General features: G+C 38.1%; 22 protein-coding genes and 1 long non-coding RNA gene across 34 annotated transcripts in view; 10 read left to right on the top strand and 13 right to left on the bottom strand.

Moving 5' to 3' along the window:
* The first annotated feature begins 1837 nt into the window (after nt 1-1837).
* unc5b (unc-5 netrin receptor B) lies at nt 1838-109495 on the top strand. Its single transcript, XM_055162965.1, has 18 exons — nt 1838-1885; nt 20826-21015; nt 88008-88238; nt 89028-89171; nt 91959-92062; nt 93871-94051; nt 94126-94293; nt 95598-95762; nt 98585-98617; nt 101589-101783; nt 102955-103317; nt 104474-104561; nt 104808-104982; nt 105069-105308; nt 107092-107241; nt 107680-107844; nt 108549-108727; nt 109088-109495. Exons 1-18 carry the CDS (start codon nt 1838-1840, stop codon nt 109251-109253), a joined length of 2985 nt encoding a protein of 994 aa, XP_055018940.1. The 3' UTR covers nt 109254-109495.
* Nucleotides 109496-113695: 4200 nt separating this feature from the next.
* slc29a3 (solute carrier family 29 member 3) lies at nt 113696-118862 on the top strand. 2 transcript variants are annotated; one of them, XM_055162978.1, is made up of 7 exons: nt 113696-113828; nt 114532-114594; nt 114833-115200; nt 116161-116243; nt 116539-116765; nt 117267-117429; nt 117922-118862. In XM_055162978.1, the coding sequence occupies exons 3-7, from the start codon at nt 114886-114888 to the stop codon at nt 118538-118540; spliced, it is 1407 nt and encodes a 468-aa protein (XP_055018953.1). In that variant the 5' UTR covers nt 113696-113828; nt 114532-114594; nt 114833-114885; the 3' UTR covers nt 118541-118862. The 2 variants fall into 2 exon arrangements, with proteins under 2 accessions (XP_055018953.1, XP_020777057.1); XM_020921398.2 differs by having other exon boundaries at nt 113696-113823.
* A 942-nt stretch (nt 118863-119804) lies between these two features.
* psap (prosaposin) lies at nt 119805-128066 on the bottom strand. The gene is made up of 14 exons (XM_020921050.2): nt 127909-128066; nt 125926-126059; nt 125599-125673; nt 125387-125512; nt 124220-124420; nt 123990-124133; nt 123725-123781; nt 122825-122977; nt 122667-122759; nt 122161-122344; nt 121551-121714; nt 121395-121475; nt 121035-121142; nt 119805-120464 (listed from the first exon to the last, which is right to left on the bottom strand). Exons 1-14 carry the CDS (start codon nt 127940-127942, stop codon nt 120432-120434), a joined length of 1587 nt encoding a protein of 528 aa, XP_020776709.1. The 5' UTR covers nt 127943-128066; the 3' UTR covers nt 119805-120431.
* A 978-nt stretch (nt 128067-129044) lies between these two features.
* mrps6 (mitochondrial ribosomal protein S6) lies at nt 129045-129942 on the bottom strand. The gene is made up of 2 exons (XM_055162678.1): nt 129380-129942; nt 129045-129136 (listed from the first exon to the last, which is right to left on the bottom strand). Exon 1 carries the CDS (start codon nt 129714-129716, stop codon nt 129387-129389), a length of 330 nt encoding a protein of 109 aa, XP_055018653.1. The 5' UTR covers nt 129717-129942; the 3' UTR covers nt 129045-129136; nt 129380-129386.
* A 95-nt stretch (nt 129943-130037) lies between these two features.
* On the top strand, nt 130038-135277 carry nolc1 (nucleolar and coiled-body phosphoprotein 1). Of its 4 annotated transcripts, none has more exons than XM_055162674.1 (14): nt 130038-130195; nt 130478-130533; nt 130619-130782; nt 130859-130950; nt 131020-131143; nt 131230-131354; nt 131432-131531; nt 131617-131739; nt 131810-131881; nt 132079-132366; nt 132439-134007; nt 134085-134209; nt 134347-134430; nt 134515-135277. In XM_055162674.1, exons 1-14 carry the CDS (start codon nt 130085-130087, stop codon nt 134671-134673), a joined length of 3192 nt encoding a protein of 1063 aa, XP_055018649.1. In that variant the 5' UTR covers nt 130038-130084; the 3' UTR covers nt 134674-135277. The 4 variants fall into 4 exon arrangements, with proteins under 4 accessions (XP_055018649.1, XP_055018650.1, XP_055018651.1 ...); XM_055162675.1 differs by having other exon boundaries at nt 131260-131354; XM_055162676.1 differs by having other exon boundaries at nt 131263-131354.
* A 4463-nt stretch (nt 135278-139740) lies between these two features.
* micu1 (mitochondrial calcium uptake 1) lies at nt 139741-176614 on the bottom strand. Its single transcript, XM_055162378.1, has 11 exons — nt 176486-176614; nt 171149-171313; nt 169368-169563; nt 165764-165926; nt 163220-163263; nt 153379-153493; nt 150802-150884; nt 149616-149816; nt 146085-146222; nt 143102-143210; nt 139741-140086 (listed from the first exon to the last, which is right to left on the bottom strand). The coding sequence occupies exons 2-11, from the start codon at nt 171310-171312 to the stop codon at nt 139887-139889; spliced, it is 1413 nt and encodes a 470-aa protein (XP_055018353.1). The 5' UTR covers nt 171313; nt 176486-176614; the 3' UTR covers nt 139741-139886.
* A 2868-nt stretch (nt 176615-179482) lies between these two features.
* On the top strand, nt 179483-181215 carry LOC129411487 (uncharacterized). Of its 2 annotated transcripts, none has more exons than XR_008633314.1 (3): nt 179483-179635; nt 180098-180198; nt 180672-181215. It is a non-coding gene; the product is annotated as an uncharacterized LOC129411487 (long non-coding RNA). The 2 variants fall into 2 exon arrangements; XR_008633315.1 differs by lacking the exon at nt 179483-179635 and adding an exon at nt 179753-179918.
* A 2628-nt stretch (nt 181216-183843) lies between these two features.
* On the top strand, nt 183844-248232 carry mcu (mitochondrial calcium uniporter). Of its 3 annotated transcripts, none has more exons than XM_020921226.2 (9): nt 183844-184001; nt 214499-214606; nt 237706-237769; nt 240438-240608; nt 242244-242348; nt 242431-242591; nt 243805-244008; nt 244124-244240; nt 244574-248232. In XM_020921226.2, exons 1-9 carry the CDS (start codon nt 183885-183887, stop codon nt 244652-244654), a joined length of 1128 nt encoding a protein of 375 aa, XP_020776885.2. In that variant the 5' UTR covers nt 183844-183884; the 3' UTR covers nt 244655-248232. The 3 variants fall into 3 exon arrangements, with proteins under 3 accessions (XP_020776885.2, XP_055018593.1, XP_055018594.1); XM_055162618.1 differs by having other exon boundaries at nt 214502-214606; XM_055162619.1 differs by lacking the exon at nt 214499-214606.
* A 7475-nt stretch (nt 248233-255707) lies between these two features.
* On the top strand, nt 255708-268010 carry oit3 (oncoprotein induced transcript 3). Its single transcript, XM_020921332.2, has 10 exons — nt 255708-255775; nt 258025-258301; nt 258384-258490; nt 259775-259885; nt 261617-261739; nt 261830-261952; nt 263730-263890; nt 264721-265133; nt 266210-266309; nt 266424-268010. The coding sequence occupies exons 1-10, from the start codon at nt 255715-255717 to the stop codon at nt 266574-266576; spliced, it is 1629 nt and encodes a 542-aa protein (XP_020776991.1). The 5' UTR covers nt 255708-255714; the 3' UTR covers nt 266577-268010.
* On the bottom strand, nt 263828-271360 carry pla2g12b (phospholipase A2, group XIIB). Of its 3 annotated transcripts, XM_055162352.1 has the most exons (5): nt 270520-271360; nt 269907-269995; nt 268938-269103; nt 268341-268490; nt 263828-263871 (listed from the first exon to the last, which is right to left on the bottom strand). In XM_055162352.1, the coding sequence occupies exons 1-4, from the start codon at nt 271292-271294 to the stop codon at nt 268372-268374; spliced, it is 1149 nt and encodes a 382-aa protein (XP_055018327.1). In that variant the 5' UTR covers nt 271295-271360; the 3' UTR covers nt 263828-263871; nt 268341-268371. The 3 variants fall into 3 exon arrangements, with proteins under 3 accessions (XP_055018327.1, XP_020776994.2, XP_020776993.2); XM_020921335.2 differs by lacking the exon at nt 263828-263871 and having other exon boundaries at nt 268022-268490; nt 269919-269995; XM_020921334.2 differs by lacking the exon at nt 263828-263871 and having other exon boundaries at nt 268022-268490.
* A 937-nt stretch (nt 271361-272297) lies between these two features.
* LOC110156851 (uncharacterized protein C6orf118) lies at nt 272298-276143 on the bottom strand. The gene is made up of 8 exons (XM_020921080.2): nt 276048-276143; nt 274787-275391; nt 274067-274189; nt 273730-273780; nt 273305-273423; nt 273002-273063; nt 272602-272786; nt 272298-272450 (listed from the first exon to the last, which is right to left on the bottom strand). Exons 2-8 carry the CDS (start codon nt 275384-275386, stop codon nt 272385-272387), a joined length of 1206 nt encoding a protein of 401 aa, XP_020776739.2. The 5' UTR covers nt 275387-275391; nt 276048-276143; the 3' UTR covers nt 272298-272384.
* A 1896-nt stretch (nt 276144-278039) lies between these two features.
* On the bottom strand, nt 278040-324919 carry pde10a (phosphodiesterase 10A). Its single transcript, XM_055162346.1, is given in 23 exon segments — nt 278040-278965; nt 279705-279793; nt 280785-280865; nt 281055-281166; nt 281966-282138; nt 282726-282881; nt 283278-283428; nt 283500-283583; nt 284096-284238; nt 284496-284682; nt 285094-285186; nt 285268-285410; nt 285787-285838; nt 286040-286098; nt 287075-287125; nt 287514-287663; nt 288264-288292; nt 288295-288403; nt 288856-288905; nt 289469-289589; nt 290879-290907; nt 298216-298347; nt 323594-324919. Coding segments are annotated over 23 exon segments (2376 nt in total). The 5' UTR covers nt 323661-324919; the 3' UTR covers nt 278040-278850.
* A 1511-nt stretch (nt 324920-326430) lies between these two features.
* tbxtb (T-box transcription factor Tb) lies at nt 326431-328744 on the bottom strand. The gene is made up of 8 exons (XM_055162349.1): nt 328470-328744; nt 328136-328400; nt 327918-328052; nt 327685-327746; nt 327531-327592; nt 327265-327441; nt 326872-327001; nt 326431-326689 (listed from the first exon to the last, which is right to left on the bottom strand). The coding sequence occupies exons 1-8, from the start codon at nt 328673-328675 to the stop codon at nt 326431-326433; spliced, it is 1296 nt and encodes a 431-aa protein (XP_055018324.1). The 5' UTR covers nt 328676-328744.
* Nucleotides 328712-339033, bottom strand: si:ch211-130h14.4 (uncharacterized). 2 transcript variants are annotated; one of them, XM_055162350.1, is made up of 12 exons: nt 338747-339033; nt 338053-338205; nt 336777-336857; nt 336570-336708; nt 336203-336293; nt 333478-333574; nt 331101-331172; nt 330884-330993; nt 330168-330234; nt 329850-329971; nt 329662-329764; nt 328712-328931 (listed from the first exon to the last, which is right to left on the bottom strand). In XM_055162350.1, the coding sequence occupies exons 2-12, from the start codon at nt 338179-338181 to the stop codon at nt 328761-328763; spliced, it is 1182 nt and encodes a 393-aa protein (XP_055018325.1). In that variant the 5' UTR covers nt 338182-338205; nt 338747-339033; the 3' UTR covers nt 328712-328760. The 2 variants fall into 2 exon arrangements, with proteins under 2 accessions (XP_055018325.1, XP_055018326.1); XM_055162351.1 differs by lacking the exon at nt 328712-328931 and adding an exon at nt 329275-329583 and having other exon boundaries at nt 338053-339033.
* Nucleotides 339034-339280: 247 nt separating this feature from the next.
* On the bottom strand, nt 339281-345919 carry prr18 (proline rich 18). The gene has a single exon (XM_055162353.1). It carries the CDS (start codon nt 345019-345021, stop codon nt 344260-344262), a length of 762 nt encoding a protein of 253 aa, XP_055018328.1. The 5' UTR covers nt 345022-345919; the 3' UTR covers nt 339281-344259.
* Nucleotides 345920-346044: 125 nt separating this feature from the next.
* On the bottom strand, nt 346045-358435 carry sft2d1 (SFT2 domain containing 1). Its single transcript, XM_020921423.2, has 8 exons — nt 358201-358435; nt 357437-357523; nt 355732-355814; nt 353483-353564; nt 353200-353235; nt 352865-352923; nt 350818-350847; nt 346045-348100 (listed from the first exon to the last, which is right to left on the bottom strand). Exons 1-8 carry the CDS (start codon nt 358264-358266, stop codon nt 348061-348063), a joined length of 483 nt encoding a protein of 160 aa, XP_020777082.1. The 5' UTR covers nt 358267-358435; the 3' UTR covers nt 346045-348060.
* Nucleotides 358436-359171: 736 nt separating this feature from the next.
* On the top strand, nt 359172-363746 carry lhcgr (luteinizing hormone/choriogonadotropin receptor). Its single transcript, XM_020921083.2, is given in 14 exon segments — nt 359172-359220; nt 359537-359651; nt 360783-360854; nt 360977-361051; nt 361139-361213; nt 361307-361381; nt 361464-361519; nt 361522-361540; nt 361617-361685; nt 361766-361840; nt 361917-362102; nt 362400-362468; nt 362595-363058; nt 363061-363746. Coding segments are annotated over 13 exon segments (1947 nt in total). The 5' UTR covers nt 359172-359220; nt 359537-359625.
* Nucleotides 363747-364300: 554 nt separating this feature from the next.
* mertka (c-mer proto-oncogene tyrosine kinase a) lies at nt 364301-378963 on the top strand. Its single transcript, XM_020921421.2, has 19 exons — nt 364301-364593; nt 365588-365903; nt 366188-366288; nt 366369-366539; nt 368736-368822; nt 368923-369038; nt 370238-370427; nt 371365-371510; nt 373847-373982; nt 374507-374657; nt 375449-375537; nt 375614-375709; nt 375799-375879; nt 375969-376061; nt 376168-376286; nt 376374-376483; nt 377103-377262; nt 377378-377514; nt 377972-378963. The coding sequence occupies exons 1-19, from the start codon at nt 364506-364508 to the stop codon at nt 378420-378422; spliced, it is 2838 nt and encodes a 945-aa protein (XP_020777080.1). The 5' UTR covers nt 364301-364505; the 3' UTR covers nt 378423-378963.
* Nucleotides 378964-380104: 1141 nt separating this feature from the next.
* On the top strand, nt 380105-386461 carry tmem87b (transmembrane protein 87B). 2 transcript variants are annotated; one of them, XM_055162348.1, is made up of 20 exons: nt 380105-380410; nt 380950-381010; nt 381111-381202; nt 381267-381401; nt 381481-381534; nt 381632-381800; nt 381873-381934; nt 382048-382231; nt 382313-382412; nt 382500-382593; nt 383055-383126; nt 383491-383599; nt 383682-383740; nt 383813-383916; nt 383994-384067; nt 384148-384218; nt 384293-384345; nt 384439-384469; nt 384555-384621; nt 384710-386461. In XM_055162348.1, the coding sequence occupies exons 1-19, from the start codon at nt 380261-380263 to the stop codon at nt 384594-384596; spliced, it is 1716 nt and encodes a 571-aa protein (XP_055018323.1). In that variant the 5' UTR covers nt 380105-380260; the 3' UTR covers nt 384597-384621; nt 384710-386461. The 2 variants fall into 2 exon arrangements, with proteins under 2 accessions (XP_055018323.1, XP_055018322.1); XM_055162347.1 differs by having other exon boundaries at nt 380107-380410; nt 384705-386461.
* An 811-nt stretch (nt 386462-387272) lies between these two features.
* Nucleotides 387273-395797, bottom strand: LOC110156855 (fibulin-7). The gene is made up of 9 exons (XM_020921085.2): nt 395646-395797; nt 394537-394869; nt 393311-393473; nt 392149-392325; nt 390342-390467; nt 389939-390076; nt 389170-389307; nt 388541-388679; nt 387273-388145 (listed from the first exon to the last, which is right to left on the bottom strand). The coding sequence occupies exons 2-9, from the start codon at nt 394612-394614 to the stop codon at nt 387773-387775; spliced, it is 1332 nt and encodes a 443-aa protein (XP_020776744.1). The 5' UTR covers nt 394615-394869; nt 395646-395797; the 3' UTR covers nt 387273-387772.
* A 7-nt stretch (nt 395798-395804) lies between these two features.
* On the top strand, nt 395805-405746 carry LOC110157151 (zinc finger CCCH domain-containing protein 6). Its single transcript, XM_020921419.2, has 12 exons — nt 395805-396255; nt 397615-397840; nt 399811-399924; nt 400011-400215; nt 400287-400405; nt 400607-400729; nt 400974-401088; nt 401201-401310; nt 401904-402124; nt 402295-402623; nt 402701-402880; nt 403209-405746. The coding sequence occupies exons 1-12, from the start codon at nt 396170-396172 to the stop codon at nt 404690-404692; spliced, it is 3312 nt and encodes a 1103-aa protein (XP_020777078.1). The 5' UTR covers nt 395805-396169; the 3' UTR covers nt 404693-405746.
* A 9688-nt stretch (nt 405747-415434) lies between these two features.
* itga9 (integrin, alpha 9) lies at nt 415435-478411 on the bottom strand. Its single transcript, XM_020921420.2, has 28 exons — nt 477990-478411; nt 477662-477789; nt 474318-474424; nt 470602-470725; nt 468409-468476; nt 465288-465417; nt 465099-465184; nt 464395-464457; nt 463384-463521; nt 462442-462547; nt 460063-460157; nt 458844-458934; nt 458504-458549; nt 458002-458159; nt 455646-455806; nt 435815-435967; nt 434598-434674; nt 433647-433794; nt 427477-427563; nt 427102-427181; nt 426936-427019; nt 426006-426114; nt 425270-425377; nt 423190-423315; nt 422979-423098; nt 422797-422892; nt 418959-419078; nt 415435-417405 (listed from the first exon to the last, which is right to left on the bottom strand). Exons 1-28 carry the CDS (start codon nt 478178-478180, stop codon nt 417307-417309), a joined length of 3099 nt encoding a protein of 1032 aa, XP_020777079.1. The 5' UTR covers nt 478181-478411; the 3' UTR covers nt 415435-417306.
* A 935-nt stretch (nt 478412-479346) lies between these two features.
* golga4 (golgin A4) overlaps nt 479347-490323 on the bottom strand; it is a 25718-nt gene continuing 14741 nt past the window's right edge. Inside the window, exons 15-24 of the mRNA XM_020921418.2 lie at nt 488887-490323; nt 488357-488478; nt 487602-487732; nt 486541-486627; nt 485143-485169; nt 484993-485061; nt 484554-484629; nt 482007-482104; nt 481316-481402; nt 479347-480032 (exon numbers count right to left, since the gene is read on the bottom strand). The exon at nt 488887-490323 is cut by the window's right edge and continues 2360 nt beyond it. Coding sequence (XP_020777077.2) covers nt 480018-480032; nt 481316-481402; nt 482007-482104; nt 484554-484629; nt 484993-485061; nt 485143-485169; nt 486541-486627; nt 487602-487732; nt 488357-488478; nt 488887-490323 — 2149 coding nt within the window. The 3' untranslated portion in view covers nt 479347-480017. The remainder of the gene's footprint in view (nt 480033-481315; nt 481403-482006; nt 482105-484553; nt 484630-484992; nt 485062-485142; nt 485170-486540; nt 486628-487601; nt 487733-488356; nt 488479-488886) is intronic.

Raw genomic sequence — 490323 nt, forward strand, 5'->3', positions numbered from 1 at the left:
AAAACATATGCAATTCTACTTTGAATAAGGATTGTCAATGATTGCATTCACAATTTTTAATAAAAGTAAAAAGACAGAGCTGAATTTCTGTATTTGCTATTCTTAACTTAGAATGGTGTGGGGTATAATGTAGAAATATGCTCATATATTGACAAAAAGGTTATGAAAAGATAACCCTTCATTTTTAATTTGAATATGACCATTTGATTGAAAGATAGAGGGTTTGTGACAGAGTTAGGGTTGAGCTAAAAGTTTTAATACATAAAAATATTACACTGTAGTACATAGTTTCTTGCTATTTAAGTATTGGTGGTTTTCAGATTCTACATGTGATGATGTCTTACTTCCAGATGGGGGGCAAGGGACAGATTTTCCTATTGATTACATTGTACTTTTATGAGAAACATCTAAATGTGAAAAAAACAAAAACCTAGTGATGTTTATTAATGACCACGCCATATAACCCCCTATATTACAACAAAAATCCTAATTTACTTTAGCTGTCCCCCATCTATATTAAATATCACTGGCCTATAGAATGATGTGATATCACCTGAAACCCAGCAATCCTTTGTAGGTACACTTAAAAACAGATAATGAAATAAATGTGATTTATTATGCCATGCAAGTCCACACAACAGGCTTCTTCCATTATTATGACAGATAGCAGTGCATTCTGGGACAGGACATCTATAGCGGGACCAGGAGACCCCAGGGGAGCCCGGGGGATTAGCACAGCCCTATCTCAGAGCGGGGAATTAATTAAGTAATTATGGACGGCAGCGTGCAATGGAATATGCATGAGCCATGATTGGTCAGTTTGTGAAAAGTGTAATGTGGTTTAAACTGGTGCAGTGTCAGACAGGTAAATACTACACCCCCCAATACTCAGCACACACTCAGATCACATCACTGTTGGAACAATGTGTCTCATTATGTTAATTAAAATGAAGTCATCAGCATGCACTAATCACTACTATAATGAGGATTGGACAGCAGATTATGTCCTCTTACCTAATCCTTATAATTGTATTTGCACAGGCAGGAGATTATTATGCATCAAACTAATGATTAAATTATTGATTCAACACATGTTTCCATTTGTAATCTTTGCTTTTCAGTTCTTTGTTTTTATCAATGAGTCCCATTATAAATGAATATACAGTTGTTTAGAGATCACGTAAGAGTAGTTAGCCCATCTGCTTCAAATCTGTAAAGTGCACATTCTCAGGACATACATTACAGTACTCCAAGGGCTCTTGGTACGCTATTTTCAGATCTGTTATAATGTTGTTTCCTCATCAAAAACATACTTGGAGTTGTGTTTTGTTTCATTCACACATGTTTAACATAAAAACTCTGCTCCAACTTGTGATGTCAGGTGGTGCTCTACTGTGTTTTTAAACTCTTTACATCTCCACTAGAATCATTTGGATAATTTCAGCCATGGAATTTCCAATCTCTACTGAACTAAAGCCAAATGGTACCTATAAACGTAGAAACAACTGTTTCCTGACATCACAAGGTGGAACAGAACATTTTAAGCTTTCGAGGTGTAGACAGCCTAATAATAAAAGATTCCTCAAACACGTGTGAATAAAACAAAACACAACTCCAGGTTCCTCCCCTCACCTATGGTCATGAGCTCTGGGTAATGACCGAAAGGTCAGGATCAAGGATGCAAGCTGCCGAAATGTGTTTCCTCCGCAGGGTGGCTGGGCGATCCCTTAGAGATACGGTGAGGAGCTTAGTCACAAGGGAGGAGCTCAGAGTAGAGCCGCTGCTCCTCCACGTCGAGAGGAGCCAGCTGAAGTGGTAAGGCAGAGATGTTCCAGGCATGTCCCACCAGAAGGAGGCCTTGGGTAAGACTCAGGACACGCTGGAGGTACTATGTCTCTCGGCTGGTCTGGGAACGCCTCAGGGTTCCCCGGGGGAGCTGGAAGACGTGTCTGGGGTGAAGGATGTCTGGGAGTCCTTGCTTAGACTGCTGCCCCCGCAACCCAGCCCCGGATAAGCAGAAGAAAATGGACAGATGGATGGACAACTTCAGGTATATTTTTGATGAGATAACAACATATAACATGGCTTAAAGCTCACAAGAGTCAATTCCGCATAATAAAGCACCTAAACAAAAAGCTGAAACCCTGGGTGTGACAGTTAATAGATAATCGAAATGGTTTGTTCTGGTCTGAAAACTTTATTTTGTCTTAACTTTTTATAACATCTTATTTTTATAAAGGTTTTGGGTTTCTCCTCATCATCCCAATGGTCTGTCTTTATCGATGGACTCCTAGCAGAGAGCTCTGTCTGTTTCTCTCCTGAAAAAATATTTCCTGTGGCGGACTCCGAGTCGATAGCAAACAAGACATGAGCGACCACGGGATCCACCACAAGAAAGGGGCTGTCACCTCCCCTCTGGCAGTGAGCAGGACGGGCATGCGATATAGGACTTATGTGTAACCGCAAACATAAAGGCATGCACACACAACGCTGCCGAGGCTCCAGTTTCCTCTCAATCACCTGAAACACGTATCGACCAGGTGCATCTCCTTCCTTTCATTTGTTTCACTTTTTCTTCTATTGATTGTTGTATTTGGAAAGCTGCAGCAGCACATGGAATATCATGTTCTGCTTTGACCAGTTGTGTCTTTTTATATCTTCTTCAGCCCCCTTCTCAAACTCAGCCTTATCACTGGTACAAATGTGAATACACAGTGACTGGAATCAGGGCTGTACATTTAATACACTTTTAATTTAATTTTAATCAAGATTGTGATTCTGTCATTTATAAGTTCAGTTCAGAAGACTTCAGTATTTGCAGATCTGTTTTATGTTTAGGAATTATTATTTAAAGCAACTTCTATTTGTTTTAATAAGACCAACATTTTTTAAAAGCTAATGTGGAGCTAATTAAAATTGATTACATAATACATTTCTTTGCAATTGTGTATCATTATACTCATTTTGAAATTTTTTCCCCATCATATTGTTTTACTGCTTTCTGAACAGCGAGAAGTGTACACAAAAACTTGTAATGAGTCAGAGCGGTAATCATATTGATTAGAAGAAAGGAAGAATTGTTCATTAAAATCAAAATATGTTTGTCAATAAAAGCTAAACCTACTCCATCTGGCATTGTTTTTGATTTTCTCTCTTTGGATGCCCTTCTTGATGCACTCATCTAAATTTCGAGTACACTGGTTGGGTCCCCCTTGAGGCTGGATTAGTTACAATGCAGCTCGTAACATACTTTAATTAACAGAAGCCCGTTTTTATCCCATTGTAATACCTAAAAGGGGAGGTAGTGGGCAGATGCTTGAGTCTTTTATGTTTCACTATATAGCTCTGGTTCAGTGGAGCGCTGCAGTGGGGAGCTCCTGTGTTTAAACTGGTCCCCAGCGTTTGAACTGAAGGCAGAAAGCAGAACATAAAGCAGCACGAGAGGCTGGATTCAGCCAGGAGAGCAGAGATGAAAGGGCCGCACTGTGCCCTCTAACGGGAGTGCATGGGCCCACGGGCCGCCTCTGATTGTGCCTTTGTCTCTTCAAGAAGCACACAAGACGAAACAGGCCACAAGTCAAGCTCACACTCTCTGAAATGTAAAAGGAGTGGAGAAAACATGGTATCCAACGTTCAGCAGGATTTCAATGTCCATTTTAGTATGCTGTAAATACAACCAGAAGAGGGAGCAAAACAAAGTCCAGACAAATGGAAATTGTTAAAGTTTGGTCAGAGAGTGCATCTGGCCTAATTTGCGTTAGTGTCATGATTTGCTTTGGGGATTGCAGAATGGAAAGGCCAAAAATTTAAGACTGGTATTATTGATTTTTTTTAACAGCAGGATGGTTAACTTTTTCACCTCAAACGAAGGAGACTGTGGGTTAGATGCTGATGTTAGATGATGTTAGATGCCAGTTGAGTCTGTTCTGAGTTTATTTCTATAAGTAGATGTAACCTCCCTCTGGCTTTCACATGCCCTACTGTTTCATATCATGTTCCTGTGATATGCACATTTTAATCTTGCTTCATTGCACTTCTGGTTAGATGCTAAGGTGCATTTGTTGCACTGTACTTGTACAAATGTAATGGCAACAAAAAACATCTAATCTAAATACATACACCATTCTATTCATCTAAAAACTAAGATTTGACTATTCATACCAAAACAGGTCACCAGCTCTGAAAGACTAGCACCTGTTCTGTTGTGTGTGTTTTTGAAAATAACAAGAAACCTGCAGCAGCTGTGTCTCTGGCGCCATATGCCCACCTTCGCAACCTCTGCCCATGCACAGAAATAGGTGCAATTCTTGGTCATTAATTCTTTCTTGGGGCGTGAACCGTGGGACAGAGGTGGCAGGCTATTCTGTTGTCCATCTGCGTCATGTCTTAAGTTTACATTCTCTGAAAAGAGCAAATACACAGGCAAAAGGTCCCTTCTGAAAGACAATATCTATTAGCAACTAAAGATAGCTCACGTTTCCTGCTTTTATTTTTCAGCATTGTACTTGTCAATAAAATTTGGGGGTGTATTGTTTTTCATAAAGTGGCTTTATATGATTTTTGTCCATGTATTTGAGCAAATTTGCCTTGACCCAGTATAGATATATTACAAAAGCAGCTCTCATAGGGTCAAAATGAGACAGCTGAGTTCTGTGTATACCTTATTAAAGAGCATTTTATCGTTTACAAATCTGGAAGTGCGCTGTTAGCATGTTAGTTGCTGTTAGCTTTAGCATGAGGGAAAAACGGCACTTTAAATGTTGTGAAACTGATCTAAAAACTCATTGAAGTGAATAATTGGGATGCTGGGAAAACTGTATGTTGTTGAAAGTGCAGAATACTTTGGATCTCAGCAGACTGTTTAACATGAACGAGTTCTGTGTAAAAATCAGGTGCAGTCCCTTTAATAGGCATTTCTGTGACTAACAAAACAACATGACCTTATTTCAATGGCTTTAGCTCAGTTTCCTGATTGGGGGATTGGGGGATTTAACCTCAGCCCAGATTTTGCATGGGATTTGACTGGTGGACACACAGCCATTTGCATCCTCTGAAACCATGTCACCTTGACTCACAAAGCATGATATCATTCAGACAGTGACGTTTAAAGACAGGAGCCGGTACAGCCCTGGGCACCGCCAATACATTGATTATTTACATTTACAAGCATTTAATATTAATATCCCTGTCCTTTAGTACTGTGTTAACTGCTTTGACTGAATTATTCATGGGTTTCAGCTTCCTGTTACAAGCAGTGTTTTCCCCACAAAAAATAAAATATTTGGTTTTACGTTAATTACTAACCCATCATTAGGCTCATACATGTATTTTTTATAGTAATGCATCAAAATGCTAACAGTATTACTGTGAATGCATAAACGTTTTTCCCCATAAAAACTAAAAATAGTGTGGCAATATAATGCAAATAAATGGTTGTCATGACCTGGTAGAGAAGCAACATAAAGTAAAAAGTGAGCCTAAATGACATTTTCTATGTTATTCTATGTTAATACATTTACAACAAAATCAAACTTCTCATTAACTTTTCATTGAGGTGTTTGTTTTGTTATGAGTAATTGTCTCAATGGTTAATCCTCGATCAGGTCTAAACTTGAGACAATAACACCATGATTTAAAATACATGTCTTTGTAAAGTAAGAAAAACATGTAGTCTTGGCTGGCCAGTCAAAAGAGCACCTACTTTTGTACTGAAATAACAACAAGGAGACAGCATTGGCACCATTTCTAAATCTTAACTCTGCAATGTATTTCAAAAACATAGACTCAACAAAAAACAATTAAAAGTATTTTCTCTCAAAAATATGTATCCAAACGTCGCCTCTAATACCCCTGTCCTTTATCAGTTACTTTAGATAGTAAAGTACTGCATTGTACATAGTGCTATCCAAATATACTACAATGAGAATTTTGATTCACTATGGGATAAATCCTGGAATGCTCTTTAACTAACACAGTTGTCTCTTTCCCATGGTGCACCTGCAGAAATGAGCAGCTATTTGTGATTATATGGTGGAAAAAAATCACAGCTACTCCATCTTTTTATAGGCTAATTAAATGACCATTGGCTGGTTCATCCTGTGAGGTCAGTCTATGGTATCCATCCGCCGTCTGCACTACACAAACCTGTTATTATCATCTAGATTGCCTGTCTCGTCAGGCTCCTAATAATGGTGTCCGTTCAAACCTCGCTGGTGGAAAAGTGGAGGATTTGTCACTCTGATGTGAGACTTCCTGTTTTTGTTTTGCAAAGTTGTTATCTCTCTGTGCATCTCGAGAGTGTGGGGTTTTGTTCTGTTCCTTTATATGCTGCAGAAGAGCATTCAACTGTGTAAAAGGTAAATTGCTTTGTGAAACGCTCTTCTCGATAGTGTTGGCTTACAAAGGTAAAGGGACTAAAAACTACAACTGGATGAGTTTAATTAGACGTTTTGTTGTAGCAGGTGGGAGTCTATATTAACAACTGGACTCCAATAGCACCAGCTTGACTATGTTAACAGTACAAATGATTTAAAAAATCCATGGGCTTTAGATAAACTTTGGAAAGTGGTCAACTGTTTGAATTGGGCTGGCGCAGAGACCCACTAACAAGGCTTTTTGTCTGCACCATTGTTTCCATATACAAAGGTACTGCTGGGCAATATAAAAGAAATTAATCATGATTTTTTTCTTTTTTTTTTTTTTTGTCTTACGAAAATGAAATAAAAAGACATTCATTATCAACACTATGAATTTCCTGAACATAAACAATACTAGACTACCAGTTAAAATTTCTCTGAACCACATACTATTATTGACTATACTATTAAAAAGAGACAAATATATTATTGACACTTAAAATTAGAGTAATCTTATAACTCTAATGAAGATGTAATTTTCTCTCACTACTCTACTACTGTACTCTTATTTTTCACAATTATAAACCTGAAAACATGTTTTAACCTTAGTAACTGGCAAAGATTGCTTGAAAACTCTGGTTCCAAACTATGATAATATAATATATATAGCTTTTTTTTTTTCTTAAACCAATTCTCATAAATACAAATGTCCCTAAACTCCAGCCATGACCATTTCAGACAATATGCCATATGCAAAAACAGAACCTCCCTGGTGTAAGCAATTTAACTCTGCAGGATATTATCTTCCAATGAATTGCTCTGCTATAGAATTTCATCATTATAGCACCAGCAGCATTCATTTAATATCCGTGTACAGATTGGCACAGAAGCAAATAGCCTTTGTAATTTCTATCACAGGGCGCTGTCAGGATTCCTACCAATCAATACAATGGGCATGTTTAAACTTGCTCAAACCCAAATGAGACTAAACTGGGACTGCATGCAGAAAATAAGTCAGTACTAAACCAGTACTAGAACCGGACTAAAATCAGAACCAAATCAGAACAATGTGTGAACGCAGCATATATCATTAAGCAGATCTCTTCACCTCCTGCTTTTCTCTGCCTCTTTTCACCTGCCTCTCTGCAGCTTCAGTGTCCACACCTGTCCACCAGTCACATTCTCTTATTATGCTTTTGAATGAAGACTACATTTATTTCTTTTCATTCATTCTTGTTCTTGCCTTTATTCTGGTGTATCCCGCTGAGCTCCAGTATAAATATCTCATGTTAGACTCGGGGGTACAGAGCAGTCGTTAGCAGGGGGCACAGGTGAGAGGCAGCGATGGATGATGGAGAGACAGAGGGACACACGGAGCACCAGACCACACAAAAAGACATGTTTAAACCCTGAAGCCATCCCCACATCGGCACAAAACTACGGCTTGTTGGTGTAAAACGCGAGACTGTGGCACTTCCTCTGCCAGTAGTCATCAATCCAGGCATAGAGAAGGCTATACAAGGGGAATACAGTGGACACACATGGACCTGTGGTGTGCAGCTGAGCTTGGGCGATATGTCGGTTGGCCGATATCAGCTATATAAATCTAGCCAATATGGGCCGATAGTCCACATGTTATACCACATTATGAAATTTAGACTCTATAGGCCAGCAACAAAAATACTGCTGACTTTTTTTATCAAAGTGTGAGTGTAGAAAATAGAGAGGCTCATCACTATAGAAAGAGGACACATGCACAAATTAAATAGTTGTGTGTCATGTGTTTCCGCTACAGTAGGCTTAATTATGTCTGCTGGCGTCACCATATTTGTTTTGGTTTGTTCACTAAAAAGCATGTAACGTTATTCAGTTTTTTTTGTTTTTGTATTTTTGATTTTAAGTTAGTTTAAGTTAGTTAGATTCAGGTGGATTTAAAGCTGTCATGGACTCGGTTCATTTCTTTATATGGTATGATATGGTGCAAGCAGTGGACAGCTAGAGCGAGAGAGATACTTTATTGATCCCAAGGGAAATTCAAATGTAACAGTTTTGCTTTAAGTAATTTGGTTTGAGTTGTCTAGTAGTTGTTTTTGTGAGAAATGTGTAGTCTCTAAATCTATACTCCAGTTTGTCACTTTTTAAAGATTTCTGCAGAACTACAAGTTAAAAACAACACAATATCTTCAACATTGTTACTCCAACTCATTCTTAGCAATGTCTTTGCTGCTATAACTTTTGAAAGGTCAAAAGTTCCACAAATTCTGTTCATAATACAAAAATATCATGTAACTGAGGCCCATGTATACATTGACGAATAGACTAACACTAGGTTTCGTGTAGTCTCAATCCTGGTTTAAACCTGGTTTAAAATACAGCCAAGTTCAAAGCTCATAAGTTTTTCATACTTAGCCAGATGCAAGGCTCTGTTATGTCCAAATCTAAATCAATATTAGTAATTCTTATGAGAAACCAGTCTGCATACTACTAGCTGGTTTAGTCCTGGATTAGACTAAGCTCATTTTAGAGTGAAATGGTAGGCCACATTGAGAGCAATATTTTTCATTGTATCGTATACTTTATGAAAACTTGAGAGACCCACTGCCCTATCATAAACACCAGTTCATAAAAGTCTAGACTAGAATGTGCTGAGCCACTGTTAATGCTTCCCCTATGAGATATCACAAGACAACAGCGCCATAATAAACAATACTTAGGTTTATAAGTCACACAAGAACTCCAAAACACAAGCTTTACCTGCGTAACCTCTGCAGCCGCTTCAACACCCACGGAGAAAATATTATGCTGCATTCTTTCCCAACCTGTCAATTAAATCCTATTTCATTTGATATAATATAATATAATAACAGTCACATTGTGCTGTTAAAACAGTTTGATCCCCAGTCTCTCGTCCTCCACCAGAGCCTGCTTCCAACAGATGCTGTGTTTAATTAGTGTTCGCACCCACTCTTCACTGGCGCTCGGAGTCTCACCAACTAACAACACCTCACATCTCTCCATCTCCGCTTTTTCAAAGGCACTTAAATGCTAACAGTTTTTCAAACACTTTTTATGTTGATGCGTTTCATCCAGACAGTGGAGAAAACAGCGGGGAGGCGACGGGTAAGTTGTTGATGACCCTAAAAAAGCCCTGAACTTTTAACATTTCTAAAATATGGTGACTAACTTTGTGCAGGTAAAAGATTTGAAGTTAATAGATGATCAAGAGAATGGTGCAGCTATTACCGCTCAAAAGTGAGGTTTAATCTTAGGTTTTTATCATGTTTATCTTGAATAGATCTGTATGACTCTTTATTGTGTATACTGGTTTCCTCACACCATTAAAACACATTAATAAGCACTTGGTCTCTCTTTAAAGCCCAGCCAACTTTTTAGCCAAAAGAATGACTACAATAACTTTTTTTTTCTCTTTACTGCACTGAAAAAATGTAGAACATGTGTCCTTATGAGCGGGCTTGCATCTTTACAAAATGTATTTGACCTGTAGGAGGGGAAACAGATTTTTGATACCGATATTTTTTGGCACTGCTCCATTCTCTATGTGCCCTTTCTGACCAGACTAATGACTCAAAATGGAAATAAAAGAGCATTATATGGCTATGTGTTTCCAAAAACATGCAACAGATTGCTTTATATTTCAGTAATTCAGTACAATACATTTTGTTATTATTTTACAAAAGTGAAAAGTGAAATTATGCATCACAAATTACCTAAACATACATTTGGGGACCTTGCTATTGATTTTAAAAGCAAAATATCACATACTGGTATCATCCCAAAAAAAATTTAAAATAAAAAATCTCTAATGACCAATCCCTACTTTAAAATACAGCATCAAACGGTGAACGGTGACATCACAGTTGCTGGGATTGGCTCGATTGGTAATAAGTAGTATGTGTATTATACACTTAAAGAATGCAACAAATAGTACAGTATCCAGTAGCTACTATAGAGAAGCTTGTTTGCCAACTCTATGCTTCCAATGTTTTTGCTGATTATGATGAAGAGGAGACTCCAGTGGCTGCACTCCTGTGGCTAACATCTGTTCAGATTCACAAAAGCAGGTGCGCAGTGCAATTTTGTTTCTGGTTTACATTTATGTTGAATGTAATTAATTTTCTTTACTTGTTATATTTTATCTACAATTGTTCAAATCCAATTTAATAAACAAATGCAAAGTTTTCAATTTATAAAACCTGACATTATCAAACTTGGTTGCCAAAAAATGAAACTGTGTTCAGCTTACATAATGTTCCTTAACTTTCATTTGACTTTTGAACTTCCATTTCTCTATTTTAAAATGAGCAGCTACGGGCTTTAAATCAAATCCTCCAAAACTGTCATAAAAGGCCCTCACGGCTCACACTACAACAGACTTTTTGACAAATTCATTATTAATTCATCTTTATTTTTTCATAATTCAAACAGACCAAGTGAGTTCTATGCCAGGTCCTGCTTGGTTGGAGCCTTTTAGACACTGAAAGAACCTCTTCTATAAAAGACAGTTCAATCAGAAAATAGAGAGGTTATAGGCTCCACATCTGCATTTCTGTTGTGATGTAGTTTGACTCACTAAACGTGTATTATAAAGCAAATTATTTTCCATTTCTCTGCTTTAGCACTTTGTTCCTCAAAGTAAAGAAGGGTATAAAGCAGGGGTGTCCAAACTTTTTTCATCAAGGGCCACATCTCTAAACACAGACGAAGCAGAGGGCTGATCGAGGGCCGTAGATTGATGCTCAGTACAGTGAATTATTGAAATATGTGCATGTTTAACACGTTAGAATGAACCATCACCGTCTTTATTCATGCTAAGATCCTTAAACCACACACTACATATTAAATAATAGCTTCATCAAGGTAGAATTTCAAAAAACTTGCAGTAAAAAAATATTTTTTAATTGATGCAAGGTAATTTGGGCCAATTCACCTGGAAGCCTGAGGGCCAAGAGAAATTTGTCTAAGGGCTGCATTTGGCCCCCAGGCCATAGTTTGGATATGCCTGGTATAAAGATTGAGCAATTAAAGGAGTCACACTGTAGGTGTATCTAAAGTGTTTTTAAAGTCGTGAATAGTTGAAAGTGAAAGACATTAATTTCTTAGTAGTTGCATAATTACTTGGTAAATAAAAACATTTTGTACCTGTAACTTTGTTGAGTAAAAATAAGTTATTCAATATATATTCCACTCTACATTAAAGGTCCACTGTGTAACTTTTCTGGTAAAGGGTCGACCACTTCGACTCCATGATGTTGTGTTTTTCCCATAGACTGTATAAAAAAAGTGGACTAAGCAAGGGTGTTGTCACTCATAGCGTTCAGTGCTGCTCAAATGAAGCTCACAATGATTTTTTTAACTGACAAAATAGCGAGAAAAAAAAAACAGAATCATGTAGAGCGGGTTAATGCGAACAATTTTAAGACCAAAATGACGAGTCTCACAGCAGCAGTCAGAGAGAGGGAAGGCAATATTCCAATGTAAGTCAATGGGAGCCACAGTCAGAAGGATTTAGAAGAGCCACATGTGAACTTCCTATTTCGAACGCGGTGGCTTGCATGTTAGCTATGCCCATTTCCAGAAAATCAGGACAATCATTATGAATTTTTTTTAATCTGTTAAAGGGGTGGATCTCTGGAACAACAGTACAGAAGACCTAAAATTGTGTACCACAGTCTTCCAATTTAAAGAAATTTAAATGTTTAACTCTGCGCAGATACATGAAATATGATAATTAGTTTGTGCTGTAGTGCTTTGCTGTACTGTTACTGATTTGTTTGTTTCCTCTAGCTGTATTTATGAAGATGAACTGGTGTCAAGATGATGCTCTGATAAAGGAATAAAAGGTAAAGGCAGAATAAGCTCAAGCTTCAGCCAACACCTTTTCAGTCTGCGTATGTTAAATATGACTGTCTGTGAAATAATGTTAGAATATACCTGTGACCGAAATAAATAATCAGTCAATTATTTATATATGCAGTCTATGATTTTTCCTGAAATGACCTACAGTATAGCATTTAATTTAACTATCTCAACAGAGACAGACAAGACTAGCAGGCCACATCACAAGGCTAAGTTACAGGTCAGATCTGTGGAGAAGTGGACCTGCTCACAATAATAATGCATGTTGTTTTGAGAAATAAAAACACCTGTAATTGAATAAATACAAGGATATATTTTTTAATGCCATATTGTGGATCTTTCCAGGCAAAGCAATAACATCACCATGGAGACAAGCAGATGGTAGATCCTCCACCAGAAAAGCTACACGGTGCAGCTTTAAAATTCAGAATTGTTTATGATTTTGATCTCACATACAGAAAAATGTAGAAAACTATTAGACAATGTGAATGAAAGAATATAAAGGATTACACTGTTGCTTAGTTACGGTGTCAATAATGCTGCATAATTTTAAAATCATGATGTTTTCTTTCATAAGACAAACGTTTCATATTCACATCTTTATTGTAGCACAACATAAACTTAGACTAGAAAAACCTCTAATAGTCTGCAGTAATGACACAAACCATACTTATCTATACACCAGTACTAATGTGCCTTTGGTCTGCTGAGCTCTACACTTTCCCAGAGTCCTTTGCAAATTCATCTACATAATGTCTGGTCCCTTGTTCCTCACTTCTATTGTATACGGACTTCTCCACTTGTGGGACTGCCGCTATAGCCTCATCCATTCTGAAGCTATCATTCACTACTATTGTTCACATTAAAGCTATACTCTCATTTGAAACAGTGCACTGATACGAGGCGGACGCATTGTCTCTGGGGATGTGTCTCTCTTTCCACGTTCTCGGCCAAGCATTCAGCTCAAACAAGGATCCAGTCTGGTCTCTTCTGAAATGTTTACTAATGATGCCTTTGTGCAGCTCAGAGGATAACTCCATTTGATCGCCGCCATAAGGGACTATAATAAAGTTAGTCTCATTTACGGTAGCAGTCATGAGAATCATATAAAGTTTTTTAGTTTATGACAATGACTACGTTAACTCAAGTCAATAATTCAACCGTCATGCTGCTATTATTTTCAACACATGCATTATAGGGTCAATCTGTAAAAGGGGGCGCAGTATAGAAGTACATTTTTCTTTCCTTTCCTAATGTTGTTACAGTATATGAACTTTAGCTTTGTGACACCAAACTTGTTTTTTAACTTTTGAAATTATACATAGCAAAAATAAAAAAAGACAAACTGATAATAATAATAATAATAATAATAATAATAATAATAATAATAATAATAATAATAAATAACCTTTCCACAACCCACCCCTCTCTCCACACTCAAAATACACACAGACACACACACACACACAAAAATCAAACATCAACTGTCACTCAAGTCCTATATTGTCAAAATATTCAAAATGGGTGTCCATATCGTGAAAACTTTCAACTTTCAAACTTTCTGAATGACAGTCAGACCAAAAAAAAAAACACCCAAAAAAACGCTTTTCATTTTGTTTTACTTTTTTTGTATTATATAGATTGAATTGACATACATGTTTAATTCTTATGATCATATTGTGGCCTCATAATTATCAATTAACCAAATAATTATATCCTTAATCCAGAATACTCTTATAAAAATTGTATATAAGAGATAGGGGACAGTGGCTCTAAGGTAGAGTGTTCACAAAAGCCAAAAGATGAATGTGCTCAGAACTGACATGTTGGAAACAGAAAAAATTGGAAAACAAAGGGATTTGATATTGATCTTTTTGAAACAGTTTTAACAGTGCAGAGACACGGCAGATCTAGTGGGCTGCTCTTGTTTAACCATTAAAAGGTCCAAGACTAGACATAGCTCATGCGATACAGGTAATGGGCATACATGCAGTATAGATCTATATGGTTCACTTGGAAATCACAAGATATGGGTGACATTTAAAGTTAGGAGAAAAACAACACACTTTAACACTGGTAAAGTATATAGCATGCCTGACCTTTCCCTGACAGCAGTAATTTGACGTCCATGCCAGAGAACAATTTCAGCGACTTATGTTAAAGTCAGATCTAATAAAAAACTTTCATTTGCAAAATGTTCGGCTTCTATACCTTTTTATTGTATTAACTTTTTCTCCCCAGAAGCAAAGGTTGAGGAGAATTTCGAGGGCAACAATCAGAGTAATTGTCCTAAGTCTGACACATGCAATCTCCTAAAAGCCCCGAAGCCCACAGACCCAGGTGCACCATGGGATTAGAGCGGGACAAGACAGGTGAAGTCACTGCACATGGTACGCTGACTTAAACCGAGTCAAAAACACACATCCTAATACAAAATGTCGGTCTTTTAAGGTGGTTTGAACAGCTCGGAAAATATGTTGAAGCTTAGAATTTGCTCTTTGACTGAGACACAAAGGCAACTGAGAAGCACAGTGGAAATGTTGCTGCAGCAAATCTTGAATTTCCCTCTGGATTAATAAAGTATCTCTCTCTCAGGTAACACTACCAGGCTTATTGACAGGTTAGCTCTGTGGAGAGGCAACACAACTCACAGTAACAATACAAGTTTTCAAAGTGTTTGAGAAATTAACACAACTGTAATTGAATAAAGTCAAGATAGTTTAATGCCATGTGGGACATTCATGGAAAACAGTAACATCTCAGGAAAAAAAAAAAAATGTATTAATTTTAAAAACATACCAAATATTTTACCTAAAGAAATTATAAAAAATAATGTAGGCTTTTTATTTTGAGTTATATAATTTTAAAATACCATATTCATGTTTAGCTTATCCGCTCCTGACTAAGTGCACCGCTCCATACCGCCTACACAGGAAATAATTTATCTACATGATGCTTTATATTGGCTGGCTCTATTCTCCCCCTTATTCACAGCAACCACATTATATTAAACAAGTCCACTGCTGGCCTGCAAAAAAATAATTAGTCTACTGGATAGGTCAACTTAATCATTCCTGAAAATAATATTCAATTATCTTCGCAGCAACTTCTAGAGCATGCAACCTATTTTTAGCTCCTCTTTTACCGAGATAGGCAGTTTGATTGTTTTATGTCAGCCTATAACACAAAGCATGGGAGAGTCAGCTCCACTAAACAGCCAATGGTGGATAACCTATTCCTATTATGCTTCAATAATAGCCATAGCCATCTCATTGTCTCATTCTTGCATGGTGCACCACATACATCCAATCCACTATGCATTCGACAGCGTGCCCTTGATTTGAATCCTCAATTAGTCCTTGGCCAGTGTAGAACTAAAAACAAATGAAATAAGTAAGAGCTAAATAAGCCTGACATGTTTTTGGTTTTGATAAGCACAAGTAGAAGTGGGACACTTGTTTAAATGTGTTAAACAATGAAACAAATGCCTAATTAGAGGCAGTAAAGTGGGAGCAAGCTGCACAACCTCCAAAGACACAAATCAAGTGTAAAAGGCTTTTCAACTGCTCTACATGTTAATATGCAAGAAGAATTATGTTACTGCTAATTATGTTATTTTAGGACATAAATTGTTATGAGACAGGTTATGTGGTTAAAATAACAATTACAATAACATTTGTAAAAAGGCTAAAGACTAAATAGTTTTCTTCTCAAATTAGCGTTATTGTTTCATGATTTCATCTCACTAACCTCGCTTTCCTTTGTGGTGTCTGCTGCTCCTTCTCTGGGTGGTGTTCTTATTTCCCTGCATAACAAAAGAATGGTTTAAATTGGATATTTGCAAAACTACCTCTTTCACCAGGGTGTGGCAAAAGATTCTGGGTTCTAGGTACAAGCCATTTTTGTGGGCCAACACCACATTTTCTTCATATATTCTCCATGCGCCCCCTGGTCCAATAATACACACAACGTGACTGTGATTTTTACAAGATGGTATATTGAACACACATGATATGGTTCAGTGGGGCAGAAATACAGTAAACACGCTTACACCTTAAAGGCACACTCTGTTTTTGGTGGAGGGTCTGCTGCTTGTCTTAGATGTTATTGCTTTGTCTGGAATGTCTTGGTATAGCATTAAATGTATCCATCTTGCATTTAATAAAATGGCTTTTTATTGACCTAAAAACAGTGAGTGGGCTCTCCTGAGCCATGTAACTTCGCCCTGTGGCGTCACCCTCTGTGTCTGAAGGGATAAATAAGTGTAATGCCATACTTTGGAACATTCCAGGCAACATCTCCATGGAGAGAAGCAGGTGACAGACCCTCCTCCAGAAAACTTACACAGCACAGTGCATAAAAAAACACAATAAAAAAGCCAACATAACATTAGAAATAGATGGAATACAGATTCAAAGAGTAAATTAAACCAAATTTTTAGGAGTTATGATTGATGAAGGTCTAAACTGAAGGTCTCATATAAATTACACAAAAGGCAAAATTTCCAAAGCCATTGCTGTTCTGCATAAAGTAAAGTTCACACTAAATAGTACAGCATTATTAACTTTGTATAACTCTAATTGCACCATATCTGATGTACTGTGTAGAAATTTGGGGGTCAACATGTAAAACTTACCTACAACCTTTATTTATTTTACAAAAAAGGGCCTTGAGAATTGTCACCAACAGTCATTGTAGGGAGTCACCCAACCCAATATTTGTTCAACTTAAAGTGTTGAAAATTCATGATATTGTTGACTTAAGTATCCTCAAAGTCATGTATAAAGCAAAGTGCAATGTATCACCTGTAAATATTCAAAGACTGTTTGAGATGAGAACAAGCCACTACAATTTAAAAGGAACCTACATGTTTTAAAAAAAAACAGATTCAGAACCAAGGTTATGGAGCGAAGCATCGCTGTGAAAGGAGTTCACTTATGGAATAGTCTTGACAAAGAAATAAAACAATCAAGTGCAATGATGACATTTAAGAAATACATAAAATCAAATGCAATGTGTATGTATGAAAAAGAAAACTAAGTTTATGTGCATAAAAGTGAAGATTTCTGTTTGCAATTGATCAGTAATTGTGCCTGAACTGATTTGGAATGTTTAGTAGCCATCAGTGTTGATGTATTGTCTTGACAGGGAAAGGGGGGCAGATAACATTAGATTTCTCTTCTTTCTGCTCCTTTTCATTCATTTCTTGTATATTTGATGTTGTGACACTCTCAATGTCTTTTTATACTTTATGAATGAAATAAAATAAAAATAAATAAATAAAAATAAAAGGAAAAACACTATGACACAGAAAACATAATAAGTCAATCCTGAATATGAATTGAAATTTTGATGGAAAATCTGATTGTAAATTGAAACTGAATTAATTCAACTGACTTTTGCCAAGTTTATATTTATTTTAGAGTTAGAGCCACAAATGTCTAAATCATGGCCCTCTCTAAACAGAGTGGTGAGGCAGGGCAGACGTGTAAACACAAAAGCATTTCCTGCTCCACGAGGCAAACACACACTGTGGACTCTATTTCATGCCTTACCTCTTCTGCTCTCTCATCAACCTCATCTGTCTGCATCACATTGTCTCAACAATTAAAAGTGCTTAGTGAATACATCCATATATTGAGGTTGTTATGTTAGAAAATAGTACAATTATCAACTGAATGAACATAGGGCCATAAATTACACAAGTTATACATGAAAAGCTTTGTGTAAGTAAAGCAATATGCATATACATTATAAAACTCGGGAGTATAAAGATGTAAATACAGCAAAGTAATTTTCTTATCATCGAAATTATTAAAAAATGTAATTCTCTACATAGAAGTTAAAAGTTTTTTCTAGGTACTGAGTATTATATTCACAGGACTAAAGCATGACTACATCAAGCCTAAACTGGGCGCAAATCAGGACAAACGTGAACGCACCCATATCATTTCTTTTGCATAAAATAGTCTGTATATTGTTGTTTACACATTTCAAGTACTCTCTCTTCTCTCCTGTGTAGGCCCTGTGTCTCCTCTCTTGTCCACACGGATTAGGACCTTTGAAGTTGGATTTGGTTAAAGTCGTACATACACGCGACACTGCTGTGGAGCAAACAGTCAGCTCTCTCTCTGAGCCCTGACTGAGACTGCAGTACTCCAGCACACACTCTATAACACTATAACACTCCCTGCTCCTCTCTGTTTTACTCCCAGCGTCTTATGTTACTGGTAAGCACATTACAGCTGGGTAATAATCCAATCATGAAATCCAAGTCATGCCAGGTTCCTCTCACAGGTCCACACCGTGACTCAGCACCATTTCAATTTGACAGGCCGATAGCTGAACAGGGTTAAGGTGGCGTTTTGATTAAGTTAAGTGTTTTACTGTCTTTATTGTACGGAGATTAAGTGCATGTGTCCATAACTCTTAAGGCTCAGGAGCAGAAGCCTTAAACTTTCATTGAATAAAGATGTATTCAATATAATCCTATAGAGATGCACTTGATCCAGAGGTGAAAGAAAAGAAGTGCTCAATATCTGTGGCGCAGTGGAAGTACAAAAAACTCACTTGAGCGTCAATGCGTCTATTATTACATTTTAGATTTAACTATAACATATTTTTCTTTTTGTTTTGCCTTTTATTATTATTATTTTTTTAATATTTTTTCCCATTTTGGTGAAGTCAGTATCTCCCACCCCTACAGCTACTATTATTCATCCGCATTAGCACGAGGGCAGCATAAGCAACTTCTATAAAAGACACATACAATTACTTAAGTAAATGAACAAAGAAATATATGTTTGAACTGAACTTTTCTTCCTCTAGACGGCAGTTTTAGTCTTGGCACTTTAAGGTTATTCATTCGTATTAATTTGTGCCTTGTTACCTGAAAGTATTAGATTTTCTTATCAAATCTGCCAAAACTCAACAAAGGTCTTAAAATAACAATGATTTCAACTTCAAAATGTTAAACCTCCATCTAAAACCACTGAACTCCTGCACTGAAGTAAGTACACGCCATATAGCTTCACAGAGTTTCTTTTTTCTAATAAAAGAGAATTAATTGTTAAATAAAATATCTGCCCAATTGTGCCTGCTGTGATTATTAAAATGATATAGGTTTGTGGTTGGAGGTGGAGGCAACTTTTCTGATGCACACTCCACTAAATTCTTTCCATGGAGATGTTTTTGCCTTGAATGTTCCACAGTATAGCATTAAACTTTTCCATCTGGTGACGCTAAGTTAAGGATCAGATCTGTGAGACAACTCCACTCATAAGAAGAAAGTAGCCTATGTTTTCAATGTATTTTGTGGAAATAAAAAACTAAAATTGAATAAATAGAGATAGTCTCGATAAGTTTGAACATTCCAAGCAAAGCAATAACATCTCCATGGAGACAAAAAGTGACAGTTCTCCACTTGACATGTTACATAAAAATGTGTTTTATTCAACAAACCACGTGCACTTTCTCAGATGTATTCGTTGTTGTCACATTTGGCAGTGTTTAACAAATGTGCAGTTCAGGTGACAGAAGAAAACACCCCGATCTTTCCATTGTGTTTGGATGCATTCACTTACTGTATCAGACAATAAAGAAGACCGAAGACTCTCCTCCAGAGTGATGAAGATGCCTCGTGTTTACAGTGTATCCCTCATGTCTTTCTCAAAGGAGAGCAGCTGACGTGTGAAAGGTCGCCCTCTAGCGGACATATAAAGTTAAAAATAAATCTGTAGAGATGCTGTTATGGATTTACCTGAGGTAGAAGTGTCTCATTGCACAGAGAAAATCATATCTGAAGATAAAATGTTAAAGAGGATGATGTTTTTTGTGTTTTGGCACTTAAAGTTTGCTTAAAAATGAACACGAAGACCAAATAAAATTGGGGACAATGGTTGAAACTCAAATGTGAACCTACTAGTCTGCAGCGAAACCAGTTGGCTGAAATTCGTATCGGTGCTGAGTGCTCTAGGCTCCGGGTTTTCCGCCTTGCCCCTCCCCTGTATTTCCTCGGCGCCTGCTGCTTGCTCGGAGCTCGCAGTGAGAAGAGGAGGAGGACCGTCTATGATTGGCCAACCCGGGAGAGCTTGTTCGGAGGCTGGCGCTGTCTTCATTCCCCGTGTGCGTGTTTACACCTTGCGGTCTCATTTGAGAGGAAGACACCTTCAAAGGAGTGGACGCGCGCCCGGGACTCCAGCTTTATTTCTGGCTACTTCTCCAAAAGATTTCCCGTATACACAAGTTTTCTTTCACGGAGAGTTCAGAGCTGTTATGCGTCAAACTTTTGGGTGACTTTTGGGGCGCACACGGTGGCTTATTGAGGCTATTACGGCCAGGACCTGGACATGAATTAAGCGAGGAGGAGTTCAAAAGGGTTTTATATTTCAGAGAGTGGCACAAAAGGAGCACTTCTTCAACCGGTCATTACAGAAATCACAGGCTTCGCTATGTCTTTACGGGCTGCGTGATGGATGTGCTCTGAGCGTTTTTGTCTGTGTGCGTCAACGGCGAAGAAGAGTGAACTATTTCCCCAAACAAAAACAACTATTACAGATAATACTGGACTCTCAGCATTCTGTTGTCTGTGAGAACTCCAGCCAGTGGCGCCTTTGCCACAGAGGCACTCTGAAACAGCGCGCTCCACGCTGTCTGCTCATCCAGGGACGTTCCTCATCGGAGCAGCCGGAAAAGATGCTCTGTGGTCGCACGCGGCGCGAACAAGGACTCGGTCCCGTGGCGCTTCTTCTGCTGCTGGGCAGCTACGGCGTGTCTGCCACTGGTAAGTCTTTGACTAAAATGATACATGGCTCTATTTCATGTGATTTACGCAGACTGGGACCTCATTGTGCTCTAGATCTCTTGATAATAAAGTTGGAGTAGGCGGTTTTAAAATAAATGGAATTAGGGCAGTGGCCTTGTTTTCTCTGATGCTTTTTGGAGCCGGGGGCCCAGAGGTCATTTAAGTTGCTTATCTGTCATCTCCATGTCCCTCTTTAAAACGCCCCGAGACCCCGGCTATGTTGTTACTTCTTCCAGACCACTTCAGCCCAAATGTGCTGCAGGCACCTTGCGCTTTTTGTTCACCCCGTGACCTAAACAGATATCCACTTTTAACTTGTTCTCTTAATATAAAGTTGTGAAGTAAAATAAAGATATCTAAGGTATATCTCAGTAGTAAGCATACAGCAGTTTGCATTGGTCCAAATGCTTGACTTCTCAGCAGTCAGCTTTAATTTGGTAGTCCTTGCAGTCTTCTGTTTTACAGTGGAGCTCACAGCTCTTGTCTCGCAGTGGAAAAATCAAAGTCCCCCGGTGCGAAGGGAGTAATTACGCCTTTACTCAATGCAGTTCTGCCTTTTCCAAAAAGAAAGCCAAGTACTGAGAAGTAGCACAGAAGTCGTCAGGTGCTGAGCTGACTTCTGTGATGGCAAAGACCACATTTCACACACTGGCGTTCATAGGTGTGAACTGGCCATTTCCACCACTTGCCCTGCACACTTGGCCAAAATCACTCTAGCATCCACTGAAAATTATAGTCATTTATTTATTTATTTTAAATTGCAATGGTTGTCTGATATCTCCCTTAATTTAATAACTTAAAATAGATCATTAGGATTTGATTGATATATGTATATTTTTAATTCAAAATAGCCAAACCCATACTGAGTTTTATAGCCTAGTAAATCATTACTTGCATCAATAATGACATTATTGTTATTACCAATGAGATGAACTATATAAAACACATGTACTGCCATACCTTCTCTAAAGCCATATGGTTACTTCATTGTACTTGTGCATTCACCAGATGCTTTGAAACCATTTAAAATAAACCATTCATCTTCTAATATATATATATGTATATGTAGGGCCAAACCCACTTTTACATGTCGGCAGCATCAGAGAAATCATATTGGGCAGTGACACACGGACAAACTACGTTAGTGAATAGGACTTTGCCTGGGCATTAAGTGACTGTGCATGACCTTTTATTTAAATGGAAGATTACTGCTGTATTGACCTATTCCTGGACTGTCCCGGACCCCCGCAGCCCCCCTCTCTTTGGCTTCCCAGATCTGATTGAAATATAAAGCAGAAATCTGAGGGTTTAGTGGATTGTAGCTTTAAGCTCATTTTACACTGGGAAAAAGAACAATGTCGACCACAACAAGAAAGAAGCCGCTTATGCAGAAATGCCACTTGGAGGAATAACAAAGTATATAAGTCAATTTAATATAATCTGTCTATGTGTCAGTCCAAGTTTGCGGCCTTTACCATGACTGCTAATAAGAAACGGTACTTCTCTGGGTCCTCCTTGTCTTGATGTATTATTCCCTGAACAGTCCAAGCAGAAAAGCAGCTTAAGTTTATTAAAATTGTGGACCATTCTGAAATCCATGCATGTACTAGAAATGAGAAACATTGATATAAACTGTTTGGGATGTGGACTTGATTGGGGGAGCCACCGTGGGGATCAGAAAGGTGCATATAGCGGGCAATGGGTCAGTACTAGACATTTCTGTGAAGGATACTATGGAAATGGTCTCAGTAAGGGATTTTTACTGTCAGTATTAGGCAAAGAGAATACTGCCTCCCTTGTGCACCTGATGTGGTCTGAATACTGCTAAAAAATACTGCTATCTTACTTGTTTATTTTGGCTAACCCAATAAAAATGATTTTGTCACAGTAGAAAGTTCTACAACTATTCTTTGCAGTACTTTCATTTGACTACTTCAAAAAGAAAGCTTCTGCTGTACTCAAGGTAAGGGCAGTGTGTTGTATAGTAAACCAGTGAGTGCGCGTGCCAAATTCTTAAAGGGGACATATTATGCAAAATAGACTTTTAAGAGCTTTTAACCATTATAATTGTTTTCCCTTCTTGTTTACCCCATCAAAGTTGTATTTAGAATAAAGATCCACGGGTGTCATAGATTATAACTATACAACAGACGCAACAGACAAAACCCTAATATATCTTCTTTAATGAACATAATTTTAATAGAAACTTGTCTGCCTGATATTAATTAAAAAGAACTTTATATTTCTGTATGCAGGCTGAGCATAGTGAGTGCCCCAGTAAACTTTTTGTTGGATGGATATATTTAGGCAAAGCATGATAGGACACAGACTCCATCTATCTTATCTCCCTCTTTAAGCTGGAGCCTGCTTCTCTGTTGTATTGTGGATGTGCTGAGCTCATGTTTCTTCCATAGTGCTCCTCTTTTGGTGTTGACATATACATTAATTACCCTGACTTGCTTGGAACACTTGTCTGAAGCTACGAAGCGGATGTCCACTCTTTCTCTCTCCTGCCCCCTCCCTCTCTCCCCCTCTCCCTCTTTACTGTGCGTGAATGCCTGTTATTATTAATGACTTCATCACAGTTATAGCGACATACGGGAAGTGCGTTGTCATATTTTAGTCTGGGATGCGAGACTCCCAGGTGCCTGCTTCTTGAGAGGGGTGGAGGAGGAGGAAGGGGAAGGAGGGAGGGTGGTTTCAGGGTGCAGCGGGTTGATCCGGTCTGAGGAGGTCAAAGCGGAGGAGCAGGGCAGAGTGTTCGGAGTCACTAAGCGTAGCATGTTGGACACTCCCATAGATGAATAGTGACACTTTGTAGATATGCTGTCTCATGTGTGTTAAGTGGGGGAATCCAGCTGAATAAATTGTGTAAGAGAGCTAATTTATTCTCCTCAGTTCACTGTAAATCAAAAGAGTGACTTCAGTAAATCATGTTTGCAGTTTGCTTTTTAAATATTTTTCCTTTATTAAAGGCCTTGTGCAAAACTTGACTCTTGTGAAGTTGTAGCCATGTTGAAATGTTGTTACCTCATCAGAAATATACTCAGAGTTGTATTTTGTTTCATCCACACATGTTTGAGTAACCCTTTATTATTTGTCTGTCTACATCTCCAAAGCTCAAAATGTTCTGTTCCACCTTGTGATGTCATGTAGCGATAGCTTTTAAGATAACGCCTACACTTTACCTTTTGTTTAGTAGAGATTGGAAATTATCCAAATGATTCTAGTGAAGGTGTATGGAGTTTGGAGTGTTAAACACAGTAGAGCACATCAGTTATTACCATATGACATCACAAGGTGGAACAGAGTGTTTTCTGTTTCAGAAGAGAACACAGCCTAAATATGCATTATTATAGTGTTAATCATGTGTGAATAAAACAAAACAAAACTCCATGTATGTTTTTGATGAGGAAACAACGTGATAACATACATCAGAAAACAGACAACTAAATACATTTGGGGAGTAAGTTCATCTAACTGATTAATGACAAAGTGGGATGCGATGTGTAGTAGGAGTATTGGTTGCTGAAATTGTAATAGGATTGACTGCAATACTGAAATTTAATTGGTGTTGTTAGATTTTCCAAATTATGACACTAAACTGAATGAATTATACTGTTGAGGAATGTCCCATCTTGACTTTTTGATCCACGCAAAAAGAAAACCGTGTGTCAACAGCACTCACCTCTCACAGACACCCGAGTGGATTTGGCCTCAAAGATGCACAACAGATTGAGATGTCAGATTAGATCAGGCGTTTGTGCAACATCTAGTCATAACACAAGTACTGCCAGAATCCTGCATCTGCGCCGTCCGACAGGTGCTAGGGCGCTGCGTAAACAAACAGGCTGTATTGGACCGGCCGATGGGACAGCTCGTTCCTACAGCGTATCCCGGGGTAGTAAAGGCCAAATACGGTCACTTTTTGTCCCAGAGCGGTGCATTAGTTTTACGACTATGGGATGGGATTGCTACCCTCTGTGCTGTATTATTCATATGTGCAAAGTGGTCTTAGTTAATATTTAAAATGTTGCTTATGATGCTCAAAATCTGGACATCAGACACAGCACAGAGACAGAAGGAGGAAGAAGGAGGAGGTCTGTGTTCACTGATGTTACTGACCTGTATGAATGAGGTACCAGAGCAGATGTTAGAACACCTATGGATATTAATAGACTAAATAAGAGTGTCTATAAGTACATACATACACAGGTACATCAAGGATTCATTGATGTTTGCACCAAGAACGTCCTCTCAATATTCTCAATGTGGATGCCCTGATAAAGGCTGTTAAAAATATAAAAAATCCGATATTAATTGATGCTAGTACTGTTATTTGATGTTGAAAATGACATTCATTCTTGTTTAAATTTAAATCATCACCGATCTTATCCGTATAGAGTATTAAGTCTATTCCCCAGCATCAAAACTGAATTTGAAATTTTAGTATTATGACAACATTACCACCGATAATGATATATATTCTGATGCACAAAAATGTTATGATATTGGTTCATGGATGGGCCAATCAAATCATGTAATAAGACTTTAAAAATATTAAATGTTTTGTGAGAAGTTTTATGAGAAGTATAAACTTACTACAATAAGAATGTACAGATGGTTAAAGTTTTTTGTTTTGTTTTTTTGGACAGAACAAGCATCTTTATTTCTTAATAATAAAAATGAAGCTCAGTAGTTGAAGTTACTCATGGTTTCCTTGTTTGTAGGCAACATTTTGAGGAACCATGTATAATATCGTGTTTTGAATTGTTAATACAGCATTAATACATCATGAGAAGAAGTCTATCTTATCTCCACTGCTCTCTTTCCATTCACGCTTTGAGAAACTTAATACTATATACTAAAATGGGGTAATATGAGGCAATGCTATTTCTGTAAAAAAAAAAAAAAAAAAAAAGCAAAAAGAAAGTAAGAAAGAAAGAAAGAAGAGATGGAGGAGAAATGAATCCATGAGAGACACAGTGGGGCAGATTGATCTTTAGGCATCACTTTTAAATATCTTTTATGAGAAAAGAGCAAAGCAAAAACTTCATAGCTGTGGCATTCAAGCATCGTTAAGCCCCTGGCACCGACCAAGGAACGCTGCGCCAAGTGGTGGGAAGAAGCAGGTGCACAAAATTCAAAAGGATGCGCAAGTTGGACTAAGGTTAGTGAGACAGCAGAGGAATCAGTGGTTACAGGATAGAAGGATATTTAGGGGAAAGTGAAAAAGAGGCACAAATCCACCAGAGGGATGTTTTTATTAAGGCTCTTATCGATGCATAGAGCTCCCCGTATTAAGAGCAGACATGTTTTAATGCTTTGCCAATACTGAGCATGTTAGACCAGGCCATAAATCTGTGGCCAGTGGCAGGGGCTCTTTAGGAGGGCAGATACAGCAAGGTAAATGGACCCTGGGCTTACAAGGAGAGATTAGTGGAAGCAACAAGAGAGGTTTTAAACATAGATCAATGTTTGTAATATAAGTACACGTATATATGTAAGTATATATGAAATGCATTTTAAGTAAGAATGAGAAAATGTGTTCTGGTAGTGACTTTTTGGATTTTGGTATCGTTTTGATGTGACAGTGGCTCATCAGGTTCCATCTGAATTCTCGCTGGGACCCAATTCTTTTGTTGTGTCCTTAGGCAAGACACTTCACCCAATTTACCTAGTTGCAGGGTCAGGGCAGCAGTTGCTTCAATAGTTTCTTACTACCACCTCGGGTGCAGTAAATAATGCACTGTAACGCACTGGGTGTCTTGAAAGGCGCTATATAAATCCTATAAATCCAATACATTTTTATATATCATTGCTGATGTAGGTTCTTGCAACATGGTGAACCAACTTAAAGAAGAATGTATTCAGTTTTGGAGATTATTCTTAAACTATATTGTAGAAACTGAATGATTTTTTCCTTGAACTGAAGATATTCTGTTTTGAGTCAATTTACAAAATGTATTATATTTTTGTAAATATAAAAATTGTAACAGCAATCACCTTAAAAAAATCTGCACAGAAATAGTTTATTCTTTCTTTCTTTTTTACATAATGGTCCTCTTGTTTTAACTCTATTGCATTTATTTTTTATTATTATTATTTTACGACCTTTTCTTTGCACATTGACTTGCTTACAAAAATCCTTTTAAACTTCACATCATTCTCTTTAAAAGAAGATATTTTTTGCAGCCGCTAATTGGATCCTGAATGGACAAGTTTATCCCTCTCCAGATGGCTTCTCTTACCTGTTAAAATGTTTCTAGCCAACCCAAACATCGAAACTCAATGCAGTTTGCAACCCAACTGTCGAAAACTCCCCCTGCCAATGCTGTTTAATTTCACTGACTCCAATGCTACTATGGCCCAATTAAAGAGAAAAAACTAAACTCCAGGCTTGAAATATCCAATGAAAAGAGTTGAATAAAAGTTAACACAGGAGTGAAGAGAGAGTGAAGGGGGTGAATGGGGGAGGAGGTGGGGGAGTTTTGGTATAGCAGATGGGACGTGTGTGGGTCCTGCCCTGTTGGGGGGAGATGGGTGGGGCAGACAGGGCATCAGGAAGAAAACCTCAGTGGGGGTCTTTTGTGCTGCTGTTGAATAGGAGACTGCACCGAGGGTCTCTCTGCCTCTTTGTGTGGGGTAAAAGGGGGGCAGGAAAAGAACACACTCCAAAGTTATTCGCTACTTCAGTCCAACTGATACTAGCAGGAGATTCAGTGGGTTTTGATAAGTAGAGTCCTTTGAGGGGAAATCTCGTTAGGAACAAGGGTGGACATGTTAGTGACAGGTGACAGCTTATCCATCTTCTTACAGTCTTATTTAAATGTCCTTGCAATCCAAGAAACTTAAAAAGACACTAACTATTTACAGGTATATGTGGTAAAGATAGAGACTAAAAGTGCATCGTCTATCGGCCTTAAATCTCCAAGACAATATTTTGTTTTGGCCAACCTGGCGCCCAAAAATTTCCATAAAGTTTAACCTCACAAAATGTGACCACACAACTCTCGTATAGGTTTGTGCAGGGAAAAGAGGCTGTGGGTCAATTTGTAGAACATTTAAATTAGATAAATTAGGGAAAATAATCTAAATCTGTCTTACATATTGGCCCAAAAAGAACTTATCGGCCATCACATATTGGTAGATGTCTAATATGTGCCAGTGATATAGAGATTAAGTATTTTTTTAATCAAAGCAACTGTTTTTGAAAACTATACCAAAGTTAGTTAAGTTATACAGTTTATATGAGTCAATCCATATTAAAGTACTTGATGAAAACTTTTACTTTTGTTCATAAAAATTGCATCTTCATGAACTTATTGACTTAGAATGAACTAAAAGCGTAAGTTCATTATTCATTTGGCCCCGTAGGCAACTGCAAGTGTAGTTGACATGTTTGTATCTTACATTATTTTAGTTTAATTTAATTCAAGTAATATATTTATAGTCATTGCATGTCTCCTGTATGCTGTCCTACCTGTCACAAAATAGTGAAGTGTTATTTTTAAATCAATCTTTTTCCATTTTACGGCACTGCTGACTGATTTTCTGGATTTTTCTAGTTGACACAGAGTACTGCCGGACTATATCAGAGGTTAAACTCAGTAAATTAAACCCAATACTAACATCTTTTGTCGCCATGGAAACTTAATTTAGATGGTGTCAGGGCTGTCACCATGGAGGAAAAACATGGTTCGTAATAACCATTATTTTGTTAACAGTTTGACGATTTGACAGGTTTGTTTAATTTGCCGTTGCTATGGAAATAAAGGCGTAAAAAATCAATCTATTTGAAGCCTGTTTCACACATAGTTCGTGGTAAATAACAAGAAAGACCCAAGAAATGTTACAAGACAGGTAACGGGCAGCCTTATAAATAAGCTCATAGCAAATTCTACACAGGCTAATCAAGATAAGTCTAATAATTCATTGTAACTAATATTTTGAGCAGTCTGTTGTGCTTGCAGTCAAAATTTTGATTCTTAAAGCATTTTTGATCTCTCTGGCCAACTGAATGTAGGATAAGTATAGGCCTAAAAGTTGCAGTAAGAATGGAAGTAGAAACCATTGCAATACCATGAATTTAAACGGTCAATTATATATTCAGTTGTTCAACCAAAGTAAAGTAAAGTAAGTAAATGCCAAAGTACAGTAAAAGGAAATACCAGTTACCTATGTTAGTTGTAATAATGGTAGTAGCATCTTATTAGAAGTACTAACTTATACTCTTAGAAGTAAGTTGTAGAAGTTCTGAAAATGAAAATCTATGCATTTACATTTATTTAGATTTATTTTTTCTTTTTTTTTAGTACTGTTAGTGTAATAAGTAGTTGCTACATAAGAGTGTCAAAAAAGGCTTAAAATAGCATCTGAAAATTGATTCTTACATAACAAAATGACTGACATCTAACTATTAACCAAACACTTGCCTTAACCAAAGTCTGTTTTTCAAAAATGGGCCCCAGGAGTGATTTTACCACCCACCCACACTCACACAGGAGCACATATGCAAAGAGAGACTGCCACCATGGCTGCCCAAGACGTGGCATTTCTTTTCATAATTGCTGTGTTGCTTGGGAGGAGAGAGTGACTTAGTGCTGGAATTTTCATTTAAGATCCCAGCAGTGCCCTGAGCATCGTGACCAATAGGATCAGGAATCACCACGGGGGCTGAAGCCACATCCCGGACTGCCCCTTTTACCCCTGGGACAGACGGTGAAATAATCCCACTCACATTTTTGTAAAAGTTTGAGGTCTATAGATTAGAAGTAGCTGTGCATTGATTGGCTGTGATGTGGCCTACTGCTCCACATGTGTCCGAGTATATAAAAAAGACCACATATTCCCCCTCATCTCCTTAGCACTGGGCTCTTTGTCTTGAAAAAGCAGCTGAGCCAAGTCCACTCGGAGCTTAGACCACATCCAATCTGCTAATGCCTGTGTTTGTGTGTGTTTATGTGGAGGAGCGTCTGTGGGATTGGCAAAAGAAATCTTCTCTCTTAAAAGTAAATATGTTTGTGGAATGAGAAAATGTGCTATTGCAAGAAACTGTGGTGTAATAGGGTTCAATTTATACTACTACTTCTACGACTACTACTACTACTATACTGTTACTACTACTATTACTACTGATGTTTGTCACTACTACTACTACTACTACTACAGATACTGCCATTATTTGACTTTAAATCAAACTAATATCAAACAGCTCAAATGTCTTAATTTGCAGTGTACCTCCTGACATTTTAATTCATTGTTAAAAATGTTTTTGCAAATGAAGAAACATGTTTAATAACTGTCACTGCCAATCCACACTGAACAGTGTAATCTACTAGAAATGTCCATAGCTGTTTAAATATTAAAACTTTACAGCTCCTAGAGTGACCTGTCTGTCTCCCAAAGCTCCTCAGTGATAGCAGACCATACTGTACACTCCCCGAAGCCTATCCTTCACATAAATTATTTCCGAAACACTGCTTCATGGTCCAAACTCAACATAGTTTTGCTTTAAGAAAACTGCGGCTTAATATTACGCTTTGATAAATCTTGCATAAATGTTCCCACATTAATAAATTGCATTCACTTGTCCCCATTTCCTTGTGCTGGCGTATCTCTATAGCCCTATCAGGCGTATTTATAGCTTTAAACCCTCGCACATACCCACCTCTGTCATCCATATCTCATTCACTCCATCATCTTGCCTTTCGCTGGCGGAGTTTGGGAATTGCTCTTTAGAAGCCAGTGTGAAGAATCCCATTTCTCCCTGTGTAACGCTTATTAGGGTCCCATCTGCCCCTAGGATACTTATGAATGTGTGTGTGTGTTTGGTAGGTGACTGGTGTGGGGAGCGCTTTGTCATTGGCGCTGTGTAAAGTGGATGTGGGTGCGGAGGGGCCTCTGTAAGAGCTCGTGAGGGGCTCTTAAGAGACATGCACGCAGCAGCTGGTGTGTCTAAAGCAGGGGAATGACACTCACAGACCTCCCCGGAGAGAAGGGCGAGTGGGCTTTGTGGAAGTGAGGCAGCCGGTATAGGCAATATTATGTTTAATGTCATTTTTCCCTTGATAGATATGAATTGGAAAGCTCAATGAGTGCTGAGTGATATATTCTGCTCTGTGTTTGGGCCACTGTTAGAGTCGCAACTGCCAACTTGTTGGAACACACATACGCATTTTTATCGAATCATTAGTCACTATTGTTACTTAACTTCATCAGCTCTTAATCTGTTCAATTATTTTGTGTGCACGACTAATTTTATACTTTTTAATTTTGATAAAACAAATTTGTTAGCAGGTAGATTGATGAAAATCTATTGCACTTGCCATCGCAATTAACAATTACAAATATTATATCTTTTGTCATGGTCAAAAGTGTTCATATCTGTTCTTATCATTGCAACTTTTCACTGCACTTTTCAGACCTACACTTGATTTATTGATTTCACAAATTTGTTTGTTCCCTAGGGCAATAAAATCTCCATATATGGAAAACAGCCAAACATGATATCTAACAAAACTGATAAATCCATTCTTAAGAGCGAGCACTTTTGAACCCTTGTCCTCTACAGCTTGGCAGGTATCTATGGCAACAGACAGACTTTCAACCAACTTCCTTGTTCCTCCTCCCTGGAGTTTTTAAATCTGATAAAATGACGTCTAATGTGTGGGTTTGTGAAAAGGAGAAGTGGTGTGCTGTGTTTTGGGGCATTGGCTCTCTTTCAGATACGCCTCTTTCAGTTTAATGCATTCTCAGTGACTGTCGTAGAGCTGTGTTTAACTCTTGCCCATTGTCAGGGGGTAAGAAGTTATTTAATACTTACACAGAGGTCGAGAAAGGAAAAATTACTGGTGCAGTAGTTTTGCCCCCAAACTTCACTATGTACTTTTCTGGCAGCGGATTTGCCATCTGCTTCCCTCCACTGTACAGCAATAAAATGATCTAGTTTTCATTTATTCAGTTATTGCTCAAATATCTTGGAAAACATTCATTCTGACTGTGATTGAGGATGCCTCTACACTACTACTACACTGATCTGACATTTCATGAAGACAAGCAGGTGGCAGACCCTCTCACCAGCAAAGTTACATAGTACACCTTTACTATAAATCAGGGATGTCCAAACTTTTTTCATCAAGGGCCAAGTATCTAAACACAAATGAAGCAGAGGGCTGATCAAGGACTGTAGATTGGTGCTCAATACAGTGAAAAATTTTAATTTGTGCATGTTTAACACATTAGAATGAACAAAGACTGATGGCTTATTCTAAGATCCATAAAACCACACACTAAATATATTAGCTTTATCAAGGTAGGTTTTCAAAAAACTTGCAGTAAAATTAGCAATTTTTAATTGACGCAAGGTAATATGGGCCAGTTCACCTGGAATTTGTCTGAGGGCCGCATTTAGCCCATGGGCCACAGTTTGGACATGCCTGATATAAATTAATTCTGCTGCGACTGTTATGCTACAACAATATCTATTCTTACTTTGTCTACCACTACTGCTGTCACTACTAATCTTCTGTCATTAAAGAAATATTGAAGTTATACACTCAATCACAGTTGCTTGGGTAAATCCAAAGATGTTTTTTTTTTCTACTTTAGAGCATTAATCCGTGCACAACATTACATCACTAGTGAAGTGTACAGTTCTTCTTTAATTCTGCAAGACTTAATTTTGCCTCATCTGAACACACAGCTTTAGCTTTGGATGCCGCTCTTAATCAACAGCTGACAGACTTCCTTTGGCTTTTCCAGTTTATATGAATGTGTGTGTATGTGTGTGATGGGAAGTGAGCCATATTACTTAGGTATTACTGCCTTTTCTGCATGGGTCAGAATAGGGTCATGCTCTGACCTCAATCATCACAGCCCTGGCAAAACTCCATCTTGCAGTGATTTTGATTGGACAGGAAGAGAAAACCAGGTTAGCTTTCTGGATAGGCTCTTGTATGCCAGGTGTTTTACAGAATATCCTGTGTGCTTCTTATGGATTCCAGTTTGAGGAAGAATACAAGGAAGATGTCTGTCAGAGTCTATTGTGTTCATGTGCCAGAAGTTAAAGGATTTTTGATTAAAAGATAAATTAGTGGAGAAATGTAACAGCTTTGGTATGTGGTTAGTTTTAGTTTTGGTCACAGTCGATCTGAAAGCGTAATAGATGTATTTGTTTACAGACTTGGCATTTCTATATAACTGCCATATTTCATAAATGTATTGTATTTCATTTCTCTTCTCGGCTGACTATATTCTATCCTTGACCTTTGGACTCACTTTTTTGAACTGGATTGATTTTTCTGTACTTTTCACTGTTTTATGCAATTTAATGAATAGAGTCTATATATTCTATAGAAATGACAGTGACCCTGACACAACATTTGTTTTTCATTGCTATTATACACGAAAAGAACAACAGTGCTTTGACTGCAGTGCCCCTTTAATAATATATGAGGACTAAATGGCATGTGATTCCAAGTCATTTTGATAGGAGCAGGTGTTCTTACTTTGTGCCCCTCGCCACATGAACGCACCATAAGCACCTCCTACCACAAAATGCCATCAGTTACTGCTACATTAAGAGGAGCGCCTGGCTCTAATGTGGCAGATGTACCTGCATGTAATTAAGGTTAGATTTAAGTGTAGTGCTGGTGGGCATCGGTGTGTCAGCGGGAGTGTGTTTGGAGCCTCTTACCTGCTGCTGACCAGATGGGCTCCACAGCTGACCTCCGGCTCACCTCACCCCACCTCTCTGCACAGATTAGCCAGAGAGCTGAGCTAAGATGCCAAGGCATTAAAAAGACACTGTAGCCGCTGGTTAAAGATGACATCACTGCTTTCTACAGCCCGGTAGAGTTTAAGATGGGGGCAGATAAAACCACTATTGTTAACGTACTTCTTTTGTAGAATGTCCTTTTGAATATTTCTTTTCAAAAATGATACTCGAAAACAGTAATACAATACTGGCTCTTTATCACGTTCTGCTATCAGGTTTTTATGAATGACAATAGAAGTTTACACAGAATTAGCCAAGCACAAAGGCTGCCAGCCGCTACTATTAACTGTTGTCAACAATGAAATATTCTGCTAACCTTAAGTTAATGTCCCTGAGTGTTCAGGATGTGAACTGTGAAATGAAGCTTTAGTAAAACATGAGCTGCAAATACAAGACAGTTACGTGGTTTATCAATTTTTGTACCATATATATGAATGTTTTTTTATGTATATCTCCTGTACAGACCCACACATCCATCACATGTCCAGCCTGTATTCATTCTATAGGACATTTAACAGTTTAACAGTGTTTATGTGTGGGGGGGAGCAGTTGTTTATGAGGATTACAGAAGCAGATGGACTGGCATGTTGACTGGTGAGGCTTCATTACCTCAGGCTGTCCACACCACTGCCCGACTCAAAATCTCTTCACCACTACAGGGGCCATGCTCGCAGGCGTATCGATCCACAATAGACACAGGCTTAAGGTCCAAGTGTACGCTTGATTACTTGATTTGAAAGCACAGACATGGCTTTGGTTTGCTGATGTATACTTTGAGCTCCTCAGAGATTTGTGGGATCATAAACTTGCAGATATGTGTCTTGTCAGGCCTGGGTTGGGTCTGACAGACCTGGGGTTTAGATATAGCAATAAAAACAATCTCTTTATAATAACAGCCTTAACAAAGCAGGAATCCTTAACAAAGGATGAAGAAAGACTTGATCCGTAAGGAACAAACTCTTTATTATGATTCAGGCTAAACAACTACTTAATTTTAAGGTTAGAAGGCTATTATAAATTGTAACCTGAACTTTTATTGATACTAATAATTTTGTTGCTGGGCAACCACATCCTCATTTTAAAGACCCTCTTTTATTTGGTCACCTCACCGATGACTTGATTATTTTAACAGTAAAATCTTAACAGTGTACACTTATTTATTGATACTAGACTTAGACAAACATTATTGCTTCATAACTTTAATTACTTGGAAACCGTAGCTCACAAATACAATATAAAAGTAATCCTGGTAACAAAGTGCAGTTAGAATAGTAATACATTATTATTAATATTTGAAATAAAACTATGAGTAAATGATTGTGATTATATGCTGACATGTTCTTCACTGCTCTATACAAGTGAATGCCCAGACTGACCTGCTCTGTGCTGGTGTATCTCACGCTCCGCTGGGTGTGAAAGCAGAGCTTTTATGGAGAAAAGCGCAGTGTGAAACATGTTTCATACAGTCCTATGTTCCAGCCCAGGAGGTATGATTTAGCATGATGCAATAACTTGAGTTGAGCCTCATTTCCGTGGCATTTGGTCCCTGTGCTGGGAGATGGATAGGCGTAGTTATAGAGGGTCATTAAACACGGAGTGGTGTCTCTGTGAGTGGAGCTTCAACCTTCACGCTGCAGCCAGCCTCTGCTCAGCCTCTGCTCAGAGTCTGCTGTCACAATAACACATTCTGAAGTGCCATAAATTGCTGAAGAAAACAATACAAAAACAATAATATTTCCAATGGAGAAAATAAAGGAAATCTTAACCTTGACCATAAATTAATTAACTAATGATTTGTAACAGTAATAAAGAACTGAGACTGGAATAAAACAACACTAATGTAGGACTAACCTTAGTAAAAAACAAGTCTAAACTCCACCTAAACCACAACAACAAAACACATTTGTACCACCTCAAGTAGGAACACCACATCTGACAAGCACTGCACTATAATGAGTCACTAATGACCTGCTTTTAGCCTTTTAGTAATGGCTTCAACTTAATACGCTGCCAATTTACTGCCTTTAGGTCTATTCTGTCAACTGCAAGTGGCATTAATGGGTAATAAATCCTCACAATATTTTGCAGTCAATTCATTTCCCTTTCTAAGAGAGTAACAATCATTTTTCAGAAAAGCTGTAATTTATTTGGATCACTTTCATATTCAGTAAAAATGCTATTACTTTGCACTTAGCTGATTTTTGACACCTGCTAAAACACAATGATGCTGAGGCTGATCTGCAAATGCCACACAGCACCACAATATATAGATTTATTAACAGGCATTTCTACTACTGCAACTACTATCGTTGTTTTATTAGAACTATCACAAATATTTTTACTTCTAAAACTACTGCTATCAGATTTTTAAAAGTGTACTGTCACTTTTTTGGTGGAGGGTTTGCCACATGGTTGGAGGTGTTAGTGCCTTGTCTGGAATGTTTCACAGTATGGCCAAGTTGGAGGTCAGATCTGTGGAAAGGTGATCCTGCATCATAGTGAGAATGCATGTTTATCAAGGCCATAGAAATCTGTGCAACTGAATACATGCAATACAATACGTGCATATGTACTGTCCACATCAAATAAAAAAGAAAATAAATAAAATAAGTTTAATGTTATACTTCCAGGGACTTTTCCATGGAGACAAGCATGTGGCGAACCCTTTGCCCTTTGTGTTTTTTTTTCATAATCATTCTTGTTATTCTAGCATATTTACACCATGCAATAATCAAATAGTATGAATACAGCCAGCCTAAACGATAGTGAGTATGATCTGCTCAAGTGCCACATTAGCACAATTTAGAGGATCGTTAACGCGCACCTCTCCAATGCGCTGCCCTCTACGGAGCAAACAGCCCCTGTAATGGAAAAGATTGAAGTTTTACAGTGGAACGGCCACAGATTGTAACTCCACTCCTGGTTTTAAAAGGCAAGCTCGAGACACTCTTTTGTTACTTTGAGGCTGGGAGGCTCTGAATGGCAGGAGGAAATAGGAAGAGGAATAGCTTTGTGTGTGCGCGTGTCCACCCACAAACCCACTGCTGCGTACATATATAGTCTAGTGGAGATGTTGTCGCTCACGGGGGCCCCTATCTCTCCCTCCCTCTCTGTCTCCCTTTTCCAGTGCTTGAGTGACAGTTATACAGTGTGGTTGAGTGTGTAAATCTTCTTGTGTGTGGGGGGACTTTACATTAGCACAACAATTTACTCAACTGTCCCCAGGCAAAGAACAGGCAACTTTGGAGAATAATGAAAGTCAGACAGTGAGACAGGCGAGGGCTACAAGAGGCTGTGTAAACAAGGGGAGTTTATTAAAATCTAGGCACCACTCATCATCCTTTTGTCCCGTCTATTCACCACCATGTCCCTCCCTCAGCCTCCCCCCGTCCTGCCGCCAAAGGAGCGATTACATGCCTGTGTCTCTGCGCTCTTTCATCTCGGCGGTGAGGAGCAGAGGAGCGGAGGTCTTTGGTGGTGTGGCATTACTAAGAGACATCCTGGATGAGGGTGCTGTCTCCACAAACAAAAAGCACAAGTCTTCTCGGGTTAAGTACCTGCTGCTGGGACAGTGGGGGGTGACACAGGAATTTACAGTAGGCAGAAGAGGAGGAAGTGCAGTAAAGTGTGTACTCAGGTTATAGTACTGCTTTGGTCATAATAGTTAATTTACTATATGCTTTTTATTGCTTCTTATGTTTCTCAAAATAGAAACAAAAAAATGTACAGGTGTTTTTTTTATTGCGAAAATACTGTGAAAACATGCAACATATGTTTTTTATGCTGTGTAACATTCAACGCAAGGCAATAACATCTCCATGGAGGCAAGTATGTGGCGGTCTCTCCACAAGAAAAGTTACATTGTGCATGTGTAAAGAAAGCTTCAGAAAATAGTGCATAAACTCATTTTGTGAAAACCCAGAATAGCCTACTGTTTTTTGTGTTTTTTTCTGAATCCTCTTAGGCCTATCTTGTCTTCACCTGCTATCTCTGCCCACTATCTCCTGCCCCATCACTAGTCTATTTATCTCATTAGTTTCTCTGTGTAACTTATGCATGGCTTTGCTCCAGCTGCCTGAAATATTCTCCATTCATTTTATGTACAGTACAGGCTTATAATCAGGACACATTTTAAACGCGCTGGAGCCGTATTCCCCGTGAGTCATCTTGTTGAATGATTACGTTGAGGGCGTCTTTTACGGCCGTACACTGCTATTGGCTCTGGCTCTAATTGGCCTGTGGTACATTTGCATTCGGGGGAGGTAATAATGGGACTCTACAGAAGCACTTTTAACATCAAGTCGTTGCACTCTGACTTAATTCAGCTCAAAGAAGCGCTGATGCCTCCAGATGGCTGTTTTACACGCTGTGTTATGGCCATTTAGAGTGCGTGGTCCTACTCTTAGCTCATATTTGGAAACTTAAGCATTGTTACATTTTGTGGTTTTAAGCACTTATTTTTTCACTCAGTACATACATTTGGATAATCAACATCAAAATTAAGAAATTATAGATTACTGTTCTTTGTCAAAAGAATTCATTCAGCTCAAACTGTAAACATAAAAGTGCAATATGTAACTGCTTGTTAACATGGAGATATGGCTGCTTTGCCTTGCATGTTCCACAGTATGGCCTTTAACTTATCAATTTCCATGGAGACAAGCTTGTGGTGCCACCAAGCAGAGTTACAGATATATGGAGAGGCGACCCCACTCAATCTTTGAGCAATAAAACCACTCATAATTAAATAAATATACATTCTTAATGCATTATCATGTAATACTTCAGGCAGAGCAATAACACCATGTAGACAAGCAAGTGGCATATCCTGCACCAGAAAAGTTATATCCTTTAATGTGGTTTCTCTTTCAGCAAAAATATACAAATATACAACTATAACTGCTCATAAACTACATTTTATTGTTCGGTTTCTACTTCCAAGACTGTTTTTGCATAGAAATTGTTAGTTTACCATTCCTGCTACACTGGCAATGCTTCACTTACAAAACAAGCGCATGTTGAGAATAATGCATTGTTTGTTATGGAACTATATAAATAAGGGTTGCAGTTCATTAGAGCCGCTGCCTTTTCTTTTCCCATTCAGCTCTTTGTAAATCTTTGTTCACGTGTATGTCGAAGTGTTACAGGGGTCATACAGTGTGGTTGAACATTCGACAGAGGTCATGGGGGTCAAGCCGTGCTCTGTTTGGGCCTGAATGTCTTTAACGTGTCTTTTGACTTGTGTAAATCCACCCCCCATTCACACAGACTTAACTATGCCTCTGAACTCACTAGGAGATGCTCAAATACACCCCCTAGGTCTCACAATAGCTGGGGGTCCTCTTGCACTGGGACCGGCCCCTGAATGGACTGTGAATAGACTCGGAGTGGTGCGGCATCCAGCTGCTCTACAAAAGCCTGCCTCAGCAAAAAGGGCTGTCAGTGACCCCGGGTCCTGCTCTGGTCCTGTCCACTCTGATGTCAGTCAGGACAGAGTTGGCAATGAGCCCCCTGTAGAGATACTGTGGTTCTATGGAATCAGGGTTATAATAATGATAAAACGCCTGTTTCAGTAATTTTATTAAAACTGTTAACTTTAAATTATAACTTGATTTAACATTTAGACTTAGAATTGGACTTAGGCAAACTTTATAGTTCACACATCACAATATAATATAATATAATAACTAAGGATCTAACAATAACCAAAATATTGTGATATCATATCATCAAAAGTCTCACAATAATATCATGGACAATATTGGATCACAAGTTCCTGTGCTTAAATGTGTGGTTTTATAGTAGCAACAGCTTATGAACATCAGAAACTACATATCCCATGATTCATTTCAGTGCAAACAACATGAAGAGATATGTGTTTTACTTGAATTCTTGGGATTATGATGCAAATAATTCACATCAAAATCTTGTCAAGGTATTTTAAAAGCAAAAAAGTGTCCCATCTACAATTATATTCACCTCTTCAAAATATCACAACAAATATCGTACCGTGAGATGCATATCGTGGTAATATCAAACAGTGAGAATTGGATATCGTTACATTCCTAATAGTAACAAAGGGCAAAAAGATAAAAGGTAATAATGCATTAAAGGCAAGGGACTGGTGTCAAATAACGCATTGTATTGTATATGTACAGGAAAGATAAAAATATAAAAATATAGTAAATATATCTTGGCTATAAACAAGATTAATGCAACAATTAATGAAGTTCTGCCTTTGAAATTTGTCACATTATTTAATTTTATAAAGTGTTAAACTTTAATTTAGATTAGCCTATACTCTTCAGCATTCTGTGGCTTATTTTTCAAGACAATCACAACTTTCCATGTGAGGTTATAGCAATTGAATAGTTTAAGCTTGTTAAAGGTCTTAAAATTGATTTAGACAACACTGAACCATTGGAATGAGCTTGCTTGATCTATAATGGACAATATATTCTCCCCTTTTCAAAACCCAATGTCGCCAATGATTGCAGTGCCAAAACTACACCAAGCTTCTTCAATTCAATAGTAAGATGTTCTGAACCCAAATTTCTCACAGAAGAAATCCACCTACTGTGACATTTTGACAGAAAATCTTTAGGAATTTATATCACATGCTGTTTGCTTGAGCTTGCAGTTTTTCCTGTTTTACAATAGCCCCAACCTCAGCGAAAAAACTACTAGTCTTATGTGTGAAATAAACTTTTTTCCTCCAAAATTCAACAGTATTACACAAATGCCACATGGAACAGAAATGTGTATGGAACTCTGCATGCCCCCCCTCAGAAACCCCTCCCCCGCCTCACGTTTGTGTGTATTCTGGGGATTATTCTGGCATAATCTCTTTACAGCATAATTCAGATTAGATTTTGTGTTATTATTATTGCTACGGCCATCCTCTCCACTGCACCACTGGGATTTCCTGACTGCCTGGTGCACTCCTGTGTTGTTCGGAAAATTGATTAAAGCTGCTGACCACTGCCCTAGATAGCAATAGAGTAGTAGATAAAAAAATAATAAATAAAAAGGCAAACACGAATGTTACAAGAATGCATTTTCCGAAAGCATGTAGTCCTTAATAGAGTAGGGAGCCAGGCATGTACTCAATGTCCTTTCCTCGTGTAATGAGAAATAGTCAATATGGCTTTAGATATGAACAAATAGGAAGTGAACACACTGGTCACATCTCACAATATTATGAAACAGTCCACGGACCTAGACCTTTGACAATGAAGTTTTGGGGTAAACGCTTTCCATGTAGATGTGACTGTTTTGCCTTGAATGTTCCACAGTATGGCATTAAAAAGACTAATCATTTATTGATCATTGGGCACTCAAAAATACATTGAAAAACATCTTACTGAGGGCAGGCTGGTCTCTCCCATGTCCATTTATATATATACAGTCTATGGTCTCTCCATAGATCTGACCTGCAGTTTAGCCTGATAGTGTCAGCTGCTTGTCTCCGTAGAGCTGGACTGGCTGAATGCCATATTTTTGAACATTCTGGGTAAAGCAATATCATTTCCATGGAAACTAGCAGATGGCGGCTCCTCCACCAAAAAGTTATATATTGTATTTTTAAGTTTGTACTTTGTTCTATTCTCTTTGTTCATTTTCTATTGCTTCCCTATGGGTAATGGGTAACCAAGGAGGAGTAAATTTACCTAACCTAAATGTTAAAATTACTCTGCTTATAATAATCAGTCAACACAATGTTTGCGCAGTGCTGTATATACACTATTTACATTTCCTGAGGTAGACCGCTGGGTCTCTATCATGCAAACACATGATAAGAAATGAGCACACTGCATTAGGTTGGTTTCCATTCCCAGTAGCCATAAAGGGAACAAAAAGTGAATTATGTGCTAATTACCTTAAACAAAAGGCTGCTTGTGTGCAGTTATAGCAGCGGCTCCATCTGTATTTGCTCAACACACATTCAAACGCCACGTCTACAATCAGGAAGCTATTGTTTAAACTTCATTCGCTTTTTACCTCTGTTTCAAAGCTATGAAATATGAACCCCACATCCAAGACACTTCTTATTATACTCTGTTCGAAAAACACAACAAACAATGAAAACATCCAGTGGAACTATCCATCAAAGGACTTCACATGCTGATGAGACGAACAAGTCCAGCATACAGCCAATGGGAATATTTAGCAAACTGCATTGTTAGCGTTTGTCACAATTAGTGGCAGGATAACTTCAAGTACTATTCATGTGTTTCAGGCAAATGATTCCTTCCTGATTTGAAGGATTTTGTGAGGGCCATTCCTCATTCAAAAGATAATATTTTGATTTGAACTGCATTGTTGCTGTAACAATGGGGGAAGGAATCAAATCAGGAATGAATCCTTACGCGTCAAACCCATGACTATCCACTGATTAAACTCAATTGTGTTTCTTAATAATTACATTTAAATCAACCATTTGTAAGGATAAAGAGATTTTCTGGCCTCGTAGCAACTTCACAACAAGGCGATTAATACAATGACCTTTAGGATTTGACCAGCGACCTCTCATTCCTCAGTTCCATTATAATTATTAAATCAAACAAATCTAGATGCATCTGGAAACCACTTCAAACGTAATGTCTTTGTCTCTCAATGGTGTTTCTGAACTAGATCAATTGTTCTCAAACTGTGGTACACAGGCTTCATCTGGTGGTACTTGGGGCTCTGGAGCTTTTTCAATTTAAATTTTATTCACAATTTGACCTTCTTCAATTTCAATTTTATTCACAATTTGACCTTGTTTGTGTCAAACCTGATGTAGAATGATTTCTGTCATGGTTTAGTAATCCCTATGGACCTGGTTTTGATCTGGTGAAGCCCAAAATGTTATGAGGTTGTACCACTTTGCATTTATTCATATTATTTTCTCTTCACTTTCTGACCTTTATATACGTCTATTGCCTTTTATAAGTCTATTACAAATGTCCTTTTTTAATAGCATGTTTCTCTGGCCAACTTTGTAACCTTCAGACAAACTTTTGGGCACTGTGTTGCACAAGGACATGGCTTGTATACGCCTCATTCTTCCACTGCTCTTATTCAGTAGCTTGTTTTTCTCAATTACAATGAATTATAGAATCACATCGGGGAGCAGGACAGGGAGCAGTGTTGTGAAGGTAGCCCCGGGCACTCAGTCAATGAATTGGAGAAAGATGAGTGCTTCTCGGGGTATTTTTGGTCTATTTGGCTCACCGTACAAGGATCCTTAATGGACTGATCAGTACGTACAAGTGAACACAAGTGTATGAGAGGAATGCAGAGTAAAACCCCCAAAAAAGTTTCTGCACATTTTTGTTTTTTTTTGTTTTGTGATATTACAGAAATAGTTTCACTGGGAGACCTGACTGTGGTGTCACTGGTAGATAGACTAAAAATTTAAATTTGTTGCCATGACAATATTTTTTGTATTATGAACTCCCTCTCTCAATTAAAATGTATTAGAAACCTTGATTGAAACAAAACTCTATGACTAAGACACACACAAGTCAGTAAGACTAAGTCACAATTAAAGCTGACATTTTATGCATTTTCTTAAGGTATGTAGTTCTGTTATAGATCAAAAGTATTTTTATTGTTGAAAAAATGGCATTGCGACATTTTTAACCCTATGTATAACCTGGAATCTTGAAGTTTATAAGACTCAATTTTACACAATATGTCTCCTTTAAACTATTACCTTTTGTTCAACTCTCCCACATATTGTCTTATTATGTTATAAAAGTAAAAACAAGGAGTTAAAAATAGCAGAAGCATCTAGCATGGTATTATTGCTTATATATGTGAAGATAATACAGAAATGTGCACGGCAGAGTTGTGCTTGCAGTTGGGGACCTGGAGTGTACATTTCATTATTTGGCTGTCCTCTTGAGGCTCTGCAGTCTGTCGCTCTGCTCTCAAAACCACACCTCAGTAAATGGATGTTATTGATCCCCACACCTTGTTATATAGAGCACCTCCGAACACGATGAGGCCCAAAGACACGGCAGCATGATCAATCTGTGCAAAAATTGTCTCTTCTGCTCAGCTAACTTTGACAACTTTTCTAATATAAAGATACTGAGCCAAGTTTACAATTGGGGATACTTAATCTTTCTCTCTCTGTCTTAAAAGTTGGATTGTGTGTGTCTAGTACTGCAACCACAAACAAGTGAAGTTTGTGGTGAGTTTTAGAAAAGGTTAAGTGAGTTTTAGAAAAGGTTAAGGTATACTTAATTGTCCTAGTAGGGAAATTTGTCCTCTGCATTTTGCATTTGCATTCTTTCAATGCCGGGGAGCACACTCCAAATTGTGAACTAGGCTTGGTCAGGACTACCTTAGATGGAGGATTTTACTTGTGCATGTTTTTGAAATTGTACTATTAAGATGGCTAGATGACTCCAGAATGACCTGGTCTGTAGTGGCAATGTCATTTTTATTATGTTCATAGATAATCATGATTATACAGGTTACACAATATAATCCTAAAACTTCAAAAGTGATATTTTAGAAGCAAAAATAAGATTAATATCATGGCTATTAATGTATGTATAATCTTAGCTTTCATGAAGTATGATTTCATAAAGCTGGTCACATACAAAAGGAATGGCAATTTTTTGACATTGTGGATACGGACTACTATTGCTTGGCCATGGTGCACTGTCTATAACTGTGAATAATGGCAAAATATAATATTTCTTCTCACCCTAAAATTGCATATTGTGACATCTCTTTTCATGAAAAGTCCGAAGTTATTTGTGGCAAAAACAGTGTTGATTTGGCAAGAAGTGAGAAGTGGGAATTGAATATTTTTTCCTGCGTGGTCAAGTTCACACAGTTCATACATTTTTAGCAGTTTATCATAATTTTACGGGTTCTTCAAGATCACAATGCCAAAATATCTGAATACAAATGCACCTCTCCACTGCTGTCCTGCTCAATCTCTTGTTTTATTTGCTCCAGTGATTGCCCAGAGAGACTCCACAGCTATTAAGATGATTGGAGACTGTGTAATGTATATTAATGTGCTTGTACTTTTAAAGTTGTTTGGCTGTGCAGGATCTAATATTTCACTTAGAGACAACACACTCTGCCCACTACTGTTGGGTAATTAAACTGTGAGACGATGATGTGTTGTTTTCTGCATACGGATGCAAAGCGGCCATGGCCTCTTTTTAATAATAGCCCAGCCATCTGTGAGACTGCCAAAGTTCACTGGTCTCTGCAGTACTTTAAACAGATCAAGTATAACATTACGACCACTAGTTTATTAGTGGTGGTCCCAATTGTATTGCTTTGATCATATTCTTGATACACTGCTGTCATGACACTGAAATTTCCAAAAAAGAAAAATACTTAATTTTTATATCATTCTGAACTGTAGTGCAACAGTTGTTTATTTGAATTTTTCAATGAATAGTAGGAATGTAATGATATCTAAAGCTCTCGATACGATATTATCATGATATGCATCTCAGTGTATGATATTTGATATATCATACAAATATATCATATGATATGTACGATATTTTGGAGTTTATATATTTGTAGATAGGCTTTTTTGCTTTTATAATACCCTGACAAGAATTTGGGGTGAATTATTTCATAATCCCAAAAATTCATGCAAAAACATATTTCTTCATGTTGTCTGCCCTGAAATGAATCATGAGGTTATGTAGTTTCTGATGTTTTTTAGCTACTGCTACTAGAAAACAATGCATGTAAGGAAAGGATTTTTAATTCAATATATTGTGAGACTTAACGGTATTATTGTGAAACTTTTGATGATATCATATCACAATATTTCGGTTATTGTTGCATCCCTAATGAATAGACTTGTTTAAATGAGTATCTATTTTATATTTGTTTTGTATTGATTAGTATTTGTTTTGTTTTTTGTTGTTGTTTTTTTTTGCATTTTTAGTTCCGTATCTTTTTTTTCTCTTCTGATATTGTATAGAGTCAGTGTTTTGGGCAGTTTGAGTTACAAAAAAAACCCAATTGTCATCAGAAACTTTAAATATGGACCACTACAGACCGTCAAAATGTTTCTGAGACAATCTGATGTTATCCAAATGCCACAATTTATCCCAATGTCAAAGGTGAAATCTACCCTGTGGTCATTTACTTCTCATGTACTGGTCATACATCAGCTTTGAGAACAAAATATGATCTTACCCATTAATACAATGCTATTCATCTCACCTTTGGCCAGCGTTCATAATATTATGCTTGATTTGTGCATGAGCTTGTCCTATCTGCCTCTGATTCATTGCCCTTGTTGTCATAGCTTGAGGTCTTGTGCTACAGACCCATCTCTGTTTGATTAAATGGAGCGGGCTGTTGTTTGGCATGCAGAGTTAACCCAATGCTGCCACCTCTGACCTCTGGCATATTAATTTGCCAGTGTAGTTTGTTGATGTATTACGGGGCCAAACAGTGGCGGCAATGATAACAAATCCAAATACGCTTCATGCATGTCATTTCTGGGCTTCTGCATGCTCTAGAGTTGATAAAGCTATACCGTCTGGTATAAATATAACTTAATGGATACTTGTGGCACACACGCAGACATTCATTTAACTCACATCAATCAGTCTTTGTTTGCTTTTCATCTGAGGCTATAGCGTGTTAAGTAGCCCCATCTTTATTATATGCCTTTGTCGCGCGTATTAGCAACTAGCTGTGTTTGGCCATATAGATTGATTGCTGTAATTTTGACCACCCAAGCTCCACTTAGTCCTCTCTCTCATCTCTCATCCGTATATGGTCCAGGACATCCTTTACACTGAGTGCACACACCAAACCCCACCACATGAAAAGCCCCGGCCTTTGTTGTCACAGAAAATGGAAGTTGTGAAGTCAGTCATGCCGAATAAATTGTAAATTGTTGGAAAGATATAAACACCTTTATGTTAGCAGAGCCGTCATTGTACGCTGTAAATGACCCAAGCGACCGCAGCCATATGAGGGTCAGGCGGTCCTATTCTTGGCACTTGTGTGGACATTGAGGGTCTGTGCAGTATGGTCACGCCAAAAAGCCATCTGTACTGTGGCCGGGCGGACCCTCAAATAAATCAGCAGCACAATAGAAAAAGTTGGGCGGTGTACGTCTGCTGTAGACCACTCAAGCAGCTCTTCAGAGATATATTGTGTTTTATAAAGACATCGTTTAAAAAGGGCTATTATCGAGAATTACTTTAGAACTGGGGTGTGCAGTCTTTTTTTTTTTTTTTTTTTTTTTTTTTTTGGAAATGACTAGATTTGAAACACTGTTTAAAAAGCTGAATTACTTTTTAAATGCACTGCCAGATGGTCTGTTAAATCCAGTTTATTTTCTGTACGTAATTATTTATTTAAACAGCAAATGAAACAATTTGTTCTACATCAGCACATTGGAATATGTCCATAACAATATTATTACAGTGACATATTATAAGCATATTATTATTACAATTAACATAAATTCCTAAAATCAGAAAGCACATATTATTTTATAATGAAAATGTAGGTATAATGTGGTATAATAAATCAAATTGTAGCTCCTAGTTTGTATTTCAAACATTCTTGCTTGCATTTGTTTAAGAAACTTTAATTGAGATTGACTCGTGAGCCACTTAATCTGAGTAATCCGTCAGAAGTCATTTGTTTTAATTAAGAAAAAAGGATACAACTGTGTTTACAACTGAGTGGGCACTAAGCAGTTGATTAGTATAACTGATCTAAACTATGTTCATTCAAATTATGGGTTTATAATGCAATTTCTGAATGGTTTTGTGTATAACGAATGTCTATCAACCTGCTAATTTACTACTCGTACTACCTCTGGATGTGCCTGGCCCATATGAAATCTGACACATATCTAGTAAATTAGCAATTTTCTTGACAAGCATGGCGATTTCTGTTAAAGTTGCATTTCATCATGATTCGGTTGACAGTGTACCTTTTCATTATTTCCTGAATTAACATTTAAGAGCTGACTGAAATTAACAGCAATCAGGTAGCTGAAAACTACTACCGAATGACATCACAAGGTGGAACAGGACATTTTGAGCTTTGGAGATGTAGACAGATGAATAATAAAGAATGATTCAAATGAAATGATGTGAATGAAACAAAACACAACTCCAGGTGTGTTTTTGATCAGATAATAACTTTCTAATATGGCTAAAAAGCTCACAAGAGTCAATTTTCTGTGATATAGGACCTTTTAGCCTCATTGGGACAAGAAATATTATTGTTTTGGAAATAATTCCAGTTTTGTTGATTACTGATTGCTTTACAGCGATTTCAAATTGCGATTTCTATTCGATAGTGATTCGAATTACAACCTGTAATATAAGTGTTGAGCAATGCTTTTGAGTACATTACATAAACACTTACATTGTTACAGTAAGAACTCATACTGCATGACAAGCTTTTTATTTACCTGTTTTTGATCCTATATATAGTACAGAATGTTCGGTAAAATTCTCTAAAGGATTACACAAAGTTAATCTACACATTTTAATCCCTGCACTGATGTTGTGTTTTGTACTTTATCTATACATAGTCCATAGATTGCCAGACAAATCCCCCGAGGCAATACAATCTAATCAGATGTTCCATATGCTCCACGTGAGCTCCTCCTAATGCTGTTTTTGTCTCAAACTGTCTAAGTCCACAACAGCCCGCCACACTGGGGTTTTCACGGGCTAATATCTGTCATAAGAGTAGATTAAGTGCCTGAGCTGAACAGGCATTTCTATGGGGCGTGCCTATACTGTACATTCAGGTGGAGGGACATAAGTTGTTTTGGCTCAAGGAATCTTATAGAAAAAAGGATTATTGTCTTAAAAATATAATGCTGGCAGTGCTAATGATTGGCTGTAAGAATAATCGCAATCGAGTCACAATTAGCAGTGGACAAAGGCTTCAATTATGCAGGTTATATACTGTCCTCTGCAAAGAACTAAATATTCCTATGTCTGCATGGGGTATTAAAACCTGCTAGACCTGTAGTTGATTGCAAAATGTATAAATGTTTGTCAGAATAAAACAAACTAAGGACACAGTAAAAGCCCATGTTACACAATTTATTGATCAGTTTATCTATGTTATAATGTTGTTTCCTCATCAAAAACATATTGTACTTTCTTCCATTCACATATGTAACACACAAATCCTGCATATTTAGGCTGCATTCTTCTCTTAAACAGAAAACACTCTGGTCCACCTGTTGATGTCATGTGGTAATATAGGAAATGCTGTGTTTTTAAACTCCATACATCTTCACTAGAATCATTTGGATAATTCCAGACCTGGAACTGCTAATGTCTACTACAGTAAAAGATAAAAGTTGTTAACATGATTACTACATGACATCACAAGGTGGAACAGAGCATTTTGAGCTTTGGAGATCTAGACAGACTAATAATAAAGTGTTACTCAAATGTGTGAATAAAACAAAACATAGCTCCAGGTATTTTTGTTGAGGTAACAATGCTAAAAGCTCACAAGAGTCCATTTTGCGCAATATAGGACCTTTAACCCATTTCTTTTAATTCAACTTTAATGTCATCGTAATTTATAGCGAGTCACCAAAATATTCAACAAGAGCTGTATAATGAATCACAGAAGAATCTAAATTAAAATTTGATCTTGAAATTGCCACAAAAGCCGTAATTATTAATGCAATAAGTATAAAACATCCTGTTCTTTTAAGGGGAAAAATATGCTAATCCTGTATTTAATATTCCTGGATGTGTTCAAAATATGCACTGTTGAACTTAATCCCAATTTGAACATGTTTTACAAAGGCTAATCACAATGGCAGCAATGTCTTTAACTGATGTAGCGTTCAGTCCTCCTCTGTACACCTCTAAGTCACCTTAAGTCAAATCCATACAGTACCTTCCTGCTAACGTCATCTATCAAATATATAAGCAACCACCTTTACTTTTTACTGTATAGAAATCAATGCAGACCACCATTAGAATCAGGTTACACTGCCTTCACCACTGTCTGCTCCCCTGCGTCTCTATCAATCTGCGTCTGTCTCTCTTTTGAGCCTTTTCAATCTTCCCTCTGTCCTCGTTTTGTTCTGCTCCGTCCTCACGTTCTTCTTCGCCTAAAAAATGACTTGGCCCATCTGGACTCCGCCGCCATTAGTAGTCCTCCATAGTAGAAAATACATCATAGCAAGTCTGACTTTTCTCTACAATATATGCATCTGAAGTTGTGGGAGAAAATGATAAATAAAAAAGCAACCTTGAAAGTAAACAGTTTGTATTGTTGTTTCAGTATGAATGGCGTGTATGAATTGTGTTCTCAATCGTATTCTATTGTGAACAGGATTACAATATTAGTATTAGTTCAGCAGTTATTTAAAAGTGTAGTTAAAAATACTTGTACAAACTGTCTGCTACTGTTCCCTTACATGATTTCATTTTTGTGACTTTTTCCTCTTCAGTATACTAGTATATACTATTTTGTGTTAGTAGCTTTGGCAACTGTCCTAATTTTTTGCCACTGTTGAATTTCATGGCATAATATCAGATGTAAAAAAAAAAAATCACAAATGTTGAACCTTATTATTTTTAGGAGTGGGTAAACAGGCTTGCTAGTAATAGTAGGACTGAATAATGCCACTACTCTTTGAAGTGATTGTGAGGGTGGGGAAATCATTTGTGCTGAGAAGATATTGACCTTTGTATGAGTTTTTGTTTCATGTGTACAGGCCCAGACCTAGCCTGATTCATCAGCCGGTTTCACTTCATGGAAACCGTCTGACCTCACAGCATTAGGATTCGTTCGCTCAACGGTAGGCAGGTAACGGCTAATGGGGCTAACTGGTATATTAAGCTTTTTCCCAAATCTCATAGGAAGAAGGACAATAACATCTTGATAAAATTCACCAAACATTCTCTTTGTTCCAGCTTTAAATCCTCAATCTCGGGAATCGTTGCCAACACAGAATGTAGAAGGCTTCGTCTCCATCCATCTTGACCACTTTCTTTACTGTTGTGCTGCAGTCATGGTTGCACAGCTCTTCGCTGATTGGTCTACAACTTCCGGGGTTCTTACAAACCGTCTAGTGTATTCCGATTCCTGACCTAGTCACTGGAGAGAAATGAAATTGAGCAGAGGCACCAGACCATAAACCAGGTTAAACCCTGACAGACAGAAATTCTGTACCACTGAATTCTGACTTGCCCAGCTGTTGATACTCCAGTGACATGAAGCTGGGGGTGTTCTACATATATCTCTAATGGTGGAATGTTCAGCAGTTACCATGGTGACACAATGCACATATTAGCAAATACTGTCAAAAGTGTTAAGGATTGTGTGAAAACTCAAGAAAAAAACATTTTTAATTTAATCAACACATTTTTTAAGAGTCTGTGATCAGTACCAGTGTTCATGGTCCTGTTTAGGAGTTTTTTCAATAAAAAGATGAGAGTGACTAACTGAGCTGGCTTGGGACAAATTCTACGTGTGAGAGACTTGTTAAACAGCACAGATCAGCTCACCTGTTGTAGTTCCAGCTAAGTCAGTTTTTTACGGTCAGCTTGTGTTAAAATACAGCTCAGATTAAGTACAAGCCTACAGTTAGCATCACCCCCCAGCGAATGTTGATGTCACTGCCTGAAAAGTATCAATACTTAAAACAATGAATAATATTATGAAGCCACATTGCAACCTATTTTTCTTTCTTGTTTTGCTTTGACAATGATACAAAAATTTTAAATACTTGTGAAGGATTATATTACACCCTATCCTGGAGTACTTGTCAAACTCTGAGAGAGAAGAATACATTGCATAGTAGTAGTTTTTATTTTCCTCGTTCATGCACAAAATAGTGAGAAGTAGCGCTGTGGTGTCAAAGAGCAAGATTCGGTGAGTTGGGCCCTGTCGCTGCGGGCTGGGTGCTGTCTCGTGTGGATGTTCGTGGAGGTAGATCTCCTGTCAGCTCTTGGCCAGAGGGAGTGCGCTGATGAAAGCCCTCTTCATCATCCTAATGGGATACACAAACCTCTTAAACCAAGCACCGCTGCCATGGTTTCAGCTGGGACAGAGAGACAGAGGCAAGGAAGAGGAGCAGAGAGGATCCAGTCTCTAGTCAGGCCACACACACTGCAGTACAATGTATACAGGAGGCAGACGGATGTAAACAAATAATGCTCTGGGAGGAGGTTAGTGGGACGGGACTCTTGGGAATGGCTGGCTGTCCTGCCACAAGATAATGATTCTAAAATATTTTGAAGGGAAGTCACTGTTCATAATTTGCTTGTTAGCAGAGTGGTTAGCCCTTTTCCTAGCTTCTTATATTGTTTGTAATGTATATTTAAAAATATTTAAAGGTCCTATCTTATGTAAATTTGACTCTTGTGAGCCCTAAGACATGTTAAAATGTTGTTGCTTCCTCAAAAATTTACCTGGAGTTGTGTTTGTTTCATTCACACAATTGAGTTGGTTACTTCCAGGGATGAAATTATCTAAACGATTCTAATGGAGTTTAAAAATACAATGGAGCACTTCCTGTATTACCACATGACATCACAAGGTGGAACAGAGTGTTTGAGAGAAGAACTCAGCCTAAATACCCAAGGTTTGCGTGTTAAATGTGTGTGAATGAAACAAATCACACATAATAGCACAATATGGGCCCTTTAAGTAAATGTAGTATTTCCCATTTCAAGCTGCTTCCATCTTGTTGCAACTTAGCACTTGAAAGGAATTTCTCTGAATTGTCAGTAAATAATTGTGAGAGTAATTATTAATAGTATCATAGTATTGCCATTATGGACTTTATTGGTAAAAAAAAAAAAAAATATCTAAATATCTATCTATCTATCTATCTATCTATCTATATATATCTATATATATATATATATATATATATATATATATATATATATATATATATATACACCATCAATAAGACAAGTCAAAGAGGGTGTACCATTTGAGACCAAATTACTAGCATATATGTAAACTTAAAATTAAGAACTTTCTAACATTTTGATGAATTGTATTTAGTTAACACATGTTTTATAATGTTCATGATTATTACCTAAAGTACACACTGATTAAAGTACAATGACATCAAGCAAGATGAATTTATAGTAACTCAAATACAATGTGTTGTCTATTCCTAGTATGTTCTAATTATAATGATGAAAAGGCAGAGTATGAGACTTAAAGGTTACACGGTACTTTTAAAGAGAGAGTAATGACAGCTGTAACCTTTAAGTGAACTTGCCGTTGCTCTGTGCTCTGGGTGCTTTTGCATTGGAGCCTGTTAGAAGTGGTTAATGCTTTGTTAACGTACGACTATCTAATTTGGCAAATCACTGCTGTTGGGATAGAAGCTGCGTTTAGACAGCAGGGCCACAATACAAGTCATTTGGGTTTTCCAGCAAAGTCATGTTTTATCACTGAGCACTTTGGAGTAGGGCTGTGCAGGCAGACAATTATTTTACAGCAATGGGTTCCCTAGATTTAAGTTTCACTACTACTACTACTTACTACTACTACTACTAAATGATAAAATAGTCTATATTTATATAGCGCTTTTCCACCAGGCACTCACTTTACATCAAGGTAGCACTCACCCATTCACACACACATTCATAAATATACGCAGACACTGGGGGCAAGGTGGGTTAAGTGTCTTGCCCAAGGACACAGCAGCAGCTCATTTGTGGGAGCTGGAATTGCACTGCCAACCTGTAGGTCAGTGAATCTGCTACTACTATCAGAACTACTGCTGCTACTTCTTAGATGTTTAATAACTTACTTGAACTAAAATGCTGTGTTATAAACAATAAGAAAAGAAATATTCAATGCTGAATATTGTGATGTGTAATTAAAGGTGGACTGCGCAACTTTTCTTGAATAACTAGAAGAACATGTAAAAAATACTTAGAAAAACAGGCATTTTGAGTGTGAGCTGGATAGCTTCTCCACAGATTTGACATGAACAACTTAATGCCATTCTATGAAACATTCCATGGAGCATTGGACGGACCCTCCACCAGAAAAGTCACCACGAGGCACCTTTAAATCAATAAGATCAGACTTCTCAAAAAGTCTTTAACCTTATCCAAGCCTGGGTCACTGAGGCAACTGTCATAAAAGATGCAGACTTCAATCTCTCCAAACACTTCCTCACATACTCTTTCAGGGCAATCATGGCGTTCCCAAGGCAACCGAGGCACATCGATATGTCAGATGTCTTCAGAAAAGTTTTCACATTCAAGTACGTCGTCACTTCCATCACTGACAGTCTTGATTCATTATTACATTTTGGTCGCCTTTCTGCTCCTCGGCTCCACAGTATTATGTTAAGTCTATCACAAAAATCCCCTTTGGCTCTGTCTACTCATATTTCTCAATATGCAAAAATGAGAGACCAGGAGAGAATATATTTGTGTTTAAACTAAAGGGATGCTTAAGATGGATGAGTAGTGCAGCTTGAGTGTCAGTGCCCAGACGCCCAGGGGCAGAGTAGACGGATGGTGACATGAAAGGCCATACTGTGAGACTGTGGGATAATCTAACTGTAGTCCACTCTGCCCCCTGTCTGAACCAGAGCTAGTTACACAACGGGGGCTAAAGCAATACTCATGTTTAAACAATAAGGGCAAATGGTGTATAATTTATGTTGCCTAACAGAAACTGAGCGCTGAAGAAGGACAGTAGTTCTAGTTATAGTAGCAGCAGCAATCGTAGGCCCACCAACAGAATTTGAATAGAAAAGACAGTAGTAGTAGCTGTAGTAGTAGTTGTAGAAGTAATAGTAGTAGTAGTAGTCAGAGATTGGGACTTGCAAGTCATGACCTGGATTCAAGTCAGACTTGAGTCACTCTTTTTTGAACTTGAGACTTGACTTGATAATGGGCTAAGACTTGGGACTCGACTTGGACTTGAAGGTCAGTGACTTTGGATTTGAGTCAGACTTGAGGCCTGTGACTTGAGAAGACTTAAATCTGAATTCTTTCTCTTTTGACTGTAATGATTGGTCTTGTCAAGACTTTTAAAAAGGAAAAATTACATTTCGACAACTCTTATATACTTATATACTCTTAAATACTCATATAAATATACTATAATTTTTTAAAAGTATAATTTACCTTAAATCTTTGGTTTAAAGACTTTAAATAACTTGAAGCTCAAAGCAGACGGCTTGAACTTGACTTGATGGTCAGTGACTCGAGACTCGAGACTTGGACTTGCCTGTATTTGACTTGGGACTTGACTCGGACTTGAGGTCAAAGACTTGAGACTTAATTGAGACTTGCAAAACAACAACTTGGTCCCACTTCTGGTAGTAGCAATAGTAGTTTACTTGTTTATTTATTGTGGATCCCCATTAGTGTAGTCAAGCTCTTGCTATTCTTCCTAGGTCCATTAAAATAAAAAAAATAAAAAATAAAAAATTCAATAATATAGTTGTAGTAGTAGTAGTAGTAGTAGCAGTAGTAGTAGTAGTAGTAGTAGTAGTAGTAGTAGTAGTAGTAGTAATAGTCGTACCAGGCTCATCAACAGACCTTATATTGTAAATGGGAAAGGTTGTGTAACGAAAGGCGTGTAAAGCAAATGGTACACATAAAATGTCGGAAAATTACTGCCTGGAAAAAAAAAAAAAGTGTATTTACTTTACACCAGAATGAGAAACTTATTTTGTTGACAAGTTTTCCTCTTACTTGGGGTATATTATTTTGAACACTGCTCGTTCCTTGGCAGTCTATTTATACTAGCTGGAGGTTGTGGCATGCTGTCTCTCCATTTTTACAAATTTCAGGTCAAGGGCGCGTTTTTGACTTGGGAGTGAGAGATCAGGACTAAACTTTGACATAAGCTAGGAACGCCAGCCTCATGAATGATTGATGTGTGGCTGCTGACTCAACACTCAAGGGAGGCAACCAGTATTTTGACCTGAAACCTAACAGGATTTACATTTAAGTAGCAGAGCAGACACTAAAGAAAGCCCGGGGTTCAGAGATGTCACCTGTGTATCTCAAAAATATGTACTATATCTAAAATTCACATTACGAATCACTGCTTTAACTTCTTCAAACTTGATTCAATTTCTTCTCCTTTCACAATATCTGCAACTATGTTCATTGTTGTTATTGCTTCTAGGCTTGTTACACAGGGGTAAAAAATACCAGTTGGTTTTAAGAATATATTTTAAAAAATATTGTATTTTAATTTAATTCAGACTGAAGACTCTCATTTCAGAGTTATAGGTTCCTTCTACTACTAGCTATATAAAAACAAGAAGATAAAATTATTGTTTTGTATTAGAAAAAAATACAAAAGTAAAAATGTAAAATTCACATTAGAAAGAAAGTTTATATTGCATCCTACAGCTACTTATGCATGCTACTAAAAGTATCTCTACTTATGGACTGAAGCAGGTAATGTCATTCAGTTAAGTTATTAGTCAGATCTATGGAGAGGCGACTTCACTCACAGTAAAAATGTGCACCTGGGATTGAATTATTATAGTTTGAATTATTATACTATTGAAGCAATAATATCTCTATGGAGACAAGCGAATGGTGGACCCTGCTCCTGAAAAGTTACACAGTGCACTTTTAAGTACAAAATAAATATTGATGGCTCAGGTAAACTTTTCAGTCTTTTTCCACCTCAAATATGTGTGCGGCGTGGGTTCTCATGCCATAGCGCTGCTCTATAATCATTGAGCCGGGCACATTTCCTGATTTAGAAACTTTGTCCGGAGCTAAAGTGCCAGTCTGGGCTGTGCTTATGCTGCAATTATATCTTTTATGTGTTGCTTCTGCAGCGACTTCACCTGCACACGCTGTTATTTCGCCCTATCTCCGCACTGCACATTTCCTCTGATGTCTGACTCCCCCCCATTCACAGCACTTTAGACATTTATTTAACATCTTGAGTTGGAAAAACAAAACAGATCATAGTTCAGTTTGAGGGAGAAATAGCAGACAGGGTCAATAACTCAAACTAGGCCTGCACATTTTTTGGGCATAATCTATTTGTGATTTTCTTTTTGTATATTGGGATTAGATTTGCATTATATGTTTTCAAATCAAGATTAATTACACACGCTTAGCAAAATTTGAGGGAAGACTGAAATATGAACTGCTAAACTAAAACAAGTATTATATGTATTTCATAATATGTTCTTAAAGGTGCACTGTGTAACTTTCTGCGTGTCTCTGTGATGATGTTATTGCTTTGTCTGTAATGTTCCAGAGTACGCCATTAAACCTATCTTGCATTCATTCAATTAAAGTTGTTTTTATTGCTCAAAAATACCTTGAAGTACATGCATTTTTACAGTGAGTGGGTTCACCTCTCCATAGATCTGGCCTGTAACTTTGCTTGGTGGAGCTTTATGGAAATTTCAATTATAATACCCTAGTGTCACCCTCCACCCGAAAAGTTACACAGTGCACCTTTAAAAGTCAAAACTATGGGGTTAAGTTTTTTATTCAAAAGAAGTATATTTGGTTGTTTACAGAGAAGAGTCTATGAACTATAACAGCATCATTCATTGCGATGTATATTGTGCTGCCCTAACTCAAACTAACATTCAAAGCAGGCAGTTTTGGCAGTTCATAAGAAAAATTATTTGGGAGTGAAACTGCATACTCTGCTCCTTTGCATTATCTCCTTGGCCTAGTTTGCTGTGATATTTATTTTGGGAGCAGAGGAAAGGTAAAGTGAGGAGATCAAAAGGATAAAAACGTCCATTAGCTTGTGCCCGAGACGACTTTGCTTATGAGACACAGACAGAGCAGGGCAGGATCTCACCTCTATCTTCTTTTACTCCTCCATTTGTCCTCCTCTCCTATCGCCCCATCGGCCCTCGCCATCCCGCAGACCCGACATGGATTTTCTGCCTATTAGTGCCCTAATCTTTTCTCGTCCATCTTGTCCCACTCAAACCACACTTGGTCTATTTTAAAGGTTCTATATTACGCAAAATTGACTCTTCTGAGTTTTAAGCCATATTAGGAAATCAAAAACATACCCAGAGTTGTGTTGTGTTCCATTTACACATGTTTGAGGAACCCTTCATTATTAGTATGTTTAAATGTGCAAGTTAACAGCTACTTTTTATTTTTAGTTCAGTAGAGTTGACATGACATCACAAGGTGGAACAGAGTGTTTTCTGTTTGAGAGAAGAACTCAGGCTAAATATACGGGGTTATGTGTTAAACATGTGCAAAGGAAACTCAACTCCAGGTATGTTTTTGATGAGGAAACAACATTATAACAGATCAAAAAATAGTGTCATGTTGGCCCTTTTTTTTATTATAATGGTGTTCCATCATCATAACTTGTATTCAGAATCATTCATGCATCTTTGTGTAATCTGTATTGTCCTGCATTGGACTCTTGAGTGCTCAGAAAAGGTCAGTTTTTACCTGTCTCTGCAAACTTCTCTGTACTAAAAATTCTGACTCTGGGTCAATAGAGTTAAAAAATGTCACAGCAATTTTTCAACCATAAAAACACAAATGACAATCCGATGTTTGCTATAGTGAAATGCCACTGTGAAAAGCAGAGGCTCAGTTCTGCAGTTTTGAACAGGCAGTGGACCTGTTAGACCTTTTACATCAATACTGTAATTTATGATGAAACACTACTAAATAAAGATCTACATATTTATATTATAATACTAAATACCAGGAAATAACCAAACATCTACTTTAGGGAGTTTGCAAAAATATTGAAATATTGATATATCGTATTGTTTAATGTGATGATACAGTATCAATCATGGATTTCTGTATCGATATATCAACAAGGTATTTTTTGGTATATTTTACTAAATTATTTTGTTACAGCTACAGTTTTGTTGCCTGTTTAGTGGAAGGAAACTTGTTTATGCAATACATTTGACATTTTCACTTTTTTGAGCATTAAAATGGACGCTTCATATCAACTTTGCACAACAAGTTTAACAAAGGCTTGTAGTATCACAGCCATGATTTAGCCTTTATTTTTTACTGAATCGTGTCGAATCGATTTGAAATGCATTGTACTGAATCGAAAGATCACTGTGTCAAGATACATATCGTATCGTGGCTTATGAATCGAGGTATGTATCGTATCAGCAACTTCTGAATGATACCCAGCCCTAGTCTCCTTTAAACTTTATCTTTTTATGTGGGTATTTCCAGTTTCTAGATTCTTGTTATTTTTATGAGATGATCTAAGCAATGATGACTACATTTACTACCGTGTGTTAAATATGGTTTATATGCATATGCAAGACACATTGGCGACACCAGTCATCCTCAGTATTCATCGTGTCATCTGCTGTAAATTACTCATTGCATTTATATCATGTAAGCTTACAATGAATCATTCCTGATTCTTGAGAAGCTATGAGTATGCCCTGTTTTTGGAATATTGAATTTTCAGTCCATTTTCTATTTTGTTCAGATATTAAAAAAGAAATGTGTTCTCTTTCAGAAGTGTCATTAAAATTCTTTTGTTAACTAAACATGCTTATTAAAGTCAAGGTAGAAAGTGAGAGGGTCCTCCTCTCTCATTAAACTTTACTGTTGTTGGGCAAAAAGGTGTTCCTCACAGGTAACAAAGCTGAAGAATACACTGTAACCTTTTAGGGCTCTACCATAACTTTAGTTAACACAATATCGTTTCCATGACGACAAGCAAGTGGCAGACCGTCCTACAGAAAAGTTACATTGTGTACCTTTACTTACACAATACATACTGTAATATGCCTCAATATAGAAAGTAACAATATGAATAAAACATGCCCAAAGCAGGTAGGCTAGTCCAGGTGGTGGCAGATTCACCTATTCACCTGGAGTTTGCCGATTAATCAACCAGAACCAAACATTAGTCACATGTTATTTATGCTAATTCCTGTCATTGTCTCCAGTTGAATACATTTCAGTGGATGCTATTGTCTATGACAAAGTTACACATAACACCTTCTCTTCAGTTATTTACATTCAGGTTTATAAATGTTGTTTACTGCCACCCGCGTGTGTAACTTATTGAATATTTTCCCCTCCACACTCACACTCACACATTCAGACACTCACACTTTGGCTGGGACACATGCCGAGCCTCCAGCACTGATGTGCCTTGTTGTGTTCTGCTCTCTGGGATTTCTCTGATGCAAGGGGACGCAATGAGGGAGCAGAGTGACGCCAGCGCTGTGTTTGTGCGAGGTGTGATCCTGGACATGCTACTTTAGTTTATTAGCTGGGGCGGCAAGTATGTCATAATTGTATCGAAATCGCAATGAGAAAGGTTGCAATAAGATTATCGCGAAAACTGTAGTGAAGTAACATCTTTTTCACTGCAGCCTATGGTAGTCAGAAACAAATGATACAGACACTAATAATAATATTGAAACTAAATTATGCCACTGACACAGTGCCCCTAAAAACCAAAAACTATTCTAACTCTACAATATTGTTAAAAAATCATGAGTCACAATAAATGAACTATAGAACACTAGGATTTAGTTTGCATTTCTAATTAGACATGGATTAATTCAACCTTTTATGTCTGAAATCCTGTCATATAGCCAAATTATAACCAATAATGTCCCAGTATTGTGAAGGAATATTCACCCCCAAAATATACTGTTTCAGCTTAGATATATAGAACCACAAGTCAATATAGTACTTATTGTGACAAGTCTATTAACTGAGACTGAATCTAATGAGTGTATCTGGTATCAAAACTGCTATCAAGTATGAGGCCTTTTCCTAGTATCATAGTTTGAAATGTTAGTGTTTTGTGCAAACTACTAAATATCCTGGTCATATCACTTGCTAACCTTGAAATTTAGGTTTTTAAAAACATGCCATGAAATGTCTTATTCTTGTATCAGTTTAGCAGTCCTTGTTTCACTCTTCACTCAAATTGAATGCTCTTTTTAACCCACCTTATGTGTTCTGTGACTTGTGTTTATATATTTTTGTGTTGCATCTCAGTGTCACACAGTGTAGTGGGTCCTGACAGTGTTTCTCTTCTCGTCGATTCGGTGTCAATCTCTCATCTGTTCATTTGCATCACAGAGGAGCTCTCCTGCCAAAGCAGTTAGTCACAAGAATCAACCACTGTCACAACATATTATCCCACCACCACCGCCTGTGATAGGGGAGGCCATCACAACGAAAGGAGCCATTGGCTGCAGCAGACGTTGGGTTTCCAATAGGACTGCAAGATGAATCGACTTGAAATCGCAATTTGAGTAGACACAATTAGTAATAACTTTTTGAGGTACCATCATTTCTTCAACAAACAGTCTTTTACCATTTTAACATGTCCTGAATTGAAATTAATTTGTCAGTTCATGTTTAAGTCTTTTTGTCAGTTCTTCTGGACACAATTAATGTGATCAGAATCCTATTACTAACATTATTTAAATTGCAAATTTAATCACAATCAGGAAGATTATCAGGAAAATCTCAATTCAGTATTTATCCTATTCAACATTTGCCTCTTGGGGTTATTGCATTGACTTATTTATTTCCTGGAGATTGATCTTAACCACAGTTATTACTTACCTAATCTTAACCTAACTTTAACTTTAAATCATGTTGCTGATCTAATAATATAGAATCATAGGAGCCTAATTATTGTACCCATAAGGAAGGCAGGTCCCCATAACATGAGAAGTGTATATACAGGTTTTAGTCACCACAGTAAATACCTGCCCACACACACATACACTTGATCAGCACCGAGGGAGTGGTCCAGTGTCTCCCACATCTTCCTCTTGCTTTCCTCTCTGTCTTCATCATTAATCTTCTCAACCCTCACACATTAGTTGGGTGGCCGTTTCTTAATCCTCATACTTGTGCAGACTTGTGTGCTTGTGGACTTGTGAAATGTCATCCTCCGCGCCCCAAGTCCTGCAAGTCTTCTGGAAATCCCCGTATGAGAACTTGCTCCGCCCGTTTTACCGGGGATGCATTGGAGGAGACTTGTCTATACTCGGCACAGTATATTTCCCACAATGCACTTCACATCCGCCACAACCCTCCGCCGGTTGCCCTTCTGTGTGCTCAAAGAGCAGCCACATGTGCATGAAGCCAATAGATACATTGCATGTGGAAATCAATACACATAATGATCAGATCTAATGGTTTTATTTGTAACAATTTCCCAAATGTGGCACATTTTTCATATAGACTAGTAAACACTAGTAAACACTACATAGGCTTTGTTTTTTGTTTTGTTTTTAGCAGATGTGGTGAATAAAACATAGTTTTGCTGCTTATTTGAAATATGAGGACAAATGCAGCAGGCTTTTCAGTACACCGGAAACTTTGAAACAAACTTTTGTGTCTGAATCTGAATAGTGAATACATTAAAACAGTCTAAAATGGGTATTTTATAGCATAATTTTCTTATCTATATTTTAGATTTTATTTTATAATTCTTCAAAAAATATTATTTAACAGCATAATAATTAATCTCGGTCCGAATGTAATAGTTGCTCAAAGAATATATGTGTATGTGTGTATGTATATGATATATATATATATATATATATATATATATATATATATATATATATATATATATATTTCCTGTGATGTCATCAAGTCCACCTGTCCCAAAAACTGAGTCAGAGAGCTGTGTGCTGGTGAACTTCTCAACTCTATTATATATGCTCTGAGTCTGCACCCACAAGTCTGCACCCATCTGGCTATTAGGCTACAACCGCAAGTTTGTACCTGGGTGTCCATAATAAAAATCAAATTATGATTTAAAATTCTTCGTAGTGCTAATTTTCCCCACCCACTCCTCTTATTGGTCCATTATGCTGTGAGTGACAGGTAAATTTAACCAATGACAGGGATGTAATCTAACTGTCAGAAGGGGCAGACAGTTGTAGTTATCATTGGAGATAATATAATAAAGCTACTTTGTGCTTATGACATTAGGTAAAATCTAAATAGTCAAATCTTACTTCAGTTTTTTTTTTTTTTTCTGTCCCTGTGTTTTGTTAATCCAATCCAATCCACTTTATTTCTATAGCACATTTCACAAGCAAACAGTTTCCAAAGTGCTGCACAAATACATAAAAAATAACAACAATAAGATGATAAAGTAAACTACTAAAATAATACTAGTCTTAAAATAATAAAACCAGTAAAATAAAATAAAATAAAACCAGTAAAATAAAAATAAAAACTAAATCATAGAATAGAAATAAATAAACCAATAAATAAATTAAATCAGTAAAACCAATAAAAACACATAAAAATAATAAAAGACACAGAGGACCACACAACTCACGCGGTGTTAAAAGCCAGAGAATAAAAGTGGGTCTTCAGATGAGATTTAAAACTCTCCACTGTGGGTGCTGCTCGAACGTGAAGCGGCAGATCGTTCCAGAGTTTAGGGCCGACCACAGAGAAGGCCCTGTCCCCTCTGATTTTAAGTCTCGTCTTAGGCACCCTGAGCTGGAGCTGGCCAGCCATGTTTTTCAAATGGTAGCTATGGCACTAGTAGAATGTGTGATGGCTCTTTTTTGGAGGGGTAGCCATGCAACACTTGGCTAGTGTAAAAAATCTTTTCCATTAATTGTTTGAGAATGTGACTCACAGCACTGTTCCTTCTAATTGAAAAGGCCAGGGTGGTTGCTAGGGCTGCACAGTTTTGGGGGGAAAAAAAATCAAAGTCAAATGGGTATTTTCATAAGATTTTGATTAGATATGCTATAGATGTTTAAAAAGTAGTATTCTCTTCAGACTGAGCATTGTAAACTGCTCCAGGACCATTAACATTTAAGAGAAGACTGAAATATGAACTGATAAACTAATGCAGGAATCTCATTTATTTCAGAGCATGTTTGGAGAGATCTAAGCTCCAGCTAACAACAAGATTCTTCTATAAAAGAGAGGATATTTTGGACAGGACATTCAATCATTTTAATAAGGGCAGCCATTTCGAAAACCTCACAGTAGAGCACATGTAAAACAACGCGATGATGAACTTTTCTGTCCCCTCTCCAGTGGATGAAAGGTGTTGTCAGGGTCAGTAGTTTTGAAGCATCCTTTACTGTTGCATTTGAACACTCTTGTGCAAAAGTCAGTGGACACAGGTCTCTTGGATTGTGATTCAAACTCAGATTTTAAAAGTTGGGCTGATTGTTTCTTTTTGTTCAAATTTTGAAATTGTTTCTTCACTTGTAGCACAGCAAATAACAATGGTGAAGTTTCTTATTTAAAACACTGAATACAATTTTGTCAGCTCTGGTTGTGTGGCATCTTAGCTCATTGAAGATGTTGATTTTTGTTATAGTTCTTTGTGTAAAAAGTTTGGCATCACAAATTGAGCCTTTTTATGTCTTTTCTCCTTCTCCTCCTCAGCTATTTAAACGCCTGACACATCAACACTCCGTCTCCATCTCTTCATTATCACCTGCTCTAAGTGTCTGCACTGATTTGTACAGGAAGTTTGATCCAGCATGTCTTCCTGTCTCCAGGGACCGATGTGTCATATCAAATAATGGTGCACACATACAGTCTGTTGTGACACTACGTGCCTCCTCCACTGGAAATCACAACGTTTCATGGTCCATCACTTTTGTCATCTGAAGATCTGGTAGTCAGATCGATTTGGGAAAGTAAACTTATAATGGATTCTTAGGACAGACATACTCAGTTAGTTTGTGTTGTTTGGAGACAATAATGTATTATCAATTCACAAAATGCATAATTTAAACTCAAAATTTAAGTGTTATCTATAGATAGATTGGGCCGATATTTAGACTTTTTTGTATTTGGTCTTAAATCTCTAAGTTTAGACCGATATTTTGTTTTGGTTGATTTGCTGCCTAAAAAAGACCCCACAAAGCTTTACATTGACACTAATAGAAAGAGATAGCTGCACAAAACATGACTATCCAGCTCTCTTATAGGTTTGTGGTTTAAAACAAGGGGGTTGGGGTGAGTTTGTAATGAAATTTAATTACATAATTTGGGAAAAATAATCTAAATCCCCAAATATTCAGCCCAAAAAAATCAGAATATCTTATTGGATTGCTTATCAGCTACTGAGTATGCTAAACAATCAATATGTAGGCATCAGCCAATCTATACTGGTTGATCTCTAGCAGAGGTGGGACCAAGTCATTGTTTTGTGAGTCTCAAGCAAGTCTCAAGTTTTTGACCGCAAGTCCGAGTCAAGTCCCAAGTCATCTGCTTTGAGCTTCAAGTCATCTCAAGTCTTTAAACCAAAGTACCAAATATAGCTTAGATTTTTGCAATTTATATGAATCTTAAACTAAATTATCCTTAAAAAGTCATGGTATATTCATATATGAGCATTTATATATACAGAGAGTTGTGGAAATTAAATTAGTTGTTTTTTTTTTTGTTTTTTTTATGTCATGACAAGATCTTAGTGTGAGTTATTATGGTCAGAATAGAAAGAATTCAGATTTAAAAGTGGTTCTCAAGTCTTCTCTAATCACAGGCCTCAAGTCTGAGTCAAGGCCCAAGTCCATTTTATCAAGTCAGGTCCCAAGTCTTAAAAATAGTGTCTCGAGTCTGATCTGGCTTGATTCCTAGTTACGACTTCCATGTCCCCACCTATGATCTCTATTGTAATCTATAAAGTGTATTCAGACCACATCTAAGTTAATTTTATTAACTGACCAAAAAAAAAAAAAAAAAAGATACTGTATTGAAAAGTTACTATTACTATTTATACAGTGGTTGTTTGCACTGTAAAAATGAGTTAAGCTAAAGTGACTACTACTACTTTCTAGTCTAGCACTGAGGGTGTGGTCACTGGTTTGGATAGAGCCCAGTGAAGTCCTGATTTAGACTTGGTTTGGTCAAGTTTTAGTCCTAGTTTAGTTCCTGGTTTTGTCCCAATTCTGATATGATGTGTCAGCCAGTTATTTGTGATTTAAAATTTGGTTGCGAAACTTTACCATCCACAAAGTATAAAAGTCTTATTTCTTTAGGGGCCACTATTCTCACACATTCTTTTACCACTCTCCAAAGGGGACTATTTTCCCACACAATCGGATCTCGCACAAACACACAAAATGATACTCACATTGTTTGCATTCACGACAAATGAAAGACTATCTTGAAGGCAACTGTTGGCCATTGCGACAATTTAAGGTGTTTGTGGAGATATACCATGTAATTAGCTAGTCTCTCTCTAGTCTCACTGGAACCATATGGAGGTGGACATACTGGTTTTGTCAATGTCTAAGAACCATAAGTGGCACCACACCCTCCTTGTGTCTGTCAACTAGTCTTTTTTCTGCTTGTGTGTCCGAGGGAGAAGGAGCCAGTGGTGCTTACCTGTAGGGCAAAAGCTGTCACTCACTCTGCCTCAGCTACAGAGAGAAAAGCGCGGAGAGGCCACTGGGAAAGCACACAAAAATACACTTAGTAGGAGAAGCAGTCCACTTTAACTAGACACTAATGCGTTTAGTTTCAATGCTGTTTACTTAGTGCTGACAGCGGGAAGAAGCCTGGCGCCCATTAAGTCCTATTTGGTTACGAAATCTTTTAACCTCTTCACCAGCTGGAAATGACTTTGAATGTTACACTGGGTTTAATAGCAGATTAGCAGTTGTGATTTCAATCTAATTAGCAAATGTAACTAAGTCAATTTAGAAGGCCTTTGCTTGATTCTGAGTCATTTGATTCAGAAAGTAGACTGAGCAGAGGTAGGGTAACACAGTCAAAGCAGAAAGTACAAGTAAACGTTTGTAGCCTCAGTTATATCTCAGTTATATTACCTAAAATGTCATCACTACCGTACCGTTACTACTTAGGACTGTCATGATTACAAATTACAAATAAATTGCTACAGACAAATATTGCATTAAATGATGATCTTGACTACTTCATGAGACTGATTAGAATTAAAATAAAGCCACCATAATCACAGTAAACACTTTTGAAATAGACAGTATCATTAAAATGATGAAGTACTAATTAATTAAAGTTAGGTATTCATAGCCTGATTTATCAGCCGGTTTCACTTTGTGGAAACCGTCTGACCTCACAGTATTAGGATTCATTTGCTCGACAGTAGGTGTGTACTTTTTTATTTAACCAGTCGCTGCTGTCTGGTCGTGACGTATGTAATGCACCGGAATGCTCAGTGGTGTCCAAGCAATTGCCGGCTTTACAGTTCTTTGCTGATTGGCCAGTGCGTGGTCTACAACTTCCAGGGTTTTTGCAAACTGTCTAGTGTATTTCGATTACTGACCTAGTCACTGGAAAGAAATGAAATTTAGTGGAGGCACTAGGTGGCTCCAGCCTGGCTAATGTATTCAACCTTCTACAGCTCAAATCTTACCATATTACTAGAAAAAATGCAAAAATCACTAAAAAAAAGTACACACGATAAATATTGAGTCCAAAAATATATTATAGAGATAAGTCAATATAGTAATTATTGTAACAGGCCTATTACTATTACTACTAATACAGCTGAATTACTACTACAACTGCTACTCCAATGGAATATATTTTGCTACAATTTCCACTTCACCAAGGTCAAACGGACTCCTTAATATATTTTTTTAAGTGTTTTGTTTGTTTAGAAAATGTTTGTTTTGTTTGTTTTAAAATATATCTATATTTTACGTGCATGCCAGAAAAAAAATGATTGTATCCAGCAAATCCTGCTTGAACTTTTGAATCTCTTGTGAAACTTCTTAACCTTTACAGTATCATTATAAATCTTTCCTCTTTTGTTTACCTAAAGTTTGTACAAATGTTCAAGTGGAGTAAGTAGCAATTTACTTGAAGAAGAATGAGTGACATAGGAGTGACCGGTTGAGGCAAAGTTTGTGGAGGGGTGAATCAGAGGAGAGAGAGAGAGGTGGGGTGGGTGAGCAGACATGGCTTTACCAGTACAGTGGGACAGACCGGGGTAGGAGGGGGGTAAGAGAGAGAGGGGGGGTAGTGGTAATGACAGGGGCCCAGGAGAGGAGCCCTGTAATCAGCCTGCCCTCGGGAAGGAATGCAGCTCATCTTCTGCTGTAATTACTGGCATTTAAATGGCCCCGGCTCCAAACACTCATCCCACTGTACGCTCACCTATTCACAACACGACTACACGCAGACACACAGCAGCCACATGGAGGGATAGACATGTCAACAAGTCCACAACGCAGGAAGACCACAACAATAGAAGAAGAGACACAAAAATCCTTAAATGTGCTCTTTGGTTCGTGGCTGTGGACAGTGGTTAGAGGTGCAAAGATGTGTTTTCTCTTACAGTAAAGTTTTATCCTGGTTTAGTCCTGGTCTATTTTTAATATTGATGCATTTCAAAACACCTAATATTTTCTGAAGTGGTAGCCTCCTTCCTGGTAAAGTTTGGTTTGTCCAGGTTGAATTGAATACTGTTTGTAATTTGGTTTTAGTTTTGTGTTAATCCATCCATCAGTGTTTAGTTCTTTTTAAATCCTGTTCCTAAACCAGCTTTAGGCAAAATGTGGTCCTCCTTTGTCAGGTTGTAATCCTTCAGTCGTTTAGTTGTTTAATCTGCGAATGGTGTCCACATTTTTTCTTAATATTTATTTTCTTTTTTTTATTATCAACTAATTATTAAAATTTTGATTATAAGGATTTGATGATAGAGATTTTTGTGCACAAGAAGGAAGACTAAACTTATCACAAGAGCCTGCCTTCTCAAGACAAGATACTATTTACTAGCACTTCTCTGTGTTCTTAGTTGTTTTTGTGGGAGATCCTAATATTTCTGAGAGCTTTTGATGCCTGGGGCAAGTCTTTCGTTTTCCAAAAAATCTCTAAAGTCCAGCCCAGTTTGGTATTTGTCCCAATCCAGGTTTTGTCTTGGCTTGCCATGGCACAGATCTTGTGTTAAAATGGTTTATATTTTTTTTATTTTAGTCCATCTTTAAATAAGAGCCTTTGATAGATTATAACACATTTGATTTTAAAAGTTTGGGATTCTACACACAAAAACATACTCTCATTGTTTGCATTTCTCTCTAATTAAAAGTTCCCTAACTGTAGCTGTTGGACATCGAAACCATTTAAGGTGTTTGGGAAAATTATATGTTGTTTCACTGTCTGTGTAGAGAAAAGAGGAAGAGACTGCTGAGAAAATGTGTGTGTGGTTGGCTGTAAGTGGCGTGGGTCCTCTGGAGTATGCCCACCATGGCAACCATACTCTGGGTAAATGTGTGCAGCTCTCCTGGAGCGTCAGCGCGATGGTGATGCAGACGAAGCATGGCGCCTTATACTCAGTACTGTTAGAGGAACACTCCCATTCTGCTGCATGACCTCCAAGTAATAGTTGTGACATTGGCCTGTAATTTGGAGAGGATAATGGGAAAATAACATTGTCTGAGCAGGCCTAGTGTTCTTTCATAGTGATTGATCATGTGCTTGCGTATGTTCCCATGCAGTAGGTGGTCGCCAGGGCAGCACCCACAGCACAGAGGTCAGCTTTTTGATGGGATATGATTAATGATCTTTGCAGGGGGTGGCGCCCCCTAGCTGCTCGATGGGACCAATAAAAATGTGACATTTCTACAGTTTTAATGAGTTTCCTTTCCAGTATTTTTGAAACATGTTTTTTATTTATTTATTTTATTTATTTGAGACAGGGACAGCGCACAATTTTCGCATTAACCATGACAGGAGAGATGCATTGTACATCAGGTTGTAGCATCAGTGCTAATTTCCACCTGTCGTCCCTGGACAGGTTCTTTGATTGATTGTATTTAATTGACCTTTGACTATCAACTGTTCTGGAGACCTGTAGCATGTTTTGGGTTGATGGGGGAAACCAGAGCACCCGGAGGAAACCCATCCAGACACGGGGAGAAACATGCAAACTCCACACAGAAAGGCCCTGGGCGACCTGGGGATCGAACCCAGAACCTTCTTGCTGTGAGGCATGAGTGCTAGCCACTCAGCCACCGTGCCGCCATGTTCAAAACAACATGCGATTGTAACTGATATAGCCTTTGATTCTTCAGATGTCGACTGATTATTTTAAAATGTATTTGGAAGTACTAATAATAACTAGTGTAGCAAAAGAGAAATTCAGAACTGCAGCAGCATGGATGAGCTGTGAAACATCTTCAATCAAAAACGTTTGTCCAGTTGACAGCACTGAATTTCTCTTTTGATATGGATCCTACCTGGACGACTGAGGGATTACGCAGATATAATATGTAGTATATTCAGTACTGTATTCACTTGTTTGGGAACATTTAGATTATTTTTTGTCTTAAAACATATATACTAACAAAATATTGTGGCTCTTGTGCTGGGTTTTGCAATTGGCAATGTTTTCTCTCCATTTATCTGGGCTTGGGACTGGGTTCATATTGTCCTATAACATAACCATCCTATACTGGCGCCCCCTACCTGTACCCTGGTTTCTTGCAGCATCAGTGCCACCTCCAGTGTCTATTCAGATTCAGCAGCAGCACCATAACCACTCAAATCCTCTTAGGTCTCCCTCAGTCACACTCACCCACACACCCCAAAACACAACCTCAAAATCACACTGAGGAGTAGGCTTTTCTTTTCACTGCACATAGTGGTTAAATATAATCTATAGTCTCCTCCTGTTTAGTCTGTTCTCAGCGCACCCGGCCTACACTATAGTTTGGATCCATGAGAAAGAGCCGTAATATTTCATTACTTCCACACACAGTTATCATTACAAAACACTACTGACAGTCACCGTGTCTTGTTTAGTGTCTGCTGCGTGAATGATAAGGTTTTCTGCTTTATATTTTCAGACACGACTGGATTAGTATTTATAGTAGACTGAAAAATGCATTTTGGCTGTTTACTGAAGGCTTCAATAGCATCTTAAGAAGCAAAAATGCTGAAATGGGCATAGCGTTAACTAAATAGTACAGTTTTAAATTCATTAAAGAAGACATATCATATTTTAGTCTGCTATATATTTATAATCTATGACCCCAGTAGATTTTTTTGATGCAACATTCATCTAAAACAACTTAATAAAAGTTTGTAAAAAGTCGATTTTGAATAATAGGTCTCTTCAAATGAATGACAGTAGTAGTAGTAGTAGTAGTAGTAGTAGTAGTAGTAGTAGTAGTAGTAGTAGTAGTAGTTGGCATGTTAACAGGTTAAATGTCAAAAATAGCTGTACGAAAAATGTGTTATCTAAGAAACACTACTGCTAGTCATGGGGCAAATCTTCAAGCGTCCTTGATAGCGCGAGATGACAGTTTGCACAGTGGAGAAGTGGGAATTGCAAGCCTTTGCATTGGTCCCGCGTTCTCATGTGTGTATTTGTGAGTGAGTTTGTGAGTGGGTTAGCATGTCCTGGGGCGTTCCATGGCTCCCCCGCCATCACCAGGGCAACACCGGATGGACAGGCGTAGCGCTCCTGTCACTCCACATCTCCATCACCTGCCCAATCTTTTCTCCTCTGCCAATCTGCTCCCCAGCCCCCTGCCACCTCCCCTGCCTTCTCGCAAACATGTCTTTGTTTTACATGTCTCTACATATACCCATATATTTCTTATGCTCCATCAGAACATAATCAATTTCTGAGTGGTGCTTGTATTTTCGTGTAACAAGGGGGGATTCACGCTGCACAGGAAAAGGGTCTCCGCGGGTGTCAGTATTAACAGGTTGGAGCCAATAGACGTGTGACATTTCCACTGCTATAATGAGCCTCCAGCATGTTGTAGCATCTCAAGGCGCTAAACTAAAGACAGGCGTAGAACATATGCGACTGATGCACGATCAGAATCATGGCAATTATATTTAAAGTCAAGAGATGTCCAAAACTATTTATTTATGAAAGTTTGTCAAGTGATTTTCCAGTGAAATATACCATTATACCTTTATAACTATACATAGCTTCTTATTTTATGTGTATGACCCTATATAGAACATAGTGGTTAATGAGATAGTTAAGGGTCTGATTGTTCTAATGACACGGCAATAAAAATATTATGTATTTTGCGGAAAATTGGCCTCTGCATTTGACCCATCCTTCAGTACTGCTGTGGTAACTTGTCAGGAAGAATGGGCAACCGCCAACAGCACCTGTCAAGGGACCCATCTCCAGATGTTAAACTAGGCTTGGACCACCTTCGCTATAGGATTTTGCATGTTTTGGGTTGCGGGTTTGTCTTGATTGGTAGGTGTAATGTATAGCAACAATTGTACAACATTATATTTAAAGGTGCATTGTGTAACTTTTCTAATGGAGGGTCCGTGAAATGCTTTTCTTCATGGAGATTGTTATTACTTTGTCTGGAATGTTTCACAGTGTGGCATTAAACCTTTATATCTTTATGTTGACCAAACTACACCAAATTATAGGTCAGATCAGTGGAGAGGCAGTTTTTCTCTGTATTTTTGAGCTATAGAACCACCTGTAATTGAATAAATGTAAGGTAGACCTGCTTAATTTCATATTAAGAGCAATGACATATCATAGAAACAAGATAGACAGTGACGGACCCCTAACCGAAGTTTCACAGTGCATCTTTAAATACGGTTGTTTTTGAAGGTATGTACAGTTAGTGTATTAATTACCTCCGCCAAGGAGGTTATGTTTTTGCCGGTGTTTGTCTGTTTGTTTGTTTGTTTGTTTATTGTTTGTTATTTTATTTGGAAATGTGAAAAGGAAGAACTGATTTCATTTTGGGGGTGATCCGGAAGAAATCCTGGATTCTGGATCACTTTGAAATTTTAGTTAACATTGTGGTAAATGGGGCCAAAAATTTTGTTTCTCAATATCTCGGTTAATTATTGACCAAACCCCATGAAATTTGACTCAGGGATGGACAATGGGATCCTCTTTCATATTCCAAATTGAAAGGTACGAGACAAATATTTATGGAAAACACAATTAATATGAGGGGGACTGTAGTCCTTGGTGGAGGTCTGCGCTCTCTGAGTGCTTTTCTAGTTATATTGTATGATGGATTGCAAAGACATGATCTAATTATCATTACTAAAATAATCCCTAAAAAACATCATGATTATTACTTTTCTCAATATCGTCCATGAATTTGCTATAATGAATATGTTCTTACTCCTCACGTCTGATCTAGCTGCAGATTGCTTACAGTACAGTGACAGTTGTTGTGCAAAGACAGATCCTGTATGACACCCCAACAGTCTAAATTTTTAAAACCAGTCGTGCGGATCTCTCTATTTGTGTGCGAGAGATGAAAGATTCCCAGTGAAGCACGAGCCCTGAAGAGGAATGCGTGCGGCGCTTGTGTGAGAGATGAGGCCTGTTAGTTACAGCGTCTCCGTGGCGACTACAAAGGAGCAGGCGGCAGAGACATGCAGAGCTCCACAGGTGAGATGTCTGTGCGCCCCATTCCAAATATCTAAACAAGAAGAAGTCTGGGAGCCAATATGTGTGAAAGAGAGAGAGAGAAAAGGCGTGTGAGAATCTGCACAGAGCCATATTGGTGTCATTCTTAGTAGCGACGACCCATGCTGGTTTCTACCTCCTGTTGCCTTGTGCACCCCAGAGCAGCGATGGCACTGTTAGTCATTGGTGAGTTAACAAAGCTTCATCCTATTAAAAGACTGACCCATTCGACTCCCCGTGTCTGTCTGGACCGGAGAAGTGTCACTGCAAAGTCAGATGGTGAGCTGCATGACGCTTCACACTTGGAGTCTGTTTTCTTTTTTTCTGGTGATATTTGAACCTACACACACAATGCACAATCCTGATTTGTTTATAGTTAAAAGTGCCAATTGGGGGTCTGCCTACTTGTCTCCATGAGGATTTTATTACTTTGCCTGAAATCTATCTCTATTAATTTACCTTATTTAGTTTACATTTATTCAGTTACAAAAGTTGCTGTATTTTTGCTTCGAGTGGGATCATTTCTCTACAGATCTGACCTGTAACTGGGCCTGATGGTGTCATCTGTGTGTCTCTTTGGACTTGGATAAGTTTAATGATATGCTGTGTATCTTGATATCTCCATGGAGACAAGCAATCAACAGACTCTCCACCTGAAAAGTACCATAGTTACACTTTTATATAACAGCACTGTATTTCCATGTTTAACTATGGAAATTGGCATCTCTGCCCACTCCCGAAGTCAATGGTTCTCGACTCAAACTCTTAAACAGTGTTAAAAAAGTATACACTCATTTTCTGACCATTGCTCCATCTTGTGAAACAAAACTATCATTACTTGCTGAAGAAACTCTGTACTTCTTTGCACCGCTAGATGGAGTTACGAGCTATAACCTTGACATTGCTGTCCTCTTTATAATTGGGAACACCCTGTATTCCCTGTCATTGGATCAGAGGATGTAGGTGTGCATAGTTGATGTCTTCCATTACTTTCCCACACAAGCCTTTGACAAATGAATCTAAACTACACATAACCTTTTCCCAAATCAGCAGTAGTGGCTTCTTTAACCACCTCTCACTCCATCCTCTCCTCTTTGTGGAGAATTGTTTTCAGGCTGATGAAGATGAGGTCAGTCTGAATATCAATCACTCAACGTAATTGTCCTTTAAGGAAGGCAAGGAGAGACTGTCTCTCTCCATCCATCTCTGTCTGTTTTGACCTGCTGTGTGCGTGTGTATGTGTATGCATGTGGATGTGCGTGTGTGTTTGTGGAGAGGGGGGCACTGGGAGGCTTTCTCTTGAGAATACAGATAATGAAGTTTATTGGTGCTGTACAAGATAAGTCCAAGTCATAATAATGCACAACAACACCAGTGATCTCTATTAATTTATTGGGTCCTGCTATTAAGACCTTCAAAAAATATAGCAAACTCTGCTATATATATATATATATATATATATATATATATATATATATATATATATATATATATATATATATATATATATATATATATATATATATATATATATTATATATATATATATATGTGTGTAAATGCTATAATGTTTAGTTTTATTTTTTGTGTGATCATGTTAATTTGACATTGATGTTAACCCCAATTTGAGTGATTTGATTTACTGATAACTATATAGAAAGTTGGAGTCTTCGATATTTGCATCTTAAGACAATTAGCAACTGGAGATGGTCTTAGTTTTGCATTGCTCTTAGTTTATTTTGGCACAGTTTTTAAATTACATAAAACTGTGTAAATGTCATTTTTATTATAACTATATATTATATTTGTCAATTCTGAACAGATGGCAAATTTTACACAAATTCTCAACAGAGTTATCGAATGCCGCATACATTTCTCTTCATTCAACCCTGTTATAGAACTTAGACTTTGACTTAGACAAACTTTATTGATCCACAGGGGAAATTGTTTGGACACAGTAGCTCACACATCACACTATTTTATAATAATAAAGAGCAAAAAAATATTCATGTTAATAATTAATTCAAAATAAGTATAAAAAATAACAAGAGACTGGTGTCAAATGAGGCATAATTATTTAAATGTATGTGTACAAGTAAAAATAAAAGTACAGAAATATAGTAATACAAATATCTCTCAGCTATATACAAGAGAACGCGAGGAGAAAACAACGCAAAGATGAAATAGTGATTAACGAGACAGAAGATTATCTAAAGAACATACGCTCCATGCTCTTAAATCGAACCTCATTTGCAAAGCTCATAAAAGTCTTATCCTAACTCTGCCCTCTCTAATGATGAGCCTTGTTAGCCTACGTCACCGTGGCTGTTGTCATATTTGAGTCTTCCCTTCCTCACAGCTGTGTGTCATTACCGCCTCATCTTGTGCCCCGTCGCTCAGAGCTGCTCCCTTCTCAGCGTCTCTAGGATATATCTGAAGAGCCTTTGAGTCCAACAGGAAAAGCCCAGAAGTCAAGGGAGGCCAGAGAAGAAAAGCATTTTGTTGTTTGTTTGTGTTCCCCTTCTCTCACAGCGCCCCGGACAACACTGGTGGGAGTGAGAGCCTGTTAGAGTAGCCAAACATAACCCCTTTTATATTTCTCCACTTCAAAAGTATTTATCTTGCCCCCTCTGCGTGTTCATTTTGGGGAGTTGCGTCTCGGTATAGTGGAGGGCACAGTTAGGGGGGACAGTAATGACTAACTCGGTAAAGGTAATGATAAAGTACGTGCTTTAGTCTCCACTTTGGCTGGAGGTTGTGGAGCTTAGAAAATTACAGTTGTTCGTGGGTTTGAGAGAAGGAGCTCCGCGGGCAAACAGAGACGAAGAAGCATGTGGTCCATTACACTCGATCCAGCATTGTTAGAAACTTTGTATATGGCAAACAAAGAGAACAAAGTGATTCATTATAATCAACTATGTGTGCATTTGGAGTACTTCTTGGGCTGTGGGCAGTTAGTTACAGACTAATATAAAAAACATAGACAGATACTGTACTTATTCCTACTCACTTACACAAAATTGACTCTTGTGAGCTTTAAGCCATGTTATAATGTTGTTACCTCATCAAATGCATACCTGGAGTGGTGTTTTTCTTCATTCACACATTGAACTAATCATGGTTTATTAGTCTGTAGCTCCAAAGCTCAAAATGCTGTTTCACCTTGTGATGTCATGAAGCAACAGTTTTCAAGTTAACAGCTATCTCTTGCTTTTATTCAGTAGAGATGGGAAATTCCAGGGCTGAAATTATACAAATTATTCTAGTGAAGGTGTATGGAGTTTTTAAAAACACGGTGGAGCACTTCCTGTGTTATGACATGACATTGCAAGGTGGAGCACAGTGTTTACAGTTTCAGGGAAGGACTCAGGGTTTGTGTGTTAAACAAGTGTGAATGAAACTAAATATAACTCCAGGTATGTTTTTGGTGAGGAAACAACATTATAACAGATCAGAAAATAGTGTAATATGGGCCCTTGAAATATTTCGAGTTGCCAACAATTTACCCAAGATTTAGAATACATTTTATTGGCAATGTCAGTGAACAAAATTCACAAACTACTAACTTTACAATCAGTAATAATAGTATATATAAACTATGATAAAAACAGGGCATGCATATTAAAATAAATGCAAGTTTTTGGACAGAGGCAAGAAGAAAGAGAATAATGCATGCAAAGAGTGCTAACCACTACCATAATTACCATAATTAATCAGAACATTTCTTCAAGAATAAAAAAAAATACTTTTAGTTATATTACTTATGTTTCTCTCTTTGAATAAATTTGTTTTATTCACATAGCTGAAAGTGCAATGCATATAAATAATTAATTACGCAAAGATTTACAGAAAAATGAGTTTTGTTCTCTTATCAGTTTTTCATATTCTTTTGGTATTATTTCAAACCTCCCCCTTAGACTTAGACAAACTTTACTGATCAACAAGGGAAATTATCTGGACACAGTAGCTCACACATCACAGAATATTATAATAAAGAGCAAAAATATAAATGGTAATAATACATTTAAAACAAGTAGCAAAAATAACAAGAGACTTGTTTCAAATAAGGCACAATTATTTTTCCTGACTGTCTGTGTGCTCATTAATTAGAGTGATTTGAATGAATGAACTTAGCACAGATCAAATTGTACTTGTTTGTTACATGTTGCCATAGCCACACTCCCCCTTTATGCTCTTTTGTCCGACTCTGTCCCAGCTTCTCTCTGTCACCCCCTCTTGTCACTTCTGTGCGTTACATTGTCAAAGGCCACGTCCACAGTGCGCTCCAAATCTGATTTTTGGTGACCTAGAAGTGATTTATTCAAGAGTGTTGGTGCAGCCCCACGTCACATGCAATCCAGTCACTTAACGTCACGGCCAGGCGCGTCTCAGGATCAAGTTTTAGCTACAATAAAGAAAAAGAAGAGGGAATAATGGTTGTCAAGAAAAACTGAAGGAAAGGGATGACTCAACAAGAAGATCAGGGTGAAAAAGGAGATGGAATTTGCACTAAATGACTTGGAACAGAACTGAAGCACTTAATGGTGTGTTATGCATTCTCATTTTTAATATGGTGAAAGAATTTATGAATCTGACTCGTGCCAAATTCCTAAAGCAGTGATACGAATCCCAACCCAGTTCTGTCATTTCTGTGCCTCTAAACCAAGATATGATGTTTTTGTTTGAAATTCAAATCATTTCAACCTTAACAACGTACTAGACATGTTTTAGTCTTTCGTCTCTTACTCTTTGACTCTTAAAGGTGCACTGTGTAACTTTTTGGTTGAGGGTCTGTCACCTGCTTGTCTCATTGCTCTGCTTGGAATGTTCCACAGTATGACATTAAACAGCTCTGCCTATTCAATTACAGGTGGTTTTATAGCTCAAAAATAACTACAAAAACAAGCATTCTGACTGTGAGTGGGGTTGTCTTTCCACAGATCTGACTTGTAATTTGGTCTGGTTTGGTCTCCATGGAGATAGAAAGGTTTAATCCCACACTATGAAACATTCCAGACAAAGCAATAACATCTCCAGAAAAGAGAAGAAAAGGAGAAAATAATTTGATGGACCCTCCACCAGAAAAGTTACACAATGCACCTTTAAGGTAGCTAGGCTGACGCCACCTGGTGCTTCTGCTTAAAGGTTGTATGGAGGATTTTTTTTGTTTCAAATTGTCAATGATAGCATTATAGAGGTGCAGTAGCCTTGTAATTATGATGACCAAAAAAAAGAGAATAAAAATTCATCAACTCTGGACATGGTGGGGCTAAACATTTGCCAATAGATAACGACATTGCCTCGTTATCCGTTAGCTGAGAGGCTGTCAATCAAACTCCCTACGTTTCTAGCATAACTGACTTGCCTGTGCGCTGCCGTTACGTGGTTTATGTACGCCTGTCACGCAGTCCACAGACGCAAGACGCACAGACGCTGTTTACTCCACCAACGCAACAGTTCTTAGCGGCTTTTTTTTACCTATATCTTCCTCGCAGTTCGCACAAAGTTTGTTGCAATGGCAGACAAGAATCCAGGAGCAGTTAGCCGCAAAAGAAAGTCAGTTTTTGAGATTGCTGAAAGAATAAGACAAGGGGAAAAGCAGCGAAGCCAAACTAAGGTGATTCTTGAAGATTCATTCCAGCGATGGCGCGACTGAAGCAGACGCAGGGTCTAAAGACTGACGCACTGGTCGCCAAATTACTCCTGGACAGGAAACTTCTGCTTATTATGAAAACGTACTTTATTTCCAAGAGCTAGAAAAACGTTTTTCAGGACACGAAAGCGATATCCTATGTCTGAAAACGTAATTTTCAAGGCAATGAAAGAGTCCGCTTGCTGCTGCGTGTTGTAGCAAGTTCATTCGCACTGAATCTCCGCGCACCCTTCTCTGCACCCTTTCCTGCTCCTCTCCCCGCTGCCCGTTCCGCTCTTCCCCCTGCTCCTCACTTCTCCGGGCACGGAATCTCCGCGCACCGCTCCCCTCTCCTCTCTCCTCTCCCTGCTCCCTGCTCCGCTCTTCTCCCTGCTCCTCACTTCTCGTCCGCGCACGAAATGTCCACGCACCCCCTCCCCCCGCTCCTCACTTCTCCGTCTTGCCTAACCAACACTGTAGTTAGTTGTTTACAAGTCATGTGCAGCTCACCGGCTGTAAACAAACCTGTTTCTGGCGTAAGGAGGAGGCGGGAGGAGGCGTTTCTACATAGGGAGCTGTAGGGGAGGGGGGGGTGGTTTCACTCATGCGCAACATTTGAAAAAGGACAAACAGTCGCTGGATTTCTCGTTCCTTGGAAAATCCTCTATACAACCTTTAATTTTATTTCTCTACAGCAATTAGGTTAGGAATCGGAATACAATAAACGGTTTGCAAGAACCTCAGAAGTTGTAGATTGCACCCTGGCAAATCAGCGAAGAGCTGTGAAGCCACGACTGGTGGTACAGCACAACAGTAAACAACGCAGTTGAGATGGATGTAAACAAAGACATACATTCTGTGTTGGCAATGATTCCCAAGATTGAGGATTTAAAGCCAGAACAAAGAGAATGTTTGGTGAATTTTATCAAGGGAAAAGATATTATTGCCCTTCTTCTTACGGGATTTACATACGTCACTACCAAATAGCAGCGACTGGCTAAATAAAAAAAAGTACTCAACTACCATTGAGTGAACAAATCCTAATGCTGAGAGGTCAGACGGTTTCCACAAAGTGAAACGTGTGTTTTCAAGGTTTACTTTTGTCTTGCACCTTTTTGTATCCTTTTCTAATGGAGGGTCCGCCACCTTCTTGTTTCCATGGAGATCTTATTGGTTTGCTTGGGATCTTTGGCATGTGGCATCACAGTATGCCATGCTCTCTATGGAGAGGCATGCCCACTCACAAGATTTCATGTTGGCTATTTCTTCTCTTTCCTTCTTTTTTAGCATTAGGCAAAACAATAAAACAAACTCATGTGACAAATATGCAGTAGTTCCTCCACCAGAAAAGTTACATAAAGCACCTTTAGTCTGTAACTCTAATTTAGTCCTATCAATGAGTACTTCGTTTCAGATGAGATTGAGTTCTGAGAATCAATTCTTTCACACTATTCAACAGGTAATACTTTGGCGAGGCTCCATATTTCACTCCATTTAACATTTATCTACAAACACAACAGTGCCTACAGATGCTCAAAGACGCACAAAGACATAATCAAAGCTTCTTAAAATAATACTTAAACACAAAACAAGCTGCTCTCATCTCCCACAATCCCTGTGCCGTAAGCTTCTCTCTTCTTCTCTTTCTTTAGACTTTGCTGTCAATAACCAATTGTGTGGCGCCCCCTCCCACAGCCCTCGCCCTCCACTCTCCTCTCTTTGTCCGCCATTGATCGCGGCGTGTTCAAACATTGTCAGAAAAACACAGGCTGTCATTCTTCCTGTTTGATGAAAAAGGAGGCAGACAAACAGACACAGAAGATTTCAGGAGGAGTTGACTTGATACTTAGAGTGCCTATGCTGTGTGGGATGAGGGATAGTGACGTAGGTTAATTAAAAAAATGATTGTCAGTTTGTGGTAGGGACAGTAACGGAACACAGGTGGTCCAGTATATAGCAGTTCTGATGTTGTTTACCTGATTTTTTTAGGTCTCAAGTACGTATGACAGTGTTAAGTGTTAAAGGTCTCATATCATGCAAATTTCAGATCTGTGTTAAAATGTTGTTTCCTCATCACAAACATACCTGGAGTTGAGGTTTCGTTTCATTCATACGTGTTAAACACTCAAACTCTTCATATTTATACTTCTTTACAGTTCTTCGCTCAAACTTAAAACCGCCTCCACCTTGTGATGTCATGTGGAAATACAGAAAGTGCTCCCATGTCTTTTTAAAATCCATACACCTTCACTAAAATCATTTGCATGATTTCAGTTCTGGATCTCTACTGATATAAAGGTAAAATATAGCTGTTAATGTGAAAACTACCACTACATGATATTATAAGGATGAACAGAGCATTTTGAGCTTTGGAGATGTAGACAGAATAATAATAATAAACTCAAACTGTGCTCAAACAAATTGCTGTGTAAATGAAACAAAACACAACTCCAGGTATGTTTTTGATGAAGAAATAATATTATAACAAGACTTAAAACTCACAAGAGTCAGTTTTGTGTAATACAGGACCTTTAAATGATTATTGTTAGAAGAAACATCACAGTTTTAAGTTTATTTAACATACTAACAAAATAATCAGACAACAGTGAAATCCTCAATCACTTTCATTCACACTTTCACTGTCATTACTCCAACATGTGATCAGCTTTGTAAAATTCACAATGAATAATGTATGAATGAGTTTATTTGACTTACAAAAGCCGGATAAAGCACATGAACTGAAGTCAGTGTAATCCCTCATTGGTCTTTCAATAGGGTAGAATGACCTGAAACTAGGCCAGCAGGTAAACAAAGTCAGATCAGTGTCAGGTTATAACTCCTTTCATAGGGCAGGACTAATGTAGTTCAGGGCGACATGAATTCTAACTCTTCTGAAGACTTCTTGCCGGCTGTAAAAATGTCTTCATTTCAAAAACAGTGTCCAGATGACTGCAATTGAAACCAGACTGAAAATCATTTGAATATCAGTTGTTTTGTTGTATAGTTGCAATGTCCGCTTCATTTTGACATCCCTCACATAGATCTAGATTTTGTTTTGTTTTTTTCACTGTGAGATCAATCAAATTTGTTTCTGTTTCTAAAATTGATTCTCCAGTTCTCCAGAGTCCTTGCTTTGACTTTTTTAGTCTTAAGATATGGGTTCAGCGGAGTTTTGGGTTGGTTTAGTCTGGTTTTGTACTAATTAATGTTACTTTACCAGCCAGAACCACACACGTTGACAGAGTTTTCAAAGACGAGTGGATCTGCAGCTGTATCATGTCCCCGAATTCATAACATAAAGAACTGAGAAACAATATGGATTTTTGCAGAATCAACAATCGAAGCACCAAAGTATTATTTACCTCACATAAAAGAAGTTATATATTTTTCTCTGAATGTTAGGACAATTTTGGAGAGGAGATGTCTACAAATTGGCAGCTGTGGTTAGATCATTTCAAGTTGTCTGTTTCCAGTCTCTTCTGAATTCCAACAGAATGTAAAATGGACTGGCCCATCAGACAATAATTAACGTAGTGTTGTTAAGTTGTGTTTAAGTTGATGATTATTATAAGTTTGGTTCCAGTTGTGTCAGTCCCTTTTTTTCCTCCTTTAGTGTCTCTCTTCTTTGGTATATGAAAGCCAAATATTATCTCCTTGTACTTGGTGTGAAAAGTTTCAGAATCATCAGCCATTAAAACAGTGGTTACAATGTGACTTACTTAGACTTCCGCGGGCAGGCTTGGTTCTCCTCGTCCCCTCACTCTGCGATAATGGAGTTGTGGCGTTTAAAGTGGAACCTGTGTTTTTAGGGCAACGCACGCAAACATCCATCAGACCTCAGCAGCCGGCAATTTGTGCAGAGTGGAGGCGCCTTAAAAACAAGAACAAGTCCTTCTCCATGCAGCTGTAGTGTTGTCTTTTATTACTGATAATGATAGGCAGTTCGGAGCAAAGGCTTATGTGTATGCTCTTTCTTCAAAATATCCACACGCGAGATGACAGCATATTGTTAGCCAGCACATAGTCAGGCGTTCTTATTCATGCATGTTAAAGATAGTGCAGTGGACACAGTGGAAGTGACAGGCTGCTCAGTACGCAACTTTAAACTCTTAATTTTGATGAGGCTCAGATAGAGTGGAGCTGTTTTGGGTGGGCTGTTGAAACTATGATTTTTTTTTTTTTTATAGAGTCAGCAACAGTGAACACATATTCAGCACAAGGCTAGCATAACTTCAGTAAACATGAAACTGTGCTTAGTGTGGTGAAAGCTTGTCATTTTTAGAGGATTAATATTGGTTATTTTAGCTAAGGCTGGGTAATAAAAAAATACTCTAACTATTCACTGGATGCTCTGAGTGAGTGACAGGTGGATTTAAAGGTGCATTGTGCAAATATTCGCTCAATTGCATTGCTCTACAGCGACTAGGTCAGGAATCGGAATACAGTAGATGGTTCGTAAAAACCCCGGAAGTGCGAGTTCGGGCACCAGCCGATCAGCGAAGAGCCATACATTCTGTGTTGGCAACGATTCCCAAGATCGAGGATTTAAAGCCGGAACAAAGAGAATGTTTGGTGAATTTTACCCTTCTTCCTATGAGATTTGGGAAAAGCCACTTAGCCCCGTTAGCAGCACATTACATAGGTCAAGACCAAATAGCAGTGATTGGTTACATAAAAAAGTACCAGCGTGCCGTCGAGCGAACAAATCTCTACAAATTTCTACAAAGTGAAACCGACTGATGAATCAGGCTAGTGCCATTGGTAACCACTAAAGCTTTATTTGACTGAAGCTGAATGCTATGCTTGTGTAGTCCACATCTTTATACAGTCGATGCATATAACTTGGTTTGGTGGTGTCACTTTTTTGTCCCCATGTAGATAGATACATTTAATGCAATACTGTGGAGCATTCTGGACAAAGCAACATCTCCATGGAGACGAGAAGGTAGCCCTCCACCTGAAAAGTTACAGAGTGCACCTTTAACCGGTCACAGCGAAGAGTGAAATATGTGAAGAATTTGACCTTAATTTAAAACAATCACATATCTGTTATAACCTTTTCATGTTAACATCAAATGCAATGCTACAGGAAGATGAAGGAGTGCTCAATATAACTTTAATTTAAATCCAAACCTCTTTGACAGCTGAGACTTGTTGCCTGGAAACTATAATTCCTATGTAGTTTCTAACAGATTGCAAAGTGCCAAAAAGGCCTAAATGTTTCTGATTGAATTTTGATATTATATTTCAATGTTCCCTCTAGTGTTAAGGTCAAAAGTGTTGAATAACTGGACCACATCTCCATATGTATAATGTTGTATGGTAGAAACAAATTTTACTTTGTTTTCTAAAGGAACCTAGATATTGTTAGATTGAAGAAAATAGCATAAAAGCAGGTATGAATCATTCAAGAGCTCTTGATAGATAAAGACAGACACATGTCAAAACAAACCGTAGAATATCCAATCATATTTGTCTTATGTGTCCTGTCAGCATCTCTTATAGACTTTTATATGTTTAGCTTTCAAGAATAGGATGGAAATGCTGTGTTGTTAACAATAAAGTAGATTAAATAAATATCTCCATTGTCTTGATCTGTGTTAATCTATGATGATCTATGTTATCAATGTTTATCAGTTCAGGGATGTACCAAGCTGATCCTGGTATTGGATGTAATGTACTCTTATAATTGAACTTGTATTTATACAAAGTTGTTCTGTTGTAACTTGAGAGATAAATAACAGATCCATCACACATTTTGTTTTAATTTATTGGTCTTAAGGGACTGAAAAATATGAATCTGTGCATCACTAAATCAGTTCATATAGTAGGCAGGGACTCCATGTCAGAATCCATCTTTAAATCTAGTAGAGTCAGTCTTTAAAGGCTATTTATAAGTACGATTTGTTGAATCACAGAGGAAAAATCCATTTATGTATGGCCCATATTATCCGTATCTTTTAGGTTACTTTGCTTTCAATATATGTAAACCATAACATAACCTATTTGTAGTTACCAAGAAGATTAAATTAAAATGTAGAGAAAAATAGTGCAGTAATCTGTTTTAATTTGACATTTGAATGCAATATTGAGCGTGGTAAGTAAGTGCTATTACATATGATGCTTATGAAACCCTAAAACATGATTAACTTGAGTAATTATCAACCCACTTTTCATATTTAGCAGCACTGTGCCTGTGGGTGTGTTCAGTTCATCTCAGGGTCACAGCCTCGTGAATAAATGCATTTAGGAGAATCCACTGGAGGAGCAGAGACAGATCCAAAATGACGCTTCAACCAAAACTTAAACTGGGCCTGGAGCAGCTGTTGTCCTACAGTTCAGTACAGTACACGCAGTGGCAAAACTCTCTTTACTGCCATCTTGGGCTATAGGAGGAAATGCAACCACAATACAAAAAAGGGGGATTTTATAGTAATTAAGGGATATATGTAGGGCTGTAGTTGACTAAAGATAAGCCCTGTGCCTTGATTAATAGTCATGACATGGTACTGACAAAAGCTCTTAAAATTATTAGGATTTGGTCTGAAAATTAAGAAAATTCTGTAAAAGATTCCATGCAGCAATGTTAAAAAAGCGAGTTTGTCTTCATGTTTAAAGTGTATGCATTTTATTTTGTTGTATCTGCCCCAACTTTTTTTTAAAGTGAACTATTCACTTTCCATCAAATTTTGTTATTGTTAATATTCTCTTGATTTGTTTTATTTATGCTGATTGTTCCAGCTTTTTTGCATGGGTATTGTCTTAACCTGTCTGTCACTAAGTCTAAAATCCTGCTTAAATCCGACTTCCTCAGTGGTGCTTGTAGCTTTACCACTGCTAACTGCTGTGAGGCGGAGGAGTGGGAGGGGGGTGCACTGTCCTAAAATAGATGATGGTATCTTCTTAAGTAGTTTCTCTTGTTCCCCAGTTGTAGAATAACAGATCAGTTCAGGTCTTGATACATTTTGAAGACTAAATGCTCTGGGCTCATTGTCTGAAAGCAGCTGTCTCTTTGGTCTGTCCTCAGTGAATGTGTGAAAGAGATTGGAGAAGTTTCTTCCTGTAATCGTCCACTGAAACAAAAGACAGAAAGCTGCTAAGAATATCAGAAAAAAGTTAAAATGTTTTACTGGTTCATTCCTAGAACTTTAATATTTTATTTACAAATGATGCACAAAAACTACTCAAGAGTGAATAAGAGAGTTTGAAGTGTATGGGTTATTTTAGGCTGCAAGTGAACATTTTGTGCTTAACATTGATGCATTAACTCCTGGAAAATAATGTACTGAATATTGAAAATGTCAGTGTTTATTCAAGGAGAAAGATGAGTGTTGTTACATACTCTTAGCTATAATTAGTTTACAATAAACACTTTTTTATTAAAGATACACAACTTTCTAGGTGGGGAGTTCACCTGCATGTCTCCATGGAGATGTTACTGTCTTGCACTGTATGTTCCACAGTATGGCACTGAACACTGACACGCCTAAACCAAGTTACAGGACAGATCTGTGAAGAGGTGACCCTGCTCACAGTAAAAATTTATGTTTTTGAGGAATAAAAATACACGTAATTAAATAAACGGGTGATAGATAACTTTAATGTCATACTGTAAAACATTCAAAGCAAAGCAATGACATCTCCATGGAGACACGCCAAGCCAACATAAGTTACATATAGTGCACCTTTAAAATTAAACTTCATAAATAATTTAACAGCTACAACTAGATGATATGCCGGTTTCCCAATAGTGCTATATTTCTGTGCAGGTTGCATTTATTTCACTTTGGCAGTTCTGGCATCTGACAAGTGGACCCACCCTTGCCAGTCTCAGTCTTCTCTGGTTGAATTCAGATTTGATTTATGAGCTCAACATGGTCTCTTCATCTGGAGGGTCAGGACATTAAGATTTTATAAGAACCTGAGAGAACCGCGAGCGAATCTCTGCAGAACCCAACCGTAAATGTCGGTACAAAATAGAGAGTGTATTATGTGATTTATAAGGTATTCGGTATGCATTACGCTATATGGGACAGATAATTCTTTATGGGCCACAGGCACTTTGTAAAACTATTATTACCTGTATAGTTCACCTGGATTTATGGCTCCGTTGCGGCGACCAGATGTAGCCAATAAGACGATGGCGGCATTGATAAAGTGTCGCGGGATTCGCTTGTCATTATTGAAGTAACAAGTCGGGGGAAGAGAGGTCAAGAAATACTATGTCCTTCGCGAGAGGAGAGGAGAGGCTGTGCCAATGGGGAAGTGTCAGATCGGAAATGTCACGAGATAATGTGCGATCAACGGGAGCGAACTGGGGAAGGTCAGTCTCTCTCCTCTCCAGCTGAGAACTATAGACTCAGAAAGAACTACGGCGCCTGCATCGAGCAGATTAGTGGCAAAAACCAGGTGATGAAAATGTCACACTATACCTTGTCTGTTTACTGTCAGCGACTTAAAGAACCACTTAAAGCAACTTAAATACTTTTGAGCTTTCAGGCTTACTGGAAGATACTAATATTATTGAACTTCCTTTGCAAAGTGAGTTATAGTTCTTGCATTGCTATACTTAAGTAATCAGCCGTTTTGTGTGTTTTGTTCATCCACACATGTTTAACACACAAACACAGTTTTCAAACAGAAAACTCCTTGTTATGTCATGCGGTAATACAGGAAGTGCTCCACTGTGTTTTTAAACTCCACACACCTTCATTAGAATCATTTGGATGATTTCAGCCCTGAAACTGCGTTTCTCTGTCTGACATAAGCTGAGCTTCGGACTTATAGACAGACTAATAATAAAGGGTTACTCAAACATGTGTGAATGAAACAAAACACAACTCCAGGTATGGCATTTGCATTTTGTAGTGGGACAAGCTAACAGATTTCAATCTAACAGTGCAGACTTCCAAAATGGACTTGTATCTTTAAAATGTACCTCACCAGTGTTACTGCATACAACTCAAGTGTGTGACAGTTCTTTGCCCTGCAGCGATACACAGACACAAGACAGGCCGTCACACACACTCTCCTTCTGCAGGGACTCGATGGCTTATTGATCCCCCAGGGACAAACTTGTCATTTTGCCTTTTTCTTACTTCCTCGACAGTAAGGTCATGGAGCAGCGCTTTAGGACAATAACAACTCAAGTGGGTCTTGACTTGAACAAAGGTTCTTTTAAAGGGCATAGTTTTGATCATGCCTTTTCTTTTCTGTGTTTTTTTCCAGAGACAACAGACTATAGTGACGCAGACACTCTCCCGGACACGTACCCGTCTGCACCAGCGGAGCCTCTACCCGAATTCCTGCTTGAACCTGAAGATGCTTTTATTGTGAAAAACCGTCCTGTCCAAATGAGGTGTAGGGCGTCACCAGCCACACAGATCTACTTCAAATGTAACGGAGAATGGGTCAATCAAAATGACCATGTGACCAGGGAGAGCGTGGACCAAGTCACAGGTACAACATTGCCAACTAATACCAACACAAGGAATTGAAAATAGCATTAACATGGTCATTAACACAACACAGCTTTGTAGTTTTATTGTACAACATGACTGTAAGAGTAAACTAAAACTCATATATAAACAAAGTAGTAGTGAATTTGGACCTATAAAGGATTTTAACCAGGTCTGACACTGGTCTAAACTAGGATTCACCCTATTTGGAGGTATTGTTTCAGATTATATTGTTCTGAAGGTATGTCATGACATAGGATGAAACATGTATTGCATCGCACGTGTGTCACCTTGTTTTTCACAGACATAAACATCATCTTCAATTACAAACATCGTTCCCAACTACATAATCCATTAGCTCCTATAGGGTTTTATGTTCATGTTAACTGCACTGGCTGACAGCCAATGCATAATTTATACCCAGAATGAAAAATATGCCCCACTAATCTTACTTCTCTCTACTCTCTATCACCCAATCTTTCTCATTCTCTTTCCCCCTGCTCTCCTTCTCCCTCACGATATCTCTGTCCTTTCTTTCCCTCCCTCCCTTTCTCTCTCCCTTCCTCTCTCTCTCATTCATGCTCTCTCTGTCAATCTCAATCACCTCTCTTCATCCCTCTCTATCTCTCTTTCCCACACTCTCCATGACTCTCTCCTCTCTGTCACCCCTCTTTTGCATTCTCTCTCTTCTCTCTTCCCCTCCATCTCTCTTTTCTCTATCACCATCTTTCTCTCTTCCTCTCTCTCTTTCCCCCTCCCTCTCTCCCTTCCTTCCCTCTGTCCCACACAGGGTTGGTGGTGAGGGAGGTGGATATTTCGGTGTCCAGGACTCAGGTGGAGGAGTTGTTTGGGTTGGAGGATTACTGGTGCCAGTGTGTGGCATGGAGCTCAGCCGGCACCACAAAGAGCAACCGTGCCTATGTCCGTATAGCATGTAAGTAACTAAACGAAAGTGTTCAACCAGGTATTTTCTTAATATTTGTATGCACTGAAATTTGCTCCTTTATTTTGAAATAGAAAATGAAAAATAGAAAGTGAAAAAAGAAAAAAATAATAGAAAAAGAATTACAACATATGACTATAGTGAATAAGGGCTTGAGCGTTAAAAAACACCTGATTACTAGGGGTGTAACGATATCAAAGTCTCACAATGCGATATCGTCACAGTATGCACCTCACAGTACTATAATTATTGCGATATTGTGGGAAAGCTCATGATATTCATCTCACATTACAATATTTATTGTGATATTTATATTGTGGAGGCTAACAAAAATGGTAATATGCTACATTTTCCTCTTAAAATGTTTAGACAAGACTTAATCCAAAGAACTAAGACTTAAAACTGCTTAGAATTGTTATTTCTTCTTGTAGTCTACACTGAAATGGAGCAAAGGGTCATGGTCTGTGTTGTTCCCTCTCACTTTTTTTTAGCTATTGCTGCACCATGACTCTTAATTTAAGCAAAGAGACTTGTAATTTGATATATTGTGATATATTGTGGTCCACAATATTATTGTGAGAACTTTGACATTACAATATCACAATATTTCGGTTATTGTTACATTCCTACTGTTTACCAGTATAAATAAAACCTGCAGGTTAGTAATGAGAATTTGGAAATTTGGATGAAAAAAGCAGTCAGAAATAAGAATAAGAAATAAGACTAAAGCGTTACAGTGGAGTGCATCAGTAAGACCATTTGCTTGAAACTGCACAATAAATTACAGTCACTTTATAGGGGCATCCTGTACCTATTATGTTCAAAGACAGTTGAAACAAAGTGGTTATTTGGGTTACTGTTACCGTCCTGTCATCTGGAACCAATCTCATTTGACCTCTGGGATGGCATTTCCCTCCACAAATCTGGTGCTTACTGGATATACTGTATGATCATTTAGGTTCTTTTGGTTTGATAATAACTGTAGTTCCTCATTTACATGCTCAGTACTAACTCACCCTGAATACTTTGAGTTTCTTTTATGTGATGTAGCATTTTACCTGATAGTGACAGTTTGGAAGTAAAGAGTGAGGAGAGACATTGAGAAAATTGCTGGATGCTAAGGGTAGTGTAGAGCCTTGACAAGGTGATACTGCAGCACAACTTCTTTAGGTTCACAAAAGGTGCACTATTTAACTTTAGGGCATGCTTATAACTATGGAGATGTTATCACTTTGCCTGTAATGTCCCACAATATGGCATTAAACTTTAAACAATTTGTGATTGCTCAAAAACTACATTTGAGAAACATATTATTGTGAGTGGGATCACCTCAGCTAACTACCATTAGGCAAAAGTAGGCAGTCGCTTAAGGCCCCTCTAGAGCAACCTCTGAGCAATTTGATTTTTTTTACTTTCGATTCGATTAGTTTACTTTTAAACAAACAAAAAACACCATCAAAATAGTATCTGATCTGAGTATCTGATCTGTCAAAGTATTCTCCCCTTTCACATTAGAATAGACTAGTCAGCTTTACCCTGATTTGTACATTATCATAGCATAATAATTTATAATGCATGTAAACAAAAATGTAATTGTACTAGAAAAAAAAAAAATACTTTCAGCTCTAGTTATCTAGTGGGCTACCTAACTAATAAGACAATTTTCCAATCCACCCTACATCAAATAGAGATGTGCGTGTGTCATGAGAAATAATACAATAATAAATATTTTAAAATACAAAAACAAAACAAAAAGCAAAAAACAGTGCATTTTAGAGAGGACCCCAAACTCAAGTTCACCTAGGGCCCCCAAATTGTTAACTCTGCCACTGATCTCTATATAGATCTGACCTCTCTATGCTCTTCTTTGCTTACCTCCAAGTGAGTGCAAGTTTAATGCCATAGTATGGAACATTGCACCTTTATTTAAGTCACCAATGAGGGCAGAAGAAAATTTGAAACGGTTATGATAATTGATAAAAATCTGTTGCAGTTTTGTTGTATTTATTTCAATGTCTTAGATAGGAAAAGAGTAAATAATCTTGCTTCATTCTGAAAGCAACTGCAGCTTGAGTTCTTGCTCCATATAACAGTGGGATTTGAGAGCCATGATGTATGTATTTTTACATGTCGTATGTGTCAGCCTAAGTATATGCAAATTCTCCCCTCGGTGTAGCACTCTGCCTGGGTCCCGGTAATGTATATGCTGTGGTATGAGTGACAGTGTTTATGGGCGCACAGAAGAAAAAAGACACTGGCTTTTAGGGGCCACGACTGTGTGATATGTGTTTTCATGACAGCCTAAGTGAGTGTGATAAACAATCTATACGCATGCTATGTTGCGAGTTTATTTTTGTTGAATGGGTAGCAACGACAGAAATGAAATTTATCACAATTACAAAAGAAATGATAGACAGCTCTGGTGGAGGTACAAAATGATGTATCTGTTTGAATACCAAAACAACCACAGAATGTAAATTGGCCTTTGTTGTAAGTTCATTTGCTTATTTTGATTCTTTAAAGGCGCAGATTTAAAGGCGCATCGTGTAATTTTCCTTATGGAGGATACACAACACAAACGTTACCATATGTTTGATTCTATACTGTTCCATCATTCCAGACAAAACTGCAAAGCACTTGCAAAAGTCTTACGAAGGGTATAGAAATAGTGCTAAAAAAGGGTATAGAAATATTGCCAAAGACGATATTAAACCTGTTGTGTTGCCTCAAATATGCTCTCAAAATGCTGATTTAACTTTTACCTGTCTTTTCTTTAAGACCTGAGGAAGAACTTTGAACAGGAGCCGTTGGGGAGAGAGGTGCGATTGGAACAGGAGGTTCTGCTGCAGTGTCGCCCCCCAGAGGGTATGCCCGCCGCTGAGGTACAAAACACACCTCCATAATTTCCTTATTATATTAACACCGCTTACTATAACAACGCTCTATGGGTGTTATATGAAGCCGAGGCCTTTTACAATTGTGTTTGACAGATGAAAGGCAAATAATGAAAGGCAAAATGATTATACATGTATAAAACAGATGTTCGTGATCACAGGAGAGCTTTGATTTGTTTTTGTTATGTTTTATATAAATTAAATCCATTATACAATGACTTCAAGCAATTTCTGAAGAGTCGACAAGCTCAAATTAGTCATATACTGGCAGGGTTGTGAAATGCAAATAAGGCATCCTTCTAGCCTATTGTTAAATCACTGCAGGTTCATGGTGCTTAATCAATTTACATGCTATTGTAAATGTTCCTATTTACCTCATTCCATTGTGTATATTAATAGCATGCAAGAAATTAGCAACATGAGATGAAAAGCCATTGCCTAGAAAAATGGAGAAGGCGTTTGATGTAAACATATTATTAGTACCATACATAATATCTTTCAAACTAACCTTATATTTATACATATTTCTTATACTAATTTTCTATTAGATTGTCTTACTATTCTATTAAGCACGGTTTGCTTATTTTGTGAGCTAATGAGAATGGTGCACTCCGTAATTTCTGGTGAAAGGTTTGTCACCTGTTCCATGGAGCTGGTATTGCTTTATCTTTGTGGGTACAAGCAAGAAATGTCACTATAGAACAATTTAGAAGATCTATGGAGTGGCGACCTTGCATTCACTCAGAATGTATCTTTTTCGAGGTAACTTTGAAAATAAATGTGACAATAAATAGTGAAAAATTACAGGCAAAGCAAAAACATTTCCATGGAGACAAGGTGAAGAAGAACCTACCTACTAGAAAAAAATATGAAGTCTACCTTTAAAATGAGTAAAGAAGTATAAAACAAAGTGTACATGAATGATTGTAATGGATTCAGAACTGCATTTTTTCTAAACCAGTAATCATCAACCACTTCTAAACTATAACTAAGGCTACGTTCAGACTTCAGCCTGAAGTAACCCAAATCAGATTTTTTCACCCCTATGCAACCTGTATCTGATCTTTTAATGACAGATCAGATTTTTTCAAATGCAACCCAGGCCACTTGGATATGTCCTCCTAAAACCGACACATATCCAATCTTTTAACATGTGGCTTCAGTCTGTACAGCCAGGTCACATTCATCCCACCTACACATCAGGCTCGGAGTCTCGTCAATGGAGGGAAAGCGAGACTAGCGAGTTCATTCATATTTGGGTGGATCGCTGTATTCAGGCCAAATTGGAGGGGTCTTATTGAAACCGGGCGTTTTTTGAAAAAAAATGCCAAAGAAATGGCCAAGCGCGGCTACAGTCGGTCCTGACTCCAAAGTCAACGAAAAATAAAGAGCCTGCGAGCCAAATACAAAAGGACTAAAGACTCAAACAAACGAAGCTGCCGTGGACATGTAACCTGTCCATTTTACAAAGAACTAGACTGTATTTTGGGAGACAAGTCCAGCGTTTATTCTACTTCTGCAAACACTGAGCACGCTCGCTGCATGTGACGTCGTCATGTCCTCTAATGCACATGCGGGACACTTTTGGGGGGATTAAAGTTCACACTAGAGATCATATACAAGTTGCATTTAATTGGAAATGTGAACGACCTTGCAAAAACATTGGATTTCACAAAAAATCCAAATTGAGCATTAAACCCTGCAGTCTGAACATAGTCTAAATGTGCTCAATCTGTAGAGTAGGGATAGCATACAAGAATAAACATGTTTTACTCGTTCTGTTTTTGTCCTTATAGGTCGATTGGTTGAAGAATGAAGACACCATTGATCCCTCGCAGGATCCTAATTTCCTAATTACCATAGACCATGATCTGATTATCAAGCAGGCCCGGCTCTCTGACACAGCCAACTACACATGTGTGGCGAGGAATGTGGTAGCCAAGCGACGCAGCAGCACAGCAACACTTATCGTATATGGTAACAGCTCTACTCAACAATCAAGAGCTGTACTTTCGCTGATTAGGGCATTGTTAACACTTTTTTCTCTATAGTGAGTGGAGGTTGGTCATCATGGACTGAGTGGTCAGAGTGTAATGCCCGGTGTGGCCAGGGGTGGCAGCGACGCACACGCAGCTGCACCAATCCCACACCTCTGAATGGTGGAGCTTTCTGTGACGGTCCACCTGTCCAGAGGGTCACCTGCACCACTCTATGTCCAGGTAGAGATCATTAGTATTTCCTTGATGTGGAACTAATAAAGGTTATAGGCCTTATCTTAAATAGGGCATTAAACTTTTAAACTTTGGAACAATTATTATAGCATAACCATAGTAATGTTGTGATAATACTGTCATTTCAAACTATTAAGGAGTAGGCTCTATGTCCTTTCCAATAAAACCACTCTTTATTTACACTATAGAATGACATTTTCAGAATTAAATGGTCTTTTATATTACCATGTGGCCTTATAACTGTGTAATCTCCAGGTTATGTTCCATAGTGGTCCATGGACGTAAACTAGTCTATGTGGTCTTATCCTTGTTCTGATACAGCTCAAGATCATTCTAAAGCTATTCAGAAAAAGTTCATTTCTGTCTTTTCTGTCTTTTCTGGAATCTGGCTTTGTATCAGTACCTGCACAAATGAGTATTTAGTTTCTATACTAGTTTTACTATTGATTAGTATCTGATTTTCAGTACTTTTGACAACCCTAAACCATAGAAACAATTGTGTAATCTGGAACAATTTAAGCCAACACAATTTGTAAATGACATACAACCTTAGAAATCCATAAAATCCGAAATGAGTTATATTAAACACTTTAAATTAATCAAAAGTTGTAATCCGGTGACTCACTAAAAAATTCATAAATCCTATACATTACCTTTAAACACTTTACACAAAGATAGCTATAATGACTTATATGACAGTTCTCCAACTCTATTACTTGTCAATTTGTCTGTTGCCATTTCTGTTTGACAATATTAATCTTGTATTTTTAGATGCGATGATAGAGTGAACAAACTGATGGATTCTTGGTATCATAAATTGGTCATTACTTCATATTATGTCTCAGTCCACCATTGTCTGCCAAAATAATCACTTATTCAACACCAGGAGCTGTTGTTTAACTTTTTCCAACTCTCCATAAAGCATACAAATATATTCAAATATGAGGGACCTTTGCCATTATTACTCCACTAATCGGATAAAAAGACAGCCACAGTCTTACAACTTGTACTAAGCTTAAATATAAGAAGCAGGAAAAACATTCTCTGCGCAAAGTCAATAGATGCCCAAATCCACTATAGTCAAAGCATTTTCTCCAAAAGTGTTATAATAAAAAGCTGTATTGAGTGGGGAAAGACTTGGCCCCACTTATCCACACCAACACTGCACATTTGAGGCGTGTATTGGCAAAATTGAGTTTATTCCAACCCTGTAACCAAAGTAAATAAAAGCATGAATTATGATCCTTCACCTGGACCATAGTGTCTCATATATTTGGTGTTGTTCTTGACAGTGGACGGAGGCTGGACAGAGTGGGCAAAGTGGTCTGCCTGTGGGACAGAGTGCACCCATTGGCGCAGTCGTGAGTGTCAGGCCCCCCCACCCAAAAACGGGGGGAAGCACTGTAGCGGCAGCATGATGGAGAGCAAGAACTGCACTGAGGGGCTGTGTGCACGCAGTAAGTCACGCATACAGTCTGTTTGAAGTAGTTGCTATTCAACTGTAAACACCACATCACTTCAAGATCAAATACAGTATGGTACAATAATGGTACAGTACTTGCCCCATAGTTTGAAAACCACTGAACCTGGAAACCCTTAATTTCATTTTTGCTTGTATTTGACCATCTATATAATTGGTTAATTCTTAAATCCATCCATATAGCATTATTACATAAGGTCTGATGGGGTTGTGCAAAAATGGGTTGACCAGGGGAACATAATTCATTACTGAAATGGTGAAAAGTATGTTTTGGAGTCAGCCTCTGGGGTCAGTCCTCTAACAGCATATCAGCTCCATCAGGTGCATGATAAATTGATAAAAGAAAAACCTCCCGGCCCTCCTGATATCTTGAGTTGTATTGCATTTCAAAGCCATTCGCTCCATAACAGTATTCCCGCGGTGCATATCTGTAGCGGTAGACTGATGAGAAACTGAATGATGCGGAGGGAGACATGAAAGGTAACATAACCCCCCCAAAAAACTTACTTACAGCATTATTGGAACAGTTTTCAGTTCACAAACAGAAAAAGCTACATCTTAAAAGTTGCACAGATGGATGGAAGAGGGAGAAGGAGGAATCGCAAGGCTAAAAGTGCATACGGAGTGGGTAGCGAGCATAACATCGGAAAATTAGCGCAGGGGAAGCAGAGGAGAACATATGAGGGTGACTCAGGCTGACACCCAATGTGCAGTCTGCGATGATCCGCGAGGAATCCAGCTGACAGACTATTACACTCACCCAGATTCACCAGAGCAGCTATACATTAAGTCATGTACTTATATCACATATACATAAAACAAGGGCATGAATCTAAAACATAGATTTAGCAGGGGGCTATGCATGCCCATAGCAAGAACTACTCAAGCCTAAACCAGGTCTAAGCCAGGACAAACAATGAGTACATATTATGATATAAATAGAACTACAGTACATAATACAGTATTTCAACATTAGGGCTGCATGATTTGAGGGAAAAAATAAGTATTTCAGTATTTTTTCTGACAAGCATTGCAATTAGATTTGCAATTTATGTTTGAAAAGTAGGAATCCGAGTGCATGTCAAATACAAATTAACATTTAACAAATGACTGAAATATGAACTGATAAACCAAAAAATTGTAGATTACGGGGTTAACAAGATTTTTCCATAAAAAAGACCGGATATTTAGTTTTTTGCAGAGGACGTTCAGAATAATTGCAGCTTTTGTGATTTGATAATTGCACTTACTCAAATTGCATTTTAAATTGGATTGTAATATATTGTGCAGTAACTTCTGGGAGAATTTACCCCTATCCTAAAACTGGAGAAGACATCATTTACAAAAACATTAAGCATTAAAAAAAATCATTGCTTACAATTTACTCTTTGTACGGTAGCGTTTTCAAAAGCTAAACCAATTTTAGTGCAATACAAAATTTCCATCCCTCAGGTTGGAATCTCTATAATATATTACCATAAATATTTTCTCATAATAGATGTAGAATGTGGTAAGAAAAATAAATACAGTGACTAATTGAATTGACTCAATTAATTCAACAAGGACTAATATAATCCTAAACACACATCTTAATATTTTACACAGAGGGAAAGCATGAAGCTAAAGCACAGATTTAGCAGGTGCACTCATACATACATACTAGTCCTGACGTGAGCAGAGCATCTTTGAATGTAGAGACTCTGCAATTGGACTGAGCCAATCTCAAGAGGGCACCAAGGATACATGCAAAAAGTCTGTTACATTACCAGCCCCGTTATTAATTCATCCTCTGTGTTAACATCCTTTTACACTGTAGCATTCATAAAGAGTTGAGCTGAGTGGTTAAAGTAGGTAGATCTGTGTGTGTCACAGAACTTGCTCTTTGAGCTTATTATGAGAAGCATTGATATTGCAGTGAATGGAGCCTAGCCTGGCAACTATGAACCTTAAGTGGAGGATATCATGGTCAATATTTTGCTAATAGGACAATTACAGATGTAAAAAACACAGATTTTATAGTTTTATATTGCTTGTGTCCATGGAGTTATTAATATATTTTTTCTGAAATGCTCCCCACTATGGCAAAATATCATGCATGTATTCAGTTACATTTGTTTTTATTACTAAAATGCCTTGAAAAACATGTGTTCTTACTGTGACCAGACTTTCTTCTCCACAGACCTGACCAGTAACTTGGTACAGCTTTTCTTTTAATGCCTTAATGTTGAACATTCCAGGCAACCGTAGAACATCTCCATGGAGACAAGCTGGAGCCATACCCTCACTCAGAAAAGATACATAGCACCTTTAAATGGCTTTTTAATGATTATGGCCATGCATTTTCTGGAAATTCATCTAGAAATACAAACTGCTTATTCTTAGTCATTTTTTATCAATATCTACCAACCACAAGTGTTCTGGGATGGAAAATGATCACACCAATTTCAAAGAAGGGGCCTCAACCAAAACCACCTTATATTAGGATCACGTATCTGTGTCCATGTTTTATTTTTAACGCTGTTTTACCCATCTGTATTTCTCATCACGTTCATAACACTTTCCATCAAAGCAAGTCACAGCCACTGAACCAGCACAGTCACACTTGTCAAACACTTATTTGTTGAAGGTTATCCATATTCCTTAGCACTTCTTTTTAGTTAAATTTTTCATTTTCATATTGATGAGTTATTGTTTACTTTTGCTGCTTTGAATTATGTTATTGTATTCTTTATTTGCAACTCTTCCATCTACATTAAGTTGTTTTTTCCTTTCATTTTGTTTTCTCTCCCGTTCAAACAGATAAAAAGGTTTCTATTGAACATGCAAGCCATCGTAAGTTCACCTTCCCATGACTTCACTTGTTAGCTGCTCCCTCCTCCTGCTTCTTGTGCTTATTCCATATGTATGTCTGTGCTGGCACGTGGTCCTCCATGCATACTGTCTCCGTCTACCCACACTGTTGTCAGCTTTGACTGGGTTCACTGGAGGCGCTTCCTACTTTGTGGCTTAGTTATGAGTCTTATCCTGTGCTTTTTCTATGGGCTATGTAATCTTACCTTTAGGTCCTTTAAAAACGTACTGTTTGGTGCTATGGTAGAAGTCTACTCTGTACATATTTTTAATTCAACAGATTGTGTTAAGTGGAGAAAATAATAACCTAATAATAAATCATAATAATGCAAATTGCCAATTTATGATTGTACCTGTCCCTTTTAGTTTTAGTTTTGTTTTTTGTTTTTTTATAATGCAATACCTTCCATACTATGATTCTTAACCCTCGCTTTTTTATATCTTACTGCATTGAAGAGTATATCTATAAGAAATTAATTTTACACATAATATTAATTGTCTTTTGGAATACTATAAAAATAATATCTTGCCTCTAAACATGCAACTCTTTGATCATAAATGCAGAAGTAAATGCATAAAAAACACTGCTGATTAGTGCCAGACTTGCAGCTCATCTCAGATACAGTTTAAGCTCAGAGCAGAGAGAGGAGCGCCACTGTAATGCACCTAATTCTCCTTTGTTGGTTTGTGGTAATAAGTGCGGACGTCTGTCAGATCTGCTCGAGTTGTGCCACGTGAGCCTCTGCCAGCCTGTCTGCCTCTGGCTCCTCTCGCCCGCCTCTCTCTTCTTCTGTGTCTGTAGTTTTTTTTCCTTCCCTCCCAACTCCAACTTTCTTCTGCTCTTTTAACATGGGCGCATTTCCTAAAGCACTTCCTTCCTTATCTCCTCTCTCCTCGCCGCACTCATAATCCCTCTCAACAAATCAAAACCTTATCTAACACCGGCCCGTCTGCTGCTGCCAAATTGCCTCTTCTCTGTAGCTTCAATGTTTATCCAGATTTGTCTCCTCAGCGTTGAGCGTTGTCTTCTGTAGGTCTACCAAACATGGGTAGTCAGTGCAAAATAAAATAATAAAGTAGGATTATTCATTTAAAAGTATCCAGTAGGGATGGGACAAGATCTTGTGCCACAAGATCTGGCAAGACAAAATGGCCACAAGATTATAATGCACATGCGAGAAAAAAGAATCTTGTGAGATTCTTGCTGGTGAGTTACATGTCCTATAGTGCCAAAAGTAGGACAAAATTGGAAATTATGCCAAAATTTCCTAATTTCTTGTTCCCGTGGTCCCAACCGCTTGTCCTTATCTCATTTTGGGGAAATGACTTTATGTCTCATCCCACCATTAATATGTAGAAATTGTATAAACTACTTCATAAATCTTTGTTGACATTATGTTGAATAAAATACAGAACATTAAATGAAGGTGGTTCATATTTACATTCTGTGTTCTCAAGCCAATTATCCAATCAGAAAGCTGAATGATCCACCCCCAAATTCTACCAACTTATATAAGGCAGCTATGGAATCTAAGCTTCTATTCTACATATTAAAAGTAAGTCATTTTAATCAACACAATGTACAATAATAAATAAATAACTCTAAACATAAAATAAATACATGATTATACATTCATTGAAAATAAATAAATACAGTTTTTAAGAGTTTTGCAAAGGCAAGGAAAAAAATAAAGTACTACTTGAATGTAACAATAGATAACTAATTTCTACCAACCACTGCTTAAAATATGTGACTCATGTGAGGTTATTGTCCAAGGCAAGACAGATGCACTGTTTATGCCCATTGACCAGTCTTAACCCTTACCTCAGCGGGAAACAGAGCTGTGCCCATCAGGGAGTAGGTGAAGCTAAGGGCAACCACTCTGATGTAATCTGATTGGCCGTGACGTTGGGGCTCTTCCTGCAGGCTGCTACGTCTCTCTAATGCCTTCATGTATTATTATAGTGTGCTGTGTTAGTCGGCATCTATAATTTACACCACACTTCAAAAATTTTCGCTTCGTCTGCCACAAAGTCATAGCCATAGAGGATTTTAATTACGTTGCTTTAATTGCTTTGTTTGCTCTCCAATCAAGCTTCATGTTGCAGATAGAAATGATAGGAAGTTGGCAGCTGTCTGGTTGTTGAGTATGAAAAATATATTTCAGGTGTTGATTGTAGCACGTCGTCTGATAAAAATTAATCATCAGAAATTTGTGCAAGGTTGTGCGGTCAGAAGAAGATGACTCATAGGCACTATTCTGTTCTATAGCTGTGGAAAAGTGATCAATTTCAATTCATATGCATACATTATCATTGCATATATTGTGTGCGTTCTGCTTTGTTTACCTTCAGGGATATAACTGTTTCATTTCTGTTGCCACAAAGGAAATGTACATCAGTTTTCCTATAGTTAATGTTAATATACCAAGAATATGAATCTTCAGAATCATCCAGGGAAAATACACAAAGCACCATGTGTCAATATTTTAGAAATGTATTGCTGTGCATCGAGCCATCCAGAATCAATATGCCATGCACTACATTTTTCAGAATTAATTATATATTTATGATTCAAACAAAAAAAAAAATGAAATAAAAATCATTATAAGTAGCGTCTGTGTCTCACTCTTCTGATATGCTGTGGTAAAAAACAGGCATAAATCCAGAAATGAGAAAAATGTTTAAATATTATATACTGGAGAAAGTAAGAGCGTGTAAGAGGAACGCCATCTGGCATCATTTTTTAGCCAGATCACCATAGAAATCACTGCACAATTTACACAAGTTATGTTAAACTAAAAAAATAAGGTACATAGATCAGACTAATTAGCCACAGTCTATTCCCAGTAAACGCCCTCTGCTCTGCACCCGCTTTACCTCACTCCCCCAGTCTCTTCATACACTTCATCATTCTCCCCTCACCATATGTACCTCTCCCTGTCTCCCACAGCCCTGGCCCCTGGTATGGGTGTCGCGGTGTACGCCGGTCTGATGGGTGCCCTCCTCTTGTGTGTGATCCTGGTGCTCTGTGTGGGAGTGCTTGCGTACCGCCGCAGATGCCGTCACCTTCACGCTGACATCACAGACTCCTCTTCAGCTCTCACAGCCGCGTTCCATCCTGGCAACTACAAGCCCCCGCGTCAGGGTGAGTTCACACAGCAACAGGCGTACGATGCCAATGCGCTTTCTGTTTATTTAGATGTCTGTTTGGCAGCTCCTCTCCTTCTGCCATCTCACAACCTCTCGTCACATTGCCTTATATACACACAGAAAAGTGATATGTTAAGGGTCCTATATTACACCAAATTAACTCTTTTAAGCTTTAAGCCATGTTAGAATGGTGTTACTTCCTTAAAAACATACCTGGAGTTGTGTTTTGTTTCATTCACACAGTTTGAGTAACCCTTTATTATTAGTCTCTCTACATCTCCAAAGTTCAAAATGCTCTGTTCCACCTTGTGATGTCATGGAGCAGTAGTTTTAACAGATCCTTTTACCTCTAGTTCAGTAGAGATTGGCAATTCTGGGACTGAAATTATAAAAATGGTTCTAGTGAAGGTACTATATGGAGTGTAAAAACACAGTGGAGCACTTTCTGCATTACCACATGAAATCACAAGGTGGAATAGTGTTTTCTTTTTGGGAGAACTACTGTTAAATCCACCAAAAAAGTGACATAGTGCACCTTTGATTCACTGTTATTATCTTGACTGTATTATTTGTCTATTGCTCTTTAGACTGTTTTAATATTTGTTTTGTAAAACAACTTTGAGTGTCCTGAAAAGCGCTATATAAATAAAATGTAAATGCAAAATGTAATGTAAAAGCAAAAATCTGTTATATAATAGTTCATCATCAAATAGGTTAGAAACTCTACCCTTTTAAACATAACGTATATTTTTTAAAATGCTTAGTAAACTAATGAATTAATTTTCAGTGACTCAGACTACAGACAGTGTTTACAGACAGAAAGTTGGCCCAGAACATCTTATAATGGCTCCATGTTGACAACTTTGTAGATCTATCAGTTGTTTATTGGCATTTAATTAAACCAAAACAACAGAAACATCTTCACTCTCCCAAATGTTCTATTAATGTTTGGCCACCACTTTTAATAGATTCTTTTTATACCACTATCTCTTCTCTATTCTTGGCTGCGCAACATTTTTTACATTTTGTCATGGTGCCCCTCTCCCTTGTACTCTCCATCAAACATTAATTAACAGCATTAATCAATTTCTCTTGCATCGCGTTCAGAGCACTTAGCTGTCTTCCCAATGATAAAAAGTGTCCTATCTTTTCTCTTATGTGCGCAGATAACAGCCACCCCCTCCACCCATCGGCTCCTCCCGATTTGACGGCAACTGCGGGACATTTCCGCGGACCGCTTTTCTCTTTGCAGCATGGAGTTAACGATAGCCCGCACAAAATCCCAATGACAAATTCGCCCTTGCTGGATCCACTTTGCCCCAGTCTCAAGATAAAGGTGTACAATTCGTCTACTCTGTCCTCACTGGAGCTGCCACCGGGGGGCGATGGAGAGATACTCAGTCTGAAGTCTGTCGGGACAGTGGGGCGGGACAGGGACATCCACAGCCATACACTGTCCAGAGAGCCAGGCCTGAGTACGAGTGCAACGCTTGGGCATCTGGGAGGCCGCCTCACCATCCCAAATACTGGTAAGAAGAATAACAGACTAGAGCTATGAAGAGAAGCTATGATTTTCTGAAGCCCTCAGTTTCAATGATATCACATTTCTAAAAAGTTTTATATAGATTTTTAACTAGGTAACTAAAACCATTTACTTAGTTCACACTTCACTGTCATTGTTTAAATCCACCTGTCACTCACTCAGAGCATGCAGAGGCTGACCAATAGGAGGAATGCGCGTGGTAAAGCTGCATTCAAAAGCAAAATCTGAATCACATTATGAGCGTGTCTCCAATCATCAGCAAACTACCTATATTGTCACAGCATTAGATCAGAATTCATTTTCATCACCATATTACCCAGCCATAGAGGTATAGAGCTTAGTATTAAATGTAAAAAAAAAAAAAAAAAACACTGTTAAAAGCTGTGGATAAGCTGCCAGGCCACTACTGGTAAATACATTTATCACACTATAGAGTCCAGAATACTTTTGAAAAATCTCCATTGGGCTAAATGAAAATTCTATACATACAATTCTATATTAGATTCAACTAGCTAGTAATATATTATAGTCTTTTGACAGGTTGGAAAAAGTTGCCAAAGTTCGAAGAGGAGTGAAATGGGCTGTGTCAAAGTAAAAATAAATGCTAGGCTGTAAATATAAAAAAGAATGATGTCACATAAATATGACTAAAATCTAGCAATGCTGTAGATTTAAGTTTTCAAGCCCTTGACATATCGCTGATATGTGTTTATTCTTGTTTGGGCCCATCTGTAAATAAAATACAACATTTAGACTGTATGTGATAATTTATATCAATGAATAAAGTAGGTTTTGCTCAGTGCCTTTTTTTTTACAGTTTTGAAACTAAATGCCTCTACAGACTCAATACAAATAAAAAAGAAGTATTGGGCTACATCAGGTCAAAATGTCCATAAATGATTTCAAAAAGTGGATAAAGAGCAGTGTATGCTAATTTGATGTGCTGTCAAAATATGGAAGTACAGCCGTAAACAAGAATAAATGGGAAGAAATAAAATGCCACAATGTTTTCCAATAAAAATTGGAAAAGGTTCATTTTTGGTCAGAAACATGGCATCAAATACAATAATAAAATAATAAAACTGTAAATGCATCTAATCTCCACTTTTATATGAACTTTAAATATATTTTGTATCCCAAAGGTGTGAGTCTGCTTGTCCCTCCTGGCACTATCCCTCAGGGGAAGTTTTACGAAATGTACCTCATCATCAACAAATGGGACAAAACCACGTAAGTACAATTTCTTTTTATTATCAATCACCTCCAGAGCCACGAGACGCACCGCAAGCCCTCTTTCTCACCTCAATCAAAATGTTCCCTCTGTCAAATTTTCTGTCAACTCTTATCTCCCCAACCGTGGCTTAATTTGCGAACAATTTTCTATAATTTGACAGCGGCGTGCTCCCTTCAAAAATCACAGCTTGTTGGTATGTTTTGGTGACTATTATAGCCTGTATGTGTCCTTTTATTTGACAGGCTTCCCTCGGAGGGTAGCCAGACAGTTCTTAGTCCTGTTGTGAGCTGTGGTCCTTCTGGGATGCTGCTAAACAGACCTGTGGTGCTAACTCTACCCCATTGTGCCCAACTGGATACCCCCACCCCAGACTGGACCCTTACACTGAAAACACAGACCCACCAGGGTGCATGGGAGGTGGGTCAGCACTTAGCGACATACTGGTTCAAATGGTTGTGGCGATTTGATGCTGGGACATTGTTGACATTTGTTGTGGCCTACAGGAGGTGCTAACAGTAGGAGAAGAGACACTATCCTCTCCGTGTTACCTGCAGTTAGAAGAGGAGAGCTGTCATGTCCTCATGGAGCAGTTGGGGACATATGGGTTGGTGGGACAGTCTTGCCCCCCTCAGCCCGCGTGTAAGAGGCTGCAGTTGGCTTTGTTTGCACCCCGAGCCCCCTGCCTCTCTCTGGACTACAGCCTAAGGGTCTACTGCATTCATGATACGCCACATGCACTAAAGGTACTACTTGAGGTTATCTGTGTCTTTCTTTCAGACTTTCTAACATGTATTAACTTTCATCACTGTTGGGCAAGTTACTTCAAAACTATAATGTGTTATTTATTATTTGTTACTGTCATTTCAAAGTAATTCATTACATTACAATATTACTGCTACTTTAAAATGTAAGACATTACATGACTATTGCAGCACTTTAAGTTACTCTCAGCAGAATAACTGTGCGAAGATGCCGAACTTTTGCGCCGTATATGTACTGAACCAGGACTAAACCAGGACTGAACCGAGGACTGAACCAGGACTAAACCAAGTCTAAACCAGGACTAAACCAGGACTGAACCAAAACTGAACCAGGACTGAACCAGGACTAAACCAGGACTAAACCAGAACTGAACCAGAACTGAACCAGGACTAAACTAGGTCTAAACCAGGACTGAACTGAGCTCTGAACCAGGAGGACTGAACCAGAACTAAACTAGGATTAAACCAGAGCTGAACCAGGTCTAAACCAGGTCTAAACCAGGACTAAACCAGGACTAATCTTGGACTAGGACTCTAATCTTTGAATCTATGACTGCCCCTGAGAGAACCCCGGGCCCGTGAAGCAGGGTGTCCGCAAAGTGCGATCAGGCGTCAGCTGCGAGTAGCCACATGGAGCGTAGAGCTCTGCACCGGTCCTTTCACCCGCGACACTTGGAACCGTAACGATGACGTTTCAGCTCTGTTGATATCGCGGTGATTTTAGTGAATTCGTATGAAGAAAAATAAAAAACCCACCACTTCAATCCAGGTTAAAAAAGCATTGTAACTCCGGTTACTGACATTTGTACTGAATAAAATATTACATTTTTTTTCCCTGTAATGCCTTACATTACTGCATTACAGCAAAAACCAATGCATTACAGTAATTTGTTATTTTTATAACGCGTTACTCCCAACACTGACTTTCATCATAGTAAATAAGCAATCAAGGTAAAGCAATTTCAGCCTTCAGAGTTTTTTCATGATAAAATGTAATCAGTATTTATTATTACTCCTCATGAAATTGTCAAAGTGTACTGCTGATGTATACTTGTGACATGTGAACTTTTTATATACTTAAAGGTGCATTACTCAACTTTTTCTGGAGGAGGGAACATCACTTGCTTGTCTTCATGGAGATGTTATTGCTTTGTCTAGAATGTTCCACATTAGAGATTAAACGATCTCAAGGGAGACAACTATAGTATTATTGTATTTTTGTGCAATATAAACACCCATAATGAATAAATGCTAGATAGATGTGTTTAACGTCATACCATAGAACATTCCCGGAAAAGCAATAATATCCCCATGGAGACAAGCAGGTGATGAACCAGAAAAAAGGCTTGTGAACTTTTTACACCCTGGAAAACAAGATATTTCATTATTATTATAACTTATGCCTTCTAGAAGCAGCTGCATAGACAATGAATAGTATGAGTGTTTTCATAGATTATTGCCTATTCTGAGTCTGTTCTACTGTAGTCCGTAAAACTGTATAATTTATATATATTATTCAGGCTGATTTAGTGTAATTTTAGAGCATGGTTAAACACTTTTAAATACAATTAGAATCTATATCTGCATAAATTCTTCAACAGATGTAGTATATGCTGAAATGGCAATACATTTTTTTTAGCTGTTTCAAATCGACGCTATTCCCACTGCATGCTTCGAAGTCATTAAAATGTCTGTCTTGTTTGAGAAGCTGAATGCATTACAAGTATTGACAAAGCCATTATCATTCCTCTCTGTCTGCTTATAGGAGGTGCTGGACCTTGAGAGGAGCCTGGGCGGAGTTTTGCTAGAGGATCCTAAGCCATTGCTTTTCAAAGACAGTTACCACAACCTCCGCCTCTCCATACACGACATACCACACACACATTGGAGAAGCAAACTACTGGCTAAGTACCAGGTAATACTCCCAGAAATGTAAAGTTGCTGCACAGTTTAAATGCAGAATGTGGCACAAGCGACTAGTCTAATTCCCTATGTTGCAGTCTACTTAAGTAAAATGTTTTGTTTGTTTGGAAAATTGAGGCTGGACTTGACTATTTCCAGTTGCTGTAAACACTAAAACCTCGGCTGCATTCTCATGGCTCCACTATAGAAATTGCTGCTAACCCCATTCTGAATAAATAAACGGGAAATCTGATAGGGCCCTTATTTATGGACTATACACTGCAATGCATGAATTGTATTCTGACATACACAGAGCCTCTTGGTGGAAATAAACCATATTGTGCCGTCCCTGAAAGGAAACTGCTCCACATTTTATACAGGGCTACTCTCATAGTGCTGTAGATAATGCTGTTTTTGGCATTTATTTCATTACTTTACTATTCTTTTCCAGGAAATACCATTTTATCACATTTGGAGCGGCAGCCAGCGGCCTCTGCATTGTACCTTCAGTTTGGAGAGGGGCAGCCTGGCCGTGTCGCAGCTCACCTGTAAAATCTGTGTCAGACAAGTGGAGGGAGAGGGACAAATATTCCAGCTACTCACAGACATTCAGGAGGTATGGCCACTTATAACAATATAATATGAACTTTTGTTTCATTCACGCATGCTTAAAGGTGCATTATGTAAAATGTTATTGCTTTGCCTATGATCTGTTTTCATGGACACAACATAACAAGGTGATGTCAACAGTAAAACTGAATAAATAAATACATTTGTTACCACCATACAAAAATCCATTTTCATGAGACAAGCGGGTTGCAGACACTCCACCAAAAAAGTAACATAGTGCACCTTTGAGTAACCTATAGTGTGTGATAGCAGCAGTCCTAAAAGTAGTACTAGTAGCAATTTGAACCTGTACTTGCACATTAGTATAATTCTAGCAGGTAATTGTACTTAATTACATTTTAAATCTACAAGTTACTGAGTACTGTACAAGTTCTAATTGTCCTAATACATGGCCATCTCAATACTTTCTCTGTGTACATATTTTAGTACTCTTCACACAATTGGTAAATAACTAGTTTCTATTTCTGCATTTTAACATGCTTACATCCCTATTATTGCCAGATGGGGGGCGATAAAATCTTAATCCAAGCACTGAAAAGGACAGGGAATAGGACAAATATAGGTTATAATATAGGTTACATAATATAAAATGTGCAAAGGCATCTTAAAACCCCTAGCATATTGTGGGGTATTAAGATTAGAGTATTACATAACAGTATAGGGCTAATGGTGCTATGCTTTTGTCTGCAGACTCTACCTCCACACTCGCCGCTCCCCTCTGCAGGAGCCTGTCTGCCTTCTTCTCAAGTGGGACCTTATGCCTTTCGTCTGCCCGACTCCATCCGACACAAGATCTGTGCCAGTCTGGACGCACCCAGCGCCCGTGGTTGTGACTGGAGACTACTCGCTCGGAGCCTGGGCTTTGACAGGTCAGATGGGGCTTATTTATAGTGAATGATAATTGAGATGCATAACTTTTCATGTTCAAGTTGCTTTCAGTAGTTCAATAAGTTTTAACTATACTATCTATACTAAACAAAGTAGGAATACAAACAATAAAACACATGGAGATTTTTGTTTTAAAATACAAAAGATAAAAATCAAGTAAAAAAAAAATTAAATATCTGATATTCTCTATTGACTTCATGTTATCAGAAGTCCAAATGAGACATATAAAGGGCTCAGCTGAAGCTGCACGTGGTTTATTAAAAATATGACAATGAATGACTCATGTGAGTCATATCGTTCTAGGTACAATCATTGAACTTACATGTGTTCTTTCTCCATAGGTACTTGAACTACTTTGCCACAAAGCCGAGCCCCACAGGTGTGCTCCTGGACCTGTGGGAGGCCTGTCACCAGGGTGATGCGGACCTGGTCTCTTTGGCATCTGCGCTCGAAGAGATGGGCAAAAGTGAGGTCCTGGTCGTCATGACAACGGACGGAGACTGCTGATTGGTTAAGGAACGGGGGAACGAGCAAGACGATGAAAATGAACCTGCTGCCTAAGAATATGCACACAACAGGAATGACAAGCCCACCATTTTTGTCACTTCATTTGAGTTGCCGCTGCCTCATCTTCTTCACTGGCCCCTCATCAGCCACTGTTGCTGTATCTCCGCCATAACCCATCCCCAAATGGGCCATTCAAAAGTAACTAAAACTCACTTCTGCTTGAATGCACCAATCAGTGTTGCCGTGCCCCTCCAGAGTCTAATATAACTGTAATATATTTAAACAGTAATTTGCCACGTGCAACTTAGACTGCCTTTGTAATGATGATGCTCGAGTCACATTGTAAATAAGTGGCTTGGGCAGAAATGCAAACAAAATTTTCCAAGAACCAGACTGAGCGTCGAAGTAAATTCAACATAACAGATTTTCTGTAGCAGCATGTAGTGCACGAGCCATCTCACCTCCAGCAGGCATTTTGCATTTAGTCAAACCTTTTTGTCCCTCTATGGGTGCCGTAGACAGACTCAAACTCCTCAGGCAACACACACAAGTGGTTAATTGGCTCATGGTTAGTTGAGCTACATTTCTACTCCATCTTCTTACATTTCTGATGAATCACTCAAGGACCTACAGTTTAGAGCACATTTCTCTGGGCATGGATCAAAAGGCTGCTTTTCAGCGGGAGGTTGTGTTTTGAAGTTTTTCTACAGAATTATTGGCGGACAACTACACAGCAAAATGACTCTTTATATTGTACCAACAAATGCCTCAAAAGCCTTGCCGTCCCATTTGGAGTAACAGGGGTGTCTTTCTCTATCCTCTCACATTTCTCAAACACGTGTCCTCCTTTATGGTACCACTTTTTAATAACTATTACACCTTAATTTGCCATTATAAAGCATGCAGAAAGCCTTATTGATAATTGATTATGAACAAATAGTCTATTAAGAATGATTTAGGCTCAGTAACTCCTTAAATATTACCATAATTGTAACTCCAAACCCTTTTATTAAGTTATTACTAAGCCTGCTTCATTCTTAAAGATGCAGTATGTAACTTTTTTAATGGACCTGCTTTCTTGAGATGTTATTGTTTTGTCTGGAATATTTTACAGTATGGCATTGACTATTGCAAATATTCTATAGGTGTTTATATTGCTCAAAAATACCTTGAAAATACCTTGTCTCCATGTAGATAGATACGTTTAAAGTCATACTGTGAAACATTCCAGGCAAAACAATAACATCTTCACAGATACAACAAGATAGCAGACCCTCCACCAGAAAAGTTAGTGGACATTTGAATATCTTTAGTTTACCTTTAATGTACCTTTAATAAACAGTTTGTTCATTATGAATTCAGTCTTTCTTCATGCTTATTTAAGGCCTTAAATAGTGTAGCTATTATTAAGTGTTACCAACATTTCTGGTCCCCCCTTTAAAGTTTCCTTTGGGGAACGCCCTTTATGTTATTATCCATATTTGTGGATTGTTTCCTTTTTTGTTGATGCCAGTATGAATGCATAGGCCCATGTATCACTTGTGCTTGTTTAGGCTACTGAGCTGCTCTTACGTTTTTATTCTCTTGTAGAACAGGCCAAATGGGAAAGATATAGTAGCTGCACATTATATTGAAACCATATGTATTGTTTTTATACTAATATATTCATCTTATAAGATGTCATCTGTCAAACATAGAGGTGGTACATATGAAAACAATGTATTTTATTTTTTATGTTTAATTTTCACTGTTGGTAAATGCCTTGGGTCAACAAAAGTGAAAGACCAGAAAATTTTCACAACTTATGTTTTTGATATTATTTTATATCATTGTATCTAATTGTTTGCACCATTTGCTAGCACATTGTTAATTTTTACCACCTGTCTGTGTCATCATGAGCTACTTGCTTTTTATTTTAAGAATTAATTCATCATTTTTCATGTTCATTTCAGGTTTATAACTTCAAGCAAAAAAGTGCTCATAATTTAGAAAAAAAAATAATACCAAAACAAAGGCAGTATCCCTCCTTATAGCAGTGATTTGGAGTCACTGTTTTGTATGAATGAACTAAGTATGAATGTGAACAGTGTGAGTGGGCAGAGTATGTGCACAATATCGTCGAGTGCACTGGCCACAGATCTGTCATTTCTCTTTGTAAGTGCTATGCAAAAGTGCAAAGGAAAAGAAAAAGCGTTTGACTTGTTTTGTTTCTTGCAAAAGTGATTCTATTTTTTCAAAACATTGACAGGGTTTTTATTTTGTACCCTAAAGCGGTGGGCTAAAGATTCAAATGTTGTGGCCATATATGTTGTGGAAGTGTCCCATGTGAAAAATGGGGTTGTCAACTTTATAAGGAAGCTACTACTGAATGAGGACAATGATATAAATATATATAACAAGTTGTGACTATATGAACAGTGCTCTCTATGGACCCCAGAAAAGACATTGGCACAAGCCAGGTAGCTTGGATGGATATTTTGGACCTGGATAGAACAAGCTCACAACTCTCTCCCTTCAAAGAAAATAATGTAGCCTTTGTTTGAGGAGACACTTTCGCAAAAAAATGAAAACAAAACATTTACATTATTTTATCTCTGTATGATACTAATTGTAAATAAATGTCCAGCCTTCTTACCTGTAACTAAATATAATTTTTATGCAATAAATTATATTTCTTAGCAGAATGTGTGTCTTGTGTTTTTGTCTGTTATGCAAATGTTAGCCTAATTAGAATTTGTTTTGACAGAAAGTGCTAGGTAAGCCATTAAGTTGACAATTTTTCTGGCATTACGCACCATAGCAATGCACTATTACGAACCATATCTAATGAAATATGACACAAAAATAAAAATCAGTGCAGTAAAGCTAGCGTAACTTATAATATCTCACAATTTCAATCTTGAGCTGAGATAGTATTTGGAACTTCAAGATGCACTATGTAACTTTTTGGTGGTTGAAATGTATGGCATTATCATCTATTTCACATATATTTAATTACAGCCGTTCTATTGCTGTTTGGGGAAAAAAAAAAAAAACATGCATCATTCTTACTGTGAACTTACCTCTCCACAGATCTCACCTCTAAATAGACCTGCTTGTCTCTGCATAAACCAATAACATCTCCATAGAGCCAAGCAGGTGGCCCCCAGCAAAACCATCTTCCCCTTGCACAGCTACTGACATGAAAATGTTTCAAAGCTGTCTCAGGTTAGATGAGCCATGTATCTGTGTTTGACTTGTATTTGAGGGCATATAGGTGTGCAGTGTAGTGTGGTTCTAATGACAGACAACCCTTTCACCTGCACCTGTTTCATTATAGGTGCTGTGCTAATTACAGACCCATGTGCCACCCCTCAGTGCTGAGTTCACTGAGCCTTTTATAATGAACAGAAATAACTGCGCTTTCACCCTAACTCACCTCTGTACCACATGCTTCATTAAAGACAGAATATACAAGGACATGTTTAAATACATTTTTATAAGTTTATTTTAGAAGACGTTCAATGAATGTTTGACCCCTAATGGCCTATAGGTTAGTTGTTCTGACTGTAAAACATACAAAACCTTGATTAAACCCATGTACATGTATTCCATCTAGATGCTAGATGAAAAATATGATTATAATAATGTAGAATAAATAGCTATGCTGTCTCAATACAATTACTTCTAAATCCAATTCTAAAATGTATGCAAAAGTCATGTGTTGATTTAGAAAGATCAACAGTGACACCTGCTGCAAAGAGAAAGGATTACAGCATGGGAACATTTATATTATATTTATTATATTATACTATATAGTATATCGTATACTATACTATACTATTACATTATATTGTATTATATTATATTATTTATTTTTGTAAGAGTTGAACTTTAAATGCTTTAATGAGGAAATAATTGAAATAGGGCAATAGGTCCATAGACTTAATATAAATCGTTCCACCGTAATGAATGAATAAATAAGTAAAGAAAGAAAGAAAGAAAGAAAGAAAGAAAGAAAGAAAGAAAGAAAGAAAGAAAGAAAGAAAGAAAGAAAGAAAAGAAAAGAACAAAGAAAATAAATAAACAGGCCTAAGTGGAATACAAAAAGAAGATCATATTTTGTGTAAATAGTAGTTTCACGTATTGAACTCTCTGTAGCATTGACTCTAATAGCACCTGCTTCCAAAGTAGAAAAGTACAACGCAATTTACCTCATTTTATTGTAATACTTCAATGCTGAAAAATGTTACAGCAAAATAAGAGTTATACATTCCCATGAACCTAACATAAACAAATGCCTTAATAAGCTATAGCTTAGACCTGGAGCGTAGTTAACAAAAACAAACTTATGAAAAATAAGTAATTAATAATATAAAATAAATAATAAGAAATAAATAATATTTTAAAAGATATATTTTATGATCGAGGGGAGTTTTATTTTGACAGGCATATACCGGATACGTGCATTTTATTCCAGTTCTGTATGTGGAGCCGGAGCCGGAGCTGGCCGAGGGGTTTTGTTGAGAAATGAGTTTTCAAGTCTCTTTCTCTCTCCACAAGTGTCATTTACAGCGAAGCCTTTGTGTCGGTAAAGTATGCAATCATTTTATCATCATTATAGTCATCGTGTTTATTCTGTGGCGTAAATTGCAATTACAGCATTTGTTTAGCTAGCCTTAATGCTAATGTATTTACCTAAACATTTATGGTATATACAGAAATACTGCTTTTATGTTATATTAATAATCATGAATAAGGGTGGTCAAATCTTGGACTTTATGAATGAATTTGCCATTTTAAACTACTGCAATATGAGGATGAGGGCACGGAAATAAACCAGAAGTACTCGCTTGCTGAAGTGGAGATTGCTCATGGGCAAGTTTGAGGTTAAGATTTTTTCTCTTGGGTCAGCATCATGTGAACACTGTTCCTCATTAGTTACACACATGATGGTGTAGTACCGGAGGAGACTAGTCATGACAGTCATCCTTTGTACCTCTTAAATGGTTAAAGGCATTTCTCTGCATTGTCTTAGAAGGTGGTGCCTTCAGCAACTATTTATTTTTGGCCCTGAAACCGGTCTCATGACTTTGTTTAAACGTAAATGTCGTACATTTGTCTTAATGGATACTGAAAATGGTAAACAACTAGGCATGCAATATAAACATATATAAATACATAACTGCACTGCATTTGGTATCAATAAAAGGGTTTCCAGTGTTGGTGTGAAATGTAGCACTTAAGTTATGCTACAAGTCAGTGTTTATTTTAATTAAGTATTTATTTGATTTTCTAGACTGATGTTCCAATTAGCACTATGGCTTCAAAAGGGACAACTTCGTTCATTATTTGAAAGCAGGTAAGTTTCACTTGTATTTGTAAAGATTAACTAAAAGCTGTGCAGGAATTTTCTCATGACAAATAATTTGACTTTGACAGTATTTTGATGATCACTGACATTTTTCTTGTTGATTTTGTGGTCTTTGATTTATTAGATTCAATATATGTTGTCATAGTTTGAAGAAAATACAGCAGCATTTTGTTTAGAGCATCAAACACTGCATTGTAACATGCATTCTCTTTTGCTCTTTTGACAGGTTTTCCCTTAAAATAATTTCCTCAACATACCTCAGATCATTGTGCCTTTAAAATGGAGGCTACAGAACCAGTGCCAAGTTTAAACTCTGCCTATGTCCCCTCTGCTTTTGTGGACGATGACTCTTCAGAGGAAAATACAGACCACAGTTCAACTGCATCTCTGCTGCCCAATCATGACTCTGTCCCTCTACCTGTGCGCTACAGCCCCAAAGACTCTTATAATTTAGTCTACATCATCTTCTTCCTCATGGGCATAGGCTCCTTGTTGCCCTGGAACTTCTTTATAACAGCAAAGAACTACTGGCTCTACAAACTCAGTAACCACAGCCTTCCCATCAAACCAGACGAGGAGCGGTCAGACCTTAGCGTAAGTGTGATTAATACAAATTACCATAGTAATCTAGCAATAAATAATTACATACAATTATTTTTAACTCGAATTCAAGGTACAAATCCTGCTAACTGCGCTTGCACTGATGTTACAAAATCTTAAGGCTTCTATTATACTTTAAAGGTGCATTTTGTAACTTTGCTGGTGCAGGGTCCATCAGATGCTTTTCTCCATGGAAGTGTTATTGGTTTGTCTGGAATCTTTCACAGTATGCCATTAAACATTTGTATCTTCTTGGAGACCAAACTAGAACAATAACAGGTCAGATCTGTGAAGAGGTCACCCCACATTTAGAAGATATTAACTATTTTTTGAGCTATAAAATCACCTATAACTGAATAAACGTAAGGTAGAGCTGTTTAATGTCATACTGTGGAACATTCCAGGCAGAGCAATGACCTATCCATAGAAACAAGCAGGACCCTCCACCAGAAAAGTTACACAATGCATCTTTAATAAATTCCACAGAAGATGATTAAAATCAGTAAATAAATAGTATAGCATTATACAATATACGATATAAAACAGCATTTCATATAAACATTAACTCATAAATGTGTCAAAAGTTACTTTCTTTTCTCACACAACTCAAAGCGATCATCTTTCTGTTGATGTGAATGTCCTGAATTTATTTATTTATTCTGGCATGTCTGGACATAACCTCAGCTTGAAAAGGATATTATCTATGAAACCATGATTCTCATAAATATAACAAAACAATGCATTTCTTTTATCACGGAGCATGTATAGTGTAACTAATGCCATCTATTAGAAGTGAGACAAATGATTTCTCACATTTCTGCAGATGCTAGATAAAGGAATGCATGACTTCTGCTAATCACAGTGCATTGAGTGTCCTTTCACTTCCTTGTAAACAGTGTAACTGTGAAGTGCAAGGTTTGGGGAAAATGATCTTGTTTTTGCTTCCGTTTTTAGGACTATTTTGAAAGTTATTTAGCCATCGCTTCCACTGTGCCCTCTGTGCTGTGTCTGATACTCAACTATGTTCTTGTTAACAGGTGGGTTTTTCTTACATTATATAAGAGCTTGTTAGAATGACCCTTTTGTTTTATTTGAGAGTTCACACCCTGATTAGATCTTTTCAAGTTTCATCATCAGGACTTTGATTAAATTGTATCGTCTAGACACTCTCTTTAGATTTTGTTATCTATTTATTTTGTAAGAGTATTTGATTCAAAGAATTATTCAAAGCTGTCAGAAAAGTTGTGCTTTGTAGTTATTATATTTTCATTATAATTGTAGAGAAAAAATATATTTCTGAATCCTTATGTCTTACTGTTTTGACTTGAACAGGTTATCACCAAAAGCACGTATCTTGTCCTCTCTGGTTGTGATCTTGGTGATCTTTGTAGTGACCACTGTCCTGGTGAAGGTGGACATGTCCAACTGCACCATGGAGTTTTTTGTGGGAACTTTAGTGAGTGTGGCCATCATCAGCGGAGCCTCAAACCTGTTCTCCGGTAGCGTGTTCGGCATCACAGGACACTTTCCCATGAGAATCTCCCAGGCCCTCATCTCAGGTACACACTATGGTGTATACACACACACACACACACACACTTCCTGTTTATTGGGAATGTTTTGCAGACCTTTGCCTATTGAAAAGATAGAATATTTTGTTTTGAATTGTTAATTTCTATGGAAACAATGGGAAGATTTTTATCATTCTGAACCCCATGGATATGCTTTTTTATGAAATCTGCAATTCATAGATTTTTCCTTCCCGTTATATGCAAAATTTGATGACTTCTTAGCACTCAAAACCTATGGATACAATAACAAAATGGATGGGAAAAAACCACAGGAAGTGATTACCGCCTTATTGGTTTATTTTTATCAATCAGGTTGCAGATTATAGTTGGAGAGTAGTTAGGTAAATGAAAAGTGTTGACTGCCAGGTAAAATATTCAGGTAAAAATAAATATTTTGAAATCATAATCATTTCAAAGCATTTCATCATAATGGAGGATAACCCATTTTTCTAGTACTCCACATTGAGCACTGAGTATGTGTTGTTTCAGGCCAGGCCATGGGAGGAACTCTGAGTGCTCTCGCGTCAATCATTGACCTCGCAGCTGCTAAAGATGTGACTGACAGTGCTCTGGCTTATTTCCTGACCGCAGATGTCTTCATCCTCCTCTGCATTTCCACCTACCTTCTGCTGCCAAAACTGGAATATTCAAGGTCAGTGTGGCAAAGGTCTGGCTAAACTTTAATAATAAATTAAATTAATCAAATTAAACAAAACAGTTTATAATTGGGGCTGTGCAACTAATCAAATTTTAATCAAATCAAGATCCAGTCATTTCTAATCATCAATGATCAGCTTGTGGCTTTTTAACTGACAAGTCTACAGTTAGTCAGTAAAAGAGTTTTAACTTGGGAAGAAAAGTAATTATTTTTGTTTTAAATGGTACTAAATGTGTTTTACGCTTATGAAATGAACATTGAAAGACATTTTTATTTGTTTTTATAAATAAAGGAGCAAGAACTGTCATTGCCTATTGCCCAGCCCTACTGATAATACTGATGTTCAATAGTTAAAGTAGTAATCTTTTCTTCTTGACCACTGGAAGGCATGATATTTTCAAATATTTGTCAAAAATAATTCAAGATCTTAATGCATTTATAAATAAATGTAATAAATAACATTGGTTTTCTTACCTCTTTTATTAGACACTACATGTTGGCTGCAGAGTGCTCCAGTTCAGTTGTGATTAATGAGGCAGGGGGCAGAGAGAAAGTATCTACCCCTCCTTTGCAGCCCATCCTCAGAAAGACCTGGGTCCTGGGTCTATCTGTCTTCTACGTCTTCTGTGTCTCTATCATGGTTTTCCCCGCGGTCTCCTCCGGGATCCAGTCTGTCAACAAGGACGGCGGCAGCCCCTGGACCACCACCTTCTTCACCCCTCTCACCAGTTTCTTCCTGTACAATGCAGCAGACTTTTGTGGCAGGCAGGCGACAGCTTGGCTTCAGGTACCAGGACCCACCAGTCGGGTTTTGCCTGCTCTTGTCCTGTGTCGCTCAGCTTTGGTACCTCTCTTAATGTTTTGTAACTACCAGCCAAGGGACCACCTCCACTCAGTGTTATTCACACATGACGCCTATCCCATAGTCTTTAACTGCATCCTAGGGCTTTCCAATGGCTACCTCGGTACTCTACCAATGATATATGGACCAAAAGTTGTGTCGCGAGATTTGGCAGAGGCCACTGGCGTTGTAATGTCATTCTTTCTTACGTTGGGACTGACTGTTGGATCAGCCTTCTCTGTACTCATTGTGCACTGTATCTGAATTAATCATGTCATTTTTGTAATGTGGTTTAACTAAACATTGTTGAGCCAAATAGACTCACCAAGTTAAGTGAACTGGCAAAACTTCTCCACAGATGTTGACAGAAGGGCACTCCTGACCAAGAAGCATTAGTAATGTTAAAATTTAATTGTGTAAATGTTTACATGGATTAGCATGTCAGTCACATTGTGATTTGACATTGTCCTTTGTGCATTTGATCTCACGTCGTACTTCTATTTTTAGAAGTGTTTTGGTAAATATAAAAAATAAAATGCATTAACATGTGTAATTGGTCTTTATGCAATAAACTCATCATTTCCAATTGAAGTACTTCTTTGTGGAGGGGAGGAATGTTTTAACTTAAGATGGAGTTGTGGAATATATTGAACTACAAAAGGCCTCAAAGTGCCTGCAGTGTAATCTTCCACACAGTTAGTACAGTGCATTTATATTGTGTAACCATATCAGGTTGTAGCCTTGACCAAATGTCCATCAGTTGTCACAGTTACTCATTTATACACCAGTGTATACTGACATGGGAGGCAAGATGGGTTAAATTCTAGCTTTCAAAATCTGACAAAATTAAGTATTAAATGTGATCTGGCAGTTACAGCATATTTTTTATCAGTTGCCACGTCTGAAATAACCCTTCTAAAAAAACAAAAAAATAAATAAATGCTGGTAATTTGTACACAATATACCCCATTCAAATTCAGTTTCTTTTTTCTCTATTTTATTTGCAGTGACATCACGTTTGGCGTGTTCAACGTGCATCTCTATTGGTGGAATGTTCAAAACGCTACTATAGTGACACAAAGCCCACATTAGCAAACTCAGATAATTAATAATATAGTCTGAAATCTCCAAAACGCTAAATTTATTTAAACAACACATTTTCAGTAATCTGATTAATACAATTTTCATGGTTCTGTTTAGGTGTTTGATTTTCAAAATAAAAGGTGACAAACTGAAACAATGTTGGCCAGTGCTGTAACTGTAATGTTTTTTTTTGAGAGGGATTTGTTTAACAGCACAAATCAACTCACCTGATGTAGTTCCACCAAAGTCTACTTTCTAGTCAGATTGTGTTAAAATTAAGATCAGATTATATCTAATTTGAGTAACAGAGCTTCTAACAAAGTAGTGCTTTCAATTAGCTTCACACCCCCAGGAATGTTGATGTCATCTGCTTCAAAGTATCAATAATCTAAATTGCTACTTGACTGTAAATAAAGACTGAAAGTGACAAAACAGTAAAACACTATTTAAATTTGGATCACTTTATTGTTAAAATGTACCAGCTGAAAAACAGATGATTAGGATTTGGAGAAAAAAAATGGTTTCAATCCGACTAAAGGTTATAAAACAGTGCAAACAATGTGAGATGACAAATTTTCACATACCCTTTGACAAACAGGAAATCCTATAAATGTCACCATAATGCCTTTCATTATACGCTGAACATAAGAATTTCTGAACAGTCCATGTTGCCAAAAATACAATTGTAATCTTCAAAAATCAACATGTGGTGCTCTGTCACAAAGTAAAACAAGTAAATCTAAATTTATGTCTTTATATACACACACACACTCAAAAAGATTTTGCAAATTATAATGGAAAATGAAACATCAAAAATCCAGTGAATTTTTGTTACCACGGCAGAACATTTTAGCTGAACAAAGCATTTGGCCTCAGGTTTCACAATCACAGCGTTCAAATCTCCCAGTCTGGAAACACATCCAGTCCCTTTCCATGACAAGACATTAAAAATATCCCACGTTAATTTACATGTTAATGTGTCTGTAATAAAAGGACAAAATTAAAAGGGGAAAGCAGCTACAGTAATTTTTCCTCAGTTCCCAACATATAGGTCAGTTTTTGGCAACTTCATCTACCACACATGACGTCTGCAGTGCTCCACAGCCTGAAAGAAAGACACAAAAGTTTTTACACAATATTTGATCACATTTGATAATGATCACATGTTTATAGTAAGTACCCCTTAAAAGGTGCACTGTGCAACTTTACTGGTGGAGAGTCTGCCACCTGCTCATCTTCATGGAGATATGATTTTTATCTGGAATGCCCCAGTATGACATTAAATGTCATCTTGCATTTACTCAACATGGGTTTTATGGACTTTAAAACTTGCATTTTTCTGTGAGTGGGCTCACTCCTCCACAGATCTGACATGCAACTTGGCGCTGTGGTGCAATGCAATATTGTGGAATATTTGAGGGAATATTTCCCTGGAGAGAAGCAGGTGGCAGACATTCTACCAAAAGTGTAGCAAAGTGCACCTTTAACATGCACTGGTATAACTAATATTTTCAATGATGTAATAAGATAATGAATTATTTTGAGTAGATTTACATCCATCATAAAATGTTTCACTACAGATAATTTTAAAAAATGCTTTGTTACCATAAAGTGTTACTTTAAAATTTCTCTTATTTTCTTCTGAAATTAAAACATAAATGTCATGACATCTTACATTGCAGCGAGTAGCTGTCTCCATGCTCTGGCACCAGAATTTGGGTCCCCAGCTGCACTGCTCTGTCCCCAGCAGTCTCTTCACAGCTTCAGGGCAGGCTCCCACTTTCTGTTAAAAGTGCATGTAACTGTTAAATGCTGGCGTCCAAACAATTTCATTTGTATTCATTCATTTATAGTAAACATATGGCTTGCATGTAGACATGCTGTTCATTCTGTGCTTAATTTCATCAGTTTTAGACAGTTTGGCTGTCAGGATTGGTTACCAGATGAGTCATGGAATTATGCAGCAGCATATCCTCCCAACTTGACACTGGACCATAAACCAGTCTTTAAAAAAGGGGAAAAACTGTTGACTTACCATGCATACAAAGTCAGGGTCCATCATTTGAAGCAGGAGTTCGACAAGCACTGGCTCATACTGCTCAACCAGCTGATTACACTGTTGAGGGGGTTTCAAGTTACAAAACTGAACAAGCAAAGTGTGGTAGTTTGAACTGATTCAAGTGAGACTAACCTCAGGCTGTAAAGAAGCAGGCAGGAAATTGCAAGCCTTCTTCACAGCCTCCTCAATCTGTGCCTCAGTGGCATTCTGCTCCAAAATGCCATCAATATAGTTCACTGCCAGTTTGCACACGTCGCAGTATCCACCAGCCTTGAAACGGGTCTGATCAAGGGCAGCTAAAAGGAGAAGAATAGAACACTATTTGTGAAAACTAGGATGTGGACGTCTTGATCAAAAAGATCTAAGTTGAACATTTACCACTGGAAATGACTGCATCATCACAGCCCAATACTTTGCCAGTGAGTAATTTAATCATTGCCATTCAGTGCACCAAAATGTCAAGTTTATATACTTCAGATGTATATTTAAAGCCAAAATCTTGATTTTTTTTTTTTTAGTATCATCTAGCACTTAATAAAACTATGTTAAGTCAACATCCAACTCATATCAAAAAGACAAAATGAACTTGAGAATGCAATTCCAAAAAAAAAAAAAAAAAAAAAAAAAAAAAAGACAGGCACTTTTGAGAGTCAAGAATATTTTTACTCATGGCATCAATAATTGGGACCTTTTCATCACACACTTTTAACACTTAAATAAATATTGGTAGTGAGAAACATACCGATATATTTGCCGCTGTAGCCAGAGCAGAGTCCCAGGACGCTACAGACAGTTTTGGGGTCTGCCTGCTGCACCAGGAGTTCAATAATGGCCTGGCCGTAAGTCTCAATCATGTCCTTGCACTGTGCGGTCAGAGTGGAGGGCAGAAGCGTGCACACCTTCTCCACAGCCTGAATCACCTCCTCCTGAAGCAAAAACAAAAATTCCTGAATGTCTCTACATCAGTTAGTACGAGTCTATGGCTTGTGCCCGTCACCACCACAGTGACAGAGAGTCAGTCACCAACACAAGCCCTATACAAGCTGTTGGTTGGTGGCAAAATGTCAGCTTCTAAAATAAATAATACTGCTATTGAGCAATACAACTATAAGTGCATAATTGTGTGAGCGCAAGTTAACAGTAACTAAAACCAAATTGCTTTCACCGAATTATTATTTTGTACTAGAGGAAAAAATGAAAAAAAATACAAGGTGGACCTCAAATTTGAATGAAATGTATATATCCTACCTCTGTTGTCTGGTCTTCCAACATCGACTCCAGCTGCTTCATCACAAATTCACAAATGGCACATGAAGGGGAATCACCCACTCTGATCATACGCTGAAACACATTTTTGTTTAAATATAAAATTGATCCCACTGAAAAAATACCATTTAAGAGCTCACCTTTTTGTCCTCTACTTTTGTGGCAGGGAACATGCTGAAAGCCGGGATACTTTTAGCAGCAGGTTTGGTCTTGGCAGGCAGAAGACTCACCATTGGGACAGACTTCTTCATGGAAGGACAGAAACCAACATCGCAACAGATTTCTTTTGGATCCTAAAGAAAAAAAAGAGAAAAGAACAGGATTAAAAAAGACCTAACTTTCTGCACAAGATATCATTTGCACAAAATACAATTGACATACAGTTTCACTACATAGCCACCCATGCAACAGGCTGCTGACTATTAGCTTAGAATCAGCCCTTTTGTTCAAAGCTCTAGCTCTTACTAGACAAGCATTTTAACATGCGCCAACTTACACAATGAGTACATATTCAGACATGAAAACAATATTTGGTAAGTGTAATAGACATACAGATATGGGTTGTGGTTTGGTAGTGGGACGTGGGAGGTAGTAGTAGTAGTAGTAGTAGTAGTAACAACAACAACAACTGGGGTGAAGCGCTTACTTCAGTTGCATCATTAACATGCATGTCTACGCTTGGATAAGTAACACCACGAGTGACGAGCACAAGAAGCAGGAAGTTAGAGGAAGCTACAGGTTTAAAACACACAGACCTACCTTTTCCTTTGAGGGAGGGGGCGCAAACACAACCCAGAGCAGGGGAAAACAGAGCAAGAAACATGAAAGAGGAAGAGAGGAGTGGAAGAAAACAGGTGAAAAGGGGCGTTAAACTGTGGGAACAACTCAATTGGTCACAAGCCAGTAACTTAAATTTTAATTAGCATTAGAGTTTAATTTAAAAAACTGAGTTGTGATCAACAGCCATAGCATCAAAGCTTTAGAACAAATTAAAACAAATTCAGATGTGACAAAAGATGACAGTGGAATAGAGGACTTACCATCGCCACAAACTGCTCAACAACAAGAGGTGCGTACTGGCTAACGTACTGCTTACACTGCAATAAGGAAAAAAGTAAAATTAAAAAATTGCAGATATTCTATGCATGTCTTTTAATTTTTTCCATACTTAATATTTTACTGTTGTTATTCATCATGTTATGTTGTGCCATATTACCAAAGCACATTCCTAGTTAGTAAATTTTGTTCACTGACTTGGAATGAACAATTTTTCTGATTCTTGTAAACTTGTGTTAAAGAGCTCACCAGATCAGACAGTCCAGGTCCCAACAAGTCACACTGCCCCTCAATTTTGGCAATCACGTTGTTGACATATGTGCTGTTGCTTTTGATTTGTGCTTGAGCGTCTGTAATGAACTTGACGCAATCGTCACATACAGCGTCATTATCCTGTAGAAAAGAAGGGAATATAGTTCATAATGATATACTAACCACAGCATATTAAAGAATTTCATTTATTTTATCATGTTTTGTACCCGTTTGGGCGTTTCCTCTTTGGGGCTCTCCTGGGGGTAGAGGAGCTGGGGTACATTGACGAGGAATGGGCTTGCAGCTTGGGACAGATCTACTTTGGGGATTTCGTTGGACTGGAGCTGTTCTTTGGGCTTCATTTGGGCCAGAGCAGCCTCCTCAGAGCGGCACAGTCCCATTGCTCCACACACCACACCAGGATCAGACTATAGCAACAGAACAAGTTATCAAAAACAAAACATTGTCCAAGAGTATTAATGCTACATTTAGAATAGAAAATACTGAGGAAAAGAGAAAACTATTGAGAAGCTGCAAAAATTTTAAACTTTGATGTAACAGTAATCTCTTATAAGCGATACAGTTATTTACAGTAAATTCACATTTATGCAATACTTTAATCTCAACAAGACATTTGCAGATGCATTTTAAAAAAGATTGTGTGCATATAATCTGATTATGATGTCAATTCTTGTCAATGTCACACACCCCTGCCAGCCCGATTTATTTACTCGGTTGCCCCTAACGCTCATTAGTCATTGTACTGAACTTACTGGGGGAAAAAACTGAACCCTGAGTGAGGGATGTTTTTGGGGAATGGGAACAAATGTGATAAGTAAATACAAGACAAATCAGCTCAGTTGAACAATCCCCTTTAATAATGACAGAAAATAAACTTGTGAGGCAATGTAAATGTGCTCAGTCACGGGGTTTAATTACACAGAAGGTACTTTGTTCCCTTTACCAGGGCTCACTTCTGCATCAATAGCTCTTATTCAGCTGCTGCACTTTGCACAGTGTCACTTCTCTTTTACATACTGAGCAGACTGGCAGAAGACTAAATTACTATTGTAAATAGTTTCAAGATGATGCACAACAAGCAAGCTACATTTATTTTATTTTTTAAATCTAGATTTACGGTACAGTAGCAGTTAAGCACTTATTAATTAAAAGACAAGTTTTGGTTGAAAAGGGAATCTTTCATTTTTATTTTTTGGAAAGGTTTTTCCTCAAGTTTGAATACAGGCCACGATCACTGCCTTCAGTCAAGTCAAAATCTAGACTAGTTTATTCCAATAGTCTAATATTTTAGTCAACTTTTCCCCTACTATTGTATATTGATGAAATTATATTATGCTGAAGTAATTAGAAACTTGTGGGTGTTTTGTGCTTACCAGTTCTCCAGTAATGATATCAATCAGGATGGGGTAGTAGCTGTCCACCATCTCTTTGCACTCAGCCGTCAAGCCCTCGTCTGGGATGAGCTGGCAGGCTTTCTCCAGGTATCCAAGAATATCAGTCTTTACATAGAAAAAAAACAGGTGTGTCAATTTCATACTTTGATCACATAACAAAAATAAGCATTTTTTTTTTTTTTTTTTTTTACCTTTGTGGCATTATCCTTCAAAATCTGCTCAACCACAATGATGACTTCTTTGCACAGGTCACATGGTACAGTTTTCTGTAAGAGCAGGATTAAGCATTAAGGCTAATAAAAATGTAGTGTATTGAGGGGTTTGGAACTAGGGTTTGAGTATTAATTAACTGAGTAGTTAGTAAACCTGAGTAATTCTTAATGAACATTTTTCTTTTTTACTAATGAATCAATTCTTGCTTCATGCTTTATCTAGGCCAATCAGGTGCAGTTAAGTATCACAAGATTAAGTGAGCAAATACAAAAACAAAATGGAAAAATAACAAATTAGTCACATACCAGCTGGGGTTTATTCCATATGTTCTGTTGACAATGAGGCACAGCTCCACAGAGAGAGGCAGTCTTTACATTCTGACACCAGTAGGGGGGGCCACGGGCGCACTGCTCTGTTCCCAACAGAGGGCTGGCAACAGCTGTAAACAGACAAGGTATACCTGATGAACTCTCATTCACAAACAAAGTACGAGAACAAACTAATAGCAAACATTCTTGTCTTGAAAGTCTCATGACTATTTCAAACTACCTGATACCAGAGGAAATCTGATAAGAGACTTTCCACAAATGGTTAATGCTAATGCTGCTACAACTTGTCGTCTCTCAAATATATTTGTTTATTCTTAATACAATAAAACGTCTGATAATTTGAGCATAGTGTTGCTGTGTTGCACTTACACAATAAGTGTACAAAAGACATAAGACATATTTTAGTGAAAGTGGGTAATAACATTTAATTGTGTGTTTTGAAAAAGAGCTGGGTGATACGGTGGTTAAGAAAAAAAATAAAATAACCGTGACTCATTTCCTGTGACAATATAAAATTTTAAAATAAATCATATTGTGATTCAGAATGTCTTTTTTCTTGAAAGCGGTTCAGATGGGAACATCAAGTAGCAGATGTCTTTAGTTACCCCTTCATGGCAATATGAAAGACATTAACTTTTACATTAATAATGATACAAATCTAAAAACATCTGATATTTATTTTTAGACATATTGTGCACTCTCATGTTGAAGTAAAGACTTATCTAGCATTTAGCTCCATAAACGTAGGAATTCAGGAAAACTTAAAGCCTGCTGATATTCTACAAATACTTTTAGATAAAACCCTATAGGAGGAAGTTAAGGTCATGCTTGACAAACAATACTCAGCCACTCATATTAAAAGAGTGGAGTGAAACGTCATTACAATTCATTCCAATGGAGTTACAACACAGTCACATGATAACACAACAAGCCATCCTCAGCACAGGCTATAATGTTAGTGAACTGTAGTTAAAGCTTTACAGCGTGTGGCTCTTATTGTGCAAACCCTCCTTTTCAATAATTTTACTAAGCAATGTAACAAAACAGACAGTAGAGCTACACACTTTGACAAAAAAAAGTCATGGGGAAAGATTGCCTTCCATAAAAAATGAAGTGAAAGGTGACAAGTGCAGTCATGTGAACAATACGGAACTGAAGTGAAAAAAGGGGTTAAAATGAAATTGAAAAGAAAAAGCACAGAGTTAAAAGTTTGCAGAGGTTTATAAAAGACAAAATGGAACAAGTAATTGTTCATCTCATGATTAGTACAGAAGTAAAACACAGAAATGAAATCACTTTTAATCTTTAAATAGAGCAAATGCGGAACTAAAACAACAAGTTGACATATTAGAACCACTGGTGATAAAGTTGATAAGGTTGCGAAAGGACAGCATTTAATAAACTGGTCCATTTAGTTAACATTAGCTAGCAGAAGATGAATGCCTTGTACTGTTATTCTGATAGATTCATGCTTGTATTGTATTTAACCAACTAGAGAGAAAGACAGAGGGAGAAAGAAATAACATCATAACATGAAAAGGTTTCAGGTTACAAAACGTAATTTTTTCCCCCCCTCCAAACTGAATTATAAATAGTTTTGATTACTTGTAGCCCATATGTTTATCGTTAGCATTAGCTTTAGCCATAGCATTTGGTAGCTAACACAGACATAACAACACAACACACAGGACAGAATGTGCAAATGTGATTAAAAGATAATGTATGTACAAATCGAAATTAAATAAACTGTAGTCTGAACTGTAATGCTACCTCTCAATTAATGGTATCACAAGTCAAGCAATTTCGACAAATAATCTTTTAACTAGGTTATCTGCTTCCGCGTTGTTATTGTGAAACGCACCTAGTTGTACAGTCAGCTCAGCACTACTGTAAAGGCAAAATTATTTCACTGACAGAATAAAAAACACAGAGGTGCGTAAACTACATGCTGATATTTACCTGAAGACACGAAGAGCAGAGTTAGAAGCAGCATGACTCCGCTGTTTACGCCGTTTGAGTGGAAAGACAACAGCTTGGTTCAGAGGGGAGTGTTTCACTGCAGACTGTGCTCCAGGCCTTTATCATGTCTCAGTCAGCTGACCCAGGACATGTGACTGTGACTCGGCTATGATCAACCAGACAGACAAGCACCAGCAACAACAGGAGAACCTTCAAAACACCACTAAAACGACCACTTAACACTTATAGGCAGTTATAGGGGCAAAGAACAATGCATTTTATAGCTTGACTTCAAGTTACTGAAGAGGCTATGGAACATGTTGTTGAACTGTTTTGTAATGTCCTTTCACATTAAGCTTAAATGCATGCATGAATAATGTACGCTGAATATTGTTGCATTTATCTGCCACATGCAAAGAGAGCACTTTTAAGTAATTCTTTGAATTTCAGACTTCACCCCTCAGTGACTAAACTCCTTCTTTATTGATTTTACTAGATAAGACTTAGACTTAGACTTCATTGATCCACAGGGGAAATGACTTGGACACAGTAGCTCACACATCACATGATATTACAATAACGCAGAGTAAAAAAAAAATAAAAATAAAATTGGTAATGAATTTCAAAGTAAATATGCTAATATGTATTTAATCTGCTAATATGTATTTAATCAAACTGAGAAACAAATACAAGAAGTCTCTATCATTGTAATATTTTGAAAGTACATTTAATGGTGTTCTAATTTTAAATTTAAGAAACATTTTCATGTGTCTTCTTGTGAATTTGTTTCCCCCTTTTTAAAAATGTTTAGCTCATTCCAACACAATAAAGCCCAGTGCTTGGACACACACGTATTGTCTTAACAGTGGTCTCACTAGATCCAATCATTGTTAAACTGTTGTCCCTTGATTCCTTGATACCAGTTAAAAGGTTGGTGTTTCGATCCTTGGGCAAGACACCAACTTTGCCTATATGACGCCTGAGTGATAGGTGATAGTTGAAGAGACCATAAGCAGTCACATTTCTATCCGTCAAGTTCAGAGCATCTGGGGCAACTAAGGTACTTCGTGCTCAATATAAGCATATTTGGAAACATAAAAATTTACAGTACAAATGAAAACAAAATGCACTGGGAATGTGGTATGTAGAAATAATTTATTAGTTAGTGCCACAAAATGGAAAATATAGACAATCCCAGAGCAATCTTCCATAAAGGAGATGGAAATACCTGCAAAAAAAAAAACAACAGTCAGAAAAGTAGAATTTACTAAACTACAGCCAAAACGTTGGGACACCATTGCACCATCATATAGAAATATCTTACACAGGGAAGTAAAAAACATTTGTTAAGTTTACCCCACCCCTCTAAAAACAAGTCAATTCATGCCACCTACAGGAACAAATTGAAATGTCTTGGATATGAGATTTTAATTGTTCAAGTTCACAAAAAATATATATTTTTTTCTCTCACGTTAACGTCAAAATCCACAGCTGCTTTGACTGGAAACCTTTTCGTCCTTCTTGAGCAGCACAGAGGGCCTCACCACATCCACATCTCGATTTAAATGATCCATTAGACTCTTCAAGATGTTGGGAGAAGCATAGAAATCCACAAGAAAGTACGTGCCCTTGTCGTGCTTCTGATTGTGCTTAGACATCTTATAAGGCAGCAGTCTCTCTCCCAGATTCTCCAGATCTCGGACCACGGCGCCTCTGTCCATCAGAGCCTCCACGGTCCGCCGCACAACAGCCGCGGTTTCGGGTCGCTTCAACGCCTTCAGGATGAGCGCTAGTTCGTAACGAGGCATGACGTTGGTGTAAAAACAATATACAGTTTATAAACACGCTTAGTTTAGCAATGATGAGTTGCCATTGCTAATTAAGACAGGTAAAGTCGTTCATAAACAACTCTCCTACGACGAGAGGGCATGCGGGGGGACGCACGGTGATGACGTATGAATCATGTGCCAGCATGCAAAAACATCGTAAAACTTCAACAAACACCTTTACATTAAACATTGTATGGATAGTATGTCGTTATATAACGAGAAATAGAAATAAAACTCTTGTGCGTGTTTTAATGCGTTTTTAATTCAGTTTAATCGATGTGCGCACGCGTCTTTTGCAAACCACGCCTTTCTTTGCTTCCGGTCCTTCCAGAACAAGCGTGGGGAAGATGGCGTCGCAGAAGTCAGTACCGAGCGATTTGTATAAATGCGTTTATTCCTTTTTAGTGGAAAACAAGTTCACTAAGGCGGCTCAGCAGTTTCTGAAACAGACTAAGGTGGTAAGTGCGTCGCTGTACGTAAGTGACAGTCCATGCAGAAAGAACACTCTGTGCCCGCGGTCGGAGTGCCTGAAGTTATGTAGGACCTGCGCACGAGGCGCCTTAAATGTACAGATATGCATGCACGTGGACGGGCACAGGGGTACACTTGCTCTCTCTGCATGTTCTTAATCAAGTAAAAAACAATATTTGTTTAAAGATGTGTTTTATTGACTATAGTGTTGATCCGATTGAAGACCAATTACTACAGTTAAAGTATGTATTTTGATGATATTTTCATAGAATGCTCAGGATCCAAATGAGGAACGTCTTGAAGACATCTACACCTTCTGGGTGAAGTAAGTTAAACATCAGCACATTCACCTTTTATAAGTTAACTAATTATTTCTACTCAGAAATGTAATTTCATTCGTTTCTGTTAAGATCCCCGGAGTCAAAAAAACGAAAAGCACCTGGGAACCAAAGCGAGACTGTAAATGGCCCTTCTGCCAAGAAAGCCAAACCCAGCACTGAGAGCTCCAGCGAGTCAAGCAGTGAGGAAGAGGAGGCTGCTCCTAAAACTACAATTAAAGCAACACCAACTGCTGGTAATATTTAGGAATAATTTATTATTCAGCCACCATTATATGATCTGAGGCATTAAAAGCCCATATTGGTTCACAGTTAAGACTGCACCTGTCAAAACCTCAACAAAAGCAGATCCCAGCAGCAGTGAGGATTCTAGCGATTCTGAGGAGGAAGAGGCACCTGCAAAAGTAAGCTTTTTTTAAATCAAAGCATAATTGTTGAGGAACATATTTTAAAACTGCGCTGTTGTGGTTTAGACCCCTGCTAAAACCCCTCCTGTAAAGCCTGCACCGGCTCCAGCTGCTGTTAATGCTAGAAAGAAGGACACAAGCTCGAGCAGTGAGGAGTCTGAGGAGGAGCCAGCTAAAACCTCAGTGCAAAGTGAGTTTAGTTAGCTGCTACTATTCGCATATATGTGTAACTAGGAAATTTCATAATCTTGTATAATAATATTGAAATTCTGCTAGAAACTAAAGTTGCTGCTGTCACCCCCAAAGCAGCAGCAGTAGCTGCTAAACCTGCTGCCCAGAAGAAGCAGGAGAGCAGCAGCGAGGACAGTTCCTCAGATTCAGAAGATGACAAACCAACCAAGGTTTGTCATTTGGAATACACGTGTTTAGAATACATTTACTCTGAATTAGTTTTTTAATCATATTTGTTAATTATTAGGCTCCAGTCAAACCTGCTCCAGCTGCAGCTGCTGCAGAATCAAGCAGTGAAGAGTCTTCATCTGAAGATGAGGTTCCTCCCAGCAAAAAGCCTAAAGCCGGTATGTGTTAGTTACAATATAACAAAAAACACAGTTTTATTCATGTTTAAAAGTAGATTAGAGTTAACTAACATTTGTTTTGAAGGTGTGTACAGTGCCGTTCCACCTCCCACTTCAGTTCAGCCTACTCCTGCTGCAAACAAGGCACAGAAAGAGGACTCTGACAGCAGTGATGAGAGCAGCGATGAAGATGAAAAGAAAGTAGCTGGTGAGGGCAAAGTCGATATCTTAAACAATATTCTGTTGAACATTGTTTGATTTGATATTTTCTGTCAAAGCTAAACCTACAACAAATGCAGCCACTGCCCCCAAACCTGCAAAGACGCAAGAATCCAGCTCAGACAGTTCAGGTATTGTCATGTTTCCCTCAAGTTATTTTATTATTACTCACATCATCTGCACTTTTAGCCTTATTTCTCTGTAAGAATCTGATGTTTGTTGTTTCTTGGAAGTTATCCTTACTGTTTTCAAAGCCCACATAATCATATATATAAACAGTAGGGCTTCACATTTCTTCCCCCTCATGTTGTTTATCATTTTAACTCAGATTCAAGTTCAGATGAGGATGAACCCCCTGCAACTAAAACAGCAGCCCAAGCCACACCTGCAAAAAAGCCTGTGAAACCTACACCTGCTGCAAAACCAACCACCCCAGCTGCCAAACCGGCCCCTGCTGCAGATAGCAGCTCTGAGTCAAGTTCAGAGGAAGAGGAGGAGCCTCCAAAAAATGCAGCAATGGCCCCCCCGGCTAAAGCTACTCCAGCTAAACCTGCCCCGGCTAAAGCTACTCCAGCTAAAGCTGCTCCGGCTAAAAAGGATGCGTCCTCCAGTTCTGGTAAGGCGAACGGTTAAAGTAGCATTGCAGTGTATCCTTTTCTATTGTTTCCAGTCATTTGTTCTGTTACAGAATCTGACAGCAGCTCTGATGAGGAGGCATCAAAGCCCGTTGCTGCAGTTCCACCAAAACCTGTAGTATCCAAACCACCTGCCAAGAAGGAGGAGAGCAGCTCATCCTCTGAGTCTTCCTCTGAGGATGAGGAGTCTGCCAGTCAGAAACCTGCATCTAAAGCCTCCACTCCAGCAGCAAAACCTGCTGCTCCTGCTGCTAAGGCTGCTCCTGCTGTAGCAGACAGCAGCTCAGAGACTGACTCCTCTGAGGACGAGGAGCCCGCTAAAGCTATTCCTGTCGCAAAGGCTACACCTCCAGCAAAGGCAGCGGACAGTAGTTCAGACTCTGATTCGTCCTCTGAAGATGAAGCACCAGCCAAAGTTAAACCTGCACCTAAACCTACAACATCGGCAACAAAACCTGTCACTGCAGTAACAAAGACAGCAGCTACATCAAAGGCTGAAGAAAGCAGCTCAGATTCTGACTCTTCTGAGGATGAAAAGCCAACTAAATCAAAGCCTGTCACCCCAAAAGTGGCTACACCTGCTGCTAAAACAGCTACACCTAAAGCAGCTACACCTGTGGCTAAAGCGTCAGCGACAAAGACGGCTGACACTAGTTCTGATTCAGATTCATCCTCTGAGGATGAAGAGCCCATCAAGGCCAAACCTGCTACACCTGCGGCTAAAGCTGCTACACCTGCGGCTAAATCTGCTACACCTGTGTCTAAAGCTGCAACAAAAGCAGCAGAGAGTAGTTCTGATTCAGATTCATCCTCTGAGGATGAAGAACCCGCCAAGGCCAAAGTGGCTACACCTGCAGCTAAAACGGCTACACCGAAAGCTGCTACACCTGTAGCTAATGCTGCAGCAAAAGCAGCAGAGAGTAGTTCTGGCTCAGACTCATCCTCTGAGGATGAAGAACCAGCCAAGGCCAAAGTGGCTACACCTGCAGCTAAACCAGTTACACCGAAAGCTGCTAAACCTGTGACTAAAGCTGCAGCAACAAAGACATCTGACAGTAGTTCTGATTCAGACTCATCCTCTGAGGATGAAGAGCCCACCAAGGCCAAACCTTCTACACCTGCAGCTAAAGCAGTCACAGCTAAAGCACCTACACCTGTGGCTAAAGCTGCAGCAAAAGCAGCAGAGAGTAGTTCTGATTCAGACTCATCCTCTGAGGATGAAGAGCCCGCCAAATCAAAACCTGTAACTTCTGCTGTGAAGGGCACTCCTGCTGCTAAAGTGACTCCGGCCAAAGCTCAGGAGAGCAGCTCTGATAGCGACAGCTCTGACTCAGAAACTGAAGTGGCAAAACCTCCAGCAAAGAAGGCTCCTGCTGCTCCTACACCTGGTAAAAAGGCCGCTCCTGTGAAGAAGGCTGAGGAGAGCAGCTCTGACTCAGACAGCTCAGATGAGGAGACCAATAAGACCCCTGCAAAGTCTGCAGTGACCAATGGCAAACCAGTGAAGCCCATAGCGACACCTGCAGCTAAAAGTAAAGAGAGCAGCAGCTCCTCAGACAGTTCAGAGGAAGAGGAGGCAGCACAAAAATCAGCCACAGCCCCCACCACACCCACAGCTAACGGTGAGGCAACTAGTATAATCTGATCTTTGGCTTGTTTTCAGGTCTTAAACATGGTCTCTCTCCTTCTCTTTATTCAGGTACCAAGAGCAAAAGGAAAAAGGATGAAGACGAGTCAGCGGAAGAGGAAACTGAAATAAAAACACCCCAAAACAAAAAGACAAAAATGACAACACCTCAGACATTTCCAAAAGCCAACAAAAAAGTACGTATGCTTCTTTAACTGTTTTGACACATACAGCCCTCCACAATGCAGAGCGCATAAAATAACATAAGTGTAATTATTATGGATTACTTGCTACACACAGTTTATGTAGAAAATAACCAATATTTTGTTATTAGTCTTCCAACGTCCCTTTCCGTAGAATAAAGGACGATGAAATAGAAGTGGATCCTCGTTTAGCAGACAACTCTTTTGATGCAAAGGTGAGTGGAGACAATTATTGAGATATATACATTTTTGTACTAAATGTTTTAGCTAATTTTAATCATAATTCTGACTTCTTCCAGCATGGAGCCAATGGAGACTGGGGTCAAAAAGCGAATGATGTCCTGAGGTACACCAAAGGAAAATCGTTTCGACATGAAAAAACTAAAAAGAAGAGGGGAAGTTACCGCGGCGGTGCCATCTCCACATCAGTCAATTCAATAAAGTTTGACAGTGACTGAGGACACTTTTGGACCATTTCCCTCCACCTTAACTGTAACTGCTACTTTCCTGACTGTTAAACAGGATGAGCTACAGAATGTATACCACTGATGAACTTTGATAGATGCATTTGTGGCATCTCAGTTGACCATCAATTTTTAAAACCAGTGGACAGGAGGCTCTCTGTTGGTAATAGTTGCAAAACATTCTCATTTATAGCCACTAGGTGGCTGGAGGCCATCTATTAAACTTTGTAAACTTGTTTTCTTATGCGACTTAACTTTTGTATCAGTGACAGAAAAGAACTGCGTTTTCTCCTTTTCAATGGTTAATGTGGGTGCTACATTTGCCTGGTGTTCATTTCCCATCTTTTAAGTGTAGAGGGGCTCACTTCTCTTTCAGTACACTTGATTTAGAAAGTGGAAGTTAGTTTTATACTATATTTATTTGAAGGTTTTAGTTTCACTTTGAGTCTCTATGGTTGTTGAATTCTTTGATTCTTTGTCCTACTGTCTCCAGTGATGTAGAACTTGAGAAAAGAGCCATACTTGTCATTTGAAACTTCTGTTTGCAATTTTATTCATGTAATTAAAGAAAAATGTGAGATTAAACACTAAATTAGTAGCTGGTTTTCATGCTAAGCATTTTCTGTTGAGTAATATTTAGTCTCTTGTTTTTGTAGCATTTGTTGAGATGATATAGGGCTAACAAGCTGAATTTTTGGGTGCGAAATTTAGCGTAAAGATGCTCACTGCACGAGTTCCTAAACTTGAGTTACTGCTGTGCAGACACTAGATGGCGTTATTGTATCTGCTCTTAGGAGTTGGTAACTTGATAGACAGTGCAATGGGAAGTGCTATAAACAAGTTAGTAAAATATATTCAGCAGTTGAATTCTCATGTTACTGTTCCATTGTTGCTGTAAGGGTTGACAAGAGCTAACTGTTGATCAGGAGCTGGACGCTCTGACTCTCCTTGTTTCCATCTTTGAGAAATAATGGTATTAATATTTAATCAGCAGTCAGCAACTTTCCAGAAACAGTCTTTTATCGCCTATATAATTAGCTAAAAATCCAATTAGTGTAAATGTTTATCAGCTCTCTGTCAGACTAACTTTAATGAGCTTTTCTTTTGTTTTTTACAATCCTCTAACATTTTCAGCAGATTTTTGAAATATCTTTACAAGACACTAGTTTGGAGTTCTTTCAAGAACAAAGTGCTGTATTGGTACCACTGTGTGCAGTTTTTTTTTAGAAGGCAATGGAGGATGGTTGTCGGTTTTTGTCATGTTGGGGCAGTGATTGCTAGTACATACTTTTGTTGTGTCGTTAGGCAAGACACTTTACTCATAATGCATGAAATTGTAATGCAAGCTTGACTGACTGAAAAAGTTCTATACAAGACAAAGAGGATTGTTATTATTCACTTTATAATACACTGGGTATCACTTATCACTGCAGTAGATAAATGTTAGTAAGTACACTATACTTTATTTGAACAACTACTAAAGCAGTATTTAAAGTACCACTAAATATTCCTGTCCATGAATGTAAGTTAGTCTCAAGTCATTGCAGCACAGAGCAGGTCCAGGAGGCTGCTGGACAATCTTTTAATGTGTGGCCCCAGATGAGGACTCTCATCCCGTCCATTTCAATTAGACAAATCTGCTGACTGCTCAGACTAGAACGATACTACACCACCACACTCAGAGCTAGAGCATGCTATCTGCTGAAATGGTGCACCGTATTTTATTACTCGTGACAAATGTCAAACCCAATGTGCTATAAATTAGTCCTGCTAATTACCCAACGCTTTTCAGCACCCTGTAGAGACTGAAAACATGACAGGACAACAAATCAACTCTGAAGTCAGGTGGAGCAATGATGCATGTGGCCAAGAGGAAATAAAAGATGATCAGAGAGAGAGAGAGAGACACACATACTTAAAAACATCTTTACTGCAGCCTTTTAACATACATCTTACATATTAATTGTTTATAGCAGATTAATAAACAGAAAATACATCTGAAAAGCAACAACACAAGGAGTGTGATCATGGACCAAATGAAAGACAAATTGCAATGACAAAGAAACAAGGTGCAAATGAATACAGTAAGGCCCTTTTCAGAAATCTGATGGTTTGTAATTGTGAACACCCAAACCCAAAACCTGGATTAGACCTGGATTAGACCAGGACTAAAACAGGACTAGAACAGGTCCAAACAAAGTCTATGTAGAATAATTAAACTGGACATATACCAGGACCAAACCAGGACAAGTCTGAATGCACACAATATAAAACAGATATTCTGAAGAACAAACACCACGTAAAAAGTGGTAACAGAAATATTTTGAAAGTCACTGGACCATTTAATATTAACATGGAACTGAATACTAAATCCCTTTTGTCGCTACTAAACAGTTGTATTAATTGCATCATCTACTGGCAACTTTAATGCAAATCTGGTACATTTACAGCTTTGTGTTCAAAAACATCTAAATCTAAGTTCATTTTCCAGAAGTTGGTGACATCACGCAGAGCTGCCCTGATCAAAGACAGGATGTTTCTGATAAAACACCTGGCTGCATGGGCGGAGTTTGAAGTGTGGAGGCCTGTTAGACCAGGAGTGTCAAGTTCAAAATCACAGAGGGCCAAAATTAAAAACTGGGACTAAGTCAAGGGCCAAACTAAATATTTTGTGAAAATTTTCAACAACATTTACATGTTTTTCTCTTCATTCAAGATATGTAATTTTAAATATTTTCTTATTAAAATAAATGTTTAATAATAGTTTTGTTTAAACACTGAATCCAGAACAAGTATAATATAAAATAATAACAACAGTTTAAATAAATAATGTCTCTGTAGTCAGTGGGCAGCTCTAATACATATCTGATATGATCTTGCGGACCACATATAATTACATCATGGGCCAAATTTGGCCCCCGGGCCTGAGTCTGACATGTCTGTTTTAGACCAATCACAGTGCTCCTTATACCTCCAAACCTGACCTCCTCCCCCCTCACTCTCCCCTTTAGTCCTCCAGGTTCTGCTCAGTTTAGCATCTCTATTTGAAATGTGGTTTGGGCAGTGTTTCTGTGTTTAGTCCCACTTTAAGCTGCTTTAAATAAACTTCTTGGGTTCTTTTTAAACACAATACAGTAAAGTGTGTTTACCTTGTTGACATGTTTCGGCTGCTGCTGCAAGACATCTTCAGAAATGTCACTAGCGTTGGTGGTGACGTGTCATATATCAGCTGTTGTTACTTCCTGTAGGCGTGGTCAACCTGATGGACGTGGCACATTACTCACACTGACTACACCTCTCTCATCTCTCAGGTGTGTGAAAGGAGGACCGGTTAATGCTGTCGTGCCTTGTTTCCTGATTTCGAAGGCCTCCCTGATCCAGCGTTTGAACTTGTTGTTTTCCGATCCAATGACGCGTGCTCCGTCCTAATCCATAATGTTTTTTTTTTCTTTCACGGTGGTCTGATATGGCGGATTTTAGGTTTTCTTGCTCCGCTTTGTCTTTCTGTGTTCTGGTGAGTCTCCCTGATGTTTCCTTTTCACATGCTTTATAACAATATTGCCATACTCCCTCAAAACAATGTATTAAAATGTTTTATAAGTTTGACTTTTTGTTTATGATGCTTCCTTTGCTCTCCAGGTTAAGTTCCTCAAGTTCAGAGCAATATCACAACACAATATCACAACACAATAAGGCTGATACAGCTCATCATTATAAAGGTGTTCAAGAAAGCTTCATTTCTGTCCCGTGAATGTGACTTTTTCCCTATCGCTCAGATGAGTATCTAGTTTTGATTCTAGTTTTAATATGAATTATGATTTTCAATACTTTTAACAATCCTACTTTCCACAGATCTGATCTACAATTTGGCCTATGGTGGTGTGCTTATCCCCATGGAGATAAGTTTAATGCCATACCGCGGAAACATTCCTGGCAATAGCATCCCCAAAGAGGTGAGCAGACAAGTTCCACGGTGCAGCTTTAGGATGCAGATGAGCAGGTTCCCAGGTTCTTTCTCTCTGTTCTGTCAGTGAAATATGAGCCCATTGTCTCGAAGCGTCTCAGAGGAGCCGCCCACACAGAGCGTCAGCTGTTTTATCTCATTACGACCGATGCCATGGCAACAAATAAACCTACTATACTCTCCTATAGCCGCCTTCTCTCTCTGAAACCCTATAGCATAAGGAAATGTTGCACAGTGGGGCTTTAACCCTGTGTCCTCCAAAACCAGGAGTAGAACCTTCAACCGTCAGCCTCAGGTGTAGCCCCATCCAAGCTTTTCATTCAGTCCTGATTTAGTCCTGGTTCAGTCTTGGTTTAGGCCTGGTTTAATCTTGTTTTAGTCCTGGTTCAGTCCTGGTTTAGTTCTGGTTAAATACTGGTTCAGGTTTAGTCCTGTTTTGTGTTTATGCTGTTCCGCAGTAGGGCTTTAACCCTGCTGTAGTATAGTGTCCTCCTCAGAAACACCCCAGAGTTGTGTTTTGTTTTATTCACACGTTTCAGTATTTTTAGACTCTGTGCAGCTCACAACACTCTGTCACACCTGGTGATGTCATCAGGTGGAGATCCAGAAATGCTCCTCTAGGTTTTAACACAGGCCTATTCTGCAAAATCAGCTGTTTAGAGCTTTTAAACATGTTAAAGTTGTTCCCTTCTTACCTCTAAATTTGTTTTAGCGTGATTCATGCATGTTTTACTAATCTTTATTCTCCTGCACACTGTCATACACACTTCCCTTTCCAATTAAATTTTTTAAATTAGTGCTATACGTAGGATTCATTGGCGTTCCATGGACATTTTGGCACTTTTTTTAATCCATTGCACTGTGATGTCCAGCTATCCATATGAGGAACTGAGAGGTGCGCTGCGTCAGCTCCCACTGGGCAACTCAGCGGACTTGTTTTCTTTTATTAAATCGTTTAAATGAATATTGTGGTTTAAAATGTCCAAATTATGACACAATGATCCATGGGGGTCATAGATTATAACTATAGAGCAGACAGAAGCACAATATGGGCACTAGGGAGGTAAATAAATAATACAGACGTTTAATTATTGCTATTTAACAAAAAAATTGTCAAATATATTTTCAAACTATAAAATCTGTTCCAAACAACACGATTGACTGTAGACCCCTCAATTATCGTAGACTCAAGCTGATGACTAGTGATTAGAAAGGACAGAATCTCAAATTAAATTTGTATTAATTACTCAGCTACTAGGTTAATATCACATAATAAGACTTTACAAAGACAATCTTTATTGAGCCACAATGGAAAATTTTTAGAATCATAACTAGTAACTGGTAATAACTTACCATCACAATCAAACAGAGCAAACACTACGTCACACACATGATCCGATAGCTCCACTTTGGCCACCGTCCGCGCCACCTGCTTCATGGTCACTAGGAAACAGAAAACAAAAAGAAAAAGAGGAAATTAGAAAATTGTAGAGGAGCATTACTGTGAGTGGGCCCTGAGTCACAGAAGCTAATGTAGTGTGAGTGGATCGATAACAGGCAGCACAGCCATTCACTGGAGACTAATGTGATGGACACGGAGTAAAGGCAGAACATAACAGTGAGGAGGAGGAGAGAGAAACTGGGGCAGAGAGCATCAGAGCTGACCCAAAAAGGACTTCATCACTGTATTAGACACCTGAATAATTGGTCTATTGTTCATCAGCTCTTCAGCCAATCACCTGGCAAGACACTGAATAGATTAAAACAAAAAGCTAACCACGGGTAAGCTTGTCACATTATTGTAACCAAATTTCCAAGTTCCACTGTGTAAAAAGAAAATATTGGCAACTTGTCCTAGAGGCTAACTGGGAACAGATGTGAAGGGACACCAGACTGGGCCGGTACTTGGTAAGGTTTAAAAAAAAAAAAAAAAAAAAAAGCCTTTCCCAATAGATTAGTCTAATTCAGAAACTTCAGTCTGAACATCATCACAACGTGGCAATGGTTGAATTTCAGATGATCATAACTCTATTGACTGACCCATGTTTAATTGAAATGGGGGTCAGGAAAACTTGTTAATCATCAGATTTCAAGGGTGTGTTTTAGCAGAATAATGGACATTAATAAAAATGAACAGGTTCAACATTTGTGGCTTTCCCTTTTGGATATTCTCATGAATGAATCATAAAATGGATACAAGGGGAGTACCCAAGCTGCTCAACTGATGTGTGACACAAACAGAACCTATAGAATCTTGAAACAACAGAGAGTGAAGGCAAATATAATGATGTGCTAAAAAATAACAAAGCACTCTTCCCAGTCCTCACCAGAGCAACTGCATATTGTACTTCAAAGGACAGAGAATAAAGTCCTGAAGAAAATGTTAGAAAATGCACTCTTACAAAACTCATACAAAATGTAAGAGACAGGAAAACTGTCTGGAGAGGCAGGAGGCTCAGCCAGGGGCACAGTGGACTCTGTAAAGCGCACACACCCCGGAGCTTTTCCTGGTGTAGTCAACATGGTCTTTTAAAAACACAGTTGAATTGATATTGCAAGAATTCTTTCAGTATATTTTACAAAACTAGATATTGGCAGCACAATAATTTGATCTCCTATTGGGAGAAAGGAAACTTATGTTATATATATTATTTATTATATAATATTCAATTTCATTCATTTTGATTCATAGTAAATCCAGATATTTTGATAAAAGTGTACATATCATCGGTGTTAATAATTCAGTTTAAAATGTAATTGTTTTTTGAAGTAGTAGTTAACGGTTATAATTTACAATATATTAATTAGCAGTAAAGCTTTATTGTGATAATGGCCTTATGAACCCTGTATTGCACTAACATACACATAAATGTTGTTTGGTTTCCATGCACTATATGGACTTGTATTAAGTTTGCTGGAGAATTATTATAACCTTAAACATAATTACTTCTTAACTTTAACCTTAGCCTTAAGCTCATATGTTTAACCTGAGTTGTGGCTCTGATATTGAAGGATTTACCTCACAGGAATCTGATTTTTGGTCCCTACAAAGTACATGGTTCCCCTGAAATGAGTCTGTACAGATTTCATTCCCCACAATGTGATGAATTCTTGCCCACACACTCTGAGGTTGTTATGGTTTAGGCACAAAGCTCGGCAGCACCTCACGACTCCACCAGCAGCTGGCTTGTCTGCTGATTCAGAACTGAGTGATAGACACAAAACATATGGGGACCTTTGGAGGGGAGCAACCACTGCAATTAATCAATGTAAAGCAATTAAAACAAAGCTGATAATTAAATATCACTTTCAACTTTCAATTATGTCAGTTTGTTAAAAAATTTGATTATAACTTACGGTTTATGGTTTAAATAAAATATTGTAAGCTCTGTGAACCCAATTATATTTTTTTGTAATCTTTTCTTTTACCCTTATTCCTCCAGTGTTCATTTTAGTAATAAGTAATATTTTCCTCTGAGGATTTTCTTGAAAATGAAAAGTCAAAAATTCTAATTGCCACTGGGCTGAATCAAAAGGTACTAATCTGATAATGCAGTGACTTCATTAAAATTTGCACCAGTGTTTCCCACAGCCCTTTATAGTTAGGGCGGCCACCTTGACAACAATTGACCCCCGCCTTGACTATGTCCCTCCAAACCACATGAATCCTCGCAAAACTACAGTTGTCGCGCTCCAGTCCTCACTTTCACCTTTCGCCAGCATGGAATCTCTGCTCTACAATGTGCTTTGGTCAGAGTTTCTCAAATCTTAATAAATTCTGTAATATCGTCTTAATTTGAGAGTGAAGCCATTTTCCAAGGGACTGGTTTAACGTGCTGATGTGGGCTTGTATCAGAGGGCATCAGTGTCCTGGAGTGGTGCCTTCTATGTGAACAGAGGGGGGAGGGGAGAGCTGTCCTCCTGCAGGCCTGAGATCAGACAGTCGATACAGAGATGAAAAATGGCTGAGCTGGAACTGGGAGCACAGCCAAAGGAAAGAAAGACATGTGCTTTAACTGGGGCTGCTGTTAACAGCTCTCCCAGTCAGGACAGGACCAAGGCAGAGGAGGCAAGAGGAGAGGAGGGATCAGCAATTAGAGGGACACACAGAGATGAGAAAGGTCAAATGTACCCAGTATTCACTCTAGACCAGGGGAGAAAATGGCTGGGTTCCACATACTTTTTCAATAACTTTTTAAAAATATAAGACTTGCAAAAAGACTTGTACAGCTGAGTCATAATATTCGCTGGCACTCATGAATTGTACCAAATCAGTTGTATAAGAAATGGTAAAATGTTGTAAGATGTGGAAGTTGACTAATATGTCTGTAATTATGTAATCATTTCAATGCAGTTTCTTTCTTAATATTAATATTAATAATAGTATTCTGATGTAACCAGACTTATATTTGAGAGCATTTCGTCTTCCTCTGACAGACCTGCCTGACATGCTGGTACCTTTATCAATGGAGGCTCCTGCCATGTGGTAAAAGCTCAGCGCTGTATCCACATCATTTACGTTCTTGAGGAATGTGAAGAAGTTCTCCACCTCCTCAAATGTGATGCCCTGTCGAGAAAACAAAAAAAAAACATCACTTTTCTTTTTTTTACAGCCATACATACATCTTTTATCTGGTAGAAAATCTAATAGGAAATCTAGGACAATAAAATCAAAAACTGAATAGTCAGAAATGATTATGTGCATTTCTGCAGCTTGTGGCTATGCTACAATTCTCAGAAATCAGCTAAAAACTGTCAAGTCACAAAGTCCCACTGCAGCAATGTCTTATGGGAAAGCAGCTATGGTGTGACAAAAATGGAAGAGGGAAGTGGGCAGCAACATTGAGCACACATGTGCAGCAGGAGTAGAGAGGAGCAGACAGGGACCAGACGGACACAAACACACATGTCCTCTTATGCACAGGTGCACAACTACATAGATACAGAGCCTCTCATTGGCAGAGAACACAGAGCAGCTGGTCTTGCACAGTAAATAATACATTTGTCACACCACAGGTAACAGTCTGTGTGATTGACTGAGAGAGACAAAACAATGGTGAAAAGTGAGATAATCAGAAAGACAAAGATGCTTGTTGCGTAATATGAATTGATTACATCTATTAACATTTATCTAATGCTGCCCTTTTGGTGGAGAAACTTGACTAATGACACATGTAAATGATGTGCTGCAACAACAACAAAAAAGCCAAAATAAACTTTATTAACTGAACATAACTACCGCAATAGATTAGAGATAGTCCAATATATCAGTTGGTCGATATATTGGTTAGCTGGTATTGCACTTTTTTGTGTATTGGCTATCATCATGGAGATTTAAGGCCTGTATCTTTAGTTTTGGCTCACTTGGTGCTTAAAAATACCCATAAAACTTTATTTGAACACTTTAGTGCAAAGAGACAACTGCTCAAAATGCGACTATACAGCTCTCATTTATGTTTGTGTTAAAAACGGTGCGTGAGTTTTAAGTACATTTAAATAACACCATTTGGGGAAAATAATCTAAATCAGCTCTACATATCAGGCCAAAAATATCAGTTGCTCTGGATTCTGAACAATCGATATCGGCATTAGCCATGAAAAAACCCAAATACAGCCATCTCTAAGCAAGATTATCCATGGAGACAAGTGGGTGGGCATTGCTGCAAAATTGTATAGGATAAAAAACAAAGTCTAATTGAAAATAACTTCACAAAAAGAGCCCATTGCAGTGTATTCTTCCACGCCTTGAGGAGGTTGGTGAATTGTTTTCTTCTTTCTAGTCTAATAGCTGCATTTAAGCATCTCTGAAAGCCTATCTTATCAAAGCACAGACCGACATCAGAAGAGGGTTAACAAACTGAAATCCTGAAATAGGACAGCAACACCTTGGGGACACATGGGAGTGCTTCAGCTCAGTGCATGGTGAGAATCAAAAGTTCAAAGTTGAAACAAAATTCATAAAAAAAAGAGAATTTTGAGTTGCTTGCGAATCTTTCTGTTTGAATGTTGCGTTTTCCCAGCAGAGCTACACTTCACTGGCCTTTAGAGATATTGAAACATTTGCATGAAATAGTGGGGTAAAGAGTAAAAAGTTCAGTTCAGGTCTAGCCATCAGTGTAAGTTAAGTACTCGTGTTATCATTCAATAAAACCATTTGATCCAAAGGGCAGCACCAGGCCCAAGCAGATGGAGATAGAGCTGTAGTCAAGGTGATAGACACCGTGAGCTGCAGAACTCAAAGCCAGAGAGCTGCTAACCGTCTGGCCTGCTCAGTGTTTGGTCACAGAGATACAAGAGGAAAGGATTGGAGAGACTCTAAGCTGCTGGGAGGCTGTTGATAGAGATAAGATGAGCCATATCCTTCTCATTGATGTATCCAAGAGCATCTAAGCACTATTTTCAACCAAAGTACCATCTGTCAAATGGGTCTGCCAATTAGTCAAGAAGTCTTTGCTTAGAGCACTCAATAAAGAGCAGTAATTAGAAACTTTATGGAGCATATTTATATCTTCATGACGATGTTTAGTCTCTACCAAAGAAGTCACATTTTGGATCAGTCTGTTTTAGACGGTTTGTTCTTACAAGTTAGTTAGTAAAAGTACACACATTTAGAAGTACAAAATATTACTGAAGTAAATATAGATAATAAACAATAATATTAGACTAATTTATACCACTGACACAATAATTCTAAAGCAGTCTACTACCACAAAAACTATTCTGTATATTGTATAATATATTTAAAAAGCATGAGAGGCAATACATCAGAATAAAACACTGGTTAGTTTGTACGATTTGTATAGTACAGCAGAATAATGACTGTTCTCCACTAGTACAAAGAAAAAGCAGTCACCAAAAATTGTAAGTCAATATTGTAATTATCGTGACAGGCCTAGTAACATTTAATATTCTTTCCTATTATGAAATAAAATGCCCATAATCATAAGACAATAAAAACATAATATAGTTAGTTGCATTACTTCTTAAGCTCTTTGTAATTAAACAGGGAATTATTACTGTAAAAGTTGTCAGCTTGTCCAAGTAAGGGTGGAAGTAAAAGGCTGGAGATCAACTGAAGAAGTTTATTTATCATCAATAAGACAGGCCCATGGGGACTTGAAAAGTCACCATATGTTCAAAAGTGAACATAGTATGATCTTTGAGTGTTCAAGCCCCTTGACAATGCTTCCAAAGGAGGGGTTTATCTGCGGTTAGACAGCAATATGCCACCATTTAAATAGTGGTATGCCAATGGTGTGCCAAGGGAAGATCATGGTGTAAATATAACTTTTGTGAGGCAACGTTAAACTGAGAAATGTAAGTGGAGGATAAATTACTTAAATTCTCTTACAGTTATGTCTGAAGAAATACACTTGAGAGTGCAGCCTGGGACCTAACACTATAGTATGAGTCACTGCATCCATGTGACAGTGTGATTTACCTGTGCATCTTTAAACATCTTCTTCAATCCCTTTTGCATCAACTTGAGTTTACGAGACTGGACTCCACTGTAGGCCAACAGCATGCCCCCGAACTGTCGCTCTGTGATTCTCCCATCCATTGGGTCATTCCTCTCAAACTGTGGGAAGAGAGACACGTAAGAGCAGGCACTATGCAACAGTAGAGGACAAATTAATAGAAAAAGGGAGATGGGAAACAGTAAATACTAGTGTCAGGTTGAATCATGGATGTGACTGCTGTGGTGACATAAAATCTCTATGAGGTTGTTTTTTACTATGTTGCACCGGAGCATGTCTTAACAGCAATACGCCTTGGCCTGTGTCAGGTCAATCCTGTCGATTTATATCTGAGTGGCTTAGACAGCCTCACCAGAGCTCACTCACTCCTCCTGTAATGTTAATACAGCAGCCTGTTAATATGCGGCGCTCATAACATAGTCAAACTATGCAGGATAGCAAAAAGGCAGTCTCCTAAGAAATAAGTGAATTATTATTTTGTGTCTGTCCCATACTACACTGGTGTTCACCCTCAGATAATATTTGGGATTTCAAATATTTATATTTAACTTAATATCTGTATCCCCCTGTTATTTAAAATATACTTTTTTGTGCATGTGGTGCATCCTATTGTAAGAAAATATATTTTAAAAATTACACTATTATATATACTATTATACGATATTATTTTATCTCATACATATCTTAACACAGTTCAATAAAATATGGCTAAATCATGGCTGCGATACTAGAAGTCTTTGTTAAACCACCACATCAAAACAGTGAATATGTCAAATGTGATGCATAAATGAGTTTCCTTCCTCTGAATGAGCAACAAAACTGTAGCGCTGTAACTAAATAATTTAGTAAAATATACCAAAAATACTCTTGGCGATATATCGATACAGCAGCTCACGATACTGTATCATCACACTGAACAATATGACATATCGATATTTCAATATTTTTGCACACCCCTATATCTTACATCCTATAACTTTACAAATACAAATCAAGACTGAAACTGTGAAATACAATGTAAACCAAAAATTACTACTACTACAAAAAAATTTGACAATATAGAGACACGGCCTGGACAAAACTGTAGTTAATTAGGACAACTACTGCATATAATACAAAAAACCTAAACATGTGTCTTAAAATTAGGGGGCTACGTATATAGTATCACATAAATCTATAGACTCCCAAGTTCCACCCAGGCAAAACATCACAGTTATAATAAATAAAGATTGTTAAGATGAGTAAAACACAATTTAGTCTGAGTCACAAGGACCTACAAGATAAAAGGCCCAACTAAACCGATCTGCAGCTGATGAAATACAGCCTGAGAGAGCTGCAGTCTCAGCAATTAAAGAACCAGAAGAGAAGACAGGGAGTGAGACATATATAAAAAATAGCTTTATTTATTTTAAACTGTGCCGAGATCATCTATCGCGTTGAGATTATACGCCCTCTGATCATGGGGCTATCATTGCAGAATGTAGATGCCACATGTTCAGACTCCAAATCTATTCTTAGAGCAGCTTGTGGCAGTGTCAGAGTATAAGTTAAGCGTGGTGCATGCTAATGACTTCAGTAACAGTGTGCTAAAATCAGTGAGCGTATTCAAGTGGAGAGTGGAGGAAGTGACAAGTCTGCTCACACGTCTAAAGAGTGATATTGAGAAGTGCTGATAGATAAGCCACAAGAAGCATGTGTCAGTCTAACCCTCGGTTTTGTTCACATTGTTCGCCTAACTGTTATTTTTGGTATTTTAATTGTTATATGCAGCTTATCTTATCTGTTTTTATTTTTAACTTTTCCTTTCACTACAAATCAACTTTAATTCAGATTTGTATATTTATATTGATAATGGTAGTTTGGGCTGCACAATAAATGTAAACTGCAATTTGACACATGTGTCAAATTGCAAACACTGTTATTACACAGTTATTTAGGTAATAGAAAGTCCTCTTATGTCCTTGTATTTAAAGGTTGTATAGAGGATTTTCCAAGGAACGAGAAATCCAGCGACTGTTTGTCCTTTTTCAAATGTTGCGCATGCGTGAAACCACCCCCCTCGCCCACAGCTCCCTACGTAGAAACGCCTCCTCCCTCCTCCAGAAACAGGTCTGTTTACAGCCGGTGCGCTGCACATGACTTGTAAACAACTAACTACAGTGTTGGTTAGGCAAGGCGGAGAAGTGAGGAGCGGGTGCGCGGACATTTCGTGTGCGGAAAAGAAGTGAGGAGCAGGGAGAAGAGCGGAGCGGGGAGAGGAGAGAGGAGGGGAGCGGTGCGCGGAGATTCCGTGCGCGGAGTAGAAGTGAGGAGCAGGGGTAAGAGCGGATCGGGCAGCGGGGAGAGGAGCAGGAAAGGGGTGCAGGGAAGGTTGCGCGGAGATTCCGTGCGAATGAACTAGCTACAACACGCAGCAGCAAGCGGACTCTTTCTTTGCCTTGAAAATTACGTTTTCAGACATAGGATATCGCTTTCGTGTCCTGAAAAACGTTTGTCTAGATCTTGGAAATAAAGTATGTTTTCATAATAAGCAGAAGTTACCTGTCCAGGACTAATTTTGCGACCAGTGCGTCAGTCTTTAGACCCTGCGTCTGCTTCAGTTGCACCATCGCTTAAATGAATCTCCAAGAATCACCTTGGTTTGGCTTCGCTGCTTTTCCCCTTGTCTTCTTCTTTCAGCGACCTCAAAAACGGACTTTCTTTTGCGGCTAACTGCTCCTGGATTCTTGTCTGCCATTGCAACAAACTTTGTGCTAACTGCGAGGAAGATATAGGTCAAAAAAGCCACTAAGAACTGTTGCGTTGGTGGAGTAAACAGCGTCTGTGCGTCTGTGGACTGCGTGACAGGCGTACGTAAACCACGTAATGGCAGCGTGCAGGAAAGTCAGTTACGCTAGAAACGTAGGGAGTTTGATTGACAGCCTGTCAGCTAACAGATAACGAGGCAGTGTCGTTATCTATTGGCAAACGTTTAGCCCCACCACGTCCAGAGTTGATGAATTTTTATTCTCTTTTTTTTGGTCATCATAATTACAAGGCTACTGCATCTCTATAATCTATCATTGACAATTTGAAACAAAAAAAAAATCCTCCATACAACCTTTAAGACCTCTACAACTTGTTCTTAACTGTTAAACGAAAGTAAGATTGCCATGTATTTCAGATTTCAGTCTTCTCTCAAATGTTAAGGCTCAAGGATGCATTTAAAATGGTGCATGTCATTATGAACTTAATCCAGATTTGAAAACAAACCACAAATCTCACCTCAATCACAATACTTGTCAGAAAAATCACAAGTAGATATTTTTTCTAAAATTATGTAGCCCTGCTTGTATGATACAGGTATAATTTCTTGTCCCAGTAAGAGACATTGAGGCAGAGGAAATAGAAGTGGTGTCAGGAGCACCAAGAAAGATGATCATTGTAATTTTAAATTGAAAGTGAAAACCAGAGCAGAGTGAGAAAACTTATCTGGACATGAGGAGATTTCTGACCTCAAGTTTGAGCACATCATGCTGCAGCTTCCTCTGAAACTCCAGGAAGCTGCCGATGGTGAGTTTGCCCTTCAGATCCTCTCCAAAGAAGTACGTGGTGAGTGCAGAGCTACAGCCGGCCGTCTTCAGAGTGTTTCCTGTGGTGGAGCGGTCACGATGCCTCATGCCCATACTGGTCTGAGAGCGGATTATACTCTGCACCTATATCATACAGAAACAAAACATCAGAGAAAGTAATGGCTTAACAGACTTTATTTGTTTTAAAATCTTCAAGGTTTTCTGGTAGAGGGTCTGTTTCCTGCTCATCTCCATGGAGATACTTTGCCTGGAATGTTCCACTGTATGGCATTAAACTAAGCGGGACAGTAATATCTCTATGGACAAGCAGATTGCATATTCTCACCAGAAAAGTTACATAGAGCACCTTTCCAGGTTCTCTTACTTAAAGGTGCTCTAAAAATGTTGCATGAGAGTCCTTTAATTGTATGAAACAAGGAATTTTGCTTGTTATTCTTATATAAGTAAGTACTGTATTTTACGGGCTATTAGGCGCTCTGGATTATAAGACACACTGTCATTAAATGGTCTATTTTCAAACTTTTTTCACAAATAAACCTCATCGAAATTTGTTTGACGTGTTCATGGTGACTCTGGGCTTTGTTCACTTGTGGCGTGTAGGGAGGGTGCTGTCTGGGACCTCTGGATTGTCAGCGTGTTCGCAGTGACTCAGTTGTTCAGTTGTGTCTAGAAGTGGCACATTGGACTCGCTTTTTCGGTTCGTTCCTCCGTTCCGTTCCTTGTCGGCGTGGAGTGATGGGTGTGGCTGCGAGTGTGTTTCGCTGCGCGGTCGCTGTCTGCTCTGTGTGTGTTTGATTGCACTGAGGGTGGTGCGGCTTTATAGTTTACTGAATTCGTGCTGGGACATCCGAGTGGATTCATGTATGGGGTGCTCTGAATTGCGGGGCGCGCGGCCGTTTTTTGATGTGGTTAGAGGCTTAAGAGTGCGTCTAATAGCCCGGAAAATACAGTATTATAAAGAATCAAACTGTATATAATAAATCAATATATTGTAATTAATACAAGTCTCACTTTAAATGAAACATTTGAAATGTACTGAAAAATAAGATACAATACACTAATCTGTACAACTGATTTGAAATGATTTACAGGTGTCTAGGGTTTTAACCTGTTCAAACTCCTCCAGATCCACCTCTCCATCCCCATTGAGGTCAAACATCTTGAAGGCGATCTCAAAGTTCCTCTGGGGAGCTGCACAGGACATGAGATGGACAGATACAGAGACAATGCTAGTAAATCAATAGCACCTTTAGATGGAGCACTGTCACACTGCATAAACTACAGTACACAGCCAGCAGTGACAAATACAGATTCACTCATCTCTTCACAGCCTCACAGTGCCCTGAACACATTTAAAAACTGTTAGTCACCCAGCGCAGTGAATCATCCATTTTAATTCAGCCCAGTACTTGAGCCTATTCTATTCATGACTCTATGTTGACAATTTACTTTATTGTTCTACGCCTCCAATCTGGTAACTTCAATCAAAGCATCTTCTAAACAGAATCACTATGACTTATTTGCAAATCTCTGACTCTAAAAAAGAATGTACTATTGTATGCAGTGGTGGTTAAATAGTGGTAAGAGTGCAACTGTGCCTTGGGAATATACAGCCTTCTTCAAGTGTTTTATTCGTCATCCAGTATGACGATTGCCTATTGCGGATCATATTAGAATAGTGTTTTATTACTGGTAAAGTAAGAGATCAAATTTCATGTCACTGAAGTTTGCACTACAATAACCTTGGCAACAGGGAATCCTTTATGACACAGAACTCTTTTTACTTTACACATATTCAATATTAAGTGCATCATTTTCTACAGGCCGATATTTCCCTCTTTATAATCTCATTTGTGTCACTAGACAGTCGGGATGTTCATCTGTTACAGTGTGAATATGTGTCTGTTTTGCCATTTATGCTAAATAAACTGAAAGTAAGCATAAGGCATCCTGCCCTGTCTGCTTAAAAATGACTTGTCCTTGAAAATTTCCCTAGAGACTTTATCCATATGAACGGATTATAATAAATGGTGACGCTAAGCTGAGGATAAAGTTTACTAGCCAGTGGAGAAGGCAGCGTCAGAGTTGGATTTTTATTACAAACTCTGATGCATTCAGAAAACAGGCATTCATCCTAGCCCCCAATCCCTGATCTATTAAAATAAGTTCAAGTTTTAAAAGTGCAAGAAAACTTTTCTGCTCTAATCTTTTTATATTTACAGCACAGATTATTGATGGTCATAAGGCAAGTTATGATCAAGTCTTCAAAATTAAGACCCGTGTAGTCAACACAATTTAATGCAATGGTACCTTCTTCCTTACTTTTTATCTAGAATGGAATAAATGCTCTTGTGAGACAATATTTTTCCATTCTTCCTGAGAGATTTCAACCATTTACTAGCACAAGCAATTAACTAAAAAATGCAAGAGGCTAATTATCTCTCAGCTAAGTTTCTGATACTTGATCCCCAGTGCTGATTATGATAGCAGAATCAACATTAAACATAATTTTTATACAACAGAAAGTAATTTTTAGCCTACATGGTATAACTATTTACAAAACAACAGATTTTTAGTATCTAGTTTCTAGTATCTAGTTTTTTAACAACTCACTGCGTGACAGCTGCACTTTGGTTCCTACTTCTCCTGACATGTTGTCCGAAAGCGTATGAAAGCTGGGATCAAATGCAAAGGACACATTTTCCTACAGAGACACCTAACTTATAACTTATATAATGTTATAAGTTTTTTAAAATTCATTCTATGAGTCCATTCTGGTATTACCCTGTTGTCACCTCTGGTGTCAGCACAGTGTTTGTGCGGAAGTTGTTGTCCCGTTCTCACTGTAATGAGCCTTTGAGTTTGGCTCAGTTTTTGCATCCCCGCTTAGAGAGGGCAGGGACAAGCTGCAGTTGTTATGCCCTGTGTGGGCACTGAAAACCTATATTGCAGCTACGGCAGGTATGAAGCGTTCAGACCAGCTGTTCTTGTGATATGGGGTGCTAAAAAGGGCCGCCCTCTTTCCAGACAGCGCCTTTCACCATGCCTACAGAGTTGTGGGCCGCAACCCTCCATCTGGTGTGAGGGCCCATTCTACTCGAGGCATCTCCACTTCATGGGCAGCTTTGAAGATATATGTTCTGCTGCTGCACATTTGCCAGATTCTACAACATCAATGTGGCCTCTCCTCATCCTATTGGTGGGGTTCTTCATGAATTTCTGGGCTCTTCTCAGTAAGGTATGTGCTCAGGATTCTTCATGACATAGCTGGTATTAGTCATTCAGTGCTTTCAGCACCGCCCTCTGGCGGTCAGCAGGGATGAAATAGAGCAAAAATTACGTATGTACCTACACTTCAATGAATCCTGAATGACCACCAGAAATACCCTGTCACTTGAGAAGATTCTGTAGGAGCAGAATCACGGATGACGAGGGACTATATTATCTCCAGGGCGTCATCTTGGGGCACAGGTGTGACTCAACTGATATTACTACGGGAACCGTGCATGTGCAAAGGGAACATTCAGTGCTTTCAGCACCACCCTCTGGCAGTCATCTGGGATTCATATAATATATAAGGTACATACATTAACTTTCATTTTGAATACATTTATGGCAGATAAAATATTAGTTTTAGACTTGTGTGGACCTTTTTTGAAACAGGAGATTTGATCTAAGTACTTACTGGACAAGACTGTGGTGAGGAAAATGTAGTCTGAGAAGGAGATAAGGCCACACTCCCCCAGTGTGTAAAATATGCTGTCCTCATCTGCAAACTTCTCTCTTTCTTGGGCTATTTTCTGCTCATCCAGGTCGAGAAAAAAGAACAAAACGTATATATTAAAATAGATTTTCCATGATCAGCTCTATAGTTTCTACCAGCTGCCCCAGGTGTGGTGGTGTGAGGGTAGAGAAAGACACTGTACTTCCACACACATTAAAAATACGCAGTGTGTGTAATGATCATTTGCAGAAGACAGTCTAGCACATTCAAATTCATGCAAAATGCCACATACACATGAAAGGTTGAAATAGTAAGAAGTAGTCTTTGGTCAGTTGGTGAACAGTGTTTTTCACCACAGACGGTATACTCACAGGAGACAGCAAAAAAGACAAGGACACAAAGACTGCGAGTACAGAGTGACAGACACACAATCTAATTAACCCCCTTCAACATTAATGACATTTTCCTGTTAACATGTGTTTAGATAGCATTGCATGAAGTCAATGTAAAATCATGCATCCTAAACAGTTAAAGACAATGTCCCTTAAGGAGAGAGCAGACAATTGGACAGAGCATGCCTTGTTTGGGTGGTGTGTGGTTGTGGGAAGGGCTTAGCTGACAAATAAGCCCACGTGAAGTTACCTCCGTCTGAAAAGTGTCCATTTCAAGGAAGAGGAAGAAGGACAAACAACTGTTAGAAAAAACGTGCAGCCTCTGCTGGACTTTAGCAGGGCCTTAAACAACAAGACACACAGGTGCAATCAAAGTGTAACAGTGACAATCCCATAAAATATCACATCATAATAATATCATAAGGAGAATGCCACTCAAAACTAGCTACAATCTTTTGGCAAATATCAAACATTATTTGTGAGATTTAAGTTGAAAACAAACTTTGGTGGCATTCTCCTTAATTTATTTTCGTAATATAAACTCCCTTCTCAAGAGATCTTTTAAATAAAGGCAGTGACAGGCTTTGATATGATAATAAGATTTTGTCAACATGCAAAGCTATTTTGAAGCTATACACTTTTGGCATCTAGAGAAGGGAGTGGGTGTAATCGTGCTAGTAGTAGAATATAAAAGACAAATAAATAAATATCGTTGAAAAGTTGTAGTTTTTATGAGCTAATAAGAACAAAAATACAGAAGATGATGAAATAAGAGAAAGCTTGGTGTTGTCCGCTGCACTCTGAGCTAAAACAGGAAATGGCAAGCAGCCTTAGGTAATCTATGTCAGACAATAAAGCTTAAAAAAAGACACCAGGAAGGGTATTCAAATGAGTAAACTGAAACACCCACACATGCCTACACAGCCACCAACATAAAAGACATACTGGACTTTTAAAATGATCAGATACAAGACCTGGGGCAAATTAGTAACCAGAGTTAAGGACAGCCCCACAGCTTAAATTAAAAAGAAACTAATGACATTGACAGTAATTAGCATAAAAAGCAAAAAGATTACGAAAAAAAAACCATTCACAGACAAAAATATCTATGTCATCTTCTATTTCGGCCTTATTGTATTGCAGGCTAACAATGCTATCAAATCAAATTCCCGACAAAGCTTCAGTTTTCAAAAGCTAAAAGGTCAACGTGAGACTGACAATGATGGAAAACTCTTAAAGTGGAGTTATTGTGATGTATGATACAAAAATTAAATCTCTGCAATCTAATCAGATCATGAAAGATGGCTGCAGAAAAGGGCAGTGACTTACAACAACCACCACGATGCACATCACGCATCAGGAATTAGGCTGGGTCTGGCTATGGTATGATTCACTCAGATGTGAACCAAGAGAAAATACAGTATATGATATCTCAAATAATATGTTTAAGTTATCTAGTAGTTAAACTGTAAAATACACCAATTAGTAAAGATTTAGGGCATGCAGAGTAATAAGAGTAGCATTAATATTTTGCTATACAGTATAACTCTTGCATTTTACGGACTAGACTAGAGAGTACTATAGCTGGGTTTCAGATTACAATATAACATTTTATAGTCCAATTATATTTAATACAGATAGGGGCAGCTAAAATGAATATTGTTAAAATGTAGCAAGTTCTCAGGTCGTCTCTAATGGAAAAGACCATTTTCAACACTGGTGAATTTACCTTTTGGATTTTTATGAGAACACCATGTGATCAGCACGGAAAACTGCCTCGTGCTCTGAGTGTATGACATCATCACGTCATAGATGCTGACAGCTACCAATAGCTTGCATTATTATTAGAGAGTATTTTTTCATAACATATTTCAACATATGGAACAGTCTCTACTCTGACAAATGTTCAAATCTATGCTTCATTTTTTCCGGTAGTTGTGCATTTGACAAGGGTTTTAGTTGCACTCTTTGTAAAATAAACTGTGATGATTATTCATGTTTATATTTCATATTGTGATGTGGCTGCATCCTTGTTGTTTGGCAAAGCACTTTGAATTACTCTGTGTACGAATTGTGCTCTACAATAAAGATGACTTGACTTTACCTCTGGGTACTAAATCAAAGACATTTATTCTTTTCATTTCAACTAAACTCATTAAAAACTTGCTTTCACAGTCATCTATTCACTACACAGCTGCATCTAACATTTCTGAGCTTAATTAAATAAAATTGTCACTGTTGTAATTAGCATTGGGTCCTTCCTGCTAATGTGCGTGTCTCATTAACTGTGTCATCTTTGCAGTTGACCATGAACATAATATGAACATGTCTTATTAAATCTGTGCCTTGGGCTTGTTCATATGTTCGTCCAGATTTGCATGTGTCAGCTACACTACAGCACTACAGCAATGGCCTTTTCTTCATATGACAAAACTAGGCAGGGCTGTGAGCTGAGGCAGAAACAGCGAGCTGCCACAAAAATAGACAGACGGTGTTAAAACTTCAGTCAGGGGTTATCTACTACGTTGCTGGGCTGTAGGGTACGCTTGGAGGAGCAACAGCCAAATTTGAACAAGGCTAAGTTCAACAAATGAGGGTAAAAAGTCAAGCTAATGCTAATGGCTTGGACATGGTAAAGGCGCTGAGGGTCTCTAAGCTCATTTAACACATTTGATTTGAGAATATCTAAATGTAGAAGTGGACCAAAATACACGGATTAAAATTACACAGGGTTCGGTTTAGGTCCTTGTTGCAATGGAAAAGTGAAAATGTTTCTTGGGTCAGTGGAAAGAGAATTTACCCCTCAAGTTTATATATTTATTTTTTTATTGTGAACTTATATTTGAGCTGTTTATCTTTAGTACTGAGAGAAAAGTACCTTGCGTTCTCTCGTTCCTCTAGTTTTGTACTTCAAAGGAATAGATCTATCACTGTGTCTCTTGACTCTCCTGCATTTCTATGGCTATGGCCTACTGTGTCAAACAAAAGCAAAACCTTTATATATGTATATAAAAAAATACTACAACTCCTAAAACTGCATACACAAGAGAGCAGCCCAGACTTGGCCTTGTTGTTCATAAGCAGCTATATTGGCTGCAGTGTTTTGTTATTGATTCTATCTGACCTGATCCAACACTGCAGCAGCACACAGCCTCAGCCCCAACTCAGACACAAAGATAAGAGGAAAAAATCTATGCAACTTTAAATGCTGTATTTTAATGTGCATAAACATGGGATTGTGTCTGGGCCAGAATCACAATTGTCAGCAATAAGAAATGCAAGCATGGGTATAAATAAATGACAACCAGCTGCAAAATCTGCTTTTCTGTTCCTTCATGATATAAAATGCATTTATATTTAATCAAATAAATTGTTTGACAAGGGTGAAATAATGTTGTGTTAGGAATATGTCTCTGGCAACTGAGGCAGTGGTGCGTCTGTTAAATTCGTATTCTAGAGTACAAAGTTACTATGACTGCATATTACTAGATCAAATGAATACTTGGTTTAGCCCTCATTTGTGTAATGAGAATTACTGCATCAAAGACTGTACTTTTAAAAGCCAAATATTTTGAGAAACTTTTTTTTCAAGAATCAGAATTCTGTCACAGTAAAAATAATGGGTGATTAAAATAGCACTGGTACAGTATGAAGAACCATGGTCATTGGAAAACCGAGGTGACGACGCAAACACATTAAAAATGGATCAGTACCTTCATGTCCGCAGTGCCCCCTGTGATGTGCTGTAGCTCTAGGGTTACTGTCACTTTGGCAGGTACAATTGGAAAGAAAAAAATCTACAGAGAATTTTGAATGACATGCTTCAGGCTAAAGTCAGCTCAGGTCCAGGGTTGACATTTGTGAACAGCCATAGACATTTTTGACTATGGGCTACAGCTGGGCTCACAAAGCTGACTTGCTTAATATGAGCCTGCAACCATACAAGACTATTAAGACATGACTTAATTAACAGTTATAGATTTTAATTAACTCGCTCTGGATAAAGGACTATATCAGTGTATACAACACAAAATTGCACAAAAGATCCAAAAGCCTTGGTACAAATGCAAAACTGAAGACTTCTAATACAGACCTAAATTCTCTTTTCAGCTTGCAACTCAAAATAGCACTTCATTCATTATACATGTATGTTGGCAGTGATAAAATATCTGTCCTTGACAATTTCTTATTTTCTACTACAATTACTACTACAAAAGCAAATCTATTTTACAACTAAATCTGCCCTTCGTTGTGCATACCAAACAATCCTAACCACCACTACAATTACCAAGGTCAATAGTAAACATTTCCTGCCACCTTCTGGGTGTGTAGGCATGTGCGTAGGAGGAGGAAAACTAATGCGCTGGCTTTGCTTCCCAGCTCTAGTCCCGTGGGTAACTATGGAGCAGGTGTACTGTTAATAACAGCTAATTATTCAGGGAACACATTCAGAATAATGACTCCTGATGTGGAACACTCAATAAACAAGAGTTGGTCAGAAAGGACCAGCAGCTGCCCCGTAAAAATGGGAGGGGCACTGAACCAGCTGACTGAGTGCAGAGACATACCAACCTTTTAGAATTGACAGACGAGAGAAAACCTGTTGTTAAAGTTAGTTTAAGAACATGGAGGGGTCCAAAGAGAATAAGTAGGAAAGTTGTGTTCACGTTTTGATATAAATCACATTGAGAGCAATGTCCCAAACATAACATGATTTTTTTAGGATAAGCCTTAAGGGACTATATTTACAATAATGTTACTATAGTTACAATAGTTATAGTTACTATAATGATTTTTGTTGACAATAGGTACACTAAACATTTGGCTTTGTTTTGGTGCCATGACGACAGTGCGATTAACTATAAAGTCAAAACATGTGAATGTTTACACAGGCTACCCCTTTTCAATCCATTAGTCTGTACAATGTTGTGGCATCACGGGAACACAACCTATAGGTGTATTGCTAGTAGTATGCTACAGCATAGACAGTATGCTGAAGTATAGAAGTGCCAGTCCATACAGCAGCTGTGAAAGTTTCCTGTGAAATTGAAAGAGTGAACATGACAACAGTTAGTGTGAAGTGGCTCCTCACTCCGTCTGCCAGAGCTGATCCTGTGATGCTATGCACTCGGCAACAGTAAACAGGAAGTACATGTACAGAGCGAGCCCTGCCTCACGTTGTGCTAAACCATGCTCTACAGAGATCATGCAGCACTGACGTCTCAACAACCCAGAGGATGGAGTGGCTCTCAAGCACAACACAGCCTCCACTTTAGCTAACAAGAGCCCCACTATCAAACCAAACCACCCTGAATGCCACCATGCACAGAGAGGGGTGCCCCACCAGATCAGTCTCAGTTAGATACAGGCATAGAGCAGTGCATGCTGGGAGTATACAGCAGAGGAGCCAAGGCGCGTGGAAAGCTTGAGCTGACTTTCCTTGCATGAAAAGATGATAAGAGTTTTGTAAAGTAAAAAGGGGAGAGAACAGGGGAACAGCACTGCGGTTTGGGGATACCCAATAAAGTTTGAATAAAACAAACATAAAACTCAGCTTTGCAGGGCTTATATGCAAGTGAAGTTCACTTTAAGGTACCAACTTAGCCTGTAAATTATGTAGCAGTGCTGCAGTATCATTTAATAATACCTGTATTCACTGTTAATAATTTAGCAGCAAAGGCAGAGCAAGCATCTGCGTATGTCCAGGCCCATATTCAAAGGGCACAGCGTGTCCAGTATCCGCAGAATGAGTTTGCATATTTTAGACACACAAAGCAGGGTGTGTACATATGCAGCCCCCCCTTAAGTACACACACACTTAACCAGCAGCAACCTGCCCTTTGATACAGTTGGACTAATCACTAATAGATAAGGCCTATAGGTTAAAGTGTGTTCACAAAAAAACACTTCAGACCTCAAACTATGCATCTGAAACTTTTTTTTTTTTACAGAAAAGGGTTCTGCTAAAGATCTAATATAACAATCGCGAGCAGCTTAGTAAAAGCACACAACTAAAAAGACAATAGAAGCACAATTTGTATTTTGTAAAGCAATGTGCTGTGTTGTCTGCAGGTGGCGCATAACACTTTAACAGACGATTAAATGCCAGAGGAATCCCAATTTATTTTAGTCTTGGCTCGCATAAATTTACTAAGGCTAAACACTAGCCAAAAAGCAACATACACTGCATAATTTGATTAAAATTGCTATATATATATATATATATATATATATATATATATATATATATATATATATATATATATATATATATATATATATATATATATATATATATATATATATATATATATATATATATATACATATACATACATATTTTATTTTATTTTTTTTTTTTTTTCCAACTATGAAAATAAAATGTTATGCAAAAAGATTGTAGTATTGCTCTCACAGCCCACAAATGTTCAAATATTGAAGCTGAGGTGTAAAACAGTCTTACTTGGCTGTTCCCCTGGACTAACTGCAGTGAATAGACCCCTCACATTAGTATGAAGGACTGAAAGGATAAAAAGAGGAATGAGAAACTAAAGTCACTTAAATAAAATTAGAGGTAGTAAAGTTGAGGGCACAGTGAGTACAAGGTGCGGTTTAATTTCATACAGGTGCATTCATGCTGCTCAGCATACACCCCATACCTGCCAGAAGTCCTGCAGAGAGGGATTTTGTGGGAATGGTTGGGGAGGACACAGGGAAAAGTGGAGGGAGATGGCCATGACGGTTATTCACGAGAAACAGGGAGAAAGAGAACATGGCGGGGGATTACTTGTGATTGGGTACAATTAAATATGGCCACACATGTAATCACATTGACATACAGAAGTTATCACGGCATCTGAAAGCATATTAGACCAGGGTAGTGAAAACAAACATGATAACATGTGAATTTAATAACAAATGTACACAATCTGGATCATATCACATTTCATTAACACAGGACATGAGCAGTTAATAGGGTAAAGCCGCTATAGCAAAATAAGGATGGGTGTTTAAGTGCCTGTTTATAATTAGTATTAATCTAGAAGGATTACCAAATTGTATTTTCCTTTTAAAACTACGAATAATTTGATATTGAAAAAAAATATGAAGCTTTCTATTCCATGTTCACAGATTTCAAGTAATACTTTAGTTATCAATTATCTAACTATACTAAACCATATATATGTATAGTCAACATAGTCATTATACCAGCATGTATTGTATGTACTGTATATATAATACCCCAAGGTTAGTACAAATGAGTGTCAGCAGGTGTGGGCGTGCGTGGAGAGGCCTGTTGTTTGAGCTTTTGGACACATACATGGTTATAATGCGGCCAAACACGACGCCAGGTGACAAATAGCTTACGTAGATGAGCTATTTAAAAACATGGTAGAGGGAGGTGATCTGCTCATCTCATGTTACAAACAAGGCTTAATATTCCGCTATTGACCTAAGCTTTAGTTTACTACTGACACCCCACTGCACAGCGTCCATCAACTCAAAATGATTTACACGTGCTACTTTATATTGCAGTATATTACTCTGTGCGCTGTGCCGGCCTCAGGAGGGCTAACTCACTGCAGCTTCGAGTGAACTGGATTTCATGGTTTCTTGGCAGGGGACACGGAGGGCTTTTTTCTTGTTCCAACTATCTAGAGGTGCCCATTAAGCCAATGAGCAGAAAGCACGTGTCTCTAGGCAAAAAAATGAGCTGAGAGGGAGAGGAGGCTGCCCTGACTATAGCCACAAAATCTCAAGGGACAACCAAAGCTAAATACAGCATATCAAACTGATGCAACCAGATTTAACAGGCAAATAGAGGAACATGGCGCCTGCGGATAGAATTTACATAATCAAATGATGGACTCTATAACACTATTCTTCGTACTAATGGGGTTTGGTTATCTCATGATGTGTCAAAGCAAGCAGCACTAGATCAGTTTATTCATGTTTATATTGAGCTGATAGAGGTCATTACAACATGTGGATTACTGTGTTTAATCCTGCATTATAAAAAATTATACGTATCTCTTCACACTTTTCACCTGACTTAAACTATTAACTGTTAAAGTTGCATTGTGCAAGTTTTCTGGTGGAGGGTCTGCCAGATGCTTTTCTCTGTGGAGATGTTATTGCTTTTTCTGGATTGTTCTACAGTATGATATTAAACCTTTCTATCTTCATGGAGGCCAAACCGGACCAAGTTACAGGTCAGATCTATGGAGAGGCGACCTCGCTCACAGTCAGAATGCCTGTTTTTTTTTTTCATTCCAGGCAGAGCAATTACATGTCCACAGAAACAAACAGGTGACGGACCTCCAACCAAAAAAGTTACACAGTGCACCTTTAAATTGTGTTCTGTCACATTGATAGGTTAAAGTAACATATAATGATAAAATATTTTGCTTTAAATTTAAATTAAGTCAAGGGTTGTAAAATGCAAGTCTACTACTACTAATATAATGTACATGGAAAAAGCAGAAATTCCTACAGGTAAATGTTTATGTTTCATGATTAAAGTTAAAAGTTGAATACGTTTTAGGGCTAAATGTAGGAAATTCTACTGTATATGCTGAGAGTACACAGCAGTATAGATGGGCAACACTTAATGCAAATTGCAAAGTTAGAAGGCCAAAGGTTTCTTACAAGGTTCGACAGACTTTTAAATGCTGCTTAAATTAGACGACTGGCTATATTGGTCATCATTAGCTGTGGTGCCTACAGGCTGGTGGTGGCGTAATGAGGGTGGAAACTATAATCAACACACTGATAATTAAGTGAATAAATGAGTTTGGTTTATACTTCCTGGGATCATCAGATGCTGTGGTCACTAATCAATATCAAGAAATGGACCAATATAATGGATAATGAACTGAGTCATCGCAGCTTGGGGTTTTCACGTGATGAAATTATTAAAATGGACAATATTATGAGTAAAGGCTAAAACTAAAATATAAAACTGCGCATGTAAAACTCATCAACACCCAATTCTAGCATCTTTCCAATGTATTAGCTCTCTGTAGACATTAATGATTGTCTATTTTTAGATGACGTAAATCTATCATTGAACCTTGTTTGCTTTGGTTTTATTTTTTGTTTGTTATTGCAGATACAGTTTATGGTATATTGATCATTTTCACCTCAATTACTTTTGCCCATTTGGTGCTGTGGGAATAACCTCTATAAAGATCAACACCGTAAAATAGTTGCCTAGAGAAATGTGCAATGATGTCATTAGGGAAAAGTTAATTATCTTTAGTAAACTGAGCATTTGTTTGTTAATTTTATGAACCTGTGTTAACAATTCAATGGACAATTCAATTCATTATCTGTGCTGCCTCTATTCAGTCTGACCTCTCTGACCGGACACTAATTTAATTCAGAAGTTGAAGTTATTTATTTCTTACCTTGCCATCATAGCGCTTTACAATGAATTGATCCAAGCCAAGGTCTGAAAAACAAGATGAAACAGTGTGACAAAGAAGACCAAGTGGACCGAGGAGCTTTTATTATAAATTATCACTGGATTGTAGCTAATCAAATTATGAGCACTAAAGACTGATAATGGCTATTAGCAACTCATTTCCAGTTTGCCATTTATTATGATAAACAATTACAAGCAAATATCTCCATAATTTATACAAAAAGTAACATTAGTGCATGAAGTGACTAGATAAGACCGTTGCTGATTACTGTTGGTTCTTGAAACAGCTTTAATTTGTTGCATTATTACATTGCATGCTTTTTGTATCAGGAAATTAATCTCTTTCATCAAAACTTGTCATTTTGATCTAATCGTTTGCTAATACATGTTGTTTTATTACTTATAATTAACCAGTTTGTAATTTTGTTGGATTTCACTTGCTACTAAGCTATCAAGACCAACAAGAAATTTCAGTCACTGATCATTGTGCCATTTCAGAGCCTAGGTGTGAATAAAGGAGAGGATTAAAAAACGTGCTCAATGTAAACTATGGGGGGTGTTCTGTGCTTTCCCAAATGGAAAAGCTTTCTGAAGCCGTTAATAGAACTGAAATTGACTTAAGGTACAAACCACTAAGGTGGAAAAGCCAAACAGTCTGCATGTGGGAACATTAAATAAGAGAAGTGGTGACGAACACGAAAAGTGACACTGCTGCTGATAGCCACTAAAAGTCCCTCAAAACTCCACAATACACTGTCTAGAGTTATTTTATTAATCATTCACAATTGTACACACATGAAAATTATGACTAAACTGACTGGGACCAACAGACCTAAACCTGGACAAGATCATGACCAAACCCCCCAGACTAGAGCGGTTGCAGTGATCAAACTAAACGAAGACAAATGTGAACGCAGCTCAATACTGTTAAGACACAAAAGTCAGGGCTTAGATCAACAACAAAATGCCAGATCTTCTTTAAATAAATGTGGTTTATTGTTAAACCAGTCACAGCTGACACACACTATGCCAGTCTAAGCCCTCTGCCATCCCAGTCCTCCTGTCGTGCAGGGATCACATATCTCACAGAGCTGCTGCATGCAATGCTTAAGATCTGCTCCAGTTTGGACGTGTTAATTGATACACCAACTGCTGTGTTGTGATTTCCTGGGCTCAGCAGCACTCTCCCTTCTCCATCTCTCCGACTCTCTCTCTCTCTCTCTCTCTCTCTCTCTCTCCTGTATCTCTCTCCCTGTATCTCTCTCCCTGTATCTCTCTCCCTGTATCTCTCTCTCTCTCCTGTATCTCTCTCCCTGTATCTCTCTCCCTGTATCTCTCTCCCTGTATCTCTCTCCCTGTATCTCTCTCCCTGTATCTCTCTCCCTGTATCTCAGACATTGCCTATAATAAAAAAAAAAAGATTAGTCTTTTGTGCAAGATTTGAACCCTAACCAAGATATTTACAGGCATATTTGTAATGGACTGTGAAACTATTATCTGATTATCATTATTATTACAAAAAAGGAGACATTTGTTTTTATCAACATCGCTCCACCCCTTGCATAACAGGAAAAATTAAGAAGACGCCTGGGTAAATGGTAAAATGTCACTTGAAGGCCCAGTCAAATGAATTGAAATTATCACACTTAAGAAAATACAGATTGTTATTGGAGCAGAAGACAGCTGTAAATGAATTAATCAATATATTGACAGCAAAAAGCTTACAATTGAGACAACTATGACAGCCAGGCAGGGATAAGATATAGCACACCATCTGTCTTGTGCTGGTGGTAGTTTTTGTTATGATCTCAGACTCATAACATCTCACTCAGCATTCAAACTCAGTGAACTCAGATCTGCAACTTTTCCTAATAAATACAGCAGCAGCTTGTCTGTTGGGTTAGATCATAGAGACCAGCCTCCACTCACCATGTGGGCTACTGGTTTTCTGATCACTTGTTCTTTTAGACAGATACTGACCACTGCACAACAAGAACTGCAGTTTTGAAGATGATGCATCTAGCATCACAATTTTTCCTTATCTAACCAAATTCTTAAATACCCAAAACATGCCCATTATCCTGCTTCAAAAATACACATACTTTTAAGGAGATATTTTTCACCTGATGTTTTGGCTTGCAGACTATGGACATGACAAAGCTGTGGTGTTAAGAATGAGGAGACACATTCAACAGGTTGTTGCGAGTCAGGAATCAATCTTACAAACTGAGGTCGGTGTTAATCTCGTATTGATCAAACACAATTTTCAATTTGATTTTGACTTTTAATCACTGCCGTTTAAACACAAAAAATGAATCTAAAAAAAAAATGCTTTCACTGATGGAGGGCTGGCTGTGGACCTCTCAGTTAAAAAGACCAAAAGATGATTAGTAATGGGTGAATCTTCATCTAAAAAAAATTGGATTAATTGCACAGCCTTATATTCAGTTCACCTGGTCCTGCCAAATGGTGGTATAATTGGTTTTATACCAAGAGCAGTTAATAGGGTTGAGACCAAACTACTCACTCTCGGGCTGCTTCTCATTGGGCGTGATGGAGCGGATGAAGTCCTGTGGCGTCATGTAGACCTCGGCATCTCCGTGTTCGCTGATGACCTTCAGAGTGGCAAAGTACCGGAAAATCTTGTCTGGTGTCGAGTACGCCCTTATTCTGTTCTCGTACTCCATCACCTGCAAGGCAACACGGCCAATTGATCTCACCAGTCAAACAGTGCAAATTATCCTTGTCCTTTATGCAATGTCACTAAAGAAAATTGTTTACTTCTGCAGGTTGCAATAGGAACTAAATCTAGGAATGGGCAATATTTAAATATCAGTATAAGCCGATATCAGACGGGTTTTAGAATTTGACTTTTTAGACTTTAACAAAAAAGTTGTGATCTTTAATTCAATTTAAGATAAAGTGAATATCAGTTATTGGCCACAGCAGCAAGCCAAATATCGGAAGGGCAATATTGGCGGAACTTGGGGGTGAAAAGTAGGGTGGGTAATATGCAAAAAAATACTTTCACATTTTTCTAAGATCACAGTTTTCATTTCAGCATGATTTGTGTATTGTATCTTCATACAGTATAAATAAGGTAATTTGTTTCTTGGTTAAATCTACCTGTCAGTCACTCAATGCCAAGGAGCATTGCCAAGGCTGCCCAGTGGGAGGAGTGGGTTAGAAAAGGTGTCTTTGAACATTTAAGAGGTTTACAGTTTATTTGTTGAATCATAATATGGCAATTTTACAAAAAAAAAAATGGTCACACAAATGAGATCACATTCGCTTTTTAACACAGCAAAGGTGAAAAAGAAACTCGAATAAGTGAGAAATGCAAGCTGTCGGTGTTAAATAAATGTGTGTTAGCCTTGTGACTCACCTAGGTCCTCTAGTGTTTTAGGGATGAATGTGGCTGACAGGTTAACAAGATAAAGTCTATTGAAGTGTCACTTTGAGAACAACGAAGAGAGAAAATCATGTTGAGGAGAGAACTGCATTCAAATCTGGTAAAATTTTTTATGTGAGATTTGAGTGGCATAGTATATCAATTACAAGATCAGTAGTGTCGAAAAAAATATTTTCCAAATAAACTAATTTGTGTATATATTTCTCAAAAGAATGTAGCACTTACTGGAAAATGTCAAATTTACATTGTAAAATTTACATTTACCAGTAAGGGCTACATTCTGTTGAGATTTAAATTTAACCCTTGTAGAGCACCTGTTCTGCTATTTTTTTTTTTTACTTTTTTATGACCCAGTGAAACTCTACCTCTTCTCCTCATCTTATGTATGCATTTATAGTTTATTTGATAGGGGCAGATACAACATTAACAGCATGTAATGTTCCAACCTTACAAACAAGTTTATACATGATACCATTCAAACCAACCGATATACATGTTTTTTGATGGATTGCAAACTTTAATTTGAGATATGTTATTGAGAGAAAAAAACAATAATAGAATTGACAATATAGTCAACTCTGCAATTACACAGATACGATTCACTGGTCAGCACAGTTTTAGCATTAGCCTTGTCACAGTTTACCTTGACTGTCATATTCGCTATGTGCAGCACAAAGATGTGAATAGATGAAGCGAAGCCAAGGAGATGACAGATCTGTGTCTGTTTGCGGCTGAGCTCAGCCCTTCTGCTCCAGAGGTGACTGTGTGACTCAGGGCGACAGTGAGGGATAGTGGACACACGCTCCCACAAGGTCCAACGCAGGACATTTTTATTTTGTGAGCTATATCAGCTTAAAAAAACACTGTGTAACTTTCTGAGGCAGGCCCGTGAGATCCATGAAAATATTACATATTATACAGTTCTCTCCATGAAGAGAGATATAGTTTGCATACTTTGTAATATATCTGTTTGAAACCCAAAAGAGACAAACAGGTGTAGGCCCTCCTCTGAGACAAATAAGAGGTTTGGGTGTTGCAAGCCCGCTCAGAGTATGGGCACATGTTTTCCAACATTTTTCAATGCTACAAAAACATCCACTCAGGATAGACTTAAACTGAACTCAACTGTCAAGATTTGATTAAAAATAACATGGTATAACATAGCAACATTTAGGAGGCTAGACTAGTGTTGTCACAATACTACAATTTTTTTTATTTCAATATAAGGCTGAGGCATGACACTGACTTGATACCACAGTGATAATAAAAAGTTACACAAACACGGAATAGTAGCTTCAATAATATTAACATGTGGTCTTATATTAGTTCATACATATCAAGATAAATCTATCTCTATTCAGGAGGTCAAATTTTGTTCAACTGATGTATTTTTAGCATTGACACTTGATGTAGTTTTCAACCCTGGGCTAGAGTAAGATTGTGTTTTGTTGTTGTTGTTTTTTTTCTTTGTAAGTAAGTATAAGAAATACTTTGTGCTTCAGAGTTCAGAGTTGGTGGAATTGGCCTTTTACTGGAGTTGGGGAGCATCCTAGAGCTTGTCCCCAGTTGAGGCGGATAACAGTGCACGGATGAGAGGTTACAAGACAGTTTTGTGGAAAGGCAAAAGTCTTGAAAAGTGATGAAAAGTCTAGGTGCCTATACTGTCAGCTCTTTTTGGCAATCATTTTCTGCTTTGTACCACCAACTGATCTTGCCCTTACCCACTCTGAAACAGTCGGGGTCGTTTAAATGGGTGTTAAAAGGTTTTCGCAAACGCTTCTATCTTCAAACATACTTCTAAACTCCTGGGCACCAGGATTTAAGAAGCCATCAGAAGCCAGGAGAATTAGTGTACTACAGTTCGAAAACCTTAATTAAGAACCATTTTAGATGTTTGGTTAACTAGTACAGAGTCTACAAACCCAAGAAGCTGAAATATACCAAAGATGTATAAATATTTTTCACATCAAAGGCCATTGTTTGGCATTCAGGACACTACATCATTAACTACATAAAAGGAAAAGATCTGAATTTTAAATACATCCCCACTTTCATTGGACTCTATATTAGTTGCATGGAAGCCAAAGACCTCCCTTTAAATATCTCATCATGCACAGAATACACAAAAAGGACTGTACAAGGCAATTGTATCTTTTGTTTGTTTTACCATGTATAAGCTGCTTAGTGTCTCTTCAGTGGCCTCTTACTATCTCCACAGCCAGCAAACAAAAATACTGAGTTTCAGCATTATTTAATCAAATCTATTTTTGCTGTCATTATCTTTGTTTTTCCAGTAGTAATATGAAAAGCTACACATCAAACACACAAGCTCACACAAGTTCTCCAATTACAGCAGAAAAGGCATCTTTTGTATGTCAACAGAAGTGTTCATGGTCAGATATTTGATTGAGTGCAACATTTGGAGTTAATATTCCTCTACTAATTAAAAAGGACTAATTAAGGACAATATAAAGTTACTTCTATATATTTACACATTTGTAAATAACAAGCAAAAAGTGTAATTTTTTAGTACTATTCCTTAAGTTGTTTTAAGACTATGCGGACAAAAATTTAACTATTCAGGACCAACATCGTTTCCTCTAATAACGGGAAACAGAGATTAGTTGTTTGCATATGACATTGATGAAAATGGCTTTCAAAATCAAGGTGAATTGATCAGGAAAATGTGTGACTGCTGGGATGTACATATATTGATTACCTTGCGGTCACGAAATCCTGAGCGCTGTTTTTTCTTTCTCCCTCCTTCGCCCTCCTCCTTTGACTCCTCATCTCCAGAGCTGGCCTCCACAGACTGATCTGACTCTGCCACAGACTGTGCTTCATTCACAAAGTCGGCTTCCTCTTTCCTCTGTGGCTCTGTGTGTTGGACTGAGGGCCCAGCATCTGCATAAGCCCTGGTGTTAACATAAGCAAAAATCAACATCAGGGTCAGATATTCCACAAGTAAGGTAACTAGAAATGTATACAAGGGTTGGGCGATATGGCAAAATGATCAAAACATTTTCTTGATATTGATCGATCACAAGTTGTGCTTTTTTTTTTTTTTTTAATCTATGAACATCAAATCAGATTATGTATAAAAAAATTATGAAAACCTTTTTTTCGTGATATCGATCAATCAAAATTTGCACTATGATTTTCTTTTTTTTCTTGAACATGTATAAATAAGAGTGTTGGCTGCTCTCAATTACAAGACCCAAGCTGATCAGTAACAGGTAGAAATGATCTGATCTCACTTTGATTGAAATGTTTTAATTGCCCAGCCCTGTAAATCCAGTTCTGCTCCAAATAATTGGCTTTTGAAAAGGTTTTGTCGCTGTGGAGGGTTGCAGGCTGCCATGTCACTGATTGTAAAAGTCTGTTCTGAAAAACTGAGAGAAGATGTTTGCACTCATATTCTTTTATCACCTTTGTGAAAATGTTTGGGATAGTTGCAATTGCAGTGCCGTCCAGTTTAGCTCACAGGCAAGCTTCTACATACAAAAATGACAGGAACTTGGCACTAGGCTTACCACCCACACATCCTTTATGAACTGGCCTTTAATGAAATATTTGGTTGTTTTTTTTTCATTAAATGTAAAGATACTGTATGTATATAGTCAGAATATCTACACAGTATTTGGTGTTTAATGGATTGTATTGTACAGTAAAGCTTAAAACAGTATCAAATGAATACAGACACTGCTTATGGTTGTGCAATATGGAGAAGTGCCAGAATTGCAGTCTAAATTGTAAACTGGCATAATGATAATAACTAGCTGGGTGCATTCAAGGTGGGCTGGGTAATTCACTTTAATAGGAAAAGAGATGAGGTGAAGGCTGAAGCACATCATCGGATCAGTCTCGTCTCCGTGGTCTCATCCATCACTTGTGGTCCCACTGGTCTGACCCTCTCTCCCCAAAGACCGCTTATGGCAACGCCCTTTCACACTTTCGCTTAGCCATATATCTGCCACCTTAGCAACAAAGGACACGCAACACAAGACCAGGAACACAATGGAGGTATTCACCTGTGGGAGCCGGAATTGTACGGCCAGCCTGTGGGCCACGGGATATGACTGCTCTATCAACAACCTTTATGTCGGGAGCGGGATTCGACCCACCAATCTTTGAAATAGTGGATGAGCACTCTATCAACTGAATTACTGCATCCCCATATTACACTGTGATATTTTATTATACAGTATTTGGAAGAAGGATGCTGGGTCAAAGCTGCCAGAGGACCAAAGATTTGATTTGGAGATGCAGTGAGGAAAAAAGTTTGTTGATGTGAGACACGTAAAAGGCAGTAAGCTTGTGGTAAATTATTCAGTATAAACATACAAAAACAGCCAAAAGCACAACAGTGAGATACAATATATACAAACATATTTTTCAATACATATGACAGCTTATGTGCACAAATCGATCTAACTCTATGAAGTTAGGTATACACAGTGTTTTCTTTGTCATAGAACAATATTACTGAAACTCAAATACCTTTTCCACATAAGTCCTGCACTGACAGAGGCTCCAGTGACTCCTGCCAGAGCCGCCAGCATTAGCTTGCGCCTCCCCACCCCCCGGCCTGCCCCGCTGTGATAACGCCGGGACAGCTGTGCCAGGCCAAACGACGCCGCTGACAACGCCCGCAAGCGGTACATCCTACAACAAAAAGAGGAAAGATATACGACCATGATTCATGAAGCACAACAAAAAGAAAGAAAGAATTTGTAACCAACATAAATTACTACAGTCCCTGACAAAAGTCTTGTCGCTTATCCATTTTGTAGAAACAAAAGCTTATAACCTGACTTTAAATTAATCGATTGGTTTTAGAAATGTCTCATATGAAAGCTAAAACCCTCCCAAATTATGCTCAATAAACTAAAATAAATTTGCTTCACTGAAGAAAGATTGATCATTTAATGAACACAGAAAGGTCAGATTTTGGCAAGACAAAAGTTTTGTCGCCTACAGAAAATTGAACAAATAATTTACTTCAAATACAAAAATATGTTGCATAACGCCAGTGAATTAAGTAGTGGTGCTGTGAGATCCACATTTAATATCTTGTATGACTTCCATGAGCTTGAAGGACTGCATCCATGCGGTTCAACAATGATTCATACAATTTGTTGATGAAGTCATCAGGAATAGCAAAGAAAGCAGTCTTACATGCCTCCCAGAGTTCATCAAGATTCTTTGGTTTTGCCTTCCATGCTTCCTCTTTCATTCTACCCCAGACATGCTCAATGATGTTCATGTCTGGTGACTGGGCCAGCCAGTCCTGGAGCACCTTGATCTTCTTCGCCTTGAGAAACTTTGATGTAGAGATAGAAGTATGCGATGGAGCACCATCCTGCTGCAAAATGTGACCCCTTTTATGGTTGGGAATGTAAGAGGTAGCTAATACTTCTTGATATTTTAGGCTATTGATATTGCCTTCCACCCTGCAAATGTCTCACACACCCCCATACTGGATGTAACCCCAGACCATGATTTTTTCGCCACCAAACTTAACTGTTTTCTGGATGAATCTTGGATCCATGCGGGCTCCAGTAGGTCTCCTGCAATATTTGTGGTGGCTGTGATGTAATTCAACCAAGGATTCATCTGAGAAATCCACCTTCTGCCACTTTTCCAGTGTCCATCCTTTTAGCAGGCTGTGGGCCTTGGCAAATGCCACACGGTTTTTTAATTGCCTTTTGTTTAGTGCTGGTTTCTGTGCACTGATTCGACCATGGAGGCCATTTCGAGACAGAATTCTACAAACTGTTCTGGTTGACACAGGGACTTGAGGTGACCAGGCCTGGTGGAGCTCTGCTGCAGTGGAAAAGGGGCTGGCCGTGGATTTTTGAATCAACAAACGGTCCTCCCGAGCAGTTGTCTTGCAGGGTCTGCCGGACCTGGGCTTGTCAAAAACATCTCCAGTCATTTTAGATCTTTTTGTTATTCTTTGTACTTGACGCTGAGACACATTGAAGGTGTCAGCCACCGCAGCAGTGGATCTGGTCTTCAGCCTCTTGATAATTAATGCTTTGGTCTCAGGATGGATCTTAGGCATGTTGTCAGAGGTCAAGTTGCAGTTGATGTGAAGGTCTGGTGTGCTGGGGTTCTTTTTATACACACCCACTAATTGATAGATCAGTAACTGATCACAGGTGAGGCTGTAATCTAGGATTGGGTGCATCATATGACAAGGCGACAAGACTTTTGTCTTGCCAAAATCTGACCTTTCTGTGTTCATTAAATGATCAATCTTTCTTCAGTGAAGCAAATTTATTTTAGTTTATTGAGCATAATTTGGGAGGGTTTTAGCTTTCATATGAGACATTTCTAAAACCAATCGATTAATTTAAAGTCAGGTGATAAGCTTTTGTTTCTACAAAATGGATAAGCGACAAGACTTTTGTCAGGGACTGTACACTGAAATAAGACTGCAAATGTACAACTATCAGAATATTAATACTAATTTGTGTATGCGTGCATGTGTGCGGTTGTTAGTGAAAGTATCATTTAAAAACATAAAATAAGAACAAAATGTCAAAATACTGATTTATTTGTATAAAAGGTATGTTATATCTGCATGATCACAATTAGAAAATCGCAAAGGCTGCAGTTATCTGTTATTTTTTCCTCTGCAAACAGCAATTCTTTCTTCATGGAGTTGGATTATGTGTAAAACATGTGCAGGTTAGACCTCTACAACCAATTACAATTTTCACTTTCAATTTTATCTCAAATGTTAATAATTAGATTAGATTAATAGACTGATAGATTGATAGATAGATAAATAACTTTGTTGTCTGTCCCTGCTGATGACAGATTTTTTTCTTTGCCAAGCCACAACAGTCATCATAAGACACATAATTATGCTTGTGTGCAGAATTATTAGGCAAGTTGTATTTAGGAGGATTAATTTTAAAACAGACTATAACTATAGTGCTCTGGGTCGATCCAAAATGTTAATAAACCGCAAACCTGAATATTTAAGAAAGTAAAAGTGAAGTTTTGGTTTTCTTATTAGAAAATCTAAGTGCGCACAATTATTGGGCAACTATTCATGTGCAGAATTATTAAGCAACTAAATGACTTAACACTTGTTTATTTTCATTTGTCAGAATTGTAAACAACTCAAAATTTACAAATAAACATTTCTGACATAAAAAAAAAAATTAGTGACCAATATAGTCGCCCTTCTTCTCAATATTGGCCTTAGGCGTTCCGATTATAGAGTCTGTTGGCGATCAACTTTTTGTGCAGCAGCAACCACAGCCTCCCAGACACTGTTCAGAAAGGTGGACTGTTTTCCTTCACCATAAATCTCCCATTTATGAAGGGCCCACAAGTTCTCAATAGGGTTTATGTCAGGTGAGAAAGAGGACATAACATTATTTTTTCATCTTTAAGGCCTTTACTGGGTGGTCACGCAGTGGAGTACTTCAATTCTTGCGATGGAGCATTTCCTGGTGTAAAAATCATGGTCCTCTTGAAAGATGTGGACTTTTCCTTGTAACAATGCTGGAAGAAAGTGTCTTCTAAAAACTGGCAGTAGGTTTTGGAGTTCATTTTGAGTTCATCTTCAACCCAAAAAGCTCATCTTTAATAATACCAGCCCATATCAGTACCCCACCTCCACCTTGCTAGCATCTGAGTCAAAGTGGAGTTCTGTGCCCATTACTGATCTAGCCACAAACCCATCCTGATTCGTCAAGAGTGACACTCATCTCATCAGTCCATAAAACCTTTGAAAAATCTGTCTTCACAGGATTTCTTGGCCCAGTTTTGACGTTTCTTGTCCAGTGATGGTTGGGTTTCAGTCTTCCTCACCTTGGTCATGTCTCTGAGCACTGACCACCTTGCACTTTTGGATACTCCAGGTAGGTTGCAGGTCTGAAATATGACAGCGCTGGAGGATAATGGGTTCCTGGTAGTTTCATGTTTGATTCTTTTCAAATCTCTTAAAGTTAATTTGCATTTTTTTCTCAACATGTTTCTTGCTACACTGTTGACTATTTACAACAAAACGTTTGATAGCTCTGTGATCACGTTCCAATATCTTTGCAGTTATAAGAGTGGTGCATCCCTCTGAAAGACTTTTTAATCATTTTTGACCTTTCAGAGTCAGTTATATTTGGTTTTTGGCCCATTTTGCCTGAGGTAAAGAAGCTGCCAAATAATTCTGCACATCTTGATATACAGTGTTGATCTCTTTAGGCCACACCCTCCCTCATTAGACATACATCACCTAATATGCTTAAATCCAATAAGAATTCAAGTTTATACAGCTTGGAGTTGGAGGAGTTTTTGTATATCTTCGTGTTTTCAGGATGTGTTTATAATGTGCACTGTGAACTGAAATTTCATATTTAAATTTTACAGTCTGAAAGATTAAATTTAATTTTTCTCATTCATAATGAACTAATCTTGTGTTTCATTTTGTAGAAATGAATTTGTGGCTCATTTTATTCAAAGAGAAAGTTATTGTTATGCTAATGCTAACAAACTAAAATAGCTGTAATGAAACAACTGGCATCAACACATCAATAATGTGACACATTAGAACACACATTCACATTTCTACAGCCAAAAACTAAATTTGGAAAAGCATAAAGGTAATTAAAATTAATTATTCTTAACTGATATTCAGAATTCATTATTCAGATTAAAAAGGATAAAATTATGGCCTTTACAAGGTCAGGAATATTCAGTTACCTCAATGAATAAAAAACAGAATGATCAAAGCTGGATACAGAAACACTGCCCAATAACACTGCAGATGAGCCCAGAATAAAATTGTGCTCACACTGTTGGGTTTTCCAATTCAGTGATGTTTGGGAGTGATATGTTGAGTAAGAGATTATTTGTCCTTTACTGTAAAGAGTAGTTCTGTGAAATGAAAGCAGAAGGTGCACTTAGTCCAATTTGGGTTTTGCAGTTGCATGGATAATTTTAGTGAGTTTTGAGCTAACACCTGGTAATGCTTACACCATTATGGAGCATTTTGGGGAATAAAATAATGAAGACAAATAACATTCTTCTGAAGTAATTTTGTTCACCTGGAACATTTCCAACTCATATTAGGTATAGTTTCTAGGGCTAATTAGTTGTAAAGGTAAAGGTAAGGTAAAGGGTAAGGTAAAGTACATTTTCTGACTCTTAATGTCACATTAACTTTGCTTTATCATTCTGAAACTGTAATTTAATGAAGCTGGTTACATTCTGAAGAAAATATTATTGACGATTGGAGAATGTATATTGTGCATGCAAATAAATGACAAAAATACACATTTTGCATGTGATGTCACCAGTCATCATTGCAGTGGACATGAACACTAACTATGGGAAATTGGTAAAAATTTACAGTCTTTTCCTATCACTGAATTAACTCTACATGATTATTACATGCCCTGCAGATAAAGTCTAGTATCTTCCACTTCATTGTCATTGTCTGAAGTACGTATTCTGTTTAAACTAGTTAACTTTTGGCAGAGGACCCAAAGCCCAAACTAGTGTGCAGATTGTTACTGGCCAAGTCAATACCATTTCCAGGTACAGCCCGAGTAATCTTTCTTTTATAACAATTCGCAAAGCATGCGTTCTTCAGTGACAAAATATACGCTTGATTTCCGTTTTTTCTGTTAATAATGACATGCTCATTTTTTTTCTTTAATTCATACGCATTCAGTTTATTTGTAGATGACAGCTAATGCTAACTCAAGCTAGCGCTTCACACCAGACGTGACTTGCGCTGGATGGACGCTGCTGTTCAATCTCTGCGACGCACAGTTTCATTTTAAACCCTCGTGTCACACATTAAACACCATTACTTACGTAAAAGACTTTCGAAACCCTTGTTAGTCCGATATAGTGCTGTCCCGGTCGTACAGAGTGGATCCGCGGTGTACGCAGGGCAGATGGGCTGTAAACAGTTCCGTGTTGCTCGGTGCATCTGCGGGTGGGGTCACAGCTCTCACTCCGCCCCCTGTGCGTCCTGACTGGTTCACAGGACACCAGACATGACCACACAACTCTCTGCATTCCTCTGTGCCACATAGCCCAATGATAATGTACATGTTTTTAGTCCATTAGGCTATAGGCTACAACTGATTAAAACAGGGGTCTAAATGAACTTTGTAGCCTTCGTTAAAGGTGCAAATAAATTCTCTAGTGTAAGACACAGACTGTATAAAAAAGTCTATGGAGGAAGATCAGCCATTTGCTTGCTTGGAATCCTCCACACAATGTTTAACTATTGTATCTATGCTTATCAATTAGGCTAAAGATGCTGTGTTGCTAAATAAAATATTGAAAATACATTCTTCATAGATGACCTCTAACTTAGTGGTGCCATCATCAACCAATTTTTGAGTGAGATTTGGAGATTTAATGCCAAAAGGATGGCAAAGTAACAGACCCTTCACCACAAAAGAGCCCATGGTGTAGCCTAGTCATTTGCACCACAGGCCTATTTTATTCTCTTGCACAGCCATTCTGATATGGTGGATTAACAGAGTATGACAATGGTTAGGTGAATAACTGGTAGTCATGGTAGTCTACAATACTTGCTTTGTTGTAGCCTCAATAAGATTGAGATAGTTAGCCTACAACAGCAGCAATAGAAAAAAAATTTTTTTATGGAAATTAATGAGGCCATAAGTGGCATAAATGTGCAGGCTATAGACTTATAAGTTAAAGATGCCCCTTGTTTATGAACCATTGTTACAAATTCTAAACAGTAGCCTATATAGACATAGACTCATTTCAAAGAAATTATTTGGTTTAAACCTTTTGTAAGTCATTTAAAAGTTACAGTTAAGTTATTTTTACATACAAATATGACTCCCTGTCCGATACTTTGACTTTGGCCTAAAAATTTTATCAGATTTTAACCAGATATTACTCCTCAGTGCACTTGAACCGTCTGCATGAAACAGAAACAATCTTTCTTGCTTCAGCGAAAATGTAATTTCAAATTTGGAGAGGAAAGGATGATTGCTGGTTGCACATAATCACATTGAACAATGGGACAGCAAAACCATGATTATAACAATCATGGTTTTATCAACAGTTATTTTATGCAGCAATTAAGTCAGTTTGTTGCAGTGGCCACACCATATGGTCTACTGCAAAAGGAAATATTAAATAGTTAGATACATTTGGGGAGCCTGCTGCTATAATAGAAGTGCTTTTAGATAGTGATAAAGGCATCTTGACATGGTACTTGAAGCTGTCTCAAACCCACCAGTATAATAATGCAAAATCAATTGGATCATTACAGTAACTAATGGCACATTGTCAAAGGGTTAAGGTATCACAGGCGGTTTTCATGTCAATATGTACTTCAATTTTAACCATGGATTTTACAAAAGGGGACCGTTATATTTTCAGTCCTGTCTGACCTTATTTCTAAAAAAAAAAGCGGCTTATATTTGCACATTGCAATATGAAATCTGTGCCCCCGGTCGCACTTCCAAATTCTTTCTACTTACCAACTTTTCACTGGAGAGACACTAATGCTGCATTTGAGTCACAATTCTGTTAGTATCAAATTAACACACATCATGTATTTGACTCTTAGTGTTGTTGTGAGTAAAGTGAAGAAAATCCAGATATGTTTCAATGTGATCAAGAGTTATTTCAACTATTGACAGTGCTGTAGAGTAAATAAGTAGTTGTTGGTTCACAGTGTTGATATAAAATGAGTAGTTGGTGATTCACAGTGTAAACGTCAATCACTCAGAAATTGTCTATTTTGAATAGTACACTACATCAGTGTTGGGCTTTTATAAGGTTTCCAGGGGAAGAGCTACAGTCTGAGAGACAAGCACATTTCACCGTCTGAAGCTAAACTAAGCTAAGAGCTAATAGCGTAAAGCTAACAGCTAATAGCGTGTTTTTTTCAGCAGAACTGAACTCAACGAGCCTCAAGTCCAACCACCTGAGCTCTCACGTGCCCCGTGTCAGATTACTTTACCTTTTTAGGACACTCTGCAGTTAATTTAATTCATAAAAATACTAAATATATTTGGTCTATTACTAGTAGTAGTATTGAGTAGTAGTAAGCTAACTAACTTCGCTGTGACAGTCAATGTTGCTGTCACTGATGTCCGTGAAAATTAGGTAAAATCGCCACAAATTGTACTAAATTAAGAGTAACATTACTTCAAAAAATATTTCTCAAGTCTAAGTAAAAAGTAGAAGTCCAAAAAATGTGTTAAGTAGCTAAGAGTAAAACTATTCGGGAAACTACTCAACAAGTCACTTAAGTTAAACGTAACTGGACGAAACATCTGATTTGTCATTTAAAGTTAATGCCGTTGCGAGAATGAAAAATGAAACAGTACTCATGTCTGGTATTTTCATAATGGGAAGAAAGTACAATATTTGTAAATAGTGACTCAAGTAAATGTATTAGGTCATAACGCATTAGGTCATTGTAATGCTTGTGACACCTGCCCTACACTCAGTGTATGTAACACGATGATTTAGGACAGTTTTGAGCTATTTATGAGCTACTTCAAGGGGTTAATACAAAAATGTTGGTGGTAAAATAATGTCTCCTGCGTTTATTTCATTGTTGTCACCTGTTGTCCGGGTTTTACATGGTTTTACATGGTTTTTGCATGGTTTTAGAGCGCCTCTCTCCTCAAATGAAATTAAAGTTAAATCAAAATATGTTTAATGATTCTGCTACTTGAACACAAAAAAAATCTATTTGCTTTTGCCGTATTTTGTCGTAGAGCAGCCCTCAAAGCCCCGTGACAAGTGTCCGGCTCTTCACTTTCCGGACCGGGTTACGGCGCAGCGGCGCACTGCCTTTAGCGGGACTGGAGAGCGCTCTCAGCGGCTACACTGCAGCTGACTCTCTGAGGGGAGCTGCCGGGATTCACGGTGTTTCTTCAGGCTGTACACGCTCCGTAGCCTGGAGTGGAACCCGCATTTGACCAGGTCTAACCCGACACCCACATACGCCTAAACCAGGTGAGTCCCGCTCTGCCTCAGCTCCGTTTCGAGGAGACCGCAAACAGTTGGTCCACGATCTCACGCAGCCCCGATTCAAACGCCCTCACACGGCCTTATGTCTGCCTGCACCCGGTACCGACTCAAACGAAAATCTAATTGCCCCGACACGGACTCTCGATCTATACTGAAGTGAAGGGCAGGTTAGCATTCGTTAGCTTAGCTTTTCCGAGTTTTCACCGTGTTTTTCACATTTTGAGGCGCGCATTCATTCGCTGTACACACTTTTGTGTGTTGTGTTGAGGTAGGATATTGTACCAAGTGGAAAGTTATTAAAATTATTTAAATCAAAAGGTTAGTAGTATTCTGTAAAAATTAAATATCTTCAAGTATGATGTCTTACCCAATGCAATGTCTTAACATGCTATTAACTTTTAGTCAAAAAGAGTAATGATACTTTCTTTTTCTCTGTATTTTCTTTAGGGTGAGTGTCTTGCTGCTGGTTGACCATGCATCCCCAGCTCCTAAAGGTTACAGTGGAAAGATGAAGGCTCAAGCCAATAACCATCTCATCAGATTTGCAGGTAGGTCATGAAATGGTTAAATGTAGAACTGAAATGTAACCTCACCAATAATTTCGTAATTGACTAATTGAATTTTTTATGTGTGCTAAATAGTTGTAATTTTTTGCCTTGATCTCATTCTATTTTCGTGATTAATGGCATTTAGGTGTTTAGTTTTTGTTGTTTGTGTTGTTTGTGTTTGTTCTTGTGGGTCTTGCATTTAAAAATAATTTTTTTCTAAGGGGCTAAATTTTTTCAAATTACCCTTCAAGTTATTTATTTGAATGGTTCCTGTATACATAAACATACAGCTCATGCAACAGAATACCCTGCTTAATAGGAATAAACAAATAACGATATATAAACCATAATATATTTACTATATATTTACTTTTAAATTTTTATTCATGGCTCATTAAATATTGCATAGTCTGTTTTGCGAGGTGGTTACTTGAATATGTTATATTTATTCTATTCTATATTTTATTTTACAGATTGGTATGGACACATTTCTTGCTGGTTGAATCTGGACGGCCTTTCTACCTGTGACTGAAGTGGGAAGGACAAATGTTTTTTATGTCATTGTTGACCTGACTACATTTGGTGATCCTTTAAGGCATTTTGGCAACGCTCTTGCGGTCTGTGGAGACTAGTTCGAGGGCTGCAGGCTTCGCTTCATCAGAGGACCCTGGTGATAACGGGACTGTGACATCATCATTTTCCAAAAGCTGCGGTTTGCTCGTCCACATGAAAACGCGACCCCAGAGTTTTCAGATTTCTCTACTCTGGAACCCGTTCTCAAAAAACTCAGTTTACATCCACCCGAAATGCTGGCTCGATTTACTACAAGAGGGGAGCGCTGTGGCATGTTTAACAATAATTTTCAGATTGTGTCATATTGTGTGGTGAAGATGAAATATCCGTTACCACTTGTGGATATTGTGGTGGCCCTTACATGCTGATTTAGGCACGCTGCAATTGTGGGGGTGAAAATGTGGCACACGAGATAAGGCAGGTCCAACTGTTGACGCTGCATGAAGACACTGTTACTAGCACAGTTTTGTAAAATAGTGGAGTGTCATTTTACATTAAATAAAGAATGCTTCTATCGTAACAACAGTTTGTATCTGTCCCATGTTATCCTTTGACCCAATTTGTAAAATGACAGTGACTATGAAACTTGAGCCCCATGCTGTGTCATTATAAAGGTGAAGAACAGTTCAGGCCACTACAGACAAATATAGTAGCATCAATAACAAGATATAACACTTGTATAGCACTTGACATGAACACAAGGACAAGAACAAACAGAGGAAACAAAAAAGTTAATGAAAGGAGAGAGAAAAATGAAAGAGATGGATTTTCATGACTTTTATTAAAGGAGCACTGTGTGATTTTTCTGGTGGAGGGTCCGTCATCTGCATGGCTTCATGGTAATGTTACTGCTTTGCCTGAGATGTTCCACAACAAATACATATTGTATTTATTCAATTACAGGTATTTTTATTTCTCAAAACCACCACAAAGACATGCATTCTCACTGTAAGCAAGCCCACTTCTCCACAAATCTGACCTAGTTAAAGACATAGTTAAATTAAATACCATACTGTAGAACATATTCAGGAAAAACTATAACATCTACATTGAGTTAGTAGACCCTCTATTCCAGTTCCAGAGGGTTCCAGAGTTCCAGAGGGCCGGGACAGCAGTGGAGAAGGCCCTGTCCCCCCAGGTCTTGTGGGCAGGTTGCCATGAGCTGAACAGAAAGCACGGGTGAGGGTGTGATGGTGAAGGAGCTCAGAGAGGTAACCAGAGTTATGGAGGGATTTATACACAATGGTGAGGAGCTTGAATTGGATGTAAGTAACAACACAGCAGACAAAAGTAGCTTACACCTATTTTGTCATATGCTTTTACATAAGTTGAAGCTTGTTATGTGATTGTTTTGATAAAATATCACACCCATTTTGAACATAACCTTTTATAGTCTTTTGACATGTGACTTTTGACTCATGTATGGACAGGCAAGGCATGCAAACACACCTTTCAATTGAGCAATGTACAAACCATCCATCTGTGAGCAATCAAGATACTGAGTGTTTGAAAGAAGACTATCCCTCTCTTTTTTAGAGTCAAGATGTGTAAAAAAGCTTCACATCACCCAAGATTAGATCGGAATAATACAATCACTTGAATTAATTATAGTTCTTAAAAAGAGAATTATGTTTTGTTATGTTGTTGTTGCACAGTGTTGTTTTTAACAATAAGGATGACTTCACACTTATTGTGTAGTGAATAATATGTATTTATGCATCATGAATTTGATAATAAGTTATCACACTGATTGTAAAATGCCATTCATTTATTCAGGCACAAAATATGTAAACTGCAGCAAAAACATGTATAATACAGCTAAAATGCAGGGTTAAGGTATATGCCAGACAATGCTTAGTACTATTTGGCACCAAACAAGGACTCGCTTTGGTGAATCAATGCAGCCTATGGGGCCTGGGGCAGGTCCTTGTCCGTGGATGACAATTTGCATTTAAATTGCATCTCCCACACTCAGTGATGCCCAGAACCTGAGCAAGAACTGGGATGACTTCACAATTAAGATTTCATAGGCAAACATAAAAGTATGACATATATATTGCTATATGTAATGTGTGTATATGTTTAAGACAAAAAGGCTACAAGATACCTCTCTGCAGGGAAAGTCACAAAATGCATTTAGCCTTAAAATCAATAATTCAGTAGCTGCTCATTGCTTGCCAGTTTCAAGTGTCCAATGCAGGTGTGGCTGACAGTATTATGGCTGTGTCTTGGTCAAAGTTTAAGCAGAACAGGTTACATTCCTCTAAAGGGAGTCTCCCTAACATTCATTGACCAAAACAGCTCATTACAGCTCATATTCGGTATATTAACCCTGGCTGACTGACGCTGAGGAAAACAGTCTGGGTTCTGGGGATTTAAAATGCAAATAACTATAAGCATACCGAGTATATATAGGCTACTGCCTTATAGTCAAGAGATAGGTTAAATTATTCCTGATTCTTCATGGTAAAGGTTATTATGCTATGCTCTTTTGGGACATGGACACAAGAGTGAATGAAGGGCATGCTAATATTAGACTCATTCACAGAAAGTGTGCCAAAACCATTAGAAAGATATCTCAAGAATGCTATGGGACATTTTTAAACTTGAAGCGACTGTTTATCAAAATGTCTGTAACTGTAATGTTTTCTAAAAAGTGTGTTTTTGTCAATCACAAGGAAAAGGCCTATTTGTTTCTATTGATTACAAATCTATACAATAACGCTTTAAATCCCCAACTTAAGATATTTGCATGTTTTAGGTTTAGCCTCTTCTGACAGGCCAGTCAATAAATAGATCCACTCTGCTGCTACCACCTTGTGCAAACAGTGCCTGCATTGTAGGTTCTCATGACACCTGAGAAATCTAATTATTGTTGGCATATTTCATTACATTGCACTAATGCGACAAATTAAATACAGTCCATTATGCTGTGTGAATTAGCTCACAAATCCAGTATTGTATTAGCTGTGTGTGTTTGCATAGTGGTGCAGCACTGGGCATGTGTGCAGCCGTAGTCCGGCCCTGCACCCCGCCCACCTCCCTCCCTCTTCCCCTCGGTGCGTCTCGGTCCGCCCGCAGCAGTCTCCTTCCCGGCGAGGTTCACTCCAGAGATGGCTGCGAAAGTGTGCAGATCAGTCCTCCTGTTGTCCCGGAGCAGCGGAGCGGTGGCCGGCAGCCTACCCGCACTTGTTGTCTCATCACAGCGGCACCATCAGCACATAAGACCGGTAAGTCCCAGGACGGTACGGCTGTGTGCGCGGAGAGAGAGAGTAGAACCGGGGGGAGAGCAAGAAGACAGTGGAGCTACTGCTGCTGCCGTGGTGGCTGGGCTGGCTAAGGAAGTAATGCTAACTAGCCTTCAAGATTTGCCAGTCTTGACTTGTAATAACACCTAGTGGGGATGTGAAGCGTGAAATGAGCTATTATGTCTGTCCTAACCTGGCCTCTTGTGTGCTTGTTTAATTCACAATGGGACGCCTAGCTTTGGCAATGGCAATGCAGTTTTTTGGAGCGCTTTGCTGAAGCCCATCAACACCCCCTGGCGCTGCCCCACCGTTTACTGTAACTGGCCTGGACACGGTGTCGCTGTCATTTAGCCTAATATCGAGTGTCCAGCCTCTCCCGCCTTGTCCTTCAACTTTGCAGCGAGCGCAGCGTGTCGGACAGAGCCAGTGTCTTGGAGGTGTCGGATAATCTCGCGGTTTGTGTGGTTCTGCAGCAGATGTTGGGGCTGGGTGCATAGCTCCAGTCGGATGAGTGTCTTGTTTTAGAGCATTAAGGATCTAACCTGTAGCCTAAGCTTGTCTGCAGGTTTAGAGGCTGTGCTATGGCCGATGCTCCCTTCGTTTCTTCCGTGAAGTGTAAAATGCAGCATCTGCGTGCTGGTGGTGCAGCAAACTCAGAATAATGAATGTGCCCATAGCAGAAGGAAACTACAGTGCGCGTGTGTGGAGTGATCTGGGCACATACGCACGAGAGTTCACAGGAACATTGAGTGATGTCAGACTCTCCAGCCTACTGCTGCCCTGTCCCCTCCCTGCGGGTGTTTCCCGTTCAGCTGGGAGACCCTGGGTTTTCCTGGGAGCTGATGCAGGACCTTTGCATCCACTGCTGCGTTACATACAGACTCACAGGGCTGTGCTTACTATAGCAGAAATATAATTTGTGATTACCACACTGTTACTATAGTGCTGTGTGATATAGTTGCACATCTTGTTCCTGCCTGCACGCCCCACTCCCTGTCTGAGGAGGAGGAGGCTGCAGTTCACTTTGAAAGAATGAGGAAGTGAAGGCACTTCCAGCACTGGCCTTTCTCAGTTACTACAACCACAGCTACACAGTCTTTACAGTAGCACAAACAGATATTATATCCTATTCATATTATATTTCCTTCCCTATTCTGAAAAGTCGCCTTGATCTGATTTGATTAAGTTGTTGCTGAACACATATAGGCATAGACAGTGAATCTATAAAGACGCAGGGGCCATGTGCAGTGGTTCACCTCATGTAGGACAGAACAGCCTATAGTGAGATATAGAGCTGTTAGAGGCACGCTTGGTCAATGCTCATAGTGACCTCCACTACTCCCACCACTGTGAGCCATTACATTACTGCACAGTTACCCAGTGGGAAAGAAATATTCCTCCCTTTAAAATAAGTGGAGGTCTATTTTGCACGGTTGATTCTCTTGTCAGTTTTTCCTGCCTCAGCAGAGTTGGTCCTAATATGTTCTTTATTTTATTCCAGTCATTTTATTTCAGTTTGTCTGTTTGTCTTTGCCTTAATGAATGAAGTGAATCTACAGCAGCCCCAAACCCACTCCTGTCAATGTGTGACAGCTAGCCCCCTGTTCTCATCTGGACCACTCCACTGCAGTGAGGACTCTCATCTCTCCTGTTGTTTCTAATAAAGATCTCTCTCTCAGTCAGAGCATCTACAGAGATTTTGACATAATGATTCATAAAAGCTGTCACGTTTAAACTGTGTATGGTTTTCATTTTCTATAGGTCAGGCAAAAGTATATGAATTATGGGCAATAGCTTTTTTGTTCAAGTAATTCAGAATACCATTTCTGCTTTTGTAATATTGTGCATAGTAATAAAATAGTAGTAGTTGTTGTACTAGTTTTTGCACTAGTAATTTGCACCACTAATACAGAATGAATACTGCAGTAATAGTGTTGATACTACAAAGTTACTAATGGCGATCGTCTTCTTTATGTATGTATTTAAGAAGACAGTGTTGTGATAGAACTGTTAGGCAAATATAAAGAACTATTATAAGTGCCCATGTTTCAGAAATAGCAGAAAATGGGCACTAGTGGGTCACATTTTAACCTAATTTACTACTGAGTCAGCTTGAGTCACAGTACACATTTAACTATTTGCTATGGGCAACTGCCTATCATTGTAATGGAATCAGGATTCAGAGTGGAATGAGTTAGTGCTCCCAGGGGCTATCCTAAATTGAGACCCCACCTGAGTTCTGTGAATCAGTGCTGCTTGTTTAGCCCTTCTTACTATAGTGTGACAGCATAATAAACCCAAATTCATAGTTGCGATAACACATTAACAAAACCATTGAAAGTGCCCAAATGCATCTCTATAACAGTCTAGTCCTCTTATTTGACAGAATTGTACTGTATCTGGTGTGTCTGGGCTAGGAGCTTTATATAATATGATAAAAGCTAAAATTGTAATTAAAATGAGCTAGATTCAAAGATGTTTTTGTAAAAAAATAAATAAATCTAAAGATATTCTTAAGTAAATGTCACCAATCATTCTGCAACATAGTTATCATTTATGTCTCAGGCTGACTATAATAGATCTTTTAACCATATAGTCTGATCTTAGGTTGCTGCAGTGTGGTGTTGAGGCCAAAAGGTTGCCGCTCAGTTCTTCAGTTTAATCCAATCATTGTAGGAGTAAACTAATTTATTCTCTCCGTCTCACCACTGAAGTTATCCGGATTAGTGTGATAACAAAGTGACTGTGGGTCTGTTGTGAGATGGTAAAATTGCTGAATGATTGATCAACCTGTCCTTAATGCAGTTTTACTAATATTATGGCATACTCCATCTCTATTTATGACCTCACATTTACCTGTGGCAAAGGGGAGAGGGAAAACAATTTGACCTTAATATTAATGAAATGTCACAATGGCTGTCATGCAAGAAGATTATGCTAATCCAACTTACTTATACATTCAGATGGAGTTGATTGATGGATAACTTATCATTACTTCATTGCCATTGCCATTACCAGGGCATCTTATCCTATGCTTTGAATGTTAACTGTTATCGCTTTTTCTGTGTCCATGATACCCCTGCAATCTATCCTCACTGATATTATAACTGTGCACAGAAGCAGTAGTTTGGATTTAATGAATTTTCTTTGATGGGTAGATACATTGATCAAAGATTTCTTAAAGATCTTTGCTTAGGATAATATAAGAATTGAGGCATTTTTGTTTTGCATTATGATTTAGTAATATTAAAACTGGAAATTTTATAAAATATTGTGATTTCAAAATTCAGTGGTGAACCCCTTGAAAGGCCATGGATGATGTTTGTTAATTGGAGTCAGCAAGAGATTCTCTACAGGGATACTGAAAGCATCAAGATTATCACCAACATAAGCCTGATCATGTTGTTGTTGTGTTACCTTTTGCCTTTGTAATGTACATGTTATGTATAGAGCTGATTTAATACAATTGCAATATGCCACATTTTACACCACAGTTTGTGTCATGCATCATACATTTCTTTTTATCCTCTATAGGTTTCATAGAGTTGCTTTTTGTGCCATCATAGATATGATTTAGGCTGCGGCATCAGAGCAGAGGCTTCAGAAGAGAGCTGTTACTTAACTCTTCCCTTTTAACAGCTGCTGGTTGTCTGGGTTCGTACTAAGTGACAGGCATTGCCCTTTTAGAGGTCATTGGAAAACAGAAACACTCGAGTGAGAGTGTTGTTATGTTGCTTATCCTTATATGCTTTGTTTGTAAAACAGAGCCTGTTCATGTGTAAAACTGTTGTTTGCTCTTCTGCATGCAGGTCAAAGGTGACTATTGAAAAAACAAAGATGGCATATTTATGCTAGCTTTTTTTTTGCCAAATCCAGAAATATCAATGATTATGAGCCGTCATTTTATTATAAATCTTAGCCTGAGATCTGCAGTGTCCAGCTGGACCCTTGTAAGATGAAGCACTTCTGTTCTGCACAGCACATGTCTGAAATGCTTCTGTTTTCTGTTCTGAACCTCAGCAGCTCTCCCCACATGTCGTTGTGTTTTACTGTCTCAAGTGACTAGTACAGTATACATTTTCACAGCTGAGCTACTACAGCTTTGGTATTTTTTACACACTTCAGGAAAAGTGAATATTTGACACTAGCTTTGCACTTTTGAGAAAACTGGTTATTACATGAAAGCACGCTCTTCACACTCCATAGACCATATTTTTTGTGTTGTTGTGTTTCTGTTGGATACACCAATCCACATCACATATCTCACAGCTGTCTGACCTGCAGTGCTTTGAACAGAGAGGTGAAGAGTTCAGCCTAAGCCTGACTCAGTTTTGTTTTAGCTTTAGGGACACACAGATAAAGTTACTTCAGAAGTGTCTTTTCTAAACATCAGCTCTTGATTATGAGAGTGTTGTAGCGCTCTAATGGATGAGACCATAGTGATGGACAAAGTCCTTATTAGCACTCGAGAAGGGATTTCACCCTTGGTGTACTAAATGACTGCTGAACCTCTGCTGTTGGCATAGACTAATTAGCTGCTTCACATGTTTCAGTGTGGCCCAGCATGTCTCTGCAGCTCTGAAAGGACATTAAATCGGTCCTGTGTGTGTAATGTGATGATGGATGGAAGTAACGCTTGGTTAGTCCCTCTCATCGTCCGGATGTCTGGTTGGTGGCATCCTGTGCCAGCGGGCAGGTGAGAGTCTGAAGGTCACCCCCAAACCCCCATGCCACACAATCAGGTTTGGGACAGGGTCAGAGCGCAACAGCCAAACTAATCTGTGGCAATTTATGGGCCCCAGTGAGAGCTGCAAATGAAAGCAGGGCAGGGTTAGTTTGTATGAAGGTCGATGATGTCCAAATCTGTCACACAGACTTAAACAATTATGTGAAAGCATTTCCCCGTCGTGGTGTTGTGCTGTCATTCAGAGAGACTTGACTCAGCACCATGGCACCAGTCGCCCTGTTTACATAGAGGCTTATATTCTAGTTTTGCCTGCTGCTGTAAAAGAGCATTGCATTACTGCTAAGACGTGAGTGGAGGTAAATCTAAATGGCTTTATATAAGGCTTTTTATAATCCTGTTTGTGATCTGCTTATTAGAGTGCTAATTTGTGTTCTGAGGTGTTACATAAAAGTGTGTTTTAATTATTTTGCATTAATAATGAAATGCAGATTTACATAAAACGACAAAACATCAGAGAGTTAAGCAGAACTAAAACAAGGACAACTTCAGTCCATTACCTCTGGAAACTCAAATGCTATTAGACGTGGTCTGACTTTGGATTAACCTTTTTCTATGAAGGTGTGTGGCAAAGCTTTCCTAAATGAGGAACCCCACTCGGAGTTGTGCTGACTGCCATTGTATATTTCCTTAGGCAAGATATCTACTTGGTTTCAGAGTCTATGTGCATTGGTGTATGAATAAATGTGTGCTGGGGTGAGAGCAAAAACAGCATTTCTGTGAATAATATGAGGAGAATACTATGATGTGTTTGTGGTTTAACGAAAGAAGTGCACCTTTTTGTCTCAAGTGCACCATTTAAAAGTGCAGCTGTAATTTTACAACCTAATTATAAACATTCCCACTTCTAACACCTAAATATTAATGGCCTCACAAAGTTTGAAATCCATAAACCAGGAAACAAACTACAATGAAAAAATAAATAATAAATATGTTCACTTTCAGAGCCACAGATTGGAATAGTGTGACTGGAATGGGTAATGGGAACTGTAAAATGTTTTGTCCTAACAAGACAAGACTTGGCTAAATTGATTAGGTGGAAATTGAACTGCCAACCTTTTTTCTTATTTTCTTAATTCTCTGCCTGCTTAATGTAATATGTGTGTAAGATTGCACCTACAAACAATGCATTAAATGTTTTCTATTGGTTTAGTGAAATTGCTTTTGTTTGGGTTGGGCTGAACTTCGTCTTATGCAATAACAATATCCTCCATATGCAGCCCATTAGAGAGCTGGAAGGTGGGGCCGACCTCTCCTTCAGGAGGTATTGATTGCTTATACCCTTATTAGTACAAGTTCAGTGTGAATCACTAACAAAACCGAGCAGGAGTAACACTGGTTTGGAAGTACAATGAAAGACAATGAGACAATAAGCTTCTTTCTGCTTCTTGTTTAGAATTTATTATACCATTCATATTTTTCTTTTTGATATTATAGTATATTGTGATGTGTGAGCTACTGTGTCCAAATATATATATTTTTTTGTGGAATCAATAAAGTTTGTCTAAGTCTAATACAAGAGAATTACTCATTAGAATCAAAATTTTATTTAGATTTCTGTGTACTGAACCATTATGCCAATTTGAAAAGGATTGGGTGAGTTTTATTAGACTGTGGACAATGAATTATGACCTAGCACATATAATTGAAAAGAAAAGTCAGTAAGGTCAGAAACATCCATTCTACATTTGAGCAGAAATGGTTAAAGCGGCCAACCATACAAAGACAGTAGTTATTATGAATGAGTGCTATGTTACTAATGCTTGTTGAAATGAGGAGTTCCCTGTCCTTAGACTCACCCCACATTGAAAGAAAACTAGGGCTGCGTCCAATTACTGCGCTGCCATGTCATGCTTCACAAGAAAAAAGAGAAAGTGCATACTTCAAATTACACAATATTTTTGCTCTAAATTGTATTTTGTATTCAGAAACATTGTTGGTTTGTTTCTTGTAGAATGAATTGCTATACACAAATGGAAAAATCCATTCAACTGTTAAACCATTTTCTTTTTTAGCCTGGTACTGCAGTGGCTAACTTGGGTCTACGTTTTTAATGAGGACAGATGGTGCATTGTATTGCATAGCATTCATTATCAGTGACAATAGCTTCCATCACATTATTATATGTTTAATTATTTAGCATGTGTGCGGATCTTTTTCGTAAGCATTGTACTGCAGCATGTTAGCATATTATAACCATGTTACTTGTACTTGTACATTGCTCATTTGTCTATGCATTCATACAGTGCAGCTAGGCCTGTCACCAGAACAAATTTTGAAGTGTGATATATTGCTGAAGTAAATATAAATGATAAATGATAATATTGAAACTTACGCCAGTGACACAGTAAACAAAGTGCAGATTTGCAAAAAATGTTCTAAATGTCCAGTACTGTTAAAACATGAGCTGCAACACATGAATAGCAGAATGAAACACTTTAGTACTTAGTTTGCATCTGTAATGAGTTATAGAAGTTATTCATTCAACCTTTTTTCAACCTCATCAAAAAGACCAAAAATAACCACAAATATCTCAGTAAGAAAAATTTACACACAATAAATATTGACCCCCCCTAAAATATTGTTTCAGTGATCATATATGAGCGATAAGTCGATATAGTCATTATCGTGACACTTTAATGTACATGCACACTTGGACAATCAGTATATTTGTGTATATTTATAATTGAATAGATCTTTCTTTTCACATTGAGGAAATTTGAGTTTTTATCATTATTACCCAGGTAATGCTTGCTTACCCGTCTTTCTGAAAGCATTGTCTGTCTAATTTCTTTGGTACTATTATGTGGCAGACAGGTTTCTGCAGAGGTCATTGTTGGAGGGACCCTTCCATAGACAACAAGGCTAATGGCGCTCTAATCACTTTGCAGCTCATAAGTAGTCCTTTTGTTCCCGCTGGATCGATGTGCAAGGTTAACGAGATGAAGCCTTGACATTTCCGAGTTTGTTATACCTGTTTTCTCCTGGTGATTTCAGAGTTTGAAAAAAGGAAAACAAAGTCCATTTTCACTTGCACTTTGGAGTATACTTTGTTTAAAAACTAAATAAATTATGAGGACCATAGTAGATTAAACTATGACAAAAATACATTGAAACAAATACTACAACACAGCTAAACCAGGTCAAAAATTAGGTTTAAACCAGGTTTAAATCAGTATTACCTATTGTTAACGCTCTATTTTTTTCAGTCTGTGCTTCATCCTGTCATTTTGCTGTTTGTATGTTGTGGTGAAAACAGTCTGTAGTGACTGATTTTTTGCCTAAGAATCCCTTGAAAAATAGGTGAATAATTACAGTTGGAATTTTATTAAATAAGTGTAAAAAGCAAAAAAAAAAAAAAAAAAAAAAACTAAGGTAAACTAACCTTATGCAAGTTACATAATGAACTGCACTAGGTTTGTAAATGAGAATACAGAATATCTTTGCATACTAACAGTGTTATCTTATGCACAGATTGAGAACCACTGCAGCGTGGTATGGCAGCTCTTGTAGACCTTATCTGTAGCAGACTTGTAAATGCACTGTAACATGCTGGTGTAATGTTACCAGGGAAATGAGGGCTGCTTCGGTCATGGCTAAACAAGATCTCATGAAAGTGGTGAGACCATTTCTGTTGGAGGTCATTCTGGGTGGGAGTGAGTGGTCGGTCCACAGCAGGGGTCAGTAAGACGCAGCGTCAGACTCTGTTACTGCAGCTGCTATGATTATTTATACTGTAGAATAGTAGACTCACTTAGCATGTTTCTTACCCCGGGTGGTTTTCTTTGCATTAGTTCCACATGTCATAATAAGGGCTTGTTACTAGCTTGTCACCCACTATTTCTGGCGTGAGGGTAAAGGGGCACACGATGTCCAATAATGACATGTTAAATAAATAGCCCAGAATAAATGAATGTGAGTTGTAGCTGGTTTTGCCATAAGCCTAAGAAATACTTAATGGAATGGATTGGAAAGGAATAAATTAATGTTTGTTGTTTTATGTGTGTTGTGTATTGGCAAGTGGGTATTTTATAGTACTGTACATTTTCTAGTTATGTTATATCTTCTGTACTACAGTTTCACTAATATTAACATCTTGAAATTGCTGAATAAGTCTATTGTATAGTTTTACATCATTTGTTTATCTTAGAGGCTGCTCCTTATTCCCTCCTGTATGAAGAGCAGTAAAGCAACTGAATAATAAGATACTACTTTAATACTTGCCTTTATAATGTCTTTAAGGAAGCAGCGGGGATTACTGTATCACAAACAGTGGAAAATGAAAAATATTTTTGTCGTTGCTGGTCACATATTTTACAGGCAGAGAGGCAGTTATTTGACAATTGCTCAGGAAAAAAATACAAAAAATATTCAAACCAGAAGGTCACATCATGAAAATCTGTCATTCAGTACCAATTGTACCACCAAGCATCTAGTACATTCTCAAATATCTTATTGTCTCAATCTGTTGTTCCCAGTATCACAGGAGGCCTGTGTGGAACGATATGAGCTGTCTGCGTTTGTGAATGACATTTGTGACAGCCTAATTACACCAGCACAAGTATGGCCTGAGCCTTAGCAGAGACTGATCCTCCTCTGAGCCCGTCCAGGGAGTCAATGAGCTCCAGAAACACAGAGCTCTTCTTCAGCCCAGTTTGTTTGCTGAGTAATTATTCAGATTGTAGTGGTGCCCTGGCAGACACACAGGCAGGGATGTCACCAAGGAGAAAACAAACACACCTCGCAGACAATGGACTTAGTTTGAATGACTGGAAGTACCAGATTTTTTTTATTGCATTGGAAAACACCCAGTACATTTTTCCATCAGAACTGAATAAGGATGATAAGCAACATCTTTCTTGGAATTAAATTAGTGGTTTTATAATTTTTTTTATTGTAGCATCTGTAACAGTAAAACGGATTAGTTCTTTTTTCCATACAGATTTTTATTATTTGTACGAATTAAAAGTACTGGTCAGACAGGTCTTTCAACTTTCTCATGTCTGAACATGCTAATTGTAATCTAAGTTTAGCCATTGTCTGACTTGTTCAGGACTTGAGTGGAATAGTGTGTTGCAGTTGCCAAGAAGCCAGCCTCCTTTGTCCACTTAACGGCCAGTTTTAAATGGATTGTGTGGCCTGAGTCTTACACCCTGTCTCTTTTAATTAACCCCTATATCAAATGGATCAATGGTAGGAGACATATGTGAAAAAGGCATGGCCTGACCAGTGCATGTGGGTGCTAAAGGGAAAGAGAGAGAGAGCTGGGGTCAAGTGTATTCTGCCTGGGCATATAGCAGGGTTAAGGAGCTTTTTTGCCATCTCAGCGCATTTCAACTGCATACACTCACTTTTCAAGTCGTTTAATGCTATTCTATATTTCTGTGTGGACCAGAGGTTTTGACCAGATAATCCTATTACAGCAGCTGTGTGGGAATGTACACCCAGGAAGAAATTACATTTTTATTATAACACGCAGAGATTCATTTTCAACACAGTTGGCTAAATGTTGACATATACATTGCATTTAGATTAGCATATTTCAATCCTAAATATGTATAGCGTCAATAGGGGAATTGTTGAGACCCCTATAGGACCCCAAAACTCTTCGCCTAATCTAGCCTAATATTTATACTTTCAGGATCCTAAAACATTTCCAAAGCAAATCTTTTCAACAACCTAGTATGACTAGAGCAATTACATAATAAATTGACATATAATTTATACCAGATGCCCTTCCTATCCTTTAATTTGTACTCAGGTCAGGTACAAAAATTACACAGTGTCAAAGGATTGTATCTGTTCATTGAGCAAATATGCACTATATTTCACCCATGTCTCCTACCTGAATGTAATCATATGACATGACCATGCCTTTATTTATCGACTGGCAATGTCAAGCTCTGATATAAATTTCTGAAATCTGATATACGTTCCATCCCCAGAAAACTACTTTAATAAATGCTCTTTGACACAATGTCTGTAAATCTAATATTGCCATAAAGCAGTCCACCACTGTGATTTACAATAATGACACAACCAGAGATATGTCGGCATTTAATTATAAGGGATGGAAAAGTTGCTAAAGCTATCAGCGGTTGTATCGGCTGCATTCACTGTGGCTGTGTTAATAATTTACATTTGGACCCACTTCATGCCTCTATCATAAACCAAATGTAATAGGCTTTGTATGTGTGTGCACCTGCATATTGAATTTCCATACACACTTGTATTTGGTGTATTCTGATACAGTGAGGAGTGCACAGGGAGTAAACATAGATACACAATCTGGTGTCTGCTCAAAGGCACCTCATAGAAACAGGGCAGCCAGTAAATTGCTTATGTAAATGGCCCATGTTGCTGTAATCTATTGATGATGAGATCTTGGATGCAGGGTGCAAAAGAAAAATCAAAGCACTTACCGGTTTAGTGCACTTCTTTTTAACAACAGGTCTTTAATGTTACACACTTAGGTAGAGGAGGAGTTGAAAATTATGAACCTGCAGAGCAATGGGCATCTGTTCTGGAAAATAAAAGTCCTAATGCATTCTTCTTTCAGTCATGGAGAAAACAGCTCTGTTTGTTTGTGCTTTTATAGTGCTGATATTAATAAGCATGACACGCACTGTGGCTAACGCTAATTACAAGGATCCACATGATCGGAGGGTTTTCCCGTGGGCCCTGACAGTGTTATTGCACTGTGACTTTCACTTTTGAGATAATCCCTCCTCACTTCCATGGAGAAGCTTGTGGATTTTGATCCCTTTTCTTATTGAATTATAATAATATATTATATACATTTTATTTATTAGGCACCTTTTTGCACTCCAGGTGATCACAACAGCATGCATGTTGATGTGAGGACTTCTCAACTTCAAAAGACATGCTATACTGTGCATGAATAACAAAATATATTATCCCTTTCTAGTAGAGCTGTGCAATTAATCAAATTTGAATCAAGATCAAGATTCAGTCATTTGTACTCGTCAAGGATATGGCTGTTGCTTTTTAATCGAGAAGTTCACATCCAATCTTCTGTCAGTGAAAGCATGTTACTTGCAGCAAACTCTGAAGTAAGAAATTTGACTATAAGACTAAAAGTCTGTAATGGTTAAGTTCAGGAAATTTCACAAAATTGCCCAGTCCTACCTTCTAGTAAATATTTGTGTCAATCCAACCGAAACTCTGGAGTTGTTGATATAGTCCCATTAAGGAATCTGAAATTATGTCATGGTTTATTTGGTCTATATATGAAATGAGAAATCACTTCTTTACTTACAAATAAGAGCATTAAACTATTACATTAACACAAGAAGACACTACATTTCCTTTGTAATTATATTTGCTTAATTTGTTTTCTTAATCAAACCATTTCACTTCTTCAAAACTTAAATATTGAAATCCGCCTCTGGAGAAAACCTGTGCTGTCTGGCCAAGTGACTTTGCAAATGCCATCTTTATTTTCTTCACCACTTGCCTGACTGTGCACTCAACTCACTCCCACTCAGAGCTCTGCGAACATTAAAGAAAAAGTCTGTTGACCTTAAGATGCCAGTTGTTGTGATCATCTTTATTCCACACACGAAGAGACCAGATCCAAACATGAACCAAAGACCAAAAACCTTCATCTGTAGCAAGCAAACTATGACCTGCTGCCCACTGTCTGCTTTGGAGAATTAGCATAACCCTGAAGCCATGCAGCTTCACATATACTTATCGTGCCTTTGCTTCTTGCACGACTGGAGATATTGGATAAAAAGCTGGTTGTTTGCATGTGGGCTTGTTCAAAAAATATATCCTTTATTTTGAGATAAAGCTGTGCGGGTGATGCAGACGTGGAGGAGAGGTGGAGATACTAGATATTTCCATTCTCATAGTGCTACTCATTCTACGCCAGCAGGCTTCAATAGGCTATAAATAGGATGCAAGAGGACATGGTGGAGGTAGAGAGATCTTTGTTGAAGCACGAATTTCCATGGTGACTGTCTGCACTGGGCCTTGGATGGGCTTTACAAAGACTTGTGACTTTACTTTGACGCATATCTTTTCATTCATATCTATGATTCAGCACTATAGGACCATAGTAGCAGTGTTTTTTTTCAGCTCGCCCAATGGGAAGCTTTTGCAGCAGTCACTGATGTTCTGTTATTATCTGTCCAGATGTCACTGTTCACAAGTTTCTATGGTTACTTATCTGTCAGTGTTGTTATGTTAGCCACGACTATTATATTACTAAATATTATGCTTCACGTTCATTGTACATCCATCAATTTTCTTCCACTTATCCGGGGCCGGGTCATGGGGGCAGCAGGCTAAGCAGGGACTCCCGGACTTCCTTCACCCCAGACACTTCTTCCAGCTCCTCGGGGAGGACCCCAAGGTGTTCTCAGGCCTGCCGAGAGACATAGACCCTCCAGCGTGTCCTGGGTCTTCCCCTTGGCCTCCTTCCGGTGAGACATGCCCAGAACGTTCAAATACTTAAAGCTTATATTTTTTCTGACATTTTAGTCAAATTAAAACTCATTTACAGTTACAAAAATATAGTTTTTAGTGCAAAAACAAATAAATAAAGATAAATTAAAAATGTTGGACAGAAAATAATAATAGCGTGATTATTTGTCATCCTTTGGTAGCTCATGCCATTTATTTTTTTATATTTTAGTACATTAGTTACACAGTGGATTTTGTTGGACAAAAATGCACAACAAAGCTACTACAACAGACTATGTAATGATGTTGTATTTGGCAAACATGTGCGGCAATATTTGCCAGTTTTGATTTCATAAATGATTAACAAGGCTGAGCTGATTCAAATCACTGTATAATGAATACAGATCTACAATAATTGGGTGATTTGATGTGGTTGAAATGATTGACAATTGAGCAATGAGCATAGCTATGACTATCATAATTTAAAAAAAAGGTTTGTTTAGTGAACCATATCTTTGAAACAGCATTCTTGTTGTGAAGCTATGTTTTTCCAAATATAAAAGTTTAACACAACATTTCCCTAAAAATGACTTCATGCTCTGTGACAGGGATGGGGGGCTGTAAGCAAATGTAAAATGTTGGCCATATGCAAAGCTTCAGTGTGGAGTGTGGACAGAGATGACAAACATTTTTGTGACGCTTGGATCGTGAATACAGCACCAGTGGCTACAGTCAGTTTGTTTCTGATGTTCCTCTTCAGGCATTTGGTCACATGCACAGCACATGGCTCTGATAGCAGCTGATGAAGTTATTCAGATGGTTGGTTTCAGCTGTTTACTTGTTGGGAAGAGACAGTTGCAGAGTTACTGAAGTATTGATCTTGAGTATGGAGCCTCAGCTGTTCCCAACGGATCACAATATAAAGGTGTGTTCTCTCTGAGGCAATGATGCAAGACTTTAACATAAGGGAGCTATACGCGTCATTTTATGTTTTCTATAGGCGTTGTATATAGTGCAGCTTGACATTTGGTATAGTATGTGACTATTGCCAAAACTGAATACTAATGCTTCAGGAATCAGAACACACATTACCCTTTTAGTACAGTAAATCACACCTAAATATATTGTTTTTATGTTTTTATGCTTATAACATTTTTGATCAGGGCTGCATTTGATTATTTTGACTTTAAAGGTTCACTGTGTAACTTTTTGTAGTGTTTTGCCACCAGTCTTTTGGAGAGGTGTTTGCTTTACCTGAAATGTTCCATAGTATGACATTAAAACAATCAATTCATTCAGGTGTTTTTATTGCTAAAAAGGTTGCATTCTTATTCAGCATGGTAGGCTTTCCTATAAATTGGCCTAGTTGTATCACTTGTTTGTCTCCATAGAAATATATTCCACAAGAAAAGTTAAATATTGCACCTTTAATATTACTCTACTCTGCTGTAATAATTGCACCTATACTATATACTTATCATTGTCAAAGAACAAGTGAAAGTTAAAGTATAGGCCACAAAACTGGAGATCGATTCAGCCCTTTGTGTACCTCCAGCTGAGCTTTCAAGTCTCTCTGCCAAAGACTTTACAGGCCCAGGTCCGGAGGGCATCCCTGGGGAGGCGCTGCACTGGACGCAGGCTGCTGGAGGAGGTAGTCATGGAGGAAGAAGAATAGCAGGTATTACATGTGCTTATGGGACGTGGCATAACAGCTAGCCTATCCAAAACATTTTACTTCACACCACACTTAGGCCTGTGTCCCGAGGCGGTGGGTATACTGTTGAAATTGCATTGAGCCATCTTGTAAATTCAGACTTTTTTACATTAAAGCTAACAGGATGTGAAGAAGCAGGGTCAGGATGCTAGATTTGAATTGACAGGCATGGCAGCCAGGTGTACAAGTTCACAACCTTGGCATTAATGTTGCATGAATACCTATCAAAATGTTTTAAGTCATTTTTATAATATGACAAATAGCGACTATAGTGACTAAAAGGCACGGTACCTGATTTTTACTGTCTTTAAAAACATGAAAACCTAAACTAGGTCATTTTAAATGTTTTGCATTCGTCCAATATTATTGCTCACTTACTTTTTGCATTCCGACCGTCCTTATTTACTGTGATGAGTTTATAACTGCGTTTCACAACTCTGAGAGCAGAGCAGAGTTTTACTGTAACAGAAGCTAACAACAACTAGCACTTCATGATTACTTGACAATAAAATTCTTCTTAATTAGATGCAAACAACATGCAGTAGACATATTTTTACCTCAAGAGCTGCTTATACAATACATCTGTCCTGGGGGAAGACAATTTTTGCTCAAATACATGGGAAAAAAACAGTTACATTAATAAATGACATGAGGTTGTATGTCTTTGGTGTACCCAGGCAAATACTCACAGTTTGTAAGATGCAATGAGGTCAGACACATACTGAAACCAGATATACTATGTAAATCTAGACAGCTTCAACTGCAAGGAATATTGTGAAAGGCACAAGGCTCAAGAAAGTGTGGGGGGTACTATATTAAAACTGACAGTGGAAGCAACTAGGTAAATAGACTAGATTCAAGAGATGTTTTTTTCATTTCAAAAGCCTTGAAATCACTGTTGCCTGGTAACTCTTTGCTCTCCAAAATGTCCTCCTGCTCACAGAGAACTGAAGGCTACCTGTCTTTATAAGCTGGCTCTGTTGCCATTCTATCTTTTGTGTCTTAGGCTTCAAAACATTTTTTCCACACACAACAATGGAAGCAATGCAGACAAAGTATAGATCGCATCTGTTGGTGTACTGCCCTGCCCTAGACCCTTTATATCCCACTGTTGAGCCAGGAATAAATATGTAACGCTACATTGCACAGGAAGTTGCAGCCCTTGAATTATTAAATTGGTTGGGGGGCTTCTTTCACATTTACGCGTCCTTTTAAACACATTATTGAATATAAATCTTTATTAGATCAAATAATGTCAGGAACCATTGTGTGACTTTTCTCCAGGGTCTTCTAATGCCTTCTGGTTAATTCACTTGGCAACTTATAAAAAGAAAATTATTACCAGGGAGCAACCGCAGATGTGATGAAGGTAGTAAAAGTACTACATTTTATGCTGTTGAAATACTAGAATTGGTCCATTTCAGAGATATTTTTGTTAGGTGTAAGGCATATTTGTTGACATTTAAAACCTTGGATAATATCATCCTTGAACCAGAATAAGCTATCATGTACACTGTAAACGTATTCTTACTCGCCCATAAAACCTGAGAATATAGGCCTGTAGTCATAAGTCAAGTTTCCTATAGCGGCTTCACTATAAAAGCTCTGCAGTATTCTCCTAATGGAAAACTTTTGGGCATGATGCAGCAGCCCCAAACTGTTGACTTTGCATTAAAACTATAGTACAACATAAACTAGCCTATGAGCTCATTATTGCGGGTCAGTGCGGTCACTTCCTGGTACTACGAACCAGTGGAATCGTCTAAAAGCTCCTAGCAGTGTCACAGAGAAACTGCAATAATGAGCCACCTCAGAAAGGCCATGTTGTGTCGACGGGTGAACATGCCCCGTGGTCAAAATGGCAGAAAAATTGAATATAAAAGATAATTGATGTGCTCAGTCAGCCTGTAAACAAGGTAGTAAAAGACGTTGATGGATAGCAAGGTGCTGCCCATGTGATCATTAGTAGAGGTGCACGGAAAAATACCTTACTCTGCGTTTTGAATCTGACTTGAATGACAAATGACATGCTAGAGCTAGTTAATGCATTGACCCAGTGATTCCTGGTGTAGAATATATGAGGGTACCGGTGGCCCTTACTGTATGAAAGATATCTTTGTTTGTCATACTGTAATTTATACATGTAGTACAAGTCATGGCAGTTACAGAAAGAAAGGAATAGCTCGAGCAGCATCTCAGTGAATAAATTCAACAAGACAAGGTTAGAGCCATCACATTTTTCTTGCATTTTAAAATAATATTTCATACACAGATATTCAATAAATTCATTATATTGTATAGTTTTTGTCATATTTGTCATATTCAGGGTACATTATGTGCTTGTCTCCATGTTTTCTAGCATTTATTTCATTGTGGCTGTTTTTATTGCTCAAAAATACCTTGAAAAACATTCTCACTGTGAGCACAGATCTGACCTGTAAAGCCTTTTTGTGCCTCCTGCTTGTCTCCATGGAGATGGCTAAGTTTTAATACTGGGGTGCATTCCAGGTAAGCAATAACATCTGCAAGGAGACAGACATGTGGCTTACCTAGTTCACCAGAAAAGTTGTACAGTGCACATTTAATTTAATTACATATATATGCAAACAGTTTTATTGAAGTTTTTGTGGTAGACTGACGTTGGTTGCCATTTTTATGTAATATGACATGCCAGGCACCAGTTGGTTGAGATGATTAATTATATAACATTATTTAAATCATGTATAAGATCATGTATTTAGTTCGATAAAGTTAATTTTACGGCGAGGATAAAAATTAGATTATGGATGGCCGGCACTTTAGATGTATTGATTTACCAGTTAGCTGTGTTCTGAGCCATTCTATATTCAGCCTGTGTAATGGGCTCAAGTGTACACCAATGCCCACAGAAGCCCCTGATGACCCCATCCTATGCCTGACGTCATTGGAGACATATGACAGAGACCTATGTGATTGATGCTTTTCTAGAGTTACAGACCACATAATGCTAGAGTGCTAAGTCTTTTGAAGCTAGTGTACTTACCCTCTTCAAGTTATGTATCTTCTATAACATCTTGTGTGGTCTTTTTAAGGTTGAACTGTGCTTTAACTGTAAGCGTAACTTATGTTGGAAAACCCAATATGTAAACAAGCCTGAAGTGTCTTACTGTAGGCAGGGCAGAATCATTTCTAACACCGTCTGTGAATTGTATAAACGCTACATTTTGGCATTGGCAGCTCTGTTTTAAATATTTACAACATGCCTGCTCGTCTTCCAGTAATACAGTCTGGGAAATGTCGGCCGTTCATGATGTCTCTATGCTATTTGTGGCTTTGACTGATGCTAAAAGTCTACACTTGGTATCACTGTTTGGCTAATACACAGCGACAAAGCGACACACATAAGACAGAGATTTTGTGTTTTTTTTTCCTCACTTCTTAGCTTCCCTCCTCCACACGCCCACACTCCACTCTGCTCCACTGAACGCTGCCTTCATCTCCCTGGTTCTAAGAGATGTGGTTCTTGTATGAGGCAGCAAAAAGTGCCACTATTATTTCAAAGTATCGAAGAAAAATAGCCATTTAAACACTAACAAACAAAAAAAACAACAACAATTGAAATATAGATGAAAGATGTTTTTGTCATAAGACATAGTCATATATTATTAGAGATGCACAGATCCAGCTTTTTTTTTTTTTTCCTTTTATTGATTCTGATACTGTAGATTTAACTATACCCGAATAAAAACAACATTTATTTTCTTAAAACAAAAATAAAATAGGACAGAACTGATCCAAATGTGTTATGTTGTTGTTATTTATCTGTCAAGGAAGCACAGAACAGCTTTGTGTAAATAGAAATTCAAACACCAATTTTTTCTGGGCTAACTAACTAACTAACTACCAACAGTAAATAGTCTTATTACAACAATCCAGCAATTTTTTTCAGTATTTGTGCTGACATCCAACACACACATTGCAAAACCTGTTCCATTGTGTTTTATCTGTAGCCAGAATTTTAAACTAAATAAAAAAAAAAAAAAATGATGTCTGCCTAGTATTGATGCAATTGGACACTCAATATATAAGCAAATGTTTTTATTTGTCTACCCTAGAGACAACCCTACTACTACCCTATAAAAAACAAAACATATACACGATTAATACTATACTTTTTTCAAACTTGCCAAAAAATTGCAATTTGAAAGTAAAAATCTTGTGTGTAAAAGTAAAAAGTAAATTACTCCACTCATTTTTACACGCTGGGCCCACCGTAATATTAGCCATAAATTTTACGGCCCTTTCTTGACCTTTCAAATTCCATTAAGCCTGTATCAGTTTATGGCCTCTGTGAACAGAGACTGGTTTTAAAATGTGATAAACTTTGTATTGTTTATTCTGACATTTCCAGAACACACAGGATTCCTTGTAATGTTTTCATGTTTCTCTGCTTGCCCTTCAGATCCCACTTGCAGAACACCTGGGCCCATAAATCAGGAGAAAAGCATTATATAAGAAAGATGTACAACTATTTCTTGGATGTGTCAGGCTTTTGCGTAGCCTCCATTTTGTCCCGTATAGTCTCCACTGCTTACCTTCCTTTGTTTGCATTCATAGAGGCCTGCACACCTGGGATGGGACCGCTTTGTTGTGTGTTCCATTATGAATGAAGGCAGTTCTCTGGCTGCTCGTTCATCTCTGCTGCACTTAAGGCACAGTGCTATCCAACTCATTTAGTGCACTCCTGAAACCTCATGACCCTGATTAAGTGTGGATCCCTAAATACTAAAGGATTTTGCATAAAGAACAATTGGTAGGAACATTTTAGTGTTTTCCTGTTCCCACAAAAGCTACTGTTGTGAAGGTCCAGTTGTCTAGCTAGCCATCACATATTGGCCATTGTCAAAATTTTAAATAGATTTAGAAAAGGATTGAATACTCGAAAGTAATCAGATTAACACACAGTAACACATCCATTATTGATATAAAAGTCCCAATAAAATAGTAATTATTTTTCAGAATACAAATGGATATTAACATTTCCTGTCTGCTCTGTTATCAAATAGGGCAGCAGAATAAATTTTTGAGATGTTTGAAAATGTTCCTTGTTGATATGAGCTTTGTCTGCATGTTTTTACCTTATCTGTTTTGATTTATCTGAAAAGAAAAATAGAAATGGTGATGTATGAAGTTGTCTATTTTCATAATCCCCTTGATGTCCAAGATGGATTCTGCCAATTGGAGACAATAAAGGCTTATCCAGGACCTATTTATTTTGATTAGTGGAGTAATACAAAAAGAGAAAAAGTTAAATAGTCTTTGGCATGGTGCTTTAAATACTGATACAATAATGATAAAGAGATAGGGCATTTAAATAGCTTCCCTAATGATTAATGTTTTGGTCTACTCTGTCTTGGACTTGGAACTGAGAATTGTGTGCTTGGAGGGTTCTGTATCCAATATACCTTTTATACTTACCAACTCTCTTGTGATGGTATATTAGATACATTCAATTCAGGTGTCAGGACATCCCTTACAGCAGCCTCTCATGTGATAAATGCCCTGCTGTATTTAGTCTGTTCCATATCGGCGCCTGCAGCATGCCAAGGCAATTTCTCCATCCTTTCAGCAGCAGAGACCAGTGTCTGCACAGCCCTCTCCCCTCCATGCCCTTGACTGAGCTCTCTGACAATGGGGCTCTCTGCTAATGTCACTGTGTGTCACAGTCTCGTTCAGTCCAGGCTGTTCCTCTGGGCTGTACCTGGACACACTATTACCAACAGCCTGTTAAGTCTCCTGTCCACAGCATACCAGCAAGTTGTTTAGGTCTAACAATATGCTTTATAGTGTTTGGAAAGGAAAAGTTGCTCATAGATTTTCTGTCAAGTTTAACTAGGACTAAACCAGGACTAAACCAGGGCTTTGACGCTGGACTCTTTCTTTAGTATTCATACATTTAGGCTAAATCTGGTATAAAATTCACTAATCCAGGTCAAAACTGGTTCTTATCCAAGTGTACATCAGGACTACCCAGGTCTAAACCAGTACTATGGATTAACTTTTCCTATATATATCTATTAAAAAAAAAAAAAAAAAACATGTTCATTGGACTGTGGTCACTCAGCATCCCCTATACATTTCTTGACTATAGTGCAGGCTCTGGGGTTTGTGCCTAATGTGTTGGAAATTTCATTTAACTGTCCTCCCCCTTATCGCCCTATCTCTCTCCCTCTCTTCTCTCTCTCCTCTCTCTGTGGCTGTGATGTGCGCTTGTGATTGCCTGCAGCCTCCCCAGTACTCTACACTCATCTTACTTCTCCTCCTGCTCTCCCTCTTTTGCTGCCGGGGGCGTGATCCAGCTTTTTCCTCCACTTGGGAAATGAAAATGGGTGAATGGGCAAGGCAGACAGAACAAAGACAAAACCAGATGAGAATTTTGCATCAGTTTGATAAATAGAAGCAGATATTTGTGTTTACCACACATCAGTAAATATTTTGGTTGAAAAGATTTGGTATAAGAAATGCTTACCCAACCAGGCCCTTTTTGGATGGGCTGGGGGACTTGAGTTTGTTCATATAAATGACAAATCAAAATTTCCTCTATATATTATATATTGAACATATACAAAAAGGCTGCTGTGTATCTAACAGTAAACATTTGATCGATCACAAACGCAGAACAAAGCCTGATACCTGGTTTAAAAGTCACGCACGCTTTAAATATAAAATAAAAAATCTAGTCTCTCTGCTCTTATTAAGTAATTTTCCTTTTTTTGGACTTAGCATATGAGCCTGAAGGAGGACTATACATCTGTGTCTTTGCTTATCCTTGCCTGCATTACCCGGACCATCTGCTGTGGTGTTTAACTCACTTAACTGAGAACAAATCACATTCTCGTTCATTTGTTCGCTATTGCCTCACAGTAGCTCTGCCTCCTGAGTCAGCTGGAGCAATCTAAGAATCTGCTCTGTGACACCTGCCCGACCTCGTCTGTCATGTGACTGCTATAACCAACGCTGTTAAAAGATCTGCCCCTGCTCACAGTTTTATGAGTCACCTCTGGGCTCTCACTACATCAAGACCAGTTTAAGACCTTAAATGGAGAGAAGATTACACAGTGTGGCATTATCTCATTGGCCCTTACATCCACTTGAATTATTGTTTAATTATTTTCTTATGGTTAAATCAGAGAGTCAAGATAGTGAATAATTGAAATATGTGCATAATAACAGGTTAGAATGAGTCACCAGAGCTTTGTTCATGTTTAGATCCTCATTAGGACACACTAAATATTTGATAGCTGGTTTTATCGAGGTGGATTAAAAAAAGTTGCAGTAAAAAGTGTTGCTTATGACAATATGAGCCAATTCACCTGGAAGCCTAAGGGTCAAGAAAAAATGGTCTGATGGCCTCATTTGGCCCTCTGGGCCAAAACTGTACTTGTACAGTTTTTACATTTTATTCAGCAATGGAAAATTGTGTCGCGACTTTCTAATTAGAAGTACAAATTAATGATAATGAATGCTTGGATGTTATCTTTGACCTATTTAATTGCACCTTCTTCAAGAGTGGCTTTCACTATCTTGATACTTAAACTGTGATATCTGTGATGATTAACTTGTACTTATTACTTTGGGAAATGTTATTTAGGCAAGAATGGAAGTCATGTTCTTGAATAGGTTAAATTTGTGGTAAATAGTTTGATTGGTGCTAAACGTCACTTTTGAATTTAGGCTTATGCATTCACACCTTTACATTTAATATTTGTGGCGTGGATGGCTACATCAAAAGTTTAAAAACCAATGGATTATGTGCCAAAGTCAAAGAAGACCTATTCTATTGCACCCTCTTTCCTATGTGGCCTCCTAAAGTGGCATATATGCATCTCAGATTAACCATTAGGATATGATCCTTTTATAGATACAGGAATCCCCCATCTTCTTGCTTACAATCCGTTTCCTGTAATCAATGCTGCCAATGAAACTAAACCTGGACTGTGCAAAGTGACAAACACTGGACTGTGGCCCAGACAGAATGCTTTCTCTTTGTAATATCACTCACTAGTCAAATGCTTAACTGCAGGATCAGGTAACACTCAGACTCCTATAGCACATGAAGCATGACCAACATAGCAGTGCTGTGGTTAGAGATATGGCTGAAATATTAAGCTATTTTTCTGACAAGCATTGCAGCTGAGATCAGATTTGTTTTATGTTTTAATAATGCTATTCTATTCAAAGGCACATTCTAAACCTGTTCCAGGACAGGAGCATTAACATTTGAGAAAAGCCTGAAATCAGAACTGCTGAACTAATAGTAGATGTCATGCATTTCAGAACATGTTTGTAGAGGTCTAAACTACAGGCATAGACATGATTTGACACAGTATTTTGCTGTTTTGTGTTGTCTTTGTGATTTGCTTTTTGCGACCATTCAAATTGCAATTTTATTTACAATATGCGATCTTACAGCCCAGTTAGAGATGTGGTAGTACTGGGACTTCTGGCTGTGCGGCAGGCAGAGTGACTGGTAGAGTTTACACCTGACATTTGTGTGATCTGTGGAGATTGCTCCCTGAACAGCAGCAGCAGCAGCAGAGAGCTCATAACAGACCGCGCCATAAGTCAATCAACAAATCAATACATGGCAGCCAATGGTAGCTTATTTTCTCCCACTGACAACAATGAAGCACTTTCTATCCTCTATGCTGGTGGTGGCACACATGATGATATAAGGGAAGTCAGGACACACACCATTGTGCATTGTCTAATTATCTGTATTGACTTTGATGTGAGGAGAAAGGAGAACAAGAGTTAGAAAGCACATACTAATGACCTCAATTGCACTTACTTGTTTTTTGTTTAAAGAAAGCAGAAAGTGGTCTATTTTTACTTTTATGTTTATTTCGCACTCATTAGCAGTTGCTACCAAGCGTTTGAATCATCAACCAATTTAGTTTTTTCATAGTGCAAACTAGAGGGACTTGGAGCAGCATTAGCCCAGTATCTTATTGGTCTCAAGACTTACAAAACATTATTTTGAGCAATCCCCTTTTTTTTTTTTTTTTTTTTTTTTTTTTTTCTGACGCGCTATTGCAAAAACAAAAGATAGTACTTTCTCCATTCAAAAATAGCCCAGACCAACTAACCTAAGGTATTCACACTTGAACATACAACAATTCAGAGTTGTGATTAGCCAGAAATAGACCTGTACTACGTAATGACTAAACCAAGACTGGAACAGGATTACCTAAGACTACATTCGGACTAAACTGTAATTAAACCAGAACAAATATGAAAGCAACCTTAGTAAGTAATCTAATTTTTTTTTTTTTCATGTTGTGTTTCTTCACAGTGGCATGATTATTGTCAAAGTTATTGTTTGAACCTGAAGACCGTAGACCAGAACAGGTTATACTCTATCCTTTGGCAAGTGTAACCTCTCTGCTCTCACTACTTGCTTGAATTCCCAGTTGTCATTACCACTGAGCACGGATTCATAGCGTGAAGAGTATGAAGCCTTGACATGTTCACCCTGTGATGTTTCTTAATCAACTGAGAGAGCCACTAAGTCCATGCGGCACTATTGTATTGTAACTAAGGCTGGGAATCACTGAGTCCCACAAGATTTGATATGATTCACAAATACATGGAACACTAATATGACAGTAATGATACTGCAATAATATCACAGTATGGTGTCTGGAAAGTACTGTGATAGTCAATATGTTGCACATTTTTAAATACCGGTACATTGAATATTTTAACTGCATTGCAAGTTTCATTTCTCTAATAATAATAATAGTCCAACCATTTTAGTGCTGTCACAACATGTTTTTAGGACATGTACCCAAAATACTACAGCCCAAAAAATATTGCATCACACTATAGCAATGTTTCTATATTTTCTTATCCCTTTAATTGTTACAGCTCTTTGTAATACCCGACTACTGTGACCAGCTCTCTAAAATCCATTGTAAGTGTTAGCATTTTTGTTTTGTTTGTACGTTGTAAATTAGCTTGTGTAGTTTCATCCATTGTGCTATGTATTCTCTTAGGGGGTATAGCCAGCAGGGGCCTTTTGTACCAAGAGAAAAGGCAGTGGATGATGCTAGCTAGTTTGTTGAGTAGGTATCTAGTGAGAGCAGCTGTTGTCCTCTATGGCAATCCAATCAACAGAAATAGACTCACCTCAGTGGGCTGTGGGCATGAAGGAGAGGTCAAAGCAGTCGTACTGAAAACACATCCAAGCTGCAGCTAAAACAAGTGCGATTGTTCTAATGTTTATGGGGCTCAAACATCTGTTGTGCCTTAAGGATGGTGGGAAAACACGCAATACCGGCGGTTACATTGGGACTATAGAAAATGCCACATTGCGCACAGTGGTGGCACGAACTTACTAAGGATGGTATATCAATGCTCAAAACATACCCATGTAGAAAAGGAAACAAATATGAAAACATGAAACAATCTGGACAATAAGCTGCTGTTATACTTCACAGTATAGTGACCAGTGTTCCTCAAACTTCAGCAAACTTCCTCAAACTTCCTCAGACATGCTCACTTCTTGTCAGAACTTGTCTTTTTATAAATTGTGAACTTAAAGATGGTTGGGGGTCCGTCCGTCACCTCCTTGTTTCTCTACCTTTACATTTATTCAATTACAGGTGGTTTTATAGCTCATAAATACTTGGTCTGGTTTGGATAAAAAGGTTTAATACCATACTGTGAAACCTTCCAGACAAAGCAATAACATCTACACGAAGAAAAGCATTTGACGGACCCTCTCCCGACTGTATGTGTGAATAGTTTATAAATGAGACCTCTGGTTTCTGAACTGAACTCATCTGAGCGTCATTTCTTCTTCACTGAAAAGATTTGGGCCTTAAATAGACAGAAGCTTTCGGTAACAATAAAGGAAACATTTAGTTAACTGCCTTTTACCTCTATAAAACATTTGGATGTTACAAAGACAAGAACATTATGGTTGTATATTGTGGTATATATGGGCTGTTCTTATCCTAAACTCCTTAAACCAGTATTGGAATGTAAAGCATTGTTAAAAGGCTCATATTACGCTATTTTCTGATCTGTAATAATGGTGCTTCCTCATCACAAACGTACCTGGAGTTGTGTTTTGTTTCATTCACACATTTCATACACAATCTGCATATTTAGGCAAGTTCTTATCTCAAACTGAAAATACTTTCCACCTTGTGATTTTATACGGAAAGTGCTCCTCTGTGTTTTAAACTCCATACACCTAAGAATAATTTAGTTGATTTCAGCCCTGGAATTTCCCATCTTTGCCGAACTTACGGTAAGAAGTAGCTGTTAACTTGAAATCCACCACTTCATAACATCACAAAGTGGCACAGGGCATTGGTTTGGAGATGGATTACTCAAATGTGCGTAAATGAAACAAAACACGACTCCAGATATGTTTTTGAGGGGGTAAAAAAAAACAACATTATAACATGGCTTAAAGATCACAAGAGTCAATTTTGTGTATCGTAGGACCTTTAAAAACAGTATTGTCTAGTGTTTATTGAGCCTGTGGGGATCTCATTATTGTGACGGGAGCTTGATTTGTCGTAGCCTTCACAAAGTCAAACAAAAATCTCAAGCAAAATATTGAACTCATCAGGGAGCGGACAAATATTTGCAAGGATTTATGCAGAGTTCCAATGTGACTTTTTAACACTCGTCAGCTGCAATTACTTCCCCTAAAATGTCTCAGCAGGATTTGTCATTGTAACTCTCAAGAGCTTAATTAGAACTTTGAAATCTATTGACCAAATGAATAGAGATTGCTAGCCTGTACTGCAGAGTGGCTGGCACAGTTTAGTCAAGTTACAGTGCTGTCTAATCTGAATGGGTCCAATGACTGAATGGCCTATGTGTAGGGATGGGCTGATGTGAAGATATCATTTGAATAGTGTGCTGTCTCGTAGTGGAAATGTGAACTCATCCCTGTGACAATAAGCTCTTTCAGTGACATTTTCAGATCAGTGGAATATTCTAGGCAAAGAAATTACATCTACATAGATACAAGCAGGTAGCAGACCCTCCACCAGAAAAGTGACACAGTGTGCCTTTAACATTTTAGAACATTTTTGTAGAGGTTAAAGAGTTTTCTGTTTAAAAAAAAAGCACATTTTATTATCTAGAGAGGATATTCTCTCATCTGAATAATCATCTTTTGTGATTTTTTTTTTGTAATTTAAATTCCATTGCAATATATTATGGAGCCCTAGCCTGCATGTTTCCATAATATTTCAATGTGATAGAGTAAAATCGATGTGAAAGTGGAATATTGTTGGTGAGTGCATGGCTATTTATGGTGTAACCTGCTCATGAGCCATAGATGCTCTCAAAGGCCTCTCCATCTTTAAACACTTCTGGGCATAGAGGTATTACGGCAGAGATATTTCACTTTTCCTTAGTAAAAATGACTCTGTCCGATTCCTGACATTGGCTTATTGCTTTAGTAAATATATTTTACATTGCATAGTCAATAGCTGGACAAATTCCATTCACCCTCTGCACTAGCTGACTGGTAAAACTCCTCTGCCAGTTCCCATACATCCTTTTTATAGTTTAGTTTGCGTAGTCCCTTCAAATGCCCCTCCTTTGGTTTCCTGCCTGACTTGTTGTAGATAAGCAACAAGCATTAATCCTTCTGCAAACTGCTATCTTCGTGCTAAGGTCCATTGCGTATCGGCCGAGGACACGTCTAGTGAGTGATATTGTTGCTTAAGCTTCGTTGCGCGCTCCTGTCTGTGACGTGAAGGGTGGTCAGCCATGTACCTCTAATACTCCACTATGCTTTTAGAAACTGTATTGTGAATGGGTTGCCTCAAATGGCTCCCAATCCCTCAATAATCTTGCGTGAATTATTACAAAACAAGAAAAGAACTAGCCAGTGTGGAACCTATCAAGACTGCTGGCATTTGGTCCCCAGGGGTGCTGCTCTTTGAGTGTGCTGGTTCTTACATACTAAGAAAGCAAAATTTCAACCAATTAAAATGCAACTTTAATCTTGTGCATTCATCTAAAAGTGTCCCCAGTGTGGCAGTTGCCTCTGAAGTGATAAAACTGGTTCAAATGGGCATAACATAAGCCGTGCCCTTGACTGTCTAAAGCACATTGGATGCTAGTTAGATGAAGGCTAATTGTGTGTGTAATACATGCTGGGTGAATTGGTATCAAACTGGCATCTCCGTTTGGTGATGCGATAATGGGAGAAGACACATCGGAGACTTTGTCATTAGAGGATTGCTGAAATGTCTTATTGCAGGCTGGTGCAATGATTAATATTGATTAGTGTGTGTGGAGCGAGGTTACATGGTCAATGCTCAGCTGGGCTCCAAGGCCACCTGTGGTCTTAACGTGTGTGTTAAACTTGTGAAAGGGGTATAGTTTGAAGATGGACTCACACTATTAAGCTTTGCAGCACTGCTTCAGAAAATACTTGAAATAGCACAATGTTTGCACTACTAAATGTAAGCGAAATGTAAACCAGGAAATGTAATCAGATCTAAACAGTATCTTTAGTAAGCTGGGCAAATAATCAGATTTCAAATCATGATCACTGCTCTTATCAGTTAAAAGTAATGATGTAATGATATTTAACTGTAGTCTGAAAAGAAAGCAAAACTTGGAAGAAAGCCACAGGTCAATCTAGAGACTTTTAAAACATGAATCACCAAAGACTACTCATTAATAATACATCTATTCTTACTTTTATGATTCACTTTTCACAGTACAGTATTGTTTTGAACAGTTGTGATTTTAATTTAATTTAATCCTATCCTAATGCTATCCAAATGTCACTGTAGGATATTTTCACGATTTACATCTCAAGGTTCAGTATTTATTGTGATATTTTGTGAAGGCTAACAAAATTGTGGATATGCTACTTTTTCCTCTTAAATTGTCTTGACAAGACTTAAGCCAAAGAACTAAGACATAAAAGTGCTTAGTACTGCTATTTCTTCATGTAGCAGAGGATCCTGGTCGATGTAGTTCCCTCTGTTTTTTTATCTATTGCTGCACCATAACAATGAATTTAAGATAAGAAAATTGTAATTCGATATATTGTGATGGCCCACAGTATTACTGAGAGACTTTTGATGATACAATATAACAATATTTCGGTTATTGTTACACCCCTAGTGCTTCCCTATCTTTAGCAAACCACACAGACTTATTTTTTAATGACTAGAAACATATTCAAGATTAAAAGTCTAAACCAAGTTGAGAGTTAAGAGTAAATGTGCACTAAGCAACTCATCTTATTCCAATTTATGCAGTGGGCTTCACTGAGCCTAGTGAAAATAATCCTTTGCCCACACCACAGTGCTGACTTTGAATATGAACGCTAAACTACCTTACACGTGAACTCTGGATGACCATGTTTATGTATTTTGCAGCTCATTTATTTCATGTTTGATCAGGCTACTTCAAAGTCTAGTGCTGGAGATAATTATTTAAACACACACAGTTTCTCTGAGTTTAAAACATTCATGCTAATAAGTACTCTGACTGCTTTCATAATGTGGTGTTTGAATTTGTGTCTAAGAATAAAACACAAAATGTCAAGGCTTATCACATTTAATCCAATTCACCAGTTTTTCTAGACACTCTGCAAAACAAGCACGTTTATGGAACGAAATATTTCACTCATTATTATTTTGTAGACAATAAAACATGCACACAATTTACAGATAATGCTGGTAAACAAGGACAGGAACAAGGACTACAGTTTCATACTAATATTACATGATAATTAAGTTGGAGAGTGACAAAATACATTTAGATCACAGTTCATCAGTATTGCATATATTATATTGCGCTGATTCATATTTCACAGATAACCATTGCATTTTAACAAGGTGCCATTGTAGATAAAATAAGTAGTGCAAATGTACAACTTTTTAACATGTTGTAATTGTATTCTACTACGACTACGGAACCAACATCGAACTGACATCCAAATTCATGATAAGATATATATTTTTATCTAATTCACAAGTCTTGGTACACAACTTGGTAATACGCTTTGGTCTGCTGTTGCTTAAGGATGAACGGACAATAATTTTATTTCTTCATTTCTTCATTAAATGTGTGTGGCCCCTTTAATCCGTGTATCATTCGTTCATTCGTTTTTCAATATACCCTTTGTCTCACTCAAAACTTATTTTCCAATGATGGCACACAGAAAACAACTCTCTCAGTGTGAAGAAATGACAAGCACTTTCATGCCTCATTATTTTGAGTCACTTTTCAGGCACAATGGAGATCTGATGGTGTCTGATGAGTATCTTATTAACATGTGTGTTATAGTTATGTCGCTCACATTATAAAATACATTGATTTGGATGATTCAGGGATGGCTACTGGCTGGAGGAGCAAAACACTGATCTTTTTCATCATTATTCAAAAACAAACAGTAATAGGTAGTAACTAAACATATTCTCTTATTAACTTTAATTTAGTTTAATTTGAGCTGAGTAAAAACTTTGTCATAAAAGTTTTACCAGGACTAAACTTATAGGCTTATTTCATAGGTTGAGAGATTTCACACTGTAAATATTGTGCTTGTTTCAGCAGGAGGTACTGTCTGCTCCTCTCTCTCGTCAGAGCATCAGGAGAGCACATGGTCTGCGGCCCCACTCCACACTGTTCAGCCAGCCCCCCACTGCCCTGTCTCCACAGGTGAGTGAGCACCAGCCTGCTCTCCACAGAGCAGAGGAAGGAGTTTGTCTCTACTGCTGCTGTGAGGCTCAAACCTTTGAAGTCAAGTACCAACTTGGAATAAAAATATTGCAGTTTAAATGAAAAAAAAAAACATCTCATGCAAAGTTTGGTCAGAGCTAATTAGTTGGAGGATTAGTCAATTATTAGTTTACCTGGGGCTAGTGCAGAATGATTTTGGAAAAATATGCAATTTTCACACAAATTTTGCAATTGAGATTCCGTTCGAATTTAATTTTAAAAAGTGGGGTTCTGTTCAAAGTGCAAAGACTGGGTGAAAACTGATATCAATACACAGAATCACTGTCATTTCAGAACATGTTTGTAGATGTCAAAACTACACAATAAGAGTGGATATTTAACTGTTAAGAACTTCTGGACAGGAGAGTAAACCCCGACCTAAACAAGGACTTGGTCAAATCAATAACTTAACTCTAAACTCAGTCTAAACTTTCAAGATAAACTTCAAAGTAAATCTTATTTCGTAGATCACGATTTTAACTGCACTAGGCTCTTAAGTAACATTAGGATCCTGCCTCACACTTTGAGAAGCACTGATCTATTATCTTTGGGCCCAGGACCAGATCCATATTTATTAGGTCAGCTGTGTGTTTGCCTCATTGACAGAAAAGTCTCTTGCTTCTCACTGTATCGACAGCCACAGCAACACCGTCAGCACTCTCCACACCACTGGCCCCACCGCAGTTTTTAAAAGTCATTTCAAAGGTCAATCAGGAAATGGTTATTACATCAAACATGCCAAGATTCCAGAGTTTCAGATGCGCATCGGTCAATATGGGCCAAATGGATCCCTGCAGTCAATATAAAGTGTCTGATAATCTCTGCATCTCTTAGCTCAATACTGTGGTGCGATGTTATATCCTGAAAATACAATGGACACGATTATGATTGGAGATTATGTGATAGTTTTGTAACCGCAAATTCAAAATCAATAATTTTGACACCTGCTATTGCCTGCAATTTTAACACCTGTTTTATTGGTCAATTGTCACTATAAACATGTTCTTAATTATATCCATTATCTTCTGCACCTCTTTTTGTATAGGGAATACTGAGCAATAGAAAGTAAAGGTGTTTTTATTGCTGATGATTTGGAGAGAATTAGTGACTGTAAGGATTTGAGGATAGTAGGAGAGTCTTTAAAACTGCAGCTCTGATGGTGTGTTCCCAGAGGTCATCTATCTCTGTGGTCCACTAATTATGTATATTAGCTCATGCATGTGATATATGTTACTGGCCCCAAATGTCTCGTAATGTTAGAAATTGTATTATTATACAAAGTTGTCCTTTAGCTGCTTGAAGGGCATATAACAGTTGCATAACAAATGTGAAAGTTTTATTATAGGTTATTTGGAACTGCATGCTATTTTTAGTTCCTGCTCTGGTATGAGTTGATAGCGGGTACTGGCAGATCCTTAAAGTAAATAGTATCGTAATCGGGATGGGCGCATTCCTGCTGTAGATTTAAATTTGAATAGGCTATTCTGTCATACATAGTATGTTTCACTTGTGTGACTTAGTGGAGTTGAAATTTTTCTTTTATAAAGCACTAGAGCATGTGAATAAAAAGATATGTGGAGTAAATGTAGAGCATTTTCTTTGACTGTCTGTCAAAGCAAACTTATGGCACTGTCTTATCAGGTTTGACTAAAGCAGAGCATTGTGGGTAATGCAGAAATCTGTTTGTGTACACAAACACTGGCATGAAAGTCATTTGTGACTCTTACTGTTGACAGTAACATGCTCAAGTCTCCAGTAACTATGATACAGTGCCTTTTATACGGTTTATAGATTTTGTATTCAGTATAATATTAATCAATGTCTCTGCCTCTGTTGTGATATAACAGGAGATTAATTTCACTCCTTGTTTACACTTGATGGATCAGCCCATATGTTTACATTATCGAATAATTTACAGTGGTATTGATGCTTTTCATATGATGTTCCATCAAACATACATTTTTACCATTCCCTGGTTTCTCATGGGTTACAGTCTACTCAATCATAGGGCAAAGTAAGGAAGTATCATAAACACATTTGAGAGTTTTTAGTAATATAAACGCCTTTAGTATATGACAGCTTATTGTTTTAGTCTCTAAAGACAATGATGAACAAAAAAACTGTGAAAAAAGTATACTGCAAGCATTTAAGTATTTTTTACTTTTATTCAATGGAATGGAGTTGAAATGGAGTATTTATTGCTTAATTACATTTGCCTGAACTTCATATAATGTGTATGGAAATATAGTAGGCCCACCAAAAAACTTTATGTCCAATTTTCCTTAGCTGTCTCTCCAGTGTATTGAATAGTATTTTAAAAAGAACAGCTAAAGTCACTCCCATTTAATATTAACAGTGTGTTGTTCTTTGCATTGTTTGGTTATAATACAGGTCACTGCTTTGTACTTCTGCTTTTGTAATGTCATAAGAAGTCTCATCGGAGCACCAGACACTATTATATTAGGAGACCACTAGTTCAAGGTTAAGTGTGTGTCGATTTCAACAGGAAGTCCTTCACCCTAAGATACACTGATGAAAATTTTATGACGAGAACATGATGATAAGTTTCTTGAGTGCATGTAGAGGTTTAAACTACAGCCAATGTCACAAGCTTTGTCTAAGGCTGTTAGCTCATGTCTTCTTTATTTTATGATTGTCTGTTGTATGTGTTATTTGTGCTGTTTTGTTTGTCTTTCTTGTGCATTTGTCAGTGGACTATGTGAAATGAAGAGGCAAAGGCAGGCCTAGGGTTTACATAGCACTGGTGGGGGCTGGTGAAAAATGATCTTCGGGTGGCTTCCCTTGGACTGTTTACATTTGACTGCGGCAGGCCAGTCCTAGGGGCGGAGTGTGTGTGTGTGTAGTATGGGTGGGGGGAGGGTGGGTACTAGTAGAAGAGAAACGGGGGAATATACATTACTGCTGCTGGGAAGTAAAAATATCATTGTGGGTCATAGTAGCACTGCCTTGTGATACAACGGAAATGTAGTCAATATTCTTCAAGTGGGTTTGTAGATAATAATATGAAGGACTTTTAGCACTTTGAAGTTTATTTTCTGTGCTCTCTCTAACCTAGCTGAGAGTTGTCTGATTTGATATAAATAGGACATCTACCCTACATCTAGATTTTATCCATAACACACTCTACATTTGCACATAATTCTCAGTGTTTAACATACACTATATGATGATATTTCAATCTACTCAGCAAAACTTGCATATTAAAGGTCCTATATTATGCAAAAAATACTCCTGTGAGCTTTAAGTCATTTTGTAATGTTGTTACGTCCTCAAAAAAACATATATTGAGTTGTTTTTTTGTTTCATTTACACATGTTTGAGTAATCCTTTATTATTAGTCTGTCTTTTCTTGTTATTTCCAAAGCTTAAAATGCTCTTTTCCACTTTGAGATGTCATGAAGTGGTAGTTTTCAAACAGTTTTCAGCTACCTTTTACCTTTATTTCAGTAGAGATAGTCAATTCCAGGGCTGAAAGTATTCAAATTATTGTAAAGAAGTTGTATAGTGTTTTAACACAATGGAGCACTTTCTGTATTACCACATGACATCGCAAATTGGAACAGAGTGTTTTCAGCTGGAAGAAGAAGAACTAAATATGCAAACAAATCACAATTCCAGCTATGTTTTTGCTGAGGAAACAACATTATAACATAGAATAGAAAGCAATATAGGCTCTTTAATTACTGTGAAAGTATGAGTCAACTTGAGGTCTAAATATATAACGTAAATCTCTGTGACCTTTATGAATTAAACACCACACTGATTAAGTTGTACACCAGCTTCTTAATAATGTATTTCATATTTGCTCTTGACAGAAATAAGCAATATATTTTTCAACCTGTCTTGAAAAGATCCAGTCAATAGTCCCATATGGCTGCTGTCTCTATAGGGCCTGTGTTTGTTCAGAGGGTGGGAGACAGGAGAAGAAATGGAATATTTGCTTTACCTGCCGTCTGCTGAATGCTGCTCTGGATAACACTGAGAGAATGATACATCAGCGAAACAGTGACAGCGCAGACAAACTTCCACAGGGTGCTTGTACTTGTTAACCTTGCTAACATAAGCTCAAACAGCTACTCCCCACTGTTTTAGGCTACACCTGTTTCATCTTCGGCTCCACTTCATTGAGATTCCCCCATTGCTTCTCCTCCTGCATTGCTGCGGTAAAGGCTCAGGTCTCTGTTGTATCTTCTTGGCATCCGTCAGTTTAGCTGCAGAGTCCCGTGAGGCTGCCGGGGTCATGGGCACACAATATACACACGCAAACACACACAGATACACACACATTGCGGCACCGTTCATGCATAGAGCTCTCGACCCATCTGTGTCTTCACTTTTGCAAGATATGTGAGCTGATTTTGAGAAGTTGTCGCAATGTCTGTTGCGAGAAAATAAGGAAAGAGAATAGATTTAGTTTCTCAATGACTGCATGGCAATACAAATCATAATACTCAAAAATGTTAAGCTTTGGGTCATGTGTACATAAAAAAGTAGTCATGATGCAAACTGATGATGCACAAATTATGAAAACTCAGGATCAAATGTCAAAAACTTTGATTGAAAAACCCAATTAGCTGCAGGTCACTACTGGTAAATACATACAAATACATCACACTGTGTCAGAATACTTCTAAATAAAAGGTATAAATGTAGTATTTAACAACTTAAAATCTCCATTGTTTTACCTGAAAAATCTATGAGGTGTGACTGTACAATCTGATCTATATACGGAAAAATCCTCAAGAAAGTAAAAACTATGCTGATAATGATGTTTTAAAATGATCTTTACTGTATTTCTATACCCTTTATAAGGTTAACCCGGGTTGGGGCCTGCAAATTAGTCCGGGAGTATAGAAGTCATCAATTTCTTAGCAATGTGTACAGTATTTAGTCTGTCCCTATTAAAAATATTGATTAAATAAATAATTAAAGCAAATCATTTTTAAAGACTGTTAAAGGTGGTAGTAATGTGGTGGTTATGATTCAGTGTATTTACATTCGTGCAGATCGTACACTTGCTGCTTTATAAACTTGTAATGCTATGAGCAAGCCTATTCCTCAGTAGCTCATCAATCAAACTTAGAAAGTTCATACCTGCACCGTGTATTTTATAATAAACATAGATATTCTATTCAGTAATACTGGGGTGTCAGAAGTCTTGCTAATAAAGATAAAGTGAAAGTTGTCTCAGTCAACAAGCTGCTTTGAACATATTCCCAGCTTCACAGTGTCTCGACTCCTAATGTGTTTCCTCAAGGCAGAGACGACATTGGTCATTAAACATGCAACGCCGTGTGGTCTCTCACTCTGTTTATTACATCTCCCTATTCCCTTCTCTCCGTTTTCCTTGGTCGATGAGCTAAAGTGATCTAGCATTGTCCAATAGTTGGCACAGACAGCCAAAATACACCACCTGCGTCTCTGCGTCAAGGAGTTGGACAGTTTCCCATTTCTAATAACAAAAGATGTTTTCTACAAGAGGCATGGGCAAGGATGTGGGAGTTTGTCCTATTTAAAGATGCACTATTTAACTTTTTTGGTAGAAGGTCCACCACCTGCTGACTTTCATTTTATGGAGATAGATTATGTTTAAAGGTCCCATATTAGACTGTTTTTTGATCTATGTTATAAAGTTTTTCCTCATCACAGACATCCCTGAAATTTTGTTTTGTTTCATTTACACATTTTTTACACATAAACCCTACATATTTAAGATATGTACTTCTCTCACACAGAAAACACTCTGTTCCACCTTGTGAGGTCATTCCATACAGATTTACTGGAATTGGCCATCTCCACTAAACAAAAGATAAAAGGTAGTTTAAAAAGGTAGCTGAAAACTTGAAAACTACCACTACATGACATCATAGCCATAGGTTTTGACAAGCCGGCCTGATCCCATGAGATCTCAGAAGCTCAGCAAGGCCAGGCCTGGGTACTTGGGTGGGAGACCACTGGAAATTCTAGGTGCCACAGTTGGGCGCCATTTGCAAAACCTGTTGTTGTGTCCTTAGGCAAGGCACTTCACCCACATTTACTGTTATGAAAGTGGTGTGTGTGTGAGTGATGGTGGTGGTCAGAGGGGCCAACAGTGCAGACTGGTCCAGGTATGTTTTTGAGGAGGTAACAGCATTATAACATGGATTAAAGCTCACAAGAGTCAATTTTGCGTGATATGGAACCTTTAATGAACTAAGGTCCAGTCTTTGGAAAGGTTACTCTGCTTATAATATGATAAATATTGTCTATCAATAGAATTAATAAATGTAAGAAAGATGAATTTAATGCAATATTATGGAGGAGTGGGTGTTGTACCATTCACCAGAAAAGTTACATAGTTTAAATATTTAAACTTAAAGTTAGTTTAAATATTGAACTCCTGGGACACACTTTCAAATCTTTTTTGAAGCAAGAATCATTTTAATAGAGATTCATAAATCAGACACAGCATTTTAACCACTGGCACTGGCATCTCTTCACTTTGGCTCATGAGATGGGATATATTTTGTTGATGTTTTAGCTGCTGAAAATAGGCGATAGTGGGAATTTTAACAAGAGCCAGATTATGATGGCTGGGTTAACCGTTTCATAGCATCTCGAAAATTGCAGGTCATATGTTGTCCTTCTGCACTGGCCAATATCTGTCAAATTGCCCTATAAAAGTCTACAAAAGCTGCAGTTAGGATTGCTTTTTTTCAGTGCTAGTTTGTCCCATGTCGTAAGGTACATGTGGCTCCACTTCCTGTCCTGTTGTTACTGCGAGTCTTTGGTCTACTGTCTACTGCTCAAACTCAGAGCTTCAAACAGTGCACTTTGTCTAGAGATATTTACTGCTATTTCTGTAACAAGCTTTAAAACACAGGCACACTTCCCCACAGACACTTCACTCTTTCTTGCAGTGACAACCATTTTCATTCTGCAGTACATCTCTTCCCTCAATCTACATTCACTTAGGCTGACTGTCAGACTGATAAAAAAGTGTTCCCTTTGCTATGAAAGCTATTTCTTTGGGTTATCAGAATTGCTTCAGGATTTACAAGATCAAATCAAATTACATCTGGGTTTAAATTAATGACAAAAGAATATGCAGAAAAAATTGGTGACATACTCTGCAGCAGTGGCTGACTTTAAAACTTATCTGGGAAATGGTTGAAACAGGGCAACAAAGTGAAGGAAAAGTCCAAGGTTGTAACTGAAAACTATTATATTACATGTCAGCTAGACTTACACTAAAGTTTAGACTCACTCTCCCATTCAATGTTTTTTCTATATGTTTACTACTTTCTACATTTTAGATGCATGCGGAAGAACTCAAATATATGAAGGAAGATATATGGAATTATTTAGTAAAGAAAAAGTAAAATAACTCAACAAACCAAGTGGAGAGTTGTTAAAAAAAAAAACATAATTTCATGTATCTTTCATGTATCTTACTTCATATATTTGAGGTCTTCTGTATGTATATCAAATGTAGAAAGTTGTAATCATATAGAAAAAACATTGAATGAGATGTGTCCAAACATACGACTTGGTAAGAGATTTGGTTATTTACTGGCCTGTTTGTAGGTGTATGGTAGGCTACGATTATTTAGGTGATGGAACATCCTTTGCAAAGACCAAAATATCTGGAGTCTTTATAGAAAAATACAAACATGTTCTGACATTCATAGGGAAAAAAAGAACAAAAAGAAAAGAAAAGCACAGTTCATTATTTATTTTTACTTCTTTTCAAAATCATGATCTGTATGGGAAAACGGAAATATGGTGACCTCTTTGTCAGGACACAGAGCGAACTAAAGTTGTGGGTCTGAGCTGAAACTCAATTCTGCTGCTGCTCACACGGTTTCACCTAAAAGCAGACTGGCTCTTTACATCGTCACACAAACACAGACAGATGCTCATTACATTATATAGTTGAGGCAGTACTAGCGAATGACCTTTTAGCCTGGTTCTTTCGATCAGAGTGGAATTGTGCAAAATAACTCTGGCGGCTGTATTGAAGATCTCTCTATTCTGCCTCTCTGGTGTTAAAGGCTGTAAAAGTGAATCAAAGACGATGAACTCAGTGGCTTGGTTTGATTGCTCGAATCTACTGGAGCTCAGTGAGTGAGGGGAGAGCTGGAATTTTACTTACAGGGGAAAGAGATGTTACAGAAAAGATTAAGGGAATGAGCTGCCGAACAATAGACACCAACAGAACCTGTACTTCTGTTGTATATAATATAGTGCCTGGATACATTTTGAGCTCTAAGCAGGCTAAATAAGTCTTAGCTTTTATTGATTGGGGATTGTATCATAGTTTTCTTTGGGACAAATCACTTTGTGAAATCTTGTGAGGCAACTGCTGTAGTGACAGGCTATATAAACAAGATGCAATTGGATATGTAAGTGTAGGCAGTATTAGGAGCATTAGTAGTATATTTATTAAATTATTTCACTCTTAAAAAAAAAAATCTGTGATATTTACAAATAACCGTTCACTCTTGAACTTTTTGCATAATTTTTTGCTTTCTTTTCTCAACTCAACCCTGGCAGAAGCGAAGTTGATTGCTAATTATATTGTCGCTAAAAGCCATCTGCCAGAGCTGCCAAGTCATTCCAAGCTCAATCTAAGAGCTGTTTCAAAATTTTGACAGGAATTTAAAATTTCATCTCAAATGTGCTATTTGTGGTGTTAGAGTGCTTTGAGCTAAAAGTGACATCTTAAAATCATCTTTCCTAAAATAAAATATCATGTGAGTGTATTGTTGAAGTTTGTAAACTAATTTTGTAGGGTCAGTTTCAATATAAAGTCTAGTAAATATTTTGGCTGTATATTTCGCAATGGATTTTGGGGATTTACAGAAAAATCTATATGAATCATTTAAAGAAGAGGCTCTTTTTATTTGAGGAAATAGCCTTACAAATCTTTCAAACAATCTTATTGATCATAAACTTTAATTGATTGTGCTGCTCTACAATTTGCTCTGCAAGTCATTACGATTGCATAAGAGGCAAGCTCCCTTTTCGTTCCCTATACCCTCTGTTCTGCTACAAATCTTCCCCTGGGCGCACTTGAATCTCATCACTCAGAGGATATGGAAGAGCTAATTAGTTAAGTTGGAGGATGGTAAATTATCTGCCAACATTTTCTCCAGAGGAAAGCATATTAGTGCGATTGAATCTGTATTTTATGTCAAAGTTTTAAGCAATATGCACCAGACAAGCATTTTGTAAAGAAGTCATTTTAGTGGTGCTTTTCGTAAACCCCAAATACATATCGATTTTTGCACACATGACCATAAAATGCCCTCCTGATGGTAAATGGAGTTTTGGGAAGTCATTCAATTGCATGAGTCGTGGGGCTACACAGAATTGTCAATGCAGTTTGTTATTCTTCTAATCTGGTATTTGGTAACATTAATGTCAAGTTGAGCCTTTAGATATAAAATGTTTGTTAGTGAAAAACCTTGAGAATGTTCCCTTTTTTTTTACATAAATACAACCTTTTATTGCAATTTGTGTCATTTTATCCTTGGAGTGGGGCCACTTCTGACCAACGCTGTCTTACCATCTTTGCATGCAGCTATCTCTGTGTCCAATATTGATGGTAAATAAACTTATCTGCCAAGGACATCCAGTGTGTCTCTCTTCTCACGTCAAAGGACACAGTAACATCCTACACAACTTTAAATATATGGGCAGTATATACCGGTACTAGTTGTTATGGCTGTGCTAATCTCAACAAAATTGGGATCAACTTCTATTTTAGGTTTCATAAAATGTGATAGTGAACTTTAAGGCTAAGGTGATTGTAATTGCATACTTAAATTCCTCGTGAGGGAAGTACATTTACACCGTCTGTGGGCCCATCACTACATTTTGAGCTTGGCTTGGTCAGGACTACCTTAGGGGGATATAGCCTATTATGTGTGTTTTGTGGTTGACAGGGAAAACCAAAGTACCTGGAGAAAACCCAAACACATGCAAACTCTGCCAAACACATTGGTAAAGCCATCTCATAACTCAATGTCCAGTTAGCTATATCCTCTTTTATTCAATCCACATTTCATTTTCTTCTTGTGTATTTTATTCAGCGTTCACTATTTGTTTTTGACGTGAATGCATTTCTTTTGACAGGTATTTGTCGCAAGTTTGACAATCGCCACAAGTGACACTATAAAACACTCTTTTTTTAGCAAATCCTCAAAGAGTATGCAAATGCTTACTACTAAGAAATGAACCCAAATCTGTTTATTTTGCCCAGAGCTTCCCAAATCCCTCAAAGCCTGATCAATTACAACAAGCAGTGCAGCTGTTATGACAGGCGACGTGACAAGGGTAAGAGTTAGATGCCCTCAACCGAGTGCATTTGTCCCTTTGTGATTTGAAGCCCTCTGAGACTGAAGGAAAGTGATGTGGGAAACAATAGTAGAGTGTGTGGTTGAGAAAGCCCTTGAGGAAATGGGGGAATCAAATTGTATTATAAAGAGTAGGAGGAGGGCTCATTGAGTGGCATAGGCTGATAAGGATTAGATATGTTGTGAATGGGAGCAAAAGGACAGATAGTGAGACATTGTAAGTAATAATATGAGGTCATGGCGTCATTTAAAGAGATCAGAGGGGAAAGATGAGAAGGGCTGCCAAAGGCAAAGTGATAATGTTTTTATAATGTTTTAATTTCTTCTAAATAACTTAAAGTGACACTACTACTGCTACTAATATTACTACTGCAAGTAATACTACTGATAGTAATACTGCTGCTACTGCAACTACTTATATTAATTCTACCACCATATTTACTCTTCTCTAACCAAAAAGAAACTTCACCAAGTACCTCTCTCAAAGGGAAAAACTGAGTTTTAACGCTATGCATTTGACTACTACTTGTACTAATTGGACCTTTTTATGTTTTGAAGAAATATAAATATTGTAAACAACACCATATTAATTCAGCTAGCTCTGCAGGTCTTTACTTATTTAGTCGATTAATCAGTTGATGGTCTTAGTTAAGTTATTTTATTTAGATTATAAGGATTTATATGAGACCACATTAGAAATGAGAGGTCAGTGAGTGAGTTATCTTTTTGTCATATATATTTTATTTTGTTTTGGGTTTTTTTTCCCAACATTTTGTGGTCTTACAGTCACACAGTAATGCTACAGAATGTATAAATATACAAATGCCACATTTAACCCCCTCCTCCCCATTCCCAAAGCCCCCCTTCATCCTCCCCACACACCCCCACCCTTAACAGATGCTGAGAAAAACTGGAAAAAACAAACAAAACAAAACAAAAAAATAGAGATACAATAATAATAATATTGACCAGAAAATAATAATACAGGATAAATTAATAATGATTACATTAATAACATACAAAAAATAAATATATACAAGTTACTTACATATACATACATACACATGAATGCGCGCACACAAGTGAGTGATTTATCTGAAGATTAGTTGTTTTTTTTTGTATTTATAATATATGTAAAGATTCAGATAGAACTCATAATTCACAAGTTTAATTTGTCTTTATATAAATGCATTGCTTCCTAATACAATTTCCTGCATAAATAGTTGTCTTTGCATGAACTGCTGTGCCTGTGAGGTACTGGTTGGGTCAGATGCATAGAGATACATAATAGTTTTGAAAACTTTTGCCTCGTCCCATTTTTATTCAATTAATTGATCAGCAGGACATGTCTTTAGTCAACCAAGAATTTCTTTAGTCGACAACAGACATAATTTCAACATTTATGTCTCAAGCATAACATAAATGTGAAATAAATTATCATATTTATCATATTGTATTTCACTATTAAATACAGGCTATGTATTTACAGAAAATTAAATGCTATTGTTCTAATTTGACCAATAAAATCTAGTTCTTAATCAATCTGTCTTCTTTGAAATCTGAGTATTCTTTCATTTCATGGCGCCCCAAAGAACTCATGGGAAAGAGCCACATCACACGCTGACAGCAGAGTGCAAGCCCAGCCCAGGACCCCTCACATCTCCAAAGGCTAAAACTGGCAGCTAATTTGACTGCTCGCCCTCCATGTTCCCCGGTGGTCAGATCAACAGACTACTGCATTTCTCCTGCACCACACACAGCCCCACAGCCACTGGACTTGTGAATATTTGATGCTGGTTGTGAATAGCCTGCAGTAAAGTTGTTGTTATTAACATCGGACAAATAGGACCCAAGAGAAACTAAATGCTGGACAAAAATGTGGGCTTTGGAAAATTCTGTAGTAAAATGGGTTCCAGAAGTCTATAGCAGTTTTAAGTGCAGCTATAATTCAAATAGAATAACATTTACTTAGGTTTTGTTATCTTTTCGTTTGTGAGGAACTTTGAATCGGATACAATACTGGCATGTGGGGCTGTAGTCTGTAAGTTCTTGATAAATTGGTCAATGCCATTTTTGTCTACAAAATATTTTATTAGTCAACTATAGTTAAATGTATATGAATAAAAAAAAAAATATCTGCAGAAATGAGAACACATGGGGTTTTGGGAGTGCCTAGACAGTATACCTTTTCACTTATGAAGATGGGTCACTATGGGTTTCAGTGTTATGTGTTAAACTATAGAAACAGTACACAATAGTCATTGTTCAGGAAGAGCTGCTGTGTGGGTTGCCGTGGATTAATCTCATTCTAGCAAGTGATGCTAATACCTTTTTCATGTAATCCATAGCTTGCAAGCCAGCCAGAAATACTACCTTAATGATACTAGTGTGAACTTGGATAATTATCTCACTTCTTCAACAGCTATTAGCAGTCAGTATAAAGTTGTTGAGAGATTGCTTTGTACTTTGAAATGAAAATGCTGTGTTTTGTATTCAACGCATGTGTGACATGTTGCACGATACACACTGCTGAGTTGCATTTTCTATGTGAAGGTGACATTTTAGTGTATAGACTCCTAGTTTAGCCGAGCAGCTGTCATTGAGCACATAATGGGGTCTGTAGTGAACCATTGGAGATAAAACGATAGCTTTTCTCTCTTCCCCTTTAGGTTTAACAGAAAGATGTTTATTTCTCAGTGCAAATTGGCAAGACTTTGGGGACTGCATAACAGCTGTGAGTATAATACATTGTAACAGATGCATAAACAAGTCCACACAAGTACAGCAGAGATAGTAAACATTGTTGTGAATCATTGAAATAAAGAGAAAGCTTTTTTCTCAAATCTTTAGGTTTAATTCTTAGTTTAAAATGGCAAAACTTTGGGAACTGCATAGTGAAACTAATGGCTGTGAGTAAAATACATTGATATGTAAATAACACATAAGTAGAACAAATACAATAAACATGATTGTGAATCACCGAGCTCCACCTGTCCTCAGTTCTTTGCTCCGCCTGGTCCAGTCTGTGTGAGCGGCGTTCATTAGCACTCTTCTGCCTTTGGCATCTCCACACACCATATGTCCTCATGAAGCCACAGTGAAACAAGCTGACATCACCAACCAGAAGCACTACTCAGTGGATTTAACTCTCCCACATTTCCTCTTTTCAAGGATCGAGCAGCAGATGGGCTTAGCTTTTGAGGATTATACGCGGTAGACAGTTTTGGAGCCTTTATTGACTTTTTTGTTGTTCTTAAGACTTGGCAGATAAAAGATGCTTTCCCTGTGAGAGATCAGGCTAAGACTTCGGAAGGAGAGTTCCCAAGCCCCGCTCCAGAAATAACAAGACTGAAGTTCCCATTGGAAGTTTATTGCCCTGACTGTCACCTCAGATGCTCCAAGATGCAGGCTGTCTCTGTGCAGGCATTTATGAAAGTGGTGTGTGCGTGAGTGTTGGTGGTGGTTGGAGAAGCCGTTGGCACAGATTGGCAGCCTCGCTCACGTTAGTGTGCTCCAGGGCAGCTGTGGCTACAATAATAGTTTACTACCACAGAATGTGCAGTGAATGAATAATGCACTGTAAAGTGTCTTTGAGTGTCCAGAAAAGTACTATATAAAACTGATACATTATTATTATTTAACCATTTATGGTTACATAATTCTCCATACATATGTAGCTTGAGGTGTTTTCGCAGATCTTAGACAAATATTAATCTTATTTCACTGTTGGTGCGTCAACGGTGAGATAAGATGGGCCTGTCAAGATAATAAGTATATCGACTTGTCATGCATCCATCCATCTTCTGCTGCTTATCTGTGGCCGGGTCACTGGAGCAGCAGTCTAAGCAGGGACTCCCAGATAGACTTGTGATGCAGTACATGATATCTTTAATTATTATTAATTGTGTTTATCTTATGTATGAGTGGGGAACTTTCTGTTTTTTTTGTTTGTTTTGTAGTTTGACTGCATTTTAGCTGTAAAGGGTTGTCATTTTTATGACTAGTTACAGATTTTAGGTTTCATTTCGGTTCAGTTCTATTATATTTATAAGAAGTGGTACTGTGGTTATCCTTCTTTAAGGATAAGGTTTGCATAAAGAATTTCTATATGATCTATATCTTTTGAGAAATTTTCCCTAACAGTATATTGCACATCAAAATTTGTTAATGTGAGATGTCTGCAATAAGCTCCTTCGCCAAACTTGTAATCAACTTTACTTTGATCATAGAGGCTGTGTTGTTTAGAAATCTTTATGTTTTTTTTTTTGTTTTTTTTATGGCTGTGACCTGAACTCTATTTCAGCTGCCTCAAAAGACTGTACTTAAAGTCTCTCCAGCAAACTTATTTTTTAAGTCATAATGAGCACTGTGTGTTCAAATGTTTTGTCAGGTTAATATTATCCAAAAGGATTTCTGACAGTTCACCCAAGTTTGACATTTGCACTGTTGAGATTTTGAGTTTTCAAGCATTTTTTCTTAGAAGTATTTCATTAGCTGCACACTCACCTGAATGAGACTGGCAGACTTTCTGTGCCTTTAGAAATCTTCTTTTGTACTCTTTTGGCATAGAGAGAAAAAGAATTTTGAGAAATTCTGAATGAATGAAAAGTTGAACAGTGTGTACCCATGTTGGTGAAAAATCCAGTTATCTAAGCTCAGATTTCAGTGTAAAACTTTAAGAAAGCTGATATGAAAGGCACTTGAAGAAGTAGAATTTATGGTTCCTGGCTGATCCATTAACTTCTGGGTCAGTTTATCAAAGCAGAGCTGATGTGAAGGTGAAGAGCCCTTGAGCATGACATTCAATTCAGAAGATGTCTTATAACTGTATTTTAAAGCTCTCATAGGAGGTTGTACTCTATGTCCTTTGATATACTATGCCAGTCTATGTGGCTCTTGTTTGGACTACACAGTTGCATCTATGCTTACATATGTACATATGTATATATATGTTTGTAAAACATGCTGTACATGTGGTGCTGCGTGTCTGTGTCATGCAACAGCAGTTTTAATCTGTGTTTAATCAGTGAAGATTGTACAATGTGGATTCCCCTGAAGAAGACTTATCTCCTGCATCTTGTAGAGCATGTTGATAGTTACGAGCTCATTGGCTGTGATGGTGGGAAGAAAGAAAAAGGGATAGTAGTAATTGATCTGTGCTTATTCAGCAGCATTGATTGGTCTTTGATACATAGGTTGCATCTTTCCTCTCTGCAGGAAGAGCAGGGGCTTAGTACAGTCAGGACCGTGTGCAAAAAATTGTTGATCTTGTTTTTTTTTTGACTACAAGAATGCTGAAACTGATTTAAGTTTAAATGAAATAAAAAATAAAAACTAGGTAACTAGGTGTGTTGGTTAAGGGAATTGTGTGTGTGCGCTGAGGGGCTGAGTGTTGCGTGACCTCCACTGACACAAGCAGCTCGTGCCATCTGGTATATAAGCAATTAAAGGGGGTCATTATGTGACCCGCACACCCCTGAGTGCACTGCCACTATACTGTATCCGTCTATTAAGTATGCATGCCTCTGCATCATTTTACACAAATGCAGTTGTTTCTCTTATCTTTAGCTTTTAGCCAACTGACCCACCATTGTGTGAATGGGGCAGGTTTCTTGGAGGGCTGAGGCGGTGACTGAGTGCTGTACTCTGAGCTCATAGTGAAAGCCTGCACTGCTCGTTAATAATGCAGCACTCTTGTGTTGTTGAAGGGTGGGGGCAGTGTGGGGGGTGTGGAGACTGTGGGGTGTGTGGGGTCCGGCTGCCCACTGAAGGAATGCTTTCATTAAAACATCTCTGAAAACATTCATTCACACCAAAGATCTTATCCAGGCTTAAAGCTGCCGTGATCTGCCATTAATTAATCAAAGGATGTCCAGTGCTGAAAGGCAATTTATCGAAATGGATTGGCAGATTAGGCTGGAATTATTTATAGATCGCAAGAGCAGGCTTCTAATCAGGCAAAGGTTGCTTTTGCTGTCAACTCTGCAATGCAGTGGAGATCAGATAGGGAGAGGCTATGTGCTTTGTCACAGTTTGTGTCTTGGTTTGAGGCAGAGATATGCTTTGGTGATGAAGAAAGAGGCTACAGATCAACTCTTTGTTAATAGCATTGACCAGTGAGAAACACAGCTGAAGAAAATAGAATAGATGGCATTTTTTTGCATTACATAAGCAGGTGCTGAGGTGGAGTGTTGTGATTACTGTCACTCCGTGCTCAAACCTCTTTTGCAGCAATTTGTGAGTGCCCACTTCATCTTAAGTGTAGGTCTTCAGCAGGTAATGTGGAGTGTGGGCATGCACTGCCTCATAAGTGGTTCAGGAGCATTGTGGCTTTGTTCACCCAGTAACAGTGGGAGAGAGGTGAGGAGCTGAATGCAGGAGAGTGCCCTCAGAGCAGAGGACACACAGCCAGGAGCTATGCATCCAAAAGTGGACACATCAGCTAAAATCTGCTGCTCCACAGCGCCCTACAACATCTAAGGACTTCAGACAGATGCAAATCAGTCATTTACATTTTATGTTTTAAATGAACCATTCAATTAATCAATACTCAATAGATTGTTAGAGGTCTCAGTCATCACTGAATGTGCTCAAGCTAATATAAATGTCGTGTGTTTATTTCAGTTTTGGTATACTGAAGTCTTTGTGTTAATACAGTTACAACCATTGTGTATGCTGTGTGTTGTAACATGAAAATCTCAGCTCTTGCATCACAAGACCTTGCACCTGTAAAGGAAATGATGAAATCTGGACATCTAAAAGAGTAACCTTGGGCACAGATATCAGACACAGTGGGGAACCTTTTCCCAGATTCAAGCCATAAGCAGGTCTTTAATGTGCATGAACAGCATAATTAAATCATCACATATGTTCTCAATGGGCTCATAAATAACTCTGTTGTCTACAGCTACGGGTTTTCTGTCTTCACTCTCTTTTTGAGCTCTAGGATGGGACTGACCTGGATCCTGATTTATTTGTCCCGTTGGGAGATGGTACTTTCCTTGCACTGAACTCCCCGTGACCCCACCTTGACTCTTGTCCCTGGGCTTTGTCTGTCAGGGCCGGGTAATGGATTACTACTTCCTCTCCTTGACCCAACGCGTGACAATTACACTAGATCTTAGATGTGTGTCCTGTCCTGGTATAATGGGTGCCAGCTCTAAAACATATATTTGGGTCACAGTGATGGAGGGTATTTAAATGCATGTGTGCAATAGAGCAGAGATGCTGTTAAGATGCGCTTAGCTATTTCATGTATGACCAGCTCCTCAGGTCCCTGAACATCACATTACCATGTTCATTATGGCCAGACAGATGCCGTCGTTGTGTATAAAAATGAGATGGTTTTGTGTCCCTTTGAGAAGGCCACTATGAAACAGGTATTATGTTAAAGATGTTATCTCACAATATGTAACATATCCAGACTCCCACTCTGCTCTGTTCCCATACTACCTCTGCAGATAAAAGGATATTTGGTGAGAGGAAAAATTACAAGAAATATAAACTGCTGTGTCATTTAGGCTTAGTTTTGGTGATGCTAAAGGGAACTAATAATTCTTTCTATACACAATGGAGGGATTTGGTGTTACAGATGGTACACCCTCACATTTAGTCGCAAAACCAAACCACTTTTATTCTGGTGTTTCTGTCGATTTGCATGTTGAGCTGGAGTTTCCATTCACATTCAGAGTAGTGGTTTTTCTAACACTTGGAGGAGCTAATAAATCTTGCAAATTTCAAGTGTGTAACATCAGTGGAATATGACACTGAAATGGGAAGCTGTATTGACATTGGACTGCAGCTTGTCGATGGATCATATTCTTTCCATAAGCTATTCATTTTAGTTGAAAACCTAAGCACATATTTCATTGATTGACATTCATATGAACATCACTGTGTTACGTCAGGAAGTTTAGAAGCAGGGGAAGACATAGAGCTGCTACTACTGTAATATGAAACCCCTTTTTCCTCTCTGTTTCACAGTGTCTTATCACCAGCATGCTGTGCAGTAACTAGACACAAATTCGCTCTCTAATTGAAATCAAGTGCACGCAAGCACATGGCCGGCTGTGATGAAATGCGGTGTGGGTTAAAGCGCAGTGCAGATGAGGATTGAGCGAAGATCAGACTGGCCCGATCAGGATTCAGAGCGCGTGCGAGAACGGAGGAGAAGGGGAGGAGGGAGGGAGAGGGGGGATGGCGATGGGCAACCCCGCTTTCGAGACGAGGGATTCCTTTACTGCAGTGATCAGCAACGAGTACACCCCTCCTCCCCTGCTACATCAGTGTGATTTAAAAAAATATTTTTTTCTTTACTAGCACATGGCACAGTCACGTTTAAGTGGGTGGGTACAGTAGCAGCGCATGGTTGGCAAGAGCTACTCGTGATTTGTGCTACTATTTTTACGCCAGATTTCATTTTTGTCCAATGCTCCCATAACTCCCTGCAATTAATCATCACACTGAACGCCTCCTCCAACCGTGCTTGTGTGTCAGTCTTGCCAAGTTTAGCCTTTCTACCTCTTCACTATATGACATTGATTCCAAGGTTGCTGTGCTATTGACTGGTAGCTGCTATACGCTGTTAAATATTTCAGGCAGTGTTTCAGTGGCGAGGAAGAGGAGGTGGGGGCATGGCCACTCCTGCAACTGCCACCGACAAACACGCTAGTGAACTGACTGAAGCGCAACACATGCACATATGGGGGGGGGGATCTCACACAAGCAATGAGCCACCTGCAAAAGTAGAATCACAGGAACATGCTACGTCACCAGAGCAGATGGAGGCGCGAGGAGTACACAGAGGGTTTGGCACTGTTATGAATTATTTTGCCCTCCCCACTCTTGTCAACTTAATGAATGAGGGCTTTGTACTGCAGACCTTGCAGTTATTCCCTTATACAGTCCATAGGAAACCCCTTTCTCAGTCTGACGCGCACACATTTGCTACTAAATGTACAGTTTGTAATGCAATTTGAGCTGGAGTTTGTAACTTCCTGGTATCTGTTTGTCTTAACAGAGATGCTGTTTTGACTCGAATGTTCCATTAAACATACTGTATCTATTTGCAGTTATTCAATTATGTTTTTATTTCTCAAACATACCTGGGTTAACCTACATTCTTGGTCACCTCTCCGCAGTTCTGACTTGTAACTTGGCCTCTTGGCGACACCTGCTTGTCTCCATGGAGATAAAAAGTGTAATGCCATTCTGTGGAACATTGAGAGATGTTTGTTTTGTTTGCATTGTTTACTTGTACAACACAATATTAATTAGATGGATTAAAAGAGCGTTGGTACTTTATCTAGCCATAAGGGATCAAGTTAATTTCTGGCTAGTACAAAGATGGGCAAATGTAGAAGGCGGTAACTATGGATACCCACTGCTAATTCAACATGTAAATCACTGAAGGCTTGGAGGCGAAGGATTCACACACTCTTGTCCAATTAGAAAAGCCAAAAGACAAGATGAACTGTCATACCAGAAATGTGGACAATAATTTTGGTTATATAATTAGTTATTTTGTTCTTATTTGTTTCGTAGAGTTGCGAAAACGTTCAGTCTTGACATGAAATTGCACAAATACTATTTTGAATTGGAGCTGTGACAGAATATTGAACACCTGCAAGGTCTCCATCTGGCTGCACACTGAGTTGCCATAGAGTGTGGATAATCAGTGTTGCATTATGGGGCCCACTTCTCCTACAGCTGGTCCTCCTTTGCCTCTGAACACTCCTCTTAGGGAAAAATACACAGTCAGCACAGTGGATCCATGTTTGACAGCACGCCAGTTAGCACAGCAGCGCTAATTACATTTTAACATCGCGTTATGTTCATTCATTGACACATTTACCATAATGTTCAGGATTATTGTCAATGCTTAAGGAATGTAAGTGTTTTATTTGTCATCCCTCTGGAGTTGTTGTTCTGTGATTGGCAGTGAGACTCTGGGATTGACGACTGTGTCTTTTAATTAGGAACGGTTGATTGGCGTTTGTTTGTCAATTTGTGCCTCTGGCCTCACCGCAAAATGGGAGTGAATTCCCAGAGCAGAGATTTTAAAAGAGCAATGAGAATTTTGCAAAAAGAATATTTTATAGTACTTGCATCTGCATGTCAGGGTTGTGCGCAGTTTTTTTTTTTAAAAACTCGCATCCCACAACTACAAGATTACATTTCACCCGTAGTATGTGAAAAACTTCTTTATTCTTTGAAATGTACAAGTGTAGCATAATTAGCACAGGATCTAGTTTGTTCAGTTCAATTTAGTTTTAGTTTTAGTTAGCTCTTTAGAAATGTTAGCCCGGTGATGTTGCTCTAAACAACTGCTGCTGTTGTTAAATGTACTCCAGCTATACAATAGCTTGTTAGGCTTTCCCTGGTGTTCCTTCAGGAGTTAGTACAGACAGTCTTCTGGCTACATCCCAGTCCCCTGCCTCATTTTTGCTCACACCAAACAAACTTTATTTTCTTTTAGACAAGAAATCAACTTTGGTTGTTCTCAAAAAGTCTCCTTGCTGGCAGCTTTACCCTCAACCTCATTTGACCAATTCCCAATCCCCTTTCTGTTCTGTACTGTATCATGGGCCACAAATGAAGGTTACATGCATCTAGCTACCTCTCTTACCTTACTTCACAGGAGGTTAAGGGACTTTGTGAGGCACATTGTGTGCTTACTTTTTTAGTTTGGATAAACCTGAGTAGGAGAAAATGCGGTAGAAGAATCATACTTGCTTTATCGTGCCACAAACTGCGCATGTTATCCAATACTTGCCATCTCAACAAACCAATCCTTCATATAAGGTAAAGTTCTGTGTGTCCTTGCTGTGGGTATGGTTGGAGGGGCACATCTTTGTCTTTATTTCACGCCTGCCGCGACTGTCCGTTGTCGTGGCCAAACCGATTAAACCACAGTTTAGGTCAGTGCTTCAGATTCCGCAGGCGTCTAGTCCCTGCAACAGAGATTCATATACACAGACACTTACCTGCCATTTTGAAAAAGTGGTTTCACAATTTAACTTAGCCAACATTGTGCTTTGCCTCACTGCGGTTGTGGTTTGATTGAGCACAGGTCAATGTTTGTGAGTATTGGAAATCTAATATTACAATTGCACTTCAGTGAATGAGAGTAGTAGAGCGATGGGGAGGCCTGCTATGCTCACTGTGGTGCAGTCATATTAGGTTAAGGGCTGAACTGAGAGATGCCCTGTATTAAATATCATGCACTGTCTCACACACATACACATACACACACACACACACTCATGCACATTTGCATGAAGCATATTGCGTTTGACTATAATGCCCAAGTCCTGCATTGCTTTCCTGGGATTGCCTTAGCAAATAATCAATGCTCTATAAATGAGCACAGATTAGATTTTTCATTTGCATTTTATGGCCAATGTCCTTCTGAATCTTTTGTCTAGGCTACAGACAAAGCTAACAGCCACAATATGTACATTGACTTTTAAACCCCATGGCTTTTGGTTGCCATAGAATCCACTGCTTCACATGTAATCTAGAGTGCATTGGATATTGGACTGACCAGGAGCTACATTCAGGAAACAACAGTTGATCTATCTTTGTAGGCGATTAGTTGTATAAATGCAGATGGGGAGAAATAACAGCGTTCACTGTTTTTCACATTATAGATTGTTCAGTCTTAACAAACCATTAATCAAATTGCTATTTCTTCACCCTTCCTGTTTTATTGATTTGTGTTTCCTTTATGTGGCTTTCTGACAGCTCGTGCAAGTCTTTGATAGGAGACTTGATAGAAAAAGTCGTGACGTGCTCTGTAATTTAAAGCATGTGAACCGCATATGGACCCGCCTACTTCTGCAGAATAGAAAAGGGTTTCCCCAGCCCTGCTCTGCTCCTCTCTCCCTCCTCCTCCTCTCATCCTTCCTCTCTCTCTCTTTCTCCCTCTCTTTCTCCCTCTCTCCTCTAACACAAGTGAAGATTTTATACTAAACCACAATATTGGTTTTGCAAGCTGTTTTGGCTGTTCCCTCACCGTTGTGTCTCCCTCTAAGTTCATTTGTTTTTGAACAAGAGTAAAAATAGGAAGAGAGCAACCGTCTGTGCTTTTATGAGTTAGTTCATTATTTCCATGGGTAGGAAGCTGAAAACAGAAATCTCCTAATCTGAACTCTGGGTGTGGCAATGTGTGGAAACATGTTTAACGGAGGAAGCCATTTTGTAACTTAATATGCTTCGAATGGATTAGGGCAATGGTTTGTGGAGATTTACAGCTCTAGTTATTTGGGAATTTAGGCATTTTGAATTGGGATGATGGATGAGTTGTGTACATTGTCCTTCCACCCTGTATTGTGGTTTCTATTTTACATTTGGATGAACGTCCCCTTATGGCAGATACTTATATTATACTGTGTATGTAAAAAACTAAATTATAATATACTATGATGTTAAGTGTCTACCACTATTTGATGCAGTGTCCATTTACATTTGTAAGTCAGAAAATTTTGTTTTACTATGGTGATTTATTTTAAATAATTAGAACATATTAGTTGTATAATATAATGCAACTGTTATATTGTTATATAATGTCCTGTTTTTATTTTAATTATGATGTTAAAGATGTGTGCTCAGAATGACAAAACTTGAGCTTTGTTCTTTAAACTGCCTTTGTTAAAGCCTTTGCCTTCTCTTTTTCAGGTTTGGAAGGGTGCCCCCTCATGGCATGGCCAGAGACTGTTGTGTACCTCTGCTGCTCCAGAAGGTAAGCTCAACCCTCCTATTTACACATATCACATTATCACAACAAACAACTGCACTGGTCCCCTGAGATACTGTAATCCCTGAGGTAACTCCTTTGGACGACATGGGTTTCCCTTTTTGAGAGAAAACCCCTCATTCCAACATCTGCCCCATCCCAAACAAATGAGTTTTGCACCGCAGAGTAATTCTGCATTGATCAGTGCGGGCTCATTTGGCGGTAACAGCCAGCAGTCATTAATAAGGAATCTGTTTCAGGGGCGGCATCTGCTCGTCTACAGAGATGAGAAGGAGAGAGAGTGAATACAGCACGCAAAGAAAGGGCTGAGGAGGTGCTGGCCATGCTGATTTGATTTTAAATTGAGCTTTAATAGGTGTAAGATTGGATGAGAGATAGCAGTAAGATCCTCATATCTTTTAGCAGGAAATGAAAAGTCATGGGGAGCAGGTGTGGCAGGGGGACAATCTGTACACTGGGCATAAGAGTGGAGATTGACACTGCAGCAGGAGATGTCAATTGAAAGGACAGTGGCTGAGTCTTTGTACATTGTCGTGTTGAAAGTGAGGCTGGCTGTCGCTTTGGCTCTCCGTGCCAAAGATGATCCTTCACAGTGTGATAGGAGCCCAGCTCAGATCTGCTGATTCACTGCAGTGGTCCTGAGCAGAGACAGAGGTGACCGGGTGCACTAGCCAAGCAACAAGGCAGACTTTTGGATTTTTTGTACACACTGCTGTTTTTGTGCGATTACTTAAGTTTCACTTTGTTTAATGCTGGGACAGGGAAATTGTAAATACTTGTAATTGCTCTCTTGCCATTACCGATCTTGGATATAAATTGGAGTGAGTTATAGACCAGCAATAAATAAACAGAATAATCATGACTAATAGACTGTTTTAATAATTGTTGGCAGATATATGGACTATAAAGACTCAAAAATAATTTTCAAAAGGACCCTGTATAACAAAAATCATAAAGCCTGTTGGGGTAAAGTATCCATAATTTCAATATACTGTATGAGGGCTGATAATAGACCTCCACAACAGTGTCTGTGAAGCGTTAATTACCTAAATGTTTGGCTTTGAAAGTACGTATTTTTATGGCAGTTTTGGAACATAGCTTAAATTTCTAAATATTAAACTTTTTAAAAATAATTAACCTAATGCTTTTGAATCAAGTACTATTGGTACGGTTGCCAGCATACATAAAAGTGACTACGTTCATCAGGTTTCAAGCCATTAAACAGAGAGGCGTACCAAATGAATCAAAGACGAGACTGCGACCTATTAGAAGACAGATATTTGCCAATGTGCATATGATTTATAATAGTTGTCTAATAGTAGTACATTTTGAAGCATTATCACCTTGCACCAATTATTCAGCTATTCACCAACAAAGCTAAAAACACTAAAAAGCTACAAACAAAACACTTTACCATCTCTTACATAATCTGCGCAATGGGAGTAAACCCTAGTATTTATATTTTGCCAAACGCTTGTCAAACTAATGCTGATGCTTGCCCCAGTATTTGATGAGTCAGCTTGATTACACATGCATCATTTAGGGATGCTTTTATCCTTTTAGCTATGGGTGGACCAAACAAAAAAGTATTATTCTCAACTGATCCTTTAGGTACATTTTGACTGTTGAAAATACTGTGTTTATTTTAACTGTGCTAACATGGCTAAACATACCTGAGAGAGCTGCTCATTCATGTGTAGGAACGGTGCATGATGGGTAACAGATGGAAGCTAGTAGAGCGAGGTACAGTCTTTGGCACAAGATGTTTAAATTCTTCAGAGCTCATGCTGGCTATGTTGAAGCTTGACCTTATTTGACAGGTGCCTTTGCTGCCATACTGCCCCCTGCTGGTACAAACAACTCTCCATGGTGTTATTATAAAAAGAGCATATTATAATTTAAGATAACGAGTGAGCATTGGGGATTTATACAGTGTTTTTAGGTCACTGTATAGTCTATAGGGGTTGACTTATTTGTACATTAAGTCTAAATGAGGAGTCTCTCTGCACTTTCTTTAATGGGTTACAGCCAACTGCTAAATTGCTTAATATTAGCTTACAATCATCAAAGAAGCACATTAAGGCACTGAAAAGTCTAGACCAAACAAATGAAGGGAGGCTACTAAAGACTTTATAAAGGCCTCATTTCTCTGTGTGTAGGCAGGTGTTTCAGGAAATGGCCTCATTGCTTCTACAAATGGAGAAACTATGCAAATAAAATTCATTCTCAAGCTTTGTTGTAACATGGGCATTATTATTAAAATGTATTTCCTTCGGGACAGTAAAGTATCTGTCTGTTAATTAGATTTGAGATTGTTTCACACATGGGGCTTTCAGTTAAAATTTTTTTTTTAAATATTTCTTTTATTTTATTATTTTTTTATATTAAAGACAGGACAATAACACAATGAATTTGAGCAATTTTTATATAGCAGTTTACAATTTTATCAATCTATCATTCCACCACATTCATACACACGCAAGGTGGGTCAAGATGCTCAAGGACACAACAATTGGTCAGAGCTAGGATCAAACTGCCAACCTGGGGTGTTTTGAATAAAGGTATTCTTGGTTTCAAACTCAGGCCCTATGTGCCAATGAGTTGTCATCTTGTTTCCTGATTCCTTATCCTTTATTTCTTCTTTTTTGTGCAGAGGTGACAGTGGTGTACCAGAACGGGCTGCCGGTGATCTCGGTCAGTTTGCCGTCCCGACGAGAGCGCTGTCAGTTCACCCTGAAGCCACTGAGCGACTGTGTGGGCGTGTTTCTGCAGCAGCTTCAGGCAGAGGACAGAGGCATCGACCGTGTGGCCATCTACTCCATGGGTACGTACGAAAAAATAGACTATATTTCACGGGGAATATCCAAGTGCCTTGTGATATAATTGAGAACAATTACAAAGGCAAACCTTCCAGGGTTTAAAGAAAACTTATTGTGCATATATTTTATGGTATATAGTATTCTACTGTAACTTATGTAGATCATGATTTTACATTTTGTTTAATGTCAACCACAATATTGTTCAATGAGATAGGGGATGGGGAGGAAACATCGGAGCATTAATACAACACTTAACATTTAAAAGCTCATAAAAGTTTAACATAAAAAATGGCAGAGCCAATTGCAATGATCAATCTACTGCTTCATTTCTGCTCATCCAAAATAAAGAAATTATTATATACTTTTTAAATTTTTGAAATCCAAGTCAGTCTGTTTTTTTTTTTTTATGAGAAGTAGCATTTCTACAATGCAGAGAGTTTGTTTCCCCATAACTTTGCAGTAGTCCTTCAGCAATGGGATTTGGGTATTGGTTTTCGTTCTATTCATTGCAATAATTCTACATTTGTAGATAAGAGCCAGGAGCCAGTTTTCTGTGCTGATTGTATTGAATATCTCTATACAACACCAGCAATCTGAAGATAAACAATGTCATTTTTACTTGACAGCATGTCTATTAAAAATTATTGACTCTAAGATTGAAATCATTTTATGTGATGCCCAGCAACTGCAGCATTTCAGTGTCCACTCACAAACCACCTTTCACTGACCGCTCAAATAAACATAGACTTTCAAGTGTGTCATTATTCCTATTGAGTGTTGCTGCTGCTGTGACTGTGCATTTAAATTCGGCCTGTATCTTTAAAATAATGCCTCCTCCCTCTTGGCTCAAGGGAAGCATTATACGGGAACAGTGGGTACTAGAACTCATCCCAGGTGCTTCTGCTTTGACCTCTCATGGTAATCAGATGGCAACACGCCTGGTTGCCAAGTAGTTTGAGAATGTTTGAAGTGCCCCCCCTCTTTAGAGCTACACCTGTAACTCCTCTAGAATGTGTAATTAGAAGCTGGGATCGTGTTTCAAATGAATTGGTACAAAAGTCAATCACTAACCAGATTATAATATTGGTTTATAATTTTGCTCAATAGTTTAACACACACACATACTACACTGGAATATTAATTTTAAACATGAAGAATCCATTCTGTTTTCTAAGTTTTATAACCACCTACAGTAAGAAAACAAACTTAAACTTTTCCTGATTTATTGAGGGATACATCTTATCTTCGAACATTAAAAAAAACGCACTTAATATATTCATTAGGATTGGGGACCACAGTGTACTGTAGCTCATGATTTTATATTACACTATTAAACTATGACAGCGAGGTATGAAAGGTTGGCCTAATAAGCTTAAGCTTCATTCTACACCCTTTCAGTTTTCCTTTATGTTGAATGTTATTGTTTCTGGAATAATTTCCAAATATACCTGCGCCTGAGGTAAATAATAACAGTGGAACACTTACATTACTCTTAATTTGAGAGTCTGTGATGTTGATATAGTATTGCCAAATTATGATTAAACGAACACTAACAAACTGACATAAAACCCTCACATTCACTGTACTGTGTCTTTTATAATATCATTACTAGTCACGTATCACCTTGCCCATGTGTCCAGATGGAGCCCGGGTTGCCTCCTCCACAGGGATTGACATTCTGCTATTGGATGACTTCAAACTGGTCATTAATGACACCACACACCTCGTACGGCCTCCAAGGAGAGGTACAAACAAAACAAAACCAATCATCATGAAATTACTTAAAAAAATATTACATTTCAAAATCTCCTGTTTATATTATTACAGAGTTACTGCCTCACGAGGAGTTGGATCGACTGAATGATGTTAAGTTCCTGGTGCAGCAGCTGTACACCACACTGCGCATTGAGGAACACCAACTCAGCAAAGAACGCGAGCTGATTGGACGGCTCGAAGACCTCAACTCTCAACTTCGCCCTCTCGAGAAGGTCTGTGGATTATATATGTGACAAATTTATATTTATATATTTTTTGTGTGTTTATTGTTTATTTTTATACAAATAATTATATAAGCATATTTTTTCAAATATAATTAACTGTCATACATTGTTTTGATGCACGATAGAAACACTGGAAGGCAAAATTACCTCCATAGAAATGACAGAATTGCTGCAGTAGAGAAAAATATGTTAACATAATCCTTTGATATATGTGAATTATTGCACTATTTAAAAAAGTCATTCTTGTTCAGTCTTTATAGTCTTTAAAAGCACAGATAACAATAGGGGAATCAAAAGAAGAAAAAGCACACACTGCCGTCCTCAGTAATGCACTTTTTTATGGATGAAATTACTGCGCTAGTAATCATCTAAAAAGCTCTCTACAGATTATTTTCCATGTCTCAGACAGAAAACTGAAGTATTTCAACATTCTTCTGAAATGCTATAATATGCAGACAGATGCATAAGAGGTGTTGTATAACTAAGGGTTCCTGTGAAAACAACACTGCATAAAGATTTGACTAAAGGGGTGCTATGACAAAAAATGTTTTAGATAATATGTGATTATATGGCAATTTACGTACACACAATAGTTTTATATTGTCTTAAAAGAAGCTGTCTGCTTCTTCTGAGAGTTCTCACTGCAGTGAGATTGGTTAAATTGACGAGTCACTCAGATCATGACAAACGCTGACCAGTAGAAGAATCTGAAGAAAAGAAGACCACATGCAAAACTACATTAAAGCTCTGTCTGAAACATGATATAACAGTCTCTTAAGATTATCATAGGCTCAATGTAATATACCCCTAACTGAAGTACCACATACACATGTACACATACTTTATTTTGGGCTGCACAATATATCACAACTTAATCAAAATCTAAATTTGCATAATAATATTTTGTAAAATCACAAAAGCTGCAATTATTTAATTCAAGAGAATGTCTGCTATAAACAACTAAATATTATTGAAAATTATTATTGAAAAAATGGGAGGGACTACCAACCGTTTCATTTTTCAACCTTTAACAATATCTGTAAATCATGTAATTGTTTAATTATTTTATCAGTTCTTATTACACTCTTCCCTCAGATGTCAATGCTTTTTTCCCTCCTTAAAACATGCAGTTCTAGTCTTATTGATTTTCTTAAACATGAGATGATGGTTTAAAAAAGCTTACTTATGTTTTTGTCTGCAGGTGAGGGAGGAGTTGAGTAAGAAGGCGGAGCGGCGTACCACTTGGGTGCTATGGGGCGGGATGGCGTACATGGCAACTCAGTTTGGAATCTTGGCGAGGCTCACCTGGTGGGAGTACTCCTGGGATATTATGGAGCCTGTCACCTACTTCATCACATACGGCACAGCAATGGCCATGTATGCTTATTTTGTGCTCACACGCCAGGTAACCAACCGCCCCCATTGTCCTTGTCTTTCATGGATTATGCATTTTGAGTGAATATAAGTCTCTGTCTGATAAGCTGGATCCTCTTACATTGTGCTGTGTCTCTGAAATGTAGGAGTACGTTTATCCAGACGCCAGGGACAGACAGTATCTGCTGTTCTTCCACAAGGGGGTGAAGAGGACACGCTTCGACATAGAGAAATACAACAAGCTGAAGGATGATATCGCAGAGGTACAGAGGGTTTTTGTGTGCATACAAAAGTGCTAGACATAAGCTACTTATTATTCCACAGCGCAGAACATGGACCATGGTTAGAAAACTAATATCATCACATTTTTGTAAAAAATACATATATACAAAGTACTTACTGTGTGGTAGAATCATTAACGTAGATGCATATGTGAGCAAAATAGGTTTCTTAATTTTATTTTGTAATAAAAGTAACAGTAGTTGTAGTGTTAGTACGTAAAATTATAGAAACTTCCCTCTCTGACAAGCCCTGAACTCATTCACATTTTATGCTTTTGTGTGATTGTAAATCTGTCTCTTTTTCCCCCTCTGCAGGTGGAGTTAGATCTAAAGCGTCTGCGGGACCCTCTGCAGCTCCAGCTCCCCATCCAGCAGCTCAGTGGCAGTAAAAATTGATGGAGACCGTGAAGCCCCGCCCCTTTAGCCCAAACGCCCCTTTTTCTTTACCTCCTCTCTCCTTCATCCCAACCTTAAACTCTCTTACTTTTCCCTTGCTTTCCACACCCAAAAACCCCATCCTGTTTGACTGTGGGAGTTTTTCTTCTGATACATTTTCCCTTTTAAATCTCTTGACTGAAAACAGTTTATCAAACCTGCAGAACAATAGTGAGGAAAATCTCTCACAGCCAAAGGAGGATGACAAAAAGGACGACTGCGATGACGGTGAAGATGGATTTAAACTGGCACTAAGGAGCAGCCTCAACTCTTTGGGAAAACGGTCTGCAGGGAATACAGAGACACAGGAAGCAACTCAAAAGGACATTCAGAGGCGACTGTAGTGGAGTGTGCATCATGAAGGACTTTTCTGCTCGTAGTAGTCGAACTGTCAACATGCAGCTACTATTGGTCCGACTTCAGGGAGAGTCCCACTTTAAAGTTTACAGAGAAGTCCCGGCCCGGTCCGAAGGCTGGGCTGACTGCAGTTGTCCACCACGAGGACCTAGTTTTTGTGGCTAAACTCTGCTGCCTCCTCCCTAAGCCACGACCTTTGCCCTTTCACCTCCAGGATGTCGCCTCGTTTCCTCTTCCTGTTGATATCCTGTAGCGGTGCAGTTCTGCCTAAAGTATGAGAGTACTACCGACAACAACATCACTGTGTGTTCTTTTATTCCAAAAAATATTTTGGCACTTTTTATTTGAAAGCCATAGTATATTTGTTATGAAAAGAATATAAATATATAAATATAAATATATATGTATACAATCAAATAACAGATGACCAGAGGCTAGTTTTCTGTCAGTGGGGGGAGGAGCTCTAATAAACGTCATTGCGTTTTTATTTTTGTTCCTCTGTCATAAATGCAAACTCCTTTTACATCCTTTTAAGCATTGCATTATTATAAGAAAATAGCTTTATAGATGTACCCATGTTGGTAGTAAATTATCACTGACAAACTTCACATCAAACTCTACTACATAAAGCAAACTCTTAAAAACTTTATAGCTCCTCAACTCCCACTAAGGAGCTAGTGACATTTAGGTGGCATCAGGGAGACGTTTCTTGGGATTTGAATAATTATACGGATCCTCTGATGAATTTTAATATCGAAAGGCAACACAGCACACTGAAATGAAAAGTGCTGTTTACCCAGACACACCTAGAGGCTTGTTATGGTTCTAGAAGATTAATTATCTCTGTGGCTCATTTTAGAAACGACCACACAGCTTTGATATAAATCTACCTTTTAATTTGACTTTTTCATTATAAGGATTTCTCTCTTGAGATGTTGAAATTACCACCATTTATTACTATTTATAGCATCTCTCTAATCTCTCATGACCCATAACGACAAGTGCCACGGCTTCAGTCTCAAAGGACGTCCAGAGTCTTCTCCCTCCACTGTTACGCCCCCTGCTCCCCCTGATGGCCAGGCAGGGTAGACTGCATGCAGTGGTATGCCCTCAGTAGAAAAAATTGTGAATGTGTAGGAGCATTATCGCAAATTTTGTACTTCAACTAGACACGTATCATTTGCCTCATCAAGCTGAAGTCTCATCGCCTAACCTGTGACCATATCCAAGATTTCTGTTGTGTTTAAGTCCAGGGGAGGATTGGTGGACCTTTCTCTGGCTCTCTCTCCAAAATTGCAATTCATGACCACAGCACAATGATTTTAGTCCATCAACCATTTGCTTTGTGTTAACGGCAGGCTAAATCCTACAAGTCAAGATCATAGTGTGTAACTGCAAATTGTCCATTTAAATGCATGATTATAGGTTCAATTCAAAGTTAACCATGCAGATCTCCAGCTAGGATTTAGCCTAATGTGTTTGAACGTCTGCGTGTGTGTGCAATGGTGCCTTTTAGACGACCAATAATTACAATGGTGTGTAGACAATGTAGCAAACTGATGACAGTAGGAATACTAGGAATCTGTTGTTATTCGGAATGGCATATTTATAGGACAAATTAGGCATAACATTATGACCATTGCCAGGTAGAAGCCATGGAAAGTGACTGTATTAGGAAGCAAATATACAATCGTGCTATTCAAACTTGATGTGTTAAAGGGCATTAAATAAGCATATTTATTTTTGTATTACTTTTTACACCATATTCTTTGTATTTCTAGAAGTACAAATATGAGAAGATACCATTAGCCACCTCTCCATCATACCATGTAGTTACAAAAAGCACCACCAAATGGAAACAGAGGTGTATGTGGTGATGTATTGAAATTGTAAGTAGTTTGTTGTATGAGCTAATAAACAAGTCTACTAATGCTGTACTTTATGGATTACTATGTAGGATTACTGAAACCTGTGCAAATTAATCAAAACAAATCCATAACAACATTATAAGACATTGTATAATATAGGACGTTTAAAGAAGAAAAATATTAGCAAAATCAGACAAATCTGCAGTTGTGTGTTTACTCTACCGTGGCCAGTATCTCTCAGTATCTAATGTGGTGTAAGTAGGAAGAAAATTCAATCTATAATCAAAATATTAAACCTACGTTGTGGTCAGAATATAAAGTGTATTTCATATTAGATTGGTGGTCACAATGTTATGCCTGATTACTGTGTGTTTGTTGTTGTGGGCATTTCTGTCATGACCACAAATGCTTTGCTTTTAAACTAACTACTCTATTCTCGTGCCATTTCATAGCAGTTTTTTTTTTTTTTCTGATGAAATGCTCTCTTATTATTCATTCAAATTGTCTGTTTCCTTGGAGACTTCATGTAGGAGGTGAGACCAGCCCAGTCCTCCCCTCACACTTCTTTGCCATCGCCACCTCCTCCTTTTTATCACATCGTCCACCAGTTAATGCCTTTTTAATTATTTTCTTGCTTTATTTTTAAAGGAACTAAATATATCAAATATAGGGAACTTTATTATAAAGAGGGTGTTGCATGAATGTATGTTTACATGGGAAAAATATGAAAAAATGAAACAAAAAAAAGATGATTTATCAAAAAACTGCAAAGATAATTTAAGAACGTTGTTTGTAGAGATTCCTAGTTCTATTATAAAAAGGGCAGCAGACAGGGTTTGCCTTTAGATTCTGCCCTGCCAAAATCAGACTCAATCCCAGCCAACCAAAACCATCCTTTTGTTTACTCCCATAATCCTCTCGGTTCTTGAGGAACTTTGGCCTTTTGACCTCAGTCATAACTATCCTGATATGAGTGCAGAGGAAGAGGCGCCGCTTGTTCACAATGTCCCTCTCTCTGGTTCATCCATGTTGTTTTACTTCATTTTGTTTTTTTTTGTGTTTTTTGACTTTCTTGTTTATGTGCACTTATGTTTGAGAAATGCCTAAGAGTGAAGCTGATCATAGGATTGACACAAGCTTATAATACTCCATTCTGACCTCTTGATTATGTTTTTGGCTTTGTTTGTTTCTGTTGACATATGATGCTGTAATGTTGGCAAAAAATAAAAATGTAAAATCCTGTATCATTTATGAAATATGTATAAAAGAGAAATGTAATTCAATTATCAATAAAATCCTTATCCAGTTTTTGGAGACAGTTGCTCAGGCACTTTTTTTGCTCTAAACAGTGACACGCAACAACTGTTTACAAGGAAAGTTCAAGGTCTGGGATGTTTAATCAGTTTCCGTTGCCTCAGTGCTTCCTGCGCAGGACATCCCAAGAGATAGATCGCCATGAAAACTCAGCTTTTAGCGATGTTAAAATGCTGTTACTTCTTCAAAAACATACCTGCAATTGTTTCATTTACAGAGTTTGGTATGGTAACCCAGCATATATGCTATATTTTGATTACCAGCCCAATGTTCTGAGCTCTGGAAATATTTTAGTTGCCACTTAGTTTTAAAAAGAGGTCAGGAACTCTCACTAAAAAGCTAAAAGGCTCTAAAAGCATGGACTCCTCTCAGGCTCGTCCAACTCCACAGCTCCTTCTCTAGGGCAGGTCCATGATCTTCTTCTGTTGCTTATAAAATACCAGTCTCTCTCTGATTGGGTGGAAAAAAAGGATGGCAGTAGGTCTCTTGGTAAGAGCATTTGTCTACTAATCTGAAGTTTGGCGAGACATCATTGTTAGAGCAGTCAGATCCACTGACCCACAGGTTGGCTGGTGTGATCCCAGCTCCCACAGATGAAAGCTGTTGTGTCCTTGGGCAATACACTTAACCCACCTCGCTCCCAGTGTTTGTGTACACTGCTGTGTGAATGCGTGTGTGAATGGGTGAGTGGTTCCTTGTTGTAAAGTGCTTTGAGTGCCTCGAAGGTGGAAAAGCTCTATATAAAAATGTGACCATTTACCATAGACAATCAGGCAAGTAAAAACAGGAAGTAAAACCACAAGCACACATCGTAGATCCATGGTTTAAATGGACATAGCTTGCCAGCCACGTTCCAAACAGGATGTGAGCCGAAAGCACTTCCAGCTCCAGGTGACTTGATTGAAAAATTGTCGACCCTCTCTCTGTAAATGTTCATATAGCCAGCTCTACATGATCCTGGTGTTGCTGTTATTTTTCTCTATTTTGTCCATAAATCAATTCCGATTCCTATTGGCTTCAAATTCATTCCTATAACTGCTAGAGCCTCCTGAGCTTCTACAAGCAGTTTCAGAATGAAAGCATTCAAGTAAAGCAATCAATATACAAACAAAATCACTGCAAAAGTGCTTGTGCATTTCCACCCTGTTATATATACGCAGTACAGTACAAGTTATGGTTTGAAAGGAAAGGTATTTTGCTGATGTTTTCACAAACAGATTTTAAAAACAATTTTATGTGAGATCATTAATTACCACATACCTTTTTTCTATGGTCAGAGACAGAGTGAGCGGTCACTGACCTCCATCATATTTGTAAATTATGGGTATTGTTGTCATAATTATTGCAGTGGCATTGTGCTGAGGGTGTTCGACATGTATCTCTAATGGTGGAACGTGTAGGAGTTACCATGGTGACACAATGCACACATTAGCAAACAAAGCCAAAAAAGCTTCAAGATTGTCTGAAAAACACAAAATGCCTTTATACATTTTCAGGAGACTGTCAATACAAGCATTTATGGTTCTGTCTAGGAGTTTAATTTTCAACAAAAATGGTGAGAGTGAAAACTGAAAAACTGCAGTCTAATGCTAGTCACCCTGTGACTGTAATGACACAGAGCAAACCAGCTCACCTGTTGTAGATCCAGCTAAGTAAGTTCTCTTATGGTCTGAGAGTTTGAATTTTCAAATCATACAATGAGAATCCTGAATGATGTTATCACGCCAGCATCATGGAAACCTGCTACTGCTGCTCCACAAAAGTACCACAAAAAATCTGTTCAATTTGACACCAACACTTGAGTCGAGCAGTCGTGTGCGCGTTTCTCTCTATACACTAATAGGAAAATAGATGCTTTACTTTTCACAAAGCAATGAAACAACTTCACAGAAAAACAAAATCATATTCTCAGAGCATTTCTGAGCAACTTTGTTCTGTTTCAGGATGGACCATCACTTGTTTCAGTGTCACCTGCACCAAAGATGGAGGTTCAACTTGGCAGAAGATATGAAACTGTGAGGGTTTCATCCTGCCCCTCCTACCCCTCCCTTCCCTGCGCCTTCTCTCCTTACCCTATTTGGTTTTTCCTGGGCGGACCCCAATCACTCACCTGCTGAGCTCCACTCCTGATCCTCGACAAGTAATCATCTCCTGCAATAAAAGACCTGCTGACCTGCTCTCCAGTGCAAGATCGTTCCGTCAAGCCAGTGGTGAACTACTCAGGCTTTTTTGTGTGTTTTTGAGCATTCTGAAAACTTTTATTCTTACCTGTTTCTTTTGTCCGTTCCTCAGTTCTTCCGTTTGGAGCCAGCCTCATCCCGTTGCCACCTGTTCCGCAAGCTTCTGATCAGCCTCATCCCCACATACCACGTACTTACAGCCAGTGTTGGGGAGTAACGGATTACATGTACCGCCGTTACGTAATCAGAGTACAAATTATGAGTAACTGTATTCCGTTACAGTTACTGTTTCAATGAGTGGTAATTGGATTACAGTTACGTTGCTGAAATAAGTGGATTACAAGGCGGTATTTTCCTGTTTTCACATTTTGTGCCACATCCCATTTATTTATTTTTTATTTCGGTAATTCCACTCATTGTTGGAAACCCAAACAGAACGCGACAGTAAGAGCGACGTAAACGTCATATTAAAGTTAGCGGTGTCAGTCACACAGTGGAAGCAGCAGTACATTGGTAAAAACGCATTTGTGTCTTGGAAATTCTTCTCCCGATGTGAGATATATATATTATATATATATATATATATAAATCGCCTACAACTTAAATGTGAAACAGGAGCTACTGGCACTGGTGAAAACAACCTGCATAGACTCATAATATCTGCACTACTGTCCTATAGTGACCTGCGACATGAGTAGACGTGCACACACACACACACAAACACACACCTTCATCATCGTCATTAACCTGAGAACCCGCAGACCACGTTTCCTTCCGTAGTTACAGGCGCGGACACCGCCGTCTCGTGCGCTGCGTGTGGACCGTGTTTTCTCGCGTAAACCGCACTTCCTCCTGTGCGCCTCTAAACCAGAACTAACACCAGGACTAAACCAGGACTAACCCAGGACTAAAACCAGAACTAACCCAGGACTAAACCAGGACTAAAGCAGGACTGAACCAGGTTTAAACTAGGACAAAACCACGACTAAACCAGAACTAAAGACCTGGTCTAAACAGGTCTAAAATCAGGAGTAAACCAGGTCTAAAAATCAGGACTAAACCAGGTCTAAACAACATGACACCTAACAGTAGGTTGACATAATTTAAGGTGATCTCATATAAAAAATAATTTCTCTATCAATAATATGTTTTAATATGGTTAAGGAAAGGCTTATCTTGTTACTGTCTTTTAACAGACAAAACCTCTTATATTAAGATATCGTGGTCTTTGTTTCTCTACAGCAAACAGTTGCTTATTCATGGAGACTTGGGCTCAGACAATTTGAAGACAACAAACAAGAATTTTCAGGATGTGGTTGCTACATTCATGTCGTTTAAAAAAACATGACAATATCAAGTAATCCAAAGTAATCAGATTACGTTACTCACTAAGTAATTTAATGAATTACGTTACCAACTACATTTTGGGGTATGTAATCTGTAATCTGTAGGGGATTACATTTTAAAAGTAACCTTCCCAACACTGCTTATAGCCAACCTGGACCCGTCCTGCCTCCCCTGGGACCTATCCCCTTTCAGAGACTATTTTTGTTAATAAATACTTTTGGTTTCTACATATTTGGGTCCGACCAGTGATTTCCTTAACAGAAACTACAGCTAAAAAGTGAAATTCAGAAAGAAAACATACTTGAATAGAAGTTAACACATGTAGTTGAAGCGAGATCGTCCTTGTAAATCGTTAGTCGTCCAGGTAGGATCCACAGCCAAGGAGAAATTTAATTTTGTTAACTGGACAAAAGTTAACTACACTAAGTAGTTTCAGTGTAGTTAGCTCCTTCCTTCAGGCAGATATAAGGCAGTGTCCACACCAGTGTCTGACCAGAAATGAAGAAGCAGTTTGGAAGAGCTGTGAAACGTATTGGATCAAAAAAGTTTGTCCTAACATATGCTATGTACCTATACGTGGCATAATACACACAGTTTGTAGTAAAATGGGAGTAGATTAGACAAAGAGTTGGGTAAAAATAGGTTGTTAAACTATAATTATTCTGTTTTTTCTCAGGTAACCGGCTCCACCTTTGTCATGGAAGAGTCGGGGTGGCAGTATGCCGCCGGCCAGATAGCGATAACATCCCCTATATCCAAGAATGTCAAGGACCAAGGGTTGCAGGAGGTAAAACAGAGGTTTACACTCTTGCATATTTGTTTTTGCTGAGTAATATTATACATTAAGAAATACTGAAGTTAGAGTTAAAAAAAATATTTGGAGAAGTAATTGTAAGCACAACATCTGATTTATACATTTAAGCTTTGTCCTTAAGTTAAGTTAAGGACAAATAAATATTATTCTGTTTCTTCTCAGTTCTATACACTCAATACATGCACAAGATTACACAAAAAAAACATTAGGTAAACAAATATTATAACATCATTCATCAGTCAAGTCCAGTCCTGTACTGGCAATTTTCATTTTCTATTGCTTCTTCTACATGAATGTGAAAGAGCCACACTTCACATTCATCCAGGCTGAATGTGAAGTGTGGCCCATTCCGCAATAACCACCACACACCAATCAAATGTTTTGTTTTTTGTGAAATACAGAAGAGAACAAATTGAGACCCTTTGCATAAACTGGGAGTGGATATTTAAAGAGTCAGGGGGCTATAATATTTTTTGTTTGCATGTCCTTTTTTTTTGCTTGATTAGTGTATTTTATATGTAAAGATTTCGTTCAGCTTGTATTATTACCTGAATCTATACATGCATTTTCTTATTAATATATAAAATATGAAAAACATTTTATTTTACCAGTCTCGAGAGACTTGACTTTTACAAAATCACAAAGAAAAGCTGAACTGTTGTTTCATGAAGTGTGCTTGGAGGTGGCTCATCATGATCATACATCAATCATGAGCCTGTATTGTACAACACCAGGGACCTTTTCTGTCTGATTTGAAGCATCTATGTTGATATGAAAGTAGATAGATGAGATAAAGAAAGAGGAAAGAGCAGCAGAGCGTCACGTTTCACCAAACATATCGAACTCCATTTCCCATCAAACATTTGGGCTTTGTAGTCCATGAAGGTGGGTGAAGGCAAAAGAAAGCAACTGCAGCTGCCTTGATAACACAATATATTGAAGCATTTGTAATGATTACGTTATTTAGAAATACTCACAGGTATTTAATCAAACAGTGAGTTAGTTTCTAGCTTTTGTGAAATCATTAACTGTATAAAGAAGTTTATAGGAGTGAGATGTCACAGTTTTGAGCAATGTAGAGACTAGATTACTCAAGCATGTTTGAATGAAACAGAACACAACACAGGGTATGTTTTTGATGGGGTAACAACATTATAAAATGGTTTAAAGCTTAAAGTGTAATATAGGATCTTTATGATGTAGTTATTATAAAGTGATAGAGAACTCCCTATTCCACCAATAGAAAACCACTGCATTCATGACCCCCAAGACCAAAACAGATTATATCATCATGAGAACATTATTGATCTAAATTCATATAAGTCAAAAACTATCCATTTGTAAATGTCTGTACTCACTGAACTTAGAGTTACCAACAGAAATCATTATATTGTGTTAAACAGAGCCAGATGTGACCTGGACTTGCACTGAGCTTGATACAGCATATGACTTGGAGAGTCTTTCTTAATTAAATACAGCCTTGTCTTGTAAGCAGGAAATATAGTGACAGCTGAGCTACCTTACCTCCTTAGGGAAGCTAGTGCTGCTGGATTGCTTGCAGTGAATACATTTGAGAATAATTGTCTTTCACTCATTGCCATCCCTGCTACTAACTGGTCAGAATGTACCCAGAGGACCCATCGCCGGAATGGGCTGTAGCACTGGAAAACTGGGAATAAGATGAAAATGAAAGAGTGAATGAGTTAAATGGGATTCAAAATTGCCATTGAGCTTGATGTGATATTAGGGTAATGTACGGAGTGACTCACCCTTTGCTCACTTGACCCACAAAGCCCAAAGGAAACAATATCTTATTTCCAGAAGTAAGTGCAAAAGGAAAATCCCATGTTCCAGCTCATTTCTCCTAACAGGCCTGTAGATTAATGTCTCCATTGATTTAATTGCATCATCAGTATCAGGTTAATCAGGTCTGAACACAACATTTATATTTGCCAACCACTGGTCAAGTAATATATTTGTACATCACTGGTCTAGATGTCCAGATTAGCATTATATAAAAAGGAAGGCTATAACATTTTACATCAAAATCTCTTGAGACTTAGACAAATTGTATTGATAATTAAAAAGGGAAAATATTTGGACATAGTAACTTAAACATCACAATATATGATAATAAGAGCAATAATATAAATGGTAATAATAAAATAAAAATAACCAAGAGACTGGTTTCAATAAGGCACAATTATATAGATGTTTATGAACAAGTAAAAATAAAATATACAAATATAGTAATACAAATATATCTCAGTTAGATACAAGAGGCCATAAGAGAAACTGTGCAAAGATGAAATAATGATTAACAGGACATAGGGTTATCTATTACATAAAGACGAGTGTTGTACAGTTGTGTGGAGAATGGTTTAAATAGAGTTAAGGTCAGTCTGCATTAACCTTTAACGTGAAATTTAACTGCGTGTTTACAGCCATAAAAAAGCATGAAGATAAGATTCATAATGGACAAATAATTTTTTAAAGAATGATTCAGTCTTCGTAACTTAATTTAGGTATTAGAGTTTGAAAATAGGAGTTAGTGCATTAATTAAGTAATCATTCTTAAACTTAAAGTCACTAATAAGGCTAACTAAAGTATTATAAAGTGTTACGAATAGATTTCATAAACAAGGATCATCCTCATTACAGTAGAAATAGTATAAGATTAATGTAGTTATTTATTTGCCATCGTGAATGTGGTATGAGAGTGGCGTAGATCTGCAGTGATATTTCCACCAGTCAGCCCCAAGGCAGCTGTGGCTTCTGTAGTACTCTTATACAACATGAAGAGCTTTTGGCAGTGAATGAATACTTCAATATAAAGCGCTTTGAGAAACTTGCAAAGTGCTATAAAGACAAGACAGGATAATGTAGTTTCAGCTGTATTTCTTAGATATTGCTTTTGTTGATCCTGCAAAAGCATGTAGTTCTGATCTATTGAAGTCTACATCAAATGCCCTGACTATAGAGAAGGCAGATACAGACAGAGAACAATGAGAGGATGCTCTAGTTTTAGGAATCAGCATGTCCAGCGGGGTCAAGGTAAAATGGACAAAATGACCCAGATAAGACTTGCCTATATAAGACGGTGTTTACGTGAAGGAGTACGGAAAAACTTAGATTGTAAACATGCTACTACTTCTGTCCATATCACTTTTGGTTCAGGAACTTTTGATGGCTCCAGCTGCGGGTAAGTCATTCTTTCATATTTAATTACACAATACGCTCATATTCATCTACATTCATTTGTCATGTGGTCCCTTGGGTGCCCAGTCTCTCTCATATTTGGGAGACATCTGCATCTGTGGCTCTGCTTTCAGCTTTTAGTGTGCTGTGTAATGGAAGGGTGTAAACTGACATGAGTGTTTTGTTGTTTGGTAAAATGTGTCTCTAACAAGATTAAATAATAGTGCATTACAATATAGTTCATTTAAAAAGAAGCTTTTCATTTGCACAGATAACACAAGTCAATTTAAAATGGTTTTGGCAACTGTGGCTATGTGAGAGGTGCAAGAGGGAGTCGAAATTAGTGCTGAAAACTATTACTACTACTATTACTACTGCTAATGCTTATCATTTTTATACCACAAATAGGTAAAAACACAGTCAAACTGGTTTATAGACTAATAACCCATTAATTAGTCTGCTACATACTTGGTACAATGAAATAACGTAATGAAAGTGGCTCTAAAATTGGCTTATGTAAGATAATATAAAATACATCTCAACTTAAATTACTAGATCAGTTTGTCATTATGATATTATATACTCTGACAGGTTCAGCCTCACACGTACAGCCAGTGTATTTGGGGTCAGTCTCAACTGCTCTTTCCTCTCTCACACACACACTCACACACTTATACACCCACGCTCTCTCTCTCTCTCCCCCCTTCCTCCCCCTCTCTCCTTCTTTCTCTCTCTCTCTCTCTCTCTCTGACTACAGCTCAGTCCCATCTGGAAGATTTAACACTGCATTAGCATAGAGCCACATGAGTCAGCGCTGGCCCCTGCCCTCTGCACCACTACAGCTCTGCTCAGTCTACAACCATATATCTACCAAACTAAATCTTGTCACTGCGCCTAGTACTGCTTTTTATTTTAGTTTTGTTAACATATACAACCTGAAGATGTACTATATCAGCGCAGAGTGAACAACAAGAGGACAGGATGTGGAGTTATGTTGGTTAATGATGCAGATTAATGCCAAATGTCTGCTCCTTTTAGGCAGGCTTAGGGCAGGCACAAATTAAGTCTGAAATTCTATTATAGTAAGTGCGTGTAATGTTAAAGTTTCAGTCAAGTAATGCTTGATAGGCAGCATAGAACTGTTAATTTGGGTAATTCATGAAGAAGGCCTAAATCTTTTGATCCCACTTCTGATCTCAAAGTACACAACTTAAGATACATCTATATCTTATGTGTTTGTTCATACTTATATTCTGCCAAATGGAAAAGCCTTGCCTACTGTTTATGTTAGTCATTTCAACCAGCTGTAAATTGTTATGTCCTGCCATGTTTCCTGGCACCATCTTGTCACTGAAGATACTTTATTTCTTTTTCACTATAAATCTCTTCCACGATATCTCCTCATTTAACCTAAACCGAAATCCACTTTAGTTTTAGATCTTGTTCTTAATTACATTGAAGCACAGTCCATCAATTCCACCTTCTCTGTTTACTGTGGCTTGTTTTTCTTGATTCTGCCATTAGATAAAGAATGACCACTGACAAATCTCCTCGAGTACACAGTCATTTGTAAGTAGGATCTACAGCTTTTAGAACAATTAGAAGGGACATGACAATGACAATGACTGGTCTTGTCCAAATGAGCGGTGGAATGACCATTGAGCCATTACCCAAAGTGAACAAAAGTGGAGGGCAAACAATGACAATACAAAACAAAGGGTTATGGCTGTACAATTTTGTACTCGATTCAGCAATTAGAAAATAAAGCTGCTAATGTCTTCGGGACAAAATTGCCGGAGTACTTTTTTGTGAATAGAAGGTATTGTTGTAGAGGTAATTCAAGGTGATAAAACAGGTTCCACTATTCTACCCCCAATAAATAGATTTTGGATGCACCATTATGTTGTTCTGCTAGTAAACAAACTTAAAACGAAAACTACTGTATCAGAGAAATTGGACACAACCTTCAGAACTGCCCTTGTCAGGCAATTGAATTTTGTTTGAATGTTTGTTTAAAAGCATGCAAGCCTTCATATCCTATTAAATCCACATTTGTGTTTAAAATACTTTGAGGGATTTTTTTGTGTGCACATTTTAATTTGTTTAACCAGTGCCCTGGGATTTATCATTCAAAAAGTTCTCCTCTGTAAACTTTTGTAACACGCTTATGACAACAAAACTTTAATATTTAGTGGTGGCCTAATAAATGAAGTGGCTTTCAGTTATTTATTTAATGTTTTTACTGCTTAATAGGCTCAGACCTGGACCCTTGCTCAGCCTACATCAGCCTGAATGAGCCCTGGAGAAACTCTGAGTACCACGTGAACCAGACCTCTAACAGCACCCCCTTGTGTGACTCTTACATGTCCGGGGAGTGGTACCGCTTCACTGGGATGGCTGGAGACGCGATGCCCACCTTCTGCATCTCAGAGAACCACTGTGGCACACACGCTCCCATCTGGCTCAATGGCACTCACCCCCAGCTGCAGGACGGGGTGGTGAGCATGTCAGTGTGTGCCAGTTTTAATGGGTAAAAACACACGATTTTGTCTTAAAATTAGACCAAATAGAACTATCAAAACAGAAAAACAGAAATGACTGGGGTTTAACAGGGACTGCTGCCGCTGGAACGCCTCCGTGGAGGTGAAGGCTTGTCCTGGGGGGTACTTTGTCTACCGGCTGCCCAAACCTTCTGTCTGCTTCCACGTGTACTGCGGGCGTAAGTGTGCGCACGTTTTCTACAAGTATTCTATTCATTCATTTATTTATTTATTGGATCCCCTTTAGTCTTTACTGAGTAAGGATTATTCTTCCTGGGGTCCAATTTGACATAATTTACAATATACAGAAAAATCCCGCACACCGTCTTACTTGCAAACTGTGAAATTTATTAGGACAAACCGTGCAACGTTTCGGCACTAGGCCTTTGTCAGGCAAACAGAATGAGAGCTCAGGTGGCCATTTTAAATAGGGAATATAATGTGGCAAGCACCCAAGGGTGACAGGTCATAAAGAAACAGTGCACACAAAACCCCATAATTCAAAAAACAAAGACAGTCAACATATAGTGTAATAATAATACAAATAATAATAATGAAATCATCATATAACGATCATAGAATAATTTTAGAAAAGTAAGAAGAATATATGGATACATATTTCATTCTGTTTGCCTGACGAAGGCCTAGTGCCGAAACGTTGCACGGTTTGTCCTAATAAATTTCACAGTTTGCAAGTAAGACGGTGTGCGGGATTTTTCTGTATGTTCTGGGGCTGCTCCCTCTCCTCCAACGCACCCGTCTCTAGTAGTTGATGTGCGAGGCTCTCATTCTCGCATAATTTACAATAAAATGTTTCATTATAATACCAAAAAAAAAGTTCACACATAAGTTCATACAGTCCTGTTCCATAGTATACTACATCATAAACACTAACTATAATATATCCATTAAATTACAATGCATAACTAGTGACTAAATATAATAATGTACAATTTCCAATATATTTCTTTAACATTTTCTTAAAACTTGGTTCATGCTTGTGCACTTAGAACAACTTGCGTACCTTTTACAATACTGCATAAAGTTTAGGAGAATATAGAGTGTTTACTAAACTACTAAACACGTTTTTTACCCTTTAAAAATGACTGCATTCACTCCACACTTGACAGTTACAGGGAATTCACTACACAGGAGTATACAAATGTCTTGCCCAAGGACTGTGATTGTACCACCAACTTTTTGCTAAGTGAATAACTTCTCCCTCCTAGCTACTGCCTCACCAATAATACTGCTTAAATTGTATTCTGCAGAGATTAGTGGGCCCCTTAAGAGCAGGCATATTTTTACATATTTGTCTGACATGAATATGGCCCTGAAATGATGTTCAATGACTTGTTATGCACATAAACCCTCACAATAATGTGCCACCAGCCTGAAATAAAGAAGATTGACAGTTCCAAACAGACAAATAGACCGTTGTCCATTTTTGTTTTGTTGTGCAGACTTCTATGATATCTGTGATGAGGTGGAGTGCACAGGCCCCATGTGTTCACAGCCTGAATGTCAGTGTGCTGCAGGGACCGTCCTGGGACCAGACAGACAAACATGCCTTGGTGAGACTGACACAAAGAGGAGGAAGAGTGGAGACAGATAAGACAAATACATTCTGGGAACGCCAGAATTACGGTCTTCAGTGGCGACACTATTGTACCAGCAAAACCATAAATTATATCAGTGTCATTTCATTTCACTTGTTTATATTCATACACCCATCAATTGTTGTTCAAACTCACAATTGACCCAAACCAATTTCCATCAAACTATGCTGCCTGGGCAATTCAACAAGACAGAAAACTGTGCCAAGTCTCTAAATTTGTTCACTAAATGCATTTGACGAAGCTAATTAAAAACTAAATCAACAGAAGTAAGCCTTCAAGAAAAATGTTTACCAGCAATATTTAATTTGTATGGAAGTGGACTATCAGCACTTTTAGTTGTTCCAATTAACATGTTTTAGACTTAGACTAGGGAAATTATTTGGACACAGCAGCTCAAAAATATAAATGGTAATTAAAAAAAAAATCTAAATAAGTAGTAAAAATAGAAGAGACTAGTGTCAAATAAGGTATAATGATCTAAATGTATATGTACAAGTAAAAATAAGATATAGAAATATATCTCAGCTATATACAAGAGGTCGTAAGGAGAAACAGTGCAAAGATAAAATAATGATTGACAGGACATATGGTTATCTATGACATAAGGGCGCATTATTGTACAATTGTATGCAGTATGGGTTAATTGTAATCCTGTATCTCTCGCTGTTTGAGCAGAGCCTGTTGGGGAATGAGCTCCTCTGTCCCTCTATAGTTCTGGAGTACTTTACTTCCAGTTAAGACATTTTTTGAGTATGTCTGATTGATCCAGACCTTGACCCCAATTGCTCATACTAGATCTATTTGTGTATTTATTTTCACATTATGTTGTCTGAGTCCTGTGTATTGCAGCCTGTTTGCCTAATGACGGGTGACAGCCATGCAGTGCGGACCTATCCAGCCTGAAAAATGCCATTATCCCATTCTTCACTCATCAACTCGGTCTACCTCGGCCTGTCACACAATTTACTGCCTCCACTTCTCCACCTCCTCATTCGCTCTCATACTCATTTTACACCATCTATCTTTTTTTTTTTAACCACTCCCAGAGGGTATTTCACTGCCTTTTAAACTTAATTTCACAATCTTCTTCATTGAGCTGAAACGCTGAGTACAGACCTCAAACTTTCTTTTCACTTATGAGGACTGATAGTGATCGGTGGCCCATTTAGTAATTGGTAGAGTGCCCACTTCATAACCTACTACCAGTGGCATATACCATATACTATAAATTTATATTGGATAAAAAAGATCAAAGTTTACTCAAAGTTACTCAACTAATAAATATACACAGGAGAATCAGAAGTAAGATTTGCATTGATGGTATTTGAAATTAAAAAATAATACTGTTTTTATACAATGTTACATAATTTCTCTAATAACTATTATAAAAGCTTAGATTTTAACTAATTAATATTTTGTCCATGCACCATTTAGTAGTCATACAACTTTTTAAACTGGTGGGTTGGGTGACGTGTCTTGCGTAGGAGCACAATAACAATAATAGCTTAATAAATACATAACCAAACATGCGGTTATATATTTAAAAAAACAAAACAAAACAAAAAACACTGCCTGACCTGTCAGAAATAAACTACCAATTTCCTTCCACAAAAACATAAGAATAATCGTACTGAAAATGGATATATGCTATTATAACACATGACAGGGTGTTCCTCTCAAATACAGATGTGAATGAGTGTGAGGTGTCCAATGGAGGCTGTGCAGAGCTCTGTGCCAACACTAAAGGCTCTCGTCGCTGTGAGTGTGGTCCTGGGCGGGTGCTGGCGGAGGATGGGCTCAACTGTAAAGGTACTGATGATTAAAATACGGCAGTTAATTAAACTCACTGTGCTGCCTCTAATGCGGTGACTTTATATTTAATAATACATTTAATAACAGAGATGGCAGGTTGTCATGTTAACAATGGAGGCTGTAGTCACGGCTGCTCCACACCGCAGGACGGCCATCAGTGTCACTGTCCCCGAGGACTGGAGCTGGGTGAGGACAACCACACCTGTCAGGGTGAGTGTCCAAGTGTGTGACAGGGACTGAAATATGCACCAGTCTACAACTTTATAGTGATGCAGGTCTATTAAATTGCAATAATGCCTCAAAATATGCAATTAAAAGATTATTATTATCTTTGAAACAAGCAGTAGTTAGTGATACGAAGAATATTTTGAAAATGTATTTATTCACATAAAACTGAATAGAAAAATGTGTTTTGTAACATAATTATCATGTACTGTATTCTGAATACCTGTTAAACTTTGGAATACTGAGTTGCATTATATTATAGTCTAAAAAATGTGACATAGAATTACAACAACTTTTGTATTCCTTTTAATGTAAAAAAGTAACTGTATTCTAAATACTTCCAAATTAGAGAGTAACTGGACTGGAATACAGGTACTCAAAATTATTATGAATGTGTGAAAAATCCCTCAGTTGTCCAGGTAGAATCCATGGCAAATAAGAAATTCAATTTGTTGACTGGACAAAAGTTTATTTATTTATTTTTTTTCAAACTTACAAACATTTTAAGACAGAAACTGGTCCACCCAAAGGACAAAACACCGAACTACAAACAAAGCAATATGGTCTACTTCATTCAGCGTAGTGAAGACTGCAGTGAGCGCTACACTGGAGAAACAAAACAGCTACTTCACAAGAGGATGTACCAGCACAAATGAGAGAGCCGCAGTGGACCTCAATCTGCTGTACATCTCCACCTAAAAGCCATGGGCCACTCTTTTGAGGACAGTGCCGTACAGATCCTAGCCAGAGAAAAGAACTGGTTTGAGAGGAGAGTTAACAAAGCTATTTTGTTAAGAAAGAGAAGCCTTCTTTAAACAGAAATGGAGAACTAAGACACCATCCATCTCCTATTTACAGTACAACTCCATCTTCAAACCTAAATCAAAACAAACAAGGGAACAATAGGTTCGGACCAGAGGTGTGAAAGTCCCCCATTATGGCCCTGAATCATTATGCTAATAAGACCCCACACTCAGTGCAAGTTCAATAGGCCTAGCTAACTAACAGAAACTGAAAACAAGTAGGTGTGTTAGTTTCAGAGTAGTTTCATTGTAGCTGGCTCCTCCCTGCTTGCAGATATAAGGCAGTGTCCACCAGTGTTTGGCCAGAACTGAAGAAGGAGCTTGGATGAGCTGCTAAACGTATTCAACCAAATAAACTTTTGTCCAGTCAACAAATTGAATTTCTCCTTTGCCTAGTATTATGAATATATATTTTCTGCACATGTATTCAGGTATGTCCCACTCTGGTTGTAGTAGAGAGTAGAAGTTGCAATGTACCTCAAAGGTAGTTGTTACTTGTATTAAAATAGCTTACTTACTTACTTACTTTGCGAAAAGAAAATATAAAAATGGTTTTGTGGATGTTGAATGTAGCTGGATCAATATGAAAAAAAAAATTTCACCCCAGGAACTCGTCCACTACTGATCAATTGTAGGACACCAAATTAAAATGTCTAAAATGCCACTTACTAACAATACCTTGGCCAGCTCATAGCATAGCAAAGAATACATGCATGAAATTGACTCCCAACTACATTTTTGAGCTGCTTTCATTGCAAAGAAAAATGATCTTATGGATAAAAGATAAATTTTCCCTGTGAAAATGCTAAGACAGCAGACAGGTGTAGCTTACTGTATTGACAGGCGCATTCTCAAGTTATCTGTGGGGCTAGAATATGCTTGAATGTATTACACAGAGCTTTGTCAGCACCTGTCATCTTCTCCTGTGTGTGTGTTTGTGTGTGTGTGGGTGTGTGTAGTACCGGTGCAGTGTGACCCCAGCTCCATCACTGTGTCCGTACCCAAAGACCTGGTGGGGGGACTGGAGCTCTTCCTGTCCAACTCGTCATGCCGCGGCGTCTCCAATGGGACACACATCAACCTGAGCTTCAGTCTCAAGACCTGTGGGACAGTGGTGGAGGTCAGTAGAAAAACACATGCGTCATATAAATGCTAGCTATGACATTTTCAAGGTTTTCTTTGGGCATTATAGATGTGGTCACATTCATAGATAAATATAAAGCTGCTTCAAAATCCAAGAAAAACATATAGCAATGTTCCACAGCATTAAACTTACCTATTTTGTTTGTTTAATTACATGTGTTTTATTGCTCAAAGATTTGCATTCTTGCCACGAGTGGGGGTCACCTCTAAACAGATTTGACCTGTGACTCGGGCTTGTGGGGCCACCTATTTGTCTCCATGGAGATTAAAAACTTTAATGCCATACTGTGGAACATCCTTTGCATTCGTGTCTCTATGAAGACAAGCTGCACTGGAAAAGTTAAATACTGGACCTTTAAATGCTTTGATTTAAGTTACAGAGACTAAGTTGAGACTAGTAAGACATTTTATAGTGTCTATACAAATAACAAACTCGTGGTTAAGGTTTCGTGAGTTTGTCAATGTTTCTTTTGACCTTTATTTTATGTATTTTATGTCTTAAAATGAACAGTTTCCAAATTGTGGCACAAGAAAGTTTCTAACTTTCTTGAGTGGTACAGTACTAAGTGACTCTTCTGCATTGTGGTTCAAAGGAAAATCAAAAAATAAAATCCCCTTTAAGGCTTTTATTGCAGTAGCTCATATAATAGTCATTTCATTATTTCAGAAAAAGTAGCTATACCTCTCTATATCCTGTTTTATAGAAGAAAAAAAGCAAGTACTGTAGGTGGACATATTTCATCAGGAGGTACTAAATGTCAAAAGTGTTCTTACTGTGATGGAATAAATTAAAATACATTTTCCTAGGTGACTGATGACAAAATAGTGGGGACCAACTTGGTAACGGGCCTCCCAAAGAGCAGCCCGGGCAGTAGTGGAGACCTGATTGTCCGCACTAGTAAGTTAGTTCTACCAGTCACTTGTGAGTTCCCTCGGGAGTACCAGGTTTCAGACGGGTACCAGGCAAGTCTGCGCAGCTCGGACTTGGAATTGGCTGGACACAGCGAAGGCGTTTTCCCATTCTCCTTGGAGTTGTTTAAAAATGCAGAGTTTTCAGAGCCGTACCACAGCCCTCCTCAGCTCCAGCTTCATGACACCCTTTTTTTCGGAGTGGAGCCCAAAGAGAGACTGGAGGGTCTGTCTGCGCTGGTGGAGAGCTGCTTCGCCACCCCGGGACCCAAAGCAGACCAGGCTCTGAAGTACTACCTCATTAAAGATGGGTGAGGTCAAGAAAAGTCACAATTTAACCAGACAGAAAATCTGGTCTGAATACTAACTTCTGTTACAGCTACTTTACTGATACAAAAAGAAACAAAAGCAATTAAAATTCCAGTTCCCTTACAACTATGTGGTGACTGGGTGGCTCTTATATAAACCCACTGAGGTGTCCAGAAATCAATACAATTTGTCACAAGTAAATGTCACGTTCAACTCTGTTACAGTATGTCTAGCACTTTCCTAATTTGCCAAAGTAATTTTTCTATTCCAATATCTCTAGCTTTCTTATTTCTAAGTGGAGAAAAAACACAGACTCAAACTCAAATGTGCTATTTTTAACTATTTTATTGCACTGAATAAATTCAGATGCAGTATACATGCTGTTCACAATAAATTGGTGTTTAATTTAATCTCTGTACAAACTAACCCAAAGGCACAATTAGCTCTGTCAGGGCTCTTGTTAACTCACAGCCAAGATCCATTATACACAAATCAAACAAAAGCAGATTTTACTTCATTAGAGTATTACCTCAGTTTATGAAAAACAACAAATCAATAGGATGGTTGCATCCTGCAGTTGTAGGTTTGAGGATAATTTCAGCTTTAGGTGTGTTTAATGGGTGTCAGAAGATCAGATTTATCTTTGGTGTTCTTAAAAGCTAGTTACAGGCCAAAGAGTTTCAACTATGGAGAGAAAATGTCAAACCCAAAAGCCACTGGGCCTATGGTATGATTAATAGGAATAGAAAAGTTTCTCCTCCACAACTACCTTATTATCTGGGGAGCCGACACTTTTGCTCAAACCATTTTGTTGCTTTTATCAGAGTGAGTTTTCTTTTGCCAGTCTGCAGACACCAACAGGGCAGGTCTATAATCCATTTTCACAATTTTATAACAATGATTGAAGGCCATGGGGCTCCACAGCTCACTGCTGGAACTATACTGTAGATCACTGACCACCAGTGCTTACCTTTTATAATACAGTATTGCAGTATTTAACAGTATACTTTGTTTACTATTGTTTTTGCTGCCTTACCTATCATTGGGTGTGTAATCTCTCTTTCTGGCTCTGATTCAGGTGCATTTCTGATGAAACTGTGATCCAATACTCATCAAAGGACAAGCTTTCCAAACACTACCAGGTCCCCGTGTTCAAATTCATTGGCAAAGACAACAAAGTAAGTCTCTGAACCCTGCTGTTAGGGATGAGTGTGTGGGCTCTTACTATAGGCAGTATTACGCTTGGGTTACCTTCTATTTCTATTTTAACCAAAATTGTCTGTTGTTTGCAGCAAGTCTTCCTGCACTGTCAGGTGTTGGTATGCGGAGCTGCAGACGCTCGCTGCGCTCAGCGGTGTCAGGGACGAGTCCGCAGGGAGGCCCCCCCACATAGCCTCCAGCAGCACTACACCGTGAGCGGAGGGCCTGTCTTCATCAGACCATGAGACAGACACAACAGCAAGAAATATGAGGCAAAGTAGTGGACAACATTGTCTCAATTGAGCTCTGTGGGTTGGGTTTACCCTCTGCCTAACCAGTGCTGCGTTCAAACACCATTAATACCATAAAAGCAGGATCCAGCATTCTCTTGATAAGTTTTCAGACTTTTAAAGGCCTATTTGATACTACCCTTGCTAATATATACCACAAACATCAGGTCTTTCTTGTAAAAAAACAAACAAACGTAGAGACAAATACAATCACCTATACAAGTCAGTAGACATTTGATAATAGTATTTTATAGGCTAATATGACCGGATAAAGCCTTTATAGAATTCAGACCAATAATACAAGTAGCTGTGTTTGCTTTTACTGGACTGTTGGATTGAGATGGTGTAAAGTACTTAATATGTGCTATTAGTAAGGACTACTACAAAATAGTCATTTTAAGTGTAAAGTAATATTGAGCACAGATGATGTTGTTATGAGCAAAGCCAAATGCCACTACAACAATCGCAGAGGAAAAACAAACCATGCTTATGAATAAACAGGCAATTCAGTTTATTGGACATTTAATACACAACCATCAAAAGTCCATTTAACTGTGTGTGTAGTTATTTCTCCCATTGCTTCTCTCAGCATCAGTTACTGCCATTTGACTGCTGCAACCTCGGCTTGTGAGTCTTTGCCACTTTGCCTGACAGAATAATTTACTGACATTAAAATGAATGACATTTCTATTAGAAAGCATTTGGAGAGGCCTGCAGTTCATTTGTAACACGTACAGCATGAGGGATGTTTTCTAGGTCACACTCACATTTCTCAGTCTTGATTGGGCCACCACATCTTAAAGATTTAATGGATTTGTCAAAGCTCTGTATATTTTAGCCCATCATTGACTGACAATGTATAAATATGCTGCTTCATTTCATAGCAGTCCATATCATATACTGAAATTTATTACTTTGTAGTCAAGACAAATTCATCTTCATAACAGTGTATTTTAGGTGCACCATGTAGTGTTTCTGGTGGAGGGTCTGCCCCTTGTTTGTCTCCATATATACATTATAGCTTTCCTGAAAATTCCATTGTGGTATTAAGACAAGCAGGTTACATCATCCAGTTACAGGTCACCTCTGTGGAGAGGCAACTCTGCTCACAGTAAGAACACATAATCTTTAAGATATTTTAAAGCAATAAAAATACCTGCTACGAAAAAGTAAGACATGAAAATGTTATACTGTACTGTGAAATATTTCCAGTAAAACAATAATCTTCATGCATTCAAGCAGGTTCCGTACCCTCCATAACAAAAAACTGCATAGTGCACCTTTAATATAATCTCTATATAATAATTTACTTACTAAAAATAATATCGTACATTCAGTGCTAACACATCAGCCTCTAAATATCTCCATGACAGCAGTTTATGTTTGATAAATGTTGACAGCAGTTTATGTTTGATAAATGTTAAGTAACAGCATAGAACTTGTCACTTGTTTTAATAATCTATCTAAAAGGAAATTAATCCAAGTATAATATCCTTCCCATCAGACACACTTTGGAGTCAAAGTAATTTATGTAAATGGAGTCATAGGAAAATGAATGGAGAGTGGAATATGCCTTAGTGGCCACTTAATATTCATAGCCACACTCAGAAGATACTGCATAAATAAAGCTTATACAACTTTTCAGATGTGTATATTTGTTTTGTGTCCATTTCAGTTCCCACACTTTGAACCAGTGAAGGAACTACTGCTACATTATACCTCAGTGTCTCTGTTGTGTGCTTTCAGTTCCTCACAGTTCGTCTTTCTCCTCTTCTTCGCAGATACACGCCGCCCTCTGGCTGTTCATGTAGGGTCTGCAACCGAGAGTCCAAACTGTGTTGAATAGTCCATCTGCCATTGATTCACAGGCTAAAAAAGAAGACAAAGGTGGTGTTTTTTATTGCTCAAAAACACTGGGAAAACCATACATTCTAATCTGACCTATTATTTCCTCTGATGACACCATCTGCTTGTCTCCCTGGAAATTAACAAGTTGCCAAACCATGTCATACCATGTAACATTGGTGGCAACATAATAGTATCTTTGTGGAGACAAGCAGTTTGCAAACCCCCAGCTGGAAAAGTTACATAGTGGATTTTTAACTAGTTTACACTAGTATTAGGATGGGTTTTACATGGTAACAATAACGAGGGATAAACGCAGCCCTGTTTCTATATTGTTACCAAGAAAATGTGAATCATGGCTTGGCTATTTTACAGTTTTCATTTTCATTCGTTCTCTTTTAGTTAGAGTGTTATTTCCACCCTATAACAATGTTATACTCTGCAAAGTATTCTACAGGTGTATGTATGTACTTTGATATTGTGTGCCCAGTCCCAGGCTCTTCTTGAGGTCGGAGCAGATGCCGTGGAGACAGGTGCGGAAGCTGGAGTCACAGTCATACTTGCTGGTGCCACATGTGTCATAGCAGGTGTCCAGTTGGTTACAGCACTGAGTCATGGCAGGAATCCCCAGGTCCAGCTGTCAAGGGAAAGCACTATGTGGTCTCAGTACAGCATTCTTATGGATATTGAGGTTAAGAGCTAAAATAATCTATATGGGGTATATTTACACACTTGATATTGGGTTGGATGGATAGACATGAGACTAGAGTAATATATATGCTAATGACAACCAAATCTCTCAATCTAAAATCAGTGTCAGGATATTGTAGGACTTATTCTAAAACATGACTGTTCATACCTGATAATCCAGCATGACAATTTAAGTCATCTAGCATCTAGACTGTAGATCTGACACCTGTTTGTGTTTATGGAGATGCTATTTCTTTGTCTAGAATGTTCCACAGTATAGATCAAACTTATCTATCACGAGGGAGACAAGCAAGTTACAGCACTACAGTCCATAACAGTTCAGATCTGTGGAGAGTCGCCCCCTACTCTGAAAGCGAATTATGGTATTTTTGAGCAATAGAAACACCCGTAATGAACACATGCTAGATGAATATGTTTAATCTCATACCATAGTACACTGCATGCAAAGCAATAACATCTCCATGGAGACAAGTACATAGGGAACCCTCCACCAGAAAAGTTGTGCAATGCACCTTTAAGACTATCTGTCACTATACTAAGCACTGGTGGCTGTTAAAGAGGTATTGCCTCTAGGAGGTTGCCTGACCAACCAGTATAAAGCAGCAATTAAAAATATGCATTGTTCATCTTTGGATAATTAATATTATTTTTCTTCTTAACCAAACCTTAATTTAAAGTATTATAATGTATCATAATAAAGGGCTGCAGCTGTGATGAGAAGCAACCTACAGCAGCATTCACCTGGAATCCCACCAGAGACGAGCTGCAGCCGTTGGGCTCTGGGAGCTGATATCCGGGACGAGGGGCAGGGACTTTTCCTACAAAACACAACAGGGACATATAGAGCTGTATGTGTAAATGTTCCAAAGAATCTGTACTATCTGAAGTGTGGACCAGTGTACAGATAAGATGTAACTTCTGTTTGAGAACATCTGTATTGATTGTGTAACAACCCCTACTCTTCTGATAAGCGCAACAGTATCCAGTTAGACTTAAACTTTATTGATCCACGAGGGAAAACACTGTAGCTCACTGTCGACATTAGGCTACAATATAATAACAAAGAGCATAAGATAGAAGATCGTAATAAATTCAAACTGCAAAACAATGATCGATGCAGACTAACTAAAGATTTGTGTTGATTAATGCAAACATATACAGATTTATATATGGTAAAGTAGAATAAAATAAAATATAATAAATATAAATTATATCCAGGTTAAAGAGGCACTGAGGTAAGGAGATACATTGCACAGATTAAATTGTGTTTTGACATGACATAGGGCTGTTACGTAAGAGTAAGTTGTTGTTCAAAAAAGTACATATTATGATTCCTTCTTACCATATCTGCAGCGGTACTCACACACTCCATTTCTCCCCCCTACGAGCTCCACCAGAGAGTCAAAATACCCGTTCATATTTTGGAAACTGCTCCTGATTGAGTTAAAGCTCCATCTGCTGCTTTGTTCTTCTGGCATTTTTGGGACTTCTTCTGCCTGAATAGCCTTGATTTCATTGTCCTCCTCTTGAGGAAGGGGGTCTTGAATTGGAGCATCAACCACATTGGCTTCTACCATGCCTTCTATTTTGTCACTATCGGTCACAACCTCCTGAGTTGGAACCACATTCTCTGTAGCAGCTGTCACTTCTGGTACTTCTTTATCCACTTCTATGTGTTTATCCTCTATAATAGCATTCACTTCTTCTGGTACATCTTTGTCCACTTCTGTGTGTTTATCCTCTATAGCAGCATTCACATCTTCTGGTACTTCTATGTCCACTTCTATTTGTTTATCATTTTCCATTAATTTTTCAAGTAGACCATTTTCTTCTTCAGGTGGAGATGCATCATTGTTTTTCTCATCTGCGGTTGCTTCAGTTTCTTGTATGTTTTCTTCCACAGCCTCTACTACATTGTCCAAAACAGGAGTTGGGTCTTGAGTGTCCAAAACAGGAGTTGGGTCTTGAGTGTCCAAAACAGGAGTTGGGTCTTGAGTGTCCAAAACAGCAGTTGGGTCTTGAGTATCTTCATCTTTTGCTTGCATGTGCATAAGGCTTAAAGTAGCACATAGACCTAAGGATACACAGAGAAACAACAGCAAGGTCCGGAGTAGCATGTTGACAGATGTTGACAGTCCAAGTAGCCCTCACAAGTTTTGAAGTAGTGAGCTGGCTGAAAGGAAGTCGGACAGTGAACCATAACAACATTTTGAGCGCTACTCACTGTGTCAGATCCAGACTTTGGCCTTTGAATTGGCTCAGGCAGACAGCAAGGCAATCTCTTGTGTAGGGGGCATAGGTCACTCAGTATCAATCAGAAGAGGGAAGGCCTGTCGTGTTGGATTCCTCTAATCTAGTCAGTGTCTGAATGGACAAAACCTCATCACAATTGTTAAGGACTGATATGCGCATGGAGCCCAGACACATGTGGCATTGACAGTGGTTATATACTATAAGAAACCAATAAACTTAACTGTACACTAAAAATATAATTATGAAAAACTTGCCTATCTAATAAAGTGACCCAATATAAAAATCATACCTACAGAATTCCTTGTATGACAATGCTGCCCTCTTGTGTTTAAAACATTAACCGCAATCTCTTAAAATGCCATTTCACTGCAAGGCATCCGAAGAAAGATAGTCCAATCAAACTCTAAATTTGTCCTAATAAATATTTAAAATCAAATAATAGAATCAGGAAAAGGGATTTGTTGTAATCAAACTTTACACAGTGTATTTATGACTGTACACATGTGAACAGTAACATACACAGGGGTTGTAAAAAAACAAATTATTACAATAAATAACATAATGTAGTGTTTTATTTCATTGTCTTTTGTGTCTTAGTTGTGTCAAACCTCCCATGGCATGACTGGCTCTGCTGATACAGCCAGCCAACTTTCATTCACAGGTTTTCACAGGTTTGGCATAATTTCTCTCCATAGTCTCCTAGCAACGAAACACATGGGAGCATTAGTAAGTAGATAAAAAGATAAAAGGTAAAGATAAAAAATAAAAAAAATATTGACTACAAATATACAACCAAAACGTACTGTCTGATGACTTTGCTTAGCTTCTCATGCTGCAAGATAGTATTGATTTTATCCTCAAGATCCTAAAATTAAAAGTTATAATAATTCACTCTGCAACATGAAATATACCAATAAATAAATACATATTTGATTGTATAAAAGTCACAGAAACTCAATTTCTTGCCTTATTGGTGATCTCTAGCTGGTTATTTGAAACCATGAGCTTCATCATCTCTGTCTGAGATCATAAAAAATAGTATCAAGTGCTTGTATTATGATTCAACATATAACCTAAAGCTATATAGATACGCTGTACTTTTTCCTATCTTGACTCAACATAGCTGCAAGTGGCACATACTGCAGATAAGAGGGAGTTTATCTTTCTGTACCTTGAGGGCTCTGATTCGTTTTTCAATGGCTGTAGTTATGTCAGTAGAAACCAGTTTGTCTTGAAGCTCCTCCTCCAGCTTTTGGATCTCTGTCCAAACTTGGGACACCTGACGCCTCTTGGACTTAGCAGTAGTATCACAGCCATCGGCATTCTCACTGTCCAACTCAGACAACAACACTGTATCTGCAAAAACATTAACACCAAATATAAGTAAGTTGTGGATCAGTGATGATGCCGGAGGGTTGAAATCATGAATAAAAAGTTGGTTTGACAATGTAGGCTTTTGTTCAGTCTGTCTTCTCAAGAAATATATAATTATTTAGTGTAATCATGTGCCATTTCCTACAGCATCAGAATATACAGTTTATGTGTAACTAATGATTCAAATATCAACATACCATTTATCTTTTTGTCTTCAGGGCATGAATTTTCTAAGACGGTCTGTAACTCTGCTTTCAGTCTGGAAAAACAGATGTTAAAGCTATGAATTCCATAGTTTTCAATTTATGATTTACATTAATTTACATTTATAGGGCAATAAATTAGTTTTAGTACAAGAAACAAGAAAATATCAGTGCAGAATAGTAAAAACTGGGAGGAATGTAGTTCGTACATATATTGTTGGTATAGTATTGGACTATATAGTGCTTTTAATCTCCTTGTTCTAATGACAATACAGATTTGGCAAATTTTTAAAGTACCTTTTGTTTTCCTCTAGTACTTTTCTGGCCTCCTGTTCTAACAAGTCCACATCCTTTTTTTTGGCTTCCAGGTCTCCTGTGGGCGCCGTGCCTGGGCGCTTGAGTGAGTGTTGAGAGGGCTGAGTAATTAAATAAATAAAACTTATGAAGTGTGATTTTTAACAAACAAGGGTAATATCAAATCATTATGAAGGCATTGTTTGATAGATGAGATGATGTTTTCTGCAGATGTAATGCTAAAAATGTAAATCTTCATAAAAATTAAAGGTATATAATGTAACGTGATAGATTGATAGAAAGATAAAAAGGATATTTTAAATTCCATACTATGAAACATTTCAGGTAAAGCAATAGTACTTCCTGAAAAAAAGTGACACACTGCACCTTTAATTTCAAAACAAATAAATAGATACCAATAAAGTTACCATGTTTTCAAGTAGGGACATCATATGGTTGGTGTAATGGTCATAGTCATTCTAAGAGGAAAAACATTAGCACATGAGTTTAGCTTACAATCATGACATCATTTGCATATAAAAGTTGTGAATGGCACAATAGCATGCAAAAGTTAACCTTGAAGGACCCCATACTCGTGTGAATGGGCCTAATGGAAGCAGGGGCCTTGGCTGACGTAGTACGGCCAGCTTTTCATTGGCTGCTCTACTTCAGTTTGCTGCACGAGGGACTCAATCACCTCGGCTCTAATACGTCTAATGACACTCGCTAAAAATGTGTTAGTGAGAGCGGAGGATATGGAAAAACCTTAATTTCCCACAGGATGCGTCCAAATACAGTCGAGCTTTCGCACACATCACCAAAGACGTCACTGCACACTCTGAGGCGGTCTCTGCAGGGCCAGTGGGGGGATGACAGCTTCTGCAGCTCCTGTCAGTGACACAGCACACAGAAAATCAGCTGTAATACAACTGATCACAATCAAATAAGCATATATGAGCTGAAATTAATGTCTGAACAGCCAAGAGAAGTGATGTGTTTCATATGAAATCTAAAAGCTATAAGTATCTGTCTGTATTGTGTTTAAACCTTCCTACTGATAGATTGTTATTGTTTGGATTTATATGGATTTCAGATAAAAAGATCTACTATCTACTATCTTGCCTTGGTACTGAAAAATAGATGTTGTTTGGCATAGTTTTTGCATATTAAGATATAACCCTAACCCAAATTTGGTTTCTCAAAGGGTCCCCAGGGTTTTCTATTAACGTTCCAACTAAACTACTTGAGTTATATTGAAAGGATGACATCCACTGGAAAAAAGGGCTGAGAGAATAAAGTTGTAGTGCCCACAATCCCATACTTTGACTTCTCTTGGGTATAACAGTTATGAAGTAGTCATTAGTTTAAACTTTACAATGAGTTTTGAGTCTTTTATGCATAATTAAAATTAGCCAGTTAAACAGGACAGACCACATCATTTGTTACAGAAAAAACATTCACTAACACTACATTTTTCCCACTTACTGTTTCTAGTTTTTTCTCATATAGCTCTGCAGCGTTTGCCCTGGTCCAAACACTGTGCTTGACAGGCTCTTGAGAGTCCTGGGTCTGCTCTTTCTTACTTGGGCCTTTGTCACTTTCAGACTGTCTGCCTCTGAGTTTGGATGTGTTTTCTGACTTTCTGTGAGCAGCGGATTTTGGCTGGATTTTGGGCAGGGGCTTTCTCATGCAGGGAAACGAGTTATTTAAACATGTATTTGCTCTTGGGACAGCATCAAAAGAGGAGTCATTGGGGTGATCTAAGGCCGAATCCTGCTCTAGAGTAAGTGACGTAAAATCTGCCGTGACCTCTGCCAAATATTCTTTCATGTTATTCTTCACAGCCTTTGTCTGCTTTTTTCTGGGAGTTAAAGGTTTTGGAGTTTCCCTGTGTTTTTCGAATGTGGTCCAAAATGGCTGCTTTGTTTCTTGGCAAGGCTGGTTCAGGACAAGACTGCGGGGCCCAAGATGCCCTGAGGAGTAGGTCAAGATGTCAGCTCTGTGACCTGTCTCTGCAGCCTGGAGCAGCCTGTGGATGTCCCTCCCAAAAGAACCAGGCTTTGGTTTAGTGGACCTGGTGGACATGATGCCTATAAGAACAAAACCAAAGGTAGAAGAAGGAGATCTCCAAATATGTTCACAAGATGTACCTAAATGTTACATTGTGAAATTAAAGAGTAGATTTTATCTAAAGTTTACTTTTATGATGTGTTCCCTTATTATTAGCTTACTTCTATTTATACTGTTCTACATTTGAAGTTTGAGTGCTCAGAAAATGACTCCTGGTCATATAAGTCGAGTAAAAAAAATGTCTCAAAAAAAAAAAAAAAAAAAAAAAAAGCATTGAAAACCTGCTAGATTCAGTAAAAAAAAAAACAGTTTTGAACAGGAAGTCAGTGGAGCTGATTTTCTTTGTATATATTATGGTTTATAACTACCCCTATGTCTGTTAATGTCATGGTTAATGTATAAACAACTTTTTGAGTAAATAGATAGCTAGTTAGCTGGTTAATAGCTAATAGATTACATTGGAAATCCAAAATACTAATAACAAACAATGTTGCTTCCAACTTTTTCGTAAACAGCCAGCACAAAATGAATTCTCTGTAACTTTCAAAGAGCAGCAGTCTATGGGGACCATCGTTATTTATTTACAGAAAAATAATAATTATAAAAAGTCTAAAGTGCAAAACGAATCGTCTTAAAATAAATGCAAAACGGCAATCTAATTATCCAAACTTCTTACCTGTAGGTTATGTGTAGCTAGTGGACTTTCTGTGAACGTGCCCAAACTTTTCCTGTCCCACTGCTCTGTACGTGGTCACCATGGTTACCGCCGTGCGTAATGTTTGCGTCGCGTCTCGTTCATTGTACCTCTGCGAGAAACATTTAGCACGAACAAATATAAAACGATAAAATGCAAACGGGCTGTAGATTTTTGTTTTTTGCAATAAGTTAAACACACATGATTAATGGTCAATAATGAAGTCGTCAACACACAAATAGATAGACCTATATAAAAATGAATCTGGGAAATCTGAATTGCGCATGTCAACTGGAGGTCAAATCAACGTAAGACTCTTTCAAAACTATTGTGAGCACTTTTCTGTAATATGTGGGTCGTGTTGTTTGTGTAGATAAAAATGTGAAAGCTATAATAATAATAACTGATAAAGAACAAAAATAAATAGTAAAAATAAAAATATGAGTAATTATGATTTTGTGGAGCAGACCAGAATTTGTATGGGAAAAAACTACTACTGATCAGCTTAAACCTTTGGCACCTGGTTACAAGTTTAGTTTGTTCATTAAAGTAAATTTAAATGTATTTTCATAATAATATTTCCTCCAAAGTTTGATGTGATAAGACATAAGACAAAGAACATTTGTAATAAAAACCACAGAGAAATTATATAATCTTTAATGTATTTAATAAAATTCATTTGGCTACTGCTCATACATTTACAGTTTAGACATTCCTTAGTTATTCTGGGTAACAGTAACTTGTCTAGACCATTTTGTTTATCTTATGTTTACTTTGTACAAAACAAAAAGGCCAACTTTATTTTTCTTTGTATAAAAATATAAGTTAATTTAAATTTAACTCTAATTAAGAAAATAACAATAGTAATAATAATAGCAATAATATAATAATCATTAATAATATTAAGGATAAAGATTATAAGCTAAACATAGTGCAGACAATGGGATATAACTGGTGCTGTAGAGTCCAGGGACAGTGCAGTGTTCTCAGTTTTCATTTGGATTGGGGGTGTGGGGAGAGGGGACGGGGAATCAGGGCACGACAGAGGTGCAGGGGCTCAGTCACTCACAGACGCACAGTGAACACACACCTGTCAAAAAGTGCATGAAACTGCCACTCAGTTAGCACCATAAGAGCAATATATCCATACAAACACAACTCTAGATTGTACACAGAATACACCTATTATATATGCAAAAGTATATATCCATTTCATATTAGGTGCATGCTAATTGTTGCTCTTGGTTGAAGCTTACTGGAAGCAATTGCCGAAAATAAGACAGAGTAAGCATCGTATCAAATGATGACTTACGGACTCACATGCCAGAACACCACAGATCTGCATTTAACATAACATTTGTCAAATTTAAATTACATTCACACCAAAAGGGGGAGGGCCACAGTACCAGTCATAAAAACAAATCATTTGGCGATAATTTCAGTCTTGGACAACGTTCACTGGAATGACAGTTTTAGGCAAAAAAGTCTTTTGGAAGATCTTGGATGCGTCCCGTACATGTGGGATTCATTTATTTTTGAATAGTCACCAACATGATAGGTCCCACAGTCTCAAATATGTCTTTTGATTTAACAGCTGAAGCATTATGGGAAAATATGAGCTGAAATGTCATTTCAAGCTTGGATCAAAGAGGCTTCTCTGTTGAATGAAAAGAGGCAAGTGGTAGAAAGTGGACGATGCTTCAACAAAAACATGCCTAAAGCATTTAAGCAATTTTCACCTTCCCCTGATGTCTGCCGTCTTCATTAGTAACAACACGTGGTGTTTGAAGGTACAATACATGAGCATAAATATGTTGTTCATAAGGGACTATTGCACAGAGATCTTAACCAACTTGTGTGATCCGTCCTGTTTAATTAATGAGGGCAGAACAGTTACTGATTAATGAGAGAAACTAAGGCACAGCTCCTCCCAGATTGTAGTGTGAAATTATTAATGACAAAGTGGAGACACTATTGGTGGACACTATTCTTTTATCTGACAGAAATCCCAACAGAAGCTAATTGTACATTGTTCTTCTATCTTGTATTTCATCTCTGGAATATTCGGGTGGTTAAATTAGGGAAAGATCTTGTTAACTACATGTGGACATAGTGCACAGCAGGTTCTGAAATGCCAATGGGGCCTTTGGCTATGCTATGGGCTGCACATTGCGACTCTCTTGTGACTGCATTCACAAGTATGAACATTATCTTATTTCTCTCACAATTTGCCCATATTTTTGTAAAAATAGGCTGTGAGGGCTTTCAAGAGTTTGTGTGTCTTTATTCAAGTACTGCAAAGGATTTTTGCTCAAAAGTAACAAAAACATTCTCACGTTCACCTTTTCAGTAAGGTGGCATCACATCACACTGCACATTCCTTCTGTCACTGGGAATACCTTTCTGGAGTAGTCTGCTATGATCCATAACCCTACCACAGAAGGCAAACAGTACCATTTAAAAAGCCAGTAAATGGTTCAGAGTTAAGGCCTCTCAAATGCAAGACCACAAAAGATACAGCTCAAATAAAAACAAAATTATAAAACAACATAAAATCATAACAGCCAGTCTCTTTCACCACATAGATTCCTGGGCTGCAGAAGTCTCGTGTCAGTCCCTGGATCTGTGTGGACACCTCCGTCACCTGATGAGGTTACTGTGTGTTTTCAAAGTCAAATTTGAATGTAGCTTTGTCATCTGCTGCTGCTAACGCCAGCCCTCTTCACAGCTCGGAGCAGGATCCAGCTTAAACTCCTTTGGTGGCACAGCGAGGGTCCTTTGGGGGTCAGTTATCCACCTTCACCGGACCTGAATCTCCAGCAGACGACCGACTGGGCTCCTTCACCACTATGTCCTCCGCTTCCCCACTCGCAATCTTCTCCCATTGGCTCAGGTTCTCCCTACACACACAAAAAATACACTCACTTATCTGGATTAACTGTAATTAATATTTAATATTCTATGTTTTTTGTATTTGTTTTCCAGTGAAACTTGTGGTAACATTTTAGAACAAGATGAAAAAACTACATAACAACATAAAATTGTTTCCCCTTAATAAGGCTCACATTTGATTTAACAGGTTAAAACAGGAATTTTAAAAGTTCAAATAAGAATAAAACAATATCACTACATATTTATTTTACAATGCCTCAATGTAAAAGTAATATTTATATTACAGTTATTACTTCACAGTGTGTAGTTTGTATACATTACAATAACATTTGCAAAACTGACCATAACAGCTTGCTAACACTAAGCTTCGACATCACATCTGTGCAAACTAAAGGACACGCTTCATTATCATAATGAGAAGACCATAATATAATAGACAAATAAATGCCAAATGTCTGTCCATAGATGATAACATTGATCTCTGTGCTTACTTTGGTATTTTATTTGATTAGAGTACAGTGGTGTGCCTGTTTTGTTCGAGTCTAGAGAAATATTTGGCACGTGCATCTTCTCTGCTCCTGTCAATCAGATCAAATCAGTCTGGCCTTTACTGTAGCTGCTGCCGGTCACTTAAGGCCAACTAAAAACTCATGGCACTTACTCACAATAAAAACACAATTATTTAATAATAATAATAAAAATATTTCTATACTCTTAGATTTAAGCTAAGAAGTACAAAATACTTACTTGCAGGCTTTAAGAAGAGTGCCGGACGGAGGAAACAGCTCTGCTAACGTTGTGTAACATGGGATTGCAACTGCATTGTAAAATCCCACCTAAAGAAAAAAAGTGTAATACATCAGAAAACTGTGTGTAAATGAATACGAATAAATAACATTTAAAAGATAAAAATAAATACATTGTCCAAATTTGGAGTTACCCTATGGAGCATAACTACATTGAGTTTCTCAAAGTACATTTCCCATTATTTTTTCCTATAAACTTAAGAGGATTTAACAAGAAAAAAAAAAAAAAAAGCTTACCGGGGAGCTAATCATCTAATCAGCATTATGAACATTGGTTACCTCATAGATGTTAGCCTCAGTCATGCTTAAATTTTGAATGAGTCTGAAATGGACACGTAAGTGTCTTAAATTTTTTAATATAATGTTTCAATAATATTTGTGATTAAATTTGCAGAAATCTTGGTTAACCGTACACGATAAATTAGACTAAAAACCAGGAGGGGGCGCTTTTTTTCCTGCCGCAAATGCCGCCCCCCGTGAAATGCCGTCCTGGGCAGTCGCTCTGGCAGCCATGCCTAGGACTGCCACTGCACATACATTTGTATGTGGGTACTATTAGTGATTTTGTGTTTGGGTTATGGAGCGTTTCATTAAATATATACAAATAATATGGTAATAATGTGTGAAACTTCTTTGTGTACTAAAATGGGAATCACTGCAAATTCCTTGAATTACAAATATTTCATTAAGATTTCACTGTCTTTGACTTTTGCCAATAACAAACCATATTTTATTGACAGATGCTTTTTTTTATAATTAGACAGGAAAAAAACTGTTAAAAGACAATATTCTTAGAAATTACTTTTTAAAATATTTTCTTTGATTTAAAAAATGTGATCTCAAAAAGTTATTTTTTATAACATTATTGCTGTGGTCACATAGCCACTTGGCTATGCAGTGAGAACAAAACTTAATGTGGTGGTATCTTTTCCTGAAATTTTGATTGTATGTTTACAGATTAATCTCAGAACTAAGCTTTTAGTCTTCCTTAATAGTGTACACCTGTGTACGCTGCACTTACTTGGCCCTGGGGAACCTCATCTTTCTTGTCTCTGTCCATCATGGGTATCGGCTGGATCCCAATCTTCTTCATCTCATCGCCCTGAGGCAAAACCAAGAAAAACAAGATTTTGAAAAATAAAATAAAATCTAATTTTAGCTCAAAGAGCTCACTTCGTATTCATTTTCGTCAGATCTAGCCTGAACAAGTCATAATGGAGGTTTAAGCGTATAACTAGAGGCATGAGTATGACGCTAATACTATTTGAGCGGCAACAGTCTCCCAGTGTACCTCGGCCCAGAACTCTGCATAGATGTCGTTGGCGGTGAGTCGTGTGATTTGCCATTGCTTGGTAACTGAGCACAGGTCACATGCTGTCATCATCAGACCAATCACACGGTCCCTGCAGCGAGAGCAAAAACTCCTTTAATCCTTGTGGTCAACCAGGTTTGTGTGTGACGCTGCTGCTAAACATCTTTGAACAAAACTGCATTCACTTATCTGGCCTGGGACTGCCTTGTAGGAAACCATGTGATAATCAACTAGTTTATTACAGATATTCATAAAATGTTATAACATCAAGTAGAGCAAAGTAAAAAAAAAAAAAGGACCGAACCAGGTATAAACCAGGTGCACCCCAGAAATGAGCTGTCTAAAACAAGACAAAGCAGCGACCTACAAACAAGAGCATGAATAACACAGAACATTTCCTCCACAGATTAAAAGAGCACTATGTAATTTTTCTGGTGGTGGGTCCACAGTCTACTTGTCTCCATAAAGATGTTAGTGCTTTACTTGGAATGTTCCAAAACATGGCATTAAACTTAACTTGTCCATGGAGACAGGCAGGTTATGGGTCAGACCTGTGGAGAGATGACCCCACTCACAAAAAGCATGTTTTTCAGTATATTTTGTCAACAATATAACACTGTTCATTGAATAAATAAAGATAAGTTGCCATAGATAGATAAAATGCCATAGATAGATGAATATCTGTCATCTCCATGACAGATGTTACATAAACTATAATAAGTATAATAAGAGAATAATATAATAAAAACTGTTGTATTTGAGAAGTAAGGTTGGTAGTGCTTTATGTATCAACAAGCTTAATTTCCGCAGCACTGGGGGCACCAGCAGTAACATCAGGTAGTTTAACTTTAATGTAAACGTGAGTTGACTTGTATATGCCATGGACTGACCTGTGTGAGTGGTTGTTGAGGTCCAGAGCGCCCACAGACAGGAGCTCGGACAGCTGCTGGTGGTTGTTGAAGTAAAGGGCGAGGTCTGTGGCAATGATGGCCTTTCGGATGATCTCCAACACCTGCTCGTACTCGCTGGAATTCAGGTTGGAAAAAATATTGTGCCCTTCCAGCTATGAGAAACAAAGAGATCGATAAAAAAGCAAAAGCTCCACTTAAGCGGTGTAGGTTTTGGCTAGAAAAAGGAAAAGCCGATGTCAGCTTCATCTGCTATGACCTGGATATTTTATACTGTCTCAACTCTTGTAAGTGAAACACAAATCATGTACAGTATTATCAAAACAAAACTTTCTCTCATGTAATATTTGGGGGTAAGAAGTCAGTATAAAACACAATTACATGTATGCTGGAACACACAAGTCTCTTCTAAGAAAAACTGCAGTAAATCCAGAGCCCACACCTGGCCCACCTCCCAGCTTCACGACTCTGTCTGCTGAAAGAGGTGATGCTACTAAACAATAGACTCTTTAGCCTGTTTTTGCATTCATGAAAATAACTGAGGAAGTTCTACTTCCCCATAATAAACTCTTATCTGTTGCAAAATTCACTCTGCCAAAAAGATGATGAAATACAACTCAGTGTAAGTAGAGTAAAGGTATAGGGCTACAAAACTATCATGTACGAGTGGTTACTAGTCTCACAGTTTCTATAGAAGGTTATTATGTAAATGTATAGTTGTGTGTGCATAATTGAGATGTACCTGCAGGATGGAGACAGTTTGTGAGAAATGATGCTGCTCCATAGTGGACGTGGAGTACAGGGCCGCCAGAGGATGGTCAAACTTCTGCAGGTATGTGTTACTGTAACCACGGTGATCCAGATCATGGCACAAACAGGCTACTAACAAACCCTTTTTCTGCAAACACAAAACAGAGACTTTAAAGAAGGACTGTGTAACTTTTTAGTGGAGGGTCCTCCACCTGCTCAGTTATTGTTCTATGAAATGTTTCACAGTATGACATTTAACTTAATTGTCTTCATTTAGACAAGTAGGTGATGCAACCAGGCCAAATTAAAGGTCACATCTGTGGAGAGACAAGCTCTCCAACAATAACAATGAGTGCTATGCAAGGTAATTTTATAGCAACACAAAATGTGTTATTACCTGAATGCAAGACTGATATATGTAATGCCATACTGCGGAATATTCCAGTCAAAGAATATCATCTTTATGACAAGTAGGTAACAGACCCGTCATCATTATGTGTTTCTTTATTTAATGTGTGTAAAAAAGAATAAATAATAAACTGACCTCTAGCTCTGTGAAGATCCCTGGAGTTTTCTGTAGGATGGCATACATACAGTGTGCTACCGTGACCGCATGCTTCCAGTTATGGTAGGGCACACGACGGTAGTTCTTGCGGACGGACATAGTGAACCTACATAATTTTTCTAACTCAAAACTGAGGAATAAAGAAAGAGAAAAGATTAGAAAGGGCATACAAAAATAAAATTGACATAAATTACTGGTTACCTAGTTTTTCCACAGGAATTATGAACCATATAGATAAAGACAGCAGGCCAAATCTCTTCAAAGGGACTGATATCAAAGTGGAACCTGGAAAAGGAGTATAAAATTAGTATAGTCGCTCACCTGGGGGAGGCAGACAGGGGAGACAGGCCATTGGACATCTTAGGCCCAGATTTATACTGTAATATATAGTACAAAGTACATTCAGGAATGTCCATATGAGAGCTGTCGCATGAAATTTTAGTGTGTAACTGTGAGGAGAAGCTGCAATTTTACAATTATACTTATTGGTACCAAGCCCAGACAACAGTTAAATCCTTAATTTTCTTCAGTTTACAATGTTTCATAGATCAAGATCAACATTCCTCTAATGTGTGACCAAATTATGAAAATCAAAAGTTTCAAAATGATAAAAATTATTCAAATGCATTTACATTTTGGCTACTTTTCTCAAGTATAGAAAAAATTGAAATGACTTATTTTTGCTTCACAATTATACATTTTTAATTCTTATATTGTGACATATTCATGATTCATTGTGATCAATTAACCAAAAAGTCTTTATTTATCCCTAATAGTGATATAATAGGTTTGCTCACGTTTCTATTTCTTTGTAAATGGGAGCTGGGAGGTTGAGCTGTGTGAGGGTCTTGGCCTCCTCTGATGTGCAGATGCTGTGATAAGACAACTTCTCCATGGTCACTCTGTAGATGCATTCAGAATGCCGAATTCTGTGGTACATCTACAAAAACAGAAGAAGAGAATTATATTCTGATTTACACAATTATCTATAATCATCATCTATTTCATCTACCAGCTTCACACATTTAACTGTCTAGTTATCTCTTCATGTACCCAAGGTTAGAGCCCCTCATAAATGACAACAGACTCTGAGCAGACCTAGGAGTGTTTCCTTCAGTAGACTTAGAATAGAAACATACGGGATAGGGTATGTATGTGTAAGAAAAAAGTAACATTCATGCAATTGAACAGACTCACATTTGCACAGTGTAAGGCCAAAGCACAAAAGACAGCAAACATTTTAAAGTTGTTCTCGTCAGTTTTAGTGAAGGCACTTCCGCTCAGTTTGTTCACCATCTGCACCACTCCGATCACAGTGCCGCGGCTCACGATGGGCATGCACAGGATGTTTCGCGTCGTGTAGCCAGTCTTCAAATCCACCTCCCTGAAACAGATAATGTTGAAAATGTTTAAAATAATGTTTTAACTGAAGTTAATTTATTTTTATCCAATACTGTTTCTTGTAAATTAACTGAACTAACACTACATTTGATTAGAAATAAATAAGCACTTTATGGGTGCATTATGTAACTTTCTGATTTGCCTGGACAGATCCAGGATATCATTACATGTATTTATCTCCAAGCATCTTCATGGGGACAAGCAGCAAAAACACCAGTTATTCAATAAATACAAGATAGATATCATAATTAACATATTGATGAACATATGCAAACAGTGGACATAGCAGTTACATAGTGAACCTTTAATTGTGTGTTAAAGCGCTGTGAAGCAAGTGAATTCTTGCACAGAGAGGAATTAATTCTACATTTACTTAATGTTATTGTGTGTTTACCGGTTAAACCTTGGATCTGCATAGGCATCTGGGATATTTAAAACCTCCCCTGTCCGTGCTACTTGACCAGCTATTCCTTTCTCTATAGAAAACCTGTAAGAGGCAAGAGAGTATAGGCACTGAACCATAATAAATGATTAAATGATTCCCCTTTAATGCAGATATGTTTCATACCTAATTTCTTTGGTTTTCCTAAAGACAGGTTTGCCTTCTTTCTCCTCCCCGATGTCAAAGAGGTCGGAGTACAGTTCTTTGTTGTTGTGGTCGACCTGGAAGAGCGCGCACCTGTCTGCGTTTACCAGGTTTTTTGCATATATCTGAAAAAAGACCAAATACTTGTAATGCCAATAGTAGCTTTATATGCATGTTGATACATAGAAAATCCAAAACAGGGCATATTTTAGTAACACCTAATTTCCAAATCTATTTAGTAAATGAGCCATGTAAACATGGACAAACACAGTTAAACTACATGTCACTAGAGTTCACTTGAACCCAATGACTTGAATGACCCACAGATGACACACAGTCACAAGGCAAATGAATACATAGAAACAATGAGGACTTAGAAATGTTTAGACATTTTGGTCATTGAAAATATTTTAGCATTTACTTAAATGTGCTAAAAACATATTAAACAAAGTATGTAGCTCTGGAGACAATGTGATGAAAACAAACAGGAATCACACTCACCATAATATGTTCAAGTAGAGAATCTATTGCCACAATGTTATCAAAGTATGTTCTGTGCGAAAAGAAGAAATGGGGCATTGAAATGTCTGACAAATGGGAAGCCCAGATGACGTACACATTCAGGACATGATGCTACGTTTCCTAAAATAAACTATATTCATCAAAAACATTTACTGGTTAAAAGACTTGTTTTATGCTAGGACAAAAACATGTTTGACTTGCTTTTACTAGTATGAAGTAAAAAGACTCTTACTTTGACACATCAAGTAGAAAGTCATTGAGCTCCGTCTGTTTAGCGAGGCCTCTGCATACCTGAGAACAAGGTCAAAAGGTTACACAATTGCTATAAAAGTTAATATGAGTTTCCAACAATGTATGTTTTAAAAATAATGTGTCAGGAAATGGTTATATAGATGAAAAATACTTCATGTTATAAAATGGCTTGCTATTTAATAAAAATATATTATCATCTGAACAAAACAGTGGCATTCAGAGTGACTTCAGAATGACTAACTTTTATGGTGGATGGTTTGCCACCTGCACCTATCTCCATAGAAATGTTATTTCTTTGCCTAGACTATTGCATAGTATAGCATTAAACCTATCTATCTCTGTGGAGATGAATACCGCCAGGCCAAGTTACAAGTCAGATCTGTGGAAAGGGTGGCCCAGTAAGAATGCATATTTGCAAGTTGCATTTTTTAGTAAATATAAACACAATTAATTGAATTAATGCAAGATATATGATTTTAATCCCATACTGTAAGCAAAATATAACATGTACCTGCTGACAAGCTGGTAGTTTTCACCAGAAAAGTTACAAAGTGAACATTTAAGTCACTTAAATTTGATATAATTTCATTTATAAACCAAAAAACACTTTTCTCTGATACATCGTTAAAGTTATGCTGCTAAACTCATGTCTGTCCCTGGCCTGAGTCTGTGCCTGTTTTGCCTCCTCAGACTACACTGTCCCTCACAGAAGTTCAGAGGTCCACTGTGGGTGCGCTGCAGTGGGACGCCCTCCTCTGCGCTGTTATGGTACACATGAAAACAGCACGGGGCCGTAATGACATCCTCGGGGACATGTTTGTTCAATCTATGGCTAAGTTGATTGGACTGGGCCCAGTGACGACCCAGTTCCTGTACACAGTGGATTTCCCTTTGACAAAACACCAGCAGAACCAGTACAAACAAAGTCACTACAGAACAAAATAAGACCTCCTCCTCAGAAGTGTTACTGTAACAGAGAAGGATGGAGGGAGGGGTGGACCAGTGTGTCTCTCACCTGTACTTGATGAATAGCAACTGAGGCCCAGGCTAGATTAGCTGTTGCAACCTGGAGGGGAGAAAACGCCGTTAGATCATTCAAAAGCAACTTGTAAAAGAGTTGGTGGACTGTAATTTGACCAATTGTGTAGCACTTTAAAATGAGAAGAGGCTTCATCCAATGAAAGAATCAAAAGTAAAAATAAGCAAATAAAATAAAACCAATGCCCCAGACATAATTACATTATGTAACAATTATTTTAATATTTATTAATTGTATTAATTTTAGATACTGGTGCTGTTTTGTTCCATCAAAGTTTTGTTGTATTTTGTACAATGACAATAAAATCTCATCTTTACCTTCTAATATGTAATTCTTTCAAAAATGTTATCCCTGGCCTGATATCCCTGGCCTGACTGCCCTCCCCCTGCACGCAGATGCCCTGGGGCACACTGACCTCCTGGTGGCTAAGGTTGAAGGGCTCCCTGCCCCTTCGCCGGTGCAGCTCCAGGATGGCAATCAGGTCTCCGATGGCAGTGAGGATGGGCAGACACAGAACAGAGTGGATCCCTGAGTCCTGTCCTGTGCCGTCGGGGAAGCGCTCGTCCTGGAACGCACAGGAGGCTAATGCTAATGCAACTCAAGTAGACAAGTCAAGAAAACAGGTCCTTCTATATTACATGGAATTGTGGAACACTTCCTGTATTACCACATGACATCACAAACTGGTTTGAGAGAACTGATCCTAAATATGCAGGGCTAGGTTTAACTTGTGGTTTGTGGTCTTCTAGAGTAGTGATTTCATTTTGTTGTTTTTAATGGTCTACAAATGGTCACATATTCAAGCAGGAGTGCATTAAATCAAAAATTGGCAAAATCATAGAATTAATTGGCATTTGAATGAAAAAGTACTACCAAAAAGAATGGTAGCAGTGCCAGATAAAATGATGATCAGAGTCACCTGCTTGTGTCCAAGGAGATAGATAGAAGTTCAATATCATACCAAGCCAAAAAAAACACCATGCAGACAACCAGGTGTCACACTCCCCACAACAAAATTTACGTAAGGAACCCTTAAATATAGTTGTTTAAATAGTCTTTTTTTGTTTTGTTTCAACTCTAAAATGATGAAAATAAGAAGTGCATAGGAGAACACTGAAAGCCTTATCCGGTGCAGTAGTCTGTGGTACAGATAAAGTGCCCTTACCCCCATGACGTCCTCTACCAGCAGTGTTTGCGAGTCTTGGCAACATGAGCGGCTATGGTCGTCCCGAACGCAATGGGGCCGTAGGGAATGAGGGTGGGAGGACCATCTTTGGCCCCCGTTGGAGTGAATAAACATAAACTCTGGAAACAGCAAAGAAATCAGATATTTCACAAATTAAAACAAAAAGAACGTTTGTCTTAAAGATGGAGTAGTTGATATTAAAACAATGAAAAGAGGAAGTAGGTAGTTTAAATTGTCACCTGCAGCTCTAGCTTGTTTCTATCTCTCACAAACTCTTTGGTGCATCGTTGCTGTTTACATGCAACATTTTGGCAGAGGAGGTGTTCACAGCATTAGAACAGCTTTTTCAGATGCCAAAACAAAGAAGTGCATATCACCCTAGCACAGCCAATCCATTCTCATCCCAATGTGCAACATAGCAACATATCAGACTAATCAGACTATTTCTTCTGGATTTGTGACCGATATAAGGCATTAATTAGATACATAGGATGATTCTGCCAGTGCTTCTTCTACAATATAATCTACAGGAGGTACCCCAGCTTTAAAGTTGCTATGGTTGTCTACTTACATTGTTGCATTCTCCCAAGAAATAAAGTGCAAATCCATCAGCTTTCGTTGCTGTAGGAAAAATAGTCATATGTGAGAAATTACACAGATAAATCCTATGCTTATCATTCAGTCTGTTCTTTTTACACATGTATTCATAACCTGAACCTTGCTAATGTTATCAAAAATAATTAGACATTGTGTGCCACTACAGTAATAACCATCTATTAACACTGTCCCACATACAGAAACAACAAGGGCGCTGTGGCTTTGACATCTCCATCCCATTCCCACTCCGCTCCAATCTGTTTCACTCTCAGATTTAGGTCATATCATCTGGAGAAAGTAGTTTGGTTCAAATGTACACTCATAATATTACAGCCACCTGTTTTATAATGTTATGTTGTGTTATTTGTAATGTCTACCTTACATGGAATACAATTTAACACATCTTCCAAGTCAATTCAGCCCTGAGTAACTTCAAAAAGTTACACAAATAACTATAACAAACCATCTTTGCATATACTCTGCAAGATAAGTTATAATGAAATATACTCTGCAAGATAAGTTATAATGAAATGACAGTGAGTGTTATTAATATTTAGCTGTCATAGTGAAAAGTGAATGGCATTTACCAGTCTTGATGATGTTGCACAGCTCATAAAGCAAAAGTTTGTTGTCTCCTCCTGTGTCCAGGCGCTGCTCCATGTAACTGTTGAGCTCGTACACAACACCCTGCATGTTACTGTCCTGGTACTGCTGGACAGAGATACATGACACATTACAACTCTATACTCAAGAACACACTTTCAGTATCACATCTGAACATCACATTAGACATGGGAAGCATGGGCAGTTGAGATGGAGTATGATAGTTGTAGATTTTGTTACAGGTCACTGTCAGAAATGTTCCTGTTTTGTGTCGGTTGGAACCTGGACTATAACGCAAAGATCATAAATAGATTATACTACAAAATAATTAGTATATCTAAACTTAACTTAGTCACATAACTGTAACAAAAAAATGAATGAGGGTGCATAATCTCTCTGTCATTCACAAACTTGTCCCATTCACCAGTCTGGCTCTCCACCCACACGTTTCAATGGGGCATTTTAGCAGTGGAAGCTCCCTGCACTCTTGCTCTGATTAGACCCTGGCACTCACTGCTGTTCTGATGTAGCCTGAAATGACTGTTACGTAAGAAGTGGATCTGTCTATTTCTGCACCTGCCAAGACCAGGGTAGAGGAGAGGAGGGATGGGGGCAGAGGACAGGGGAGCAGGGGCAGCACTAGAAACAGTGTCCCATAGGGCGCCCTGTCCTCACATATCCACTGTGACGTACACAGACTCAAGCACAGGGTCATGGGGCTCAGGGCCACAGACAAACTGCATCTTCAGGGATTTAAAGTGTAAAACAGACAGAGGTGTGAACTCCAGGGACTTGGACTTTCCAGAAACAAGGATGGTTGGTAGAGTATGAATATATACACTAAGAAGACGTAATAGAAATGCATGTTTTTAAGCTGTAAGCAATATATGTATTTTCTTTTATTCTCTTCATTGTTACATGGTCTATGAGTTTTATGTAGTACCACATAAGAAAATAAACAAAGGTCTAGACAGGTCTAAACCAAATCACTACATTACTGTTCTATGTCTAAATAGGGCTAAACCAGGACTGAATCAGGACTCAACTGATATATTAGTTCTAAACAAGGATTAACCCAAATTAAGGAGTAGAAATGCAGATACAGTGAACCCAGAACAGACTCAGAATTCAGCACAGTACACGTACCACAGTTTGAAAACCCTTGCTCTAATGAACCTGTTGCATTTACATATTTTAAGCCAGATGCCCTTCCAGTAAACCAAGTATGATTATGGTGATTGGAGTGGGCAACATGAATGAATTGTCTCACTCAGCAATACAAAACAGAATGTGTCAGGGAGGGTTATACACTACTGCCAGTTCTCTCAAAGTAACTTCATACAAATAAACAAATAAACACAAATAAATAAACATGCATCTTGGCATAGACCTACCCTGCTAACTTCCTTTGATGACGTGTCATCTGTGAAGAAAAAAACACACACAAAAAAATCACTGTAAAGAGTTTTAATTTTATGTAAAGGTTTTGATTATTTACCGGGTATTTGAGCAAAATTTGTCTTGCCCCAGTACAGATATATTGTATAAGCAGCTCTTGAGGTCAAAATATGTCCACTGTCTGTTGTCTGCATCTAATTACAAAAGCATTTTATTTTTCCAATAATCAGGAAGTGCATGCTAGCATGCCAGTTGTTGCTAGTTTTATCTTCGCAGCACTCTGCTCTGGTCTCTGAGAGTTGTGAAAAGCACTTATAAACTCATTGTTTTGGTAAGTAAGGAATACATTGAACCACAGCAAACCTATTGACATGAACTAGTTCTATTTTTCACATTGTTAAGACAAAATAAGATATAACGCCCTTAATTTCCACTGAATCCAAAATAGGAATCTGTAAATGTACAAAGAAAAACAAAGACATCAGCAGCAGCGTAGACGGGTGTGTTTGAAAGCCCCATACACCCAGCATAAGCAAAACCACATGTGTACCTCATTCTTTATTATCAGTCACTTCAGATGCTGGTAAATAATACTCCTTTAAAAGCCTAATTTGTCTGGGCATTAATTAAACTTGACAAGAGCAACAATTCGTGGCCTCCGGTGCAAATTCCCCTTGAGATTTTGGCTCATTGGACAGGCAGTTGACATATGGTTATTGTGTTTGGATGAACATTTGGAAGTATGTGATAATACTGAGACTTGAGCCAATCATAACAGTTTTTCAGACTTAAGGAGAGTCGAAAATACATGCATTCAAATGACTTCATTACGCATGGGTCAGCAGCGCACAAGAACAATAAGTGGTCTGATTCCTTTGATAACTTTTCATGTGATTACACCATGAAAACGCCTGGGAGATTTTGAGATCGCTGTAGTGAAAGCTTGATAGTGTTGGTCTTCTTGAACATGTGAAGAAAAAAGAGAGATTAGAGCCAGCTACGATGTTTGTTGTTTTAAACATTCCTTCAGTATGCGATGAGTTTCCTAACTTAGCCGCGAGAGCTATTTTAGAGTCAACCCCTGGCCAGGCGTGACGTCAATCAGGAGGACAGAGAGTAGGAGAGAGAAGCTTCAGAAAACAGACAATTTTCTTTATAATGAAACAGTGACAGAAACAATAGTCTATTCCCATAAGGATAACTTATAATGCGCAATGTACATTTAAAAATAATACTAAACACTGCCTGCCAAATATCAACTGTATCTTAATAAAACTGAAGACAGATTCTTGGCTACATGTACTAGAGGACAAGAACACAATATCTGACAAGGCGCTGATGCAGGTATGTTTTTGTATTATCTGAATGGAACAAGCATACAACATTTATGGGTAAAAACTATTGCTGTACTGTACTACTATTGTATTGTTCAACCTGTAAGTAACTTTGGTTAATGGTTAGTTATTTTGTCAATAAACGAACACAAAGGGCCATTGAATACATGAACACTTTGACTGAGGTAATTGTGTCTTTAATATTTAGCTTTAATGGTGCTATTTGCAGTGAATGAATAACCTGGTTGGATGAATTTCAGTAAATGCCACTTTGTCCATGCACATGTGGGCCCAGCATTGCATCTCACTGTCATAAAAAATAAATTTCTTAGACCATATATGTAAATACATTGACAGAGTACTTGAGAATTGTTCATGGTCATTCTTAAACACACTGACAGCACTGTGCTCTGATGTCACCCCATATTTACATGCCTGGGCTGTGCTTTCTGTAAACACAGAGAAAAGGCCTTAAATGTTCTTAGAAAATTCATATAAAAGAGGCCACAAAAACAAACTGTAACTATTTATGAAGGGTCTCTCTAAACATTTAGCTAATCAGACCAACAATAAACAACAGTTATCTAATACAAAATACAAAATATTTTCTATAAAAGACTTACCAGCCATACCAAACTGAAAATGCCAATGCTACATCACATGCAATAACCAGCAATTCATTCATAAAAGACAGGACGTTATCTCAGCTTCACCAGCTGCTCTGTGCTCGGCATGTCAAGCGCACACAACCCCACATGTGGATTTAGGCACAAACCCGCACACACACACACATACACACACACACACACATACACACACTCACACTTGTAAAAACATTGGGTCATGTACATTATTCCTATCCTAATGGTATTTATTTCCATTCAAATGTATAAACTTTATACATATTATAAACTGCAGACCACATGTTGAAGATCACACCTGTGGACTCTGCAGTTTCAGTTCAGTAAGCTGTAAATAAAAGACTTAGATGCTAATGTGCTGCTTTAAATATCATAGTACATTGCATTTTATAACCAGTTCAATGCCTCGATCTGTCTAAATTTGTGTGTAAATATAAATATCTGTATGAATCTGTAGTAAAAAGCCTTGTTCCTCAGGAGTCACACCTGCAGCGCCCACGTCAGCAGAGCTTGGGGGAAGTGGAGGGGGCAGCAGAGGGGAGAGTGGAGGGGGTCTGATGCGACACTGTGATAAATGACTGGAGCACCACACCACATCGTGGCTATAGGACTATCAGACTGAGGAAAAACCCCTCTGTCAGCTGGGCCCTGCTCTGCACACCTGAGGGGCCCACATCGATCCCTTTCTGTCACAGATACAGGCCTGTCTCCTACAGGACGTCCCACTGCAGTGACTCAGCGCTCCATACACAGTGACCTCCCGCAAAGACCTGCTGCTCCGAAGTTGACCTGCTGCCAAAACCTGCAGCCTATGCTACTTCTACTGCACATTTGTATTGTTAAGATTACACTGGTTGTTTTTGTAGTAGACAATCTCATACAGTTCAATAGTAACGCAGTACAGTAATAACAGGACTATGCATTTATCTTTGTTTTTACAGTTCGGGAAGTTGTCAGTAATGTGTTACAAAAACAAAAAGTAATGCAGTAATAGCTGTGTAGAAGTAAAACTCCATCTGGTACATGTAACTTTATGCTTACACTTCCACCATCAAGTGTGACTACGGAGTGAAAAGATTGAAAACTGACAATTAAAGTGCTACATTAAACATGTAATTTCAGTAAAGAAGTATAGATTTACAGCTGTGAGCAGGAAAGGCTCTGTAAATCTAAGCATTTCAACAACTAGATTTCTGGTTTGAGGGCACATGAAAGCTGCTCTTGTCCTTGCTGTATTTAGCCAGGAGCGGTACGATCAATGCCTTGGAGGCCTTTATATGCATTATGTTTCCTCTTTTACAGACCATGACACTGTTTAAGATCGCCCCTCCATTGCTTCACTAGAGTGTGGGGGCCTGTGTCCTCATGCAGAGCCTTGCAGGTGAGGAGCTCCTATCACAGATCCTGGGTCACACAAGCGCGTCTTTGTCCTCTCACTGCCACCTTCCCATCACAGCTGAAACACTGTCAGCTGCTCCTACTCTGCCCGCTCTGCCCTCCACAGTCCACAGTCTACCCAGGGACTTTTCAAATGCAATAGTAATTCTGTAAAACGGCATTTTCTTAGCCTTGCCCACCCCCTAACTGAAGTTTGTATTACTGGCCGTTGACAGCAGATTAAATTATTGGGATTTATTAATTGCATGATGACAGCGTGTGGTGTGAAGTAAACAGTACCAGGAGCTTTTTGTCAGGAGAGAAGTAGTAGACTGAATGACATCAAAGGGGCTTCTAGGAAAATATCCGACCAAATCTAAATAGTGATGATGTGCAAAGGAACTACAATGCTCTTCATGTTTTTATAGCATATCAACTTAAAAAACACTGCCCAATGGTTCAGAAATAAGAAAGTACAGCATGCTCTAAACACTCAGTTTGCTTGAGTGATCCAGAAGAGAAGGTAGGTATTCATTTCACAATATAGTGTATCCTAAACCTGAATTTAACTGTGAAAGTTGCACCAAGAAATGCAATAATCCTGTTTTAAATAAATATGCGAAGGGGACCCAAAAAGTGAAATCTTAAATACATATTCACAAATTATGACAAATTAATGGCCTTATTGTGCCAGTTCCAATCCTGGGTAGGTCACAGTTAGGAAGGAAAAATAAAATCATCATAAAACTCGCAGCCCACTTTCATATCCTGAGAGAATACCAGAAGGAAGGGCCTAACAGAAAGAAGGTCTTATACTATATCTTAGTGTGGAGCTAACAGCACAACTGCATGTTCAGATACAAGATATTAATGTGATTCTGTGTTGTCCCTCACATGATAAGTGAGAACGAGACAGGCTGCAGGGAGAGCTCCCAGAAATTGTGGGTAATCTCAGTAACAATCACATGATGACAAATGCTGCTGCAGTAGCAAAACAAGAGACACCAAAACCAGATCACTGTATATGTCTGTTTGAGTGTTTTATGCGTGCTGGTCTATTAGTCCTTGCACTGCTCTGGCTCAGTACATTTGCAAGTAGATATTAATCACAGAAGGACTTTTAGGGTTGTCAGAAATAGTAACCCAGATACAAATTGGTGCTAAAACTAGTATTGAAACTAGATACTACCTTTAGCAAGTTTGTGATTTCAAAACTGGCATTTTCTTTACTATATTCTTTTTTTTTTTGGGATTGTGACAATGCTCACTAGAAAAAAAAACTCAAATTATCACTGTGAGCCAAAAAAAAGAGCCAAGTATGGTTAAAATCCAGATCCAAATCCAATTCATTTCCAATAGAATTCAATGCAACTCTTCCAATAAAACAATAGACAGCTATTTTGAAATCAGATCCTTGGACAATCATATTATGAGAGCCAACACAGGCCAATCTGGAGTATTTTAGCATGTATTTTTTATTATTATTTTTTTTAACAGTGCATACAGGAAAGATGAGCGATAGTCTGCAGCACAGTAATGATAAGTGTTGTGTTTCTGCCAGTGGAGTTGGAGTGGACACATTTGCTGAAAGGTAACGAGGATGTGAGAACTGCTTAAGAGCCAGTCCACAGACGCAGAGCAGGAAGTGGACCAGAGACTGATGCTGATGGGATGCACAGACTCACCTCCACTCAGAGCCATCACTGAACAAACAATTCAGTATACATGTACAGTGAGACTAAAAATGTGTCTAGTTTTATATAGACGCAACTGAATAAACAGCAGTAGTTTAGTAGTTTCCAAACCTAGATAGTTGAAAGTTGAAATATTGTTTTAAGCTTGCAATTTTAATAAGATTTTTTAGAGGCCACCTATAGCAGCAAAAAAGATTGTGAATTAGTATTCCCTCAACAGTGGATACTCTTCTTGGATCCCACATTAAAAATTTTAAAAATCTGTAATAAACACCATAGGCACCTATCAACACAATAAAGTATGTGCAAACAAACTAGACAAAAACGTGAAGATGAAAAACGATGCCATCAACAAGGCCTAGACAGACAGACAGACAGTGTAAGCAAAACTTTTTATCTGTTCTATATCAACCCCAATTTTAGTTTGTGCAACAACGCACCCAAAGACTGTCCATTCTTCTCTTCCCTCTTCTTGTACTGTCCCTCTCTACCTCCAGCCACCCCGCTCGCCCCTCCCCCGGGCCCCTGCAGCCGGCTGCGTGTCTCTGGAGGTCGGCTCTGACGTCAGCAGCCTGGCCGGGCACAGTGCCAGAGCTCGGGGCCCTTGATGGATGCGGTTGGTCTGAGGAGCGGTGCAGTGTGTGTGTGGAGCCAGAGCTGCACAGACACATGTAATGACCCATAAACACCCAAACGAAAGCCTTCCTCCGCCCCCCTCTGTCTATTCCATACACATAACTACAGGAGACACATGTGGGAAGAGGGATTTTAGGGCTGGCAAAGACACAGACAAGTTTTCATTTGTTGTAGTGTTGAAGTGCTGATGACACAGTTTGGTGCAGTAAAATGCAAAAGGTGATGGAAATTTTTTTTTATAATTTTCTTTGTTTCTATCAGATATACAATATCAAATGATAAAAACAGCCTATAAAAACATACATAGATGAATTATATATGTACATTTTGTCTTTCTGCAGAAAAAAAATGAGTATCACATTAGTCCAATCATGATCAGTAAACAGTTTGGTGCATGAATTAATTTTAGTCACAACTGGTTATCCACAGCTGCCATCAGTCAAACAATCACTCAGCACATTCATAGAGTGTATCTGTGAAGTGTCTTGCCAAAAGACGCAACATCTGCTGGTGACAAAATTGAAAAATCAACCTTTGGGTTTGTAGGGAACATCTCCATCACCACTCAAACCAACTTTGAGCACTTATGCCTATTACGGCAAAAAGGTCACACAGACAGAACATATTGTGAGCCTGTCAAAAGCACCAATTCCCTCTTTCCTTTTTTCTATCACACACTTTTTCAGAAGGATAGGATAAGATGAGAAGTTTAGCTAAAATAACAATCATAAGTCACATAAGTTATACACCTTCCTTTCACTGCAATAAAATCCAAAGGACAGAGCTTATATTTGTGGCGGGCTAGAGTCCATGTGGGGATTATGAAAATTCCTTTTACCAAAAGCAAATATACAGTACATAAGTTTCAGCCACAGACTCTACGTAATTCTCCAAGTCAATCATGGTTCAGTGCTGCAGATGTCAGAAGGTGCCGTTTGTATTTATTGTATTATTGTACTTTCATTAGGGGCATATACAGTATTTAGGCCTGTCATGATAATTACTATATCGACTAATCGTTCAATACATGAAAGCCGGAATAATATATTTTGGAGCTCAATAATTTTTTGCCATTTTCATGTAAGAAAAGTAAGATTTAAGCAGTATAGGGCAGAATAAACAACTTCTATAGCTAATTATTGGTTCATTCTGCTGTTTATTTATAGCAGCTCATGCTTTTAAATAATAAAGTAAATTTAAAAATTGTTTACTCAAATTAATCTGCTTTATTGTTATTGTGTCAGTGGCATAAAGTAGTTTCAATATTATTGTTTATTGCAGTATATCACTATAGCAATATATCATGCTTAAAAATCGGTCTATGTGTATGATGCTTTTTTTAAGGGACAAGCAGGGACATTTACATTACTCATGACTTTCCTAATGCTTTAATTCTAATTATTCACAGAGTTTATAAGATCACCATGGCGCTGCTAACAACAAGCCTGCAATCAGCTCTCCAACATTATACTTCCTAGTTTTCAAATGACAGAAACACTTTTGAATTAGATGCAGACAGCACACAGTTTCATTGTCATTCATTCATTGTCTCATTTTAACTTTGAATGCTGCTTTTACAATATATCTCTACAGAGGCGAAACAAATTACTTACTAATATAACATGAAAAAATCAAGTGTAGAAGTCCTTACCTGTGGGCTTGTAGCTGGTCTTCCTCTTGACCCATCGCTCCAGAGTCTCTGCACTCACACTCTCCAACACAAACTCATCCAGCATCTGAGGGTGCAACGAGAGGTAGGCCTTCACTTTCTCATCTGTCAAACCTGCACATGACACAACATAGCTCTGATCAGTCACTACTAAAGTTCATTTAAAAACAGTCTGATCAAGTATGTGTAAGTATGTGAACATCATTTTTATGGCAGTAGCGAAGATAGACAAAATACATGTTGTTATCAAGAGATACAGTGAAATGCAGTTAACTAGTAATAAATGTTATGCCATGCAAAAAGTTAGGAGAGACAAAACTTGCATTTAAAATTGTCAAAGTTTACATGGGTCTAATTTGCTTCAAACTTTATCACTGAAACAACAATATTGATTTCCAATTAAACCGGAATGTTGTCTCCGATGACGAAAAGAATATGTGACTAAATGTCCATGCACTGCCATTGCTCCGGTTAGCCACGGTTAGCCGTTAGCTTTTGTCATGTTTACTGTAAAGCTCCTGTCTCTTGGGATAGCAGCCCCGGGCAGAGGCCTGAGGATAAAGCAGGACTCCATTCTGCTTAATAGGCAATTAGGTTCTTGAGAGCTGGCTAAGTGCTGCTGTTTACTGTCTTTGTTGTCAGGGAAAAAGGGCCATTTACCAGACCATCACTATGGGAAAGTTGTGCATCATACAGTCACTGTTACCAATGCTGAGTAATGAGCATCACCCAAAAAAGTTACAACCTGCTAATGCTTCTATTACTATGTTTCATTCAAATATGCCTGCTGATTATAGTCTACTACTACAGCTACTATAGCTACTTTACAAATGAAACACATGCAGATACTTGTACAGATCATTTTTAAGATAGGAATGGTAAATACATCGTACAAAGTTATGCAATCACTAGTATATTCCAATGCATCCCTGTAGCTGTTCAATGCAAGAAGATGAGGATTAAAGTTGGCAACTTTAAATATCTTTTCTATGTTGCTGCTGTCTTCTGAACTTTGAATTTCCTTTGAGATTATAATACTAATGGTATTGACTTATACTAAGACTGACTTGCGCAGACACTTTATGCATGTCCTGTGCAAAGATAGTTTACATAAAACTAACTAACAAGTTAGTGTATATCCTGCTCTCTGTGTTACATTAATTTCATTCTATATATATATATATATATATATATATATATATATATATATATATATATATATATATATATCCATCCACTCTAGTCAGCCTGATCATATGTGGCTCTGCATGTGCTACAGACTTGTGATTGCGGCGAATGGGCCAATCGAGGGGAGGGTTGGTAGGAGAGGAGAGAGAGGGACGCTGCGGTCTGACGCTGTCCAGACACGAGACTCTCTCCTCAGCTCTGAGCGCCTCACGAGACTCCCGGGCCGCTCTGACGCACATCGGCAGAATATAGCTTCATAAATCAGACAAAGTGAAGGGGGGTAGAGGGTGCTTCAGGGGACAAAAAGACACGCACACACAAGGAAGCAAGAGCAGTGCAAGAGACCCTCACCACTCTGCCCTATTTGTAACACAAAGAGGCCTGTGTAATTAGTGATACCAAAAAAGAAAGAGAAAAACAAGGACGCAGTATGAATTTATGAATACGACTTCTGTGTGAGCCAGCTCAGAAAATTATTTAGCAATCATATGTGAGTACATAAAAAAGAAAATGTGACATTTCTGTGGGGCAAAGACAAACAGTGATAAGGATCTGGAGAGGACACATAGCTGCACAATATATTTAAATTTGTATTATATTATATTAAAGTATTACTAATAAAGTTATTCCAGACACAATGCGCAATTCCAAGCCCAGAAAAATACAGGGAAGTCAGTGCATGCAAAATTAAACAGCAAATCACATTATAGAGGCAATTCACTGCATCTACATTTGTAATAGCTTTTTAAAATTTCTGCTTGCATGGTGGATTGTTATTATCTATATGGTAAATAAATATAACAACATGCAAATGTTTAAATTGTAACTGCCTTTCCACTCCTGGCTGATTTGTCCCTTTTCACAGCCTGAGCCCCTTCTCTTCCTCTGCTCCAAACTGACAGACTCCTGGAGACTGAGTGTGACCGCAGTGACAGAGGGAGTTGGGAGGCCTGCGTCATTGTCCCACAACAGAACCGCCCAATCCGAGCCGCCAGATCTGTGCCACATGTGGAGGGAGGTCCAAACCCATGTCAAAAACAACCACATGTGCTGTGTTCAGAGTCATGACTGACAGATGGAGAAGCTGCTGTGTGGGGCCACTGTGTTGTATTTAGTGTTTTTACCCACAAACTTATAACAAGCATACATTAAAATTACATGTGTAATTATTTTGTATTTAGATCATCTTTTTCACTTAAAGGTGCTTGTTGCTGTGGTGTTACTATGGACATTTTGTGGTGCAGGAGCAAAAACCTGCAGAATCCACGGAAATGCAATTGCCTGAAATGTTCCACAGTATGGCATTACACAAAGCTTCCATGTATTCATTTAGAGGTGTTTTACTGCTAAGTATAGAGTAACTGATAAAAACATGCATTCTAACTGTGAGCAGGGTAACCTTTCCCCTGGTCTGACCTGTACTTTCATCTAGTTATCTCCGTGATGGATGGATAGATAGACATTTATACTCTGTAACCTGTCATTGAAAGAAGCAGGTTGCACACCCTCCAACAGAAAATTTGCATTATGCATCTTTAAAATCAGAAGTAGAAAGTAAATAATATTTACTAAAAGTCTAATCAATTTGGTCCATTGTTTCTTACTTTTCAGTCTCTGGTGTCACCAACCACGAGTCACGCACATTGAAGCCGAAGTGTATTGAATCTGCTTAACTTAATCACTGTCTCTGTCATTGTTGTTTTACAAGAAACCAAACTATTTCTTTGTAGCTGTCAGAATTGAGATTTAATTGTCACTGATTGTCATTTTGTCATGGTTTTACACAAAACATACACCAAATGTAGGTCTAATGACCAGCCCTAATAAGCCAAACGAGGTTGCTCATTTACATGGTCACACAGAGAGGAAGCTGTTAGCATTAGCTGTTAGCTGCGTGTTTGTAAGCTTTGGCTGAGATGTGGCTTTCTGAGTCAGACGTGGGCTTCCTGTGTAAAAAGCTGAAGCCTGGGTTTTCTGCACTCAGATTGTTGCATAACACTTATCTCCACTACAGCCACCACACCCTGGGAATAGGAAGGGGAAGCCAATGCACTCACAGTTGGACTTTCTGCAAAGTTTCAGTCGCTACAAGCTCCTGTGTAAACCAAATGTATCTCAAATTGGGCTGTAGTTAAAATTCTAAGACAAAAAAAGAGATGCGCTGTTGACGAAAGAGGGCATGGCAAAAACTCTCAAAACTACAATGATCTGACCATGTATCTAACCCAAATTGCCCTCACAAGACTAGAGCTGTATGGGAGTTCATGCAAATCAACATTTAAAAGGAAATGTACTAAGAGACGATGTATTTTTTTGTAAAAAAGGTACGTTACTCCCAAATCATCCACTAGCCCTCACCATACATTCACCTATGTGCTGTTTTCCCATATAACTCCATAAATTTGAAATGAAATAAGTGGGCAACTAAAGTTTTTGAGTGATTAATTGACCAAACAACTACAGGTAGAGAAATAAGTACTCAGACTACCACTTTCCTATTAATTTATCCAGGCTTGGTCGTAGCACAAAGAGTACTTGTTTGTGACCTTATGTAGCCGAGCTGGTTGGATTATATGCCCAAAGGTTTTAAATAAACTACAATATCCTAATAAAGTTTATGGGCAGTTTTATTCAGGAAATCAATTAGCCACGCCACTCTTTAATATGGAAAAGTAAATGCCCACAAGCAGCCAGAGTAATTAGGTTGAAAATAAATAAATAAATGTGCTTTTAATTGTTGCTATGTTTTGAATTAGTAACTGACAGGAAGTGAAAGAGTGCTACAGTTCTGACAGTGGTGGACTCAGACGTCATAGTGAAACCAGTGAAGAACAAAGAGGGGAAAACCGCAACAATTCTGACAACATTCACATGACAAGAGTAGAGAAAGAAAGATCACATTTGACTCGTTTTTATTATAATAGATTCATGGTCAACAATTAACAATTTTACTCTGTGTTATTATGGGATGTGTAACGTGCGTAGATTCCCGGTGCGCAACTTTGTAAACTAGGCTATAGGGCAAACAAATCTACCCATTGTGTTGGTTGATCATGTTTAGAACAATTTCTTTTATTTAAAATGAAAAACATTTAATCAGTTCTAGTTTAAACTCTGCTCTAAACAACAAGCTTACACTGACAGAAATTTTGAAAAGCCACAACAGACTTTATAAATTTCCACTACATAACGTCATTATTCTGCCTAAAATATTACATAGTATGACTTTAAAGGGCTCTACTTTACATTTATTCAATTACAGGTGGTTTTACAGCTTAAAAATACCCAGAAAAACAGGCATTCTGACTGTGAGCGGGGTCCCCTCTCCACCGATCTGACCTGTAACCGATAGAAAGTTTTAATGCTATACTGTGATACATTCCAGACAAAGCATTAACAAAATTGTAAATCCCCCCCCCCCCCCCCATCTTACCACTGCAAGATAACATCACTTAACTCAAATGTAGTGGCACGCTCCTGTAACAATTGTGGCGGCGCTGGAGAACAAGTGAAGCCAGCTCATATATGACAAATGAATATAGGATGAAAACAGGGAAAAGACCACTTCTGTTAAAGCTACAGTCTTTCTGGCGGCGAGTCAAGGGCAAATTGCCAAGGTAGTACTTTTCACTTCACTGACATGAGGCCGGAGCAGGACGGACAGGGGGAGGAGGGGGGGGGGGGACTGTGTGCGTCAGCAGCAGATCAGCCTGGGACTCCCTCTGCCAGGAGGTGGGACCCGACCCGCATGTGCTTCTTATCTTATCTTTGGCAAAAAAGGCAGAGCGCAATAGAGCCAGGGAGACATACTGTACGCCGTGCAATGCGGATCAAGTAAGGAGCCACAAATGCACAACTTTTCTGCTTAGCTTGTCATGTTGAAGCCACATGTGGTCAACAAGTTACAACTGTGAATCTATATGTCTGTGATTCATAACTTTTATTGTTCTGCTTTTTATAAAGGGACAGAGAAATATTAGACTACAACTTCACGCAGATAAATTCATACATAAATGCACAAAGCCCATGAGGAAATGGCATCTGTAACCTGTTACAACTGTGGATGCGTATTTCCACTGTCCATAATTTTTATTCTATTTTTTAATGCAATAGACACAGTTAAATAATAAAATGCACAAAGCCCATGAGACAGTGACATCTGTCAAAGTTGTCAGCATATAATCCCAAGCGCATTGACAGTTACAGATCGTTTCTAAATTGGAAGTTGTAATTTCCTGGTCTGTGGTGGCTGTAACTTCTCATGGTTAATTTGTCTCAAAATTAGTGAACACATAATGTAATCGTGACAAAGTGCCTAAACGTGCCTTGAAATTAAAATGGCTCTAGAGATTTGGACAGCAATTTTTCCACCATCTAACAGTCGCATGCACTCATTTGTGTACTATTTTGCGAATACTTCTTGCAGCTGTGCCAGGAGTCTACTTAGACTAAAACCAGTGCTCCAGACCAGCCCCTACGTGGCCCTCCACAAACACTATTGCACAATGATGCAGGCTCACACCTCTCACTCAGAGACACAGATTTCCATGGAAATGTCATTTGCATTATTTCCACCTACATGCTCCTGGTCATTAGAAGTAAGAGGTGAGGGCTATAAACTGCAGACGGAGGTGTAGATAAGGCATTGGATTGAACCTTCATTGTGTACTTAGCCTGAATGATTTTGGAAAATATCTAATTGCATTTTTTCTGAGACATTTTAAACATTTTAAATACACCCAACCGCATTAAATAAGACGTATTATGTTTTTGTCTGCTACATAGGTATACTCTATTCTATGGTACACTTGGTTCATTCATTTTATATTGTGGACATTTAAAAAACAACTTTGACCTAAAATAACTCAATAAAAGAAGCAAGTCCGCTGATTTCTGGGTGAAAATTGTGGAGCTGACTTCCACTTGCTCCTTTACCGTAAAAGTTATCATACCAAAGCACTGCATTAAACCGTGTCTACAGCTCTGCCTATAGCTACAGTCCATTTTAGCGAGTACTGGATTTTTAAAAATTTGTGCCAAAATGACTTTGCAGCACTGCAGAATTGAACAGGTCTCACTGTTCAAAAAAAAAAAAAAAAAAAAAATCTATCTGAAAAAGAAGTCATCACAGTGCAGTGGTTGTGTTTGGGGGATAGGGGAAAACAGGAAATTTCTGAGCAACGGCATCTTGCATGCAGGAGAATAAAGATTATTTAAATAAATCACTCCAAATACTTCAGAGTAACAAGGAACATAAATAACTGCAGTCTTTGTCATTTGTTACTTGCTACCATTCAAATTGAAAATTGAAGCTGCACTGATGTGTACGAAGCAGCTCCACTCATGACTGTGGGCAAACCAGCTTTCACACTCAAATTCACAACTAGAGAAAAAAGATCACAGAAGCAGCAGTGTAAAAAAAAATTGTGAAACATCTGATAAGTTTGGGATGACTGCTTTTGCGTCAGAGTGGTGTGTGTCCTGAAGAGACACATCAGTTATGATCTTCAACAAAAACTTAAAAAAACACTAAAACAAAATAGAAAAATAGGTGATAAATAGGGATTATTTAAGTTAATTTGATGTTAAAGCTGTTAAAATTGTAGAGTCAAAACTACCAAGATAAAAAAAATAAATAAAAAAAACAACAAGGTAAAATACAGCTAGAAAGGGCTTCAGTTCAGCAAAACAAACTATTTAATGGAAGGTATCAACTAAGATTTTGATATTTCCCATGTGCAGCCCAAAGATCAGGGGTGGGTAAGTAATTGTATTTTAATCATGATTACAATAAATTACAAAAAATGTTTAATTAAAAAAATCTATAACTTTTATGGGCAGTGGGCCCTCAAAAACTAAACTGCTTGTGTAATCTAAAACACAAATTAAAAAAAAAAACCTCACAACTAAAAGTAAATATGTCTGTCATTAAGTAAGACTGAATGTAAAAGATTTCAATTATGACCCAAAAATATTTTCAATAATGGGGCACCCCCACTATGGACTGAGACAGACTTTTTGCTGTGGGATTGTGACTTGTGCTGTGCAGTTCTGAAAGAGTTTAAATATATTATGCAGCCTAGCAAAAAAACTCATACATTTTCTTGTAGTTTTTCTTGATCAGATTAGCATCACTGGAGTGATGTGTAGGCACCGGTGGGGATCTTTACTTTTGAGCTGAAGCTGAACTCAGGCCAATGGAGCAGTAACGAGAAGCACAGGTCTGGATCTTTGTATGGACCCTGACACTACAGGACGAGCTGTAAGGAAATACACTATGTCCACAAGCACATATCCACAGGTTAGCCTACGACTGGAAGAGAAGTCCTCTATCTGACTACTTATAAAAGCTAGAAACTATTTGTTAATATATAAACACACTTAATTACTTTATTTATTACACACTAATTGCTAATTCACGTTTCACAAAATTTGCAATTAAATTCCTGGGTGACAAAGAGGCAATGCCTGGGTTGCACTTACGGGAAGCTTTGTAGCATTTACTTATTGATTTATTTCACAGACTGGACAGTCAATGTATTTGAAGACAACCTAAGGGTGAAATCTGTGGCTAAGTGGACTGATACACACTAAGCTGCAGAGACGTCACAAATAACAGTATTTATTTTTATAATGGCCTTTAAGATAATCTATCAAATACAATTAAAAAGTATGAATCAACAATTTCAAAAATTTTCAGTGTTCCCATAACCCAAATTTGATGACAACATTTAAACCAAGCAATAGGCTTATTCTTCTGGTTAAAATTACCACAAGAAATCTGTTTACAAAACCAAATTTGTGCTTTCACAGAAGTGTCTTTCCTATGAGAGAGATATGCCACTATGCAGGAAATGTCCAGTCCGAGGACTTCCTGTGTAACAATGCACCCTTCTTCATAAAGTTTAGCAATTTGTCAACAACCAATTGAGTTTGAAAATGCCTGGGAGATCACATTAGAGCTGACCCAGACTGACCCACCACACTGAGCAGGAGGCATCAACAAACAATGGCTGCACATACGTAAGAAGTGTCTGTGCGTTATGAGACCGTCATCCACTGAAGAACATGCTGTCTTTATGGAGCACAGTCTCACGGGAAACACTGGGATGTTTGCTACACACTTATGCTCAACAAACCACTTTGAGAAAACCACACACACAAGGGGTAACAGATAATTAAGACATGAAATGTACCGATTTGTGCAAATACAACTCAAATTACATTTATTTTTGTGTTCATATGGAAATGATAAAACATTTCATTTTATATCTATTACGCATTTTCTATTGAATTGGCAAAATATTTGTGATTGGCTTACCATCAGAAGGTCATGGTTTTAATGCTGGCTTAAAAGTTGTGCAGAAAAGTTCACTACTATTCAAATGTACGTAAACTTGGCCATCAGTATATTTTAAATAATAATTATACTCCGTACTGTTACTATTTCACCATGATATAATGAAGTAACAACAGGTTACGGCAGAAATTTTGTGAAAAAACAAAACAAAACAAAACAAAAAACATATTGCAACAGTGGTGGCTAGTTTTATTCAGCTGTTAAACAACTGCTCATGTTAACTGTGATGATATAAAATATGACCACTGGCACTGGACATTTTCTATAAGACTTTTTGAATCTGACACAAGTTTTTTTTATTAATAACATAACATGTGAATGAGTCCTGAAATCTGACATTCTTGCCCTTTTTTGGTCAGTTACCTCCGTACTGTACCTCAATAATACATTCCATTACTACAGTTTACTGCTATGTGTGTACTTTGGCATCAGTCACAGACCCAGGCCCAGTGTTAACATGTTATTACAGTGTGCCACAAAAGGTCAAACAAGGTGCCACTGAAACAACTGTAAATGCTGATGGATTGATCCAGCAGGCTGAAGAAAAGTTTGACTTTTAACAACAGTTACTATCGCACATGCACAGGACTCTGCTTTGAGTGTAGGGGCTCTTCCAAGTATAAAATTATAACACTTCTAAGCAGTGGAGCGTTGTAGCTAGAAACCAGACCACACACAAGACAGAGGATTTGTTATTCTAAATACAAATTTGGAATCCAAACAAATATCAAATTATTGAAATAAAGTACGCCAAACAAATTCAGTATTTTCCAGGTCACAAACAATTTCTATCAATAATTGTTTTAAAAGAAAGAGAATAAGTTGTAAAATTAACTTTTTATATTGTATAGTGAATTCTGGACAATATTACATTGCTTTTCTAATTTCATTTTTTTTTTTTTTGTTTCAGGTTACAATATGTTATGTTCTTAAATCACACAACAGCCTAGAAGTTGGCAAAATATTCAACAGTAAAACGTAGTAAAATTAACAATATAGTAAATTATGAATGACACCGATATTATTGTGTATTTTGAAAAAGAAAAAAAAACACCTCACAAACAGCAGCCTTCACCTCGTCACACACTCGCACTGCAGTCCTCGTGCTCCGCCACACACCGGCTGGTCCCATCTCAAGACACATCCTCCACAAGCTCACTGTATTTCTGCTCAAATGTGCGTGCAGACGCAGACATTTCCTAAATCACTTCCCTGTCTGATCCCACTTTAATGAAGTTCCCACCCATCCCGTTCAGCGACACTGTGTGTCATTCATAAAGTTGGATTGACAAGTAGCGCACGGGACTCGGCGGGACCGGTGGGAATGTCCCAAACCTGCGCACGACTGCATCAACAAGAACGAGTACTGTGTGGTCTTTTAAGGCGCGCACTTAATGCATGTTACTGAAATTACTTACTTGCACCAAGGAAACAGTCCGTTAACCTTCTGAAACAGCTTGTTGAAGACGGACCATCTTCCATGTCGGATTGCGAGCGCTAAAGGAGAAAGGTGCGTTGGAGAAAAGTGCGCCTCTGCAACTGCAACTTTGTGCGTCTGAAACCCAAACTCCTCCAGAGGTTCCAAATGTGTGATGACAGTCGTGTCCCGCACAACTGAGGCCGTGCACGGTCAAAACTGCCCACCCTCCCTCCTCCTCTGCCAGCGCTATGACCCAGCACCGCTGGCCGAGCTGTGGCTGCAGTCGGTCCGCCTCCTCGGCGTAGTGGCTCCGCTGTGGAAGAGCAGCAGCAGCAGACTGGGCCAGGCAGACGGAGACGCAAAGGCACACATAGCACGCGCAGTGAGAGAGGGGAGTAAACACACACATTTTGGCGTGGAGAGGAGGGCGGGACAGGAGCGTGCCAGAGTCAAGCAGCAGCAACAGATACACACCGAGAACACGCACGCCTTCAAAATAAAAGTAGCTAAATTTTTACACTGGTGCCTCAAGAATTTCATATAAGCACGTAACCCATGTTTTGGGGATTTTCATAAATGGCTGTACGCGTGTGTGCACATTTGAAATTTTTTTTTTTGAGATTTACGTTTTTAGATCCTCAAATGTGGCCCAATCATTGAACGTACATAACAGTTCGACATTTTAAGAAATGTGGTAATGTCCGGTGCTGTCGTGCCACTTGACGCATTGACAGACGCACTACACTGCTGCGTAAAGGGGGCGGGGTCAGAGCTCTCCAGAGACGCGCTGCTGTTTCCTGAGGCTCGACTTTAGTCAAACAGGCGACGGTGACAACCCCCAAATCTACAGCGATCTGCAGCAAAGCAAAGCTTAAATACATTGTTTGTATTACAGTTTTTATAATAATACACAGACACAATTGGGGCATCTTCTAAATGGACTTGCAGGGACTGCATGCGCGCATTTCCGATGTTGGAATCAATACTTTTGGCGTTAAAAAAAAGACGAGTGAATGACTGTATCAGCCCTGACAGGCGGGATATTCTTTTACCCCTTTTTATGAATGGCTCATTCAGCAAAAGACTTCCATTCAGAATGTATGCCCCCAGTACCATACTCTGAACCGTGTCAAACACTTCGGATGTAGTTTAACCAACCCCAAATAATTGGCATAGCTATTATTGCCTGATCTGGCTAACCTTTGCAATGACAAAGTACTGAACTCAAATTATTTTTTTCACGGAAGACATGGTACAGGTACAGATGTTAGCCACCACCAGTGGACACAACTCTCTCACTAATGCCTCTACAATAAAGTACTGAAACTTGAGAATGGGTGGATTTACATCTCCAATGCAACATTGTAACTTGCTATGTTGGGAAAGTCACTTCATTAGAACATCACTGCTTTGTTGTATTTCTTCACATGCTTTGAAAATATTGTTGAACATCTTTGAACATATTTTCTGCATGTCAGAGAAGCATCACAAGTTAGAAGTAACTTAGAGGCAAAATACTGTATAAAACCTGTATATTACAGAATCAAATTGCACGCTTTTGTGTCCTAAATGAATTGTTCTCCCTATCTCTTTGCCCATACAGATATGGTACCCTTATCAATGTGAGGTTAGACTCATTTTGCAACCTGATCCAGAGTAAATGGTGTCACACTCCCTCATGGCTGCAGCACACAAAAGCACTTGAGGTGCAAGGTACGTCAGCAAGTGCACTATCAATCAGCAGCATTCCTCCACACAGGCAGCTGGTCCATGCAGAGGTCAGTTATGACAAAATGCACGTAAAGTTTTAATGAGTGAGGAGCAAAAATGTGAAATGATGCTATAAAAAGAGAAGATTTTTAGATATATAATAAAAAAGCTGAACAGTTAATAGATGAGAATGGACGCTACAGGAGTCATTACCCCTGAAAACATCATGCGTGTGCAGAGTTCTTTTAGTTTTGATCACTCAAAAAGTTTGTAGTGGATTGTAGACAAAAATCATATGTCATGTTTAATTTTTGTAAAGCACCACTTTGGATAATTGGGTTGTCAAAGATAACAAAACTAATATCGAAACTAGATACTCATGTAAACATGCATCAATACTGAAAGAAAAAAAAATCTCCATCAGAATTGGTTTACGATCATATGACACTAATAAAGAAGCAATTATTCATCTGTACTGAAAATTATATTGTGTAAATGAGAAGATTGTCATTATCATTAGGGTATCTGTAACAAGTATCAAGTCTTTCCCTTAGTATCGAAATCTAATTCGAATTTTTTGTATTGTGACAACCCTATTAGATCATTTATGCAAAATAACTCCTTACAAATATTACTGAACTTTCCAAGTGTTTGTCAGGGGGGTAGTATGAATCAGGGCCTGTGACAGAAGATGACAGCTCAATCTGACCCTTAGGTGAACTTTTAGTCTCCAAAATAACATAAGTTCAGATGAATTGAATTACTTTTTCCACTTTCTCTCTCTAATGGGAATTATATTATTTTTCCAACTATAGTGTGTTGGAAGTATCTGGAAAAGTACACAAAGGCAATAAGATAATCCTCGCAAATTGTCAGATGTTTCCAGCGCTATTTTGAGAGTGCAAAGCAACATGCGTCATGTGTACACCTCTGAATAGTCAGAGGCTGCCTAAGATTGACTAATGAATTTGACATGAGAAAATTGTGGAAGTGAAAGAAGTAAAAGTACATGAGTAAGAATATTGATGATGTAAATGTGTAATGCCACAGTTTTTAATTGTTACTGCTGATTCTAAATTACACTTTCTTTGCACTACTATGACAACTGTTTCCAAACTTGTAATTAAAAGTGAATGCAATTACTTTTAGATTGCACAGTGAGCATGCTTGACCACTTTGAAAATGGCCATGCATGTAAATAATGTGCAATGCTTGTACGTACAGACCAAATGCTCCTGTTAAGTCTTAGCTAGTTAAGTCTGTGAAATGTCTACCACAGTCTATGTTGATCTGTATCGCTTTATACAGGCATTTTTGTGTTAACATTACCCTTCTGTCAAACCCAATATTCATCTTCCAATAGATCCCATATGTGCTCTGAGAAATTTATGGAAATCAGAAAATGTGATGATGAAAGAGGCTGAAACCTCATGCTTCTTAATAGGTCTGTGTGTTTTAATGTACAGCTTTACTATTACACACAGTACAGAAACCACCGTGCCTAACTGTTGGCACTGGTATAGCTTTTAACCAAACATCCTGACGTCTGCGGGCCTGTGCTTCTTAAACACAGCTCTTCTACGTCTGTGCACACATGCGTCTACAGCTCTCCTCCTCTTCCACTTAAAGACATTTGTGATCCAGGCTCTGTGCGTTAGGCTGTGAGCGTGCCGCAGATGTAAGCGAAACATTTACGCATCACATGAGAGTACACACACACACACAAGCGGTGGTACATTCAGAGAGGCACATGCAGCAGACACACACACACAGTCCCCTCCCCCACTGGATCCTCTGTTCTGACAATCCACAGGACAGCCAGGAGCATTGACGTCAGAGGCAGGCCCATGAAAATACAGGGTCCCTGGGGGGCTAGGGGAGTTATGCACATCTTCACAGCTTGGCTCATAACTAGTCCAACCACCATTGAGCGTGTTCCTGCCTCCGATTGCTCCCATTTGTTGAAATATGCAATCATAAAAATGCAGGGCTAAATTTACACAAAGCCTGACATACACAAATTTGCATGTGACTGCAATGCGGCTCATCTGAAACGTGACGTCAATGTACGTCATTGCACTGTGATCCATCAGGGCCGTCGTGTGATAGCGCCACGTTTGGGTTCATGCTAACACAACCAGAGCACATCCGCTACCTGCACGTTACGCTCGTTATAATGTTTTAGATAGGTGTGCTCACATTTACATGGAGGTGCCCACAGGAGAGGGCTGTTGCTCAGACTGTCCCACGAGAAAAGATGACAGCTTTGTTTGTTCTCAGTAAATGTTTTCGCTTTTCACAGTTAGGACATTATGGCCATTAGCAACATTGTAATCTGTTCTCAATTTCTATGATTACCACGAGTGTCCATCAAAAGTGTAAAAGGAAACTAAACAAGATTATGCTGACACTTCTAAATTGGTAACATATGATCATGTGCAGAAAAGACTATTGCATAAATCTTACATTTCCAAGAAAAAAAAATCATAATCTATTTAAAGGCATACACTTGATTAAGAAAAGGTGTAGCAACCAGTGTATAACATGTCTGCATACAACTATATTACTTTTATGTGAAGTTACGTCCACGTCAGCTACCAGATGTGTTGAGGTGGTGTCTGTGATGTCAGAGCACAGAGCTGTAAAAGGTGATGAAGTTTTTCTTAAAAATACTATACTAGTATTTAAATTTGACATATCATCGTTTAATTTTTATTTTTTTATCAAACACAGCACAAACATTTTACCCCCAAAAATATCAACAGTAACTCAACTATTGCATTAATAACTAGGCCTTTTGTCCTGATAATATGCAACTTTACATAATCATATAAGAGACTCATTCACACACCACATAAATAACAAACAGGTACACTCAATAGTCAATAAGAACCCTGAGATATTATAGACTGAATATAAGCACTAGCGTTGGTCCAGAGTGTCTGCGTGGTCAACAGGAAGCAGCAGATCTGGAGGGGCTTGCCTTTTATGGTCTTATTACAGACAGAGAGGAACCCAGGCAGAGGAAGATGCTCTCAGCGTCAGTCAGCCTATTGTCCATAATCAGGTTCTGCATGATACTGGACACTTACTATAAAGTGCATAAACTATACAGTTGTGCTTATTTGTCGGGCTGTGCAATTAATCCAATTTAATTCTGATCAATTATGACAAGGCTACAGCCAATGTTGTAGCAGAACATGGGAGAAATAAATAATAAATTGTTTTCTATTTTGTTAAATGGTATTGGAAGTCAGTCTTTTTTTTTTTTTTTTTTTAGTCTAGGCTGTCTATATTAAAAGCTGTACTAAAATTGCTTTTAATAAGAAAAAGATCAAGTCAAAAATTACATGGGAAATAATTAATTATGAATACAATATACTACACAGCATTGAGTAATACTTCCTCTAAAAGCAATAGGTCCATGTGTTTTCTAGAATTAGCACAGCTCCATCAGTAACAATAACAATCCCACTGTCAGATTGAACCTGACAATGTGATGACACATGACATATGCAAGCATCATTTCCCATGACTACTGGTAATTGACACATTCAACAGTTTATGTCAACAGCTTTCTTCATCTGTTCTATCCTTATGGCCAAAGCAAGTTTGTTCAAGCCACTTTTCAATGAATTTGGTCCACTTTATGTTGGATGACCTTCTAGGCAAAACCTCTCTTAAAATATCTAGGACTGGGATACAATCAGTGAAATGTGGTGAGCATAGTTTTATCAATAGGCGTTTATCTACTCTATTGAACCATACTGCACTTTTTGTACAGATTTGGTATCAAGTATAACAATAGCTAGATCTCATTAGTCCTCACAGACTAATTGCACTGTTTAGCTGCATCCAACTATTACCAATAACACATAAATTGATTGAGTCAGTTTTGCACAGCCTGGTTCTCCATTTTCCACCAAAACCTGTCTATTCCATCACTAACCAGGTCACAACAGGTCAAACTTTAAAGGATGCTGTCAAAAGCATGCACAGAGTGTGACTACATGAGCCGATAACACAAGAGGAAATGAAACAAAGACGCAAAACCAACCATAACAAAACAGCCATTATGTTTATCTTATTTTAATGCATTATGTTTCATATGATGTTGCATTTTGTGGTATGAAATGCAATATGGCATTTCATTGCAAAAATGTTAATAAAAATATACCATAAAACTGACTCTTAATAAACCACATCAAATTAAATGTGAACTGATGCAATATTGTATAGCAAACATTTCCATGCAAATGAATGTATCTACTGCAAAACTAAAAACTGTTTTACAGTAGACTCTTGAATGTGCAAAACAGGACAGGGGATTAAGAATACATTTGAGAAAGCCAAATCTGTTTAAGACTGTTTATACTACTGGAAAATTTGTCTTGAGCAAAATATCCAATGCCATAATAAATTTACAATATCTGCTTTATATGTATGAAAGGTGCAGAAACATTAACAGGGGACTGTTTTTTTCTTATATGTCTTATGCTGATAACTGTAATGTGCCCCTTTAACACCTCTTACTCTCCGTCTCTATTCTGTGATCCAGACCCCATGCTGTAATTACATTCACAAAAAGAAAAGAGGATTAGCACGGATAATATACCGAGGAATAAATGAAGGGCTTGTCGATAAGTTTTCTATCAATCGACCGTAGCTAAAAGCCTGCTCAGACAATCGTGGAGGTGTAGAGCCGTAAAGAGGCAAAAGCAGACGCCACATGAATAAAATAATACATAAAAAAGGATTTAAATGGGTGAAGAAAAAAAAAAGTGATGACAGAAGGGGGGAGAGGGGGAGAGGGAGGGGGGACATATGCGTCAGAGCTGCACCCAGTGAAGTCAGAGCAGAGGCAGAACGGAGCAGAGAAGCTGTTACTGCCAATAAAATATTATGGGCAGCGAAAGGAAATATGGCAATGCTTAAAACATATGGTCAGGTTTTTGCCTTTGGAGATTTGCGAGTATTTTCTTCTTTCTACAGTGATGACAGAGGCTTTTCCAAATGACTTGAGAATTCAGATAAGGAAGTGAAAGAAAAGTTAAAATCATATTATATGTGACACAATAAAAGTAGGTTGTCAAAAAATGATACCTAGATACTGAACGATTACAAATATCAATATTCATTTGAATAAATGTCAATACTGAAAAAACAAATCACATAAATAGGACAAACCTATTTTAAATATGACAATAATAGCAACAAATGTAAAATCAGCAATTATTATATACCTCATTAGAGGTATAGGAACACTACCAGTAAAAAGTTTTAGATCACCCAAATTTTTCCAGTTATTTATTGCAATTCAAGTCATGCAAGTCCAATGAAGAGCTTGAAATGGTACAAAGGTACAGTAGATACTGAGCAGCCAGAGGTAAAAAAATATATATATATAATAAATAAATAAATAAATAATATATAACAAAACACAAGTCCAAGCTCTGCCAAAACTACCTCAGGAAAAAGAACAAGATGGTAAGGTTGAAAACATGGAGTGGCCAGCACAGTCTCCAGACTTAAACCCCATCAAGCTGGTTTGGGATGAACTGGACAGAAGAGTGAAAGCCAAACAACATACGAGTGCCACACATTTATGGGAACTTCTGCAACAGACTTGGGAAGAACTTTCTGAAGAATATTTGATTTCTATTGTAAAAAGAAGGAACCACGAAGGTGTTCACCTGTTATATCTGTCAAAGGTGGATACTTTCATAAATAGGGCTGGGTATCATTAAGATATGATACATACCTCGATACATGCATCAAGATATGATACATATCTCGATACAATGCACTTTCGTTTCGATATGATATATTTCAAATTGATTGGATATGATTCAGAAAAAAATAAAGGCTAAATCATGGCTGTGATACTAAAAGTCTTTGTTAAACCATTTCTTCTGCAAAGTTCATTATGAAAAACGCCCATTTTAATTATCAAAACAATGAAAATGTCCAATTTGTTGCATGAATGAGTTTCCTTCCTCTAAACAAGCAACAAATCTGTAGCTCTGTAATAAAAAAATTTACTAAAATATACAAAAAAAATACTCTTGCCGATATATCGATACAGCAGCCCACAATATCAATACTGTATCAGCACATTAAAGGATATGATATATCAATATTTTGATATTTTTGCACAAACATATTCATAAATTTAAAGTTTAGAATACATTTTGGTCAACAGTAAACACTAAAAAACTGAAAAAACGTGTGGTGTTTTAAAATTTTTGACCAGTATTGTATATAATTATGACATTTTTTTTTTTTTTTTTCAACCAGACTTCTAATCTCAGGTAATATTAGTATGACCGACAGTAATTGTTAGTTGCACTATTTCTGACATGTTAGTGCCAGAGTCAGGACTAAACATGGAGAGTCTTCCTGAACATGTGAGACAGGTCTCTATTTTGACTATGTTTAAATCCAGGATCAAAACCGTTTTGTTCAGTTGTTTAGCTCTTTTAATGTTAATTTAATGGTGATTATTTATGTTTTGATTTGTGTGTATTGTGATGTCTTTAATGTCATTCATTTTGTGTAAAGTCTTTTGAATTACTTGTGTACAAATTACTATTACAACTTCTTTTAGCTCTACTGCTTCTTCTGCACTCACCAATCACCTCTTAACCAAGATCAACACATACTGCAAGTCCTACTTAAAGTACTACTACTATTACTGCTAATATTACTACAATTACCACTACTGCTATTGAGCTGGAGTAACCAATCCAATAAACAGCATGATGAAAAACCACCATATATAGTCTTACTGCTACTACATTCACTTTGCAATCAAGGTCATAATTTTAACACAACTATAGATTTTTGGGGCAAACTTTGATGCAACATATTCTAATGGTTACCAAATAATTACTAGTTTAAAAATTCCACCCTGTTGTCCCTGGTAACAACATGTTTATGCCCTGATACGGAAAGCATGCATCTTTTCACACACACTCAAATCCCAGCCATTTAGATTAACAGGCCGTGTTTCTGTTGGCAGCACTTCTGACCCACATTAGCACATCCGTATTTCGTGAGGATGATGATGATGAGCATGTGGTCAGGGGCCTTTTGGAAGGGGGGCGGGGCATGTGGCTTTGCTGACATCAAGGAAGACTTCACACAGCAGCATCAGAAGCTCCAGGTAGGGCAGGTCCAAGCTGTGCACACGAGCTTTAAATATTCAACAGCAGATGGAAATTACGCACGCAACAAAGATGGTGGAGAATATTTTATACATGGACTTATTTTACTTACACCTATTCAACGTATATATGATTTTGGCTGCATTAGATTAAAAACATATCCAAAATACAAAACTAAATGAACAAAAATTTCTTCATGTGTTGTTGAATGATGGAAACACTTTAAAACTTTAACAGCAAAAAAACTACAATTTACATCATTTTGCTCAGTTCTTCTCAGCATCAGCATCATAGCAAATTCTTTATTCATACAGGCGCACGTTTTATACCAGATGCCCTCCCTAGCACAACTGTCTTTGTTTATCCAAGACTGGGACTTGTCACATACAGTTTACAGTTGTGAGGAAATGTTTAAAATTTTATATCATCACATGTTTTGGATGATTATTTCATTTTCAAATAAAAATAGAAATAATAAGATTAGAGTTTGATTAAGGTAACGGTATGGATGGATCAGTTGTATTCTTTTAGTTATCAAACTCAAATCAAATTTTAAAAAGTGCTTTTCATGTAAACACGTAACACAAAGTGCTTTTCATTATAAAAATAATCCCTCACGTCCTTCCACCCTACCCCCACAACTGCCCGAGCCCACACAATAATACAACTCACAGACAGTCACATGCACTGTCTCACACACAAGCATGCAGACACACACACACATGCGCGAGCACTCACACGGTAAAATACATAAGGCTGAGTAAATAAGGGTGAGTACAGACAAACAAACTGAGGAAGAATCACCAGAGGAGCTGTCTGTGCTGGAAGCAAAGAGTCACCTGCAGCCACCAGGACACTGACACAGCACCCAGGGGAGAGATGAGACCCCAACTGTCCACCTAGAGCCCATAGGACAGGTGCCAGCCACTGCAGGCGACCACTGCTTCTGGCACACAAGGTTCCTACAGAGGAAACACTGGAGATCCTAAAGTGAAACATGGGGTTGAAAGCTGAGAATTGGAATATAAAATAGCATCAAGAACATAGTATAAAATAAATATACTAAATATATAAACAAACTAAATAATAAATGTTAATCAAAGCTAAGATGGGTCTTGAGCCTGCGCTTAGAAACATAAAGGTTCTCTGCAGCCCTGAGGTCCTCGAGCAGACTGTTCCACAGACAAGGGCCATAGTTCTGGAGAGACGCCTTACTGTGAGTGTGTCCTGACTTTGGGAATGACTATGGAGTTATATGGAAATTTCCTTGTTAATTGTAATTTTGTTTTTCCTCCATTCTCTTTCTGCTGCCCTGCAGTATATGATGCATAGTAACATAACACACTTTTTATTCAGTAGTGCATTAGGATATATTGCCACATTATACAGGATAATTGCATGTTTTCTAATGTATTTTCCTTTTGTGGAGACTACAGTGCAGTGCAGCATCTGTGACATGAGCACTGTAACGGGGGGATCCACAGGTGATGACGCAAACTGGAGACGTGTGCTGTGACCTCATCAGCGCTCCATCAGCCAACACCTCTCTCACTCTTTCTCTCTTCCTTTATGCTTTCCCTCTCTCCATGTCCCCTTCATTATTTCTCTCTCTTCTTCACTCCTTTTCTCTCTCTCGGTCCCCCATTTCTTTTTCTCTCCACCTCTCTCCCTCCCTCTCTCCTCCCCCGTCTCTCTCTCCCTCTGTCACTGTCTGCTTCCTTCTCTCGTTCTCTCACTGTCTCTCTCATCCGTTCTGCCACCCCAGAGAGGGACATACTCACAGAAATATTGTCAGAAAATAAATACTGATGATGATATTCAGACTATATTATAGCAGTCCATCAGAAATCTTTTAAAATGTGTCTGGAAATGTTGTGGTTGACATTCACATCACTCAAAACATGAATGGACTATAAAATTAACCACAGAAATGCAGAAATATGACTATTCTCTTATTGAATGGGCCCATATTACACTATTTTCTGATCTATGTTATAACGTTGTCTCCTTGCCAAAAACAGACCTGGTGTTGTGTTTTGTTTCATTCACACATGTTTAACATGGAAATCTGAATATTAAGGCTGAGTTCTTCTCTCAAAAAGAAAACGTTCTGTTCCACTTTGTGATGTCATGGGGTAATATAGGAAGTGCTTCACTGAGTTTTTAAACTCCATACACTTACACTAGAATAATTTAGATAACTTCAGACCTTACCAATATCTACTGAAGAGAAGGTAAAAGGTAGTTGTTAACTTAAAAACTACCGCTTCGTGACATCACAAGGTGGAAAGTAGCATTTTGAGTTCTGAGATGTAGACAGACTAATAACAGACTTAATTATACATGTTTGAATGAAACAAAACACAACCGCATGTATGTTTTTGAGGAGGTAACAATATTCTAAAATGACTTAACGCTCCCAAGAGTCCATTTTTGAGTAATGTAGGACCTTTAAAAGATTAGATTCCTCAATAATACTGTATTTTTTCATACTAACAAAACAATATTTATATTCCCTTTCTTCTCTACAAGTTATTTATTTTTATTTTTTTAACTAGTTGAATGACTAGTGTCTTGGGTGAGTTAGTGTGCATATTTTGAAGGGCATAGATACATAGATACAAAATACAGTATTTCTTACTTTACCTCCATTTCTATTGCCTTTTCTGCTAGACACGAAACAACTGGAAAAGTCACATTTAAGTAAACACTGATTCATCTTAATTTACTTCTGCATTGCTAAATTGAAAACAAATTAGTAGATGAGAGCTATGTTTTGATAAGATTTGCTTTTGGAGGATGGCCTGCTGCTTGTAAAGCCATTACAAACCAGTCTGAATGAATCATTGAAAGTGACAGCGCTGTGCAGAGCTGTCAGTCTCCCCGTGTAGAGCTCAGAGCAACATGAAGCTGTTCACTGATAACGCATAGTTCAAAATACTATTGAGTGCATAGATAATTCTTTATTTTAACTGTAAAATTATAATTCACCACATATTTTACATGTTTTAAGACAAACATTCAAAATATTTTGACAGTGCTGCTAATGTAACCTTTGATCAGTTTAAAGTGTAAATTAAACTGCTACTTGCAGACTGTCAGGTTATTTTGAGTTGGACAGCCTTATACATTTAAATCTTAAGATTTCTTTACATTTCTGTGTAGCACAGGCTTTGTGTGTGATGCTGCTCCTGGAGTCCCGATAATCCTTTACCCCCATCTAGTGTCTGTCTGTCAGGTCAGTCTCCATTGTTACAGCCATTCACAAAAACGATACAGCCAAAGAATCTCAACTACTTCTATAAAAGTGCAACATCCATACAAGTTGACAATTAATGTGTAGTATTTTATTTACATATTTCATTGTCTTGCAGTGCTTGTTTATCGAGATGATTCTCAGTTAAACATTATAATACCAAAAAAGTTTTACGGTGTCTTTATTATTTTAAAATGGCTACACAACATTTTTGTATGACGCAGAGTGTGGAAATAGGGGGTAAGTGAAAACAGATTTTCTAAGATCTTTATGACAATACAGCATTACATGCTCAAATCGATCTAAAAGTAACTCTGAGTCAGCCAACAATGAGGGAAAACTATTATAACTAGTTTAAATCAATTTTGTATAATGCATCTAAGCTGAAAGAAAATAAATTCTAAACAGAATTATGCAGTGTAATTAAAGCATATTATCATTCATTATAACATGTATTTACTCTGTAATTCAAAGTTACAGTATGACTTAGATGAGTCACTGACACGTTTTAAATTGCCTCGCCTGGAAGAATAAACAGGATCACCGTCAAACAATACGTGTGAAAAAAGGGCCCTAAGTATTTGCATACTGCAGCAGCAGCTCCGGCAGCAGCAGGTAATCTGACTGTATGTTATGTAATGTGTATAGAGTTACATGTGGTTTTGAGTGTAACAGATCTGAGCTGGTGTGCGTCATCTGGCCCACAGCCTTCTGCACCTTTACAGCTCAATGGGACCTGGGCCAATAACGTACAGATGTATGCACACAAGGGGCTAAGGCTGTGGTGCAACTGCAGTCATAAAGGACAGGCTGAAGTTTTAATACAAGAGCTAAACCAGAGCAGTGTGTTAAAACCATGGTCTGACCGGTCTGTTAAGTTTAAATACAGAGCAATAGTAAACATCCTCCTCTATGTTTTTAGAAGTGTTTTAGGGTGGGTTTTGGTAGTGCAGGTCTCAAAGTGGAACTGCTATTATTTTACTGAAAGGTAAAGCAAGTCAACTTAAATAGGGCATTTTTTAAAATATAAAAAGTACTGGGGCTGTAGGGCTGCTAAATATATTGCAATCAACTCTAGATCACAATTTTCAGTGGTGCAATATCACCAAAACAGCAGTTATGTGGGTAATAAAATGCTCTCTTTATTGTGAAAAAGGACAATATGGGAAAAAAGTTTACCTTTAGACCTTGAAATCTTGAAGTTCATGCTCCTGGATGTGTTTAAAAAATGCATCATGAACAGGAACATTATAAATATGGCAGAAAAAAATTAGAAAAAAATCTATTACTGCAATTCTGATTTCATTGTGATTGTATTTACAATAATGTGCATGCCAGTTTTGAGAGAAGACTGAAATATATACTGATAAATTAATACAAGAATCCTATGCAGATAAGATTTATAAAAGTCTAAAATAACAGGCTCAGTGGTTTTATACAAAAAATCTGATTTGCTAATTGCACTCATTATAGTGCCTGCAAGACGACTCATATTTTGAGTCAACAAGTACAAGGCAAAAATGACTTAAGCCATCATAGTATTTATCATATCTTGATACATACATTTTATGGTTTGAAGGATCTTGTACATGCGCACAGGACTAGAAAAACAGATTTTGCTTATACATGCATGTTCACAACTTTACAAGGATCATTTCTTATCTACTGTCAGTGAACAAATACAGATCTAGATTTTCCCCTCAAACAATAGCTTTCATAATATACTAAAGTACTGTAACAAGTAAGTTACAGACACGACATTGTTGTGGACTTTAAATGGTCATTAAAATTGCTATTGCTGAAGAACTGCCACTGCTAATTCAGAAGAGATACACACTCCTGCTCTCGATCTGTATCTAGTTTCTGGTCTAATCTTTCTTTGGCCTCAGTGTGGACACATGAGAGTATTACAAGTATCTCATTCACACAGATCAGCAAAGGTGACAAAAGAGCCATTTAAAGTAAAGAATGTGCTGGGCACATCATCATGCAAAGTGGCATTATTACAGAATGAGATCATCAATTTTAACCAACACTACTATAGGCTTTTGGCAATATAGATATTTCTGTTTCTATTCTTTGATTTGAGTTGTTTTGCTTGGTTGTTTGGACAGATCTATAGTAGTGGCTATACCAGGAAAATGGGACTACAAATGGGCTAGTTATAACAGAAACACTAGATGAACCCAAATGAAGACAGAAATCTAAATTAAACAAATATTTGAACACCAGAGGAATCCAACTACCATAACTGAGAACCACCGATCTAAAAGCTTTACAAAATCACATCTTCAGGGCTTGGAACAAGCACAAGTATCTCAATCAAGCTTCGTACGGTAGTATGAATTCAATTGTATTACTTGTGGCATTATCTTACAGTTTTAGATTCACTTGTTTTGCTAGCTGTATCTTCTGTTGTGTATGTGGTAGATTCTATGTAGTGCTGAGTGTTGATTGTGACAGTCTGGAGGGGGGCAGTCTGTGGGAGTGTGCCCCCTGAGCAGGCACAGATGCTGGGCACAGTCAGAGATGGAAGTGCTTGGTCCTTCTTCTGTACGAGCCAAAGGGAAACACGTATTTGGGCGTGGGCTCAAAAGACACAGAGCCATGACAGTAATGCAAACAGGGCACATCTTAATATAAATGCATGATCAATGCCAGGTCATTATAATATCTGAATAATCATTACTGCACAGTTGCATCCTAAAAAACTGAGCACAAATATATTGAAATAATAGGCTCATGAAAAAAATGAGGTAATATTAACTTATTATTGAATGGAAACAAAAGTAAAATAGATGTGTCTATGTGATAAAGTGATTATCTCAGTTCTATCTATCTATCTATATCTATATCTATATCTATATATATCTATATATATATATATATATATATATATATAGATAGATAGATAGATAGATAGATAGATAGATAGATAGATAGATAGATAGATAGATAGATAGATAGATATAGTATGAAGTCTACAACGTGAAATGGCTCTGTAACACCAACTTAAATATGTGATGCCAATGACTGCTCTCTATAATTTTTTTTTATTTGAGATTATAAAATCAATCTCATCCACAGGTATAACGACTTAAAAGGTCAAAGGTTAAGTCTCCCTGATCCAGTCTGCCACGGTGTTTTCTGACAGCTTCCATGGTTCACTTGGTTACAACTTGTTTATAGTATGTTCGCACTTTCTCCATGTCTCGTGTCTCCTCCACCGCCCTCAGTGTTCTGTGCAGTGTGTGCCTCACCTTGTAGGCTGCACCCGGGAGATTCCTCGAAGTCCTCCTCATCAGGACTTTTCCGTTTCTTCGACATTTGCCGCTCTCTGGAGGAATGACAGCTTTATCCACCGCTGAACCGATACGTGCTGATAACGCGAGACAACCCTCACCCAGCCGGATACAAGACACATGCAACAGTCTGAGGGAGGCGAGAAGAGGAAGGCGAGGGGAACGCAGAGCCGTTCATTCAGATAACCTTCTCTAAATGCCCTCTTTTTTGTCAATGGAGTGTGCGTCGCGAGCTCCGCAGTGAGTCCCGCCGTAATCTGGAAAGACGTGACAGTGCCAGAGCTTTATTTCTGTGACAGATGAGATATATTCGCAGCTGGGTGAGCGGATTAATGCAAGCCCGGTCGCGTGGACATTTACGCGCTCTGGACTCTTGCAACTTGTTGAGCGTCTCCTTTATCATTGAAAAAGTAGTCTTCGTCACTCGGTTTTCGTCATTTTTCAAGCAATTTAGATTTGCAGAGCCATATGAGGTGTTTGAATGGCAGTAGGCAACGTCAGAGTACAGGTCTAATCAGACACGTATGACGCACAGCCGACACGCCGGGAACTCTTGGGTATCTTCACGAGTATAGGCTAATGTAAACTGAGATAATCTGGACGTGCCCAGCCTGCGATATGTCCCGCTGTCAACAGTCACTCCAAACTGCACTTTAGTTAAATAGTGCTCTCTCTCAAAAGTGGTTGAATTTGTCCTTCTCCTACCTTGGTGTATAAGAGAAATCCCTCTGGTCGCGACCATCAACTACCCACAGCAGAGCAATCCATGCCAAGTTCAGCAGAAGTTTGAACAACGCGTTTCTCTTGCTTCACTCCAACAGCGCCAGGCATAAAGTACAGGCTTTGACACTTCTTGCGTAAAACCACCCACTCCGAGTGCCACAGTTGTAGCATAAATGGGACAAGCGCGCATTGTGTCCCGAGTAGCCGCCTTCTTTCATTTCAGCCTCTCGTACAGTGCGTCTGCAATCAAAGTGCTTTCAGTGAACGCAGGAGCAGCGATAAAAAGGCTAATGTTGCGTGTGTCACTATATGAGAAGACAATGACGACAGTGCAGTGGTTTGATGGCAGTTTCCCTCGGGTTAAAAACGGGTCTCAGTTGCAGAAACCCGAAAATCCCCCTCTCAGTAACAAAGGATTCTGGATACATTGTCAGATTATCCTCTTTGCTTTGGCACATTTGATTTTTCCTTTCGGGAAAGTGACAGACGCATGACACCAGTGGAGTTTCAGCCCCCTCCGCCTCACCTTTGTCCCTTTTCATGACTTCATTGGTTCATTTATTTATGAAGGCTCCGGGCCAGTGGATCAGATTCCTGCTACATCTGGTTTGCATTTCTATTCTAACATTTCCTCGTGTGCCATTTGGATGCAGGGCTGTAGCTTTGTCCCGCGCGCACTGTGCTCTCACAGATTGTGTATCACGTCCACGGCGGTTTCTTGCTCAGAGTTACACTTGCATTCATGTTAGTGACGCTGATGTTTCGTGGTATTTTCTGAAGGCAAACACGCCTCTCGTGCTCCCCCCTCCCTCGCGCTCATTCACTGCAGCTACTGACGTCAGGACACGCTTACGTCAATGCGCCCCGCTTTGACAGAGCTTTTTTCATTTGTATCATAATGGGATTATTAGGCTTAGAGAAATATCCTCCTGTAACGACTATTTAGTACAGTCTGAAATGGCACAATATAAAGTGCTTTCAAATGAGTTTTCGAATAGGTTACATATAGAATAGCTGTAACCTGGCCACTTAAAATGCAATGAATCCTCATCGCACGCCTTTACCTTATAGGCTCTGCAATTGATATAGACATGGGATCATAATGTTGAGTGTACTTGTTATTTATAGATATACATTTACAAAGCAATAACTACACTTTATCACAAATGCTACATTAATACTGTATTACACCACATTTACATTAAGAAAATGCTAAGTCTATTTGGTGATATTTTAGTAAAGTAATACATTGAGTGAACCATTGTATTTGGAAGGTAAAATAATCAAATTGCATGAACACAAACTAAATGGTAGTGTAGTGTATTAAGGAAATGCAAGTTTATCAGCTAATAAAGGCACATTTAACAAAAGGAATGTTTATAAAACCCTATGCATGTTACTAGATGCTGAGACAGTTTGGTGTGACAGTGGAAAGATGCTGTCTCTAAACTCATTTGTATTTGATGGAGAAGAAGCACGTGAGCTACTTCCTGTCACATTTCGCTGCTGCCTCTCAACCACATGGGTCCTTATGTCCTGACCTTGATCCTTTGAGCTCAATGGGCCCCTGTGGATGTAGCTGAACTCCCATTCACTTCACCGTACATCATGTCTGCATAGCCCAAAGGTCCTTTTGAGTTAGAACAAGAGAAAAAAAAAAGAAAAGATCACTTAATACAAAGTTGTTAACTTCACAAATCTAAAATGCAAATTATTGATTTCTACAGGTGCATTTGGTCAAACCCAGAAACAGAAAAGGGAAGACAAAAGAATTATTAAATCACCCAAAGCACCAAACATGATCCTTCATTTTATTTATAAAATAGGCATAATGACAAAAGCATCAGTTATTTATTACATTTTTAATTTGCCAACCAAATCACATTACTATTTACACTATAAATATTTTGGCTGAACATTTTGTAACACTGTTGGGCTGCTTAATATAAGCAGGTAAAGATTGTTTTCACAAATTCTTAAATAAAATTAAGGCACTTATTTTGTGTTTCAACAAAAACTGTGTTCTAATAAATTATTGCACACAAGCCTCTTTTAAACTGTCCCAAAAATTGTCAGATAGAAGGAGGTGTAACAGGGGTCCAAGCTGAGTGTATCCTGTGGGGAGACGTGTCATAGTGCACAGGATCATGCAGCTCTGTGGTGCTGCTGTCATACAGAGGGGAGCCAGAAGAGGGCACTGTCACCGAATGACAAAGGCCACTGTAGTTGGTGCTGGATCTCTGCAGAAACTGTGAGTTTAGACCATTGTTTCCTGTGTCAGACACTGGAACGAGGGCTGAATTAGTCACTGTCCACAAGCTGGGGTACTGCCTGTTTAGGAGGCAAAGAGGATAATATCAGTATTCATTGCACACATGAATTGACCATAATAGATTTAAAAATAATAATAATAACAATAATAATAATAATAATAGAGAATTTATAGGCAGTATATAAATATAACGATTAGAATCAAGAAGCAAACCAATAATATTAAATAATGCAATACATACGTCGAGTTTGCAGTAGAAGTTGAATTGTGGCTCATGGGCACCATTGGGGAGTGTGTGGGCATCTGTAAACTGGACCAGTTGTCATGGCTGGGCAGCATCGGCAGACAGGAAGAGTTGTCCGTGTAACTAGCTACAAAAACAGAAAAGCAATTAGCTTTTTAGAGCATTTAGATCTAAATATATTTATATGTGGAAATTTGGTGAATGTTACTATTTGTATTTTCCATCAGTGGCTCTTAAAAGTGTCTATACATTCCTTGTCTAAAACATTTATTGCTTAGAGTCTCCAGCCACACAAAAGCCAGAGGAATTTAAAACATGTGTAGGTCTGTGACACTTGTTTGCTCTTCTTGTTAATAGCTCAAAAGGAAGTGGTGATGTTTGGACACTTACTAGGGGAGTTGGTCCTATGGGTGTATGGGCTTGGGTAAGGGGCCGATCTGTGGTTCCTGAGGGAAGAGTAGCGCTCACAGCCCTGTGATGGTGACAGTGAGATGGGGGTCCCATACTGACTGTGTGGGTTGCTGTTGGGGGGACAGAGGGACCCTGATCCAGGAATAAACCAACCACCTACACGACAAGAGGGGAAAATAATTATTATTTAATGAGAAATCATAACTGATGTGAATGAGATTAATTGAAAGTGTTAAAACACTTACATTGTGAATATGGCAACTGTTGGTTGTCGTGGATTTCTTCTTTAATGTCCTTTGTATCATTCCTGCAGAAACAAAAAAGTTCATAAGAGACATAATAGCCTAATAATAAAATCAATTAACAAATCTATCAAACGACAGTTAGAAATCCCCTTACCTCTCTTTAGCATCCAGAAAAGCCTTAGCGAAGGGGTTGTGTTTGATTTTGAGAGCAGTTATCTACAGCAGAAACAAAAAAAGAAAGTAAATGCTAAATAAGAGCTAAAATAATGTGGGTAAATACAAAACAGTGTGTGCGTAAAGTAGTCTACACATTATGCACGTCATTAAAATAATAATTCTGTCTTTTAATGCTGAGAGTTTGGCATCACAATGAATTAGACTGTTTACCTCTTCGTTTTGGTACGCAGTCACCGCAATGAACTGTGTTTCGGGGAAAGCATGACTTGTGATCATTCTCCTTGGGCCTCCAACCCGAACGATATGGATGCGTGGCTCGTACTTGTGCAGTGAGTTTAGCATAATCTGAACAGTAAATAATATTTCATAATTAGTGTCATGGATGTATTGGACTGAATAAAAAACATAGCATTTTCTTTTGTCCATACCTGTCCACCACCGTTGAGTTTATTAGTTAGTTTGACTTTACTAAAAGACACCGGTGCTTTCATCCAGTGCGCACCGAAGTTTGGTGAATCCGGATGGATGTAAACGCAGCTTGGGGTTTGAGGTTCAGGTTTACCGCCCGGAACCCACTCTCCGTTCACGTACTTCCACCGGTGGTTGTCTGCAGAGGCGAAGTCCAGCAGAAAGGAGTACATTGCGTTTGGGTCCAATCCGGAAACGTTGACTTTGAGGACTGGAAACATGCGCCTAAAATAACAAGATAACTTGAGGCGATGCACTAATTGAGTTTAATTCAGTCAGAAGTTTTAGTCTTACCTCCCATTCTTTGTGACAATCATTTCATTTGTAAGGTCCTTAAACTTGTGCCAAAGTTCGTTGTCGTCCAGTGATACTTTGAGGTCTTGCTCAGTGGGGTCGCCTTTCTCACTGCCCGCTTGAAGCTCAGTCTCCACGGCGCTGAGGAGATGGTCAACCCGGTATTGACTCATTTTGACTGGGCACTCGCCGCCTCCCGACGTCATTGTATCCAACAAACCCAAGGTTAAAACGCAAGGTGGATGTGTTCAGGTCGTGATCAATGGTAATCCAAACTGTATCTAACGGTGTTTAAAGCTCCACAGATTTATACAGGCCCCTTGGCTGGAGATGGCCCCAGAGGACAAACCTGATTGGTCTATCTACCCTTTGATCTTTGCGGTCTTCTCTGTGATTGGTCAAGGGGGGTGCTGTCAACAGGATGAGTGCGTTTTGAATAAAGTCCGAGTTTATTGCATGAACCTGTAAAGAATGACACTTAGATCAAAGCCACACCTGCAGAAAGTAAAGCACCGGCCGCAGACTGAGCGTCTCAGGCCCGGGCACAGGACGCCACGGATCCGGATTTGAGCCTGACTTTGATAAATTGAGGATTAAGATTACATGGTTCAATTTGAGATAACGTGAAACATTTACATCCTAATCTATACAAGAGAAAGTTACAGATCTTATCTAAGCACCATCAGCAAATAAAGACAGACTCTTCAGGTCATGTGAAAAAGTACAAGTAAAGTTATTTTAAATAGTTTATTTTATTTGTATCTTCCAAGATAAAAATAAAAATAGGTTTATAAATAACCAGGCATATGTTATCATAATTATGGTACATGTTTCATAACATGACTACTACCACAAGTTTATCAAACATCATTTAAACTAGATTTTAAATGGTTTTGCATATTATAAAAGCCTATGAATGCACAATATTTACTAACATAAATAACTGTTACAAAAAACTGTTACTAACATAACAGTATAAGAGATTGAAATATTTCAGAGACATAAACAATATGTACAATACAAATAATTGTTTGAAATATACTGATTTTGTGAGTCTTAATTATTCTGACACTACAGTGTAATTTTTCCATAACTTCAATCCACAGCCAATGACCTAAAAGGGGACAAATGTTAAATAACAATCCATTATGAGTCAAACAAACTGAGATAACTTTAAAATGAGTAACTTCACCTTCACATGCTTCTGTCCATATAAATCTTTAAAACATAATGGCACAGGTGATGTGCTGTGGAGCTCGGCACTGTCCAAAAGTTCTGACTCCAAAGACTGAACTCTGCCAAGAAACACCCACACACTGGTCACTTAAGGATAATTTCTGCCAACTTAATAATACAGCACACTTAATTATTTTTTCTTACTTCTCTTCCACTTGATCAAACTTGTCTTGTGCAGATGGAGGTGGGTTGCTGTGAACATTTAGTTGTTGACTGATAGTGGGTGATTGTGCTGACTTCTTATGTGAGTCAATATCTGGAAGTGTCTACAGAGAAGGAGAAATTGATTTACATTGGGACATATTATCACTGCAAAGTCACACTTGAGTAATAAGTACTGCTTCAAGTTCTATTTGGCACAAAGTGTCACCATGACTACTTCCCCCCATAAAAACAATCATATTAATATCATAAAAAGCTTTTGTGGCCATAGAGCTGTCTGCTTTTGTTCATGTCACCAACCAAATCAGGGATCTTTTGGTTTTCCCCCTCGAGCCAAGATTCAGAGTCCATCTTTCGGTCCAACAGTCTGCAGCAAAGTTCACAGCAAACAGAGAGAAATAAATCACTTTGAAGAGCTTTGGGACACAAGTCTGACCCATGTTCAAACATTACTGGAAACTACCACTGGTGGACAGACACAAGGCACTTTCATTCTAGCAATTTAAATGGACAAAATGAATAGGTTCACATTGTAGAATAGGATGAAGCCTATAATTGGAGGGCAGGGGTCTCTATACTCTGGGAGACTCATGGTTCTGTCTTTTCAACTAACAAGAATCATAAATTTGTGTTACAATAATGTCACCACTTTTTGAGGCAGTGCTGGAAAAAAAATCCTTAGTTTGACAATGAACTTTAGATGAGTTTGTATTGTGTGTTTTTGTTTCATGTGGATAGGCCCAGTAATTATACAGCTATTAACCAAAGGTTGTATCAACCTATTAAATTATTTTGCTTAACCTTGTGAGTAATAGCTATACCGTAGTAGTAACAATGATAGCAGAAGTAGTTCTAAGAGTGACGGAAGTACCACTCTCAGAAGTAAATTTGAATGGTGATTGTAGCAGCAAAACATTTTAATCCCAATTTTATGTAGTGAGCCTATGTTTAATATCATTTTAAAGTAACAATTTTACAGAAGAATGTACCACACTTATGGAAACTGCAATACTCACTTGAAACTCTGTGAAAACTTCATATTGGTCAAACAGAGTGCATGCATATCCTTTACTTGCTTCAAGTACATATCAGCCTTCCTGCTTTTCTTGGGAATTTCAAAAGATATCTGTAAGAGAAAGAGAAAAGAATACTTAATTTGTATTTTGTATTTTTCTCTTAAGTTACAATGTAAAATTAATCCTTGGATGAAAAATATAGTATGAAATGACCTACCAATTTTGGCAGTGTGCACTGGAAACTCCTCATAAAGTTTGGCTGAAGAGTTACAAATGTGGGCATTTTCTTCTGCAAATAACAGAGGCACCCACAATTATTAGAATAAGTGAGGTACTGTAGGTCTCAAGGAATTTAAGTAATATGTTTGATTGTAAAAGTAGTCAAATAATAGAATAATAGTAGTACACAAAGCAATGACAACAGTGTTAGCAGTATTGATAGTAGAGCCTGTATTTATTTATTTATTGAATGAGGGAAGTGAAAGTAATAGCATCCATTTTCAGTAGTGCTGTTGCAAAAAATATATTATACTGATATACACTGGTTTTGTTGTTCAGGTTTTTTGTTCAAGTATTATTTCTACACAAACATGACTAATATTGTACTCTGACAGTGAGTGAGTTTTTGACACTCAATAATCATTTGCTTATAGTCCATGATACACTATATTATTTAAAGAGGCAGGTTCCTCTGTAGTTCATCTGTATATGAGTTGAGCACCGGGCCACGTAAAAGTCGAGGTGTCGCTCCCAGTGTCATTTCCCACAGTTGTTGTGTCCCATTTGGCGCCTGGCTCTCCCCCTGTCACACCCTCAGTGTGAGCCTCTCACTATAGCCCACTTCCTGGTCCAATCCACAGCTATGAGAATTTGTGCTCTTCTATATGGTGGTATACAGTCACTTCATCCTGTCTTCTTACAAACGCAAGTGCAAACCCAATACATTTTAAGAGGAACCACTGAAGTCAGTAAGCACCAATACCACTGTTGCTGTATGCTAGTTTATGACTGCATTAAATGTATTTTTACATACTGTATGGAGATGGACAGAAAGTCTTTATGTCTAAATTACATAGCCTCTTTTCAGCACAGAAACCCCCTTTCACACAATTTCAGTTGATTCATTTGTGTTTTGGGGATTTACATTTATTTTAATTAATTTTTTTTCTCTGTCAGTAGTCAAAGTGAAAGCTCCATTGCTGTGAAATGTAATTTCATTTACATTTTTTAAAAATAATATTCTCAAAAAATACATTCAGTATGAGAAATCAACTGCATTCAGTACTATTATCTTCTTGGCATGAATATAGTATTTACTTTTCTGGGGCCTCAAATTATCTGTCGTGAAATTAAAGTCTTGCAAATTAAATTAGGGGTCTTTGTTCATTAAAATAAACTAACCCTTTAATATTTGCCTAAATCCTAAATATTGTGTGATCCTCATGTAAACTGAGATACGAACAGACAATATCAATCTCTTCTCGCTTTGACTTTTCTGGTGTCTGAGTGTTGTCAGGGCACTTGAGTAACGGCTGTTCATGCCTCAGTCCGTCCCTGTCTGACCAGTGTTTGCCTTCCCTGTGCCCCTCCAGCCAAACTCAGGCCCTGTTTGCACAGGTCCATTCTGACACAGGGGTGAGACAAAAATGAGTGCATACTGGTCAGAGTACAGGCATCTCAGCATAACATCATCTCCGGTGTGGTCACTATAATATTAGAAAAACAGTAAGCAGTTATAATGATATACATTGAATGGCTGTATCGCTGTATCAGACTGTTGTGGTGAAGAAGGAAACTGAGTTGAACGACAAAGCTCTTGATTTACCGGTTAGTCTATGTTCCTCCCCTCACCTATGGTCATGGGTTTGGGTAATGACAAATTACAAAGGACAAGATCATGGGCACAGGTGGGCAAAATGGGTTTCCTCCATAGGGTGGATGTGGCTCTCCCTTAGAGATAGGGTGAGAAGCTCAGTCACACGAGAGGAACTCGGAGTAGAGCCGCTGCTCCTCCACGTGGTGAGGAGCCAGCTGAGGTGACTCAGGTATCTATTGGATGTCTCCTGGATGCCTCCCTGGGGAGGTGTTCATGCCTCATAGGAAGAAGGCCCTGGGGAAGACCCAGGACCCACTGGAGGGACTATGTCTCTCAACTGGCCTGGGAACATCTTGGGATCCCCCCAGAAGAGCTAGAGGAAGTGTGTGTGGAGAGGGAAGTCTGGACATTCCTGCTCAGGCTGCTGCCTCCACAACCCGACCACAGATAAAGTGGAAGAAAACAGATGGACATTGCATGGATAAGAAAATCTGTGTAAAATAAACTTATCCTATATTTAAATATGCATTGATTTTACTTAGCAAGATATGTCTATACATTTACTGTAAATGCAAAGGGACTTTTAGGTGAGGCATACACACAAAATTATATAATACATGAAAAATCTGAAAAACTTATTTTAAAGTTGATGTCTTGGTATGTAAGACTCGTTCTAAAATCCTGTGTGTTGGTTTGTGGGTAGCTAATGGGTCAGAGCTCCAGGTGTATTGACTCTCTTGTTAAGTGGGATTACTGCTCCTGTGGTTTTGACACTAACCTTAGGAAACAATTGCTCAAATTCATCCTTTTCCAAACTATCTTCAAAAATCTCTTCTGACACACGCTGGCATGATTCAGATCCTCTCTCTGTCAACCTGAACACAGAGACAAAAACACAAATATATTTAAATCTGTTACTTTGCATCTCACAAATAAGACTGGCCAGTTGAAACCATTGTCAAAGTAGAATGGGCATATCACTGCCATGAGAATGCACTTCAAAGAGGCCTGTTTCAGCTGCAGCACTGTCTTGCTTAAAAGTGCACTATGTAAACTGTCTGGTGGGGCTTATCTCCATGGAGACAGGTAAGTTTAATGTCATACAGAGGAACAATCTAGGCAAAGCAATGATAACTGGAGACAGGCAGGTGGCAAATCACCCACCATAAAAGATGGTGCACATTTAAGAGAAACAACATATGAATACATGTTTGAAAATACTTTGTATATCTAGAGCAAAGTGCTTCTTCTTCGGAATATTAGCACAGATTGTTCACAGCACTATGTCCATTATATTCCCATGCCTTACTTCCGGGAGCGTTTTGTGCAGCTCGTAGCTTTTGTATAGATCTGTGAGGAGCTGCACTGAGTTGTGAGTCCACACTGGAGCCCGTTGGCACCCAGCAGACGAAGTGTGCTGTCACCCGGGTGCGCAGCGTTATTGGGTGTGAGGTGCACCATGCCTTGGCTCTGGTCCTGAGAAGTGGCACGCTATTAAGAATATATTAACAAGATGACATTACGTACACATCACAGCAATAATCACCCAAAGCTGCCAGGAGTAATGTTTTGACGAGTTTTAGAGGTGTTGTTATCACTTTGGCAAAGAAGTTATGCTTCTGCATTTTGTGAATACCATGAATGCATAAAAGTAAGGAATTTTATTTTTATATAGATATGAATGGGTGACTGAGGTTCAGGAATTCAGTGCCAAAACCAACTTTATATTTTGTAGAAATTCAAAATGTATGTATTGTAATCAACTTTATTTAAATTCAAAATTATATTATAGACCCAAAAATGTTCTATGTAGAAGCTGAAATGTTATTAGTATAGTACTTCTTAAACATCTTAACCACCTAGACTGAATGTGCATCCTGTACAATAAACAAACACTAATAAAGATAATATGCTTGGTTCTAATATTAGAAACCTGTAATGCATAAGTGTTAAATTCAACATGAAGGTGAGACCATGACTAGATGACCACAAAGATAGAAAACCACCCTTCCAGCTGTCCCATAATTCAAAGTAGTTAATAATAACAAACATATTACAAACAACAAATCAGGACAGATGGGAGATTTAACTCATTACAAAAGTATATTTCCAGTCCATAGCTGCAGCTCTAATTGCTTTTATTTTGAGTATTTCGCATAGACCTGGGGAATGTGCGAATGGCCCAGGTTGCGGGTGGGGCTGCGCGGGTCGCCGTGGAGATGTTTGCGCGTTAGAGTGGTGAGATTTCACACTGGAGGAAGAGTTGTCAGCGAGCACTCTGCCAGGCTTCTTATGGACCTCCTAATGTGGCAGAGGGACAGTGGCGAACGTTATACATGCAGGTATTAAATAGGAGTCAGGACCAACTGCCAACAAGAGGGGACAGTGCACACACTGTTCACAACATGAGCAGAAACAGGACTATACTCTGATGATCACTGGAGTGCCTGTTTATAAACACTGTATCCATGGGTTTAGGAATGATGACAAATTAGGACTGTTGCCGTAGTAATTAACAATACTTTTCAATGGTGAAAAGTCCTCAGTCTTATTTGGGCACATGATGCCAGGATGGGTAACTCATTTTTATAAAATATTTTTGTCATTTAGATGGAGAGTGTTGGTGTGGTTGTTTTTTTATATTTTATATATTATTTTATGTGAGATTGTGAATAAGTTAAATAAACAAATTATGACCAAAAAAGCTCCTCAAAATGTCACTCAAAACAGGAAGCTGAAACCCATGAATATAGACATGATTAAGGTCTTAGTTCTCATTTCATACAGTAGATTTAATAATATAAGTTGATTATACTGGAATTATGACCCTACTTTTATAAAATATATATTTTAAAAAGGTAATTTAATGCATAAGAGCTTTTTGTTCTTTCCATTTTGTCCAGAAATTCACAAAAAGTGATTGAACTTCCTGACCAACTCCGTGATAAAGTTGGTACAGGGGCAAACATAAAAACAATAAACATGGATCATAGGAAAACTAAAGGCTCCACAGTTGCTATCCAGGTTGACCAAACAATCACGAGTTTGCCTCAAAGTCTGTAAACCCTTAAAAGAGGAGAGACTTCAAAGATGTGCTTACGAAGCTGGCATGAAGTGACACCACCAGCCCAATTGCTACATGTCTTTCTGTAAAGGCCATAATTACTGCATTTTCCCCTGGACGATGTTTGAGCCCCATCAGAAGCAGTGGGTTTCTTTAACAAAGGGAGGAGTCAAGTGTGTGTTTGGTGGTCTCACTGCGGTGTGAGAGTATCAGGGGTAATCTTTCCTTCAGGAGGGTCCCGACTAAACAAGGCTCCAGTGTTTGCACCAAGAGGCAGAGCAAATAGAGGTACACCAGAGCCACTGCAGCTGCCTTACCACTCACAAAACACACTCTGCTATCAAGTGTGTTCAGGGAAAGACAAGAAGACATACTGAAATTGTAATTTATCAAAGAATCAAAGAATTGCGGGCCCATTTTTGGTACTATGGAAAATTACCTTGAGTCGGATGCAGTGTCTGTGTCTTCAGTGCAGCGCTGTGATGATCCACTTGGTGTTGTAATAATAATTGCAGGTCTCTTGTCCAGCACTGTCAAACATCAAAATTTGAATTCTAAAAATATGTATGTACAACTTATTTTTATTTTTTATACCAAAACAAATTCTTGGGAAATGTGACTAGCTATATTGTTTGCCAATATGCCACTGATGCAGAACTGCTGTTGTTTGATGTTATTTTAGTTGCATAAGATATGTAAAAGTATTCCAGATGCCAGACAGAAGGATCCTATTATTATGATGACAAAGGTTTTTGGTATGTTAAAAATAATGAAAAACTAAATCAGTAGTTGCTTATACACTTAACTTTTCATCTTGATGTCTGTTAGACTTCTCTGTAGTGTTGAAGGATGTCTGTTATATTGAATACTTTTGTAAAAATCCTCTAACTGGTGCTGAGTTTGCAGATGCCCATGTTGAACCAACTCATTTTGAAGTTCAAAGATCTGCATAAGACAACATTATTTGATTTTTACATTTCAATTAGTGTAAGGTTACATTGACTTTGACATACCAGATAGTAACTCGTTTTGGGAATATCTTTGAGGTATAGGTTATCATGCTTCAGTTTGGAGAAGGCTGCCTTGTGTTTTTTCTATTGGAAAACACAAAGTGAGTGAGTGGTGGGAATTCATGTTTAAAGTTAGACTCCCTTGTTTGAGAGGCTGGGAAAGAGAGCACACAGAACAAATGAGAAGTAAACACGCAGCCACAGGAAGCCATTAACTGCAGCACGGACCAATTAGGCCTCAGCAGGTGTCCTGGGACAGTCCTGCTTTGGTCCCCATCGTCTGAGGCTCTGCTCCTCCGTTCCAGTCGAGGAAACTGCAATTTAAGGTAAAGGATTTCTATGCATGGGTCTCTAAGAAGTGTCTTTATTGTTCTGTCTTTGTCTAAAGTTCCCCAAGTACAAGTCATTAGTGAGGACAATTGCACCCCCCTGAAGTAAGTGGGCTTTTTACAGAGGAGGAAGATAAGACAGGATCTCTGCCACGTCTCGGACCCCCTCTATGGCTTATTGCTCTTTTCACACCCCTGTCACAAACGCAGACAGTCAAAATCAAAGTCAATCGTAAGGGGATACAGACAGCCCAGAATACACATGACCTGAAGTCCGCCACCAATGGAGCAGATTCTGTGAGAAATTCAAATACAAATACATAGTTCTGTTTTAAATTGTATCTTTATTATGTGATGTTTATGGTTATGATTATACAAGGTGGCTTTATTTTTCATGTAGATTTATTTCTTGTTTATTTTATTTATATAGACTTTAGGGACTTAATGGAGTTAATAAATTATCCTTTTGGCCTTTCCTTTCAAATTAAATCATAATTTTAAACATTTAAAAAAATGTATTAATACAAATATGAATGTATTTTTCTTTTTCTTTATATTATGGTGTTGTTGTTGTAGACCATCAATAGAATAGATGAACATAGCGAGACACACACAAACAAAAATAAATAAGTAAATAAATAATAAAAACATTTTTTTATATTCTAGGCTACAACTCTTCTGTTTTCTGTTTTGTGTATCCAGTTGTATAGACCTACTGTCACTGAATTAGGCTGTTAATTATGCAAATCACTCGCTTGCCGCTTCTTTTTAAGTGGCGCAATACGCAAAGCCAGACTGCCTTTGATATCACGCGGATGTGTATTGGAACCAGACGGAGAAGGCAGCGCACCCTGCGTCAGGATAAATTGCTAATTGAACAACATAGGAAACGGTGCATAAGCTCTCCAAACACAACAAACGCCAGTGCCCTTTCACATTTAAAAGTTTACCTGTTTGATACCATCGTTGGGGCTAGGGCGCGCTCTAACTCGTTCTTGCTGTCGCTGTCTTTGTGAATGGAGCTTGTCTGTGAGCAGGGAGCAGTAGCGGCGGTAGAGGTAATCCCTGAAGCGGTGCATGTCCCAGTACGTCTGTAGATGGCGCTGTGGGATCAAAGAAGCGGGTCACTGAAAAGATACTGCTTTTACACGAAATAGAATAAAATAGAAGAGCCTGTCTTTAATGTCTACCGAGGCAGAAATTCACATTTGGCTCTGCAGCACATAAACACAAACAACGGGACAATGACATCAGACATCAGCAACTATAAAGAGGCTACTCAACGGAGGGAGAGTTGATAAAATCACAGTGAAAAAGTACATTGTACATTAAAGTTGCACATTTTCAGACTGTATATGGAGACACAGTGGCGAGCACTGCCCCTGACAGTGACAGATTTGAAGTCTTGGAGGGTTTGCATGTTTGCATGTTCTCCCCTTAATTGCAAGCAGGGGCCCATGACACTAGTCACATAATGTCATATTACTTTAAAAATGTAACTATTTCAGTATATGTGGACTATGTAGGCTATATGTTGATGAGTTTCTCTTACAAAAAAGAACCTTTCCATTAATTTATTGAGGTCCTTCCTGTGTGTGATTAAGATCATGGTATACATATATACATAGATTTTATGCTTTACACCTGTTCTTGTTGAGCCCGAAGCCTGGCGTTTGTCTTCTGGTCTTCATCCTGGTTTGGGTTTTGCCCTGGACCAACAGGTGTCTTCCTCCTCTTGTCTCCTGCCTATCAACATTCACAGCCCAATATAGTCCGTCAACGTGGGAGTCAAACCTGCTGCAGCTTCCCTTAGGATTATAAAAAGAGAATGCATTTTTTGGTAATCCCTTTTTCTGAAAGCCAAGAAGAGTCCTCCCACACGACAGCCTGACAATGTGCTGTTAAAATAAGAAAGCATCTCAGAGGAGCGAGCCCACCTCAACCTCCTACAGATCTAGTCTTGATTTATAACATGTCTTTTACAAGCACATAGTTGCAACTATAGGTTATAGTATGTGTATAATATAGTATATATATGTATAATATATATATATATATATATATATATATATATATATATATATATATATATATATATATATATATATATATATATATATATATATATATATATATATATATAAAATACCGTCTTAATATTATTTTAAAGTTGACTGTGCTGAAATGGTAATAATTGGTTCAAAATCTTTTTCTATTATTTATTGATTTATTTTTTAATGTTTGTGCTTTTCTTTACTATTTGATTACATTACTTATTTTTTAACAAATCATTTATAGTTTCAAACTCCAAAAATATTCACAGATCATACTCAAAACTTGCAACCTGTTGAAAATTACACAATATTATTTTGGTATTAGAGACACTGGTGATCACCGTACTATTTAAACTTCAACTTGCCATCTCTGTTTGTTAGTGGTGCTCTGATCCACAGCCTGCATAGATCTGCTATTGGCCAGCACTGGCTCGAGTTAATCTGCTCTGATCAAGTGGTGGGATGAAGGAGCAGTAATGACACTGGGCAGATGTTGTGACGGGAAGTTTTGGGAACAGATTTTAGTGACATCACAGGCCGGATGTCGACTTGTTGTAAATAAAGAGGAGAGGATCAAAACAATGTAGCTCTAATCATGCAAGATGGAGAAAGCGCTTGACAGTGACAGGCATGCCAACAGGGATTAAGCATGAAAATTACACTTGGCATGGCATCGTGACATCTGGGTAATGATAATAGTGGGAAAGGTTTAGTAGTAATAGTAAAAGCGTTTAGTAGTAATAGTAAAAGCGGAAGTCTAGCCTTAACAGGTAGTAGAGGAGTAGTTCACCAAGTAACATATAAGAAAATATTTTAACTTACAAAAAACACAAGATCCATCCAAACCAGGTCTACAGCAGGACTATTGTAGGTGTAAATTAGGGCCAAACTAGGTCCCAAACTGGACTTTGCTACAGTATTTCTAAACAATAAAAGACATGCAGATAAAATGGCAACTGCAGAAAAAAACTTGTGTACCACAGTTCGAGAAACACTGGGATTTTAATGTCATTTAAATATTCAGTACATTAAAAATGATTCTACTCCATGTGATGCAGGTGACGTGTGGATAACAACAGATAAAGTTCGAACTAACAGAGAGGACCTGTCCTGGTTCAGTGACAGAGCAAATCTGTAAATATCAAGTATATAAATTAAGGATGTAACAATAACTGAAATATTGTGATATCGTATCGTCAAAGTTCTCACGATAATATCATGGACCATCACAATATATCTAATTACAAGTCTCTTTGCTTAAATTAAGAGTTATGGTGCAGCAATAGCTAAAAAGAACAGAGGGACCTACATAGACCATGATCCTTTGCTCCATTTCAGTGTAGACTACAAGAAGAAATAACAGCTCTAATCACTTTTAAGACTTAGTTCGTTGGGTTAAGCCTTGTCAAGGCATTTTAAGAAGAAAAAGTAGCATATTAACCATTTTTTTAGCCTCCACAGAATATTGCAATAAATATTGTACCGTGAAATGTATATCATGAAAATATCATACAGAAAGATTTGGATATTGTTACATCCCTCATGATGAGCCTCCCCACCATATCGTGAGCTTTCCCATGATATTGCAATAAATATCGTACCGTGAGGTTCATACTGTGACGATATAGTATCGTGAGACTTGGATATCGTTACACCCATAATATAAATCTCTATCTTTGATTCAGTTTCTTTGTTTACCTCTTCTGTTGAGCTCAAAATCCACACCACGCCAACATTGTGTAAGGAACTTTAAAAAGTTGTGTTGGTCTCTTACATAACACACTCACTAAAGCTTGTTGGATTGCATCAAGTATTGTACAAAAAAATGTGTCAGGGGAACCGGTGTCATGCCAAATGTATACAAACTTAAGGTATAGTTCATTGTGCCTTCAGTGAAATTTGACCCAGTGACATTGGAGCAGTGTGCAGTCATGGTGCAACATCCAGATTTTGATTTGAGCAGGTTTACCCAATTGGAGGATTAGTCTATGGTGCATGTTTTAATGATAAAAGTTACTGCATGTTACAAAGCAGATGATGTGATGACCCCACAAAAGGAAAAAGTTAGTGAAAACAGGTCCACTATTGTTTGAATATACATTTTAAAATGTTCTGTTCTTTGTGTATCACTTTGGAGACTTGTTGGTAAAATGTACTTAACAAATAAAGGTGGATTAGATAATACAATAGACGATTTATTGCCAAATGACATAAGTGTGATGATAAGTGTTAAATATTTCAGTTAGTCATCTTGTCATCTAAGCTGAAGAGTACAGCTTAGTCGTGTCTGCCATTATCCAGACAAGCTTAAAAATGCAAAACAAAACAAACAAGTTTCGCTTTAAATGGTCTCCTCGATATGTCACCCTGTCTTTGCCCCCTTCTGGGAAATGCCTCATTTCCTCTACACAATTACAGCAGGTTTATGGGCCGTGTGTCTTCAGGAAGCGTACACATTTTTACAAAAGACAGAGAATGCATCAGTCGTGTTACCACAGAGATATTGGCCGAGCGCAGTAAAGGGAACGGTCTGTCCCGGGACGGTATCAGTGACTGAGCAGATCTGTGTCCAACGACACTGTAAATCTGGACAGGACAAAACTGCTGTCTCACTGTGGGACGTCATTTTGGCTGGGACATTGTGAGGAGGTGGACCAGAGTCTGGAGCTATAATGAAAGGAGCTAAAGGGATAGTTCTTATTTATTTGAATGGCAACATGATAATAATGCAGTAAAAGCAACATGTTTTTGAAATCAACTTTTTGAGTGTAACTTTTTCTTGGTTCTGATGCACCACTGCTTATGGCCATGGAGATGTTACTCCTTTGCCATTAATGTATCACAGTGTGGCAATAACATTTACTACTCAGAAATCCTTTAATTAGAGAACTTTAAAGCCAAATGGTGGAACTTTTCAGGCAAAGCAACAACTTCTCCATGATCTCTACTGACTCCACCATCCTCATTTATACTGGCTTGGGACAAGTAAAATCAAAACTATGCTGACACCTAGTGGTTGGATGATACTAGGCAACAAATGTCATAAGTGTATTTCTTTTTCTGTATTGTTATGCTCTTTTTAATGTTGTCACTTTAGCAGGTTGACTTTGTGAAGAGCAACTGATGATAGTAAAATAACATTTAAGTCAGTCACACAGACTGTTTACTGTCAGTGTTGAGAGATCACAGTGTTGGAGGCAAATAAACACGACTTCGAGTCAAAAGGATTACACAAGTTTGAGATGAAAGCAGTAGCTGATGAAGCGATCAGAGGATGGTACACACTGTACAACCCCACACATGACCCCAGACACTCACAATACAGCTCTATGTGACACCACGGATAACATCTATTCAAGAGGAGAAGCTCAATGTAAACAATGTGGAACTTCATCCTTTACGTTACATTAAAAGTTACAGTTTTTTAAAAGATTATTTTGAGACAGTTTAGCAGTATATCATAAAAAGTGCCTCGTGCTTTTATTAAAGTTTCATTTTTGTTTTGATTTATGAGTGTATTCGCATGATGGTTAAAAAAGAAGTTTCTAAGTCAGAAACTGCCATTCCAAGTGGTCACCAAAATTCATTCAGTTTAGTAACAGGTTATTGATGTAGTTAGATAAAAGATTTTGTGATCCAATGCAATAGTGCAACGACTAAAGAAGTTAATATAGTTATTATATTCAAGATTTTTACCACTGGAAGATATAAAAGAGTGCTATGGAAAAGGAATATAGTTCTGGTTTGGTTTATTACTGCCACTATACCTAAATTGTACACAAACAAATATAGTCATGACTGGGATGAAGTAATAGGCTATAAGTTTAAATGTATGACTAAACAATCCACTTTGCTGCCATGAGAAATGTCAATACATCAAGACTGTACCTTTTTAATGGAAACAGCTCGGTGACCACCTAAAGGCAACATTTTAACACATCGATGTTAGGGCCCGATTATCTTCAATACCTTTGGAAAATTATAACCACAACTTTTATTTAGAAAATAATTTCTAACATTTCAACTGTAAAAATGATGTAAAATTGTCTTACCATTGCAGTGAGTGAAGTGCTCTAACTTTTGTCTAACATTCCCCTGTCTGTGTGGCTCAGAAATAAAAGACTGTTACTAAGTTACAGAATACAATAAACTCCAGCTTTATTGTTCTTCACACACAGGCCTGTTTCCAGACCTCTGCTGCCTCCAGCTCTTCTCATTGAGCTTATGGATAGATAATAGCTGCTTACGTAATAAACTAGTTTCTTATTTCCTATTTACAATGAAATAACTCATATGGCACAGTGGTAGTAGTTTGGGATATTGCCATCGTAAAGAGGACTGAAGCTAATTTCCTAACGGGATCATATACCTTGGCACTACCACGCTCTGGTCAACCCTGCTTAACAGGAAATCTAAGAAGCTTAGTCAACTAATGCCCAAATGGCCCCAGGTAGCCACAATGACAACAAAGGTCCTTTAAAAATCACCCGGGAGTACAAATGTAGAGGAATCAAAAACTACAACAGACTTTTGGTTTAAATAATTACAAAACATTTTACTTCAAAAGGCAAAAAATATTCAGCAGTGACAGTACAAATATTTGGTCAATATTAAATACTGTACATTACTGAGAAATCCATAGACCCCTCTTATGATCAGGGAAGAAAGTCAACAATAACGTTTGGTTTCAGAGGCAGGCGCGTAAAGAGCTGCTTTGTCTCCAGCACAAAGGGACGCATCCCAACTCACGTCTTTGTTTTTTTTCTTTTTTTTTCGGGGTTTTTTTTTTTACGGGAGCCAATCCACATGCGCCCCTCTGACAACAAAAACATGTGCAAAGGACAATATTATTAAGGTGTTTAAATTGTAAGAAACATATAGGCAAACAAATACCCTCCTTAAGAAGCGCACACAACAATATTTGGGTGCAGAATTACGCATTTCTTGCATTAATAGTTTTTGTTTTAAAAGACAATCTGACACTTAATTCTTGGAACCAGTCTTTCTTTTACGCACACATATTTTGAGTCTCTAATTAAGATTCCATTACAGGAGGCATTATGCAAAGTCCATAGATAAACAAAAGACTCCGAGTATCAGGTGTCAGCATCCTTTAAGGTGCGGAAGTGCTGATAGTTTGTCCACTTTCCCCAAAGCAGCAGCGTTTTCGACCCCTTTCAGCCACTCTTTACATTTTCTCACCACTGTCTCATCCACATCCCCGTCTTCATCTTCATACTCCACATCATCGTACTTATACTGATCATTTAAAAGTGAGATTTTAACTATAGCTGTAATGTCCTGTTCTAGGGGGTCCGGTTTACACGCGCTGGGGACGCATCCTTTGCCTCCCCCTTGCGTCTTTTTGGAGGGGAACACTCGCCTGTGCCTAAAGTCCGCTGCGGCGCAACACTTTTGCTGCTTGGCCATCATTTGCTTTTCCAGGTTGCGTTTTTGAATAACGAGTATGGCTTCTGGGGTCAGACTGAGAGTAAACTGAATGTCCTTCTTGGCTTCGTCCTTGCCCTGTTGTTGTTTAGCTGAGTCCATAGAAGTAGAGCGTCTCACCACTTCGCATGGTTGTTCCTGAGGTTTGGGTACAGCCAGCCACGAACATTTTCCCTGAGGCTCGTCCTGTTTCTGAACTGGACTTTTGCTCTTCTCCTGTTGAGGTTTTCTCCCGAGATTGCGTAAATTTGCGGATGTCCAGGAGGATGGTTGCTTCTCCTTTTCGGACACCTTATCTGCTCCGGATTTGCTGGTGAGCTCAGATTGAGGAGGCACGGCGCTGGTTTTCTTCTTCCCGAATAAATCCCTGCCAGGAGAAGAGATCCGCTGATGCAAGCTGATAGGCGGAAAAGGCATTTTTGCGTGCGTCTGGAAGAAATCAGGTCAGAAGTAAATGTCCAAAGTGCTGAAGAGGAAGCCCTGCGACGAGACGTGCCAAACAGTTCATTATCCGAGAGTGACAGGGGCAGGGCACGGTGCACCTGTCAGTACTCGACTGCGATTCAACTGGTGAACACTCACGCGCGACTCCCGGCGTTTATGGACGCGCCGGCAGGAAGGCGTGGTCACGGGGAGCACCAAACAAAGCCATGAAAAAGCGCATGATGTCATTTCATCAGGTTCAGATATCTCCTCCCACTCTAATACACATGGAGCTGTCATTAAGAGGGTCTCGGTGACATTTCACTTTGTAGCTAGAATTAATGCCCTAAATAAACGATTAAAGCATCTTTCCAAAGTTGGGGAAAAACATAAAATAAACTAGACTAACATGAATGGAACAGCTTCAGTCTTGACCTGTGTTTGGTTTTACAGTAACTTATGACGACATTAAAAACGTAGGCTACTTTTAATTAACTGTCATGCATGTAACTTGACGAATTCACATAAATTATATTATTTTTAAAGATGGTCTTTAATGTGCACTTGCTGGCTCTTTTATGATACAGGTCTTGTGTCAATCCGAGCATGTATTGACCTGAGGTAGAGCTATTTAGTTATTAGACAGGGCCCAAAGAGACCAAAAGTTAATACATTTCCAAATAGAAAATAATATACAAAAATATGAGTGTGAATGAATGAATGTATCATGGTATGTATAATGACTATTCTTAAGCTCATAACCCTATAACGTGCCCGTGGTAATGTCTGTCCTTGAGCTGACAACAATGACATGCTTTGATTGCTTTAGTCAGTGTTGTAGAAAATGTCAATTAAACCCATGTGAATGCTTGAGTGCCATATAGACTGATACAAGAAGAAGGAATACACAAACAGAATATTGATCTTTAAGTGTGTGTTTTAACCCAACAAAAAATAGGGTTGAATGTCAGTTTATCTCCACCGGTGAGTCAAAGTAAATCAATGACTGAAAATGTGTAGCTTTTAGACACTTTATTGGATATTGCCTGAGGATGTTCAGATTTACATTATGCCAAGCACATTAAATTCACTCAATACATTACTATTCGCAGGGCTGTGTTCTATAATGTGACATGAAAACAAATATGTGAGATGTAAAACAATTCTCAGGTTGTGTCAATAAATACTCTAAACTTTTGACAAGAATAAATGTGGCTGATGAAAATGACAACTTCGATTTTTTTTTTTTTTTTAAGTACTAGCTACTGATTTAGATCACAAATGATTAGTCTGAGTAGATTCTTTGCTACATAGATCTTTGTTTTGCCCTTCTTGAAAACATGGTGTTTTTCACAATACTGTACATTTGAAAACAAGGCTGATTTTAACAATAGCTTTCAGTGCAGTGTTTGTCAAGATTAAAACAAACAAGATTAAATAGAAAAACACATCAATCTAATGTGTGAATGCTAAAATGTATTAACATCACAATTTCTTTATTAGTTGACTATCTACTAAGGTAATCTGAAGGGGAAGGACAATCTGTTGTGTTTGCTGTGGCTCTGATATACCATGGATTAAATGTAAAGGAGACAGTGGGCACAGATTGGTAGTACTTCCCCATCTCACAAGTTTTTTTTTTAAGTCCCAAAACACTGCACAATAATAAACAGAATCTCCCCGCTTAAGGCAAGTCAATAGAATACATCCTGATTTAAAGTGTCCCATTGTTTACCAAGGCCAGCAACATTGTACATGGGATTTGCTGGTTCATTGCCAAGTCAGTCGCACAAGTGCAGCCAAAAGAAGATTTTGTCAACACTAATCCACCGCCACACAAGCAGGTCCAATGAAACATAGAGTTAAGTGCAAGCCCAATCTAAATATTGTAATATAAAACAATCTTGAACATGTTTTCAAATCATATACTGTTCATTGTTGACAATGAGTAATTAGCAGAAATATTGTTTTAATAATAAATATTTAGATTTGATGGCAAAAACCTTTATACTCCAGCTTTTTTTTTTAAGAAAATGGTCAGCAAAAAATATATATTTAAAAAAGCAGCTCTTTCCCCTGCTTACTTCTAACTCAAAAGTTAATATTTAAAATTATCTGATAATTTGTAATAACACCTTATGATATCATTTTGTCAACTACAGTACACAGTAATTTCTAGCAATTTGTGATGGAGCATTGTGGAAAAAATAAGTAGAAAGTGGTAATATACAAATCTATGTATTGTGAACCTGGCTGCCGCTTCAAGGTTTTCCTCTAAATAACCTTCCCTACACCTTCTCATTGAGATAATATGAACATCTGTACCACAGATGGGGGTGGGACGAGGATGGGATTCTTCCAGAGGGGGTTACCATGACAACCGCATCCTCAAAGGTCTGTGCGCTGTGATGCCGAAACGATGGAGAAAACCCACAATGCACTGGGTTATTAGGTCATGTCTAAATCGCAATGTTCACAAGAGCATACTGAAGCAGGCCTTTGCTGCATCTGTCAGGGAAATCCAATTTAAAAAGGACAACCCGATTTTAATGCAATTTAGAAAAGCTAAAGCAGAGAAGATGATAGAATGCAGTCTAGACAGGCAAAACATACAGTAGACTGAAGCATTAGCAATGTTTTTACAATTAAAAATACTATCAAGACAAACATTGAAAAGCATAAAAGGTAATTTAAGACAAAAATACTAACACATTTTAGTGTGGTCATGTGAAAATAATTAAAGCAAAAAATTGATTTCTGCTAAAGATAAATGTATGTGAAGATATGCATTTCCCTGCTTATAAAATGTGAAAGAATGCTCGGAACATAGTTGGAATATAATAAATATAAGGTTAAAGGCACTTCTTTTACAGAATGCACATATGAATGAAACTGTGCTAGCTAGAAACTAGATTTTAGCTAGACTTAAAAGTAATTGTTCACAGTACAAAAAAAAGAAAAAAAAAAAGAAAGTAGTTGTATATACAAATCCAGTTTGCATATTGGGACCAGTCATCTTGGCCGCAGGAATCCTTAACTTACGCACGTAGTGAAGCACTTTATCACTGCATCCCTGTAGAGAAAAGAAAAGGTGAGAAAAATGTTAGATCATATAAAACACAGCTTAGTTTTACGTCAATATTTTCCTTTAAAATGAACACCCAGGAAAGTTACAAAGCACTTCTTAAAAAAAAGAGAAAATTGGATACTGGTATATTTATAACATCATATTTATTCCTGCCTCGCCACATTGGATGCTCTTATTGACAAAACCTTTGCCATTGTAGGCCTAGGACTTAATAGTAATTGAACTTTGACCCCTTGGTCTCTGGTTTACTACTAGTAGAAAAATTATACTGTACATGGCAAATCAGCTAATTGTAATACTGGTTAGAAAATGTTGTGGCTGAATATAGACAGGAGAAAAATAGAGAAATAGAGAAATAAGCTATATCAATTTGGACAGCATTCTAATGGGTAAAATGAGACACAGCAAAAATGCTTTAAGAACAGATTTGACTGTACCATAGCTAAGCATAAATTATATCTGGTCCAACATGATAAGAGTAATGGCACTTTGAGATCAACTCAGTCAAGCATATAAAATGAATAGTGACATAAAAGGCCATTTGTGCCTTTGTTACACTGATTTGGGTGTGGCTTGTCATGAATAAGTGAGTGTGTTTTGGCGGGTAAGCTCCAATGATGAAAGTGGGGGGATGCTTAAGGTGCTGTTTGAGGGATGATGCAATGTGAGGGATCGCTATGGCAACCGCATCCTTTTGGCAACTCAGCTCCCCCTAATATATACTGCTCCTGATGCCGGGTCCATCAATGTGTGTGTTGCTATGCAGACTCTGCCCCGGAGCCAGAGCCACAAATTTCAGTGGAGGAGGTGTGAATCCTGCCAAGGTCGAAGGGAGAAAGAAGAAGTAGAGAAAGGGGAGGGGAGAGTAATAACTATAGACTCCCTGACGGACTGGGAGGAGGGGTCTTATGCTTGCGTGTGCAGTGTCCCTGAAAGCACTCAAAACCAAAACAACAAGCAACATTTTAAGTATTACAGGATTAAGAGAAGTGTCTAACCTAGGAATGGGCAAGATGACAAAAAACATGATTTCTTTCACTCATTATCGAGCAATTACAATTTGCGGTTAGATTTTATTTTGTCTTTATTGCTTATGTTGTATTTACAATCTTAATCTAATTTTAAATAAGTGCTACTTGACTTAAAAATTGTCTTCCCTCAAAGGCTGAACTCTGCGAACTCTGATTGCTGATAGAAGATTGGCTGTGGACCTCTCAATAAAAATTTTAAAAAGCTGATAATTGACAATTAGAATGACTGAATCTCAATCTCGGTTAAAATTGTATTAATTGCACAGCACTAGTCTTTCACATTTGGAGAAAAAATTGGTTAATAATTGGAAGAAGGACACATAGACTGGTAATCTTGAGGTATTGAATAATTTTCGATAAGAAACAGTTCTATGCAAATATTGGGGAAGTGCTGATGAACGCAATGAATGGTAGGGAGGAGGGGCTTTCAGTGTAACATGGTTAACAGCTTGATCTAATGCACATGCAAAACAAAATCTGGTTTCTAGAGAGTGAGAGTGTTGTTTTTCTTTCATCAATATACTGCATCTGAATGTCTGTAAGGGGGGAGGGGGTTTATAGTTAGACTCAATAACAAATTAAAAATTTCAAAAAACAAACAGGAGTTGAGCCAAATAATTTCACATATGTTCAAATATCTAATAATATTAATAATATTTTTTTTAATGATGTAAAAAGCCACAAAGACGAATGGAGGTAACTTACCAAAATATATTAAATGAAAAATGGATTATAATAAGAAGATTAAGATGAGATAATAAAAGTGTGGATGGTAATAACCAAAAAAAAAAAAAAAAAAATGTAAATAAGAGACAATTTATCACATTTAGCTGTCCTAAAAATCCAGTGACAGTCAATTGCAGATTTGAGTGAAGGAATTTCTGAGGGTAGCAAAAGTGAATAGGTCTTTGTCTCTTTGTCGTATTGTTGTTGCATTAGAGTTGGGGGGATGGGGATCAAGGGCTGGTTAGAGAGGGGTCGCTCAGCTGTCAGGACAGATTATAGGGTCACCTAAATACACAGGGCAGTTAAAAGGTGGGGTACACAGGCTCCAGGCTCCGGGACGGTGAACCAAATGAGACATAACGCTACTCCCAGCTGGACTGGCAAAACAACATCACACTTAGAACCCGGCTGGAGTCCTGGTGTACCATATGGGACAAGTTGACCAACAGATACTACTGGCTCCTAATGAAACTTATATACAAGAAAAAAAAACATGCTAATGTCAACAAGACAGGATTGATGATAAAGGATTTCGAAGATTTAAGAGATTTGTATCCTCAACGTAAGCAGGCACTGTACTATGGGGGTGTCAATCTAATCAAAAATAAATTTACTGGATTTCAGACTCAGACATTTTTGGTTAATCTGAGGCTAAAAGCATTAACACTGGCCAAGAAATGAATCCATTTTGATATTACAGAAAAGGCACTGGGCTCAGAGGAGTGTGAAACAACAAGCTGCCATTTGCTGGACATTAAGTGCCTGCATTAGTCCTGGGGGGGATTACAACCATATGGTGAAGGCAAACAGAGTGATGTTTTGAAATAAATAAAAACATGTTGTGTTAAGGGTTGTGGTTTGTTCACCGTGTCACTGTTTAAATACAAGACTGTAGTGTAGAGCAATGTACTGTGTAATGAAAAGGGTAAATAAAATAAAACTTACCTGGCAAATGGTATGTAAGAGATACTATACCTGAAATACAAAGTGATCAAGTTAACAGAAATAAAAACACAAACATTGAAGATTATCAGTATTTAAATGTATTCATTTTAAACACCGATATTTAAAGTCCAATTTGCCGTTATAAAATTTTACTGATTGGATTGGATTAAGGATTGGCAGTAGATCTTTCTAATAAAAAGAATGTTTGTCCATAAAAAAATTATTAAAATAAGATAAGATATAATTTAGTTTTTGTCTTCTGCACTTATCCAAGGTTGGGACAAACATACTGGGCAGTGTTTGATGCGCCATGGCAAACTTGGACAATGGTTCACAGTTTTAATCTTAAACTGTACTTCCAGAGATTAAAGTGCAGCTCATAAATTTCAAACATGTGAGGAATTCAGCACATTAGCTAACTGATTAACTAATGTCAGATTATAGCATTACACCACAAGTCACAAAGGCATTTTCAGCCTTAAAAGGAGCTGACTAAAGTTATGACATAACATTAGTGTAACAAACTACAGTACAAATATCAATGAAGGTACAGGCTGAGTACCTTTTGCATGTTTAACCTGAAAATTGTTTCAAATAATAGTGTTAGAATTATTGTGAGAAAAAATATAATTTGATGATTTTTCACAATGATTAAAACTTGAACAAAAAGAGAATTGTGAAATCCATACACATACAATGAACAACCATTGCTCTAAGTGACTAGCTTTATAAAAATCAAACTTTCCGAAAGAAAAGTATGTGGCTGTGGCATACGTAGGAAAACTTCTTACAATTACATTGTGACCCTTTAAAGGACCTCACCATCCCCAGTCCTGACTTTAATTTTGTTCCATTGCATTACTAGTCCCAAATAGCCTGTGAGTAGGACCTATGCTTGCTGACTACACTTTGCTCGTGTCTGTGTGGGTCAGCGCTGATCTTATTAAAATCCCACCTTCCCTCAGCCGTCTGGAGGGCTGTGTGGGAGGGCACTACGGCCCCAGTGTCTGAGCTTGGAGAATGAAAGCGCCTAGGAGACCTGCGACTTCAGGTTTCCATGGTGATGCTTGGAGAATGTGCCGGAAGTGAATTTTTCAACGTGGGGGTGCGAAGAGAGAGGAGCTGACAAGGTCCTGCTTAGTGAGTAAATCTAGACTATGTATTGTCCTGCATTATGGTGTTTGCACTTCCAGGCACTTTGCTCCACTGAAACTTCCAGTCACTGCTTGGTAAATATGCTTAACTTAAAGAAAACAAGTGGAAGCATGCCCATACATATCAATCAGGTCTATGTGAGAATGCAGCTATAATAAAGTAGACAAACACCTGCTGTTGGCAGAGTGGTCATTATATTTTGATTACATTAGTGGAAGAAATATTATTTGTTTGTTTTATGAATGGGATGATACATTAAAAGCCAAATGAAAAAAAGAGAAGTTTACTCAAACCTACTGCAAAACCACTGACTTACTCAGGACACAACTCCCAATAGGTCTTAAAAACAGTCATTAATTTTTAAAATAAATCTAAAAACAGTAATTGCTTACTTTACCAACCTTATGTGGGTGTTAGTAGCTTTTTAATTTCTCATGGATGTAGTTTTATTTTCTCGTATGCAATAAATCCATTTGTAATCTTATAATTTATCACTTGTAAAGTTAAAAGCAACACTAAGCAAACACCTGACTTGAAACTACAAAAAACATTAAAATGAAAATGGCATCTAAATGATATCACAGCTTATGACCAGTACAATAAAAGAAAACATCTTCTACCCTGACTGATCTGGGTCAACTTTACTAATTGGATGATGCTGTCTGAGTGCAATCCTTGCACGTTGACATGTTAAGGTCTCGGTATTAAAACCAGCCGTGGTTCAGACACAGGGTTAAAAATACACCAACCCAGAGCAAAGACTGGCACACTGCAGACCTCTGACTCAGCACGTTAGTCAGACAGATGTGGGTTAGACAAAGTAGGATGAATAAATCTAGTAAGCTCACCAAGTAATATACTGCCAAGCGACAGTCTAGACTCACACACTTACCATGTCATTGCCAAAAACTGCAGAATACAGAAGATGATAGCGAGTCCCTTTTTACCCCACTGAAACAGAAATACACACATTTGTTACTATGAATACTACGAAATGAAAAGGTGCTCCAAATGTTACAGTTGGAGCACCTTTTCATTTCTGGCTGATGGTCCGCCACCTGCTTATCGCCATGGAATTGTTATAGCTTTGCATGGCATGCTCCATATTGTGGAGCATGCCATATCTATCTCCATGGAGACAAGCAGGTGAAGAATGTAAGAAAACATGTTTTTTAAGGTGTTTTCAAGCAGCTTTCAGTATTATAATAAAATCCAAATTGTACATACCCAGAACACTGCACAGAGTGTTAAGACCAGACAAAGCTGAAAAAAAGAAACATTATTAAAAAAATCTGCCGCACAGGATTAGGCTATTCACAGAAATGAAAGGTAAAAAATAAAATAATTTCGTAGTGACAAGCTTAAATGTTTTGTCACAATTGGTTACTGGGGCACCAAATCTGTGATTAGATTTGACCTGGGGATCTACCGTCAGAAGTCACATGCAATGTTTACACTCCAAGGCCATTCTAAAATACAAGAAAACATAATGTAAAACAATGTAACTTACCAACATAACAATAGTTGCTATCAGCCTTGTAGGTTCAAACATGCGCTTCAATTGTTTCAGAGGTCCCATTAGGAAGCATGTGCTTTAGAAAAAACAAAACATTGAAAAATATTTAGAATCTATGGCCTTGTATTTAGTAGTTCATACATTAATGTGAACCTTTAAACATAATGCATGTTAGTATAACTTTTATTGTTATATTATTGAAATTATGTTTATACAGTATATTTGGATGGAAGGATGGAAAAGAATATCCTTCCATCCATACGTAAAGAAGTGAATAAGGTTACGTGAGGAAGTCAGAAAAATCTATTCAACAGGTAATACTTAACACCAACCAACGTCATCGTTTGTGACTGTGAATACATTTACAGTGTTCTTCTCCCCTTATTAGGAGTCATCAGACAAAGTCATTAGTCCTGGTTTAACCTCATCTTTTGAATCCAAGCCTCTCAATACCACCACTGAGCTTACCATCTTTCTCAAACTATAGTCACCGTTTTCTGTTTATGTGACTTAATAACACTTCCTCTCATGTTCATTCACAACCATTTAGAGTCACAAATTAACCCAGTAAGCGTGCCTTTCATTGGTCCTACTCCAATTCCTATTCCTTTCTGTGCCAGGGGCTAGGCTCACTTTAACCATAATATCAAGATTTATCAATACTGCAAAAATGTATATATTGCACATGATAACCTAATTGTAAAAAGTACTCACATAATAAATTATAAAAACAGATGTACCTTGAAATAGTAATTTTCATCAATACCAAAATATTGATGTGAGTCTGTGATACTAGTATCACCAAATACTTGTGATGCCCCTCCTCTGTAAATGCTCAAACCAGCTCAATTTAGTTTTATCAATAAAAAATGTAGAGTGACATCATCAAATGGGCCTGTGACTACATACATTAGTTAGACCATTTAGGTGTATATTTTGGGACTACTGCAAGATGACACATTGATAAAAACCTCCTACACGCTACAGTTTGCCTGGTGACGTCAGTAAATGTTATAACACAAAGGGTTTCCCGCGCTGTCAGGCTGAGGAGAGCCGAGGGAGGCAGAGGAGCGTCACTGTAGCTCTGTGAGGCACTCTGGCTCTGGAGTGTGTGGCTGTGACGTCGGCTATGGTCTGGTCTGTGTGAGTGAGAGAGATGGAGACGCTTTGTCCAAAAGCACTGTGTGAGTGTGGCCACGCACAGGCTGTTACTGCTACTCCAGATTCAAGTGAGGGAAGAATACTCCATTGTGTTAGGACTCTACTCCTACTACTCCTACTACTCCTACTACTCCTACTACTCCTACTACTCCTACTACTCCTACTACTCCTACTACTCCTACTACTCCTACTACTCCTACTACAATAGCAAACCACTGAATAAGAAATATGCAACATGACATAATCACTAAACAACTCCCTTGTGACAACTTGTGACTTCCATTGTGAATTCATAGTTATTCACTTTCCTTATGTTGACTTTCCTTTTACATCAAAATATGAACGATCTCTAAACAATCCTTTTTACAGAAGATTTGTTTATTCAAATATGAACTTAAACTATTGATATTGAAAGTGGTACAACAATATGGTTTGTCATACAACATACTGACTTTCGAAATGACTTACATGCCAATAAAACCTGACATAGATTGATTTGTTTCATTTTCATTTCTTCTAGCCCTGGGAAAATAATGAGTCTCAGCCAATGATTAAATTGTCACTATTATTCACAAATCAGAAGACAAAAAGAAACACTTTCATTTGATAAAAGGTTATGTAGATGTGCTGATCCATGAAGACAGGTGATTTTGCAACAAACCTATAGCGTACAGTGGGGAAATACTGTATACTGTGTTGCTGTTGTTAAAACATATGCCATATTTACATACTGATTTAAATGTTATTCTACATATGATGCGTCAGTCTCTGTGGGCATCTTGTGAGCATTTTCATGGTTAAATGTAGTGATACTAAACATCTATGTGATTACTGTCAAAATGGTGATGTGTGACGATAAACTAAAACTGCACGTTATGACTAATATAAGTAACAAGTAAAATCTGTATCATAGCCAAGAACAGAGAGATAAGGAGAGTGTCATTGAGGACAATATAAATCATATTGTGTGGTGTATAAGCAAGGTACTTCTGGCACCCATCAGCAGGCTGCATTAGCAATTAAAAGCATGAAGCCAAGCCAAGAATTAGATCGGCCAAATTACTGTTGGCTCTGAATCTCACCTGGAAAGAGCCATGACGTTCCCTAATGTGTAAAAGACTGCAAAGAACTTGATTCCATTTGGAAGGAACAGGAGAGCTGAGCCCTAGTTAACAAAAATAGACTTTGTTAGTTTCATTTGAATATCTATTTATAGCAACAGTACAGTATGTTGAAACCTGTCCTAATTTCTGTAAAAAAAAAAATAAAAAAAAAAAAAAAATCAACCAAACTGGTCCATTTTTCTATGTCAGTTTCAGTGGGCAACATCTTTCGTAATCATAGTCTATAAATTATTTCATTTAGTTGCTGTCCTGCTTTAAAGTGGGAACTTGTCCTGATTTAGTTAACAATCCAGTCCAGTTTATGCATATTTTAGTCCTGATTCAAAATCAAATTATAGCTCAGTTTCATCAAGCTCACTATCTAACACAATAGCTGTTGGAAAGTCACATGAGATGGTACTCAATGTTGAAAACTAAGGTGAAAACCACTGTTTTCGATTAAATCTGGCGCCCCCTTGTGACAACATATAAAATGTTGTTTTCAATACAAAATGATAAATGGAAAGAATTGGAACTGAAAATCAACCATCTCTAGACAATCAAAAAAGAAGGCATCTCATTTGTAATGCAATATTTTATACAGGGTCTTGTTGTAGTAGGCATCAGTTTAAGTAACAGTAATCAATCAAAACTATCATAATACTATATAAAACCATTACATTTTCTAAATAAAAAAGGTCTCCTGTTCAAACTCAGAGAAGCATTGAAATATTGTGTCACTTATCACAGTGGTGTAGCCTCTAGCTGTACTTCCTGCTATTATTACACATACATACATAAGTGTCTCACTGCATTTTCTCTTACAGTAAACTGCAGACATTGACTTTGCAGGGCAAATGGTGACAAAGAAAAAAGAATCCTCTTAAATAGATTAAACAAATATAATATATTTTTGTTTGAAGTTTAAAAATAATCTACAGCTAGGTAGAATACAGACTTGAGTAAATTTTTGCTGTAAACTTACATTCTTCAAGGTCAATTCATTCATGTTGGTCAGCTCATGGTGCGAACATACACTGCCACAAAACTAAAATAACCATTCTGATTTTTATGTGGAATAAATGTGATTATCATTAGGGTACTATATATTGGATCATTTTGATTTTAACAGGAAGACAAAAGTTTAGAGAATTTTTGTGTAAACCTTTACTTTGTTCTCATTACAAATGCTTTGTGAGACAAGAGTGAAAAAGCCTGACAACACATGACTGAAGTAGATCAGTTCACATCTTTGGAAAATAGGTAGTGTTCATGTGATATCACAATACTCTCAAATCTCTTTTGGTTTAAAAATGAACTGGAGAACAGGTCAGAACTCTGTGGTAAAATTTGCTTTTTTGTCACACTGCAGATTTACTGAAATGTTTTATGGCTAATAATAATAATAATAATAATAATAATAATCTGTATATTTATGCCCTATTCACAAGAAACTAAAAGCTAGCACAAAGTTTGACACCTTCTCTGTCACAAACAACCTCAATAATTGTTGTTTAAATGGCTTGAAGCCTTTAGATTAACTTTGTGGGGCCAATCTCTAACAAATAATGATAGAATTCTACTTCAAATTCTAGCAAATTCTAGTAAGTGAATACAAACCAATTAAGTGTTCATTTTGGTTTAACACTAGGTGAAAGAATTCTATATCCAGTGTGACACTCACCAGGATTGAACACAGAATGCCTCCAGCGAAGCATATGACAAACCATTTGATCCTCGTGCTGTAGCTGAGTGTACTGGCATCCAGGACCTGTGCAGAACAATGGGAGGATGTCAAACACAACATTATTGACCTGCGAGGGGCGCTATGCTGACGGTTAACCACATAATATTTGTATCTAAGGATAAATAAAGGTTTTCTAAAGAAAAAGCAGGCACCAGCACTGGGTTGTTGCTGCACACTCAACTCATACAACTTACAGTCACTGCCAAATTCCGGCAATAACGTTGGATATCAGGGAGAGCAACACTTCAATGAGTAGCAAAAATGTAATAAAATGTAAGATGTCAAAATACAGACTTACAATAGCTGCCTTATATTACAACACCGTATAACAAAAATCATAATAATTAGGCACATTCTTACCTTGTTTCCTCCTGAGCATGATTGCATGTAAAAGCATTAACAAACACATAAATAAAAGTTCTAATAGCATTAAAAGTATAGGGCTAAGTTAAAGGAAGACTACAAGAGTCAAAGTAGGAACTTAAAAGTGATCAAATGATAAACTAATGTCTGTGTGTCGACCAGAGATAAGACTCTGTGAGGAGTTGCTTTCATCAACATTTAGCTAACAATAACAAAGATACAAAATAAGCATACATGGAGATAGAGAAGATAGACGAGGAAGCTGCACAGTAAATACAGCTTGCTGGTTTTAGCTTTAGCTTTACTATGTACGAGTTGTCCCACATTTGCATACATACCTGTGCTGTGAGACCAAGCTCCTCGTTTTCCTCTTGGCCGCTGAGCACTCGACGAAGCTTGTCCATCGCTAAAACCTAAAGATACCAACTATTTGTTCAAAAAGGTACAGAGAGCGACTTCGGTTGTTGGACAACCACAACTTTGGCCGATGTAGGAGTGAAATTTCTTCGACTTGTTGCTTCCGGACAAGCGCCTTTTGACCAGAACTGACCTGAGCTCGGTTTGCCTTTGTTGGGTGAGGTTGAGTCTGAACTTTGGGCGGCACTGAAACTGATCTAAGATCAGTCTGTCACGTCAACTCCAAAAGATAGCGCTTCCTGTCATGTGTCGCCTTTCAGTACGGTCGTAAAAAGGAGTAATCACGCATTACACGCTTGTTATAATACACACAAAAGATTGGCTTTGAAAACATGTGCACAGCCTACATATCTAATTACAGAAGCCTAATCATATGTCTTTATGTTTTGAGTGTTTTTGCTTTCTTTCCAGTAACTCACTGCTATTGCTTCAACTCTGTCGACATCTAGTATTAGCCTTTAGGCATTGCAAGTGATAATTGTAGTGGTAATGACAAAAACTAATTACGACTAAAGTTTTGGTCATTACCACTGCAGCCAATTTAGACTATTTGATATGCATTTTTTTCACGTCACAGTTCAAAATGCTATTCATTTCCACAATGTCCACGCTTTATATGGTTCTGTGAGGCGCATTACTTTGGGTCACATTGTTCTTTTGAAAGAACACAATGGGTTGAGTTCTCCTGTGAGACTATTCAGGTACAAGTACTCAATGTAATTACCATATATGTCAATTACAGGCACAATATTTAACAAACAACACCAGAGCAACGGAAATTTTGTATCTATGTATCTTATCTGTTTAATATTTGTTTCCATTCAGTGAGCAGAGAAGCATGGACTACTCAAATCAGCCTACTTGGTGGAACCAATTCAGAAACGAGGACCATGAACGTCTTCAGGGAGTAATTGAGTGATCTGACAATAAATAGCCAATAGGTAAAGCTCAGGTTAAAAAAAAAAAGAAAGAAAAAAAAAAAGAACAAAAATAAAAACATCTGCCTACATCTAATTTAAGGTTTCAATAACAGCACAGTGGAAGAAATCCTAAAATTTTTTACACTTGTTAAACCAAAAGGCACAAAAACTGCTCAAGGACGTGTGCGCAGTCTCATCACACACCCGAGTCAATGAGCGGACGAATTTTTCATCTCAAAAGAGCCAGACTGTCGCTAGATGTCGTTGACAATAATGTTGAGACCAGTGTCTTTCTTAATAAATGTCATAATCTCCATCGGATTTCCCTGCGCTTTAGGACTCCATAGGATTTATCTGTGCCCTGTGGTATGCCGTTGTTCTTCCCACTCGTTCAGATGCAACAATGTGACCGAAAGCTCCGCGCTCATGCTGGGACACAAGGAGGAGAGGCTGTAAGTTCATCTGTCAAAGTTCTTTATTTCATTTAATGCACAGAGTGATGTTGTTTACCTTTGCGTAAAGTTCACTCTTTTCACCATTACGCACGGATTTTTACAAGCCTGTTACAATTAAAGGTGCACTATGCAACTTTTCTTACTGTTATTGCTTGGGTCTGGAATATTTCAGAGTGTGGTTATTATTCAGTAACATGTGTTTTAATGCTTAAGAATATCTTGAAAAACATGCACTTACATTGAATGCCTCTCTCAGATCTGACCTGTAATTTGACGTAGAGGTTTGCCCACATTGCTTAACCTTTTGACAAAGATAAGTTTAACACCATACTGTGGAACATTCTAACTCAAAAAGTTACATGGTGTACCTGTAATGAACATCTTTGCATAATAAAGTTATACAATTATTGCTATTTAAAATATATGCTTCAACTACAGAATGCTGGTCATAAATGAGTATACAGCAATGCGTTGTACACGCATGAAATAGACAAGCATTGTGCTCATTCAATGCTTAACAACTTTCCTTTTTAAATTAACAGGTACATCTTGTATTTGGAATGTTTTACAATAGACCTCATCCTCCCCACAAGTACATCAGATACTCACACTGTTATAACTAACCCTAATCCTGTAATAAAATACCCAATATGTTTTTGGTTCAATTAACTGTGCCAGATGTCAAGGTGATCCCTCACCTTTTGACACACTGTGCTCTGTGACCATCATCCTTGTGTGTGTGCATGCGTGTGTATGCGTATGTATCTGTAATGTTTGTGTGTATCTGTAATGTTTGTGTGTAATATTTAAAGGTGTAAGTCTTGACCTCTGCTGTAAATCAGAGGAGAACCTTGAGTGTCTCTTGATAAGTGTCCACCAAGGCCAGGCGTCTCATGCAGCCACACTGAGCTTCATTACACATTTGGAACAGCAGACCAGACCAATGTGTTTCAAGTTACAAGGAAAACTCGCTTTACAGTAGGAGGCTAATGTTTAATTGGATATAGTTTGGTAAATCTATAATTCAAGTTGAACTAAAAACAAAGCAGTCAGTTATTTTGAACATAGAAAGTACATCCACTATTGTGCTCATAAAAGAAAGTTTATTTATTTGTATTTGTGTTACAGGTTCCTATACCACTTATCTTTGAAGGCCATTTCAAGTTATTCATTTGATGGTCTGAAAGAAGTTCAGATAATGTAAGCATGTCTAATACATTTATAACTACAAAATCCTTGAGTTTGCATTTCTTTATTGAATGCATATGAATAACTGTCATGTTACACAATAAATGGGTTAATTTCCTCTGCTTTAAATCCAGAACAATTTCTCAAAGCGTGACCCTGGAAACTATTGAAACATTAGCATTTAACAACATGATGAAACTTACTGAAATGTAAGTACTGACACTTAAGGATCCAACACAGGATCATTATAAAGGTGGACAACAATAACTCTAAAGAAGCTTTGTTACTAAATGCAGCACAATTCAGAATGCAAGAAACTTGAAGAAGATTGGCATGAGGAGTTTTAATAATCTTCCCAAACTACGCTACCTGTATGTAAATGATAATATCTTTCAAAGATGCTCAACTTATTATTTTGCAGACTATTTACTTGATTGAAAAGGCTATTTATTTCAAATTTCCAGGAGCATCTCCAATACAGGCCTAACTGTGTTTCCGGATTTAACATCTATCAGGTCTTTGGAGTCTGCGTTCATTTTGTAAGTTTCACATATACTGTAACATAAATGTGCATTTTTAACATATTGTATTATATGAATATGTGGCTCTTCTTAATAACAGAGATATATATGACAACCTCCAAATCAAGCAAATACCTCCAAATGCTTTTAATGGCATCACAAAGACTACATAACAATGTAAGTGTAACTTTATTTTAAAGCTTTGTATGATCCAGTACAATCAGGCTCTTATACCGGTCATATCTTTTTTCAGGAACTTATATAATAATGGATTCAGAGAGATACACAGTCATGCCTTCAACCAGACAAAGATAGCAAAGCTGTATTTTCATTTTTGTGTAATAAATATTTCAAGTTCAGGGTTACCTCCAATGCTTAATCTTCTCTTCATGTGACATTTAGAATGCTGAAAAAAAATCGTAACCTCAGACTGATCCAACAAGATGCCTTCACAGGAGCCACTGATCTTGGCGTCTTGTGGGTTAAATCACTGCTGACTTCAGTGACTTAAGTGTTACAAACATACAATGACACTGTTTTATCTTTTTACCAGAGATGTGTCGTTCACTGCTATTACCACATTACCCTCACATGGGCTCGACTCGCTTCGAGAGCTGGTGGCTGAATCAGTATATTCATTAAAGACACTTCCTCTGTGGCATGGGCTCAGAAACCTGCGAAAAGCTCAGCTCACCTACAACAGTCACTGCTGTTCTCTTCTCAGTGAGAGTCAAAACAGGTACAGGTACAAGAGACACTGGCAAAGTGGTTAATGTCCCTGCATTTGAAATGGTAGTTTTCAGTCAGATCCTCAGACTGGTTCTCTCTCAATGTCAGTGTGTTTGCATTAGAGCACTGTAACTCATTTTATAAATATTTGTCTATAATTTATTATATGGGATGGAACTTTCAGGCTGAAAAACAACTTTTCCTATAGGCATATTTAACGCAGCCTGAACCCTGGACAACAAAAGATACAACACCCAACAGTAGTGTACATGAAATGTAATAACCAATATTTTCTTTATTTTTCAAGGAATACAGCCACAAATCAGAAATGGAAAAACATGTCTACATTCTGTGATGAGCTCAACCTGTTTGCAAGGTCAGCAATCCTAGGTTAAATCATTTTGTCAACTTGTTTTTTCAATATGCACAATTGCCCTACTCTATCTCAAGATTTGTAAAAACATCTTAAATCTAACTTTATTAATATTACTTATTGAAACAGGCCACAACGTGTCACCGGAGCTTATGATTCCAGCCATGTTGTGGACATGCCAACCAGTTCAGATCCTCTACAGTACAGTAACTATGGCTCAGACTATGATTTACATTCACATTACCCAGAGCTGGAACTGTGTTGGAAAAGCCCATCTCTCATCTGCACTCCTGAGGCTGATGCTTTTAACCTCTGTGAGGACATCACTGGCTTCAGTTTCCTTCGCGTTGCCATTTGGTTCATCAGCATTTTGGCCATCACCGGAAACGTCACTGTTCTTCTTGTCTTCTTCTTCAGCCCCAACAAACTAACCGTGCCACGCTTTCTTATGTGCCATCTTGCATTTGCTGATCTGTGCATTGGAGTATACCTGCTCATGATAGCATCAGTGGACTTAAGGACTCGTGGGAACTATAGTCAGCATGCTATTGAGTGGCAGACTGGGCCAGGGTGCAGTGTGGCTGGGTTCCTGTCTGTTTTGGAGGAGAATTGTCAGTTTATACTCTTGCTAGTATCACAATGGAGCGATGGCATACTATTACAAATGCCTTACAAGTGGAGTGTCATCTTGGTCTAAAACAAGCTGCCAGTATAATGGTAGCAGGTTGGGTTGTCTGTTTGGCAATGGGTATCCTGCCTCTAATTGGAGTGAGTAGTTACGGTAAAGTTAGTGTGTGTCTACCAATGGATATAGAAACCTCTTTAGCACAAGCTTTTGTCATTGTTATGCTTTTATTAAATGTTTCTGCATTCTGCCTTGTATGTATCTGTTATGTTCTGATCTTCCTGGCTGTGAAGAACCCAGAGTTACCAAGACGTAATGCAGACACGAGGATAGCTAAGCGAATGGCCATCCTAATTTTCACTGATTTTCTCTGCATGGCGCCAATATCTTTCTTTGCGATCTCGGCTGCTTTTAAGATCCCACTCATAACAGTAACCAACTCCAAAATCCTCCTTGTACTATTCTTTCCTATAAACTCATGTGCCAATCCATTTCTCTATGCCATATTCACCAAAGCATTCAGGAAGGATGCATGTCTTCTGTTGAGTACAATGGGATGTTTTAAAGGTGATGCCAACAGATGTCGCAGTGAAGCCTACTCTGAAAATATAGCCAGTAAAAAGGTGAAAGTCCAGAAATCTGATGTCAAAAATTAGTTTCATATTTGCCACATTATGAACCAGTTAGTTAAATAAATAATGTAATACAGATACCTTATTCAAAAGGAGATTTTATTGATGCAAAAAAATACTGTCATTCATTATTGTAAACAGTTGAATTCTATCGTCTTAAATAATTTGTCACTACAACTAACCACAAGGGGGCAGCATTCAGATATCAGAGGTGTACTCCAGCAGCAGGAGATGGAATGACATAAAAATAAAGTTAAAGTTGAGTTAAAAGAACTGATCTGCGTGCCTTCTTATGACACGAAATGTAACTTTGGTTTGATCATAGTATCAGGAAGGTAAGTTTTTTTTTTTTTTGTGCAAGTGTAATCCAAATTAAAAACCATAAAATACCATAAAACTACTTTAACATTTTTGTCTGCGGGCTAGTGTATATTAATCATTATAGATCCATGATATTAACACACAATAGTAAACCTTCATTTTGTTCCCGAACAGTCCCGCCTTCGTGGGATCCTCGTGTCGCGTGACGTGTAAATGTTTTTTTATTTTTTTTTTTACCCTCTCTCCTCGCCGCAGCAGCAGCAGTCAGACCCTGATCTTTGGTCAACTTTGGAGCGAGTCGGTGTGGGATGGTCGCTCGTCACAGTTGGAGGAGGAGTGGTTAAGTCTGGTCTTGTTTGCTCTCACTCTGAAAGCTGAAATCAAAGTTTATTGTTTGTAAACTCATCTTCTTGGACTGTCGCTGGATCCAGAGCTCTACACGCGGATTGCAGAGTGCTGGTCATGGCACAGCTGCCCGTCCCGAGCCGTTTTACGCTTCTCCTTCACACCGCGTTAGTGGCCATTCTCCTGGGCACTTGTGCGACCAATGGTAAGTTTGTTTTCTTTCTCCTCTCCCCCTTTGAGGCGCATTCCTCTGGACAGGCTCTGTGTCAGTCATCTGCTGCTGGAGTTAATTAGACTCTACATCAAGTTTAATAGGTTTTTCTTATGGAAATTTTTACAGACATTTATAGACTTAAGACAGTAGAGCTGCTGTTTACAGGAATGCAATCAAACTCGTTGAAGCTGTCAAAAATATTATGTTAGGCTTTTTTAGGCTTCTTGTTATTTAGTCTCAGCATGTTTTAATATTTTATTCTTGCATACTTTATTTCATGGTATTGACTGGGTTAATTTACTTAGACTTACTTCGACTCATTTTGATTTGGAGTGTTTACTACCTTAAGCGCTTGTGTCTGTCTCTGCCCACTCCATCTCTGTTAGTTTTAAGTGACCCCTGTCAACAGGATTGAAGAATGTTGAGAATGTTGGTCTACAGTGGGCCTGGGCCAGGTCCATATAGACCTGTACTTGATTGAAGAACTGTTCAGTCTAAAGATGTTTTTGCTGTTGGATCATTTGCTTAAAGGAGGAGAGGGGGAGTTTGTGACATAAAATAGGATGGACTGGAAGAGAATAAACAGGAGAAATAATAAGACAGGTCCCTGATGTAATAACACATTTTTGGAGTGAGACGTACACAGGAGACAGTGGCCATAAGGTCAGTTGTTTGACCATCGTTTTGACCAAGCATATGCCAGGTGGCATCTTAATTTTTTGCATCTTTGGGCAAAACATTTCACCCACATTGCTTCTATGTGATTTTAGTGTGAGGTGTGGTGGCATTGGTGGTGTTGCAGACTGGGAACCTTGCTTATGTCAGCCTTTGCTTAGAAGAGCAACAGCAATTGGGTGATATTTTATTGCTTCATAGAGCCACTTAGAAAACTCTGTATTTGGTCATATAGCACAACAGAATGACCGCCAGTGATGAACATAGTTATATTTGACAGTGTAACTTTTCACTTCTCTGTTTGGCCCAGGCCGCCCCTCAGTGAGGCGCTTTCACCGTCTCACCAGGACGTCAGAGCCTCCGGTGAGAGCGGGGCAGGTCTCTCAGGTGTATCTGACCCCAGAGCAACTGCGGAAGCTGCATTTCAAACCCACTGTGGGCTCCATCCGCCTCTCAGAGGGACATGAGGCCATGTTCAACTGCTCCATCGAAGTCCCAGACCCCCGACTAGAGCCCATCATCAACTGGATCAAGAACGGACAGGAGCTAGTCTCAAACTCCCACCTGGTCAACAATGATCTGCAGACAGTCACCGATGGCGTCACTACTCTGCTCTCTACCATCAAGTAAACAACACACAATGCACTAAGCATTTACAAAGTAGAGCAATATATTATAGTACATGCAATATGGGTATTATGTTATTATAGCATCACCAGCTACAGTGGCCATGTTGTAGAGCTGTTAACCTACAAACCACAAGGTTAGAAGCTCTAACCCAGCTTCTACAAGAAGATACTGACATAAAAGTTACATCAAAATAATATATTTTAAAACATTTTTCATTCATTTTTTATGTTTTCTTAGTACCTGAGCTAGTTTTGGTATTATCTCTGATTTCATTTTGTAGAATACAACAAGTGCAGAGAGCAGATACTGGTGAATATCGATGTAGACTGAGCATCATGAATTCACTGGTTGAATCTCAGCCAATCATCATTGAAGTGGAAGGTAAGGATCAATATACAAAATACAATATTGGTGGTATATTGTATAGACAGATTTTTAATGTGTGTCTTAACTGTCTTTAGGTTTGCCCACATTCATACAGCAGCCAGAGGACAGAAATGTGACGAAAAACACTCCCTTCACCTTGTCCTGTGAGGCAGTGGGACCTCCTGGTCCAGTACAGATTCGCTGGCTCCGTGACGGGTCTCCTGACAGCGACTTTCTCAACTCCCCCAGCAGCTACTCTGTGTCAGGTAAGGCCGCAGGAACCTTGAGTTCTTCCTTTTAAATGGCACGATCCCACATGGGCAGTTCTTCTCATTGTCCAGACATATTTACCTTGCCTAAAGGCTTTTTTGGTGGTTTCTATTCTGCCCGTTTGTGCTGCCTCAGCGTGTGTCCTTTGCTTACTACAATGTAATTTATTACGTATAGCTTCTTGCATTCCCATAAGGTCATTCATGGTCATTAAGCTTTGTTACACAAATCTTAAACTAGTTAATTATTGCACAGGTAAATACTCAACTAATAATTAGTAAAATATTGTTTTTTGTACAAGTCTACTTGAGATGTAGATTGGCGTAGCATTGCTAGACATTGGAAAAGACATCTAAGATAAACAGGGTAACTCCTTCCTGCACAAACTGAATACTGTGAATGCATTAGGGCATAAATGTTTTCCTAAGATTTGGATTCGGAGTGGTTTGTGCCCCTGTTCTATGCACACAGGGCTCACACTTTATAGTTTTTATAATGTTTGCACAGTATGAAAATTAAGATAATATTTACTGTATTTCATTAATCTTTGAATGGTCTGCTGTTATTCTTAGACAGATAAACTTTGATCCTTTCTTTGCTCCCATTTATCACTTTCAAACCATCATAGACAAACCTCTCCCCCCTCAGCAGTGTGCAATAAAACAGCCTGGAGCTCATGGGTTAAAGGTTTATTGTCATGCGTCAGGCCTGGACTAGTGTGGGGACAGGGGCAGCACTGGGAGCCTGCTCGGGGGTTGGATCGGGGGACAAAGGCTTCTTTGATGGGACGTCCCACACAGGCCAGCAGGGAGGGGACAGGGTGCAGGCCACCAGAGCTCAGTGCATGATTTCAACATTGGCACCACAGTAAAGCCAGTCTTTGCGTAAATAGCTATTGAACAGAGTTTTTTATAACACACTGGAAAAACTGGAGTTAAAGGATTGTGCATTTTCTTACATAATTCCTTCAAGCATAAGTTCGCAAATCAGTGAAAATGTTTAAAAACACAGGAATAGTAATATAGGTATATTATTTAATATTTTGAACAAAAAATACATTTGAATTGTTCTGTGTTGTAACCTAGATAAGAATAATTCCTGTCTTCATTTACTGCACATAAATGTTTTGGTTTTCTGGAGCTTCTCCAAACCTCGTAATTACAGACTCCAGAATTTCAGAATTCAGGCTGCAGGACATTTTGCTGAAACTCACAGTTTACAAAACAATTCATCTTTTCTGTTTTGGTTTTAGATGTAATTTAAGACAAAATTTCAAGAACAAGCAAAGCAAAGGCCATAACCTTATTTCATTTCCTTTTTTATCAGTAATGAACCTTTATTTGAGTTCACTGTGCTGTGGGTCTTCAAAGAAAACCACTTGTGTGGTATAATTTGCTCTGAGTTGCTGATTACTAACACATCATGTTAAACACAAATCTTGAACATTGTTCCTAAACCATAATGACAACATCTTTTTGGAGGGTATTTTACTAGAAATTAAATACATACTTGAAATATATTTTATTCAAACTCAACTGGCAGATCCAAACAATTAAGCACCAAATTTGTATAGTTTCCACTCACACAGCTGTTGGCCAAGCATTTCCAATACCAGCTTGTGTGTATTAAATTTTCACACCTTCTCCACAATCATATGGTGTGCATTATGACATGTCTCAGACTATACCCTCATGTATATTTTAAAGACTGTATTATTTGATCATGTAGTAGATCATGTAGTATGTCATAAATATCCGAAGAATGTAAACAAAACATGACAGATTGGTTTCAGCCATTACTGACAGGCTTGTTGTGGTCCACTTTGAGTTTCCGACATCTGAAAAAAAAAGAGACACGGACAATGAGATCTTTATGTGGCAGCTGTTCCTGTCTTGTTGTGCATAGATCTGTCCCTGGTTGAGAGACAGGATTGTCCAGGCAGAAAAACAAACTGTAAGAATATGTTAAAAATTACACTGAATTTGAATATGAATTTTGATACATACTTATGTTATGTCTCTCTACTCTGCCTTGAATGTTGCAAAAGTTGACCTTTACAGTAGTGTGTGGTGGCTATAATCTTGCAAACTTGTTTTCTTTTCAATACCAGATGTCCTGAGTTTGGGTCTCGCACATTATATTTTTTGGATTATTTAACTTGATGTTTATAACTTTCTTGTGTCTAATTACAGGTGTTGACAGATTCACCCAGTTCAGCTGTGAAGCCTACAACAGAAAGGGTGTCAGTACATCCAGAGAGGCAAACATCCATATTAAAGGTGAGACACTGGCATTCCATTGGTTTTATGGCTCCATGTGGTCTCTCTGTTAAGTTACTTGACAAAGCTTTTCTACTGAGCTTTTCTGCTGTTTCTATAGCGCTCCCTCGACCTGTGTCCAACATCAGTGTGATGGAGAGGCAGTCCAACAAGTTAAGGCTCAGCTGGACTCCTGGACATGATGGCTACTCTCCTCTCACTAAATGCCTCATAAGAGTAAGGCACACTTATTTTGATAAACAACAAAAGCACTAATCATGGGAAAGTGGTACAAAAGGAGTTTCAGTACAACTTTGAAATTAATACACAAAAACACTGACCCACCTTTTCTGGCATATTTGGGACAACTGTATTAATATAGCAACACTTAACTGAGATGATAGGAGAAGTCCAGCATCCATTTGTCCCTTAGATTTTCTTTCATTTTCTAACAGATTTACTGTCTTGTTGCTATTTCCCTTAATGGGCCCATCTTATGCTATTGTGATAGAAATTTAGATTGTGAAAAGATTTCTTTCAATCTATCTTTGTGTAAATGAATGTGATTTCTACCTGAAACCCAGACCAGTCATTAACATGTGTAAAGGTTCATCAGGCACAACTGTCTCCGCCTTCAGGAAGCCCTTTGTTGTCCTCAACTGTATGTTAATTTAGTACCACCCTCTGAAACCAAAGTGACTCTGCTTTGGTATGTATGTAACTTGTATTTCTGTATAAATACTCAGAGCTCAAATGCTCTGGGAAGAGGGAGATGGGAAGAGACGGGAGGAGACAGGGGTGGCTGTTGAGCTTTGGCCGAAACAGGCCTAGGCCCTGTCCATATCTGCTGTAACAAGAATAAACCTTGGTCTATATTCCAAAAACTCATCGGGCTTCGCAAATGGATTCATTATTTATCTTCAAGAGATATATATAATTTTTGCCACAACACTATTTTCTGATCTAGGTTATAATGTTGTTTCCTCATCAAAACATACCTGAAGTTGTGTTTTGTTCTGTTCACACACTTTTAAATCCATACACATTCATTAGAATTTCCGCCCTAGAATTTTCAATCTCTTCTGAACAAAAGTTAACTTGAAAACTACCATGACATCACAAGGTGGAACAGAGCATTTTGAGCTTTGGCGATGTAGACTGACTAATAATTAAGAATTACTCAACATGTGTGAGTAAAAGTAAACACAACCCCAGGTATGTATTTGATGAGGTAAAAACATTCTAACATGGCTTAAAGTTCACAAGAGTCAATTTATCATAATATAGGCCCTCTAATTACTTCATTACTTTGCCCTCATTACTTTTGTGGCTTTTTGTTTCATATGCCTTGATTTATACAACAAATAATATTCTTGATAATTATATGTGATATATATGTTTCCTTTTTTATTTGGTTCATATTTCCTTGTTCTCAGGTAAGAGAGATAAGTCGTCGGAAAGGGGAAGTGATGAACATTCGCTTTCTGAATGTGTCAGTGCCTCCGTTTGAGAGTGAGGTCCCAGGACTCCAGGCCATGACGTGGTACAACATGAGCGTATCCTGTAGCAATGAACTGGGGCCCTCCGCTGTCACGATGTGGATTCAGAGCAACACCACTGAAGGAGGTATCTCTGACTAAGAGCATGCGGGAGAATAATTGTGATTAACTGACTAAACTCAAGCCAAAAGACAGTTTATTACACACTGCCACATTATTCAGTGAAAAAGTACAAAAAATAAAATTAACAATTTGTGATTTGCATCAATAATTACTTTATTAGTAAACATGGCCTATCAGTCACCATATTTTTCCTTTAATCTGATTAAAATGTATTTAACATTCTCAATGTACAGTAGAAAGTACTTGAATGACAAAGTCAAATCTCTGACTTTCTGACCTCTGAAATAATTATTAATTGTAGCCATATTTGTGCTTATGTTAGATACTGTTAAAGCAAAACAGTTTGAAGTACCAATACACTATAACAAATACTTTTTATACAACAATTCTCTAATGCAATTTTTGTGCTTTTACTACATTCATTATTCTGTTAAAGTATTAAAGGAGCAATTTACAACACAGTTCACAGTTTGACAGTTTCTCCAATATATATGTGCATTTATTTTTTACCATCACTCACTGTACTGAGTGCATGTGGTTGTTTCCTTCTTGCTAGAAACATATCATTATCTATATTTTCGTCTCCTTCCTAAATCTTTGTCTTTTCTGAGCCAGTGGAGTCATGCTATTACTGGAATTTACAAAGCAGCCTCAGTTATACTCCTTGTACCAATCGTCATATCCCCAATTGTTTTCCGAAAGTAACGCATAGGAAATAGGAGTGGTTTTTGTCACACTGTGAAAACACAAAGTAGGGTGGAGGAGCAATGGGCTTCCTTCCTATAGTGACCACATGGGATATTCTAGTTAAAGGATTCTTGTGCCAAGGACCACATACCACAGTGTAATCAAAGGATTTTTTTCCCAGTTGAATACTATAATAATAATATTTGTGCCCTCCTATATGCCATTTGAATGAATACATTTTCTCATTTTTCTAGTGCCCTCTGTGTATCCCAGAAATGTCACTGTCCACCTAAATGAGTCGTCTCTGTTGATAAAGTGGAAGCCCCCACCAGATGACAAAATAAATGGGGTCCTAAATGGCTACAATATCATCATTAGACATGGAGGACAAAAGAGTATGGTAAGTAACTGGTTCACTGTTATGATGGCACTAATCAGATATTATTCATCATGGCATCTGCTCCTAGTCGGATATAAACAAGAAAAAAGTACTACCTACTTTCAGACTGGCAGTGGCTTCCAAATTGCAACTAAATAATCTTGATTTCAAAAACGTTGTCTAGATACCTTTTAAACTTTTACTTTCATGGACCACTCCTGGACAAAAGAGGGATTATATCAATTATTTTATATTAAGGAGTTAGAGAACTGAATCAAAGCATGTCTAAGATTACAGTTTTTATGATGTGTCTCTACTCAGCAGTAGTCAATAACAAAAATGGTACAAGAAAGAAGAAGGGGATAAAGGAACTTGGAAAATGGAGGCGAAATGGGTTACCGTTAATTAGTCATATGTATGTGTCTATATCTGGTTTTGACATTAAGGTATTGAGATACATTATGTATCAAAGTTAATTGCATATAATGGTGACTCTTAGAGAAGGAGTTGTAAAATATAACGTTATATCTCATCACTGTGTTTAAAGAATGGTCTTTAACTGATAATGTTGACAAAAATGCGACACACATTTGACACACTGACTCACACATATTTGGGATTCTACTGTCTACAAGAGGTCAAGTTTTTATTACTTTTGCCTAGCGCCTTGTCATTTATGAGAAGCACCTTTTTTAGATTGACTCTCCCATTTCACTATAAGCTCTACAGTCATTTGCTCCTTTTTTTGCAATAGTAACTTCTCATAGAATAGCGTGGCTTCCCGTTTGTGTCAAAGGTAAAGGAAGCTGACTGTGTGAAAAGCAGATCTGTGTTGTTGTAGGTCTGGTATGCAGCCTTGAGTCACTGCACTGTGGAGATGAATGGATGAGAGAAACAATGGCATGTGTACAACTGTGTTCAATATTTGTTTTCATTGTCCACTGCTCAGAGGTTGACATCACAATATGGCATTATTAGTCAGTGAATTCATCCAGTGGAAAACTATTATGTTGTTGCTATTGCTGACTTTAGTGCAGTCATACAGTCACATGCTGTTTATTTGTTTTTTGTATATTTTTTAATATTAAAATAGTGGTAAGGTCTACGCATATAATATATATATATATATATATATATATATATATATATATATATATATATATATATATATATATATATATATATATATATATACACATATATATATATATAATATATATACACATATATATATGTGTATATATATATATATATATATGTGTATATATATATATATATATATATATATATATATATATATATATATATATATTATATATATATATATACACACACACACACACACACATATATATTAGTTTCCTACATTTGGATAGTAATTTGCGTACAGATTTGGCATCATCGCACTGCCTTTTTCCCTATGTACATTTTTGCTCTGATTTAACACTTTCTTATTTAAAACATATAATAATATCTTTGAATATACATGATATGAGCATAAACATGGCAGACTTGTATTTACTGTCATTAAACACAAAAAATAGTCGAAATTTTTTATATACATATTATTGATAATCAGAAATCACTGGTCTTGATTAGATAGAAATTACTGGTAATTACACAATCCTACTCATGAGTATTTAATTCCTACTTTATTAAAAACAAATGAAAATCTGAGTCACTATTCCTTTTGTGGAGTGTGAACAAACTAGAGACATGATATCCCAGAATTGGATACATATGTGCGTAAAGCTTTACCACAGATTGTAGAAGTTAATCACAAGCTCAACTTTCTTTGTCCGTCAGCAGTTAATATACCCAATGTAACAGTGTTGTGAAATACAGGTCAGTGAGTCTGTCACATGTCAGCTCCAGTGTCTTCCTCTTTTAATAACCTCTAATTAGCCATCTGTGGGATCATGTAGAGGTTTACTGTCAATAAAGAAACAGATTGGAATTTCTTGTAGTTTTTGTTTTGAAATGAAAACGAGAAAGGGACTCAAAGAACGGGATGGTTCTTTGAGGGAAGTGAGTCAGAGCTAAGATGTTGCACAAATTGATAAAATGTTCCAGTTTGTAAAACTCAGCACTGGAAAAGTACAAAAATCGCTTGGTTGCCTGGATAAAGATCCTTAGGAAAAAACAGTTACCAGTTACTAGAGTAGAATGTATTAGATTTTTTTATTATTTAAAGTGAACATGGTGGTATCATTACTTCTTTCAGTGCAGCTAATTGCACTAGACTGGCACATCTACTTGAAGTTTACCATGAATAAGCATACACCACAGCAAAGTTAACTCATTTTACAAAATCCTACAGTATGTTTATCATTATAATGTATTGTTTTGTGTTTCAGATCCACAGCTACACCACCTCAGTCTCAGTGCCACTACAGGACTTTAACACCACCTACAGTGTGGAGGTGTCTGCGTGCACTCAGGCTGGGAGCGGCATGATCAGCCCACCCGTCTGGATCTTTGTGCCAGAGGACAGTGAGTGTCTCTATGGATTTATCTCCACATCTGGAAATTGTTTGCTATATAAAAGGAAGGGCTTTGAATCAAAGTAACATGGTTTCTATAAGCTAGGGATTTGCAAACTGTGGTATGAGGGATTGGGCTTTTGCAGAATACATTTACATAGACCTATTTAGTTCTTTTTATTTATGGTTGAGAAGTTGTTGGAGAGGTGCTAATTTTTACCTCCAAAGACAGGTGGTTGGAAGGTGCACATATTGGTGAAAGAAGAAAACCACTGTAACTTGGAGACTAGTGACATTTTAATGTATGTTAAAAACAGGTTATGGTTTAATAATAATGGTTTAATATATAATATGAATGTTAACCATTAAGGGCAGAAAGATGTTTCTTCGTCAGGTGCTTCTGAGGGTACATTCACACTCATCTTGGTTTGGGCCTGGTTTTGAGCCCAGTTTAGTCCAGATGTTTTCTAAGACTGCATCAAACATAAAACATCTGCTTAACTTTATATTTTGTGTGGATCTATTTTCTTTCAGAGTCAGGGCCCTTTCCATCATCCAGTCCTGACACTACAGTCTCAGATTTGGTGTATGTAGTTTTGGGAGTGGTGTGTGGCATCTGCCTGCTGTTGGTGGTACTCTGGGTTGGCATCTGTGTACGCAACAGGACCCCTGGATCGTGGCTCTGGTATGTATGGCTTAATATCACATACCTGATTATTTATGAAAAAAACAAACATTAGGCCATTGTACTGACTGGACTCTTGATTTCTGTATAATATGAGCTACGGGTGAAATTATGTGGTCACAGCAGTAATGGTTAACACTATGTAATTTTTCTGGTTGAGGTCCGCTACCTGCTTGCTCATTTTTCAAGGTATTTCTTAAACAATAAGCACTAGTGTAACATTTCTACCATCTCTATGGAGGTGGTAGAAACTACATTCAATAGTTACATACTGGACACCTGTAAAATAGAGATACAATCTAATAAAGATAAGTGAGTAATTGAAGTAAAAAATAGAAAACAAAATTATATTTAAAGTGCAATGTCCATAGGGATGCTGAGTCATTTTTTAATGACCTTTAGTTCATGACGCCTTAATGTTTCCTGGTTTGGTCATAAACTTCCTGTGCTTCCTCTTAATCACCCTCTGCACCTGAGTGAGGCCTGCGTTATTGCTATTGCAGCTGTACAGTATCCAGGTTTTATTTATATCAGGTGCTCTTACTGAATCACCCTTACTATTGTGGAACTCTATAACATGAGTGTTAGTTTAATGTGTTCTTTATAAAGCTTTCATAAATCTGAAATTCAATACAAGTTGTCCCACAATAATCAAATCAAGAATTACAATAATATATGTATGTATTGATTCTACCAAGTTATTAAAAATAGATTTTGTTGACTTAATTATGTCAAAGCGATGAAGTTTATTATTATTTGTAATGATTTATTATCCCTCTTACCTCTTGCAGGAAACTGTTTGGAGATAGAGATAAGGTAGAACCTGTTATTCTTTATAATCCGCAGAGGTCTTATAATCGATCTGCAGTTGAAATCACATGTAGGTCACACATTATTCACATGATTATGCAGTATTTTTAAAGTCACTGTAAAATGTTTGATATTCTATTTTCTAGTGAGTAATCTTGGCATTAGTGACCAACTTCAGGCCAAACTGCAGGATGTAATGGTCACTAGAAACCTGCTGTCCATTGGAAAAATACTTGGGGAAGGTGAATGGATTGTTTTATTGTACAAATAAAAGAGATATAGACTGACAAGGAGAACAATTAATATTTTATATATTTGTTTGTTATTTTAGGTGAATTTGGCTCTGTGGTGGAAGGGCAGTTTAGACAAACTGATGGATCATCCGAAAAGGTTGCTGTGAAGACTATGAAATGTAAGTCTTCAAAATCAACTTTATCTGTAACTTGTTTTCAGTAATATAACTAAGAAGCTTATACATTAAAAACCTCGCTTTTCAAACAGTGGACAGTTTCTCTCAAAGGGAGATAGAAGAGTTCCTAAATGAAGCCGCCTGTATGAAAGATTTCAACCACCCAAATGTCATCAGATTGCTAGGTACTTTCTGACTCAACTGAAATAAGTGTATTTTGCCTGAACTGAGAGGTTCCCTGTCTTCTTGTATTTGCGCTCTGTCATAGTCTGTTTGCTTCACCCACTCCAGGTGTTTGCTTAGAAATGGGCCCAGGAAACTTTCCCAAGCCCATGGTCATATTGCCTTTCATGAAATATGGAGATCTGCACAGCTTTTTGCTTCGTTCACGTCTGGGAGAGAGTCCAATGGTGAAAAACTGACCCATTATTAATCTGCTGTTTTGTTAAAAAAGAAAGAAAAAAAAAAAAATTGTCTTTACTTTGTTTTGTATATAGTACTTGCCCACTCAGACTTTGTTGAAATTTATGGTTGACATTGCTTTGGGAATGGAATACCTCAGTAATCGCAACTTTCTACATCGCGACCTGGCTGCAAGGAACTGCATGTATGATTTTTTTTTTTTTTATAATTGTTTAATAATTGAGTCAGTGAATAACTATATGCTATGAAATAATCTGAACATTTCAGTACCAATTCTAGTGTATACAGATGTAATTTTGAGTCACATATTTCAACTTTATTGCAATAATTTCTGTAATATCTCTTCACTGGCAACAGTATATAAGCATAATAACCAATAACCATTTTGTCAAAATTGATGAAAAATTGTTTTGCTTTTGAGAAATCTTTATGTGAAATTTATAGTAACTTCAATTTCTACAGTGATTCAAAGTAAAACTGACAACTGATGAAATGTTCTAACTGATGCTGATATTGCACTTTTGTCTAATTCTGAAATTGGACAAAATACAGATTTGAAACTTCCACAACTTCTTATTCAACACACAAACTAAAATACTTATTTACTGTTTTGGGCAGTAAAAGATCTCACCAAATATCTTTCTCAGTTTACCTAATTTTCTGTACTTTAACTGCACACTCAGGGGTCAAAAGTAAAATCAGTGGTGATGATTGTGATAGATAAATACTACCTCATCATATGGTAGGTAACACATAAACATTTAAACTGTTTTTTAACCTATTTTTGTTTCTTTTTTATGCAGGTTGCGTGATGACATGACAGTGTGCGTTGCAGACTTTGGCCTGTCTAAAAAAATATACAGTGGAGACTACTACAGACAGGGTAGAATTGCCAAAATGCCAGTCAAATGGATTGCAGTGGAAAGTCTAGCAGACAGAGTTTTTACTGTAAAGAGTGACGTGGTAAGAAAATATTTTGTTGCAGTTTTTATACTGTTTTTAAAAAGTTACATTGTATAGAGGCAAAAACGTACTTATAGTCTTTCACTGTTCATAATAAGATTGCTCTGTTTTTCAGTGGGCATTTGGTGTTACAATGTGGGAGATTGCTACGAGAGGCATGACACCCTATCCTGGCATCCAAAACCATGAGATTTACGACCATCTTCTTGAAGGGCACAGACTAAAGCAGCCCCCAGACTGTTTGGATGAGCTGTAAGTGGTTTCTTCCTGTTTACATTAAATGATAGAGTTTTTACAAAGCCTGAAGGTTATTCTGTACACACATGCTCTTTGAGCTTCTTGATTAGCTCGACAGCTTCATCTCCTGGAAATACCACAAAAATTCAAAGCCATTGTAAATACAAATTGTATGAATTATTTTATATTGATATGGGTTTTTGATTTTCTAACTTTCTGCAGTCAACAATTTTTTAAATACCTTTGTGGCGATTGTGAGCTATACAAAAATGAATTGATTTCAAAAGAATTTATATTTTGATTTTAAGTAATGATACTTTTGAGGTTTGATCAGACCTAGTATTAAAAACCGTTTACTTGCCAAAACAGCCACTATATTTAACCAAAGGTATAAAAAGCAGCATTCATTATATTTATTCCCCCCTTGCTATAACTATTTTACACAAAATTTTACCAATCCTGTGTCTTACAGATATGAAATCATGTACATGTGCTGGAGGGCTGACCCACAGGACCGTCCCATCTTCACTCAGCTCAGAGAAAGGTTGGAGAAACTCGCTGAGAAACTTCCAGATGCCTCCAGCAAAGAGGACATCATTTATATTAACACAAGTTTCCCTGAAGAAGATCCAGACAGTGTGGATTTTAATGTGGACCACGGAGCCTTCAACTCTTCCCCCTCATGTAGTCACCACCAGAGGGCAGCAGCAGAGAGGGCAGTCGTCACAGCGGACATTCATGGAAGTTTGGGGGATGAAGAGGAGGATTGTGAGAACAGATATGTGGTGGTCATCTCATCTGACCCTTCCCTTAGACCCCCAGCAGTAAACACTCCACTTTTATCAAATGACACTGCGAGTCAAGTCAGTGGACAGAGTGAGGCACAGGACCCCAGCACAAGTGACACCTCCTCCCTGTTGTGAAGATCAGATAACATATGCATGTACTGGACAATGCAACATTAATTATTCTACAGAAAAAAAATGTGGCTGACAGCTTACACAGGGCACTGATTAAATCTCAAGTGGAAAATATGTTCTATTTTATGACCTCAATATTTTGTTTGTGTTTGCAAAAATCCCCTAAGATACCTCTACATCCACTCTGTATCCTCAACAGTTTTTAAAATTCTGTAAAATTCTTTAAAAGTCTGTTTTGCTGAATATTCACAGTTGATCCCATTTTATTCATTATTAACCTTTTGCACAATATTCTGAGCATTTTGTTACATGAAAACAGTGAGTCACTTTTTCATAAGGCCAGTGTTCAAACGAGTGAATGGCTGCAAACTTTCAATAAGCTTGATGTGCACTAAACTGTGAATTGTTTACTTACATAATGCATTGTAAATATAGATTTGTACCTATTGTTTATTAGCAAGACACAAAAGTATTTAAAAGAAATGCTGATTTATCTTTTGAGACTAGATAATTAAAGTGGTATATTTTGCTACATTAACATTCATAGCTGGATGTGGTGTGTTTGTTTATCTTACTCAGGCAATTAAAAATAGGAGGGGGTAAAAACACGGACACTAAACATTAGGGCTGGGTATCATTAAGAAGTTGCTGATATGATACATACCTCGATACATAGGCCACGATACGATACATATGTCAATACAATGCACTTTCGGTTCGATACGATATATTTCACATATATTTGACACGGTTCAATAAAAAATAAAGGCAAAGTCATGGCTGTGATCTTTGGTAAACCACTTCTTGCGCAAAGTGAATGTGAAACACGCCCATGTTAATCATCAAAACAGTGAAAATGTCAAATGTGTTGCATAAACGAGCTCCTTCCTCAAAACAAGCAATGAAACTGTAGCTCTAACAAAATAACGTAGTAAAATAATTTTTTTTTTTTTTTTTTTTGGTGATATATCGATACAGCAGTCCCCGATATCGCTGCATTATCACAAGCAATACGATATTTCGATATTTTTGCACACCCCTACTAAACATACAATTCTAATGCCATGTTGTCTGCCATTTTAAGCACCGCTATGTGATTCCGATTTCTGGTGGACAAAACTAAACTGGTCATTTACAAAAATATTGAGACATGTTTTACAATGGCGAGGTTGTATCAGCTGTTATTGTTGGGTTGCCATATAAATAGCATTCAGGTCATGTGCAAATACAAGTTACTGAGTAATTGTTCTCTTTGATTCGACATAACATGCATTCCCAAATAGATTATGCATAGCTATTTCAAATTGCACGTACTTTACAATACATTTACATTGTAGTAGCGTAGTGTGACCATACGTCCCTATTTACCCGGGTCAGTCCCAATTTTGAGCCCTGTGTCTCTTGTCCCAGCAGATTTATCCAAAGCCAGTGATTTGTCCCAGTTTTATACAAGAAATGTCCCAGGTGTTCCTATTTTTGACCCATTTGATACCTGTCAACAGTAAAGAGAGGCATACACTGTCATTTGTTTAGGTAAAATGCAGAAAAGTTGCTTAAAAATGACAAAAACACAAGGAAAATGTGACTATATTGACTCACATTAGTGTCGAGTGCATAACAGTTTTCTTTAATTACGCACTCGTTTCACAGTTTAATTACCAACCAACCCAAAGCAGGGATGTCCTAGTTTTTTATTTTGAAAATCTGGTCACCCTATAGTAACCCCGACAACAGGAGAACAAATTGAACATGGCAAAAGTACTAAGGCTGAAAAACGCGTGTCTTATTTGGCACCCCGGAGCAGTGTAGATACGTACAGCTAAACGTTGTACACATCAAACATGGCCGCTGCTGCCGAGATGCGGACGTGGAGATGTCCTGCCACACGGGTTTTGTCTCCATACCTTATTTTATCACTGCTTTTACTTGGCACATTAGAGACATCATGTGCCGCACCAGAGCCCGGCCTTTGGAAAATAACTGTAGTAAATGTAAGTATGCAGTTAGCAGCGATCCTTTAGCATAGTTAGCCGCTGTTTCTTAGCTACAGTAGTTAGCCTCGTAATGCTAACCTTCAGGTCTATGACAGTCGTGAAATGAAATGTGGTTCAGTCTGGTTCTTTATGTTAATTTTATATATCTGTATAGTCCACTGTCGCAGATTATCTTGTTGTTTAGTTAAATATCTTGACAATGTGTAAAACTTAACCCAAATTTGGTTTAAGCCCCCCTAAAGCTAGAGTTAGCATTTGGATGCTAGTTGTGACTCCCCCTTTTCCACAGCCAGTTGCTCAAAATCTAATTACGCAAGTATTTTTTCGTGATATGACTATATATAAATCACAGGGGAAATTACTAGACACACTGCGTAGAACTGGCCTTTTGGCAACTTTGATCAATAATTCAGCATGTGGAAGCTTCAGTTTCTCTGTTGACTTGTCTTTATTTAGTTTCATGATTACGTCTGCATTTGTTGTCTCACTGATGGACCTTTTACCACAGTTATGTAAATACTGATCTTATTCCACAGTCATCCAAGCCACTCCTGATCAGAAAATCCATGTACAGGAATACAGACATACAATTGAAAGGTACAATGTATTCCTTAATGTTTAGATATTGTTTTAATGTCTAAGTTAGTTTTATTCTGCATATTTCATGTATTGATTTCTAACTTACTCTGTCCTTCAGTTGTATCGTTTGATTGTCCTGAGAACGTGGATTTGACTTTTCACTGGCTTTTAAAGTTCTACTCCTGTCACAATGAATTCAATAATATTGATGTAAGTAATTTGTTTTAGTAAATGCTTACTTAGATATAAATAGTTAAATATGAATTGTTTCCAGGAAATGTATGAGAGAACACCACTAAGTCGTGGCAAAGGCCTGGATCCAAACCCTACGGACAACGGAGAAGTCATTGAACACAGACACAAGGCCATAACATGTAACAGCAAACTGCACTCTTTCCCAATGCTCAATGTGAGTTTGAACAATTACCTTTTTCCTCATGTCAAAGTTTTATTTGTTTGGATATTTTAAATCTTTATTGTTATTACAGAAAGCAAAGGCAAATCCACGTCCTGCCAGCCCTCTCCTTGACCCTAACAAGCCGGTAAGAACATCAGTCAGAAATGTAAAGCTAATTTACCAGTAATGTATATAAATTTGAAATTGATTTGTTCATATGTTTTGTTGTGTGTGACATTTAGGATTCTAACTATACCAGATTGGTTATTGATGAGTATGAGCATAAAACTGACAAAAACAGCAATGTTAGCATTAAAGAGAATGTGATTGCCACCACATGGAGAGATGGACCATATCTGCTTGTTGTGGAGATCCTGTCTGACAAGCCAGACACCCAATGGAATGTAACAAGTAAGAGGCTTTATTTAAGCAGTGTAGCTTTGAGGCATTTACTGTACTGATATGGTTGATGTAATTTTTCAGTCGATTTGGTGATGCGAGGTGAACATGGGTACATATCCATCACAGAGTGGCCTTTGATGATTGTAAGTTAATTTAAAAAAAATCACTATTTTGATACTACTATCACCAGTATCACAATAGAAATTACGAAATGAGATTCAGTTGCTTTATGTCTTGTGTTGTCTGTTTTGTATAGTTTTACATGGTGATGTGTATAGTCTACATCTTGTACGCTGTGCTCTGGTTTGTTTGGGCGGCCTGCTACTGGAAGGACCTGCTTCGTATTCAGTTTTGGATCGCTGGGGTCATATTCTTGGGGATGGTTGAGAAAGCGGTCTTCTGTGCGGAATATGAAAACACAAATGCTGTTGGCTCTGCTAGTAAGAACACATATGATTATTTAAACGTTTAACTGCACCTACCGTAAGACAAAGATTTTGAATGCATTTGTTGTTTTACAGCATCTGGCTTATTGATTTTTGCGGAACTGATCTCTGCCCTAAAGAGGACCCTCGCTAGACTGCTTGTCATCATTGTTAGTCTTGGTTATGGCATTGTAAAGTATGTATCACAATGACCTTAATACTACAATATGCATATAATGTATTTAATACTGTACAATGAATATTCTCTTTCTTATAATTTCAGGCCTCGATTGGGGACAGTTATGCACAGGGTTGTTGGTTTGGGGATGCTCTACTTTGCTTTTGCAAGCATTGAAGGTGTCCTAAGAATCACTGGGGTGAGTCATGAAAAAATTTCTAATTTGCAATAGTTTAATTTGTTGTATGTGTTGTGTAAATATAGAATAATTGGCCGGTTTTAAGTTGTACCTGCTGCTTTAAATAATCTTGTATTTTTGGATGCATCTGTATTGAAGGGTCGGGACAATGGCCCAGCTCTCATTACAGAAGTTGTTCTTGCCATACTCGATTCCTGTGCCATCTGGTTCATATCCTTCCAGTCACTGCCTTTGTAATTAGATTAGTCAGATGAATAACAAAGATAACATTTATGCATTATGGTTTAAAATCTTTTTCTTTTTATTGTCATGATTAATTTTCTTCTGTTGCTGTGATCATTGGTTCTGTGTTGTATTTGCTGAGTTACTTTTAAATCTCTGATCGTCTTTGATTTGGTTCCCGCTCTCTCCTCTTCCCTGTGTGTTCCTGCACTGTCCTGACCGTGACCTCTGACCTCTAGGCGAAAGACTCAGATCTGGCCCTGCTGGCCAACATTCCCCTGGCTCTGCTTGACTCCTCTCTCTGCTGGTGGATATCCTTTTGTGCACCTTTTCCTCTGCTCCTCGCCTCATTCACATATTCAGACCTTAATTAGGGCTCAAGTACTGTGGTGTATAATAAAACTTTACTTAAATTCATAATAGAGGTGGGTGATGAGATTGAAAAATGTATAATATTACAATTATTGTTCTAAAAATATTCAAATGCCTTTTTTAAAAATATCACCCACCCCTATTTCAAAATCATAATATGAATCATACGTTACTAAAATTTGCTGCTTCTTTTCTTTTACAATATATGCAAAATATACCACCCCTTGCATAAGAAACCCCTCATTTTGGCTGGTAAAATTGTCTAGTTAATATTTGAGTATGTTCTCCTTGACTCCTGTGAACATCTTTGTAAGTCTGGCACAAACCATCAAGACTCTGAAGCTTAGGAGGAACCCGGTCAAGTTATCCCTATACAGACATTTTACAAACACATTAATATTTGCTGTTCTTGGTAAGTTTTGCTAAAAGCATTGCTTTGATTAACCATACTTAACCTGCAAGAAATAAATATAACATCTAATTTTTCCCATTAGCTTCCATCATCTTCATGGCATGGATTGCTAAGAAATTCCGGCTTGCGGAATGTCAGTCGGTAAGTGTTTCATATAACGAATATTATGTTATTGCCTATGTATCAGATACTTATTTTATGTTTGTCTCGAAGGACTGGATCGAGCTGTGGGTGGAAGACGCCTTCTGGAGGTTCTTGTTCTCAGTCATCCTGCTCGTCATTATGTTTCTATGGAGACCATCTGCAAACAACCAAAGGTACATCAGCATCTTATAATGTGAATCTGATTGTTGAAACTTTTTTTTAATGTTAAATATATTTTATTTGTTCAAAGATATGCCTTCACACCTCTTATTGATGACTCTGATGATGAAGAGATTGAGGAGTTTATGACCAATTCAAACATGGGTAACTTAATGTTGAATCTATTGACTTGTTTGGTTTACTATATTTTGCCCTTCTTGAATATCTGTGTATTTTATTCACAGCTGATGGGATCAAATTAAGAGCAGCTAAAAATGAGACCAATGGGACTGCTAAACCTGCAGAGGCAAACCCAGTATGAAAATGAAAATATGCAGTTGCCGTACAGTGCAGCAGATGGCAGCATTTAGCATTTGTTCCTTTTTACAGGATGAAGACTTGAAATGGGTGGAGGACAACATTCCAAGCTCAATTACTGATGTGTAAGTCTTGTAATTGTTATATTGCTGAAACAACGTTACAGTATTGTAATTTGTGTGAAGTATAGAATTTGACACTTTTTATTCTTATCACAGAGCTCTACCGGTCTTGTTGGACTCAGACGAGGTACAATAATCTTACTACTTTAACTTCTCTGATAGAAATTTGAACAATGACACTAAGGAAGAAAAAAATTTGATTTGATTTTTAGGAAATAATGACGACCAAGTATGAGATGTCAAAACTGGAATGATGCTTGTCTATCTGCTGATTCAGAGGTAGTTTGTGTATACAGTTCATGCTCACTAGTTGGTTTTGTCTCATTGCATTTTAACTTGTATATTCTTTGTCCATGTTTCAGTGTAGGCTCCTGTGTGGGTGCCACTTCAGCGGTCGGGGCAGCGTGAAACCGTTTTCGGGGACCCTTTGTTGTTTTAATAACTCTTTAACAACACCAGTCTGTGCACTGACGGTGAATCAGTGATTTCCTGAAGTCATCAGTTTCCAGCCTTTATTTCCAAAGAGAATGTGTTTTATTAAGTGCTGTATTTATTTTTGTCATATTCTTTTGAATTTATTTTACCAGAGATTAGCAGGAGCAGTAGGTGTCAAGCATGAACTCAAACATTGACAGAACAATATTTTCAAAGGCCCATAATATATTATTTGAGATACGGTATCAAGACATTTGTATTTAAGAATGGAGGGAAAGTTAGGCTGTTTACAGAGAAAATAAACCTTAAGAGGATTTATTTAATATTCAGCCATATTGGAGACTAAATATAGCATTGTGTATTAAAAGTAGAAATGTTATGTTTTTGTTTTCTAAAAAAAGACCCAGCTAAAGGCTATCCTCCCAGGTTTGATCTTTGCTTAATTTTTAGTGTACACTAGTGATTTCACTAGAATTATTATGTGGTCCTCACATATGTTTTCATGTCTGTTTAAAATCTCTGCCCAGCTAAGGGATCAAAGGACTCAAACGTAGATATTTCTAAGCTATGCTTGTCCATCTAATTATTCTCCAAGTCAGGAAAACATAACATTTCTTACACTGTTTCATGTTAGCTCTTATGCACTTTGAAAATCAAAGCTGTGCCTATGTGTAGTTCTGGTTTGGGGTCTGGAGTTTTTGGAAGATATTGAAAAGTGATGTTTCTCTTATTACTGGTGGCTGTCTGCAAGCCTGTCCTCAGTATTGGGATTGATGCACAGATTATTTTACTACAAATGTTAATGGGTTCAGTAATGTAGACTCTAGCTTTGTGATCTGTACAGTCTTGTTCAAGTTTGAATCTGTTGCGTGTATGTGGGAAGCTGTTCTATTTTCCAAAATAAGAGCAATATACTATTGTGTATGTTGACATTATTATTTATTTGTCTAAGTGTACTTATAAGTTGTTCATATGTGGCTTTTTCATGTTTACTCTATTTACGAGGTGTGCTTCCATTCTATCAGAAGTCTGTTAAAGGCAACAGGATTTTGTTGCCTTTGTTGATAAAATCCTTTATTTTACCTACTATGTTCTTGTTAAATTTTTTCTCTGTTGATGTAAACCATTCGGCTCTGGTGTGATCGGCACAGGCACAAGCAGATCACTTGAATGGGGTTTTTAATGTTTTCTTTTATAATGGTTGGAAAGCTGGAATAATTGTGCTTTTCATGGCACTGTTTGCGTTATATAAAACTGCAGGTACCTGCAGTGGACCTGGTTATTTGTACAGATGGTTTTGGCTGATTCCTGTTATTTCATAATTCCACAGGTGCAAAGGCATCAGGAGGAAGTGTGCTCTTCATACCAGCAGTTTTCCTCTTCCTTTTCAGGAAGTGTGTACACTGATTAAATATCAATAATTTATAACAAATATTTTGTTTTTCTGTCACTTCACCATTACAGTGAAAATCATAATATAGTTATTGTTTAATGGCAGATCATAGTCATATGTAAGGACTTTATCTTAGATTTATCTCTGCAGGATCATGTATTGATAGTCCTTTACACAAGTCTAACACATTTTTCTTTTGGATCTGCTCCAAACATTCAGGAAGAAAAATCTACATTGGCCCTGCTGTTTCCTGTCTAATAAAAGTTCTATTCATTTTGAGCAACACCTGAAGCACATGTTTTCATTTGTTCATTTTGTGTCAAGGATTGCCTAGACTAAAATATACAAGGAATGCAAGGAATCTGATTCAGAGTTTTGTTGTCCTTTTCAAAATATGTCCATTTTACAGAGCAAAAAAAAAAAAAATGCTTTTGTACATTGGTCTGCTGTGTTTTCTGTTAAACTTCAGGTTGCTAAGGTATTACAAGTAATCATGTTCTTTGTGTTTCAGTGATTAGGGATTATGTCACTGGTCACAGTTTTGTGCCAATTTAAACCTTTTAAATCAGCACAGATCAGCAGCAAAAGTTAAGGATTAGTCCCTGAAGAAAGTGCAATAACATGTCCATTGCCATGTAACCTCTAAGGCTGTTAAAGTTTGTGACCAACAAACCTCACAGGGCTGGCTCAAGCATAATTTCTGCTATTGCTTACAAGTGTCTTATGTTATGTTGCTTAGTGCTTCACAGTTGTCTTTGGCACTACCATCCATTTACTTTTGTTATAGGCTACATCTGAACACACCATTGTTTTAAATACCCCTTCATCTTTGCTTGATTGAAACCACTGGAATAGTTACCGCTTCTTGTGCCCCTCATCTTGTTGTGGTTAAGACCACATCTGTCATTTCTTTTATTCTAAGTTTCTTGATATACTATACAGATTATTATTCATTTTTCAAATATGCACTGGTGTGCCTTTCACTCATTAAAATTCACCTTCAGTAGAGGTAAAATGAAAACTGCTGCCACAATGATATTCAATAGTCCAGTGTTCAATATCACCAAAGGTAGCTTTTAACAAATCGTGAAGTTTTGGACCGACTTTATTTCAATTATGTAGTGACAATTCAAAGTCCAGGCGGACTGAGTTGTGCTCTGGAAAGCTCACTGTAAAGCCTCTGATTTTAGACATAAAAATGTGTGTCTCTGGGTAACATAAAGAATATGACTAATGCAGCAAATATGCTGTGGTACAGTATCACTGCAGGGCTACAGAAATATAATGGAACATTTGTGTCCTACTCCAGCATAAGCAAATATACAGTACATGATTGAAGAGAAAACGAGTATAAAAATACCAACAATATTTCCAATAAATTAAGCCTTTGATGTACTAATAAAACTATAGGAAATATAAAAGAAAAGTGCATATATTAAGTGTCAGACCTTCAGCAGGTGACAGTCAAAGTTCAGGATGATAGTAACACAATATAAAGATGTCATGTGAAGATTTTTTCCACTGATTAAATACAAATACATTTGTAGAAAGTCAAGTCAGATTCATATCAGATCAGTTCATATTTCCACCTTGAAATCTGGTTTAAAAGTTGTACGGCGACACCAGGATGTGTACTTTGGCCACATGTTTGGCTTGGAATACGCGGTCGCTGTACTCGGACATGTCCACGTCGATGCTGATGTCTTGTGGGCCCTGCAGCTGCTGCACCAGGATGAGCTCACCGGTCTGTCTGTCCGAGCGCTGCATCACAAACATGCCTCTGGAGTTACCCCCCACAATCCCAAAGCGCAGGCTGTCCGGCCCCGTACGCCCTGGGGCAGTGGCTGTGGCCATCCTGAAGAGAGTGGCAGGAGTCGGCAGGTTGGACGACAGGGACAGGTAATGGAAAGACACTGTCTTTGGAGCGAGCTGACAGGTGTGACTGTCCATGGGGCAGGGGTTCCTCTCACACTGACTGTAGCACAGATATGAAGCCATTAGAATGATCACTATATGGGACAATGAAAACTCCTCATATTGTAGACTTGTATCCTACTATACATGCTATACTTATGATTGTACTGCTGTTCAGATGTACTGCAGTTTGGTTGGGTTTGGTTTACATCACTACAAATAATATCAACCATACCCTTATTACAGTGCTGGTTATGGAGACAAAAATAAAAGATGAAAAAGATGATAGTTCATCCGTTTTTTTGTTTTTTTAGAAACTGTGACATTTCTAGTTTTGTGTTTCCCTTTGAGGATGTATTTCAACACACAAATGGTTTAGTGCACAGAAGGCTACAAATATTGACAAGTTACTAGAGTGGTAGTAGTTTTTTTGTTATATGGTGTTTAAAGACTTACAAAGGCGATGTTTTGACATAGTGGATGTGTCCATGAGACCGGGGACATTCGGGGCTGACGCACTGGAACCCTCCCCCTGTGTTGATACAGGTTGTCCCATTGGTACAGTTGTGCTTCTCGCTCAAGCACTCGTCCACATCTGGAAGACAAAACAGCAGCAGAGCCCTGTACTGTTACTGTATGGGAGTGGAGGGAGAGGGGGAAACTAGCCAGACTGAACGTGGACTTCCTGGTTACCACAGTCAGGGATGGGGGTGTTTATTTGGTTTATAGTTTAGTCTCCCATAAATACCTCATGTCCGAACGATTTTTTTCTCTTTTTGCTTGAAAGGGTGAAGTCATGTGTTCCACAGTGTGTATTATTGCTAAGCTACAAAGGTGTAAATGAAAGTAGCTGCACAGTTTGTGGGCAGAAAGAACACTTCTAAATTCACAATAACTACTAGGACCATATAGTGAAATAGACAGGCACAATATCATTTACTGAATATATGAGAGGAATTTCTGTATGTTTTGGCAAATGTGCAGAGCAATTTGCAAGTATTTCTTTCTGACATTAGAGCCAGATTGTAGAGCAGCAGCCAGCGTTCTGAATGAGTCTTTGTCCTCTGTTTCGCCCTGTCACTCACCCTCACAGCTCCGCCCATCGGGTAGCAGCCTGTAGCCAGTGGGGCAGGAGCAGTGGTAAGAACCCGGGACATTCACACATGCATGAACACATAGCTTCCCTCCTTGATCCAGCCGATAAACTTCACACTCATTTACATCTGTCAAAAACACAAAACAATGTCAAAATGTACAGGATTATGTCAACATTGAGATATTTATTAACTGGGCATATTCACTATTATTAAACAGTAGCTTCATAAGAGTATTATGTAGTGTAGAGCTGTAACATATATTTTTATTTATTATATCTTACAGAAATTGCAAGGTTACAATTTACCTTTAAGGATGATAGCTAGAAATTTCTTTATTGACAACGATACAGTGTAAAGTTGGTTGTAATCTGTCCTAAAAGTATGACGTTTATTATCTTGTCCTCTAAGCTGCTGGGCCTAAAGTTGCCCATCCTGGAGGAGAGTACTAATAAAAAAGCCAGAAAGATCCTCTCTGGCTGCTGACACCCTCTGCTCAGAGTTTTTTCTCCTACTCAATGGTCACTGCTTCTGCCCTCCTCGATTCACAAAAATAGGTCAAAATTTTCCTGCATCTCACAAGCAAAAACACTGCATTTTAACTTGTCAACTTGCTTTCTATGTTTGTATGTTTTTATATGCTTTTTGTTTTTTTTTGTAGTTTTTTTTTATGTAAGTGAACCCAGCCATGTGAATTTGCTGCAAAGCAATTTGCCCACAGGGACAAAAAAATTCTTCTGTTAGCGCAGTTTGGCCTCACCCTGGCAGATGCTGTTGTCAGAGGTGCCGCTCATGTGAAACCCTGCGTCACAGCTGCAGTGCTGGGCCCGGTTCACCTGAGCACAGCGCGGTTTACGACTGAATGCTGGATCATTCACAACACTCCATTCAGGAGGGGCTGCATGGAAATAAGATACACTTCATTATTAACTGGTCATGATTAATGGTTACCCCCACCGAGTGTGAAGTGAATGGTCAATGCACTGTAAAGTGTTTTTTATTGTCCAAAAAAGTGCTATATAACTCAAATGCATTATTATTATTATTATTATAGAGTACTAGAAAATTTAAGTTTATCATGAGTCTGTTTTTCCCTTCTGCTTGGGTTATATTCATAACTACTATTTGAATTGAACACATTTGTACAAAGGTGTGTGGCTCACCTGTCTGTGTGGGTTGCTGGCAATGAGGGCCGCTCCACTTCTGAGGACAGGTGCACTTGTACTGGTTCACTCCCTCCACACATGTGCCTCCATTCTTACAGGGGTTACTGGCACACACACTCATGTCTACGCACAAAACACATTGGTAACATATTATTGCAATGAAAAGCATTTATTTTGCTTTTTACAGTAAAGTGTCACCTCATGGGTCCATAAGTGTTTTCTTATGGATGTGGAATGTTGGATTTGTTTACATAGATACATGAACACATTTTCATTGTTACACAGATTTTTTACTTTCTACTAACATAATACCAGGAAAATGTCTCAGATTTACTGTCTAGATACATGTCTATGGGTGAGCAGTTGTTAGGATACATTAAATTGCTTTCTTTTTCCAACTAAACAGATATTTTTGACCCAGAGCCAACAACAATGAACCAAGTCATGCCATGACATCCCTAAATGGTGAGCACATCTTGTTTAGGACACACTGGTTTGTACTCACTTTGCTCTTGCTACTAACTCTTTGAGTGTTGAAACCACAACAAAGGAAATGACTTCATGACAGCTAAACCTCCAGTATAATGTGTTAAATTAGAAAATAAGTAAATAAGCAGTCCTTTATATGCTATGATCTTTGCTTCTGTGGTCAAAGACTGTGCAGATGTGAGGATGATGGAGCTCTCTCTGAGGTGAAGCATGGAGGCCGCGGTGCACTGGACGACAACCAATCCCTTTAATGTTTATTTGACTTTCCCAGAGGCCACCGCAGCACCAAAACATGAAAAGACTTACTTCACTTTGCTGGATATTTTTAAATGTTTTTAACTAATGCTTTTCCACAAATGTTGAATACAGCTTTTTAAAGGCATGGACTATATTTAGATCTAATAGACAGCAGTGAACACATGTAATACTGTGCGAGTGTAACCCTGTCATGTTATTTTAAGCTTTCAATGTAAGTACATGCACGTGTGCAGCTGCATGGATCAGGTACTGAGCCACAAGTACTGTAGACAGTATATAGCGTTTTCAAAATGTGCTGCCAAAGGAGTATTAAATAATCAACAAAATGTACTGATGGCTTTCATTTTAGACTACAATGTAGCACCATACTTCTGTTTGTAGGATAGAAAACTTGAGCTAATCTGCATTCTTCAAAACATAATAACACTTGTGTGAAACCATGTGTTCAGTTGCTGGACGTTATCCAATGACTTTGAGTCAAAGATCGAGAAACTTGAGCCTGAGAAGGGCTGCCTACAGTAGCCCACCACTGTTGTTCATCAGTCCAGGCTTTAAAGGGGAGGGCACCCCACAGAGGAATGTGGTGCAGGTGTTTTTGTGTCCAGAGACATTTAATGCCATTTTAACGAGGGCTTCATTCAGTAGAGCCCAGTCGTCCTGAAGAATGCCTCTTTTCTTTGTTATCTCTGTATGGGACATTTGATTCTGGCCCTCTGTTTATTTGGCATGAGATGATTGTGGAGTTGTGAATGCCTCTCAAGATTTGTCAAGCTATGGATAGATCATTTCAAAGCAGAGCTTTGATTATTTAAACTGGCCCTAGTGAACTGCAGAGGTGCATTTAACAAATGCTGTAAAGAATTTTACTTTTTAGTATACTTAAACAATTGTAACTGATGCTCTGTAATCTGTGATCTATTTTTACTACCAATACTTTCATATCATTAGGTGTGTTCGTCTCGGAGCTGGGCAGCTGCATGATTTTCCTTTTTTCCCTTTTTAATCAAAGTATAATTTCTTCTTTACACATCTGTTAACATTGCATTAAGTATCTCACCTTTACAGAGAGTAGCAATGCCAGTCCAGCTACCATTCTCCTGACAGACTCGTGTGGTCAGACCAACAAGCTGGTAGCCCTGAGCACATGTGAAATGTACTTCATGTCCTACAAAATACTTTGAGCCAAACTTTGTTCCATGCAAGGGGGCTTCCAGCGAGGGGCAGGCAGTGGGAGCTGTGGAAAGGAAAAGGAAGGATGGTCACATGTGAGTCCAGCTCCTCTGGATCCTCTGGCATTCAGCGCCTGAGGACATACACGTGTCTATGAGCAGAGAACGGCTTCATGGGAAAGGATGCTTCAAATGCTTCATTTACAGTCAACCACAGCTCCGTCTGATCTTATCAGTTGGAAAAATAACTCAATTATTGCATTTTGTTCAAATAAAGAGTTTGTGTTATACACACAATACATTTGCGGTGGTTGTAACACATATGTCTGCATTTGGGACATTTCAGTCACCACAGTAAAGCATTGCTCTCCAAGTTGCATTGATTGTTTTTGTATTGTTGCATCACAGGTCTTTCCTGACTATTTGTCCAGACTTAGTGCTACAGAGAGTCCTGCAGCTACACCTGGAGAAGATGTGCCATTCTCACACATTCTGACACACATCAATCACATTAATGTACTCAAATAAGTTGATGTAGTATGCAGGGAAGGGTTACAGGTAGTTATCTGAGAATACTACTCCTTGTCACTTTACAGATATGTATTTATTTATTTATTTTTATTTTTTTTAAATTAAAAAACAGAAATAATTCAGTTCAGTTAAATATTTTTCACTTTAAACATTTCAGTCCATTGTGTCCAGCCAAGAACTTTCCAGAGTTATGAGCTGCTCTGGTCCATCACTAACAAATTGACCCAAGTCTTTTCAGCCAAACAACACAATTCCCCAAATCCACTTCCTCTTCAAATGCCAACGTATAACCATAATGACCTTGTACACACATTGGATCACTGTAGAGTAGGATCTGATAAGAATTAACCAGTATAAGGATTACATAATGAATTGATAGGAGAAATATTATGTTTCTGCTATATTAAATGTTCTGGTGTACCTTGTGTGTAACACTGGATAGAAAATGTTGTCTAAATTATTGTAATTAAATAGTAGTGGCTAAAAGTAAATAAGATTATTATAGGAAAATATAGTCACCTGCAGATTGGTCGGCTTGTGGCATTTTGGAGACAGAGTTTTGAAGCGTGGCCAGTTTTGACTTCATGATCCGTAGACCCTCAGTGAACCGAACCTCCTGGCCTTTCAAGAACTTCTCCATCTGACGAAGCACACCAACCACTTGGTTCTTGTCCATACAGCTCTACAAGAGACCCAAGACTGATGTATTAGAGACTGCACTCTTTACAATATTCTGCTGAGTCTACTGTATTGTGGCACAGGCAATCTTTATTTCAATACATTTATTTATAGTAAATTATTGTAGTAAAAATTTTAATAATTGCTTCTATTTAATCTTTAAGCAGTTCTTTTTAACACTATACTTTTTATGAAATTATAAAAGTTCAACAAGCAAAACGAATGCTTGTTGAACTTTTGGGGAAGAAAGTTTGATAATGGGGGGCCACCACAGTCTTCTCTATTAATGGGAAACCTTGGACTGTGTCTCCACTGACACAACGCCAAGCACAGCACTTACCTCAGTGGTCATAAAACATAAAACAGCAACATGCCGCTTAGGGACATGATGTATTTGAATCAAATACAGTGTTATGATTGGTTACGAGGTTGTTAAGGTTACGATGATGTCAAATTTTTAGTTATTATCAATAAAACTACATTTATGAGGCTACTAGGCACTAAACACCGACACTAAAGTGACATTTGCCAGGCAATACCTCATGAGGTATTTTGTGTTACCATCAGCTTCTTCATGTTCTCACTCATTACCAAAGCTTCTGCAGCTGGATGAAATCTGTGGGACAGATGTGCTGAAGACATAAGTCCAAAATACTGTCCTCTTTGTACTTGTGTTTTGGTAAGAAGACAATCCAAATAGTTCATATTAAAATGGCCAAAGGCCTAAAATAAAAATAGCTCACATAAGTTGAAGGGAAGTCCAACTCTTGCAAAGTGCCTCTAATCCTTTCTGAAAAGCTTATTAATCACATGCTCATTTGGACAATTTGTGTGGAGCAGCATACCTTAAATTCCTGCATAGCAATCTGAGGAGCATGTGCAGTTACATTTCACAAAACTTTGGCAAATATAAGCCATATTTATAGTAGCTTTTAGAAGTGAAGAAATAACTTAGGTCTATTTCTTCTATTTGTTTATTTTTAATTTGCATCAATAGACTGGTAGCCTGGTAGAGCAAAGAAAAAATGCTAGGATGTGGACAACAACAATAATAAACAAACTCTTACCTGAACAGCAGCATCACTGGAGAGAACAGCTGTCAAACACAGCAGAGGTAAATAGAGGGACAGGTGAGACACTGTCATCTCTACTGAATAACGGTGAAACAAGCCGAACTGTTTTTTCCTTCACTTGTCTATTTATGGTAGTATAGCCCACAGCTGTTGTTTAGTGTAAAGCTGAGCTGAGAGAGATTGGATGGTTCTCATCAGGTGTCTCTGAAAGATGCTCTCCTCTCTCAACTTGAAGAAAGTTTTGCTCCACGCTCTGCCTCCTGCACGCGCCTGCACACCAGTGCATCGAGACCCCAGGATCCCTCCTCCTCCACTCACAGCCGCTCTCTGCCAAAGAAAGTGAATAAAGGCTACTTCCTGTCCTATGGGTTGCTTTGTCTCAAAACTGTGTGTGTCTGTAAAAAATCCTAATCGCTTATTTTGTTGTTTGTTTAATAAGAAATTATTGTCTTCTTCTCTGTGCATTAGAATGCCATTAGTGGCGTATATAACCGTACTTAATCTTTCCCATGTTTAATACATTAATGAGTTTGATTGAAAAGAAATGTTTATATCGTTCTGAGAAGTGTAAGAACAATACAGTATGGTGACCTCACGTGTAGCAATTATGATGGCATGTAATAATAACAACAACAACAGGCAGCTATTTTCACATGTGACCGCGACACCTGCTGGTGAAAGGGGAAATTGCAGAGACTCTTCAAAACAAGGAGAAACACTCTTCAACAGAGACGGAAATCAGAAAACTTATACTAGTCTAGAAAGAGAAACACCAAGGAAACGCCTAATTTGAATCACAAGTGTGACACCACACAATACAAAATTGTGTTCCCTTTTCTATCACTTCGTAATGCTGGTCAAGTCTATTTCAAGATTTGTTTTGCTTCTCGCCCTGATTAATGGTCTCTGGAAGCAGACAGTGCGCGAATGACTTGGCCGCGCGCAATCGCAAATTCAAAGTTATTGAAATAGCCAAATGTTTCAGAATCACTACATAAAGTGTTGCCATTATTTAAAATAAGCAGCTCTGTTTGTTTGTTTTAAGTGCGTATTACAATGTCACTACACACTTCTAACAAAAGAGCGCCCAACACCCCGCTCACCATCGCAGAAGCCATTCATTGACTGACAGCGCTCTCGACCAATCAGAACAGTCTCTATATTCATAGCCATACAACGGGCCAATCAGGTGCCGCGATGTGTTGTCCTCAAGTTAGGTAGATCTGAGTGAGGTATAAATGCGTGAGCGATCGTACCAACGAGGAATGTGCTGCAGACTTCAGAAGCCATTTTGAGATGATGTCCCTGTTGAGAAAACCCATGAAGATGCTGAAATCAACGATCATGGTTACATTTCTGTGTGTTCCTCCCTCCGTGTGTTCTATTCCACCATGGCAGCTGTCAACGGACGGGACATTAGCAAAGCGGGCTATCGAGCAGTGCTCACAGAGTTAAAACGCCATTGATATGAAAGAGGAGAGTGTCTGTTTACTGTCTCTCTGTCGAGACATGTAACTCCGTGAGTTTTTTCCAGTCTGAAATCTTCCTGCATCTCTCACAATCCACCGTCTCCTCGAGTGACTGTGTTAATTCACTCTTGTGCCGGAGAGAGGGAAGGCATTTTCCAATGGCTTCTGTGAGCCTTGTCTCCAGTCCCCCCGCCCCTGTTCTTGACAAAAACATGACAGACTCTGAGCTTGCAGGGGATGAAAGGTCGAGTAACATTCTTACAATTCTTACTACGCTCATCTGTCCGTTTCGGTGCTGTGGGTCTACATGCTTGTGTGACTATGTTCTTTTTACCATGAATTACAAGGTTTAGAGATCTCCAGAATTTCCTAAATTATTATCTCGGTTGCATGCCTTTTTGATGCAGAAAGCTGTCCAAATGGCTTTCCATCACCGCGTCGATAAGACTCATTTTCATGTGCTGTAGCAGCCCTTATCGCTTGTTTGTGGTACAGATATGCCTTCATTGTTGCCATCTGCAGGAGACTATGCAAATAGCTTTGATGTAAATGCCACGCCCATCCTCACTGTAACACGCCCCCTAGTGGATTTATGGCAGTGCTACAGCGGGTGTTGCAGAGCCAATGTACGGTCCCTGTGATTGGTCCACAAATGGGACAGGTGGTTTGGCTGCGTTCACACTTGCATACACATCACATGGGACTAAAGCTGGACTAGAAACCAAGTCTCCATCAGGGCAGAACTGGGTTCAAACAAGGACCAAGACAAGTGTGAACGCACCCTTAAACTTTAGATTTAAGCTAAAATATTTGGTAAAGCTGTTTTTTGCTCAATGGAGACTACATATTCAGTTTAGTGTGGACTCAATAACCTTCAAAACAGTATCAAAGTATGCAAGATGGAGACACACCCATCTGGTTATTACCATCATATTTCATTGGTGAGGTCAAAAGTTGCTTGCCAGCATTACCATCGATACAAGGTTAATACATGAATGTCCATCCAACAGGCTGCAATTTACACACCTTGGTAATTTTTGTTTTAAAAAATTTTTTTAGGCTTATATTTAAAATTGCGTTGTTTATACAAGTACATTTTACATACATTTTTGTTGTTTTATGTACACTATTTTAAGTACCAGTACTACAAGTACTAGAAGTACTTGGTATTTTTTCAGTTATATTAATTAACATTATAAAATCGCAATTAATTATCAAACTTTCATCTAAAATTATTATTAATTAAAATGTCATTCTCATATGGAAACTTAAAAAAAATGTAATAACACTAACTTTTTCCCCTTTAAAGTGTATGTGTTAGCAACATATTTTGGTGTCTTATAAAAGCTATTTGTTACTAATAATGACAATGTAGTAGTATTAATAAATAATAGGTCAGTGGGAGTATTTCTATAGACAGTTTCCTTATTCAAATTGGAATGTGACAACACAATACGACATACTGTACACATCAGTGAAACAGAATACTTTTAAGTGTTTTTCAGGAAATATTTGTTACACTTGATCTACAGTGCAATTAGAACCATTTTGTGCTATGCAAGATCCCAAAATGTACTTCCTTTTTTTTTTTTTTTTTAACCAGGGAGGATGGGGAACTTGAAGACGGAGAAATTGATGATGAAGGAATTGGGATTGAAGAAGAGCCCAAAGAGTCCAGTGAAGTGACTGAAGACAAAGAGAAAGAGCGAGAAAAAGAAAAGGAGAAAGTGAAGGAGAAAGAGGAGAAGAGTCACAGACACTCCCGAAAACGATACAAGAAAAACAGAGACAAGAAGAAATCCAAGCGGAGGAGGCGGGACAGACAAAAGGTGCTTGATTACAAAATGTAAATATTACATAAGCACAACAGGTGCTCATCATGGACACATGAGAAAGGCTGTAAGCATAGATGAAGTGTTAAAGTTCAAATTAGAGCCCGACTGATATGGATTTTGCTGTGGCCGATATGAAACCTATATAATGGGAGTTGGCGCTGCTGATAGCCGATATAATCGCCGATATATTTAGTGATGTAAAAATTCACTGTAAATGTTGAATTGTTTAAAAAACTTAGGTTTGGCTCTGGTGGATTTTAAATTGGGTTTATTTAGGCAACATTTATTGTTATTCTGCCTCTTTACATCATATTTACAGACAGTAGGTTGGCTTAATGGCATTTTTGCATCACATTCTAGACCAGGGGTCGGCAACCCAAAATGCTCAAAGAGCCATATTGGCCCAAAAAAACAAAAACCATACCTGCCTGGAGCCGCAAAAAATGAAAAGCCTTATATAAGCCTAATATGAAGGCAACATAGGCTGTCAGTATATTATCTATATAAGCCTATTCTTAAAATGACTAAGTAGGCTACAAACACAAAATGAGCATTCATGATTACACAAACCCCTTTTGCGACCCTCTCGTACTCGGTGCGCCGTCTGTAGCCACTGAAATCAGGTGGTTAGTGTTTATTCCTTTGTCATTTAGACCCCGTTTACACGTACAGGTATTTTTAAAAATGGAGACATTTCCCTTCGTTTGCACACATCGTTTACACGAAAACGGCGAATTCGCCTCTGAAAACGAATCTTTCTAAAAACTCCAGCTAGAGTGGAGATTTTGGAAAACTCCGGTTTCACGTTTGCGTGTAAACTGAGATAAACGGAGTTTTAGGAGCTGACGCGCTGAAAGTGCGACCGACATTTACCTGTTACTTTGACGACGATGATGGAAGTATTCAGAGCAGCAGTCGCATTTCTTCTGATCGTGCATAGGAGCACTCATAAAACAGCAGCATGTAGAACTTTGTATGCAACTCACCACGCCACACCGCTCAGAGCAGAAGCTCTGAGCTCGGGCAGCAGCGCCAAACACACAGGGCAGTCAGGGCGCAGCTCCTCAAGACGGGGCTGTGGGTCCAGTGTTGGTCAGATTGTCCACTTTTCATGCGTTTCATTTGCACACAGCTGATGGATCAGATCCATGACCAGAGATGTACAAGGGTTTTACCCCTAAAGAAACCATATTAAAACAACAACCAAAAAAAATTATTCCTTTTCCATTTTCACTCATTTTTGAAAAAGCTTCAGGGAGCCACTAGGGGAGTGCTAAAGAGCCGCATGCGGCCGAAGCCGCAAGCCGGGGGTTGCCGACCCCTGTTCTAGACACTAGTGATGGGTATTCCAGTTCTTTTTATAGAACCGCCTCTTTTGGCTCAGCTCACTAAAAGCTGCTGGTTCTTTTGGCTCCCAAGCGGCTCTTCAGATTCTTTTGTTGCAAGCAGGTCTAAAGCACGTCTAAAGCAGGACTGAATCAGGACTGAACCAGGTCTAAACCAGGACTGAAAAAGGACTAAACCAGGACTTATTTATTTTATGCTAAACTACAGCCAAATATGCTTGTTTTTTTTGTTTTTTTTCCTATGTACACGCAGATTTCTCAAAGTTTCGTTTTCAGCCGCTGCCGCTGTCAAACCACGAGTCTGTCTGCGCCCAGTTGCCCATATCGGCCGATAATATCGCCCAACCGATATATCGGTCGGGCTCTAGTTCAAATGCAAAACTTTGAAATTGAAATGACGAAGGCATCCCTCTATTTCACAATAGGCCAATTTTTATTCTAATGTCTTTTTATATATTATATATATTATATGTTTTATTTACCATTAATTTGCTCATTTATTATAAAGTGGTACATGGCACAGGGCTCTGGATCTTCATCAGTTAAGACTGTCTTGGCTAAATAATGTTGTCCTTGGTCTATTAATGTTATATTGCAACTTGTGTTAACTCTTCTCAGCATCACTCCCCATCGAGCAGCTCCAGTTCGGACAGCTATGACTCGGACTATGATCGCCCAGAAAGGCCGCCCAAAAGCAGGAAACGCCGTGACTCGGATGGCCAGTCCTCTCAGGTAAAGTTGAAATACGATGTAATAACAAATGACCTAAAACATAATTTTAATGTCACAAATCACAAATCGGGTCTTTGGTTGAACAGCATGGTAGGGATTCAAAGGGAAGCCACGGCAACTCACAGAAGTCCCCACCTCATAAGAGCAGTGACTATGACAAATATAGCGACTACAGCGATGATAAATACGACTATGAGGAAGAGGAGGATGAGTATGATGAAGAGTCCGAGTACTCATCAAAGGGACGCCACTCAAAAAGAGGAGGCATGAGGGGCATGAAACACCAACAATGTGAGTGCAATGACACATTTTAAGCATGTAATAAAAAGTGTATGTTCAAGTATGACTTTGACTGTTTTCAGATGGTGGGCGGGGGCGTGGTCGAGGCAGTGGACCAGGCAGGGGTCGAGGAAAGAAGCTCAAAGGAAAACCCTGGAGCGGCCGAGGAAGAGGCAGAGGAGACCAGGCGGGTATGGAGGAGGTAAGACATGTGCTTTGGTAATAACACTAAAACAAACTGGTAGGGTTTAGCAACGGTAGTAGACCACAGTAATTAGAGTAATTATTGTCACCTACATCCTAGTTCAGAGTTTATTGCTGTGTTCTTTACACACATTTCTGTATTTGATTGTATGTTAGGTAACAAATATTGTGTATGTTTGTCTTTTTTTGTTTGCATCAGGACAAAAATTCTGCTTATCCGAAGAAAAGGCCCATTATGAGCAAAGAGTTCATAAATCAGCATACAGTGGAGCACAATGGAAAACACATCTGCAAATATTTCCTGGAGGGTCGATGCATCAAGGTACTCCAAAGTCCATATATCAATATTTAAGGCACTATGTAACCTTTGCAGTAACTGCTTTGGTCAGGTATTCTGTAGCAACAAAACAAGTAACTGATTAAATGCAAGATTTTAAGTTTTAATACTATACTGCTGAACTTTCTGGGCCAAGCTTGAACATCAACACGGAGACAAGTACCAGAAAAGTTACATAGTGCGTCATTAAGCCTTGAAATGTTCATTATTTTAAACCTTTGTATCACAGGGGGACCACTGCAAGTTTGAACATGAGCTGATCCCACTTGATAAGAAGAAGGAGCTGTGTAAATTCTACTTCCAGGGATATTGCAGCAAAGGAGATAACTGCAGCTACATGCACAATATCCTTCTGAAAATACTATTTGTATGTATACTGTATATAAGGTTAGGGAACTTATTAACATTCATGTATCTACAGTCTACATGCTTTTAATCCTTAACGAGTGGCTCCACATGAATACCCTTGCAAGTTCTTTCACACGGGAGCTAAATGCTACCAAGGGGACAAGTGCAAATTCTCCCATGATGCTTTGAATGATGTGACTAAGGAGCTCCTTAATAAGGTAAAGCACATTTCTCCTTAGTTTTATGTGGTATATTAAACATAATATCATGGCCACAGCATGGGAAATTATTTGTCCTCAGTGTGTAAATTTATGTAATAGATAGAAAAGAGACTGGGGCAAGCACCAAATTGTGAAAGACAGCATCTGCAAAACTGAAATGATCTGGTGTGGTTTAAATGTGTCCAAAGTGGTCCAAGAAAGTGTTAACAAATGAGCTTGTTCAAAGTCCTGATAAAGTTAATCCCGCTTTCACAATACAGTGCAACACAGGTCTTTATATGAGTTTGCCATTTTGGTTGCCACTTCGGTATCTAAATGTTAAAAAAAAGTCCTAATTTAGTTTGGTCTCTGTATATAGCCTCTAAGATTTGTGTTCTTCAATAGGTTTATACTTTTTACCTGGCTGAGCTTAAAGTAAATTAAAATATTACAATAATATAGTTATCACAGTGCAAATTAAAGTGATTGAATATTGCATCTTTATGTCATTGTGCAGACAAAGTTGAACATTATGCCTGATGGTGAAATGTACAGACATGTTATATAATACGTACTTTACATATTTTAAATGCCTATTGTGCTTGTGGTAGATAATCAACACAGAGGAGGAGAACAATGATGAGCTGGAGCTGGAGGACCTGAGGAAGCAGGGCATCGCTCCTCTGCCTAAACCTCCTCCAGGTGTGGGGCTGCTGCCCACTCCAGGTCAGAGCAGCCCCACAGACAATGGGCAGTCAGGGAAGAAGATCCCATCACTGTTTGAAATCAAGGTCCAGCCCACTACAGACCTGGCACAGAAGATTGCACTGGGGTAAAAAAAAAAAGTTTGTGTATTATAACCTTTTATAATATACAAGCTCTGGGCTGCTTGATCATTAAAAAAAAAAATCTGTTATTTCAAACAGTTACGATACTATCTAAATTAACCTGTAGAGAAATCATTTAAAAATTGAAATCATAATTTTATATTTTGTTTTACAGTGGTTCAAACTACCAGGATGATGGTACAGACCAGTTCACAGGAGGGGCAGAAGATGTGCCTCTAGATGGCGCTCCTCCCTCAGCATCTCCTGGTTCTATGGGCCCCTGTGTTGGGCCTATACAGCAGGCTTCACAGGGTCCACATGGGTTTCCTCCAATGGGCCCTGGTCCTTTCCAACCAAACCCACCACAGATGAACATGCAAAGACCTCCTTTTGCTCCTGACCTACAAATGCTTCAAAACCTGTTACCCTTTGCCTCTATGGGGCAGAACCCTGTGGATTTTCTGAGCAGCTTTTTTCAGAATCAACCCATGAAGCAACAAGGAAGTTAGTACTGAAATCATAATATTATAAATATCCCTACTCCATACAGATGAATAATTGGTAATTTTTTTTCCCCTCAGTGGATCCCAATCGGGCTTACATGCCGACCATCCAGCAACAATTAAATGCAGAGCCACAGTTTCAGGCGTTACCTCCCCCTGTGCAGAAAGCCATCCTCATGCACCTGCAGCAGCAACAAGAGGCCAACCAGAAAGGCCCTGAGCCACCGGGAGCAACACCAAAGGATGACGGAGGAAGAGGTGAGTGGCAAAGACTGAACAGGTAAATTGGATTGTAATTGGATTGTAAATTGGATTGTCTTTTGACTAAACCATGTATCTTGGCACAATGCAGACAAACTGATCACTGCTCGTGGTATCACTAAGTAGCTTTTGTATCCGCAGTCTAGCATGACTGTGAATGTAAACGTACAATACACATGCAGATGGATTTCACCCACTTCAGTCCCAGAAGTTATAGATTTTATGGCCATTGGTTACAATTTAGCAGATTAGCTCCTAGCAAGTTCACTGTTGAGTCTATATTGTCTGCTTAGCCAAGAGTATTTATCAGATTGTTTGTTTATAGATGAGACTACAAACTGGTACTCAAGTGATGACGGGGAGGAAGGCAGTGTTACATCCATCTTGAAGTCTCTGAAAAAGCAAAGCGAAATGCAACAGGCCCAAGCCAAGCCTCTACCGCCTCCCAGTGTACCAGTGGGTGATCCTCGTCTCAAAGAGAGAGGGCCTCCAAGTGACCCTAGAATAAAGATGGACCCACGCCAGCGCCCTCTAGAGGTGAAGAAGGAGTCTGACAGTTCAGGCGATCCTCGATTGTCCAGAGATCCCAGGAAGCTGAGGGACCAGTATCAGCAGCAGGGGCAAACTGTTGCTCAAAAACCTTCAACTGGTGAAGACGATGATGAAGGAGAGAGAGAGCTGAGGGACAGGGCAGCTCTTATCCCGCTAGACCCAAGTCCTGGAGTCATGCTTCGAGACCCGCGTTGTCAGTTAAAACAGTTCAGCCATATCAAAGTGGACATCCTGCTCCAGAGACCTGCTTTTGCCGAAACTGTTGTGTGGGCACCAGAGGACCTCATCCCCTCTCTCATCCCTAAACAGGAACACTCCATCAACTTGCCCTTACCGCCTCTTATTGCTAACGCTCAAATGAACCGGTCTAGTCTCCCAGACAGCCCCCCTGTGTCCAGCCCCCCTCCCGTTGACCCCAGACTAGCAGCGGCAAGATTAAAGACTCGAGTACCATCCGGATCTATGGAGTCTCGCATATCTGTAGATAGACCCGTAGACCCACGGCAAGCTAAATCTTTGGATCCCAGACTGAAACGGACCACAAGTCTGGATTCAAAGATGCTTGGGCAGAAAGAGCCATCTTCTACTGCCACAGTTGACCCGAGACTTCAGAAATCAAGTGCAATGACTTTAAATCAAACTGTTGTTCCTAAAAGTGAACCAGATAAACTGCCTCCGTATGCACCTCGCCTTGCCTCGTCTGGTGGAGGTCTAGAAAGTCCAACTACTATTCTTGGGGGAATAAGTTTATATGACCCTCGCAATCAGACAGAACAGAAAGAGCCGGTGGATCCACCCAAGAAGACTGGGATACTTAAAAACCCAGTTAAAAAAGACAGTACCCCAACTCCATCTTTATCTCCAAGTCAACGCAGCAGCTCATTTGAGGAGGTTAAAAGCACAGAAACGGTGTTGGATCAGAGCCCGCCGCCTTCTTCAGAAACTCCTCCTCCTTCCTCTCCAGTCAAACCTGCAGCTGTGCACAACCTGCCCATACAAGCACTAGCCGGGCTTATGAGGCCGCAATACATAGACCCCAGACAGGCCAAGCAAGTGGGACAGGGAACTACAACAGTGCAGGAGGAGGTGGAGCAAAAGAAAGAGGGAGATCAAAATGAAGGAAAGGGGGCGGAGAAGGAGGAGGAGGCCATGGAGGTGGACCAGGACAAACCTGACGTCCCAGAGGAGGCAGAGGACCGGACACTCAAAGATGTGTTTAAGACTTTTGATCCCACCGCTTCCCCTTTCTGTCAATAAGTCACATTTGTACAGTTCAGAGACATTTGAAAACTATTTATTCTTGTGTATAGTGCTCATAACTTATCGAACAGCATCTATCAAATGTATCACATGTGGCAGTATGAAGATGCTTATGGCTTTGTTAACACAAGATAAATTTCTTCTTTTGATTTCAAGTCTCAATAAGGTGCATCTCAATGATTTCAAATGCAATTGAAAAGTGTCATTTAGTAGTTATATTAAAATGCTTTCACATTGGAAAACAAATACATTATACATTTTATATTCTAAACTGAACTACTGAAATAATTCTACTGTTTCAAAGTATTTTATTTTGTTGAGATGCAGCTGTCCCTTTTGTGTAGTATAAATGGCAACTCATGTAGACCAATGTAAAAGACTGATGTTTTAGTTACTTCAAATTCTTGGCATTATTTTTGAGGATCCTGATTTAATTGGCAAAACAAATGCCGAAAAGTTCAGGAGACATTTTATATTTTTATTTTAAAACATTTTATACTTTAATTTTGTACCTCATTTTGTGTGTGAGCTCATTTTAAAAGGGATATTTTTATAGTGTATTTTAAACAAAATGTGTCAATAGAAAATATAAATATAATCTTTTGTTGTTAGCTTGCTTTGTCATAAATCTAATCCCCAAGTGGTGACTTCATAGGATCAAAACAGTTGTTTGAAATGCATAAAGAATGCATTTTAGTATATTGTCATTGTAAACATTGCACTGATATGAGACACAGGGTTTTCAACACATAAGTTTCTATATTCTAAGTACATGTGTGTAGGTGTCTATCAAATATCATCTTTTTCATATGACTATCTACGTTTTATATGTTTCTGTAAGTGCTTTCATTGTGTTCATTGACATTGTTTTTCATAATACTTTGTAAATGCTTATTTCTATCACAAACTGTTATTTTGATTCAACAGTACAAGATCACTAATGGCATTTTAACACATATTTTGCTTGTTTCAGTGATTTTAAAATTGTTAAAATACTGTAAATAATCAAAAAAAAAATCCCAGTTTTACTTAAATAAACAAAACAGATGTGTCTAGTGTGCATGAATATGTTATAATTATACACATAAACACATTTATAACTTAACCGTGATAACAAACGGTATTATTCAAGGAAAACATACAAAAAATTAAATACACTAATTGCTACATTTGAGTACAGTAGTTCTTCTCAAACCAAAGATTTGTATACCACTAAATCTGAACAAGCTAAAAAAAACAACCAACCAAAAAACAATTAAATAAATGCAAGATGGATACATTTAATGCCATCCAGTGGAATATTCTAGGGCCAGCAATAAAAGTTCCATGGAGACAAGTGTTTGTGCCTACATGCATTACAACACACTAAATCTATCGCCTTCACTTGTAGCCATCCTGCACACTGACTGCAGGAGCGAGGCTGGGGGCTTCAGGGTGGGCTGAGGTCTTTCTCAAACCCAGGTCGTCTGTCTCCAGGTTGGAGGTCTGCTGAGCGCGGTGCATCTCCAGGTTCCTCCTCCACTGGAAGCACAGAGCTGTGGCCTCTGCACACTCAGTATTTGGTTCAGGCTGCTTCAAACCCTGTGAGAGAACAGTTATGTTCAGCCTCGATAACAAAGATAAATACACAGTGGTAAAAGGTAAAGTAATTTACAGTAATGCAAGCCGACTCTGCAGCGTGGACCCCCTTCAGGACAGTCTGGAGGAGATTTTGAGCATTCTTCACCAGAATCTCATCAGAGGATTTGGAACAAGGAGTAACAGCATTTACACTATAAAAACATGGACAGTTGTTAGTCATATTTCTTTTTTACTCAAGAGGAAATAGTAGTCATACATTTTACTACAATGAAAGAGAAAATTTTTAGTATGTAATATAAAGTATGTCATATTTAAGGTTTTACTAAGATTACTTAGACTGGACCATGACCTGAAAAGCACACACTCTACAACTGAGCTACATCCCCCTCACATAAGCTACCAGGTTTAATTTAGAATCTTAAATATTTTTCTACAATGTGCTGATAGTCATAGTAGGTGGGGGAAATACTTACCTGGAGATGATGCTGAGTTGGTTGGTGATGGTTAAAATCTGCTCCACTATCAGCGTGAGCTCAATGGTGCACTGTTTATCGAGGCAGTGGTTGGCTATAACACTGATGAACTGTGTCACAGACTCACAGTTTGAGATGACATCTTTAGCTGCTGTCACAAATGCCTCTTTGTTCTAGAAAATAGAATATTCTCTCTTATGTCAGTTTAGACCACACAAGCTTCTGCAGTGAGAGACTTTAAGGTCCTGGACATTACCGGTATAGGGCCTTTTTTCTTCAGGTACTGGGTCATGTAGCAGATGGTGTCAGCCATCTTCCGGGTCACTTGGACAATCTTATTGTCCTCAGGATCCCAGTTATTGGATTCTTGTTTTAGAAAAAGTGATCTGTGTGTGAGTGAAGGAGCATCTCTGTGTATGCCAAAGTCTGCAACATCCTATGAATAGGAAAGGTTAATGAAGATCAAAAAAGATTAAAATATTTACATAATGTACCCACTATAATAATACCACAACATAAAACTGTGTGATTACATGTTGTTCATTTGTGTTCATAAAGTACTATGTACCTGAACTATTAAAAGCACTCACAAAAATGATTGATGATGAAAAGTAACTTTCATTCTCTAGTCATAATCCAAAATTATTTTATGCAGCTTTGCCTATAATAATGGCTGCTGGAGAAGTTTTTATGAACATCTCATTTATAAAGCTTGATCATTTTTACACTAGAAACATGTGTACATGTTATAGCAATATACTCACTTCTTTTTCCATTAGATCTGGGCTGTATGTGAACACTGGAGACATAGACAGATCCTTTAATGAAATGTCCAATTTCTCGATACTCTCTTCTTGCCTGGATGTCCCAACAGCTGCAGCCTCTGTAGTAAACTCCAACGGTTCTTTGATTTTTTGTGGGATTTCAGGTATGACTTCTTTTATAGCTACATGTACTTTTGACACTGCTTGGCCTTGTAATGCGGCTCTTATGCTGTCTTTAGTTCCTTGGTTGATGCCGTCTTGTTTACACATCTCTTCTACCACAAAGTAAGCTTTAGCTGCCCAACTCTGTATTTGAACTTCAATAGTAAGTGTATCACAAATGTATTTAGTCTCTACTATGAGTCTAGTCCTACTGATAATATCTGAAATCTGAAATGACAGGTGCTCATTGATAGACCTGAGGTTAGATCTAGAACGTGGATCTCGGATAAAGTGTAAACTGTTTTCTACACTTTTGGTCCCAGATCTGATCCGTTCAACTAGCATTTCCGCTGTCTTTTCAAATGAACTGTCCTCTTCATCCCCTTTTAAATGCTTGGCCTTTGTAAATGCCATCTGGACCAAATTTTGAAGTGCTTTCCCATAATCACTATTGACTTTGTTCAACTGACTACAAACAGCTTTAATTTTGACAAGAAGACTGCGTTTTAGGAACTCAGATTTTGCAAGTTTCATTACATCGGGCTTTGCATCAACACTATCAGCTACTTGGAGATAGAGCTCAGTAACTGTTTTAAGTTCCTCCTGATATCCAATAAATTGCTTGACTTTATAGGCGCTTTTACAAATTAAACTGGTGATTCTTGCTGCCTCTTGGATCCTTAGTGAGTTTTCAGATAATGCCGAGAGCTGTTTTTGCAGAGTAACTTGACTCACTGCTGTTGTAGTTCCCAATATCTTATCAAGTGATTGTAGTAAGATCTGAATGGACAACCCCCAAAGGATGCATAGTCCCTCTAACTGATCACGTCTTCCTTCAAGCATCGAGGAAAAATCTATTAAATATCTTGTATTGTTTTGCGCCTTGTTTAATTTATTGTGCAAAACCCCAAATGTTTCTTGCCCATCACTTTGAGACTTTATATCAGAGGATGTCAGCTGTTGCACAACATCACCGCATAAAGTTATTACTTCAGAGAGTTGCTGGGACACCGGGGCCGTCATTTTGGATCTATCTCCTAGGAGCATGTTGAACACAGAGTGGTACCACGGCCCAGCTGCTGGTAGTAAGACTTTACGTATATTATTGATAAGGTCTGAAAATTGTGTGCTGAGTTTGTAGATGCTTTCAGTTCTCATGGCTAAACTCATTGCTGTTTCTTGCGCAGTTTGTACCAACAGTGGGGTCAAGGATACTAGTTCAGCTCTGAAGCTCTCCAAAGTCTGACAATCAACTGAATCGACCAATAGTACTGCTTCTTTTGCAGCTTGGACGTAGCAGTTTGATAGCTCAAGTACACCGGTGCAAGCCTGGTTTAATGCAGTCACATCTTTCCCTTTAGTCACAGTCACAACTTCACGCAAGAGGGGCAGGAGGTCAAATTCAGACGGCTTGAGAATCATTTTTGGCTCACATGAGACTTCTGACAGCTTTAAATCAACATTGACGTATTTACGAGGCACTTCCTCCTCAGCGGTCACCTCTAGTTCTTCCTCATCTTCGGGTTCAGAGTGCAGATAGCTGTCGAAAACTTCAGGGGAATCACACACTATATGGTCATTACTGTTAATAATTTCACAGATGTCCATAACCGGGGAAGGGGATCGTAAAGTGTCAGGCTGACGAGCCCTCTCCCGCAGGGGGCTGAGCAGATGCGGATGCTGTTGACCATCAAGCCCCTCCCTTAGAACTTTGAAGTCTTGTATTGCCATGGAAACGCTGTCAGAAAAGCTAGAATAAGCCTCTATGTTAAGGCTTGGACCTACTAGCATATCTTTGACTGTCCCATTCACTTTATTTACAGACGACTGGACTTGCTTTAACAACACCAATAGACCATTTCTATAGATAGGGTCATCACTTCTGTCCAGGTGTCTTCTTGCTCCTTGCATCACTAGCTTCATGTGACAGACAAGATTGGTTGAATGTTCCTTAAACTTTTCTGTACTTTGCTCTCTATACGCTGTGTCGCAACCATGTCTTTCAATAACCATCTCACTAATGCTTATACTGGTAAACTCCTGTACATTTATAATACAGCTCATTGCATCTTGAAGCTGGCTTGTCTCCTCTTCCCATTTCTGGCAGTTTTCAATAAACTTTTGAATAGTCTGGTCAGCATTGTCTTCTAGTTCAAGTGACAGAGGTAATATCCGCTCCCTAAGCCTTGTTAGACACGCTATGGATGTCTCAACTCTCTCTAAGCTTTTCGCATCGTGGGCCAAAGCTGAGACAAAGTTAGCCACCTGGATTATTTTGTCAGTGAATGATATAAAGTCTTCAACAAGAGTTAAGACATCATTGACATCTGTAGAGGAACTGGTGTCATTTGCCTGGTTTAGAATAGTAAAAAGCTCATGGTTCATCGAAGAAGCTGTCAGGAATGTATCTAAAACTCGATATAGCACCGCAGTTGTTACCGCCTTGTCAAGAAGTTTAATCTGCTCTTCCAGTAAAGTACATGTATCATCCAACTCTTCCATGTCATCTGATTTCGCGAGCTTTTTGACGTCCGACCAGAATTTTAGTATGTGCTTGCAATGACCCACGACTATTTGCTGAAACTCCCTTCGAGATGAGTTAGCAACACCCATACAATGAAAAACCAAATCTCTGATCATGCTGTCAAAACCGCTGTCCCGATCTGATAACTCCAGAGGGTTGGACAGTAGCTGAAGAACACTGTCCTTTCTCCAAATATAAAACCCACAGTTGCCGAGTGATCCCATATGACTCTCACTTTTCAATGTAAAAATTATATCATTGACAGTATTTTGAACTTTATCCAGAATATATGTTTTAGCAGCTTGCGCCTGTTCGCTCACTGGATGCTTTATAGTTGTGCACATTGCAGTATGAAGCATTGAGATACATTTTTTGAGCGTTTCTAATGACTCAAGTAGCTGCTGTTTTTGTCTGGGGTCCTGCAAAGAGTGGGCGCGATCCACGGTGAGACTGTTGAGGACAAGCAGAGCCTCAGAGAAGGACTGGAAGGATCTGAGAAGCGTCTTGAGGTCTGGGGATGATCCAAGTTCTGACAGGATCTCCAAAACCTGGTCTGCAGCACCGAGGACTTTTCTCACAGAGGCGTCGTCACTCACCAGGAGGACCTTAAGTACAAACACATATGCAGTATTAGTTATTAATATGTGTAATAAAGCTGTGAGCATAAATGAAATAAGAAAGACAGATTTTCTTTCTCATTCAACAGTGAATTTGAACCAATAACCTCTGAAGTCATTTCTTAGTATTCATGATTTTCAGCTTAATTTTATAGGTGACATTTTGAAGACTTTCCACCACTGAAAAGATAGGATATTTTGTTTTAAATAGTTAAATTTTCTTTATTTTAAAACCAGTGGATAGGTTTCCTCTTGTAAATTTACTACTTTTATGACTGCTTTCATACTTGCACAGATCACATTAAAACTGGGACTAAATCTGGAATTAAACCAAGGCTCAATAAGGAATTAATCAGGTCTATATCAAGACTACACTTGGGTCAAACCAGTAGTGTGAACGCAATCTATGCACTATCAGCATGTGGAACCAGTTGCCATTAGAAATTAGATTAGCGGAGTCTGTACCTGTTTTTAAATCACTCCTAAAAATGCACATTTTTCACTGGCTTTTCACAAGTGAGATGTACATTTCTTGTTGTTGAATATCTTTTGTTTTCTATATATTTTTTAGTAATTGCATGGTGTTTGTATTGTGTATTGTTTTGTGGTGCGATTGTCCTTGTCTATCCTGTGTTTGTGTACAGCACTTTGGCCAGCTGTAAATTATTTAAAGTGCTTTATAAACAAAATTGGTATGGTATCAGCAGCAAACAATCAGCCACATCAACTCCTCCATCGCCTCTTCACAATGTTTTTCTTAAAAAATCTTTCTAGATGTGTTTTTTATTGCATCTCAATCTGCTGTAGTTTACGGTGCTAAATAAAGAATCCAGGTGCATTTCTCTTTTGTCTGTAAACGTTGAAATTTCATCCAGTTATGATATTCATAGTCAACATTCATAAACAATAGGATTTACAGTGATATTACTGTCAGGGAAATTTTGTCATTTTAATATAAACATTTATCTCAAAATGTGCTTAACAAATATAAAATCCTTTTGGGGCCATTAGGGTGAGTTACTTCCATAAACACCACTGTCACATGTCTATAAACTGTTGCTTGAGATTATATAACTGTAAGTTTTCACAGTTTACACATAGTATAGCCTACAAATTAATGAGTCAGTGTAATACATGAAAACCCTTGAGGAATGAATAACAACTAAAACTAACATGAGTTGAGATGACGAGAACTTACAATTAAACATAAAGTAGCCTATTATAGGTCAATTTTGTAGAACAAGTTGGGCATCCTTTATTGTAAGCTACTGTACATTTGGGGACCTGACATTAAACTTTACTTTAATACTAAAAAATATGCTTTTCTGTGAGGCTTCTCATGTGGTCATTATGTAGTCCCTCAAAAATAAGGTGACCAGATTTTCAAAATAAAAAAAACTGGGACATCCCTAGTTTGCAGTTGTTGATAATAATAAAATTGTGAAACGAGTGCATAATTAAGGAAAGTTGTTTGCACTCAGCACTAATGTGAGTCAGTATAGTCACATTTTCTTTGTGTTTTGATCATTTTTAAGCAGCTTTTCTGTATTTTACTTAAAGAAATGACAATGTATGCCTCTCTTTACTGTTGGCAGGTATCAGATTGGTCAAAAATAGGGACACCTATAACATTTCTTGTATAAACTGGGACAAATCACTGGTTTTGGATAAATCTGCTGGGACAGGGGACAGGGACAAAGGGCTCAAAACTGGGATGTCCCGGGGTAAATATTGACATCTGGTCACCCTGCTCAAAAACTAATTCACTACTATATTGTAAGCCAATAAATTCCCACGTTTATAGTTCAAACTAGGCTATATATTACAATGTAGGCTATTATTTTTTCTTTGTCTTAAAGGTTGTATAAAGGATTTTTGAAGGGAAGAGAAATACAGCATCAGTCCTTTTTCAAATGTTGCGCATGCATGACACGATCCTCCTCCTCCCGCCTCCTTACTGTAGAAATCACGCTTATTTACAGCTGGTGTGCGAATTACTGTTGAAGTGACTTGTCTAGAGATAATTTAGCGACTGACACGTCAGTTTTTAGACCCTTCGTCTGCTTCAGTCGCGCTATTGCTGGAAGGAATCTCCAAGAATCACCTCAGTTTGTCTTCGCTCCTTTTCCCCTTCTCTTCTTCTTTCAGTGTTTCTTTCAAAAATGGACGTTCTTTGGCGACTAACTGGTCATGGATTCTCGTCCGGCATCGCAACATACCTTGTGCGAATTGCTACGAAGCTACAGTTTGAAAACGCCTCTAAGAACCGCTGCATAAACCACGTAATCCCTGCGCGCCGGCAGGTCAGTTACACTAGAAACGTAGGGAGTTTGACTGACAACCTAATAGCCAATAGATAAAGACGGAGCCTCGTTGTCGATTGGCTGATGTTTATATGGTCTCACTACGTCCACAGTTGATGGATTTTCATTCTTTTTTTTTTTTTTGGTCATCATAATTACAAGGCTGCTGCGTTGCTGTAATGTTATTTTAAACTTTCACTGACAATCTGAAACAAAAAAAAAAAATTAAAAAAATCTTCCATACAACCTTTAAACTGTGGCTACAATTGTACACGTGGAAATATAGGTTAAAATCATAGTGTTACAAGACAGGTTTTAAGACGTGTTGTACTTTGACCACTCCCAGGAAAACATTTTGCGTGGCGGTGATGAGCTCCTCGCGGTGCTCCATCACTCCGGGCTGGATGTTGAGTTTCTGAGCCGCCAGCAGCACGTGTTGTCCGGACACGGTGAGCGACTCTATCAGAGACGACATCTCCATGTGCAACACCTCATCCTGGGTGTCTCCGGCTTGTCTAGAAACATTTACACACAAAACACATATGCATACATTAGTTAAAGGTGCTCTATGAAAATTTTCTGTTGGATGTTCCATAGTATTTAGCATTAAATTTATCTTGCTTGTTCCATTGAACTATACGGGTGTTCCTGGCCTTTTGGGGTTTTAAAAAACGGGACGTACCAGTGATTTTATAGACTGTATTATAGACTAGACCTTCTGTTTTCGATACCTACAATATTATGCAAAATTCTCACCTATAAGCCACAGATGCCAAGTTGCGCGCCGCTCTCGCCACAGCCTCAGCAGCGCCCTCTAGCTGCAGAAACTGTACAGGTTCCTCTGCCCCCTCACACAACAGCACCAAATGACATAAATGACTGGCCATCGGTGCCACGACCTGCTCCACGGCTGTAGTCCGAATGCACCCGTGATCCAGCAGCGTGGACATGATGGCTGCAGAGTCAGAGTCAGGTTTATCTGTAGAAACAGCCACCCTCACTACAGTGTCTTCTTAGAGTGGACTCGATATGAATTATTGATAAAGCTTTACAAAAGGGCTGGAAGTGTCATAGCAACTGGTATCACATGACCAAGCATTTCGTTAAAATAATTGGCCTATTCTGTATTAAGCATCCACGTGCAAACAACCAACCCTTATAATACTGCAGTTCAAGTCCAAATATAGGCTGTGTAGGAGCTATTTGCTTATTTAGTTTATTTTAAAATTAGTTTATTATTTTTGTTTATCATTTAGTTTACTAATTTAGTTTAATTTGCATAACATATTTTTTCTGTGTTAATATTATGTTTGCTAATTTGTTTACTCTAATTTGGTATTATTTACTTTTTGCACCTTTTCTGTTTTTGGTTTAATCCGTGGGTCACCTAGGGGATAAAGGACGTAGACCAGAGTGCACCTGGGTGGGCCTATGATTTTTTACCAGTTGACAGGAGAGACAGCAAGAGTAGGCCTTCATCATGTATTCTTGTTGTTTGATTAAAATTGGAAATAAATCTTGGAAATACAGCTCTGGTCAGGGATATTGATTTGTTTTTTCCGTCACTCCATAAACCACAAAGCCATGGTGCCCAAAAGTGATTATTTGAATCACCACTTTTGTTTGTTACTTTTATTTGACAAATAGTCACTACAGGCAGTATATAGACTGTATAGACATTTTCAGAATATTGGGGCTGACAATTTTAAATTTCATCAGGAAGATTAGGAGTGAGATAACCTGACCCAGTGACTATCAAACTCTTACTAGGCTTGAGAAAAATGTTCAAAGGAAACGTGGTAGGCTATTTATAATAAATATATCGATATAAATATAATAATTTTCTATTCATTTTATACTGTTACAGTCAGTGTACAGATTTTAGTTCTAATCAGGAGTATATAATGTTCAATTAACAAAAAAAACAGACTTAATATGAATTCCAGTTCCATGTGGTTTTGTCTTTGCCATTGTTGTAGTGCCTCTCAGATAAGATCATTTTTTAAATATATTTTCTTTTTGAGTTAGATGCATTTTGTTTGAATTAATTGTCAAAGAGTGACAGCAATGCTGAAAATGCAATATAATACAAATCATACTGACCTAAACGTCCAGTTGTGCTTTTGGCAAATTTGCACATCAGCCAACAGAGGGCACTACTCCCCTTAAAATCCATCCCTCCCAACTCTACCAGAACCAAGACAAATGGTACAATAGAAATTCACTCTATATTTTTATCAACAGATAAATATACAGCTTTGAAACAAAACAATTTTGAACATCAAACATACAGCAAACTATAATGGAAATGATAATCAGTGACAGTAGTATACTCAGAGCCAAACTTCAAAACATAAAAAGTGGGGAAAATTGTGACAATTTACAAACATTCAAAACAATGATATCCATCACAGTTAGCAAAACAAAAATCAAGTGTTGAATTCTCTGCATTAAGCTTTACCATGCGTTTGGGGTGTACAGTCAGTATATACCAGTGAAAACATGAGTTATTATAAGAGTGAATCTATTAATAGAGATAGCCAAGCAATTGGAAAATGAACTAAAGTGTCTTGGAAAAAAATCTTTGGCATTGCACATTTCATCTCTCTAATGCAACCGCTCCTAATATATTTCATATCTACACAAATATAACAAAATAAAATGTCTTTCTGGGGCCATTCATCATGATCTTGAATTCATATAAAACACCTTTTCCTCTATGGGATTGTCTATACAAGCTTTCACAATAGGGAAACCTGTTGCGAAATAGTAGGCTGTATGTGGTCAAATGATTTGGGGATTTATTAGAGGCAGAGCTAAAGCATTCCTTCATGTTGACTAAAATAAGCCCTCCCGGTGAGGTCGTTTATGTGCCGTGATTGAACGCAGTCCATTCTCGCCTATTTTTAGGGCATTACTCAGTCCAAAAGGGCCCCAATAAAAAGGATGTACGCAGACTCCTCATACATGCTTTCATCTGTTAGGAGAGTAATGCAGGGTCTCATATTTCATTGTTAAACTTAATAACATAATAGTAAAATTAAATTGTGCCTTTAGGAGGTCTGGGATGGGTTTCAGATAAATCTAGATCAGTCCTGTCATGAGGAGGCCCACGGACTCATTTCCGAGAGGTGGGGTTTCTAAACTGTGGGGCAGGTACAAATTGGATTGTCATTTTTTTTGCAGCTCACCCTGATTCATTCTGTGAGCTGACCTGTAACTTGTAAACTTCTTGTTTCCAGGGAGCTAGATAGGTTTAATGTGGAACTTCTACCATAAAAAGCTTAGAAAACCATAACTAACTTAATTCTTACAAAAACCTCCAGTTCATGAATGGCAGCCTCTGTGATTTTAACTGAAAACCATCTGCTTCTCTTTGCTTCTTAAATGAGCACAACTGTGTAAGTGTGGTGAATCAAGTGTTAATACAAACTCCACAGTGTTGACTTGATTACAACATCATGACGCCAAGATCTCATGGGACATTTTTTTCAGCTTTTTTTGACTGGGAGCTCCTCACTGATGACATAAGAACATGGTGTTTTAATAGCTGTGTGAGTGAAAAACATAGAATTAGCTTTGAGAAGTGAGGAGTTGAACAGATGACTTAAAACAAGATATGCACAGGCAGGAAGTGATATAGGAAAGATACCATCAAACACTCCCGGAAATGTCTGAATATACACAGGCGCCAATCACAATCTGAACAGGACATACTGTATCTTTGGCAAAACGTAAAATTATGAGCCATTTTATCAAACATCAGTGCTACAAAAACCAGTGACAGGGTTTGCCAACTCTAGAAGCCCTCTTTTGCACCATATGGCTTTAAGTGAAAGTAAAAAAATAAAATTGCTCTGTCACACAGCCCTGAGGGTATTGTTGTCCATTATATCAAGTTGTTCTTTTCCCCCATCTCAGTTCAGTACGTCCCGGCATTGATTGTCCTGGGAGTTCCTCTTCTCGGAGATATTTTAGCTTTAAGTGTCCTCTTTGGCAAGCCACGCACTGTCACCTCAGAAGTCTCTTTCCTGGACCCCCACCACCACTCCAATGAAAATAATACAAAGCCTCCAAAAAATATGGAGAAATTCCTCTCTTCCACATATGGAAGACTGCAGGGGGTGCTGGGCTGTGAGACCCGATGCCATTGGATCCTTCTCGACCCAATATCTAGTTCATAAGTCTCAGTGATTCTTCTCCATCCAGTCCCAGCTTTCCTCACTGTCCTTCCTGTTCTTCTCAGCTTCAATGATTTCTCTATAGCGTCGTCTGAAGAAGCCCATCTGCCAAAAAGGTATAAAAATATGAGTAAAGTGTATGTGAGGCCATACCAGTGGTTTTACAAGTTCAACAGATCATTAAAAACAAATCACTTGGGTGCTACTTGACTGCACAGAAAGTATATCATATTATTTTATGTTAGTGAACCTAAAAACCAAAGCCAGTGATGATTGATAATGCAACAGGTGGCTGCCAGTGCACTTGTATTGGATGTGCCCATTGGGGGACATAAATCATATACGCTATAACCTTGAAGGTCATTTCAAGTTCAGGTTGTGAAGTCCGTTTCCAAATATCAGTAGAGAAAGAAACGAGAAAAGTTTGCATAACTTCCCTCTTGTTTTTGCACTGGTGGCAAAATGAATTGCATAAGTTTGTATTAGTGGGTGTAGGAGTAGAATTAGTAGTAGTAGTAGTAGTAGTAGTAATAGTGATAGTACTAGGAGCAGATGATATTTTTTATATAGAGGTAGTACTATTGTAGTGTGTAGTACAGACTTTGAGAATTTGTTTCACCTCTTGTGAACTTATACTAAAGGTTATCACGGTGGGAGGGAGTATGTTTAAAATATATGGTATGCTTTTATAAATATTCCATTGTTAAATCAGAGTGAACCACCAACATCGATGGAGCTGAAAAGTTTGACTGAAAATACAGTGTTTCTTTAGGAATGTAATATATCGCCTTATTCAAAGCTGTGATACTGTGGAGCGGCAGGCGCAGGGGTGATGTCTCTCTCACCGCAACTCCGTTCATTTATCTGCTTTTGACTAATACAGTTTATTGATACAAACCTGCGCTCTCCTCAGGCATTTCCTGCACTGAGCAATACAGGACATGTGCTGCTCTTGTAAGTGCCGTTTATTTTGGCAAGATCCGAGAGACCCGCGGAACTGAGGGAAATCTATCCCAGGGCCAACATTCCAGGTTTAGTCGTGGTATTCCCGGTGGAAAGTGGAGCACTGGAAAAAGTAAGGGAGTTCTGTGCCAACCGTGCCCTTAGATATAAGCGTAATGACGTTTCCCATCGGAGCGCCTCTTTCATGTGAGTGTTACAGTGTGAATTATTGTCCGGCGTGAGGTTTGTCGTTTTCATGGATGTTTAAACTCAGCCCACTCTCTGTGTGACATCCAGCTGTCCCAATACAGCCGAACAATACTGTGAGGTGAAGCTACAGAATCTTTGAAAGCATTTGTTATACATGGCCACTGTCTCAAAGTCTGACCTAAAGTTACAAAGACATTGCTTTCTTGTATTCACTGACATGTTTAATGTTTCATCACTTATCTCATTTCTAAGGAATTTCTAAGGTAGCAAAAAATGGACAGAACCATTTTGAATTGCAAGAAGCTGTAACCGTAACAGGATTTGACGGCTGGCTGTATATTGTCAGTCTCCAAATGTGAGATGATAGTGTTGTCAGGACTGGTGTGAACTACTACACCATGTTTACAGTAAAGACTTGACTAATGGATTGAAAAAGTGCTGTTGCAGATGTTTCTTGTAAAAGGAAGTAACCAGATGACAAAATGTGCTTGGTCAGGGACATGTACCTTCCACAGCAACACGGCGAGTAGTAGAAAGATGAGGATCCCCACCAGCAGACTGATGGCGATGATCCAGCCCACCACGTACCCCCGGGGCTCCTGGCTGTGCAGTGCCTCAAAGATCAACTACAATACAAAAGCCTGAGTCAGTCTCTGAGTCATGCTTCAGTACAATACACACAACACACAGGGAGAGGGAGCACAGAGCTGGTGATGCAATGGAGTGCAACTGTAATGAAAGACATATTGTAACTTTGAATCTAATCACAGGGATTCAAGGGTAAAAGTGAATAAAATACAGTGATTTTATTTTATCTTAGGGACAGAATAGGCTGTAGTGATAGTGGGTGTGGTGGAAGTATAGAAGTAGTATACTGTATGTAGTACATAGTAGTTTTACAGGAAAAAGTACATCATATCCCAAATATATATTTGAGTGGCTTGCAATTGGTCCCTCACAACCAAACATATTTTGGGTGCAGAAGACAGTGAAGATGAAGTGTCTTGCCCAAGTGCTCAGTGGCAATATGATTTGGATGAGGTTGGAACCATAGGCCCTCCAGTCTATTGGTACTGCATTGTGATATTGTTGTCCAGCCCACATGGTTACGCTGACATTTTAGTAAAAAAGTTAGAAATGTGGGCATTAAGGATGGCTGGACCCAAGTTCTAAATAAAGCAAAGTTCAACCAAATGCCAGGTACAACAAAAAATGTAAATAATTATTTGCACTTCTAAATTTGAAGGTTAACAATTTTTATTTATTTTGGGAGACAGACTGAGGACGGGGTCATGGTCAGTCTGACCTTTGGCTCAGCAGGCAACAACCCAGCGGCGCCACCATCCATTTGAGCTGGATAAACAGTAAACAACTTGGGCTACATTTGGCAAAGGGATTTGTTTATTGTTGTTTGGAATAATGACGCAAATAACAGTGTAGTGGAGAAACACATTTTGAACTAACAAAGATTCATGAGTTACTGCAGATTGCAATGAACTGGTCATTTATAATATCACTCCCCTTTACATTTGTATTCCTCTGCTTTTAAATTTATGTTTGGAAGGCAAAGTAATACTCCAATTCATCAGGTCAAACAAGGGAGTTTATGAGAAACACGAGAAAATGTGTTAGAAACTGTCAGCAATGGCAACACATGTTTTTTTTTACTTGTTTGTGTATTTTTTATTTCCATATCACAATTTTGGTGCATTTGTTGTATAAACTAAACCACATACTAATTAAAACCCTGCCAATTATAATAGATTACAATGGGAAAATGGATTCAGAACAAACCAGTAAATATTGAACTCACTTTAATTTACAGTGGTTCTTTGATCAAGCTTGTGTTAAAATTGAGGGATACTTGCTTTGAGCTATTTGATACATCAGTGCACGGTTCATTTCCATCACAATCACTTAGACTGATTATCATTCCATTACAGGTGTTTGACAGATGTAAATATAGCATTACTCCTGACCATAGCTAAGTCCATTTTAATGTGAGCTTCAGGCCTTAAATGGAGAACAGAAGACGGGAGGACACTCAGCTGATGTTGATCTTAGTCGTGTTGAAATTCAAACTGCTACAAATAACATACAATGAGTTGGGAGGGTAACAAGATTCCCTTCTAATTTACGTGTGTGCATTTACTGTGAAAGTACATCGTATTTTGAGCAAAAATGGTAGAAAGGTACACTATGTAACTGGGCTTGTCTCCATGAAGATGTTAGTGCTGTGTCTGAAATGTCCTACAATAGGATTAAACCTTTCTATGTACTGTATATCCACGGAGTCAAGATGATACCACAAGGCCAAGTTGCAGGTCAGATCTGTGGTGAACTTACTAAAAAAAAGAATGCATGTTTTTAAGGTATTTTTGAGCTATAAAAACACAATTAAATTCCAGATAGAAGACGTTTAATGCCATACAGTGGGACATTCTAGCAGGTGGCCTACTCCCACTAGAAAAGGTATTTAGTGCAACTTTAAGCGTCAATGCGTTTGTCTAAAATGTAAGTTAGTAGCAGCAACAAATGTATTAGAAAAAATACTGTAATATATGGATAAGTTTATAATTCGCACATTGAGTGAAAATTAATGTAGCACTTTTAGTTTTTAAACAACCAGGCAAAATGAAATGTAGGTTAATGAAGAAAGACATTCTTGACATGATAATGCTGCAATACAAATGTGGCATGTAACACCAACTGTAAAACAAAACCAAGTGGACAAGAGTGCATTAATCTCTTTGTAGAATTCTTTCCCACATTAACAGCCCCCCTCTCTGCTCTACCCCTGTTGCACATGCTGGACTACATGCCAAAGCACTTGCGTATAGAGAATACATGAAAGCTCAAATGGTCATTGCACTTTGACTCCCAAATTGACAAGTGCAGTTTGTGGGAATGTGCAAAATTCGTTCAACAGCAACTAATATTAGGGACATGGCATGATGGCATACCAACAGACAGGCTTAGTTACATGTCATGGGTGGTCAAAACTGTGCTGAGTTATAAGTTGTGAGTTGAGTTTAAGGAGAGACCACAAATCAGAGTTAGCATGTACTCAGTTAATACAGCTCCTATGGGACAAGGTGAATGTGTACTGAAGCTGGATATGTGATGAAAAAATGGTAGTACTTGTAGGTGCGGAGACAGTGGTCATAAATCAGAAGTAATAATAATTTCAGACACTTTGTTTAATTTATTTTGTTAGTTTGTTTCATTATATCACTTGTCTGGTGGGATTAGTCTATATGGAGATGTGCCATTATTTTGCATAGAATAGGACAGAATGGCATTAAACTAATCCATGTTGCATTTATTCAATTATAGTTTGATCATAGTGTGAGAGAGCTCACCTCTCCAGAGATCAGCACTGTAAATAATGGTGTTAAAAAATTATAACGGAACTTCCCAATATTACATGTTGTATATATAACTTCTATAAAAATCACAAAGTTATCAGGGACAACAGATCGCAGTTAGCAGTCTATATACTCAGTCAGAGGCTCCTATGGGATAAACTAACTGTGTGTACTGGAGCCTTTGGGAGCAATAGCTACTGGTGCATTGGAAAAGTGTTGAAAGAATGGCACGCTACACTCGTATAACGCTGCAATTTTCCAAACATCCAGCTCCAGGGTCATGAGGCTGTGGCCCAGTGACCGCTCTAATCACATGATATATCTGCAGTGCTCACCGTGATCATTACATTTGATCTAGAGGGCTTTTCAATCACTCAGCGAGCAACAATAGAGAGGCAGGGGTGTCCTTGGGCACAGCTGAGGAGCCAAACCTAGAGAGCACATACCCATTGGTCCCAGCTGTTCTGTGCACTCACATCTTTACAAATGAACAACAGTGGACACAACAGTGAATGTGGACCAGCAACTGACATTTTCCTTGCTTCAGATAAAAGAGAGAGCTAAAATGTCTTTGATCATACACTAGTCATAAACACATTCCACATTTTAAGAAATCAAAGAATATTCATTGTTAAAATGTTAGTATTGTATGCCATCTTCATGTACTTTTTAATATCTCTTCAAGGACAGTTTTATATTGGTCTCTCTTTGTTCAGTTTAAAATACATTCATTGGGGTTGTTTTGGCCTTGTCCAACCCAAACCCATGCAACAGGGATCCATTTGGCACTGAGTCAGTAAATTTGAAGGACATACTAACAAACATACTAACAGATTGAAAGATGGACTTTTTTTATTCATGAGTTGGGCCAAATTCGATGAAACAGTTTCCCTATCAAAGCATAGTATGAATAGAAGGAACAATCAAACCAACGGACTGGATTTTATAGAGCTATTATTATTATAATTAAACTTACTGAGATCTCCTCTGGCAGCCCCTTTGGCACCTCCACAGCCCTTTCACTGATTTGAACACTGCCCCTAGTCACAAACTGGATCACTGAAGAGCTGTCCTGTAGGCAAAATGTGCAGCAATAAGTCAAAGCACTAAACAACATACAAAATTATTATTGTTTAAATACTGAAATACAGTAGTTACCCTTTTTAATATTTCAGTGTTGAGTAGAAGTTTTATATCTATATTTAATACTTCCTCTTTGAGCTGTGGACCAAGTGTGCAGGTAATGGTCATACAAGCTCGCCCCGGTCTGTCACAATCCTGTTACACAACAAAGAGGAACATTTGATTCATTTTGACTTGACTATTGCAACATTTATTACAACTGTAAAGTTTCATGTAGAAAACTTACCAGGACTTTGCGACCCGATTTGGTGAAGAAAGCAAATATGGAGTGGAAGATGCTCTCTCTGTCCTGTGGGATGGTACAGGGTGTGGGGTTTCTGTGGGGGGTGCAATTACCTCTGCCGTCTGCCACCTAAAGGCATATGCACATTTAATTTTAATTAAATTATGGTAAAGCAACAGGTTCACAGTGTAATTTTTCTCATGGAGGGTTCACCAATTGGCTGTCTCTTTGGAGATGTTATTGGTTTACCTAAAATGTTACACAGTATGGCAATAAACTAATCTATCTCCTTGGAGACAAGCAGGTGACTCCACTAGGCCAAATTATATGTTGCATCAGCGAAAAGGCAACCCCACACACAGTAAGACACATAGAAAATATTTATGTTTAATGCAAAAAAAAGAACATCTCATAGTGAATCCCAAAACTGTGATATTACATAGTGCACATTAAAACAAGGAGACTCATACATAATAATCAACATAATAAATTTAAATACGGTCGATAAAATTTTATGTAGGGGCAACCTAGTCTCAAATTGAAAGTGAAAATGTGGACATAAGCAGTCTCGTCACCTTAAGTGGCCTAAACCCATTATCATTATGACTGCCAGTGCTGACAGGAAGGCCAACCCAGCTGAGAGGTGCTACCCCTCCCTGTCCCGTTTCCCATATGGAGTGATTTAGAGGTGTCTGTTTTACGTCCATATCCCCAGGGACCAGTTCTCCTTTTCCTCTTCAGGCTGTCCCATAGCTCTGCATGGGGGAAATATCTCTCTTCATTGTCTGCCAGGCTGCCACCCTCTTGTGTGGCCATTCTATAGATTTTTACTGCAAAGCTCGCTCATGTCCTGTTGCTGCTTTGACAGAAATGTCTAAAACAAATAAAGCTGCTACACCAGATGCTTGGACAAACCCGGTCCTTACATGACGGGTCACTGGGTAAAAAGTAATTCAAACAGAATGCAATTATTTGCAAATTTAGAGTCCTTAAATATTATTATTTAACTGCTCAAATAGTTGTCTTTCATTAGTACCATTTAAAAGTGCACTATGTATTTTCTCTGAGGGGTCTGCTTTGTGCTTGTTTTGCCTGGAATGTTCCCAATGGTATTAACATATTCTTCTCCATGGCGACAAGCAGGTGACGGCAACAGATTAAGTTACAGGTCAGATATGTGGAGAGACAACTCCGCTCACAGAAAGAATGTGTAGCTTTTAAGGTATTTTTGAACAAACTGATACCGTACTTCTCTATGAAGGCAAGCGGATGGTTGACCCCTTATAAGAAAAAAATCTGGATATATTGTTTGCTAGTCAAATTTACATAACATAATACATAATTTTAAGATATCTGTAAAATTAACCATTGTTTCATGGTTTGCTTTACTTTTTACAGTTCCAATGTTCGGTTTTGCTCTTAGCTTGTGCAGTGAATCATATCCTGACTAACTTAACTCACTACATAGTGTAAGAACAAAAATATGTGCCTATATGTCATTTTAGACTAAACATTAAGAGCATTTGTGATGTGTGGTTCCAGCACGGGATGGTACGCAGCAGTAGCAGCTCTACAGGTGTCCCTTTCCCATTTCGTGCAAGCCGTCTGATCCCCTCAAAGTGATTCCAGATGTTTTTTCGGGGAGGCTGAGATACAGTCACTTCTATCTAACCATTCACAGCAAATACAATTAACAGTTTGAGCTCCTACCTATATGAAGAGGGCAACCCAAGGGTTAAGAAAACAGGTAAAACCCACTGAGAGTATTGTATTGCGTTATCTAAATGTAAAATGTTGTGAAACAAAATGACAGGGCTAGCTTCAGTAGCTACATCAACATTTTTCACTTTCGGTTTCACTGGCCCCACGGTGCCCCCCACAAAGCAAATTGCCCATGCCCATGAAACACCATTTTAGCAAGTTTCAGAACATAACATTATACTCAAAGGTGAATTTGTGCAGCTGAAGTGTATGAGAGGAGACAGATGTAAGCTGGGTCGAAAAACTGCCTACAAGTGAATAAACTCATAAATAATGACTTGGACTGAGTAAATAAAGTGTGTTGAGAAGTATGGGCACACACCTGTGTCTCTACAATGTGGAACATGTCTGCCCCATTGCCAGCCAGACGGTTGGGTATCCGGATGTCTACAGTGGAGCCAGGGAGGCGACTGGGCCCGTTGTTTATGGCCTGGAAGAACATCAACCAAGAAACATTAAAGGAGAAACAGATTAAGAACAGTTCAAGCCCAAATAACACATTAAAGTAAAATTTGTCCTACACTACAAGTAAAAAATGATGGTTTAAGAAATTACTCAAGGATGAATAAAACATATTTGACAAAACTACTACTCTAACTCTAACTGTCTGAACATAACAATAGAATAGAATAGAACATAAATAGAATAGAGCACAAAAATCATATCTGAAGGAGCAGTGAAAGAAACGCAGATGGTCAAATAATTTAATACAGTCAATGTAATTTGATTTACTCACAGTGGGAAAACTAACCAAAAGTAAGAGTACCGTTACATCGCTCAAGTAGGTGTAAAATTATGGTGTGTAAAATTCAGTACAATGCACAACTTTATTAGAAAATTATTCTAGTAAAGCTACCCACCTCTGTAAACCACACATTTTCTACATTTTTTTTCATCTTATTTATTGATTTATTGATTTCCATTTGGTAAAAAGGATTAGAATTATAGTAAAAAACACATATTTATATATAATACACACATATTTTTTGCCAAAATGAACCAAGACTGGTACCAACAATTATTCACTAAACAGGTATTGTATTTTAATAGTATAGTACCTGGAAAGTTATATTCAGTGGTTGAAACTGGCACTCCATGTCTTCTAACAGGACAAAGCGCGAGGCTTCCACGGTGTTCCCATAAATGAATGAGCTCGGCGCCACCACACTGTGGAAGAGGTTGTATATTTATAAAATTATAAAACAGTAATAAAAATACATTTGACATTCACAAAAGCCTGGTAAAGTCCCTACATTTTAGTGGTGAGTGTTTGCATTTTCAGAGATATAAGTCAGACGTGTTTTGTTTTTATAGCGAAGGGCTGTTTACATTCAAACAGCAGCTTTATCAGACGTCAAACCTCTGGCACTGCTCTCCATCTCTCTCCCGCTCCATTGAACCAGAGCCATGATAAAGTGTTCACAGATAAGACTTTTTAAGTTGACATGGCCCATACTGACACCAGCACACTCCCTCGCATCCTCCCACGGCCAGATGGTACAAGTCTCTGTCTAATAGCACAAATACTGTAGTTTTCTAACTGATTATGTACCATTAACTAAAAATGTAATAACTAATTTGAGTAATCTCTACTTCCGTTTACTTGTAAGGCAGTCGTTTTGTCTTTATATCAAAGGGGTAGAAAAAAGGAATTGTGGACACCAATCACACCAACCAAATAGCCAGGAACTGACAGATACCCTAAATCTGTATTGTTTATTGAGGTCAATTTCAGAGGTAATGCTCAAAAACATTAAGTAAGAAAAAAAAAAAGAAATTAATAAAACAATGCGTGCCAAGAGAGGTTTTAGTAAAGTTCTAGTTTCCAGTTTTTCCATTGGCTGGTTGATGTTAAAGTACATTCAGTTTATTTTTGTCCAGAAAATTGTCTAATTCTATCAAAAAAAAAAAGTAAAATGTAAAAATGTAATGTAAAAAATATTTACATTCACAATCATAGTGACCAACGTGCATACATGGGAACTCACCCAGTGATGGTTGTGTCAGTTTCATGGACAAGAGGAATGGACAGGTCCAGTGTGTTGTCATGAAGTTTGTGCTCAGGATTGGCACTGTAAAAAATATTTAGTTCATAATTATTAGTTTGTAGCACGTAAACGAGTCAAACAAAAAGTACAGAATGAAATATTTCACCTTTTAGCTTGAACTAAAAACTGCAGGGTGTCATTTTCTCCTGAGAGCTGGCTGGTGTCAAAAATCACTGCAAAATGATACTGGAGGCGGGATAGAAAATAGGAAAAAAGTTTGAGATAACTGTGACAGGTGTAGCCTGTTGTGCAAATGTCATATGAAATTGGTTCCACTTGGACCCACAGACGCATCATATTTCATTAATAGTGGATTAGTGAGTTCACCAATCATAATGCCAACGGGATTTAGTCAAGACTTATACCGATACAGCAGAGGCCACTCGAAATATAATGAAACAATAATAAGATGATGAGAATTTCACAGACACTGAAACAAAAATGATAAAAATAGGTTTGTAGTGACCATAAGCTGAAATACCTTGGTCTGAGCTCTCATGAAAGGAAATCCCACGCTGCATTTGAGGAAGTCCAAGTCAACAAGTGCACAGGAAATGCCCTTTTCTTCCTGTAACAACGAAAGATAGAATGTGTCAAACTGACAATTTGGAGACAGCACAATCGCAGAGACACAAGACGACAAAGAAAAACACAAAAGACAATACACAGTTATCACAGCGACTCAAAAACACAAGCAGATAAAAAAAACTGTTGTGCTATAAAACCCAACAAGAGCATCCACATCATGTTAACTGTGAAAAGTGTCAAACTACTAAACAGAATATTCTGGCAAGGTAACAAATGTACATTTTGTTTAATTTAGTTTACTGATATTCACTAATAATATTTCTAAATTACAGCTCTCTGTCTGTTCACAGCTGTTGAAGGCTGTTACCACTATTGTCTACCATTAACCTGCTTTCAAATAACTTCTTCAGCAGCTCTAGGATCCCATATGTGGTCCAAGTGTTTGCACATAAAGCCTCATATTCCTGCAATCACACAATATTTCTGGGCAAGTCGTGAGCAGGTATTTGCAGCTCATCCTCATGTACACCATATAAGACAGATAATTTGTGTGCTCGAATTGGTTAATCAGGTTGCATTAAACCGTGAATTGCAACCTGATTATGTGTCAACATTTTTATGCCCAGCTTTGGTCTGCTTTTGAAAATTCATTAATTAAAAAGTTATTACAGTTTTCCAAATCAACAGACCAGAAGGTTGGTGGTTAGATCCCCACTCCCTGAATTACATACTGTTTGAACACAGAAGGACACTACATGACAACAAAGATTTCTTTCATAACTATGGTTTCAGAGTGATGAAACTTTAGGCCCACTGCAACCAACCATGAAAATACAAGCAACAGAAAATATTTTGAAAGGGCAAAAGTCTTCTAAAAGTTCTTCAAAGCAGGAAAGAGTAATGTGACTGAAACCCATGAATATACAGTATTTGATGTAAAACTTTAAATGCCCAGATATAGAATTGATATAATATACACATGACTATTTAACTCCGAAGTGGAACTAAAAGTAACATTCAGTATTTGTTATCACAGTGAACAGGTGAGAATAAGCTGCTTTTCAAACCCACCTGGATACACATCCTACTGAGTTCTTATTGGTTTTTGTTGGAGTCACATTTCTCCATGCAAGAGAATAGGTCCCTGGCCCTTATTGAAGTCTGAAATTAGGTTAAACTAAGAATGTACAGAGCAGAGATGGCACACACGCAGCCAGCAGGAGGGTAATGGGACAGGCTACAGGCCGTATGTTTGGGAGCTTGTCTAAACAATATGGAGCTTCACCGGCTGCGCTGTCTAAACACTCGGGCTCTGACCTGACGAGGAGAGAGATTCTTTCAGAGAGAGTTCACCCAGAGGCTGTTGGCCAAAAACTCCTGCTTTCAAAATATAATCCCATATAGCCATATTTCAAGCGCATGACAACCCTGTATGATAAAATAGAGACTGATGATGCATCTAGGCCTCAGAGGTGGATGTAGCAATTTCTAAAAACTCAAATTACTGTACTGTAAGCTTGTTCTAATTTGTGTTAGTGTTTATTATTTAAACTAATTTGTACAGCTATGCATTTGAAGCTAAAGTCCAGTTGATGGTGGCTGATACGTTGCTTATTCACTTATATTATTGCATATGATGTACACTCTTTATGATCATCACAACTCAATACATACAGCCTGCATTGCATACACTCACAATCCCATTTGGCAAGTCAGAGGAAAGTCCAGTGAACATGCCAACTTTTAGCTCATGTTTAGAATTCTTATCCAAACGTGATAAAGGGAAAGTGCTAAGAGCTAAGGGGGCTGGCATATTTATAAGTCATAAATCAGACCAAATCAGTGGGGATGAAATGACTTGAGTATCTATCTTTATCTTGCACTTATGAGTACTTTATTATCAAAATACTCTACTATGGAAACAATTTCTAATCTCCAGTCCTCTTTAATGTTGTTCCTTGACATACATCGGCTGCCATTCTGCCACCTTCCCTTCCATAAAAGTGTTCATAATTAAACTGACCTGAGGATACACCCTTCATTTTACTTTTCATCTATTTTTTGGAGGCTATTCTACCCCTGCCATAAATCAATCCACAACTTTCCCTCGCTCAGCAGATCTATCTTTGAGGCTGTACTCACGTCTTCATTAACTCTAGACCTGCCCCTTCAAATGAACTGTCACTATGGGGTGACAAGACCTTGTGGCGGCCATGTTGGAATTCTCACTATTTCCTGTATCCCTGTGTGCTGCTGTTCAAACAGGACTGTCCCCGTGGGATTGGGCAGGATGGGGAAGTGGTTGTTTACTCATCACCCACCTATAATCACACCTGAGAGAGAGCAGAGCACCCCAGCATATGATGTGGGTTTGGGGTTGGGCTAAATAAAATATTGCAAATTAGTCTTCATAGTCCAAAATGTCAAAAATGTATTAGAATGATTTTAAACTTTTATATATTTTAAAATAAGATAAATGACAATACCAAAATATTACATACTAACTGATAATATTGTTATTCTTTGTTATTTCTTTGTTTAGTTGTTTTAGACTTGATTTTGTTATATTTTAGCTTTGCACTTTTTGGTACCAGTTTATTGCTGGTTTAGTTTTTTGATTTAGACACAAGTTTTACGTTACATAATTATTATTTTTTTCTTCAATCAGACTATCTCCTATGACCTTGTTATTGCAGGTTTCAACATAGTTACTGTATGTTTTTCACATCTGGTGCCCCTCTGTTTACAGCCTTCACAGGCAGCACACTGACCACTGTTTGTCCAGCACTTCTTCACCCTCTCACTCTTGCTTACTTTCCCTGGTCTCCCAAACAAATGGTAGTGTTTTAACAAGTGGCAAGTCCATTAACTATCGCTGCACTGCTGTTGGTGACAACTCATAGGAGGTTTAGCGAGTCTCTCATGTTGTAATTGTTCCTAACATCGCCAAAAAATTCATAAAACCATTGTCACCACTTTATTTACAGCAGCTAAAGAAGTGCATGAAAAATGCAGTATGTAACTTCTCTGGTGGGGCATCTGCTACTTGCTTGTCTCCACGGATGCATTATTTCTTTGTTTAGAATGTTCCACAGTATGGTATTAAAGATATGTATTCCTCTGGAGACAAACAGGGGATGCTATTAAGCGTAGTTGTAGGTCAGATGCCTGGGGAGGTGACCCTGCTCACAGTAAGGATACATGTTTTTCAAGGTATTATTTGTTTTAGTCTAACTAGATATATTGTGGAACACTCCAAGCAATGAGCAATCTCTGTGCAGGTAGCAGACGCCCTCACACAAGAAATGTTACGCACTACATCTTTAACATAAAATACGGAACACAGATTTTTCATTGCATGTAAAAGTAAAACCAAGAAACCCACTTATTTGAGCCATTGCAGTTTGTGTCCTCTGGGCGCAATCTCATTAGAAAAGGGCTGAAACAATGGCTGCTACAGACCTTTCAGCTGACCACTTGAAACATTTGAGATAAAAAAGAAACACAGGAGCCAGGTCTGTTTTCTGATTCTCCAGGGAGTTAAGGCTCTGCTCCAGAAACCATTTCACCTCCAAAGCCGAATGCATGTTAGTGCTGCAAGAACAACACTGAGCAAACAGCAGCAATCTATAAATGTGTGAAGTTCTTTAGTCATATTTTGAAACAATTGTACACAATTACTGATCTGGCAATATACACACAGAAGATTGTAAAAAGTAGAACACTCCAAAAGCATTGGCTATACTTCGCAAGAGTAATGATAAACTTAAACCTGAACTCAAGCTTGTTTCTTAATTCCAACACAAATATATTATAGTATATTTTACAAACTCTGGACTTCACATGGTAAAACGTACACAGTAACTATCCAAAAATAATACATCCATTTCCTAACACATAGCTAACGAAGAAACATAAATAAAAGCTTTTTTATGTTTAGAACTGCCTCCCAGTCTCACCTATACTATTGTGAAAATTAATATAGGTTCAAGCATCTCTGACAGAAGAAAACACTTCAGAGTTGGGATGGGAGTGAGCCTTAACCTTTGAGAATAAGTTCACATCAGCACCTTGAGTAATAAGAAATGCATTGGGAAGCATGCAGCAGTAAATCCAGCCAGTGGCCTCTTTGTCATCTCTACATACCAGGGGCTTCCTGTTGCCGTAGCGCAGCGGACCACCCCAAGTTATTAGGTTCCTGGACTAAATGAGGCTGTGTGACTCTTGGAAACCTGATACTTAATGTCAGCTGGGTTCATTGGATTAGCTGTGAAACCAAATGCTATTTTCTTCTAATATTGGCCCAGAGCGCAACCTCAGTTTAATTCAATTGCATCTCTGTTTGGGAAGGTTGAGCCATGTCACCGCTTATGTGCATTATAGAGATTGTGTTATCCATCACAGGAGCAGAAAATGCATGCTTGAGGTCTATTATGAGGAGATGCACTTGGAGATAGATGGTGTCCCCGAAAGCTTTTGAAAGGCTATTGACCTATGGCATCATTGAGACCTCTTAGCCTCTTTAACAAATGAATAAAGCAGAACATTAGCTCTAAAATAACCACAACACTCTTGGCTCATTTGGCCTATTTTCATGCAGCATTATTCCTTGGCACTGCTTTGTGGCTGGAAATAGGCCCTTGTGCACAAGATACTATAGCTCAGAACATTAAGTGCATACTTATTTATGCTTATGGTAAATATTAAGAATCAAAACATGAACCAAATGTATAAATGTTATAATCTGGCTACTCCCCGTTTCACTAGCAGTTGCCACAAAAATCTAGTAACAAAGTAACTTTTTTCTCGATATGCTCTTCCATTTGTAAGTAGTAAAGATGCCTACCCAGGGATACAACAAGGATGCGTCTTGAGCAAGGATCAAACATAGTATGAATTATTTCTTTACATATTATTATGATTACATAATAATAATAATAATAATAATAATAATCAAAGAATAAATGTTGATATTCATGTTTTAAATGCGCTTAACAATGCAGTTCTGTGTTGCGGTAAAAAATCTCACCCATAAGAGATCAAAGAGTGTGTAAATCGTATCATAATCTCACTTCTCCAGTAGTATTGTCATGGGAGCTTTCTTTTTACACCGTGAATACATTCTCAATGGTCCATAAGTCAGACATTATGGCACTGGTGTTGAGATGGTGGGTCTGTGGCAGCTGTAGCCTCCTGCGCCTCTCACAAAAGTTCACTGTATCATCTAAAAAGCCTAGTTAATCCTGATCTGAACTTTTGCCGATTCTGAGATTCATTGTATAGTCTGTACTGACACTGTAGCCATCATCTTACAAGAAAAATGTTGCTTCCAACAAAGAATGTACAATATTGGAGGTATAAGCATGTATGACTAATTCCTTTTACAGTAACACTGGGCGGAGCGGGTGAGGTATGAGTAACACCGAAAAAGTTGGGCATGAAATAAATAGTAACATTTTTTATTTAAATGCGTTGTTTACTTGATTTTTAAAAAATGTGCACCATGTAACTTTTCAGGTGGACGTGTTGGTCTCGCTAGAGAAATTATTGCTTTATCTGGAAAGTTCACAGTATGCTTATTTCCATGCACCAGGCCAGGTCAGATCTGTGGTGAGGCGACTCCACTCACAGTAACAATGCATGTTTTTCGAGTTATAGTTCGCCAATACAAACACCTGTAATGAAGTAGATGCACAATAGATATGTTTAATGCCATACTCTGGAGCATTTCAGCCCTCTCTATGAAGACAGACAGGTAGAGGAAAAGTTACATAGTGCACTTTTAAAGTAAAAGATTATATTTTAACCTAGGATTTGTCCTGGTTTAGTGTTCTGGTTTAGTTACATTAGTTACATCACAGTTTACACCTGGTTTTATCTCATTTATCAATACTAATCTGAGTCTGTTGAAATCTGTAAGTCAAATATTTTTGAAGGTGTTACTTGGTGGGAAAAGCATTAGTTTAGCATGAAGAGTACTGTATTAGCACTCTTCTGTACGTAGGGATTATGGATAAGGATCTCATACAAAAACATACAAACACATACAAACTGCTGAACACTAAACTGGGAAATAAACATTGAGTTCCTAAACAAACAGTGGATACTTGAGGAGTGACTGACCTTTTGCCAGAAGTTGATGTAGAAAACCTCTCTGGTGAAGTTAAAGTAAATGTTGGTATCATACGCATCGTCCCCCATGTTGGCGATCGTCAGATTTAAAGAAATGTTCTTCACTCCTCCCAGAGCTAAATGGGGCCTAATATGGACTCTGTAGAGATACAAGGGATATATAAATACACTTTTTGTATGGGACTTTGATAAAAATATATTAGAAAAGGGAGAGCATATAGTGACAAAGATTAACCAATACGTAAACTACAATGATCTCTGTGGGGCAATAATATTTTAACTGCCAGATTTAAACAGGCCAAATCATGAGGACTTGGAAAATGGGTTAGACCAACGGGATGCAGAGCCAACTCTTACTTTGATCCTAGTCTAGTCCTGGTTTAGTCTTGGTTTATTGCTGGTTTAGTCCTGGTTTAGCCCTGATCTAGTCTTTTAGTCCTCCTGTTTTAATCATGGTTTAATTCCAGATTCAGCCCCAATTCTACTCCATTTTGATGCACAAAAGCAGCTTCATCGCACAGCACAGATTATGAATTTAGGGAACAAGGGTTAATCCCTGATGAATTCAACAGACCGGCTACTGCAGTTCACATTGCTTTAGATGAAAAGTTAATAGAGCTGCTGATAGAAAATGCCAGTATATGGAGCAAGCACATAGTGTTAAGAGGTTATATATAGTATATGTCAAGTGCTCATGATAGAAAAACTCCTAGCTTGGGTTGTATTTTAATTTGACATGCTTTTAGTGAAGAGTCTTGGGAGTTTCGCTAACTGTACGAATATAAAAAATAGAGGTAACTCCCTAGGAATGGAAAAACATATGGATATCCTCCAAGCATGCGTCATTCCCCTGCTCCCCACACCCACATGGCCTATGACGTCAGCCGGCTTCTTCAGAACAGGATTCAGACTGCACTCAAATATACACAACACAAGTCTTACCCAGAGAGATACATTTTCCCGTGAAGTCTCAAGTCTGCAGCACAATCATCAGACAAGCAGTTCTTCTCAAAATAAGTCTAAAAAACAAAGAAGAGACTGGCAAAGTTCATATGACCTCATGCATTCACACACTGACGGAGTATTTAGTCTAGGGGGCAGTATTGTGCTTTTGTTGGACCAGCAGCTTTGTAACTGAGGAAGCCCATACATTTGAAACTTTCTGATCTCTCTTTTAATCATAGCGCTCTTTGGTTTTAGGTTAAATCTTACAGGAAATTCAAGTCAAGCCGAAAAGACCAATGTGACTTTGATGATTTTTAGATAGATCACTTGCAGGCGCTGAAAGACACAAATCCTTGCGTTTTTCAATAGCACTGCAGACAGTATAGGGAAACACATGTGGGGTAGGTTAGAGGTGGTTGCAAATGAAAATAAATGAATCAGTCTCTTGGATGGGACTCAAGAAAAGCGAACATAGACAATAATAAGCTGGTAACGCACACCGAATCATTACAACCTTAATTTTGGCCATTTCCGTTACGCCTTTTGTGGTCTGAGAGACGACATGCCATCGCTGCGTTTGAGAGGTGTGGGGTCGGATTCATTTTCAGACCAATCAGCTGAGGAAATGAACTGTGTCAGATTGTGTATTGGCTGAAAATATACACGAGTGATAACAAGAATGTAATTTTTCTCTGGCCGAACGTAATAATGTCAAGGTATTGATGGAATGCTTTTCTTTCATGCTGTAGTGGTCATTAATTAATTTTAGTGTGCATGTTTGGGGTCCTGTAATGTTTAGAAATTCTATCTAGAGGTAATTTAGATGTATACGCTTATTTTCTGGTGATGGAGAAAGGCTATTGTTGTGTCATTCTGCAAGAACCTTTGCCCATGTATGAATGTGGTGTTACGTGTGAGTGATTAATGTCCACCAGTCACACTTATGTCAGCTTACCCCAGGGCAGATGTGGCAATAGAAGTAGGGGAGTGACTGAATAATAAATTGAAAAAATGCTTTTTGGGGCTAGTGCATTTTTATTTTTGTATGCAAACTCCAATAGCGTGTCAGTGAGTTAGTCTGGGAATTGAAACCTACAGTCTTATTCAAGAAATATAATCTTTTTGTTTGCTTGGTGATTTATATTGATATCTAATATATATAATTTGTTGTTCCCTGATGTCTGTATCTATACTCTAATCTAATCTAATCTTACCTCATTCTTTGCAGCTATTTTGTTTCCTTTCCTCCATCTCAGAACAGGGGTGAGTGCAGGCAGATCTTTGTCCTGATGTCCGGAGATAATATGTTGCCCCAAACTGTACGCCACTTCAAAGGAGATGGCAGTGAACACATCCTTCACATCTTTCTGTAGAGAGAAAACAGCAGCATAATTATAATTCAATAAGAAAATATCCAATGTCACTTAAGTACATTTGGTTATTGTTTATGGCCCACTTATGCTACTGTCAAAATGCACTCCAAAGCTTTTCCTAGCACCGGCAGCCAATTTCAATATATTGCTATATCTAGTTGTGTTTTAGGGACTATATTTGTCACAATGATTCTCCTGTCTGTCTTCTTTCCCCTTTTCAATACTGGTGTCAAAACATAAAATAAAGTGCAGTGATTTGCATTCATCTGACCCAGGTTTTAATGGCTAATGCTTCTACTGATGCAATATATCCATGCTTGGGACTGGTAATAATAAACCAGCTCAATAAGGTTTCTATAGTGCTCCTAAATAGAAGCTATAACATTGCTGTATTTATGAATGCATGCCTTTGTCAGATTCACAAAGCTGTTTGGGCTAATTTAACCCCTATGGCAATTGAGCATTAATCTTATTGTATCTGAAAGTACTTGGTGAATAACCCCAGTGTAGTAGGTTCATGTGACAAGTTCATTAAGGCCAATTTGTTCCTGATCAATTCATCTTTTAGACATTTTAAAGGCAAAAACAACCGATTTTTTCAAAAACCTTTTGGCATCGCCTCTGAGAGAATCAGCTCTTCGTGTTTCTGGGGGTTTAATCTATGTCTATAAAAAAGTGTTTGAATTGGCTTCAGAATTGGAAACAACGCAGGCAGGAATGAAAACAAAATGAGAGCTCACATCTTCATTAGTACTCTGAACAGAAATATACATGGAGAAACAAATATTATAGTTCACTCAGTGTTAGTGCTATCAAGTACAGACATACCACAGAAGTATAGTTCTCACCCAGAAAGTAAACATTTAAAAGCAGTTTAAAGGTCCCATATTACACAAAGTTGACTCTTGAGCTTTAAGACATGTTAGAATGTTGTTACCTTCTCAAAAACTTGCTGTGTTTTGCTTCATTCACATATGTTTGAGTACTCCTTTATTATTAGTCTGGCTACATGCCCAAAGCTCAAAAGACTCTGTACCACCTTGTGGTGTCATGTAATGGTAGTTTTCATGTTAACAACTAGCTTTTACCTTTAGTTTTGTATAGATTGGCAATTCCTGAAATCTGAAATCATCCAAATGATTCTTGCGAAGGTGTATGGAGTTTTAAAACACAATGGAGCTCTTCCTGTATTGCTGCATGACATCGCAAGGTGGAACAGGGTGTTTTCTGTTTGAGAGAAGATCTCAGCCTAAATATGCATGGTTTATGTGTTAAACATGTGAATGAAACAAAACAACTCCAGCTATTGATAAGGAAACAATATTACAACATAGAACAGAAGACAGTATCATATAGGCCTTTTAAGACTAAATAACTTCTAAACTAGAACTTTCTTGGGGCTAAACATTGTCTAAAACAGGTCTACAGCAGTTGGACCAAAATCTGACAAACTAGGTTCACATTTTTAACTGTTTACTACAACAACATTGACACATGTACCAGGATTTTAATACACTGCTTAATCTTGCTATGATATATATATATATATATATATATATATATATATATATATATATATATATATATATTACAGAGCCTTTTGCTATCCACTCCTGATACACTCCACTCTTTGAAAGCAGCCCACAGGTTACAGCTCTAACTTTGGAGGTTAAAACACAATCTTTATGGACAACCTGCATCCTCTTCATGCACTGTTCTCCAATGGAGCCAAACCCACTATGTCAACACACCAGGTTGTCTGTGTTATCCATTAAAGCCAACTTTCACTCTTCTATCACATTATCAGTTTGGGTTCACACGCCCATCCTCTTCTCTTCGCCCGGGCTTTAAACAGACAGGGGGCGTTACCCTGGAGATCGCACCCGTGTCATCAGTTCAGGGAGGACAGGAAGTGGACGGCATTTGGACAGGACGCGGATCAGAACAAGAGATTTGGGCTCATTGGGGAAATGATGCAGCGAAGCGATAACACTGCTGCTCTGCTGGTGTAGACACTAATATTTGCGGCTGTCTATCCAAACATAGAAGCTAAATCAGCACCATTAACCATTTTATAACAAATAAAATAATAAACTTACATCTTAGGTTTTCTCAAATATTTATAAGTGAGATCTTAATGAACAAAATTATCAAAAGAAAAACATAAACTAAGGATTAAACCTGTTCCTAATCTCAAATCTTGCGTTTTCCATCATATTTTAAACTATTGAGTCTGACTGTAATGTAATCTGTATGTTTATTGTATATGATGAGGTGAAATATAATAGTATTTTTTCAAGATATTAAAAAGTTACTGTTACTGTCAGAAGGCACACGTAGGGCATGTAGGGACTAGGTTCTCTCCAAAGTGTGTTTCCTGTCTTTAACTTTTCTCCATCACTTCTATAAAGTAAAGCAGGACACTGTCTACTGTTCAGTTAACAAGGAAATGACACCTCTAATTTGCCTGCACCCTTAATGAGGCTGGTCAGTAATAGGCCTACAGAGGTTAACTCCATTACCCAGAGTTCATAGTGCATGGGTGATCTGACATTTAGACCAAGTTTTTATCCTATTTGTGCTCAGCAGGGGGGAAACTCACACAATGTTGTAGTCAGTGTTCAACAGGGGCTGCTATACTTAAGTGCAGTGACATGGGCTCGGGTCCTCTCACTCATTAAAGGCTTCAAATGGCCCCTGTCCACTGGCCCCCGAGTGAACTGACCCCCTGGGAGTTCAGAGTCTGAAGTCCAGCTACTTCTTATCAGCTGTTTTCACGAGGAACTGGGAACAGAATGTCATGGCGAGCTGGATCGCAAACATTACTTTAAAAAAATGCAAAATAAAATGCGGGTTATGTGCTATTTTGGCGCTGTTCTTATCTTAACAATCTTTACAAACAACAGAGAGAGACCCCAGTTTTATATGATTATCTTCTGTCTTTGGTCTGTTACAAATGTTTATGTAAAATCCAGATTTTTCGAATCTCTGCATTTGAAATAGTATATGAACTATATCCTTTTTGCACTGAGTAGTTTTAAAGCAATGACACATAACTTTCTGGAGGTGGCATGTCACCAGATTGATTCCATGGAAAGTTAAAACCTTACTTTGGAATATTATCCATGGAGATAGATACAGTTATGCCATACTGGAATGGAATGGAAACAAGCAGGTGAAGGCTCTCCTCCCAGCCAAGTACAAGTCAGGTTTATGGGGAGGGAAAAAAGTATATTAGTACATATGTTTTGCTAAAGGCTTTATAGAAAGACCTGCCGATATTAACTTCAGAATGTGCTAATAAAGACTTGAAAAGTATGGAGGGAGTGCAAGAGGATGTTTGCTAACCTTTTGGCCAGTTCTCTATTATGCTTGACCATTGCATCCAGTAGCTCCACCCGAGTTTCCATCCGTCACACAGACACCTCTTGATCCTGTTTTTAATTTAGATATTTATGGAACAGAAAGGTTATTGAGCTGCTGCTAAAAAGGACAGCCACTTTAGCTAACTACTTCCCAGCATCATTTTGAAGAAAGGAACTCAACAACAGCCCTATATACAGGACTTTGTCATTGGAAATCAGTCTACACTCAAAGCCTGCTACTGTTAGCACTTATTTAAAAGGAAATCACAGGGTGGGCCACTGACGCTATTTAAGATAATCTCTTTATTCAGACTCCAGCGTTCTGAATGCGGTGGCCTGACAGATTGTTGCTATTTGTTGCTAAGGATGTAAACAACAAAATACACCAGGAGCGGCAACAAAAGAGTGAGAAACTACAGCATTAAGTTTAAGTAGGCAATACCGTTATAGTGCAGGGCATCGCTTTAACTATGTTTTAATTGGTTTTAACTACAAAATGCTGTAAGGCATATTGAAAGAACTTTAAAGGGGATAGGTAAAGGCGCACTTAAAGGTGCAACTTTCCTGGTGAAGGGTCTGCTCCATGGAGATGTTATTGCTTTGCTTGGAATGATGAACAATATGACTTTAAACATATACATTTAACATCTGTGTTTCTGTTACTCAAAAATATAATCATTGCTCTTGTGAATAGGAGTGACTCTCCACAAATCTGTATTATAATGAAGTGTAGTGCTTGTTCCCTGTGGAATATTCATGACAAAGCAATCAAATTTCCATAGAAATAAGCAGGTGGTGGACCTATGAGTGGAAGGAGGGGAAGATTGTGTTGAAAAGAGGAAATACAAAACATAAATCAACAATTTGTCTGTACTTATTTAAAATTAAAAAATTTGTTCAATCATAAGTTGCTGCAATTTCCAACAGAATAGTAAAACATTGCTGATAATGATTCTTTGCATGTATCGCTTTAACTTTTCTTCACTTGTTTTTATTGGGGAAAATATGGTCCACACACGCTCCATATCTCATTAATGGTTTGAGGTATAGCACAGAGATGCCAACGCAGCCAACAGAAAGCAACTGTTTTCCATAAGTTGCCACATTGGAAACCGTAAATTCTCTGCTATAGCACAAAAACATGTTGTGTGTTGTGCTTTTTTTTCTTCTTTTTTTATGACACACTTGATGCCAGAAACCCATGCTCCCTTTATGTACATCCAAATAGTAAACTGGCAGGAAGCAACACTGGAGTTTGCCATTGTGTTTGGAAACAAAACAAAAAGGAATCGAACCTCCACCTGTGAAAATCTCTCCCTTTAGACTAGGTAATGAGCTAGGTCCTAGGGGCTATCTATTTTACATGGCTGAGACTAGCTCCTACCTCAGCAGCTATTTATTCTTTAACATTTCCGTTTTAGCCTTTCTATATGGCAGCTGTGCCTTTTGAGTTTAGTGAACCACTACTTTATGAATGACTTCACTACATTTATGCTCAAGGCTCTTTCACACGGTATTATCAGAAAAATGGCAACCAACCAAGCTGTTTCCTTACACAGCAGTTAGTAGTATAAATGAATATTATGAAAGACTTATTATTATGCATAGACAGCAAAGGTAATGTTTTGGTATTTGACATGGTGTAATCCTTCATTCAGGATTCAAAAGTGTCCAGGAGTGGTTCAGTGGATGTTGATGTATGTGATGTTTTAGCAGTTGAATTTAGGAAATCATTCTACAATCAACAAATCATGATGTATTCCCTAACATAAAAATTTCAAGCATTATTAGCTAGGCTAAAGCTAGGCTTTTGGACATAGGACCTCATTTCCTTGTTAGCCAGAGTGCTGGAGATGTGTTTAAATATTCCATCCAGTCCTTGTATTTGCAGAGGTCGCTGGTGCTAGACTAGTGCATGTCAATGGCCATAGTTATCCTGACACTACAAACAGTCTTACCCACTCCACAAAGCACCCAAAGGAAATCTGTTATTACACCAGACTCTCAATGTGAATGTCTGTGTTGACAGAATAATGCTTAAAATAAAACTAACCTTGCATCATGTAAATCATCGCATGTTGAGGGACTATATTCTCAGGAGCAATGGAATTTTATTCTGCTGGAAAGATAGGTGCTAGGTGATATCAGTCTGCCACGGCCAAGCTTTCTATCAGGAAGTACAACTCACTGCTGCTGCTCAGATATCCTTCAAATGCAAGGTTAGTTTTTCTTAAAATTATTCTATCGGCAAAAAAATTCACATCGACAGTCTGACATAATAATTGTTTTTCTTCGGGTGCTTTGTGGAGTAGGCAAAACTGTTTTTAGTGGCAGGCTAACTATGGCCATTGACACGTGCTAGTCTAGCACCAGCGACCTCTGCAAATATAAGGACTGGATGAAATATTTTAAAAAGTGTCTCCACACATCTCCAACACTCTGGCTCACTAGGAAATTAGGTCCTATGTCCAAAATTCCCGACTGTCCCTTTAAGGCATAATCACAATGATATCATAATAAAGTGATTGAAAGTTTCTGAACGTCAGCTATTCGGGAAACCCCTAACAGATTACAGAATATAAAACAGCCATAACCTTTTCAGGTGCAGACGATCTATGACATAATCACAATATGACTATTACTTTATGAAGACAAAACAACATAGAGTATATTCCTATGTCTCCTATTTAGTTTCTTCATTACTAATTAAGGTATGACAGCTATGACTTAAAGCTTTGGGAGCAAAAACTGGAGACTTTATGAATGACTTTGACTTGTTCACTTTCGCACACGACACATATGTTAAAATGATCAGAAACATGGCTTCCTACCAAGTGGTCCCATTGTGTAGCCCTCTGTAGTAATATGCTGGGTACAGGAAGGAGAAGGCAAACTGACGTCAAAGTTGTCTGAGATCTTGACTTGGCACTAAGGCTAGTTTCGCTGCCAAAACCACAAAATCACAATGCTTAAATCTGCACATGAGAGGAGTTAAGTGTTAACTCTTGGGGGGACCATTCATGCACTACAGTATATACACTCCTTTTTAGGTCATTAGATTCATGCTATTTGCACAGCTCCTAGCATCGGTTTCATTCAATGGATAAACACTAGATACTTCAGGTTAAAATGGAAAATAGCCTTTATTAAGTGATGGATAGTTTCAAATCCAGTTATGTGTATGCTAGGACATAAGGGAGATGACCTGCAAAACGTAAGATATTTATAGTAATGTTTTCAGCATACGGTATGCACTGCTATTTATATGGAAGAACATTTGAAAAAAGCAGATTTGATCTTTACCCAACAATGTGCTTATTTAGTTAATCAGTTGATATTTGTGCAGTGCATATTAATGAACATCTGTGCAGTGTAAACAAAGAAGTAAATGACAATAAAAGTGTATAAGAGTCACTCATATAAAAAAAAAAAACAGTAGTCACTCCTATCTTGCTATATTACGACAGACTTGTATTACTTCAAGATGGTTACACATATTTTCTTATTTTCTGGGTAGTTATTTTCAAGTGCTGATTATCTAAACTGATTTATGATTCAGTTAGACGTTAAGTTCATGATTTGTGGGACAGAAGATATTTAATGTAATGTTCATGTTAATAACGCCATGTGAATACGACATTGTTTGGGGATGTTGGTGAACGTACATTCATTGCCATTCCCATGCTCTTTCTCTGTATAACTCTAGCAGTTAAACCTTATCAGCTGGATGTGGTTGATGTGGATTTACTTGCACTTGTTTTTGTTTCCACTGTGATCAGATGAGAAAGATAAACTCCCTCACAAAGGTTACACACAGATGGAGAAAAAACATGCCAGATAATTTAATGCTTGAAAAGATGAGAATGAATATGCAAATGTTAGCGGACAGTTTGACAAAGCAGAATTGTAATTTCCAAGTCTTTAGAAATAAAATAAACTTTTTACAAGGGTCATCATTGTCAACACTATCACCACTAATATGGGAGCATATCATTGGTTTATTGCATCATATTGCATAATGATGAATGAAAATTGCATGGCGGACCCAAATCTCCAGCATCAAGGGATTATGAAATGTAGTCATTGTATCCAAACTTGTCTGCTGCTTTGATGTTCAACCAAGGACATTTTGTTTTACAGATTTTTTTTTTTTTTTTTTTTTTTTAAACTTGCAGTATCAAATTGTTTATTGCTGCTGCTTGATTGTGGAAAAAATGTGATTGTGTTTTCTGTACACAAAACTAACCTACAGACAGGGTAAAGAAAACAAAATATTGTGCAAATGCATTTGTTTCTTTTTATTCCAATGAACAACTTTATTTATAGGCTATGGGGCTACTATTTCCCCACACGCAGCATTGAAACATCCAACAATTAAAACCATATGGGAATGAGGCACCACAATACAATCCAACGAGTCAAGAGAACAGCTCATCCTTTGTAATACAACAAACAGATATTGATGACCTCTGTGTCACAAATATTTAAACAAAACTGAAATATTTCCATTGTCTTACTTAGATCTTTATCCAATACCACCAGTGAAATGAATCACACATTCTTTCAACATAAAAAAACTACTATTCCCAGAAATAAGGCTGACGACCTGTAGAGTCCATGTACAAGTTCAAAGTTTAAAGTACGATGTGTCATGTTCTAACACTTTGCATGTGTTGAAGGTCCATTACTATCAGTCCATTTGAAAATATCAATATCTCTAAAAATAACTGGCTAACTTCCACAACCGCTTAGTGTTTTCTGAACTTTGAATGCTGCACAGAAGAGCTTACACGTGGTTCAACTTGTGGCTTCTGTTTTTGCAAAATTGTAAATCAAGTAGATCCAAGCTTTGAGTGTGGCAAGATATGGGCCTGTGTTGTAATGTGTCCCGTGAGCAAATGCATATTTCCTGCTGAAAACATCGGAAAGTCAACATTGACAAACGTGGACCATGTGTGCCGTCATGCTATGGGCTGTTTTATGGATAAACATCAGTAAATACAGCGTTAGCTTTCACACAGCATGTAGCTCACTCACACCTTCACAGATGCATAGATACTTTACATTTAATAGGGCTGTGTGTGAGTAGAAAACTGTGAAGCGCAGGAATTAAAGTGCATCAAGTTAAGTGTATGTCTTTACATAAATCTTTGTTTTATGATCATTGGCTGATTTTTTGTATATAAATAATGTCTTGGTTCAAATTATGCAAGGTTAAAGGTGCACCATGTAACTTTTCTGGTTTAGCTCTGACACCTGTCTCCCTGACGAAGTTACTGTTTTCACTATGGTGGTCTATAGCATGGCATTAACCTTAAATCTTCACGGAGACAAGCAGATAACACAATCAGGCTAAGTTACAAGTCACATCAGTGGAGAGGCGACCCTGTTCACAGACAGAACGCAGATTATTCAAGGTATATACAAAGCAACATTTCCATGGAGACAAATAGGTGGCAGATTACCCATCAGAAAAGTTACTTAGTGCACCTCAATATACAATTATAAATACATTTCAGTTTTATAATGGTTTGCTCATACCTCTAATTATATTCATCAATGTTATATTATTCTTTTACATTTAATAAAATAATCTTAAAGTTGATGAACTGTACAGCTCTCATAAAGATGATAATCCAAGGCGTGCTGAATTTATAGCTTTTTAAAACAACCTTCGTGTAAACACAAATTGCAGGAAGCTTTACAGGTTCTCATGCATCACCCAGAAAGCATTCACCATTTGACCCGTGGACAGTTAAACCACAGCTGGGATTTATAAAGACTCAGAAAAAGGTGCTTCTTTGGAAATTGGGCACATGGAGTTTAGGTTTCATGCATGCCCAAAATCTTCCCTGGGTTATTTTTACTACACTATTCAACAGTTTGAATTAGTGCCAGTGCTAACTATAGCAGAAGTAGTATCATATCTGAGTTTGAAATGCATCCAGGAGATTATAAATAAACAGATGTGCTCATTCCATGCCAGTTCCTCCCAAACTACGCCCCCACACTATGATATTTTTTTATTCTTCCTACTACAGCAGCCAATTTGAATTCATTAACTTACTTCACTCGCCCGGAATGACTACACCACTGTAAGATGAGCTACAAGGTTACAGTTAAGTACTTTTTAATCATTTGTACTTTCAAGCTCAATAAAAGTAAATACATGACCTCATGCTCTTAGGGTAAGTTGTATTGTACATTGTTCATATGTTAAACATGTGACTCTGTGTCTTTGTTGTGTCTCATATGCTGCATCACATGTGAGGAGCAACCCAAGTTCGACTCCTGCCTCAGGTCACACTGCTCCATGGGCTTCTCTAAACATCCTGTTTGCTGTCTGGACTGTCATTCTGACCTGCCAGAGTTGTCCAGACCTTCTCTAACATTTTATTTTGTTATATTACTACTCATTCTCAACAAATGTACACTTTTTCGGTAGATTGGTTTGAAAAGACATTCTGATCCATTTGGACAAAATGTTGAATTTGTCTTACTATTACAAACACACATCTAAAATGTACTTATACTAGGAATACTGTTGCTGTTGCTGCTATTACCTCCCCATGACTACTACTTCAACTACTCATTAGCAAGAATACATTTTGAAACATTTCACAGTGTTATGACAAAGGCAAGCACTGATAACTATGGGGGTCCTGGAAAGTTTGGGTTACTTTCTGCTGTCCTCAATTTCCTTCACATCGCCTCATCAATCTGACATTAACCCATTAGTGCTGAAGTGTGACAAAGGTCGATACGAATGACTGAGCTCAACAACAGGAGGACTGCTAACACATGACCATATAAGGACAAAGTCTAGAGAAGAAGAAATCACAAAGATAAGAGTAACAAAGTTATTAAGCTCTTGAGTTCATCTCATCTTCATTATAAGTCTTAAAAAGTTCCAAGAAATGTTGTGAGTGTCTGCAGCCTCAACTATCACCCTGATTGGTCGATAATGATAAAGAGGGATGCTATTTTTGAGCTAAAACAAACAGATGAAGACCTACTTGATCTCAGATTGTGAGTTTGACCAATTGATTTCCCATAATGTTCTGATTTTGAGCTATAAACAGGAAGCTGTTATCTGCTGGCTACCACAATTAATTATAAAACATAGACATTATTTCAGACTAATTCTTTCAAGATTAGAAGAAGTGGGTGAATAATTAAAAATGCTAACGATGCTACTAATTTACTAACCCTAACTACATTTATAGCAGCTTTTCATTACAATAGTTAGATGACAACATTAACCACTGAGGTCAAAATGAATACTTGTAGTTTAGATATGTTACAAAAATATATTATTAGTATGACATGTCAATTAGATGAGAAATGTAAACTGTCTGTATCGTATTAGGGACATACTGTTTGGGGAGCTGCCCAGATGCTTCCTGTGCCCCCCTTCTCTCAGTCCAAACCAAATCTGTACACTGTTGAAGATGGAAGACAAAGCCTGATAAAAAACTGTCTGCACGTGAGCGCAGTTCATCACATGCAGTTTACAGTCTCTGCCGGACATCAACAAATATGAGTTGTATATTTGGGACTTCCTGTGATGGGAGGATCCTGGTCTTTTGAACAGGAAACAGAATTTGGTGTTGACTCTGTGCCATCACAGCTATGTGGAGCTGTTAACAAATAGGCCAAGGACTGGGAAATGAGAGAAGGGTCGCAGCCAGGTTGTTGAGGGAGACGCCAAGAAGTGACGAAATCGCAGCTGCATTGTTCTTCCCAGAGACATTAGCAAAACGAAATCAGTAGACCATGGCTTTCCTTTCTCATAAAACTGTATTAACAAAAGATCATAAAGCGGAATTGTTTCAGTAAAGTCTTTACCGCTATAATAAAGTCCAAATGCTATACATATATTGATTGATATGTTGATTTAAAAAGATCTAAGTGACCTTAAAGATGGGGTACCTTATTTTCACACAGTGGAAGGAGGAAGATATTTAATATAAATTCTAAATTCTCCGTAGCTCTCACAAACCCTTGGGCATCGTTAATATCCATATGGATTAATTTAGGGGCACATACAGCTTTAGAACAGCTTTTTTCACGTTGAAAAGTGAAACTGGGATGAACCTCCCAAGCACAGACTATAAGGGTGCTTCTTTCAACGCTTACTTCTGAGTTGACAAGAAATAAAAATATTTTATTATAAGCTGCAGGCTTATTTTGTAGCAAAGAGCTGTTTTTACAATATCAAAAAATGTTTATCACAGCTTTAAATAAACATTGTAGGGTTTAACTGATTTATGGACGGAATAGTGTTGTATATGGCAGCACACTTCCATGTATTTATTTCATGCCATGTTGTTTATGCCATGTCACAGTGGCCAAAAAGCTAAAAAAAATAAATAAATAAAAATCTAATAAAATGTAAAGCTGATTTTCGGGCCAATAGTACTGTTTACAAACCTCTGTTTCCAAGTGATGTGCAGTAGCCATTTCCCAATGCTTGCTGTCATGCCTTAGTGGAAGTGGAGAACATAATGGCAAATAAAACTCTTTAATTGTGGTCTCCATTGGCCACCCATTCTGTTGCCTTGTGGTGGCATGGGGTGGCAGTAACATGGCCAGAAGACTACGGAAACATTTTTTCCCAGCGTGCCGCACAGCCAAAGTCAACAAATCATCAAAATCAGCTCACCCTTTGCTCCCCCTTCGATATGACCAACCGTGAAAGATTTACTGTTGTAATGACAAGCTTGGGCTAATGAGCCAGTTTAATGCAATATAGCCTACTTTACTTACATTTTAATACAACTTTATAGTGGTCACTTGTAAGTTTGTTTTACAGTGCGACAAAAGTTGGCTGCATTTCGAGACAATCCAACAGAAGTGGTGTCTAATGTTCGTACTGGCAGGACCATGTAGGGAAATCCTGACCAAAACATAACTGTGTGCTAAAATTAACCAGAAAATCTCTCCTTTTGTGTCCTGTAAAGTTTAACAATACAAATACGTACTGAAAAAACTTGAGGTATTCTGATGTCTGAATGGCATTTTCCAGCCAATTTACTATTGTGGCATTTTTCCCTCAAATATTCCCTTATAAATAGGCTTTTTGCCATGTGTAACTCAAGACAGCTGGTTGTGATTACGTCGGGGACTATATACTTTCATTGTATCAGCTCTTTTGGCCTAGGGTAAGTGAAACCGGTCCACGGCATCAAGGGAGCTGAACTGTAGGCAGGCAAACAAAGCAGGCAGTGTCAGAGTGTTAGCACGTGCCGACTAGGGCTGCAGCTCTGGGACTTTTGTTTAACTATTGGGGACTATTGGATATGAAGATATACAGGACGCTCTGCCTCTCTCTCCGGGGCTTCCTGTTATAGTGTACAGGGAAGGAGCAGGCGTGGGTCAAGCAGTAACTGTAAAGGCTTTTTCACACTTTGTTTTGATTTGAAAGAATGGATTACTGCGGTTTCACGTCAGGGCAAAAAAACTCACACCGTCAAGGAAACTGAAAGTCTGGGAAAGTTCGTGTTTCTGTTTCTGTCTATCATTATTAAGAACAATTTTAATGGATTTAAATGGAGTGGGTGTTGACACAAATATTGCACAAATTTCCAGAACATGGTTTCATTTAAGATAAAAGCTGTTTTCAGCACTAAAGAGTTTATTTATGGTGCAAAACAGACAAAATATACTTACCCACTGTTGTTTACCCAGACAACTTAAGACCAACTACGGCTACATCCAGAGGGAGGTTATTGAGCAACACAGCAATTCACTACCATTATAGTTCACAACTGAAAATGCATTGTGTGGATAAAATAAAGAAAGGAAACCATTTAAGTGTACAGTTTTTATACAAGATCCCTTACAGTTTATTCACTAACATTATGCAAGCAAGAAGCACCAAACAGCTGCCATGCTTTCTTAGAAAGGCAAACTTCTGCATTTTAGTTCCTTAGATTCTTGCAGATCTGGTCAAAACTAACATTTCCTCTTTAAACGCTAGGTTGTTCCTTGTGTAATTGTGCATTACCTACATAGTCCAAGCATATCAGACTCAAGCACTGCAGTCAATATATAGCCTTAACTTCCTGACGTCCAATTTGTTACTGGGGTCCCAGAATAGCATTTGATGGACCATTTAATACCCCAGTGGTTTACAGCATGTCAGTGGGCCATGACATAGGGCACTCACATAGACACTGGAATATAGGCCACGGCTAAAGGTAGTGTAGGAGAGTTTATGATCTAAATTAAACACACAACTGTTAGCAGCAGGGAATTAGCAGCTTATTTTAGCTCTCCCTAAGAGACTGAGATGTGCCGAAGGAGAGATACACAATACCAGCTATGACCACAAATGGACAGGGGCCTATTTGGCACGGTTCCAGGGCTCACGTGCGCTCCATTGGGCCAGGACCCTCCTAAAATAAAAACGCACATTGTATATGCCAACGGATGGATGGCTCTGTGATGTAAACACGCAATGCATTTTTATCACACGCACCAGTTTAGAGTATCCGGGCCAAGGAAGACTTAAACTGGCATGTTTAGTCAAATAAATCATAAATCAAGGCATAACGGGCAGTAAAAAGGGCTCTGCAGGCAAATGGCCACTGACATAAAGAATAATGATTGCCCCATAGTTTATACAAAGGGATAATTCACAATATGATGTTAGTAATGTAGCACCTGTTTCAGTATACAATGGGTATCTTCTAAACATAGACCGAAGAGGACAATGTAAAGTCAGGCAAATCAATCATATCCCTGACGGTATTTATGCATTTTATGGAGACAAGACAGTTTATTTAGCACTGATGTGTTTTGCAGTAACTATGGGCATTGCCTGTTCATACATGCAAGTCTATGAACAGTGGAAGACATAAAAAAAATGCATTATGTGTCATTTATTAACACAGTAAGAGAGATTTTGTTGTAGTAGCAATAGCATATTTGATTAGGATTAAGGTTAAGCAAAACATTATATACACGATGTTCATTATATTTCATACCAAAATAGTTTCAGAATAGTTTTAAAACTTATTTTGCATTACCCAGTTCCCATTCAAACAGCATTATCCAAGTAGGCATGCTTATTTTAATAGCAACACAGGAAACAAAAAACACAAGTTGTCAATATATTTACTTTGCGTTTCAACCCATTATAACCATTTAGTGAAAACTTCTTACTCTACCACCATGTACATTTATTATTGAATTAATAAAAGCCAAGCAACCATGTCAACTTTCCATGTGCCACAGGAATATTCAAATTCATTTGGCTTAAGTTTTTTGCTAGATGCCCTTCCTGGTACAACTTAATTGATTTGTGTTTGGGGTAGGCACTGTGTACTAGGTTGTATGGCTGGATTAGCAAGTTTAAATGATCTATTGACCTCAAGTGCCCCTTGAATCTCATCCTGGTACGAATTCTGCCCTCACTTTACACTAGAAGCACATCCAATTTATTGATATATTCCTCACCACATAATTCTAAGTTCAGCTGTTTCTGTCCATCAGCTCTTTGCTAAACCCTGCAGCACCAAATTCCTCAGTAAAACACAACCAAATGAAGAATCTCTCAACTCAAATCTCTATTTTCATGTTACACACAGCCCCTTCCTCTGCAATTATGCATCAATCATCTCTGCCAGAATTCACCTTCCCGACTGTGAGGTACAACTGTAGTTAAGGCCAGCCTACAGCTTATTTAACTAAAAATAACCAAACAAAGAACATCTGGTTCTCTGGTATGTGGTGAGCTGATGCCAATGAAAACATGTTTAAAGTGATCAACATAAAAGACTTGCATAATTTTAGCAGGAATTACTGAGCTGGAAAATGCTGTGTTTTCAACTATTAGCTCCTATGCTGTGTGTGTTCTGAGTTATGGCACAGCACATGATGTCTGAGAGGCCAGGCTTGAGTTGAGTTTGATTAGATGGTTAAATTTAGTATGGTGGTATTTCTGTGCTGTGATAGTATTATTACATGAGGTTATAGATTCAGTTTACAAGGTTCAGTCATTCATTTTTGCTCTGCTGTTTTCAAGAACCAAATGTTACTGCAAATGTGTAGTTTAAATGTGAAGGTTTTTATTTTTTGATTTATTTTTGTTTCATGTCAGTTAAACAATTTTAATATGAGGCAATTAACAGAATTTAAGTCTAGATTTAGGCAGTTATGATTGTGAATGATAAGCTTGGATCTTTTAATCGAGAGGTCCAGCACCAATCTTCTGTCAGTAAAAGCATGTGTCTTGAAGCAGGGTTCAGACTTTGGAAGAAGAAATTTGACTTAATACTGAAAGCTATTTTTATTTCTTTTAAACAAAACAAAACAAAATGCATTCCATAATTCTGGTTGGTCTATATGAAAGAAAAAAAGAAAAAAAAAAGTGATTAATTGTGATTAGTTTTGTCATTTTGTCCAGCTCCATTTTAATGTTACATTTAAATAAAACATTTGTTTTACGGGATCATGTCTTTCATACTAGGTTGCTATCTCTCTAATACATTTTGGATACCATTCAAATGATCTGTAATGATACTATCCACATCAGAGGTGATCCAAAAGTCAATTGCTTGGCTTTTATATTCAGAGTTTCCCCCAGTTTTTACAGGTGTTAAATTCACAAAGTCAACAAACAAACTCCACATGGCCACATGAGTATCGTTCTGAAATGTCAAGACTTGTGCAATCCTTCCTTTAACGTGGCTTTTCCATAGGTTGAGCCAACATGTGCCTCAGTTTTACGCACAGTCCCGCGCCCTGCTGGGACTCCCCTCTGGGTTTAACTGCAGGAGGGTAAGGCAGTGCCCCCTGTCCCACCAGAGGATGCAGCCAGGACAATTCAGCTGGTTTCTATTAGCATACCTCTTCAAGGAACGGGACAACTAACTCATGTGGGCAGACACTTGAGCAAGATAAATGACACGATCTGGCCAGGCAGGTTCAGCCCTCGCGCTGAACTAGGATCACCTCTGATTATGGTGATTCTTTTAAGTTTAGGACAAGAAGAAGACAAATCATTTAAGAGTGAAGAGCGAGGAGCGTGTCATCAAAGAGGGACAGGACCTTCACTTTTTGTCTGCTCATCCAGTTTAAAGACTATATTTGCCTGTAAACAGTCTGGTAAAGCTGTGTTTAAGCCCTCCCCTTCATGTGTGGCTTTTGGGGTTTGGTTGTAATCTCACCTCTGCTTATGTCTGCTACACAACCACAATGTCGTTCAAAGCCAGACCAGACAAAATAATACAAATATTCATTCATTTCAACAGTTTGGCCTGAGGGGGACTGCAGATAAAAGAAACTCTAATACAGTATTTAGTTGAACTAAAAGCTTCATATCATTGTTACAGAATACAGAAATTCCTGGATTTATTCCCAGTATACATTCAATATATCACATTCTTGTATTACCCACATTCATATAGACTATGCCCATAGCAAACTGTCATATATTGTGCCAGGAACTATGCTAGAATGCTAGTGGTATGAATGTAACGGACAGTATTTGTTATGCTTCAGCCACTGGAAAACATTTACTGTTTAATACAGTCAAACATTATTCTAATACACTTCACGTCAACATAGGAAGACAGAAACTACACTAACTGAACCTCTACCTCCAAGCTTGACAATAACAACTCAAAATCAGCTGCCATTTTAAAATCACAAACAGATAAAACTTTTAAGACTGAACAGGTAAAAAAGTCTACCAAGGAGTTAAATAATAAATATTTACATTGAACTGTTCTTGAACAGTGAAAGTCTTTCCACCAGCTGTGCAGCACTGTCACACCTTACATCTCTAATAGGATCCACATTGGTCTTTAAACTGTGGGCCAAACTGCACTACAGAACCACACACAAACATAAATCATGTCCTGACCTAATGGATCTATAAATGGGAGCTCATCTTTGAAGTAACATGTGCAGCATAATAAATGACACTGGCGACATCACTAAGAGTCAAGAGTGTTTGTGTCTCCGCCAAAGATGCCACAGATACAGTGTGAGGAAGCAGGAAGTCACTACTGAGATATTATTCACTTGGCCACCCACAGGAGTGTTTAGCAAGATTAGTTCAAAGTGTTGAAATGTTAAATGGATTTATATTGAGAGCTGGGGAGAGGCTTGAACTCACATGACCCATACTATAGAGTAAACATAGCCAAAAACTAAAATATGCTTTTGTGGACAGAGTTAAAAGAAAAAAAATAAAAGACCTACCTGCTTATATTCCCTATATGCACCCTAAGATATATCATCTTTTTGTTTTTCACAGTGAATATAAGGAAGAATTCACAGTCTAATGCAAGTCAAGTAGCAGTAGCACATTGTAACTAATAAATATAAACAGAAGAGGACAAAAAAAGTTTGTGTCCATAATATATGAGGTACAAAAGACAAATGCTTATTTTACTGACAACTCTTTACTGTAACTTGTATGTGCCATTTTTCATAAGCTTGCTAAAGTCCATCCCATATACTTAAATGGACAATTTTGAATAACTTGAATTACTTGAATGTTATATTAGACTGAACACAGTATTATTATATTATTTTAGCAAACCTAACCTGTTAAGACAGAATTCTCTGTCACTCTGCTACCTTGCACCTGTATATACTGAGATGCCCAATTAATATATCACAATGCCTCTTCATTCCCCTGTAAACTGATCACAGGGGTCTCATAAATGTATATCGGGTAGAAACTTGACCTTACGTGACCCAATCTCAAAGTAAACTGGCCACAAAGTAAACCTTGAATGGTGGGTCCCTCTGTGACTTGTGGTTTAAATAAAACACACACTGGGTTCGCTGGTGCATAGTGATGGTGAAGTTTAGCCTTACAATGTGAGCTTATTATAGTGTCCTTGGATGAGAGAGGAGTGTCTGCAGCTTAGACTCCCATGGTGAAAATGTCTGGAGTGCTCTCTAAGCATACCAGGTATACACCAGAACCAAACCAGGTTTAAACCAACTATATACAGGACTTAACAAGGTCAAACCAAGTCTAAACCAGGGTTAAAGAGGACTAAACAAGGACTAATCCAGGTCCAGAAGTAAAAACAAAAGTCTAAACGCAGTCTAAACCATGTTATTCGCAGGTTGCTTCCTGTTTATAGATGCCATTTTGAAGGCTTATGACCATTGAAGAGATACAGTATTATTTTGAACTGTGAACAAAGGTGCTTACATTTTATCACTCTGAAACCTATAAATAAGATGAGAAAGAGAACCATCAGGCACATGAAAGCCCCTGTCATCACCAGCTTATCCTTGGCTTGCAAAATTGCCTAAAGCACACATTTAAGAGTGAATCAACCTAAAACCCAAACTAGACCAATTATAAACCAGGACTAAACCCGATCTCAGGATGGGAGAAGAGAGTCCGGCGCGGGAGTAGCCCCCCCATCAGCAGCTGAGCCTCCCACAGAGAAAGCGCCTGGAGTGCACATTTAAGCAGCCAGTGAAATTTACAGAGCAACAGTGGGCCCTCATATTAAGGAGGTGAAGGAAGGGCTGTCTCCCCTCAGGACAGCAGCCGCTCCGGGAAACACAAAAGAGCGACTATACCGGGACAAAGCCCACTCTGTTTCCTGTCTCCATCATTTGCTGTTCATTTAGAAGTGGAAATTAACACTTTAATTTCAAAAGGGGGTTCATAAGCCATCAAGTACTGCTGCCTTTGACCCGAGTGGTGTCCCCAATGATGTATGTGAAACCTTTGCCACAATACAATTTCTCAGGAAAGAATTATTCACAACAAATTTATGAATGTGTCAAAAGTCTCTCCAGTTGAAAAGATACTATCCATAGGTTTCAGTCACATGACATTTTCCTGTTATGGATGCCATTTGCAGGACTTTTGATATTCCAAATCATGATATGTTGTTTGGAATTGTTAATTGCTATAGCAGTCCTTGTTTTTCTTCACTTGAAATCCATGATTAAAAGTCAAATAAGGCTAAATAATATGCTTTCCAGTACTCTACACGGCACAAAAAACTCTTCTAACAGATTTCATTTTATGGTCAGTCCCTGAAAAGAACCATTTCAGCATTTGCCACTTCATCACTTGTTCATAAGGACAGCTTAACGATCTGGCCTTTAAACTTCACAAAAAGGGGAGTCAACATTCAGCTTACAAAAACATAGATTTTGATGCCCACACCAAAAAGCAAACAAACAGCAAACGACAAATAGCTTCATATCACACATCAGAGAGAGGAGGTAGGCGGCCTCAAGGTCATGGGAAAGGGGTCGCATGAGGGCAGACACACAGTCCACAGTAGCAGCTGTAGTCTCAGGACTCTTACCTTCACATAGGCGGTGTAGCGCTGGCACTGCTCCCTGTTGATGTCCAGACTCAGCTGCTGGCTCAGTTGGGAGACCTGAGAGCCGCTCTGGAAGAAGTAGACGCGAGAAGGCTGGCTCTTCTGCCTCTTATCTGCGTCTGCAGTCAGGTTGTATAGCAGCTCTGAATGCAAACAAAATTTAGACACAAAAATGAGCAAAGCAACTCCGTGCAAAAGTTTTAGCTTTGTTGAACGGAATAAGGACATTAACTAGAGGAAGAAGAACTACTGGTCTTGGTAAGACAGGTATGCCTTTCAAAAACCATGATGAACCAGTCAATAAGGTCTTAGGGTTAGTAAATCAGATCTAAACAAAAACTAAACCACATCTGAAACCTTTCTGCACTAGAATTACATTACATCAAGACTGAAAAAGGCCAATCCAAATCCAAGAGATAGAGCTGGAAAATCATGAGTAAGAAATGTATACATTATGCTATTGATGCATTAATTCATGTACTAGTATTATAAAGGGTTACAACATATTTTAAAAGACAATTTATTAAAGCTTGTTTATACAAACTAAAAAAACATGCACTGGTTTCACACATAATTAAATAGTTAAGAACCTCTGAGATGCAGCAATGGCCCTTAGAAATAATTGTCTCTAACAGCTATTAAAACTATGCAGACTTGAGGTCATTGGTAATTGCAGTCAAATGCGAATAAAAATAAATTATGTTTTATTACCTTTAAATAAACGTGGGACAGTAGGAGAAATTTGGACACTTATTGGGGCGATTTTCATTTTCTTTTGACACTAGCTTGACTGAACAAAACCTCCTTGTTGAAGTCAATAAGCTGTAATGTCCATCAATTTAACATCATTTTCAGAGTCTAACCTCACTTCAGATTTAAAGATTTAATTTATAGATCAAACACAACAGCCAAGGTTATTTCACATGAATGGATAGAACACCTATTTGTTGTTAATGGGAAAAGTTAATAGAGGAAACAAATTTAGAAGCTGGTGGAGCTTAAGTTGTAATGATGTGAAAGCGGGCAATGCAAAAACACTACAACATCTGTGAAGTTAGTGGTTCCACCCTAACTTATACTGAAGAACATAAATTTTATTTATTTATTATTAAACATTATTTTGACTGAAATCATATTTTTTCCCCCAGAAGCCCATATTTGGTCTTTTAGACATTTAACAGATACTCCCAAACATGAATCAGCCTTAGTTTGAAATGACTTCAAGAGGGTGTCATAGTGGTAAAACAGTGGGAGGGGTGGCAACACACACCCAAGTCGAACCAAGACCTACTGTTTTCCAGCTATGAGCTCAGACCAGAGGAGGCAAAGGCAGGTTTCATTATAGCAGTTCCCAAACACATGCTATTTTCCACTATATACGCCAGACGGACAAACAGAGAAGGCCTATTCACACGGACCAGGCAAGTGCAGTCATTATGTAACAACAGAAGGTCTGGTCCCGTGGGGGGTGGGGCAGGGACACACCCCAACACTGGAACAAGTCTGCACCTCAGCACTTCAACGGCTACCACACCCCAAAGCAGCAATGCCAAAAGGTAACTATCGAACAAGTACACCGAGAGACCCTGGAAAACCAAATGTCAACCATAATGATCGTCTACATCTGTAATAGAAGTGGTTTGTATTACTCAATTCACACATTTTAAAGGTAAATTTCTAAAGAAAACTTAGCTATTTCAAGAAGAAAATGTTTTACTTTGGCAACTGACTGCCTTAAATATCTGTCTGAAGAGAGGAGCTAACTACACTGAATCTGGCACACCCTAGTTATGTACAGTTATCTGTTATTAGTTAAGTCTGTTGAACCCTCCTAAAGTGTAAACTGTGACCTTAAAATTGTTACCATCTCAAGGTTGTGTTTTATCTTTTTCTGGAAACTATTCTTGCATATATATGGGGCACACAACCTGGACAAAACTCACATTGGTGCTACTGGAAACTATCCCCCTCAAAAAGTAGTAAAATACTTAAAAAGAATTGCAAATATTTAGATCATCATTCCTTTCAATGTCAGCTCAATAACACCATGTTGTAATTTCCAAGTAGAGACAATGAATACTTATTACACTTCTATTAATAGCACCAAAAGAACAATTAAATCAATGTTCAGCTGCTAGATTAAGATTCATGGTCAACCACAGCTTCACCACATTATCTCACAAGACTTAATTGAATTCATTTTATTGGGTGGATTTTAAAAACTCCAGAAATGCAAATGTGGAAATAACTTATATGACCAGTGACAGCCCTGTTGTGAATCTCCCTCACCAACATTTAAACTGATGTTTCTTTTTTCCTTTCAGTTTTTTCTATTTACCTATTTGGCCGGGCAGCTGTCTCCCGCGGAAACGCATGCAGACAGTGACGCTGAAGCAGTTGAGGTTGTGGTTGTTTCCCTCGTGACACTGGGGGACTGTGATGTTGATGGACACAGGCAGCAGGATGGAGACATCTACTGTGATGACCGGACGGGACCTGGAGATACATTTAGAGACATTTTAGGGACCCCGTAAGACTTACACACACACACTCTCACACACAAATACACATACAAACATACACACAAACATACATTACACATAATATTCACTTCTCAACTTTTAGGCTGAAACAATCATATAGTAACATATTTGAAAATGTAGTATACTGCAAGCAAATATGTTTAATTTAGTTTAACATGTGGTCAAAGCTTCTAGACATTACAAACCATTACATATTATGATCTTAAATGCACATACAGAAAGAGTTGGAAAATTGACTGGGAAAATAATTATTAATAATGTATTTCAAACTAAATGATACATGTAATTTCTGCTCACCTTAAAAGTACAACACTGTCTGACATAAATGCCCCGATTGTGACATCTACAAAAAAAAAAAGTTAGGAATAGTTAGTTATACAGCAATAAATTATATAAATAACATAAATTGTTTCTTTCTTTCTACACCTGCAAAGTTTAAACAAAGCACAATAGGCTGTGCACTGTCATGCTGTCAGCTCAGGAATGCAGTAAACAAGATGCCTCTGTTACAAGTATGCTGCAGGACATGGCCATAAACCATAATACTCATAAAGCTATTATTTCCCATCTTTGCTTAATAATGTTGTCTAATTTATTTCCGTTCCAAGATTAGCCTAACTTTGTAGTTTGTCAGTACCTGCATATCCGTTGGCATCCATGTCCACTGTGCCAGAGATGGACTGGCCAAACATCTGCAGACCAGGGTCCACGCTGCGTCCGGACAGTTTCTAAAACACAGATTCTGGTAAATTATGTGAGCAAACACAAAAGGAGAACAATGTGTGTTTTATCCATAATTTATAAGGTTATAAGGTTTAACAGGTTCAGCTAAACCGGGGTCACATAATCAGTCAGTTACCTAAGTAATAAATGTAAGACACCAGCTTGCCTCCATGGAGAAACTTTTGTTTTGCTTAGAATGTTTCACAAAACATTAAACATCTCTGACACAAGACGGCAATTCTAATAGGTCATGTTACAGGTGACATCTGTGGAGGGATTACCCCGCCCAAAGCAATAATACAAAATTTTCAGGGTATTTTTCCAATAAACACACCTGTAATTAAAGTTATGCAAAATGGGTAAGCTGAATGCATTCCAAAGCAATAACATTTCTATGGAGACAAGCAGCTAGTTGACTCTCACACCAGACAAAGTTAAAGCTAAATTTAGATGAAAAGCTTTAGACAATGCTACAGGATACAGGAAAGAAAAGGCAGTTTATCCAGTGATGTAAACAAAATGTATAAGTTAAGTTGCCAGAAATACAGGGCAATGGCCATTAAATTGCAACACTGAGAGCTACACAACAGACAATTATCCATGCTCTTATTCATTCACTCAGGACAATTTAGTTTTACTGTTTGACTTAGCAAAGCATGCATCAATGGACACAAGCGAAGTGGAGAAACGAAGCACCAAGAGTTGAGTAATGCATTTTTCACTGTAATTGAATAGTGTTATAAACAGTTACGGATTAATATTGAAATTTAGACACAGCCAGTAAAACCAGGGTATGCAACTGCCTTACTGCTTTTCAAAGTTCAAAAACACTGGCAACTATCTAATAATAGCTCTACAGACAGAGCAGGGCATTGTTTGGGGTCTGTTTGATGAAAATATGTATCTGTGAAGCATTTAGTTCTGGTGACTTCCTGGAGGCCAAGATAAACTAGGTTAGCTTAGTTAGTTGAATTTGTCCGGTTTCCGGTCTTTGCGCTCTTCATTAACTAACTATTTCTTTGATGTCACTGATGCCAAGGAAAATTTAAGTGGTTACTCAGAACATAATGATAAGCAAATGTGATTCAAAAATATGATAATAGATAAAGCATTGAAAACAGATGTGTTCTTACCATGGAGTACTTTTTGATAATCCCTGTGGCATCTCCATGATAAATATACACTGCTCCACTGTAGTCATCCTCTTTAGGGGCTCCAATGGCTACATCTGCAATGACAAAAACATTTCATCAAAACTACTATATTTTACATGCATGTAGTGTTAACTGAGCTGAATGGTGTATGCGTAGCAAGCTGTTACAGTAAGAATCTTAATAGACAATTAGGAGTGGTTAGTGGCTGTAAAACTCTTGTGAGAGAGTGGAAACAAGACTATAAAGGTCTGGCAGAAGCACAAAAACAACGCTGTCCCTAATCCTCCATTTCCATTTGGGAATATTTCTATTAAAAACAAGTAGTTTATTTTTAAACTAAAGTAGGAAAAAAAAGTTTGGTTAACATTTGGGCCCCTAAATCTTAACCAAACTTTAAATGTAGAGTCTGAAAATTTATTTTCATATTAATATTAGACAATGCAAACATTTACACTTGTTAATACAATATAAAGAACTTATTGAATTATTGACATTTTGTGCTATTTCATTCCTATTCATTATTTGATTTAGTCCTAATGTAGTAAGGGTTATTCAGGGCTAATTTAGGTTTAGTCTATATTAGTTATAGACCTAGGTTTAATGTGGTGACTTTTGTAAGCTTTGAGACAGTTTCAGTTTTAAAGTTTCAAAAATTTTCAATTCATGTTTTAGTGTCTAATATAAAAAAGAAATCCCCATTATTTCAGTTTTCAATATTTAATGTTTTTTGTGGGTATTCTTCTCTAATGATGCGTACAGAAAGCAGTGGTGGAGTTGTAAGTACATTTCCCCCGACAAGTGACTGAACTGGTGTCTCGTTGAGAGAGTGACATATTTCATGGTGAGTTATATCTTACAGCTGCCATCTTTCTGCACACAGCCCGCACGATGCCAGGCTGCAGGCGCTGGAGCAGATCTCACACAGATGAAGCCAAGTACCAGAGTCTGGTTCAAAAACTAATCCAAGAGGACACGTGTCCGAAGCATATGTGCAGGCACGTGTGGACCGTAGACTGGGCATTACATCAAACGGGCATAACATCAGTGGGTGGGATACAGAATGTGTGTTTAGGAACATGCAAACAAATATTTACTTGGACTGTCACAATAGAACTTGAAAAATGTCAGTCACAGGGCTGTGGTTGACAAAAGAAGTCTCACCAAAAATGACTATGTGAAAAGGCAGATTAAGCTGTCCACTCGCTCCAAATATACATATTATAAAAGGACTACAGCCTTAATCAGTAACATAAACTCCCATTAACTCTCAAAGATGGGAAACAATAACATAGGCTAATTGGTCTTGAATGGTCATAACTGTCATGGATAAAGTTATAAATTTGGTTTTAGAGTTACAGATTACATCAGTTTCTATCAATTTGATGTTTTGATGTTTTGATTTGTGTCCAAGCAAAATAGGAGAAAACAACATTTTCAAGATCAAATAAAAGAGTTAGAACAACAAATGAATAATGAGTTTTGTTGGACTAACCATAGATCTAAACAACCCCCCTGGTCCACTGTAATTAATCTCAACTCTCAATGACAACAACAACAACACAAGTCTTTTAGCAGTACACAATATCTTCTGAGTCAAATGATACACAGGACTGAAATAAACTTTAAGGGCCTCTGGACATTATTACCTTGTGGTTAACTTAAGATTTAGTAGTAGTAGTAGTAGTAGTAGTAGTAGTAGTAGTAATAGTAGTAATAGTAGCAGTAGTAGTAGTAGTAGTAGCAATAGCAGTAGTAGTAGTTGTAGTAGCAGTAGCACTAATAGTAAAACCATTGGACAATGAAATATAAGACAAAGAAATACATATATGAAACTCTGAGGCTGGTGTTTTCAGTACATTTATATTATACCACAATCTAAACTGATTACAAGATTGTGGGAACCTTATCGTTGTACAAGACATTATCAAATTATCTACAATGCAGCTGCTAGCCACAATAGTTGGTCTGCTTGCCAAAATATGCACAAAATGTATATGTCCAGAAAGGCTGCAGTCAAAAAGTATATTAATATACTTGTTGACTATAGGTAAAATTACAAAATAAAGTTTAAACTATAAGTAATTTTGAGTGTAGCCTATCTGATCCTATCTTGCAATAAAACATAGAAAAACTAATAAGATTAATTGTTCCTAGGTTATTAGCACTTAAATCCAAGCCAAAATCAAAATAGCCCATTAAACTTGGGTGAATTAAGGTAAATTAAGTGTTTTTAGTATCTTAATCCTCTACAGAATCTCTTAAACAGATCTTAATCCTGTTGTCAATGACCCATTACTTAATAAACATAGCTTAGTGCATTTAATGAGAACCTTGTACTATAAATAAGCCCTGACTGACCTTGATAACCATCATCGTCTATGTCCCCAATCGCCGCGATGCTCTCCCCAAAGTGTGCATTGTACGCATTGTCTCCGGTCAGCACGCCACCCTCCTCCATCACACCCTGAAAACAGAAGCAGGAAAAACAATGTCAACAGATGAAAGACTACAAATGAACAGCCCTCCGAAGCACAATGAAAACCTGCATCTTTTATCTGATTTATCTCGAATTCCTGAGCTCCACAACAGTTACTTGGCTGTCATCCAAACGTTTAACAACCAGTAAATCATAAATAAGGGTAAAAACCAGAAGGTTAAATCTTGGCAGGATGACTAATTCCACTGATGCACTATATACTGTGATGACACGCGATGAGTTAGGTTCAGAAATAAACAGAGCATGTGCGAAAAATCAACACTGCTATGGATTTAAAGGAGCCATATAACAGTTTTCTCCTGTTACTTAGCATTAAACTATAACGATATAAAGATCATCAGTTTACATTTTGTTCTTTGCAAAACTTATTATTAATCTGAAATGGCTTAATAATAGAAATTGCGAAACCTGCCTCTGTATAGTGGTATTTCACGGTAGCAAGAAGCCCATTTTCATTTGCATGTTTTTAATATTGAGGAATGGTTACTGATTTTTTTGTCTTAATCTGTCAAATAATTGCAGATATGTACAGAAATGTGAGCAGGTTTGGGGGTAAGTGAAAACAGGATTTTTCTGAGCACTCTGCCTCGAATGCAAAACAATTCAGAATAACTAAAATATACATCAATTAGAATACAACTTTTGGTAAGCTAATAATGAGGGAGAACCATTGTAACCTGGTAAAAAGCTTATAAAGGTTGATTTTTACATATGTCCTCTTTACAATGTTCACTGTAGAGCCATAAATCTATCTCTTCTCTGTTATGGTCTTAGGTTACTGGTTCATTGCGTGTCTTACTTACATTGCCTTTGCTGAGGTACACAGACACTTGGCCCTCGTCCCGGAGCTGGCTATGCATGGGAGCTCCCACCAGCAGGTCAGACAGCCCGTCCTGGTTCAGATCCACAGCACACAAAGAGGAGCCGAAGTAAGAGCCCATCTGAAACACAAGCAACAGGTTAGCGTTAGCTACTGTTAGCTCTTGGCTATTGTGCTGGGTAGACTTAATTAAGGATGTAAACAAAAATATTGCTTACAGTGAGTGAAAATTACTAAAACTTCAACTACAATAAAAAATGTCAAAATACTCCTATTAAAACATTAGATAGTAGTAATTTAAAGACTTGTTCTTAAACCACAAAACATTTAACATTTTAAAAAGCTGTGAACTCTTGTTGTGAAAGTGATTATGCTCAGACTAAACCCAGAGCTAAATTGGTCTAGACCAAGACTAAATCAAGACTAAACTGGGTTGGAACCAGGACCAAACCTGACATTGTTAGCGCACCCTTAATCCTCATTATAGGCCTATGTAACAGAACTAGCTGGCAACCACTTATATCTGTCCCACAGTTTGAGGTTGGATAATAATAGCACTGGGTGAGATAATCCAGTGGACATTGGCATGACTGACACAAGACAAAATCTGAGCGGATTTACTCCCACTTTAATATCTTTCCCAAAACTGAATGAATATTTACTCAACGTTTACCTTTAGCCACTCCAACTTCCTTTTGTTTACTTTGAATGGAAAGCATTAGCTACCTCTGAACCTGCTTTCTCGCAAGTCATTTTCCCCTGGACTATCCAAACACTTAATGCAGACATAAACAGTGCACTTCTAACAACAGGATAATTACAGTCCTGTTTTTGCTTTGCATCTGAATAACTCAACCACATAATCTCCACAGCGGGCGACAATAAACACAGCACACCCATGTCCTTTTCATGTTAGCATTAGTGGGACATAGCCTCGATCCAATATGTTTGCTGATCTGAAACAGGACAGGAACTCCATATGACCACATCCTACCATTTTCCCTGAGGCTTGAAAAATCTTCACCAAAGATCCTCCATCAATTTTGAAAATGTAAACCTGCAAAAGACAAGCAAATGGTGTCAGACATGCCTAACAGTGTTAGTATCAAAGTTACATTTTATAACTTCATCATTGTATAAGTTCAAGAGGCATCTCCTTTGACTTGTTTTGAGATGTGAAGTAAACATTTGATGTGACAGAACATGTGAGCTGATTTCTTTACTTTGTCTTGAGGCAACTATTTCCAAAGGGGAAATGAAACACTTCTTAGAGCCACAAGACTCCATTGATTGGGACCTGGAAAAATCAGTTTGACTGTTGACATTATAATATTTTGATAGTTTTTTTGTGTTAAAAATAACAGTGTTTTGGGTATTAAGTAAATACAAAATTATGAAGAAGTGGAAAAGATTTTGGTGACATTTTAAAAAGGGGTTTCCAAGAAAAGGGTTAAACACAGAGGAATGCAATTGAAATAGATTAATATATCTGGACAACACATTAAAATTGGTTTTATTTTTGCTGTTTAAGTTGGAAATCTCTGTCTGATTTTCCTTTCCACTGTAAGACAATTATGTTTACTTGTCCTATTAGTGAGTGATTATCTTCAAAGTAACATACTCAATGAGTTACAAGGTTAGTGCATACAATAAATCCTATGGTTTTAAACAATGAGGGAGAGAGGAGGATGTCCGTACTTTGCCACTGCCACTGTGCTGGGGCGCCCCGGCTGCGATGTCGATCACATTGTGAGAGGAGAAATGTCCCGCGGTCACAGCGTAGCCTGAGGACACAGACACAGTCACTGAGCAGCAGGACATCACCTTTCAGCGCAATTCACTCCAGATTTATGACTACGACAAAGATGTCTGTGCATTCACTCTCACCGAGGTAGCTATATCTATGTGAGTCCACTTCTTCCTGGTTGGGGCTGTAGAAGGTGTCAGAAGTCAGATTGTACACTTTGATTGTCCCGGTCCAGTAGTATGACCCAGGAGCCCCCATGACCACCAGCTCCTGAAATGCAAATGCAGCCCCTCTGGTCACATATGTGTAGTGTGAAACCATATAATAAACCCGCGGTAGTAAAAGGAAACACAGAGCTGGGTGAAGCCCTGGTTAACCATCGGCCACAGCTTGGTTTGCACTATCTGCTCTTAACCACATGTCCAGATGGCACACATGTTTGTACTAATGTATTGAGGAGAAAACATATATAAGGATGCATGTAAGTAAATATTGCTTAGTACTATCAGTATAGAGTATTTTTGGTTGCTTATTGTCAAATGTGACACTTTACAGACACTCAAATATCATCAATTTGATATAAATCAAAGGGGAGCACATTTACCCTAAAACCAACCACAGTATGATGTCTTTTCCCCTTGTCCCTGTGGCATGCCTGCTTGAGCTTTGATATTTTTCAGGAATTTGCTCTGATCTTGGTCCTATAAAACGACATGTTCACACATTTCTGTTGCTGTTTTGATGTTTGGAGGTTGCAAGCTAGAAATAATGATATGGGAAACAAGGCAAAAAAATTGCCTGTCCATCATGGCAGCAGTGGTCGTATCAGCCTGGTCTGAGACAGAGGAGAGGACACCAACAGTTGGCCTTCGTTTTCACTTGAATTCTTCACATTCTTTCAGAGGGGGGTCCCTCAAACGTTTTACCAGATCAATGCTGACATACCCCATCTGTGAAACCCATGTCTAATGGGCTCCTAAATACACTAAAAGTCAATGAAAAACTATATGTAGAGGCACATCATAGTAACATAATTCAAATGTTCATTTCAAGTCAGTGGTCTGTCATTGTGTACACTTTTATTTTTTTATTGCTGATTGAAAGTTGTTACAAATATGTTCTATAAAATTAGGCTGCATAATCTAATGTCCCTAGGAACTGAATTCTAGTGTAATTATCTTTTTTTATCCATACAAGGTTTTGGCACTGAAATTATTGTTTTGGATTAGATTAGCCTTGAGGATAGGATGTATTTTATATAATCAAAGTCAAAAAACCCATCAATTTTCCTGTTTTTTCTGAATATACACGTAATCTGTTTCAGTTTATTAAAATGAGTTGCATGTCCATGTACTTTCTCTTGAGACTTTTCTAAGTTTCCTATAGAGGCATGTGTCTCCATGCTGTATACTTATCACTTATACCAAATGGGAACAGATTAACCTAAAAGCTCTTTGTGCCATGTGAGGATTCATTTAAAGCCATTTCACAGCCCCCTGTATCATTCAATACGCCTCAAATTGACTGTAACTGGAACCCGAGACAGAGGTCCAGTAGTGCACACAGACAACATGAGGAAAGAATTATAAAGGTAATCTATAGAAAACAAATGTCCGAATGGGTTAAAACTACATGCATCATGCTTCCGGACTTCCAGAAAAAAGTAAAATGCAGTTAGCTGTTTCTGTGATGATGATCAAATAACTTTTCATGAATGATCACGGTGATATTTTTAGTAATTCTGGGGGGTTACCATGAAGGTGCACTATGTAACTTTTTTGGTAAAGGGTCTGCCACCAACTTGTCTCCAAGGAAAATTTACAAAGTTTGGCATTTAATGTATCCATTTCCATGTAGAAAAGCAGCCACTGATGGTAAGAATGCAGTGATATCAAAGTAAAGTACATTGAGCAATAAAAACATTTGGAATTAAATTTATATATATATGTATATATATATATATATATATATATATATATATATATATATATATATATATATATATATATATATATATATATATATATATATATATATATATATATATATGTGTGTGTGTATATATATATATATATATATATATATATATATATATATGTATGTATGTATGTATGTATGTGTATATATATATATATATATATATATATATATATATATGTATGTATGTATGTATGTATATATATATATATATATTTGATATCTATATAAGATATAAGATATAATGGTTTAATGCCATACTGTGGAACATTTCAGAGAAAGCAATCACATCTCCATAGAGACAAGAAGTTGGCAGAATCTCCACCAAACTTCCAAGAGAAAAGCATGGCTAAGGCTTTATCCATCTGCAATAAAGGAGCTCAGCTCAGGATATCTCCGATAGCTTTACACCATTGTTATTTTACGCATAATTGAGTGAAAGTTAAACAAAGCCTTGTCCTTTAAATTGACATGTGTTTGACCATCCTCTCAGAAAACATACACAGTTTATACACTGATGCTGTTTGAGGGAAATGAGGGTCCCACACATGAGGGGTGATGTCATGGCTGAGTGAGGAACAGCAGACGTCAGTTACAGAACAGGAAGTGTGTGTATTTTCTTTATCTGTGGAAACACTGGGGGTCGCACAGGGCCTTCCTCTGTCCATGGAAACATATACGCCACAATTATCAGTGGTCAAATGCAGTGGCTGCGGGGATACAAACCCTCTCTTATGTTCTAATCTAATGGGCCGGAATTTACAGATCAGCTGAGGTGGTCTTTGACAAAATCAGTGCAGTGTAACGTGAGGTGATGAAGAGAGATTTGTTAGGTCATTTGTTTTAATGAGGAACACTGAGAGGGCTGCAGTAACCATAGATAGACATGTAGTTTTAAACTAGACCAATTTTATTTCTGTTCATTGGGATGAGAAGTGCATGGGACTTCATCAGAACTTCAAACAAAGCCAGGGCTAACTCAAATATAATTAGACCACTGGGGCACATCATGAAAGCTTTATCATGTAAATGATGAATTTGGATTATAATGTACAAAGCTTGTGTTACAATACTGATAGGATAATAATGGGTTGTGTGTAAACAATGTTCTGATGCGAAGTCAAAATCTTTACAAGAAAAACTGAGTGTTTCTTGTCTGCATCAAAAGAGAGCTCTGGTGTCATCCATTCACACATGTGGTTTAGGAGATAATATAGTAAATGTGTTAGAAAGAGGCACTGAGAATTACAGAGATTATGAAGACGAACAGGGATTGTTACTGACCTCGGTGAATACGCCAGCAATCCCGGCTTGGCACGAGCCGTGCTCTTCCCCATATTTCTGCTTATAGTCTGTAAGAAAAAACAAACCACAAATTATTTCACTGTGTGCTTGAGCCAGAGTTTACTGGAGTTTTTCCTGCATTCCATATGGAGCTACTCAAGTCCCAGTCTCATCCAGAGGAACCAGGGGCACCAGCAGACACAGGCAGACGGGGTGCAGCCAGGTCTATACAAAGATCACGGACTAAGAATCAGGGACTAAACCAAGTTCAAACTAGAACTAAGGACTAAACCAGGTCTAAACCAGGACTAGAGACTAAACCACTTCTAAAACAGGACTTTAATACTAAATCAAGTCAAGCCAAGTCAGGACATAACCTACTGAGAACTGAACTAATATCCAAAGGCATAAGATGAAAACAAGGATGAATTCAGGATTGAACCAAGTTCGTGGCACAACTAAATCCAGGGTCTTAGGACAAAAGAACTTAACTATAACCACAGCAGTATATTTTAAAAATGAGCTCCAACCAAAGAATCAAAAGGGTTATAAAAGCTAACTCCAAACTGAAATAATCAGGACATGACCCCCTGAAAACCACTAGATCAAGCCTGTGAACCTACACTGTTCTCCTTTCAACAGTTTGGGAACCACCACATTCTACAAGATCCTCGACTCTGGTGGTGGGGGACTCAGTTCTCACGTTACAAAAATATTGAGTTTGGATTTGGGGAAAATGCATTGTAAACACAGTCCCCTACGAACTCTTGGCTTCTCAAGCAGCCAACAAGAGTCAAGAGAGGAAGTGCGACTCTGGTAACGTAAAATAAAAAACATAACACCCAACATATGCGCACATTTAAATGACTCAGCTTAATGCCAATTATATAACGCATTCTTCTACACATGTGTAACAGGCTAATAATTCTATAAAATCTATAGAAGGCAAAGCAACCTGCAGTGCAAATGGCTCTTTTTGAGTCGGTTCAAAACAGAAACATTCTTTGGATAGCATGAAGGTTTTGGCAGAAAATTATGGAAAACCACTGTTCCTTATCAAGCTGCTCGCTAAAAGGTGTTACATTGTAAAAGTATGTGCCCCACATGTATTACTCAATTATTTGACACTTTAAGGTAACAGTGTTTTTAAATTATGATGTAGCCAGAGTGTAGACTTGAGAAGGACCCCACAAGGATTTCAAACTGCTACTAGAGTATTCAGAGCCAGACCAAAGGCATGTGGGGCTGCTAACGGTAATGTAGTGCTGACTGTAGCCATCACGTGCGATCATGACAACACTAACCACAACACAAGAGCCAGGAGGAGGATTATTACCAGGAGGATGGGATGTTTTTTTTCATGCTTTCTTTTATAGTGCAATGACGCATACTTACCTGTTTTACAAGCCTTTAAAAAGTGTGAGAATGGATGTAGTTTTGTCTTGGCTGTTGCAGTTTACAGCATTTGTGGTTTAAAAACAACAGATTTTTGCACATGTTTTTGTTATATCATAATATGACTGATATACTATTTCCCCTTTGCTTCAAATATTTACACTTCTTATACATGATCTGTACATTTCTCAGCTACAAGTACCATGTTCCTGTGTGCACAAACTTGTAATTTATGCAGTAGGAGACACATTTATAAAACAACGCACATGTGAACTCCAAATCTGGGGTTGGTGATTACATATTTTTAAAGTGCTGGAATGACTTTGATGAATATTTGTTCTTAATGTGTCTGGCGTGTCATTAAAGATTGTTTTCATCAGCTTGATTTAATGAATGATGTGTTTTTGTGTTGGATGCTCTGCTTTGAATACCAACAGTTTTCCTGGGACCAATGTTTGTGACTTTGGCTGGCTCTACGTGGCTCAATTCTTTAAAAGCAATTTCCTGTATTTGAAATGTTTTGTATATTTTGGCAGGTACCATGGCCTCTACGACCAGGATAAAATACATTCAGATTCAAATCATGTTCCTTGATTTTTGTTTTGCACAGATTTCCGATTTCCAATAGCACAATATTGTAACAATAGACTTTGGGATTGGATATCTAAAAGCGATCATTATCGACAAAATCTTCCATTCTGCTGTGCAAAAGCGCCCATAGAGATGCATTAGCCAAAACAATGTTAAAAGTAAACAAAGGTGGAACAAGCTAATAAGTTGCTGGGTGCGTGTATTTACCTTCATAACAGGGGATAAGTGGCCTGGTTTTACCCTGTAGATTGGGAGAGATGATGGAGCAGTATCCATGGGGTAAAATATACTCTGAGTCGTAATAGACGTTCTTCCATCGGTGAGCACAGGCCTATGAGAGAAGGAAGTGGTGTGAAAAAAGCCAAAGAATAACATATATGTATTACACTACTAGATTAAAACATGGTATATGTACATTGTGTAATTTATTGATTTTATTCAGTATTTTGCATAATGTTTAAATAAACTTAAACCTGTAGCTTTTGTACTAAAAACTGAACTTTTGTACTTTGTGGGAACACCAACTAAAAACAACTGGCTGTACATCAACAAGGGAAAATGTCACTGACACAGTACACAAACAGTGAGAGGCGGGAGGCAGAGGCTGAATCGGTGAGTGCCTAAGCCCCTCTCACCAAGCTGGAGTCAGTGCGTCTGTGCGGCTGTCATCATTGTCAATAAAAAGGGGTCAATTAAAGAGCAGCCAGGCCTGACCATAAGGGCTTTGGTCTGTGGTGTGAATATCTCCAATCTGAGCTTCCCAAAAAGATTTAATAAGTGAAGATAGATAGTTGTCAGCTAATTTTCTCATTAGGGTTGTAGTAAAAATCAACATGTTTCCAAACAGATTATCTTAAATAGGAGTGGTTCTGGTCTGGACAGCAGGATGCAATTATGTCCATTAGCAGTTTATTGCTTCTCACTTTACAATATGAAATTCATTTTTCTTTGCAAGTAGGGTATTGTCTGTTTCAACTAAAGAAGCTTATTTCTGGCAAGCCCGACACAAACAGCCAAACAAACAGCTGTTTCTTCTCAAATCCATTCAGGAAACAGTTTTAAAATGTCCACTTGAGGTGAACGATTTGCAGAAATATCACGTTATACCCTTGAAATATTTAGTTTGTTTTTATTACTTCTTTTTGACATGTGTTTGCTGTTTTTAATATATCACTTCATATTCTATACTTGCATATTTCCACAACATTTAACAACTTTTTTGATCATTTTTTTTTTATACATCTATATCTCTTACCACTTTTGCATATGCATTTCAGATAATCCATGACATAAAATCCACATCAAACGCCACCCATTGGTTTAAAATATTGGAATAGGAAACACTCCAAAACACACCAGAGTAATATTTAATAATATTCTAAACTAAATATCTTAGATACTTATATCTGAAATGATGTGTTAAACCAAACATGACACTGTTGATTTGGGACAGTGCAGAGTGGTCAGAGTGTATGTGTGGTAATAAGTGACCTCCCTGGGGGATTGTGGTGGTGCACCCCGAGGCTCTTCGATGCTCCTCCACAGACAGAGTTCACTTAATTTCCCCTTGAATTGTTTAACCCCAGCAGCCCCCCGCCCCCACACATAAAACAGCCAAGCCAAATCAAGCCAGAGTTTGAGGCCACACATAACATTAGATGGACTAGATATCAGAGAATAAAAATGATACTTCTCCAGAATAAGAAAATACACAACCTTTGCATACATAGCATAATATAATAGCAGCAGTAGCATGAATGCAGGGTCAGTAGAAATTGTTTTTGTAGCAGTATTTTATTAAAAGTAGTAGTAGTGGTTGTGGAGGTATACCAATAGTGTTAATACTAAACAGTTGACAAAAGTACCATATCATGTGTAGTTTTGATTTGACAAAGTTTTGTAATTATTTAATACTTTTATTTACTTTGTGGTCCATTATCCATTGCAGCATACTAAACCATGACTTTTACCGATTAACACTAACAATAGGAGTGCATGGTCTCTACACTGCAACTGACTTTGAGTGAAGCTCTTCTAAAAACACTGAAGTCCTCTTGGTTTTCTGCTCTGATAGAGAATGACCATATAAGGAGTGTGTGCATGTCATGTTCTACTCTGTTAAAGACCTCACTAGTTACAAACAGGACCCCCAGATTAAATCAGCACCATACAACATCTGCCCCACAGCCTTTCCCCTCTGCATGCATGGAAATGTGACGCCATTCAAATAAAAAAAAAAACCTACTGCATTACAGTAACACGTGGACAGGGTCTGTCTGCATGTAAAAGTCAGCTGTTATACAATTCAAAGCTCAGATTCTAAGAGTTGACATATCCAACACGGTTTGACTGAAGGACTACAAAGGCCAAGAGTAAATGGGCCGGAAGGCTCGCCAACAAATTCCACTAAAATGGAAAAAAGGCCAGACAAACAGTGAAAGTGGATATAGTTTTGAAAAGGCCAAATAGGTATCTTGACATACTCTACCGTCAAAAGTTTGGACACATCGTTTTGTTCAATGTTTTTTTTTTTTCTTTATGTTTCCTACTTTCTACATTTTATATACATACAGAAGACATCAAATATATGAAGTAAGATGTGGGATTATGTAGATTGGTACATATCTATCCATTGATAGTCAATGTAAAAAAACAAGGAAGTAAAGACGAAACATAAATGAGTCTATGTCCAAAATGTTGACTGGTAGTGTATACTGAAAGGATTTCCAAGATAATAGTTTTGAACAGCAGAAAATTTTGACTACTTGCATTTTTGAAATAGGCTATTACAATATAGATAGCAGCTAATATGAACAATTTTGACTCTCACACCATATTTAAGAATCCCATTTCATATCAAAATCAATAAGTCATGGCTTCTAGTTTGTGCCCTTGTTAAAAATCATGGTTTCATACAAACTGAGGAACAACAACAACAAAAAAAAAACATACAAAATGGGAAAAAAATTGGCAAATGTCACAAACATATTGATGTACAAACTGTCTAGTCCATTGTCACCCTCAGACTGATCTGCCACCTGATCTGCCAGGCCCTCAACGTTCTACAGTATCTGTTCACTGCATGGGAGCAGGGTTAAGCTTTAATGAAGCCTGCACCTGAATGGGACCACCACTGAGAGGTTGAAGACCAAATAAACTCTTCCATTTGAACTTTGATCTGAGCAAACACTCACCAAAGCACCTCTGGGAGTAACTCCAACAGATACTTTTAACTGTAGCATTTCTCCATTTATAACTGTCTATCCAATTTTAACAAACTGTAACTTTGTAAGTGCAAAACAAGCTGCATTTATTCGGTATCCTTATGTAACTGCAAATAACTAATAATAAGATTTGTATCTCTTTATAAGAGTTTTGGTCTCTAATAGAACAAATCTTTCAAAGTTCACACTTCAGTTCAGGTTTTAGGAGTGAAAACATGTAACAAAATAAGAGGCTCACTGACAGTCTTAAAAGTGGGTGAGCAGCTGCGGTATAACAGTGTGGTTTAAGCCCAGACATTTGCTACAATGATGTTGGTATAACCACTTTTATGAGTGTAAATGGCACTGTAAATCTTAACATGTAAATTTATTTCAGACTTAACTGGTCTTCTAACTTAAACTAATTATATTTATATTGTTTACTCTTATTTATTGTAACACAGAAAAAACACACATAATAAAATTATTTATTATAATTGGGGAACAACTGCTCCAATCTTTCCTTCAGGCTAAGGAAATCCCTCATAATGCAATGTGTCCCAGGAGTAATATAAAATGTCATATCAATAATGCATTGTAGTCTAAAATTCCCCAAGAGACTTTAATTAGCTCAGTCAATTGATTGTTGTATTGTTTGGTCCTTTTCTTTGGAAGATGCATGATTTTACACTGTTTTTCAAGATGTGGTAAGGACCTTACCAGGATTTTGCCGTTGGTTTTGTCCTGCCGAGCCAGACTGACCCCCATCCATTCGTCGTCTCGGTCGCCTTGGCAGGTCTTTCCACACGACTCCCTGGGCCTGTTTCCTGAACAACAGAAAAACGGATTGTACACACTGAGTCATTAACAAGGAGGAACTGCAATGACTTCAGCTATTGTCAGCATCTTTGGCTGGACTTTCTATTGTAGACCAATCATAGACTGTATATACAGTATGAGACCAATTTATGCGGCACACGTCCAAATGTCTTCCCAGGAGGATTAAGCAGACAGGAAGCATGACAAAACCCCTATTCTAAATTTGGTGTGAACTAGAATTAAAGCAGATATGGAGTTGAGCAACAGATTTAAATGTAGTCTAAACCACAACTGGACAAGCAGCCTTAAAACAAGTCAAAACTGGACCAACTCTTGACTAAACCAGGCTCTTTTGCAAAATAAAAAATAAAAAATAAATAAAACATGTATTGTTACTCGAAGTGGGGTTGCCTCTCCACAAATCTGACCTGTAACCTGGTCAGGTGGCTTCACTTGTTTGTCTCCAGAAAGTTTAATGTTATATATGTTTAACATACCAGGCGAATTACCACCAGAAAAGTAGCATAGTGCACCATTAAATAAAGAACTTGAAATATTTAGTATCGGACAATGCACAGGAAGAGCTCTGTGTGATGCTGTCTGCAATCAGGGCAGTTGCATTAAGACATGATGCCGGTTTCACGCCTCTAACATATGAATGCATGTTTACAGCCACTGTCTCAAATGCCAACTTATCTTTTAACACAACTGTGCGATATGATAACCGCACGTGATAAATTACCACAGCTGATTTAATGACACAGTTTTAAATAGAGGAGTTAGCCACATGCGCACTCCCCAACCCTTATCTGTTCTCAGAAACTCATGATAAGAGTTCAAAGCACAAACAGGAAACTGGGCCACAAACAGTAGAGATGTGAAGCTCTGAGTAAGGTAGAAATTGAGCACTTATGCAGAATTTTACTTCAAAATATTAAAAATAAGCTTATGTGGGGGTATAGTCCTTTAGTTGTTTAACTGATCAGTCATTTTGATTAGAAAACTTATTATTTTGTTTGGATTATAAGGAAAACAGTAGAAAAGATGCATGGAGTCTAACATGGAGTTTTTTGAGTCAATGGATAAAACTGAATTTTAACATGCTTTTAGATATTATTTTCTTTACATAGTAGTTTTTGCTTATTCTAATTCAAAGTCATGCTACTGTTTAGTTGATTAATGGATGCACAAGGCATAACATCTAAGGATTTCTTTAGTTCATTACAGCCTGGATTGTATTAAATATTATCATTTTTAGCATGCAAGAAAAGCTATTTTGTTACAAGAACAAGAAAGATCTTATTATACTATATATATATATATATATATATATATATATATATATATATATATATATATTTTTTTTTTTTTTTTTTTTTTTTTTTTTTTGTTATCTAAACCATGCAAACCACTAATAAAATGTGTCATGAGTGTGTCTCATTAGTGTGAAAGGAAGAGCTGGTACTCCCAGAGGGACTGTGAATGATGCAGTGATTTGCCATGAATACATGTTCTTGCTGACTAAATGATGTCAATACAGAACAGCTCATTAAAAGTATTGGAAATTGATTTCACTGGTGGTGCACTGTAATGCAAAATACTGTATATATTGATGAGGAATACAGCCCCCAATTCTACCCTACAAAAGCAAAAGGCCTTAACTCGCCAGTGTGTAAAACTGAGAAAAATGACTTGAGAGGTTCTGTTTTGTCCAGACAAAAGTATAATAGGTAGGACTCCCAAAATTTGACAACTAGTTGCTATAATGAAGAAATATTTGTATACAAAAAATACTGAGCTAAAAATTTCAAAATTGACCTTTGACCCTTTTTTGGCAGTTCCTGCACTCTGCCTTTCTATCATGTGAGAAAAATAAGTAGTCATGCAAAGCCAAAAGGCAGTAACTAACATGATCATTATTTGCTTGATTTCCACCAGACTTACATCCATTAGAAGAACACCTCACTCATCATGGTGTTTCTTTCAAAATATATAGAAGTCCTTTGGATTTCCTGTTTAGTGCTGATCAAGATCGAGCAGCAACAATTACACAGTTAAACAGTTAAACACACAAGTTAATATAGTAAGTAGTATGAATAAATACACAAAATACTTTCACATTAAAGGTAATTTAAATAAAATGAAAACAAACGTATATTAATTTAATGTGTTAAGACCCTGTGCCAAAGCTGCAAAAGAAGAAGGAGGCGAGAGGTTGGATTTTAAAATAAAATATATTATTATCTAATTCACAAACAAAACATACACTGTTACTGCCTTTGGCCTTTGCACGACTCCTTTTTTTGGCACATGATACAAAGGCAGAGTACAGGAACTGCCAAATAAGGGTTAAAGGTCAATTTTGAGCTCAGTATTTTTCACAGTATTTATTCACATGATAAGGGAGGTCTCAGCTACCCCCATAATGACATTAACTCATTTTTGACCAAACATGAAGAAGATAAAGAATTGACAAAGATATTTTAAAATGTCTTTTGATTGGGAACATTTTGCATTTGAACAAAAAAGACTCGCTTCATATTTTTTAACAAATAGCTTTTATCACATGAAACGAACAGCCCCAAAAGTGTTGTTATTTGTTAAAGATAAGAGAATGAATAAAGAATGAATAAAGCATGAGATTTGTGGCACAGATATTGCAATAATAGAGAATTATGCAGATTCCCTTGTGTTTTCTTCTTTCTCACTCTGATGTAGCATGATGGCATGCAGCTGGCTCTTTTTCTGTCACAGTTTCACAGAATCCCTGAGGTCCCTGACAGTTCAGATCCTCCGGCTCTGTGGTGCACGACCAAGTGCACTTTACTAACATGTGCTTTAGTGACACACTGACTGAGGTTAATAGTAAAGCCATATTCACCCTGCTGTCTCTGCATGGGCTAAAAGTTCTGGCGAACATGTTTGGAAAATATTAGTGCAGACATAAATCATAATTATCACAATATTTACAGTCCCGCCTCACAGAAGCTTCTTGTCTTGTGCATGTCATTATTGCAGGGCTTGTTTAAAAGAACAACAGTGGTAGTGTTAAGGGCAGTATAAGGCTGCATTATTTCAGATAAAACAAAACAGATGCTAGGGAGGACACGTGTGAGGAGGACTGAGCAGAACTGGACATAGGAGCAGAGGGAGTTTCCTGTTGAAGTAAGTGACAGCTCGTCTGAAGTCACTGTGTGTGTGTGTGTGTGTCTGCGTGTGTGGATGGGTGTAAAAGGGGGACTGACCTCTACCCATGTCCATCTCTGTGCAGCGGCGCTCGGGGTTGCTGTGAACTCGACACTTGTACACAGCTCCGGGAGATTGCACAAAACTACTGTAGGTAGAGTTCGCCCGCGGAGCCCCTACTATTACCCTGCGGGATGGGAGGAAGAACTCACTCACATGTTCCACTCCAAACTTTGCATGAGACAGTAGAAAATGCCAACAAAAACAGCGCACAATTCAGTGTTTCCTAGCAGGGCAATGCTTTAAATTACTATGAACATGCACATCTAAAAGTTTAAGTAATTTTACTGAATGCGTCCCAGCATCGTTGCCAAAAACAGGACTTACCATCTTGTGTTGTCATGATAATGCTCCAAAACAGAATAGCCAAAAAAACTAGAAGTAGGTCCGCGGAACACCAAGGGATGTTCTAGGTCTATGTTATAAGAAAAGGCCACCGAAAAGGAGAGACAGACGTAGAAAACGTGTTGAATTCCCGTTTTGCGTAGTTTCCGATGTGTAGCCATCCCTTTGCGCATCGTGCGTTATAGCGCGGTCAAAGTGTCCAAAAAGACAAAATGAAGAAAAGAGCTCCTTAAAGTGGTAAAACTGTTTAAAATAGATGAAGTTTCAGTAATAGTTGTGATGTCGTTCCACTTTTAAGCTGCAAAGGCATGAGTATAGCCTTATGAGGGAAAGTTAACGGTCCTGTAATAACGGTGCGTCAGCTCCTCTCCATTCTGTGTCAGAAAGTTGTTGCTCTCAGGCTCCCTGTCGTGGAGATAAATGTGGTTAGATGTGAAAAGTTGTCGCAGAGAAGGCGGGGTAAACACAGGAAACGAGTAGAGTTAAACGCCAAAATAAAAACAGGAAGGTAAAGTCAAACGTAACACAGTTCAAGTTGATTTTATTTTGAAAGCGTCAGTCGGATTTCATAAATTTGACCTGTGCATTGGCAGCACGCTGATCACAAGGAGACAAGAATGGGATTGAGACGCGAGCATCACATTTCAGTTGTAGGCTGCAGGAGCGCAATTCACCAAAACAGAGACGGGTGCGCACTGCTGCCACCTAACGTTAATATAAAGAGACTCACTTTAAATGACGTCAAATTTTCTTCATGGCTCGATGTGCAGCATGGCAAAACATTATTATTTTATTTTTTTTCCCATTAAACTGCTATTTAATGAACAATAGACAATTAATATGACACCAGCTTTAAGAAATTGGACAGGGATAAGATATAGATAGCAATTATGGACAATAATGGTTATAAATTAACAAATTGCTTGCAGTTACGTGTTTGTCATGTTTTAATTTGTTTGCTGAAATTTACTGCATAAAAATATTAAAAAAAAACTTTGATGAAATGAAATCTGTTGTCATTTCACAAACACAGATTTTGTGATAAATATTCATGTTTGGTTAATGAATTTCTTGTGTAAACAGATCAATAAGTGATTTTCCGCTTCTGTAACAGTTTGTATATGGTTCTGTAACTTTGTAAGACTGTCCTTGCAGTTTATGGCAAAAGGTCAGAGGTCATGGGGCTAAATTTGTGGTGGTGTCTGCATTCCGGCTGCATTTCTGCAGGTTATCGCCCTGTTGGCCCTGTTGAGGAGCTCTAATGTAAATTCAGCTGAAAGATAAGACGTTTGTTTAACAGTGACGGCACTGAGATAATAAAAGGAAAACAGCTGACAAATGCAGTTCTGTAAATATTTAATCTTGTTATTTAATTAATTTGAAAATGGCAATTCATTTAGATCCCTTATGGTAGTTATAATAGTCAATACAATTTACAAATCTTGCGTTTGGGATTTTCTGTCAGTGTCTATAAAATATAAAGCATAGAAAAGCAGTCAAAACAAGGTCCAGAGGCCGAAAAGATAAAATGTGCTGTAAATACACAGTTAATGGGTCATTACAAATTTACAAAGGAACTCATTTCAGACAAAGCCAAAACTGAAAACAAACTGACCCTCGCGATCCACTGGAATAATGATGTGATTTATTGCACAGATCAATCTCTATACAGTTAACTAAATAAAACAAGAACCATTGGACTTCATCTAAAATATATAAATTAACAAACTCAATTTCAATGTAAAACTGGATTTATGGAAGATTTATATTTCTGGCATGTTTTCAAATTCCCTCCTTACAGTGTTTTAGCTTATTTGCACCCATAAGCATAGTCTCGCAAACATTCATTCAAACAGACAGACTGACACTAACCGCACACAGTCAAACAAACACACACATTATCACAAATATAATGCAGAGAAGGGCTTGATCAAATCCTTGGCAGTCGTCCCCTTCAGCAGCACAAAAAGCAGCAGCAGCACAGTTCATGAAAAAATACCATCAGGAGGATCACCGTAACCAGGGCTGAAAAGAAACAAATGAGAACTTAACAAATAGGAATGATGTAGCTGCACCTGTTGAAATACACTTACACATACACACTATGCTACATTATGTACAAGGTGTACTGTTTCTGTATGTTAGGGACCACAGTGTGCATGTGGTCAGGGATGCCTCAGGGAATACATGGCAGCCGTGACTCCATCATCCTGTTCCAGGGCAGCTAGATTAATAGTTAATTAATTAATTGGGATAACAGGATCAAATATGCAGATTTAATTTTGGTATACAAAGTTTTTAATAATCTTTCTCCACCTCCTCTAAAGGAGCTTGTGAAAAAAAATTCAAATCACACAAGAGTAGGCTCTAGAGGTGACTGCTATGTGCCATTTAAGAAAAGTGCTTTTGGACAGCTCTCTTTTGCTTATCGAGCAGGTCAAACATTGAATACAGTATCTGGTCATATGTGAGAACTTTCAACACTGGCAGCATTTTCTAAAGCTTTAAAACAGTGGTTGTTCATTGGCCAAATATGTCACCAGGTTTAACCAAATTATATTTTTTTATATTGAGGGGTTGTTGGTTTAACTCTTTAACTCTTGACTTCGAATTTCAAATGAACTGTTTGAAATGAATTGTATGTACAGTGGGTGTGTTGTATGTGTAGTGAGTGTGCTAGTTTTATGTACTTTTGTGCGTGATTGTTGCTTTACTCTACTCTACTTTTCCCTGTTAGGTAGATGTTCATTAATATGTGCTGTCCCTTTACAAACTAATAAATAAGAAGAAGAAATAAGCTGTGGCTACAAATGTTCCTCCACCAAGTGTGAATGAATAAAATACTGATGTAAGTGACAATATCAATGCACTATTTTGATACATAGATTTTCTTCTAAAGCAATGCATTAATGTAAAAGGATAAGGATGACTAAACACTGATGTATTATTGAATTATTAATGAATTAATCATTGTATTGTAGCGCCTTTCAAAACACCCAAAGCGTTTCAGAGCATTATTTCAATCGATACTCAGTGGTGGTAAGCTACTATTGTAGCCACATCTGCCCTGGGGCAGACTGACAGAAGCTAGGCTGCCAATCGCCATCGACCCCTCTGACCACCACCACTCACACACAGTCCACTTTCTTACTAGGCAATGTGGCTGAAGTGTCTTGCCTAAGGACACAACACTTTTATAATTGCTCAAAAGGCAAGTTATTCATGTTAAGCCATCCACATTTGTTTTGGCATTTAACTATCTTATAGTTGTAATTTTATTTCTGAGTAAATACTGAACTATAGCTTACCATAACTTTACCATCTTCTTTTTCCAAAACTTTTTGAGCTTGATCTGGAGGAAACTTCAGCATGGAAGTTATAACTTTGGCCATTGTCTGTAGAAGGAAAATAGAATAATTTAATCTAATTTGCATGAGGCATTAAATAACACAATACATCCTTTCTATTCACTCCAGGGGTGATACAGGTAGTATTGATGCTTATGTATAATTAAAATCCAGTAAGACACAAGGAGCACTATTTGCATAATCAAGTGCAGGCCACTGTGAGGGCGCAGCGCTCCCCTATAAAGGCTGCCTTAATCAGAAACAGTCTGCTGTGAAGGAAGCCTAACCGCTCCACTAACACTAAACAAGAGAAAAGGCAAATCTGCGTCATGCACATCTGTGCTCGTGGGCTGCCTCGGGGACATACTCTGCATGGGGAGGTCTACAGTGTAGCCATAAAGACCCAGTGTTTGCTGAACATTTGGGAAAATCCTGCTGGCTTTAGGACCATGTCAAAGTACTGTTAATTAACGTGATCATTGTTAATTTTTGCCCAGACTAAGTAGACTTTATGGGGCTACCTAAACTGACTTGTACGATGTGTGGTTGAAGAGAATCAGCCCCCCTCCATTCAAAACTAGTTCACTAATAGTCGTAGTAATTTGTTCATTCATTTTGTTGCATGCATGTGTTAATGATAAAAAGTACTTACTCTAGTTTCCCGTCCCATCATGTACTCAAATAACACTTTTCGTAGATACTCCATCTCAGTGGTTTCTGACAGTGGCTCACTGCTGTTGTAACTCGCTTCTGAAAGACATAAAAAATAGAATTAATGTTTGCATGTAACAGTGTGAATGACAATGACCCTTCAAAATCCAATTGCATATAAAATTTTGGCAAAAAGTCTCAAATTTTCTTGTTGCAAATTACTACAACATCCATTTAACTTCTTGGTTTCTTCGCTTTCAAAAAAAAAAAAAAAAAGTGGCAAAAGATTCGTTGCTGTATCTCTTGTTTTAAGACTCAGGCTTGAGGTTACTTGTGGTTAATGAGATTATATTATTTATTCTAATTTTGCGCCACAGTAACTTATAAATTAGCCAGGTCTAAATATAGGAGCTGAAAGGTGTGGGCACTGGGTACAAACTCATTCATTATTATTAGCAGCAGCAGAAACAATGGGCCATCACAGCATGAGAACTTCATTACTGCTGCCCAAAAGCCATAACAGCATTATCTTGTTAAATCGTGTGAATGGAGAAAACTGCGCTAAAACACTCTGGACAAATCTGGAAACACTTAAATCCAGTGACTCCACGGGCTACTGTACACACATTAGCAATGTGGAATAATCATTACTGGACAACACTGTGTTAATGCATATGCCAATAGAGAATGCGGAGAAGGTGATAGAGGAGTTACACAGGTCTTTGAAGTGAGGGGTGGGCTATGGGGTCATTTGTAAATCTGCTTAGTCTTTGTACCCCCCTGACCTCACCTAACCCCCACAAGCCCACCTCCGCTCACAGCAACAGCCGTAAAGCAAGATATCAAGAGCTCCAGCAAACAAAGACAAGGGTGAAAGGGCTACTAAATCACTAATACAAAGCAAATTGTATTGTATAACAGGCAATAAAAAATGCTCATAAGTACAAAAATATTAATATATCAATACTAGGGAACATCCATAGATCCCTGGGTTAAGGATTACACAGTATAAAAATTAAGTATGTTATTTAGATCAAGATTTTGGCACAGTTTTTATAAAACCTATAACTTTATCAAGATGCAATATAAATATGCAATATCAGTTTTCAACGGATCATCACACAGGAAAAAATCTATTCTGTCAGCTGGACAAAAGTTTTTTTTTTGATCAACTACATTTCGCAGCTCAGCCAAGCTGCTTCTTCACTTAAAAGAAGATTAAGATTTATTAAGATCACACTTTTTGATAACATTTCATGCTTGTTCTTAAAAACAGATTAGCATGTATTTTTCATTAGACCTTAACAGCCTTTTAGCAGCAAAAGGTTATTTTGGCATTGAATAGCAAACAATGCAATATTTGAAAACAACTAGACTAAAAATACTGGGAGAGACTGAGCCCCTGCCCACACACTGGTCTATCTTAGGGTTAACAATAATACATCTGCGCTTTGCTGTTGTGATACATAGACATCTGCCCCCATCATTTTCAGGATCAATGATCAGGCTGCAGTGAATTGTGTGGTCTGGTTATGCAAATGGTTTGAAGACACTGACAGTGCCATAAGTGTGATTTTAGGTTTGCCGGATTAGACTGGAGCCATGGCTGTAATTAGGGTCTGGTTAAGGTTAGAGCTTGGGTTATGGTTAGACATATATAAGCGTTGTGGTTTAGCTTATGGTGGGCCTATGGAGACTGACTGATCGTTTATTATAAGTCACAGTAACAACACTGACATACAGAATTGTAATGGCCAAATCTTGAGTGTACTGATTGAGTACTTTTAGTATTTGAGCTTTCCTTTTGGAGTAATAAAGATTCGTTTGTCAGAAAGGGGGCAGTGAAGAAGTCATCCTTGTATTTAATGGGTTTTGCAGACTGTGGTCCTAAGGTTTCCCACAAAGGACTCAATAGCATACAGCCCTGCTCCTCTCAAATCCCCCATTTCCAGAACAGAGCACTGTGTATGCATTTTCGAGATATGTGAAAAATGGATTTGAACTTGAGTGCTCTAATGAAGACAATCAAGAAAGTAGATAGTTTTATATCATTTTTTCTCTATTATGAATAGCAGCAAAAAGAAGACATTAATAATAAAATGAAAAGAAATGTCAAGTATAATTGTCCAAACAAGGGTATAAAGTGATATGTCTGTCTACTTGAGTTAATTTTTCCATTTGCAATTTGTATGATACTTGAACCTCATCCAAGACATTTATAGGCACATTTTAACACATTACTGATGCATTGGTAAAAAGATAACAAAAAAGAGAGGGGGAGATATACATTTTTCTCAATGTTGCTGACACTACTTCACTCACAAAAAAAATATTGTCTTGTCACATCTTAAGCACTGGGAAGGAATATTATCTAAAGTGCAGATCTTGCTGCCATGCATTCACTACTGTAACATTTGACCACTATCTTTCTTATATGTGTGATTTTGTACAATCAGAAGATATACTTCACAGTTATATTAACTGCACTTACTCCTATGATATGAACTAGATCATAAGGCATCATGTTTGTTGATATTGAGACAGTTACCTTTCTTTGTGCTTCCAAGATGAGTCACAACTGCATTTCTCTGAAAACACTTGATCTTGTCCTCAAGTGAGTGGATCTAGAGTGGAAAAAAACATGTTTATTCATTAATATAAAACAAACGTTAAGACCCCATGAATTTAATTATCCACATTAGGCCATTAGCTGTATTTGGGAAAAAGGTTGTACTTATTTGTTCTTCCTTAAGGGCTGTTTGTGTGAATGGAGTCTGTGGGAGAGTGAGTGGGAGAGTGGGTGGGAGGCGTCGTTGCTATTGTTTATAGGGTTAAACCAAATGTAAACAGATGTGCGGTGTAATTAAGCAGATGCAGCGGGAGAGCAGTAGTGGTGCTCGCTGGAGGTCACAGAATCCTGGGAACGCGCGGTGCTGGATTTACTGTTCACTTGTCCTGAAGCAACGCAACAAGATACCAACACTCACTTTCTCCACAAACTCCTGCTCCTTCAGACGAGCCTCACTCAGCAAAGATGTTTTCTCCGCGAGCTGTGCCTAAAGTTAAGAACAATGAGACCAGTTATTGATAATCTGTGCATTTAAGAGAACTGTATGCAAAAAATAAGATGCACATACCTGTAGCTCTTCATTGCTCATTTCTCCCTATGTGCAAAGAAAACAGAAAGTGTTCAAATTAGTTTCAACGTGCAGATGCAGATAGATGCAGGGATCACATGTTTTATTAAGGATGTCCTACATCTCTGTTGCCTTTATACACTATATTCAATGAAAATACATCAACAAAACTGACATCCAAGTGTCAGTGGCATGTCAAATGAAAATTTATTATCTTAAATAGATTATTCAAAGAAAAAAAGAACCTGTAAGCCAGGTATAATTTTGGTTTACAGACAAAATGCACTTTAAAAACACCAAGGTTTTCGAAGATTGTATGCAATTTTAGCAAATATATTAATAAATACTGATTTTGTATTGAATATATTTGCACTCTCAAACTTTGGTTTTCTACTTAAATTTAGGAAGTTGGGGAGCAGACTTGCTAAAATTTGAACTTGTACTTGTGCTGTGTCTGCGTTTGTCCCGAGGGAGAAACACACTGACCCACTGTCTGTTTGAGAAATGGTCTGAGAGGCCCATAGCAAGAAATGGACTCTATGAGCATAAACCCATACAATCCCCCTGTAAAGTTATTACCTCACCAGGGAAAAATGCAGCCTAGAGAGCAGCATAACTCTTAGTCCTCTGGTGGGCTACGGCGTGAGTGTAAAACGCAGGACGGGAGCATTGCAGGGGTCCCATTGCACCTCAACACCTGGGTAATGCACTTTGGAGGTGGGTGTTTTTGTTTTTTTTAGACATTTACGGTTTCAATCCAGAAGTGTATTATAAATTTAACCCTGTGAATCACCCCCATAGTTTGATAATTAAAAACAGGGGAAGCCAGTGCCTCACAATTCCCATTTTCCAAGCAACAGCATTCCTGCGTGATTCAGATCCCAGCATCCGGCATGTTTTGGAGGGAAGCCACACGACAGGGCTGAAATGGTCTGATCACAGCAAAGAATGTACGAGAGTTGTCCCCAAGTTCTTATGAGGAATCTGACAATTATGAAGCGAGACATGAGAGAGGATAACGCCTAACTGCTTTGTCTGTTAACCTTGTTCTGAACTTTCACTTAATATGAGACCCATTGGTATAGTCAGACGCATTATGATCGGGCTGCCATTCAAAATGAAAAATATTTTAGCAGAGTTTAAGCAGAAGGCAGGTGATAAAGTGATTTTGTACAGCCATTGTGAAGTGACTTATGGCTTCACCAGAATCATAATATAAATTCAAGCTTAGGCGCTAGTCACGTATGCAGTCCATTTTACTGGCTTCCAGGTAGCTTTTCCACATCTGCAGGACAATGATGACAAGACAATATGACTTGGCTGTAGTAAAGCACGAGTGGGATTTCTGATGACCTGTTGAGCAAATCTGGTGTTTTTTGTGGGCGGCCATCTTTGTACCTCGTCAGTGCTACGGGTCTTTGCCTGTAGCTCCTCCAGCTCTTTCTGAACCTGCCACACTCGGTCGCCCATCTCTTCTTCTCGACTCTGGAAAAATAAAGGTAAAATTTCATTAAAAAGTGAAAGACACAGAAATACAGACCACTGGTCAAGTTTGATTCCTGGCTTTGACAATTGGCTTAATGTCTGGTTAAATGCTATTTTCCCTCATTTCACGCTATACTGTCCTATCCAAAAAAAAAAAAAAGAAAAGAAAAATGATTAAAAGTTGGAGTGTCTTACACTGCTGTGAAAACATTACTTGTGAAAAAGCCACAAATATTGTATTCAGAGTAAAGCAATATAACGCTACTAAAATTTGATATTCTACAAATGTACTAGTATATTTTTTACTAGTACTCGAAAAAATGGTTTTCAAAACAAATACCTGAACACTGAATACTTTTCAGTGCGTATGCAGTACCGATCAATATCTAAATCCATTTAACAGAAACAAAAATACAAAACCTAAAAAAAAAAAAAATTTTGTATTTGGGCACTTAGACTACCAAGTTGACTTAATTACTCAGAACAAGTTATTTAATAAAACCTAGGCCTGCTTGTCTTTCTACCACTTTCGCACTACAAACCTGTAGATAACGTTATTACCAGCATCTTTATATCAATTATTACAACTACAGCACTTTACAGTTGTTATTATGGTTAACGCACCTCTTTACAAAAGTTATCCAGTCAAATGTACAGGCAAGCAGTATTTTAGAAAACATAGTACTTTAGAAAATATATGCAAGTGTCATGTTACTTTGTTACTAACCCGGACCTCCCACAGTAAATTATTACATAAATTACAGTACCCATACATTACACTTGTAGACATGAAAGGAAAAAGCTGCTGACAATTCATGAGAAAACTTTTGAAACATAATCATTTGGTCGTCCTTCCAAAAGCCATGCCTTGCTGCCAGCTACGAGTAATTGCTTCCAAATGATGGGTGTGGCCAATGTACCACAAATACAAGATGATATTGGCAATGTTTTAAATGGCAATTTTGGTAGATTACCTGAATAACTTCTTCATATTTCTTCACAGTTCGGTGCAAATCATCCTCCTTTTGGGAAATCACCTTGCGCAGCTGACAGGCCTCCTCTTGATGGCTGTAGATGAGTTCAGTCTCCACAGCTTGGGCCTTTTCTGCGCCAAGACATAAGGGAGAGGGGCCAAAGTTAACACATGCATAATGTAACAACCAGCGATCCAAACCACTCACTCTCATCCGAACTGGCATCACATTTAACTACAAGAGGAACATGGCAGCTCACTTTCGCTACACCCTTATAAAAGACCATTAAGATGTTTGGATAAGTATTCTGTGGCACCCTGAGGTAATATTTAAGTGAGATTACAGTAGTTTAATGAGATGTAAATCGCAAGAAGATTAATAATAGAAACAGAAAATTACATGCTGGGTTATAATCAGATTGTACATGCACAACACATTTCAACTAAGGTGACTTATTTTTTAATAGTTCTGATATAAGAAACTATTTATTTACTATTAATAAAAGACTAACATTATGTAAATACGCTCCGCATTTAATTGTTTCAATTAGAGGGGTGAGGATAAATGACAAATTACGATGAAAACTGGAAGAACGCTGCAATGTGACTGGTATTTATAACTGTAAAATGTTTAATTTTTTGTCTTGATTACAGTCATAATTTTTCATGATGCTGAGAAAATAATTACTGAAGTAAGTCTGGATATTTTAAAGTACAGTTCAACTTTATTCCTTGAGTCAAGCATAATTATCATACCAATGGCTTCTTTCACAGCTGTCTCGAGCTCCTGCTCTTTCAAGGCCATTTGTGAGCTGAACTCCCTCATTAACTGCTTCACTGTTGAGTTGTGCTTCAATTCCAAATCCTCCAACTCCGATCTGTTTGAACATATGGACAACACGTGCACAGAGAATGAATACAACGGCATACAACATTAGAGGGGCACTATGTAACTCTTCTGGTTGAGGATTCCTGCTTTTCTCCATAGAGATGTTATTGCTTTGTCAAGAACGTTCCACAATAAAGCATTAAACTTATCTGTCCATGGAGACAAGCAATTAGCCGTACCATGCCAGGCTACAGTTCAGATCTGTGGAAAGGTGCAGTAGGAATATTTTTCAAGGTATTTTACAGTAATAAAGCATGTAACATAACTTAACAATGGAAAACTGTTTAATGCCATACTTTGGAACATTCCAGGCAATAAAAATCAGGTGGCCAGCCCTCCTTCAGAAAGTCACATGTGCCCCTTTAAACACAAGACAAATGGAAATATCAAAACTTACTTGAACTTTTTCTCCGTCTCCTCCATCACTTCCTTCCTCATGTACTCCAGATCTTGCTCATGCTCTTTTCTCAGTGTCCGCATCTCTTTCTGTAGCCTCACAAAATCTTTATGTATTTTGTCTTTTTCATTTTTGATCTGGCTTAAATGATTCTTCAAACTTTCCTGAGAATTGCCATCTTCCACCTCAGAGTGGTTTTCCACATCATTTTTAACTATACTTTTGGTTTGCTCCAAACTGGTGCATACGATTTCCCTTTCAATCATTACGTCAGATAATACATTCTGATTAATAGCCAATTGCTGTTGATTTATCTGTGCTTCCTTTTGAGAAATATCTTCTTTTAATTGACTAATTTCTACAAGTAGTGCTTCATTTTGCGTTTTCAAATCTTTTAGTTTCATCTGAGTCTCTTGTAGCATTGCTTCAGTTTGTTGAAGCTCTTGTTTATTCACTGTATCATTTTGAAGTGATGCCATCTTTTCTTCATAAACATTTTTCAATTCATCTAAGGATTTTTCTTTATCAGCCTTTCCTTGACTCTGAAATTCTTCAAGCCGTTTCTCATTTTCCTGTTTTAGCTTTTCAATTGCATCTTCTAGTGATTTTGTCTTTGCTTCCAGCATTTGAACCTGGTCTCTCCCAGATGTCTCCGTCTTGGTTGCTTCCTCTAAACTTGCCTGTAATGATTTGATGGTCTGCTCCTTCTCCTCCAGCTGAGACGTTAGCTGCTTTCTAATCTGGCCAATTTTCTGTTCTGCTTTTTTCTTTAAATCGGATACTTTCTTGGTACTCTCTGCAGTCAATCTCTCCTCAGTTGCCTTTAAATTCTCCTCGTTGCTTTTGATAATCTCGCTTTTCACTCTTTCAAATTCCTCCTTTTGATTCTGAATCTCTAATTGACACTTTTGGTTATCCTCCTTGAGTGAATGCAACTTCTGCATCATCTCCTGCTCCAGGTTTCCATTCTGCATACACTGCATTTGCGTTTGGTGCAATTGTTCGACCAATGCTTTCTTCTCATTCTCTGTGATGCTATGCTGCTGCTTTAGCTCCGCTGTAAGCTGCTCACACTCTTGAATCTTTAAGGCTAGCTGCTCCTGTATCTCTCCCAATTTTTTGTTACAACTCTCCAGCTCAGAGGTGAGCCCGCTCACCTTCTGCTCCTTCTCACTCAAGATCTGGTCCATTTCAGACTTGCTGATGGACTGATTGTCGATACTCACGGTTAATCTTTGCAAGGCATCATTTTTCTCACTAATTTCTTTTTCAAGTTCTTCAAGGCGGTTTTGTAACGTTGTGATAGTATTATTACTTTGAGCAAACTTGGATGCTGTGTTGTTTTCTAGTTCAGACAGGCTTTTCCTGAGTGTGTTGGCCTCATCCAGAGCAGATGTTTTCTCTTGCTCTAGTCTCTTAATAACCTCCTCCATCTGA

Source organism: Boleophthalmus pectinirostris, unplaced genomic scaffold, assembly GCF_026225935.1.
Source record: "Boleophthalmus pectinirostris isolate CB_2022bp ecotype Guang Dong unplaced genomic scaffold, ASM2622593v1 HiC_scaffold_5, whole genome shotgun sequence".
Classification (NCBI taxonomy): domain Eukaryota; kingdom Metazoa; phylum Chordata; class Actinopteri; order Gobiiformes; family Gobiidae; genus Boleophthalmus; species Boleophthalmus pectinirostris.

Coding starts and splice junctions, on each gene's coding strand:
- unc5b (XM_055162965.1), top strand. CDS start 1,838: ATGTCCCACCAGAAGGAGGCCTTGGGTAAGACTCAGGACACGCTGGAG. Junction 98,618..101,588: donor TATTGAACATGCAAGCCATC/GTAAGTTCACCT, acceptor TGTCTCCCACAG/CCCTGGCCCCTGGTATGGGT. Junction 103,318..104,473: donor CCTCACCATCCCAAATACTG/GTAAGAAGAATA, acceptor TGTATCCCAAAG/GTGTGAGTCTGCTTGTCCCT.
- slc29a3 (XM_055162978.1), top strand. CDS start 114,886: ATGGAGGCTACAGAACCAGTGCCAAGTTTAAACTCTGCCTATGTCCCC. Junction 116,244..116,538: donor AACTATGTTCTTGTTAACAG/GTGGGTTTTTCT, acceptor TGACTTGAACAG/GTTATCACCAAAAGCACGTA. Junction 117,430..117,921: donor CCAAAACTGGAATATTCAAG/GTCAGTGTGGCA, acceptor CTCTTTTATTAG/ACACTACATGTTGGCTGCAG.
- psap (XM_020921050.2), bottom strand. CDS start 127,942: ATGCTGCTTCTAACTCTGCTCTTCGTGTCTTCAG. Junction 123,782..123,989: donor GACCTGGACTGTCTGATCTG/GTGAGCTCTTTA, acceptor TCCTTATTGCAG/TGTAAGCAGTACGTTAGCCA. Junction 120,465..121,034: donor AGACAGCTACTCGCTGCAAT/GTAAGATGTCAT, acceptor TCTTTCTTTCAG/GCTGTGGAGCACTGCAGACG.
- mrps6 (XM_055162678.1), bottom strand. CDS start 129,716: ATGCCTCGTTACGAACTAGCGCTCATCCTGAAGGCGTTGAAGCGACCC.
- nolc1 (XM_055162674.1), top strand. CDS start 130,085: ATGGCGTCGCAGAAGTCAGTACCGAGCGATTTGTATAAATGCGTTTAT. Junction 130,534..130,618: donor ATCTACACCTTCTGGGTGAA/GTAAGTTAAACA, acceptor GTTTCTGTTAAG/ATCCCCGGAGTCAAAAAAAC. Junction 131,355..131,431: donor AAGATGACAAACCAACCAAG/GTTTGTCATTTG, acceptor GTTAATTATTAG/GCTCCAGTCAAACCTGCTCC.
- micu1 (XM_055162378.1), bottom strand. CDS start 171,312: ATGTACCGCTTGCGGGCGTTGTCAGCGGCGTCGTTTGGCCTGGCACAG. Junction 165,927..169,367: donor CAGGATTTCGTGACCGCAAG/GTAATCAATATA, acceptor GTTGCCTTGCAG/GTGATGGAGTACGAGAACAG. Junction 149,817..150,801: donor ATCTGGAGGAGTTTGAACAG/GTTAAAACCCTA, acceptor TGTATGATATAG/GTGCAGAGTATAATCCGCTC.
- mcu (XM_020921226.2), top strand. CDS start 183,885: ATGGCTGCGAAAGTGTGCAGATCAGTCCTCCTGTTGTCCCGGAGCAGC. Junction 214,607..237,705: donor CCACTGCCCTGTCTCCACAG/GTGAGTGAGCAC, acceptor TCTCTTTTTCAG/GTTTGGAAGGGTGCCCCCTC. Junction 240,609..242,243: donor TGTGGCCATCTACTCCATGG/GTACGTACGAAA, acceptor CCATGTGTCCAG/ATGGAGCCCGGGTTGCCTCC.
- oit3 (XM_020921332.2), top strand. CDS start 255,715: ATGCTACTACTTCTGTCCATATCACTTTTGGTTCAGGAACTTTTGATG. Junction 261,953..263,729: donor GGACAACCACACCTGTCAGG/GTGAGTGTCCAA, acceptor GGGTGTGTGTAG/TACCGGTGCAGTGTGACCCC. Junction 265,134..266,209: donor TACTACCTCATTAAAGATGG/GTGAGGTCAAGA, acceptor GCTCTGATTCAG/GTGCATTTCTGATGAAACTG.
- pla2g12b (XM_055162352.1), bottom strand. CDS start 271,294: ATGCTACTCCGGACCTTGCTGTTGTTTCTCTGTGTATCCTTAGGTCTA. Junction 269,996..270,519: donor TGAGTACCGCTGCAGATATG/GTAAGAAGGAAT, acceptor TGTGTTTTGTAG/GAAAAGTCCCTGCCCCTCGT. Junction 269,104..269,906: donor GATTCCAGGTGAATGCTGCT/GTAGGTTGCTTC, acceptor TTCCCTTGACAG/CTGGACCTGGGGATTCCTGC.
- LOC110156851 (XM_020921080.2), bottom strand. CDS start 275,386: ATGTCCACCAGGTCCACTAAACCAAAGCCTGGTTCTTTTGGGAGGGAC. Junction 273,781..274,066: donor GCATCCTGTGGGAAATTAAG/GTTTTTCCATAT, acceptor TTTTCCTCTTAG/AATGACTATGACCATTACAC. Junction 272,451..272,601: donor AACGAATCAGAGCCCTCAAG/GTACAGAAAGAT, acceptor TTATGATCTCAG/ACAGAGATGATGAAGCTCAT.
- tbxtb (XM_055162349.1), bottom strand. CDS start 328,675: ATGACGTCGGGAGGCGGCGAGTGCCCAGTCAAAATGAGTCAATACCGG. Junction 328,053..328,135: donor AACTCAACGGTGGTGGACAG/GTATGGACAAAA, acceptor TTTACTGTTCAG/ATTATGCTAAACTCACTGCA. Junction 327,747..327,917: donor CTGCGTACCAAAACGAAGAG/GTAAACAGTCTA, acceptor TTTCTGCTGTAG/ATAACTGCTCTCAAAATCAA.
- si:ch211-130h14.4 (XM_055162350.1), bottom strand. CDS start 338,181: ATGCACCGCTTCAGGGATTACCTCTACCGCCGCTACTGCTCCCTGCTC. Junction 336,709..336,776: donor CCAAAACGAGTTACTATCTG/GTATGTCAAAGT, acceptor TGTCTTATGCAG/ATCTTTGAACTTCAAAATGA. Junction 336,294..336,569: donor AACAGACATCAAGATGAAAA/GTTAAGTGTATA, acceptor GATGTTTGACAG/TGCTGGACAAGAGACCTGCA.
- prr18 (XM_055162353.1), bottom strand. CDS start 345,021: ATGCCTTTTCCGCCTATCAGCTTGCATCAGCGGATCTCTTCTCCTGGC.
- sft2d1 (XM_020921423.2), bottom strand. CDS start 358,266: ATGGACAAGCTTCGTCGAGTGCTCAGCGGCCAAGAGGAAAACGAGGAG. Junction 355,815..357,436: donor GCATTCTGTGTTCAATCCTG/GTGAGTGTCACA, acceptor TTTGTTAACTAG/GGCTCAGCTCTCCTGTTCCT. Junction 350,848..352,864: donor CAGTTTTTGGCAATGACATG/GTAAGTGTGTGA, acceptor TTTGTATTTCAG/GTATAGTATCTCTTACATAC.
- mertka (XM_020921421.2), top strand. CDS start 364,506: ATGGCACAGCTGCCCGTCCCGAGCCGTTTTACGCTTCTCCTTCACACC. Junction 376,484..377,102: donor CTGGCTGCAAGGAACTGCAT/GTATGATTTTTT, acceptor TTTTTTATGCAG/GTTGCGTGATGACATGACAG. Junction 377,263..377,377: donor TTACTGTAAAGAGTGACGTG/GTAAGAAAATAT, acceptor TCTGTTTTTCAG/TGGGCATTTGGTGTTACAAT.
- tmem87b (XM_055162348.1), top strand. CDS start 380,261: ATGGCCGCTGCTGCCGAGATGCGGACGTGGAGATGTCCTGCCACACGG. Junction 382,594..383,054: donor GTGTCCTAAGAATCACTGGG/GTGAGTCATGAA, acceptor TCTGACCTCTAG/GCGAAAGACTCAGATCTGGC. Junction 383,600..383,681: donor ATTAATATTTGCTGTTCTTG/GTAAGTTTTGCT, acceptor TTTTCCCATTAG/CTTCCATCATCTTCATGGCA.
- LOC110156855 (XM_020921085.2), bottom strand. CDS start 394,614: ATGACAGTGTCTCACCTGTCCCTCTATTTACCTCTGCTGTGTTTGACA. Junction 390,077..390,341: donor CCAGCAACCCACACAGACAG/GTGAGCCACACA, acceptor ATTTCCATGCAG/CCCCTCCTGAATGGAGTGTT. Junction 388,680..389,169: donor CGATGGGCGGAGCTGTGAGG/GTGAGTGACAGG, acceptor TTTGTCTTCCAG/ATGTGGACGAGTGCTTGAGC.
- LOC110157151 (XM_020921419.2), top strand. CDS start 396,170: ATGGCTTCTGTGAGCCTTGTCTCCAGTCCCCCCGCCCCTGTTCTTGAC. Junction 396,256..397,614: donor GAGCTTGCAGGGGATGAAAG/GTCGAGTAACAT, acceptor TTTTTTAACCAG/GGAGGATGGGGAACTTGAAG. Junction 402,624..402,700: donor ACCCATGAAGCAACAAGGAA/GTTAGTACTGAA, acceptor TTTTCCCCTCAG/TGGATCCCAATCGGGCTTAC.
- itga9 (XM_020921420.2), bottom strand. CDS start 478,180: ATGCGCAAAGGGATGGCTACACATCGGAAACTACGCAAAACGGGAATT. Junction 426,115..426,935: donor ACTGACACAACCATCACTGG/GTGAGTTCCCAT, acceptor CCTCTTCCACAG/TGTGGTGGCGCCGAGCTCAT. Junction 425,378..426,005: donor CACTGAATATAACTTTCCAG/GTACTATACTAT, acceptor ATGTTCTTCCAG/GCCATAAACAACGGGCCCAG.